At 42.1% G+C, this 458752-nt stretch overlaps 2 protein-coding genes across 5 annotated transcripts; one reads left to right on the top strand and one right to left on the bottom strand.

The window, feature by feature from the left end:
* The first annotated feature begins 66811 nt into the window (after nt 1-66811).
* LOC125458821 (calpain-5-like) lies at nt 66812-189572 on the top strand. Its single transcript, XM_048544526.2, has 13 exons — nt 66812-66888; nt 67097-67269; nt 152561-152692; nt 155083-155291; nt 157453-157645; nt 162317-162492; nt 164299-164376; nt 166515-166710; nt 170611-170733; nt 172249-172445; nt 181413-181534; nt 186656-186792; nt 188348-189572. The coding sequence occupies exons 2-13, from the start codon at nt 67105-67107 to the stop codon at nt 188525-188527; spliced, it is 1908 nt and encodes a 635-aa protein (XP_048400483.2). The 5' UTR covers nt 66812-66888; nt 67097-67104; the 3' UTR covers nt 188528-189572.
* A 10702-nt stretch (nt 189573-200274) lies between these two features.
* Nucleotides 200275-442043, bottom strand: LOC125458730 (serine/threonine-protein kinase PAK 3). 4 transcript variants are annotated; one of them, XM_048544262.2, is made up of 18 exons: nt 441904-442043; nt 388391-388508; nt 293502-293698; nt 288093-288193; nt 280589-280742; nt 278261-278317; nt 276533-276589; nt 273196-273233; nt 267063-267194; nt 259650-259833; nt 259305-259368; nt 246297-246345; nt 242987-243099; nt 234533-234650; nt 217346-217445; nt 210057-210253; nt 207361-207498; nt 200275-204761 (listed from the first exon to the last, which is right to left on the bottom strand). In XM_048544262.2, the coding sequence occupies exons 3-18, from the start codon at nt 293674-293676 to the stop codon at nt 204675-204677; spliced, it is 1764 nt and encodes a 587-aa protein (XP_048400219.1). In that variant the 5' UTR covers nt 293677-293698; nt 388391-388508; nt 441904-442043; the 3' UTR covers nt 200275-204674. The 4 variants fall into 4 exon arrangements, with proteins under 4 accessions (XP_048400219.1, XP_048400220.1, XP_059507360.1 ...); XM_048544263.2 differs by lacking the exons at nt 388391-388508; nt 441904-442043 and adding an exon at nt 351828-352077; XM_059651377.1 differs by lacking the exons at nt 278261-278317; nt 388391-388508; nt 441904-442043 and adding an exon at nt 351828-352076.
* Between the last annotated feature and the right edge of the window lie 16709 nt (nt 442044-458752).

The following is a 458752-nucleotide window of genomic DNA, read 5'->3' as shown; positions in this document are numbered from 1 at the left end:
TGGACTTCTCTTGATAAATTAAGCTGTTTTGTCTCTGTAGCATTCTTTTAACAAGCAATGTAACTGACAGCATTAAATTCCTAACACGTTAGAAGACCTGATAGGGGAAAGAGGGTAATAAACTGAAGATTTAATGTGTCTCATTAAAAAAAATTCTTCTTTGAAAATTTGTGTTATTCATTTTTGTTTATGGAAACGAAATACTTTTGCCATATTTTCTACATGGTAACATCAGCTACAAGTGGCAAAACAATGCTTTCCAACAACACTACATTGCATGAATGTAGATAATCTTAAAGAGATTAAGGCAGCAATACTAATGAACATTAATATTTAAGATCTTTGAAATTGTTTTCCGTTCTTCCAACGATATATATCCCTCAATCCCTTTTACAAATTAAGATTAAACATGTATGAAATAACTTTTCAAATCAAGATCCATCAATATAAACTTTTTAAAAGGCATTATCTTAATGAAAATGTATCAAAATATTTTCATTACAAATTAGAGCTAGCGTTATAAAGTGTGTCTGAACAGGCCACCATTATATGGTCTCATTCTGAAAATGTAGGAATTAAGTATATTAAAGAAATAATATTTCATGAGGAACCTTGCAACATTAAAGAGTTATTCCTGCTGTTTTGAGAGCCCTACAAGAGAGTAACATTATTAATGGCATTGTGCATCATGGCACATAGCAAACGTGATGATGCATTGTTAGTGAAGATGTTAATAAAGCCTTGGTACAGTTCAAAAACCTGATAACTTCAAAATGATGATAATGTTTCCCTAACAGCCTAGTAAACCACTGGAATAAATTAAAAATATTACTGACAATTACAATGTAACAGGATTGAAAATACAAAGATGGAACTTTAGATAGTTCTCCTACCTGCCTTTCTCATTATGAATCATACTTGAGCAGAAATTTTAACGTACGATAAGATACCCCATAGCATCTTTAATTTATTTACTGTGCCTTAAAAACAAGCAAAAGATACTTCATGCTGAGTGAATGTGTGCAAACTTAACCAATCAAAGCTCATTATTTAGTTAATTTTTTGAAACAAAGAATGGTTATTCAGAAGATAAAAAATAAACGTATCAACACATCAATGATTGAAGGAAAAGAAAATCTGAGCCATTCATAATTTTTCTTCTACTTAAAGAACAAATGTAATATTTATTTGAATTCAGACTGATGGACCGCAACCTCCTGTGCACTGACTGTAAAGGTACAACGGAATGCTATCTTGCACAAGCTTTTTAGTTCAATCTACACCATACAAAATAGAACACCCAAATATATAACTCATAATCATCTCAAACATGCGCCACCAGTTTACACTCTTTGAAAATAATTGCTCTGTCAATCTCACAGATGTCTAAATCTATCATACGGTGTGAAGTGGATGCAAAGAGCTCCTGTGTCTTGTGGATGTGAATAACTAAGGAACAATTTAACACAAGAAGAAAGATAGATGACTAATTTCCAATGTTGCCAATCAGGACATTTAACTTGGTTGGGGGAGGGGTGGTGGGAAACGAGGCTGATCTGAGGTGGGGAGAGGGGAACTTAACCTGAGAGGGAATGGGAGGCTGGTAATAGCTTTTAACCTTGGAAAGTACATGTAATCTCTCCTTTGATGAAACAAAACAAGTGCATGGCCAAAGTGGTATCTTTACAAAGAAACAGGCAATTGAAAATATAGCCATTGAAAATTTAGAAGTAACAAATTACTTTAGAACAGAGCTAGGTTACCTAGAAATAAGTGTACTAGGACCAAGTCAATAAAACTAAGATAAATGCAAGTAATCATAGAGTCATAAGGTGTGCAACATGGAAAAAGACTGTTCATTCCAACTCATCCATGCCAACTAAATATTCTATAATAATTTAGTCCCATTTGCCAGCATTTGGTCCATATCCATCTAAACCCATCCTATTCACATACCTATCCAAATGACTTTTAAATATTGCAAATGTACCAATCTCCACCACTTCCCATGGCAGCTCATTTCATACATGCACCACTCTCTACATGAAAAAGTTGTCCCTTAGGTCTCTTTTAAATCTCTCCTTTCTCACCTTAAACTTACGTCCTCTAACTTTGGACTCCCCTACCCTAGGGAAAAGACTCGAATATTCACCCTGTCCATGCTCCTCATGATTTTATAAACTTCTATTAGGTCACCCCGCAGCCTCCTGAATAGCCCCACTGTTCAGCCTCTCTCTCTAGCTCAAACCCTCCAACTCTGGCAACATCCTTGCAAATCACTTACATTAAATACCCAGCTAGGATAGCACTAACTAGGGGGTAGGTGGGTATGCAGAGCAAGGGTCAGAGCATAGAGAAAATAAAGTTGTCAGGAAGCTAGCATTACAGGGGATGTATACATAGCTGGGAAGTGACTTAATGATGATACTTGCCAATTTGCTGGGACTGGCTGTGGAGAATGCAGGTAAAGTTGGCGGGGAGCTACCATGTTATTCAACTTCTTCCTGCTTTTCTCCTTAATTATTAGGATGTAGATTTTCCAATCATCAGTGATACATTGCACCTTACCAAAAGTAAAGACAAAGTATCACAAATGGAATGCTGGCATTTATATCTAGAGTATTGGCATATAAGAAAGCAGAAGTCACACTTTGGTTATACAAAGCCCTGGCTAGACCACAGCAGGTATCATTGAGCAGTTCTGGACTCCACAATTTAGGGAGAATATATTGACCTCAGAGGCAGTGTGGAGTATGTTGATTAGATGAGAACTGAACATGAGCAGTAATGAAGAGAGATTACACAACATGTTTCTGAAATTTTGATGTTTATAATCTGATTTGATCAAATTTCTCATGATATTAAGGGCAACAAATAGGAGAGATATGGAGAAACAATTTCTGTTGGTTAGACAGTTTAGGTCTAGGAGTATGGTTTAAAAATTAGAGCCACAGTCAGGAAGAGAAGTTAGGAAACAGTTTTACATGTAAAGGACAGTAGATAATTTCTGAAAACAGCAATTGATGCCCAATCAATTTGGTTCAGCCTGAGATTGCTAGACTTCCCATATTCAAAGCTTTCAATAAGTATCAGGTGGTCAGTCATCCCTTCACTGTGAACATGTTTGAGGAGCTAAATGGCCTGTTATCATTTCTATTTGACTGATATAAATTTCTTATTGATAGATTATTTGGCACTAAAAGTAATTTAATCACTTGAATTCTGGCTCAACTTTCAACACTCAGGACAAAACACATTAGAAGAATGTTTCCATTTCCAGGATGGAATGGTTAGTTTTCACCACAGCAATAATGCAGTCACCTTCTGTTGTACTAACCTCGCACAAGCTGGGCCTTGTTCGTAAAGCACAGAGCAAAATGAATTTTCCAGTGAGCTTTGTGATATCAATGTCAGGACCAAATGAGGGCCATAAGCAATAAAGTACTCCACTAGCCAAAACTTCATGTTCTACTTTGCCTGAAACTGAGGAAAAAGACACCCTACAGCAGCCAGTATTGGCATTTTTAACACCTTTGTTTAATGGATTTCGATTTCTTCCTTAGACTAAGCAATTTCTGGCCTAGGCTGAAATAGATACAGTCACAATAAAATCAATCAATTAGAACAAAGAACAAAGAAAATTACAGCACAGGAACAGGACCCTCGGACCTCCAAGCCTGCGCTGATCCAGATCCTCTGTCTAAACCTGTCACCTATTTTCCAAGGATCTGTATCCCTCTGCTTCCTGCCCATTCATGTATCTGTCTAGATACATCTTAAATGACGCTATCGTGCCTGCCTCTACCACCTCCACTGGTAATGAGTTCAAGGCTCCCAGAACCCTCTGCGTAAAGAACTTACCGCTCATATCTCCCTTAAACTTCTCCCCTCTCACCTTGAAATCATGACCCCTAGTAATTGAGTCCCCCACTCTGGGAAAAAGATTCTTGCTATCCACCCTGCCTATACCTTTCATGATTTAGTAGACCTCAGTCAGGGCCCCCCTCAACCTCCGTCTTTCTAATGTAAATAATCATAATCCACTCAACCTCTCTTCACAGCTAGCCCCCTCCATACCAGGCAACATCCTGGTCAACCTCCCCTGCACCCTCTCCTACCACGTCCTTTTGGTAATCAAAATCAATCAATCAATGCGGTGTTTTTCTCATTCAGATACCTGCCATATGGGGAAATAGTTAACCCTGAGTGGCACTACATTCCATTTACTACATGTATATACTTCAATTTTTCATCAGGCACCTTAGTGATACAGACTTTTGCAATGACCATGATTAATGCTCAAAGCGGGCCTCAACGAAGCAGTTGGGAAGATATGAGTTCCCACCTTAAGCTGATTTATTTCTACAAATAACCTAAGCCCTTACATGTAATAAGGAAACAAAGGTAGAATTTTACAGATGCAATTAGTGGTGGCAGTTTATGACCCTGCTGTGACATTGCCAGCCGTAAATCTGAACTGCAAGTAAGTACTGCAAATCTCCCCTTTCCCCAATGGAATTAGTGTAGAATCAATAATTCACTAACTTCTCTTCTTGCCTAAGTAGCGTGAGATAGCTACAAATTTATTATATAAACGAGTTGTAAAACAAGTTAGATGGAGCATCTGATAGGTACAAGCAAGCATTATAACATGTATTCCTTTTACTGAAACTATTCTCATTGCATTTCTTTAAGAATTTGAGTTAGAGTGGAAGCAAAGAAGGAATATTCATTCAGCTTTTGACAAATGAGATGGCAACCACAAACCTCCCAGGAAAGAAAAAATGATAATGGTCTCGGCGCAACCTTGATAAAGAAAGATTTGCAATTATATAGCCCCCTTCATGACATTAGGCTGCGTCAAAGTGTTTTAAAGACAACAAAGTATACTGTCTATGATAATAAAATGTGAGGCTGGATGAACACAGCAGGCCAAGCAGCATCTCAGGAGCACAAAAGCTGACGTTTCGGGCCTAGACCCTTCATCAGAGAGGGTCTAGGCCCGAAACGTCAGCTTTTGTGCTCCTGAGATGCTGCTTGGCCTGCTGTGTTCATCCAGCCTCACATTTTATTATCTTGGAATTCTCCAGCATCTGCAGTTCCCATTATCTCTCAAAGTATACTGTCTGTTATTATGTGAAAAAACACAGCAGCAAATTTGCACAGAATGAGGTCTCATAAACAACAATATGATAATGGTCAGACAACATGCTTTTATGATGTTGACTGATTCCCTGCACTTCTTTGAAATACTACTCAGTTAAAGCACCTCTGCAATGAAGCACTTGCTTAATACAGCACCAGAGTGTCAGTCTGAACTCAATATCTCCAGTAAGGTTTGAACTCAATGACCTATGACTCAAAATAAGGCAGAACTGACAGCAAGTAAAATATAAGTGGCTTGTGCACATGTTTTACAAGGATGTTGACTGTTTATGGTGCTGTAATACTCTGTGGGTTGAATGTTCTGACATTATGTAAAAGGACTTCTTCCTGCTGAGAATCAGGTCGTGCAGTCCATCAATGTCCTTGTCGACTTTTCCCTGTGATCATTTGCTCTTCGGCTGTTTGATTATGCAACCAGCCTCAACAGCTCTTTTCATGCAATTGTGTGCCAGAACAGGCTGAAATGCTCACCACTTGCCAGGGACTTTGCAACATTCACGTGATATGGAGAGCTAATATCATGTTGAATCCACAGTTCCACCACATTTCAGATGCTGCAAACTAAGAACTGGCCTTCGCAAAGTCAAACTCTGGTCCTGTCCTCTTATCACATATGACTTGGCCCAGAAAGGCAAATTAGCTCCATGCTTTGCTGACAGAGACCTGGATATGCTCATTAATATGATGTGGAGGTGCCGGTGTTGGACTGGGGTGGACAAGGTCAGAAGTCACATGACACCAGCTTATAGTCCAACAGGTTTATTTGCAATCACAAGCTTTCGGAGTGGTGCTCCTTCATCAGGTGAAGTCTATCTTGCTTCGAGCACCTACTGTGCAGGGTAACCTGTATGTCTCTCTCTGCCCAAGCCCCCAAAGATCTGTATGTCCTTGCTCAGGATGATCTGCCTGTACTGCTTGCAAACCAAGCTTTTTACGTACACATGACAATAAATCAAATCAACCAATCAATCGATCTAAGGAGGAAGCCACAGATCCCTCAAAGGTTGCACCAGCAAGGCTTTCATCTCCATACTCCACCAGCTCAGGGACTTTAACTTCGGTACATTTTCTGTGAAGATTAGACTCGAGAGCACAACCTGATGAATATGTCACTGACATGCTTCCACAGCTGTCTGATAAAGAAATGTTCCAGGCCACTGACACCCAGGGGACTGCCAGAGACCAGGCACCTGCTCAGGCCCAGGCAGAAGATCTCAGCACTAATGGTGTTGTCAAAACACACAGACAGGGACACGAGGTCATTTTGACAGAGGCATTAAGTGAAGTGGGTCAAAGGATGGAAGAGTTCACACATTGTTAGTACCAGGCAGATTCCAGCTGGCATTCAACATGTGCCAGCCTCTCTGCAACATCATGTCTCATCTCTGATCCATTTCTGCACTTCAGTGCAATGCTTCAGGCATCTCACATTGCAAAGTTGCTGCAAAGATGTTGTGCACACAACAAGCAACCAACACATAGACTGGAGCGTTTTGCATTTCAGAGCTGCTCCCTGACTTTGCTAGCGCTCATCCAACTCACACTCATTCACTTCGCAGCTGTTTAAATGATCACAGCATCTCTGCCTTTCCTTGCCTCACCTTACCATGTACTACCTTTTTGATCCTCAGCCAGAGCTAGCAAACTCAAGAGCTTCAGTGTCGCCTTGAGTTGTAGCTTGGACACAAAGCCGGACATCTTGTCATGGTTTTCAGTAGTGATCAGTCGAGGGGATGGACAAGTTGCTGTATGGCAATGTGCTACATCTGTGTTATATATGCACCATGTGCCAGCGGCTGAATCAACTCCCAATTGGTCATGTTTCAATCTAAGGGGAGTAGTCCTCAATCAGGTCAAGGGAGACATCCTGCACTCAGGAGTCCCAGCATGGTAATTCAACAGCAGCCTCTGATATTGGCACGGGCAATGCTTGGGTGTGGTCAGGGTAAAGATTAGCGTCTCTCCTCGTATTGTCGGGCAGCCCACCATCCACCTTGGCCTTTTTTTTACCTAATAGTGAGTTGTTTTCTCCTGGACTGAGTGAGGGATTGAGTGAGATGAAAGTGAGTGGCACAGTGTTCTGAATCAGTGACTAGGCAGAGCAGAGTTAGTAGTGTGGATGGATTCAGTGGATGAGAGACAGAGGGAAGATGCTGTATACAAGAGAATGGTAGGCCATGAGCCTTGTGGGATGTGGGTGTAGTAGCTGAGGCATAGTGAGTGAGAGGTAACAAAGAGAAGATGGTGCCTTTACACTGTCATTGGCCTGCTTTCTACACAACCAGATGGTTCTCCAGGTGGCTAAGACTGCACTGACCTGGATGCAACCTCAGACCAGGGTGGTAGTGCCTGTTGTCGTGGCTTTGTGTGATAGTCATAGGAATGTACACAGCCAGTTCCTCTCCCCCCCACCAACACACACACACACACACTCACACACACACACACACACACACAATTGCATCATCCCATTCCAGGTTTTTGTCTGTGAATCAGGGTGCCAATTTTCCTTGCCAAAATGTCTGGAGTAAGCTTCACAAACCTCACAGGGATCTTCCAGGCGGCCAGAACTTGACCTAGTACACAGGTGCCTTCTAAATATGGCATCATTAATAGTCTGTTTTAGGATGTTCTGGTGGTGGTACATTTGTCTGGCTAAGGCAAATATTAGTTTTCACCTTGCATTAGCCAAGTGGAGGACTGTTATGGTTAGTAGTTAATGAGGCTCCTTTGGGATGATGGCATGAGGTATCTTGCTGGGCCTTTGAGAGTAAACCTTCCGTGAAACTTGATTAAAATGCCATTTTGCTGAAAGATTCAACCCTTTGTCCTTCTTGATGGACTTATGCTGTTTCTTTAGTAACATGTGTATGTGTATTTGTGTTTGAGGTTCACTTGCTTTTGTGGCCTGCTTAAATTCCTGCCATTTAAGATTTATTTTCATCCCCGAATCTTTCTTTCAGGAGGCATTACTTCATATTTTCAGTCAATTGTTCTTTTAAAGGAGAAAAATTTTTCTTTTGGGCACAAACCACAGCAGTGAGCTCATCACACAAGGGAGTATGACCAATTACTGAATGGTTCCGCAGCTAAACTATTTCATGCTATTAAAAATAACTATCACTGCATGTTTGTTAAAAGATTTAATAAAAAACTTTTTTCAAACTCTCAGTTTCAAGTTTGATGCATTTTCCAGCAGTGTTGTCTTTTATTCTGATGACTCCATCAGACCCTGAATTGTTAATTGCTTGAACAAAAAGTCTATATTGTAACCCATGATTTTCATGAAAGCATCATGTGAGGAGCTACAAAATTAACGTCTTCAACTGGAAACAAATCATCAGATCTTTCAGTTCGAACTGAAGAATATTAATCCAGTTCTTCTGGGTACCCTTGGGTTCAGCTTTATACTTATCAGCATCTCAAGAGCACAAAAGCTGACGTTTCAGGCCTGAGATGCTGCTTGGCCTGCTGTGTTCATCCAGCTTCACACTTTGTTATCTTGGATTCTCCAGCATCTGCAGTTCCCATTCTCTCTTATACTTATCATATGTGTGTGTTCCTAAGTTGCACAGCCCATGGGGAGAATTTGTTTTCATACCTTTTACATTTTGAGTTGTTAAGAAAGCCATATGGAATTTTGCAGAGATTGATTTCCAGTGTTTTTTTTTGCCATTCAGACAGTCCTCCAGTGTTTCTCTGTTGTCATTCCCCAGTGACATTCAATATCTCTCTTGTTCTCCTCCACAGTTCCCAGCATCTGTCCTCCGCCAACTGAAATTTGAACGATAATCTTTTATCTTTAACAGAAACAGGATATGGATCTTTATCATCCATTCGACAAATGAGCAACTTTTCTCATTAGCTTCAGTGATTCTTTAATCCATTGTAAACAATTGAGAAATGCTTTGTTTGAATGAAGTGGGGTACAAATGATGTTTACCATTATAATTTGCCCCTTCTGTGATTTCATACCAACCAATTAAGGGGATTCCTGCTCAACAGCTCTCCTCCCCCATCCACATAGAGGCATCATTTGCAGTTGAAGCCGTTTGCATTAAAACCATTCTGTAGCTTAGGAGTGATCAATACGAATGTATGGCTATTAATGTCAGACATATGGAATCACCGAGAGTAGGAAACACAAACCGTAATGAAAGACAGCTTTAATAAATGATTTCACCTTTCAAGTAACTGTATGCATAAATAGAATCTCCAAACCTAGTGTTCATTGATGCTCAGATCTTACTTTCACAATCTGTGCTTAAAACATTGCTTCATTGGGTTTTGTGATTAAAATGTAAATTAAACACCTAATGCAATTAACTAGCTGCGGCTTCTAAGCAAATCTGTATGTACAGAAGCCAGGTTGCACTAGAGAAGGGTGTTAACCTAAAAATAAATCTTGCAAATGAAGGAAGGTTTGATGCAGAAATAATGGCTAAGTTCCTCGTGTCTTTGGATAAGCAGACGTAACATATTCTGAAGGGTGCTGCCAAGATCACTCAGTTGTCTGCTGACAACTCAGTAATTGCTCAGAATGTTTAAACTTCTGAAGGGCAATTGCTGGGCATTTGGATCTCTCTGAAAAAGTCTCCAGACCTGTGTGAGAGTTACAAGGGTTCCAGTTCCCCCACCTTAATAATTACCCAGGAAAAGCTAGAGATCTTAACACTTTCTTTAACTCCTGGGTAACTAAAGCATTAAGTTCACCAATCACCCACACTGACCCCACCAATACCGCCTTCTGTAGACATTCAACAACATCCCTACCTCATTTCCAGATTGCCCCGAACACCCAGTCTCCCATCCCTCCCTGCCCTAGTACTGACTCAATCTACTCTCTTATCCATTCACTGATCAACCTCTCCCGACTCACATAACATCGTAACACCTTACCCTGTCGCCTCACTTATTTCCCTGGCACCTGAATTTAATAAAATCTATAAAGAAGAGCTGGCTTAGTATCAACCGTGTGACCACTGCCAATTGTCAAGCAACCCATTTAGTTCACTACTGTTCTTTATGGAAGGAAATCAGGCGTCCCTTTACCCAGGCTAGCTGGCCTGTACATCCGGACCCGCAGCAATATGGTCGGCTCTTAACTGCCTTTTGAAATGGCCTAGCAAGCATTCAAAGGCAGTAAGGGATGGGCAACAAATGCTGGTCCAGACTGTGCTGAGCACATTCCACAAATTAATGAATTTTGAGCTATCTGTCTCAATAAGGGCTTAAGCCTCCATGGTAAACTTTAGACATGTTGACATATTGAAAACCATATCACAACATGCACATTACAGCTTCCCATATTAAATACTGAATTCAACAATTTCTGACCATAATCTCTCCTTTCCTGTGTAACTCTTGTTTTTAGTCTTGTTATTCCCTTGTTCATGCTTCAAAGGGCAGCTGCTCTGCTGCTTACATCTCTCTAGTCCTACCTTTGTCTTACAACTTGTCCTATTACTTAGATAATACGGTGTGAAGCTGGATGAAGACAGCAGGCCAAGCAGCATCAGAAGAGCAGGAAAGCTTGACGTTTTGAGTTGGGGAATTTCTGAAGAAGGGTCTGGATCCGAAACGTCAAGCTTTCCTGCTTTTCTGACTCTGCTTGGCCTGCTATGTTCTTCCAGCTTCACGCAGTGTTATCAGATTCTCCAGCATTGGTAGTTCCTACTATCTTTTGTCCTATTACTTGTTTTTGTTCAATTATTCTCTTTTTCTAATTCCACTCCATCATAGGTGCCCCTTTTGTGAGTTCTCACTCTTTCTCATTTCTCTTACTTAAATCTATTGCATTTTTAACTTTTCATAGTCATCAGCATGAAACAATGGGCCGAATGTTTATACCAGGGCAATGGAGATGGGCAGCTTCAGACTTTACAGGTAGGACAGAACCCTGGGCTTCAGAAGATTGGAGGTGAAGCATTAGAAATACATTGAAGGAGACACTACTGTGAGCTCAGGAGCTACAGGAAGAGGTGAAGAGACATGGAGATGAGAGAACTATTGTTGAATGAGGGCGAGGCTTTCTAAACAGATGGTCAGAGAAATCTCACAGAGAATTGAACATCAATCCATCATCCAGATGACAAATTCTTTCTTTGCGAAGGTTAGACAACACATTAGATTCACAACTGATGGGTGAATCAGAGGTTTCGAAGGGATCTGGTTCAGTGCATAGGCTAACAGGTGGTACCTTCCTGCAAGGATATTAGTCATTTTGTTTGTCTGTTGTAGTTGAACCCAACCCCATCAAAGAGCTTATAGATGGTTAGGTCTTGGAAGGGAACAGCCCATCAAGGAGAAGCAAGAGAAGGAGCTAAGAGTAATTGGAGACAGAGGAAGATGATGCTGAGCAAAGTGGCATCCCAGCTGCTTGAGAAAGTGGCTACCTCCTGCTCCCTCAAGGAAGAGGTTGTCTCTCTCCTTTACCTAACCAAACTTCCCTGTGACATGTCCCTCTAATTAAGGGGGAGGTTTTGGTGCAAACATTTTGCCTCAGAACAACCTGCAACCTCTCTAGTGGCTGGCTGAGCATTCTGATCTGCCTCTATTCCAGCCCCACAATCTTTGACTTGACAGGAAATGTGGCTCCATATCAATTAAAGGCTTGCTTCTGGCACCCAAACTGAGGCAGTTCCTGTTTCCTGCCACTGTGGTGAAAATCTAGCCTTGCTCTCAATTTTGAAAATTTTGCAGAATGAAGCTTAATTTATTTGAAGCAAACTGAGAGGTGCATTATCCAGGTCACTGATTTATTTAATCAACCACTTTGCATGAGTGAAATGTGACATTCCAATAATGCACACTGCACTTGTGGAGAAAATGCATGACTTTGTAGAAGCTATGATGAAATGTTTAATTAAAATCAAACTCAAAAAAGTACATATTTACCCATTATCTGAATTGAACAATAGTAACTGACTGATAAGAAGATTTTTATCATGCCTTTCTATTATTCTTTGTATCTCCTTCTCTCGCTGGGTAATAATGCATTGCAAAACAAGAAAAGACCTCTACATACGGTTTCTTTTCTTTGTTTCCTAGAATGGTAATTATAACATGATTATTTATGAAATCTCTACAGGCTGTTTCTATTTTGTTACAGATAATATCACAACACACTGGAATTAAACAGCTGGTCCTCAGCATCCAAAAAGCGAATACTGGCAGATTACTGGAAGAGGCCCCTCACAGACCTTTCCACTCGAACCATCCACCTGTTTTCTCTGTCTTCAAATCTACTGACAGACACTGTATGTTTCTAGCATTTTCTATTTTCAAATTAAATTTTCAGCAAACACAGAGTCTCTTTTTATTCATTGCCAGGAGATACAGCCTCAATCTTGCAAGAAAACTGCTTCCGTTTCTTCTTGATCCTCCTACGCACAGTTGGATCTTAATTATAAACCTTGTCCTAATAAAGATGCTAAATGATACGTCTGTGCTGTGTTGGAAGGCGAACACTTGGGTGCCTGTTTCAATTCAGCTAAGGACCATCCATTGTGTCTGTACTCACAACTGCCTTCTTGCGTCTGTATTTATAAATGCAAATCATTGCAAATCTTTTCTTTGACAAAAGGACTGCTCCCCCGGTTTTCAGCTGTATCATTGGCAGGAAGTGGTGAACAGAGACCTTTTGCTTTCCTCTGAGACAGAGAGGACATGCTTGAAGATATGAGCCGCCCACCTCCACCCCCAATAAGTCCCTGCCACAGTTGGTTTTTACCCATTAACCAGAGAATGAATTGTAGATTGGAGAAAGCACAAAGACAGGAGAAATTGTTCTAATCTGCATAATTAAGGAACGTTGTTATGTTCCCTATTAATCTGATGATTTTTTTTTGGTGTTTGATGTTTCACTCCTCTTTAACTAATTAACTCATTAACAGCAATGCTTTGGTCCCAACATCTGTGAAACCTTCTCATGGGAGTCATACAGCATGGAAACAGATCCTTAGGTCAATCTAGCCCACGCCGACCATGCTGCCAACCTGAACTAGTCCCACTTGCCCACATTTGGCCCATGCCCCTCCAAACCTTACCTATTCATGTACTTAACCAAATATCTTTCAAATGTTGTAGCTATGCTTGCATCCCTCAGTTCCTCTGGCAGTTCGTTCCATACTTGAACCACTCTCTGTGTAAAAGGCTTGCCCCTAATGTCCTTTTAAAAGGTTTTTCGTCTCGCCTTGAAAATGTGCCCCTAGTTTTGAACTCTCCTATTCTAGGGAAAAGACCCTTGCTGTTCACCTTTTCTATGCCCCTCGTGATTTTATAAGCCTCTATCACTCAACCTCCTATGCTCCAGTGAAAGGAATCCCAATCCATCCAGCCTATTTTTATAACTCAGATCCTCCATTCCTTGCAACCTACTGGTGAATCTTTTCTGAACACTCTCTAATTTAATAATATCCTTCCTACAACAAGGCAACCAGAACTGCACACAGTACTCTAGGAGAAGTCTCACCAATATTCTGTACAATGTCATCATGATAAACACCATCTTAACAAACCTGCCTACCTGCGACATAAATTGCAAAGAATCATGTATCTGGAGCATTAGATCTCACTGTTCTACAACACTGATCAGGGGCCTACTATTAATTGCATGAGTCCTGCCCTTGTTTGTTTTACAAAAGCGTAATGTCTTGCATTTATCCAAATTAAACTCCATCTACCATTCCTCAGGCCATTGGCCCAACTGATCAAGATCTCTTTGCAATCTTAGATAACCTTTCTCACAATCCACTTCACCACCACTTTTGGTGTCATTCACAAACTTACTAACCATTACTCCTATATTCTCAGCTAAATTGCTCATATAAATGACAAATAAAAGTGGACCCAGTTCCAATCCTTGTGAAACACCTTTAGTCAAGGGTCTGTGGTCTGAAAAACCCTCCACCAGCACATTCTGTCTCCTACCGTGAAGCTAATTTTGTGTCCAGTGGGCAAACTCACCCTAAAACTCATGTGACCTTATTTTTCTGATTAATCCACCATACAGAACCTTGTCACAGGCCTTACTCTCGATCACCAATATCATTACCACTCCAGTGTAATTATCAATGCAGTTCTTGTGCAGGTCAACAGGAGGCAGACAATAGTTGCCCAAGATCTAGCTCTTTTCAAACCTGGCAAAGTTACCCCATTACTGGGCAAGTCTCCAGCCCATTGCCAATTGTGCTGCATTAACTGGTTCCACAGGGGAAAGTAGTAATTTAGTCTACGTACCATTAGAAAATAGTCATGAAACTTCAGCCAGGGTTCCTAATACTTTGTTTATAGGACTGCTTGCCTTCAGTCGCCAACATTTCTAATCCTAACTTTGTCCACCTACATTTGCAGCTGTGAATGCTAAGGGAATATGAGGCAGAAAATGAGAAAATCCCCAGATTCGTGGCTAAACCTAAACGCACTGCTGGCCATATTCATTTGACTTCTACAGGCCCAAACATTCCTGTTGTTAGGTATAAGCATGAATACTGGTTGATGAGATAAGCAGTTTCACCAAGATATCACACTGATATTGTGGTGTTAGCTGTAGCTCAACTGGTAGCACTCCTTGCTACCATTCTGTTTGCAGTGGCTCCAATTGAAATTTTGTGGCTTCAAGTCCCACTCAAAAGCCTTGAGCACAAAAATCTAGGTTGATACTCTAGAGGGGTAGCGAGGATGGGATGCACTGTCTTTTAAATGTGATGTTGAACTGTGGCCTTGTGTGCCCTCTCAGGTGGATGTAAAAGATCACATGACACTATTTGAAAAAGAACAGGGGAGTTCACTCTTAGTGTCCTGCTGCCAACATCACAAGGGCAGAGTATCTGGTCATTATCCAGTATGGGGACATATTGTGCACAAGTTGGCTGTCAATTTTCCCATTTTACAGACTCAGAACTGCTACAGCACAGAAGGAAGCCATTCAGCCCAGAACCACTGCCTTGCCTCTGCTTGCCTTACTCTTTGTACATTTTCACTTCAGTCAGAGCTTAAAGGCTCATGATACATTTGTCTTAGCTTGCTGTTTAGTGCAAACATAAAGCCAGGCAACTTGTGATGGTTGTGAGCAGTGATCAGTGAAGGAGGTGCCGTATCGCTGTAGGACATTGTATTGAATCAATTTCACACCTGCACCATGTGCCATTAGCATGTACACCCTAGATGTGTTTCAACCATCTGGCCATGTCTTGAAGTCTACATTGAACAATGAGAAGATATTAGGCTGTACTAGATATTTAGAAAAGGGTAGCGCTCCTTTAGGCAGTACTCTAAATTGGGATGGCATGAAGGACAAGTAACCTGGGGAGACTGGTTTTTAAATGCCAATAAATTTATGAATGTGCACATGTATTTGCAATGAACTGTCAACCATGCCACACATGTCCTCAGAAGTGTTTCTTTTTGGTTCCCCATCCACTACGTACACAGTGGAGGGCAGCATCTGACTGGTAACACTTGACTTGGCAAGTAGCTGGGCATTAAAGAAATGGCACCAGTGTCAGGAATCCTGGGAAGTGTCTGCAGTGATGAGTGCCGCTTCCGCTGGTGAATGGGAACATGGTACGAGGGGAGAACCATAGAATCATGGTGTATGGCTCATTGGGTGAATCGGAATCAATAGCGTGCTGGGACCAAAATCCTGGTGAACTGCCTAACCTGGCTGTAGATAGGGCTTTAAACTAATAATGGCACGGAGGGGTCAGCTACATGGAAAATTTCAAAATCAAAGGCAAAGGAGGAGGTAGGTTAGTGATGGGATTGTGGTTATCAGAAAATAAAAGGAAGGGACAGAATATGTGACCAGGAAATTGTACCAAGGAACCATAAGGTGTAGGGAAACCTGATTATAGACCAAATTCAAAATCACAAGGACTTTGAACTGGTTAAAGGCACAGGGTGAGGAGCAAACTCAGAAGAGGTTATTAAAATTTCCAGAACAAGTAATAGGACAGCGATAATGGAAAGGGTCAGGAATCTTACTCCAGGCGCAGGAGATAAGGTTACAACTATGAGAAGGGGGCAGTCAATGCAGGACTATATATTAATGCACACACTATATGGAACAAGGTAAATGAGTTTGTAGCACAGAATGAAATTGGTGGGTACGATGTTGTGGCTTATCACAGAGGTGAGACTGTAGGGAGATCAGGGATGGGTACTAAATATCCAAGGGTATGCATCTTATCCAAATGACAGGCAGATGGGTAGAGGGGTTGCTTTATTAGTAGGAAATGAAGTTTAACTCACAAGAAGCGATATAGGTTTGGAGGGCGTTGAATTTGTGTGGGTAGAGTTGAGGAACCGCAAAGGAGAAAAGACCTCGATGGGAGTTTTGTACAGGCCTCTTAGCAGTAGTCAGGATGTGTGGCGGAAATTTAATCTTGAGGTAAAAAAAAGGCAAATAAAAAGGGCACAATTACAATAACCGTGGGCTTCTTCAAAATGCAAATGGACTGGGGAAATCAGGTGACTCTTAAGAAAAGGAATTTCTGACACTTCTACAGGAGTTTTTTTCAAGCAGCTTGTGGTAGAGCCCACTATGGAACAGACTGCTCTGGATTCGGTGATACGAAATGAGGCAGACTTGATTAGGGAGCTGAGGATGAAGGAACCCCTAGGGGGCAGTGACCATAACATGATGGAATAAACCCTGCATTTTGGGAACGGAGAAGCTGGAGTCAGAAGTGACAGTATTGCAATTGAGTAAAGGTTACTACGAAGACATGAGGGTACAGCTGTCCAGAGTTGATTGGAAGGGAATAGCAAATAGCAAGGCAATAGCAATGGCATGTGTTTCTGGTGATAATTTGGGAGACACAACAGAGATACATCCCAAGGAAGAAGAAGGGGAGGAAGAGGCAACCATGGGTGACAAAGAAAGTCACGGACAACATAAATGCAAATGAAAAAGCATACAATGAGGTGAAGATCATTGGGAAGCCAGAAAATTGGAAAACCTTTAAAAACCAGGCGAGGATAACTAGAAAAGTAATAAGGGGGAAGAAGATGAAATATGAGCTGGCTGGTAATATTGAAGATTGCAAGAGTTATTTTAGATATCTAAAAGATAAGGGGAGAGGCAAGAGTGAACATTGGACTGCTGTAAATGAAGCTGGAGAACTCATAATGGGGAGCAAAGAAATGGCGAAGGAACTGAATAGGTACATTGCATCACTCTTCATGGTGGAAGTAGCGTAGTAGAACTTCAAGGGAGTTGGAGAGACAAGGTGAGTGTAGTGGCCATCATTAAGAAGAAGGTGTTGGGCAAGCTGTAAGGTCTGAAGGTGGATAGATCACCTGGACTGAATGGGCTATACCTGCAGGGTTCTGAAGGAGATAGCTCAGAAGATTGCGGTGGCATTGATGGTGATCTTTCAGTAACTACTGGAGTCAGGGAAAGACCCAGAGGAATGGAAAATAGCTAAGGTAAAACACCTGTTTAAGAAGTGAGGTGGTTGGGTGGGGGTTGGTGCAGAGGACAGGAAATTATAGGCCGTTAGCATGAGCTCGGTCATTGGTAAAATTATGAAGTCTATTTGGGGTGGCATTGTGGCATCTTAGATAGCACTGCTGCCTCACAATGACAGGGACCTGAGATTGATTCCAGCTATTTGAAAGGGCATTAGACTTTAGTACATAGAACATAGAACATAGAACATTACAGCAGAGTACAGGCCCTTCAGCCCTCGATGTTGTGCCAACCTGTCAAACCGATCTGAAGCCCATCTAAACTACACTTATTGCATGTACGTCCATATGCTTAGCCAATGACGACTTAAATGTGCCTAAAGTTGGCGAATCTACTACCGTTGCAGGCAAAGCGTTCCATTCCCTTACTACTCTCTGAGTAAACTGCGAGGGGAAGCGAGTCCCAAGGCAGTGGGAGGGGAAGCGAGGCCCAGAGCAGTGCCAGGGGAAGTGAGTCCCAGAGCAGTGGGAGGGGAAGCGAGGCCCAGAGCAGTGCCAGGGGAAGTGAGTCCCAGAACAGTGCCGGGGAAGTGAGTCCCCGAGCAGTGCCAGGGGAAGTGACTCCCAGAGCAGTGCGAGGGGAGACGTGTCCCGGAGCAGTGGGTGGGGAAGCGAGTCCCAGAGCAGTGGGAGGGGAAGTGAGACCCAGAGCAGTGCGAGGGGAAGCGAGTCCCAGAGCAGTGGGAGGGGAAGTGAGTCCCAGAGCAGTGGGAGGGGAAACGTGTCCTGGAGCAGTGGGTGGGGAAGTGAATCCCAGAGCAGTGCGAGGGGAAACGTGTCCCGGAGCAGTGCGAGGGTAAGAGAGTCACAGAGCAGTGGGAGGGGAAGTGAGTCCCAGAGCAGTGGGGGGGAAGTGAGTCCCAAAGCAGTGCCAGGCGAAGTGAGTCCCAGAGCTGTGGGAGGGGAAATGTGTCCCAGAGCAGTGGGTGGGGAAGCGAGTCTCGGAGCAGTGGGAGGGGAAACGCGTCCTGGAGCAGTGGGTGGGGAAGCGAGTCCCAGAGCAGTGCGAGGGGAAGTGACTCCCAGAGCAGTGGGAGGGGAAGTGACTCCCAGAGCAGTGGGAGTGGAAACATGTCCCGGAGCAATGGGTGGGGAAGTGAGACCCAGAGCAGTGCGAGGGGAAGCGAGTCCCAGAGCAGTGGGAGGGGAAGTGAGCCCCAGAGCTTTGTGAGGGGAAATGTGTCCTGGAGCAGTGCGAGTGGAAACGTGTCCCGGAGCAGTGGGTGGGGAAGCGAGTCCCAGAGCAGTGGGAGGGGAAGCGAGTCCCAGAGCTGTGCGAGGGGAAACGTGTCCCGGAGCAGTGCAAGGGGAAGTGAGACCCAGAGCAGTGGGAGGGGAAACGTGTCCCGGAGCAGTGCAAGGGGAAGTGAGTCCCAGAGCAGTGCGAGGGGAATTGACTCCCAGAGCTGTGGGAGTGGAAACGTGTCCTGGAGCAGTGTGAGCGGAAGCGAGTCCCAGAGCAGTGCGAGGGGAAACGTGTCCCGGAGCAGTGGGTGGGGAAGTGAGTCCCAGAGCAGTGGGAGGGGAAGCGAGCCCCAGAGCAGTGGGAGGGGAAGTGAGTCCCAGAGCTGTGCGAGGGGAAACATGTCCCGGAGCAGTGTGAGGGGAATTGACTCCCAGAGCAGTGGGAGTGGAAACGTGTCCCGGAGCAGTGTGAGCGGAAGCGAGTCCCAGAGCAGTGGGAGGGGAAGTGAGACCCAGAGCAGTGCGAGGGGAAACGTGTCCTGGAGCAGTGGGTGGGGAAGTGAGTCCCAGAGCAGTGGGAGGGGAAGTGAGTCCCAGAGCTGTGCGAGGGGAAACATGTCCCGGAGCAGTGTGAGGGGAAGTGAGACTCAGAGCAGTGCCAGGGGAAGCGAGCCCCAGAGCAGTGGGAGGGGAAGTGAGACCCAGAGCAGTGGGAGGGGAAACGTGTCCCGGAGCAGTGGGTGGGGAAGTGAGTCCCAGAGCAGTGCGAGGGGAAGCGAGCCCCAGAGCAGTGGGAGGGGAAGTGAGTCCCAGAGCTGTGCGAGGGGAAACATGTCCCGGAGCAGTGTGAGGGGAAGTGAGACTCAGAGCAGCGCGAGTGGAAATGAGTCCCAGAGCAGTAGGTGGGGACGTGAGTCCCAGAGCAGTGCGAGGGGAAGTGACTCCCAGCGCAGTGCGAGGGGAAGCGAGTCCCAGAACAGTGCGAAGGGAAGCGAGTCCCAGAGCAGTGCGAGGGGAAGTGAGTCCCAGAGCAGTGGGAGGGGAAGTGAGTCCCAGATCAGTGCGAGGGGAAATGTCACCTGGAGCAGCGCGAGAAAAAAGGAGCCCTAGAGTTGGGTGAAAGGAAAAGCAAGTCCTAGCGCATTGTAACTTACTTTGGTGCAGCTGAGTGTCTGGCGGAGGGGACAGGAGGCTTGGAGCTGAATGGGACTGTTGTTCGCTGGGGCTTGGCGTTATTGGTAAAGCCACATGCTCGCTGATCTGCAGCAATATAATATCGATCTGAAATTCTTTATCTACTGTAATGTCAATTTGTTAACTATGTTATAACTATCTTACTTCTAACTTAATTTTTACAAACTGTAAGTAATGCTACTACTTTTCCTTTCATTTGTTTTTTGTATCCAAGATGTACCTAAGGTGATGCCATTAGAGGCAGCCATGTTCAAAACCTTTCACTGCACTCCTGTACATCTGTACTGGAGTACACGTGACAATAAAGGATGCTGTATTCTATTCTATCAAGATGTATCTTTTCACAATTGCATAAATTTGTATACACATTGATCATCAGACATTGGTCTTTGTCATTGGGCACATATGTAATCTGAATTTCGATAACCAAAGCATTGAAGTTATGATGCAATTCCTGATGCTATGTTAAATCTGGAGTAAAGAGAATGTCAAAAGATCCATAAACCTCTCTGATGAAGGGTCTAGGCCCGAAACGTCAGCCCCTCTCTGATGAAGGGTCTAGGCCCGAAACGTCAGCTTTTGTGCTCCTGAGATGCTGCTTGGCCTGCCGTGTTCATCCAGCCTCACATTTTATTATCTTGGAATTCTCCAGCATCTGCAGTTCCCATTATCTCTCATAAACTTCGTAAGTCTCTTTAGACCAGTATTCAATATCCTGCAAATTCAATATCTTTTTAATTTTAAAATCTTTTATTTTTCTTCACCACTATTTCTCTCCAAATGACAAGCAGGAGACCTCTACGTTATTTCATCTGATGTGTGAGAAATCAACGTTCAAAGTTGAATCCTGCTTGTTGAATCCTAGTGCTGCAGATCAATAGTCCAAATCACTGTATCAGTTGGCTTGACAGAACATCTCTACATTGAGATAAAAATGAAAAAACTGCAGATGCTTTAAATCAGAAACAAACACAGAAATTGCTGGAAAAGTTCAGCAGGACTGGCAGCATCTTTAGAGAGAACTGAGCAAGTGTCACTAGACCCGGAATGTTAACTCAGATTTCTCCCCACAGATGCTGCAAGACCTGATGAGCTTTTCCAGCAATTTCTGTTTTTATATCTATATCAATATTTTTGGGCCATTTCTGGTATTCCAATAAATCAAACTAAAGCTTTTGTTTATATAGTGCCTTTTGTGACATCAGACAGCTTGAAATGCTACACAGAAGTGCAGCTCCTGTAGGAAACGTGGCAGGTCATATATACACAGCAAGCTCCCAAAAGTAACAATGAGATATTGCTCAGATAAACCACTTTTGTGATGCTGTTAGAGGAACAAATATTGACCATTGTACTCGTTACTGTGTTACCAACAAAACATGATTTTATTATGCTATTGGAATAGGATCAGAGGAAAATTGGAAATTGTTAACTTCGACATATGTGATCTTTCAACAGATTTATCCTAAGAAAACTATTTTTTGTCTGCCTCTTCATTTTCTGCTAATTCGCTCCTTCTTCCAGAAACCATTTTTCTCATGCATTCCAGTCACTTCACACAATTCACCATTGTGGGAACTTTGACATTGAAGATTGATGAGCTATTCAAAAAATCCTATAGGCCCTTCTTGTATGCTTCCAAAAAGGCTCATCCATTGTGAATAGGGACCTCAATGAGAACTAGTACGGAAGAAAAAGGCTCAAGAATGTGAAGAACATAAAAGGATCATCGAACAAATGATTAATGGCAGTTTGCGTACAACTTGCGTTAACATGGAGTCTCTCCAGATTTTGTAACACCTGAGGAACTAATGGATTAGGAAGAATGAAACGTCTCCTGGGTTTTTAAGTAAAATCTCTACATAGAGCCTCACAGTGTCACAGACCCATGTTCAATTCCAGCCTTGGGTAATTGTGGTGTTTGCACATTCTCCCCCATGTCTGTCTGGGTTTCCTCCAGATGTTCTGGCTTCCTCCCACAGCCCAAAGATGTGCAGATTAGGTGGATTGGCCATGCTAAATTGCATCCTAATGATGAGGGACGTGCAGGCTAGGTGGTGTGGCATGGTAAATGTGGGGTTATGGGGTTTGGGTGGTATGCTCTTTGGAGAGTCAGTGCAGATTTGATGGGCTGAATGGCCTCTTTCTGCACTGTAAGGGTTCTGTGAACATCAAAACAATGAATTTGACCAGGAAATAGGCTAAATACAAGTCTTGGGGAGTTTCACAGGGTGTTTCTCTGTGAGCCCCGGGGAGTTCTCTGTAGCTACACTCTGCAAGACATCTTGCTACCTGCACATCTTGTATAGCATCCTCCTCACATCACCTTTTGATCATGGGGATAGAAGTACTTGTTATTATTTGGAGCTCCCAGTACAAGAGCCATATTTAAAACACAACTGCGCATGAGGTCAAGCACTGCCAGTCTGGAGTTGCCTTTTGCAGTTGCTGTGAGTGAAGAATTGTCCTGGAGATGACTGACAGAGGCATGAAAGCTCAACGGTCTCTCTGACAGCGACCAGGAGGTCCTGGTCGATGGGATGGCGCAGAGGAGGACCCTCCTGTTTCCTCAGGACCACCAGAGGAAACCATAACTCTGGACTCAGCCAGCCTGGACAATGCCACTTTCACTGTAAGGAAGAGCACCCCCTAATGCTGAAAGAAGGCTTATGATCTTCTGCACTCCAAAGCTGGCTATATCACCATCTTCACTTTGGTATCTCACACTCACTCTATCTCTGCTCGCTTACCTCTCACCAAGTCTGTGTTCTCTCACTCCCATTATTGCTTGTAGAATATTCCCTCAGTTGCACTCAATGCTTTACTCCCCACCTCCCCCAAATACTACTAGGCTTGCCCGGCCTCTTTGCTGCCTACTCACTCACTCGGGACACCTCACCACCTTTCCCTCATTGGCCCCATCCCCAGCATGAGAGGAATGAAGGGTTATGGGGAAAGGACAGAACACTGGATATGAGGAACATCGGTCAGTAACGATCTAATTGAATGGCAGAGCTCAAGGGGCTTAATGGCCTAACCCCTTTCCTATTTCTTATGGTCTTATTTCATGGCCTTTTCCAGCTGTGGCAGACACTTGCACCTCACTCAATCTGTCCCTTTGCCTCATTCCAGAATATAAAGTGCAATAAGGCAGAGAGGGTTAAGATGAGTGATGGGGGGTGCCTGACATCTGTCTCTTCACCCCTAATGAGAAAAGAATCCTTAGCTTTTAGTTTCTGGCATCACCAGTGTGGCCGTGCAAGACAGCTCCTCCCTCAGCACCTGTGAGGTAGAAGCTACTGATCCCCATGAGGCTGCACAGGCAAAGCCTCTGCTCGGATGGAGGCTGCAGATGGTGAGAACTTTAACCAGATTAATTTTGGGAGCACATTCTGGTGAGCACATCACTCACACATTTGCACAGTGGGCTGAAGAAGAAATGCATCATGCCCTCGGCATTCATGGGACTGCCCGAGACCAGGCACTTGCTCTGTCCCAGGCAGGAGAGAATCCTGTGATGTCAGCAAATAACAACTTAGTCTAAATGCACAGGCAGGCACAGGTGCAGCAGGTATAGGTGTGTTTGAGGCACTGGGCAAACTGACTCAGAGATTCCATCCACACTCGCACCACAAGCTGTGCACGGTCTGTGAGTGTCTGGTCACCTCCATAGACAGGTTGCAGCTGCCATAGAGAGCCAGGTCCAACACTCTCAGGAACTGCTGGCTATGCGCATAGATCTTCACTTCATTGCTCTAGCCTCTGGCATGTATTGCCGACAGCAAGGAGATAGGGGGACAAGGGGGCCTGAACTCCCTTCAGGAACACCTTTCTCTCAAGGAGACAGGGTGGTGCCCATGAGTAAAAACCAAAAGAACTGCGGATGCTGTAAATCAGGAACACAAACAGAAGTTACTGGAAAGGCTCAGCAGATCCGGCAGCATCTGCAAAGAAAAAAAAAATCAGTTAATGTTTTGGGTCCAGTGACCCTTCCTCAGAACCGTGGGTACCCAGCTGAAGGAGGGGCCATAGGAAATGCAGGTCACATCTTAGAGAACTGCAGAGTTGCCCTAGGTCTTCTCTCTCTACCCAGGTGCCTGCATCAATCCTGTAGGAGTTCAAGCTGAGGAGGGTGGAATCTATTTAACATGTTTGGGCCCTTTAGCCACAAGTTCTGCTGAGGTCACCAGTTTAAATCCCATTGGCTAAAAGGCTCCAATGTAGGACAGACTCCCTCTACCCCAGCTGCAGACCCTTGGACATAATTAGTGGCAAAGAAAGAGGATGATCTTATGATGTCACATGGATGACATTTCATTGCAAATACATGATCACATTTGTAAATACATGCTTACTATTTGTCACCAGCTGGGTGATCAGATGCCATTTTAGCTGCATGAAAGTCGAGAGACCAGCTATCCTTAGCCATCCATGGTATTCTACCCCTGTCTGACTGATACTTATCCTTTCCAAAGTAACCACACAAGCATAACATTTCATCATGATTGAATGAGGGAGCATTGGATGTTGAGAAGACTTTTGTCCATTCGTAACTTTATTTTTTATTAAATAGCATGAGCCACCTGGAAAAATCGAAGACGTCATCCTGGGGATATAGGCTTCAGCAGCATCAAAACATTTGCAGTCAGTGAAAGATGTCTCCACGCAACTCAATTCCATTGAATGTAGTCCCAAAGGGCTTCTGGTTGAGTAGCTTTGACAATTCTGGAGAATGCTGAAGGTCTTGGCTCTGAAGAACATTCTCATTTCGACAGCTCTTATGGATTCCCATCCCATAACATCTGTGCATCTTTCCATTATTTGGAGCAGAGTTTGCAAGGATCAAGTGGTATCTTCTAACAGGAAAATATTGGCATGAACCCCAAACATAACCTGCATGGAAACCAAACAGGGAGACTCCATCTTATGGCCCTTGGTAGATGGAGGTGCTGCACTGCAGATACATTGGTAATCATCACATGGAATTTCATTCTGCACCAATGGACAGGGTGCTGTGCCACTCCACCTCTCTCATTTGCATGGCACCTCATAAAAGACAAGTAATTGTTGCCCTCTCTTCACAGCATCTTGAAGGAAGGTGTAACTACAAGCTCTGTGGTAGGGGTCTGTTTCACATCTGCTGGAGCTGGTCGTGGGCTTCCAGATTCACATGTTCCACATTGATTTGTGCAGCAGAAGCCACAGGGTCAACCGTATCTTCTATGCCTGGATTCACTAAGGCTGTTTCCAATGAGCCAATGTGGGTAATGTCATCAACAAAGCAGCTCTTTCATCATTTGACCATTACACTGTCACAGCACATACAAATAACATTTGAACAACAGCTCCAAACATTGAGACACAGTGGTCTCTGAAAAGGAGGCCTTTGGAATCCGATATGCATTTAGAAGCAAATGAACTTATTAGCATGGTTTTGTGAGGGTGAGGTTGTGGCACACTAACTTGATCGAGCCTTTGAGGAGGTGACAAAGGTGATTGATGAGGGAAAAGCAGTTGATGTTGTCTACATGAACTTCAGCAAAGCCTTTGACAAGGTCCCTCGTGGCAAAAGGTGAAGTCACATGGTAACAGGGGTGAGCTGGCAAGATGGATACAGAACTGGCTTAGTCATAAAAGATTGAGAGTAGCAGTGGAAAGATGCTTTTCAGAATGGAGGGGTGTGACTAGTGTTGTTCCACCCAGATCAGTGCTGGGACCTCTGCTGTTCATGGTCTACAAAAATGATTTGGAGGAAAATGCGGCTGTTCTTATTAGTAAGTTTGTGGGCGATACAAATTGGTGGAGTTGCAGATAGTGATGAGGACAGTCAGAGGATACAGCAGGATATAGATCAGTTGGAAGTATGAGCAGAAAAATGGCCAATGGAGTTTAATCTGGACAATTGTGATGTGTTGCATTTTAGAAGATCAAGTACAGATGGAAGTTATACAGTGAATGGCAGAACCATTAGGAGTATTGATTATCAGAGGTATCTGGGTGTGCAGGTCCACTGATCGCTGGAGGTGAGGCGTAGGTAGATGAGGTAGTAAGAAAGGCTTATGGCAAGTTTGCCTTCACTGGAAGGGGTGTTGAGTATAAGAATGTGCAAATTATTTTGCAGCTTCATAGAACTTTAGTTACGCCACGCTTAGAGTATTGCGTACAGTACTGGTCAGCACACTATCAGAGGATAGAACATAGAGAAAATAGAACATAGAAAAGTGCAGCCCAGTACAGGCCCTTTGGCCCATGATGTTGTGCTGTGGATTTATCCTAATCCAAAAATAAAATAACCTAACCTACATTCCCCTCAATTCACTGCTGTCCATGTGCATGTCCAACAGTCGCTTAAATGTCACTAATGAATCTGCTTCCACAACTACCACTGGTAAACTATTCCATGCACTCACAACTCTCTGGGTGAAGAACCTCCCTCTGACGTCTCCTCTATACCTTCCTCCTAACACCTTAAAACTATGACCCCTTGTGGCAGTCAATCCTGCCGTGGGGAAAAGTCTCTGGCTATCGACTCTATCCATGCCTCTCATTACCTTGTACAGCTCGATCAGGTCACCTCTCTTCCTCCTTCTCTCCAGAGAGATAGGTCCGAGCTCAGTCAACCTCTCCTCGTAAGACAAGCCCTCCAGTCCAGGCAGCATCCTGATAAACCTCCTTTGCACCCTCTCCAAAGCTTCAACGTCTTTCCTATAATAGGGCGACCAGACCTGGACACAATATTCCAAGTGTGGTCTCACCAGAGTTTTGTAGAGCTGCAGCAAAACCTCGCGGCTCTTAAACTTGATCCCCCGTTAATGAAAGCCAAAACACCATATGCTTTCTTAACAACCTTATCCACTTGGGTGGCAGCTTTGAGGGAGCTATGCACTTGAGCACCAAGCTCCCGCTGTTCCTCCACACTGCCGAGAATCCACCCTTTAATCCTATATTCAGCATTTAAGTTCGACCTTCCAATATGCATCACTTCACATTTATCCAGGTTGAGCTCCATCTGCCATTTCTCAGCCCAGCTCTGCATACTGTCAATGTCTCGCTGAAACCTGCAATAGCCCTTGATACTACCAATGGCACTTCCAACCTTTGCGTCATCAGCAAACATACTAACCCACCCCTCAATCTCCTCATCCAAGTCATTTATAAAAACTACAAAGAGCAGAGGCCCAAGAACAGACCCCTGCGGGACACCACTCAGCACTGACCTCCAGGCAGAATACTTACCATCTACAACCACTCTCTGCCTCCTGTCAGCCAACCAATTCTGAATCCAGAGAGCCAAATCACCCTGTATCCCATACCTCCCGACTTTATGAATGAGCCTGCCATGGGGAACCTTATTAAATGCCTTGCTGAAGTCCATGTACACCACATCCACTGCTCGACCCTCGTCAACCTGTCTCGTGACTTCCTCAAAGAGCTCAATAAGATTTGTAAGGCATGACCTGCCCCTCACAAAGCCTTGCTGACTCCCTTTAATCACGCTATGCTTTTCCAAATAGTCATAAATCCTATTCCTCAGAATTCTTTCCAAAACCTTGCTGACCACAGACGTAAGACTGACTGGTCTGTAATTTCCAGGGATTTCCCTATTCCCTTTCTTGAAAAGAGGAACAACATTTGCCTTCCTCCAATCTTCTGGTACGACTCCCATGGAGAGTGAGGAAGCAAAGATCTTTGCTAGCAGTTTAGCAACCTCCTTTCTTGCTTTCCAGAGCAACCTAGGGTAAATCTGGTCTGGCCCTGGGGACTTATCAATCTTAATGTTTTCCAAAATTTCCAGCACATCAACTTCCTCAATCTCGATCTGCTCAAGCCTGTTTCCCTGCTCCTCAAAGTTCTCATTCACAACAAGGTCCCTTTCCTTAGTGAAAACCGAAGCAAAAAATTAAATCAGAACTTCCCCTATCTGCTCAGACACCTCTCACAAGTTCCCTATGCTATCCCTGATCGGCCCTACCTTCTCCCTGATCATTCTCTTATTCCTCACGTATGAGTAAAATGCCTTCGGGTTCTCCCTAATCCTTCCTGCCAAGCCTTTTTCGTGACCCCTCCTGGCCCTCCTCAGTCCTCTTTTGAGCTCCTTCCGAGCAAGCCTGTAATCCTCTAAAGCTGTGCTAGACCCTTCCTTCCTCCACCTTACGTAAGCTGCCTTTTTCTTTTTGACGAGAAGCACCTCTGTTCCCATCATCCAAGGCTCCTTAATCTTAACCCTTCTTACCTGCCTCAGAGGAATGAATTTATGCATCACTTGCAACAACTGCTCCTTAAACAGTCTCCACATGTCTGTTGTGCCCTTTCTGTGGAACAATTGCTCCCAATTCCTACTTCCCAACTCCTGCTTGATAGCATCATAGTTTCCTTTTCCGCAGTTAAATATCTTCCCCTGGTAACTGCTCCTTTCCCTCTCCATGGCTATGGTAAATGTGAGGCTGTTGTGGTCACTGTAGCCAAAGTGTTCTCCCACCACGAGATCTGACACCTGTCCTGGCTCATTGCCCAGCACCAAATCCAAAATGGCCTCCCCCCACGTCAGCCTGTCCACATACTGAGTAAGGAAACCCTCCTGAACACACCTGACAAAAACGGCTTCATCCAAACCATCTGCACTAAGGAGGTTCCAATCTATATTGGGAAAGTTGAAGTCACCCATAACATCAACCCTGCTACGTTTGCACTTTTCGAAAATCTGCCGGCCTGTGAGTTCTTCGATCTCCCTACTGCTCTTTGGGGGTCTGTAGAAAACACCCAACGAGGTGACTGCTCCCTCGCTGTTCCTAACTTCCACCCATTCTGACTCAGTCAGACAAACCTTCCTCGGCAACCTTCATTTCTCTTGCTGTGATGCACTCTCTGATTAGCAATGCTACACCCCCTCCTCTTTTTCCCCACTCCCTGTTCTTTTTAAATGTTCTAAACCCTGGAACATCTAGCAACCATTCCTGCCCCTGTGAAACCCCCGTCTCCGTTATGGCCACAACATCATAGTCCCAAGTACTGATCCATGCTCTGAGTTCGTCACTCTTATTTCTGACACTCCTTGCGTTAAAGCAGACACATTTTAACCGATCCCTTTGTTCCATCACATGAAAAACCTTCCCGGTAGATTCACTGCATCCTGCCACTGCCTCATCTACTACTACGCCCCCCCCACCCTCAGATGTGTAGCTCTGGTTCCTACCCCCCTGCCAAACTAGTTTAAACCCTCCCGAACCACTCGAGCAAATCTCCCCCCCAGGACATTTGTGCCCCTCCAGTTCAGGTGCAACCCGTCCTTCATGTACCGGCCCCACCTTCCCCAGAAGGCACCCCAATGGTCTAAATATCTGAAGCCCTCCCTCCTGCACCAGCTGCGCAGCCAAGTGTTAAGCTGCACTCGCTGACTGTTCCTCACCTCGCTGTCTCGTGGCACCGGTAGCAAACCTGAGAACACTACTCTTCTCGTCCTGCTCTTCAGCTTCCGACCTAGCTCTCTGTAGTCCCTTTTCAGATCCTCAATCCCTTTCCTGGCTATGTCATTGATGCCAATATGTACCACGATTTCTGGCTGCTCATCCTCCCCCTTCAGAATCTTGTAGACCTGATCGGTGACATCCCGGACCCTGGCACCTGGGAGGCAACATACCTTCCGGGAGTCCCGTTCCTGACCACAAAACCTCCTGTCAATCCGTCTAACTATTGAGTCCCCTACCACTTACTTTTTTCTATTCTCCCCTCTTCCCTTCTGAGCCACAGTGCCAGGCTCAGTGCCAGAGACCCGACAACTATGGCTTTCCCCGGTAGGCCGTCCCCGACAGCAGTATCCAAAGTGGTATTCTTATTGCTGAGGGGAACAGCCACAGGGGACTCCTGCTCTGTCTGTTGGTTCCCTTTCCGCCCCCGACTGTAACCCAGCTGTCCTTATCCTGCACTTGAGGAGTGACCACCTCCCTGTACATCCTCTCAATTTCCCCCTCAGCCTCCCGGATGATCCACAGTCCATCCAGCTCCAGCTCCAGTTCCCTAACTCGGTTTTCGAGGAGCTGGAGTTGGGTGCACTTCCCGCAGATGTGGCCAGCGGTGACGTGTTGTGTCTCTTACTTGCCACATTCTGCAGGAGGATATGGATGCTTTGGAGAGGGTACAGAAAAGGTTTACCAGAATGTGGCCTAGTACGGGGGATTTTAACTATGAAGAAAGGTTGAATAGACTGGGTTTATTTTCACTGGAATGCACTAGGTGGAGCGGTGGCCTGATAGAAGTTTATAAGATTGTGAATATCATGGATAGAGTGGAAAGTATGAGGTTTTTTTTTCTCAGGGTGGTAGGGTCAATTACTAGAGGACACAGGTTCAAGGTGTGAGGGGAGATGTTGAAAACACATGTGTGAGGCAAGTTTTTCATTATAACGATGGTGAGTGCCTGGAGCGCGTTGCCACAGGAGGTGGTGGAAGCGGTCACAATAGCATCATTCAAGAAGCACCTGGACAAATACGTGAGTAGGAAGGGAATAGAGGGATGCGGATCCTGTAAGTGAAGACAGTTTTAGTATGGAAGGGCAAAATGTGGTGATGCAGGCTTGAACAGCCAAAGGGCCTGTTTCTGTGTTGTATTGTTCTTTGTTCTTTGCCCTTTGTTCTTGGAATCTCTGTACACAGGGTAATGGTGTGTGGTCCAAATGGTGTTTTATGGTCCAAAGTATGAAGTGAACATGACCTTTATCTCATGTAGGCTATGGGACCTTGGGGTTGTTATTTTGGCAACTAAACCGACTCTCTCCAGGCCACAGAACATTGCCCGTGCCTCACAGACATTAATAGGATTGACTGATAATGTTGGCCGATTTGCTTAAGGGTGTTTGGGACAATGAATTGTATTCTCAACACAGTCGGACATTGTATAAGATGCAAATGCAGCTTTTTGTGATCATAGAAGGTTTTGCATTTATACTCTGAGGGCGTCTATTTAATGTTGTTGCTCTTTAAAGGGCCTCACATTACATGGAATTGCAGACCTTCCCTTAGAGAATGAAACACTTCACCCACTCAGGTTCTAGTGGCAGCCATTTTTATTTCTATTCAGCATTTGCAATTTGGATAAGAATGGAAGGCAACAGTGGTCATTTTTCACAGTGAGCTACAGGTACAGCCTCTCAGGCTGGATGTCATTTTTTCCTTGCCCTCTCTGTCAACCCTATCAGCTTTCATCTTCCCCACATTTCCATCTAGTCATTTATGTGAATGTTCATCTCCTCACTTTACCCCTGAGCTTCAGATCAGACATGCTAGTGCACTGTCACTCCATCAAGGCCAGGGCAGTGGTCACTGTCAATGATGCCTCTCCTGTAATACCCTTTGTCCTTCCATACTTCCCTATCACCTGCCTTTATATATTGAGTTGGCCCCACTTCACAAACTTTATTTCCTCTATATCCCAGCATGTTACCTCTAATCTGAACAATTGAATGCCCCAGTTTTGCTACCATGCCAAACGTCCCTGATAAATCCCCTTGACTTTCAGTGGACAGATTCTCAGCCCCAAATCATGAATGAACAGAGCCCTGACTGATCTCTATAGTCTGACTTTTGTGACTTCCCAAGATAGCCAAACTGGACCTGCAAAACTGACCATGGCCACTTTCCAGACTGTAGGGGCATGGACTTCCTGATCCTAACCACCTGAAGCAATCAACTGATCATGTCCTTACCCCTGGACTTAGGCCAGATCAGCTACTTGACTGTCTATGCTTGCACCTTCTCATTGAAGGCTGTCTCCTTTACTCTGACTGAGGACTACTTCCCTCAGACTTTGAAATGTGGCCATTTGGTTGAAGTATATGCAGTGTGTTTGCCATGTTTGCTGTTGACACATGGTGCAGGTGTGAGATTGACACAGCACAGAGATTTATGGCACTGACAAGTCTCCAGGTCCTGCTAGATTTCACCCTAAGGTCTTAAAAGAAGTAGTGAATAAGATAATTCATGTATTTTTTTCCCAAAACTCATTAGAGTCAGGGAAGTACAATGGAAAATATCTAATGTAACTCCTTTATTCAACAAAAGTGAGAGGCAGAAAAAAAGTCCCTGACTTGAAATGTTCATTTTGCTTTCTCTCCACCATTTCTGCCAGACCTGCTGAGTTACTTCAGCACTCTCTGTGTTTGTTACAGGAATGAGAGTCCCTGGCAAAAAAAAATCAAGTCCCAGGTGAAAATTCAATGACATCACCATGCAGGCATACTATTAAGATACTAGCATGATTTAAGGAATATGTATGTAATGCAGACACAAAGACTAACAGAATTAGCAAATTGCTTAGGCATGAGAACAATTGTGTATATAGTTTGTAATTTGGGCAACTAAAAATGTACACGATGCTGCATGCCTTTTTTTTGGAAAGAAGGAGGGTTGGATTCAAATGCAGTCATAAAAATGCCTGTTCTAATCTAACCTCTACCTTGAGGCACACTCCCTACAGGCAGACATCTCACACTTTACTTCAAAACCCTTAATTTGAATACACTGCTGTGCTGCACACTGAAAACAAAGTTGCTACAGTTCACATAGTTCAGGAACTGGAAAGTTTATGCCCAATGTTATATTTCATGAATTCCTGATAATTTCAATAAAAATTTCCTCTGATGATTGGACAGAACACATTTTCATGATCGAAGTATAATGTGGGGATATTTGCTGATGACTGAACGATGATGATTGCATTGTGATTCATGCACAAGGGCACCTTTGCATCACAGAGCTCTGTAAACTCTCACCATTTAGGTACATGTTTCCTTTCTATTCTTCCTGCCAAAATTGGCTATTCCACATTTTCCTAAATTACACACCATTTTTCCACATCTTTGTCCACTCATGTAACTTATCCATGTTCTTTTCTAATGTACTTGTAGCTTCTTTGCAACATTTTGTTCGTTGCCTATCTTTGTATCACCAGCAAATTTAGCAATTATGCCTTCCATACTTTCACCTAAAACATTTATATAGGTGATAAACTTTTGAGGTCTCAACACCAATCTCTATAGCACACTCCTTTTCACATCTTGCCAGACTGAAAACGACCCATTTACACATACTCTCTATCTGTTGGCCGGCTAATCGTCAATCCATGCCAATAGGCTACCCCTTCACTATGAGTTTTTATGTTCCACAATAACAAAAGATGTTGCACCTAATCAAATGCCTTCTGCAAATATAAGAAAAATACGTCCACATGTTCCCCTTTATCCACATGTGCTACTTCCCTGAAGAACTCCAAAAGATTGATCAGTAATGATTTCCCTTTCATGAAGCTATTGTCGACACTGTCTCAGTTACATTGAACATATCCAATTGTCCTGTTGTAACTTCTTTAATAATAGATTCGAACATTTCCCCATGGCAGATCTGAAACTAACAAACAAATAGTTTCTTGCTTGAAGCCTTTTCCCATTTTTGAATAAATGAGTGAGATCACCTCTCATTCTTCTAAACTCTGGTGAGTAGAGTTGTCAGCTTTTGTGCTCCTGAGATGCTGCTGAGCCTGCTGTGTTCATCCACCCTCACATTTTATTATCTTGAGTATAGTCCAAACCTGTTTAGCGTGTAAGACAATTCCTCCATAACAGGGATCATCCTCGTGAATCTTCTCTGAAGTACCTTTAATGAAATGATATTAGTCTTAAATAAGTGACCAAAACTGGTAACAGTAGTCCAAATGTGGTCTCACCAACACCTTGTACAGTTACAGTAAGTCTTCCTTATTCTTGTACACAATCTCCTTGAAATAAAGGCTAAAATTCTAACATTCTAATAGCTTTTCTGATTACCTGCTGCATTTCTGTACTAGCTTACAGTGTTTCTGATTAAAATCTATCTGTGAACAACTATATGTTTTCTTCTTTTAAGTTTGATACTATCTTTAGCATGTCTAGTTAACGATGAGTGCACCTTTTGGAAATTTTCTAACTCATCGGAATGCCCATGACTTTATTGACCTATCCTTTTAACTAATTTGCCAATTAATTTTAGTCAGCTCTGCTTTTCTGCCATCATGCTTGTCTGTATATAACAGCATTAATGGATTCAGCTGATCATAGTGGATAAGACAACTGTTATGGCCACTGTTTCATCAGAAACATCTCAAAGACTCCCCAAGCTAATAAAAACTTCATGATTTCTGTCCATAATAAAAACAAGGTGAAGGCGTGGAGAGATAACGGAGAGATCATGGGGTATGGGTATATGGAGTGAGTGTGGGCATATGAGGTATCATGATGGTATGTACAGGGTACAGAGGGTGCATTTCGGCAGAGATCATTGAGCGGTCGGAGGAGACATGCAGGTACATAATGGGCATGATGGATATAAGTGGTGTAAGTGTTGAGTTGGGCATGGATGAGGTTGTGGAACTGATCTAATGTGACAGGACTCTGGAATATAGTAGCCTTGCTCCAGCCCATCCCACTATGAAAATATTGTGGGCAAATATTGCGAGGCAGGAAGCAGGATTGCAATTTTTAGAAATTCCTGTCCTTAAAAGAACAATGAACAATGCAGCACAGGTACAGGCCCTTTGGTCCTTATTTTAAAACTTCAATATAATATACTGTATCCTTACTTCTGTAAAGTCCTCCAGCTCAATGAATCTCAAAGATTGTTGTGGTCTTCAGTTTCTAGTTCCTGACTTTAAATGCTCCAACACTGTTGGTCAAGCCTTCCGATGGTTAAATCCTTGGGTCTGGAATAGGGAGAGAGGGGGAGGCGGACCGAAGATGGATAGAGGAGAAGATAGCTGGGGAGGTGGGGAGGGGATAGGTCAGTCTGGGGAGGATGGATAGGTCAAGGAGGTGGGATGAGGTTGGTAGGTGGGAAATGGAGGTGCGGCCTGAGGTGGGAGGAGGGGATAGGAGAGAGGAAGAACAGGTTAGGGAGGCGGGGACGAGCTGGGCTGGTTTTGGGATGCAGTGGGGGGAGGGGGTCCTAAAGTCTCCTTACTTTGCTCAGTATCAAAGTCTGCTAATGCTCCTAATGCTTTGGGATACTTAATTGCATTAAATGTTCTGTAGGAATGCAAGTTGTTATTGTATGCATATATACAAAGATCACTTTGTGGGGGCTGTGAATAATAGCCTAGTGGCAATGCCATTGGGCTGATAGTTTGAGGGGTCTCAGAGCACAGTAGTAACCTCTCCAGCTCTGAACCAGGAGGCCTGGGTTCAAGTCCCATTTGGTCTAGAGGTGCGATGTAATATATCTGAAGATGTCGATTACGAATTATCTAAAGCAGTGTTCTAGGTGTCTTATAGCACAGTGGTAATGTCCAAACCTCTGGGTTACAAGGTCCAAATTCAAGTTCACCTGCTCCAGAGGAGTGATGTAACATTTCTGAAATGACAACAGATGGCAAGTGTGAAGTCTGAGTGGTATCATTGTGCTTGGTACAAACACTCGCAGTGTTGGATAGGTTTGGGTCAAAGGGCAACAGCAAATGCTGTGCCTGCTTATTTTGCTACTGAAGAAGTAACAAAGAATTTGTCAGGCATGTTGACTGAAGCTTTGATTTAGTCTTGTTATTGACTGTTGTTGGCTGATACCACTAAATGGGGTCCCGTATTAAAAGCTGTCAGCTTTGATAGAAACGCTTACCTCCATAATGAAGAACTAGCTGAGAAAGCAGTTTTCTATCCCTGCAGGCAATAAGGACTGAAGATGCTGGAAACCAACTAGGCCCAAAACATTCCTTCCAGGTGCAGCAGAGATTCTCCTGCACTTCATCCAAACTTATCTACTGCATCTGCTCTCCTGGTGTGGTCTCCTGTATATCGGGCGAGACCAAACGCAGACTTGGGGCATGGTTTGTTGAACATGTGCGCTCTGCATGCAACAACCAGCACAACTTTCCGGTTGCCACCTGTTTTAATTCGCCCGCTCATTCCCCTGATGACATGTCCATCCTTGGCCTCATCCACTATCAGAGTGAGGCCAAACATAAACTGGAGGAACAACACCTGATATTTCGCCTTGGAAGCTGACAGCCTCATGGCCTTAACATTGACTTTGCTAGCTTCAAAATCCCTCTGCCCCCATGTGTTATAGAACATAGAACATTACAGTGCAGAACTGGCCCTTCGGCACTCGATGTTGCGCCAACCTGTGAACTAAAATATCCCATGCCCAACCCTCCCCCTCCTGACTTGACGTAACCTATCCATCTTCCTACTCACCCGTCTGCTCCATCCTTCGCATGGACCAATCACAGTAACCCTCAGCTGCATCCACCTATCATCATCTCTCCTACACTTTCTCCAGCCCCATCCCCCTCTCTCCAATTGTTTCTGGGCTCCCACCTCACCCCCACCCCACCCCTGACAAAGAGCTTGTGCCAGAAGCATTGACTTACCTGGCCCTCAGATGACGGTCTGAGCTGGAGTATGGGGGAGAGGTGCAGGGATTTGTAGGCAAGGCTGAGCAATCCAAGATGGACAATAGCAGCCTGCCTCTGATGGACTCAAATCTTTGCAAAATATTTCCTACCTTCATTGTCCTACAAATACAAAAAAAAGGAATTCCAAGAGGGATGTTTACATACACACAAACAACATTGCAAAAATTGAAAATTGGTTCTCAGAATGTAACCTTGAAACGACTTCTGGAATTAATTGTTTGTTAGCTACTGGAGTAATCTCCTCACCCCATCCAATATTTCCTGCCTCTCCGACAATCAATACTTCTCGTATAAGTCACTGAAGACATAGTGCGTTACCCAGAGGAAATTCAGTGACAATGTTTGTGTTCTGTATGTTGATGATGCTAAGTCTTTGTATGTTTAAATACACATCCTGCACTCATTGAGACAGCGAGGGTACCTGAAGCCATTCTGAAAAGATAGCCAGAAGATTTGACGCTACTGGATTGGAACCTGCTAATATAGACTTACATTCAATTATTGGACTTGCTTTGTATTAAATACCAGTGTGGAATAAAAGATTTGCTCTGGGATGGCTAAGTCCTTTTTTAAAAAAAAGCTGTAATCCCATACCTCACAATTCAATCAATAATGTGTTTCTGGGTGCACAGATGAAGTGCAAAATTTTGTCTTCCTATGGCAGCCAAAATGTTGAAATTCTTATTTTTAGTCAAATGAATGTGCTGTTTGGGAAAATGAACATAAACCAAGCTTTTTCATGTTATTGAAAAAAAAAGTATAAAAACCTTTATTGTGGGCTTTTGGTATTTGAATAAAATCAATGAAACTATCTAAGCCTTTTAATATCAAAGAGGGTTAAGGGAAACAAAATATTTGTTTGAAATAATCAGGAATTTATTTCTCGCTTCAAATACCATGAGGAAGAAACAAATTTTCCTTGGTTATTGAAAAGGACCAATGAACAGTGTGTAATCGCAAAACAGTGGAGCATTCCTTCCATCTGGTGGGCAGTGTTGGTATTTCTGGCGGGGCGTGGGAATGGTGCAAGGTGATATGGCTATCTCAAAATGTTCTTATTCTAGTTCCAGCAACAGTAAGGGTGACAGAGTGGGAGTAACATTGAGGAGATTTTTGGCTATTGGTTTTTCAATTCATTTTCAAGTTTGAAATTAACATTAAGAGAAAATGAGAAAAACATAAAGTGTAAATTTGCTAGTCCATTAATCATGTGAAATAAATAAAAACAAGTAAAATTGTTGTCAAATATATTTACATGGGAAAAATATAACACAGTTCTGAACATTTAGTGAAATTCCCAAGTGGTTTCTGCTTTCTTAATTGGAATTAATGATATCTGAAGAGGGGGGAATCTGTGAAACTTGCAGCGTGAAACTGAATTGTATAAAACAGGAAAAATCCAAGCTGAATCCTTAGCCTCTAGTAAATTAGTTAATCTCAGAAATGATCATGATAAAGCTAAAATTGGACACTGTAATTTTGAGTTAAGAGGAAGTGAAAAATGAGAATGTTTTCTTTTCCTGGCCCATAGATAGTAACACGTGAAGGACAGGGTAACAAAGTGTGGAGCTGGATGAACACAGCAGGCCCAGCAGCATCTCAGGAGCACAAAAGCTGATGTTTCGGGCCTAGACCATTCATCAGAAAAGGGGGATGGGGAGAGGATTCTGAAATAAATAGGGAGAGAGGCGGAGGCAGACTGAAGATAGATAGAGGAGAAGATAGGTAGAGAGGAGAGTGTGGGTGGGGAGGTAGGGAGGGGATAGGTCAGTCTGGGGAGGACGGACAGGTCAAGGGGGTGGGATGAGATTAGTAGGTAGGAAATGGAGGTGCGGCTTGGGGTGGGAGAAAGGGATAGGAGAGAGGAAGAACAGGTTAGGGAGGCGGGGATGAGCTGGGCTGGTTTTGGGATGCAGTGGGGGGAGGGGAGATTTTGCAGCTGGTGAAATCCACATTGATACCATTGAGCTGCAGGGTTCCCAAGCGGAATATGAGATGCTGTCCCTGCAACCTATGGGTGGCATCATTATGGCACTGCAGGAGGCCCAGGATGGACATGTCGTCTAAGGAATGGGAGGGGAGTTGAAATGGTTCGCGAATGGGAGGTGCAGTTGTTTACTGCGAACCGAGTGTAGGTGTTCTGCAAAGTGGTCTCCAAGCCTCCGCTTGGTTTCCCCATTGTAGAGGAAGCCCCCACCACCAAAGACATTTTTCCAACCCCACCCTTGTCTGCCTTCCAGAGGGACTACTCTCTCTGCGACTCCCTTGTCTGCTCCACACTGCCCTCCAACCCCACCACACCCGGCACTTTCCCCTGCAACCGCAGGAAGTGCTACACTTGCCCCCACACCTCCTCCCTCACCCCCATCCCAGGCCCCAAGATGACTTTCCACATCTGGCAGGTGTTCTCCTGCACATCGACAATGTGGTATACTGCATCTGCTGTACCCGTTGTGGCTTCTTCTACACTGGGGAAACCATGCGGAGGCTTGGGGATCACTTTGCAGAACACCTACGCTCAGTTCGCAGTAAACAACTGCACCTCCCAGTCACGAACCATTTCAACTCCTCCTCCCATTCCATTCACGACGTGTCCATCCTGGGCCTCCTGCAGTGCCATAATGATGCCACCCATAGGTTGCAGGAACAGCAACTCATATTCCACTTGGGAACCCTGCAGCCCAATGGTATCAATGTGGATTTCACCAGCTTCAAAATCTCCCTTCCCCCATTGCATGCCAAAACCAGCCCAGCCTTTCCCTGGGTGCCTGCCTAACCTGTTCTTCCTGTCACCTATCCCCTCCTCCCACCTCAAGCCCCACCTCCATTTCCTATCTACTAACCTCATCCTGTCCCCTTGACCAGTCCGTCCTCCCCGGACTGACCTATCCCTTCCCTACCTGCCCACCCACTCACTCCTCTCCACCTATACTCCTCTATCTATCTTCAGTCCGCTTCCCCCCTCTCCCTATTTATTTCAGAATCCTCTCCCCATCCCCCTTTTCTAATGAAGGATCTAGGCCCTAAATGCCAGCTTTTGTGCTCCTAAGATGCTGCTTGGCCTGCTGTGTTCATCCAGCCCCACACTTTGTTATCTCTGATTCTCCAGCATCTGCAGTTCCCATTATCTCTGAACACCTGAAGGACAGTTTGTTTTTGGACATTAAATGAAATTTAGTTGGAGTTGACTGTTATGAGTTCCATGTTCATTAGCTTGCCAAAATTTAGATTTTCTACTCTGTCTTATTTTAAGCTTGGCAGCAGACCATTGTATTGTTTGAAATGGACTATCACCATTGTTGACAACATGCTGATTAGAATATCTAGCTCTTGAAGTCTAGGCTTGAACTTGAAGAATGATCATTTGAATAAGACACCTGTAAATTCATGGCACCCACAGGACCACTTCCTTGGCTGAATAACCTTGCATGATTTGAGAAGCCTGGTTATAATGCCAAGAATAGCAGACCATTTGCTATATTATCATCACCAGGTTTTTCTCGGCAGATTTCCAAGTAGGTTATATTTATGCAGGATTTTCTTTGAGTTTGAATATTTTTTTAAACATCACAGATACGAAAAAACTGACATTAAACAATCTACTTATCAAAAATAAATTCATACAGCAACTTAACTGTCAGGTTTATTTGATAACCTGCGCTGATAAGTAAGATTTCTTTTTGCACCACAGTCTATCCATGGCAATCTTTATGAACAAGCCTAATACAATATCTTCCTGCAACCATTCAAATTTGTCAAAGCTGCGTTTTTTTTTAATTACTAAGGCTGTTTCCATAGTAATTTGGGCACCAATTAGCTTTCATCTTGTTCCTTAGTGATGCATTGATATCTGACTTTCTTCCAGATATTACTGATTTTCCAGGCTCAGTTTTGTGTTGAGCTTCGGTGTATTCCGATAAACTTGACAGTTGATCTCCTTGGTAACTGGACAAAATTACAGCAGAATCTCTAACATAATGATTCAAACTGAGCCAGAATTCTGATGGATTTACTGGTCAGTTGCGGAATGATGAGGTTGTTTTATGTCATCACTGGTTTTTGGGAGTAATTTAGGCAGTGCACTGGTTTAGAAAACTTCCATCTTGCTTGTATAAATTCCAAGTTTACCTCATTGTAAGCAGGCTGCTTTGCTGGAACAGTGAAATCTATTAACTCCAGGCAGTTCAGCCTTTTGTAGGTAAACAGTACAGATACAATTAAAAATGAATGATTTAATTGGTGCAACCTCTGCCGCGATACAATATGTTCACTCAATGAATATTATAATGAGAAGGCAGTGTGCAGTTTTATTTTTATCTGGTAAATGCAGTAGCCCTAAAATCACACCATAGGATCCTAGTGTAAAATGCACTTTCTTGTATTAAAGGTTTTTACTAGATACTTTAGCAGAAGCATTCATCTATTGAAACCAGCAGTGAGGAATTTTAACTGCATTCAATGCATGCCAATTAGGATCAGAATGCGTGATTCTGATTTTTTATTAGTAAAAATTGTTCTTCTGTAGCGTAGTTAAACAATCTATTCAGGAGATGGGGTGAGGGTTCAGATATTAAGTAGAATTTCAGAGAAGAATTAGCAGAGGGAATTGAATGCATGGGGGGAATGTGAGCAAAAGTTTCAAACTGGCCGACAGCTGAGGTTTAAGAAAGGCGATTCCAGAGTTCCAAGAAAGGATGACTGAAGGCACCACCAATGATTCTACAAGAGCTCACTTTGTCTTTTTCAAGTACATCAGCCGGCCCTGATGATAAATCACATGAACATTTGCAGTAGTGGTAGTGGTTTTTGAGCATGTTTGTGAAAGGCACAATGTACAAAATTGAGTCCATGTCATTTATTCTCTTTACATACAGATTCCTCAACATGAGCTCAGTCCTAAATTCTCAGAGTTGGGAGAGAACTAGACAGAGATTGCAATTGTTCACTCATTTACAAGGGTACACCAGTAAATCAAGTTTCTCTTTGAGCCATATACTATCCTGATTAGAAACTATAATATTATTCCTTCACTGTTGCTGTCAAAAAGCTGCAAGTCCCTCCTTGACACTACTCTGGGCCTGCTTATTTGGACAGCAGCAGTTCAAGGATTTTGCTCACTCCTACCTTCTCAAGGGTAATTCGAAATGGACAATAAATTCTTGGCTTGTAACAACACACATCTCCCAGGAATGAACAATAAAGAAAAACTGTATGCATTTTTGAAAAGGACTTTCTGCCTTAAGTTAGTGACCATATTTTTGCTTTTCTCATGCTCAATCACACATTCAATCCTTAGCCAGCAGCCAGGGGTCCTTCACAAACAAAAACAAAAGTTGATAGAAAAGCTCAGTAAGTCTGGAAGCATTTAGGCAGAGAAATCATTTTTAATGTTTCAGGTAGGAAAACATCAGTTTATATGCAGAAGATATGGGTGGTGGGAGGGAGTAAGGAGTAAGCAACAGGTGGGATAGAGCCCAAAGAGAGAGAAGAGGAGTTGGACAGACAAAGGAGTTGATAATGATCAGGGTGGGAAGGTGAATAGCTGTTACTGGAGACTGTTAGTGACTAACAACAGGTAGCGTGTAATGGCAGGCTTATGTGATGACAAGGACTGATGTGTGGGGTGGGTGGCTGGGACATGGGAGAGTTCAGGCCCTAAAATTATTGAACTCGATATTGAGTCAAGAGGGCTGCAAGGGTTCCCAAGCGGAAAATGAGGTGTTGTTCTTACAGTTTGCGCTGAGCTTTGCTGGTACAATGCAGCAAGCCTGAGACAGAGATGTTGGCCAGAGAACAGGTTGATGTGTTAAAGTGGCAGGCAACAGGAAGCTCAGTCTTTTTTGCAGCAGAACATAGATGTTCTATCAAGCAGTCACCCAGATAATGCTTTGTTTCACCAGTAAGCACATTGTGAGCAGTGAATGCAGTAGGCTAGATTGTGCAGGCAAAGTGCTGTTTCACCTGGAAGGTATGCTTGGGCACAAAAACAAAGTTGCTGGAAAAGCTCAGTAGCTCTGGTGACATCTGTGAAGTTAAAAAAACAGAGTTAACATTTCGGGTCTGGTGACCCTTCCTCAGAACTGGTATGTTTGGGCCCTTGGATACTGGGGAGAGAGGAAGCAAATGGACAGGTGTTACACCTTTGCTGATGGCATGGGAATGTGCCACGGGGCATCCCTGCAGAAGATGGGCAAGAGAGGGGAGGGGAACATGTGTCTGGTTGTGGCATCTCACTGGAGGTGGCAAAAATAGCGTCCGATGATCTTCTGGATGTGGATGCTGATGGGATGGTAAGTAAGGACAAGGGGAACTCTATCGCTGTTGCAGGATGGAAGAGAGAAGGTGAGGGTGGAAGTGCAGGAGATGGGTCGGACCTGGTTGAGGACCCTGTCAACAATGGTACTGGAGAATCATCAGTTGAGGAAGAAAGTGGACATTTCAGAGGCTCTCTTATCGAAGTTGGCCTCATTGGAACATATGTGATTGAGACGGAGGAAATGAGAGAATTGAATGCAGTCTTTACAGGAAGCAGGGTGTGAGGATATAGTCCAAGTAGCTGTGGGACTCAGTGGGTTTATAGTGGAAATTAGTGGCCAAGCTATCTGCAGAAGTGGAAACAGAGATATCAAGGAAGAGAAGGGAGGAGTCAGAGATATCCCAGGTGAAAGTGATGACAAGGTGGAAATTGGAAGTGATATCGATGAACTTTTCCAATTCCTGACGAGAGAGGGAAGCAGCACCGATGATATCATCGATATATTGGAGCAAGAGTTGTGGATGGGAGCTGGAGGATGATTGGAGCAAGGAACGTTCCATGTACCCCACAAACAGACAGTTATAACTAGGATCCATGAAAGTACCCATGGTCACTCCCTGACCTGAAGGAAATGAGAGGAGTTAAAAGAGAAGTTGTTGAGGGTGAGGATCCACTCAGTCAAGCGGGGAAGGGTGGTGGTCAGTGGGGATGGTTTAGGCCTTTGTTCCAGGAAGAAATGGAGACCCTTGAGACCATCCTGGTGAGGGATGGACATGTAAAGGGATTGTGCATACTTGGTAAAGAGGAGGCGGCTGGAGCCTGCAAACTGGAAACTCTGAAACTGGTGTAAATCGTCAGAGGAATCATGGATGTACGTGGGCAGGATCTGGACCAGGGAGAGAAGACTTAGTCAATGTAGCATGGGTCCTTCACTGTTCAAACAAAGCAGTTTGTCTACATTGAGTTCAACATGGAATTTACAAGAAAGATGAAGCTGAAAGGTTTCTCCACAAATCAGTGCATTTACGAAATAGTTTAACAAACAAATAATCACATAAAGCAGTCTGTACAGAAATGCAACTGGTGAATGTCTTGATTGAATAATAGTGCCAGAGAGCCTGTGACATTTTGTCCAGTTACGTTGATGCTTAACTTTCAGGTTTATCAGAAATACAAAGACAGTCAGCACAAAACTCAAACTACTTGCTCTACTTTTTCTTTGAATTATTAGAGGAGCTGTCTTTTGATGTCATTATAAATCAAGATCCTCCTAATTTGTTGAAGTGGATGTGAAAATGCCACCAGGGATTTTTGGGACATTTTGAAGGAAAGATTGGCAGGTTTGCTTATAATTATGATTACATAAGCAGATCCACAAATAAAATATGGGGAATATATTGTGCAAGCTTGTGTCAATGTTATACTTGCAGCATGTACTAGCAGCTTTCACAAAATGGCCATGTGTGAAAATCAAAGGAGATCAGTCCTTACTGGGGTCAAGAGGAGCTATAGACTGTTGGGGTACCATTACAACCAGTCAGGGGCTCCTCTGAGTCCAGTTTTAGGGGTTTGGCCGTTGTCAGTCAGCCATTTTGTCCACCAGAGCCCATGGATCTATGACCCTGTAGTCAGTGGATTGGTATACAGCTAGTCCTAAAGGTTGGAAGGTTGCCACTAGGAGTGGAGACACGAGCCTGGCAGCTGGGACATGGTCAGTCAGGGCTGCCTAATAATTCTGGGAAGGTCGAATATCAATCCAAGAGTGTTTGCTCAATAATAATTGAGAGGCAAAATAAGTGACAGCCCATAGAAGGCTAGGAAAGCAGACAACTCAAATGTGGGCATGAGGTTGATTGTACTAAGCCATTGAAGGTTAGAGCAAGAGGGTGAAATTCAAAATAGAAAGATGGTATCCCCTATAGATCATAGAAGGGACTGACAGCTCTGGGATGAGCATTTTCACTGATCATGGTCACTATGGCTTCTATATCCGGAGAATATTGGTCCAAAATTCAACAAAACCATGATTTTTGGTGGTAAATGGAACATTGATGGATATAAAAATAGGCTTAACAGAAACAGGAGGAAGCCCCAGGAGCCAGAGTCTGGGATGTTGGGGTGGGGAGTACATTATGGTCCAATAACTGGGGTCTGGGGCTCTATGAATCTAGAATCATGTTGTGCTTGACTCAAGGGGGTGCAAAGTGGCTGACCACCAGTGGGTGTTTCAATGGGGCTATCATGCTTAAGATCAGGGAAGGTGGCTGTGTGAAGATCAAGGGGCAATGTGGATCAATGGCAAGATCTCTGTGCTCAGGTTAGGATTTGCTCAAGTTGGGGCAGGGCCATATTTCAGGGTCAGGGGCAGGATCCAGGGGCTGAGCCAAGGAACCTGCAGCCCATGCTAGAAGCAGCACTGCATCCCTGGCTTTGATAGGGGCTGCAAGGATAGCAACACTTGAAAGGCAACATGAAGGATGTGGGTACGTGGGGGTGGGATTATCTCATTTCTCAGCTGGAGCATTCAAATCACTCTCGAGGGTACCTTGCCATCTTGGGTCGATCCTTAACTGTAGAAAATAGCTGACACTGAGGATAAAGTGGTGCAGTGTGAGTATGTGTTTCATTCTTTAGGGACAGTGTAAAATGTTTGGAACTTGAAGTTTTGCTAGGGGCCATACCAAAACCTCGACAGCAGTGATACAGGAATGCTACTTGTCTGAATTTATATGCCCACAGGGGACATGCGTGGCATCTTCCAATCCTCCACCCACAAATGCATCTGAGTTCGTACTGAATGGCATTTCTGCAGGTCACAGCTCCTCATATCCCTCCCCTGTGACAAGGAAAGACAAGCAACTCAGGCGGTGGGATTCTCCACCATCACTGGCTTTCTCCAGATGCAGGGTGCTTTTGACTGCGCCCACAATGCTTCAAGATTATTCTATTTCCAACCTGTAAAGTTTGCCAACAACAAAATCTTCTACTCCATTGGAATTCAAATGATATATGATCATCGATGGCAGATTTTGGTGATCATCGCCAGATATCCTGGAAGCTGCTATAACTCATACTGGAGGATGCTCAGATTCCTGCTTTCTTCCAAGGTCATACAGGGTGCTGTTGGGAGGCAATAGACAATAGACAATGGGTGCAGGAGTAGGCCATTTGGCCCTTCGAGCCAGCATTTTAAACTGTGTCCGCTGGTTCTGGACTCACCCATCAGCGGAAACATGCTTCCTGCCTCCAGAGTGTCCAATCCCTTAATAATCTTATACGTCTCAATCAGATCCCCTCTCATCCTTCTAACCTCCAGTGTATACTAGCCCAGTTGCTCCAATCTTTCAACATATGATAGTCCCGCCATTCTGGGAATTAACCTCGTGAACCTATGCTGCACTCCCTCAATAGCAAGAATGTCCTTCATCAAACTTGGAGACCAAAACTGCACAGAATACTCCAGGTGCAGTCTCACCAGGGCCCTGTACAGCTGCAGAAGGACCTGTTTGCTCCTATACTCAATGGCCACAGACCTAGTGAAAAAACCTGAATATAAGCCTTAGACTGGCACAGAATGGAGATACAATCCAATGCAGCTAGGGCCATAATGAACCATTGGTCTCGAATAACAGAATCTTTACAGCGTGGAAGCAAGCCCTTCAGCTCATCCAGTCCACACTGACCCACTGAAAAGTATCCCACCAGGATCAAAATCCGCTCACCCTGTCTTTGTGACCCTGCATTTCCCATGGCTAATCCACCATCCCTGGCTACTATGAGCAATTTAGCATTGCCAATCCACCTAACCCACACATCTTTAGGCTGTGGGAGGAAAGCAGAGCAGCCCTGAGGGGTCCCACGTAGAAACAGGGAGAACATGCAAATTCCACACAGTCAGCTGTCTGAGGGTGGAAGAAATCCCTGTCCCCTGGCACTGTGAGGCGATAGGTGCTAACCACTGAGTCACCGTGCTTCCCACATTTGAGATGAGGTTTCAATAGCTGGACTGGTAGGGCAAAGTTTTACAGTACAACCCGGAAATGGTGTGCCTCATTGTTGCAGCATACTGTGCCCTTTACAAGTGGAGCCAAAAATCACGCTGAATGCATATGAATCGGGGGATCAACAACAATCTCCAGACATTGGAACGGAGAGCTGTCCAAAAGAGCGTGACAGAGTAATGAATCACTGAACATGAGAAACCAGGCAGGACCTGATTGAAACATCCTTCGAGAATGAAGGCTGTGGGTTTGGACTTTGTTTATTTATTTAAAACTCTTGGCAATATGTAATACAACCTTGGTTTAGTGCAAAGAACATGTGAACCTTTCAATATTTGCAATCCTTTATCTTTTCTGTCGCTGGATAAGTGTCAAATTATCAATTTGGTTGCGCTGTTGCAATCTTTTAGAAGATCTGTCTTCCAAGAATTTAAACATTACAGGTCCTACAAACTATTGGGTAAAAGAAATGGCCTTCGGTGAGACAGGGTACAACATTACTTGATGCTAAGGTGAGCCAGCATTTGAACTTGCTATCAGGAAAGCATATCTGAGTGTTGTGCACTGTATCCCCTCATGATAGCCAACATATTGAGAGGGATCTAAGGAATGTCCTTTTGATCCTTCCATCGTTGGTAACCCTTCAATATTTCAGAGTATATGTAGTCTGCCAAGTAGCCCTGAAATTCTTGAGAAACCTGTGGGAAGGCATTGAAGCTGTGGGAGACAGCATTACATGCAGCTATTCTTGGCAGATCACTGTACCCTTGTGGGAGAGTGGACTTGTGAATTTTCCATTGTTCATCTCTCTTTAAAGGCTGCTGGATAACATAAACCTTTCCTCTCAGCAACATGTGGAAACATCACTGATTCTGTACCACCTATCGAGGTGCCTGATGCCCCCCACCCAGCCTCCCAGCTGGTCTTTGCCCTCTTGTTATTGCAGCAACAAGACAAAGAAAGAGATGCAGTCTGATGAAATTGATGGTAGAACAGTCAATAATAATGCTTTCAGGAGAGGTGGTGAGATGCCCCTAGATGAGTGAATGGGAGGAAATGCTAATAGTTTTGGAGGGTGAGATAGTAGTGAGCCATTGAGTGGATGCAATTGTAGAAGCTGTAGTCCAGGAGCCATGATGAGATGTGACAGTGGCAGAGTTAGAATGAATGGAGGACCCACCAGCGCAGAGAGAAGATAGATGTGCTTACACTTGTGGAGTGCGGTAGATCATTAAGCTTTTTCCTACATTTTTGGCTGCCCTTTCTGACTTGGCGACAGCACTGATTTGAGCTGCTAACTGGTCCAGGCTAGGTGGCCTGGCAGTTTGGTCTCCTGTGTTGGTCTGCAGGACAAAGGGTGGCCCTCGTTTCCACCACCCTCTCACCAAAACATCCAGATGAAATGAAGAAAGAAAATTGCTTGAGGCACTATAGACCTCCTCAACAGATAACTTAAATCGAAAATTCTGCCTGAACCCTTGTATCAAGTCGAACTTTATGGAGAGTTAAGAACTAATAAACAAACGGTATCATAAAGCTCCTCTGATGCTGCTTGGCCTGCTGTGTTCATCCAGCTTCACACCGTGTTATCTCAGATTCTCCAGCATCAGCAGTTCCTACTATCTCAGTATCATAAAGCTGCTTGAGCACTGAACTAAGGATTTCCCTGTCAAAGGCGAGAGCAAGACCAAGGATGGTTGAAGAGGGACAGAGGCAGGATAATCAAGGATTAGGGGCAGAAGACATTGGAAATATGAGATGTATGGTAAAAATATATGCAACAATAATTGCATAAGAAACAAGATTGTCAATGTTACACAAAATGGTGTTGGGGAAATTCCAATTGCAGCCTAAAGGGTCAATTCAGCGACTGAGAAAGACATCCAAAACTAACAGATAAATCACACTGAAACACCTTTTTAGAAAGAATGCTTTTTACTTTCCTCAGTTGATGAGCTCCTTTAGAAAATGGACCAAATCACAGCTGACACTTAGGCTTGACATATTCTGGTTTTCAGTTTGCCCTCTCGAAACCAGGGCTGTAAAATCAGATGCCAGGATAATCTGCACAATGATATTGTTGAAAGTATTTATTATGGAATGTGACAATTGCAACAAAATTGTTACTACCATTCCAATTTAGGGATGGCAATGGTAGCTGAATGGTTATCACTGCTGCCTTACAGCACTAGTGACCTGGGTTTGATCCAACCCTCTGGAGACCGTTTGTGTGGAGTTTGCAAATTCTCCCACTGTTTGTGCGGGTTTCCTCCAGGTGCTCCGGTTTCCTCCCACAGTCCAAAAGTGTGCAGCTTACTTGATTTGGCCATGCTAAATCTCCCGTAGTGCCCAGGGATGTGCAGGCTGGGTGGATTAGTCACAGAAAATGCAGGATTGCGGGGACGGGATGGTTTTGGGTGGAATGCTCTTTGGAGGGTAGGTGTGGGCTGAAGGGCCTGCTTCTATGCTGTAGGGACTCGATGAACTAACTCCTTTCTGTTTGAACATGCTTTCGTATTTTTATTGTAGGTTTTTGGCTATCATCCCAGTTTGAGTTTTGCAGTAGAGTTCACACACTGCTATTCACCTACAAACCACTAGATGGACCTTCACAGATATAATGGGAACTGCAGATGCTGGAGAATCCAAGATAATAAAATGTGAGGCTGGATGAACACAGCAGGCCAAGCAGCATCTCAGGAGCACAAAAGCTGACGTTTCGGGCCTAGACCCTTCATCAGAGAGGGGGATGGGGGGAGGGAACTGGAATAAATAGGGAGAGAGAGGGAGGCGGACCGAAGATGGAGAGTAAAGAAGATAGGTGGAGAGAGTATAGGTGGGGAGGTAGGGAGGGGATAGGTCAGTCCAGGGAAGACGGACAGGTCAAGGAGGTGGGATGAGGTTAGTAGGTAGCTGGGGGTGCGGCTTGGGGTGGGAGGAAGGGATGGGTGAGAGGAAGAACCGGTTAGGGAGGCAGAGACAGGTTGGACTGGTTTTGGGATGCAGTGGGTGGGGGGGAAGAGCTGGGCTGGTTGTGTGGTGCAGTGGGGGGAGGGGATGAACTGGGCTGGTTTAGGGATGCAGTGGGGGAAGGGGAGATTTTGAAACTGGTGAAGTCCACATTGATACCATATGGCTGCAGGGTTCCCAGGCGGAATATGAGTTGCTGTTCCTGCAACCTTCGGGTGGCATCATTGTGGCAGTGCAGGAGGCCCATGATGGACATGTCATCAAGAGAATGGGAGGGGGAGTGGAAATGGTTTGCGACTGGGAGGTGCAGTTGTTTGTTGCGAACTGAGCGGAGGTGTTCTGCAAAGCGGTCCCCAAGCCTCCGCTTGGTTTCCCCAATGTAGAGAAAGCCGCACCGGGTACAGTGGATACAGTATACCACATTGGCAGATGTGCAGGTGAACCTCTGCTTAATGTGGAATGTCATCTTGGGGCCTGGGATGGGGGTGAGGGAGGAGGTGTGGGGACAAGTGTAGCATTTCCTGCGGTTGCAGGGGAAGGTGCCGGGTGTGGTGGGGTTGGAGGGCAGTGTGGAGCGAACAAGGGAGTCACGGAGAGAGTGGTCTCTCCGGAAAGCAGACAGGGGTGGGGATGGAAAAATGTCTTGGGTGGTGGGGTCGGATTGTAAATGGCGGAAGTGTCGGAGGATAATGCGTTGTATCCGGAGGTTGGTAGGGTGGTGTGTGAGAACGAGGGGGATCCTCTTGGGGCGGTTGTGGCGGGGGCGGGGTGTGAGGGATGTGTCGCGGGAAATGCGGGAGACGCGGTCAAGGGCGTTCTCAATCACCACCCACCCTCCTGCAAAAATTCCATCCCCTATTCCCAATTCCTCCGCCTCCGCCGCATCTGCTCCCACGATAAGACATTCCACTCCCGCACATCCCAGATGTCCAAGTTCTTTAAGGACCGCAACTTCCCCCCCACGGTGATTGAGAACGCCCTTGACCGCGTCTCCCGCATTTCCCGCGACACATCCCTCACACCCCGCCCCCGCCACAACCGCCCCAAGAGGATCCCCCTCGTTCTCACACACCACCCTACCAACCTCCGGATACAACGCATTATCCTCCGACACTTCCGCCATTTACAATCCGACCCCACCACCCAAGACATTTTTCCATCCCCACCCCTGTCTGCTTTCCGGAGAGACCACTCTCTCCGTGACTCCCTTGTTCGCTCCACACTGCCCTCCAACCCCACCACACCCGGCACCTTCCCCTGCAACCGCAGGAAATGCTACACTTGTCCCCACACCTCCTCCCTCACCCCCATCCCAGGCCCCAAGATGACATTCCACATTAAGCAGAGGTTCACCTGCACATCTGCCAATGTGGTATACTGTATCCACTGTACCCGGTGCGGCTTTCTCTACATTGGGGAAACCAAGCGGAGGCTTGGGGACCGCTTTGCAGAACACCTCCGCTCAGTTCGCAACAAACAACTGCACCTCCCAGTCGCAAACCATTTCCACTCCCCCTCCCATTCTCTTGATGACATGTCCATCATGGGCCTCCTGCACTGCCACAATGATGCCACCCGAAGGTTGCAGGAACAGCAACTCATATTCCGCCTGGGAACCCTGCAGCCATATGGTATCAATGTGGACTTCACCAGTTTCAAAATCTCCCCTTCCCCCACTGCATCCCTAAACCAGCCCAGTTCATCCCCTCCCCCCACTGCACCACACAACCAGCCCAGCTCTTCCCCCCCACCCACTGCATCCCAAAACCAGTCCAACCTGTCTCTGCCTCCCTAACCGGTTCTTCCTCTCACCCATCCCTTCCTCCCACCCCAAGCCGCACCCCCAGCTACCTACTAACCTCATCCCACCTCCTTGACCTGTCCGTCTTCCCTGGACTGACCTATCCCCTCCCTACCTCCCCACCTACACCCTCTCCACCTATCTTCTTTACTCTCCATCTTCGGTCCGCCTCCCCCTCTCTCCCTATTTATTCCAGTTCCCTCCCCCCATCCCCCTCTCTGATGAAGGGTCTAGGCCCGAAACGTCAGCTTTTGTGCTCCTGAGATGCTGCTTGGCCTGCTGTGTTCATCCAGCCTCACATTTTATTATATTAGATGGACCTTCACCTCTGCCCATGCAAACCTTGTCAGACGTTGCATTATTCAGACAATTACTGTACCAAAACAATTGGTTGAAATAGTATCTTCAACAGTTTCGAAGCCTGAGGGGGGATGACGGTGTCTCAATCAACTTAATCAATCGTACCCATTTTCTGTATGATGCCTCTTGGTGAATAATTCTCTTTTTTTAAATGAATGTGGGCATCACTGACCAGGCCAGCAATTATTACCAATCCCTAATTGCCCAGGCTGCAGTTAAGAGTCAACTACGTTGATGTGGGTCTGGAGTCACATGAAGGCCAGATCAGGTTAAAGAGAGCAGTTTCTTTCCCTAACGGACATTAGTGAATTAGATCTTTTCCAAATATCAACAAATGATTATTGATTATCATTAGACTTCTCCATAGAACCCATACGGCGTGGAAACAGGCCATTCAGCCCAACAAATCCACACTGCCCCTGCAAAGAGCATCCCACCCAGACCCAATTCCCTATCCCTGATTTTCCATGTCTAATCCACCTAACCTAAACTTTTGAGGTTGGTTGGCTCACTGAGCTGGTTTGTTGTTCCTCCGTGCAGCCTCTGATGAAGCGTCGGTGTGTATTCCCGCCTGGCTTTTAAACTCTGGGGTCCGTTGCGATGGATTGCCTCAATTCCGGGTTTCCTCTGTAGTAGAATGTATATGGGGTTGAGTTCAATGTGTTTATTAATAGCCTGCTTCGTGGAGTGCCATGCTTCCAGGAATTCTCGTGCTTGTCTCTGCCTGGCCTGTCCCAGGATCCTGGTGTTGTCCCAGTTGAAGTTGTGGTTCTCCTTGTCCATGTGGATAAAGATGAGTGAGTATTGGTCGTGTCTTCTTGTAGCCAGTTGCTGTTCGTGTATTCTTGTCGTTAGTTTCCTTCCTGTTTGTCCAATGTAGTGTTTCTCACTGTCTCTGCAGGTCATCTTGTAGATGACGTTGGTCCTGTCCATGATGGGGAATGGGTCTTTAGTTTGGGTGAGCACTTTTTGTAGGGTTGATGTGGGCTTGTGCGCCACTCTGATGCCCAACGATCGTAGAAGCCTTGTGGTGAGTTCTGACGTGTTCCTGATGTAGGGTAGTGTGATGATTGTGTCAGGGCGCGTAGAATCTTCCTCATGCTGCTCCTGTAGGCATCTCCTGACCCACCGATGCTTCATCAGAGGCTGCACTGAGGATGTTACCAAGCACGATAACAAAACGTCTGCGGAACAACAAACCAGCTCGGCGAACCAACCAACCTCAACACCCACAACCTGAGCTACAGATCTACCCAAAACCTGAGAGACCTAGCCTAAAAATCCCTGGGTAGTATAGCATGGCCAATCCACCTACCCTGCACATCTTTGGACTGTGGGAGGAAACCGGAGCACCTGGAGGAAACCCATGCAGACACGGGGAGAATGTGCAAACTCCACACAGACAGTCACCTGAGGCTGAAATCAAACCTACGTCCCTGGCACTATGGGCAGCAGTGCTAATCACTGAGCCACCAGTTCTAATTCCTGGTATTCAAATTCTATCATTTGCCGTGGCAGATTTAAATCCAGGTCCCCAGAACATTACCAGAGTAACTGGGTTAATGGTCTAGCAATAGCGTCATTGTGCCATCATCTCCCCTTAAACTGCACATTGAATAGTATTGAATTGTACAATACAGAGGGGAGCTGGAGGAACACTGCAGGCCAGGCAGCATCAGAGGCGCAGGGAAGTTAATGTTTCGGGTCAGAACCCTTCTTCAGTAATGGAGAGGAGGAAGGCAGCTGGAAATAAATAGAGAGAGGAGGGTTGGGGCTGGGGAAGGTAGGTGGGATAGTGATAGGTGAGTGCAGGTGGGGATTGGTCAGTGAGATGGGTGGCGCGGATAGGTGGGAGAGAAGTTGGGCATTGGCTGTTTAGGTTATAGGAGGTGGGAGGGTGGATGTTTGGGGTTGGGGAAAGGTAGGTGGGGTGGTGATAAGTTGGATACACGTAGGGACTAGTGGGGATTGGTCAGTGGGGAGGGTAGGGTGAATAGGTGGGGAAGAAGACAGACAGATTGTGTCAGGTCAAGGAGGCAGGATGACAGGGTGTGTTGGACATGGGATGAGGCTGCGTGGGGAGGTTTTAAACCTGGTGAATTCCATGTTTAGGCCTTTGTGCTGTAGGCTCCCAAGGTGTTGCTCCTCCAGTTTGCACGTATCATTGTGACACTGGAGGAGGCCCAGAATGGACACCCAGGGAATGGGAGGGGGTGTTAAAATGGTTGGAGACAGGAAGGTGCTGTCGTTTGTCACAGACAGAGCGCAGATGTTCTACAAAATGGTCCCCGAGTCTGCGCTGGGTCTCACTGATGTAGTGAAGGCCACATTGGGAGCACCCTGCTACACCTGCCCCTGCACCTCCCCCCTCACTTCCATTCAAGGTTCAAACAAACTTTTCATATCTGACAGAAGTTCACCTGTACATCTGTCAATTTGATCCACTGTATCTGCTGCTCCTGAAGTGGCCTCCTCTACATCAGGGAGCCTAAGTGTTGACTCGAAAACTGTTTTGTAGAGCATCTGTGCTCCATACGACAACACCTTCTGGTTGTCAATCATTTTATCACCCCCTCCCACTCCCTGGGTGAAATGTCCATCCTGGTCTCCTCCAGTGCCACAATGACACCAGACACAAGCTGGAGGAGCAATACCTTATATTCCACCTCGGAAACCTACAGCCCAATGGTTTAAACAGGGAATTCACCTGTTTTAAAATCTCCCCACCCCTGACCTCATCCCATGTCCAACCCTCCCTCTCATCCCCGCCTTCTTGACTTTACACAACCCGTCCATTTTCTCTTCCACCTATCCACCCTACCCTTCCCGCTGATGAAACCTCTCTACTCCCTACTTGCGCCTAAACTATTACTACGCCACCTACCCTTCCCCAACGCCACCCATCCTCCCTTCCACCTCCTTGACCTGACGCAACCTGTCCATCTTCTCTTCCACCTATCTGTCCCATCCATCCCACTGACCAATCCCCACCACTGCTTACCTGCACTCACCTATCACCATCCCACCTACCTTCCCCAGCCTCACCCCTCCTCTTTCTATTCATTTCCCAGCTCCCTAGCCCCTTCTGATCTCTGAAGAAGGGTCCTGACGCAAAACATCAACTTTCCTGCTCCTCTAATGTTGCCTGGCCAGCTGCGTTCCTCCAACTCCACATAGTATTGTCTCTGACTCTAGGATCTGCAGTTCTTGCTAACATAGAATTATACAATGGTGTAATCCAGGGATAATAATAAGAAATCACAGATACGAGAAAGGGACATCATGTCATTTTCATATGCCTTAGCTGTTTCAAGGTAGATTGATACTTCATAGAATCAAAGATTCCTGAATTAAACTGTTGAATAGAGGCGTAACATTGTGGGTGCTGGAAATCTGAAACAATTCAGAAGAGGAGTCATGCTAGACTCGAGGCATTTGGCTCTGACTCTCTCTTCACAGATGCTGCCAGATCTGCCAAGTTTCTCCAACATAATATGTTTCTTCCTGAATTGAACCATCAGCAACTGAAGGTACAGCAGGAGACCCTTGAATTAAAGCAATAGATTCAAGGTTATTTGTGAATTCAGAGGCTATTTTACATTTCTCATTATTTTTACTTCCATTGACTTCAAAGGTATGTGATTTTCATTCTCATATACACAACATGTTGCCCTCTCCTACAGTATTATTTCCAGGGAATAGTCAACATCTTGCATAAGGAATAGACATTTCATAGAATCCCTACAGTGTGGAAGCAAGCTATTTTGCCCATCAAGTCCACAACGACCCTTTCAAGAGCATCCCACCCAGATCTACTCACACGCCCCCCCCAGCCCCCACCCTATCCCTGCAACCCTGCATTTTCCATGGTAAATCTACCTAACCTGCATATTCCTGGTCACTACAGGGCAATTTACTATGGGCAAATTGTCAAACCTACGTATCTTCTGACTATGGGAGGAAACTAGAGCACCTGGATGAAATCCACGCAGACACCGGGAGAATGACCAAAATACACACAGACTTCACTCCAGGCTGGAATGGAACCCAGATCCCTGCTGTCTCACCTGGTGCTGTGAGACAGCAATGCTGACCACTGAGCCACAATGAAACACTCTGAAAGTGTCAATCCTGTGAAGATTATATAGATCAAGCTGTTTTATTTAGAATCAATTACAAGTTTTTTGTGGTAAATCTTCTACAATGCAGCATCACAACATTATACAACAGCACTCAGACACTATTAGTAGATTACTGCAGAACGGTAGGAAAGAAACAATTGCCTCTCAATTTCATAGGACATAGACCAAGGTGCCAGAAGTGTTGTTTCTTTCATGATTTTACTAGATTCAATCCTGAATATAATTTATTCTGTGAATTATTTGCCAGATAGCCAACGGTGCTTTTGAACTCCTTCAAGTACGGACTACACAATCCATGCCCTCTAAAATTGTTCCATGAGGACATCGACTCAAGATTGCTGAATTTAATGGTTCTCCATGTTCCTGGAATTAAATTATTTAATGTATATAAACTGCAGGATCAATTGGCTCATACTTCAGTATATTGTAGTCATAAAGTCACACAGCATGGAACCAGACCCTTCAGTCCAACCAGCCCATGCTGAACATATTCCCTAACTGAACTAGTCCCACCTGCTTGCTCCTGGCCCATATCCTTCCAAACCTTTCCTATTCATGCACTTATCCAAATGTCTTTTAAACATTCGACAGGACCCAACATCCACCACTTCCTCAGGAACACATGAGCCAACCTTTGTGCAAAAAATTTGCCCCTGCATGTCATTTTAAAACTGCTCTCCTCTCATCTTAAAATGCACCCCCTAGTCTTGAAATCCCCTTCCTAGGGAAAAGGCAGCTACCTTTAACTTTATCTATACCCCTCATTATTTTATAAACTTCCATAAGGTTGCCTCTCAATCTGCTATGTTCAGTGAAAAACGTCCCAACCTATCCAGCCTTTTAAAAACTCAAATGTTCCATACTCTGCGATATCCTGCTAAATCTCTTCTGAACCCCCTCCAGCTTAATAATATCCTTCCTATAATTGGCGACCAGAGCTAGATGCATTATTCCAGAAGAGACCTCACCAACGTCTTTTACATCCCGAATATGACTTCCCAACTCTGTACTTAAAGGACAGCGCAATAAAGACAAGCATGCCGAATGCTTTTTTTAACCTGCCTGTCTAAACGTGACACAAACTTCAAATAATTATGTACCTGAGACTTTAAGTTCTTCTGAAACTTCATAGAATTATGCAGCTGTACCCCTATTTCCCTCTATTCTACAACACTACCCAAGGCTCTACCATCAACTGTATAAGCCCAACCCTTGTTTTATTTCCTCTCTGATGCAGTCAGGTAGAAGAAATTGTGCATATTGCACAACAGCTTTTGATAAAAAAATGTGCCTTGTATAGACAGCTCGGGGAATTTTATCCGTGAAGGGGTCCTGGCAAATATTGAGAAGATAAATCTACAAAATAGAGATATAAGCGGTTATTGGATGGCACAGTAATGATAACATTCTTTATCTTTGGAGACTTTGGTTAAATCCTGTCCCAGACAGAGAGTTTATTTCTGTGGCACTATCTTGCAAACATTAGCCCAACTTATTGTTTTTCTTTTTGATTCAAAGGATTTACTACTCTCAAATAGCTCTAATGAAAACTAGGGCTGAAAATAAATGTATTGCGTTGCAAACTCAAATGTTGATATATGTACAGAATTTGTTACAATGCAAATCCTTTTCAGTGGTCAGCATGAAAAACATACTAGCAGTGAAACTATAAGGATTAGGTTCTCCCTGGAAGTGAGCTCACTCATAAATCCTAGCCATTTAGGCAATAATCCTTTACAATTAGAAGATTTTAAGAAAATCTGTGGGATCAGTGGATGAGAACACTCAGTAGGTGGGCAGGCTGCAGTTCTTCAATTCCTGAATGTACTTTAGACTCATGCTGTGCTCTTTGGCCAACTAGTGCAGAGGGGTCTGGCAAAAGATCAGCAACAACTTACAACTACATAGCACATTTAATATTGTAAAGATTGTCAAAGTGCTTTGCAAGAGAGAAATCAGTAAATACATTTTTGACACTGAGCCAGAGAACGAAATGCTAGGGTAGATAACCAAAAGCTTTACCTGGGAGATATGCTTTAAGAAATACCTCAAAGGAATAGAGAAGGCGAGAGGGAAAGGCCTTAGGGAAGGTATTCCAGAATCTAAGGCCAAAGCAGCTGGAAGCATAGTCAATGGTAGGATGGTGAAAAAATTGCAAGAGGCCAGAATTGAAGGATCACATATATTATAAAGATTTACAGGGATGAGGAGATTATAGAGATTGGAAAGAGTTGGAAAATTTTGAAATCAAGAATGAGGCATTCTTGTCAAATAGTGTACCAACGGTGCTCGGTATGAAGAGGGGCGACTGGTGACTGAGTTTTGGAGCAATTTAAGATATGTGTTGCAGAGTTTTGATGAACATAAGCGAATTGAAGAGGAAGATGAGTGGCTGGCTAGGAGAGCATAAGCGTAGTCTACCACTGAAGAGGAAGTCGCTGATCTTTCAGAGCATCCACCAGAAAAAAACTATCAGCTGCTCCCTCCACTAGTTCAGAGACTTTCACCTCAAGCAGTTGTATTTCTAAGTTAATTTCAGGTGCACAACCTAGTGAATACATCACTGAAGTATCTGTACAAGCGCTCAAGGGAATAAAAATGATCTAAGCTTCTGGCATTCAAAGCACTGCTGGGGACCAGACGCATGCACAACCCCAGGAAGAGGCATGTTGTTGAAAATTCATAGATAGCCACAGAAACATTAGTTTGTCAGAGGCAGTCTGTAAACTGTGTCAAAGGATAAAGGAGTTTCCCAACTTTTATCAAAGATTTTCTCTTGCTCTCATCAGGACATTTCACAAGAATGGCAATTCAAAGCGAAAAACAATATTTATATTCTATAAGAGGAGAGTGCTGATTGGTTGGCAAATGGATTCAGATTGATAACAATATTGTCACAGAGGTAATTTAGATTATCAGTTGTGCTTGCAAGGTGGCACACTTATATGTACAGGAAGCTACATAAACTGATACATAGGGCCCAGTTCTTCGCAGACAGAAAGAAAATGTACACATTATGCTTGTTTCAACTCTGTTCTTTTACCACATCAATGCCCTAATTAATCTGAGTCAACCAGTCTGGCTAAAAAATTAAACAAAGCCTGGATGTTAGCTGTGAATCAGCATTAATGGGTACATTCTCTCTCCTAAAACTCCTATCAATCAGATTCCACCTGTTAACCAACTTGCAATGTCCTCTCATTCTATATAAATGTTGTTTTTTTCTTTGAATTGGTATTCTTGGAAATTGTCCTGATGAATGGAAGATGGAAAATCTTTGACAAAATGTCTATTTATGAAGTTATACTCAAGTTTGTACTACCAAACAATTGATATTATATATTTATCCTAAATTAGGCAGTGGTTTCTACGTGACCCAAAAACATGTATCGGATTTCTTTTGTAAATATGTTAAACAAGCCTTCTGTTAAAAACCATGTGACCATTTGTCACTATAAATAAATAGAATAAGGTTTATACGAGACACAGAATAAATTCATCTGAATTTTTAACTCTTAGAATAAGTACGCAGGACATTACCAGAAGTACGGATGTAAGAAACCCCAAATACACCTATTCCAGAAGCATTACGTAATCAGTTTATAATAGTTTCACTTTCTGTAAAACGTGAACAGTATGAAACAAGTGTCAACCCATGTAATCCTTCAGCTTATCACATGCAGTGTGACTTAATGACCACCGCCCATTGGCTCTGACCTCAATAATGATTAAGTGTTTCAAAAAGCTAGCCATAGCCCATGTCAACTCCAGCCTCCAGCCTACCCAAATCTCCTACAATTTACTTACTGACATAACAGGTCCACAGCGGATGCCATTTCCCTAGCTCTGCGCTCATCCCTAGAACATCTGGACAACAAGGACACCTACATTAGATTCCTGCTCATCGACTCCAGCTCCACCTTCTACACCATTATCCCCTTCCGACTGATCTCAAAATTCCATGACCTTAGTCTCGCTCTGTCCTCTGCAAATGGATCCTCAGCTTTCTGACCCACAGACCGCAGTCAATGAAGATAGGTAACGGCAGCTCCTCCACAATAACCTCAATGCTGGACCCCGCAAGGATGCATCCTCAGCCCCCTACTGTACACCCTGTACGCCTATGACTGTGTTGCCAAACACCCATTGTACCCTGGTAATGACCTCCTACAACCTCTTCCATCAGGCAGAAGATACAGAAGCCTGAACAGCAGATTCAGGAACATCGTTTTCCCAGCCGTTATCAGGCTGATGAATGGGCTCTCTAGCCTGAGATAATGCTGTTCTTGCTAATGTTGATCTCGCTTAGTGCACACCTTGTGCAATGGAACCTGCTGTGTCTGAATCTTCTTACAACCTCTGATCAGTACATCCTTGCTTACTATGGTCTGCCTGTACAGCTCATAAACAAAGTGTTTCACTGTACTTCGGTACATGTGACAATACAGCAGTCAATCAATCAATCAATCTTTGCTGGTTGCCAAACATCGATCTATTCTAACCCCATTTTCCAGCACTTGGTACAAAGCTTTGCATACTATGATGTTTCAAGTGATCTAAAAACATTTTAAATGTCTTGAGAGTTCCTATATCTATTTATCTTCTTCACCCAAAGTGTTGTGGATCTGTGAAATTCCCTGTCCAGTGAAGAAGTTGAGGCTACCTCAGTGAATGATTTTATGGCAAATTTAGATTTTTGAACCGTAACAGAATTAAGAGCTATGGCAAACGGTTGGGTAAGTGGAGCTGAGTCCATGAAAAGATCAGCCATGATCTTATTGAATGGCAGAGCAAGCTTAATGGGCCAGATGGCCTACTCCTGCTCCTATTTCTTATATTGTTATGATCTAGTTAATGTACACAGCAACAGCAAGGGACCTGACAGGGATTTCCAGTTGCAAAACCCCCTCTGACCATCATCCTCTGCTCCCGCCACTAAGCCAACTTTGGACACAATTTGCCCTGGATTCAAAGTGTTCTTAGCTTTTTAACCAGTCTGCCTTGTGAGACCTTAACAAAACCTTTATTAAAGCCCATGTACAAGATATGTACTGAACTTCCCCAATCTACACAGATAGTCATCTTGAAAAATTCAGTTATTAGGCGATGTCAACATTGGACTGAGAGACATCTAAGAGGTAGGAAAGATTGAAGTAGGAAAGCAATGTCACAGTTTTCAGATGCTGGAACAATGATTTAGCATTGAAAATGGCACAATCAGCTTCAATTTTAACTTAAGGATAAGAAAGCTTTTTACCAATAACATTTAGAAGTAAAGATTAATGAGTGAGGAAAATTCAGAAGAATATTAAACATTGATTAAGTGACCAGGGGAGCAGGTACTACAGCTTCCCACCTCATTGATGCCAATCTGGACCTAATACTGGATGACATAAAGGAGAGAATTTCACATCCTCTTTCCAAGTTATGGCAGGAGGAGTCTGGATGGTCATGCAGCAGGGGTCCCACTTTGTGTTCCATCATCTCCCCTCTCACACTTTCTACTCCTCTGTTCTCCAATTTTCTGTCTCTTTCCAGGGCATCATTGTCGTCAAGATCTATGTGTCTCTAGCCTCTTTGGATCTATGTTTATAGAGAGTGTGGCACCTGACCATAATGACTGAGACTCTGGCAGGAAGGTTGTGTCAATTCAGGCAGACACTGGAATTCCAGTTTCAGAAGTCTGGTGGCCTGCTAATAGTTGTCCTACTGATTAGGTGGCATTGGTGTATTGCCTCTGTGCCTCATTTCTGGGGATATTGTAAAGGGTGACAACCCAGTTTTACCTGGAAGCCTTGCTCTACAATGTCAGCAGAATGCTAATTTCATTCCGATCCCAGGCAGTGAATAATTCAAACTGCTCAATCTCGTCTCTCAATGTACGCTTTTAATTTTAGGAATTAATCTAGTCAGCCTTCTCTGAATGTTTTCCAATACAAGTACATTCTTCATCAAATAAGGAGACCGAAACTGTACACAGTGGTCCTGATGATCTCTCACTAATGCCTTTTACACAGGAATGTATGATCAGGAATAGGCCATTCAGCCCCTTAAACCTGTCCCAGGATCATGGCTGATCCATGGCTTAACTCCACATACCTGCCTTTGGCCTATATCTCTTAACACCTTTTCTTAACAAAAGAAAATCAATTTCAGATTTAAAATTAACATCTGATCCAGCACCAACTGCTATTTGTAGAAGAGATTCCAAACTTTAACTACCATTTTTGTCAAGAATTGCTTCCTAACATCTCCCCTGAATGATCTGGCCCTCATTCTCAGAGTCTGCCCTCTAGTTTTAGAATCCCCAACCAGTGGAAATAGTTTAGTTTTATATACTCTGTCTTATCCTGTTAATATCTTGAAGACTTCAATCGGATCACCCTTTAACCTTCTAAATTCCAGAGAAAACGGGCATAATTTGTATAATCACTCCGCATAACTTAACCCCATGAAGTCCAGGCATCATTCTTGTAAACTTACGTTATTCTCCTTCCAAGGCCAATATACCCTTCCTAAGGTGCGGTGCCCAGATCTGCTCATCGTCTTACCAGGGTTTTGTACAGCTGCTGCATAACTTCTGTATCCTTATACTCCAGTCCTCTAGATACAAATGCCAACATTCTATTCGCCTTCTTGATTATATCTGTTCCTGATGGCGGCATTTTAATGATCAATGTACCTGAGTCTCTTTGGACATCCACTGTTTTTAGCTTTATATACCATCTAGAAAGTACATTGATATATCCTTTTTGGTCCAAAATAGCTAACCTCTCTTGCTTATGTTGAACTCCACCTATCACAGTTTTGCTTATTCATTTAGTCTTATCAATACCCCTTTGTAATTTTATGCTATCATCTACACTGTCTACAATGCAATCTAACTTTGCGTCTTCAATAAATTTGGATACATGACTTTCTATGCTAGTATCTGAATCATTAATAAATAATATGTATAATTTTGGCCCTAACACAGAATCTTGTGGGACACCACTGTCACATCCTGCCAATTTGAGTACCTACCCAATGTCCCTACTTTCTGTAGTCTGCCACATAACCAATTTCTTAGTTGTCTAGTCGGAACAACATTTCCCAGCATTTAATCTCCATTCCTTGTGTAATGAATGTGGACATTATATTTGCCTCTTTATCACCTGCTGTGCCTGCACACTCGTTTTCCGCGACTCATGCACAAAGATACCCAGATCTCTCTGCACGGAAGCATTTTGAAGTTTCTCTCCATTTCGAGAAGAAATTGACTATTTGATTGAGAGATAATGGGAACTGCAGATGCTGGAGAATCCAAGATAATAAAGTGTGAAGCTGGATGAACACAGCAGGCCAAGCAGCATCGCAGGAGCTCTGATGAAGGGTCTAGGCCCGAAATGTCAGCTTTTGTACTCCTGAAATGCTGCTTGGCCTGCTGTGTTCATCCAGCTTCTCACTTTATTATCTTGACTTTTTGTTTTACTGGCTTAAATGACATACTTATCCAATTTAAACTCGATCTGCCAAATTTTGGCCCATTCACCCCACTTATCCATATCCATTTGTAAACTTCTTATTTCTTCATTGCAACTTACTTTCCCATCTGTTCCATTTGCAAATGTAACTACAGCACATTCTGTTCCTATATCGAAGTCATTAATTTGACCGTAAATCGTTGTTGCGAGGACCTCATTTAAAGTAGTTCAAACTAATCACTTGACAAACTCTTTGTGACTTTTTGCATGGTATTAGCTGTCCTTGCAAGCTGATTACTGCCAACATTATTGAGAGCAAAGCCTTGAAATTGACCCCTTGTCCAGTTTCAGTCTTTTTGGGTCCTCACTATTCTGTTCATGCCTTCTGGCTTACTGAAAATTAAAGTTTAATTATTAGCCTGTAATCTTTCCAGAAGCATGCAAGCTAACATGATCTGTGAAAATTTCTTATCCCATAGTAAAATGGGCTGGATTAGATTCCCTACAGTGTGGAAACAGGCCCTTTGGCCCAACAGGTCCACCCCAACCCTTTGCAGTATCCCACCCAGACCCATCCCCCAATAACCCATGCACCCCTGAACACTACGTGCAATTTAGCGTAGCCAATCCGCCTAGCCTGCACGTCTTTGGACTGTGGGAGGAAACTGGAGCACCTGGAGGAAACCCACGCAGACACGGGGAGAATGTGCAAACTCTGCACAGAGATTTGCCCAAGGCTGGAATTGAATCCAGGTCCCTGGCACTGTGAGGCTGCAGTGCTAACCACTGAGCCACCGTGCCACACAGAGTTTCTGCTTTGTGCACAATTTCCCACATAAGTAGAACTTGTTTTGAAAATTGAATTTTCATTGCCTTCCTCTTCAGGTCGAACTCATCTGCGTAAAGTTGCATGCAAAATCTGACAAATGTACCAGCACATTTAGTAAAATGTTCCAAAAGTAATTAAAATATTCTTTAATATATTTGCAAATTATAATCTGCTAATGTTGTTTAATAAAGCCGAAAAATATATATCACAAATAAATATTTTGAATCAGCCTGAATCCAACAACTGATGTTAAATGACTTTCTGTCACTAGTAGCATAGTAGTGAGTTCCTCAGTAAATTTAAAACAAATAAAAACATCAAAAACCTTTGCAAGTATACTGCTTAGGGTCTTTGCATCCAAAAGATCAAAGTGAGTTTCTTGAAGCCTCCTTGAAGGCCTGTAAACAAACACAGTCAGTGGAATATTTAAACTGTGATAAACTACAGCCAGGTTTGCAGTTAGAGGCTGCTCCCAGCTTGGTATTTTTTAAAATTACTGCACAAGGCTGTGGGAACTGAAGTTGTACCGAGTAAATATGTGATTAAAGTTACATTATGTTTTGCACCAGTAATGGGACACTGGGCAAATTATGATGAAAAAGCTAAGATAATTGAGTGGAAACTCAAAATCATACAGTGATTTGTTTAATATAGTGTACATAATACTTTGCTCTTATTTAAAGCACATAATGATAAGCTTGTTAGTACAGTATAATTTTTAAGTATTTATTGTAATCATTTACTCGTTCAATTTTAGAGGGGGACCTGTTTTCAAAATTGTTCAGAAAATTGTTTTTCTGTTCAGGGACAAAGTCATAATTATACCGTCCTAACAGAGAATTTTTTTTACCACCATCAATTTTACTTGCATGGAAATTTGTAAAACATATTGTTTAGAAACATGGGTTCCTTCCAAGAGAACATGATGATTGCTTTCCCTTTCTTTGTTAATCACGTTTAAGCAGTAGTAATATAATTTATTCTTTTGTGTGTTTTGCAATGTATTCTGGTGATACAAGGTATTTCTGCAATAAGGAGGCATAACACTCAAAATAGCCCTATCTCAGCCTGCCATCAGACAGAAGAAGAAGCATTTCTCACTGGAAGGAACTGGAAAGTAAACAGTACTCACACCACCATGATATTTCAGTAAATTTCGCTTCTACTGAATCCCAAGCTGGAAGCAGCTCTTTCCCTTGTGGTTCAGAGGCACGACACGGAACTGATTTGGGGGTTATTTGAAACTTTCAGGCAATCCTGGATGGTCAGAGTTTAGTTTCAAAATCATTCTATTTTATGCTGAATTCATTACAATTACTAACAGAGTCAATGAGGCTATTTTAACCTGACATGCAGAATTTTCAAAACTGTATTTTGTATTCTGCATTAACTTTATGCTTTGATTCTATATCAAATAATATTCAGGAAATAGATGATTAAGGAAGTGATGACCCTTGATTGAGTGATAATTACTGAATTGCTGTAAGTATATGTAACTAAGTATGTGGCAAAGACTGGATTTTTATTTGATGTTTTAACAATATACCTAAAATGTTTCTGGAAACAAATTCCAGCCAGTGTTATTTAAACAATAGTTTCTTTTCCAGCTTTGATAAGTTATAGAATGTTCTAACTTTGGCAGGGTCCTATCAGATTGAAATGATAGAGCAAAGAAGCCATTTTTAGTATGTAGAACGTACTACTGTCCATTTAAACAAGGTATTATCAATTGGAAGATATAGTTATGAAGAAGAGACAGACTTCACTTGAAATGTTAACTTTGTGTTTCTCTCATCAGAGCTGCCAAACTTGTTGGGTTTCTCCAGTAGTTTCTATTTTTATTTCCAATGGCTTGTGCCTGGTGCACCAGGTTTCTGCTCCTGTTCTTAGGGTAGTTATTGCGCTCGTGTATGGAATTAGGTCAGATTAGAACATTGGTTTTGACTATCCTCTGGCATGCATTGACAAGTCTTGAAAATGTAGAAGGATATTTTGAGTACTTTACTAAAAATTGTTCAAATCTATGAACCATGGTTAATACTATGTTCAGATGAGGAAAATCAAAAAATATTGACCAACTGCTTGACAGGATAATATTGTCCTTTAAGACCAGGTCTTTTTCTCCACCAGTACTACTCCTGGTTCATCTTGATACTCAAAAAAAGGTGTCCTGAATAGGTTGGTACCAAAGAATTGCAGTAAACAGTGAAACCACAACCTTTAGCAAGATAAATAAAACGTCATCAATAATGTTGCTTCTTGTATTCTATTTAGTTTCACTTCAAATTGAGAGCTTAGTTTATAACTATGAACTTCAATTATTAATGAAGATGCTTTATCATAAATTTTGTTTCATAGAGATTTTAAAGAACCAAGGAGGGAAATATAAATTCTACATTTCTGCATTTGTTTTTATTTGGCTTCTTTACAAAATAAAGGGCTCCACCAAACCGTTCTAACTAATGGGAGGTTGCTGACGAGTTTAAGAACTCCCCATTCAGCTTTCCTAAATGGTAGAGTCTGGAAACTTGCAGGTTAAAATGCAGAGAACTTTGCAGGACAGATGGAGAGTTTGTTATGATCCAGCTGATAGTTCACTTAGAAAAAGGCCAGTAGGTAAGAGTGACTTTTAATTGTTCACAAAGCTTCCTCAACTGAATTATTTCTGTAGCAATAAGGGTAATTTCTTACAGTAAAGTTCTAAATACAGAGGGGGTGGATAGGAACTATTTACGTATATTTAAATATCTTACATAATTTGGCAAGCTTTCCATTGAGTACAATAATGAAGTTTATGCAAGCATTACCGCTATTTTGGTTTTAGATTGAAGGATGGTTGTATCAGTAAAGTTGTACAAAGACCAGCAGTACTCAGCTTTAAAAAAAGACTGCCTTCAGCACCATCGGCTGTTTGAGGACCCTTATTTTCCTGCTACAACTGAGTCACTGTTCTATTCCAAGTCACCTCCAGGACCGATTGAGTGGAGACGACCACAGGTAATAATTTATTCCCTGTTGAACAACTGACTTGGCCGTTAGTGGTACGGCATAGTTTAATTCTTCACTGTTATGATGTTGGCAAAAACAACATGCTTAAACTGACGTTGATTTCATTGTGATGTCCAGATGAAATCTTACTCTGTTTGCCAAAACAAGAAAGCAGAGGGTGTTTTTTTTTAAATAAAGGGAAAGAGTACAGAGATGGCTGGATCTGAAGCCCAACTGTATGTTTTCAGGTGCCTAATTTAAGTTTGGCTGATGACTTCCTGATATAAGCAAACTGTTGCCATGCTTTGATTCCTGCCTAATCCACTTAGCTCCATCATCAGCCATTCTGGTTAACTAATCCCAATGTACATATTGACTTTGACCGTGTTTCATGTAACTATATCATACTGTAATGGCAGCTCATCTTTTAAGTATTGTGAGTATTATCACTTGATTTGCTACGGTTATTGTTTGGCTATCTTTGCACTTGGTTGTCAACAACAAACAGTATAGATGCACTGCAGGTGTCCTATATCACTTGGACTATAGGGGTTCAAAAAGAGGGTGCAATTCTGCCTTATCAAGGACAATTAACCATGACCAATAGATGCTGGACCAATCAGCAATGCCCACAACCCATGAAAGAATTGAAAAAAGCAAGGTAATGCAGAGCTTTTAACGATGCAGAATGTTTAATTCATTGATGGGTTTGTGTATTTCTGATGTAGGGTCTGAAGATACATATTGAGACACTCCTCATGTGGGATTCTGTTGTCCATTGATTCAGGCATTTCAGTTTAAGAAAAAGTTAGTGTTTCCATTTAGAAGTGCATAATATGAGCCTTTATCATTGTTATGTTCAGTTGCATGTCTGAGATATGTATTTGTGCAATTTGAATCTCCACATATATGTCTGCATCAGTTTATATACATGAGTGGGTGTCTGGGTTGAAACACATGTATTTGTGTGCAAATATTGAATATTTCTTGACAGTATAAAAGCAGCATTATATACTAGTCAGACACACTTTGAATTTTGATTTTGTATGTTTTGGGTAAACTACATCTATTCTCTAAGAATAGTTACTAAACGTGTGACCAATATTTCTACAGTAGATCTTGGCATTGGAGGGAGTTGTTCAGAATCAGGTTAATTTGAGTTATACAGATTATACTTGATAGAGAACATTTTTCAGTTTGAACTTTCATTGCTACTATTTTCCAGAGAATTTCATGATACATTATGCCATTAGTGCGTTCTGTGGAATAGATGTTCTCTAGGAAGACAGGGAATGATTGAATTAATTTCCCAGAACATTACTTCAGATTTGAAAATCCAAACACTTCCAGAAGTATGTTGGTTGGGCAAAGCCTGAAATGTGAAATAGAATGTGATTCTGAATTTAAATCCAGAATTGAATATTTGATGTGCATTATCTTTCAATGGCAGAATGATTATCATGTTGTTTGATAGGCAAAGTAATCTTGGAAGATGTCACTAAATTTATATTTTTCTAGAATTAATGCGCTTCCCTGAGTGAATGTCAATCCAGGTGCTCAGTTAATGTCACTTTTTTCCAGAAGCCGTATCACTGATGATGTTCGGAGAAATGTTAGGAAGTGCTTCTGCACACAGAGTGGTGGAAGTTTGGAACTCTCTTTTACAAATGGCATTGATACTAGCCAGCAGGATAAAGAACCATTTCAAGTAATGGAATAAAGCATCAGCCTACGTATTAAGGTAGAATTTTACTGGGGCCTGAAAGTCTTGGGCTATGGCAAGATTTGGGGCAGAAATGTGCAAGAATTCAGGTGAGGTATGTCTTGATGCTGAGAGAGAAACTCATTGCACCTCTTATGTATGTGCCACGTTTCTCTGTACAAAGTTTCTGATTAAGAGGGATTATAGCTTGTTATGCACCTTATTAATGTTGTGACTCACTTCATTAGCTTCCTGTCTTACCAAAAGTGTCAAAGAGGCTGGATATTGAGAATTCTTGATATGGAAGTCAGTGCAGGCAATAAGCAACCTGAGCTTGCCAGTGCCTATGAAGAGATTGCAAATTGCTCAGCACTAAACACCAACTATGATGGTATTCAGAGGATATATTCAACTAGAGGCTGGGGAATGGGCAATGGTCAGATACATAGGGCCATCACAAGCAGTCAGGATCCACGTCTGCTAGATGATAGGACATTGAAGGAGCAAGTACATGAAGCATGTGTTCTCAAACTGTGGCTTCATTTCATTTGCAATAACTTCTTTGCACATTTGCAGTGCAGATGAAGGGAACATGGTTATGCTTCCAATTCTAGTCAAGCGCAAATTGCACCATTCCATTGGTTTCTGCAAATCTAACATTGCCAACTCAATGATGGTGAAGTTAACACCAAAGTCTCAAAGAGGCACATGATCAGCAAAAATATTTCATTGCTCTTAGAAATTCTATGGGTGATGTGGAGGAGGGGAACATTTATTCATCGAATGCCATCTACGTATGACAATAGACTGTATTGAATGCAATAAAAGCTTGAATGCTTGCTGTGGGTTGAGAATGAGAAGGAGGTCAAGATACATAGCCACCCCCTTTTGTAATGTAATGTATTGGCCTGTCAGTTGGCATGGGCACCTTCCACCAGGTTGGTACACATGTTGTGGCGAAGGACATGGTGGAGCTGATGATAGTGCTGCTGAAGGTATCATTGTTTGGACAGGTTTGCAGCAGAGCTCCAGTATAGGCCAGACAGAATGTGTCACATCATACTGGTCCACTGTGCTCTGTACATTTGGAGCAGGTAATGAGGCAATGTGACAGATGCTGAGAAACTGGACGAACTGGAACAGTCTTCCAAGGAGGACAGGATGTTGAGGCATAGGAAACTTCCATGTGTGAAGACATCAACAGAATTGGGTGGTATAAGCCAATTAACATGTGGCTCCAGTAGATGGTAGGTAGGTGCAGCAGACCGTCAAGGAATGCTAAATGGCCATTGATCATAATGCCAGCATTTGGCTTGAATTGTGGGGCTGAACTGCAGCCTCTATTTATTCTGTTTTTAAATAAAGCTTAGATTTGCAATTGTCTAATTGTTTACCTGTATATAATGATTCTGCACTGGACAATGACAAGCTCCGGGTCTCCTCCAAGCACTGGGGATAGACAATAGTGACCGAGCTACAGACAGGTAAAGAGTATTGCGGTGGTTAAGCAGTGACTAGAGTGAGAGGATGGGATTGTATATCTGAGAGACGGTCAGCCTATGTGCCATGAGCAGTGTGACCTTATGGCTGCTATGTCATTACTTTGCCAGTGAGAGGCAATGCTAAATTTTGTTAATGTTTGTCTGGGTATGCAACGGCCTTTGACAGATGGCATGGGCACAAGCAATGCCAGTCTTTCAGCAGACACCTGCTGAATGGCAAGTTATTCTGGCATTACACCTTGATGATGTTTATGTTCCTTTATACTACACCCCCCCCCCCCCCCCCCCCCCCCCAGTAGTGGTGCCTTCCTCCTGTGGTCTATCATGCCTTCTGATGCTGACTACTGAATATGCCCCAGCATATTCTGGGACAGTTCCCTGAAATGAGACTGTCCCAAAGGACAATTGACCATGATGAAGCCCTTGGGTAGTGTTGACTGTGTACATGATTGACAGAGGCAGGACCCATTGACTGACAGCAGCCATTGGACTGAGCACTAGTCTGGACCAATTTCTTGTATGGCCATTTGGTTGAATAAAGATGCAGTGTGTTTGCTGCACAGGTAGCTGGCACACACTGCAGGTGTTAGACTGCTGTCTCTGTGTGCCATACAGCAAAATGGCCTCGTCCACACCTTGCAGACAGATCCCTACTGTCTCGCAGCCTGTCTGTGCATCTGCTGTAAATAGCATGTCAATTAGTAGTACTGAGAGACTAGCCAACACACTAATGGGAAAAGCGTGAAAATGCATGTATGGAGTGGCCATGCAGGTAGGTGTAAGCAAGTGTGCACAAACAGGCACTTGGCTGGTTATGCCACTCACTTAGAACTTACCTGCATGCTCATACCATATGTGGTGCAGCTTTTCAATGCTAGTTGCCATTGCACCTTGCAACACAAGTTTGAGCTGTGTGAGACACCTACAACTGTATTGAAGATATCCATGATGGTTGCGATGGCAGCTGCCAAATTTCAAAGTCTGTGTGGGTCAGGCCCTGAGATGCAGTTTGGTCTTTCGCAGTATGAACGCCATTTTCCATGAATCTGCCAGGTACCCACTTTGTTTCCCAATTCAGGTTTCCCAACGGCTAGCTGGTTTGGTGAGTCATGTAAGATGGAAAGCTGAATATTAGTGAGGTGGGTTGGGTGTTGATGAGGCATTTAATAAGTAATAAACACATTCACTTGGCAGTACATTACTGCTTAATGAGAAACGCACTACACTGCTTGTGAAAAACATAAAAGATGCACAAACTGCTCCCAACTTCTAAATTGTTCTTGCTAGACTTAGCTCCTGATTCTGCCACACTTCTTGCCATAGTTTACATTACCCAGCCCTTTATAAGATTCCACCCACGATCTCAGTGGGGTGCCTGTCAGTCCACAGTTTGACTAACAATTTCAAAATATTATAAAGGCCATTGATAATGCTGCTGATTTTAATGAAGAATTAAATACAGCTATATCAAATGGATGGCAATTTTATCCTTGAGTGTATTTTTTTTATAAGAGAATGCATCAATCGATGCTTAAGGAATTAATTTAACCTCAAGCATGGGCCTTGAGGTCTACCTATAATGGATACTGGATAATTTGGCATGAGGGTGTAAGGGCACAAGGTGGGTGAGAGTCTGGGGTTGGCGATAAACAGCCATAGGTGTGAGGGAGTAGCAGTGGTTGGAATGAAGGGTGTGAGAGGTCATGTGGTGAGTGAAGAACACTGGTTGGAATGGAGGATGTAGGAGCCTTGATGTAGTTGGGGGGCACGAAGTGACAAATGGTATGAATGGACATTTGGGGGATTTGTTGGGAACATACATTTTTTTTAGATTGGCATGGGTGGAGTGTGTGAGGCATTAGAGATATAGGGAGTGAAGTTCAGTGGGCTTATTTTCTATTTCATTCTTCCTTTTAATATAAGACTATGACAGACTGTGTCAGAGCACTGGGCTGGCCAATCAGCTAAGCATAACTGGGGGCACCTGAACTCTATCTGGAGTGAATGGTCATTCTCGCTCATTCCCTCCTCACTCCAGAAAGAAAACCTAAATGTCCAGGTCACATTTTCTTGGGTCTGGTTTCCAGAGTTGGGGAAATGTCCCAAACCTAAGCTAACAAACCAGCAGAGAAAACTAGTCATAACATTGATTATTATTTACTCATGATTTGTCAGTTAGTATTTGAAACTGTAACCACATTTCCCCCCACTATTACACTATTTTTGAAAATCAGTTCAGGAACCTGTGGAGCTAAGTGATAAATCTGGCAGCTAATTCCAATTACGAGACAGGCTTTCCATTCCTCAAGATAAACTACAGAAGGATAGCCACTCAAAATAAAAGCAAAATACTGTGGATGTTGGAAATCTCAAACACAAAATGTAGGAGAAACTTAGCAAGTCTGGTAGCTACCGTGGAGAAAGGAATAGTGTTATTGTTTCAAGTTTGGCATACTCCTTTTCAGAACTTTTTCTCTCTTGTTGCGAAGAAGTGTCATACTAACCCTAACTCTAATCTAACCCTAACTCTAACCACAACGCTAGCCCTAACTCTGTCTCTGTCTCCACAGCTGTTGCCAGACCAGCTAAGTTTCTGCAGCCTTCTGTACGTTGTTGAAGGATAGGCACTCCTGCAGAAAGTTGTGATTTATTTAAGATAACAATCTAAAGTAAGTCAGCTGTAATAATTTGGAGTAAGAAGGGTAAAAATAAAAATCTCAAAATAAAATACCTACAGTCTGAAATTTTAAAGCAGTTTAACATCTACATCTTTGACTAGGTGCACAAAGTGACTTGGATATTTGGGGTAGAGTCCGTTCCAGTGGTCATAAGTGGTAGCTTGTTCTATTTAATTTACTATTGTGAGGCAAAGCTACATGAAAGTTACCATATTGCCAGGGAGCATTTATTTCCATGTATTTCAGACTTCCGTTATTGGTTCAATGGAAGGTCACACTGAGATGATTCCTCTATGAAATCTTAAGTTTGCTTTCTTTAAAAAAATGCAAATAATTCTCAGTCTTCTGAGAGCTAAGAAGATCTCAATAGTAAAAGGAGCACCACATCTGTGCAATTCATTTTAGCCATTCAGCACAGGCTCTCAGGTCTTTCTGTGCTTTTGTCAACCACGAGGGAATATTTGGGGTAATCTCTGACCTTGTTACAATTAATACCAGCTGTATCCTGTGGTTGAATTTTTTTTCAAAACATGATGATTTACATTATTTCAAATTGCAATGAATTTGGTAGCTTTCTGAAATGTAAGTCAACATTTTACAGATCTCAAAATGCATCAAATTGCACAGTGTTAAAATCAGCAGTTTTAAAACCTTAAAATGAATTTGATGGGATTAAAAATTTTTGCAACACTCTACGTTTAATTTAAAATGCACAGTATGTGTGAACAACTGACACAATTCAGAAATTTCCACATAGGTTTACCTTTGGTTCTGGGGCCATTGGGAAATTCACCAGGAGCTGATGACAGCAGGTCTTGGATGTTACAGTCCATGTGATGGGATGGTCACTTGACCAATAGTCCAGAGGCCATATAATGATCTGAGCTTGGGGGTTCAATTCCAATCACAGCAGATAGTGGAATTTGAAGTTTAAAAAAAAACTGGAATTAATAAATGGCGCAAAACCATTGGCCATTGTCATAAATAACAGTTTGGTTCATTAATGTCCATTAGGGGAGAAAAAAGTCTACCTTGTCTTGTTTGGTCTGAATGTGACCCCAGGCAGACAACAATGTCGTTGATTCTTGATTGCCTTCTGATATGGCCTGGTAAGATATTCAGTTGTATCAAACTGCTATAAAATCTCAAAGGAATAAAACTGGATGGGCCATCTTGCAATGTCCCAGGCCCTGGAAAAAAATAATAGCAGAAACAACCCTGTCGATGCAGCAAAGTTCTCCTAACATCTGGGGGCTAGTGCCAAAATTTGGGAGAGCTGAATCATAGACCAGTCAAACAGCAGCCTGCTGTAGTCATATTCACAGAAGCATACAGGTAAAAACATAAGAAACTGGAGCAGGAGTAGGCCATATGGTCTGTTGACCCAACTTTACCATTCACCAAGATCATGGCTGATCTTTTCGTGGACTAAGCTCCACTTACCTGTCTGTTCACATTAGCTCTTTATTCCTTCACTGTTTAAAAATCTACCCCTGACATAAAAAAAAAATTACCGAGATAGCTTCATCTGCTTCACTGTGCAGGGAATTTCACATATTTACACCTGGTTAGAAGAGGAAGTTCCTCTTCATTTCAGTCCAAAATATGCTTTCCTTTAATTTGAGGCTATTAGTCCCTAGCTCTAGTTTTACCTGCCATTGGAAACAACTTCTCTAATTCAATCTTGTCTATTTCTTTTATTATTGCAAGATCTCCCCCCATTCTTCTAAATTTTAATGAGTGTAGTCCCAGAGTACTCAATCTCTTTTCATAAGCCAACCCCCTCAATTCTGGAACCAATGTAGTGAACCTCGTCTGCCAGTACATCTTTTCTCACGTAAGAGACCAAAACTGTACGCAGCACTCCAGGTGTGGCCTCACCAGCACCCTTTATAACTGCAGCATAACCTCCCTATTTTTAAACTCCATTCCTCTAGCAATGAAGGACAATATTCCATTTGCTCGCTGCGCCTGCAAACAAACCTTCTGTGATTCATGCACAGGGACACCCAGGTCCCTCTGCACAGCAACATGCTGCAAGTTTTCTTCATTTATTATAAAATCATGAAGAGACATGTATAGCGTATATAGCCAAAATCTTTTTCCCAGAGTACAGGCATCCAAAACTAGAGGGCACTGGTTTAAGGTGAGAGGGGAAAGTTTTAAAAGGGACCTGAGGGGCAATGTTTCCACACAGAGGGTGGTGCATGTATGGAATGAGCTGCCAGAGGATGTCATGGAGGCTGGTAGAATTGCAATATTTAAAAGTTATCTGGATGGGTATATGAATAGGAAGGGTTTAGAGGGATATGGGCCAAATGCTGGAAAATGGGACTAGATTAATTCAGGATTTCTGGTTGGCACTTATGACATGGGCTGAAGGGTTTGTTTCCATGCTGTACAGCTCTATGACTCTATGATTTAGATAGTAGTCTATTTTGCTGTTATTCCCACCAAGATGGATGACCTCACAACTACTAACACTGTACTCCATCTGTCAAACCCTTGCCCACTCTCAAACCTATCTGTATCCCTCTGCACACTTTGCCCTACTACTTATCTTTGTGTCATCGCGTTATTGACTCATACACACCAAAACAGACCCTTTGGCCCAACCAGTCCCAAACACTACCCATCTAACCTGCCTGCTTCTGGCCAATATCCCTCCAAACCTTTCCTATTCATGTATTATTCAAATATCTATTAAACATTGTAAATGAGAATAAGGATTAATGAGCCTTTTTCAATTGGAGAGACATAATTAGTAGAGCGCCACAAGGATCAGGGGTTAGTCTTTATGTATTTACTGTCTACTTTAATGTCTTAGAGGAGTGGAATCATAAATCAAGCAAAAGTAGACGTGAAGACACATTGTGATGAGGATAAAAGGAATTTATAAGGATTTTGGATAGGTTGGATGAGTGGGCTAAAACTTGGCAGACGAAGTTTAATTTTAAAGTGTGATGTCATGCATTTTGATTAAAATAATCAAAAACCTTATAATTTAAATGGAGAGACTCCAGAAAGGTGGAGAGTGATCTGGCGTTCCTGCCTATGCAATTTTAAAAAAAGTAAGTATGCAGGTTCAGCAAGTAATTTTGGCCATTATTGCTCTGGGCTTAGAGTTCAAAGATAGGGAAGTCATGTTAAAATGTGTATTAGGTCATTGAGTACTATCAACAGTGTTGGTCCTTATTTCTAAGGAAAGGATATACTTGCATTGGAGGCAGTTGAAAACAGACTCACTAGGTGAATTCCTGGCATGCATAGGTTAACTTATTGCCACACATTACACCCAAACACCCCTCTCCACCTGCCTCCTACAGTATTTGCATCACTACTCTCCATCATGAACACCATTTGCAGAAAGCACTAGGGATGGCAAGGTTGCAGAATATATTCTGGATGGGCGACTTCACTGCCCACCTTCAAGAGTGTCTCAACAGTAATAAGTTAACTCAAGCAATAAGCTGGGCTACGGATTAAACTGTTGAGCCCTAAAGGATGCCACTGTAGACTGGATCTGCGGCTAGTGACGAAGAAACCAACAAGTTGGAAAAACAAGTGTGGCCTCGTTCTCACCAGTTTGCCCACCATAGAGGGAACTGTCCATGACGGTATCAGTAAGAGTGACTAATGTATAGCCCTACAAGATCATCTTGAGAATACCTTCCATCATGTTGCTTGGCACTATTGCCAGAGTAAATCACCAGACTTTCAAACAGATCTGGCAATTCAGAACTGGGAATTGAGGAGATGCTGTGGCCCATCAGCTGCAGAATTATACTCGATCACAATTACCAATCTCATGGCCCAGCATTTCTCCACTCTACCATTGAACCAGTGCTAATTTCTTGGCTCGATGACAATGAAAAAGTCAGGAGGATGGGCTGGAAGAAGCACTAGGCACACTTAAAAATGAAGCGCCAACCTTGAGAAGCAAGGCGGCGGGGGTGGGGTGGGGGGTGAAGAGGAATGCATGTGGCTCAAACAGCATAAGCAGCGAGCGATAGGCAAAACTAAAGCAATTCCACAAACAATGGATCAGATGTAAGCTCTGCAATTCAGCAATATCTAGTCATGAATGGTGATGGACATTCTTGCAGGACTTGGAATCACCACAAATATCCCTATCCACAATGATGGGGGACCCAAGAACAAAACTATAAAAGGTAAGACATTTGTCACAATCTTCAGCCAGAGTGCCAAGTGGATGACCCATCTTGGCCTCCTCCAGAGATTCCCAACATCACAGGTGCCAGTCTTCGGTTAATTCAATCTACTTCATGTGATATCAAGAAACAACTGAAGAGACTTCACTCTGCTAGGGCTCTTGCAGTATTCTGGCAATACTACTGAAGCCTGGTGCTTCAGAACTTGCCAAACTGTTCCAGTACAGCTACAAAAGTGACATCTACCCGACAATGTGGTAAATTGCTCAGGTTTGTCTTGTGCGCAAAAGTTCGGGCAAATCCAACCCCACCAATCACTACTCCCTTAGTCTACTCTCAATCCTCAGTAAAAGTGATGGAAGGTGTCAACAACAGTGCTATCAAGCAGCACCTGCCCTGTGATGCCCACATTGAGTTCGGCCAGGGCCACTCAGGTCCTGGCCTCGTTGCCTTGGTTTAAACATGGACCAAACAGCTGAATTCCAGAGGTGAGGTGAGAGTGGCAGCCCTTGACAGCAAGGCTACATTTGATAAAATAGTAGTATTAAGGCACCCTAGCAAAACTGGAATGAATGGGAATTGGGGTGTAATCTGGTTGGAGTCGTACCTGGCACAAAGGTTAGGGTTCATCTTAGGCTAAGGGTTGTAGTTTTAGCTGATCAGTGATCTCACCTCCAGAACATCAGAAATACCTCCAATAATATCCTAGGCCCAAACATCTTCAACTGTTCCATCAATGACCTTCCCCCATCATAATGTCAGAAGTTGGGTGTTGGTGGGCAAGGTGTTTGCCAATGATTATACTTGTTCACACAGACACTGGCGAATCTTTGGAATTCACTACCCTGGAGGCCTGTGAAAGCTCAGTTAATGATTTGGTTCAAGCCAAAGATTGATAGATTTCTAGAGACTGATGGCATTGAGGGTTATGACGATAACATAGGCATTTAGTCTTAAGGTAGTTTGTCAGCCATGATCTAGACTGGCACAGCAAACTGAAAGGCTGAATGACCTACTCCTGTACTTATTTTCCTAGCTGAATAGCTTGGCTAAATGCTTGTAGGGGAAATTTTAAATAATTTAGACAGTCTGAACATAGAAAAGTAAATGTAAGCTTCTGTTTAATCCAAAATAATGGCATGTGAGAAACATAATGTTAGTTGAGTCAGGGATGTGAATTTTCCATGAAAAGCTGCAATAATCCTGATTAAGGTTTCACCAACCCCTCTGTATAAATTTACAGGCGCCCTCCCCAAATGTGGATAGGTTTTGTCTTAACCTGTTTATGTAACTTGCACTGTAATGATTAAATACAGTTATTTTTGCATTGTCATTTGGAAAAGCCAGTATAGCTCCCTATTTTCCTCCACAGGTAAATACATAGATATTATTAGGCCTGGAATGACAGTAGAAGGTTAACACAGTTGTTTTAAACTTCCTGGATTAAGGAGGTAGAAATAAGTTGGGTTTCCTGGTGTTAATCATCCCTCAGTGATATATATTAAAAGGTGCAAATAACTGGACATTGGATTGGAACAGAAATAGTTTCAAGTATGATGCCCACATAGTTGACTAGCCTTCTGACACTTAAATGTCTGTGCTTACAAAGAAACTAGAGCTAGAATTAGCGACACAAATGTTCAAGTCTACCAATCTTCCCAAAAGGGAAAATGAGGGCAACTGGCAGATGACACATATTACTCTGACTTCTATACGTCATAAAACAGCACGGGTTCAATTCCTGGACCAGTTGAGGTCACCATGATGGTTCCACCTTCTCAAGCTAAGCCCTTGCCTAAGGCATGGTGAAAATCAGATTAAGCTCACCACCAGTTATCTCTCTCTGAGGAGAGTAGACCTCTGGGATTGTGGCCACTTTCACTTTCCTTCAAAATAGAGTTCTAGCACTTTCATTTCCAAGTGTTAATTTTTTTTAACTTCCTTTTTATCCCTCTGGATATCTAGATTTAATTTGGAAAATGTGGGATATTCATGGTATCCCTTTCCTACGCCCTCCTGGCATGTTAAATCATCCCTACCCTGGCTTCAAATTTGCACAGTACATCGGAGTGGGACTTAGAGGCATAGAATCATACAACACAGAAACAGGCTCTTCAGCCCAACTCGCCCATGCCAACCTGGTTTTTGCCTGCGTTTGGCCCATATCCCTCTAAACCTTTCTTATCCATGTATCTGTCCAAATGTCTCTTAAATATTTCAAATGTACCCCTCTCAACCAATTCTTCTGTCAGCTTGTTCCATAGATACACCACCCTCTGTGTGAAAAAGTTGCCCCTCAGGTCTCTTTTAAATCCTTCCTCACCTCACCTTAAACCTACCTAGTTTTGGACTCCCCTACCCTCAGATCAAGGATTGTGCATCAATACAAAGCCCCCGCTCCACATTGTACATAGACTACATTTCTGTAATGCGCAATGATCCAGTCTGCACTCTCCAACTGCTATTTAACATCAGTAACAACTCAGACAGATGCTTGGCTTGAACCTTCTTACTCCAAGGTGCAGAAACAACTAAATGAGCCACACTGATGTAAAACACATACCTCAAAGCAGCACTGACAGAATGCTGTTCTGTTAGACAGTGCTTTCTTTTGGTCAAATGTTAAACTGAGACTCCATTTGCCTGTTTTGTTTTCTGTTTATGGTGCCTTGCTATGTGCAAATTGGTTGCAAAATATCACTAGATGGTAACATGCCCTCAAAGCAAAAAATAACCATTGTGAAACGCATTACGATGCCCTGAAGTTTTCAAGGCTTTCAGAGAAAGAACAAGTTTATAAGGGCAAGTTATTTCTTTTATTTCAAATTGAGAATTTATTTGACAGAACAAAATATCCTTAAGTCATGGACAGATTTTTTTTTCTCTCATTTGGTTATTTTTGTCTTTATACAAAAATGCAGCTTTGCTCCCCAACTAATTTATGGTCATCTGTGCTCAGTATTTACGGATTTTTGCATCCAGGATAAATAGATTAATGACCTACCCCAGGACTCATTGAAACAGCAGGATTTCTATTCTGAGAGAATGGGGACTAATAAAGATGCAACCCAATTAGGGGTCTTTTCCCAGGGTACATTTTAACTAACAGAGAGAGAGGAAATAAATTGTGTCAATAACTTAAAATAACACATGACCAGGGAATACTTTACAGATGTGGATGGCATCTTGTGACTGTTTGTGCTGGCACAACCAGCTTCAAAAAATTTAGAATTCCAATTTATCCTGAAGAGCCTATGGTCATGGAGTATTTGTGGAAAATTGTAATATTCAGTGAAATGATTTAAAAAAAACACACATTGGCTGATAGAATTCTGTGCAAAATGAAGAAGTAAAGGGGAACTATGTAGATGTAGCAGCTCAAAGACTCAAACAGAGTCAAACACCTATCCTGAATGCAACCTGGCTCAGGTCAAAATCAGCAAGAGTGTAAAGTTCCTTTTGTAGATCGTAAAGCGTTTGTTTCACCAAATCACAGAGTGTAAAATGTTCATCTGGTCTTCATCTGAATATAGTGCTCTGAAGCAATTTGAGATGGAAAACAGAGGTAGATGTAATGGAGAATGTATAAAACCACATGCTCCTGATTTAAGAATAGGGTTTTCAGTCTGTTTTCAACTCCAGCATAACTGGTTGCTAAAAATTCTCCTTCATTCTCTGTGTGTGTGCCATGGCTGAATAAGATAGAGTGAGCCTGTAAGGAGATGGCCCACACACTTCCTATGCTCTTTCAGTTCCATATTGGCCTGATTAGTGCTCAAAGTATATTTGAAGCGCTGAATGACCTTCATTTCTTCATCGCTGATAGATTCCAGTGAATTCCCCACAACCGATGTGAAACCAGTAGATTTTTTTTTTCTTGCTTTCCCTCCTGTTTCTATGGAGCCAGGGCACTTTTAATTTTCCAATCTGTATAGTGACACAATTCCTGAATGAAGCTTAATGCTTCAAGGGATTTCCAGTGAAGTTTGACACAAGCTCAAGAGACCACAAATCATCTTTTATCCCAGCACTTAACAACCTTGTGGACTCAACTTAAAATTGTGGAGTCAATGTTATCGTCTCTGCTTCCGTCTTGTTCCATGTGCAGTTTCAGTTTTCTTTTTTGCTGGCCTATTTTTTTTAATCTTTCCATATTGAATTTGGATGGCTCTTATATAATCATTTGTATCTTGCCTAGACACCACCTTTGTCCCTGTATCATAACCGTTCCTGCTTTATTTGGCTTTTTGTATCATGAAATCTTTTGTTGGTTTTGCTCTTCTGCCCTCCACCTTATCACAGACCTTCTCTTTTTTTCTCTTCAAGTCCTGCCTCCCCTCCTCCACTGGCTTAAAAGATGTAGTGTTTATATCTTTCTTCATCATTGACCTGAAATGTTTACTCTAATTCTCTTCCCTGATGCTAAGTGGCCTGCTGAACAATTCTAGCATTTTTTTTTGTTGCTTTTATGTCACAGTTTCTGAAATTCAAATCAATTGTTTAGATTTATGCTTTGAATAAGATGATAAACTAAGATCTTGCTTAAATATAATATTTCAGGCAGATATTAAAGATCTTCTAGTATTAGTTAAGTGTGTAGGAGAGCTCTTCTGTTGTTCAATGGTTAGCCCATTCTTAAAAGCAGATTACCTGGTTTTGTGTGGGACATAGTTCTGCTGTTGAGGTTTCCATGAATTGCAATAACTGCATTTCAAAAATAAATACTTGGTACTAGTGTATTAGTGCATATGTTAAAAAAAATGTTCTTTATTGTTTTAACTCTGCATTATATTGCATGAGTGCTAAATTGGTTCCAACAGTCTTGGCTTTGGGAAGAAAACAACAGCCAAGACTCCTGTTTGTGATATACTATCCATTTACTTACCATGTGGTTGTCAGGTGTACTGGGCTCTATTGTGATATCCCCTACAAATTACAGTCCGGCAACACTCCACATTTACACAGGACAAATGACAACTTTGAGGTGCTGGAGAGGTTCTAGCTGTAACTCCATTTAAAAACAGGAGAGGAAAATTATCAGGTAAAGAGTCCTTTCATCATTGGGCACAGCCTTGACAGGTGAGAAGTGAATCGAAAGAGGTTAAGTATTAATATGTGACAGAGGTTGTACATTATATCAATTGAACTTGTCAATGCCAGGGAGATATGAGTGAGGAATATCAACATGAGTTACTGTTTTCTAACATTATCCATGAGGCCTTCCTGGAAATTTGTGTAAATAAAAAGTTGGGAAAAGCTAGCGTGGGCCTGTCAATGGTGCACAGTAAATTGGCCTGCCACTATTCAGATGAGAAGTAAGCAAGATGAACTGTTATCCCAAACACAGAACTGAAATCTTGAAATTGGCAAAAATAATTTTACCACCTGGTTTAAAAAATATATAGATAACTGGATTGTTGTTGAATATTTTGGGAACAAATGGCTTAGAATATGACCAATATGTGCCTACATATAATCTAGTTCACACAATGTGTTTTCCATTAAACTCGCTGAAAAATCAAGGCCTCCATCTTGGCAGGAATGTTTCATTTTGAGAATATACTTATTGGCATTGAGACAAAAGGGAGTATCCAATATATTGAGTGTTGGAAGTGAATGTCAGAGCCCTGGAGAATTTCAAAATAACACTAAACCTCCCTGCTTGGGGAAAAATGGCTCATTATGCTCAAACATTGTCCCTTTTAAGTTAAGCGTTTTAATGAACTCTTATGGCTTGATTAGAGCTCAAGGGAAAATCTCACTTATGTCTCACTGATATGGGTAATGAGATAGCATCTACTCTTTCCCACCATTTACCTGTCTGCAGAGAACTATTATCTTGGGCTCACTTCCCTGGCTTCCTACCATACTCACCTGACTTCTGTTTTGGCCTTAGTGATTGAAACTGGGTCTTGTACATATAATTAGGACCCAAGTTTTAAAAAGCCCCTGCCTCCAGCTAAATCAATTAATTTGTTGCACAACTTTTATTATCAAGATTGCACTTAGGAAAGGACTTTGTTGGGGTGGTGTCAAGATTTGTAATGCTTCAGTGAAGAAGCTTGCAATTTTGATTACTTTGAAGGTGCCATAAAAATGCAGACCATAATTGTAGCTGTGCTTCATTCAGTGCACTCATTTCTAATGTCCCAGTAGGGATCTAACTGTGCACCACTGTGTGTAATGGATGTAGAAAATTAAGCAAATACAATCATTTGTGAGTTTGTTCCATCTATGTAACATAAAGTAGTTTTTAGCAATTAACCTATAAGAGCAGAAAATGAATATTTATTGGATTGAAGATTGCATGACCTCAATGCAAGCTCTACTCACGTGGCCACTTGATGATGAGCTGCAATGTTAGAGAACAGTGAGCGAGGATCAATAACCCAACATTGCCTTATTTATAAGCAGTTTATGATTTTCCAAGGCAATGGAGTGAAACTACAAGGCGATAATTGCTGGCATGAAAGTCTAAGCAGTCACCTGGCAGCTGCAACTCACCGGCACTTTCTCTGTGTTCCGTCATGGCTTGCATTCCACAACATCTCAAGGTATGTTCCACGGGCACTGAGTTACGGCACTCTCCATCCATGGACATTTGCATTGACAATCTCATCACATCCCCAGGGCATGTTTGGAGCTCATCTTTAACACAGTTATCCTCTTCAATATTGCACTTTGGAGATCACCAATACCCAACATATCAATGCTGCTGGCTGGTTGTTTTGTGCAGCCACTTCATGTACAAAAACAGTGTTTTCTTGGCACTCATTCACTTTGTGCTTACTTGAATGCTCACTGCGTTTCTATCTTGCCTTTTCTTGATTTTAAGCACAGGCAAATTGTTGTGCTTGGCAGCATTGAACAGTCAGGGCTCTGGTAAGCCTGCAGACTGGCCTTCACCAGTGAGATGCCCTGCATGAGTGAGTAGGAAACACAGAGGACGGGAGGGTTAGTACTTTGATTTGGTGGGTGAATGCCATTGAGCAAAGGTGCTGCATGTTTAATAAAGTAAGCAATGGAAAACTGCAACTCGCTTAAGGGATCCCTTCCATGAAACACTTTGAAACTATTACTTAGCTGATTTATGGTAAAATTCATCGCAGTATATTAGCTTGAGTTTATAAGTTGCATATGGCTACCACCTCGAACTGTACCTAATTTAGAATGCTCCAATGGCATCAGTTTCCATTGGGTAGTTAAATCCTGGAATTGATTAAATTCATTTGAGGCATTTATTCTTATGAAAGGCAGATGCTAAATGTTCTTTACAATCAGACAACTTTCTGTTGCGGCACTGTACACTTGCTAAATGTAAGTCCTGAAAGATAGACTCTGACTTATTGTCCATGTTAATGCTTTTTGTCCCAAGAATTGTCACACAATTCTTAGTATATGCACAAAATTGACAACTGTTTTAAAATCTCTTTAAATTAATACATTTTTAAAGGAATAAGTGTAATGCACTGCATAATTCCACAATTCTGAGAAATAGTAGAGAGAAATAGCTCTACGATTATCATCTACTCCTTGGTATGTTTTTAAGGTTCAAATCTGCCGGTTAAAAGTAGCTGGAGAGAAGTCTTTTGTGTTGAACATCCACAGATGTATTTTTCCACAGTAGTTACTGAGGCAAAATTTAGCCTTGAATATACTCTTTTGCATACAATTGCCTGTTATCGAAGTTTACCTTGGAGGTTTGTAATCACAGTTTGGGGTTATCACTGCTGAAATAGGTCCTATTATGATACTGAATTTTAGTCTTTTCAAGTATTCATTTAAGGTGGTGGTATTAATATGAGGAAATGGTTCAGTTTTATCACCGGCACCAGGAGTCTTTACTGATCATTCACAGAAATGTACAAGTGGCTGCAGAATAAGGTCCCTTTAATCCATCTCAATCAGTTGTTTCCATTCTATCTCAAGAGTACATTGTATTACATCTATATAGTGTTTTACTTCCATTTCTTACATCTATCATCATTAAACCTCTGGGCAATATGGAAATTTAGAGATAATGGGAACTGCAGATGCTGGAAATCCGCAATAACAAAGTGTATGGCTCGATGAACACAGCAGGCCAAGCAGCATCAGAGGAGCAGAGGACCCTTCTTCTGGGTCTAGGCCTGAAACATCAGCATTCTTGTTCCTCTGATGCTGCTTGGCCTGCTGTGTTCATCCAGCTCTACACTTTGTTATCATGGAAATTCAGTGCTTGACTGCCATAGCTTTTTGCTGTAGACTCATGAATTTAGGTCTTAAATGGGGCATGAAATATAGGAAGCAGTTATGATATGATTCTTGGCAAAAGAGCCAGAAGAGAGATGATGATAAAATGAGAGAAAGTGAGTTATTATGATCCTGACTTTGCTACCTACATAGACAATAAGATATTGGAGCAGAATTAAGCCACTTGAATATGAGCAAGATGGGACTCACCTGGCCCCTGTACCCAGCCTTAGTAACTGTGGATCTACCTAGCAAGCTTTGTGCCAATCCTGGTGCTTTGCACATATTTCCCTCCCAGGTGAGATGTCCAGCTCATTCTACATTGCACAATTGGTGACTGCACTCCTCTCTGACCTCCTGGCCTGTCACAGGCCCATTTTATAAAGTGCTTTCAGAGGTATTCTGGAACAGCTCTCAATGGTCTGCCAAACCCAGTTTGTGAATCACTGATTAATGGTATGGCGATATGATACAGGGAGTAATTGAGGTAGAGATCATTTGATTAGTGTAACTGTCTGTGGTTTACATCCACCAAATACTTTGCAAAGCCATTTCTAATAAAAACAGAGAAGGCCAGAAATACTCAGCAGGTCAGGCAGCATCAATGGAAAGAAGTAGAGAGATCTAGCATCCCTGCTTGCCAAACTCCTATTAATATCAACTATATTTTTGGAATTATGTCAGAGCCACTTCCATAATGCCTCCCAACTCTGTCTGTAGCTTAGGCTGCTGTGATTCATGATCATTTGGACAACACAGCGGCTCAGTGGTTAGCACTGATGCCTCACAGCACCCTGGACCCAGGTTCAATTCCATCCTTGGACAACTGTCTGTGCAGAGTTTGCACATTCTCCCCATGTCTCCTTGGGTTTCCTCTGGGTACTCCAGGTTCCTTATACAGTTCAAAGATGTGCAGGCTAGGTGGATTGGCCATGGAGTCCAGGGATGTTTAGGTTAGGTGGCTTGAGCAAGGGGAAATGCAGGGGCAGGGAAATGAGTTGAGGTGGGATGCTCCACCTTGGAGGGGCAGTGTTGATTTTTTTGGGGCCAAATGACCTGTTTCCATGCTGTAGGGATTCTATATTCCAAGTAATGCCCAGGAATAGCTTTGAGTCATACCTGGCCACAGGGAGCATGAAAATTGTGGAATATATAAAGCAAAACATGTTCAACCAATCTATTGTTTCTCAGGACACAGCCTAAAATGCTTCCCACACTGTGTCCCTAAGTCCAAATCTTAATCCCAACGGAAGCTGGTAGAGAAACAGATCCGCGTTCCATTGGGTTTCATTTAGGACCTGATCTCCCATGGAGTGTCACCAGAGATGAAGTTCAGCACTGTTCTGTCTAGATATTTTCCCTGTTCAGAGATGGGACTCGAACCCACGCCTCCTGACTCCAAGCTAGGTCTGCAATCAATATTGTGAACTTTCACTACACACGGGACAGTTACGATGGGCTTAATGGCCTCTTTCCCTTTGTATCACTGTCACTGTAAATCTCCAATGACTACATTTTTATTCATTCATGGGATGTGGGTGTTACTGGTTAGGCCAGCATTCATTGCCCATCTCTAATTGCCCTGTGAGCATTTAAGAGTCAATCACATTGCTGTGAGTACTGTTGCCTCTACTCCACCAATCTGATTGATATCAGGAGGTATGGAATGCTGTTAGCAATTGGACTTACTCCAATATCTAGTTAGCACTGAAACGATCCAGAAACTGTCAGATCTTTAGTTCCAAAACAATTATGAATCTAGATTTTGTGACTCTCCGACACTAATTAACTGCCCCTGACTGCACTGCCTAAATGGAGGAGACCCTTTGCTTTGCAACTTCCCAGGTTAATACAAATGTTACTGAGAATGTACTGAGCTTGGAGAATTGTTGCACATCTCCCATTCATTTTTTTGGATATTCATGAGAGTGACATTTATACATCATACTATTCTGGACTATGCTCCTGGATAAGTGACTGATGGAACTAACTATATATTTCAAATGAATTGATATGGACTCTGTCAGGAAGCTATTTGAGTTGACAAGGTTCATTTTTTATAAAAACAGGAAAGTATTCTTATTTTCCCTGTAATTAATGAGCTGCTAACAGCCCATTAGAGACACAGTTTCTGAACAATTGATTTCATTAAAAAGAAAGAAAAGAAAAGAATAAACACAGGCTACTTTCCCAAAGTGTGTGCATTCACCAAATTAGAGTTTGATTTAGAACGGCATAACATTGGTCATATTCTTAAGCCGGCTCAGAAAATAACTATGGTAACAGTGTACAGTTGTTTTAAAAAGTTCACTGCTGGCACAAGGTCAATATGTAGGAAAAGGATACGAAACCACAGATGATTTATAAACCTTAGAAAAGTTTGTCAGCAATAGCATACTGTGCAACACTGATGTCACACTGTGCCCTCCAAGGAATGATTTATTCTGGTACATTTCCAGAAATGTTTCAATTAGTTGGTCCTCTGCAATAACATAATGGTCTAATTTGCTTGATTTTTCTGTGCCTGTCTGTACAGTAATTTGGTCAACAGCAATTCACATCACCAATCCTGACAACATTGTCATAATGATAGATCAGGACCCCAAAGTACTTTCAGATGTATCAAACTTGTAAGTTTCAATATGTTCATTTACACAGAGGATCACTACAGCCAAGAGAGGACTGCAGATGAATATTGAGTGATGTCTGGCAGAGCCCTGTGTGGTGCCATGGAACTCCAGAGCAGAGTCAGGGAAACTTTAAACTGAAAGATTAAAAATGAACAGATAATGAGGGACTGGTTACACTTAAATCCTACTGACATGTTTATAATTTACCCTTACAGGGATGTTTAAAATCAGGCTTAAAAACTCTGGTCTATGTGTGTTAGTGACCTGACGTACTAATGTGTTGACTAGAGTGCTGTGAGGATCATAGTTTGAGAACAGCTATTAAGCTACCATGCACTGCAGGTAAAAGAATAGGAGATGTTTTTAGTGCTAGGTATTGTCTGAGAGCCACCATTGAAAGGAACCAAACAAAAGAATTTCAAATGTCCTGCAAAATCAATAATCTCAAAAATGGCTACTAAATTACAAACCACACCACCAACATATAGTTTCCATGCATGGTTTCTATGATCCCATGGAAAAGCCACCTCATTCTACGATCTACTCTTCATGAATAACTTGAACTGATCTGGAGAGATAATGGGAACTGCAGATGCTGGAGAATCCAAGATAACAAAGTGAGAAGCTGGATGAACACAGCAGGCCAAGCAGCATCTCAGGAGCACAAAAGCTGACGTTTCGAGCCTAGACCCTACATCAGAGAGGGGGATGGGGTGAGGGTTCTGGAATAAATAGGGAGAGAGGGGGAGGCGGACCAAAGATGGAGAGAAAAGAAGATAGGTGGAGAGGAGAGTATAGGTGGGGAGGGGATAGGTCAGTCCAGGGAAGACGGACAGGTCAAGGAGGTGGGATGAGGTTAGTAGGTAGGAAATGGAGGTGCGGCTTGGGGTGGGAGGAAGGGATGGGTGAGAGGAAGAACAGGTTAGGGAGGCAGAGACAGGCTGGGCTGGTTTTGGGATGCAGTGGGGGGAGGAAAAGAGCTGGGCTGGTTGTGTGATGCAGTGGGGCGAGGAAAAGAGCTGGGCTGGTTGTGTGATGCAGTGGGGGGAGGGGAAGAGCTGGGCTGGTTTTGGGATGCGGTGGGGGGAGGGGAGATTTTGAAGCTGGTGAAGTCCACATTGATACCATTGGACTGAAGGGTCCCCAAGCGGAATATGAGTTACTGTTCCTGCAACCTTCGGGTGGCATCATTGTGGCACTGCAGGAGGCCCATGATGGACGTGACATCTAAAGAATGGGAGGGGGAGTTGAAATGGTTCGTGACTGGGAGCTGCAGTTGTTTGCTGCGAACCGAGCGGAGGTGTTCTGCAAAGCGGTCCCCAAGCCTCCGCTTCGTTTCCCAATGTAGAGGAAGCCACACTGGGTATAATGGATGCAGTATACCACATTGGCAGATGTGCAGGTGAACATCTGCTTGATATGGAAGGTCATCTTGGGGCCTGGGATAGGGGTGACGGAGGAAGTGTGGGGGCAAGTGTAGCACTTCCTGTGGTTGCAGGGGAAGGTGCCGGATGTGATGGGGTTGGAGGTCAGTGTGGAGCGAACAAGGGAGTCATGGAGAGAGTGGTCTCTCCAGAAAGCAGACAAGGGTGGGGACAGAAAAATGTCTTGGGTGGTTTGGTCGGATTGTAGATGGCGGAAGTGTTGGAGGATGATGCGTTATATCCAGAGGTTGGTGGGGTGGCGTGTGAGAATGTGGGATTCCTCTTAGGGCGGTTGTGGCAGGGGCGGGGTGTGAGGGATGTGTTGCGGGAATCGTGGTCAAGGGTGTTCTCGACCACTGTGGGGGGAAAGTTGCGGTCCTTGAAGTACTTGGACATCTGGGATGTGTGGGAGTGGAATGCCTCATAGTGGGAGCAGATGCGGTGGAGGCAGAGGATTTGGGAATAGGGGATGGTTTGGGGCCTGTGTAGGTGCATCCTCCAACAATCCCACCAAACCCCACCTCTTCCTCCTTTACATTGACTGTATCGGCGCCGCCTCTTGCTCCCCAGAGGAGTTTGAACAGTTCATCCACTTTACCAACATCTTCCACCCCAACCTTCAGTTCACCTGGGCCATCTCCAGCACATCCCTCACTTTCCTGGACCTCTCAGTCTCCATCTCAGGCAACCAGCTTGTAACTGATGTCCATTTCAAGCCCACCGACTCCCACAGCTACCTAGAATACACCTCCTCCCACCCACCCTCCTGCAGAAATTCCATCCCCTATTCCTAATTCTTCCACCTCCGCCGCATCTGCTCCCACGATGAGACATTCCACTCCCGCACAGCCCAGATGTCCAAGTTCTTCAAGGACCGCAACATTCCCCCAACAGTGATCGAGAACGCCGTTGACCGTGTCTCCCGCATTTCCCGCAACACATCCCTCACACCCCGCCCCTGCTTCAACCGCCCTAAGAGGATCCCCCTTGTTCTCACACATCATCCCACCAACCTCCTGGATACAACGCATCATCGTCCGACACTTCCACCATCTACAATCCGACCCCACCACCCAAGACATTTTTCCATCCCCACCCTTGTCTGCTTTCTGGAGAGACCAATCTCTCCGTGACTCCCTTGTTCGCTCCACACTGCCCTCCAACTCCACCACACCCAGCACCTTCCCCTGCAACCACAGGAAGTGCTACGCTTGCCCCCACACCTCCTCCCTCACCCCTATCCCAGGCCCCAAGATGACTTTCCATATTAAGCAGAGGTTCACCTGCACATCTGCCAATGTGGTATACTGCATCCATTATACCCGGTGTGGCTTCCTCTACATTGGGGAAACCAAGCGGAGGCTTGGGGACCACTTTGCAGAACACCTCCGCTCGGTTCACAATAAACAACTGCACCTCCCAGTCGCAAACCATTTCAACTCCCCCTCCCATTCTTTAGATGTCACGTCCATCATGGCCCTCCTGCAGTGCCACAATGATGCCACCCGAAGGTTGCAGGAACAGCAACTCATATTCCGCTTGGGGACCCTGCAGCCCAATGATATCAATGTGGACTTCACCAGCTTCAAAATCTCCCCTCCCCCAACTGCATCCCAAAACCAGCCCAGCTCTTCCCCTCCCCCCACTGCATCCCAAAACCAGTCCAACCTGTCTCTGCCTCCCTAACCTGTTCTTCCTCTCACCCATCCCTTCCTCCCACCCCAAGCCGCACTTCCATTTCCTACCTACAAACCTCATCCCACCTCCTTGACCTGCCCGTCTTCGCTGGACTGACCTATTCCCTCCCTACCTCCCCACCTATACTCTCCTCTCTACCTATCTTCTTTTCTCTCCATCTTTGGTCCGCCTCCCCCTCTCTCCTTATTTATTCCAGAACCCTCTCCCCATCCCCCTCTCTGATGAAGGGTCTAGGCCCGAAACATCAGCTTTTGTGCTCCTGAGATGCTGCTTGGCCTGCTGTGCTCATCCAGCTTCACACTTTATTATCTTGAACTGATCTGTATACCTCTTTTAAAATTTTAAGCTTTTTTGGGACTCACTTCTTATTTCTAACCCATCTGTTGTTATTTCTTTTCAAGTACAACAAATTTAGTTCACTTCTTCGTGAAGTCAACAAAGTCGGATTAAATGTGTTCCTTTTCAAAGCATGAATTCATTTTCTCTAAAAAGAGGCAATAGTGTAGTGATGATTTCACCGGGCTAGTAATCCAGAGAATCGTGAAATGTGCTGCGGGCAATCGTTCAACTCCCACAATGGTGGAATTAGAATTCAATAAAATGTTGAATTAAAAGAAGACCTGGAAGCCATTGTCAGTCGTCATAAAAACCTATCATGTTCATTACAGGAAGGAAACTTGCTAGTCTGGCCTGCACATGACTTCAGAAACTACAACCTTCTAGTTGACTCTGAAATGGTCCAGCAAGCCATCAGTTGTATCAAACTGGAAGTTCGATACACTGAACAGACAATCTGACGTTGACTAAAGCACTGGAACCAATAATGGCAAACTCAATCCTGTTCCCCTTGCAATGCATTCTTTACCAACATTTGAGGAGTAATAGCAAAATTGGAAGATCTGTTTCGCAGGCTAGTCAAACAACTGCCTGACATAATCATACTCATAGCTAGAGTACTGAGTATAGTTCTGGGTGTCACTCTATAAGAATTAGAACACATTGGAAAGATGCAGAAGAGTTTTATGAAAATAGCTCCAGAGGTGATATGCTTTAGCCATGAAGAAATATTGGAGACGGTGAACTGTGTTCCTTGGAGGAGAGACGATTGAGAGGATTTGATGAAAGTTATCAAAACTTGAAGGTTCTGGACAGTATGGATTGGGAGAAACTTTTTTTTCACTTCAGACAGCACAATTTAAGCATATTTTGAAAAGGAGGCAAGAGATATGAGAAATAACCTTTTTCATGCAGTGAGTGGCTGGAGCCTGGAATGCAATAGCTGCAAATATAGTGGAGGCAGATTCAATTGAAGCATTCAATGGAGTAGTAGATAAATTTTTAAATAGAAGCTATGTGTGGGATTGTGGGGAAAAGGCAGAAGATTGCCACTAATTGCAATGATCAGAAAGCCAGTGCAGAAACAATGGGCCAAATAGCCTACTTTGCACCATAGCAATTTTGCTATTGTGTTAAAGGGACTCAAAAGTGCGAAAAATACACTTGGCTTCCTATCCATCACTATGGCAATTATTGGCAGGAGTGGCCACTACACAGTCCTTTATGGAGCTAAGTCCCACCTTTACATTGATAACACCTTTTACATGATGTTATATGACACAATCACTGTGGTAAATGAGAGGGACTTTGAACAGATGTAAAAACTCAAGACAGGGCATCCAGGAGGCACTGCAGGTCATTGGCAGCAGCAGAATTGTAACTAATCATGGCTTTGCACATTCCCCTCTATACATTCCCCATCTCCCATTAGAAGATCAACCAAGCTAATGTAATTCACTCAACATGAAATCAAGAAACAGCTGAAGGCATTGAGTACTTTAAGGCTATGAGACATAAAAACATTTTAGATAACGTATAGAAAACCTAGTCTTCAGAGTGTGCTATACCCCTAACCAAGCTGTTTCAGTACAGATAATACATTGGCATCTACCTGACAATATGGAAAATTGTCAAGCTATGACCTGTACTCAAAAAAGCAGGACAAATCTAACCAGGCCAATTACCACCCTATTAGTCCGCCCTCAAATCAATGAAGTGTTGGAAAGTGTCATCAATGGTGCTATTCGTTGGAAGTGCAGACATTTGCTGATGATTGTACAATGTTCAACACTACTCATGATTTATCAGATACTGAAGCAATCTGTTTCCAAATACAATAAGACTTGGGCAATAGCTCGGTTTGAGCTCAAAAGTGGTAAGTAATATTTGCACCACACAAGTTCCAGAAAATGACCATCTCCAACAATAAAGAATCTAACGACTGCCTCTTGACATTTAATAGTATTACCATCACTGAATACTTTACTTTACTCTCAACATCCTTGAATGATCATTGACCAGAAACTGAACTGGACTAACAATTTGAATACTGTGGTTACATGAGTAAGTTAGGCTAGGAACCCTTCAATGAGTAACTTACGTTCTAAAGGGTTATGGGGATAATGTGGATAAAAGGCACTGAAATGTTCAACCAGTAATAAGTGTGGAGCAGGCTTAGTTGGTTGAATGGCCAGCTTCTGTTCCTGCGTTCCTTTTGATCCCTAAAGCATGTCCACCACCTACTAGGCACAAGTCATGATTATGATGAAATACTCCCCTCTTGTGTGGATGGGTGCAGCTCCAACAACACTCAAAAAGCTCAATCCCTTTCAGAATAAAGAAGTACAATATCCACAAACATTCACTCCCCTCCACAATCAGTTACAGAAACTAATATTTGGCTGTGTAGTCATTTGAAGAGATTAAGCAATGCAATCACATTGATTCCTGGTGCTGGAAGTCACAGGCTTGCACAAACCTTGAGATCATTGTTCATTTTCCATATTTCCTTTCAAAGGTGAAACAGTGTATGCCTCAACTACTGCCTATGACAAATAAGTTCATGTGTATTAAATAATTTTCTACATTTATACAACAAAAAATGAATTCTTAAGAAAATTTCAGCAACATTCATTTATTAACTCTTTGAATGAGAACTTTAAATTGATGTTAGTCTGTCAGCCTCATTTGTTGCAGACGCCTTTCATAGCATGAGATGCAACTTGTGAGTGGGAGCTTGCTAGAAGTATCCGCTTTGTCAGCTTGGGGCAGGTAATTGGAAAACTCTAGAGCTCTACAGCACAGAGAAAGTACCTTCAATCCACTTAACCTGCACTGATCAAAAACAAAAATTCCAATTGCCTCTTCCAGTACTTAGCCCATAGTCTTGTATGCCTTGGCATCACAAATGTACATCTAAATATCTCTTAAATGTTGTGAGGGTTTCTGCCTCTACTACCCTTACAGGCAGTGAGTTCCAAATGCCCACCACCTTCTGGGTGAAAAAAAATGTTTCCTCACATCCCTTCTAAAACTCCTGTCACTTACCTTAAATCTACACACCCCTCCCCTCACCTCCAGCTGTCAATCCCCTATCAAGGATAAAAGTTCCTTCCTGCTCACCCCATCTATGCCCCTCCTAATTGTAAACATTTCGTTCATGATCCCCCTCAGTCTGATCTATTCTAAGGAAAACAACCCAAGTCTGTCCAATCTCTCTTTGTAACTAAAACTTTTCAACCCAGGTAACATCCTGGTAAATCTCCTCTGTATCTTCTCAAGTGCAATCACATCCTGCCATTATATGATAGTTGGTGGTTGGCAACAACTTCAGGTTAACATGGAGACATTTTCTCCACTCAGTGCCTTGACAATTAAAACCACTAAAATCAATCCTTCCAATAGCAATCTCTATCAGACCCTCCAAGGAGCCATTCATTTGACTGCAAAGTAATTGACCACAATATGCATTAGCCATAGGTAGTTCTTTCTAGGCATCTTTTATCAAATCGTTCTCTGAGCTAAGGAGCAATGTCACATTCATTGATTTGGGCTGATCAAAAAGGGACCCATGGATAAGCTATTGGTGATCATCTTTTAAAATAAACAAATTCTCTGAATGTTTACCTTTACAGCATATTAACTTTATAATGGATTACAGATATCATTTATACAAATATTAGTCAAATTTTATCAAAAGTTCCTTTCAAAATATTGAACGCATCCACAATATGAAGATTATCTGACATATTGATTAAATTACTGAGGACAGCCATAGTAGTTTCAATTGTTTCTTAGGTTCTTACAAACTGGTTACTCCTCCTGTGGACATTTAATTCGTCATTTAAACACTTAAACAAAATAGCAATGAGAAAATTTTACTTGACACATAATAGTCACTCTGTTTGTGTCTATGTAGAAGATTTCATATATTTTCTGTTTCCTGCCAGTCTCCCGAATCATTAAAATCCAACATGTTTGGGGAGGGGTGTGGGTGGGTGTGTGGAGTGGTGGGAGGAAGATAGGTCAAATTTATTACTGTTGCCTCTGATGGCAGACCATGCTTAGAATTGTGGGTCACAGTGTTAAATGTTTACAGTACCCACTTTAACCTGGTGTGATGGCACTTGAATGTACTAATCAGTGGAATGGGGGAGGGGATCTGATGCTTGCGTCCAGACACTGCTGCCAAATTTCCACCAGTTGCCAGTACAAAATTTCATTTCACTAAAAGCTGCAACTCAGTTCGTGTTTACCATGTTAAAGGCTTAAAGACAAGAGTGAACATTTTGAACTGAAAGCAGAAGGTGTAGAAGCAGGCTGAATGAACAGACTACACTACAAGTCAGTGATGATGAACGTTCATATGTGAGTGTAATGTGGAATGGGGTACTTGCTGCCATGTTTTGCACAAGCTGAGATTTATAGAAAACAGTGTCAGTGATGAAATCTGGATGTGTCAGAGGCATGGAGGAGGCCAGCGGGGTGGGTGGGGAGGGGTGCCTCAGGCTATAGGTGGATCAAATTAGGAGAGGAGAGAAGTAGGAGTTAAATTGGATTGTAAATTGGGCAATCGTCATTGACTATATACACTGCCCAAATAAACTGCCTATGTGGGCAGCAGAGGTTTCTACAATCTGCTTTTGAATGAAAAGGAAATTAGCATGAGGTGTATAAATGCATGCCATCTGTTATCTTGACTGAAGCTGAATTTCAGCCAGCCCTATGAGTTTTCTTACTTAATACTATTGGGCCTGGCTGGAACTTGAGGCTAGTATTTGTTGCCCATCTATACTTGCACATGAAGGTGCTGCTGAGTGACTTTTTTGAACTGCTGCTGTCCTTGTGAACATGCTCTCATGTTGCTTTAGGAGAGATTTTGACTGATTGACAGTGAAGAATTGTGTTTTCCTTTCACATCAGAATGTTGTGTGGCTTGGAAAGTGGAGAGGAATTTGCAGACAGTAATGCACCTTCTGTCCTTGTTATTCTGTACAGTACATGTTACAGATTTGAAAAAGGCTTACCACGGAGTTTTTGATGAATTTTTGATGCTGCAAAGCATCTTGAAGAGTATCATGTAGCCATGGTGTGCCAGTGTTGGGCAAGATAAATGTCTAAGATAACAAAGTGTGGAGCTGGATGAACACAGCAGGCCAAGCAGATGCTTAACCTAAAGAAGTTACCCTCCACCATCCAGGCAAACCTCAGGGGATCTCTCTCCCACTGCAACTCTCTTGTAATCTCTTCGGCCTTGAAACTGCTTGACCATGTCCTGAAACAAACCAGGTACAAGCTTTTGTGCTCCTAAGATGCTGCTTGGCCTGCTGAGTTCATCCAGCTCCACACTTTGTTATCTCGGATTCTCCAGCATCTGCAGTTCCCATGATCTCTAAATGTCTAAGATGATGGATGGCATGACTTAGGCTTAAAGGCATCCCACATCTATAGACAACCAATGAAGAAAGACGCACATGGCTTGTTTTTCATAGAACAGGTCACTAGCCTAAAGCCATAGGCTGTAGCTTGCACCACTTTGTATCAAGCAGGGGTCTCTCCCTCTCTTATTGGCATTGTCTTATGGACATGGTTGAAGAATTTGTAAATTCACTAACGACTTGCTTGGCCACATTATGAGCACACATGCTGTGCGGTGGCCAATAAGGCCGAGAGAGACACTCTAATGTGGTGCTGCTAGTTCAGAGGCAGGACGTTACCATTGCACCATAAGGCCCACCATGATTAAACATACACTAGAGTTATAAATAATTGATATCTGTGTTGTTTCAAGACTTCCAATTGGGAGTGGTATCTCAATTAAAAACAACCAGTGCCTGATTGAGGGACATGGCATTGTACAATGAAACTGAAATCAATCCTTTTACCCTTATTTCCATTTCCCCCTCACTCCTCTTCACAATGACCCCCACTCTGCAATTCCCTTCCTGCCAGTACTCCTCTCTCGTATTGGATCCTGTAAAATTACTGGTCCTTGGGGATGTTATGTCTCAGTCAGTATAGTTTTTAGAGACATGTCCATGACATCATCACTGTGTCATTGCATGTAACCTGAGGACATGTTGGCCTCACATGCTGTTCTCTTGGTCTACATGTCTTGACTCTGAAGTTGAAAATGTTCTCACTGTTGATCAGTAACACATTAACCACAACCTGTGTGCACAGTTGCAAATGACAACGGCCAAAGATGAGCAAATTGAAGAACCACACACGATCATTTTCCAGAGATGGTCTGACAGTTTTAAAGACTTACCTCAGAATATTTGTTCCTTTTGGCCATACAGAGACAAATGTGTTATAACATGATGAGCTTTTTTCAAGGCCAAACAAGTCCTAATACCAAAGCATTATACCAAGATAACATATTCATCTTACACCCAGAAATGCACAAAATGGCTGGCATGTGAACCTGTGCACTGGCCAGAGATGAATCAAGATACTTAATGACTTGTGAATGCATGTGTGTATATATACCAAATGTATCAACTACATAAGCAAAAACAGCATCAGACCTATTCACAGTGTACAAGAATGATTAAATACTTTTGCAAATTGCCTCCTGAAATCATCCATTATTCAACAATAAGCATCCCTGTCAATTACACGATGAGGCCTATTTTCAATTTAATCAGTATCCTTGAATGGATAGCACCTAACAACATCTGCAGTATGCTGACAAACAATTTGAAAGGCAGGTCACCTACTTCACATGTCACCCTACTGTCCACACTAGATTGGCCTGGCAGAGCACACAGCTTGTACCATCAGTGGTCATAAAGTGTCAAGCAACAAAGCAAAATCTTTTGCATTGCATTGCTACATTTTTGTGAAACACTAATGGAAAAAGGATTACCATTCCCAACACAACTTGCATTCAGAATGCAAGACAAAACAGCTTTGTCCAGGAATGAATTGTTAACCATTCTGACATTCTTCAAAATCGAAAGAATCACATGATAAACATGCTGACAACTCCCAAAACCTGCATTGAGCAGAGAGTGCAAGTTAGAAATACAAATACATTTTTTTGGATATTATCAAACACTTCTAAAATATGCAATAATGTGCAGCCCATTTGATTAGTATCATATCCACAATTGTCCTCTTCCATTGCCCATTTACCATTGCCTCTCAGTAGCAGCAGTGTGTACTATCTACAAGAGTCACTGCAGAAATTCATAAATGCTCCTTAGACAGCTCATTCCCAAAACCATGACCACTTCCATCTAGAAGGACAAGGGCTGCAGACGCATGGGAGCACCATTATATGCAAGCTTCTCCCCACTTTATCCTCACGTAGAAATAGGTTGCCATTCCTTCAGTGTTGCTAGGTCAAAATACTGGAATTTCCTCCCTAATGGCATTGTGGATCTACCTACAGCACATGGGCTGCAGCAGTTCAAGAAGGCAGATCACCATCACTTTGCAACTGGGATAACTAGGGACTAGTAATAAGTGCTAGCCAGCTAGTGACTTCACATTACATGATTGAAATAAAAAAGACCAAACTGTGCAAAATCGTCTCTTATAATGATACCACACTGCGAAGAATTAGAAGTCAACTCAGACTAATGGATGGCACATCAATCAGACATGAAGGCAGTGAGCAAGAACATACTGACAATTAGGCAGTGACATTTAGTGACAACAACCAGCGTACAAGGTAACCAAGTTGTAAAATAACTGCAGCAGTGAACAGTTAGTGCTTTTCCAGTGTAGTATATGATAATCAAATGGGCATGAGTTGTCAAACCTCCAAGGCAAAATGTTGAAACTTTAAAAGTTAGTCTTATAGATACAGTTTGTATAATTATTGAATTGACAGCACATGCATTTCTGAACAACAACACATTTGTTTGAGAGAATTACTTATCCTTTCGAGGAAATGGAAATGCTGTGTTCTATTTCATGGTCAATGTACCTTTAAGGGACTCTGGCATGTTATCATCAATGCACTAAAGGGTGTGATCTGAAGGTCTAAGGTCTCAGATATTGGCTAAGCTGGGGTTACTTGAAGCATGACATACTACTAGAAGCATACTCCTCAGCTTTAAACTAATAACTTAATGTTAGTTTGAATGTAATTTTTATACATAACAGCTATAATAAATGTTTGGATTTTTCAGTACTACAATATCTATGTCAAAATTTAATAACATTACTGCATCAGGAAAAATATCCCAATGGAAACATAAGAAATAATGCATATTGACAAGAACCATCAACTCCTTGGTATGGTAATTGAAGTGAAAGGCAAACTTGGCCAATTACAGTTGTAGTCTTAGGCAAGTGCTTTTCCAGTTACATGGCCTCCCCACTTCTAAGATTGGATACCAAAATCAGTTCCAATTTGTCTGGAGCCAGAGTTCATGCCAAAATATTTAAGTTGTCTGCTGAGTTTAGTTAAATCTGTTCACTTCCAAAACACATGGAATGGTCATTATCTCTGGCCTTCCCATACAGAATTTGTTTTAATGCTTCTTTCTATACCATACCACTTCATTTTCACAGGATACGCAGTGAATAGACTTCCCCAGCTCTCTGCCAACGACACTTTGTAACTGGCTGTTAGGAAAGGTGTGAGAAGGGCCTACTGTTGCTTGGTTTAGACACTTTCTCTTTGAGAAAGAGCCCACCCCTCTATGTATTGGCACAGTTCAGTTGCACAACTTGCCCAAGTAGGGAATTGTAAATCTGAGCCCATTATACCCTGCCTTGATCTCTGAAACACACTCTGTGAATGTTCTCTGCCATCACAATCCTTTTTCAGTAAACCCTTAAGTAATTACATAGAAATTATTAGAATGTGACAAAAGACATTGATGTTGACAATTTAGATCCATTGAAAAGTATTTATCCAGAGTTGGTTTTGGTAAATATTGATTCAATGCCAACTGATTCTAACAGCTAATAAAAGGATCAGGAAAGCAAACAAAAATTAGTCATATCCAATCAAAGATCAATATAAAGTACCAACATGAATTTATGGATTAAAAATAGTTAATACTGTTAAAAGCAAAAGCATTCACAGCTTAGAATTGGTTTCCAAATTTGGCTTGCTACGGGATAATTCAGTGCATGTAATGAGCTTTTAATTCCTCTGGAGATTGAAATCTTTCACATTTAGATTGTTTTTATACAGAAGTTCTTTTTTATTCTGTAAAAGAAATATGAAGAATAAAGAATAGCCAATCAATTAAGCCGTAAGCTTTTTGACTCAACTACTGTGTGCAGCAGGTGTACCAGCCTTATATAGGGCACATTTGTGGCCTTTTAAGCAGCTGCCTGAACCTACAAAACTAAGGCAGAATGTATTGATATTTTTGAACTAGCCTCTGTGAAGGTTTGCAGATGTCTATTGGTCACACACTCACGATATGTGTAAATTGTGCCAAAGTTGTTCAGTACAGACTGGGGATTGAACCGGTTTCATTTAAATTTGTAGAAACTATCAAAATTATGAAAAGTCACCCCCTAAACGTCAGTTCATTTTCATCACTCTTTTTTTCTGTAATGGATTAGCAATGCTAATTCTTAGAGGATGCACACAGGGACAAAACAGAATAGCAAATTATGACAAAAACTCGGAAATTCCCCTTAAATGCCCAAGGCAACCAAGCAAACACCAAGAGATTACACTTACACAAGTCACTTAACTAGAAAATACGTACACTAAACACTGTTTTCTGTTTCATTGTTTGCAATATTTTGAAGTACACAGGATAAAAATAAATCATTCAGCTCCACACTTTGTTATCTCAGATTCTCCAGCATCTGCAGTTCCCCTTATCTCTAAAAATAAATCCAGCCAGTTTTCTAATATCACAGAATTAAGAATTGTCATAACACTTAAGGAGACCAATCATCCCATCATACCTGTGCTAATTCTCCAAATGAGCAGATACAACATGTTTGACGTAATTTTGTCTTGGAAATCATTCAGCAGATGAAAACATTAACCCTCCTCTCAATAACAATCTCTGCTTGTACTGCTTTCCTGCGTAGGCTATTTCATATGCCTATCACCTTTGCACAAAATAGTTATGACACTGATACTCGTCCAAACCTTTCAACTTACAGCTGCCAGCAGTGTAAGATTTAAAATAACACCCAACTAAATGTTCACACATCATGAAGTTTGAAATGGTACAGCCTGGCAAGATATAAATAACCACAGAGAGAAGGTGAGGCGAGTGAACAAAGCACAAATTAATTGTGTAGTTCTATTGTACCTCCAGTTTGGGATTGTTCTCTTTTTCTTTTGAATTAATTCAAACAACCGTTGTGTTTGTTTTATAACAACAGCATGAAATAGGCGGACAAATAATTACTCAAGATTGCAGCCAAACACATTAGTGAAGTACTACTGAAAAGCTTCTTCAACATAAACCTTTAGTGAATTGTTGTCAAGAGGGTAATGGTAGAATCTGCCAAGCAGACACTTCATCATTATCTGGCTGCCCTAACTAGCGACTGAACAATCAACATGTTCGGGCCACAGTATACAATCTAAGTTTCTTGTGTGTAGGCTTGAATCTTCTTATTTAATAAACTATTATATATTTGAAGGCAATTTCAGAATACGGTAGTTGGTAATTGATCTTGCAATGTGATTCTAGTGTGGAGTTTGAGAGTGCAGTTCTTCTTGACTTATTTCAGGTTGTTTGTTTGTGATGAGACAGGAGGTTTTACATATGATCCTTCCAACCATTGAATTCCTGACATCATTGTTCTAGGATGTGCTGAGTGGACTTTGGCACGTCCATGCAAAAATAGAAGTAAAGCTGGATGTGTTACTGATGTAGAGGAGGTATTTTCTCTTTTAATCTATAGAGAGGCAGTATTTGATCAGACAAGTAGATACTAACAGTAAAATAAATTAGATCATCTATATTACTGTTACTTAATCCAGACCTGAACATTCAGGACTTGCATTTAAATATTAAATTGGGTAACATCTGACGTGTTAAAATAGGAGGCACTCCAGCTAAAACAATTTTGAATGTTTTGTCAAATCTTGCTGTCAATTTTTTATGGTGAAAATAAAAGATCATTACATTGAAAATAATAGATATATGTAGGTGCAATCTAACTGGGAAATCGGTATTGCTAAACAGGTAACTGAAGACATGGAAGTGCTTATGAGGTTGTAATGTAATTATAGGCTTTTAAATGAGGAAAAATGGATGATACTATCTAAGCACTGGGAATTATTATACTTTAAAATCACTCTAGAATGATCCTAACTATTATTTCCCATACTGCTGTTAGTTGAGCTGGCTGTACTCAACTTCTATACTACCTTTGCTGACTGTCATGCCATCATTTTCCCTCTGAAAGAATAATGATCTTAATGTGATTACTGAAAATGCATTAATAAAATAATTAGCAGTCAATCCTTTGCTCAGTCGATCTTCAGCAAGAAGAAGCATATTGACAATAGCACCAGAGAATGTGGGAGTTTTCAAGTTGGCTGGGACTGTGATGGTAAAAATTAAAGTAGATGTGGTTGGGAATAGAATGGTTATGCGAATTGATACTATCCTCTGCAGTTAACAGCAGTAGTTCCAAATGTCACGTTGGCTGCCCACTATCAGTGTCAAGGATACATCCTCAAGGCTGGAACAAAACTTGGAGTGGGAAAGCTAACATCCAGTTATTGTGAATCCACTTGCATGTCAATGACATGTGCAGGAAAGGAAGAGGTTCTGCTGAGATCCTGAAAGCAGATTCTCTAATACATTTAAGAAAGATACTGCAACAATCATGGGAGATTTTAATCTTCATTTAAGTTGCACAAGTCAAATTAGTAAAGGTAGACTGGAGAATGAGTTCATAGACTGCATTCAAGCAATCCAGTTTGGAATCTACAAGGTTATTTTTTACCTAGCAGTTTGTAATGAGGCAGGATTAATCAATTACCTCATAGTAAAGAAGCCACTTGGTTTGAGGCCAAGAAATCTGAGTCTAAAACTAATGTCTCAAACTTAAAAAAAAAGTTAAAAATTTATTCACAGTTGTGAGTGCTACTGCCTGGACTAGCATTTATTGCCCATTCCTCGTTGCCATTGAGAAAAGAGTGGTGAGCTGTCTTCTTGGGCTACTTTAGGCCATTTACTGTTAGTAGGCCAATAATGCCATTAAGGAAGGAGTTCCAGCATTTTGACACAGTGGTAAGGGTAAGGATGTGAAAGTTCAGGGTTAGCGAATGAAGAATAAAAGGGTGTGAAGACATAGTCAACTAAAGTGGATTGAGGAAATAGGTTAAAAGATAAGATAGTGAAAACTGGTAGTGGAAGAATTTTGAGAAAACTATCAATAAATACATATTCCATTAAAATTAAAGATTTTACAAGGAGGGTGCACCACCCAACTAAATTAGTTAAGAACAGTATCAAATTAAAAGAAAATACATCCAATAAAATTTGCTTTTAGGCCAGAAGACTTAAAGAACTTCTAAAAATCATAAAGAGTGGCTAAAAGAATAATAATGAGAGAAATTAGAGTATGAAATAAATAGCAAGAAATATAAAGCAGGGAGTAAAATCATCAATGAGAATGTAAAAGGAAAAGAGTAGTTTAAATGAGCATTGTTCTTTTAAAGGATGAAAAGGTGGAATTAACAATGGGAAACTGAAACTCTGAACAAGTACTTTGCATTTGTTTTTACAGTCATCAGTGATCAATGTGTCTTATATATGAGGTGTATGTTTTTGCAACTCTCAGGACGGTTGTCCCAATTTAAATAGCTCCAGCAGCAGTTTTTTTTAAATGAGTTTTATAATTAAGATGGTTATTTAATACCTTACACTGGCCCTGGAGACTTAGAAATGTGACATCATCATCTCTTTAACTCATATATGCAATCACACACTCTGAAGTCAGGTACTGATGTACCAAAATACAGGAAAGGAATTTTCCTACCCTGCCTGGAGCCTTTAGAAGGACAGCATGGAAATGTAATTGGCCAGGAGTCAGAATATCACTTTTTCTGACAACAGGTTAAAGTTGCACTATTAAGTTATTAGAAACTTGCAGACAGGTCAGTTTACTGGCCTCTTTTGCATTTCACTAACAAGTCACAAATGCTCATTAAAACTCCATCTGTTGCAATTACGTCGAGAGGTACTATTTTGTGAAGCTGAAATGGGAAACAGGTCTGCCACAAACCTGACCCAGTATACCAAATGTGTACCTGCTTCCTCCAAGTTCTGGACAGTCTAATATTTGATTCCTTCAGAAAACTTAGTGTCCGAATTGAATGCTGATCATGTGGGGCAGTTCATCAAAGCTTATAGTTGGAGGAGGTCAGGCTTCCATGTTCCAATAACAAATTACTGTGTTGGTATGTAGACTGGGTGGGTCCTGTACATGACCAACTACAAGACACTGGCAAACCTGAGCAGAGTAAGTAAGCCTGAACTCCAAAACAGGATCAGCTTAAATACTGGCAATTTATTAAATGGGAGTGCAGCATTAAAAGAGGCTGAAATGCATAGGTAGAGACAGAGGTGGGATGGCTGTAAAGGGAAGTAATGATATCAATTTAAATAGTTTGATCCTTGAGAATCAAAGGATGGGTAGGTCACAGTGATGGAGGGAATGGGGGCTAGGAGGGGTGGGTGCTGGATATCATGAGTTGGGTCACAATGTGGTAGCATGGTGAGATTGGGCGGGAGAAAGAGAAACTGGAATGGGACTGAATTGGGGGGGTGCGGGTGTAAGTGTGAGGCTGGGGGTTTGGGAAATCGATAGGAGTTTGATGGGGGGGAAGAGAAGGAAAGTCCAGGGAACCGTACAGGAGCCAAAGATTGAGCCAAGACAGAGAGGAAGGGTGAGGAAATGATGTCATTTAGTAGCCTGCCACAAGAAGGGCAGTGAAGATTTTTCTACAACATTGATGGTGGGTGTGAGGGGGTGGTGGGAAAACGGGGCGTTATTGCTGCATACATGAGAACTTTTGTTAAGATAGAGTGCGCACAAACTCACATGTCAGCAACTTGAAAGGGGAAAACCAATCATGGATTATGGAGGATGAATTGCTGTGTGTCCAGCAAGCAGCGCTGTAAGCTTTCACCCAAGGCAAGAGCAGGCTGATGAGGGCCAAAAGGGCAGATTGGCTATATAAAAGAAATTTGGACTGAAGAATTCATCCTATCCGAGTGTTATGATCTTAAAGAATGGCATAATTAGACAAGTCAGATTCCAGGGTGAAACCTGACTCGGTAGGCTCTAAGTTTTATATTGTGATTTTCTCACCATGGTGATCACTCACTGAATATATTTACCCAAAGCTGCCAATGTACTTTTAATCAAAGAATGGAAGTTTATTCCACAAAGGAAAAGAAAATCAAAGTTCTATTTATATATAAAACCATTTGGAAAGATCATATCCTAAACAACAAAAGGAATGTTTAATGAATTTTCCAACGCTATGACTCTAACCTTCAATTTCTTACTCAACTAACTTGCCCACTCAAGCGTGGGTGGCTCAGTGGTTAGCATTGATATCTCTTCAGCACCAGGGACCTGGGTTCATTTCCAGTTTGGGGTAACTATCTGTGTAGAGTTTGCATGTTCTCCTTGTGTCAATGTGGGTTTCCTCTCACAGTCCAAAGATGTGCAGGTTAAAGGTTTGGTCATGTTAAGTTGTCCAGAGAAGTGCAGGTGGATTAGTCATGGGAAATGCAGGTTTACAGTGATGGGGTGGATCTGGATGGGAGGGTTGGTATTGATTCAATGGGCTGAATGGCCTGCTTTCCACACTGTAGGCGTTCTATGATAAGGTTGCAAGTGTTTATTTTCAGTTGCTTCTTGGGCATTCACCAAATGTGTTCCTCTGCTCTGTCTCTACCACACTAAATTTTATCACTGTATTCTAAGCAGAAACCTCCAGAGACTTTTTCCAGTCAATCTGAATCCTCTTAAACAGCCAAACAGCATGCTTGTTTTTATGGATCTTTACTTACAAGCCAAAGCTGCTTCAGATTTCCTGAACAAAAGCAGGTTTGGCATCATCTGGCAACTTCAGTTCTGCAGAAGGTCACTGGACCCGAAACGTTAACTCTGATTGCTGTCCACGGATGCTGCCAGATGAGCTGAGATTTTCCAGCAACTTCTGCTGTTTGTTTTAGTTTTCCAGCATCCTCATTTCTTTCAGTTTTTTTTTTATGTTCAGTTGAAGTATAATGTGGATAAATGTGAGGTTACCCAATTTGGTAGCAAAAACAAGAAAGCAGATGGTGATAAATTGGGGAAAAGGGAGGTGGATCAAGACCTGGGTGTCCAATCGTTGAAGGTTGGCAGACAGGCTCAGCAAGCAGGGAGGAAAGCAGATGGTACACCAGCCTTCATAGTGAAAGGGTTCAAGTACAGGAGCAGGGATGTCTAGTTACAATTGTGTAAGGTTTGAGAGAGACAACACCTGGAGTATTGTGTGCAGTCTGGGTCTCCTTATTTGAGGAAAGATTTTCTGCTTTGGAGGGAGTGTAGCAAAGGTTTACTGAACTGATTCTTTGCATATGGAAAGAGAATCTGAATTGGTTAGGACTATATTCACTGGAGTTTAGAAGAATGAGGGAAGATCCTATAAAAACCTAAAAAAAATTCTTACAAGAATAAACAGGATAAATGTAAGTAGGAAGTTTTCAATGACCAGGGAGTCCAGAGCCAGGGATCACAGCTGAAGGATATGGGGCAGGCCATATAGGACTGGGATGAGGAGAAATTTCTTCACCCAAAGAGTGGTGAGCTTATGCAATTGTCTTAACAGAAAGTGGCTGTGGCCAAAACATTAAAAGGGGTTCAATACAATTCTAGGGCTAAAGGGATTCAAGGGTACGGGGTGAAAGCAGGAACAGGGTACTGAGTTGATGACCAGCCACGACCATATCGATGGATACAGCAGACTTGAAAGGCCAAATGTTCTATCTCTGCTCCTATTTTCTGTACTTCTTTGGGTAGCTTACCTAGTCATTTGGCATCTTCATCACATGCCTCATGTACAATCAATGTCTATCACTTCGTTGCATGTATCCACATTGTACCATTTGGCTCAATGTTATACCTCTCTCCCACATACGGGAGGTCAAACATCTTCGGCCTGCCTCCCCCCTCTCCCTATTTATTCCAGTTCCCTCTCCCCATTCCCCTCTCTGATGAAGCGTCTAGGCCCGAAACGTGAGCTTTTGTGCTCCTGAGATGCTGCTTGGCCTGCTGTGTTCATCCAGCTTCACACTTTGTTATCTTGGATTCTCCAGCATCTGCAGTTCCCATTATCACCTTTCTAGTGAAACTGACTTACAGGAAAAATGCAGGTTTACTGAAATCACATGATCTCATGACCTAACCTTTTTGGAAAGTTGTAGAGTATTCCTTGCCTATTAAGTAGTAGCATCATTTTACAGCTATTATAACTGTTCGGCATCATCACTTAGCTTGATTACTGATATTTGGCTTAATATAATTGGTTCTCAAAATAAAGCTGCAAATTCTGATTTCCTCCTCAAGCATATGCTTCCTTAATTCCAGAAGTACAGAGAGGGTTAGTAATGGAGAGAGACAGCAATCACTGCATACACTTGATCTTTCTGGAATTCTTCTTGTTTTCGTTGGAATTCTAAGAAATCCATGAAAGGGTTATATGGATTAAGTGCCCAGACATTTAGTCAGCAAGAACGTTCTCTTGCGTTGTTACTCTACAGATCTGACCCAGACGACAAAGGAGGTGCTGGCTTCCAGCCACACACTGATTTGTGTATTGTTATTGATATATTTCAAGAACAGGGTTACAAAAGCAAGTACTTGAGCAAAACAAAATGCTATTCCATGATAGGATTTGTATATTCTACAATTTACTCAAGAATTTCACCCTAAATCTACAGAAAATCGGGGTAAATAATCTGCATCACTTATCAAACCAAGTAGAGGAGTTTGGTTTGTGGAGTTCACTGGTTTTAAGGATCTCCAAATTTTGTCTACAAATAATCTGCTTTGACTGTACTGATTAGAAAAGAAAATTAGCTGTTGGCCTAGGAAAAAATTTTGAAAATGATCTTTCAACAAATTCAAACAGAGAAACCGTTAGATTCCCATCTTTCTGCCAAGGAGCTCTTGCCCTATAATTCATAATGCACATTCTATAAGTATTCTTATGAGGTAACATGTTTGGATTTTCAAATGGCATTTGATAAGATAGGCTATTTACATACTACGCCAATTAATAAGAGCCCATGTTGTTGGAGCAAGTATAATTGTAGAGATAGTTACAGGGTAAATAAGTGGGCAAAAACTTAGCAGATGGAATAAAATACAGGGGAAATTTGAGGCCATAGACTTTGGTAGGAAGACTGGAGGAACTGAATACTATTTAAATGGAGAAAATCTGCAGAAAACTACAGGACAGAGGAATTTGGAGCCTTGTGTGTAAATCTCAAAAAGCTAGTACTTAGATAATAAAATGTGAGGCTGGATGAACACAGCAGGCCAAGCAGCATCTCAGGAGCACAAAAGCTGACGTTTCGGGCCTAGACCCTTCATCAGAGAGGGGGATGGGGAGAGCGAACTGGAATAAATAGGGAGAGAGGGGGAGGCGGATCGAAGATGGAGAGTAAAGAAGATAGGTGGGGAGGTAGGGAGGAGATAGGTCAGTCCAGGGAAGACGGACAGGTCAAGGAGGTGGGATGAGGTTAGTAGGTAGATGGGGGTGCGGCTTGAGGTGGGAGGAAGGGATGGGTGAGAGGAAGAACCGGTTAGGGAGGCAGAGACAGGTTGGACTGGTTTTGGGATGCAGTGGGTGGGGGGGAAGAGCTGGGCTGGTTGTGTGGTGCAGTGGGGGGAGGGGACGAACTGGGCTGGTTTAGGGATGCATCCCTAAACCAGCCCAGTTCGTCCCCTCCCCCCACTGCACCACACAACCAGCCCAGCTCTTCCCCCCCACCCACTGCATCCCAAAACCAGTCCAACCTGTCTCTGCCTCCCTAACCGGTTCTTCCTCTCACCCATCCCTTCCTCCCACCTCAAGCCGCACCCCCATCTACCTACTAACCTCATCCCACCTCCTTGACCTGTCCGTCTTCCCTGGACTGACCTATCTCCTCCCTACCTCCCCACCTATACTCTCTCCACCTATCTTCTTTACTCTCCATCTTCGATCCGCCTCCCCCTCTCTCCCTATTTATTCCAGTTCGCTCTCCCCATCCCCCTCTCTGATGAAGGGTCTAGGCCCGAAACGTCAGCTTTTGTGCTCCTGAGATGCTGCTTGGCCTGCTGTGTTCATCCAGCCTCACATTTTATTATCTTGGAATTCTCCAGCATCTGCAGTTCCCATTATCTCTGAAGCTAGTACTTAGGTTCAGCAATAAGAGTGAAGACAAATGGAATGTTGTTTTTTATGTCAAAGAGGATGGAGTATAAAAGTAGGGTGGCCTTGCTAAAACTGTACAAGGCACTAGCCAGAACACTGCTAAAATATTGTGTGGAGCTGGATGAACACAGCAGGCCAAGCAGCATCTGTGCTCCTGAGATGCTGCTTGGCCTGCTGTGTTCATCCAGCTCCACACTTTGTTATCTTGGATTCTCCAGCATCTGCAGTTCCCATTATCTCTGCTAAAATATTGTGCACACTTTAGAACCCTTGTCTAAGCAAATATATTCAGACATTTTGAGGCAGTCCAGAGAAGGTTCATTTGGTCGAGCCTAGTTCTGGAGGGACTGTCTTATGAGGAGAAGTTGAATCGTTTGAACCTGTAATCATTGGAGTATAGAAGAATGGCAGGTGACATTATTGAAACACATAAATTCTTGGGGGTCTTGATAGTGAAGAACCTAAAAGGTTGTTTCCCCTCGTGGGACAGATTGGGACCAGAGAGTATAATCTCGGAATAAGGGGTCACCCAATTAAAACAGAGATGAAGAGGAATTCCTTCTTTCAGAAGCCGAGTTGTTAAGAATATTTAAGATGAGATTGACAAGCTTGTAATCAAAAGAGGAATCAAGGGCTATGGAGAAAAGACTGGATATTAGAGTGGAGGATCATCAATGATTACCATGATCTCATTGCATACCAGAGCACTCAGTGGGCAGAATGACCTACTTCTGCTCCTGCATCTTGTGAGCTTCATAGTGAATATAGATTAGGAGCAAAAGGAAGAGGCATTGATAGAGGCACACAGGATAACCCATATCAACATGGAAGAAGGTCCTTTGTATTCACGAGAGTTCAATCACCATGCTCTACAATGAAATTCCAAAGATTTCTGCTTAAGGATGCAATTGTTCAGGCAGTAAAGGAAACAAGAAACAGTTATTTCTTCCATTGCAATCTGATCTCTTTTTAATCTCCTCAAATACAAATACTAACTTCATTGTGAACATTGTCTCCCTGGGATATTCTTGAACCTATTCTTTTGCAGACTCAGACAGGCTTCAATGCAGAACTTCTCATTCTTATCACAGCCTTCAATAGATTGTGTGTTGCTATGCAGGTGTGTGAACAAGATTAGTCTTGCATCCTAGTCCTTACTTATGTCAACCTGTGTCTTTGGAGATTGATTGGAAATGTCACATGAGACATCACTGGGTGAGAGGTTGGCAACATGAACAGAGATTCTGGGCATACAGTTTGTGCTGGATCTTGAATCCCTATGCCCAATGATGAGCATGAGGGTAGACCTTTTGGTGTCAAATAGATAATATAGTTCCTGAAGAACATCACAACCAAGCTCTGGATGCTACTTTTAATTATTTTCTCTGAACTATTTCCCATAGTCTTAAGAACAGTAATCAAACTATCTACATCTACTACTTGGGAGTCTCTCAGTTAGGAGAATAAATATAAATGTTCATGTTGCAATCATCTGCTATGAGTGGTTCTGTCTTGCTGCACTGAGTGTGTACTAGGTTCTGAGAATGGCATTCATCTCTACAACGAGCCCCATATCTCAAAACATTTAAGAAGTCTTCAAGTTCTCTTCCAGCATCATTTTTTTCTGGTGCAAATCACAAAGATCTGAATCTATAAGGTCAGGAGCTATGCACTGATTCTGTGGAGCCTTTGCTGTGTAACTATCTTTTTCACCTAATCTTGTGCTGTTTCCATTTAAATTTGTCTGGTTCACTAATGTTCTTCAGGGAAGGAAACTGTCATCCTTACCTGGTCTGGCCTACATGTGACTCCAGACCCACAGCAATGTGGTTAACTGATAACTGCCCTCTGGGTAATTAGGGATGGGCAATAAATGCTGGCTTAACCAGTGATGTGAATGGATCTGTGAATGAATTTAAAAAAACTTCTAAGCTTCTCCTGGATGAGGTGGGGTGTGTAAAGTTATAGCCTTTGGGTGATAGCTCTTCATCTCCAGATAGGGAAAACATCCCATTGGCATCCACTCTGTCAAGCCTGTTGATCATTTACTTATCCATTGAGATCACCTCTTGCTTTTCCAACACCAGGGAAATGCTTCCTCACAGGACAATCCTCTCAACCAAGGAACCAGAACAGTAATGCATCATATTTGCACAAGAAATACCTCAAATGACCTTGGATATCAGTCATTCTTCCAATTCACGATCAAAAGATCACATTGTCTGGAGGACCTCCTTACTACATGGTTTTGGCTAAGTTACAAAATATTTCTTCTTACTGTTGAGTACAGGCATGGTCACAACTGTCTCCAAGAAAAGGACCTCTAATTAACAATTTGTAGTATGTTTGCCCAGCTTTCATTAGTTGCTGTCACGTTGATATTATTTTAATGATTTATGCCCAGGAGACTAATCTAATTGATGGATACATTCACGCAAATTTTTTTTCTCAGTATTCAGAAATTTGCCCATGACCTTTTGAGGACAATGACCTTGAACACCATTGTTGTCGTAAATTTTGTTTAGTCATTTCATTTGTCTCACCATGCCCCTGACACTATCCATTCCCCCTTCCCCGTCCCTCTCCAAAGTGTGTCTATTATTCCTATCCAACTGCTACTTTCTAATGCTGTACTTAGCACAGCAAAGCTGTTGTATGGACAGCCTCCATTCTTATAATTCATAGCAACAATGACCATTACAGGTTCAATCGATTCAACTTCTCCTCATAAGACAGTCCCTTGAGCTCCAGGCAGACAAGAAACCCCCCTTCATGACCACTCTAATGGAGCAAGGCTGCGCTCAGAGCTTCAAGTCCAATATTATCAAACAAAAATACAATGGGACAACTCTCCTCAGTTTTAAGTAGGGCTTCCTTTTAGACAGGAATTTGAAAAGAGCTTTAAAACATTATTGTAACAAAGCTGCTTGGCTATATGTTTTTTCAACATGGTAAACAGATTCTTAGCCAGGGAGACAGATGGGTGCAGAAGGAAGAAATGCAGATGTTTTCAAAATCCTTCTTGAACTGGAGCCAAATCCAACTTCATCTTGCCCTCCATCTGACATTATTCGCATGGTGGATGTTTTAAAGTTCTTATTCCTTTAAAAATAATATTAATACATTTATGTCTAGATCATTACTTATCATTTAAGATTGTTCCCTCATCATGCAAAGTGGAGTGAACAGCTTACATTTAATCTTCTTATTCCACTGGAAATACTGTGAAATGGATCAGCTAATTTTCCTTATAACTTCTTTGAACTTTCCTTTCCTAGAAGTGAAGGACAGCCTTCTTTTTCAAGTAATTTTTATTTCTGTCTTGTTACACCAATAGCCTGGGACCATGAAGCTAAGTTCAAGTCTTGGTTTACATTGAGTTAGTTGATGCCATCAGAATGTTACATTTTGCTTCAATGCCCTTGACCAAAGAAGGGGAAAATCAGAAAAATTCTTGCTCCTAGAGACTTCTGACTGACCCACAATGGTTCATCATGAGAACGGACTCCACAGTGAGGCACCAGTAGTTCGCCATGTGGGATAATACTTTAGTAAAGGCTGGCAACAGACGTCACCTCTTGTAATATAACTTTAGCCAAACTGAAAAGTACAATGTAATCCAAATTATAATGTAATCCAAATCATGCCAGTGAATCATTATAATACTTCTATTTAAAATCCAGAAATCCCATTAGTTAACTTTGCTACCTGGTAAATCCATTCATCCTGTTCCAAAAATTTTGGTTATACTGCAGTTAACTACTTTTGTCCAGATTTTGGTGCAATGTCTTTGGAAGCATAGCAAAATTGTAGGAATGACACTGAGAAAATTCACTAACATGGTTTCAGATTGAGAGATTTTGTGTTGGAGTTCTTTCATTGGAACAAGGGTTACCAGGAGACTCACTAGAGTTATTTATAATTGAGAAGTATTGATTAAATAAATTGACAATGATTTGATGAGTTAGAAACAATTAAGATCCTCACCAAAAGAATGTTAGGCTTTAAAATGGTGTTTTATTTGAATAAGGATTTTTGAAATTGAAATGGTATTATAAAGACTCTGTGGCACTTGGATAACTGGGAGTGACCGCCACTTCTTTAGTGCAAGCTTCAGCAGGAATCAGATCTTTTGGGCATTCACCATACTCCTGGATACATCCAGCAAAATCCCTTCCCAATAGCTGCACAATTTATTTCACAGTCAGCAATGGAAACTGTGAGTGGATGGATTTTATAAATTTTCAGTATGCTCTGACCTACCAAAAAGTAATCGCTGGTCCAACCCTAATGCATCAAGTTTTTTACTTGCCCTTTGCTTTTTTTTGGCTGTTCAACCTTTGGGATCCCAAGTCACATTGACGTTAGGGCAGTTTAAGGGGAAGCAATAGCATAGTGGGTGTCTGGAATTCACTGCCCAGTTTGGTGGCTAAAGCAGAAATCATCAAGCTGTTCAAAAAATCTGCACTTGAAACACTGTAAGCTGCAAGGCATGGATCAGATGCTGTTACATGGGATCAGACAGGCAGCTAGTTTATTCAGCAGCCACAGACTCAATGGGCTGAACTTTTCTATGGTTCTGTGGGTTGACTCTGAACCAAACAATATTCCAGGTTCAATCCCTGATCTGTGTCGAGTCTTCTGAGGCCAGTGGAATGATAATTAGCCTCATTGTCACCAAGAAAACAAACAGAAACACCTGCCTCCTTACTCCTAACCAAAACTGCAGCTGAAAAGTGACGGTGGTGTGTGGCTGTGTCTGTCTGTCAATCGGTGTGCGTCTACGAAATTTGGTTCTCATTCAGTTGAAATATCCCCCACTGACTTACCCACCAAACATTGCAAGCTGGGTGGGATGCTGGAGGGCTGCCGGTAACAAGCAAGTTCGCAACTCAGCACAAATAGTGACCTTCAGAAGAGAAAAGACTGCTGGAGAGCTGGAGAGGAAATGCGGCTCTGCTGGTACAGATTGCCATTTCTTGGCCATATTCTACTTCAGTTGTGTTAAAGTATATTGTAAGCAGTATTTCTGAGCTAATGAAATTAGCACTATCAAATTCCCCACCAATACTGCCAGCAAACTAGGTTGATACGTGAATTATCAATTTAAACCAAGGACATATTTAATGATATAATCATACCATTGTTTTCAAAGTCATACGTTTACCCAAGTAAAACTATTCTCTGAGGGACTGAAAATAAACAACAATTTATTTTTAAAAAACTTTTACAATAACTGGCTAGGAAAAGGGGCCCTTTTCATGCCTCCTGACTTGCTCTATAGTGCACTTTCAGGCAAGTATTAATGTTGCTAGGGCTGGAGAGACTGATTTCAATATATTCTACTTGTCCAATAAATCAGACTGTTCAAGTATGACTTCATTAATCATGTTCAACATCTACAGTTGGCTAGAAATGACAACTGCCTTATCCATGAAGACAAGTGAATTAGACCCCGTGCTGAATCTCATCTCACAGTTCCCGGCTGGACCTCAAGTTTTATCCCGACCAGTTTTACTTCTGTCGATAATCTACCACCTGTAAACCCCCACGTGGAGCCCATCACTCCTGACTTTTATTGGTCTTTTCACAGTTCCACACAATAGACTTAGATACTCGCCCAGACATCTCAATTAAAAGATTCTGGATAAAAATACATGTAGAGAATGTAGAGCAAGTAGGGTCCTATTTGGGCTGAAATTTGACATAGAAATTGAATTTGATATGGAAATTAAATCCCAGGTTAGAGTTAGGTCACATGACAGTCTGTAAGGTTACGTTAGGATTCTCAACAGAATAGAAATGTTCAAACTTAGGGATATTTTTTAAAATTGTGGGGAAAACTTGTACAGAAATTTTCATATTAATGGTTGTATTTTAAGACTTGGATAAAGCTGTCTGCCACTCAAACAGAACCTGTTGGAAAATTCATTACTGAAATGTTACTGGCACTTCAGTTTTCAGTCAGAAGAGGCGTTGTTTGCTCAAATATCAGCACACAGACTATAATTACATGAATTCAATTTATTGTTGTCTTCTACCAAGACACAGTGAAAAATCTTATTTTGTGTGCTATACAGGCAGATCGTACCACACAAAGTGCATCAGGGTAGCAGAATAGAGTGCAAAATATAACGCAACTGCTGCAGAAAAGGTGCAGAGAGAGATCAATATTAACATTTGAAAGGTCCATTCGAAAGTCTGATAATGGTGGGGAAGAAACTCCTGAGAACATTTTAATATTTTAAATTCCTCCAAAAGACAATGAATCAATAATGGAATGTGCGTTTCTGACATCCTTGACACTACAGGTAGGCACTAAAGGAAAGGCTTTTAAACATTTTGACAAATGTTGTATCTTAAAATAAAGTTGAAAGCAAAAAAAAATATGAATTGCATAATCTAATCAATAAATTTCATTTGGCTCCTAAATTATTCCAGACTGACAAGTTGGCAAAAGTTGATATCTCGATGTAAATGTCAGTTTTGTGAAATAAAGCAGATTGTTTTGGCAGGCAACAATAACTCATGATGTTTGCTCATTATCTGCCAAAAAATGTACCAAAGAAATTATTTGCTGTGGAAAGGATAATAAATATTATAATTAATCTGTGGATCTCCAGATGGCCATGACAGTTAATTGAATGTTCAATGACGCATTGATTCATAAATGTATAATTATCTCCTTTCTTCCCTTCCACGTTCCTGTCCAGTGCGTTGTGATTTGTGAGTGATCTTAGCTCTTTATTCATGTTTACTGTAAAATGCAGCTTTTATAGTGAGATTTTAGTCTCCCTTGATCTGAACTTTATCTCATTATAAATGATGTGAAGATGGAACAGGATAAGAATAGTTAAATTTTTGCACCAGATGTTGCATGTCCTCTTATTTCTAAAAGCCAGATAAAACTAGATTGTTGGGCCATTTAATTCAGTCAAAAATGAATATTTCAGTTGATGTATTTGGTAACATTTAATTGTACAGAAACAAATAAATGAGGTAGAGAACTTGCAATGCACTTTGTCTAACATCTAACTTTTAATTACCTGTATGACTGAAAACAAAACAGGGGGTGTATGTTCACATAATACCTGGTCTCATTAGAACCAACATAGAGGGCAGTGATATTTTGAAATGGATATACAACTGTGCATCTTACTCCATAGTTCCCTTATAATTTGCTTCGCAACAATTGTACGTCAGAATTAATTGGAACATTTTGTACGGTCACACGAAGATCCCAATCCAGATAAGTTTGCAATTATTTCTGAGGGGTCTGCAAAAGCAGACTTGTTTCTCACAGTGCCGCGAAAATCATCTTCACTGCTGCTGACGTGTGACTCCCACTATTTCCTCTCACACCTTTTCTGTTTCCATTTTGAACTAATGAGCTTGTTGATGTATGATGTTCAGTGCCAAATGACATTGAGTAGTATTTTTATATTGCCTTATATAACGCATCTTTTGTTACATTGGATGGTACCAAAGATAGAACAGTAGTTTGCATTCATGTAGCACATTTAACTTGATAAAGCTCCCCAGAGGGCTTCACAGGAAGGTTGACAAACATAATTTCACACCAATTGACATGAGGAGATAATAAGGCACATGACCAGAAGCTTGCTGCTAGAGGTGTTTTTAAGGTATGTCTTCAATGATAAAAGGGAATTAGAATGGGAAAGAATTTTTGGGAGGGAATTCTAGAGCTCATAAGCTCCACAGTTGAAGGTTGCCACTCAAACAGCCATTAAATATAAGTGGCTGTTATTGGATTGAACACAGAGGGTCAAACGACCGGAGAAATTTACCCAAGCTGGGAAGGATGGTGTCATGGAGAGATTTTAAATAAAGGATAAGAAATTTTAAAATCGAAACATCACTCAGTGTAAGTTTTGTAGCAACAGGGTTGTCTAAGGAACGAGACTTAGACCACAATTTGGCCCTCCAAGGCTGCACCAAAACATTTTGTCCTTCTATGCTGAAACAGTCTTCAAATACAGGATCCATATCCTTCTATTCCCTTTCTATTCATGGAATCGTCCATATGCTGCTTGAATGCCGCTGTCATGTCTGTTTCCACCATCTTGTCTGGCAGCCCGTTCCAGGCGCTCACCACCATTTGTGTGAAAAACTTGCCTTGCACATCTCATTTAAACTTTTCCTCCTGCACTTTGAACTTGTGCCCCCTAGTAATTGACACCTCCATGCTGGGAAAAAGCCTCATACTTTCCACTCTATCCATGCCATACACAATCTTATAAACATTTAACAGGTTGTCCTCAACGTCCTCTGTTCCAGTGAAAAGAAACTCAGTCTATCCAACCTTTCCTTACAGCTAAAATCCCTCATACCAGGTAACATTCCGGTAAACATTTTCAGTAACATATCCAAAACATCCACATCCCTCTGGTAGTGTGGTGACCAGAACTTGTAGTATCATAAGTGTGGCCGAACTAAAGTTCAATAAAGCTGCAGCACAGCTTGCCTATTCTTATACCCTCAATGGCCCTGCCAATGAAGGCAAACAGACCATAGATAACAAGGTATAGAGCTGGATGAACACAGCAGGCCAAGTAGCATCAGAGGAGCAGGAAAACTGACATTTCGGGTCTAGATCCGAAATGTCAGCTTTCCTGCTCCTCAGATGCTGCTTGGCCTGCTGTGTTCATCCAGCTCTATACCTTGTTATCTCAGATTCTCCAGCATCAGTAGTTCCTACTATTTCTGAAACATACCATAGGCCTTTTTTTACTGCAATCACACCCAGATCCAGCTGCATATCAATACTTCTAACGGTCCTTCCTTTCACTGTGCAATTTCCACCTGTGCTTGACCTTTTAAAACACATCACTTCACATTTGTCCGGATTAAACGCAATCTGCCATTTTTCTGCCCATGCCTCCAACAAGACCTATCCTGTTGTTTCCTCTGACAATCCTCCTCACTATCTGCAACTCTACCAATCTTTGTACCACCTGCAGTTCTGCGTCCATCTTTCCAGCTCATCTGATTCCTTGTGATTTTTACCTTTTTATACCAGTCTGCCATGTGAAAAGCTTTACTGAAGTCCATGTAGACAACATCAATTGCTTTTGCCTCCATAATCATCTTCATCATCTCCTCAAACAGTTCCATCAAGTTAGTGAGGCATGACACCCCAACCACACAAAACCATGCTAGTCTATTGCTAATAAGTCCATTTGCTTGTCAATGCATCTAGAGCTTGTCCCTGAGAATCTTTCTCAATAATTTCCCCACCACTGATATGTCTCTCACAGGCCTGTAATTTCCTAGATTATCCCTGCTACCCTTCTTAAATGATGGGACTACATTGGCGATTTCCCCTGTCCTCTATGACCTCGCCTGTAGCCAAAGAGGACACAAAGATATCTGTTAATGATCTAGCAATTTGTTCTCTTGCCTCCCTCTATATTCTGGGATAGATCCTATCTGGACCTGGAGACTTATCTACCTCAATACATTTTAAGGTGCGCAACACCTCTTCCTTTTTTAATAGCAACTCAGCTTAGAAATTCGACATCGCCTTCCCTGAGATCATCCTCCACCCATTCCTTTTCTTTGGTGACTATTGATACAAATTATTTCCTCAGTACAGCTGTGAGGTACTCCTTTATCAGTATTGCAACTCTCTCAATCCTTTCACATCCTCTTGTATCACACCTGAAACACCACTCTTCCGATCCTCAATGATGGAAAAGCTCAGCTTGTCAGTGCAAAAGATAAGACTGAAGCATTTGCAACAATCTTCAGCCAGAAGCGCTGAGTGGATGATGCATCTCAGTGGTCCCCAGCATCACCACCGGTCTTCAGCCAATTCGATTCACTCCACAACATATCAGGAAACAGTTGGAGACACTGGATACTACAAAGACTATGGGCCCTGACAACATAGTACTGAAGACTTGTGCTCCAGAACTTGCTCCTCTCCCCTAGCTAAGCTGTTCCATTACAGTTACAACACTGGTATCTACTTAACAATGTGGAAAGTTGCCCAAGTATGCCCTGTACATAAAAAGCAGGACAAATCCAACCCGGCCAATTTCCGTCTCATCGATCTACTCTCGATCAACAGTAAAGTTATGGAAGGTGTCATCAACAGCGCGATCAAGCAGCAACTGCTCAACAATAACCTGCTCAGTGATACCCAGTTTGGGTTCCGTCAGGGCCACTCAGCTCCTGACCTCATTGCAGCCTTGATTCAAACATGGGCAAAAGAACCGAATTCCAGAGTTGAGATGAGAGTGACAGGCTTTGACATCAAGGCTGCATTCGACCGAGTATGGCATCAAGAAGCCCTAGCAAAACTATCTCAGGTCCAGGACATCTCTGCAGGAGTTCCCCAGGATAGTGTCCTTGGCCCAATCATCTTCAGCTGCTTCATCAATGACCTTCCCTCTATCATAAGGTCAAAAGTGGGGATGTTTGTGCAATTAACAATGTTCAGCACCATTCATGATTCCTCAGATGCTGAAGCAATCCGTGTTCAAATGCAACAAAATTTTGACAATACCAAGGCTTATGCTGACAAGTGGCAAGTGACATTTGTGCCCACAAATGCCAGGCTGTGACTATCACCAATAAAAGACAATCTAGCCACTACCCCTTGACATACAAAGGTGTTACTGTCACTGAATCCTCCACTATCAGCATCGTGGGGGTTATCATTGACCAGAAACTCAACTGGACTCACGATGCTAACAGAGTGGCCACAAAAGCAGGCCAAAAACTGGGAATACTGCAGTGAGTAACTCACCTCCTGACTCCTCAATGCCTGTCCACCATCTACAAGGCACAAGTCAGGAGTATGGTGGAATACTCTCCACTTGCCTGGATGAGGGCAGCCCCAACAACACTCAAGAAGCTTGACACCATCCAGGACAAAACAGCCCGCTTGATTGGCACTACATCGACAAGCATCCACTCCATCCACCACTGATGCTCAGTAGCAGCAGTGTGTACTATCTGCAAGATGCACTGCAGAAATTCACCAAAGATCCTCAGACAGCACCTTCCAAATCCACGACCACTTCCATCTAGAAGGACAAGGGCAGAAAATATATGGGAACACCATCACCTTCAAGTTCCCCTCCAAGCCACTCGTCATCCTGACTTGGAAATTTATCACCTTTCCTTCACTGTTGCTGGGGTAAAATCCTGGAATTCCCTACCTAATGGCATTGTGGGTCAACCCACAACAGGAGGACTGCAAAGGTTCAAGAAGGCAGGTCACCACCACCATCTCAAGGGCAACTAGGGATGGACAGGAAATGCTGGCCCAGCCAGCGACACCCACATCCCACAAATGAACGAAAAAAAGACCGTAGGGTGTTTAGACAGAGCGAGGCATACAAGGTTAAGGGTGACATTGATATGATAAACATGACATAGAGGCTTTGATGTGATAGCATAGCTGACCAATCTAAAGCACTGCATTTAGGTTCCAGTCTCGATGGAGGTGTAGGTTTGCATCTCAGTGTTGCCACATGTGCTGGTAGACAGTCATGCGGTATTTTTGTGTGAGTGAGCTCTATTTAAAGAGGGCTTTCTTGTGGTCCAGTGGTAGTGTTCCTTACCTCTAGACCGTGAGGCCCATGTATATATATCCCATCTGCTCCAGAGGTTTGTAATAACATCTTGGAGCTGGTCGATCAGAAACGTAGGTTAAACAAAGAAAAAAGAAGAGACCCTGAAGTAGTTTCTTGTGGCATAGTGGTAATGTCCCTAGTTCTGAGCCAGGAGGCATGAGTTCAAGTCCTAATGACCCTAGAGCTTTATAATAACATCTCTGAACAGACTGATTAGAAAATATCTATTGAGGCTTTGTGGAGGACCAGATGTTCAGTATCAGCCCTTTGATATCCCGAGTTGTTCTGCCCACAGGTCCGTATGAAACGATTGGGTGTTGTTTATGGTAGTCCTCAGTATTAGCCCTTTACATCCAAATACAATAGGGATGGGGATGGTGGGTTGCTGCTAAAAGTCACATCCCTGCCTATGCCTCCAACTGTCCTTACAGCTCTCTTCCTTCAGACTCAGCCTTCAATCCCCCTAAAAAAAAGTCTTGCCTGCCCTCCAGTGCAGCTCTTCGTAGCTGTGCAGTCTGGGCTTCCAGCAATACTCTCCAGAACCCCGAGGAGGCCGTGGATCTCTGATTGCCTGGTCTGGTAAGCTTTCGCACTATTGAAGACAGGGAATTAGTTGACCCTGAAGCTGCCTGCCCCAAAACCTAGTGCTTGTTAGTGCAACATTGAGGGCCAAAGGGCCTGTTCTGCGCTGTGTTTTTCTATGTTCGAAAGCACAAAAACTGGTAGGATGCAGGCAGCAGGCTCTTGAATAGGATTTTCTATTGAAGAAGGAAGATAGGAATCTGACTGACAGTGTATTGGAGTAGGCAGTTCTAAAGTCTAGAAGCTCCCTATCTAATAACATTACAGAAGTACTTTCACTTTGCACTTTCTAAGAGTTCAAGGGAAGGCTCACCAGGTTTATTCCCCAAGGTATTTAGGAGACAGGGCAACAAATTCTGGCCTTGCCAATAATATTGACATCCCCAGAATTAATAAATAATTGTTCCTTTAGATATGTCATTTATCTTTTAATATAATAGTATTTTTCTAAAAAGCCGAAGAAATGTAAAGAATCTTGCTGTTGCGTGTAACGGCTTCCATTTCATTAAAGCCCATATTGCTGATAATTAAATAAAGTTGAGATATTGTTAATTGCCGCAGAATAAGGCTCTCACTCATCATCCACTCTTGTGCTGATTTCATATTGTTCAGATAGCTAGACTTGGAATGAAACACCGTGGTGGCTGGTCAGAGTAAACAAATTATTTTAGAGTCATTGAGTCATACCGCAAGGACATTTTTAATTCAAATTAAACACACAGAAAGTAACTGTAAAAGAATTATATAATTTGAAGAGCCCCCAATGGAAACATAACCTGGGTCATTTCCCTCTTTTATGCTGACTTTGGCTGGCCCATCCTGAAATGGATTCCATTTGTCACTATTAGAACTTTAAGTCTCTATTTATGCAGCAGAACATAATAAACATCAGCCATGGTTCAAAAGGAGTGCAGCTGGTGCCTCCGCCTCATTTCAATACCTAGTTGGGGCAGTGTGATTCATTGTTCCAGCTATCATCTGCTCCTTTTTAATGCCCTTATTTATACTTTGCAGTTTCTGTGGACAGTTTGTTGCCCATCCCTGTTGGCTCTGTCAAAATACTGTTATCCCATCTTCTCAAACCTCTGACATCCATGTGGTTGTGTGTTGTGCCCCCACAACGGTGTTAATGGTCCTAATCCAGGATTAGGACCTAGAAACAATGAATGAATGCTGTCCAAATTAGAATGGGAGATGACTTGAAGGCAAAAGTATTCCTGTGATCTCATTGGGCCAAAATGTGCAGTAGAAGCAAGTTTGGTAAATTGTGGCAGAATCCTGATAGTTTTGTCTGAATTCCAACATTTCCAGAGGTGAAAGGCAAAATTCTAAACAATTGAGCCTACCAGTGGAAATTAATCCAGGTGACAGAATCTTGCTAGCCAGCTGGAGCAGATAGTGCCCCATGCTGTCTCACCTGCAGATTACCAACCCTATCAAGTACAAATCAGGTTATTGAGGGCCTTCCATAGGATGAACGAGCCTGAAGCATTGGCAGCTGCCAGCAATGCACATAGCAGAGGTCCAAGGTCAGTGAAGGACACAGGCCACAAGTAAGTGAAGGTGAGACCTTAAGGAAATTGATGCTCATTAAAGACCTTAACTGGACATTGAAAGGGGAAGGCCATTCCCAAAGCCTCCTGCCCTGGACTTAATCAAGACAAAGAAGGAAAGGTGGTGATGTCCTCACCATGTACAGTCCTGTCCAATTAATGTCCATCGTACCTCCAGTCTCCCGTTGGTGGGAAGGGATGAGTGCACATCATAATCCTGCCTATGTTTACCACATTTACTAATGTATAATGGCTCATTTACAGATCAAAATTTCATAATTGAGTATATTGTTGTCAGCTCATGAGTTAATCAGTCTAACCTGTATGTTTCTAATTTTTTATTAGAATTAAACATTTTCTTTTGGAATCCTATAGACAGCTTGTGAGTCACCAAATGCACCAAGTTGGACAACAAAACTTGGAAAAATGACATATCATGTTCCCCTCCAGTTATCTTGATTTACAATCTTTACAGCAAACAATCAAGCCCATGGGTTTTGGAAAATATTGGCCCACATTCCCTGTTTCAGAATTTCTCACTTTATCCTGCAGAGTTCTGAATTGTCCAGCATCTGCACTTACAAAATATTGAAGGTTACATCAATTGGAAAATGTTTCTGTGGATTCATACAGCCTTTTCATTGATACATTATTTATCATCTTATCTGATTGATTCAAACATGATATATTTGTAACAGGTTAGAGAAAAAGTGATGTAATAGGCAAAGTTGTGCACCATGGCATCATTTTGATTATATTGGTAATGCATCTCACATGACATTGGCCACAACAAGTCAGTTGTTTGCTGTTTTATGTGGGTAGGTGAAATATATCCCCTAAACAGAAGGTGCCACTGTGTCATCTTACTACCACAGATAATTGTTGCTAAGCAATCATACTTTTAGGTGACTGGTTGTTTAACATATTTGGTGAAGGAATGCTGAAAAGTGCAATCAAATGCCCTTCAAGTTTCTAGGAAGAAACATCCAGCTTTTTTAAATCACTTTTAAAATGGCATTGCTGATAGGCTTTTACAAGTTCCCAGCCCTATAAATGGTCGTGAAAAGGTGCTTTGCATTGGGATAATTTTATTGACTGGCTTTCTTCCAATGGGTACCCAGTAAAGCACATCTGAAGTGCCCTCCAGCTAACCAAACAACTATCCCTCAAACCTCACTGACAAAACTTGGGGTTGAGTTTATCAGTTCTGGTTGATAAGTCCTATCCCCTTGCACTTGTAAACAGAGCTGCAAATCGAGCTGCTCTTCAACTGAAATCAGGCTTTGGCTTCCTGGCTATTCGGCTATTGTGTAAAAACACTCTCTGGAACAAATCTAAACCAGGCAGTTATTGCTCCATCTGTCTACTCTTGATGATCAGCAAAGTGATGAAAAAGACTGTCAACAGCGATATCAAACAGCACTTGCTCAGTGATGTGCTGCTCACTGCCACTCAATTTAGGTTCTAGCAAGGCCACTCAGCTCCTGACTTCATTACAACCTTAGTCCAATAATAGGCCAAAAAGCAGAATTCCAGAGGTGAGGTGAGAGTGACTGCCCTTGACATCAAGGATGTGTTTGACTGAGTCTAGCATCAAGGAGTTCTGAAGTCAATGGGAATTGGGAGAAAACTCTCTGCTGGTTAGAATTATAGCTTGCACAAATAAAGATAGCTGTAGTTTGATGGAGGACATCACTGCAGGACATTCTCAGGCAAACTCCTAGACACATCATCTTCAACTGTTTCATCAATACATTTCTCAACATCTTATAGCCAGAGGTGAAGATGTTTGCTGATGATTTCATAATGCTCTGCACTGTTCACACTCCTCAGATACTGAAGCAGTACATGCTCATTTACAGCAAATATTTGACAACATCCAAGCTTGGGTCAATAAGTAACATGTATGCCAAGTTCCAGTTAATGACTGTTTCCAATAGGACAGAATATGGACCCATGATTTTCAATGGCATTATCATTGCTTTTTGCCCAATATCAATATCCTTGGGTTTACCGTTGAACAGAAACTGAACTGAACCGTGCATGTAAATATTGTGACAAAAAGAGTTGGTCATACATTAGGAATTCCAGTGAGTTAATCACTTCCTGGCTCCCCTGTGACTTACCACCAACCACAAGCCATAAGCATGATGGAATATTCTCTATTTATCTGGATGGCTGCAGCTCCAATAATATTCAAGAAACTTGAACTATTCAGGACAAAGCAAGTCCATTGATTGGCAAAACCCACTTCCATCTTCAGTCCCTTTGCCACTGACTCAGAGCAGTGTGCACCATCTAAGTCAAAATCTTGAAACTCCCTCCTAATAACACTTTGGGTATATACTTACAGACCATCAAGTGCAGCAGTCCAAAAAGACAGCTCACCACCACCTTCTCAAAGTCAATTAGGAATGGATAATAAATGCTGATCAAGTTCGTGACGCCCACAGCCCTGGAACAATTTTTTTAAAAAACTGAGTGAATTCAGAAGTCTAGTAATGGAGTCTGCCTTAAATTATAGACTTCTTCTGTCTTCATCCATATTTTTATGCTGTTTCAGCTAGACTGTGAGACCATGGTATTTCTTTTGGCAGTAACATGAGGATGTTACACCCGTGGCAAATGTTAAGATACAGCTGTAGAGTTGAATGAATGGGTGGTGACATAACTTTCATTCCTTAATTTACTTTTCATATTGGCCTACTGACTTTCTTAGCAATAGTTATTGTAGCATCTAAAATTTAAGGTCTATATTTTGTGATTTATTAATGTTGCATAGAATAAGACTGAGTGAACCTAAGAACATAACAGATCTGCACAGATGGTTCAAATTCACAATGATGTTCCAACTCTTGGGTTGATTTTAATTTTTTTCAGTGAACTGAGCAGTCAACACAATCTTTCATGTAGGAAATAGGCCTCTGCTATTTTTGAGACCAGGTTTCACTCAAGTAGAACCAGCAATGTGCCCATCCCTAAACAGGAAACCCAACCCAAGGTCAGCATCTCATTTTCTGTTGGGGACGCTGCAGCCTTCTGGACTCAATATCAAGCCCAGTAACTTGGGCTTGAGCTACCCCTTGTCTTTACTCCAACTCCCACACACCAGGACTTGTTACCACATAGTCTGCTATTACACGCAACCTATTGTTAACCACTAACAGTCCCCATTAATGAATATTCACACTACTAGCCAGATTGCTTTCCACTCCTTTGTCTTTCCAACTATTCTTCTCTCTCTTAGAGCTCTATTCCCATTTATCATTTACTCCTTACGCCCTCCATCTACCCTATCTCCTGCCTTTAAACAGACATTTTCCTAGATACTATCATTCTGAAAAAAAGGTCACTTGACCCAAAATGTAAACTCTGATTACTGTCCATAGATGTTGCCAGATTTCTATTTTTGTTTCTTATTTACGGCATCCACAGTTCTTTTGGTTTTTCATTTAGGAAACCTAATTCATTGAATTGCAATTCGTGAAATTCAAGCCGGAGTACTAGTCTGAGAAAATTGACCAGAGCAACCATACTGATCAATTCCATCATAAAGTTTTAATTGTGATCTATGTGATGGAATGTTGACATTTCCAAGGTAGTAAATCTATACACACTTTTTTGTAGCTATTATTATGCCAATTTTTGACAAGTTTGAATTGACTCTTCAGGCTAAAGTCAAACAATCAGACTAAATGCAAGATAGAATGATTTAGAGTGACTTCTTCTCCTCTATCCCAATAATATCATACCACTTCCTGTACTTTTATGAAAATCATTGACCATTTGTAGTCAGATGGGCAATTGACATCATATTGTGAACACAGTTAGCAGTTTGCTGTCTGAATTACTAGGTAGCATGGTGATACAGTGGCTAGCACTGCTGCCTCACAACGCCAGGGGCCTGGGTTTAATTTCAACCATGGGCGACTGTCCACGTGGAGTTTGCATTTTTCCCCGCATCAGTGTGGGTTTCCTTTGTATGCTCTGGTTTCCTCCAAAAGTTCAAAGCTATGCAGGTTGAGTGGATTGATTTTGCTAAAAAAATAATTGCACCATAGTGTCCAGGGGTGTGCAGTTTCTTGGGTTAGCCATGGTTATGTGTGGGTCTGGGTGGGATGCTCTTCGGAGGGTTAGCCTAGACTCGATGGGCTAAATGGCCTCTTTTTGTACTATAGGGATTCTATGATTCTTCTGATGTTAATAACACTTACTTAATAGAGAAGTTCTGTTCTTTTAAAGGAAATACAATAATACTATGTTTGTGCCAATTACAAATTCACTGATTTTAAAAATTGCAAATAAAAATGGATATCAAAACAACAAAGCTATTGTTTCTAGAAAATCTATGACCTACTTCATAACCACCAACTTGCATTGCAGATTTTGCTTATGCTAATAAAATGTTTGATTCTAGTTCCTGTACATGGAATGATGGACTTATTCTAAAGAATTTAGTATGCTACAATCCCTAAATCTGAAAGTGGTGGAACAGTCAAAATACTTAAACTTTGTTCCAACCCTTATTACTCAGAAAGTTTTGGTAGATTTTTAGCCAGTTTATTTCACACACTCTAGACGTTCATTCAATGTCTAATTGCACAATTGAAATACTCTTCCACCAACACTTCCATCACTTGCCGAAATTTCTCAAGTTTTTGTGGTCATGTATTTTGAAAAGGAAGGAACCAGACACCCATAGCATGGTTGCTTCAATAAACAGTAATTGAACTGGCTGCACACAAACAAGAGCTGAGAGGTTGTATGCAGATGCAGCTGGGAAACATCAAGAAGTTGATTGGCCTATGGACCAGTGACCAGTTGCTTACGACAAAGCCCTTTTGCCTGCCAACAGCCATGTGCTTGGCTAACAAGTACCTGAACAGCTTGGACCTGGAAACAAGATAGAGAAAAAGTGATTTGATATCCACCAGCTCAGAAGTAGTCTCTCTGTTCTCTGGAGTCAAAATTCACTTCAAAATAAAAACAAATCATTCTTTCCTTTAGCAATTATTGTGTGCTGTGATTTTCACAAGGTCAATCAAAAACATTAAACAAGTGTTCCAGCCACCCTGAGCCTCTTGCAAACCAGTGAAGGCATTCAGAAAAGGGAAGCAAGAAAGAAACTTTCAGATCAGCAAGAACCAACATAATTGATCTTGGAAGTAAAGACTGCTGAACCGTCTTTCCAGTTATTTCCCTCCACTCGTGTGTGTGTGTGTGTGTGTGTGTGTGTGTGTGTGATTAGACTCCCAATTAGTAGTTGTTATATGTTGATAGTTCATAACTATTTGTTTGTAGCTAGAATCAAATTATTTGTAATAAATAATAATTATAGTCAAGAGCAGAAACTTGGTTGGTCCATGCTTTCTATTTTCAGCAAACACAGAGAATGCACAACACTATGACTCAATGGATGAACAATCACTGGAACAAATCCTATCCTTCTTTATTATATAATTCCAGCAAATGCAATACTGCAAGTTACCTTTGAGAAAGATATTACTTAAATGGGGGCCTGGATAGAACACTGGTAAAAATGGTCCTAGGTTTTGGGATACTTAATGTTTTATTAATTTTAGTCATGCAATGAAGCTTAATTTAATTGCACGATGCAAACAGGAAGAAACACAAAATATATCAGTAATTACAATATAAAAATAATGTAAAAAGATAATAATTGTCATAATCACTAAATTTTGAAATCAAACCATTCTCAGAATTAAAATTCAGTCTAAAGATTAGGAACCTTTAATACATTTTATTTAAATGAGATTATTCGCAAATCATTGGCTTTATTTGCAGTCTCTATTGTAGTACTAAGCCTTTGCAAATGGCGGGGTGGGGGGAAGTACACAGCCCACATTGTGCTATGTCTACAAGTTGGGTCATCGGATATCAGAATTGGGTATTATTTCTGCCTGATGCACTCTATGTTATAGCAATTTCACTGTGGGGGTGTACCAGCAAAGGAACTGGGGATTTATTAAAATGAAGGTTGATTTAGACTCTCTTTGAAGCCAGTTGTAGAATGGCATTGTTACATGCAGTTAGAGGAATATATTGGTGCAAGGAAACCTAAAAAAAAATCTAATTTTAGAAAGGAGACATATGGGTCAAGACCAGAAAGTTAAATTAATGCAATAATCATAAACTGTGAACTACAGGAACTTACAGACATTAAAACAATTCAAATCAATTGCTTTTGTGACAGGATTTTGTAAGAGCAAAATAAATCTAATCTCAATGCTTCACTTTCTCCTTTATCCTTATAATTTCATTGCATTCAAATATTTATGTACTGTTATTTTAAAAGATGTAACCATTCCCTGCAGTGAAGCATTCTATGGTTTGTGATCTTCTGTCTAAAAGAAATTACCTAACCTGTCTACACACTATTTTATTGTTAATCACAATTTGACGGCCATTCATCAAAATATCTCAAACTAAAGGAAATACCTTAGCCATTTATCCTCTTAAACCCATCTTAATTTGGAAAACCTCAATTAAAACCACTCTTGGTCTGTACTGTTCCAGTGGAATTAGCCCACATCCCTTATGCTTCTCTTTATTATTATAGTTTTCCACTTGTCATTATCCTGTTGAATCTACACTGAATGTGCTTGACTACTTGAATGTCCTATATTTTGGAACACCTCCATTTATACCTCTAATACATTGTGTAGTTGAGAACACACTTGCTTTGAAATTATACCGATTTTGATGATTTTTGTCTGTTTTCACTCATTGTCGTGTCCTAGTAGTGAACCAGGCTGACCTTCTGAGATTTCATAACAAGCAGTTAAGGACTAGTCTCAATTCCCCAAAGTCGTGGTTTCCGTGCCAACCTGAAATCAGAATTTGGCAGACACTTAACATGCCAAAATTGTCTGGACCTCTCCAAATGTCAGCTTTATTCTGGCATTAACGTTATTATCCCAGTGTAAACAGGTTCAGCGGGACTCCCCCACTCAATTAATCAGACAATATCTATTGAGTGATTACCCAATTAATAACAAAGCTGTGTTTCAAATGTAATAGTGAAATATTAATACACATTCTTTGTTGCATTACTTGTCAGACAATATTGCTGAGTTTTCCATAAAGTAAGTGGGACTGATTTCTTCCAATATTTGCCAGTGGTAGATGACAGATTGTCATTCAATACCATTTATTTTCCAAGAATTCTAAAATTGCTCAAAGGCTCCTAAGGTGAATATTTGCTCAGAAACACTTCAATTTCTACTATGAATAAATTCTGATATATAATCAGGGTGACAACCTTAGACTAATCTGTGTCTAACTCCATTGAGCTATCAATTAACCATGAAATCTTTGGCAATGTTCATTTATAAGACTAGAACATAAATTCAAGCTTGCAAAATGCGAAATAAATCTCTTGGCCTTCTTACCACCTAAAAAATTGATATTTGGTATCAACGTTTTAGTTTCCACTTCTTTGACTAGAAGCCCATTCTATAGTTTGATCACTTATTTTCATGAATAACTTATTGACTTAAAACAATCAAAAGCTTCATTTTTGTCCTATATTTTGTTTTGAATAATCTTCTAGACCTAATTTCTTCTTTGTGTTTGTCAGTTTATAGGCCTCCGTAATGTTACATATCAGTTGGTTCTTTCCAAGACAGAATAGTTGAGTTTTCTCCAGTCTTATAACTCATTTATCTGTCAATAGGAACTAAGGAACTAATCTTATTACTGTTTTTTACCACTACCTCTAATACTTCAATATTTTCTAGTGATTCATTGGCCAGGACTGACACACTATGACTAGAATGCTACATTTGACTTCTGCTGTCTTGCAGCCTACTGTTTTGGCTTTAGGTCAGCATTTTAGCGTCTGTATTAATTGGAGTTTTGTATTTGTGTAATGTGTCAATTTCTTCTAAATTAATTATTTCAATATCATTCCCAAATGGAAAAAGACAGATTAAACCTTAGAGGCATCATTATGAACAATGATGGTTTGACAAATGTGGATATTTGCATCACCCAAACTAAATCTAACAGTCTCATATTCACTTAAAATTGTAATTTGTTTTTCTCACATAGATACATGAGAACATCATAACTTGCATGTTCCCTTCCAAGCTATCCAGCATCCAGACTTCAGCATTGCTGGGTCAAAATCTTGGAATTCCCATTCAAACAGCATTGTGCTCTACCTAACAAATAGATCACAGCAGTTCAGGGAGGCAGCTTACCACCACCTTCTCCAAGATAATGAAGGATGGCAAATAAATGCTGGACCAGCGAGTGATGTTTACATTCCAAGTGGATAAAAAAGAAATTGCACCCTTTCTTTCGGATAGTAAACTAAACCTTTTGGAATCCCAGTTCTAGAAGATTGGACACAGAGATGGTTTAGGGTGTGCATAAATCAATGCTAGAAGTATCAGAAATAAGGTGGATGAACTTAGAGCATGGGTCAGTACTTGGAACTACGATGTTGTGGCCGTTACAGAAACTTGGGAACTCAGGGACTGGAATGGTTAGACCATAAGACCATAAGACATAGGAGTGGAAGTAAGGCTATTCAGCCCAACAAGTCCACTCCGCCATTTAAATCATGGCTGATGGGCATTTCAACACCACTTCCCTGCACTCTCCCCATAGCCCTTGATTCCTTCTGAGATCAAGAATTTGTCGATCTCTGCCTTGAAGGCATCCAACGTCCCAGCCTCCACTGCACTCTGTGGCAATGAATTCCACAAGCCCACCACTCTCTGGCTGAAGAAATGTCATCTCATTTCAGTTCTAAATTTACTCCCTCTAATTTTAAGGCTGTGCCCACGGGTCCTAGTCTCCCCACCTAACGGAAACAACTTCCTAGCGTCCACCCCTTCCAAACCATACATTATCTTGTAAGTTTCTATTAGATGTCCCCTCAACCGTCTAAACTCTAATGAGTACAATCCCAGTTGGTTGTTGGAAGTTCCAGGATTTAGATGCTTTAAAAGAAACAGGGAGGGTTGAAAAAGAGGTGGGGGAGTAGCATTGCTAGTCGAGTATAGCAGCTACTGAAAGGCAGTTCAAGAATGGTTTGTCTACAGAATCAGTTTGGGTTGAGGCCCGGAACAAGAAAGGAGCAGGCCCTTTGGAGTTTTTTTACAGACCCCCTAAAAGTTGCAGTGAAGTGGAAGAGTGGATTGGGAGGCAGATAATGGAAAGGTGCAGAAGTCACAGGGTTGTCATCATGGGTGACTTCAACTTTCCAAATATTGATTGGAAACATTTTAGTTGTAATAGTTCAGATGGAGCGGATTTTGTCCAGTGCGTTCAGGAAGTATTCCTGACACAGTATGTAGATAGACCAACGCGAGGAGAGGCCACTTTGGATTTGGTGCTTGGCAATAAACCAGGCCTAGTGTTAGACTTGTTGGTAGGACAGCATTTTGGCAGTAGTGATCACAACTCCGTTACTTTTACAATAGTCATGGAAAAGGTAGGTACATACAGCAGGGTAAGGTTTATAATTGGGAGAAGGGTAATTACAATACTGTTAGGCAAGAACTGGATAACATAAAATGGGAACAGATGCTGTCAGGGAACAGCACAATTGAAATGTGGAGATTGTTTAAGGAATGCATCTCAATGCATTTGTCCCTAGCAGGTAGGGAAGATGCGGTCGAGTGAGAGAGCCTTAATTCTCAAGAGAGGTTGAACAACTGGTTAAGAGGAAGAAGGATGCTTATGTAAGGTTTAGGAAACAAGGAAGGGAAAGGGCTCTCGAGGGATACGAGTTATCCAGGAAGGAGCTGAAGAAAGGGCTTATGAGAGCTATAAGGGGGCATGAGAAAACCTTGGCAGATAGGATCAAGGAAAATTCCAAAGCTTTTTACACGCATGTGAGAAATAAGAAAATGACCAGAGAAAGGGTAGGGCTGATCAAGGATTGTAAAGGGAATTTGTGCACAGAGCCTAAAGAGATAGGACAGGGAGTCAGCATGGCTTTGTGAGGGGCAGGTCATGCCTCACAAATCTTATTGAGTTCTTTGAGGAGGTCACGAGACAGGTTGACGAAGGTTGAGCAGTGGATGTGGTGTACATGGACTTCAGCAGGGCATTTGATAAGGTTCCCCACAGCAGGCTCATTCATAAAGTCAGGAGGTATGGGATACAGGGTGATTTAGCTCTCTGGATTCAGAATTGGTTGGCTGAGAGGAGGCAGAGAGTGGTTGTAGATGGTAAGTATTCTGCCTGGAGGTCAGTGCTGAGTGGTGTCCCGCAGGACTCTGTTCTTGGGCCTCTGCTCTTTGTACTTTTTATAAATGACTTGAATGAGGATGTTGAGGGGTGGGTTAGTATGTTTGCTGATGACACAAAGGTTGGAGGTGCCGTTGATAGTATCGAGGGCTATTGCAGGCTTCAGCGAGACATTGACAGAATGCAGAGCTGGGCTGAGAAATGGTAGATGGAGTTCAACCTGGATAAATGCGAAGTGATGCATTTTGGAAGGTCGAACTTAAATGCTAAATATAGGATTAAAGGGAGGATTCTCGGCAGTGTGGAGGAACAGCAGGATCTTGGTGTTCAAGTGCATAGCTCCCTCAAAGTTGCCACCCAAGTGGATAAGGTTGTTAAGAAAGCATATGGCGTTTTGGCTTTCATTAACAGGAGGATTGATTTAAGTGCTGCAAGGTTATGCTGCAGCTCTACAAAACCCTGGGGAGACCACACTGGGAATATTGTGTCCAGTTCTGGTCGCCCTATTATAGGAAAGATGTGGAGGCTTTGGAGAAGGTGCAAAGGAGGTTTATCAGGATGCTACCTGGACTGGAGAGCTTGTCTTATGAGGAGAGGTTGACTGGGCTCGGACTTTTCTCTCTGGAGAGAAAGAGGAAGAGAAGTGACCTGATCGAGGTGTACAAGGTAATGAGAGGCATGGATAGAGCCGATAGCCAGAGACTTTTCCCCAGGGCAGGATTGACTGCCACGAGGGGTCATAGTTTTAAGGTGTTAGGAGGAAGGTATAGACGAGACATCAGAGGGAGGTTCTTCACCCAGAGAGTTGTGAGTGCGTGGAATAGTTTACCAGTGGAAGTCGTGGAAGCAGAGTCATTAGTGACATTTAAGCAACTGCTGGACAAGCACATGGACAGCAGTGAATTGAGGGGGATGTAGGTTAGGTTATTTTATTTTTGGATTAGGATTATTCCACGGCACAACATCATGGGCCGAAGGGCCTGTACTGTGCTGTACTTTTCTATTTTCTATGTTCTATGTTCTGATACTTTTCCTTGGTATTCACAACTAAGAGGGACCTAGTTGTTGAGGAGGACAGTGTGAAAGAGCCTGGTAGGCTAGAGGAGCTCGATGTTAGTAAGGAAGATATACTAGGAATTTTGAAGAACTTGCAGATAGGTAAGCCCCCTAGGCCTGACGGGATTTATCCAAGGATACTAATGGGCAGCGAAGGAAGAGATCGCAGGGCCTTCGGTGATGACTTTTTCCTCCTCACTGTCTGCTGGTATAATGTCGGAAGATTAGAGAGAGGCAAACGTCATTTCCTTGTTCAATAAAGGGAATAGTGATAACCTCAGAAATTACAGGCCAGTCAGTCTACATCAGTGATGGGCAAATTATTGGAATGGGCTCTGAGAGATAGAATTTATGATCACGTGGAAAGACACAGTTTGATTTATGATAGTCAGCTTGGATTTGTGAGGGGTGGATCATGCCCCACAAACCTTATTGAATTCTTTGAAGAGGTGACCAAACATGTGGCTGAAGGTGGAGCAATGGATGTGGTATACATGGATTTAAGTAAGGCGTTTGATAAGGCTCCCCCTGGTAGGGTCATGCAGAAGGTAAGGAGGCACGTGATAGGAGGAAATGTGGCAGATTGGATTCAGAGTTGGCTGACCCTTAGAAGACAAAGGATGGTAGTGGATGCAAAATATTCGACATGGTGCTCAGTTACGAGTGGTGTACAACAAGGATCTGTTCTGGGTCCTCTTCTATTTGTGATGTTTGTAAATGATTTAGATGAAGGAGTGGAAAGGTGGATTAGCAAGTTTGCAGATGGTACGAAGGTGGGTCATGTTGCAGACAGTGCGGCGGGCTGCTCTACGTTACAAAGGGACATTGATAGCATGCAGTTCTGGGCTGAGAAGTGGCAGATGGAGTTTAACCCTGAAAAGTGTGAGGGGATTCATTTTGGTAGGACAAACTTGAAAACAGAATACAGGGTTAACGGAAAAATTCTTGGCAGTGTGGAGAAGCAGAGGGATCTTGGGGTTCGTGTTCACAGTTCCCTGAAAGCTGCCACCCAGGTGGAAAGAGTTGTTGAGAAGGTGTATGGTGTGTTAGCTTTCATTAATAGAGGGATTGAGTTTAAGAGCGTGAAGTTATGCTCCAGCTATACAAAAGCCTGCTTTGGCCACATCTGGAGTATTGTGTCCAGTTCTGGTTGCCTCATTGCAGGAAAGATGTGGAAGCGTTGGAAAAGGTGCAGAGGGGATTTACAGGATGTTGCTTAGAATGTAGGGAAGGTCAAATGAGGAAAGGTTGAGAGAGCTAAGGCTTCTCTCTTTAGAATGACGAAGGATGAGAGGTAACTTGATAGAGGTGTCCAAATTGATCAGAGGTATAGATAGAGTAGACAGCCAGAGACTTTTTCTGAAGGTAGAGGTAGCTATTATGAGGGGGCACAGTTTTAAAGCAAGTGGAGGTAGATACCGAGGAGGCCTCAGAGGTAGGTTCTTTACTCAGATAGTGTTCGGGGCGTGGAATGCATTGTTGGAGAGGGTAGTGAAGTCAGCCTCACTAGGGGCATTTAAGTGGCTATTAAATAGCCATATGGATGATAGTAATGGGTAGTGGAGATTAGATAGACCTTAGGATTAGGGTAAAGGTTTGGCACAACATCGTGGGCCAAAGCGCCTTTACTGTGCTGTAATGTTCTATGTTCTATATTCTAAGACATAGAACGATGGAATTCACAGGGGACACCCACACACAGCACGTAAACCCTCAGCAGCTCACAGTCATGTAAACACTTCAGGACCTTGACAATGTTATTCAAACCAAGGTCTGCCCTGATTTCATTGAGCCAGGGAAACTTCTCTCATCATTCAAGCTTCTTGTCTTTATACTTATTCTGCAAATCCCTTAAAATGTCACCCGTATCAATGATCAAATTCTATTCAAACCCCCCAACTCCTAAATCTAGTCATTCCCTGGCTCCAGATTTTCAGGCTTCCCAACTCGTCCTTCTATGCCATCATTGGGAGATATGCCTACAATTGTGTAACCCACACACTCACCATCCCAAACACCCTTCATCTCCTTATTGCCCCTCTCTATCTTCTGCTAGTGTTTAAAACTCAAACTTATTGGCCATGCTTTTAGATATCCTTCCCAATATTTTCTACTTGGCCCAGCTTTCATTTTGCTCTTATTCCCTCTGTGAAGTATTGTGTGATTGTTGTACTACTTTATATAAATGTTGATATGAAATTGTTGCTCTTCTGTAGTTGCGTCCTGCAGAAACTTTGTTGCTTGACAGTGTTTTGCATTACTTCAAAACTGGTGTTGTCACTCACAGGCTGGTCTTTGTCAACTACTCCATTTTGCCTTTAACCCAAATACTTCCAAAATAGAGCTGGTCATTTGCTGCTGTAACCCTTTAGGTTACATGCTATGATATATATAAATGCTATTTTGGAAAGTGGCCTTTTTTCAGCAGCCTTCATTATTAAATTATAAGCTGTTTATCTTAACCTATTTTTAGTTCAGTTATTTTCTCCCTCCATAGCCTATTATTCCAAAAGCACAAGCAAATCTCAGACTGAAACATGAGCCCCACATCAAATACCTTGGCCATGTTTCTCAACATAATACAAGTATTTTGAGAAGATTTGTAGCTCAGTTTGAGTTTCTGGATGTGTTCTGGATGTTTCAGCGAGCAAACTCACATCCGTAATACAAGAAGAAACAGACAAAAAAGGTTACTCTCTTGTCTTCAGTTGATCTTTTTTGTTCTCCATTTTGTTGGTATCATTGCGACTGGTGGTCCACTGAAATTTCCACCCTTGTTCCATCTTTCAGATAACATTTGACAAAGCCCCTCGTAAAGACTTTAACGTGCAAGAAGAAAGCCAATGGGGTTGGGGGAAACTTTTTGGCAGAGAAGAAACAAAGAGTAGCAATTAATGGGCCCTTTGCGAATTGGCAGGCAGTAACTACTGGGGTGCCACAGGGGTCAGTGCTGCGACCACAGCTATTCACAATGTATAGCAATAATTTGGATGAGGGCACAAAATGTAACATCTTCAAGTTTGCAGTTGGGTGGGAGGGTGAACTGTGATGAAGATGCAGAGATCCTTCAGCATAACCTCAACAGGTTGGATGAGTGTACAAATCAATGGAAGAAGCAGTATAATTTGGATAAACATGAAGTTATTCACTTTGGAAGCAAAAACAAGAAGACAGATTACTACCTGAATGGCTGTAAATTGGAAGAAGGGAGTGTGCAGTGGGACCTGGGTGTCCTTATGCACCAGTTGCTGAAGGTAAGCATGCAGGTGCAGCAGGCGATAAAGAAGGCAAATGGTATGTTGGCCTTCATTGCTAGAGATTTTGAGTACAGGAGTAGGGATGTGTTGTTGCAGTTGTACAGGGCCTTGGTGAGACCACACCTGGAATATTGTGTGCAGTTTTGGTCTCCTTTTCTGAGGAAGGATGCTCTTGCTCTTGAGGGAGTACAGTGAAGGTTTAGTAGGCTGATTCAGGGACGGCAGGACTGACGTATGAGGAGAGATCGACTAGGTTAGAATTGTATTTGCTCAAGTTCTGATGGATGAGGGGGCATCTCATGGAGACTTATAAAATTCTAACGTGACTGGGAAGGGTAGAAGCAGGGAGGATGTTCCCGGTGGTGGGTGTGTCCAGAACCAGGGGTCCCAATATGAGGATTCGGGGTAGATGATTTAGGACAGAGTTGAGGAGACATTTCTTCACTAAAGATTGATTCATTACCAGAGGAAGCAGTTGATGCCAAAACATTGAAGAGGCAAATAGATACAGTACTTGGGGTGAATGGGGTCAAAGGGTATGGGGAGAAAGCAGGAGTAGGCTACTGAGTTGGATGATCAGCCATGATCATGATGAATGGCAGTGCAGGCTCGAAGGACAGAATGGCCTCCTCCTGCTCCTGCCTTCCATGTTTCTAAGCTTCAATTGTGTTATCAGAACTGCTTTTGTTCCTTTTATTCCAAAATATTCACAAGCAGGGAACAGAATACACAATTAAAACAATGAATTGATTTTAAAATATCCCAAAGTGATTCCCCAGAACATTGAGCCAAATATGACATCTGGCCACATAAGGAGATGCTGGTGAAAAAGAACAGTACTGTGCAGGTACTGCAAATATAAAATTAAAGGAAAAAAATGCTTGGAATATTCAAATTGTGTTGGACTCCATTTGCTAAAGGTAAAAGGTAAAATTTCCATTGTCCTTTAGGTCTGCTCTCTTTATGGAAAGAGGTAACTAGTGATGGTTTAAATGTTGGAACAACTGGTGTGGGAATTGCAATGTGAATGATGGCACAGCATGGGTTCAATCCCTATACCAGCTGTCAGGCCAACTGAACCAACCAACCCCTACACTACCTGATAGAGTTAACTGTTGGGATCTTCCCGATTTTGGACTGTGTAAGAACAGTTTGCAGAAAGGTAATCTGTGACCAATGAATGTGAAACATATACTCATTCTTCCAACAATCAGGAAGATGATTGGTAGGCAGTGGGATTTCTGCTGGAATTAGGTCCCAGGTCAGCTTTGCTACACTGGTCACATCAGCTGACTCTTTCATATACCTCATGGAGATGAAATAAATGCAGACCAGGGCAATGGACCATAAAAAAAAATCAATCATTTCATTGGCAGTGGGCCTGGAAGGAGTAAGTTGGGCCTTCCTGCTCAGAACTTAATTCATGCAAAGCTGAGAAGGTGGCAAGTTCTGCTCCATCACCGTGCCACAAAATTTAAGTTAACTTCCTGACTCTATACCACCACATCCAAGTCTGGAAAATTCTGCCCAATGCTTCAGATCAAGAGAACATTGGATTATCTTGACCTAAAACCTTTACTCCACTTCCCTCCCAAAATTCTGATCCACTGCATACTTCTAGCGTTTTCTTTTTCTTTTATTAAGCAGATATTTAGTCAGAGGACCAAAAGCTTGGTCAAAGAGTTAGGCTTTAAGAATTGCCTTAAAAGTGGTAAGTGGGATATAGAGATGCTGAGTTGTAAGGAAGGTAGTCCAGGCATGGGGCTTGGGATATTGAGGGCGTCACTACCAATAGTGGAAGGCTTCACATTAGGAATGTTCAAGTGGTTAAAATTAGAAGAGTGCAGATATCTTGAAATGAACAAATGAACAAATGAAAAAGTACAGTTCAGGAGCAGGCCCTTCAGCCCTCCAAGCCTGTCGACTATCATGCCCTAATTAACCTAAAAACAAACCTGTCATTTTTCAATCCATATACTGCTATTCCCTCCTTATTCATGTACCCATCTAGGTGCCTCTTAAATGTCTTCAATGTGCCCGCTTCCACCATCTCTTCTGGTAGTGCATGCCAGACTGCGACTGCTCTCTGCATGAAAAAACTTCCCCCACACATCCCTCTTAAAATTTCCCTGTCTGACCTTGAACCTGTGCCCCCTTGTAATTGAAACTTCAATCCTGGGAAAAAGCCTCTGACTATCAATCCTATCAATGTCTCATAATTTTCTAGATCTCTATCAGGTCTCCTCTCAGCTGCCGTCTTTGTGGGGAGGGATGGACAAATATACAAACATTTGAGGGATTTGAAAACAAGGATGGGAATTTTAAACTCAGGATTATATTTGACCAAGAGCCAGCATACCTCAGCAAATGCGCTGTTGTTAGGTGAACAGAATTTATTGATAGTTAAAACAAAGGTTGCAGAGTTTTGGATGAGTTCAAATCAAAGTAAGATAAAAATTGGAAATGAATCAGGAGTGGTTTGGAATAGTCTTGTGTGAAATTAACAAAGACATAAATGAAGGTTTCAGCAGCAGATGAGCTGGATGTCATATCAGAAAATGTTATGGAGATGTACTAATTTTGCTTTTATTTGAATCAACTTTCTCCTGCTTCTATCTTTTTTAATCCTGGAAAAAATATGAACACACTCTCTCCCTTTTCAGCTTGACTATCCTAGAAGTTCAACTCATTTGTAGTTAAGATGTTCAGTTATCATGGTTTTTAAACCTTTTTGCCAGTATACAGAATTTCAACCAATTTCTATTAGAAAGGGCTATTTTTAATTGTCGACTTGCTTGAAACTAAACTGTTTAAAAACTGAACACCATACATTAATTTAACCTAAAAACCAAAAGAACTGCAGATGCTGCAAACCAGGAACAAAAGCAGAAGTTGCTGGAAAAGCTCAGCAGGTCTGGCAGCATCTGCGAAGAAAAATCAGAGTTAATGTTTTGGAGCTGATGGCCCTTAGAGTTTTGAGGAAGGGTCACCAGATTTGAAACATGAACTCTGATTTTTCTTCATAGATGCTACCAGTCCTGCTGAGCTTTTCCATTTACTCTAATCTAGTTGTAACCAATTTCTGAATTATCCCTTTGATTGTCTAATGTATATTGCCTGAACAGGTTCGGTCACATGATCAGTTGCAGGAACTAGGGTCTTTTTCCCAAGAAATTATATTCTTGAGAAATCCAATTTTTAGAAGGACCACCTCTACCACATTATAAATAAGCCACAACAAAGACAAAAGGTTATGGATGTTGAAAATCTGAAATATAAACAGAAAGTTTGAGTATCTGTGGTGAGAGAAACAAAATTCACCTGTCAAGTTCAATATGACTCAAATATTGCATAAAGGAAGGATTTTCTCCAAAGGTATATGAGCCAGCACAAGGGATTTAATAGTTGCAGACCAAAAAGTAGAGCATACTCTGAATTGTGAGCATTATTGCAGATAAAAGTAGGACATGATAGTATTTAATGTTGTCCAACCAGATGTGGGGTGAATGGCAAAACCAGTTGCCTGCTGACTCCATCAAAGCCTACTTTGCTTAGATTTAGGAGTTTGAAAATGAGAGCTGTACCAGGGTTTTGATGTGACAAGACAACAGTTTTACTGGGGCCTGGATAGCAAAGCAATAGTCAAGGGAGGTCCGGGATCAGCAGTGTTCCATAGGGATCGGTTCTGGGTCCACTTTTATTTGTCCACTGTGTTAGCTCTTAACCTAATTGAATGTTCTGTTTTATTGTGATGAGAATTTAATGCAGGAATAGAGATGTTATTCTTCAGTTGTACAGGGTCTCTGGAGTACTCTGTACAGTACTGATCATCATACTTGAAAAAGGGTGTTAATTCAGTTCACAGGAGGCTTACCAGACAAATGCCTGGAATGAGAGAATTGCCTTTTAAGGAAAGGCTAAATAGACTCAGCCTGAATGCTCTGGAGCTCAGAAAAGTCAGGGGTGACATAATTTAAACATATAATGTCCTGAGGGATTTGACTGAGTCTGTACGAAAGGATGTTTCCTCTCCTGGGAAAATCCTAGAACTAGGGGTCGTGGTTTAAAAATAGGGAGTCACCAAAATAGGGAAACATTTATTCCTCCGAGGGTTGACAGTCTTTGAAATTCCTTCCTCAAAAGACAATGGATGCAGAATCTCTAAATATTTTTAAGGCAGATGTAGGTAGATTTTTCATTGCTATGGGGATGTCCCTGAGTTCCAAAGTAAAGCTGATTTTTGGATGAAGACTTGCCATGGAGCATGTAGGGACATTATGCTGCGTATACACTTCGACAATCACCAGCCAGTTGGTGAGCTGCAACTGCCAGATACCTACTTTGTTGGGAATTTGTGCCGTCAAGGTTTTTAGAGAAGTGGCATAGAATTAAGGTGAGTGGGTTTATACCAAAATGCAACATGGAAGGAAAGTAGCTCAATAGCAAAATTCTGAAGTTGTTATTTAATGCTTAAGGGAAAACCGAAAAAAACCTTTCCTCATGTTGAGATTCTGACTTTTTGCATTCTTGCTGTATTTACTTACCTTACTCATCATTGGCCGTGCCACACCAGGAAGGAAAATATTCTTCCCAAAGCTACTATTAAGCCTCAAAATCATTTGTGCTGTTACTGTTTGGAAAGGATAACATTAGCACAAGGATAGTAACAAAGGCTAGAAAACATGATAAACATGAATTCACGCAAAGTTTCAAATAGCCATCTGCAGCACACAATTTTGTTTCGGATCATCGAATACAGCATGTTAGTTCTGTTTGAAGGAGCAACTGTGTTGGTTTAAGGCAGATCATTAATTTATGTTGTTATCAGCAAGTTTTGATAGTACAAATTACAAACAATTGGAAATTGCATAATCAATTTTGAGCATTAACATTTTAAATGCATCATTAGTTTTAGTATTTGAATTATCTACAGCTAGGGTAATTGCTTCCTGCAGTTCTACGCAATGTATCACAGCTAGGCTTAACAGTGGTCCAACTGGTCTTTCACACAGCTTTTATTGGTTTGTGTAAACATTTTATCACAAATATTTGAAGGAAAAACAAAATTAGAAAGAAAGCAATTGGATTAACTGAAGCACACCACATCCAGTCTGCTGTTACTTTTAAGAAACATCGTTAACTTAAGTTTTCCCATTTAATATTCTTGGCAGGATATCAAAAACAAAAGAAATAAGGGATAAAGAATAAGAACTGCACGAAATCTGCCTTGAGGCAATTCTGCATTCAATAACAATTGGGGACTTGCTTTTTCTTCTTCAGTTTTCTTTGGAAACAGTTGATGAGTTGAACCACATTAGGACATTCTGTTTGCCAATGACCTTCGATGGTACAGTTTATATTTGCTAAAAGTATGGCTGCAATCAATCATATTTCTTAGAGGCAAAAAACAACAAAACAGGTCATTGCAGCTAATGGCCTATAAACAACAGTACTTTTTGTTTTGTTTCCTTTTATGCAAACAAATTAGACTTTTCTGGTAAAAGTCTTGGCTGATCAGATTTAACTCTGTTGCACAACGCCCAACAGTCACGGCCTGTTGTACACATGCTGTTCTCTTCAACACAGTCCAGACAGCAAACTTCTTGCAAGTGCCAAAGTTGGTTTACACAGTTGCATGCAGTTGCATGTTTATAAGGTTTCATAGCAACAGGTATATCTGAGGTCCATCAGCCCATTGAGTCCTGACCTATCTACACTAATATCACTTTCCAGCAGTTGGCCCATAGCCCTGAATGTTATTATGACATTAAGATGCCAGTGGAGAGACTCCCAGGGAGATCATCAACTTAAAATTACAAGTTCTGTCAGATGCCATCATCAGATACCATCTCCAGTTACCAGGAATGCTATTCTGAACATTGGTGCAAACACAGCATATTGGAGAAACTGAACAGGACAGGCAGCATCTATGAAGTGAGAAATAGAGCTAACATTTCAAGTCTGGTACAAAAGCAAAAGAACACACTCGAAACATCAACTTTCCTGCTCCTCTGATGTTGCCTGGCCTGCTGTGCTGCTCCAGCTCCACACTATGCTATATATACTACGCAGCTATGGGGAAGTGCGTGGGGACTGGAGGAGAGATTGTAAGAAAGATTAAGAACAGACATTAAAGCGGTCAGTTTCTGAAATTATTGTATTGTAAATTGCCTAAGCAGAAAATGAGCTCGTCTTCCTCAAGCTTGTGTTGTGCTTCTTTAGAACATTACAGCAGACCCAGGACAAAAACGTGAGTGCGGAAATCAGTATGCCTGTCCTCCATTTTTCTTACAATATCTTGCACACCCGCAGGTATGTCGTGTTGGCTTCTTGTTCACTTTGCAGACCAATTCTGATAAAGAGTCCTTATTGCCCTTTCATATGTATTTATCTTCTCCCAAAGACTTGTTACTTAGCACTGATGTATTTGGCAGTATGGCTCACATATAATTGATGAAACATTAACATTTACTGAGATGTTTACTTGCTAACAAACTTAGACACACAGATAGGGCTCAAATTTCTTTCACTTGGCTGTCAGCCTTCAGGCTTGTAGATATTGCTCCTGCCATCAGTTGTTGTGGTCACGCTGGACGAAATTAAGACCTTAAAGAAAGCATGGGATCTGCCATAAGGGATAATATTTATGAAATTTGTCAGCAGACAAGCTTGCTTATAATGCTTTCCAATAGTGAAACAGCCATCTAAAACACTAGTTATGGATGAATGCCCACTTGGTTAGAATTCTGAATGGCTGAAAACTCTTGTGGTGCTGTATTCCAACAGGTTTAAGCATCTTCATTTTTCTTAGCGAATACTCTATAAACAGATTCTTCCATTTGTTTCTTGTTTGATAAGCCAGCTTTATGCAGATAACAATACAGACACTGGTTATAAGGAGTAAACCAAGTCCAGAGGGGTAAAGGAATTCTTATTTCCACTCCTGATGTTAGTTACAACTGTACTTGGTTTTTAAAAAATTCAGTGTGAACTTGACCTTTGAGACCACCAGCAGCTTGAAGATGATTTTGATGCAGAACCACACTGTGCCAAATCCTTTAGTTCATATATATCTTTAGTAGCTTAATAGCACTTTAAAGTCTCAAGGAAACAGCTAAGAAAATTTTTCATTTTCATAATTGGCACGACCAATCTGCACTTAGCTGTTGACACTTATAATTACCTGTTATTATTTTGCCATTGTCTTGCCACCTATACATTTTGCGCCTGTGGACTTCTCTCCACTTCACCTGAGGAAGGAGCAATGCTCCAAAAGCTTGTGATTTCAATAAACCTGTTGGACTATAACCTGGTGTTGTGTGATTTCTGAAAAAGTGTGAATACAGAGGAAGGCACTCATAGTGAGGTACTTCAGTGGTTGTGGATAATTTCTTAATGCAAACAGCTCTATGCTCCAGGGCTGTTTGATGAGCAAATAATTCACTGTAAAATATGATTTAATCATTCGCAGTTGTCCTTGATCTTCAAAACAAAATAAAACCCTATAATCCAGGGATTTTCTCATGCTGTCTGTGCTGAGACTGTCAGATCTCTGAGAAACTAACTCATATAATTAGCATCAGAGATGCATTTTAGAGAATGTAGGTGGAAAACTGCAGGAATTTACAGACACTTTACTTTCACTTTGGCTATTAATTAATTGCTGCAATTAACAAATTTATTGTTTTGACATGATATATTTTCATGCTTTAATTGACCAAACAACACAAATAATGAGCTAAATCATACTTTTTTGACAAAGACTGAGTTCCATTACCTTTCTCGGAGGGTTTCTTGTTACAAGGCCTAGTGATTTTTCTCACCCAATACTCTATGCTACCATTAACTAGAAACTTAACTGGATTAAGCCAAACAAATACTGTGGCTGCATGAATTGGTCAGCGTCCAGGAATTCTGCAATGAAAAGCATATTTTCCGACTGCCCAGAGCCTGTCCACCATCTACAAAGCACATGCCAGGAGTATGTTGGAATACTCCACACTTACCTGGACAAATGCAGCTCCAGCAACACTTGAGCAGCTTGACACCATCCAGGCTAAAACAGACTACTTGATTGGCATCCAATTCACTATCTTGGCCATAAAAACAAGGACTTACACAGTTCATGGTAGGGCTCCAGGCAGTGTTGTAGAACAGAAAGACCTAGGAGTTCAGGTACGTAATTCTTAGAAATTTGCATCACCGGTAGATGGGGTAGTTAAGAAGGCATTTAGCACATTTTTTTTTTTCAATGCTCAGACTTTTGAATATAGGAGCTGGGGCATCATATTGAGGTTATATGGAGTTGGGGTGAGGCCTCTTCAGGAGTGCTGTGTGCAGTTCTGGTTGCTCTGTTATAGGAAAGATATTATTAAACTGGAGAGGGTTCCGAAAAGATTTACCAGGATATTGCTGGGAATGGAAGGTATGACGTAAAAGTAGACTGGAAAGGCTTGGATGTTTTTCACTAGATCGTAGAAAGTTGAGGGATGGCCTTATTGAGGTTTATAAGCTCATGAGGGATATAGATAAAGGTGAATGACAAGGGTCTTTTCCCTCAGAGAATGAACTGCCGGAGGAAGTGGTGGATGCAGGTACAGTTACAATGTTTAAAAGGCGTTTGGTTAAGTTCATGAATAGGAAGGGTTTGAAGGGGTACGGGCCAAATGTTGGCAAGTGGGATTAATTGAGTTTGGAAACATGGCCAGCATGGACTGATTGGACAGAAGGGTCTGTTTCCATGCTGTATGACTCTGTAACTATGGTGTTCACTTCCTCGCCATCTATGAGTAGTGGAAACAATGCATATACAGATATAATACACAACAGCAATTCACTAATGCTCCGCCAATTCCAAAGAGCAGTAATATCCACCACCTGAATTGACAAGCACAGCTTTGAGCTCATGTAAGGCTATTCTGATGGAGAAAAACATTGAGAGTGCACATGGCGTAGTGTATGACACTGAGCGTGGATCCCAGGATGCAGCGAGAACAGCTATCTGAGGAGTGTTGCATGTCTTGGGGATACCTGTAATCTTGGGTAGCTTCAAAACATGAAGAATTGAACTTCAGTTGGAATCCATATGAGGTAAGACAGTCACTGAGGAACAAAATATGGCTGTGAAAGTGAGTTTTGGCAAACGCTTCATCAAACTCTAATAGGGAGATTGAAGGTAATGAAAGAGAAAAACTGAAAGGTTATTGCAGAATTCTTGGAGAGTAGATTAGAATTTCAGGGTGAGCATACCTGAAAGAGAAGTAGCAGTGAATTAAACACTCAAATAAGAGCATAATACTAGAGATGAAAAGTAGATTGGAAGTTCTGAAGAAACTCTGACACGATCTATAGGGAATGAAACAGTTAACATTTTAATTCCAGTATGACTCCTTTTCAGAACTCTAGAGGCATGGGAATACAGTTGTTGACTTGCTCGCTGAGCTGGTAAGTTTGTTTTCAGATGTTTTGTCACCATGCCAGGTAACATCATCAGTGCGCCTCTGGTAAAGTGTCAGTGTTCTCTCCCGCTTGCTATTTATGTATCTTGGTTTGCTGGGTGGTTGGCCTCCGGATTTGTTTCTTAATGATCAGTATATGGTGTAATAAGATCCATGAGCACCAGCTGGCTACCAAGAGGCATGACCACCTATCACTTATTTCAATTCACATGGACACAGAGGGACACCAATTCGACTGAGACAACATGTCCATCCTCGGATGGCCTATCAAAGACACGCACAAGAATTCCTGGAGGCCTGGCACTCAAACCAGAATTCAACTCACAAACTTGTAGAACTGGACCCCATATACCAACCACTAAGAAACAAATCCAGAAGTGATGCCACTCACCCCAGCAGACTGGGACACACAAATAGCAAGCGGGACATAACACCGACACTTCGCCAGAGGCACATAGGTTACGTTCCCTGGCATGGTGACAAAACATCTGCAAACAAACTTACCAACTCAGCGAGCAAGTCAACAAACGCAAAAACAACCCGAGCTCCAAATCTTCTCAAAAACCTTGAGCAAGGGAATACCTCCGTCTGACAGTTCCTCTCGAAACCACACACCATCAAGTCTTGGAATTATGTTGCTGTTCCTACTGGGTCAAATTCTTTTAACTCCATCTCAATAACAAGTTGTTACATATCTAAACCCAGGGGCTGCAGAAAATCAAAGCCACTGCTCACCACCACATTCTCAAGGGCAAATGGGAAAAAATAAAACAGACACGTTCTGAAATGTGGGGACAGTGCTCTTTCAGAGGTCTGACACAGCTCTGCTAACCTGATGAAGGGTATAAACCCGAAATGTCGACTTTCCTTCTCCTCTGATGCTGCCTGACCTGCTGCCTGTTTCTCCACACTGCATTGATTCTGACTCGACCATCTGCAGTTCTTGCTATCTCCCAGCCCCACCATTGCCCTGAATCCTCCAGGGATTAATATTAGTTTTGCCAGTGAGACTCGTATTCTATGATAACAATTAACTGAAAAATAAGCAACAGTAAAATCTGGGGCACGGATGCTGCCAAATCTGCTAAGTTTCTCTAACATATTCAGTTTTTGTTACTGTAAAAGCTGGGATCTATCTGGTTAATTCTAGTCTGATTCTAATTTGGTCAATACATTTGCCTGGAAAGTCACTTAGGTCTACATGGTCTATATATATTTAATATTACTGGGGTGTATCTTACTGCCAGTGCTTCCTGAAATCTGGCCTTTCAGCCCCTTATTACCCTGTTGTATTACAGAGGAATTTTCAAAGACTGGTCTACAAACATCCTTCAAACTTTTACTGTTCCACCTCCTTCAGGTTTCAGTTGTTATGTTTTCTAATGAGTTGATATTCTGTACTGATGTGCCTCCTTTGCAAATTTATCCAATTTAACATGCAATTTTTTTGGTGATCAATCAAATGCTGACCATTTCAAATCCTTTTAAATCCTATCAATTTGTGCTACATATTTTAACATCCCTAGCCAGCTTTGTGTCATCAATAAAATTAAAATTACTTTCTTTCATCTGCAACATGAAGGAAGCTGCTTAGCAGCAAAAATGGAAACTAGTATTACTTATTTTTTTGTGTATTTTTTCCCAAGTGTTTGAAGTGAGAAATTTGTCTAATGTCAAAATGTGGCCCCAGGTTCTGTAATTACTGTGTGTGCTATAATTTGCAAGATAGCAAATCTAATTGATTGGCAGTGGAGAGAACCATTATTCATTCTTACATTATAACTCTTGCTTTACAGATCATTTGCACTAGAGTTAATACATTTAGAATGAGTTCTGATATGCCAGCTGCATAGTAAAGATAACTGTATCAATTATCTTACTTCTAAGCTCAAAAATATTCACACTTTTAAAGTGCGTAGTTATTTATGAACAATGGCATGCTAAGCACTGTGTGCACTCCCCAATATTACATTGAACCACAGGGGGCTATCTCAGTTGTTTACAGTTAGGAGGAGAGCATTTGGCCCATCGTTTGCATGCTGGTCAACAAAGATCTGACTACGTAATTCCATTTTCCAGCTTTAAGCTGATGGCCATAGAAGCACACAGCACAGAAGCAGATCCTTCAGTACAACTCATTTATGCTGACCAGATATTCTAAATTAATCTAGTCCCATTTGGCCCCTATCCCTCTAAACCTTTCCTATTCTATACCCATCCAGATGCCTCTTGAATGGTGTAATTGTATCAGCCTCTATCACTTCCTCTGGCAGCTCATTCCGTGTATGCACCACGCTCTGCATGAAAATGTTCCACTTAGGGCCTTTTAAATCTTTCCCTACTCACCTTAAACCTATGCTGTCTAGGTTTGCAATCCCATTCTGGGGAAAAGACCTTGTCTATTTACTCTATCCATTCCCAGAATGATTTTACAAAGCTTCGACAAAGTCACCCCTCAGCCTCCAACCCTCCAGGGGAAATAGCCCTAGACTATTCAGCTTCTCCCCATAGCTAAAACCTCCAACCCTGGAAACATCCTTGTAAATCTTTTCTGAACCCTTTCACATTTTACAATATCCTTCCTAAGGAGGGAGATCAGAATTGCACACAGTATTCCAGTAGTGGCCTAACCAATGTCCAGCAGCATAACCTCCAAACTCCTATACTCGATGCACTGACCAATAAAGGCAAGAATACCAAATGCCTTCTTCACTATCCTGTCTACTTGGGACTCCACTCTCAAGGAACTATGAACCTGTTGTCCAAGGTCTGTTTGTTCAGCAACACTCCCTAGGACCTTACCATTAAGTGTATAGTACCCCAAACATACTTTCAAGTCTACCTAGTCTTTCAACAAGATCATGGCTGAACTGCCCTCAGACTATCGCTCCTCCTTTTTTTTGCCAGCTCAGCATAGCTGTCAACTTCCTTATTATTTCAAAAAACCTATCCATCTCCAACTTAAATAATTTCATTGATCTAACCTCCACAGTTCCCTGGGGTAGTGAATTCCAGACATTCACTATCTTCAGTTGGAAATGAGTGCCCCCTTATTTTGTAACCACATCCCCTTCATCTGAGGTTCTCCCACTAGTGGAAACATGTTCTTAACCTCTGTCAATCAGCCTGAAAATTGTGCATGTTTCAACATGATGCTAATTAATAAAGACCTAATTTATCTTGTCATTCCTGAGAAGTTAACCCATTCATCACAGGAATTAATGTTGAACTGAATCCAATGCCAATGTATCCTTTCCTAAAAATTGGGATCAAAACCGCACACAGTGTATAACTCAACTCATGCCAGTCCAGTGTGCATTAGTTATAAATGGCCATCCAGTCATGCCCCTGGTTTCTCTAACACTTGTAAATGGGTGTGCTGTTTATCTGGCATACCAGGATAATTTACTTTAAGTGCACTATGTTAATGTAAGAGTCGAGTACCAAATTTTATGGGGCCAGAATTCTCAGTTGGTAGTACTCCTCATCTGAGCTGAAAGGCCTTGTGTTCATATTGTACATGAGAATTTGTTTGTCCCAGAAGGAATTCTCACAAACCAGTCCAACTTCTTGCTATCAAGTCTGTAATACCTTCAACACATCATGCCATGCTTCATGGGAGACGAGAGTATGAAGGTCTGTTTTACAGAGTGCCAAATTCAGATACAATTGGGTTGAGCTGTTCAGCCTAAATGTGTTCTTGAGGGGCCTAAATAAAAATTCCTAAGAGAGACCACCGAAGGCTTCACAAGCAGGCTCATTCAAAGTTATACTTTCATGCAACTAGAAGAAGCAAGAATACTCCTTCTGCTTTCACAAGGTGACCACAGACTGTTGCCAGTCTCAATTTCTCAACCTTTCAAAAGTACCCATTTTAGTTGTTAATCAAACTTTCCCCACACAAGCTAAAAGGTCCGGCCTTAATATCAACTCTATATTGAGCTAGCTTATATCAGAAGCATTTATCAAGACACCCATCTCTAACACTACGCTCCTACTGTCTACCATTGTAAACCAGCCTTCATATAGTGTACTTCTATGCATCTGCATGTAACTAAAATCAACTGAAGCCAGATTTGGAGGAAGAGCGTGAATGTGGATGTATCTGTTTAATTCCAATCTTTTAATGGAACACTCACAGCAAAAAACGGAACAAGCTTGTTTGCTTTCCTTTCTAATAGTGGGGAGATGTCACAATAGTGATAAACTATAGGTTATAGGTTTTAAAATTTCATCATCTAATTTTAATATCTGGACCTAGAAATATGCTATATTATATGTCTGAGTAATGTTGGGGTCAAATCAATTTCTAACTAGCTTTATTGACCCTTACTTATTAATTTAAATATGATGGGCAGGCTGCCCTTACATCCCCTGCATTGTTGGCATCAGCTGAAGTAAATGTGGCAAAGTGGCAGCCTGCGCTGCTATCTCATCAAAACATACTCAGCAAATGCATGTGAAATCCATCTCAACTTCAACAGTAGTTTACATAAGCTGTGAAATAGTTTAATTTCATATTTTTTCCCTTGGGCCATAGTTGAGCCCTTTTTTAAAAAGTAACTGATCCTCTCCCAAACTCAAAATCCTTGACATAGCATCCGTATAACCAATCATTTTTCCCATCCCGACTCCCCACCCAGTTTCACTTTCAGGCCTTTTCTATGGGAGGTTGAGGGATCTCATTATGAATCACTCATAATTAATTCAATTATTTTAACAAAGAACCATGAACACAGCTGTAAAAGCTAATGAAATTTGTGCATTTTAAAGATTAATTTTCTGTTTTAAAACATTTTCCCTAGGAGCTGTGTGAATCTCCTCGCCTATTTGTTAATGGAATCAGTTCACACGATCTGAATCAAGGACAGTTGGGCAATTGCTGGTTTGTGGCTGCTTGCTCCTGTTTAGCTCTGAGGGACGGCCTGTGGCAAAAGGTGAGGCTGCGTCAATTTCATCAGTTCTTGTGTCTGGACCTGATTTAAACTGTTGACCCCAGCAGGTGTGCCTTTATAACATGCTTGTTTTTCTTACTTCATTGGAGCTGATTCTGATAGTTCTGCTAAATTCACTGAACCAATTCTGACCATCATTACGTGTGATCCAGCAATTGGGCAACATTTGTCAATCAACCCTGAATGTGCAGGAATATTATGAATATTGTGTGCAGTTTTGGGCCCCATATTTCAGGAAGGATATACTGGCCCTGGAGCGGGTTCAGAGGAGGTTCACGAGAATGGTCCCAGGAATGGAAAACTTAACATGTGAGGAACATTTGAGGTCTCTGAGATGATACTCATTGGCATTTAGAAGGATGAGAGGGGCATCTAATTGAAACTTACAGAATACTGAATGGACTGGACAGAGTGGATGTTGGGAAGATGCTTCCATTGGTAGGAATGACTAGGACCAGGGGGCACAGTCTTAGAGTAAAGGGTAGACCTTTTAAGACAGAGATAAGGAGAAACTTATTCAGCCAGAGAGTGGTGAATCTTTGGTATTCACTGCCACAGTAGGCTGTGGAGGCCTGGTCATTGAGTACATTTTAGACTGAGATAGATAGGTTCTTGATTATCAAGGGTTACAGGGAGAGAGCAGGAGAATGGAGTTGAGGAATTTACCAGCTATGATTGAACGGTGGAGCAGACTCGAAGGGCCAAATGGCTTAATTTCTGCTCCTATGTCTTAGGGTCTTATGGTGCAAGGAATCACACTGACAACCAATTTAGAATCATCAGTCAGGCTTCTTGTGAGTCACAGTTGTGCACTGAAAGCTATATATATGAATACATGGGGAACAGTTATTTTCAGACAAAAAGAACATGTATAAGCACGGCACTTATTTTAAACAAACCTGTTTTGTTGAAAATTAACAGCCATTTGCTGATTCATTTCTCAGTACAATGCCCCAATCAAAGTCAACCTGCCTGTGTTAAAAGTTGAAACAAAACCTGGTTATTAATGGCAAATCAGTATTAATAAATATATTCTACATGCCAGCACCTCTGTCAATCAGAAACAACTCACCAAAGGTCAGCAGTCTCCTCTCATGCAGTATAAATGTTAATTTTCCTCTTGAATTGGGATATGGGCCAAAGGCTAAGACATGGAATTTGACCACAGATTAGCCATGATCTCATTGAATATTGGAACAGGCTTAGGGACTGAATAGCTTACTTCTGTTCTTAATTTCCGAAGAGATGAGGAACAAAATGTATCTTTTTTCAGTAATCCTCATGTTCTGTATGACCAAATAACTATTTGTTCTAACTAATTTGAGGCATCACAATTCTATACATTTTTCAGTAGCGAGACCATTAAATCTATTACCCAGTAGTAAAACTGTCAATGCAAATTTTCAACATAATTAGATACTTTGGCAGTGTAATTAAGCAGAATTGTTACAACTAACCACAATCCTTCATGTAAAAGCCATTGGTAATGCTTTTATTAAAAAAAAGATAAATTTCCAATGTTCTAATTTTGACAGATTTTGCATCAAAAGCTGCATTCAGTTAACAGTTTATCTATGTTTTTGGTAGTGTTTGCATACGACGATGAGCTTTCTGTCAGATGACACAATCATTTGTTTTAAATTATTAATTCCCCATGCCTGTCATTTTTCTTAGTGCACCCTCTCCTCCGATATCTCATTTTTAGTACTGAGTGTGTCTTGGTGCAATTCTGGTCATATTTCAAATATATTCAAATGAGTTATTAAACGCTGTCCTTCTTCAAACGCTACCTCAGTGCTTATTCGCTTACTGTGCTTAGAGACACTTTTATACAAAGCTGGTGCCTGCTTGCCAGGAATCCTGTTGCCAACAAAGAGCTGATCAGTCCTTGGCTGTTAAACTCTCAGTGCTGAAGAGATCACCATCATAGCTACCTTTGTCATTGAAGCCTGAGGAAGTGATTATAGCAGAGAAAGATGCCAGGAAGCTCTTGTAGTGATCTACATCCTCCCACACTCTCACTTGCACTTACATGTGGAAAGAGATTGATGTTGGTTTGACAAGATGGCAGTGGGTCAAACTCACATATCCCACTGTCCTGTTTCAAAGCTTTTCCAATCAACCTGCTCGGATGTGTTAGCATACACTTTGGAGCAGATGTGACTTGAACGCAGGCTTCCTGGCTCAAAGACACTACCTCTGCACGACAAGTACTGGAAAGTGACTTGATTGCAAAGGAGAATCTAGCCTACTCTATCATTCTTTCCTCAAATACTTAGTCTTATAGATGAATTAGCTTATTGAAGTGCTGTTGCACAGACTAATCCTCTTCCTGAGGCCTTTATTGCCTCATTACCTGTTGTTGTTTGCAGGTAATTCCAGACTGGAAAAAGCAGGACTGGAACCCAAAAAAGCCAAATGATTACGCTGGTATTTTCCACTTCCGATTTTGGCGCTTTGCCGAGTGGATCGACGTTGTGGTCGACGATCGTCTTCCAACAATGAATAAGAAGCTCCTATATTGTCACTCTAGTTCAAAAGAGGAGTTCTGGAGTGCACTCCTAGAGAAGGCATATGCAAAGTAAGATTATAGAAATGTGTGACGTACAGAAATGCATAGAAATCTAGAACAATTTGCAGCGTACTTGCTCCAAGTACCAATCACGTACTTTGGGTCACTTATTTATATGGAACCCTGGGCTTTTGCAAGGTACCTTAAATCCTGCCTATTGAACATAAATTGGTCATATTTATAACTTTATAACAAGGGTCCAGATAATGAAGACAGGTTTGGAGTGGCATGGGCCTCATATAGGCACAGTTTGGCAATTTGATAGTTGGCCATTCAAATGAGAGAGGTGATGTCACCTTTTGGAAATTGCCCCTGGACACATGAAGAATGGATTGAGTGACCTTAGAGAGGTGCAAATTCCCTTCTTGGGGGAGTGGAGTCGGGTCCCTAGGGGATTGTTAAAGTAGATAAAAATGCATCAGATAGTGCTAAGGGTTGGAATGACGGGGTGGTCAGAAAGAGATACAGGCATTATCTTTGGCATCATCCAGCACTACAGTTTGGCTATCTCACTAACTGGGATGGAAGCAGCACCAAAAATATTCATTTAAGGTCAGGGAGGAGGCTGGAATTGATAAAAGGTAGGAAGGTATATTTGATATATATCACATCACTGAGCTGGAAGGTTCGTTTTCAGATGTTTCATCACCATTCTAGGTAACATCATTGGTGAGCCTCCGACGAAGCGCTGGTGTTATGTCCCGCTTTCTATTTATCTGATTAGGTTTCCTTGGGTTGGTGATGTCATTTCCTGTTCTTTTTTTTTCAGGGGATGGTAGATTGGCTCCAAATCAAGGTGTTTGTTGATGGAGTTCCAGTTGGAATGCCATGCTTCTAGGAATTCTCATGCATGTCTCTGTTTGGCTTGTCCTAGGATGGATGTGTTGTCCCAATCAAAGTGGTTCAAAGAAGGACACCACTTTGATTGGGACAACACATCCATCCTAGGACAAGCCAAACAGAGACACGCATGAGAATTCCTAGAAGCACGGCATTCCAACCGGAACTCCATCAACAAACACGTTGATTTGGAGCCAATCTACCATCCCCTGAGAAAAAGAACAGGAAATGACATCACCAACGCAGGAAATGACATCACTAACCCAACAAAACCTAACCAGATAAATAGAAAGCGGGACATAACACCAGCGCTTCGTCGGAGGCTCACTGATGATGTTACTTAGAATGGTGACGAAACATCTGAAAACTAACCTTCCAGCTCAGCGAGCAAACTCACATCCAGAACCTCAACCTGAGCTACAAATCTTCTCAAAACTCGATATATCACATCAACACACCACCATGTTCACTGGCTAACATCTCTGCCTCAGGCTTGCTGCAGTGCTCAGGTGAAGCTCAGTGCAAGCTGGAGGAACAGCACCTCATTTTTCACTTGGGGACCCTGCAATCTTCTGGTCTCAATATCGAGTTCAACACTTTAGGGCTCGAGTTCTCCCATATCCTTATCTCAAACCCCACATATCAGGTCTTGTTATCACATAGTCTGCTATTACATACAGCCCATTGTTAACCATGAACAGTTCCCCAATAAAAGCTATTCACCATCCTAACGAGATCATTATTCACTCCTTTGTCTGTCCGCTGGGCTCTATACACAACTTTTGTTTCCTCCTTAACCCCATCCCCCATCCTATCTTCTGCGTGTAAACCAACATTTTCCTAACTACCATCAGTTCTGAGGAAGGGTCACTCGACCCAAACATGAACTCTGAGTTGTCTCCACAGATTCTGCCAGGGTTTTTTCAGCAATTTCTGTTTTAGTTTCTGATTTACAGCATCTGTAGTTCTCTCAGTTTTTGTATGGTATAGTTGATGCTGAGTTTAATTATTTAAGTGTTGATCCCTGGTCTCTACAAAAGCAGCATGTAGTAGGTTGATGTGACATGCATTGTAAGATAATAAAATGTGAGGCTGGATGAACACAGCAGGCCAAGCAGCATCTCAGGAGCACAAAAGCTGACGTTTCGGGCCTAGATGCCTCTCTGATGAAGGGTCTAGGCCCGAAACGTCAGCTTTTGTGCTCCTGAGATGCTGCTTGGCCTGCTGTGTTCATCCAGCCTCACATTTTATTATCTTGGAATCTCCAGCATCTGCAGTTCCCATTATCTCTATTATCTGTGACATGCATTGTGTTTTGTTTTACTTTCAGGCTGGCAGGATGTTATGAAGCCCTGGATGGAGGCAACACGGGTGATGCAATCGTTGATTTCACTGGCTCAGTTGCAGAAACCATAGATCTGCATGAGGTCAAAAACAGAAAAGACAGTGTCCAAAGGCAGAAGCTGTTTGAGAAACTGGTGAAAGTTCACAACAGAGGAGGGCTAATCAGCTGTTCTATCCATGTATGTCTCCCCATTATACCTCTTCCTATGAATAAATGGACACATTATCCCACTGAATATTGTCGAAGAGAGGTTTGGAGTCACATTTCAGCTCCAAAACAAGAATTCTAACTGGTTTTCATCTATTGTGATAAAGTTTTCCTTCATTTACTGAATATATGGATGCTTGCTTCCTGTGGACATGTGTCAGTAGCATTGACGCTAAAATGATCACTGCCACTCAAAAAGATCACTGGGATATTTGTGGAACTGACAGAGACCTGTCAAAATCACTGGTGAAGTAATTCTAAATTTGAATCAAGATGCATTATTGAGGAAAAGTACAGGAAATTTTAACTCTAAAGTGTTCCAAAAAGAACACGGGGGAAGAAATTCACTTACTTAGTTTTGCATGCCATTCTTTAATAATATCAATGACTGGAAGTAGCACTGGATAAACTAATGGCTTCCCCATGGAGTACCATCTGCAGCTAGGACAATGCTAATAATGGTTCTGTATGCCATAATTCAGAAACAGTACATTTAAATGGTAAGCGAGAGTGTGAAATTTATATTCCCTACTACAACAGAAACCTCAAGAAATGCTGAAAGGAATATTCTTCTGAGCTTGAATCATGAATGAGGGCTCTGAAACATAGGAACATACAAAACAAGAGCAGAAGTAGGCCATTCAGCCTTTCAAGCCTGATCTGTCATTCAATATGATCATGGCTGTACATCCAGCTGATGACCATGTTCCCAATTTCTCCCAATACCTTTGGATCTCTTTAGCCCTAAGAACTATATCTAACTCCGTGAAAACCTTCAATATTTTGGCATCACCCAGTTGCTGTGCCAGAGAATTCCACAGGCTCAGCATGGTCCTTGCCTCCGGCCTGAACGGCTGATCCAATATGCTTAGATGATGACCCCCTGGTTCTGGACTGCCTGGTCATAAGGAACATGCTGCCTGCATTTAATCTAGTCCTGTTAGTCCTTTATAGGTTTCTATGTGAATCCCCACTTAATCTTCCAAACTCCAGGGAGTATAGTCCTCTAGCCTCAGAGATAATGGGAACTGCAGATGCTGGAGAATCCAAGATAATAAAATGTGAGGCTGGATGAACACAGCAGGCCTAGCAGCATCTCAGGAGCACAAAAGCGATAGGGTTTTGTGCTCCTGAGATGCTGCTTGGCCTGCTGTGTTCATCCAGCCTCACATTTTATTATCTTAGTGCTCTAGCCTCTCTGCATATGTCAGTCCTACCAAACCAGGGGTTAGTTTGTTAAATCTTTGTTGCACTTCCTCCATAGCCAGAATATTCTTCCTTAGATAAGGAGACCAAAACTGCCCATATTACTCCAGTTGCGGTCTCAACAATGCCTTGTACAATTGCAGCAAGAAATCTTAAGCTGTGCTTAAGTCCTATTGCTATGAAGGCCAAAATACCATTTGCCTTTTTCACTGCCCTGTTGCATCCGCATGCTTACTTTCAGTGACAGGCATAGAAGAACACCCAGATCTCATTGTACTACCCTCTTTCCCAATCAATTTCCATTCGGATAACTTCACATTTATCCTCATTAAACTCCCTACTGCATCAACTTGTCCAAATCATACTGAAGTATTTCTGCATCTTTTTCACAGTTCATCCTCACACTCAGCTGTGTCATCTGCAAATATGGATATATTACATTTGGTTCCCTCATCTAAATCATTACAATATATTGTGAATAGCTGAGGTTCAACATTGATCTCTGTAGTATCCCACTGGTCACTGTGTGCAACTCAGAAAAAGATCTGTTTATTCCTAATCTGTGTTTCCTGACTGCCAACCAGTTCTTGATGCGTCTCAGCACACTACCCTCAATACCATGCACTTCAATTTTAAATGTTAATTTCTTATGTGGGATCTTACTGAATGCCTTCTCAAAGGCTAAGTAAATCACATCCACTGTCTCCCTCTTCTCAACTGTACTGGTTACGTCCTCAGAACATTCCAATAGATTTGTCAAGCGTGATTTTCCCTTTGTGCATCTACACTGACTCAATCCACTCCTGTCACTGTTTTCCTAGCATTCTGCTCTTAAATCTTTTATAATAGACTTTAGCATTTTCCCTAATGTCTATGTTATACCAACCAACCGTTCTATAATTAAAAACCAAAAGAACTGCAGATGCTGTAAATTAGAAACAAAAATGAAATTGCTGGAAAAGCTCAGCAGGACAGGGAGCATCTGTGAAGGAAAAAAGAGTTAACCTTTTGGGTCCAGAGACCCTTCCTCAGAACTGATTTTTTTATGGCTACCCTCAAATCCAGGAACTGTTCTAGACTTTATAGAATTTTGAAAGTTTACCACAAGTGCAATATTTGCAGGTCACTTTCTTAAATACTCTGGGATGTAGGTTTTCTGGAGATTTAGATTGCATAACTTTGGAATGTTTTGAGATCTTAGGTGGAAGCTTGCACACACAAAAACATAAATTATATTGTATTGCATTAAAAGTGTTCAAGTTTGTCAAAGATAGGGAAAATTTGTTTTCAAAATTCTAATAGTGCTTCTCCTTAGAATTCAATATTAATCTCCATAACAGCACCAGGGACTCTCCCAATAGATTTCTTAGTTCTACTGTTTAGACTCAATTGTCTGATCAGGAAGCCTTGATTTTCAGATAAAACATTAATGAAAATGATTTGCTGCTGTATTTTTCAACGACTAGTCTTGTATATCTTGTTGTAATTTAGAATAAAAAACGCACAGTCTCTGTCATAATCAACAAACAAATATTTGGAATCGAAGGGTATCTAAGGGTTATTGGATTCAAAACATTAACTTCGATTTCTCTCCACAGGTGCTGCCAGATCTACTGAACTTTTGCAGAAATTTATGTTTTAGTTTTGGAAACAAATATTTGCACTGTATTCACAAAATTTCTGGCCTGATATAAACATATTTGGCCTTGTAACACCATTAAGGAACCCAGTACGTTGCCACAGAGAAATGAGACCAAAAAAAAACTCAACACAAAAGTATTTCCTCCTAGCCTAAATTAAATTAGACTCTTGGGCTTCTCAGTCTAGTAATAAAGTAGACATTCCTCTCACTGAAAAAGGACCACACACTCATCCTGCTGTAAGTTAATATGAGGACATAATACCTTTTTATGCAAACACCACGCAATAGACATTGGAAAGAAATGCACCAACAATTTTTGAACATATTAAAAAAATACAAAAACCAATCACATTTTAAAAAGAATTCTTTAAGTAGTTTACCAGAAGCATCCATTTTCCAATAGGATTCTGAAGTTGAATTGAGCAAGTTTGAATAACACCAGGCTTTGTTTTAACAACAGTCGCAAATAGGTCTGCCTTCTCCACCACCTATACTAAGCAAATGCCAGATTCAGTCATGTTACTGTGAAGAGCATTTGTATAAGTCATTTGTATTTCTGCTAGTGATCTGGTTTAGCGGAGATTTGTTGTTATGGAACTGTGGTATAACCGTTCTGCAGAAAAAAGGATTCGTGACTGAGTAAAAAAAGTTGGTCTGCGGTGTGTTGATATCAAATTTATGAAAGTATGATTGGCAAATCACCAGTTGTAGAAAGTATATTAGAGGCATCCCCTGAATTCAATCACAAGAATTTTAATGGCCAACTTCAGTTATTATCATATCCTCAGTGTAACATATATATAGCGCGATTATTTCAATTCCAGAAAATTTCGATATTGTTTTGAGGGAGAGGCTAAAAAATGACAAAAATATACTGTGATTTTCTTGACTAAGCTTTAATACTTATTTTTACTTTTAGCTAACTTATTTAAGCCTATGACTCTAGAGTATACACAGGTAGTGTCTGGGTTGTGTACTGGAGTCTCTTTGCAAATCGATTTGTACACAAGTTAGAACACAATGCCAGACATTATCAAATAATTGTTTGTATGTACAGGAATGTCTGCCTGTTGGAACTTTAAAAATACACCCCTGTATGGGATTGTGTTCGAAAGTACAAGTGTTTGTTAAGTTGAACACTTGCAAATCAGCGACCCCCTGTGTATAAGGGGAAATAGTTCAATCCTTTGGGTTGACTGGAATTTTAATTTAGCCCATGTGCAGGACGCATATGGGAGCATCTCTTAGGACATCAAACCAATCAGCTCACAAGTTTCGAAAGGCTACAGAAAGAAAAGAATTCTGCGCACACAACTTTTGCTTCAAATTATGGACTTACATTTAAATGTGAGAAATTATGTCTACTGTGAATATGTAAATATCACTAGTAAAATGTTTCTGTTCAGTAAATTTGTTAATAAGAATCTCTGTGGTGGTGCTCTGTCAGCTTTGACAAGATTTGTAGGGTCAGGATAGACTCAGTAACTAAAGCAACTTTCTGAAAGCTCTTTTGTTTGACTTCCTGAGAATGCTTTCCTAGATCAAGAAACTTGAGATAAATAAAATTCAGCAACAAAACCATTGCAAATAAGAAACATAGACAAGCCCCAAAAATGTAACGCTTCACTGTAACGATATTTGTTTATTTTATGTTTAAAATGTATTACATTTGGCTCCCAACACTGATTTTAAATTTTGAAGCTGCAAGAGCCATTACACGATTACTATTTGAATGACTGAGATGTGGTCTTCCAGCCAAATTGTAAAGAACACAGCTCTATTGTATTTCTGCAGTTGAAACCTGGCAGCAGCCTGGATGTGAGCAAGTTACAAGGATTGAAGATTGATCATTCATATTCAGTGACAAAAGTGCAGAAAGTTCAACTGGGTAACACAGCAGATAAATTGCCCATGATCAAATTGAGGAATCCTTGGGGTAAAGTCGAATGGTTGGGCCCATGGAGTGATAAGTAAGTAATAATCTAGTGCAGATCCACAAATGAAGTATAACAGCTGAAGCATTTGTGCAGTGAGCTTTCTTTATGCAAGTTGCAAGAGATCATTTCACCTCATACCTTCTTTTGGATTAATTTTCTCTCCTTCAAATCAATGTGCAGAAACTTAACAAACCATGTATAAAGACTACTTTTCTGGTGTTTAAACCAAAATTACTTCAGCACAGTACAAATTGGAAACAATGATATAACAAAGTGTTGAGAGATCAGACCCAGAGAAAAAAATCCATTGCTTCTTTTTATGAAATTAACAACCAAATATAATGAAAATCATCTGTCTATAAATATGTGGATCACTATCCTTTTGGACAAGACAGTACCATCAACTACATTATTACCCCCATAGCCTATCTCACATAAACCACCTTTGGTGACATTGCTCTCTTCATAGTTTCATTTGAAACAGCCAGCCATTGTTTGGCTTTTCTTATCAGGTCTGTTTGGCCACTACTGGAATATATATCCTAGTGCTGCACATCTCATCATCATCGTCATTTAAATGTCACTCTTTGCGACAGCACCCAGAAACCTCGCCAACTCCCGTCGCCACTCTGATAAAAGATCACATTATCTTGCTCACTTCTCTCTACCTGCTTGAGACCTGGAAACTTTCACCAGTAAAACTGATGCTATCACACTTCTGCTTCAGAAAATTCACCCGAAATCCATCAACATCCCTAACTCAGGAAAGGAAAATTGTGCAGAATCGTGCTGCATGTGTTTAGACCTGACCCTTGTTTCCTCTTCTACATCTATTCCATCAACAGAATGTCTTATTTCACCTTCATGCCATCATTCACTTTCTTCCTTACATCACCCTTCTGTTAAAAAATACCTATAAGCTAATCAAACTTTCACCATAGTATTTTATTGTGGGTCTAGTCGATCACTCCACATCTATTTCCCCTAATGTCCTCAATCTAGTAAAATATTCGCTTTTTCACTATCCGGACTATTTTCCTAGACATAACACTCACCTTTGCTCCCTCAACTCCCAGCAAAAGCCTGCCCATATCAGGCACGCAATGTTTAACTGCCCATTGTCAAATCTGGCTGAAATGTGTACAGTGCTTCAGACCTTGTTTCTTCTAACCAATTATTCCCCACTCTTGGATTTTCTTTCCTGTATTTAGAAAGTCACATAACTTGTTTTTAATATGTCAAGTGTGGTTTCCTCAGAACTCTCTGTATCAATCTCTACAAGGCAAAATATAATTTATTCACTCTTTCCATTTCAAGTTCTGCTTCCACACCACCCCCCACCACCTCACCGCATCATCGTAACCCATACCAGAGCACATGGACTTAAACATATTTGTCTTGCCTTCATTTCCCTCCATTCCCATAATCTAATCTAATTCAGCAATCTCCCCTTCTGCATCTCTGCACAGACCTTCCATTTTGGTAGCATTGGCGTAATTTTTGTTCCCTAATTAATTGCTTCACCAAACATTACCACCATTTTCAGTTACTATGCTTCCTCTCCCTAGAATTCCTACATGTAGCAACTTTGCCTTGTCATCTCCCCATTGCTTTCAGAAGGTATATATAGAAGTTTCAGGAGCATTCCATGATCCTTTTTCTTTTCTGGATTAACATTTGTCTATATTCTGTGAACATTAGAATCTTTCTCCAGATTAGCTGGGCCAGAGAAGTTATTCAGTCATCAAATTTTGATGAAACTGTAAGATGATGTGAGCAGTAGTTCTGATAGAAAATTTAATGCCATTGAAATTCATAAACACTTTTTCTTTTTTCTAGTTCAAAGGAATGGCGGAAGGTTAGCAAAAAGGAACGTAAAAAAATTGGTACCGACATTAAGAATGATGGAGAATTCTGGTGAGATAAATCACGGGTTAGATATTGGCTTTGAGATCAAATAACCATACAAATCCAAAACTGTAAAATTGTCCCTTTAAACAACAAGTCTTTTTTTAAACTGTTTTCAGTACTATCCAAAGCAAAACAGGTTTGTGCTAATGGACTCCTGTTCACTGGGTTTGGGAATGGCTATACCTATAGTATTCATTAGCCTTTATCAGCCTTCTTAAAGATCGAGCTGTCAACTTGAAAATCTTGGTTTTTATTTGAAGATGGTCCCCAAAGAAGGGGTAGAAATGGGAACCAGCATGAGAAAAGAAAACATCATTCTATGTTGCCTTCACAAATACTATTCACTTTGTTCTGAACTCCACACAAATCATCTAAATTAAGGAGCACAAGGACACACAGAGGGTGCCACCTGTGACAAATAGGAGCTCCATGTTGGTATATGTGAGGGTTATCTTTGACTGCGGCTAAGAAATTGTTCGACAAGTATCAATGGAGTTTCACTTTATAGTCAGCAGCTATACTTTTCAACTCCATGAAAATAAAAAATCAACTCAAACAAATTAGAAGCAGCTTTATACCATTCAGTCTCTTGAGCCTGCTCCACCATTCAATAAGATCATGACTGGTCTGATTGAAGCCTCAAACCTGCATTCCTGCATTCCTGCTCTTCTGTGATAACCTTTCATTCCCTTGTTTAACAAAAAAAACTACCTCAGCCTTAGGACTGCTCAACAACTTCCAACTGCTTCCACACCTTTTCAGGAAAAGAGCTCCATCGACTCATGGCCTACTGAGAGAGAAACTAATGTATAATTGCTGAATTGGACCACTTGAGGTTTTATGCAATGAAACCTAAATTCAAAGACATTGATTCCGCATCATTTGTGATCCCAAAATCTACTTCCACCTTCGAAACATAAAGGAAATACTGAAAAGATAGAAAAGCCCATGGAATTGCATGTCAGCAGGCATCAGCAATCTTCAGCTGATTTAGTGCTTCTATCTTTTTTCAACTGTGATGTTTTGTAATCTACATTTGGCCCTTGCTGGCTTTTGTTTATCCTTGACTCTTTCATGGGATGTGGACATTGCCAACAAGGATGGCATTTATTGCCCTTCCAGGTGCAATTACAGAGGGCAGTTAAGAGTCAACTATATCTCTGTGGATCTGGAATCACAGATAGGCCTGGTCAGGCAAATATAACAGATTAGCTTCCCTGAAGGACATTAGTGAACCAGAAAACTTCTTACAGCAACCAACAACGGTTTTGTGGTCACCGTGACTGAAGCTAGCTTTGAATTTGAGATTTTATCCATTTTCTTTGAATTTCACCTTCTGCCCAAGAATAACAGCTTAAATAACTCCAGAGGCCAGTATCCAGTCACCAAGTGACCCTTTATTCACACATTGAAAGTCCTTAACGCTGATCCAATGCCGTCAACACAGCTTTTAGAGTATCAACATATATGTGGAATGAACTGCCAGAGGAAGTGATAGAGAAAACAGGTACAGTCACAACACTTAAAAGACATTCAGATAGGTTCATGAATAGGAAAGGTTTGGATGGATTTGGGCCAAATGCAGGCACGTGGGACTAGTTTAGTTTGGGAAACTTGGTCAGCATGGAATAGTTGGACTGATGAGTCTGTTTCTGTGCTGCATGTCTGACACCCCTGTTTATGCCTGTCATTCAGGGCTCCCTGATTGGACCAGATTAACAGCACCAATCAGGGAACTCATATTCTATGAGGTTCACCTGACTGGCCTCATTACAATCACTACAGTAGCTTCTAGCATTAGTCCAGTAGTATTATCCTGATCTCAAATTCCCCAGGTGTATAAAATCCTAATTTTCCAGAGCATATATTAGGATCTTTATTTCACATCTTGCATCTTTCGCAAGTGTTCTGATGTTCTGTTCCTAATTGATATCATAAATGCTATTGACCATCTTTTAAGGAAAGGTTAACTTATTCCACTTAAGAAAACTCTACTCATGTTGTGATAGATCTTCTTCAAAAATGCCAGAGTATAGGACAAGCCAATCACCGAATCTCAAAAGCTGATGGAAAGGTGCTCTTTATGTTTGTTTTCTTGTTAACACGTCCCTTACATAGCCCTGTATTTCTGGATTTTATCTAAGGATGGCATTTGAAGACTGGTATAAATACATCACCAATGTAATAGTTTGTCAAATGATAAACACCTCTTTCCTGAGTATTCGCAAGACATGGGATGAGGTGATACTCCGTGGTACTTGGAGTAGACACGAAGACCCACTTCTAAACCGTGCAGGGGGCTGTACGAATTATCAGCACACATTCCTGCAAAATCCACAGGTGAGAATACTTGAAGAGCCCTGTTTGTGAAAGGTACAGTATTGGAATATTTTGCATCTATAGAATTGAGTGACTCTTCTGGGTAGGCTTTCTGGGGAACAGTGTAATAAAAGCTTACGGATGATGTTGGAGGAATATCGGGAAATAGGTGCAGTTGTTTAATGCGAACCGAGCGTAGGTGTTCTGCAAAGCGGTCCCCAAACCTCCGTTTGGTTTCCCCGATGTAGAGGAGGCCACAACAGGAACAGTGGATACAGTATATCACATTAACAGATGTGCAGGTGAACATCTGTTTGATGTGGAAGATTATCTTGGGGCCTGGGATGGGGGTGAGGGGGGAGGTGTAGGGGCAGGTGTAGCACTTGCTCCGGTTGCAGGGAAAGGGGCCGGGGGTGGTGGGGCTGGAGGGAAGTGTGGACTGGACAAGGAAGTCGCGGATAGAATGGTGCATCCAGAAAGCACATAAGGGTGGGGAGGGAAAAATATCTTTAGTAGTGGGGTCAGATTGCCCATGGTGGAAATGTCAGAGGATAACGCACTGGATTCAGAGGTTGTGGGGTGGTATGTGAGGATGAGGGGGATTCTGGTTTGGTTGTTATTGCGGGGAGGGAGTGTGAGGGATGAGTTGCAGGAAATGCGGGAGACACGGTCGAGGGCATTTTTGACTACTGCGGAGGGGAAGTTGTGGTCCTTGAAAAACAAGGACACCTGGGATGTTTGGGAGTGGAATGCCTCATCCTGGGAGCAGATGTGGTGGAGGCGAAGGAATTGGGAATAGGGGATGGCATTTTTGCAGGAAGGTGGGTGAGAGGAGGTGTATTCTAGGTAGCTATGGGAGTCGATGGGCTTGAAATGGATATCGGCTTCCAGGTGATGGAGATGGAGATGACCTCTACATCGCCGAGGCCAGACGCTAGCTCTCTGACATCTCCTCCTACTGCTACCTTGATCATGATCCCACCCCCAACCACCAAACCATCATCTCCCAAACCATCCACAACCTCATCATTTCAGGTGACCTCCCACCCTACCCCGCACTACCCCGTTTCTGTCTCCTTCCCAAAATCCACAAACCTGACTGCCCTGGTCAACCCATTTTCTCAGCCTGCTCCTGTCCCACCGAACCTAGCTCCACCTCTCTCGACTCCTCCATCTTCTCTCCCTTGGTCCAGGAACTCCCTACCTACGTCCGTGACACCACCCTCGCCCTCCACCTCCTCCAAAACTTCCAATTCCCTGGTCCCCAACACCTCATCTTTAACATGGACGCCCAGGTCCTATACACCTGCATTCCCCACGCAGATGGCCTAGAGGCCCTCTGCTTCTTCCTGTCCCATAGGCTTGACCAGTCCGCCTCCACTGGCACCCTCATCTGCTTCGCCGAACTTGTCCTCACCCTCAACAACTTCTCTTTCAATTCCTCCCACTGATATCTCTCCCACCTTCCTGGACCTCTCTGTCTCCATCTCTGTCATCAACCTGGAAAACGATTTCCATTTCAAGCCTATCGACTAGAATATACCTCCTCTCACCCACCTTCCTGCAAAAAGGCCATCCCCATTCCCAATTCCTTCACCTCCGCTGCATCTCCCCCTGAGATGAGGTATTCCACTCCTGGACATCCCAAATGTCCTTGTTTTTCAAGGGCCACAACTTCCCCTACCCAGTAGTGGAAAATGCCCTCGACTGTGTATTTCGCATTTCCTGCAACTCATCCCTCACACCCCCTACCCATAATAACAACCAATCCAGAAACCCCTCATCCTTACTTACCACCCTACCAACCTTCGAATCCAACGCATCATCCTCCGACACTTCCACCATCTGCAATCCAACCCCACTAACAAAGACAATTTTCCCTCCCCACCCTTATCTGCTTTCCAGAGGACCATTCCTTGTCCACTCCACACTTCCCTCCAGCCCCACCACACCTGGCACTTTTCCCTGCAACCACAAGAAGTGCTACACCTGCCCCTACACCTCCTCCCTCATCCCTATCCCAGGCCCCAAGATAATCTTCCATAACAAACAGATGTTCACCTGAACATCTGTTAATGTGTATACTGTATCCACTGTTCCCGTTGTGGCCTCCTCTACATGGGGGAAACCAAATGGAGGTTTGGGGACTGCTTTGCAGAACACCTATGCTCGGTTTGCAATAAACAACTGCACCTTCCAGTCACGAACCATTTCAACTCCCCCTCCCACTCCTTGGACGATGTATCCATCCTGGACCTCCTACATGGCCACAATGATGCCAACTGAAAGCTGCAGGAATATCATCTCATATTTCGCTTGGGAAACCTGCAGCCCAAGGGTATCAATGTTGACTTCACAAGCTTCAAAATCTCCCCACCCGCGACCGCATCCCAAAACCTGCCCAGCTCATCTCTTTCTCCCTAGCCATTCCTCCCACCTCAAGCCCCACCCCATCTCCTACCCACTAACCTCGTCCCACCTCGTTGACCTGTCCGTCCTCCCTGGACCAACCTATCCCCTCCCTAACTCATCAACTACACTCACCTTTACTGGCTCCAACCCCACCTCTTTGACCTGTCTATCTCCTCACCACCTATCTTCTCCTTTATCCATCTTCTATCTGCCTCCCCCTCTCTCCCTATTTATTTCAGAATCACCCTCCTCTCCCCCATTTCTGAAGAAGGGTCTAGGCCCGAAACGTCAGCTTTCCTGCTCCTCTGATGCTGCTTGGCCTGCTGTGCTCATCCAGCTCGACACCCTGTTATCCCAGATAAGGACATACTGATTTGAGTGGGAGATAGGAAATGTGACATGGGTAAGATAATGGCTGGTCCACTGTTGTGGCTGGGAGGCATGGATTTTCTTTCTCTCAATTCATTATTTCATGGGTCATCACATATTTAATTGTTTAACTCAGTTCTCAGCATGGGCAATCACCTGTTTTCTTTACATTAGACTTAGAATAAAAAGACCCATCTGCAAGTTTCTTTAATAAACCACAATGAAGTTTTTTTATAAACAAAATTTACTCAATAAAAATGCAAAACTGGTTAATACAGGGTTAGTAATGTGAAAATGTAAATGTTCACTCCCCTAAATAACCCAAAACACATAAACGTTTACACTCATGGACCCACATAGCAGGTAATGCGGAGAAAATAAATTTCTCTCGAGAGATTCACTTTTGGGAGTAAAATAAGTCACTTTTGGCCAAGGTTAGTTAGTTCTTGTTAGCAACATGGATAAGATGTAAAATATTTATGTGGTTGTTTATCTGGTTTTGTTTTTTGGCCATATAGACAGACAGGTTACTAGACATGATTATCCCCTTTAAACATAGCTTTCACTACTGCCCTCCCAAGCTCAGACTGATAAAATAAAGTAACGTAATCTCTAATTGTAAACACGCAAAATGAAATAATTTGAAATAAGTCTCAAATGTTCTAATGGATAAAATCTCAGAATACAAACTGACCTTTATCTGAATGTAATTTAGTGACAATACAATCGTAGTCAGATAAGGACATAGTTGAGTGGGAGATAGGAAATGTGACATGCATAGTTGTTTATTGGGCCTTGCCAGTCACTGTTCATAGATTTTTAAAGGAGGCCATTTGACCATCATGCTTCTGATTCCAAACTAGTTTCATATCAACTGTGTGAATGTAGTTTCCAGTGCCATTCTAATATCCCTGTTGCAAGCATTTCAGATTGATTCAGGCATGAAGCAGCCCACAGTACCTATAGGGGCATTGAAATTCATGAACCAGTTGGAGGCAAAAGTCCATATCTTTGCAGCCTCTTGCCTGGGCAAAAGAACACATCCTGCCAGGATGTGGGGGTGGGTAGCAGAAATATTGGCACCATCGACTAGAATATAAGTGACAACTGAAAAAAGCTTTTCATTTCTCTTTGATGTAGTACGTATTTGATGTCACAAAGAAGGAGGATGAAGTGCTGATTTCTCTGCAGCAGAGAGACACACGTATTCACAGGAAAGAAGGCAAAGGAAGTAATCTGACCATTGGTTTCAGTATCTTCAAGGCAAGAGAAATGTCTTCAACTCTCTTCATACTTTGTGGGAACTGCCTGCAGTAAACACTTGGAATTTAATAAAGAGACACTCAGTGGGTGGTGATACTATGAATGTTTCTCGGTTCTTCTTTGAGATTTGTTTGATTTGATATGCTTTTTTGAATGTCGGTTATATTTCCTATCTTCTAAAAGGCAGGATAACATTTCATGGCTGTCAACCAGTACTCATGCATAAACTACAGCAGCATTTGTCAATAGACTGCTTGCTTTTGCCCTCACCAGAAGTTTGTACAGGATAACTTTGCCTCGGATGATCACTAGATAACAAGCAGGAGTTAGAAATCTTAAAGGAATCTTTGCTCTTATGGATGGTGATTATAAACCCCTTGATTAGTCAAATGAATGCCGTTAAAATGAACAGGAGTAAGGATCAATCTTGGTTTGGATAACAGAATCACATCGTTAAACTAATTGAAAGGGTATAACAAGAAACTTTAGAAACACAGAAAACCAGTTGGACCTAAAATTTCCTCTCTCTTACAGAAAATAATAAAAGAATTAGGTCATTTAACCCTTCAAACCTAGTCAGTCATGACAATTGTGGTTAGAACATGGAACATAGAACAGCACAGCACAGCACAGCACAGTACAGTACAGGCCCTTTGGCTCACGATGTTGTGCCGGACCTTTACCCTAATCCTAAGGTCTATCTAACCTCACCCCTACCTTTATACCATCATCCATATGCCTATCTAATAGTCGCTTAAATGCCCTTAATGAGGCTGACTCCACTATCCTCTCCAGCAATGCATTCCATGCCCCGACCACACTCTGAGTAAAGAACCTACCCCGACATCTCCTCTATATCTACCTCCACTCACTTTAAAACTATGCCCACCATCTCCCACCCACCCTGACCAACCCTATACACTTCATCAGCTAACTGGGCCACTTAAGTCCCTTTTATGCTGGCACCCTCCCCCCACCAACCCAACCTGGCATGCTCCGTGCCAACACCCTACCCACCACCCACCTGGTACTGTGCCATTCCGGAACCAGAACTCACACTAAACTAGTTACTTACCTTATTGCAGGAGCTGTCAAAGTGGCTGTCTCTAATGCTAGAATTATAAATTACTAGAATATAGCTATTGGCTGGTCTGAAAACTGGGACATGTTTACCTTCGCTCAGCTGTTGTGCATTACCAGGGACCTGTCAGAGGAAGTACAGCTTCCCTTTCTGCAGGAGCCTTGATCAGAACCTCCCTGTTGGAAATTCTGAGCTCTTATATTTTAATGCAAGAGTGGAATAGCATTCTGCATGGGATGGCCACTCCTTGGAAACTCCAGTCTAGGAGCTCAAGTACTCCTTCATGGTGAAGTCAAAGCAAACTGAGTGAGAACAAAAGAGAAATATAACGATAAACAACTGGAAATCTTTAACTCTGGGGAGCTGTAAGATTCTTAAAAGAAAGCAGTTTACTTATCCTTTCTTTAGCTGTCAAACTCTGTGCTCATTTTCAGGTGGAACTCAACCGAGAGTATAGATTGCACAGTCCACATCAGAAAGTATCTGGGTCAACCTACATCAATACGCGAAGTGTTTCTCTGCGAGCATGCCTGAGAAAAGGTCGTTATGTCATCACCCCGACCACCTTTGAACCATACATCGAGGGTGATTTCCTTCTGAGGATCTATACGGACGTAGCCTCTAGGTGCAGGTAATCACCAGGAACCTAGAGATAACACATACTTGCCATAATAACTTATGAGAATCCTTTGTTTCCAAATCGCACATCCAGAATTCTTCTTCTACTTTATTGTTTGAAATAAGGCAGACATTTAGCCCATACAAAACAAGCAGGAATGAGGAATATTAGAAATTTTACACACTGCACACCAATGGGCGCCACCAATCAAAATGGAACTCAAATTAAATCATACATGAATTCCTATCCAGCTCAGGAGGAATCCATTTTGCCCACCTGGCACTAGCTCGACACTCGGATCTCTTCCAATCTTCTTTTCTAAAACACCACATTTACTTTTTGCATCCTTCACCGACTCTGTTTGCCTGCTCTCAGCCTTGGACTCTTTAGCATAAGTCACTGGATTTTTTAACCCCATCTGTCCGACCAAGCTGAGCTTCCTTGAGGACAATCCATGTTCTGTTTATCATCCGTTGTCTTTGAGCACCCATGACACTGACATTGTCTTGAATAATCATGCACAAGTCATGTAAATTTCCAATTGCAACCATTAACAATTTCTTAATTTTCACATTGTATGTATTTGTGTTCTGGACTGAAATTCTTGTTAGAGACGATTTCTATTGCATGTCCCATAGCAGGAATTTAGGCAACTAATTATCTCTTCTCTGATTGGAATAGAACAAAGAACAAAAGAACAAAGAAAATTACAGCATAAGAAAAGGCCCTTCGGCCCTCCAAACCTGCACTGATCCAGATCCTCTCTCTAAACCTGTCGCCTATTTTCCAAGGATCTGTATCCCTCTGCTCCCTGCCCATTCATGTATCTGTCCAGATACATCTTAAATGATGCTATCGTGCCCACCTCTATCACTTCCACTGGCAACGTGTTCCAGGCACCCACCACCCTCTGCATAAAGAACTTTCCACGCATATCTCCCTTAAATGTTTTCCCTTTCACCTTAAAATCGTGACCCCTAGTGACTGAGTCCCCGACTCTGGGGAAAAGCTTCTTGCTATCCACCCTGTCTATACTTCCCATGATTTTGTAGACTTCACACAGGTCCCCCCTCAACCTCCTTCCTTCTAATGTAAATAACCCTAATCTATTCAACCTTTCTTTGTAGCTAGCGTCTTCCATACCAGGCAACATCTTCTGCACCCTCTGCAAAGCATCCACATCCTTTTGGTAATGTGGCGACCAGAACCACTCTGTGTATATAAGTTGCCTCTCATGTCCTTTTTGAAAACTTTCTCCTCTCACCTTAAAGATGTGCCCCCCAGTTTTGAACTCCCCCATCCTAGGGAATAAAAAAAACATTGCTATTCACCCTATCTATGCCCCTCATGATTTTATAAACCTCCATAAGGTTATCCCTCAACCTCCTACACTCCAGTGAAAAAAGTCCCAGTCTATTTTTATAACTCAAAACCTCCATTCCCAGCAACATCCTGGTAAATCTTTTCTGAACCCTCTCCATTTAATAACATCCTGCCTATAGCAGGGCGAGTAGAACTGCACACAGTTCTCCTGAAGAGGCCTCACCAAAGTCCTGTAGTCCATGTGATAAATTAACATTCTGTCTGATCCATTGGGTTTCCTGCCTAGGATTTTAGTTTAAAATTGTGCCACACTCCCAATGAGCTAGAGCTCTGGGTGAAGAAATTTCTCCTCATCTCAGTCCTGAAAAGTTTAACCCTTGCCTTTAAACTATGACCCCTTTTTCTGGATTCCCCCACCACTGGGAACATCCTCCACACATCTAACCTGTCTAGTCCTGTTAGAATCTTAGAGGTTTCAATGAGATCCCGTGGCCCGCCCCCCTCATTCTTCTCAACTCCAGTGAATACAATTATAACCAACTCAAATCCTACTCATACATCAGTCCTACCATTCCAGGCATCAAATTTAGTAAACCTTCACTGCATTCTATGACAAAAGACATCTTCCTCTGTTCAGGAGAGAAGAACTGCACTCAATGTTCCAACTCAGGCCTCACCAATGCCCTGTATAACTGCAACTAGATAGCCTTGTTCCATTGCTTGAGTCCTCTCACGATGAAGGCCAACATACACTTTGCCTTCTTTACTGCCTGCTGCACCTGCATGGCTGTTTTCAACTGGTCCACAAGGACACCCAGGTCTCGTTGGACAGTTCCCTCTCAATTTATAGTCATCCAAATCATAATCTGCCTTCTTATTTTGCTACCAAAGTGGATAACCTCACATTTATCCACATTACACTGCATATGCCATGCATTTACCCACTCAATCAGCCTGTTCAAATCACACAGCAACATCTCTGCATTCTGCTCACAGCTTTGTGTTATCTGCAAATTTTGAGATATTACATTTATCTCCCTCATCTAAATCTCGAATACATTGTCATTAGCTAGGGTATTCCCAACCCCAGTGACCCACAGTGACCTGCCTTTCAGAAAAAGACCCATTAATTCCTACTCTTTCTTTCCTGTCCACTAACCAGTTTTCTATCCATCTCAATAGACTACGCCCAACTCCCATGCACTTTAAGTTTACACATTAATTTCTTATCATTGAATCCCCAAGTGTCAAATTCACATTAACCCTTCGAAGAGCATCCCAATCTATCCCAGTAATCCTGCATTTCCAATGGCTAATCCTCCCAGCCTGCACATCCCTGGACACTAATGGCAATTCAGCTTGGCTAATCCACGTAACCTGCACATGTTCGGACGGTGGGAGGAAGCCAGAGCACCTGGTGGAAACCCACACACACCTGGGGGAAATATGCAAAGCTCCACACAGTCACCCAATGCTAGAATTCAAACCCATGTCCCTGGCATCGTGATGCTGCAGTGCTCAAGCTGTTGTGCCACCCCATGAGAAACTTTGTCAAAAGCCTTCTGAAAGTCCAAATAAACCACATCCGTTTGTTCCCCGATCAGCCGTCCTAGTTACATACTTGAAGAATTCCAGTAGATTTGTCACTCATAAATTTGCTTTTGTAAATCCATACTGACTGTGTCCGATTTCACCACTGTTTGAACATTGAACGTAGAACATAGAAAGTACAGCAAAGTACAGGCTCTTCAGCCCACAATGTTGTGCTGACCTATTATCCTACTAATATTAATCTACCCGGAATACCCTACATTTTACTATCCTCCATGTGCCTATCCAAGAGTTGCTTAAATGTCTCTAAAGTATCTGACTCCATTACCACTGCTGGTAGTGCATTCCACATGCCCACCACTCTCTGTGAGAGGAACCTACCTCTGACATTTCCATATTCCATCCTCCAATCACCTTAAAATTATGGCCCTCATAATACTCATTTCTGCTAAATGCTCTGCTTTAAAATTCTTGATAATGGATTCTGGTATCTTCCCCACTACCAATGTCAGATTCACTGCTCTATAATTCTCTGTCTTCTGTCTACACATTGTTACCTCCCTTTTAATTATTGAGTTACAGAAGCTACCCCACGCCCCCACCCCGCCTCCATTTGTAGGAACTTCCAAAAATCTTGGAAGAGGGCCTCTTTGTGTACCACCAATATCTTATTGTGTAACTTCATTGTAAGCTGAAAACCTAGCTTTAACATTTGGAAGCCATGCTCAATTAATGTAGGCTAATGAGCAGATTAATGTGTCATAATGTCTGAGTAAGTTTATGAAAAATATCTTTAACATTACATGAGACTGTCGAATGAAGGATCAAATTTCAGATTGGTATAGTTGTCCAACACATGTATAAAATGGGGAAATACTCTCAGTTGAGTCAATAGATGACATTGCATTTCCTGTTGCCTGATATTACTGTTTCAATTCTGAATTGATACTGCAGCACTCTGGCACCAGATTGTTAATTAGTTATTGAAGCAGAAAATAATACATCAATCTACTGAAGTCATTACTTCTAAAAGAGATATTAAATGAATTGCACTGTTTTATTTGTATTTTGGTTTCTTTCATAATTCCATTACTAAGTATGGAGAAATTCCCGACTTTGTCTTTACATCTACCTTTACCAACAACTGTTGTTTGCATTTATCTGCAACACTCTTGCCACGTACTGCAGGACTTGCTGCAGTAAAATTTTAGGCATTTGGGAAATAATTTTAAATTCTTGCCTACACGCTTAATTAAATCTCATCCCTGACACATAAAGTAGCTGAATATTCTCCACGATTTGTCGGATAGGCTAAACCAATAACTAGCCGGCTGGAGGCTGCAGTGCACACGCATTCCTGCTGGTGGCGGTGGTAATAATTGGGTACAAGGGCTCCACCAGCAGTCGCCGAGCAGTACTGCAGACAAGTCTGCTGGGAATTTAATACTGTAGTACGAAGTTAAAGCATTTCACAGCAATTAATTTCTATTAAAGTGACATACTTTTGACATCTGAATAATATGAAAAATGATAGTTGCATTTTAATGCAATGTTACAATTTATGAAACTTTAGAATCATAGAATAGTGAAATGCATAAGGCCATTTGATCCGTTGGGATTTTTATTCCAAAGTACACCTAACAGTACTTTACCCATATCCCAACGTTTCTTTGATTCCTTCCAATATTTATCTAGTTCACCTTTGGGAAATATTCTACTTTGACTTTTTAAAATGTTGGTGTCACTGGCATCGCTCAGATCTGCTGCCTCCTTGTTGCCCTTGAACTCAGTGACTTTCTTAGCTAATACGGGGGGAGCTAAGACTTAGCCACATTTGCTGTGGGTTTGGAGTCACTTGTGGGTTCAGACCAGATAAGAACAGCACATTTCCTTTTCTAAGGTTTTGGAGTAGATTTGTAGCTCGGGTTGTGGATTCTGTGGCTGGTGCCGAGCTGGTTCGTGGTTCTGCAGATGTTTCGTTACCCTGCTGGATAACATCAGTGCAGCCTCTGATGAAACGCTGTTGTGTTTTCCCGCCTGGTATTTAAAGTCTGGTGTCCGTTCAGCTGGATTACCTCACTTCTAGTTTTCCTTTGCAGCGGGGTGCATGTGGATTCGAGCTTGTGGATTGTTGATCAACCTGCGTGGATGCCTCAGGAACCAAGTATTACCATGCAGTGTGAAATACAAGCCCCATCATTTACAACCCACAAGCTGGATCCCATGTACACTCCATTGCAAAGGAAATCCAGAAGTGAGGTAGTCCAGCTCAACCGACACCAGAGTTTAAATAGCAGGTGGGACAACGCAATAGCGCTTCATTGGAGGCTGTGCTGATGATGTTACCCAGCAGGTAATGAAATGTCTGCTGAACAATGAACCAGCTTGGTGAGGCAATCAACCACATTTCCTTTTCTAATGGGCATTAATGAACCTTTTTTTTAACAACAAAGCTTCCAATTATAGTGTTTAATTGCAGATATTATTAAATTTGATGTTCATCATCTGTCATGGTGAGATTCAAACCCATGTCCCCAGAATATTAACCTGGATCCAGTGACATAACCTTAATATATGGTGATTACATTACCACCTCATCAATGTTACTCAGATGTCAACTGTGTTTGGTTCAATTTCTCTACATTTCTCTGTGTTCTGCTTTCCTGTTATGATTATTTTAAAACCTGATGAGAACACTTGTCTGCTTCTATTGCAATGGATCGGATGCAATAATAAAGCTAAGGCTCTAATCCTGTCAAAAAGCATCTGATCCTTAAGACAAGAATCAAAAACATTGCAAATTTTAGCCTCAGATTTCTTTTTCTTATGATTTGTTCTGTCTAATCTCCAATTAATTTTCTAAATCATAGTAAACACACTGCAAGGATTGTCAATAAAGCTTTACGAATACTGATAGGATGCAGGGAACTCCAGTTGTGTAAATATTGTTTCTCCAAAGTTTGTTTTGTTTCTATTTTTTGGTTTTGTTGGTTTTAAAAATGCACAATATAACTGCTCCTTTCTGTGTTGTTTATCTCAACAGCCACCAATCAATTACTGTCTGTGCCCTCTACCTACATCTCATTTCTGAAGAAGGGTCACTGAACCCAAAATATTAACTCTGATTTCTCTCCACAGAGGCTGCCAGACCTGCTGACTTTTTCCAGCAATTTCTGTTTTTATAATAAGAGTTTTCCTTGGGTGGAATATTCTGAGACAGTTCAATTGTAATGATCTGTACTGTAAATATAAATAGTCTAAGTTGCCTCAGCTAGCTAGTGTTCATCATAAGACAGTGATCGATTTGCATTAGTTGTAAACTAATTTCCCCTTGGCGAACCTTAGCTTAAACAGAACACTGGAATAAAAGTGACTTTAATAATATTATTGTCCCTGGAGATCAATCAAGTTATAATGAGGGGTTGTTTTCATTGACATTCTAACAAAGATATCTACTGACCTATTAATATCCTAGTGCTGTGTCATTCCATTGTTGCTACTCATGAATGTAAGATTGCAGAATGCTTGATCCTCAGAGTGGTGTTGTGTGATGCTGTCATGGTGCCAAATGACAGCTACAAAAAGTTCGGAAGGCTCATTGCCAAACTTTACAATTTTATTTATTTACTCTTGTGCAATCTTTCAATTGGGCTTTGGGAATAAATGCTAATAAACACATATCCTCATCCAGTCTTTGACATCTGAACTCTCAGAGTTGCTCCATTAATCTACAGTTGAGATTGTGGCCCTGATCTCTGTTCCTAGGTTGGGTGTGTGAGCTCTGTAAACCCAACTTTTAAAAAATGGTCACCTGTACAACTTATTTTCAGGCTGGATTTGAGGTTGGGCTGTGTGACCAGTGAAGCCACAAGGCAGATGCCATTTGCAGAGGCAGGACGGGTGGAAAGTCAGCATCAGGAAACCAGCGCTGTGTCCTTTGTTTAAAATAAAGATTAACACATAGTCTTCATCCCTATACAGTCCCAAGTTCCATAAATGCCAACCCATATCATCTGCCCACCTCTCCCAGGCTCGCCATAATCGTCGTGACAGCCTATATTCCTGAACATTCCTCTTGCCCTTTATTGCCCCATGTTAACTTAATACCATCTCAAGTCAATCCATTGTCTCCCACTCATCACCCTTTGCCCTTTCACCTACCGTGCCATCTCACTTAATATCCACTTTAGCAGATCTCAGGACCTATGCACAGATGGGTAAAAATAAAATTCTTTAAGATGAAGTATTTTTCAGACTTTGTCATATTGAGAAAAAAAAACCTTCCTTTAAAAAAAACACATTTACAATATTTAAATTCCATCACTTCAATAAAGCTTCTTAAAAAAGTCATATAAATGCAACACTGGAATTCTTAATCCCACATCAAAGAACCTAAGGCTGTCAATCAAACTGTAAAATGCAAAGCACCTCACTATTGGAACCTTGTGAAATCAGTAATGCTGCATTATACATGTATTGGAAATTATCAGGTCTATATCAACGGGCAGAGTGAAGTAGAAAGCTATCTTTTTTTAACATTTCAGACCGATCTTCAAAGATGTAAAGGCTGAAGGTTTTAAATGACAATTTGACAATGTTGCCAGATCGTCCTGACAGTCTTGGCAAGACCCTTAGACAGACCTAACCGTCGTTTGACAGCTCCAATGAGTTTATGTACTTTTTACTGCTCTCGTCTAATCTGCACATTTTGGATTTTAGACACTTACCTCACCAGGATCATACAGGAATTTATGATGTACATAATAAATCACTTACATACTAAATCACACATATTAATCCAGAACCAATTCCACTCCCATCTCCACAGAAATGGAACATGCCATCTTTGAGGCTGAGACTTGTAACTTCAAGCAACTTCTGCCATTTTCACTATATGGTGGCTCTCTAACCTACTGAAAATCTAGACCTGTCTTTAACTAGATAGCATAACAAACCAGCAGCTGCATTTTCCCATCTTGAAATGGAAAGGATATGAGCTAGCTGAAATGGATAGGTAGAAGTAGTTCCTGCTTTGTAAAAGCAAAAAAAAAGAGAGGACATAGATTTAAGATGGCCTGCAAAATAAGCAAAGGTGATGTGAGAAAAAAAAACTTTTTCAGGAAATGAGGATTTGGAATGCACTGCTTTGAAATGCAGTGGAGGCCGGTTCAGTTGAGAGGGTATTGGATGATTGTTTGGGTAGAGTTGATGTGAAAAAATATGTGGGAAAGGCAGGAGGTTGGCACTGGAAACTCGAACCTGTGCAGGCACAATGGAGGCCAAGTGGCCTCCTTCTTTACTGTAACAATTGTGATTCTGTGGCCAAAGAAATATAATGTTGCCAGGTTTGACTGTGGGAATCCCACCTCCATTCCTAATTATGCTCAGGATGGCAAGTGGATGACAAAGTGAATGCCGCTACCATGTTAATTGGGTGTGTCTGGATCAATAGAAAGCTCACAAACAGATTGCTTTCTGACCTCCTAAGATTTCCCAAGGACTAGACAGCTGTTGGCGGTTCCATGAAGCTGAGCAGCTCCAGCAGCAAAGAAATTTTAATAACCAACCCTTTCTTATCCTATCCAGGGTCCCAATTCTACAATCGCTTGTCGTTTTGATGACCAGAATCCTCTTGCTCTTTAAGACCATGCAATAGATGCTGATGTGAGACTGAACACAGCCTGCTTCCCTGCTGTCCCATCTCCTTTTCACCAATCAGGCTGTAGGATCATTAAAACCGTGACTGTATGAAAACCCTGTCCCCCAGCAGCAGGAATTGCTTGGTTTTTGACCCTCTCTACCAGTCAGCTGTGCTGTAACAAACAGTCTGAGTCATTTATTTGTTTTGGTTGTTCCATGTTAGAACCACTCATATGCTAAAATTTCAGTGAATTCGGCCAATCATGATGGGATTTAAATCTTCACTAATTGAATTAACAGAATAGATTACACTATGTAGTCAGTCTATCAACAGTTGCTGAAGAACTTGAAGATGACCATGCACAGATGACTCTGTCGAGAAAAGCAGCAATGTGCTCTACTGTGAACGCAATGTAGCCATGTTCTTGATAACACTTTCCATTCTGTCCTGACCTTTAACCCTAGGGAGCTGACCCTTGACAAGCCACAGGTGACATGTTGGAATATTATTATTCGTTACCCACGGATTGTTACCCAGGTCCAGCTTCACAGTGCAACAGACCTGCCAAAGCAGAATGCCTCTGGAGGTATGTCCAGTGAATTTCAAGCTTGTGTAGACATAACTTGACATGATCTTGAAGATCTTGGATCCATGGATTGACTCTGCATTTCTAGCAATACTTAACAACGTCACCCCAGCACTTGATGAACATAGATGGTGGGCAGCACAAAAACACTTATAAATTTGGTACAAGATAATAAAATGTGAGGCGGGATGAACACAGCAGGCCCAGCATCATCTCAGGAGCACAAAAGCTGACGTTTCGGGCATAGACCCTTCATCAGAGAGCCTCTCTGATGAAGGGTCTAGGCCCGAAACGTCAGCTTTTGTGCTCCTGAGATGCTGCTGGGCCTGCTGTGTTCACCCAGCCTCACATTTTATTATCTTGGATTCTCCAGCATCTGCAGTTCCCATTATCACTGATATAAATTTGGTACAAGTTGGCAATAAAATTATTAGCTGCATTCAAAAAAGGGTATAGGACAATTGCTGTAGGAAATGAAAACTATCGTTGTGGTGTTCTTCTGACGTTGGGATTAAACTGTTTTATTGAAGCAGGGTAGGGATTATTTCATCTGGTTTTAACCATGTCAAAATTGACCTTGAATGCCTGAAACAGGAGTTGGTATGTTATAGTTTATGAGCAGGCCTGTACATTTAAGACATGACACATAACTTGCATGCTTCCTGGTAAAAATGCACCTGCCCCACCTTCAGTCACTTTGTAAAATGGCATCAGGGTAGTCCATCATCTACGTGTATATAAGGTACAGTAACGTCAGTAAACAAGGCCCAGTCTACATGTGTAGGTCTGCATTATTATAGCCACGTACATAGTTAGTGTTTCTAATAAATGTCAGCACATCTCTCCATGTGAATCAGTGATAATGGGAACTGCAGATGCTGGAGAATCCAAGATAATAAAATGTGAGGCTGGATGAACACAGCAGGCCAAGCAGCATCTCAGAAGCACAAAAGCTGATGTTTCGGGCCTAGACCCTTCATCAGAGAGGGGGATGGGGTGAGGGTTCTGGAATAAGTAGGGAGAGAGGGGGAGGCGGACCGAAGATGGAGAGAAGATAGGTGGAGAGGAGAGTATAGGTGGGGAGGTAGGGAGGGGATAGGTCAGTCCAGGGAAGACGGACAGGTCAAGGAGGTGGGATGAGGTTAGTAGGTAGGAGATGGAGGTGCGGCTTGGGGTGGGAGGAAGGGATGGGTGAGAGGAAGAACAGGTTAGGGAGGCAGAGGCAGGTTGGACTGGTTTTGGGATGCAGTGGGTGGAAGGGAAGAGCTGGGCTGGTTGTGTGGTGCAGTGGCAGGAGGGGCCGAACTGGGCTGGTTTTGGGATGCGGTGGGGGAAGGGGAGATTTTGAAGCTGGTGAAGTCCACATTGATACCATTGGGCTGCAGGGTTCCCAAGCAGAATATGAGTTGCCTATCCTGCAACCTTCGGGTGGCATCATTGTGGCACTGCGGGAGGCCCATGATGAACATGTCATCTAAAGAATGGGAGGGGGAGTGGAAATGGTTTGCGACTGGGAGGTGCAGTTGTTTATTGCGAACCGAGCGGAGGTGTTCTGCAAAGCGGTCCCCAAGCCTCCGCTTGGTTTCCCCAACGTAGAGGAAGCCGCACCGGGTACATTGGATGCAGTATACCACATTGGGAGATGTGCAGGTGAACCTCTGCTTAATATGGAAAGTCATCTTGGGGCCTGGGATAGGGGTGAGGGAGGAGGTGTGGGGGCAAGTGTAGCATTTCCTGCTGTTGCAGGGGGAGGTGCCGGGTGTGGTGGAGTTGGAGGGCAGTGTGGAGCGAACAAGGGAGTCATGGAGAGAGTGGTCTCTCCGGAAAGCAGACAAGGGTGGGGATGGAAAAATGTCTTGGGTGGTGGGGTCGGATTGTAGATGGCGGACGTGTCAGAGGATGATGCGTTGTATCCGGAGGTTGGTGGGGTGGTGTGTGAGAACGAGGGGGATCGTCTTTGGGCGGTTGTGGCGGGGGCGGGGTGTGAGGGATGTGTTGCGGGAAATGCAGGAGATGCGGTCAAGGGCGTTCTCGACCACTGTGGGGGGAAAGTTGCGGTCCTTGAAGAACTTGGACATCTGGGATGTGCGGGAGTGGAATGCCTCATCCTGGGAGCAGATGCGGTGGAGGCGGAGGAATTGGGAATAGGGGATGGTATTTTTGCAGGAGGGTGGGTGGGAGGAGGTGTATTCTAGGTAGCTGTGGGAGTTGGTGGGCTTGAAATGGACATCAGTTACAAGCTGGTTGCCTGAGTTGGAGACTGAGAGGTCCAGGAAGGTGAGGGATGTGCTGGAGATGGCCCAGGTGAACTGAAGGTTGGGGTGGAAGGTGTTGGTGAAGTGGTGAACTGTTCAAGCTCCTTTGGGGAGCAAGAGGCGGCGCCGATACAGTCATCAATGTAACGGAGGAAGAGGTGGGGTTTGGGGCCTGTATAGGTGCAGAAGAGGGACTGTTCCACGTAACCTACAAAGAGGCAGGCATAGCTGGGGCCCATGCGGGTGCCCATGGCCACCCCCTTAGTCTGTAGGAAGTGGGAGGAATCGAAAGAGAAGTTGTTGAGGGTGAGGACGAGTTCGGCTAGGCGGATGAGAGTGTCGGTGGAGGGGGACTGGTCAGGCCTGCGGGACAGGAAGAAGCGGAGGGCCTTGAGGCCATCTGCATGTGGAACACGGGTATATAGGGACTGGACGTCTATGGTGAAAATGAGGTGTTGGGGGCCAGGGAATTGGAAGTCCTGGAGGAGGTGGAGGGCGTGGGTGGTGTCACGGACGTAGGTAGGGAGTTCCTGGACCAAAGGGAGTTCCTGGACCACACCTCCTCCCTCACCCCTACCCCAGGCTCCAAGATGACTTTCCATATTAAGCAGAAGTTCACCTGCACATCTGCCAATGTGGTATACTGCATCCACTGTACCCGGTGTGGCCTCCTCTACATTGGGGAAACCAAGCGGAGGCTTGGGGACTGCCTTGCAGAACACCTCCGCTCGGTTCGCAATAAACAACTGCACCTCCCAGTTGCAAACCATTTCCACTCCCCCTCCCATTCTTTAGATGACATGTTCATCATGGGCCTCCCGCAGTGCCACAATGATGCCACCCGAAGGTTGCAGGATAGGCAACTCATATTCTGCTTGGGAACCCTGCAGCCCAATGGTATCAATGTGGACTTCACCAGCTTCAAAATCTCCCCTTCCCCCACCGCATCCCAAAACCAGCCCAGTTCGGCCCCTCCTGCCACTGCACCACACAACCAGCCCAGCTCTTCCCCTCCACCCACTGCATCCCAAAACCAGTCCAACCTGTCTCTGCCTCCCTAACCTGTTCTTCCTCTCACCCCAAGCCGCACCTCCATCTCCTACCTACTAACCTCATCCCACCTCCTTGACCTGTCCGTCTTCCCTGGACTGACCTATCCCCTCCCTACCTCCCCACCTATACTCTCCTCTCCACCTATCTTCTTTTCTCTCCATCTTCGGTCCGCCTCCCCCTCTCTCCCTATTTATTCCAGAACCCTCACCCCATCCCCCTCTCTGAAGAAGGGTCTAGGCCCGAAACGTCAGCTTTTGTGCTCCTGAGATGCTGCTGGGCCTGCTGTGTTCATCCAGCCTCACACTTTATTATCTCAATGTGAATTCACTCTTTTTGGCAATGTTATGTGGACAAACATATAGAAAACCACAAAACACATCAGGAACAACCCCAGCACTAACATCATTTATCTTTAGGAGAATCAAAATCCCCCAAAACCTTTCTTTAAACAGGGCAGTATCATTGTTACACTTTTCATTCAGTGCTAGATATTTCCTCAGGTTTGATGTCCCCAGTGTCCCACTGAAGCAAATCCTGCACTGCTTAATATTTCATTCCACCAAGCCATGTCTGGACCCTGAAAGAATGAAGCTCTTTTTCTATGAACTAGATCCGACAGTCATATATATCCCACAACATTTGCATATTCAATCTTTGAAAAGAGATCTAATGGATGTTTTTTAATGAGACTATGCTGATTATAAATCTACTCTCTTGTCTAACAATTAGAACATAATCAAATAAATCTCACCCCTTTATTTCTACACCGCCCTCTGTAACAGTAAATAACAAATTTCACTGGAATAATTTATTCATGGGCTTACTGCATTTCCTTCCCTGGAAGACTTTGAAATTGGTCTGCCTGGCAGTTTAGGAGACTCTGCTCACTCCATTTGGGTTTAAAAACTTCCGGATTCACATTAGACCTTCTCCAATTCCCAGTATTCAGATATATACCCAGTAAACTGTCAATCCAACTAGCTGTGTCTCTTAACTGACAGCTCATCAAACTCAATCTTCTGGAAAAAGCATTCTAACATACAGCATCTTCTGGAATTTTGTTTGTAATTCTAATAGGTTATGGGCTTGTATTTGTTGCTAATACCTGATTGCTTTTGAGTAGAGTGGCTTGCCAGATCATTTCAAAGAGCGGTTAAAAGTCAACCAAATTGCTGTGGACCTGGAGTCTCATGTAGGTCAGACTAAATAAGGATAACAGATTTATTTCCCAAAAGGACATTAGTGAACCAGATGGGATTTTATGACAACTGATGATAGTTTTAAAGTCACCATTTTATTAAGACTAGTTGTTGATTCTTTTTATTCCCCCCACTTATTAAATTTAAATTCCACCTGCGCCTGTGGGCTATGTCAACTATTATATTTCCAGAACATTAGTCTAAACGTTTTGATTACTATCCAAGTGACACTACCACTACCCCACCATTTCCATTAAGTCTAACACGTTTTATTGTTCCTAGTAATCTAGTCAGATCGGTCATCTGAATCAGCTTGTCCCAGAAACTGGGTGCCTCAAATGTAATATCCTATTAGGAGGTTTTGACACCTAATAATTTTAACTTAAGCAAGCAGTCAGAAATCCCAAGGCATGACAATTATACATCTTGATTAAACCTGTTGAATCTTGGAATGCAAGTTGAAAACAATTAGTAATTTCGTTCTTTTGGTATTCACTCTTCTCTTTTCAGAATCATTCAACAATACGTCTTTATTTTACTGTGCACGTTTATTTAATATATTTCATGTAAGAGGGTGTAAAACATAATTAGATCAATTTCTTGGCATATTACAGGAGCAGATCCATATGCAGTTTTCAAATGCGAATATCACAAAATCTCTACAGCTATTTTTGAAGACACGTTGAATCCTCAATTTGACACCAAAGCTATTTTTTACAGGAGAAATCCCAAGCTTCCAATAATCATTCAGGTAAGCTGACAGTCACTGTTGAAGATCATAGTGAATAAATAATTCTGAGGTTGACTGAGTTCTAAGACTGTTTCTCAGGGTATGATTAGATAATCCAAAGATTTTAGGCTAAACCATTGCTTGGATCAATGAAATATATTTAATGTACTTTTATTGTAATAACAAATAGCAACTCTGACTAAACTCATTGCACTGTCACTCCCTACCTCAAAGTCATGCAGCAAAGATCAGATAGCTCAGCATAAACTAAGAATTAAATCTGGAATCAGTTTGATGTGCATAGCTCAGATACTCCTTGGGTAGATCCCCTGCCACATCAGGCAATCCTTATTCTGACAAGTTAGGGAATTGACAAAAGACATAGAATAATAGTCATGTGGTATTTCAATACCTTAATATTAGTTGAACAAAAGAAGATTGCTAAAGGGAAGACAAATAAAGTTCCTAAAAATGTGCACAAGATTCCAATTCAACCCATTATATGAAAAATCCAATGCAGGAAGATTCTCAATTGTATCCAGAAGTAGGGAATGGGCCAGAACAGCTCAGTAACAGAATAGCTACGTAACACTGACCATAGTAAAATTTCTCTAAGATAATAGAAAAGAACATAAATATGGTGAAAACTAAATTAGCATATCGGAGAAAAGTTTATTTTGACGGTCTCAGAATACAACTTGGAAAAATAAAATGAAAAAGTCTATCAACTGATGAGAAAAACATCCATAATAATGTTTAACAGGATGCAAGAAAAATATATTCTACTAACTAAACACTAGTGAACCTGATGGATGAACACAAGAGGCAAACTGACAAAAATACAAAGGAGAAGGGGTAGAATGGTAGATTTAGGTCAGAAAAGATAGACGTGGGCTAAAGCAGAGTATAAAAAAAGGTATGAATTGATTGGGCCGAATTAACTATTTCCAGGCCGTTTATCAGATGTAATCCTTTGCCACGTCTAAACAATTGAAAAGTACAATGAAATGTAAATAAAAATAGAAAATACTGCTGAAACTCAGGAGCTGTAGCAACATCTGTGGAGAGAGAAACAAAGTTAATATTACATGACTACTTTTTGGAACAGGTTGGAAATATAATCCTGAAAGCCATGCGGAAAACTGTTAAACCCTAATAGGTCAGTTTTTTGATACAGTGTTGTTAGGACTGATATGAGTTATATCATACAATTCATGAACAGGTTATCGGTTTCCTGAGATTTTAACAGTTATTGATGAAGCAAAAAAAACTTGTTAGATTTCCAAGTATATGTGATTTCTCTTCCTGCACCCCTTGTTAGGACCAACTGTAGACTTATTCCTGTTTATTCCATGTTCATCAAACTGTGCAGATGATAATATTCTCAGCAACCTCTCTATTCCATGCACAAATCAAACATGACAACTCCTTCAGTATCTTTTTCAAGAATCACTATGCAATAGCACAGTACTGATTCACTTTCCACATCCCTCATGGTGAAATAGAAGCAAAATATGGAATAAAAAATCTTAATTTGATCACTAAGTGAAAAAAAAAATCACTCTTCTATTAACAGATCTGGAACAGCAACAAAGTGTGTGATACATTAATTGGTGAGGTGACCCTTGAAGAATCCCAAGATAACCCTAGCAGACAGCAGATCCTTCAACTTCAGACAAAGGACAGACAGGAAAGTGAAATGCCAAGCTACATCACCATCACTGTCACCAGTAGCAACAACCTTGCAGCATTTTGAAAATGAAGAATGTCAAAATAACATCGCTGCAAAGGAGAGTTTCATCCACTTCCTTTTGTTTGTTTGTAACAGAGTTTGAAGATTGGGAGAGGCCTGCAACATGAATAAGTCTGTTGGTATACTTTTCCCATTCTCTCCCCTATGCCTATCTCAAAAATGAAAGAATTCCAAATTTAGTCCAGGTTTAAGAGATTATGTATCAATATTAATTATTTTGTGATGGCAGTGGCCAACACTTTACTCTTTAAAATTACAAACTTATTGTAATATAATTAGTTCAAACAGCTGAGAATTTGATAGAATGTGCCTATACAACTAGGAATGATTGTGAAAGACACATCCCTAATTTTCCACAAGAAATTAAATTTGATTTTTTTTGTAAATTACATCTTAACTCCCAAAAGAGATTAACAATCTTATTCCCAAACTGACTTATTGTGTTATCAATGTTTTAAACCTTCGAACATTTTGGATTTTGTTTCTAGTGACACCTCTCATCTAATTTGATGGAGAACCTTAGTGTTAGGAGTTGATTCACACTGCTCTATTTATAACCAAGTGCATTAGCATTTCATCCAAGCTGGATACTGTGTCTTTGATTTGGATGCTTTTCAAACACAGAATAAGCAAGCATTTAGTGGGAAAGTCACAATTCACAATAAAGAACAATGAACAGAATTTATGATTAGACGTATATTAATTAAAATCTTCATATAGTGCACTAAGGGTGGCAGGAAAGTACAGACCACAATCAGATCAGTCATAATCTTATCAAAAAGGTGGGGCAGATCTGAAGGCCAAATAATCTATTCCTGCTCCTAATTTGTATGCTTGGATAATAATACAAAATAAAGGAGCATAGAAAATATTTTGATGAAGAATAAAAGGTAAGATTTTCAAATTTGCTGATGACGCAATGGATAGGTTAAGTGAGTGCAGAAAGACATAATAAGTGGAGTGTAATGTAGGAAAATGTGAAATTGACCATGAGATAATGGGAACTGCAGATGCTGAAGAATCCGAGATAACAAAGTGTGGAGCTGGATGAACACAGCAGGCCAAGCGGCATCTTAGGAGCATAAAAGCTGACCTTCATCAGCAAAGGGTCTAGGCCCAAAACGTCAGCATTTGTGCTCCTGGGATGCTGCCTGGCTTGCTGTGTTCATCCAGCTCTACACTTTGTGCCATGATGGTCAATTTCAGATAACAAAGAATAAAAAGAAGATATTATTTAAACGTTGACAGATTGCAGAACATTGACGAGATAAATCTGGGTGTTCCCAGTGAATCCCAAAAGGTTGGTAAACAGGTAGCACAAGCAATTAGGAAAGCTAATAGAATTTATCACAAGGGCAACTGAATACAAAGTAGGGAGGTTATGCTTCAGTTATACAGAGAATTGCTGGAGTACTGTACACAGTATTGCTCACCTAATTTAAGGAAGCATGAGAATATGTTGGGATTAGTTCAGAGAAGATTACCAGGCTAATGCCTGGAAAGAGTGGGTTAACTTGTACGGTATGGTTAGATAGGACAGGCTTGTATGAATTGGAGTTTTGAAAAGTAAGACGTAATTTGACTCAAACATAAAAGATTCGGCGGAGGAGCCTTGACAGGGTACATGTGGAGAGGATGTTTCCTCTTATGGAAACATACAGAACTAGGGGTCAGCATTCTCATTAATTTTGTTTCCATCTAAATAGACTTCCATGGTCCATAAGTGGCAGTCACTTTCATCCCAGCATTGATCTCCATGGCACACCATTCATTATATCTTGCCAAGTTGAAAAAGGCCCCTTAATGCCAACTCTGTTTCTTGTTAGCCAGTAAGCCTGTGATCCCAACTATTGTGAGTTTTTATTTTCCCCCCAATAACTTTAAATCTGGCACTTTTTCAAATGCCTTCTGGGTATACAGCACATGCATCAGTTCCCCATATCGACGACAAAGTGTTATCTCATCAAAGCATTCCAACAGATTTGTCAAATATGCCTTGCCTTTCACAAAACCATCTTGACTCTGCCCAATTATACTGAAAACCAAATGTCTTCCTACAATGTCTTTAATCATAACTTCTAATATCTTCCATATGACAGATATTAATCTTATGGGCCTGTAATTTCCTGCTTTCCATCTCCCTTTTTTTTGAATAGAAGTATTATATTTGCTACCTTTCACTGGGACTGTCTCTGCATTAAGAAAGTTTTTGAAAAAAACCATGCATGAATTATGTCACTAGCCACATCTTTTAAGACGCATGGACAAGGTCCATTGGGATGGAAGCACTTGCCAGCCCACTGCTCCATCGATATGCTGAGTGCCACTTCTCTGGTAATTGTGAATTTTTCTGACTCCCTCCATCTCTTCCATTTATAGATTTATCACTGCTTCTGGGATATTACTTATATCTTCTAATATATTGCTTATTTGGTGAACATAGAAACAAAATAACTGTTTAATTCACCTGCCATCTCCTTATTTTCTATTACTAATTCTTCAGATTCAGATTCTATTGGACAAACATTTGTTTTAACTCTCTTTAAAAGCATCTATAGAAACTTAGTATTTTTATATTTATGGATAGCTTTCTTTCATACTCTTATTTTCCCCTGATAAATTAATTTGTTGGTCAATTAAGTTTCTGGGGACATGTAGGATGCTACTGATGGGTTTCAGCAGAAGTAATGCCACTGAATGTCTCGGGCAGGCAGTCAGTTTCTCCCTTGTTGGAGATGATCATTGCCTGGCACTTGTAAGGCACAATATTAATTGTTATTTTCTTTCTATATCCTTTACAATACATTTATATAAAAGTATGTTTGAAGGTACTTTATTTTCAAATGTAAGTATTGAAGATTATAACTAGTTACTTATAGATAGATGGTTTGTATTTATCTATTGTGGCACATGAAGAGATCTACAAATCTTCTCAAAACTCGCTATGAAGAGATCTAGTTTAAAGTTTTGGTGATAAACAAGGCTGCAAAGGCTATCTATTGGATCTATTTACTAGAATATATTAACATGTAAGCATTTACTTTTAGCTTTGTAACAGATCTTAGCCACCTTATTTGTTTTAGAAGAAAAGCATTCAAACAGATGAATTAATGAAACATCAAATCAATGAATCAATCAAACAGAAAATGTAAGGAAGCATGACAACTTAGTCCACAAAATCACATTGTAGTGATTTCAAATATTTAGTTAATTCTTACACCCTTAACATAATAAACGTTTTGTGTCAAGTGAAAATTAACATGTATCACAATTCACAGAAAAAGGAGAATTTTATTTTTTATATTAAAATATACGGACTGTAGTTAACCATTTGGAACAGCAACGATGACCCACCCATTTCAGTGAATTATATGGTGTTCTGTAAATTCATTGAGAAGAATGGACAAAAGAAATGGAAGACAGCTTCAAGCTAACTACATGAATGTTTTTATTGATATGACATTTTAAAACACCCTAAGCTATCTGACAAATCACTTGTGGACATTATTTGCACCATTTTGACAAGGTACAAATGTTTGAAGATGTTGTGGTCCTGCAGGGCACCCTTCAATAAAAACTCGAAGGTATTCAGTCTGGGAACTCAGCTGCAGGATGCCTTAGAGGAGAGGTCAGCCATACAGTCAGCCATCACATTCGGTAAAACCAATTGATAATAAGAGGTTTCCAAACCTGGTTTAGACCTTCTCATGGACACATTTTCTGCTAAACGCCACAAAATTAAAACTCATTTCACTTAGAATGCATCCATCTGTAAGCTGAGAAAGTTCAACTGGAACCAAAGTAGACCACTTTAAATGCAAAAATAGCAATTACAACATTGATATTTTAAAATGCAAACTTTTTTGTTATGTTTTATGGACTAGAAATCAGCAGGCCCTGTTTGTGGAGGCAGAGGTTACAACTTACAACCTTCCTGCACCCATTTAGAAAGTGAGTAAAAGTCACCGCAATTCTCTCTCCCCCTAGGGAAAGCAAATGGTTGCGATGATTTTATCCGAAGGGTCACCACATCACCATTTACGCTCACAACCCCACCAACTTCTCACACTGTTCAATCCACCACAACTCCATCACTTACTCAGAAACACTCAGGACCCACGTGTAATGCTCACACATTCTTCACCCTCAGACACTTAGCAGTGCTTTTAGCATCACATGCACTTCTAATCACCTCAGCAGGGATTTACAATGGCAGGTGCATCACCCAATCATAGTGTCACACAATTCAATGACAATCTTTCCTCTCTTATAGAGGACGGCTATACACAGCACAAGAAAGTTGGAGAACTGTTCAGGCCCTACACAACTCCAACCCCAGAATTTCCCGGGTGGCAATGATCCAGATAATGTACCTGACACACTGTCACTTGTGAGCTATTGTCCTAGAGGCACAGGTCACAGATAAATCCCGCTGTAGGGATTTGGGTGAAACTTTGATGGGGCAGCATGTAGGAGGATGCTGATCAACATGCATACTGAGATCTGAGGACGTTGGAAGGCTGGAACTACACTTTCCTGTTGAAGTCTAGCAGCACTGGCTCCATGACAGAAGGCAATGCAGTTCGGAGCCCACGCAATCCAACGTGAAGGTGATGGTGAACATTCTGAAAACACTGGCAGATCCAGCCATAGTGCTGAGTCTCAAATACAGTCTCCACTTTCTCTGAAGCACACATGACGTGCATCCTTCTAACATCACAGTGCTGCAGTGGCAGCTCAAATGAGGGCTTTGGGATTAGAATCATAGAGATAGTAGAAACAGCAGATGCTGGAGAATCTGAGAAAACAAAGTGTAGAGCTGGATGAACACAGCAGGCCAAGCAGCATCAGAGGAGCAGGAAGGCTGACGTTTCTGGCCTAGTCCCTTCTTCAGAAATCATAGTATACTTTGGATGAGATACAGACTGCTGATGTCAGTGAACAAAAAGGGCATGCAGCTGCTTTAGCAGTCCAGCAACTTGTGCTGGAGCACACTATTCAGATTATTAAGATACTACTTTCATGGGAGTGGAGGTGACCCCATGGAGCATGGGTCTGCAGAGATAGAGTTGCAGAGGTATACACCATGGAAACATGCCATTTGGCCCAACTTGCCTATGCTGATCTGGTTTTCTAAACCAAACTATTCTCATTTTCCAATATTTGGCCCAGATCCCTCTAAACATTGCCCATCCACATACCGGTTCAAATGTCTTTTAAATGTTATAACTGTGCCCACCTTTAACTCTTCCTCTGGCAACTCGTTCCAACTATGCATCGGCTTCAGCAGAAAAACACTAACCCTCAGCTGCCGTTTAAATATCTTAAATTGCTGGAAAAGCTCACCGGTTCTGGCAGCATCTGTGAAGAAAAATCAGAGTTAACATTTCAGGTCCAGTGACCCTTCCTCAGGACTCGGTTGAGCTTCTTCAGCAATTACTGTTTTTGTTCTTGATTTACAGCATCAGCAGTACTTTTGGTTTCTACCTTTTAAAATCCCTCCCTCTCACCTTAAAATTATGCATTCTAATTTTGGACTTGCATACCCTGGGGTAAAGACCTTGGCTATTTACCTTATCAATACACTTTACGGTTTTATAAACGTCGATAGGATCACCCTTCAGCCTTGGGGGAAAGAAATCCCAGCTATCCACCCTCTCCTTTCCAGCCTTGGTAACATCCTCATCGTTTTGGACCCTTTCCAGTTTAACATCATCCCTATAGTAGAGCGATCAGAATTGTACAAGAGCACTGCAAAACATGGCCTGCTCTCTCCGGGTGACAGTATGCATGCTCCACTGCTATTACTTTACAAGTGAACATGCCATTCTTTTCAACTAGCTAGCACAGAGTTTTACCATTCATGCCAAGGTGCCACAATCTAACCTTGTGCCTGTAATATCCAAATATCTTCCTCGCTAAAAGTCAGCTTTGTTCCACCAGCCATGGTGCTGCTGAGGTGTTTGTACAGCACTAGGTCAGACAAAAGCATCTAGAAACGAGGTATTAAGGGAATGCAAACAGGGAATTGTTGTTTTAGGAATTACATGTGTTGCTGTATAAAAATATTTTATGGCAGTTTTTGATGATTTTGTTCTAGAATTTTGACCAAGGGAACATTGCAATGTGGCGGGGGAGGAAGGTGGGTCCATGTTCGGATAGGAAGATTGAAGTGTAAGTAAACCATTACCATTTGCCCACACACCATCCATCTGCTTATGTCAGGTGATGGACATCTTGCATCCACTTCCTCCTTTTCTCCTCACAGAGCTATCCCTCTGAGCTCATCTTCCATTTTATGGTCATGTGGTAGACCAGGAAGAAGTGCACCAAATGCTTCCATAACCAGATCAGCTGGTCTTTTCTTCTTAGCCATATTCATAAAGCTGCCAATTAAAAATCCCAAGGGCCTCTGATAGTACCTCAGCCAATATGTCTGGTGAAAGTCATCGAACAACAGTGGCCTGAGAATGTGCAAAGGGCCCAGGGTTTAATTGCTGTTTGCAGAGCGAACACTGAAGAGTCTGCCCAGTGTTGTCCAAGTTTGGGATTCTGGCATCAAGTCAGATGTTTGTGGCAGGATTTTCCAGCAGTTTTTGGGAACCCCTGTATCGCGGCTCAATAGTAATCTTGGTTCTGAGCCCTCAGTTTTAGGTAGGCAGCGCAGGGAAACTGTGTTCTCCTGGCTGTCTCTGTTCAGTTATATATACAGCACCGAGACTGGCAGGCCAGCTAGGTGAGTGCTGCTAAGGCAGGTAGGTAATCATAAAAGGTTTCCTAACTTGAAGGCACCTGGAAGGCGTGCAAATAATTAATATAATTTCTTCATTAAAATCGGCAAAATGTACTTTTGAAAACCAAAATTACTCAGAGGACCAGGATTACTGGGCCAACTGTAACATGAGGCCCCCGGATCTGGGCCTTCCCACCTGGCACTCCCATCCTTTAAAGGGGTGGGGGGAAAAAAGGAGAGAGTGAGGACTGCGTACAGAGAGGGAGTCTCCATTGGACTCCATCCAGAGACATGGTCAAGGGGGACACTGTTCGGCCCAGTCGCTGGGCAAATTACCAGTGAAGCTCAGAAAATGACTTGTAGAATCATACAATCTGCATGGTACAGATAGAGGCCGTTCTTTCAACTAAGTCTGAACAAACCCTTCCAACAGCATCCCACCGAGCCCCAGCCCCAGACCCTATTCCCCTCAGATAATGGGAACTGCAGATGCTGGAGAATCCAAGATAAAAGTGTGGAGCGGGATGAACACAGCAGGCCAAGCAGCTTCTCAGGAGCACAAAAGCTGACGTTTCAGGCCTAGACGCTTCATCAGAGAAGGCTCTCTGATGAAGGGTCTAGGCCCGAAACGTCTGCTTTTGTGCTCCTGAGATGCTGCTTGGCCTGCTGTGTTCATCCCGCTCCACACTTTGTTATTCCTATTCCCTTGACCCTGCATTTCCCGTGGCAAATCCATCTAGCCAGGACATCCCTGGACAATACGGGATAATGTAGCATAGCCAATCCACCTAACCTGTGGAAACCCATGCTGACACAGGCAGAACACGCAAACTGCACCCAGCAGACAATCGAACTTGGGTCCCTGTCGCTGTAAAGGCAGAAGTGCTAAGTACCAGGCTGGACGGAGGTGCTACTCAGAGCAGACAGCCTGCAGATTGGTTGCTTCCTTCCGGGAATTCCCGAGGGAACTGGCAGCCCCTCCACGGGATCTGCATGATGCACACGAGCGCAGGCAGCAATAGGCCCCGTCTCTTACAGTTCTCGTCGCAACATGAACACACTTCTAACTAGCTAATAAATTACATTGACAGCTGGACAGGATTCATCTACTTAAATATTCGCTGCACAAGATCCATACTTAAATACAAATAAATAATGCAAAAGGAATTTATTAAAGTTATGACTGTTTCAATAATATGTTTTAACAAATAACAGTAACATACATGTGTTAGAATGATGAGTGCTAGAGGGAATCATTAGACACTGAGCAGATCAGATTGACTCAAATTGGGAAAGACATTCAAAGCTAAAGTTTACAATAGTATTTTCTAAGTCTTAGTTGAATGGAGTTACTTAATTTTGGAGAGGATGGGTGAAACTTGAAAGCTACCACCTAAGTTTTAAAATGGTTACATGTACACCATAGTTATTACTTGTGACATAAGAGTTTTGATAGGATATGTAATTGTCAAATTTAGACTGAGCTTGAGCTGGTTTACTTTACAGCTGACTCAGACATGGTAAGAACTGCCGATGCTGGAGTCAGAGATAACACAGTGTGGAGCTGGGAGAAACAAGGGAAGAAGCGTTCTGACACGAAACGTCAGCTTTCCAGCTCCTGTGATACTGCCTGACCTGCTGCGTTCTTCCAGTTCCACACTTATCTCATACTATAGCTGGCTAGAGTGGGCTGACAGGATTGCAATGTGATGTTACAACCTACAATATTTTCTTTGGAGATAAGAGAAAATTCTTTAAATTTCTCTAAAACATTTCACTTGCATAATTAGATGGCATTGAACAAACTAGCAAAGTTGAGGTTTGAGAGAATTACAAATGATCACTTCCAAAGACCAGAATTAATGGATTATGTAAGCATTCTTGTGTTTTTGTGATTTTCAATGAATAAAATCCTTAACAAAATGGCAACTGTGTAAATTGCAATACCCAAGGACCTGGTTTTGAATCCCACCATGGTAGTTGGTGAAAAGGTTTTTCCTCTCTTCACCCTTGCTCATTTTGTATATCACTTTAAACCTATGCCCTTCTGTTCTTCTTCTTCCCTTAACAAATGGAAACAGTTTCTCCCTATTACACTATCCAGCCCAGTCACAATTTTGCAAACTTTAATCAGATCTTCTCTTAGAGTAGAAAGCTAAGTACAGCAATCCCAACTTATTTCCATCTGTCCTCATACATGAAGTTCTTCATCTCTGAAACCATTTCTGTAAACCAGTTCTGCACTGTCTCCGCTGTGTTGACACCCTTCCTCTAAGAGAGGGCTACAACCATCAGTCAAAACACGCTAGAGGCAATTTTAACATTATCCAAACCCCAAAAAGGTGCAAGTGGTAGAGAGCATTTAGGGAAAGTAATAGCCTCATGATACTATTCAATTAGAGAGTCTGGAATTGAGAATCAAATGCTGACCATGAGACAATTGTCCATTGTTGGAAAAAACCTGCCTGATTCAACTAAACGCCCTCTAGGGGAATAAGCTTAGCTGGTCTGGCTTGTATGGGATTCCAGACTCCTAGCAATGTCACTGATTCTCAGCTGCGCTCTGGGCAAATAGGGATGGGCAATAAATAGAGGCTGAGCTAATGGCACCCACATACTGTGAATTAATGATCACACTGTGTTTCTGCCCCTTGTCACTGTAATGCACCTCAACTGTCTGCACACAACAAGAAACAGATATCCTTCCAGAGCATAAACTAGAGGCATGGACATTTAGAATATTGTGTCCAATTTTGGGCCCCACACCTCAGGAAGAACATACTGGCACTGGAGCGTGTCCAGCGGAGATTCACACGGATGATCCCTGAAATGGTAGGCCTAACATATGACAAACAGCTGGGGATCCTAGGATTGTATTCAGTAGAGTTTAGAAGGTTGAGGGGAGATCTAATAGAAACTTACAAGATAATGCATGGCTTAGAAAGGGTGGACACTGGCAAGTTGTTTCCGTTAGGCGGGGAGCCTAGGACCCATGGGCACAGCCTTAGGATTAGAGGGGGTAAATTTAAAACAGAAATGAGGAGATATTTCTTCAGCCAGAGAGTGGTGGGCCTGTAGAATTCATTACCATGGAGCGCAGTGGAGGCAGGTACGTTAAATGCCTTCAAGGCAGAGATTGATAAATTCTTGATCTCACAAGGAGTTAAGGGCTGAGTGCGGGTAAGTGGAGTTGAAATGCCCATCAGCTATGATTGAATGGCGGAGTGGACTCGATGGGCCGAATGGCCTTACTTCCACTCCTATGTCTTATGGACACAGTGTTTCTTGTCGAATCCTAACAACCTTACAGAATATTGTAGATCAAATTAAATCTGGAAGTTTAGAATATGGTTTAAGTACAAACACACAAAAGTGGTCATTACAAGGAATATAAGGAGAGTGAAGATTTAAGTGGCTAATGTCACAATGCAACTAGTCGAGAGCAGTTCTGAGACGAAAGGTCTCGATCTGAAATGTTGACTATTTCGCTCCATAGGTGCTGCCAGACCTGCCAAGCTTTTCCAGCAATATGTTTTAGTTTTTGATTTTTGGCATCAGCAGCTATTTTAGATTTTATTTAGTCAAGAAGTTTGTCTATTTAGGCAAATGACAAGAGATAATGGCAGTTGTGATGCAGTATCCGAAGAGAGAGCCTGAAGAAATTTTGTGGAAGTATCCGTTAATAAAGGAAACTCAAGATGCTTTATTTTCTCCAACTTTCCTCTGTGCTTCAGAGCCCTGGATAGGAGAAGATTTGTAGAGGGAAATAGAGGCCTTGGGGATGTGAATGCTAAGGCATAAACTTAAAAAAAAATCTATATCCTGATCATAAGATAAAATGAAAAAAACTATTTAAATTGCAGGAGCCAAAGAACTTAAAGCAGCATCTGAAATAAGTGTCATGTCAGCATTTGATCCATCTGCTCAGGCCTAAAGATCTCTTCTAAACGGCAAAGTGGAGGGCCTCAGAAACAGTGGTTGAGCTTAGCGTAATTGGCTGATGGATGTAAGAGTAGCTACAGATGACAAGTTACAGCGGAGGTGAGAGGATGGAGCGAGACGGACAAGTGTGAAAGCAGATCTTCAGGTAGGAGTAGCTACAAAACAGCAGCAGCACAACAGGCCTAGGAAGACTTTGCTACCTCAGACAGACGGAAGCTTACTTTAATATCAGCCTTTCAACTCTTCAATAGAGGAGGCCCACATATTTCTGGTGGGAGTCTGCAGTGTGTGTAAAAGGAGGCCACGATAATTTAGAGTTATGCTTTTTTCACAGAATCATGAATCAACATGGAGTAATAATCTGCTGAGCAGTACAAGTTGTCTTTCAGGTTGTTCATCCGCCCTGGCACTGAAATTCACATTCAAACACCATCCCTTCCCCTCCAACACACATCCTCCAGAGTTATTTTCATCCAGGGGACCATTCTCTTACCTCCTAAGGCTCTAGCCAATGTCTGCTCTCTTCCATTGGCCCTGATGTCAATCCAACTGGCTCTTGGCAGTCATACAGGAGTTTCTCAGTTAAGCCTCAAGAGTTTCAATAGTCTGGATCTTTGACCGATCAGAGCATAGCGCAGGGTTTCTTCCTGCCCTTGGATCAAATCAATCTCCAAGTTTCTGAATTAGTAAAAGAAGCAATGTTTCACCGAATCCACTGATCTTTCGTAAATTTCAGCATTTTTAAAAAAGTTTTCAATTGGTACAAATGCATTATGTCACACTGCAGGAGCAGGTCGAAACTGAACCCAGGCCTTCTGTTTCAGAATGTAGGGATACTAGCACCATACCACAAGAGCTCTCATTTTACCAGTAATCAGTTCAAAACAGATATTTGACATCTGGTTATGGCCCAGTTCCAAGGTTGATACATCAGAGTCACGTGAGTTATTTTTAACATAATTCATTAGAGATTTTCCATAATTTACAACATGCAGGCATTTATTTTACAACAATTTAAAAAAATAAAAATTACAGATGAGCAATGCATGGTATTGTTTAAATGATTTTTATTTGCAATACTTTAGGTCAAAGCTTCAAACTCCAATTTTTTTGTGGTTTTTGTTTTTTACACTAAAGACACTATTCATGCACAATCCACAGTTTAAAATCAATTACTTCTATTGCTTCAACTCGTCTGAAACATTGAGACCAGACGGAACGAGAAAATGAAAACAAAACAAAACCAACCAACAATTTAGCTGAATGCTGAGGTCTGGGATTGTGTGCGCAACAAAGTCATTTCCAGCATTTCCCCAAATTAAATTAAAAGAAAGTGACAGAAGGAAAACAAATTCCAGAGTATCTTTTTAAAAATTTGTTTTCACAGTAGAAGAAATTTCACATCAAACGCACAGATAACACTTCTTCTAAAAAGATGACATACGATCAAAGAAATATAAACAAAAAGGTGTCATGATACATTGAACAGCAATATTCCATCCTATTCCAGCTCTTTTTTTCCTGTGGTTTGAATGTATAACATTCAGCGTTTCTTGCAACTATTCTTAAAATACTCTGGTTAACTACAATTAAATTTTCTTATACACTTGAATAAACACATTTTTTGATATTTTTAAAAAAAGATTGTTTTAAAGGGGAAGGTGATGGTGACTCCCATTGCCAAACAATTACAAAAAGGAAAATAAAAATTGTGGAATGGTTCTCACCAAGGGAGGTGCATCTAAAATAAAAATTTGCTTCAGTTTTGGCTTAAGCCTCTGAAATCAAGGTATTGTTGGAATGTTTACTCACAGCATTTTCTTTATCTTTTAAAAATACAAGCATTTGCTACTATGGGACTGATGAGGCAGGCCAGATGACCAAAAAAATTAATTCCTAAATGATCAACTAACATGAGGAATTGGTCAGTTGTGTTTTCTCTTAAAAGAAAGTACTTCTGCAGATTAAAACAAACAGGTACTCTGTTATCCAGCTCCTGTCCTCACTTGGTGGCACACAATGTCACATTGAAACACTGCTAAAAGGCAGCCAGCCTTTGCCACCTTATTCAAGTACACATCTCACTGCAGATCTGGATCGCATCAGCAGACAACAAGGTTGTCAGTAGATCACAGCACTTGCCGGATTCTGTCTTCACCAGATGATGTGAGACACATTCTTTCCAGCAGGCAACAACAATCAGCAGCAGCAGGAAACTTGGCTGCTTTTTATCCCTCACCCACTCCATAGCCCCAAAAGACAAGTGCTGTTGTTAATTATAGCATCTATACTATGATCAGCTAATTTAGCACAGACTGGTGACTGAACCATATGCTGCACGGATACATACTACATCAGTGCGGAACTTAATTTTTTTTAAAGAAAGGGAAACTGTTTTTCAGAAGAAAAATTGTTCAAAATTTTAATCGTAATGCAGCATTCTGTTGCTTTTGTTAAAAACAGTAGAAATCAAAATAAGTCTTTTGTAAGGGAGGGAAAATATCAAAATTAAAAAGTGAAGAATTGCTGCGACCTCCCATTGAAATTTTATAGGCTAAAACATGAAAAGGAAAATCCTCACTTTTGGCTAGGATTGTTTCACGTTGTTTATTTGGAATCGCTGAGTTTTAATGCTTTCATACTAGAATCTCTGACAAGATCCCAGATTCTCAATACCTTAGCATAGATAATATGGAACATCTCAGACTCTTACTGATTGACAGCTTTCTCAGAAATACTCCAATTTATGAATTTAACAAAAATGATTAAAATGATTTTCTGAAGCTTGTGCGAAGGATTCCACAGAATGTTTTGAAAAACAGTTCATGAGAGTTTATTTAAAAAAAATGTTTGATTTCCTCAATTTCTAACTACAACATAAAAGTAATGAAACAACTTCTTCCTCCTTCCTTGTCTCAACGTGTCTTAGGGTCTCTAACTTAGAAATTAATTAGAAACATTGATGGATAAGCTCAATATGTTAAGATTTGCATATTCTGTGTGACAAATGTATGTATATGTTACAAGGATGCCCTCAGCACATGTTCACACTATCACCAATACCTTGGGTCACGGTGGGTATATTCAATTTTCTACCTCATTTCAGACTTCAAGGCAGCAACCCTTATCACTAGTCATCAAGATACCACAGAAGAACAAAACCAAAGTCACTCCTCTGACTTATTTAACAAGTTAATCTAACTCTTGCACTGATGAAGGCATGTGCGACAATGTTTGGTAATCATTAAATCATGATATACTTAAGCTACGGCTGTTGGCTAGTGGGGTGTCTTGGAATGGACTGGGGGTAATGCTTGGAAAATGTCACCAGTAACAGCACCAAATTATTTCACCGAAATAAAAGAGTGATTACATCAGGGGGAGCGAGGAAGGCCTGCACTGTCCTCCTCACTGCTTTAATTAAGAAAAGCACAGTCCCTAACTTTTGAGCTGTAAGAGATATTGTGCTGCTTATTCCACCTAGATCAATTCTACATAATATTACGCATGTTTAAATTTTGTTTGTAAGGTAGTCAGCTGTAAAACACTGGATGTTTCAAGAGACAAGGCTCTTCACTGGAACCCTCTATTCATCCATTAACAATGAAAATGGGGTTTTACGTGACAAAAAAAATCTCCACAGTGTATGGTTATTTCCCAAATGTTAGCATGAATGTCTTTGGTCTGTTTTTCAAACCAATGGAAACACCTTTTACTCCATTTCAGGTATGTATGATAATATTTCTCCTTTAAAGTCCTGTAAAAGGAGTCTCCCATCAGTCCAGTGATCCAAAGGTCATGAGGATTCACAATACTGCAAGACCTCACTGTGGGACAGACATCCGCCAAATGGACTGTGTGGGATCAGAAACTGCATGTTACATGGGGGGGTTAGGCAGGTATACTTTCATTTTCAATGCCCCACAGTACTAATCTTTTTCCTTGAACATATCAGCTCATGAGAAAACAGGAGGAGATTAAAACGACATAGCCACTCAGTGCAAAATGTAAACTGAAGTGTCTGTAAATAATTCACAAAGGCTTGGGAAATCATTTTAATATTGAAATGAACATGAAAGAGGTGTTTTCTGACAGAAATGAGCCAGATTTTAAAGTTAATATGATGGAAGTGCTCCTGTCCAGTAACACACACATCCTGAGAGTGAACTTAAGAAAAAAAAAATCAGATTCTAGCTTTTCACCACAATTTGGATACAGCAAGTCATGGAGCTTTGCTTGTCAAATCTGAATCAAGCAATCAATAGAAAGTTGTACATGCCTTTTGGCATGTGGTGGGATCTGAGCAGAAAATGTGTTTGACTACCTTACGGCTGATTTCAATTTGTTGTTTCATTATTAGATATCTGGTTTCCTGGGAAAAATAACTTAGAAAATGGAGGAAAAAACAAACTGTATATGAACACACTCATACGGACATACATGCGCACACAAAGACATAAAATACTTCTACATCAACTTTTAAGATTCTTTGCAAAATGAAGTCCATCACTGAAACAAAAATCAAAAACAAAGGATTTGGCCTTTCTCCATTTGGATAACACAACCAACATTTGGGATCCTAGCCTTGTTACAGTGATTGTGTCAGGGCACATGGATTGCCCCTTTGCTAGGAATGGTTTCCATAATTTCTACAATCCACACCATCTTTGAGCCTGTGCTTCGTGAACAGCTTTCTATCAATAAAACAAAAAATGGAACCTTTCCAGAATACTGCAGTTGATTGGGAAACAAAAATATCACAATATCCAACATAAAACCCAATAGTACCAGCTCCCTTACCAATAAATATTAAGAGAATATACTAAAGGAATATTAAGAGAAAGACTTGAAACCTGTTAAAAAATATTTACACAAAATAATGAAAACTTCATTTGTCACGGAACGTGAGTGTGTTATAAAGCAATACCAAAGAACTTAAGGCCTCTTTTTTTTTAGTCTGACAGAGCATCTCTTTTGGAAGCATGGCATGGTTTAGTACCCACTGGAACATTAAAATACCCAGACATTTACTTCACAATCACGGGCAATGCCTGAAGAATTGTTTTTGTTCGTCAAAACAGATTTTTCCAAAAGGCTTCACTCGATTGCTAGTTTACAGCCTGGTTATTAAGCCTTGATATGTTACAAATGTGTCAAGTCTCTACTTAGACCCTCAAAATGGCCAAACGCTTGTAAAACAAAATTGAAAATTTATGTCAGGAGAAGAAAAAGTGAAAAAATAAAGAAAAACACCACAATGCCATTTCAATATGGGTTTTCAAAATCAAGACTTCAGATGGGACAAGGTGTTAAGATAAGAGACAGCATTGTAGTACCCCATCGCTGTGCTAGCTTTCTCTGTCCTGAAGCGGAAAGAGCTCGAGGTTTCTCCAGGTGACACACTGTCCAGCTCTGGTTAGCCCCTCTTTGAAGGCAGGAGGGAGAGAGGGGTGTTGATGGAATCCATCCCTTGCTCTAACGGTTGTTCTTAACTGCCTCCTTAGCTGCAATTATCAGAGGTGTGAGGCTTGACAGTGGCTTTGCAAATTTCAAAAATGGATGCTGAAAGAAAACCATAACTAAATTGATATAAAATTAAGAACAAATAACATGAGTAACTTATCTAGAACAGCATTTTGCAAAGTAAAAAAACAGGTCAGAGTTTGTAATAATTAGGTTGCCAGGATATACCACTATATAAAGCTGAACAACGTGACAAAAATGAACCAATAAAACGAGAATACTTCAGCAGAAAACACAAGCTGATTATGAAAAAAAAAAAACTTAGTTTTGATATTGTTTCTTCTTCAAAAGATTTTTTCCCAAATAATTTCTCATTTGATGTTAGAAGATTTTGAACAACATGTGCACATTAGGTGGATTGTCCATGGTAAAATGCAGGGATAAGGACAGAGAAGAGGGGTGGGTTTGGGTGGGTTGCTCTTCAGATGGTCAGTGTGGACTCAATATGCTGAATGGTCATTTCCACACTGTATGGTTTCCATGATCCAAAAGGTGACATTAGCTTTGAATCATTGTGGAGTTGTTCCCACTTTGCTAATGGAGCTCTGTTGGAAGTACAGAGGGAAACTTGCGTGTGCATATGGATGACTTTCTACTAACCTTCCAGTAAAGCTATGTGAAGGTGCAACTTGGGAAATTCTGGGCCAGTGACACCGCATCAACATCCATTTTACTGAAATGCGTCATAGATTCTTGAATGCACAACATAATCATCATTAGCCAACATTAAGACTAATCATTGTGGGCTTCACATGCATTATAATTTTCTCCCTGTAACCACCACAAACACATGTGCCATGCTTCCCTGTGACTGAATACTGCACACAATGGAAAGGTTATACATTAACAATGTCCAGGTGGATAAGGAATTAATCCCTCAGAAAATAGGGTAAGGTTTAGGAAATTTGTAAACATCATGAGGCTAAAGATCAAAAGAAACTCAAAAATAATCAACTATGCTCTTTTCCTGAATAGGCCAAGTGTCCTAGAAGAACCTTTTGTCAAATTCTCAGCCTGCATATTTCACGATTACTTGGTGCAATGAAAAGCTAGAGAGTTCAAAACAGGTCTATTTAAAAAGATTGGTCATTGCAAGTTTCAAGTTTTACAATGACACAAGTCATGTTGGAGAATACAGCAGAGTCTATTCCTGGTATAGAGGACTGAATATTGTATGCACTCTGCAGAAGAGAGCACAGCTGAGTCTCAGTGGGATTATGTTGGTTATCAGCATGTTCTCAACACCATCTTCCTATGATTATCTGCCTTAAAAAGGTATCTCCCAGCAGATTAGGATATTTAATAGGGCAATCAGGGCCCTATTATGACAAAACTTCAAAATTTTCCAGCACTGGCTCTCCAGTGTAATAGACCGCAGTGCTCTGGTCTACGCTATATGAAGACCTGCCATGTGAGACTGATGGTTGATGGATGTTTTTGTTTCTGACTGAAAACCTGGACCTTGGTATGCGCGTCTGTTGATCCTTTAAAGGTAGCAGGACAGGTAGACGAAGTGGTTAAGGCGGCATGTGGGACACTTGCTTTTATTAGCTGTGGGATAGAGTTTAAGAACAGGGAGGTTATGCTTAACCAAATAAACAAATATGTTGGCCCACAGCTGGTGTATTGCATGTAGTTCTGGAATTCACATCATGAGAGGGATGTGATTGCACCGGACAGGGAGCAAAGGATAATTACCAGGATGCTGCCTGGGCTGGCTTTAGTTTTGAAGAGAAAATGGATAGATTAGGGTTCTTTTTCTTACAGCAGAGAAGGCTGAGGCAAGGGAACATGAGTGAGATGTTTAAAGTTATGAGGGACATAGGAAGAATAGGATGGAAGGGAGCTTTCCCTTTGGTGGAGAGATCACTGACTGGGAGCATAGATTTAAGGGGCAGAAGGTTTTGAGGGGGATGAGGAAACTCTTCACCCAGAGGGTGTTGGTATTTGGAATGCACTACCTAGAAGGGTCATAGAGACAGAAACTCCCAAAACAAAGTACTTAGATGTCCATTTGTAATGCCATAGCATACAAGGCTATGGGCCAAGTGCTGGAGAATGGGATTAGAATAGTTAGGTAGTTGTTTTTGATTGGCATAGACTCAATGTGTCCAGTATGCTTTTTCTTTGCTGAAGACCTATTCAGCTTTAAACTGACATCTCTTTTAATGCTTTAGATGCTGAAATGGTGGGTACTGCCATCCAGTGAGGATGACACATTGGCACCAGACATTGACCCCTTGGTGGCATCCACAGTGCAGCAGTGGTCTCCTCTCATGATGAGTAGACCTCCTGATGCTGGAACATAGCCACTGTCCGTAACTGGGGTTCTGGCAGTAAGTTTTTTTAACTGACCCACTTCTGAGAAAATGGCATCACTTCCAGGACCCCAAGCCAGAATTGAGAATAAAGTGGAGGTGACAACCAATTGAGTAAAGTTCAGTCATGATTACCATTACCTCCAGGTTAGGTTCTATCTAGTACACACTGGAGAGTTAAGCTGCCTCTACCCTACCCAAAAATGACACTCAAACGGTGTCATTCTATATTAGGATGACATTTTTGCCCAAATACTTGGCCATAAGTTTTTAATCTAGAAAGTTAGTTGAAGAAATGTTAGAAATGTTTGCTATGAAACCTGTAGAAGCTCCTTGGCTGAGCCCCGTCGCTCCACGTCCATCTCCAAGCAGCGATTGAGGAAGTCCCTGAAGACTCCTGAGAGTTTCTCTGGGTTCTGCAGTTCTGGAGTCCCATTGGTAGCAATCAAATACAAGGCCTAACATCCAAAAGCACCACAAGAGACATTAATACAGAGTGGAGAAACTTTATTTTAAAAGGCATTTAAAAGTTTGACACCCATGAAAGGTAAAGGTGAAACTGGCCACAGGAACCCAATTCAACTAAAAAAAGCTTCTCTTTGAACAGTATGTGTTGGCAAAACAATCAATGAAGACGAATTGGAGGGTTGTGGGGTTGAATTGTATCATCCCTTTGGCACACGTTTGACGGGGAGCTGGAAAAAGACTTCACTTAGACAACTTTAAAAGGATGTGTAGTTTTTTGACATCTCTTTGACTTGCAGGTGCAGACTTTGCAATGTGCCAGAAGAGGTGGTAATGTTGAGCTGCTGGCCCAGTGGATTAGAAACAGGCCAACTTATTGCTGCTCCCTAATTTGTCAACACTAAGGTCTGCATCACTAAGACATTAGTTTAGCCAACACCAGTGGCTTGGTGTAATCCATCTTTGACGAATATTTGAAGTGTAAGAACATGCTTGCACATTGAAGTGTAGTTGGAGCTTGCGTAGAAGAACAGAATGATACAACACAGGAACAGACCCCTTGGTCTAACTCATCCACGCTGACCCAGGTTTCCTAAGCTGAACTAGTCCCATTTTCCTGCATTTGGCCCATAACCCTTTAAGGCTAACACGAGGGGTCATAGTTTTAAGCTGGTTGGAGGAAAGTATAGAGGGGATGTCAGAGGCAGGTGCTTTACACAGAGAGTTGAGAGAGCATGGAATGCGTTGCCAGCAGCAGTTGTGGAAGCAAAGTCATTGGGGTCATTTACGAGACTGCTGGACATGCATATGGTCACAGAAATTTGAGGGTGCATACATGAGGATCAATGGTCGGCACAACATCGTGAGCTGACGGGCCTGTTGTACTGTTCTATGTTCTATGTTAATCCTTTCCTATCTACGTACCTCTTCAAATGTCTTTCAAAGATTGTAATTACATTCACCTTACCACTTCTCCGGCAACTCATTCCATTTATGTATGACGATCAGTTCCCTTTCGACTGTTTTCCCTCTGACCTCAAAATTTATGCCCTCTCATTTTGGTCTCCCCCAGCCTCAAGAAAAGCTCTTAGCTATTCATCTTTTCGATGTCCCTTATGATTTTATAAATCTCTGCAAGGTCACCCCTCAGCGTCTTGCACTCCAGGGAAAGAGGACCTAACCTATCCAAACTCCCCTTAGAACTCAAACTCCCCCAGTATCATTAACATCCGTGAAAGTAGTTTTTGCAGCCTTTCCAGTTTAATGACATTCTTCCCATAGTGGGGCGACCAAAGCGTACCAAAAGCTGTCTTCACCACCTTGTCTACCCGATACAACAAACACGCCCCCTCGTTATCAAACTGACCCTTGAAACAGGATTCCTTTACTTTTTAGTGGTCCAGTTACCATGGATCTATCTCACTAATGCTCATCTCAGGGGGCTCCTGACTGATTAGAGAATTGCCAAGGTGGCCAGATACAAATCCACATTTGGAAGCTCTCAGTTGTCCATCAGATGAAATCATAAGATTCAGGTCCTCCCTCTGACCCAACATACCTTTAATCGCAAATATTAATAACAATTAAAGTCATTTATTTTACATGCATGTCGTCAATTAAGATGTTTACAGAAATGGAATTGAAAAGCTTCAGTAATGAGTCTGTGCCAAACACTGTTCACAGAATTAGAACCCCTACAGGGTGGAAGCAGGCCATTCGGCCCATTGGGTTCACACTGAGCCTCCAAACAGCATTCCACCCACACCCAACCCTCCCCACCCTAATGCTGTAATCCTGCATTTTCCCCATGACTAATCCACTTAACCTGCACACTAGGGCTAATTTAGCCTGGTCAATCCACCTAACCTGCACATCTTTGACTGTGGGAGGAAACTGGAGCACCCAGAGGAAACCCACACACTCAGACAAAAGCAGAATGTGCAAACTCCACATGGACTAATGTCCAATGGTAGAATCGAGCCTGGGCCCCTGGTTAACCACTTATCACCGTGCCATCCCAGTTACCAAAAGACTTTTTGAATGCTGTCATCTCTGCCTTGATCTGAACCGAGGTGATCAGCCAGATTCTATTCTGCATATCTTGCGGCTAGGAAAAAAAATCAACTGAGGGGACTATTTTGGTTCTGCAGCACTGCAGCACAGTTAGCACTGCAGCCTCACAGCGCCGTGGACCCAGGTTCAATTCCAGCCTCGGTGACTGTCTGTATGGAGTTTGCACATTCTCCCAGTGTCTGCATGGGTTTCCTCTGGGTGGTCCGGTTTTCTCCCACAGTCCAAAGATGTGCAGGCTAGGTGGATTGGCCATGCTAAATTGCCCATAGTGATCAGGGGTGTGTGGGTTATGGGGGGGTTGGGTCTGGGTGGGATTCTTCAAGGGGCAGTGTAGACTTGTTGGGCCGAAGGGCCTGTTTCCACACTGTAGGGAATCTAATCTATTTTGAGACATGCATGTACATGATCATCACTGAAACAATCCAATCCACCAAAAAACTGTATTTTTAAACAATCCATACATGCTGAAACAACTTACCCTGAGAGGGTTTTCATTTAGATAAGGCGGTTCTCCTTCAATCATTTCAATTGCCATAATGCCTAATGACCATATGTCCACTTTCGGACCATAGGCCTTCCGAGTTACTACTTCTGGTGCCATCCAGTACGGCGTCCCCACCATTGTGCTCCGTTTGTTCTGTTCGGGGGTGATCTGAGCACAGAATCCAAAATCAGCTGCAAATTAATAAAACAACTCAAAATTACCAATGGGAATATACCACAGTGTCTGATCCTTTCTGACCCTGATCCAGAGAATTGCACTCAAAAGTATTGTACAGCTGCAATATACACCTCCAATGTTGGTAATGAGTAAGGATCACTCATCCAAAAAGAACAGAATTAGATTTTCCAGTTAGATAGTCACACATACCATTATGTTAGATACTTCACCAGTTGGTTATTTTTAGTTATTTTTATACATAGGCAAAAAGGCTTTTAAAAAAATCCCAAAGGGGTCAGATTTTAAATCTGGACAGTGTCTTATTTGTACCATGTATTGTGCTGAGTTTTAGACCGAATTTGATGCAACACTTCAGCCCTGGGGGAAAACATTGTAAATTGGCCAGACAACTACCAATTTTAGATGGTCGTCTGCTTGGCTTCCATGTAGCAACTGAGGCGATGATGTGATTAGGGAGTCTAAAATAATAACAGAACTCAATAAAAGTAGATGCAATGAAAACATTTTTCTCTAATGAGGAAGTAGGCCATTCAGCCCCTTGTGCCTGCTCCACCATTCAAATGAGATCATGGATGATCTGTGACCTAACTGCACACACCTGTCTTTGGCCTATATCCCTTAACTTTTGTTAAGCAAAGGTATTATCTCTGATTAAACAACGGATCTAGTACCAACAGCTACATGTGAGAGAGAGTTCCAAACCTTTACCACCCTTGAGTGTAGAAGCGCTTACTAACATCTGTTCTGAAAGATCTGGCTGGAACTTTTAGATTATTCACCTAGTTCTAGAATCTCCAGACAGTGGAAACAGTTTAACTTTATCCATTCTATCTTTTCCTGTTAATATTTTGAAAGCTTCATTAAAATCACCTCTGAACCTGCTAAATTCCAGAGAAAACAGGCCTAATTTGTATAATTTCTCTTCAGAAATTAACCCCTGAAGTGCATGTATCATTCTTGTAAACCTACTCTGTACTCCTTCCAAGGCCAATAGATCTTTCCTAAGTTGTGATGCCGAGGTCTGCTCACCAAATTCCAAGTGGGATCTAACCAAGCTTTTGTATGAGTTTAGTACAACTTCTGCACCCTTACATGCCAGAACTCTAGACATAAAGGTCAGCATTCCACTAGCCTTCTTGATTCCTTTCTGTTCCTGTTTATGGCATATTAAAGATCAATGCACCTGAACCCTTCATCTCTTTGGGCATGCATTGTTTTCAACCTAGGACGAGAGAGTATAATTCTAAATTTGGAGGTATAAATCCAGAGTGAAATCAGGAGGTATACTTCACAAATGATACGAAACATTTGGAGCTCTTTCTCTAAAACATAGAACATAGAAAAGTACAGCACAGTACAGGCCCTTTGGCCCATGATGTTGTGCCATGGATTAATCCTAATCCAAAAATAAAATAACCTAACCTACATGAAAACGTTATGGATGATAGCACAATAGAGTTTTAAGACAGAGGTTGGTAGATTTTCATTAGGTATGCATATCAAGGGATATGGAGGAAAGGCAGGAAAATGAAGTTGAAATGCAGATCAATGATCTAATGATAGACCCTGTAGATTTAAAGGGGCTGGGTGGTCTACTATTTATCTAAATTAACAATGGAGCAGAATGTAAATGCATTGGAAGCAGTTCAGAGAAGATTATCTATTATAAAACCTTGAATGGGTGACTTGTATTACAAGGGGAGATTGGACAGGCTACATTTGTATCTGCTGGAGTTTAAAGAGTAAGAGGTGGCTTCATTGAAACATGCATGAACTTGAAAGATGGATGTAGGGAGGAGAATCTAGAACTCAGGGTCACTGCTAAAAAGAGAGATCACCCATTTAAAGATGAGCTTAGGCAAAGGTTTCCTCTCAGTCGTGAATCTTTGGAACTCTCTTCTTGAGGTGGAAGCAGAGATCTTGAGTATTTTTCAGGCAGAAGTGGATAGAGTCTTTTTAAAGAAGTGATGAAAGATTGCCACAGTTAGGGAGGAATGTACATGAGGTTACAATTAGATCAAGCATGATATTATTGAATGGAAGACAAGGCTCAAGGGCCCATACATTCAAGCTCGTGTGTTCCTAATGCTTCTATGTTGGAGGCTCAGGGAAGGTGGAACCTTTTGCTGACCAGGGAATCAGAGGGTGGCTTGTATCTATGGAATTTTATGTCAGATGCTCTGATTATTTTTTATTTGAAAGGAACATGGATCAGTACCTGGTGCTATGATGTTGTGGCCATAACAGAGACATGGGTTTCTCATGGGCAGGAATGGTTGCTGGATCTTCCAGGGTTTAGAAGATTTAAAAAGAATAGGGAGGGGGGGAAAAAGAGGAGGGGGTGTAGCACTACTAATCAGAGAGGGTATCACAGCTACAGAAGCTTCCATTGTCGAGGAAGATCTGCCTACTGAGTCAGTATGGGTGGAAATTAGGAACAGCAAGGGAGTAGTCACCTCGTTAGGGGTTTACTACAGGCCCCCCAATAGCAGCAGGGAGATTGAAGAAAGCATAGGTCGACAGATTTTGGAAAAGTGTGCACGCAGTAGGGTTGTTGTAATGGGTGACTTTAACTTTCCTAATATTGATTGGAACCTCCTTCGAGCAGAAGATTTGAATGGAGCTGTTTTTGTAAGGTGTGTTCAGGAGGGTTTCCTAACGCAGTACGTTGACAGGCCGACGAGGGGAGAGGCCATTCTAGACTTGGTGCTCGGAAACGAGCCGGGGCAGGTATCAGATCTTGTGGTGGGAGAGCATTTTGGTGATAGTGACCATAACTGCCTCACATTCTACAGAGATATGGAGAAGGAGAGGATTAGGCAAAATGGGAGGATATTTAATTGGGGAAGAGGAAACTATGATGCGATTAGACATGAGTTAGGAAGCATGGACTGGGAGCAGTTGTTCCATGGTAAGGGAACTATAGACATGTGGAGACTGTTTAAGGAACAGTTGTTGGGAGTGATGAGTAAATATGTCCCTCTGAGACAGGCAAGAAGGGGTAAGATAAAGGAACCTTGGATGACGAGAGCGGTGGAGCTTCTTGTGAAAAGGAAGAAGGTAGCTTACATAAAGGTGGAGGAAGCTAGGGTCAAGTTCAGCTAGAGAGGATTACATGCAGGCAAGGAAGGAGCTCAAAAATGGTCTGAGGAGAGCCAGGAGGGGGCACGAGAAAGGCTTGGCAGGAGGAATCCGGGAAAACACAAAGGCATTTTACACTTACGTGAGGAATAAGAGAATGGTCAAAGAAAGAGTAGGGCCGATCAGGGATAGCATAGGGAACTGGTGTGTGGAGCCTGAGGAGGTAGGGGAAGCCCTAAATGAGTTTTTTGCTTCTGTCTTTACGAAAGAAACAAACTTTGTAGTGAATGAAACCTTTGAAGAGCAGGTGTGCATGCTGGAATGGATAGAGATAGAGGAAGCTGATGTGCTGGAAATTTTGTCAAACATTAAGATTGACAAGTCACCAGGCCCGGATCAGATTTGTCCTCGGCTGCTTTGGGAAGCGAGAAATGCAATTGCTTCGCCACTTAAGATCTTTGCATCCTCGCTCTCCACTGGAGTCGTACCCGAGGACTGGAGAGAGGCAAATGTAATTCCTCTCTTCAAGAAAGGAAATAGGGAAATCCCCGGCAATTATACACCGGTAAGTCTCACGGCTGTCGTCTGCAAGGTGTTAGAAAGGATTCTGAGGGATAAGATTTATGACCATCTGGAAGAGCATGGCTTGATCAAATACAGTCAACACGGCTTTGAGAGGGGTAGGTCATGCCTTACAAACCTTAGAGCTTTTTGAGGATGTGACTAGAAAAGTTGATGAGGGTCGAGCTGTGGATGTGGTGTATATAGACTTCAATAAGGCATTTGATAAGGTTCCCCATGGTAGGCTCATTCAGAAGGTCAGGAGGAATGGGATACAGGGGAACTTAGCTGCTTGGATACAGAATTGGCTGGCCAACAGAAGACAGCGAGTGGTAGTAGAAGGAAAATATTCTGCCTGGAAGTCAGTGGTGAGTGGGGTTCCACAGGGCTCTGTCCTTGGGCCTCTACTGTTTGTAATTTTTATTAATGATTTGGATGAGGGGATTGAAGGATGGGTCAGCAAGTTTGCAGACGACACAAAGGTCGGAGGTGTCGTTGACAGTGTAGAGGGCTGTTGTAGGCTGCAGTGGGACATTGACAGGATGCAGAGATGGGCTGAGAGGTGGCAGATGGAGTTCAACCTGGATAAATGCGAGGTGATGCATTTTGGAAGGTCGAATTTGAAAGCTGAGTACAGGATTAAGGATAGGATTCTTGGCAGCGTGGAGGAACAGAGGGATCTTGGTGTGCAGATACATAGATCCCTTAAAATGGCCACCCAAGTGGACAGGGTTGTTTCGAAAGCATATGGTGTTTTGTCTTTCATTAACAGGGGGATTGAGTTTAAGAGTCGTGAGATCTTGTTGCAGCTCTATAAAACTTTGGTTAGACTGCACTTGGAATACTGCGTCCAGTTCTGGGCGCCCTATTATAGGAAAGATGTGGATGCTTTGGAGAGGGTTCAGAGGAGGTTTACCAGGATGCTGCCTGGACTGGAGGGCTTATCTTATGAAGAGAGGTTGACTGAGCTCGGTCTCTTTTCATTGGAGAAAAGGAGGAGGAGAGGGGACCTAATTGAGGTATACAAGATAATGAGAGGCATAGATAGTGTTGATAGCCAGAGACTATTTCCCAGGGCAGAAATGGCTAGCACGAGGGGTCATAGTTTTGAGCTGGTTGGTGGAAAGTATAGAGGGGATGTCAGAGGCAGGTTCTTTACGCAGAGAGTTGAGAGAGCATGGAATGCGTTGCCAGCAGCAGTTGTGGAAGCAAGGTCATTGGGGTCATTTAAGAGACTGCTGGACATGTATATGGCCACAGAAATTTGAGGGTGCATACATGAGGATCAATGGTCGGCACAACATTGTGGGCTGAAGGGCCTGTTCTGTGCTGTACTGTTCTATGTTCTATGTTCTAACAATGCAAGGAGAAGAGTTTAAAAAAACGTTAAAATCGGTTACAAGCAAGTAGCCGGTGCACCTACTTTTAACTAGTAGGTTTTATTAGTAATAGCTAGGGGCCAACATGGCCAATTTCTGGGCTCACATGCTGTTCTGTAGAGGAACACTAGGATATTTGCTATGTAGTGGATACCATGAAGTGTTGGCAGTTGCTGGGATCAGAGTTTAAGCAGTAACTGGCATCACTTCAGCATACCTGGGCATGTGGGAGCAGTGGGGCCAGCATGTTTATAGCTGTGGTTGCCCTTTAGCTTGACAGTATAATACCACCCACCAGCCAGTCAAGAACTATCAGACAGGAAATGTAGGATGTCTCCCAGGTGCATTTCACTCTCCAGTGTTCCACTGTGAACACTGATGAAAGGGAGGGTTAGGACATAGCCTACTGGTCCAAGGTCATGGGTGTGGGGTGAGAGGACTATGAAGAAGATGGAAGAGCAGTGTTGATGGGATATTCAACAGCTGGTGGACCAGAATGGCATTTCTGCATTTGCAGGCATCAGTCTTGGCTGGTACATCTCCCCCTTGGTGCCAGGGTCAAGGGTGTCATTGATTGGCTGCAGGCCATTCCATGGGGGGGAGAGTGAACATTATCCAATGATAATTTGGTAAAAAAGAGAATGTGGTCCTGCAGTTAGAATTAAGGGAATTAGATACGAAATAAATAGGCAGGACCTCAAAAGTGGTAACCGCCAGAATACTTTGAGCACTACACGTACAACTGGCTTTAGAGATATGGAGATTAAGTAGGTGAACGTGTGGCTGAAGAAATGGTGTAGGAGGGAGTGTGTTCGATTTCTGGTGCATTAGGATCAGTATTTGCCTGACAAACTGCACCTAACCTGAGCTGCAATGGACTTCTTGTAGGGAGATTTGCAGGTGCTGTTGGGGTAAGTTTAAACTAACTTGACAGGGGTGAGAGAACCTGGATACCATAAAGAAATACTAAAGAGTAAAGAGTATTAGGTGAGAGCTAGTACTATAAACAGGAAATAGCAAGGTACTGGATCAATACAGTATGAAGAGGGAAAGAAACAAAGTATTAAATTAGGTTTCCAACCCACATCTGCAAATTGGGAAATAAGTTTGGTAAGTTACCAACACAGTCAGCCATGCACTAATGGGATGTTATGATGGTAACAGAGATCTGGCTCAAAGGAGAGCAGAACTGAACAATAAATATTCCTAGTTACAAGGTACTGCAGAAAGGATGGAAAGGGGGAGGAATTAACATATTGACTACTGTGCCGCTCCAGGAGCTGTCTAAACCACTAGCACTTATTTTTTAAAAAAGTGTAAATTAGGAGGATTGGTGGCAGCATTCTAATTATGAGCTGATAGTGGATGGTCCCACGGATCTAATACAGTCAGTATTTCTGCTTGCTGCTGAGGAAGGGTGAAGGAAAATAACTCCTGGCTATGGTCACTTCTCATCATGAAAGGCGGGGGGGGGGGGGGGGGGGGGGGGGGCGGTGGTTGCCTGGTTGTTTTGTTTACTGGCTGGGAAACTAGGCAAGAGACCAGTAACTAATTTACTGATTTTTACTGTAACAGTTACCTCCTTTTGTTAAACCTGAAGGACATGACATCTGAAAAAAAGGAGACAGGAGGAAGTATTGGATAACAACGTTATAGTGTTAGAGCGCACACAAGACAGAGAGCGTGTGCGCGCGTGAGGCAGAGACAGAGCGCGCTGAACAGGAGGTTCAGAAGGGAACTGAAGAAAAGAAGAAAAAAAACAAGAAGAGAAAAGATTGAAAGCCAAGATAAAGAAAAGAGAGCAGCAAGAGGTGGTGTAGGGGAAATTTAAGATGAAGGCAGAGATCCATGCATGGAATTAAGCTGAGGTATTCATGAATACCTTGGGTCTTTTACCATAGAAGATGCTGCCGCCCAAGTCATTGGCAGATAATATTTAGAGAATGCATTTACAGATGATAATTTGTTACAAAACAACAGTCATTTGGGCAAATGCTGGTTAGTTATGGAAAGCCGGCTTGGACTCGTTCAGGGTAAAAATCACATTTAACTTGTTCTACATACTTAACTTAACTGATCCATCCATTCCCAGCAGTATGTTGTCACTCTTGATATCTCTGTGGATAACTTGATTGGAGTGAAGGAATTCCAGGGCTTGTAAACACTGATGGAAAGGGAAAAAATGCATCATATTACAAATTCTTTTCCATGTCCTTTGTAAGCACAAGGAGCAACTGTAGAGACAGTGAATCAGAGCTGTCAGGATTTTACTGGCTCCTAGGAGATGGGGTAAAATCCAAGCTGAAGTCAACATACTCTTCATTTCAGGTTTCCAGCACTTGCAGTACTTCTGTTGTTGTAGCAGACCTGGATTGTTTTAAGTTGCAAACAATCACCCAAGATAACACTGTTTTAAAACATAGTGTAAATTCTCAAATATTATTTAACAAAAGTTCATTCTATACAGCAAAATCTGTTCCACATTCACTGACTAAGCTACCTTTAGATTTTTGAACAAAACCAGGGATTTATTACCAATTTACTTGAATTATGGAATGTTTTGTTCTAAAAGTTCACAAAGAACTGCCTTTTCAAAGAGTATTTATGAAACAAAGGACAATTTCATTCCTATACAATGGACTGGATTCAAAATTATATCTAATAAAACAACAACCTGTTACTGTCTGTGCCAAACAGCTCAAGTTAATGAGCAGTTTACTTCCGAAGTAATCCCAACAGAATCTGTTCCAAGGATGTTTGTAAACTACCGTGAAGTCCCTAAACATCTATTTTCACACTCTGGGTGATAGAAGGAAATGGTGACCTTACTGATGAGTCCGCCAATGCCAAGATGGTCAGTTTTCAGAGTGGCTTGGCAACAGGGGTCAATTCCAAAAACATCTCGTATCCACCTCACATTTGACACTTGTGGTAGGATATGCTTGTCAATTGGTCTCTTAAGCCATTAGCCGTGGTGTAGCAGATGAAATTTACCCCAACCCCAGTGGATTTACTGTATGCTCATCATCCGTTGTGGGTGGAAGAATGCCAATGAGAGGGGATTGATTGATCAATTGTTGAAGGTCATTGTTGTGTATGAGGCCATTTCTCCTGTCTGCCTGAACTCTGGAGAAGCATGTAGCACAAGTGGAATAGCCTGCTAGCCTAGGGAAGAGCTATTATTTTCCAGAATCAGACAGGAGCTCTACAGCTTGTAAGTAACACTCATGTTTTATGACTCCATCTCCATTCACCACTCTCCTGCTGTAGCAGATATCACTGTAGCCATTTCTGTAGCATGTTACTGCAGTGCTGCCAAACTTCACAAGAAACCAGATTGTTTTATTTACCTTAACAGTTTCTACTCCTCAAAAGTGCAGATTTTGTCAAGTAAATAACTAAGGTGGTCAAAGCATTGATGAAAAAGAAAAAAGGTGAATATAGCACAGGGATTATAATGCTTCTCAGTGGGAGCAGATTGCCATGGCAATGGATAGGCTTTCCCAGATTCGTGAAGTTGCTTTGGACATAAATGAGAAATGGGTATGAAAACATTAATAAGATCCAAATCACATGCTATCTAGGGCCCAAGGAGCAGAATTCACCAGCTGAAGCAAGTTGGCAAGTGTTTCAAAGGATAAAAGCTGGTCTTCTGATAGGTCAGGTGCTCCTACTGTTTTTCATTGAAGTAAATTCACCTTCCCTCCTCCTTCCTAAAGCCCTTTACCATCATTTAACAAGAGGCCGGTGCCTCATCAAAAGCTACCAGATCTTCACTTGCCTAGAGCTTACTTTGCATCTAACGTTTGCCCATTCCAGTTAGGAAATAAGAACATAAGGGTAAGGCATAAGAAGTAGGCAGTCTGGTCTTTTGAGGCTGTTTCGTCACTTGATACAGCCATAGCTGATCTCATCACGGCCTCAACTCCGCTTTCCTGCCGGTTTGCTATCACCTTTTATTCCATTGCTATATTAAAAATCTATCAACTCCTTAAATTTATTCAAGGTTTCACCATCTACCATACACTGGGGTGCTAATTCCAGAGATTTACAACCTTGTGACACAAGTAATTTCTCTATTTTGGTTTTAAATCTGCTACCCTTATCCTAAAACTATGGCCTCTTGTCTAGATTGTCCCATGAAGTAACAACCTCTTTGCTTCTGATTTGTCAATCCTCTAACATCTTTTCTACTGTAAATAAACCTCTGATCATTATTCTAAACTGCAGAATATAGGCCCAAACTGTTCAATCTCTCTGCATAAGACAAGCCCCTCTCTGAAATCAATCTAGTCAATCTCAGGTGAACTGCCTCCAATACAACTATGCTCCTCCTCGTGTACTGAAACCAAAACTGTACATAATACTCAAGCTATGGTTTCACTATGGACTGTTTGAATGGTGACCATGGATTACAATACATTGGACCTGAACTGCAAGCTAGCAAATAGATACTGCCTCTGATCCTACTCACATACCTCAGGTGAATAGACTTTCTAGATTATGTGATTAATTCCAATTGAAACTTGAGCCACAAGTTTTTCACTCAGTGGCATTGCTACCATTGAACCAAAGTGGACAGTTAGATAAAGGATCAACGACTATTAATGTAGCATTTGCTATTCGAATATATGCCATATAGGCCTTGATTCAGGTGATTAAATATAGACTAAACATTGGGCAAATCATAGGGCAAGTAATTATACAAGGAGGTGATGGCACAGTGGCATTGTCCCGGGGTAGTAATCAAGTGACCCAGGCTTATGGTCTAGGCATATGGGTTTGAATCCCAGCACAACATGCTGTGAAATTTTAATTCAATGAGTAAATATGGAATTAACAGCTAGTAAAATGCTGACTGTAAAAACCCATCTGATTCACTGATGCTCCTGTGGGAATGCAAATCTGTCAGTCATTCTCACCCCATCTGACTTATACAACTCTGAACCCATTGCAATGTGCATGACCCTTAAGTGGCCCAGGAATATGCTCAATTGTATAGAGCCACTACAAAGGTGATAAAATTATGAAACCTGAGAACACCCAGTATGACCAACAAGGGTACTCAGTTTTAGTGATCCTGAAAAGTCCTTCTTACCACAATCTTGTGGTTGATCACCATTCCGGGGTATAGTGTTGTCAAGTGGGACACTTGGTGCCATATACAGTTGGGAAGAACTTGCCCTGTAGGACCCAACATTGACTGTGGACTTTAAAGTTTTAGCAAAGATCTGTAGCTCAGGTTGTGGGCGAGGTTGTTGACTTGCTCGCCGAGCTGGCTTGTTCTCGTTCAGCCATTTTGTCACCATGCTAGGTGACAGAGTCAGTGTGGCCTCTCAGCCACGTGTTGAGACATCTGACTGAAAACAGGTTAGCTCAGTGAGCAAGTCAACAACCTCAGTGACTCTGGACCCCATGAAATCTCATTTGGAATACTGTATTCAGTTCTGATCACGTCATAAGAAGGATGTGGTAGCTTTAGAGACAGTGCAGAGAATATTTACCAGGATGCTGCCTGGACTGGAGGGCAGGTCTTATGAGGCAAGGTTGAGGGAGCTAGGGCATTTTTCATTGGAGTGAAGAAGAATGCGCAGTGACTTGATAGAGGTTTACAAGATGAGAGGCACAGAAGCAATTCTTGGATACACGCATGGAAGATAGTAAAATGTAGGGTATGTAGGGTAGTTTGATCTTAGTAGGATAATAGGTCAGCACAACATTGTGGGCTGAAGGGTCTGTACTGTGCTGTACTGTTCTATGTTCATGGTGTAAGGTCAAACGTAGAGAGTCAGTCATACAGTAGGGAGACAGACTCCATGGGCGAGGAGACCTCCTGCGGGCTGATAAATCAGTACTCCACGTTCCGTCATCCAAGTGATGTTCAAAGAGACAAGTAGGTGAGGGCCTTCAATGTCCATCGCCAAGGGTGGCTTGGTAGCAGCAATATGACAAAGCTGGTTGAATCCTAAAAAAGACGACATGACTGCTTCTGGTAGGTGGTGAGGGAACCAACAAGAGGGAAAAATCTTACTTGACCTCATCCTCACAAATCCACCTGCAATAGCTGCATCTGTCCATGACAGTATCAGAGAGAGTGGCCACAGCACAGTCCTTGTGAAAGTGGAGTCCCACCTTCATGCTGAGGATGCCCTCATTGTTTGTGCAGTGATAAGAAGGGCAGCCAGGTGGACTTCACTGAACAGGAGTTCTCTGATTAGACCAGATTAACAGCCACAATCAGGGAGCCCTGGCTGATGGATATAAACAGGAACGTTAGGGGTTCTGTTCACTGAGGAAGCTGAAGCAGTGTCAAGAAATCGCCACATGTAAATAAAGGGTGACTTGCTGATGGGATATTGGCCTCTGTGGAGTTATTTCAGTGATGACAAGAGAAAAGCACACACCTAAAGAAACTTACTTGCAACAGTTACTTTTGAGTTAGGGTAAGCATTTTTGGCATCATGTCGTTATTTGGGAAACTTGACTAAGCTGACCCTGCCATCAAACACTGGCCCAGCACGTGGAAACAATGTTATTTTTTTAAACCAAGCAAAACACTTTGGGACAGATGTAAAGCAATGGGTAATTCACCTGACAGCTTGCGAACAGATAGCTTTTTCGGTTATTTGGAGCCCAACTTTCCCCTGAGGCACCAGACAAAGTTTTCACAAGTTGACAGATTTAGTTAAGGAATACTATCACCCCAAGTCATCGCTAATAATCGGGGGGGGGGGGGGGCATAAGAATAGATATGTGGATTTTGGACTAGGTTAGAAGGGACTGGCAGCCAAACGTGGCTTTGGTTTAACCCTTAAATGAGATGCTGAGAAACCATTTGGTACGACAGATTATGATGCAACTATGCAAAAACAGCTGCTAGCTGAAGCCCAACTAGAATTCAAATAGGATCTCCAACTGGATTTATCATTGGAAAACGCAAGTGAAGGACGTGAGTAGGGTATATGCAAGGTATTCTGAAGGAAGGGGACACCCTTGCCAATCCAACTGGGCTAGGGGTACACCACTTCAGTGGAGGAAAATGCATAACCTCCACCTCACTCAGGACATATCTTGAACAGAGGGACTCTAGGTCAGCCCACAGCAAAGCCCCCTAAAACTAAAGCCAAGCCTCAGCCAAATGGTTTAAAATTTTCTTCAGGATCTGGGCCAACAAAGCTGGCAGAGGGTGGCGGGGGGGTTGGTTACAAAGCTGGACATGAGTCATGTGTACTTGCGATTGCAGAGAGATGGAGATTCCCAGAAGTATGTTACAACTAATACCCATAAGGGCTTGTACTAATATATGAGACTGCCATCTGGGGTATCGTCAGCCTGTGCAATTTTCCCAGCGGATAATTACTCCAGGTTGCCATTTATCATCTCGATAAATGAGGAGTAAAAGGGAAGACCAATAAGGTGCTCTCGGAGAACTTGGACATTACCCTTAGATATTTCTCCCAGGTGGTCATACACTTTAGAAGGGAAAAGTGTCTCTTTTGGGCACCCAAATGTACTATTTGGACTAGAGTCTGCAAGACTGGATTACACCTGTTGGAAGATAAAATGAGGGCAAGCAAAGGTGCCCCCACTCCCACATCCCAACCAGAGCTTAGGCCTTTCCTTGGGCTCACTAACTATTATGGAAAGTTCAACAAAACCTGGTCTCCATCCTGACACCTTTGCATCAACTCCTAAAGAAGAGTCAGCCTTGGAAATGGTAAGAACTGTAGATGCTGGAGTCAGAGATAACATCAGTGTGGATCTGAAAGAACACAGATCCGGCAGCAGAGGAGCAGGAAAGTTGACATTTCAGGTTGGGATCCTTCTTCAGAAATGGGGGGAGGGGGAAGGAAGCTCAGAAACAAATAGAGAGGGGGTGGGTGGGGCTGAGAAAGATAGATGGGATGGGGATAGGTGAGTGCAGGTGGGGATTAGTCAGTGAAGGTGGGAAGAGTGCATAGGTGGGTGAGAAGATGGACTAGTTGTATCAGGGCGAGGAGGCGGGGATCAGTCGGTCATGGAATGAGCAGGTTATGCACCTGGTAAAATCTACATTTAGGACACTGGGTTGTGGGCTCCCAAGGTGGAATGAGGTGCTGCTCCTCCAAATTTGCGGATGGTACATTGCGACACTGGAAGAAGTCCAGGATAGACATGTTGTTCAGGGAATCAGAGTGGGGAAATCGAAATGGTTGGCGCCTGGAAGGTGTTGTTGTTTGTCATAAACAGAGCGCAGGTACTCTACAAAAATACAAACAAACAGTCTCTGAGCCTCCGGTTGGTCTCACTGATAGAGGAGGCCACATTGGAAGCAGTGAATGCAATAGGCCACACTTATAGACATGCAGGTGAACCTCCGTCTCATGTGGGAGGTTTGTTTCTGGCAGTTGCAGGGAAAGGTGCCGGGGTTGGTGGAGCAGACAAGGGAGTCGCGGAGCGAGCGGTCCCTACAAAAAGGCAGATATAGGTCGGGGAGTGGGGGGGGGGGGGGGAAATAGATCTTTGGTTGTGGGGTCAGATTGTAGGTGGCAGAAACTGATACATTGGAGGTTGTTGGGGTGACGCGAGGGCATGGATGATTCGGTCCTTGGGGCTGCAGGAGGGGAAGAAGCAGGGGGCTTTTATGCCTCTGCATGGGGGATACAAGCGTACAGGGTTTGGATGTCCAATCATAACAGACCCGAAACATGAACTTTCCTGCTCCTCTGACGCTGCCTGGCCTGCTGTGTTCCACCAACTTCACACTTATCTCTGACTCCAGCATCTGCAGCTCTTGCTATTTCTAAACAATTTCTAGAGTATTGGATGCCCGAAGAACACCACTGTGGTTTACAAGAAAAAAATGACTAAACAAGAAAAGATTAAAGACTCATACTCTGTGCCATACAGCATATTTTGTATGTAGGACATTTTCCCTGTTTTCACCTCCTTTCTTGCAACAGACAGTCCACTCTTCAGCCACAAGGTGGTGCCAAATCTCAAATTGATACTATTGCTATTCCGGGAAGTAGTGGTTTCTCATGGAGGTGAAAACAATTCTAATTTTGTGACTTGTCATCCTATGCGCCAACCACTAACTTCACTAGTTGCTATGGGCGCTCTTGCAGTCTGTCAAATTCTGTGTAAATTCAAAAGCACACTTCACCTTGTGATGCACATGAAAGCTAATTAACACATTTACAGGCTCATGGAATTGGAAGGCCAGTGGAAACTTGGATTAGAAATTGGTGGATTGATTAAAAAAAAAAGAATTGTGAAAAATGATTATTTTTCCAGGCTAAAGCACTTGCAGACATTCACTGTAGCTCAAAACATTATGATCCAAGCAGTGAATAAATAACTGGTACGCAGCACAGTAGAATTTCAAACTTTGAAGACGACGACAAACACAGAAGTGGCAAGCAGCGAGCAGGATACACATGCATCACAGTAGACACAGCTGGGCCAGCAGTATGGATAGAAAAGTGGAAGATGGAATTTTGCACAGATGTAGAAAATGTACACTTATTCAAAACTGTGAGGTTATGCATTTTGGCAGAAATGATTGAGACAGGAAATACAGACACATTTGTAAAGAGTGTACAAGAGTAGAGCAACCTGTGGGTGCATGAGAATAAGTTTTTAACAGTGACAGGATATATTAACAAAGTGTTGGCAAAGCACAAGGAATCTTTGACTTCATAAATTAGAGGGCTTGTGTGCAGAAATAGAGAAGTTATAACGAGTGTTTTTAAAGCACGGTTTAAGCCACAAATAGTATAGTGTTCAATTCTGCTCACCACACAGGAGGAATAAGGCCTTTGGCTTCTTGAGCCTGCTCCATCATTCAATAGGGTCACGGCTGATCTGACAATTCTTCACAACCACTTCCTGCCCTTTCCTCGTAACCCTTGATTTCCCTACTGATCAAGAATCTATCTCAGCCTTAAACGTACACAAGGACTCTGCCCCCACAGCTCTCTGTGGCAGGGAGTTTAAAATACTTACAACCCTCCAAGAGAGAAGAAATTCTTCCTCATCAGTTTTAAATTGGAGCCCCTTTATTCTGAGACTTTGTCCTCTAGTCCTATGGGTGGAAACATCCTCTCCACATTTACCCTTTTAAACCCCTTAAGAATCCTCAACGTTTCAATGAGATCACCTGGTGTCTTTCTGAACTTCAGGTGAGTAGACTCCCAGCCCGTTTATGGTTTGCACATAAGACAAGCCCTCCACACCGGGTAAAATCCTAGTGAGCCTTCTCTGAACTGTTTCCAACGAAATGATATATGTCCATAAGTAAAAGGAGCCAAAACTGCTCACAGTATTCCAGACATGGTCTCACCAGCATCCTGTATCGTTACAATAAGACTTTCCTACTCTTATACACCAACCCTCATGAAATAAGGGCCAGTGTTCCATTAGCCTTTCTGATTATTGGCTACGCCTGTGCGCTAGCTTTGTTTGTTCTCAAGCCACCCCGATTCCTGCTGTGTTGCAACTTTTTGCAGTTTTTCTCCATTTATGCTATTTTATCATTTTTTACTCTCCCTTCCAAAATGATCCACTTCACATTTTCTCCCCCCATTATACTCAATTTGCTAAATTTTTGCCCATTGACTTCACCTATCAATATCTCTCTAAATTGTCTGTCTCTCAGAACTTGCCTTTCCACCTGCTTTTTGTGTAATAAAGTACATTCACTTCTTTCCACCCACTCATTAATACGTCTTGTGAACAGTTGCAGAACCTGCAGTCATCCCAGGTGGAACCCAACCTAAAAACAAATCCATTATTCTCACCCACTGTTTCCTGCCCTTGGAGCCAATTCTCCATTCATGCCAACATATGATCCCCAACACCATGGGCTCTTATATTAATGATCCTTTATCAGGTACCCAGAGATGCTGCAGATAAGATATAACAATGTTCTTGGGATGAGGGTGTTTACTGACAAGATAATTAATTTGAAGAAGCTGAGGCTGTTTTCCTTGGGGCAAAGGAGATTTGATAGAGGTGTATTTGATTATGGCAGGCTTTGGTAAGGTAGACAAAGAGAAGCTGTTCTAATTAGCCACTGTTCCATGGTCACAGATTGAAAGTTTAGGCAAAAGATGCAAGGAAGAACATCTTGATGCAAGTAATGACTCGGAACTTGCTACCTGCCAAAGGTGATGAAATCAGTGATGATCATTAATTTCAAAAGGAAATTGGATGGCCTTAAAGGAAACAAACCTTCAGAGTGATGTGGATGGACCAGGGGAGGCGGCGGCCTAGTCACATGATCACTAGACTGATTCCAGAGATGCAGATAGCATTCTGGGGATCGGGGTTCGAATCCTGCTGCTACGGCAGTTGGTGGAATTTTTGAATTCAATAAAGATATCTGGAATTAAGATTCTAATGATGACCATGAATCCATTGTCGATTGTCGGGAAAACCCATCTGGCTCACTAACATCCTTTAGGGAGGGAAGCTGCCATCCTTACTTGGTTTGGCCGACATGTGACTCCAGGCGCACAGCAACGTGGCTGACTCTCACCTGAGCTCTGGGTGATAAATGCTGCCTGGCCAGTAATGCCCTCATCCCATTAATGAATAAACGAACAGGGAATGATACTGACTGGACTGTTCTAGAGAGTCAACGTAAACAACTTTGACTGAATGGCCTACATCTGTGCAACAATGACCGTGTCTTTAAACTTGAATGGAAAAATTAGCATCTGTAATGGCGATTGACAAAGTTGCTGGAAAAGATCTGGCAGTATCTGTGGAGGAGAAAACAGTTAATGTTTTGGGTCCGGTGACCCTTCCTCAGAACTGATGGTGGCTGGGAAAACGTCAGTTTACATGCAGAAAATAGGGAGGTGGGTGGGGTAGGGAGTAAACAATAGGATAGAGCCCAAAGAGAGAGAAAGACAGTTGGACAGAAAAGGGAGTAGCTAATGATCAGGCTGGGAGGATGAATAGTTGTTAATGAGGACCATTAGTGTCTAACAACAAGGGGTGTGTCAACACAACCTGCCACTACAACGTCTGGTGTGTGGGGTGGGGGACTGGGACATGGGAGAGTTTAGGCCCTAAAATTATTGAACTCAATATTGAGTCCAGAGGGCTGTAGCACCCCCAAGTGGAAAATGAGGTGGTGTTGTTCCTCCAGCTGGCGCTGGGCTTCACTGGAACACTGTAGCAAGCCGGACACAGATGTTGGCCAGGGAGCAAGGTGGTGCATTGAAGTGGCAGGAAACAGGCAGTTCAGGGTCTTTTTTTGCGAGCAGAATGTAAATGTTCTGCAAAGTGGTTGCAAATCTATGCTTCATTTCTCCAATGTAGAGGAGACCACATTGTGAGCAGCGAGTGCAGTAGACTAGATTCTGGGAAGTGCAGGTGATGTATTACTTCACCTGGAAGGTATGTTTGGCCCTTGGATAGTGGAGAGGGCGCAGGTGTTGCACCTTCTCCGGTTACAGGGGAAGGGGCCATAGGGCTGTGGTGAGGCATTGGGGGTGAAGGAAATGTGGACCCAGGTGTCTCGGAGGGAACGGTCCCTGCAGAAGGTGGACAAGGGAGGGGAGGGGATTGTGTGTCTGGCGGTGGCATCTTGCTGGAGGTGGCGGAAATGGTGTCTGAGGATCTTCTGGATGTGGATGCTGGTGGGATGGTAGGTGAAGATAAGCAGAACCCTATTGCTGTTGTGGGAGAGAGAAGGGGTGAGGGCAGAAGTGTGGGAGATGGGTCGGACCCGATTGAGGGCCCTGTCAACAATGGAGCTGGGGAATCCTTGGTTGAGGAAGAGTGAGGACATTTTGGAGACTCCCTTGTCGAAGTTGGCCTCATCTGAACATATGCGACAGAGACAGAGGAACTGAGAGAATAGGATGGAGTCTTTACGGGAAGTGAGGTGTGAGGATGTATAGTCCAGGTAGCTGTGGGAGTCAGTGGGTTTGTAATGGATATAGATTTAGACATGTGCAAACCAAATTGGACTCATTAATGTCTCTAAGAAAGGAAATCTACCGTGCAGGCCTGGTCTCGTCAGCAAATGGGTTTAAATCCATAGCAAAGTGTGGAACTGGATGAACACAGCAAGCCAAGCAGCATCTTGGCCTGCTGCATTCATCCAGCTCCACACTTTGTTATCTTGGATTCACCAGCATCTGCAGTTCCCATTATCTCTCACATCCATAGCAAGCTGGTTGACTCTCAAGTGCCCTCAGAACTGGTATCGCAAGTTTTTGTATTCAAACTATTCACAGCCACCTTCGCACATGAAATTAACGCTGGCCTTTCCAGCAATGTTCCCATCCTTTAAATTAGTAAGATCTGTAATATGAAGTTTGAGTAGATAAAGCTTGATTTAAGCATTGTCACTTCTTTCTAAAAAAAAGTGCGCCAGTGCTGGTTCTTCCTGGATCAAAATGCACCTTAAACAACTCTCCCGGATTGACCATAGATCAAAATTGCATGCACCCTACATGAAAACAAAATGATGCTTAAATCCCCTCTTTTAAAGCCATAAAAGTGAAACATGTTTTGGTGAGAGATGATGGTCTGACTGACTTGCAACTTAAACTTCTTGCACTGCTTGGATTTGTGCAAAGATGACGGTCTGAGTTGCAATTTACTGTAAAATTTAGACAAATTGGATTGACTGTACTTAATGCAGCTACTCCCAATTAGTCCTGTGTCACTGTAAGGTCAGTACAGTTTCTCAATTTGAAAAAAATCAGTGTGATGTCCTGGCCAACTCTCATTGGAGCTGTTCCAGTTCAACGGTAACCAGAGATCTGTTTAGAACGTAAATTAAGAAATTCAGATTTTCCAGTCTGAACACAGCCGCACAATCTTTTAAAACCTCAGGGGATAGTTGTACTTGCTCTTTTGTGAGGCATCCTAGTTGCCCGCAGGCATGGGTCCCGTCGTCATGGCTACGAGTCATGGCCAACAGCAGAGCCATCATATATAAAACAATAATTAACACGTGACATAACCAGCAAGGTTTAGTAAAGGGAAAGTCATGTCAATCAATTAAGAGGTGACCTTAGACAGCCCTGTCCATTTTAGGATGGCCGTGCAGGTGAGAAGGTCAGACAAATGCCCGAGGCTCCAGGCCGTTCCAGAAGAGCTGGTTACCTACGCAGAAGAGATGGCGAGGTGTCCCATCGTGGATGGGTCCTCTGGGGACTTCAAATTAAACTCCTCCAGACAGTGGTCTGCAGTTGCTGCTGGTGACCCTCTGGAAACCAGGGCCCAGGGTTGTGGGGGGATGGGGTTCAGGGCAGATACATGATCTAACAGTCTGTAGCTGGGAGACCACTCCCAGACACAAGGTGGCTCTGGTGCATGTAAAGGGCTGGATCAGCTATCAGGAAGACCCCAGCAGCATCACTGATCTTCTCCCAAGTGAGCACATAGCTATTAAAAAATAGCTACCCATTAGACAGCAGGTGACTTCCACATTGGCAAGGTGGCACTAAAGTTGGAATAAGAGAATTTTCTTCCTGACCTTCCAACCTCCATTTAACTGCCCGATAATCAACATTACCAAACAATTTCTGACGCTGAATTGTTCTGGAGAGCGTGCAGAGAAAAAAAACTTTAGAAAGTTGCCAGGGCTGGAGAACTGTAGCTATGGAGGAGATTGGAGGGGTTGGGGATTTTTCCTCAGAACAGAGAAGGCAGAGGGTGATATGATTGAGGCAGACAAAATAGTGAGGGGTAGAGATAGAGTAGACAGGAAGAGCCGGTTTTCCTTGGCAGAGAGTTGAAAAACCAAGGGTCACAGAATCAAAGTGGCAGCTGGATGACAGGAAAAAAAGCTTTTTATGCAAAAAGTGCTGGATGTCTGGAATTTGCTGCTGAAACAGGGATGGAGACAGAGACCCTAAGCTCTTAAAAAGCAGGGCTATGGGCCACAGGATTAGAAAGGGTATCTGGGTGCCTTTGGGTCAGCTTGGACAAGATGGGCCAAATGCCCCCTTCTGTGCTGCACCATTTCTATAGTTTGAAACACTGCTGTGCAATGTCTGAGTGTTTTATGACCCGGAGGTTCTTATAAAAGTTGTTGTTGTACATCAGCCTGAAGACTTACCAAAAAAATTCGCTAGTTGCCAGATTAAATGCAGTTTGGGGTAAGCTCACTTGTTTGTGTTTCTCCAAGGCTATCATGCTTATTTGAGATTATCCTTAATTCAAAATATACTCAGTCAACATCACAGCAAAGCACCAAGGACTTTCCAACTTAATTTATTTCAATTACTTCAAGCAATTCAATTTCTTGACAACAAATTACTTATTATCCCTACCTCCTGACTGTAATTAAATATCATCGTGGCCTTTATCTGGGACTTCACTGCAAAGACAGTTGTTGCTTAAGGAGGAAACCAGCAATCCCAGTAGTTTATTCTATTTTCAATTTCAAAAGTCACATGCTAAACTATTCTAGATAAGAAACACCAGTTTGTTTCAGTTTTTTTATTTCTAAGGCGGCATCTGTACTGTTTATGTTCATTAGGGTACACAAAATGGGCTGAATTTAGCAGTATAGTGGTGGCCTCATCTATCAGCCAGAGAGCTTGTAACAACTGTGTTGTGGCTGCGACTACTTCCGAGAACTACAACAGGATTAAATCTCAATCAGGAATTTACCAACCTATCATCAGCAACTCCTCAGTACCTGCAGCGCCATCACTGGGCTGCAATAGACTCCAGACTCAGGAGGGCTGGACATGAGGGATCGTATCTGTGAGATCAGTCATGCAATCCCCGGTGAGTAGCGGGGTTGATGCAGCAGGGAATTTTTTTTTAATTCATTCATAAAGATGTGGTTGATGCCGACTGAGACAACATTAATTGCCGACCCTGTGCTTCCCTCGAGAAGGTGGCGGCGTGCTACGTACTTGAACCACTGTAGTTCATTTAATATAGTTACACCCACTGGAAGGAGGGGCAGTGGCCAAGTGGTATTATCACTGGATTGTTAATCCAGATGATGTTCTGGGGACCCAGGTTCGAATCCTGCCACAGCAGACGGTGGGACTTGAATTCAATTAAAAATATCTGGAATCAAGAATCTGGTGGCCATGAACCCATTGCTGATTATCAGGGAAAATCCATCTGGTTCACTAATGTCCTTTAGGGAATTAAACTTGCCATCTTTGTGATCAGAGATAATGGAAATTGCAGTTGCTGGAGAATCCGAGGCAACAAAGTGTGGAGCTGGATGAACACAGCAGGCCAAGCAGCATCTTAGGAGCAGGAAAGCTGACGTTTCGGGCCTAGACCTTTCATCAGAAAAAGGGGGATGGGGAGAGGATTCTGAAATAAATAGGGAGGGAGGGGAAGGTGGACCGAAGATGGATAGAGAAGATCGGTGGAAAGGAGAGTATGGGTGGGCAGGTAGGGAGGGGATAGGTCAGTCCGGGGAGGACGGACAGGTCAAGAGGGCGGGATGAGGTGAGTAGGTAGGAAATGGAGGTGTGGCTTGAGGTGGGAGGAGGGGATAGGTGAGAGGAAGGTTAGGGAGGCGGGGATGAGCTGGGTTGGTTTTGGAATGCAGTGGGGGGAGGGGAGATGTTGATGCTGGTGAAGTCCACATTGATACCATTGGGCTGCAGGGTTCCCAAGCAGAATATGAGTGGCTGTTCCTGCCATCATTATGGCACTGCAGGAGGCCCAGGATGAACATGTTGTCTAAGAAATGGGAAGCGGAGTTAAAATGGTTCGCGACTGGGAGGTACAGTTGTTTTTTGCAAACCGAGTGTAGGTGTTCTGCAAAGCAGCCCCCAAGCCTCCTTTTTGTTTCCCCAATGTGAGGAAGCAACAGATACAGCGGCTGCAGTAAAGCACATTGGCAGATGTGCAGGTGAACATCTGCTTGATGTGGTAAGTTGTTTTGGAGCCTGGGATGGGGATGAGGGAGGTGTGGGGGCAAGTGCCTGCAGTTGCAGGGGAAAGTGCCGGGTGTGGTAGAGTTGGAGGGGAGTGTGGAGCGGACAAGGGAGTCACGGAGAGAGTGGTCTCTCTGACAGGGTGGTCAAGGGTGGGGATGGAAAAATGTCTTTAGTGGTAGGGTCGGATTGTAGATGGTGGAAGTGTTGGAGGATGATGCGTTGTATCCTGAGGTTGTTAGGGTGATATGAGAGGACTAGGGGGATTCTCTTTTGGTGGATATTGCGGGGGCAGGGTGTGAGGGAGGGTCTAGGCCCAAAATGTCAGCTTTTGTGCTCTTAAGATGCCATTTGGCCTGCTGTGTTCTTCCAGCTCCACACTTTGTTAAACTGCCACCTTTACCTGGTCCAGCTTACATGTGACTCCAGACACGCAGTAATGTCGATGACTCCTAGCTGCCCTCTGGGCAATTAGGGATGGGCAATAAATGTTGCCATCATCCCATAAATGACTAAAGGAAAAACAACCCCAGAAAACTATTATGGAAGGAGTTTCAGAATTTTGATCCAGGAACAATAATTACAGTTTAATTGGGTTTAATATCCATGAATTGGAAGGCAGGAAATTAAAAATGATCATGGGGGAGAAAAATGATGTTGTGGTCCTTGTAAGAACTGTATGCTTGGAAGTTTATAAATGCAGGCGCACAGAGTGCTCGAATAGAAAAGTTTTGTACTGAATAGCCAAGCAACACTTTTCCAAGATAAGTTTGAATTTGGCCAATATATTTAAAGCACCTAGTTATGGAAAGCCAATTGAATTTGAGTTTAACAATGGTGTTAACAACCTGAAACCAATCATATGAGAATTTGATTATGTCATTACAGGTATACAAAAGATGCGGGCATTTGGAAAATCTGAGAGCACCAAATGCCTTCTGAAAGAGAGGCATCTGCTACCTGCCAGAGTTAGCACCACTCAGTTCTCAGGAGAAAACCTCTCTTATTAATCAAAAGGTACCAAGGTACTTTAGCTCAAAGTGCTCACTTAAAAAATTATAGAGATAAAACATCCCTGATAGCTGAATCAACGGAAGAAAGGGGTTTGTGATGAGACTGGGGATGATGGAATATTCCAGAAGACAGTCTGCACAAACATGGAGAGATCAAGATATAATTTATTGCTTCTTAATAACTGGGTTTATTTTAGTGGGGATTGTCTTTATTTAAACAGTAATCCAGTAGAATTTAGACTAGTTAGGAAGTAGTTAGTAATCTAAGGGGGAATTGTCAGTTTGTTAGTAATTGTTAATTTGTTCATTGTTGGGTTAAATAAATTGTTTGTTACTTGTAGAGTAGAGATTGGAGATTTTCTTTTAACACTAATAATAAATTACAAGGGGAGAGATGAGGTTGTGCACGCGCTTCTGGGGTAATTATTAGAGAGGAGCCCCTACTCCTATCATAACAGACTGGGGCTTGTATTTTAGTTTTATCATCAGAGGGGATCAGCTATTCCCCCTCTGTAACAAATGGTAACCTCCAGGATGTTTGGTAGTGGAGACAGTGATGGTTATTCTGTTGAATGTCAAAAGGGTGATGGTTAGATTCTATTTTGAAGAAGATGGTCATTATTTTACACTTGTATAGCACGAATGTTACTTGCCACTTGTCAGCACAAGACCATTGTCCAGGCCTTGCTGCATTTGACACACTGGTTCACTATCCAAGGAGTTGTGAATGGTGCTGAACCTTGTGCATTAGTGAACAACCCACTTTCACTTTATGAAAGGGAGAAGGTCATTGGTGAAGTATCCTAAGATGGTTGGGGCTAGGACACTACCATGAGGAACTTCTGCAGAGACGTCTTGGGGTGGAGATGACTTGCTTCCAACAACCACAACCATCTTCCTACATAACAGTATGACTACAACCTGTATACAACTTGCCCCCTGATATTCCAGTCTTACTAGGGCTCCTTGATGCCACACTCCAAATGCAGCCTTGACATCAACAGTTATCATGCTCATCTCATCAATTCAGCTCCTTTTTCCATGTTTGAACTAAGGCTTCAATAAAGTCAGGAGCTGAGTGGCCCTGGTGGAACCCAAACCAGGTATCACTGATCAGCTTGATAGCACTGTTGGTGATACCTTCCCTTACATTACTGATGATTGAGAATAGACAGGAACCAGCAACGTTGGATTTATTCTACGTTGTGTACAAGATGTACCTGGGCAATTTTCCACATTGCTGGATAGATACCAGTGTTGCAGTTTGACCCAAACAGGTTGGCAAGGGGCATGGCAAATTCTGGAACACAAAGACAACTACTGTGCTCAACATTTACAGTCAAATGTGAAATACTAAAAATTGTGCTTACCTCCCGGCACACTGCTGCTATCTGACCTTCATCCATACAGGTCTCTGTGACTACATCCGTCAAAGAACCTCCAGCCAGGTATTCCATTACTACCCAGAGTTCATCCCCTACAAGGTAACTGACAAAGCAAAACAGCGACCATTCAGAAACTTGTTTAAAGAATAATAATAATTATTAGCAACTCTTAAAAGGTGGCCCAACATTACGTGCAAAGCCTGAAAAGCAACAAGATACAATTTTTGGAGGATGTGAATGCAAGGACAGTTCATGATGGGAAGTGTAGAGCCCAGGGCAGTCAGAATCACTCACAGGTATGAACTCCTGGTCTCACAATGTGAACAATTCTTGCACAATGCCCAGGGGGCTTTAAGCAATTGACCCCTCTCCCTGGTATTCGATAAGTATGATAACAATAAGATGATAGTACTAAGCATGATAAATGAGCAGTACGATCCTAAAAATAGCCATCACAGCATTGTCTAAGGGAGGGATATAAGTGCACCTTTACAGAAATTTTTGTGGAGAAACAGACCGGTATGGGGAGCCCATGTGGTGGATTTTACACGCGCTGGACTGGGCAGATTGCATTTTTGACCAGGTGATGGTTTGGAAGCAATCAGTGCCTGGCTGCCTTTAGATCGCCACGAGTGGCCTTAAAAAGGGAGAGTTGGGTGGTCTTGACCTTGAGCACTGCCACCCAATCTGACTTGCTGACAGCCAACAAGTCCCAGCAACATTAGAACACTCTAGTGACTGTTGATCAGACCACAAGGACTGACAAGGGGGAGGAGCTTGGACACTGGGACTTCAATGTGAGTCTGGAGATTTTGTCAGGAAGGATTGGATCACCAGTTGGGAGTTTTAGAGGTTATGGGGAGATACAGAATGGTGGGTTTTGTCCTGAGGAACAGTGCCCAGAATCAACACAGGAGACGCCTCAAAACTGGATACAACCTACAGTTCCAGCTTCTTTTCTGAGCTATTAAAAGTTGCAAGCTGGCCTCCTTCCATTCTGTAGCAGGACTTCATAGAACTTGGAAGAAGGCTGAAAAGCAGCACTTCCAGGGTGGTAATCTCCAGTTTGCTTCCAGTTCCTTGGGCTGGAGAGGGTAGGAACAGGGAGACAATGGACTTGAATATGTGGCTGAGGAACTGGTGCAGAAAACAAGGATTCAAATTCTTGGGTCACTGAGGTATGTTTTGCGGTGAGGATAAATTATACAAGAGGGACAGGTTGTGCCTTAATAGGTGGGGGACCAGCATTCTGGCAGGCAGGTTTGCCACTGCAACACAGGTGTGTTTAAACTAAGTAGTGGGGCGGTGGGGGGGGGGGGGGGGGGGGGGGGGGGGGGGACACATACTGGAAACGTAAGAAGCAAGTTAAAGGGAAAGTGAAAATAAGAGAAGTTAGGAAAGATAACAGAATCAACCAAGCAGAAAATTCAACAAGGCTTCATACAGTATGGTCAGGTGAAACAGGGATTGATAGGGTGAAGGGAGTAACAGATTAAAAATATTATATATGAATGCACGAAGCATAAGAAATAAGGTGGTTGAGCTTGAGACTCAGTTGGAAATTGGCAGGTATGACGTTATGGGGATAACAGATGTGGCTTCAAGTGGACAGGGCCTGGGAAATGAATATTCAAGGCTATACGTGCTATCGAAAGTACAGACTGACGGGCAGAGGCAGTGGGGTGGCCCTGTTGGTGAGGAATGATATTCGGTCCCTTGCGAGGGGGACACAGAGTCAGGAGATGTAGAGTCAGTATGGATAGAGCTGAGAAATTCTAAGGGTAGAAAGACCCTAATAGGAGTTATCTACAAGCCCCCAAACAATAGTCAGGAGGTAGGGTGCAGGTTGAATCAAGAGTTGAAATTGGCCTGTCACAAAGGTATCACTACAGTTGTTATGGGAGATTTCAACATGTGGGTAGACTGGGAGAATCAGGATGGTACTGGACCCCAAGAAAGGGAGTTTGTGGAGTGCCTCCAAGATGGATTCTTGGAACAGCTGGTACTGGAGCCTACCAGGGAGAAGGCAATTCTGGATCTGTGCAACAAACCCGATTTGATCAGGGACCTCGAAGTAAAGGAGCCATTGACCTTAATATGATAAGTTTTAATCTGCAGTTTGAGAGGGAGAAGGGAGTATCGTAAGTGTCAGTATTGCAGTTGAATAAAGGGAACTATGGAGCTATGAGGGAGGAGCTGGCCGAAGTTCAGTGGTACAATACCCGAGCAGGGATGGCAGTGGAACAACAATGGCAGGTATTTCTGGATATAATGCAGAAGGTGCAGGATCAGTTCATTCCAAAGAGGAAGAAAGATCCTAAGGGGAGGCGGGGACAGCCATGGCTGACGAGGGAAGTTAAGGACTGTATAAAGGTAACAAAGAAGTAGTAATAACATAGCAAAGATGAGCGAGAAGCCAGAGGACTGGGAAAGTTTTAAAGAGCAGAGGATAACTAAAAAGGCAATATGTGGAGAAAAAATGAGGAACAAAGGCACACTGGCCAAAAATACAAAGGAGGATAGTAAAAGCTTTTTTAGGTATGTGAAAAAAAGTGGTTAAGACTAAAATTGGGCCCTTGAAGACAAACGGGTGAATTTATTATGGGGAACAAGGAAATGGCAGAAGAGTTGAATAGGTACTTTGGATCTGTCTTCACGAGGGAAGACAGAAGCAATCTCCCAGATGTTGAAGGATCGAGGGAAGAGGAGGGAGGGGGGGGGAGAAGAGGAGGGAGGGGGGGGGAGAAGAGGAGGGAGGGGGGGGAGAAGAGGAGGGAGGGGGGGGAGAAGAGGAGGGAGGGGGGGGAGAAGAGGAGGGAGGGGGGGGAGAAGAGGAGGGAGGGGGGGGGAGAAGAGGAGGGGGGGGGGAGAAGAGGAGGGAGGGGGGAGAAGAGGAGGGAGGGGGGGAGAAGAGGAGGGAGGGGGGGAGAAGAGGAGGGAGGGGGGGGGAGAAGAGGAGGGAGGGGGGGGAGAAGAGGAGGGAGGGGGGGGGGAGAAGAGGAGGGAGGGGGGGGGAAGAGGAGGGGGGGGAGGGGGAAGAGGAGGGGGGGGAGGGAAGAGGAGGGGGGGGAGGGAAGAGGAGGGGGGGAGGGAAGAGGAGGGAGGGGGGGGAAGAGGAGGGAGGGGGGGGAAGAGGAGGGAGGGGGGGGAAGAGGAGGGAGGGGGGGGGAAGAGGAGGGAGGGGGGGGAAGAGGAGGGAGGGGGGGGGAAGAGGAGGGAGGGGGGGGGAAGAGGAGGGAGGGGGGGGGAAGAGGAGGGAGGGGGGGGGAAGAGGAGGGAGGGGGGGGAAGAGGAGGGAGGGGGGGGGAAGAGGAGGGAGGGGGGGGGGAAGAGGAGGGAGGGGGGGGGGAAGAGGAGGGAGGGGGGGGGGAAGAGGAGGGAGGGGGGGGGGAAGAGGAGGGAGGGGGGGGAAGAGGAGGGGGGGGGGGGGGGGAAGAGGAGGGAGGGGGGGGGAAGAGGAGGGAGGGGGGGGGAAGAGGAGGGAGGGGGGGGGAAGAGGAGGGAGGGGGGGGGAAGAGGAGGGAGGGGGGGGGAAGAGGAGGGGGGGGGGGAAGAGGAGGGAGGGGGGGAAGAGGAGGGAGGGGGGGGAAGAGGAGGGAAGGGGGGGGAAGAGGAGGGAAGGGGGGGGAAGAGGAGGGAAGGGGGGGGAAGAGGAGGGAAGGGGGGGGAAGAGGAGGGAAGGGGGGGGAAGAGGAGGGAAGGGGGGGAAGGAGGAGGGAAGGGGGGGAAGGAGGAGGGAAGGGGGGGAAGAGGAGGGAAGGGGGGGGAAGAGGAGGGAAGGGGGGGGAGAAGAGGAGGGAAGGGGGGGGAGAAGAGGAGGGAAGGGGGGGGAAGAGGAGGGAGGGGGAAGGAAGAGGAGGGAGGGGGAAGGAAGAGGAGGGAGGGGGAAGGAAGAGGAGGGAGGGGGAAGGAAGAGGAGGGAGGGGGAAGGAAGAGGAGGGAGGGGGAAGGAAGAGGAGGGAGGGGGAAGGAAGAGGAGGGAGGGGGAAGGAAGAGGAGGGAGGGGGAAGGAAGAGGAGGGAGGGGGAAGGAAGAGGAGGGAGGGGGAAGGAAGAGGAGGGAGGGGGAAGGAAGAGGAGGGAGGGGGAAGGAAGAGGAGGGAGGGGGAAGGAAGAGGAGGGAGGGGGAAGGAAGAGGAGGGAGGGGGAAGGAAGAGGAGGGAGGGGGAAGGAAGAGGAGGGAGGGGGAAGGAAGAGGAGGGAGGGGGAAGGAAGAGGAGGGAGGGGGAAGGAAGAGGAGGGAGGGGGAAGGAAGAGGAGGGAGGGGGAAGGAAGAGGAGGGAGGGGGAAGGAAGAGGAGGGAGGGGGGGAAAAACAGGGAATTATAGACCAGTTAGCCTGACGTCAGTGGTGGGAAAGATGCTGGAGTCAATTATAAAAGATGAAATTAAGAATCATTTGATAGCAGTAACAGAATAGGTCAGAGTCAGCATGGATTTACAAAGGGGAAATAGTGCTTGACTAATCTTCTGGGATTTTTTGAAGATGTAACTATGAAGCTGGACAAGGGAGAGCCAGTGGAGGTAGTGTACCTGGACTTTCAGAAAGCCTTTGATAAAGTCCCACATAGGAGATTAGTGAGCAAAATTAGGGCACATGGTATTGGGGGCAAAATACAGATTTGGATTGAAAATTGGCTGGTTGACAGGAAGCAAAAAGAGTAGTGATAAACGGGTCCCTTTCGGAATGGCAGGCAGTGACCGGTGGCGTTCCACAAGGTTCGGTGCTGGGACCGCAGCTATTTACAATATACGTTAGATGATATAGATGAAGGCATTAGAAGTAATATTAGCAAATTTGCTGACGACACAAAGCTGGGTGGCAGGGTGAAATGTGAGGAAGATGTTATGAGAACACAGGGTGACTTGGACAGGCTAGGTGAGTAGACGGATGCATGGCAGATGCAGTTTAATGTGGATAAATGTGTGGTTATCCACTTTGGTGGCAAGAACAGGAAGGCAGATTACTATCTAAAATGGAGTCAAGTTAGGTAAAGGGGAAGTTCAACGAGATCTAGGTGTTCTTGTACATCAGTCAATGAAAGCAAGCATGCAGGTACAGCAGGCAGTGAAGAAAGCTAATAGCATGCTGGCCTTCTAACTAGAGGAATTGAGTACGGAGCAAAGAGGTCCTTCTGCAGCTGTACAGGGCCCTGGTGAGACCACACCTGGAGTATTGTGTGCAGTTTTGGTCTCCAAATTTGAGGAAGGACATTCTGGCTCTTGAGGGAGTGCAGCGTAGGTTCACAAGGTCAATTCCCGGAATGCCGGGACTATCATATGTTGAAAGATTGGAGCGACTGGGCTTGTATATTCTTGAGTTTAGGAGGATGAGAGGGGATCTGATTGAGACGTATAAGATTATTAAGGGATTGGACACTGCGGAGGCAGGATGTATGTTTCCGTTGATGGGTGAGTCCAGAACCAGAGGACACATTTTAAAAATAAGAGGTAGGCCATTTAGCACAGAGTTGAGGAGAAACTTCTTCACCCAGAGAGTGGTGGATATATGGAATGCTCTGCCCCAGAAGGCAGTGGAGGCCAAGTCTCTGGATAGTTTCAAGAAAGAGACAGATAGACCACTTAAAGAAAGTGGAATTAAGGGTTATGGGGATAAGGCAGGAACAGGATACTGATTGTGGATGATCAGCCATGATCATAATGAATGGTGGTGCTGGCTCAAAGGGCCGAATGGCCTACTCCTGCACCTATTGTCTATTGTCTTCCATCCTCACACTGCACAAGGGCAGCAGAAGTGCTGAAGTGATCTTTATTTGGCAACTTAACAGCTATGAATAGGTCCAGCAGTGAGACGTCTGCTTGACATCTTAACCCTCTACTCAAATGTAACTTGGGAGAATCGTTTGAGGAAGAGTACGAGGGCAGAAGGCTGGACACCCACTTTGTTTTGACTGCTCCCCTATTTCCAATACAGTTGTGCTGGTCACTGTGGTGGGGAGCGGGGAGGGTGGTCATAAAACTCCCTCAAGTTTCAAACCCTAAAAAAATGTCAAACCACAGATAGGCAGGGACTATTTTTTCCTTTAGAGGGTAGGAGGTTGAGAGGAGACCTTGTAAAATAGCTTCATAGAATAAATGGTATTTCCCCAAAAGGTCTTTCCCCTAAGATGGGGGCATTTCAAGAATAGGGGCATAGTTTTAAAAGGTGGCAGGAGAGAGATTTAAAAAAGAAATGGAAGGACAATTTTTTTTTTTACAAAAAGAGGGTAGCTCATGTGTGGAACAAACTTCCAGGGGAAATGGTGAATGCAGGTATATTTACAATGTTTAAATGACATTTGAATAAGTGAATGAATAGGAAAAAGGTTTGGAAGGAAATGGGCAAAGGGGAGGCAGCTGGGACTATTTTAGTTTGGGATTAGTGTCAGTATGGACTGTTTAGACCAAAGGGTCTAATTTTGTCATATGACTCCTTACCATTTGCAACCTTCCACAGCCACTGAAGACTTGAGCAAGTGGATTTCATGTCACAGATATATCTGAAACTTACAGTTCCATTCCTGTAGGTATTTACACCATATTTTGCAAAGACTTAGCCAATATTTCTAAAATCAGTTTAGCATATTTTATGAGCTCCTTCCATCCAAATGTAAACAGATATCTTTTTAAGCTGTTTGTCCTTGCCCATAATTCAGCCACCTCCTGCACTGACCTCTATTGTTAATTTTAGACACACATTGCTTTGTAGTCTTATTGAAGTCTAATTCTCTCCTGCCACCTTCCAGGTTTATGAGCAATTCACCATTCAGGCTCAGAAGTAAATCACCATTCTTTCCCAATACTGGAATAAAATCCTGGGATTCCCTCCCTATCAGCACTATAGCTATACCTATGCTATATAGACTACAATGACTCAAGAAAAGTGGCTCTCCATCACTTGTTTAAGGGAAATTAGGGATAGGCAACAAATGCTGGCTTCCTCTCTGGTATTCATGCCCTATTAAAGAATATAATTTTAGAAATAATGCAATAATTCCAACAGGACTAGACAAGGTAAACACAAGGAGGATGTTCCCGATAGCCAGGAAATCTAGAACCAGTGGTAACAGTCCAAAGGAACATTTAGGACTGAGATGAGGATAAATTTCTTCACCAGTGTTGAACCTGTGGAACTAGCTACCATAGAAAGCTGCTGAGGGCAAAAATATTGAATAATTTCAACAAGGAGTTAAATGTAATACTTCAGGCTAAAGGGGTCAATGGGTGCAGGAAGTGGGAACATAATACTGATGATACTGCTCTGGTTGCCGTGGCGTAATGGTGAGCAAGCGGGTTTCTGACCGCTGGGATCTGAATTCAGGTCTCGGGGCAGCCTATTTCTTAGTGGAATCAAGGGTTAAGGCAGGAACAGGATACTGATTGTGGATGATCAGCCATGATCATAATGAATGGTGGTGCTGGCTCGAAGGGCCGAATGGTCTACTCTAGCACCTATCATCTATTGTCACTGGGTGATCGGCCATGAACATGTTGAATGGTAGAGTAAACTTGAAGGGCGGAATGGCTCACTCCTGCTCTATGTTTCTAGAAAAAGTACATTCTTGGGTTTGTTGCAGAGGAGAGGCAAGGTTCCAGGTTTTAAAATTTAATCCAGACACCAGTGTGAGAAGAGTCACGGGAGTATTCGATGTCTGGTATATTTGTGATATTGTGTTTAAACGCTCTGGACTGTAAAAGAAAGAAAAACATCTGTTTTTACAAACAGATTTACCAGGATGGGTGCCTAATTTCACAGCATGAAATTTAACATGTATGGTGAACTCTATTTTGCAGCTAAGAGTTCCTGCAATGTGTTAAGGGTCAGGAGTTGACATGTTGTTCTCCCCAGAAGCTGCCTGTGCTCTGCAGTAAAAACTCAATTTAAACCCTACAGAAACCAGTCATCTCCCCTGCAGCAGTTGCCGTGAGTTGTGACTTTTAAATGTATACATCAGACATTTGACACAAATTCTGTGTATCTTATAAACCAGGAGGTCTGGCCAACCGAAGGCGGATCATCTCAACTTTAGGCTCTTTTGCTGTTGGTTGTGCTTGTGCATTTAGATAAGGATTAGTATTTTAGATGGTGGTGCGGTACATCTGTTTACTTGTACCTGCAGGTTAGTTATTTGTAATAAATAATAATCCTTTTCAGTGCAGAAACCTGGGCTATGCTTTCTAGCAACTTCGATGAGACAGTCACGGAAAATGGGGTAATGAGTGTACATTCATAAAAACTTTAACAGAAAGGGTTCGACTCAATATATGGCCAACCCAGCAGGTCGTAATACTTTATAAAAAGGTGGAAGTATTCAAAGATACTGGAAACAGAGGGGGCGACAGGAGAAGGAAGGGTGAAGCTGTTTAAACTACTGTAGGTGTGGGATCTTATTTGCTAAAACCTCCAAGCAGAATACAGAATCTCAAGATCGAGGACTCACCTGTCTAAATAGTTCACTATATTTGCATTCTTATTTTCCCTCATGACAAGGATTTCATTTATAATCAGCTCCTTCTTGGGCTGTTGCTGTAGGTTCATCTGCTTGATTGCCACCTGTAATCAGATTTGGTTGAGGTCAGAGGTTAGTGAGATAGTGTCTTATAGTAAGTTTAGTTAAAAACCAAAAGCAGGCCACTTTGTTGTGGTAGATTCAGATCGTCTTGGGTTTAATCTGTTTTGTTTTGTTTGATGTGTAAGTCTAAGTTACAATTGGTTTGTTTTGCTTTCCCATAGATAGGATTCCTATTTTGATTGTAATCCAGCACTTTTTTGCTTTAATGTACATGTCTGGGGGATATCTGGAGAGAAGGGGATGGAGTTTGATTTGACTCCACCTGTAAAGCTGACCTTGAGTCAAAACATAAGGTTTGTATGCTTTTTATTCCAAAATAAATTTGATTGATTGACAAATGCAGTTTCAGTACAAATACAGTTGTAAGAGAAGCAATGTCAAAGTCTCTGCTATCAGCTGTTGATTTTGTATTGTTATCTGCCTCAATTGGCCATGTTTCAAACAATGCACGTAGAACAAGTGATACGAAAGGAATTGGCAGCGAGTCAATGAAGAAAGTAAATTCTATATTTGAATTTTCCATCTCCCTCTCCATCAGTTTCCTCCTTTTTCCCCACAAAATGTCATACACATTCTGAATGCAAATATTGAAAAGCACTTCAATAAATCAGCTACACCACAACACTCAAACTGCGATATCGATATGAAAATACAGCTACTCCTCCTCCAATGTTTAACAATTTCTATCAAGATAAAAAGCCCCAGGGATAGAATGTCTCTGCTCTTCACTGTCAAATGGTGGATGTGCTGAACTGGAAATCAATTTAAATGCAATACAGTCAGATGGCTGTCAGCTTCAGAGTTCAAAATGTCAAACAAATGCCATGAATTTGGAAACGACAAAGTTCCTCAGGGAAATGTATGCAGAATGTTCTGGCAATTGATTAGGACCCACCTACAAATGAGAGTCAGCAAAAAGGAGGTGATAGAAGTGGAAAATGAAGTCAGAGGGATGTTATCAGTCAGCCTCATGAATGTTCAATGCTTATTCCAGATTGCAAGTGCTAGGCCAAGTTTGAAAAAATTGGAGAATGTCCAAATGTTAGTCTGATTTGGATTCCATCAGAAAAAAATAAATCGCACCCTTAAAAGCGAGTGAGAACGTGATAATTTAAGCAAAATGTTTGCTTCCATATTTGAAGACTGTGGGGTGCTACAAAAGTGCATCTTATAGAAGGCAATGGCAATCAAAATGAAAACCTAAAGAACTGCAGATGCTGTAACTCAGAACTGGAGGAAGGGTCACTTCAACAGAAACATTAACTGATTTCTGTCCACAGATGCTGCCAGACTTGCTGACCTTTTCCAGCAATTTAATTTTTTTGGTTGCAATTGAAACAAAAACTGGCTCTGTCTTATTTTTAAAATTGATATATTATACTTTGAATGCTTCTTTCTGATGGTCTAGCAGGACTTTGGGATTAGGTACACATGGGGGTGGGGGTGGGGGTGGGGCAGAATTTAATATTTTGAGGGGGCACTTATTTGGTCAGGTACATGCCTATTGGGACCATGCAGAATGCCCACCTCTGCCAATTAAGTCCAGGGTGGGGTGGTTTGCAGATGGGAATCCTGCCCAAATGCTAATTTGAATGGGTTATTAAAGCCTACTTAAGGGCCTTATCAGGTTGCTGCTCATATTCAACCAGCAACTAACAAGGGGACTCGCTTTCTGGTAGTGCAATGAGAATGTGTTTGCGTGGGTTTCCTCCAGGTGCTCCGGATTCCTCCCACAGTACAAGAGATGTGCAAGCGAGGTGAATTGGCTGTGCTAAATTGCCTGTAGTGTTCAGGGATGTGTAGATAAGGTGTGTTATGGGGGATGTGTCTGGGTGGGATGCTGAGGGTCGGTGCAGACTTGTTGGGCCAAAGAGCCTGTAGCGTAGGAATACTAAGAAAACCCTCTAAGGCACTAAGTACCACATACTACAGCTACTGCTTGGTCTGGTTGGCTAGCAGACCCAGCAACGCCAGAGCTCGTTAGTGGAAGCTGCTGGTAAACCCACACATATCTGTCATCCTTTACCGTACAACTTCTGCTTCGGTTTAAACATACTGTGCTCTGAGCTTGGAAGAAAAGAAAATTTGTGCAACAAGGGACAGGGTCTTTCATGCAGAGGTAAGGGCTTTGGGGAAGATGGACGTGGCCACAATAGGGAGGGCAGGGGAAAGTGGGGAGGGCAGAATTATGGAGGGGGGGTGGAGATAAATGTTTTAAAAAGTCTGTGTGGGGAAAGAAGGGAGGGGTGTAGTATCTCCTGGAGAGATTGGGTAAGAGGGGAGGGTTTGATGCACAATTTCAGCATCTAAAATGATGGGACCCCCTTTTCCTTTCTGCACTTTTTTTTTTAAAAAAAACCTGTAAACAAAAACAAGCTGCACACTCCTACCCACCTACCCACACAACCACTTACCACCACACCCCTCCACCCTACCATTATGGGGGGGCAGTTGAGCTTTTCACAATCTCAATGGAGCCTTATTTGTTCACACATGGTGGGGGGGGGGGGTGGGGGGAGGAGGAGGAGGAGGCGGCTGCTGATTTTGGCATCCGTATTATGGAGTTGAGCTGGGAGTTGGTGGGAAATGGGTCTGGGCAATGTCCTTTTTTAAATGAGCCCACTCTCCCATTGAAAAACACGTGCAAAGGCATGTAACCTATGGCCCCGGACCCCCATTTATCCTAGGCCTCTGATTGGTACATTGGCAGGCATTGGCACTATTTTGAGTGTTGCTGTCTTCAGTAAGAGTGTTCCCAGCCTCTGACTGACCGGCGGGTTCCAGGGGCAGGATTTTCACGTCCAGGAAAATCTAAAATGGAGGCCATTAATTATGATCAATCTTCTCCAATGTGGGGCTCTTAGCCAATGTCCAGCTTGCAGCCAGGACCTGTGTCTCCCAGATTAAATACTGCCCTGTATGTTTTACAAGCTTTTAGATTAGAAAGAAAAAGGAAGCTAGAAAAACATTTACAGCACACCAGAGGTAGTGGTATGTTGACAGATAAGTCTTTACGCATAGGTTATAATGCATTTCCTGGTATCATTTGGATGTGTTGCATCAAGAGGTGCATTACACAGAGGTAGCAAAAACTTTGATACAATAGACAGCATTCCAGAAAAATTACTCGACTCCATAAATGCCAAAAAACAAAAGCAACTTAAGGACAAGGACTTACCTCTTGCCCAGTGGCAATGTCTATTGCAGTGTATACAGTGCCTGATGCTCTAAAGAAATGAAGCAAAACAGGAATTGTCAGCATGTTCAATATCAAAAATTCCTGATATTTTCAGACATTACCATGAGGGATGGAGCTGCATTTCAAGTTCTGCATCAAAAGTCCACAACTAGCGCCAACATAGATATGATAATAGAAGTATAATACAAAGCAAAAGACTTTGCTTGGATCAGACCATCATGTTGTATTTATAGGAGACTTTAATTCTATTCCATTACTTGGGGAAGTTGGGGGGGGGGGGGGGGGGTGTTCCTGCTAGGCAACAGGCCCTATTTTATACACAGAATGGTCCAGAAGAATCTACAAGACAACATTGTGGAGTGTTTTTGTTTAAATTCACCAGGAAATATTGAAAGAACATCCCCATTATTTCAATCTTACAACAAAGCCAGACTTCAATGTGGAATATAATTTAGCATAAATTTGCATATAATCACAAGTTGATTTTCTGAAACACAAGGCCGACCATTATTCCAAATTGCTGGAAAGCTTCCTGTTCAGAATGGGTTGAATTTTCATTGAACTTCATATAAGCAAGCTCAGAATCCATCCTTTTACATTACTGCTCAGAGAATAATCCAGTTTTTCGAAGCATTTAGTCATTTGTTATCTTAACCTTTTGCTTGATTTCAAGAGTATAATTGACTCCATCTTTCATCAATAGTATTTAAAAAGGCATCAGCACAAATAATTACATTTTAAAAATAAAAATGAGTATCATTTCCTTCCTTTTTCTCCTCCACTCATCCTCCAGAGTTTAGGTAGGGTGACAGCGCTCCGCCAATTTAACCAAGGAGTGCAGGGCAAGAGAATGAGAAGTCCTGCCTCCTCAGAGATGCGAATGTGGAATCAGAGTGACAGCCAATTGGACACAATTGAAAAAAAATGATTGAAGTCAAGTCACTACTAACTATAAACCATTTAAAAAAAGTGGTATATGCATATCTCTTTAACAAGGCACTAACACTATGTATGTTGAGAAAAACCTACGCTAAAGGGCAAATGCTCATTGCAGGTCACAGCCTAGCTCGACATACTGAGTATTTAGAAACAGAAGTGTGAGAAATGGCTTAGTAAACCAATGCTAGTGTTACAAACCCCTGTAACTAAACCTGTGTCCTCTACAAATTGCACACTAACTTTACTGACCAGAATAAAGTTAATTGATAACATAAGTTGGGATCCATGGTAATAACTGTGGGTACTGGATGCTGATATTACATGTGCCACCACTTTTGTCTCTCCTATTTATCACAAGATGATATTAACACAAAACATTCCAGTAAGTCTCAATCAATCGTCTACTGTTCCTTGCACCATGAAATGTAACAAAATACGCAAATAATAGTTTTACCAATATCAATGCACTCACTGGACAAGTCAACAATCCCTGAACTGATCAGGCCAAATTGCTTTTAAGAGCTGCACGTACATATAATGAACGGATACACTTATAAATTTCCTCTTGGGGAGAAAATCTCCCTCTTTCCAATCAACTTTTCGTTCTTCCAGAGGTCTGTGTGACAGAAATTAGCTCATCAGCTTGCCAATAAAATCCCCCATTTTGAATGAGGAGCAGCTTCCACTGTTTTTGGAGCCATGATAATAGCATTGTCATTTTAGCTCATCCTTCTGGCCAGTGTCTCTGAATAAAACCCATTCCAACATTTCTGACACGAGTAAATCTAGGAAGTGCTGCATGAACTGTATTGTCTCACATTAATCTCGTATGTCAGAACACATAATCCTTAGCTGAACGGTGTTCCAAATAATCTACGTGAAATAACACACGAGTTAGCTTCGGAGTTAACAATTTGATAACTGAATATAAATGAAAGCAAGTTCCGGAATTGTTACTTTTAATGTCCAGCAGAACAAGTAGAAAAGAAACAGCTTTCGATATGATGATAGAATGACTCAGTCATGCTACATAATAACAACAGAATCAATTTAAAAAATCATTGCAGGAAATGCACAGCAGATCTGGCAACACCAGTGGAGAAAGATGGTTACAATTTCAGGTTGACAACCTTTCAAGTCCAGTTCTAGTGAAAACCATGAACCTGAAGTGTTAATGCTGTGTCTCTCCCCATCAGTTCTCCCAGGCCTACTGAGCACTTTCTGTCTTTATATATCATTTTGCTTCCATGTGGTTTAATCACTGGCTGGAGTGAGGCTGACTACAAACCTGTGGCTAGCTTCAGTGTCCTTTCTGGTAGGTAGGCATCATTTCTGACACATTCATCTTCTGGGGCAAATTTGAGCTCCACTGGTGTTTGGAGAAATACACACAGACAGAAACTCTGCCACTTCTTCGCAAACGTCCATTGTGATCCTCAGGTGTATCCCATTACGTCCCACTGAGCTTTCTACGTTTAAGTCTGAGTAATATATTTAGTAACACTGTTTTTGAGTGACAACCCCTACACTACAGACACTTTTAGTTAGTCTATGATCCCAAATTCTGTCCCTTCTTGGTTAAAGTTTAATACCTCATTAGGCAAGGAAGGGGGAAAATGAAGATCACATGGGTACCGTATTCAATTGGTAGGACAAGATTAGGGAACCACTGGACCATTTTAAAGACAGTAGGACCAAAAACAAGCTGGTTGCCTTCAGAAAAGATCCAGCTTATTTTTGTTACTAAATACCCCCAGTTATGTGCCTATGGATCAACAGAACCTCACTACATAAGAAAAAAAAGTTAGTTAACAGTAGAAGGCCCCCCTGCTGCCAGGAAGGGTATGGTTTTCTAAAGCTAGATGGTGATTGGGGGCTGTGAATGCTGTTGGGGACCAAGCTGTTCTCCACTCAATCACCACCAAGATCCCCACACACCACCACCCACACCAAAAAAGTGGGTTTTTTGCCTTTCTCTGCTTTCTTCAACATTTTGTCTAGAACTCTGATGGCCCAATACCTCTGCCTGCCTCAATGACCACTATCTCTAACCACTAACTCCAGACTCCTAAATTCGTTTCTGTCACAGTAAATCAGTCTTTCCTCATTCACCGCGGTCCAACTGGGCTGATTTCACATGTCAATGGTTATAGGAAAGAGATGGAGAAATTTTGGCATTTAGCAGGTTTGATTAATCTGATAAAGTAGGCTTTTAAAATGATCTGAGAGGCAATGACTGCAGGATATAGTCAATAAATAGAAGAGGCAAACCCAGGAGTGCTTTATGAATTGCAGTCCAAGTGGTAAACAAGTGAATGGAAAACCCTCAGGGGATGGGATTAAGAACACTGGACTGTTTTAAGGAACACCTGGATGCAGAAATTCAGCACTGTCACTTTTTTAGATGGATGAACCATCTGCAATCTTGTAAACTGGTGCAAATCAATTTGCCAGATGCCAAAGTCTGTGGCTGAGGGGTGTGTAGAGCTGATAACCTGGGATCACATCCGGACTTTGTTCTTCCATGCCCCTGGATGGTCTGCTTTGGAGTCACAGGACTAACCATGATCCACCCGCTGGCCTAGAGAGGCATGGAGCCCCTGACCAGACACCTGACTGTGGCCAATCCCTTGGATTGGTAATCAGAGGCCTGACAACCTGAAGGCTGTCTGCAGCGATTTGCCAGGTCCTCATTCCAACCTCCACATTGAGAGGTCTCATCCCCAACTTGTTCACTGCATTTGGTGAGATAGGAAGCCAAATGGTAATGAGGCAAATTGCGGTTTTAAAAAGCCATATTTCCCCTTAATTGGCCAACTTATTGCTACCTAGTGAAACACTTGCCTTGTCACATGCATAAGAAATGCAGCAAGTTGCTCCGACGTCAAGGTAGGCCTGTGGGGTTTCTCATACTTCTTTCAGAAACCACACTACGGCCCATGTGATTCAACCCTACAAGATTCACTCACTGACTTTTCTGGAGATGACAGAACTGAAGGCGCACTTGTAATCTTTAAAGCAACATTTTTTATATGATTAAATGACATGGACCCCTGCAAGTACTCTCTAAATATTCATAAGTGAATTATGATCAATAACAGTGTGTGTACAAATGCAGTTCCAATACGGCTTGTTTTGTATCTCCACCTGAGACCAATTTCTGGTACTAAAATGTGTACCAACTTGTAAATGCAGATGAAACGAATTTATGCTAATCCTCACATTTTAGTACATGCTTTGGTTAAGTGCTGAACAAAAGTTATGAGCATAGAATTAGATTGTGCAGTTTAGCTCAAGAAGTTTTAAGATTAGAACGTACTTAAATGTAATTCCATTAGAAGATTAAATTGCTATAACGCGAGTTAAAAACATTAGATTACACTTTGTCTGTGGAATTAACAGGTTTGATTAGCAAACATTGTTTAATGTACTTTGAATTCGGCATAAAGATGGCAATATATTGATATCGTCTTTTTGGGAGAGGTCAGATGAAATGAACATTTTACATTGATATGGTCTTCTTTAATGACCCGGCAGAGGCAGCCAGAGGGTCTATCTACTCACTGCGTATTGCTATACAAGTTGCATATTAATACACTAATTATCCCCATCATTAGAATATCACAATAGAATCCCTATAGTGTGCAAGCAGGCCACATATTCCATTGAGTGCACAGTGGCCCTCCGAAGAGCATCCCACCCAGACCCAACTCTATACCTATAACTCTGCCTTACTCATGGCTAATTCACCTCGCCTGAATATCTTCTGGTGCTCTGGTTTCCTCCCAGAATCCAGAGAAAACCCATGCAGACAGGGGGAGAACGTGCAAACTCTGGACGGACAGTTGCCCACCAGTGGAATCAAACCCAGGTCCCTGGTGCTGTGAGGCATCAGTAGTAACCACTGAGCCACCGTGCTGTCCAACCAGGCGTGGAATAATTACAACAGGGAAGACCATTCACTCTATTGAACCTCTGCTGGCTCCTTGCATGTAATTTAGCTTGTCCCATAGCCTGTATTAGGAACAATTCTCTACGTATTGTCTTTTTGATTTTACTGTCAAGTGTATTCAAGTGCAAGAGTACAGGAGAACAAAGAAGAGTGTATAATGTCACCACATGAGGCACAAGTATCTTTGAAACAAGGTGGAAAGAAAGAACAAAGTTAACAGTTAAACATAGCAATAGTTATAGTGCAGCATAATACATACAAAGTAAGGTTGAAAGTTATACATTGCAGACCTTCGTAGTTTTAAGTGGAAAATAAAACTGAAGTCTTTTAGTGCCTAGCCACTTTGAGGAACCACCACGAGCCTGGAAGTCCATGCTGAGGCAACACCAGGCTGACAGACAGCCACGTTGGGCCAGAGATCGCTCCGCCATTGAGGCTGGGAGAAGAAGTGAGAGAAGAAATGCAAAGTAAAAAGAAAAAAAAAGGAAAAATAAAAAAAGAAAGATAAGTGGATGGAGCAGATGAACTCCATCTGAAGCTTTTGTGCTCCTGAGATGCTGCTTGGCCTGCTGTGTTCATCCAGCTCCACACTTTGTTATCTTGGATTCTCCAGCATCTGCACTTCCCATTATCTCTGTCCTACTCCACTGCCATTTCTCTTTATAGTTTCGGCCACCTCTTCAAATCTCCTCCCACCGGTGGCTCGGGCAGCACAGTGGCTCAGTGGTTAGCACTGCAGCGTCACAGCTCCAGGGACCCAGGTTTGATTCTAGCCTTGGGTAACTGTCTGTGTGGAGTTTGCACATTCTCCCAGTGTCTGGGTGGGTTTCCTCCGGGTGCTTCAGTTTCCTCCCACAGTCCAAAGATGTGGGGGCTAGGTAGATTGGCTGTGCTAAATTGCTTGCAGTGTTCGGGGGGGGGGGGAATGGGTCTGGGTGGGATGCTCCAAGGGCTGGTGTGGACTTGTTGGGCCAAAGGGCCTTTTTCCACACTGTAGGGAATCTAATCTTCCTTCACTGAATTGTGTAAAAATAAGCTTAACAGCAGTTCACGGGTATGTTATTTTTTAGTAACCCAGCTCGCTATAATGGCAGGTCAAATAAATAGATTTATTTTCATGTCAGTCCTTAGAAGATAACCTCATGGAACATTCACTGATGTAATAAGAGGAATGGATGTATGACTGTTTGAAAATCAATTGCAAAGTGAAGTGAGAGTTCATTGTCCAAGAAAAGTTAATTGCCATTGTAAGGCAATATATTCAATTGTGACTAATGAGGAAGTGACATAATACAAACAAGGACGATATATCAGGCCTCCCTGGAGTAGCATGCTGGATATCAAGCTCTGATATTTCCCCAGCTGTTAATAAAATCTCTAACTTTTTTAAAGTATGCAAAGTCCTCAATTTATTTAAGAGTCAAGAGAACAGAATATGGGCCAGACTTCTGTACTTCATGCAAATTTCTATTCATTACAAATAAATAGATTCAAACTTCAAGTAAACAGTGATGGACTACCAATATACAAGTCTACCAGATAAAATTCTTACTCTCTTACAAAACTCCATCTACATAGATCGTCAGAGACAAAAGAATTGGGCTATTCAGCACCCTGTTTGCTGAGATAATTTCTTTTCCTGCCATTCTTCAGTCCCTCTTCTGCAGGTACTTCGCTTCTTTGCAGGAAGCGCAGAGCAACTAACTAGAGGATTTTATTTTAAAAATTAACTTGTGAAATGTGGGAGTCACTGGCTGGCACGAGTCATCCAGCATGAAAACAAACCCTTCAGTCCAACTAGTCCACGCTAAACATTTTCCCAAACCAAAAAAGTCCCACTTGCCTGGGTTTGGCCCATATCCCTCCAAATCTTTCCAATTCTAGTACTTATCCAAATGTCTTTCAAATGTTGTAACTGTATCTGCATCCACTACTTCCTCTAGCAGTTCAGTCCACACACTAACCACTGTATAAAAAAGTTGCCTCATGTACTTTTTAAACACCTTTCTCCTCTCACCTTAAAACTGTGACACTGGTTTTGAACACCTGCACCCTTGGGAAAAGACACCTGCCATTCACCTTAACTTCAGCTTACCATTCACCCAGCACTGGTCCTTTGGGACATCACTGTATTGTCTTGCCCAAATAGATTTACAGATCACTGATTTATGCAGATAACAAAAAGTGTGGAGCTGGATGAACACAGCAGGCCAAGCAGCATCTTAGGAGCACAAAAGCTGACGTTTCGGGCCTAGACCCTTCATCAGAAAAGGGGGACGGATAGAGGATTCTGAAATAAATAGGGAGAGAGGGGGAGGCGAATCGAAGATGGATAGGAGGAGAAGATAGGTGGAGAGGAAACAGGCAAGTTAAAGAGGCGGGGATGGGGCCTGTAGAGGTTAGTGCAGGTGGGGAGGTAGGGAAGGGATAGGTCAGTCCAGGGAGTACAGACAGGTCAAGGGGGCAGGATGAGGTTAGTAGGTAGGAAATAGAGGTGCAACATGAGGTGGGAGGAGGGGACGAGCTGGGCTGGTTTTAGGATGCAGTAGGGGGAAGAGGGAGATTTTGAAGCTTGTGAAATCCACATTGATACCACTGGGCTGTAGGGTTTCGAAGCAGATTGAGATGCTGTTCCTGCAACCTTCGGGCGGCATCGTTGTGGCAATGCAGGAGGTCCAGGATGGACATGTCACCGCAATGGGAGGGGGAGTTGAAATGGTTCACGACTGGGAGGTGCAGTTGTTTATTGCGAACCAAGCATAGGTGTTCTGCAAAGCGGTCCCCAAGCCTCTGCTTGGTTTCCCCGATGTAGATGAAGCCACAAAGGATACAGCGGATGCAGTATACCACATTGGCAGATGTGCAGGTGAGCATCTGCTTGATGTGGAAAGTCTTCTTGGGGCCTGGGATGGGGGTGAGGGAGGTGGTGTGGGGGGAGAGTGTAGCACTTCCTGCGGTTGTAGGGTAAGTGCCAGGTGTGGTGGGGTTGGAGGGGAGTGTGGAGCGGACAAGGGAGTCACGGAGAGAGTGGTCCTACCGGAAAGCAGACAAGAATGGGGATGGAAAAACGTCTTTGGTGGTGGGGTCGGATTGTAGATGGCGGAAGTGTCGGAGGATGATGCATTGGATCCAGAGGTTGGTGGGGTGGTATGTGAGGATGAGGGGGATTCTCTTTAACCCTTTCCACCTCCCCCTTTTTCTGATGAGGGGTCCAAGCCCGAAACGTCGGCTTTTGTGCTCCTAACATGCTACTTGGCCTGTGGTGTTCATCCAGCTCCACACTTTGTTATCCCAGATTCTCCAGCATCTGCAATTCCCATTATCTGATTTACGCAGATTTTGTTTTCAATACTTTTTCTGGTAGAGAATTAATCCATGAATGTTTCAGAAAGCTTGTCAACTAGTTTTCCACAAGTTTTAGAAATAATTAAAGTTATGTTTTTATAAATTCTGACTCGTGGAAACATTTCCAAAGCATTTCTCACTTCTGATAATTCACATACCTCGCTGTCTCAAACTGCCACTCAAATGTTCTTTGTTCCAATGAAAAGAGACACAGTTTTGCTAGTCTTGCATGACTAAAGTCTCTCATCTGTGGTATATTGGTATGTCTCTTTTACAACCTCTCCATGAACTTTAGCAAAGATAAAACACCCAAAGGTGGACATACTGGGCAAAATTTGAATCCTCTCCCTGGAGACGTTGTGGATGGGCTGAACAGCCTGTTTAATTGGGTAGAAAGGTCTGCCTATCGCCTGCCTGACTCACCCTCCACACCTTTATGGAATGAGGGACAGAAAGTCGTAAAATTTGGCCTTCTTTCCGAAAAGCCATTAAAGGCCCTTAACTGGCCACATAAGGGCTCATTCCACTTCTGTTGGTCTTCAACCAGAGGATAGGGGCCATTCCATTATAGCTAACTTGCCAGGTGAACCCTACTGAACATTCCTGCAGCCTGAAGGGTGTTCCTTCTGTTTGAATAGCCGGTACACCACATGAGACACCAGCAGGCAATATGAACTGCCAATTGGTGAAAATAATATTATTAACAGATACCTTACTAGGATGTTCCAGATTTACCTGGACAAGCCCACCTGACTTACCTTCATTGCAGACTCATGCAAAGAGCCTGCAGCTTAAGTTTCCTTCCAGTTGACAATGCAAGTACTGGGAGCTTGTCATTCAGAGGCAGGAAACTCCTCCTCCATTGGCCTAAAGGTTAGAAACTGTCGTTTTTGTACTTGCGCTCCTATCGATAGCACCTAGAATCCCACTTTGACAGAGTTTTAAGCACTTTTGCTCAAGTCTATTCTCCGAATACCAAGTCTACTCCCTTTTAAACTTTTCCCAGCTAGTGTTTACTTTTTATTTTTATTCCTATCAAATGTACAAATTTCATTTCTCCACATCTGGCTGCTATCACCTAAAGCAATAAATTACATGAAGTTCCTGACATCACCCACAACCTCCAAGTGTGCCAGGCTTATTTCAGTTCAAATGTTGACATCTGGTCCCGCAAATCTATATATATATATATATATATATACACACACACACACACACTGAGAAGTATAGTTAGGCTTTTCAATTCCTATCTATGTGGGGAGTCCCTCTAATGCTGCATATTTCCTTTTCTTTAAAAGAAAGCAGCTTTGGGCAACCACCTTTTCATGATGCCACATATATCCTCATTTTGTTAACAAGCTTGCAGTCTGACAATGAGTTCCAAGTCATATAATACCAATGCATTACAAACATCAACGCAAGGAAAGCAGATATAACAATGATATAATCCAAATGAAATTTCACAAAGTCATAGTGTGCTTCTCAATTTGTCTTTGTGGCAGACCTCTCCTGCATCCCCAAAATGTATAACTTGGTTAACATATGCCTTTTCCTCTTTGGTACTGGGATAAGGAGCCATAGGAGGTCAGTAAGCTTAGGAGCCAGATGTGGAGAAATATGATTCCACCCCTTGGTAATCAGATATATGGCTAGCATCATTTTCTTTCTAGCTCTGTTCCTTAACCAAAAAGGCCAAAATAAAATGCTGGTTAGCACTGCTACTTGGCACTTTTTAATATAATCATCTTTATTAAATACGCCTTTATTTAAGGAAGTTTATTGCTTTTTGTCTAAAATCTCAAATTCATGCTTACTATTTTGTCAAACCTTATCTTTTGGAAATACGCTCACCACCAGTTATGAACAAGAAATAAATTGAAACGAGACACCCCGCATGAAAAGGTTAGAGAACCCTTCTCCAGAGAGAGGGTAAAACAGTTTTTTAATGAAGACGGCCATCAGAGGTTTTGATCTCCCGCTGTCAGATTTGAGGGACCAGACATTTTGTAGAGATTTTAACAAGGCCAACCAAGCAGACTTCATAGAATAAGATTTCCCTCATTGGATCAGACCAACCGGAGAGCCCAGGCTGACAAATAAGATATGGAGTGTCAGAGGTTCTGTTGAGACAATGACCTAGCGTGGAGAGAGCTGGATCAGTGTCAAGGATTCATGTATAAATAAAGGGTAACTCGGTCACATTTACTAACCTCTGGAGTTATTTCAGGTTTATTTTCCCTTTCTTCCCCATGACCAAACCTAGATGTGTCCCTGGAAAATTCTAATCTGTTGCTGTGTTCAGAACAAAGTCATGTGGGAAGAATCAATTATCAAAGAGTTTGTGACACATGGAAAGCCACACGCTCAGTATTGACTTCAGGCACAATTCAACTGAACTCAGCAGACTAGATCCTCGCACAAAAATACATAACCTTGAAATTTATCAGTCTATAGGCAATTATATACATTCAAGCAGAACAAACATGCAGATTAGTAGGTTTTAAAAAAGGGGGAAAATACCTGCACAGGTAGATAATTAAACACCAAGCAGTAAAAGTCAGACTGTGATTATTAAAAGAACATTAAAAACAACTGTTACAATATCCTCTATCGTCAAGGGGGATGAAATAACCAGGGAAATGCTCCTTCTATGGAGAAAATCATGAGAACCTAAACTCTTAACTAAATTTTAAACCAATCATTGAGGTTTTTAAAGTCATGTCAGAAGGAAGTGACCAAATCTGCATCTGCTATACAGCTATTCTCCACTTTCCTGAATGGGTGAAGCTTGAACAATATTCAAAAGATGTTTGAAAGGACTGGGGGAATTGCAAGTGTTATATTCCTTTTGATAAAGGATATAAAAAGTTAAGGCCAGCAGCTACTGATTTTTGGGACAAAAATCAACAGACACTTAGGCAAATATGGACTACTTAAGGGATGTCTGTATATATTTCTTCTTGGGTAGGCAAAGAAAAAAGAAATAATTTCCAACTGATATTGGTGTACATTTATTGATGCCTTTCTACCCTTCTCTATATCTTCGTTCTAGCATTTAAAACTGTAGTTCAAATCTAACCTGTGAACAGGCATGTGGTATTACAAATGGCCACTTCAGCAACACCACGAATGACTTGTTCCAGCGAAAATAAAGCTGATTGAAGGATCGCCTCAAATGTTGTTGTTCAAGCTCATATGCAAATATCTCACAAAAAAGCAGCAGCTTTCAGAATGTGATGATAGGCAAATAATACATTGAACTGAACCTAGAAGGGAAGCACTATATTATGTCATAGATCCGGTATTAAGTGAATGGAACACTGGCATTCAGTGAGATGTAGAATATAACTCTCTCTATTCCCCAACAGTATACTTCAATTTGATCAGAGTGACAATTTGGCTTTTTCCATACAAACTGTTATGGGCCATTTATTCCCAAATTAGGGATATCTATAGGTTGCAAACTTATGCTGTTAGGAATCAGGCAGATACACCTCACTCTCATTTCAGATGAAAGTCGTGCAGTCAGTAGTCAAAAGGAAACGGTAACCCATCAGACCTGGAGGTGAAGGGAAACTATCCAAGAAATGGATTAAATCTTAGACTGAAATGAAACAAAAATCAACTTGTACTTTTTTTTAAATAAAAGAATATTCACATTTGTCAATTACTAAAGAATATCTTATTTGTACCTAAAATATACTGCTGATATTTCAAATAATTTTAAAGTGATAATTTACAAGGAGTATTGTAGTGTCTCACTTAATATTTGACAATGAAATAAAATCATGAAATAAAGATATAAATCTCTCAAATTTGAATATATATAACCTACATCTGCTCCTTCTTCAAAAATAGGGATTTTTGCTCTGGACTCTCATCCATCCATCACCAACCACTCCTCATTTTCGGTCATTCAATAGTTTCTTTGCAATTTGTAAGGAAACCTGCAGAACTGCCAAGGTTGACATAGAGAACATCTAATCAAGCCAGTCTCTTGGAATATTTAGACTGTTGCCTAGAAATGGGTTATAGAATGTCCATGGATGTTAAGTAGATCAAGCTTAGAGACTTAGAATAGTTTCACCTCTGCTCTTCAAGCGCAACAGCTTTCCTGGGGCTAACTGATGTAAAAAGTCGGGTAACCTGAACATATATGTTAACACTTTTGCATGACACAGTCAGAGTCCATTGCTCCATTCAGAGGCAGAGGCAATATCCCCAGTAACAAAATTCCAGCTCCACACACAGTTCTTAAACGCTGTCTTTTTCTAGTGGAATGGTGCATTGTCAACATGTCAAATGCAGCATCAAATCACAGCAAGTCCTTGCTATGAAAGGGGTAGGGGATAGGGAGACTGGCCGAATGACCAGCATCACAATCTCTAGAGAAGCCAATAGGATAGGCATGGAAGAAGAGAGGTGTTTAGAAAGGCAGGTCCAACTAGTGTCAGACACTGATACCAGTGTAATACAAAGAATGACTCGGAGGTAGACTGCTGTTTATTGTTCAAAATTCTCACGTCTCCAGTTGACCTATTAAAACATTTATCTTTAAACAGCTTTTAAGGATCAAAACCAGGAGAAAAATGACTAGCCACAACCATGATTTCGGAGAGGAAGGTAGAATAACTTCCTTAAAGGGTCACAGCCATTGATACCACATTTGCATGTTTTATATTTAAAAAAACAACTCCACATTAAAAAGTGACCTTTCTTGTCAATTAATAAAAATGAAGTCTTTCACCTACCCCTGCCCAATCTTTTCAAATCTTGTGTACTTCTTTTTGGGATCACCCACGCTTACAATGCTTCCTAGAACAAAAGTTGATATTAAATGTCAAGGTATTATAATTGTAAAGAGGGCATTCCAAAAGCAACACTTTTGTGAAGACTGATTTTTTGTTAAATGGTTGCATGTTAGAAAGGCAGATTCATCACTTGCATTGCTTCCTTTCATTAAAACTTCTCCATCCAAACTTCTGTGGTACTGAAAACATGAATACGATATTGTTCTGCCACTTGCACAAATACAGTTTTAAAAATTGATTCATATTATGATCTTCAGGGAGAATCAAAGAATTTTCAATACATACTTAGTTTTTCAAGGATCTCTTCGTCTGTCATCTTGGATTTCTTCCTTTGCTTGTCAGTATTTCTGCAAAGCTGGCTGTTCAGGCTGGTGGTGATGTTTCCAGGTGGTGTTGTGACTGGAGAAGTCGTAACATCTTTAACAGGGGCCACTGGCACAATGGGCTCAATCACTGATCGGGTAAAAATCTGCAAAATAGTGATTGTAATTCTCTCTCATCACACATCAGTAAATTCTTCCCCGAATACTCAGTCAATATAGAACTCAAGGTGTTTCTAATTCCATTGCGTAGGAACACAGGAGCAGGTGTAGGCCATTCAACCTGATGTGCCTCCCCTATCACTGATTCACAGCTCATCATCCACCTAGGAATCACCATCCGTTTGTTCAGTGTGGAGAAAAGGTCCTTCAGCTTAATTGTGTTTGCACTGGTCAAACATCCACCCAGTCTAATCTCATCTTACAGCATTTGGCCCGTAGACATGCAAGCTACAACATTTCATCTATACAGTTCTGAAGTGTCCTGAGGATTCCTGTTTCTACTGCCCTTTTGGTAAGCGGGTATTCCATATTTCCACAATTGAGGGAAAAAAGACAAACTTTTCCTCAGATCTTCTAAATTTTAGGGTAAGGAGCAGGAAATCGTGTCCCGTTTTTACTGACTCCTCTAAGGGGAAATGCATCCCCCCCCCCCACCCAACAACATTGCCTGTGTCCCTCAGAATTTTGTACATGTCAGTCAAATCCCTCCCTAGCTTACACAGCTGTTCGGAAAATATTCCCCGCTTTCCAGTCTCTCATCTTAGCCAATTTCCTTTCCTACCCCGATATGTCTTGATGACATTCATATCCAGAAATCTATGGATTTTGGCATTGGTCGATTAAGCTTCCATAGCCTTCGGGAGTACAGAAATCCAGAGATTCACAGCCCTCTGAAATTCCATCTCTGCCTTAAGTAACCTACTTCCTTATTCTGAGGTAATGATTAAACTCAGAGGGGAAACACCCTTGGATATCCACCTTGTCACACCCTGCAATACTTTTGCAAGTTTCAGTTAGATTCCCTTTCTTTCTTTGAAACTCTGGAGTATACAAATCCAATTTCCTCAAATCTCTCCACATAAGAGGATCTGCAAACATGGTATTAGTCTAAAGCTCTGCTACATGCAAAGTGGATGGCCAGCTGCGATTGTATTAAGGGGTGGAGGAAACACAATGCATTGAATGGCCTAGATCAGGTCCTATATTCCAAAGGCAGTTTTTAATTCTCCTTACCCCAGCAGACAACTAGTGTCCCCTTCAAGAGCCTCATCTTACCACCATCGTTAAATAATGGTGTAAGAGTTCAATGCCAAGCTGGTTGGGAAAGAAAGCAGTGGGAGGGGTTACCTCTGCAACTAGGCTCCTTGGCCCATCAGTGGATCCTGCCTGAAAAGGAGCTCCACGCCAGGTTGCCTTCCCCTATTGCCTCACAAATTCCAGACTCAATCATGGACTGTCAAACACTTACGTAGGAAGCGTCAATCCATTGCAGCTTATTGCTGCTGCTCCCTTGGAGTAACCGCTGTGTTGAAAGCTGCCAGCATCTCACTGGCCAACGTGGGATTTCCTTCTCTCATGGATGGAGTCCTCACCTCCAGCCTTACTGCCAATCCAATCACTACAGAGCACCTATTTGCCCTCTGGTAAACTCTCCTGAATCTTTAGCTAAGAACATGTGTGGGATTCAGTGTTTGGTAGACCCTGCCACCTTGCATAATTCAGGCCAGTAACACATCAAGGTACTGCACTTTGACATTAGGACTATTTCAGAAAAGACAGCACTTGCAAATTGCCCGATTATTTTTTTTCCAATCAGAAAAGAATCAGAAGGAGCCTATTTCATCTAAATATTTGGTGATGCGGTACAGTGGCAGTAAGGAGGATTTCTGGAAATAATTGTACAGGACATTGAATTGGAGAGACCACTTTTGGAATACGGTGTACAATTCTGGTCACCCTTCTACAGGAAGGATGTTATTAAACTTGAGTGCAGAAAAGATTCACAAGGATGTTGCTGGGACTGGAGGATTTGGGTAATATAGACAGGCTGAATACAGTGGGGCTTTTACCCCCAGAGTGGAGATTTAGGTGTAACCCTATAGAAGTTTATAAAATCATGAGGGGCCTGAATAGCCAAGATTGTTTTCCCGCAGGTGGGGAGTCCAAAACTCGATAGCAGGTTTTTAAAAAGGTGAGTGGCAAAAGATTTAAGGAGGACCTGAGGGATCAGCTTTTCACAGATAATAAAGTGTGAAGCGGGATGAACACAGCAGGCCAAGCAGCATCTCAGGAGCACAAAAGTTGACGTTTCGGGCCTAGACACATCAGAGAGGGGGATGGGGTGAGGGTTCTGGAATAAATAGGGAGAGAGGGGAGGGCGGACCGAAGATGGAGAGAAAAGAAGATAGGTGGGGAGGTAGGGAGGGGATAGGTCAGTCCAGGGAAGACAGACAGGTCAAGGGGGTGGGATGAGGTGAGTAGGTAGGAAACGGAGGTGCAGCATGAGGAAGAACAGGTTAGGGAGGCAGAGACAGGCTGGGCTGGTTTTGGGATGCAGTGGGGGGAGGGGACGAACTGGGCTGGTTTTGGGATGCGGTGGGGGGAGGGGAGATTTTGAAGCTGGTGAAGTCCACATTGATACCATTGGGCTGCAGGGTTCCCAGGCAGAATATGAGTTGCTGTTCCTGCAACCTTCGGGTGGCATCATTGTGGCACTGCAGGAGGCCCATAATGGACATGTCATCTAAAGAATGGGAGGGGGAGTTGAAATGGTTCGTGACTGGGAGGTGCAGTTGTTTATTGCGAACCGAGCGGAGGTGTTCTGCAAAGCGGTCCCCAAGCCTCCGCTTGGTTTCCCCAACGTAGAGGAAGCCGCACCGGGTACAATGGATGCAGTATACCACATTGGCAGATGTGCAGGTGAACCTCTGCTTGATATGGAAAGTCACCGTGGGGCCTGGGATAGGGGTGAGGGAGGTGGTGTGGGGGCAAGTGTAGCATTTCCTGTGGTTGCAGGGGAAGGTGCCGGCTGTGGTGGGGTTGGAGGGCAGTGCGGAACGAACAAGGGAGTCACGGAGCGTGTGGTCTCTCCGGAAAGCAGAGAAAGGGTGGGGATGGAAAAGTGTCTTGGGTGGTGGGGTCAGATTGTAGATGGCAGAAGTGTCGGAGGATGATGGGGTGGTGTGAGAGAACTCATTGCTGTCAAGGATACAAATATCTCAGCAAGAGACCCAGCAATCTCTTCCCTAGCTTCCCACAAATTTTGGGGAAAACACTTGATCAAGACCAGGGGATTTATCTCCCTTTATACATTTTAAGGCCTCCAATACCTCCTCTTTTTAATATTAAACTCTTCAAGACTTCATTATTTCGCCAAGCTCCCTAGCTTCCATGTCGTTCCCCACAGGAAATACTGATGTAATATATTTGTTTACTGTCTCACTTATCTCCTGTGGTTCCGAAAGTAGATGGCGACATTAATCTTTAAAAGGGCCCTGTTCACCCTCTAGTTACTCTTTAGCCCCTGGTATTTTAGACTAGAATTTCTTTGGATTCTCCTTAATTCTATTTGCCAAAGCTATGTCATGTCCCATTTCTGGCCTCCTGATTTCCCTCTTTCATATACTCTAATTGCTCTTGTACTCTTAGAGATTCACTCAATCCCAGCTGTTTATACCTGATACAGGCCTCCTTTTTCATGACCAGAACCTCAATTTCTCTCATCATCCAGCATTCAATAGGTAAGTAGTGAATTTTGGTGAAGGCCAGAAATGGGGGCTGGTGATTTTTACTGACAGCCCTTTACCAATCACAACAACTGGCTAGGCTCACAATACAGAACATAGTAGACTGGAAAAATCCAGAATTAGATGGGAGGGGAAAGGAGGGGCGATGATATGGAAGAAAGCGAGGAGAAGGAAAAATGTAAGGATTTTGTAAATCTACATTCGTCCTTTATCTCCCTATGCTTGTTATTTGCTCAAAGATTTTCTTCCTCGTTCAGAGTAAAGATATTTAACCTGCTTCCTATTTTCCTTGTGCTTCAAACTCTCAACTTAACACCATCTTCAGGACCTAGGTACAAAACATTATGGGAGTTAAAGGAATGGCAGGAATGAAGTACACACCATTAATCAACCTGGAATTTCGTGGAAACTAGTGCCATAGTACTGATGTATCAAAAAAGCAAGCCATTTATCTATTGCAGATGCTCCAGGAAATTAGGCTCCTGTGAACGTATACATTACTTGTACCTTGTTAAGTAGTGCTGGGTGGTTTCTGTTACTCCTGTTTTACCCTCAATGTTTGTAGTTCTGCTTCTGCATTAAAAGCAACATGTGATCACAAGTTTCTTAAATTGGCACCGTTTACTTGCCACCACTGCTTTTAAAGGCTAGGAAATCAACAGATTAGAGCCCTGATAACAACTTGGTTTGTTGTTCCAAGATTATGATGGAAAACAGTTGCTCATTGAGCACACTCAAACTAAGAACACTAAATTCTACATTTGGAGAAGTGTTACAGATATCATTTCATTGACTTCATGGTCATTGTACCAGAGGCCTCTTCAATTGGAATTTGCTGTTGCAATGAATAAAAACTGAAGTTTTGACAAACATCTTCGAAATAGTCACAATGCAAACCAGTGAGACAACCACAAACTGTGCAGCTATAATGGAAACAGCTCCTACAAAAACCAACTTCATGATTCCAATCCTTGATTTTATGAAAATAATTTATACATGGTTGTCATCTTAAAAACAATGACAGAAAAATTGTCACATCAGCCAAAGCAGCATGACTATAACTTGTGTAGCTAATAGTCATTTAACACAGATTGCAGATTCTGAAGGTATTTACAGGACAGACAACGGAGTGAAATTTATGAAGCACAAACTTGTTAAAAGTTGAACTGGCTGCAACTTTGTCAGGTTCACTGCCATTTTAAAATATTATTCTGTTCATTAATTGATTTGACACCTCAATTTAAAATGGTTCCATTAACGTGGATTGACTTTCAGGCCAGAAGTGGGGGGTGGGGGAGGCAAATTTTATTTTGTGGTCCACGAAAAAGGTACAAAACAAAAAGTGTGATGAGATGGCTGTTATGACCCAGAAACAACTTTTAATAAAGTTAGTCAAATTGCAAAAAACTTTGGCTCATCTATAAGTATGCTAATTGACATTAGTAGGGTCGCGTTGTGGACAGTGCAGAGTGCTGTTCTAGGTTACAGAGGGACATTGATAGGATGCAGAGCTGGGCTGAGAAGTGGCAGATGGAGTATAACCATGATAAAAAAAAGAGAGATGATTCATTTTGGTAGGACAAACTTGAAAGCAGAATACAGGGTTAAACGGAAAGATTCTTGGCAATGTGGAGGAGCAGAGTGATCTTCGGATTCGTGTCCACAGTTCCCTGCAAGCTGCCACCCAGGTGCATAGAGTTGTTAAGACGACGTATGGTGTGTTAGCTTTCATTAATAGAGGGATTGAGTTCAAGGGCCATGAAGTTATGCTCCAGCTATACAACTGCCTGGTTCAGCCACATCTGGAGTATGGAGTCAAGATATGGAAGTGTTGGAAAAAAATGCAGAGGAAATTTACCAGGATGTTGCCTGGAATGGAGGGAAGATCTGACAAGGAAGGATTGAGAGAGCTAAGGCTTTTCTCTATAGAAAGACGAAAGGATGAGAGGTGACTTGATAGGGGTGTGCAAAATGATCAGACGTATAGATGGATTTGACAGCCAGAGCCTCTTTCCTAGGGTGGAGATAGCTATTATGGGGGTCATAGTTTTAAAGTGAGTGGAGGTAGATATAGGGGAGATGTCAGGTAGGTTCTTTACTCAGACAGTGGTTGGGGCTTGGAATGCACTGCCGGAGAGGGTAATGGACTCTGCCTCATTAGGGGCACTTATGCAGCTATTAGATAGGCATATGGATGATAGTAATGGGTAGGGGTGGGGGGGTTAGGTAGACCTGAGGATTAGGGTAAAAGTTTGGCACAACATCATGAGCCGAAGGGCCCGTGCTGTGTTATACTGTTCTATGTTCGACATTCTATTAATGACTAAACTGCTACAATGATCTGACTTCTCAGGATTAGAAAGCTGAGTTTTTGTAGTCTCAAGTAGTGATACAAAAATATTCTTGCAATGCAAGTGTTGCAGGGGAGCATACAGGAGGTCCAAGGGAGAGGGCTGCACAAGGTACAAGACACTTGTATCTTCAAATTGTTTCATAATGACAGGAATTCCAAATATTGAGGCATCATGAAAATCAAATTCAAAACTAGAAGGGTTCCAAGGAAATCAGTGACATTTCAACTGCTAACCAGCATAACTATGTTAATATGTGAAAACCTCTGCCAAAAATGTAAATGTGTCTTTACAAATCATTGTTACAGGGTTTGCGTATGGTAAAAGTCCAGATAGGGAAACATTATTTATTATCTGTTCCATATATGCAGCCATATAGTAGTGCATACGACACTGAATTGTAATTATTGACCACTGGCTGTGTCACTTTAGGCTTTCTCCCAAAGCTAGGCACAACTAGCTTAAGTGAACAGGAATCTTTGATGCAAGTTTGCTACAATGCTCAAATTGATGGTGTTTGTCAACAAAATTTTTCAGCAAATTTTGGGCCATTACATCATTAATGTGAAAATATATATGCAAAGTATTCATCTTACAAAATTGATGCCTTTAACTTAAATGGGCGTGCAAGTCATAAAGGTCCCATCATATAAAGAAGTGGCAGCATGATCAAATCCAACTGAATGCATTGTTCCCATTTGGAATGGACACTTCAGGAATGCTATGTTGGTTTGGGATGATGGGGGAAATGGGGTGGTGGAGGAATTTTGTTTCTGTTCCCTATTTTAATAGTTGTTTTAATCATCAACCTTTCCTGATGTGATGTTATCATGGCTCTAAGTTGTATCTAGACTATCTCTGGGTTATTTCTGAAGGGGGTTCAGTCTGGTCTATAACACTAATAAAACATCCCTTAGCTTTCATTTCAGGAATCAGCCTAGTGGACCTTCGCGGAGTTGATTCCAATACAAATATCTTCAAGTTAAAAAAAAGACCACGACTGGATGTAGTGCTCCAAGTGCATTTCTATCAATGCTTTGTATAATGTAGCATGATTTCCCTTTATTTATACTGCATCGCCTTGCAACTCCTGTTCCTACCATTTATGCAGTTATTTTAACTTTGTTAAATCAGACATTTCAATTTGGCAGCCTTCTAAATGAGCCAAACCCTTAATGAGGATGCCAATTGCAAGGAATTATTGACCCAAGTCACTTATGTCAGAGACCAAGAACTTTGTAATCCCTGCCACATCTTGCAGAAATCAGTTCCACTGACCGATTTGGTGTGTTCTGGTCGTGGTGCTATCACTGGTGGTGGCATGTTGTCATCATCATCATCATCATCATCTTCATCATCGTCCTCTGACACGGGTGGTACAATTGGTGGTTCTGATGCAATCTTTGTGCTCTATGACAAAGAGAGGTTAAGAGGTTTTAAAATTTCCTTTTCATTTAATGAGAACAAATCATCAATAGTTACAATAAAAAGCACAGCGCCTTGTGCTTGCTGCAAGCATTGTATTTTTGAGAGAGAGGATGATAAAATGTTAACCTCCACTTAGATCCTTTATTTCACACAGGGTGCAGATGTGGAGCAAGTCAATATCATCAGTGCTAAAGTAATCTTCAGCTGTAAACATTTGATGAGAGAATGTCGATCTAGAGAATGTTTTTCCAAAAAAGTTGGTTGATTTAATACTTCCAAACTTTATTCCTGTACGAGCTGCAATGTCACACTGATTGAATTGGGCTTACGGAACCATTCCTTTCATAGACTATTAGCTAAATATGAGAAAAGTCTACAAATATATTTAAAGAAAGAAGTAGTCATCCTGTTAATACCAACGGGTAATTTTTCAGATGCGACTGAGTTGTATGGGGAAAAGCAAATGAAACAAGATGCTTGAAGTGGATAGACCTGGTTCATTGTTGCACCTTGCAAAGATGAGATTTCCGAAGTACTGGTAGTTTCTTGCTTCAAGCTTATTCCCTATTCTCATCAGTACTCACTATCAGTGAGTCTTACAGGCAACAAAAAAAGCCCAGCAACAAAATAAAGGGCAGGAAACTTCAGCTGAAACATTGAAGTAAAAATTCTTCACAAGAGTTTGCTTTTGCTCAGAATTTTGGCAGGATAGCTTCTTCTAGCCTTTTCTAAATAAAAATCCCCGTTTTAAGCAGAACTCTTATTGTAAGTTATTCTCACCACTCCTACAAATCAATGTTCAGACACAACTAAGGAGAGAGGCCTCACTTTCACTCAGCTTTATCCTGTTCGCAGCCGTTTTGCAAAGAAACAGCATGTCACCAGTGGGTTGCAGTGCTGCTGGTCCTCAAATCAAATCCCTAGCCCCTCTCCACACCACAGTCCTATATATCAAATACCTAGTGTGTGAGAGAAAGACAACAAAATGGTTGTGGGGTTCGGGGGGGGGGGGGGGGAGCGGAGGAACAAGATTGAGTCTTTTCCATCTCCACATTACACATTTTTGTTGCCAATATACAATTTATTGTTGTTTCAAGTGACAGACTGTAAAATAATGGAGTGCCTACTGAATCAATAAATTTATATCAAGTTCATTGATTTTAGTACCAAACACATCATTACTCTTGCTTAGTGACAGAGCATTATTGTACTCACCTATGTTTTCATGTGGTAAACTCTAAGAAAATAGCTGAAATATAACAACCACAACTATTCATTGTGTCTATAGTTGAGAGAGAAAAAGGTATGATAGCAGAAAGAGAAAAAAAAACACAAACTGAAAATTGAAGCATGGAAGGTGGAGACAGATATGCTACTGGGAGAGAGATTTGAATATCTCAAGGCATGAATGTCAAACTGAAGCAGAGCTAATGGATATATCAGGTGAAGAATTAACTCAAAGCAAGGAAGTCAATTGGAATTTAATAAAATTGAAATGCAACAAGGAAAGATTTTAGTCACCCCTCTAAATATCTTCATTGTTTTCTGTTTTGTTCGACGATGTTCCTAAATGCAAACTTTAGGAGATGAAGGGGCAAATGAAACAGCCTATACATTCAAGGAAGGTGGTTTCCAGGTAGAAAGAGCTTCCATGGCCCCCAACCCAGGTCCATTCACTGTATTCAGGTATGTATAAATACACAGTGACACTGACCTTAGGGTGGTCAGTACAGGAACATTTGTTCAAGAATCTTAAGAGCATAACTGGGGCCCACATTCCCGAGGAGAGCAGCAGACTTACTTCAAGTTGACTAGAACTCATGTTATGTAATGTATTCAATTTTGTGTTCCTCATGTCTCATTAAGACATTATGGATAGGAAATATGCCGCAAGTCTAATATCTCATTTGCCTGCAAGTGTAATTGCCTGTCCACATTAGGTAGTGGCTGGTATTTGCAACAGATGATGCCAGTATCACATCAAACAGGGTAAGGGAGTGGCTGCTTTTGTCCTGCTCGCCCAGATTATGACAGTACCTGGAATCTACTCTATTTCACTGAACAATGTGCAATACCATATATCCCTCAGAGGTTTATGCAAAATATTGATTGTACATTCATAGGTCTGGGACAGGGGATGCGAGAGGGAAATGCCAGAGTCTAAGGCCTTCCTACCACGATATGCAGAGCAGCTGCTGCTGTGTGCAGAGCATCTTTGATATGTAAATATACACTTCATTTGTATATATAGGTTATGGATGTATCCTCTTGTTGAACTTGTACTGAGACACCTCAGAGCACTTAAACAGTCAAAAACCTCAACCTATCTTGAATCACGTAAATGCATTTTTACAGATTTAAAGAAAACCACATACTCTTGGAGAGGAAAAACCCAGGAGTTTGAGTTTAAAAGATTGTAGTCTTTTAAGGTTTACTCTAATGAATAATTACCTTTAAAAATTGAAATACTATTAGCTTAATCAGAAGGAAGGTGGTATTGAATGAGTAAAGTACCTGCACATAGCCTGAACTGTACCCAATAGAATTTTCCACTGGAATATTTTGTTTAATATGAGAATATATTGGATGACTTCTGAATAAGGTTAACTTGACTACAAGGCAGGAAAATGAATAAAGAGGTAACAGTGTGGAGCTGGAGGAACATAGCAGGCCAGGCAGCATCAAAAGAGCAGGAAACTTGACGTTTCCAATCGGGACGCTTCTTGAGAAATGGGGAGGGAGAAGGCAGCTCAGAAATAAATGGAGAGAGGAAGGTAGACGGGGGACGACGACGATGACAGACATGGGATGAGGCCAGGGTGGGGAGATTTTAAAACCTGGTGAAACCCAAAAGTAGGTCACTGGGCTGTAGGCTCCAGATGGGGGGGGAATAGGAGGTGCTGCTCCTTTAGTTTGCAGGCGGTGTCATTGTGATGCTGGAGGAAGCCCAGGATGGGCACGTCACCCAGGGAGTGGGAGAGGGAGTTGAAATGGCTCACAACTGGAACATGTTGTTTATCACGTACAGAGCACAGATGCTCTACAAAAACCACACAGTCTCTGAGCCTCCGCTTGGTCTCCCCGATGTAGAGGAGGCCACCATCAGGAGCAGCGGATACAGTAGACCACGTTGACAGATGTGCAGGTAAGCCCCTATCTAATAGGTGAGGAAAATGAATAAAGCTGCTTCAGTGGCAAACACCGTTGGATATGTCAAGTGTGGTCTACTGAAAATCTTCACTGTTCTATTTTTCCCTACAATCCCCCACCTACTGTTTTTTTAAAAAAAAAATTGAAAATCTTGGCAGGTCTAAAGTGAAAATGACTCAACTGTCAAACCTGATTCTAGTCACTCAAGTCACAATTAAAAAACGCAAAGCATCAGAAAGATTAGCACACAGTGGCTGAGTGATTCTACACCTGTGAAGCACTACTGCATTGAGACAATTCAGCAATCACAAAGTAAAGCTTTGGAGATCATCCTCTTCGTTGTAAACTCCAGGCCAATCATTCAATTCTAAAAAAGCCTTTGCCTTGGGAGGCCAGGACTGCAAGACAGATACCTAGATAGACACATTTTCTGCATTCTCATGAAAAGGGTCACCAACCTAGAATATCAACTATTATTCTCCACACATGCTGCCTGACCCAAGTACATCAAGCATTTTCCACATTTCTGCAATTTTCTTGCATCTATAGCACATGGTTAATGCACTGTGTATGACTTTTGTGAAGTTTCAAGTATCAATTAAATCCTTTGGACATTATGCTATTTCTTAAAAATTTAATATGGAAGATTTCAAAATGCCTATGATCAGCACCTAGCACACCTAGGTGTGCAACATCCAGTCTTGAAAGAAGAATCCATAACTGCTTTACAAGATTTATAGGATATGTCATGGAACAGTTAGAGATCAAGGGGTCAATCAGCAAGGTTTGCATTGTCCATCTGAAGCAGCAATTTGACAAATGCCAATACACCTTCTGCCCAAAGCCTTGCAATTTCTTTTGAACTTTTGAGATAATGTTCCAATTCCCTTTTCAAAGCTTCTGTTGATCACCCCTCCTTCATACTGTCAGGCAGTTCATTTCAGATTCTTAAATATTCACTGCATGGTAAAGGCTTTTCTCTTGTCACCATTGCTCCTTTTGTCAATTATCTTAAAATCTGTGCCGTCTGCTTCTCAATCCTTCCACCAACAGGACCAGTTTCTTTATGTTCACTCAGGCCAGTGACCCCTCAATATTGAATACTTCTATTAAATCTATTTTCAACCTTCTGTTTTCCAATCATTTTATGGAGAAAACCTAAAGATAGAAAAGCCAAGAGAGCAATGAAGGAAAGAAAAGAACTGAGCAGCACCCAAGTTTACAGCGAATAAAAGGCACACTATGGTAGTTGCTGCACTTTACAATTGAAAATATACATTTAAATGATCCCATGGTGCTTACCACAATATCACTAACCAGGCTTCTACTTGCATTTATAGTTCTACATTCAACTTTGGAAAGAAAAAAATGCCTTTCCTCAAAGGATTCCTGTCTTTTCATTGTGGTGACTGGGGGGAAACAAAAAAGACATTCAAAAAGAACATCTAACTTTTAATCTCCAGCACACACAAAAAGAAAGGGACATGCAAAGAGTTCAAATACGTCTGGCATTTCAATAACGTACTGATTCTCATTGATCATGCCCCACACACCATTTCAGTTGGACACTTCTGGCCAAAATGAACAGAAAGGCTGCTCTCACCTCCACAAAGGAGCTCAAGACTCTAGATTTGGCTCTCTCCAACATTATGGATTACCATGGTACCAGTCTCTTCACATTTTCCAACTTCCCGCAACACCAAGTGGAAGTTGGTCATGACTTATTTAAATCCAATTCCCAGAGTTAAAATGGCTTGAGCTGATTGCTTGCTCTGTTCAGCCCATAAATCACAGTAACTCACCTTCACTTTAACCCAAGGGCTAGTGAGATATACACAGCTGAGGAAATCCTCTTGTCTTTCATGGCATTGGTGACACACAACGGGCTAAGGAAACCTCAATGCATCACTTTTTGGAAATGAAGGACTTTTCCCATCTTTTGACCAGATAATAGATGAGTTACACGTGAATGTTATGGAGGCGACATCCACTGGTGAAAGAGCAGGTGACAGCCCTGCGCCAACTCCTTTCAGAATGTCTACTAGACCTCATTCCACTCAAGCTGTTGACTGACTAGTGCAGTGCTTCCCTTTGGCCTCAGTACTCGTGACTTGCTGAAAGCTGTCAGCTACATTGATTGGCAGCCTCACCAAGGAGGCAGTGGTCATTATCAGTAAGCCGTCCAGTCTAAGCCTGGGATCACCATTTGTTCCCAGGCCATAGGCAAGAGGGGGCTGGCAGCAAGCAAAAAAAGGGGTGATTTCACTTAGTACCTAATCTACAGACTCACAACCTGAAATAGCATGTCTGCCCCTATCCCTATCAGCTGCCATTGCTTTAGTGTAAACAAAATCTTTTTCCCACTGTCATCATCCCAGGTAATTAATGCTGTATTACTGAAGTTTTTCACTAATGTGTTTCTCCTTTTACATGCAGCAAGACATTAAAAAATGAATTTCTCTTGGGATCATAAATGCTGACAGAATGGTTAACAGCGTACTCTAATTGTTTGAGATGTACCAGTATTCTTTCCACTGCTCAGTTTGTTACCAGTGTTTCTGACTGTCTACCAGTATTCATTGTCTAGTTTAACATATGACAGATTACCAGGTCAGTGAGTTTACTAGAAAGCTACAGTCGGCAAAACAAAAAAGAGTGTGGTCATGGGAAGAACAACAAGAAATTAAAGATATTTTGAAACAGAGTCTGTAAACTTCAAAGCATAAAAACTTAGTTCTCTAGACAGCATGATTAATCTGAAGACTTCCACAGCTTGTTTAAAAGAGAGAATTGGTTAGGAGTCTGTCAAGCAACCTGTTGCTTTCATACTCACCAGAGCATTTGCTGCTACGTATCCATCAGCTGGTTTATCTGCAAAGGTTAAAATACATAGCATATGTATTTTATGCAAGAAGCATGACATCTTTCCCCCCCAAACAGATTTAATATGCACAATATTCAATATTTTGACAGTAGATTTGATTTTTTAAACCAAAAGAATGTGATTTTGGATTTAGAAAAGTTGTAACATGGCCCAAAGTCCATCTCTTTTTAGTTGATCTCAATTTTAGACATGACCAACATGTCTACTTGTCTCTGAACTTATGTATAAATCTCCTTCAATAGATTTCCTTAATTAAAGGATTCTAGAACCCTTAGTGTAATAAGAGACATTTTCTTGGCCCCAGTTAACTCATTTTAAAATCTGTATCCCCTGATATGTGAACTTTGTCTGATCAATATTTAGTACCTTCACAAAACATGAAAAACTTTTGACATTGACAATGTTATAACTTTTAATGCATCAATTTCTCAAGAGAATGAGTGGAAACCAATTCTCACGTCAGATACTCTAATACGTAACTTAAACCACACAACTACCCTGTTTGATGGCAGAGGCAATATCTTACACTCCAGCTTAGAACAAAAATAAGCTGTGTACACGTGAAGTAAACCAACTTGAAGCTACTATTATTGGTTGTGTGTTGGGACTGATGGTAGGGGAGGCACATGTCTAATACTGTGCAGAATCATTCGTCTACATTGAACAATGTAGTTTAGTTTTTGATCCTAAAATAAAAAGTAAGTTTTAAAAACAAAAGTGAAAAAAGATTAGGAGGTTAAGTCAGAGGGGGTCAGCTATTTGATTTTTCCCAAAATATGTAGTATTTCCAAATAGAAGGGAACTGCAATGCATTATCAATAAAACTATGAAAATCCTCAGTGAATGTTCTGTGGATAAATTCTAATGTGCTAGTTTCCCTTTAATTGTTTCAAATCTTTACATCTTAAGTAATTAGTTCATATTGGGTTACAGTTTCACTAGTTGACAGCCCTCCAGCATCACGTTCAAATGGCAGTTCTTAATGTATCAATCTTAGCAGAAAGTGACGACATTGTGAATACTATCCAGCTCGGGCCTTTTTCTTCATTTGATAGTCACAACCATATTCTTTCTAACTCAGATCACTGGCAAATAATTAACAGGAAACCAGGCCTTTTTTCCCCACTCCCTAGTTGAGGGATGCTAAGGCCAATAACAGTGCTTTCATAATCATCTCAATTGACATCACCCAATTCATCAAACCATGCGCTTTACTTGTCTGAGCTATTAGTAATCCATGTCTTCAGATGCCTAAGGCTTAAGCTCTACAATTCCTTTTCCAAATCTCTCAACCTCTCACACCTGCTTTAAGATGCTAATAAAGATGTTTCTTTGAACATGACTATGGTCCTGTGCTGTTATCTTAAGAAACTGGATGTCAAATTTGATAATGCTCTTGCGATATTTTACAACACTGCTAGCACTATACAAGTGAAAGTTGTGTCACTGCTTTGAATCATAGAGGGTGTATTTAACAATGGAGTAATCTGCTGCAAAACATGGTCTAGCTTCACAGGACACAAAACTTGGCACAATTGAAAATGAATCCAAAGATGTAACAATGAGGAAGCACTGAATCTTCCACTATCTCCAGCAGATAATTTCTGGATGCTACATATAATTTTCCAACACATACTACCATTTGAGAATGTTCCTTACAATCTGTGCCTCTTGGGGAAAATCTGCCCTTAACTTAACGTTGATGTCAATCACATTCAGTTGCCTTACAAACTTTTATCAGGTTACCGCCACCAGGATAAATAGTCTGATGAAAAGAGTAACTAACAAGAGATTGGACGGACTGACCAGGAACACTCAGCACAAAGTATGCTGTTGGGTAACAACCGCATTAACCATAGACATTCATCTGCCAGTCAAATGAAGGATCAATCAAGTATAGTTGTGCTAAACTGCATCTATACGCCCAGACAGAAATCTAACACCTATTCCACCAACAGAATATTTTCATATGATAGATAATTGTTTAGTTATCACCTAAAATTAAAAAGGAACAATTGGTTAATTGCCACATTCAAATGCAAATCTCCAACTTTCAAAACAGTTTCATGGTATCTTTCAAGTCTCCTGCAAGGGAAGTTTAGTGCATACTATTAAAGTCTACTGTGGGCAGTAAGAAACACACAGAGGCTGGCTTCCATGCCACAAGAACAGAAATTGCTGGAAAAGCTCAATAGGTCTGGCAGCATGTGTGAAGAAAAATTTGAGTTAATGAAGCGGGTCCAGTGACTGTTGCTCAGAACCGTGTGCAGGTTCAGAGGAAGGGTCACCAGACCTAAAATCTAAGCTGATTTTTCTTCACAGATACTGCCAGGCCTGCTATTCTTCTCCAGCAACTTCTGTTTTTGTTCCTGATTTACAGCATCTGCAGTTTTTTTGGCTTCCATTGCACATTGGAGGTGTCACATTTGAACTTTTAGCTGGTTTAGCTAATTGAGAATTAGTTCAAACTCATGGTTTAAAACTATTATACAGACTCCTTCCAGTGATTCAGGCACATCTTGACTTTATGCTCACATCATAGAAATCTGAGTCCCACATTTAAAACTAGGACAGCACATGGGCAGGGAAGCATAAACAGCATACCAGGTGCTCACAGAAAACATAGCAATAATATTGTGGCTACCCAGGAACTAACTTTCCCTCCAAAGGTTGCAATGGAGACCAACAATCTAATCCGCACAGCTTGCGCCTCAAAGACTGCAAGGGAATCCGATGGATATGGCCCTTCCCCCACACTGCAAGGGAATTCTATGCTCATTGTCCTCCCCCGAAACACATGCACATGCAAACTACCCCCTACCTGTAACCATAATTGATCAGAAGCATCCCTAGCAACACACCAAGAGAGAAACATTTTGTATACACATTGACCTTTATAGATCCAGCATGCCATGAACAAAATGTTAGCAGGATGCAAATCATATCGATGGTGCAAATCCAATACAGGTCATCCACGCATAGAACTTTCTGGCAGGTTGCAAAGTCTGATCCCACATATCCACAGATTGTTTTTCTCTATGGACTCAAGCTGAGCTTTACCCCCGCTCCCAACCCTCAGAAAATCTGAACCCAAACTTTAATTCTTCAAATTGGCTTGCAGTGGTCATGATTGGACCAGTCTGCATCAGGACTGTCAAATTGGCACTCATCCCTAGGGATTCCCTTCTGCCTTTTAAAAACAAAAATCACCATCGTAACCTACTTCCCAGCTATCTACCAGTTATTTTCAAGTCAATGTTATAGATTCAAAAATCAAGCAACCAACCAGTTATCTCTGTGCACTTGTACTGCTTTAGAAGGGGTACCATCAGTGAATAGACTGCTGCAATAAAATTCAAACAGCTTTTAAATCAAATGTGATTGGAATGAGAAGTTACAAAAAGTCTCAAACAAAGTATATAAAACTTTATATCAATATTGTATTGATTACTTATTTCAATAAAAACAAAATGACTTTAAAACGCTTCAAGGGACTGGGGGAGCTGGGAAAGTCAGGAATTTGACTTTGGTCTCAGAGTTACCAATAAAACTTGTATTTCATGCTAAATTGCAATTTGAATAGAATTACAAGCCACTGCAGTTTTGTCTGAAAGTAGTAATAACTTCATAGAGATTTACTTTGTGATGTTCTTGCTTTGTAAGTAAATAACAAAGATGTAAATCATGTCAAAACTGCTGCAGTATCCTTTATGACTGGTATCATTATAGTGAAAATGTAACAGGTTTCCTTTGCCTCTAAAAGAGCCACCCTTTACTGAATTTAAATGGTTTCAAAATAAAACTACAACTGATGCCGGACATGGAAAACACTTCAACTTTACGGAACCGGTTTATTGTTTCGCAATCCAGTATTTAAATTACTATGTTCCAGACACTGTGTCATAGAATGCAACAAATTCAACCTCTAAGCTGCTGCCACTATCATGCATTCACCTCTGCTGTAGCTCCCCAAACATAGCTATGCTACAGCAAAAAAGTCAAATGCTAATCTCTCTCAATTAAAACAAATCCAAGAATGCAGACAAGGAAATTCAGATTGCAATTAAATCTTATTGTGCTATCTGGCCAAAGTTGCCTCATTGGGGGTTGGTATTTCTCAAAAATGTACCATATGAATTAAAAATTTTAAATAAGCTCTTTCAATGTGTTAAAAGTTTTAAAACTGTATACTCAAGTAGTAATGACAATATTTTGACCTACTTTTATGCATCGTTTGTGATGAAATGCAATGACATTATAGGTGCAACTTACTTCCAAGTCATGACTATCCATCACCCTGAATGACTGTCAGTTATAGTTCCCTACATTGCTTGGTTTTCCTGTATATTTATACTCATTGCAGAGAAACCAAATAAAATGCAGTGCATTATTTCTTGATTTAAGCTTTTCTCCCTGTCATGTTATTCCGACATGTAGACTCTTTGCAGCTCAATTATGAGAAAATGAGAAGTACTTAAGTGTAAAAAGGAAGGGATCTGCAAGCTGATGAAATAACAATGCCTTCACAGCAGGTACAAATGCACAATGATGGCCACAGATGCTACTTGGAAAGGGTGGAGTCATTGAGGCTTTGGCCAATATAAAAACCAGATGTTTGTTAAGCGTCTCTCCTGATTTTAATGATGTCAGTAGAAATGAAAAATCGGGAGAGCTATGTAATGGGTGGCTGATTCAACAACTCCCATTACTGGCCAAAGCTAAAATTATTCCAAGGATCCGAGTTCAGGAAATGCAGAGGTTGCAGGCCTTTGAGAACATAAATTCTTCATGTCAAGTGGTATAACAGTGTAGCATTTTGGAGCACCAACATGTGATACTACTAATCTGGTAAGGGAATGAAAATGCCTGTCTCCTACTTCTCTGAATCCCTCAATTCCCTTCTGCAAAGTGGAACCTCAAGTGGGAAGGGGTTGGGGGGGGGGGGGGTGGATGGGCAGGGGTTTAGCGGAGAAACAAGCAGTGAAGTGAAGTCATCGTAGCACTCTTAAAATACCTCTTACTGGTTGGTAAAAGAGTGGCACAGAGGGAAGCCTGGGAGCAGTATGAATATCTCACCATCGCAGCAAAAAGATAGAGAAAGAAACAACAATAACAATTATGGAAAAATACAATGACTGAATTTATATTCTTCACTAACTTTAGCAAAAAAAATGTAAAATTGCAATAATAAAGTAGTGGAATATTGCTTTACGTCATATCTACTTCACTGACATTTGCAAACATCAGAAAATAGTGTGCCTGTACACCTGATTCAGATCAGCCAGCAGATGAAAGTCCTCTCATTCTTCTACCTGTGAGGGTGTTTGATAAAGTGGACTTTTTTTTCTGGCCAAGATTAGTTGGCATGGAAATTGAGACATTACACTAATCTAGGTCAAGGTTTGGAAAAGGACTTGAGACTGAATGAAGTACTCACTGAACACAGCCTACTCTATATCCAAACATGATCTAGGAAGGCATGAAATCCATATTGGGCATAGGTTGCAGGATCTTTCATGTGTGGGTGAGGTCCAGCAAAATTGTGCATTTGTTCATAGATATTATTATTTTGTTGTGGCCAATGTGCAGAGGAAATCACCCCCCATGGTATAAAGTGAAACTAAATTTTAATCATTTAAAAAATCGTCAGACAAAGGCAAAACTTCACTAAAGATAAAAAAAGTCATTTAACCATTCTTTATTGCTTAATGTCACTACAATGTACTACCTCTGCTGCACTGAGCATTTGCCCAATGTGAATGAAAGTCCACACTTAAAATGAAACATATTCACTTCAATGATATGTTAGAAATAGTGTGTGATAGCAACAATCAGGGAGCTAGTGGATCTGAGAACATCATGTTATGTGAAAACAGCTAAAGTGATTCTCCATTATGGCTAGGGTTAAACTTCATTGGCAAAGTCTCATAAAGCTCTCCCCTGCTAATGGGCTGAAACTTAGCCATGGTCTTCTTGCAAACATTTTCCATCACAACCCACACATGTATCATTTGGAGGAATCATAAACATTAAAGTAAAAAAAGTGTTCCAACTAAGAAAATAAACTGGAATGTATCCACACACTGAACGAACCATTTTCGCAAATTAGCACTAAATCTATGAAGAGGCTTTCTTCATGCCCCGATCATTGAAAAGCAAACACTAAAAATTTTGGTCAGCAGAGGTTCAGCAACTGTGTTGAGTTTGCACATTCACCGTGGGTTTCCTCCAGGTGCTCTGGTTTCCTCCCACAGTCCAAAGGTGTGCAAGTTAGGGTGGATTGGCCATGCTAAAATTTTCATAGAAGGTGGATTAGCCATGGGAAAATGCAGGGTTACAGGCATTGGGTAGCTGTTGGCATCTGGGGGAGATGCTGTTTGTAGTGTTGGTGTGAATTCAATGGGCCAAGTGACTTGCTTGCACACTGTAGGGATTCTATGCTTCTATGGAACTCCACTTGACTACCAACACCCACCCGACTGCACACACTCCTCCCTGTCACTCCAACATGCCTGGACTTTCCTCCTATCCACTCCCCTCCTGTCATCCACTCAACATTTACCATTCTTTTCCCCACCTCACCAGTTTTTCACCCAATCTGCTGATCCATTTCCTCCACTCCCTTTTTTCCCTCCTATTCCAGCTCAATCCTACCTATTCCCTTCTCCCACTTTCATCTCCTCTTCCATCTTATCTCACCCCTTGTTCCCATCACCTCCCTTTTTATCCTATTTATAGTGCTCTTCCCAAATTCACCCGCTGCACTACGCCCTTCTCTAAACTCTCATACTTCCTTTCATCCATCCATTCTTAGTCACGCTGGTCCTCTGCTTCCTCCTCCCATGGGACCCATTATTACTCCACTTGTTAAAAAGCAAGTTAAAAAGTACCCCTGGCTTTCAATCCCAGGGAAACTGACGAATACATAATATCTTACATTGTTATGTGTAAAAGCTAATATGTGCAGATATCAGATTGTTTAACATTAGCTTGTACCTTCTTCTGCAGAGAAGTCATAACATTCCGGTATAATTTGGCAGCAAATTATATATATATAAAAAATTTAACTAACAGCTTCAAACTGCCCTTACATTACAACTATATTTAGTCGACTAGCAACATGACAGGAAAATTGCACAACAATGGAAAATGGTGTCACTTTCAATAAACAATTCAGCACATAATTACAAACATTCCAGGTCAGTGACTTTTCATCTTAAAAGGTTCCATAGTTATTTACAAGTCATGCAAATCAGAGTCCCAATGTATCATTCTAGAGGTTATGCGGAGGGCTTCTCATGCATTGCATACGATATTGCATACAGAGATTACCGGTCCTTACCTCCAGAAGTGAAACTCATGTATTTCTGATTATTGACAGTCTCTTTCGAATCATAGAATTTCAGGACATCAAGGACAGCCTGAGGGTTTTTCTTTTGCTCCAGTTTAGTAATGTTGGATGTCTGTAGAAGTCTTGCCCATTGCTCAGGAATGCCCTAAAATGAAAAAGTAAAAATGAAAAGGCAGTGAAAAGCCACACTGAAAAAAGAAACAGCACTTAACAGTCATTAGATACTGGGAAAGATGCTGATGTTTCACAGTCAGTAAGCTCATTACTCACAAAGCCAGATGAATAAGGTGTCTTGTTGCTTTTCCATTCCCTGACTGTTTAATTGTATTTACTTCTTGATTAAAAAACCTATTTAGCATGAATAGCCCATTAAGATGATATATGTTCCATCCTGGAGACAGTACAGGAAAACACCAAATGAAGTAGAGATATATGATGATAACTGGTAGCTTGACACATTCAACAACCTGCTCCTCCCCTCAACCGCCGTGACGTCCCGACCCAATTCTGCAACTTGCATGGCTACAAACACAAGCCCCTTATAAAAGGAATCTGCTTTCAGAATGAATTCCTGAAATTTGCGCTACGTGGAATTTGAAACAGAAAGCGAGACTTAGGTCAGCAGCATTGGGTTACCAAGGCAACAATTTACATTTGCAATAGAAGGCAAACCAAATCACACCAGGAGATCTGAACATTTATAATTCTAGTGGGAGTTGCAACTTATGTAACGCAGACATCACTAGATTTTTCAGAAACATATTAGTCATCTAGCGTGTTTGAGTCAAAAAGGGTAGCTTTGAAAATCAGGTCGGATTCCTCTCAAAAGGTTAGTTTGCTAGAAATTGTTCCACAGTTTGAAAGTTCTAACAGTAACAGAACCCCAAGATCCCAGCTACACTCTAGTCCTGCATTCGTTGAGGGAATTAATTGTGGACAAGGAATAACAGTAGGGCTGAGATGAAGAATTTCTTCATCCAAAAAGGGTAGCAAAACAAACAAACAAACAAACAACCACAGAAGGCTTGAGGGTGAATCACTAAATATATTCAAGAAACCAATACATAAACAATTATATTTTAAAGGCATCAGGATTATGGAAAAAAGTCAGGAATATGACATTGAGAGAGATGATCAGCCATGATCATACTGAATGGCAGAGCAGGCTTGAATAGCTTGCTCCTGCTGTTAGTTTCTATGGGTGTGGGCGGCTCATTGAGTCATTATACAGCAACTATTACGGGGAGTGCAGATATGGACATCACAGGATAGGAGTGGATATGTACTCTTAGATCCTTCAGTCAGAAAGTCTGTTCGTCCTAACACAAGTAAGAAGTAATTGCCTTCCCGAATCAAATCATTCTTTGGAGGGAGAACTGATGGCTTCTGGAAAAAGATGGATAGGCAGGCACTGAGAAACAATAAGATTTGCACTCCAACTTAAGTCAGACAGTCCAATTGCTGTGTTAAACCTCAATTCATCTTTGTCGTCCCAGTTTCTGTGGGCTTTACATTAATAATGGCCAAGAAAAAAATGTGACCAGGTAGTCTTTACAAAGCTTGCAGTCAGATATTTTGGCATTTTGGTCTGGATTCTGATTTTCTGTCTCTCTATAGGCAAATACTTGGCCTCTGCTTGCCTTCTCTCCAGAATAGTGCAACTGAGATTGGAAACCTTGTATCCCATAACCATCTGCTCTAAAATACTGAAGCTGTAACAAAAATTTCAGGAATGCAGCACTTAATCACAATGCAAGAAAATCCACAAGAAAACACACTCAGTACTTGCCTCGGCTCACGTTTCCAAAGCTCCATGAGGAAATGCTAATTTAAAAGCAGTTGTTGCTTTCAAACTGCCAATTGGGCACAATCCCAAAGGGTGCCTCACCTCCATCAAGGTGTGTCCCTGGGACCAGATGCCAATGTATAGAGTTTAAGAATAAACAAGATATTTCAGTTTCTGTTGATGTAAAGCATTGTGGAATTTGTGCTGCATGACAGATTTCCCAGACTATCATTTTCACAATAAGGAGTGAGCGTTTTGGTGGAGAATTCCAAATGATCATAGAATAGAAGTGTTGGTTTTCCTAATGGATTAAAGGAATTTCAATGTATTGATTTTTTTTGTGCAATATTTTCTTTTTAACAATAGTGCCATTGTCAATAGACAGTTGTCATTTTCTCTCAGCAGGTCTCCTATTGTTTATCCTGTTAGATTACAGCGGAGTTGGTACTGAGGAGGTAAGGGCAAAGAGTGGCAAAGGATGGGGAACGAGGCGTACGTAGGCACAGAGGCTACAAAAGGGCCATGATTAAATGATTGGGGGGGAATGGGGAAGAAATGAGGGATCAGAGGTACTTGTACAGAAACACAGGTGCAGGGCATTGAGTGGTATGGATAGGTTCATGGAGAGTGACAGGAATGATGAAGGAGGAGGAGAGCAGGGTGAATATTTTATATTTAAATCTCTATTTACAAACTTTGTGCACGGTGCTGGAGTCAGCATGCAGGCTTTTCTCCCAGGCAGTAGCCTCTTCTGCTCTGCCCAGACTACCCAGCTCAACTCCAAATACACCATATGCCCCCATATACTGAAAATGGGAACGGCTGTTCGCCATAGTTCAGAGTACATATGGAACCAGAGGCCCCAAAAAGTCCTTTCCTACTGCAAACAAACATCTTCATTCTCCCAACAGCTCCGGCTGAGGATATTCAGCCAAACAGACTGTGGTTGTAATCTGTGTAATTTGCGAGGCAACTAACTGGCATTGAGTGAAAAATCTGGACTGTTACAGCTTTAAAGCAAACAAACGACAGCATCTGATACACAGTAGCAAGGCACGTGTCAGGAAATTCTGTGGTCATTCAGAAGGCTGCATGTGGTCAGCTACACAGTATTCATCTTCCTTTGAAGAAGAAAAAGAAAATTGGTTACACCCAACAACTGAGGATTGACGTCAGCACTTACTGAAATACATAACACTTGAAAATTGGAGAATTTAGTGACAACTCTTTCACTTTAACACTTGTACCTCTCCATACTCCAAATAATTTAAAAAACCACCTCTTCGAGAGAAATGGTCGATGAATCTCAAGCTGGGGCCATACACTCATCATGAAAGTCACACTTAATTCTTTGCACTCACACAGAAATAGAATTAAGGTAATGTTGGTGTTTTGGTTTAATTGTACTTTGATTGGCAGTTCTAAAACGCTGCATCAGGTGTTAATTGGAAATTGACTTGGATTCAGTTTAAAAGTCTTTTACAACAACAAAAAAATCGTCAGCAAAACACTTATCCACGCCCATTGCTGGTGCTGCTTGGAGGGCCCTCGGTCATCAGGAGTGTTTACAGCTATGTATCATTCATTGAGTGAAAGGCATCCCTTCTATACTTCAGAGACATCCTTCAGCTCCTTGTGGGGAAAATTTAGCATCTGGGTTTTCATCCATGATACAGGCAGGTTTTGAGAAAATTCACGGCTTTGCCCACTCCCTTCAGAAAAATTGCCCACATAAAGGGGACTCTTGTTGCTTGGGCAGATGTAGGCTGCAGTCAGGCCAGCTGACCCAGCTAGGAGGAGGTCATAGGTAGTCGCAAAGGGATGCCAGGTATTGGGGGTGGGGGGGGGGGGTGGGGGGGAGTGGCATGCTACTGTTTAAGATGCTTGGTACTGTGCAATTTCATCTCAGTTATAACAAAAGAAGTTAAGGACCTTCAGCTCTCACCCATGATACGGGCCCTGTGCGACTTAAATGGATTGTCCAACGCACACAATCTGTCTTTGCTTAGACATCCATTGGAGCCTAGCCACAGTTGAATCCACTGAACCCTTCGTAATAAAAAAAGGCTTGGAACCGGGACCTGCCGATCATTTTGAGAAGGCTCCCAAGTCACCCCACCTCAGCAAAAAAAAAAGAGCCAAGGAGTGTTTTATTTAAAAAAGAAGATCACGTGATTTCCCTTAAACATACTCTCCATATGCTCGCTCAGCTTCCCAAATCTTACTTTTAAAGATTTCAAAAACGAAAACCAAGTTTTGAAGGGGCAAGGAACAAAGAATGCAGGCTGTGTGTTCACTTATTCTGCCCGTCAGCACTGCACAAATCAGAATCGATATGAGACTTTCATGGATAAGTTCTTTCACTCAGGTATTTCAGTTAGTGCAAGCAAATCAATGGATTCTCACCATTTACAATACACTTCCGTCCTTCATTCACTGCACACTGGGTTTATTAGTAGGCTTTCATGCAAAGAAGTAGAATGATGTTCACAATGTATATTGTTCAAATAATCTATCAGTAATATTATGTTCTTCCAAAATGAGTGGATAAAGTGATTTTTTTTGAAAATAATTAAAAGTTTTAGTTTATGATACCAGGAAATAATCCCAAAGATTTATCAGCTTCCTTTGTGATCTGATTATTCATTACTTGTTTCATCACTTTGCCACTGCTTTTTAAAAACTCTAAAAATCCATGCAGACTTAAAAAGGTAGTTATTTGAGAGCCAATCCATTAAAAATTTAAAACAAAATGTGAATCCATCTGTGCTGTCCATTCTGGATAGGAGACTAAGGGCAAGAGAGAGAGAGACACAGATCAAAATCATAAAGAATATCAATCTACACAGTGAGCAACTGGAATGAGAGAAAGATGAAGACAGATGCAAACAAAAGGCATGCACAAATAGCAGAAGATTTCTATTCTGATGCTTGTAGTCCATCAATAGTGGATAACTGGTTATTAGTTATGTAAACGTGCCTTGTGCAACTTTAAAAAGGAAATTACACAAGAAGGAAAATCATCAATGCAAAATACCTTTCAATTAATATTCATTTGTTTAACAGAATATTCTCAACATCTAAGTTTTATTAATTTTGTACAGATGGAAACACAATGTTTAAGTCCTGACATAACACAAGAATTTAAGTGACAAAGTCCAATTGTCTTCTCTAAAAGATGTCAGTTCTTTTTGGATTACACACGCATGGCTGCTCCTAGTACTGTCACCCCACCTTTAAGGAGTCTAAGGCAGTGATTGTATGACACAAGGTGTGTGATTTATATGTATTTTAATATCAATTATTTTTAAGTTTAGATTTTTGAATTTTGTACAAGTGGCCCAAGTTTTCTGTGTGGTTGAAGGGTTTTAATGACTAACTTGTAACTATTTCTGTAGCCATGGTGAGGTTTTTAAAAAAGAAGACGTCTCAGAGAGACAGTTTTGGAAGCTAATGGGAAATTTTCTCAATGTAGACAAATTATGAGAGAAGGTAAACAGTGCAGTGCATTAAATTCTTCAAATAGAGCATTCTGCAATTTTTGGGGGCCTCAGGGAAAACACCAGGGCTTGAAAAAAGTTTACAGCTGTTAAAAATAGGTTATCATCTCTGGTGTAAGGAGTTTAGCTTAAAAGTAGAGATCAGATGTGTTTGGTTAAACTTCTGACCAGGTTAAGTAAAGATCGGAAAGATTATGCTGATTTACAGGATGAAGAGTCTCTGATTCTCATGACAGAGTTGAAGACACAGCTAATTCAAACCCAATGGGGCTAGAGAGGGGGTTATTTTTGATTTTTGTGTAATATGATGTTGGGATTAAACGGATTCTCTTTTCACTGTTTCACAATTTTTTAAATGTGCTTTATGTAAATATAGTTTTGTTTATACTTTTATCCTAAGTTCCTTTTGCAAAATATCCCTCTTATTGTTAAAATCAAAACTGTAGAATTGCATTTATTTAAATGAAAGACCACTTTGAAGTAACAAAAAAATCCATAAATCCAGACTTTAATTTGGGATCTGATTTGATCCTGCAGTGATGACATCAGATGCAGTCATGATAATTAATGGCAAACTAGGCCACTAAACCAGGAAAATGTAGCTTAGGCACGGCTTGCCCACAAAAGGGTGGTTAGTGGCTCAGTGGCTAGCGCTGCTGACTCATAGCATCAGGGACCCAGGTTCGATTCCACCCTCAGTCAACTGTGCAAATTCCAGACAGATATTCTCCCATTGGGTGCTCCGATTTCCTCCCACAGTCCAAGGAGTGCAGGCTAGGTGGGTTGGCCATGCTAAATTGCCCATGGTTCTCAAATGTGTTGATTAGGTATGTTAGCCATAGGAAATGCAGGGTTAGAGGGAAAGGGTAAGGGGATGGATCTGGGTGGGATGCTCTTCAGAGGGACAGTATGGATTTGTTGGGCCAAAGGACCTGCTGTTTCCACACTGTAGGGATTCTATGAAATAATATTCACATCTGTGACCCTTCCAGCAGGATGTGGCTGTGGATAGAAATTCCAGTCAGGGATCCAGACCAATTGATTGCATCCACATTTGGCCAGGAACACAGCTATTGTACATATCAGTTCTTCTCAATCTGCATTAATTATGGTCATGGAATGCTAATTGCCTGTAGGTTTTGAAATCAAGAAGTTCATGGGCTACGTATGTATTAACTGATATAGCCTTTATTAAGAAAGGCAGCACTGGCTGTTCTTCAGCTCCTGTTTCTGATCTTGGGATTCCTGGTGCACAGACAGACAGGCAGGCAGGCAGACCAAGAGGACCTACTCACAGGTCTGTACCAGGGCCTGGTCAAGGAAAGGTTGCTGGCAACAGGTCCAGGAATTGGGCTGTGGAAGGTCACTGCACACAACGGTCCAAGTCTCAAATGGTTACATTTGTTCTTCGTGTCCTTGGAAAGACAGCACATTCTGCTAGTGTGCTTCAAGCATTGTAACCAGTGGGCACCACAGGGCACATTACTTTCAAGAGTGATACTGAAGTGAGAAGGTTTTTTTGAACTGTTAACTTTTAATTACAGTGCCCTGAGTGTAACTTTACACTCCCAACTATTGTCCTAATAAGGACTAACCATTCTGATTTATAAGTGAGCCTCAAATCTTTCATGGGGCACAAAATAAAACATGAACTGCACAATTTAGGTGCAGGCAGAGGTCACATGGACTCAAATCTTCATCAAAATAGGCAACAGGAGCACAATTGGCCCACCTCAATCTATTTTTATCTTGTTCCCAATAACTTTTGATGCCCTTGGTGTCCAAAACACTCTGGCTTCAATCTTCAATGCACTCAACAATTGAACATCCACAGCCTTCCAAAGATTCACAGCCCTAACAGAAGGCAAACAAACATTCTCCTCAGCCCAGTACGAAAATCGCCAACTGTTTATCCAGGGTCCATGATCCCCTGTTCTAGGGAAGTCAGCAGGACATAGATGTAGTCCTTTCTAACAATAGCAATACATATGTTCCCAAATGAACAAATACTGGAAGTTACAAAGTCAATTCAGAACTGAAGGTGACATGAAGGAAACAGACCTAGCTGCCGTTGAACAACTAATGGTGTCAACATGTCCAGAATCATAAGCTAGAAAATAAAGCCCAATTATTTTCAGTGTTTGAAATCATTGCACAGTAGCTTGAGTGCTCATCAGCCATTGTTAACTTTCCATAAGAGTTAACTCACTGTAAATTCCCCTGTAACTGCATCGAATCCCACATGAATTGTGTGCTCAAAATCCGAAGGAAGAGAGATCTCTGGGCGTTCTTTTTCTTTCTTCTTGTTTGCTGTAGACAGAAAAAGAGCATAACAGAAGTGATGTAAGGAAACATCTGCCTCAGAATGTTCTAACACCAGAGTTGAAGTTTAGCTGAAATGAATACAGATGGAGATAATGGCACTATTTGTCATTTTCAGACACAACTGAACTGCATGTCTGAAAGCTGTTGTTTCTTCAGCCTTGTTGATAGATTATCCAAAACAAAATCCTCATACAATAACAAAGGCTTTTTTTTGGAAAAATGTTACCAAATTCCTGGTATACAGTAACATATTCATAGTAATGTTAGTCAGGAATGTTAAAAATAAATAAGTGCATTGAACAATTTACTAGTTTCACAAAATGCATGATTTAACTATATTCTTGAGCTCAGTCTTATAGCTTTTTTTTGGCTAAGTCCAATTTGTGTCAGGTTTACTGGAGGGCTGTCACGTGGCCTCAAGTTCATTTAACTTGTCTCACAAACTCACTTAAAATCTATTATCTATGATATCACATCAATTCTGGTGCACCTTACCACTTGCTGTTCCTGGAACAATTCACCATTCAGCAAATATTCCCCACGCCTCCTTTAAAATGCATCAGTGCATCTGGGTAAGCGTTAGCATTCCCTGCTTATTCATGGACAGAGTCGTAACATGTTGCTGAAGGGTAGGATGACACTGTAATCCTGCGACAGGGGCCTGGAGGTACGGGTCAATAGCATCACACCCCCATTCCCTCATGTGCACCAGTGCTAAACGGTTCTGTCACTCACTACTATGCCACTCATTTCCCACCTTTTTTTCTCATTACAAGAGAAGACGGCACAGTACAGGGGTGAGGATACATCCAATATCAGGGATTTTCCCCCGAGGGGTTAGAGTTCTGGTGTCTCACAGGAAAAGCTGTCCTATGGGGATGAGAGCCATTCAAGTCCTGCTAAAAGACGAAGTGGCATCGAGATTGGTACTGTCACTCTTCCATTAGCTCTGCTCTCACTCAAAACATTGGAGAATATTTGTAAACACTGGCTACAGCATTTTCTTGCTCCTTCATCTTGTAAGCGATATGCTTCCCCACAATGCAGAGAAATGGCGGGCTATGGAAGAACTGCTCTCCTTGAGCAGAGGACGAGGGGCTGAGGGGCAAGTATCTACAAAGCTGCCTCCTGTGGTCACCACCACCTCAAATACTTAAACCTCATTGGGAATCAGCTTTAGAGAGAGACAGCATATGGGCACACTACCTGGTGAGTACCTCACTATGACAGCTGAGGTTGGCATGGATAAACAGTCAAGGCAGCTGGCACACAGATGTCTACTAGAGACCACTCACTTGCTCAGGCCTAGGCAGGAGACCCAGTGGTGTTGAAAATAAAGGGCCTCACACAAAATGAGAAGACAGTAGCAGCAGCAGCAGACAAGCATGTGGAATGCAATGGCCCTCCATGCCCAGAAGCTGTAGTGAGTTCAGTGACTGTCCGCTCCATTGAGGTAAGCAGGCATTAGTCATAAAGACCCAGACCCAGCTCCCTCAAAATCTTCTGTACAGCTACACCACCTGAACTCCAGTATCCCACCTATTGGTGCCCTGGATTGAAGGCAGAGTGACAAGGGCATAGGAAAATCTGGTGGGTACTCTAGTTGGCTCCTCTAAGGAAGCAGCATGGTGCCCAGAGGCACCCAGCCAAAGTAAACTACACAGGAACCCTGTGTAGGTCATTCAGGATCCTGCAGAGGTGCCCAGAGTCTCCACCTCCACCCCATTTGCTCCTGCTCCAACCATGGGAAATTCAAACCAAACAGGGACAACTTGACTTTCACAAGACAGCCTTCTGCATGTTTGGCCTGTCTAGTCAAATGCCCCCAGGTTCACCCCACCAAATCTCTGGGGCTAACAGTCTTTGCAGCTGAGTGGCTCTGTGACTCACTGCGTATAGAGGGACATTGCAGGAAGGAGAGAAAGCACAAAAAACACACATCAGGGCACATTTTGTTGTCTCGAGTGAAAATGTGTTGTTTTAAAAATGAAACTTTGCACAGAAATATTGATGACTTTAACAGTATCCAGCACCTGATGGCTACATGCTGTCTCAAGGATTAAGATGCAGTACACTGCATTGGCTACAGGTTGGTGGGGGGTGCATAATGCATACACGTGCAGTTGGGTTCTGCTGGTATCTTTGCCACTCCTGGATGATATTTGACTGTGCACATATGTGCAGCTGTCAAACTGTCGTCCAGTGTTTGCTGGGCCAGGAGGGCTGCCACCTATAGACAGGGTCAATGCTGACAGATTGCCAGGCTGTGGGTAGCCTAGGTGCCTGTGTGCTAGAACTTCCAGAAGTCTGCGACCTCCGTTGTTCCCCCTTTAAGCAGTCCTACGGTCAAGCGAGTGTTGCAGCCTCTTCCTTCAAAAGGAATGGCATTTACCCCACCTACTCTGTATGCAGCCATTTCCCACCCACTGTACACTTTTCAGCGCTCCTTGTCCATTGGCTGCCAGTCAAAGGCTGACACACAGACCCCAGATCCCCACATCCCCAAAGCCCATCCCATCACCATCATAAGATTCACTGCCACACGTCTTGCAGGGTCCTCCCTCCGAGGGGGAAGACATTTACCCTGCCCACCCCTGCACTCTCAGCCATTTTCTTCCCCACTGCACACTTCGAAGCTTTGCCATGGTGGGATGCCAGAGTGCACCCTCCTCGTCCTGTGGCTTCCAGTCCCTCCGGTGAACACCATCTTCACACCTCCCCAACCCACACCTGTACTCACCTACAGCCGTCTACCCTTCTCACCCAAACCCTGGGATATGAGGTAATCATGCCAGGAGTACCCATTCATTGCCCCAACCACAGCCATGTTGCTTCCAACTGTTGACCAACCCACTCCCGCAGTACCTCTGTCCGAGGCGTCCTTTACAGTACAGTATCACTCCGTATTGCTGCCCACACCCCCCCACCCTATTTTTCATAATGACACTGCAGGCTCTGGCAAAGGCAGAGTCTGGCACATCCCCCACCCCACCGGATGTCTTGACATCGTCAAAGCTCAGTGCCACAGCTCTGGCTTCTATTGAACCCTTATAATCCTTCCTTGTTAGTTTCTGGGGACAGATCTGACAGACAGCCCAATCCTCTCTACCCCCAATGTGATTGGGCAGCCCCAATGAGAAGAGGGCAGAGTCCTGACTGTTGTCTACAATTTTCCCCAACTGTATTAGCCCTTACACCCCCAACCTGCCACAGGAGACTAATGCCCTAGAGGCAAGGGCACCCAGCAGACACCCACCCTAACCAGCATCTAGTGCCCTTGACTGGATGCCGCCTGACCAATTACACATTTCTGGCAATTGTTTTTAGGTTACCACCTGATTGGATAGTAGCTATTCTAGATCTTTATTCAATCCCACTTTGAGCGTTTTTTGCTTTATTCTGTCTCTTGCACTAAACATTCTCCGAAACTTTGCAGCCTCTCAAGGTGATTTTGTTTAGCAAAATGTGATTTTTGATTGACCTTTCAATGTGGAAGTTTGTGGCCACATTAGCAAATCTACTTAATTAAAACACCTTGCATTTTTGAATCAATATTGTTCTGAAATTAGAGTCCACTTGGATATTAACTGCTTAATACATCTTATGGGGGTGGTGGTGGTGGGGGGGGGGGGGGGGGGGTGGCTGGTGGTGTGGATTGTGGAAGTGGTGGAGGAACAAGATTTTACATTCCAATACTCAAAAAACAAACAACTTTGACTGAAGTAAGATGAAGTTCTCATTAAAAAATACAGAAATATTTCAAATTCCACAATCTTGGATTAGGCATACTAATTGGATAGTTCAACTTTCTCTCTGGGTCCCTCTCATCATAATACATTCCAATCTGATCTATATTTCTCTTTTTTCTCATCAGTCAGATTTTACAGCATGGAACAAGATCCTTTGGCCCATCATGCCCATTCTCGTCATCATGCACCCATCTACCCTAATTACAATTTTCAACAATTGGACAGTGGACTTGATTGCTTTAGCATTGCAAGTGCTCATCAAAACAATTAAATGTTTTGAGTTCCTACTTCCACTATACTTTTAGGCAGTGAGTAACACAAGTTTCACCCTATCCCTTTGGGTAAAGGACATGTTCCTTAAATCCCCTGCAAGCCACATGTACCTATGCACTCTCACTGACCCCTCTACTATGGGTGAGTGTTTCTCATTATCTACCCTATCTATGCTCTGCAGAACTTCATACACCTCAGTCAGATCCCTCCATCCCCCATTTCAGCCTCCTAAGCAGGTCTGTCTAATTGCTCTTCTAGCCAATTGCTCCAGCACAAGTGATAGCCTGGTGAATCTCCTCTGCATCCTCTCTAATGTAAAGTTAATCTTGAAAAGTTAACTGGACTCTTCAGGGATTACTATTTTTTGGAGCTACACAGAAGGTCCGTAAGAAAGTAACTCATGTTTCAGCTGACACATTCTTTGAAAGACCTTACACCTTCATAATGGCCTGGATTGTACATGTCCCCCTCTCGGTACCCAGCCAACCAGCTTCCCACCTGAGAGCTCACTTCTCCAATATAGTGGAAGGGAAGCCATGGGAAAAATAGCAGCTTACCCGCATTACTACAATAAATAGAGTTTGGTAACAAGCCAATTGACTACTACACACAGCATAGTGCAACTGAAGTGACCAATTAGGCCTCTCCCCATGGAGATCAAAGCCTCCACTGCCTGAAAGGGACTTGCTTCACTCCCAGATACATGTCCTTTTCTTTAGGCTGGTTGTGACACCAGCAGCATCCGCTACAGAGCTCTTGGTACCAGAGCTGCTAGAACTGCCAACTAATCCAATTCGACAGACACTCAAAGGCAGGGCTTGCTCCCACTGAGGGGGAAAAAGTCACAGTCTCTACCCTTTCCCCACCTGGAGTGTTACAGATGTGAGAGTCAGCTGCCTGCAGGGCCATCCTTGATGAAACACACTCACTACAGTCACAGTCATTTGCTGTCCTGTTAGCTCTCTCTGTGCAAGAGCCAAAACAGTGAATGACAACAGAGAATGGGCTGAAAACTTCCAGAGATGTTACAGCCTGGCCTCAGCCAACAACCACACTCACATCCAAAACTTTCTATCAGCAAGTATCTGGTAATATTCAAAAACTTGACTCTTCTTCCCCAAATCATGACAATGGAGGCCCACTGTGACCGTTGGGAGTTATCTACTTAATTCACAAAGGCCTTGCATCAAATCCTAGCCTCAGCACAAAGAAATTTCTGCATCTTGCAAGACATCTACTTCGGAAATACAGTAGAGAGGCTGAAACTTTACTCTTGTCGCCTGCTCCTGGGAAGATCGAACGCAGTCTGGCTTTCTTGTTCTTTTCCTCAGGAACCAATGGAAGTGGCTTCGAGCCGTGGTTAAGGGAAGATGAATCACGATTATTACTGTTCATTCTCAAGGGAGGAGCTGGTGGTTTCTCTTCAGCATCAATACTATCGGACATCTTCAGCAGCCGTCACATGTGTCTAGAAATGGTGAACACAAAGAAAGCTGCATTAATGTTTTCATAATTTAAAATGCTGATGCTCATCTATGAAGGGATTTGGATGTTCAATGAGGATCTATCATGGTCAAAACATGACAAATTTTGGAGGAGAGGGAAAGAGGGAAAGAACAGGCAAACACTCTTTAGGACATTGAGTTTGTTGGCTGATCATTTTCTGTCCCCTTATACCCCATTCTGTAGGTGCCTCTTATAAAGTACCAACTCAGATATGCAACCCACAGATAGACTGATCAGAGTGTGTGCTTGAAAGCACAAAAGAAGATCCAAAAGCAAGAAAAAAAATACTAAATTTGAAGAAGTTGAAGTGTAGCTGCATTGACTTTATAACTTAAAATTTGCCCAGTACCCCACTGTATTCTGGAAAAACTGATCATTCTTTGTGGTGAAAAGTGAATGCGGCAATGCAAAATTCTAGAGTGAAACCAAATGTGTACTTGGAGTATGGTAATTAGTTTCATTAAATGCCATATCACTGACTAAGATAAAAGTGATCAAGAACTGTAAACTATACCAATCCATTGAAAAGACATTTGAATTTTCCCTATCGCTGTAGATAAAAAATATTGAATAGATTGATAAACATTTCTGCACCTAGGTATCTAACAATTCAGAGGAGGTCAGCCAGGTGGACCTCAGAATACTAGTTCCCTGATTTGAAGCTAGAAATCTGGTCCAATCGGGGAACCCTGGCTGACAGACATAAACAGGAGTGTCAGAGATTCTAAAATGTGAGGCTGGATGAACACAGCAGGCCAAGCAGCATCTCAGGAACACAAAAGCTGACGTTTCGGGCCTAGACCCTTCAGAGAGGGGGATGGGGAGAGGGAACTGGAATAAATAGGGAGAGGGGGGGGAGGCGGACCGCCTCCCCCTCTCTCCCTATTTATTCCAGTTCCCTCTCCCCATCCCCCTCTCTGATGAAGGGTCTAGGCCCGAAACGTCAGCTTTTGTGCTCCTGAGATGCTGCTTGGCCTGCTGTGTTCATCCAGCCTCACATTTTATGATCTTGGAATTCTCCAGCATCTGCAGTTCCCATTATCTCTGCGTCAGAGATTCTGTTGACTTAGAGCTGGCTCCAAGGGAGCTTGATCAGTGACAAGGACTCTCCATGTGTAAACAAAAGGTGACTTGGGTGATGGGATACTAGCCTCTGTGGGAGCTAGTTCAGTGTCTTTTCAGATACAATTGCTCAACATGAGGACCACTGGATCCTCAATTTACTTGTGGCTGAACAGACTAAAAGGGGACAATGTTTCAAATATAATCTTTTGTTGGTGTGGGAGGCGGGGGTGTGTGGAATAGGAATACAGTTTTTATCAATTATGTACTTCCATCATGTATGGATCAGAATTACATTGTAAGCTACAGATAGAAGAAAAAAAAACTTATACAGGAAAATGTTATGGCTTTGGGATTCGCTTTCCTTCAGGTTAAGCCATCAGAAATAATATGTGTTGTTGAGGGCTTTATCTAAATAAATTCCAAGTAAATGTGAATAATCAAGGATAATTTTAATAGTTCCAGGGAAAATACTGTTAGCCAAATGTTACTTAACCTTCAAATAAAAATATGGACATGATACATAATAAATATATAAATACATATTAGATGGGAATTTAGCATGTATGTTTTGGAAATCTCAAGATTATGTTCACCATGACTATGGAATATTCCATCAGCATTCACCCTTCAATGTGTCGGCTTTGCAGAACACGGAATTTGAGAGTGTTGCTAGAATTGAAATATTTTAAAAACAACAAATATTAATGTTCTCATCACCTCCTTCAGATACAACCCTTCCTGCTTGTAAAGCTGTCCTTATAAAAATGTTTATTCCTTCTATATTGTAACCAGGGAATTTATTCTGCAAAAATACCACCAATCTGCCTTAAATAATATGTTATCCACCCAAACACTGGAACCAACATTTTTTGTTTTTGCTCAATGGAAAGGAAAAACGGTCAAACAATTTTCATTTTTTGAAGACTTGACCTCAGGATATTAATGTTCCCCCCATCTTTGGGAGTTCTTGTCATTTTTAGTTTGTGAAATGTACATCCTGCATCTCAGCAATGTTGTGGGAGATAACAGATAGGCAAGGGTTATCCTGGGCTAAGATGAAGCTCCACCCACAGCTGTACTGTTCCGCACACATCTTGCTTTGGTAAAAATGAAAAGGCGTGGCTGACAACAATTTAATCAATTGCATGTTAATAAATCTCAAATTCAGCCAAAGCAGATGTAACTGTCTCACTGCTTCCAACTATAGACATAATGCAATGCATTCTTTACATTTTTCTTTCAAGTTTCATTTTTCACTGTCTGTGAAGACGATGTGGTGCGTGGTCAGAAATGTAAGACATGCTGCATAGCTACGTCACTGGCACGCAACAGGACTGAAGAATCAAGTGCACTAAGCAGGAACTGCTACCAAAACGTAATTAGAACAGTTCTAAACCTAAAAAGGTTTAGAATCATTTGCCACTTACTCTTTTCATCCATTTCAAGGAGATAATGACAAATATTCGCAGCTATGCTCATTCACTGGCAGCTTCTCATCACTTATTATTCCCAAGCCAAGATGATGGTCAGTTGACCTCTTAAGAAGCTGGGTTAATATCATTCTGATAAGATCAGTAGTGAGTCAATATAGCAATTCCATCAGACACTTTTCTTTCCTACTTTTGGAAATGGTGTCCTTTGCTTCCACATTCCACCTTAACGAAGGCCAAAAGATTAATCAAACACAAAGACTGCATCACATTCCTTTGGAATCAGAAACAGTGATGCAGATATTTCCTTCCTCTCAAAGTAAAAAGACTTGTTTAATATTATACCAAATATAGTGATCACTTAGAAAATTGTCTCACATGCTTGGGCAGTTGTGCATTAAACAGGCTCTTGTCAAAGTATTATTTTTAAAATCAGTTCCAATTAAGTGCACAATCTGCTAAAGTAGTGTTTGCTAATATTAGAATAATGAAAATTAAAGCACCCCTAGTGCAGATATTTTTGCAGCCTAAATGCCTTTATCATCTACAGCTAGAAACAAAGCAGGGCTCTTCAGATTAAAATTTGACCAATGAAATCTGGAGAATAAATTTTACCCAGTCTGATGTTGGGTGAAAGAATATTCAGCAAAGTGAGAATTTTCCTCCTACTAGTGTACATATGGTAGGAATCTGTTCCATGAAAGAGGAGTAAAAGAATCAGTAATCTTCAAAAAGACCAGTCTGGAGTTGAAGTATGCATGGAAACAGTTAAGATTAATTTGCAGACTGACAACCGAAATGATTGTCAGTAAATATTTTCCCAAATAAATTTCTTCTTCTTGTCTTAGGTTTGAGGATTGGAACCAGTTACAGAAGCCTCAGATTGAACAGCATCTTTCTCCACAACCCCCTCATCAAATGTTGAGCACAACTGGCTCTGGGGTGGTTCATTGTAAGCTCTTCTCGCAACTCACATTAACGAATTTTGACACTCATTACACAAGCCAGTACAACAGAATTCACCAGTTGAGGAATTCTAGAATTACATGGTGCACTAATTCTCAGTAATTTGTGAACCTGTAATAGGACAGTGTGCTGCATCATCAACTCCATCAAATGCCCACTTTAAGCATTAACTACCTTCTCCAGACACATACTTATTATGTGACAGAGTTTGCATCACTTTAGGAGAAAAATGTCTTATGGATAATATTGATAGAGGTACTTTGATTTGAGGCCCATATAATCTGTGCAGTAGCTCTGATTGCCAAGTGGGGGTCAGAGATTCATTTTTATTATTATTTCACTATGATGACATGATTGTTACTTGTCTAAAATCTATGACAAAAAGTGGGCTGAAGCTAGACAGCAGGTAAACAAATTTCAAACATGGCAGCAACCTAAGCAGAGTTAATCTCTGATCCAATTCCTGTGCTGCTTAAGTTGGCAGCACATTGCTTTATATTATTAGGTCTGAAAAGGGTTAGTCCAGAGATATGCCATAAGCCCAAGTCATTATGGTGTCATATGACTAGCTGGGCTGAACAGCTCAAGATCATAAAGGAGACCTCATATCTCCTCCTCAAAGTCTCTAGGTATTTTTTCATTAACATATTCAGAGATGTTATTACATACCTCTAGATCAGCTGGGACACTGCCACAACAGGCCTCAAACATGTAATCATACAACATCTGTAACTAATGGCTAATGTGCAATAAAATGTATTTGTTGTTAGCTACAAGAAGCTCTTCTAGTTAGACCAGGAAAACAGTTCCCCCCTTGCACAAGGGGCCAAGGCACAGCTTCCTACAATGCAAAAGTGTCTATTATGGCAGTAACCTTCAGTGTTTTGCTGCTCATACAGCATAGTGAGCTGGCCTTTCTGTAAAGCACAGGAACCCAACCACTGGCAAATCTCAGAAGGAAAAAAAAGGGAAAGACTGGCATTGGTGCCCAATGTTACAGAGCCAGCTCTAAAATGGCACGCAGCATCAACTGAAGAGTTTGACAATTTTACAGGATAGACATAACAGGTAAATACAAGTCAAAAATCAATGAAAAGTGGAGGTAGTAAGCTTAAGGAAAAAATGTATGGATGCTATTATACCAGGTAACATAAAGACACTCCAATGTGCAGTCCTTAAAACTAGGCTCTTTTTTTGCTGTGAAAAGCAAATCTCTCAACTGTGCATTTTCCTTTTTGCTGAGAAAGATCTCCAAGGAAACCCATGCACCATTTACTCTCGGCGTGTATCTGGTTGAATTAGTTAATTAGATCAAATTATTAGGATGCAGCAGAAAAATGAACAAACTGGGCAAGATTGCAACGTCTAATACATAGCTAGATTTATAGAATAGGAAAGGAAGTGTTTCAAATCATGTCTCTTCTGTCAGAAATGGAAGGCCACTTTCAGAGAGCATCAATAAATTTGGAGCAACACACAAGTCATGCATTTGCAATTCACAGCACTTCATAATTTGGAACAGATGGTACTCTGAAAATATAATGAACAAGCAGAAACCTATGCAATATTAATGCTAAGAGGTACAGGCAGGTGAATCACCAATCCGGTCTGATCAGGGACATCACATTGGCGACACTGAGACAAGCAGCAATACTTACCAGGTCTACAATTCTCCCAGAACTGCCAACAGTAGATCTTGCCAAATGTTGTGTTTGGGCTTTTCTTTATAGTAAAGAGATTCACGAGATATGTTCAGTGAAAAGAACAAATCAGTTGCATTTCTAAACTCCATTCACTTTGTTGAAACTAACCATTGTCACCAAGTACACAACCATGGGTGAAGGTGATAAGGTTAAGTAACACTGGGTCCTGATGATAGGATTAGAACCACATTGCTCATTCACCCAGGTTCTGCCGGCTGGGAAGAATATCCCTTCTCCTGCCACTGCTAAGATATTCTGCTGTGCATTGATATTATAATCTGTTTTACAATCTCCCATACTCAGTCTGCTATCCATCTGCCTTCCTAAAACAACAGCAGAGCATCTAGGTCCTGAGGTTTGCATACAATACAGGTATGCAGAGTCAGGAGGCATGCTGGATCAGTGCAGGCACTTCTCCCTGCATTGCAGGATATTCATTTTAGAACGCAGGGGTTGTTGCTCAGTTTGCAGCAACGTTGCTTCCTTCATTGCTACTGTGTCCATCTGCTGCCAAATACTGAACAAACAATTTTGTCATTTGTATCAAATTTTGTGTGTTGTTTCTAATTCAGCCCAAAATTGGGTCTTCACCACACATTTGCACAAGTGAGGCTACACTGACATTAACCATTACGATCCCATTAAGGGGCAATTAGCTGTGTTGGAGGGATAATTGGAAGCTTTCCTACAGGTTGGAAGAATTTTCTACATTTATCACTAAACAGTGATTCAAAAATTTATGCATAATTGATCAAAATAGTCTATGTAATTGGCTAGAACTAAATTCTGTCAAGGTTGGAGCATGAGGGGAAATTCCTGTGCTAATCAAGTGAGGATAACCGGCTAACCAGTGAGTTTCAATAAATGAATACCCTCTTGAATATCCTTGAGCACTTGGTTTTGTGCAAGGAACATGAACAAATAGCAACATGCTACGTGTACAGAGCTGTTATGCAGAAGTAAAAGATATGTCAATATAATGCTGCTAAAAGCCTTTTTAAACATGGAACAAAATTAGTTCCCAGGATTTTTGAACTTCACAAAGGGTGATGGTGAAGGCTCAAAAAGCAAATAAGAGATGAATGAAGTCTATGGGTAAGTGGCTGTATGGCACAGTTCCCAAACTATACAAATCAACAGAATGGAGCCTAGTTATCTGAGGGGTATTGTCCCTGTGGAACAAGAGTGCTTACTCCACTCAGGATGGCAGTGTATTAAGCTTGACACAAGGTGGTGTGTGGGTTCAACACCGCCAAATATCGTCAGGACTTTGGGGTGGGTGGTGAAGGAAGGATAATGTAGTATTCTTTAAAAAGAATCTGGCTAGATAGACGTCATGTTCCACAGTAGATAGCCAGAAATTCCTATTGCCTGTGTAATGGCTTCAAATTGGCACTTTAAAACTCGATAATTACATAGAGGCAAGATGGCTAGTCCCAGTTTGACATACCTGAATCTCCCAATGTTCCAAATATTGGAGGGCAGGAACAAAGCTAATGATTTGCTAACAAAGATCAACTTGAGGGTGAGTAAATGGTAGCTACACATGGCTTAACACTGGGCAAGGCATCGGCATTGAGTAAATAAGTCATGTTGCACTCATGAATGGAGATTGAATTTTGTCCATGTTGGAAAAAGGATCTGGACAAAAAGGAACTGAGGGCATTGTTAAGTTTGCAGGGGACACAGATACGTGGAGTGACATACAGTATTGAGGTGTGGCTGGGCTGTAGAAAAACTCAGGCAGGACAGGAAAGTGGGTGAAGATGTGGCAGATGGAATACACAATGAAGAAAGTGTGAGGTTATGTACTTTGGTTGGAAGAATTGATAACATTTTAAGTGTGGAAGGCTTCAGAAAATTTGAAGCACAAAAAAGATTGAATCCTAGTTCAAGATTCTCTTGAGGTTAAGATGATGGTTCAGCTGACAGGTGGGAAGGCAAATGCAGCATTAATATTCGTTGAGATGATGAGAAATCAAGAGCAGGGATGTACTGCTGAGGCTTTGTAAGGGTCTGGTCAGACCACATTTCGAATACTGCAAGCAGTTTTGAACCCTGCATCTAAGGATGGATGTGCTGGCCTTGGAGGGATCCAGAGCAGGATCCTGGGACTTAAGGCCTTATCGTATTTGGAGGGGTGGTAAAGGTCTCTAGGTCTTTGCATGATAGAGTTCAGAAGGACGTGGGGATGTGCTCATTGAGCCTTAAACTGCTGAGCAGCCTGGATAAAGTGGATGTGAAGAAATGTAGGAGAGACTAGAAACTCAAGACAAAACCTCAGTGAAAGAATGGCCCTTTACAACAAAAGGTAGTGGAATTTCATCAGCTAGAGGATAGGTTCTTGATTAATCAAGTGTTAGGAAGAGAAGGCGTGGGAATGGGGTTGAGAAACATATCAACCATGACTGAATGGCGGAGCAGAGTCAAAGGGCTAAATGCCTGAATTCAGCTCCTATTTTATGGACCACCTGTGAACAATGCAAATGTCTCATTGTACTTTTGCCAAAGGCCAGACAAGTGTGTCTAATGAGGATGATGTCACCATCAACCAAACCCCACCTCCATACAGTTGGAAATCTTGTTTGCAGGTGACAAAGTTCTGTTCTGTTGAACTGCAACAAACGGATAGTGATTTGTGATCATTGACAGGAGGCTTTTCAGATTTCACTTCTGAGATGTGGGTGTCACTGGCTGGCCAGTGTTTTTTTGCTGGTCTCCAATTGTTTGAGAAGGCAGTGGTGAGCTCTCTTCTTAAACCACTGCAGTCCACCTGCTGTGGATTAACCAACAATGTCATTAGGGAGGGAATTCCAGGATGTTGACCCAGCAACCAAAAGGAATGGTGATATAGTTCCAAGTCAGCTGTTTAGTCCATGTTTGTACTAACACTAATGAATGGTCCTGGTGGAACCCAAATTGAACACTAGTAAGTGGGTTATGGCTGAGCAGGTGCTGCTTGATAGCACCGCGGGCCTCCCCTTCCATCACTTTGATTATCAAGAGCAGACTGCTGGGGTGACAGTTTGCTGGATTGGATTTGTCCTGCTCTCCATATACTTGGGAATTTTCCCAATTAGATGCCACTGGTGTAACCGTACTAGAGGGGTTTGGCTAGGGAAGCAGCAAGTTCTGGAGCGCAAGCCTTCAGTGCCATGCTGGAATGTTGTCAGGGCCCATAGCCTTTCCATTTCCAGTGCCACCATTTCTTGAAGTCACGTACAGGGAATAAAATTGTCTGAAGACTGGCATCTGTGATACTGGGCCCTACTGAAAGCAGCAGAGATGGATCATCCACTTGGCCACTTCTAGCTGAACATTGCCGTGAAAGTTTCAGTCTTCTGTACTGATGTGTTAGGTTTTTAACATCATTGAGGATGGGGATATTTGTGGAGACTCCTCCTCTAAGTTGTTTAATTGTTCACCACCATCCTTAACCAGATGTGGCAGGACTGCAGACCTTTTGCGAGAAAAATTTACCCTTCAGGTCCCTTTTAAATCTTTTCCCCTCTCACTTTAAACCTGTGCCCTCTAGTTTAGGACTCATCCACCCCTAGGAATAAAAAAAGACCTTGGCTATGCACCCTATCCATGCCCCTGCATCCCCCCCCCCGATTTTATACACCTCTAAAACATCACCCCTTAGCCTCTGACACTCCAGGGAAAATCATCCCAGCCTATTCAGCCTCTCCCTATAAAAGGAACCCTCCAGTCTTGGCGACTTTGCTGCAAATCTTTTCTGCACTCTCAAGGTTAACAACATGCTTTCTATAGATAGACGGGCCCCCAGACTTGGATGCAGCATTCTAAAAATGTGGCCACAACAATGTCCTGTGCAGCTGCAACATGATGTCACAACTCCTAGTAAACATGTGGATGTTAATGGAATAGTGTAGGTTAGATGGGCTTCAGTTTGGTTTCACAGGTCGGCGCAACATCGAGGGCTGAAGGACTTGTACTGCGCTGTAGTGTTCTGCAGCGAAGGCGAGCATGCCAAATGCCCTCTTTACCACCCTAAGCTGCCAGAGGAAGTGGTGGAGGCAGGTACAATTACAAACACTTAAAAAGGTGTCCGGATATGTAGATGAATAGGAAGGATTTAGAGGGATATGGGCCAAATACAACTAGGTCAGATTGGGAGGTCTCGTTGGTGCAGAGTTGGGCCGAAGGGCATGTTTCTGCACTGGATGACTCTTTATTTCCCTCTTATTGGTTTCTTCACCACCTGCTGCAGATCCAGTCCCACAGCTCTGTCCTTTTGGGCCTGATCAGTAGTACTGCTGCCAAGCCACGCTTGGTGGATATCGAAATCCCCCATGCAGAGTACACTTTTACCCTTGCTGCCCTCCGGGCTTCCTCCAAGCATTTTCAACATGGAAAAGTATGTTTCATCAGCTGAGAGGATGCTCTATAGTAATCAGGAAGTTTTGTTGCCCATATTTAATCTAATTCTTGTGGCATATCATGGGGTGCAGAGTCAATGTCGAGGGCTTGCAGGGGAACTCCACTCTGACTGTATATCATTTTCACTATTTCTGCTGCATCTGTCCTACTGTCAGACAGGACATATCCAGGGACGGTGATGGAGGAGTCTGGGACATACTCAGAGCCATACCTTATAGCAGGCTGATACTTTAGTCTATAAGAGAGAGCCCTCCTAATTTGGCACCGGCCCCACATGTTAGTAAGGAGGACTTTACAGGCTCGGCACACCTATTTTTTTTTACATTTCCAGTGCCTTAGTTAATGCCAGGTGGTCTGTCCAATTTCATGTCTTGGACAATTTGTAGTAATTGATGCAACAAAGTGGTTTGCTTGGCCATTTCAGAGGGCAACTGAGAGTCAGCCACATTGCTGCAGGTCAGAGACACAGGCCAGGTGAGGTTGGTAGATTTCCCTCCCTGAAGGAGGGTGAGTCTGATGGGATTTTCTAATTGACAATGGTTTCATGCCAGCTTTTTTTCTTTAATTCAGAATTCAAATTCTACCATTGCTAGATTTGAACCTAAACATTAGCTGAATTTCTAGATTAATAGTCTAGCAATAATGGTACTAGATCATCACATTCCCATGCATTTATCTTACAATCAGTTCAATAAAGACAGTATGAGCAAGATTGAGTTCTGAGGAACAGTCACCAGACTCAAAAGGTTAACTGATTTCCTCCATCCCCCACCCTCAGATGTTGCCAGACCTGCTGATCTTTTCCAGCAACTTCTGTTTTTGTTCATGAGCAAGACTATGTTGGACTGAACTCTAAATACAGAGTGCTCTGACTTGAAGTGACTCACAAATAAGCTAGCAGTGGGAGGATGAAAACATTTTTAAAATAAAAAAAGCAACTGGGTCTGAAATACACCGACAGAGAAACTCAGCAGGACTGGCAGTATCTGTGGAGAAAGCAGAGTTAATGTTTTGAGTTCAGTGACTCTTCAGAACTGACTGCAGTGAAGAAAAAAAGAGAAAGATGGAAAATAGCCTGAGGACAGGGTTTGGAGTGGCAAGAGAGGGGCGAGTATAGAGGGGCGGGGGGGGGGGTGCGATTCAAGAATTGATTGCTCCTCTCACCGACTTTTACAGATGCACTGTATTCTATCTGGATACATCACAGCTTGGTACAGCAACTGCCCTACCCAGGACTAAGAAACTACAGAGTTGTGAACATTGTCCAGTCCATCACGCAAGCCAACCTTCCATCCATTGACTCTACCTACACTTTCCTGGGCCTTGGAAAGGCAGCCAAAGACCCCTCCTACCCCAGATAGTATCTCTTCCAACCTCTTCCTTCAGGCAGAAGATATAAAAGCTTAAAAACACACAAATACCAACAGGTTCATGAACAGCTACTTTCCTGCTGAAAGGACCTTACTTCTTGTGCCTGTTCTTTGCAGCCAATGATCTCTGTACAGCATGATCTGCCTGTACTGCATGCAAAACAAAAAACTTCTCACTGTAGAGCTGGAGGAACTCAGCAGGCCAGGCAACAGAGGAGCAGGAAAGCTGACGTTTCAGGTCAGGACCCTTCTTCTGAAGAAGGGTCCTGACTGGAAACGTCAACTTTCCTGTCCCTCTATTGCTGCCTGACCTGCTGTATTCCTCCAGCTCCACATTTTCATCTGACTCCAGTGTCGGCAGTTCTAACTATCGCTACTTTTCACTGTATCTAGGTACATGTGACAATAATAAAACAAATCAAATTCATATCAAAGGAAACAGGGTTGGAGTGAAATAAGCCATCTCTTCCATTTATCCTCAACTACTGCCACTCAAGAGAGGAACACTAATTCTCAGCAGACTGCATAATCCCGCTCTCTCAATAGAACATGCTTAAAAATCAGCCAAGAACTGAGTAGTGTATGTGTCAGTCATTGCATAGCCGTGATACAACACTTGCTGTAAAGTGCTCATGAACTAAAATCACCACAGATCCAGAATGAAATGGGTGATTTGCCCGTCTCTCAAACTGAAAAATCTTTAAAAATATTGAAAATTAGACCCAAACTCCAGTGAGGATTTGCTCAACTGTTTTGTAGTTCACATTTTATACAATGTTATGGTGAATCATCTAATCATTCTTCAATTAAGGCACAGCATTTTTCTTATCTGGTTAGCAATTATTATAGCGGCTATTTCAGCCTCATGGAGACATTTCTACACAAAATGATTTGAGGGCAGCCTGCAATTATGAAAGGAGGTTGCCAGAGAAGCTGTTATCTACAGACTTCAGTGTTTGAAGAAGTCGCCTTGAGTAACACACTTAGAACTGATAATGTATTCAGCAGCTGTTGTTCATTAATGTTGAGTCAGGTAACTCTACATTCTGACTAAATTTTAGTCATTTCAAGGAATCATTGATTTAATATGCTGCAGGTAGATTAACTCAAACTATCCATGAGGAAAGTTGAGACTATGAGAATATAATATTTCTCACAAAGCCCTACACAAACATCACAAGAGAAATGACTAGCTAACCCCTTCCACCTCAAGACTGCTGTTGTCTGGTTCCAAGGTACTTGAAATCCTCCAAAAGAAAATCCACCATACTAATTTATTTTTAATTTCCAAGTTTGTCCTGAAATCCTGTAAACAGAGTTTAACAAATAGCTTGGTGTGGCAGTTTGTGAAAAGTCCTTTTGACGTCAAGGTACATCTTGTCAGAGTTTTCGCACCATCCTTTAGGTTGTCACTTCCTCAAAATCACAGGCAGACATCAACCAGAAAGGATATGCTTTTACTATCAATGTTGATTGATGTTTACTAGGTTAGTGCTGCACAGATAAAGGTTTAATTCACTCCCCTCAATCAATTTTAAATGGTGGTTTATATTTAGCCTTCATACATCTTCCATATAAATTTCCACCAATTTAGTGGATTCACTAAGGTTAATCTACCAATCCCAAGTTTAAAATAACAGAACCACTTGAATGATACAGTCCGTCAGGAAACCATTCAGTCTATTGTGCCTGGTGTCAGTTCTTGAAACAGCTGTTCAATTAATCCCATGGCCCTGTAATTTCATTTTTATTGAATTCTCTTTCAAAGCTACTGTTGAATTTTTCCTCCATTACAATTTTAGACAGTGCATTCTAGATTATAAAAATGCACTGCAATAAGTTAATAAGCAGAAACTTATTGGGGCCTAGGCAATATGGGTTATGGTGAGATTTGTGGCAGAATTGGGAAAGAAATCCAGCAAGGTCTCCTTCTACATTAGGAGCAATTTGTTGCACCCGTTAGGAATTTGCTGAGCAGTGAGGCACCTTTGACGGTAAGCATCAATATGTACTAACGATGCAATTTACTTTACTAAATGTTCAACTGCCAATCTTACTGAGCCAGACATCAAGAATTCTCAACATGGAAAACAAAGCAGGTATCCAGTCTAGGATAATAAAGTGTGAAGTTGGATGAACACATCAGGCCAAGCAGCATCTCAGGAGCACAAAAGCTGACGTTTTGGGCCTAGGCCCTTCAGAGAGGGGAATGGGGAGAGGGTTCTGCAATAAATAGGGAGCGAGGGGGAGGCGGACCGAAGATGGAGAGAAAAGATGATAGGTGGAGAGGAGAGTATAGGTGGGGGAGGCAGGGAGGGGATGGGTCAGTCCAGGGAAGACGGACAGGTCAAGGAGGTGGGATGAGGTTAGTAGGTAGGAAATGGAGGTGCAGCTTGAGGTGGGAGGAAGGGATGGGTGAGAAGAAGAACAGGTTAGGGAGGTAGAGACAGGCTGGGCTGGTTTTGGGATGATGTGGGGGGAGGGGAGATTTTGAAGCTGGCGAAGTCCACATTGATACCACTGGGCTGCAGGGTTCCAAGCGGAACAGGAGTTGCTGTTCCTGCAACCTTCGGGTGGCATCATTGTGGCACTGCAGGAGGCCCATGATGGACATGTCATCTAAAGAATGGGAGGGGGAGTTGAAATGGTACGCAACTGGGAGGTGCAGTTGTTTATTGCGAACCGAGCCTCCTTGACCTGTCCGTCTTCCTTGGACTGACCTACCCCCTCCCCACCTATCATCTTTTCTCTCCATCTTCGGTCCACCTCCCCCCCCTCTCCCTATTTATTCCAGAACCCTCTCCCCATCCCCCTCTCTTATGAAGGGGTCTAGGCCCGAAACGTCAGCTTTTGTGCTCCTGAGATGCTGCTTGGCCTGCTGTGTTCATCCAGCTTCACACTATTATCTTGGATTCTCTAGCATCTGCAGTTCTCATTATCTCCGGTATCCAGCCACTTCAGCTCACTGCAGACCATAATCAGCTTCCATTCTGCTCAGCACCAATCATCTCCGGGCACAAGCCTCACATTCATCTAGAAAGGGTAAATTTGGATTTCAACACAACATAACCATTACAGCATTGCACTGATCCATTTGTAGCTTAGCTTAGAAAGCAGAGTGCACATAATGCAAGTATCAACTAGGTCACTGCTCACAGAATGGACCCGGCTGTATCTCAGGGCTGCTCGGTTGATATCTTAACGCTTGTTCAATCCCTATTAGGGCATCCATCAGAGCCAAAGGCTACCAAACAGTGCTGCCATATTGATGTGCTGTTTTGCTCTGTGTCAGTAGGGATTGCGCATTGTCAAAAAATCAGGATCTGTCCCAGTTTGAGCAGATCAGAGCTGGGTGCATAGTGGACTGCAGACCAATCATTGCCAAAAAATGCTGATGTTTTGACCAGTGTGGATGGACTGCAGCCTCTAATGGTTTTTGTTCACTTTTGCCAGCTGGAAATAAAAGCCTATCTTTGGAATTGTCTAATTCTTCCCTGTATGTGATGTTCTCTACTGGCCTATGGCCATTTGCAGGGTCAATGGGCAGGGTAGTGATGGCTTAGGGCAAAGTCTTATCAGAGTCTGAACCATGTAGGTATGAAGACAATGGTAGCAGGATCCGGCATGTCTGATGATCCCCCATCTCAGTGTTGGGAGGAACTCAGTCCATCTTTTGTGCTAGTCACCAATGGCTGGTGGAGATTCTCATTAGACAGCAGTAATTTGTCAATTAGCAGTCATTATTGCTCATTTATAATGATGATGTTGATGGTACAGCTCACCTTGTTAATATTCAGCCTCCCATCTTAACCATACACATTTGACTTGGTGGGGGGGGGGGGGGGGGGGGGGAAATCCAGGGAGCAACGACCTGGTGGATTGAGCTCATTGCTTACTCCAAATGACCTCCACCTTGGCCACCAGGCACTAGCATCTCAGGTCACCCTGCATAAGCACCAGTCACACCTATTCTACAGGCCACATATTAGTATCTGTTATGTCCCAATCACCAAGAACCTTCATGGCACATTTCCGATTCATTTCGCAAGTGCAGAAGCAGCCTAATGTTGCACCCACTGCCATCATAAATGCTGCAGCAAGGACACTGAGCTGGCCCCATGTCCCTGAGTTAATCACCTGGACTGGACTACATCTCTGGGCTCTTTGCTTCTCTCAGTGCTCACTCACTCCGAGCCTAACTGGGCATTTTCAGCATCCTTGCTTTTTTTTGCGCAGTTTGCTCTCAGAGATAGCAGGCTCATATTACTGCTGTGAGCTGTGCTGTTTTAAATGGACAAAGCCAGGAAGTTTAAAGTTCTTAGCAGGTTTCATTCCAGTCAAGGGGATTTGGCCTTTGATTAGGGGTTCCCCTTGAACTAGAGCAAGGTAGACTCCGATGCTAGTCTAGGTCTTGCACGGAGGTGTGAGTCAGGATTCTTTCCTTATAAGAAGTGAGGAACTGACTGATAGACAGATGATTTGGCTGTCTCAACTCTTTCCTGCCTTACTGTGTGCTGCTTTACTTCTGGAATGAGGGACAGACAGATATTAAAAGGGAGGTGAAAGTTAGAGGTACATCTGTTACTGTTGGTGCAGGTGGGAAGTGTTCCAACCGAATGAGTAGGGTTAATGGCGTCAGGTAGATGAAAGTGAATGGGGAAGGCATTAGTGAGAGCAGAACAGCATGAGCTTCGGTGTGATGTAGATACTGTAGTAGAAATAGGGCATGAGGTACTACAGAGAAAAAGTGGTGGCATTTACCCTGAGTGTAAAAGAGCCTTATTTGATCTTCTTTCAACACAATGCTTGGCATTCTGCCCAACAGCTCAAGATGGCTTTAACCCAGCTGGTGACCTCTGCTCAGGCTGGCACAGATTGATGTCGGAGCCTCCCTGATGATACTGGGACAGCAGGAAGTTAATGATTAGCACCACTCATCAAAGCAGGATCTTCTGGTGCACTTGTCTGGATGCACCATGAGGGATGCCATGAGCTTGGGGGCTGCTAGTGTTTTGATGGGTAAACAGTAAATGGAAAGTTGCTCGGCAACAGCACATAGTAAAGATGGCAAGACAAAAATTAAAACAAACAGACATGGCAGGCACTACAGGGGCATGGTAGGCAAAAAAACCTGCACAACTCGGACTTCAAAAGGAAGAGAAGGTATGATTCAACCTTTCACGTGGGTGTTTTAGACAAAAAATGCAGCCAAGGACAGAGATGGTGAGATGTGGTGGTTAAATGGTGACAAGGGTGAAAGAATGGCAGTGTGCGAGAGGAAGCAGACATGTCAGTTATGTGACATGAGTGAGGTGGTGTTCAGACTGCTGTGCCATTTCACGGCCAGTGAGGAGCAATGTGGGTGCACAGTGGCCTTTAAAGATGGTGCAGGGATGCTAATCTTTCAGCAGATAACCACTGAGTGGTGGATCAGACTGGACATGGAGTGTGGCAAGACCGGGGTAGAATCAGACATGAAGGATTCCACAAGGCAAGGTAATTAGTCAGATCAGTAAAGTTGGGAGTCTACGGCAAGAAATCCCATTAAGTCTCACAGTGAGAGGCTGTCCTAGAAAACTCAGTACAACTTGTACTTAGTCTGAAAAAAGATATGATTCTGCTCTTTATGTTATCTCTGAAACAGGCATATTGTTTCATATTCACAATTTTGTGCTGACCGTCTGATTTGAGCCAACTTGAGCCATCTTTTACAGATATCATTTCTTTTGAGGAAGCCTCATTCAACCTGAAATATTAACTGATATCTCAACGCAGATGTTGCCAGACAGGCTGAGCTTCTCCTGCTATTTCAGTTTTTGTTTCTCTCTTCTTTTCTAACTGCTCACTGACTGCTGGGACTCTTCAAAACATCTCACTGTTGTGTTACACCTCTGCCACAATACTTTTTTCAAGGTTACTCTTCACTCTTCTTCGTTGCCCCTTTGAATAGCTTCCACATTTCTTTGTACTCATCCTGGGAACCTCAACCCTTTCATGTCATGTTAACAGTAATGTTCTAAAGACAGAATCACCATCAGGGATTGATTAACTGTGGGTTAGTTTATTTAAAACTGTCAAACACATTACAAGCTATGAAACAGATGTTACAGCAATTCGATCCGTACGTGTAGCTTGAAGACAAAGCAGACCTACTGCTAGGCAGAATTGTAAAATTGAAGACAACACATGGGAGGAGGTCTTTAAAAGAAGGCAAAGTCTATTAACAGAAAAACATAAATGCAACATTTCATACTCAGTCCAAGTGCATTAACACAATCCTAATGATTTTAGTCTGGCAAATATGTTGCTAAAAGTAGTTACATTAGATTTCTTAAAAAGGCACATTTCTTCCTACTCGTGTGTACTTATGCCTTGGTTAGTCTAAAATGAGACAAAAAAAAGCACATGAAAATCACGGTGAGCAGCAGTGTTGCCCTAAAACATTACTTCTGAATCCCAAAAAAGGACAGAAACATAGTTTGCATTTGTTCCAAATGAGTTTCATGAGGGCTTAAGTAAAGTAATGATTGAACAAAGTAAAGTGATTTGAGCCAACAAAGGTGGCAGAATCTGCTAACCCTGACCTTTCCAGTTTTCAAAGACTTGTGATAGAGATGTGTTCAACTGCAATGTTGGTTTCAATTTTACACACATTACAGTTAAATATACTTCATATGTATGTTTACTTAACGATCTTCCACCGTGTCATCAAGGCAAAAATGGCCAAAGAAACTCTCAGCAGATGGATCTGTACTTCATATTCAAAAGTGCTTAGGAGGAGAGGTGCTGAGTTTAGCAACACTTCAGTTTAGGTGCTGAGTGCACTTCAATTGGATTCTGGCTGGGGGAGTTGCCAGTTTACCACCAGAATGTTGGCAGTGATTTGTTAAGACTGCTACTGATTTGAGCAGCCAATTCATGATGGACATCTGACAAAGTTTTGCAGCAAGTGGAAAATAAAAACCTGAGTAGGCTCTTCTTTGCTAACCTACCCCATGCCAAAAAAGGCCGAATGGCCTCAGCATCGATCATCTGATGATACAAGTCCAAGTCCTTTTTTCACAATGGAGGATACCCTCCAGTGTACCCAGAGCCATATGATCCGAGTACAGCTTCAAACTAACCTCTACCAAATGTGAATAAAAGTGCCAAGGAATGTCCCCACTATGGCAAGTGGGGGGGACAAAACCAAAATCAGGCCAAGCCTCCCACTTATTAGTAAAGTAAAGAAAGTGTTGTTGTCAGTGTTACCAAATAGCATTCACTTAGCAATAACCTGTACATGGATACGGTGGGTTTTCCCCATGGGCTTCATTCCCATATCCCATTAGAGTTCGGTCCAGAAGGTGGACAAAAGTACAGGCCTTGACAACTAGACAGTATTTCACTGTATTTTATCAAAAATGCCCAAGAAAAAAATTGATGGAAATGGGAGAGAGGGAATAATCAGGGTGAAAACTCTCCCCTGCTCATAGCTAGATTAAAAGAAAAAGTAGTTCTTTTTGCTGGAGGCCAAAGAGCATAGTCTTGGAACATTACTAGATGGGATCCTCTGGGAAATGTTCTTAGGACCAACCATGTTCAAGTGCTTCACCAGTGGCCTGCCTTCCAAACAAAGTTGGAGATGAGGATATTAGTTGTTTCCTCAGTGGAAAGTAACATCATGACATCCATGATATTGAAGTGATGTACACATGCTGGAAGACCTGAGCAATATTTCAGAATTGGGCAAAAAATAAATAATTTTCGCCACACTAAAATAAAAAAAAAATCAGTATCAGGTAATGACCATTTTCAACAAGGAAGAAACTAACAAAATGTCCAATCATCAACACCTTTGGAATCACCACTGACCAGTAATTTAACTGAACCAGTTTTAAACACTCTGACTGCAAGACCAGATCAGAGGCAAAGAATTCTGTGATGAGTAACTCACTTCCCTACCTAAAGCTAGTCAACAAAAAGCAGAGGTCACTGAGTATGATAGAATGCTGCTCATTTGGCCGGATGAGTACAGCTCCAATACCCCAGCTCAAAACTATTGTGGAGAAAGCAACTTGCTTGCTTGACACATCCACTATCTCCTTAGAATCCCAACAGTTGGAAACAGGCTCGACAGCCCAACAAGTCCACAATGACCTTTGGAGCATCCCACCTCAGACCCATCCCCCTATAACTCACCCAATCTATACATCCCTGAACACTATGGGCCATTTAGCATGGCCCGCCCATCTTTGGACTGTGGGAGGAAACCCATGTACACATGGGAGGATGTGCAAACACCTCAGAGGGTCACAAGGGTGGAATGGAACCCAGGTCCCTGGCGCTGTGAGGCAGCAGTTCTAACCACTAAGCCACCGTGCCACTTCAAACAAACAAACGTCACTTCATCCACTGTGACAGTTGTGCCTGTTTACAAAAGGCACAGCAGTGATTTGCTGTGGATCTTTCAACAGTGTTTTCTAAACCAAAGGATCTCCATTACCTCAAAAGAACAAGGTCTTCCCATGTTTCTGCTACCCATCACCTGCAAGTGGCTCTCTAAGCCACACACTGTCCTTATTTGAAGCGATCAGCAGTGGCAGTGGTTAATAGCTCAAAATTCTGGAATCCCATCCTCAAAGCATTGTGGCTATCTTTACACTAACAGCTTGCAGCAGTTTAAAGACTGGCAACATCTATGGAGAGAGGAAGAGTCAATATGAGACTCCTTCAGAAATGTAGAAGAAGCTGAAGAGTCATTAACATTGAGAAGTGCACTGTTTCTCTCGCCAATGCTGCGAAAAAACTTGAACTTCTCCAGCGCTTTTTGTTTAAAATAAGGGACATTGAAAGAAGAGCACAAAGTTTCAATTCAGACATTAATTTCTCAGATATGATGCAACTTCTAGATTTGCTACGCAGTGTGTGGCATTTTAAACTTCAAAAGTAACTACAAAAGAAAAATGGGCAAAGAAACCTCATGCCAATTACGACCCACTTGATGGATCTCTACTCCATATTCAAAAATGAATAGGAGAGGCCCTGAGCTTAGCAAGGAATCAGCACAGTAATTGAGAACATTGGCTCCCACACCAAGACAAGGACAGATAAGCCCCTTCACTCCAGACAATAAGTTGTTGGATCATTCTTACCCTTAGCCATGAGGTACTCCGTGACTCTGCTCATTTTTGGTTGAATTTGCTTTCTTCTAGTGGGCTTGGAGAGTCAAGGAGAATACTGAGACACAGGCTATTAGATTAGACGGGATTGAGGTTCATAAGGAGAAGGTGTTAGCAATTCTGGAAAGTGTGAAAATAGACCTTGCCTCAGCCAGACAGATTTATCCTAGGATTCTCTGGGAAGCTAGGGATGAGATTGCAGAGCCTTTGGCTTTGATCTTTATGTCATCATTGTTTATGGGAATAGTGCCAGAAGACCAGAGGGTAGCAAATGTTGTCCCCTTGTTCAAGAAGGGGAGTAGAGACAACCCTGGTAATTATAGACCAATTAGCCTTACTTTAGTTGTGGATAAACTGTTAGAAAGGATTATAAGAGATAGGATTTATAATCATCTAGAAAGGATGAGTCAACACGGTTGAGCGAAGGGTAGGTCATGCCTCACAAACCTTACTGAGTTCTTTCAGAAGGTGACCAAACAGGTAGATGAGGGCAAAGCAGTTGATTGTGGCGTATATGGATTTTAGTAAAAGTGTTTGATAAGGTTCCCCACTGTAGGCTATTGCAGAAAATACAGAGGCATGGGATTGAGGGTGATTTAGCAGTTTGGATAGAAATTGGCTGGCTGTAAGAAGACAGAGGGTGCTGGTTGATGGGAAATATTCATCCTGGAGTTCAGTTACTAGTGGTGTACTGCAAGGATCTGTTTTGGGGCCACTGCTGTTTGTCACTTTTATAAATGACCTAGATGAGGGCATAGAAGGATGGGTCAATAAATTTGCAGATGACACTAAAGTTGGTGGAGTCGTGGATAGTGCGGAAGGATGTTGCAGGTTACAGAGGGACATGGGTAAACTGCAGAACTGGGCCGAGAGGTGGCAAATGGAGTTTAATCCAGAAAAGTATACGAGGGGATTCAACTTTGGAAGAACAGGAATACACGGTACTGGGCTAATGGTAAGATTCTTGGTAGTGTGGATGAGCAGAGAGATCTCTGTTTCCATGTGCATAGATCCCTGAAAGTTGCCACCCAGGTTGATAGGGCTGTTTGGAAGGCGTACAGTGTGTTAGGTTTTACTCAGAGGGATCGAGTTTCGGAGCCATGGGGTCAGGTTGCAGCTGTACAAATCTCTGGCGTGGCCGCACTTGGAGTATTGTGTACATTTCTGGTCGCTGCATTACAGGAAGGATGTGGAAGCATTGAGAAGGGACAGAGGAGATTTACCAGGATGTTGCCTGGTATGGAGAGAACTCTTATGAGGAAAGGCTGAGGGACTGGAGGCTGTTTTCATTAGAGAGAAGATTAAGAGGCGACTTAGAGAGATACAAGATGATGAGAGGATTAGATAGGATGCACATTGAGAGCCTTTTTCCTCGGATGGTGTTGGCTAGCACGAGGGGACATAGCTTTAAATTGAGGGGTGATAGATGTAGGACAGAAGTCAGAGGTAGGTTCTTTACCCCAAGAGGAAGGAAGGATGTGGAATGTCCTGCCTGCAACAGTAGTAGACTCGCCAACTTTATGGGCATGTAAATGGTCATTGGATAAACATATGGATGATAATGGAATAGTGTAGGTTAGATGGGCTTCAGATTGCTTTCACAGATTGGTGCAACATCAAGGGCCGAAGGGCCTGTACTGCACTGTAGTGTTCAATGTTCTATGGAGTGGTTTTTGTAGCGGGCTGTTTATGATGCCAATTCTTTTTGTTTTACAGTTTATCCACGTTGCTCAAGTCTGCTATTCATACTTTGTAATACAAACTATTTTAGCACATAATCAGCTGTAAGGGGGTAAAGTAAACAATGACAAAAAAACAATTAGCCTTTCACTTATTGTTTTACCAAGTGTAAGTAAGTGCTACACTGTTCCACTGCATACATTGTGTGGAATATGAACATTAGAATTAAATAATCCCAACACTGGCATTTATTACTAATTTCATACTTCCTACTCAAAAAAGCAACTCGCCACATCTGGATCTTCAATTCGCTGCATCTGGATCTTCAATTAGCCAAGTGTGCAATACATCAATTGTGAGCCACAACACTGGTTTACAACATCATGATTTAATCCTGTGGTGTTAGCATCAGAAATGTAAGTTTAAAATTCACACTGAAGCATGCTCTAGCAGATAGACAGAAGGCAGTGAAATGGTCCTCTTAGATCACATTCCAACTGCTGCATAGTCACACAGCTCCATATGGAATTCTTCTGGTTGGGTCTGCACAGGAAGAGAGGAGGTACTACTTTTCCCTGCAAACAGGAAGATTCATTTACAGCCAAATTACACTGACTCCAATAATTGATGTACTTTCCATTTGCATGCTGAGGCATTCTATTTTCAGTTGTGGGAGAGATAATGGGAACTGCAGATGCTGGAGAATTCCAAGATAATAAAATGTGAGGCTGGATGAACACAGCAGGCCAAGCAGCATCTCAGGAGCACAAAAGCTGACGTTTCGGGCCTAGACCCTTCATCGGAGAGGGGGATGGGGAGAGGGAACTGGAATAAATAGGGAGAGAGGGGGAGGCGGACCGAAGATGGAGAGTAAAGAAGATAGGTGGAGAGAGTGTAGGTGGGGAGGTAGGGAGGGGATAGGTCATCCCAGGGAATACGGACAGGTCAAGGAGGTGGGATGAGGTTAGTAGGTAGCGGGGGGTGCGGCTTGGGGTGGGAGGAAGGGATGGGTGAGAGGAAGAACCGGTTAGGGAGGCAGAGACAGGTTGGACTGGTTTTGGGATGCAGTGGGTAGGCAGGGTGGGGGGGGGGGGGGGGGGAGAGAGCTGGGCTGGTTGTGTGGTGCAGTGGGGGGAGGGGACGAACTGGGCTGGTTTAGGGATGCAGTAGGGGAAGGGGAGATTTTGAAACTGGTGAAGTCCACATTGATACCATATGGCTGCAGGGTTCCCAGGCGGAATAGGAGTTGCTGTTCCTGCAACCTTCGGGTGGCATCATTGTGGCAGTGCAGGAGGCCCATGTCCCCTCCCGTCTGCTTTCCGGACCACTCTCTCCGTGACTCCCTTGTTCGCTCCACACTGCCCTCCAACCCCACCACACCCGGCACCTTCCCCTGCAACCGCAGGAAATGCTACACTTGTCCCCACACCTCCTCCCTCACCCCCATCCCAGGCCCCAAGATGACATTCCACATTAAGCAGAGGTTCACCTGCACATCTGCCAATGTGGTATACTGCATCCACTGCACCCGGTGCGGCTTCCTCTACATTGGGGAAACCAAGCGGAGGCTTGGGGACCGCTTTGCAGAACACCTCCGCTCAGTTCGCAACAAACAACTGCACCTCCCAGTCGCAAACCATTTCCACTCCCCCTCCCATTCTCTAGATGAGATGTCCATCATGGGCCTCCTGCACTGCCACAATGATGCCACCCGAAGGTTGCAGGAACAGCAACTCCTATTCCGCCTGGGAACCCTGCAGCCATACGGTATCAATGTGGACTTCACCAGTTTCAAAATCTCCCCTTCCCCTACTGCATCCCTAAACCAGCCCAGTTCGTCCCCTCCCCCCACTGCACCACACAACCAGCCCAGCTCTTCCCCCCCACCCCCCCCCCCCCCCCCCCCCCGCCCACCCACTGCATCCCAAAACCAGTCCAACCTGTCTCTGCCTCCCTAACCGGTTCTTCCTCTCACCCATCCCTTCCTCCCACCCCAAGCCACACCCCCAGCTACCCACTAACCTCATCCCAACTCCTTGACCTGTCCATCTTCCCTGGACTGACCTATCCCCTCCCTACCTATCTTCTTTACTCTCCATCTTCGGTCTGCCTCCCCCTCTCTCCCTATTTATTCCAGTTCCCTCTCCCCATCCCCCTCTCTGATGAAGGGTCTAGACCCGAAACGTCAGCTTTTGTGCTCCTGAGATGCTGCTTGGCCTGCTGTGTTCATCCAGCCTCACATTTTATTATCTATTTTCAGTTGTGCACACTTACCTTGTGCATGACATTCACTTGGTGAATTAGCCACTTTAGTAAGAAGCAAAAGACCACGGTCCAACATGAACTCACTTCTGCTCACACTAAACCAAGTGCTGGCTACTTACCCTACAGTTCAAACCTTCTCATCATCTCAGGCGTATTCAAATTCAGAGGCAATAATTAGTCTCATTTTAGGTGTGAATCTTACAAGCTGTTTCCTGGAAATAGCCACATTCTAAAAGCTTTGAATATTAGAATCACTGTCAGAGCCATTCATGTGGCTGGAGGGACTGGCAAGTAGTTAAATCAGTTTTGTTAATACTCAAAATGCTGCAGATACTGGAAATCCGAAACAAACAGAATACTAGAGAAATTAAGCAGTCATATTGTTTTGCTCTCCACAGAGGAAGGGCCAGTCTTGCTGAGAGTTTCATCCAGTATTCTGTTTGTTGCTGACCAACAGTTGGAAGAAGGAATGGGCCCTTAACTCTAGGAATACCTTCAAATGGATTATTTTCACAGACTCCTACTAAAAATTGACATCTTCGTTGTCATTCTTCACAAATATTCAAATGAGCTAACCATCTAAATGCTTTGGTAATTGAGTAGACTGGTGGGCAGGCATTCTGTGACAACTCCCAATTTCCCATTCTTCCTATCACCAACAAGGTCCAAGCCAGAAGCGAGATGGAATATTCTCCCACTTCTCTGCATGAGTACAGTTCCAGCAAAACCAAATGAAACTCAAGATCATCCAGGACAAAGCAGCCTACTTAATTAGTAATTCATCGATTAGCTCCATTATTGACACCATCCAACACCAGGGCCCCACTGCTGCACAAAGCTGCAGTTGTAAGATGTCTTACAATTTGCCAAAGCCTCTGAAACGACCGATAAAACTCTGCTTCTACAATTTAGAATCTACAAGGACAACAAAGAACAGCACCATCTCCACATTCCCCTCCAAAACACAGGCATTGGTAACTTAGGAATATAGATAGCTGTTCCTTCATAGTCATTGGGCCAAAAATTTCTGTATCTGCCTCTCAAAACAGCAGAATTCCAGCTTTTGCCATAATCAATTACAGTGGTTAGAAAAGAAAGCTCACTGTCAAATTCTCAAAGGTGTTGACAATAGATGGGCCTCATCAGCAATGCCACAAGCTTCAGGTATTAAGAAAAGTTTTAAAAGTTAGCTCTGCTGGGAACAGATGGCATTGTCCTTTTCAGAATAAAAGGTCTCTCTTCAGAGCAAATTTATCTTTTTCCTAGTTTAAAAAGTCTGCAGTGATCTTTAAAGTCTCTTTAGCAAACTAGCCAAAAGCTTTACTGCTTAGCTCTACCAAAGAGGGAGAGAGGGGAAGGGGTGGGGGGAGAAGGAGGGAAGGGGGAAGAAAAAAAACACACCCAGAAATCCCCTAGATCCATCTGCTTGATATATGCAGTAAAGGGTAGAATACTCAGCTGGAGATCCTTCTCCAGCTGGAATGAAAAGGATTGATGCAGATGGAAATCTGGTTGGGTTCCTCCACAACTATCCATGCCTGGCTAGGTGGATTAGCCATGGGAACTGCAGGTCACATGGCTATGGTAGGGTGGGGGGAGTGGGATGCTCCTTGGAGGATCTGTGGACTCAATGTGCTGAATAGCCTGCTTCCACATCGAGCCCCTACAAATGATTCTATGAACTGGAATCAGGTTTTCCAAAGGCTATGAACCTAGGGATTTTGAAACTGCACTCAAACTTCAACAAATCATCCAAAAGGAAATGTTGGCATTTACCAGTGTTCCAACTAAAAACTTTTCATTAGATGACAAATCTGTAAATTAATTATTGCTTTTAAAAATCTTCTGAAAAAAAATAAAAGAAAGCACTATTACATGACCTATAGAGATATGGACATGCAGGCAAAAATTTGAAATTTGGAGATGATATCAAAAATTAGGAAGCTTCCAAAATGTTTACTGTGGTTTACACTCAAGGCATTCGTCTAACCAGCTAAAAACAACTCTTCCCATTACTTGATAATACAAGGGCGAGAGGAAACAGATTTAAGATTCTGGACGATGGATGCAAGGAAGAACTTATTTTAGAAAAAAAATGCAGAGCAAGTGAAATGGCATGAAACACTACCTTGGACACTGGACCTGAAATCAAATGACTTCCAAAAAAGGAAGGATCTTGGGTGGGTACTTGAAGGATAGAGGGACTGACTGTATTGCAAGCAGCCAGCGTAAACCCCAATGGTCATTTAATGACACAGAAGGCAGTTTGATATTACATGCTTTTCCCCCCCCTCACCTATATGAAAAGTATTAAAAAACCCGAGAACTATAGAATCTGTGACCCTCATCTTTGAGGCCCTGGCTAGAAAAAATTAAATTAAATTTCGGTTAGGGCTACAGGGGGGAAAAAAATGTAAGCCAGGTTTCTCTGTTGGACTGCCAATCTGGCCAGAATGATTATGCCAACCCCTCTCTGGGGACTTAGCCAACTACAGGCTTCAGTTACAAGACATGACATCCAACAATTTGCTGCAAATCCATGAGCCGCATAGCCCTTCTACACTAGCCAAGTTTCCATTCAGAAGCTCCAATTGACCTTGGACTGAGGATGGTTGCTAAATACCTCAAAAAGAAAAAACATTGCAACTTCTTGACACATTTTCGCCCTTATTATAGCGACTTCCATTTTTGTACAGTTCTACTTACACTGGCACCCTACCAGCACCTTGTCAAAATATGGCATGGGTTTGACACAAAATAAAAACCAACTGTAGGGCACTGTAGATGAGGACTATCCTGTCAACATTTCAATACCACATTTAAAACACTTTTGGTTAAAAAGTCACCAGGTAAATCAATGCAGGAAGAAAACTCACGTAATAATGGCTTAACTACATTCAGCTTCTGTAGGAAGGACAAAACTTGGAATTTTGTTAATAATCTACTGAACCAGCTTTGCCTTTGTGTAAAGGTCAAGTCTCTCCCAATTTTAATGGGTATTCGCAAACATGCACACTGTTCTTTCTCAAGAGGTGGAGGTCCAGCGTTGGACAGGGATGAACAAGGTCAGAAACCACACGACACCAGGTTACAGTCCAACAGGTTTATTTGGAAACACAGCGGCAATGCTCTAAAAGCTCGAGATTTTAAATAAATCTGTTGGACTATAGCCTGGAGTCATGTGACTTCTGATCTTCAAGAGAGTAAGAAATTAGAGTTTAGAGTTTAACACAGTCAGCTGTTTAAAATGGGGCTAGCAGCTAAGAGTTAAAATTGACCTAGATTCTGGAATAACTAGCAAATGTTTGGTGTTAAGTATGTATAATTGAGCTTTGAATACCCAGTAAGTGTTGAAAAACAGTTCAGCTGTACCAATAGCAGCAATTTCACAGTATCAGACTTAGGCAGACAATGAACCAAAGTCATTGAGAGCTTTAGCACAGACAAATGCCTAAAGTACTATAGTGGAGAAGTCATTGGCCTATTTCTGATTGCATCAAACTTCCAATGAGGAAGGTGGCTTGATGACATCCCCCTTCCTTTTCTCCATATCTTTGCACATTGCTTCTTTTCAAATATGCATGTAATGCTGTTTTGAATGAAGTTTCCATTGAACCCGCCTCCACCACATTTCCGCACTGTACTATTTGCTGTGTGAAGCAGATCAATTGTTTGTTTATTGCTGGAAACAGATAGGATTGCTATGTCCCAGTGCAGACCTGAGAAGAATCGAAGTTCAGATGGCAGAGCCACCATTTGTTTGTGGAGCAGGAATAGAACTGTTGTTCTTTTGGATTTGATAAAATGAAGTATTTGAAGAATTTGGTTCATATTTGAGGTCTTTTTATTAAACCATTCTGGAATCAGTAAATCAGTGACCAGCGGTGTTCCACAGGGATCTGTTCTGGGACCTCTGCTCTTTATGATCTTTATAAAATGACTTGGATGAGGAAGTGGGAGGGTGGGTTAGTAAGTTTGCTTATGACAAAAGGTTGGAGGAGTTGTGGACAGAATGGAAGGCTGTTGTAGGCTGCAACAGGACATTGAAAGGATGCAGAGTTGGGCAAAGAAATGGCAGATGGAATTCAACCCAGAAAATGTGTGAAGTGATTCATTTTGGAAGGTTGAATTTGAATGCAGAACGCAGGGTTAATAGCAGGATTCTCAGCAGTTTGGAGGAACAGAGGGATCTTGGGATCCACATCCATTGATCCTTCAAAGTTGCTACCCAAGTCGATAGTGTTGTAAGGAATGCGTATGGTGTGTTGGCTTCCATTGGCAGGGGAATTCAGTTTAAGAGCTGTGAGGTTATGCTGCTGCTCTATAAAATTCTGGTTAGACCACACTTGGAATGTTGTGTTCAGTTTTGGTCACCTCATTATAGGAAAGATGTGGAAGCTTTAGAGAGGGTGCAGAGGGGATTTACCAGGATGCTACCTGGACTGGAGGGCAGGTCTTATGAGGAAAAGGTTAAGGGAGCTAGGGCTTTCTTCATTGGAGCAAAGAAGGATGAGAGGTGACTTGATAGATGTATACAAGATGAGACAGATAGAGTGGCTAGCCAGAGATTTTTTCCACAGGGTGGAAATGATTATTACGAGGGGGCATAATTTTAAGGTGATTGGAGGAAGGTATAAGGAAGATGACAGAGGTAGAAAGAGTGGTGGGTGTGTGAAAAGCACTGCCGACAATGGTAGTGGAGTCAGATACTTCAGTGGCTTTTAAGCGACTCTTGGATAGGCACATGGAGGATAGTAAAATGTAGGGTATGCTGGGTAGTTAATAGCATCGTGGGCCAAAGGGACTGTACTGTGCTGTACCATTCGATGTTCAATGTTAATTTGAAGTTTGCGTGGCACAAGGTCAACTGCAAATGTTACAATTAGTGCAAGATTCTGGATTTGAATAACAAAAAAAAATCAGACTACTGCCTCTACACAGCAGGTACCTGGGGTAACAGTGCATATTATCTCAAAAAGGAGGGGGGGGGAAACCATGAGGGATTTTTCAGGAAACACACCCATAGACTCAGTCAACCCACTTTCAACCTGAATATACCTTGGTCAAAGAGTAGAAAAAAATTTGTTTTAAATTCACTTGACATGTGTGTGTCACAGGTTAGGCCAGCATGTATTGTCCATCCCTAATTTCTTTGGGAAGGTAATGGGGAGCTGCCTTCTTGAACTGAAGAGCAGTAGACTGATGGGGCAGTTATTAGCCAGGTTGGATTTGTCCTGCCTTGTGCGTAGGACATGCCTGGGTAATTTTCCACATCGCAGCAGTACCGAACAGCAGGCTGGGATCAAAGCACGTGCTGGAGCTCAGGTCTGCAGCACTATTGTCAGAATGTTGTTAGGGCCCCTAGCATTTGCCATGTCCAGTTTCCTGATATCACATGGGGTGAAATGATTTGACTGAAAACAGGCTATGGAGCTCTGGAGGAGGGTGAAATTGCTTTTGAAACAACAGAAGAGTTTAAAGTTGAAATGCTAAAATAAATGTTCTAAAAACCACAACAAACAAAATGATTCTAGAATCTCCATGGCTGTCATAACATGGATTTTCTGAAGGCAATCTGCACAGCTCTGAATCAAAAGGGATCTCATTGACAAGAGAGAGACTCTTGCTGTTACAGTCTTGCAAGTATTTCAATTCAGTACGTTGCAATGCAGTTTAAGCACCTCTGGGGAAATCAGGATTGAACTGAGATAAAATTGATGGGACTGGAATTTGTTTTGTCCCCCTGCCAGTTTCAGAACTCAGTTCTTCTTTACAGGTTTATTTTTCAGATTCAAATTTTAAATCTATTACTTCCTTCCATGAAACAAAGTCAAATTGCATTTATCACTCAATTTCTATGCATAGAAAGTGCAAACAAAAGCTGTAAAATGCATTCATTAGGAGCAATTTTTATTTTCATGGATATTTTCCAGAATCTGGTGGGGACTTTTGGTCCCAATCTCGGAGTTTAATAAAAAAAGTAGGAGAAATCGATAGCCTCTCTGAAAACACAGAACTCCAGTTAAGAATGCAAATTCAGGATTAATGGAGGTTCAGGTGCCTCATCTACTTTCTAATCTTTCACAAGTCTCCTTCCTCTTCAAATGCGCATCACTTTCCTACCACTTTAATTAGGGGCTCCAAATCCTCCCGAAAGGGCCAGGATTTAACTGGAATTAAGGGTCCCTAGTCCTAGGAGATTAGCGACTTAAAGTACCATGTTGTCGTGTGCGTAAATGAACAGACATGACAGAGTCTGTAATTAATTACCAACTTCAAGAGAAAGTGAGAGGTTAAGCTGCATGAACTTTAAACAAACCCATTTTCAGACTGTCAATGGGCTTATTAACAGCTGCTGCTCAGTGATGTTTGCTGGGAGTTATTATTGATGCAGAATAGGGAAAGAAATGGAAACACAGGAATATGGTCTCAAGAAGGTAGAGACTAGCAAATGGTATTCCAAGGAAAATGGAGACTCAGTGAGATTGCGACTAAGGAATAGAATGAGACTGTGGAATTGGAGTCATGATGTACAGCATGGAAACAGACTCTTCAGTGCAATTCATCCACGCCAACCAGATATCCTAAATTAATCTACTTCCATTTCCTCTCACTTGGTCCACATCTCCCTAAACCCTTCCTATTCATGTACCCATCCAGATGGCTTTTAATTGTACCAGCCTCCACACTTCCTCTGGCAGTTGATTCTATTAACGCACTACCCTCTGCATGGAAAATAGGTTTCCCTTAGACCCTTTTCAAACCTCCATCCTCTCAACTTAAACTTATGCCCTCTAGTTTTGGGCTCCCTTACCCTAGGGAAAAGTGCCTTGACTACTCATCCCATCCATGCCCCTCAAGATTTTATAAGTTTCCAGAAGGTCACTCCTCAGCCTCCAATGCTCCAGGGAAGACAGCCCCAGCCTTTCATAAGATGCAAGACATTGTTCCCAGGGCCAGGAACAGCAGCATTATGGTGATTAGGTGTGGCCCAAAGGGATAAACAGCCCAAAAAAAGGGACCACGTTGAGCCCTGGGCACTTCGTGGGTAAACAGCAAAATGATGATTTACTCGGATTGACAAATTTGGGAGCTCCAGAACAGGAACACAGGCTTTTTTCCCCCCCCTCTTGAGTACAAATCCTAACTAAGGCCATTTGGCAACAGGATCTTTTACTTGATGCTGCTATTGAGGTGGGGACTAAACACTCATTTTAAAAAGGAAATCAGATAACTGTTCCATGATGTGATCAAGTGGCCCTTGAGCAAACTTAATGCAAGCAGACATCACATGATCAGGTTACATGACCAAACCTCTATGAACTATTTTAGAAATTGAATTTTTTCCCTTATCCAAATTTTTTGGAAATTTTCACTTTCCAACTTTCTTTGGCCTTACTGATGGGGCTGAGTTGGTTGAAGACCCGATTGTTCCCATATCATGTGGCTGCACTCATTACTAAATATCCAAGCCTCTCCTGTAAACTCTAGGACACCAGTTCCAAAAACTCTGGAGATATAAAAATTAAAGTTAAAGTTAAAGGTGTTATCTTTGAACTTTGTCATTTATTGGTTATAACAGGTACTGGAATGGCAACTGATTGTGTGTGTAGTAATCAAGTATCTAAAGGACAGCCTTCGCTTCCCAGTTGGTGTGAGAAGGTCATGTGCTAGGAGGATGACTGGTCAATGAGTGGCAAGTCACACAGATCCAGTGATCACACTTAACCAGAGTTGGCAGCCTGGGAGTGCCCAGTTCTCAGAATGTCACTATTACAGAATTAGTTTAGTGTTTTATCATTCCCTGAGGTAAGAGTTTCAGTTTTGCTTGCCTGGAGCTAAAGGCTCCTTTGTTACTGGTCTCATGTAAAGCTGATGCAAAACAGTGTTATGCCCATACTACTTTGTTGGAGTTCATTCATGACCTTTTCTTCTATCCTCCTCCACTTAAATTCAGAAGGGGCTGCTGACCAATTGACCAGTTCTAAGGGTCACCAGACCCGTAATATTAACTTTGATTTCTCTACAGATGCTGCCAGATCTGCTCTGCCGAGCTTTTCCAGCAATCTGTATTAGGATTCTGATTCACAGCTTCTGCAGTTCTTTCGATTTTAATTAAGTGACCAAACTCCCCAGCATAGAACATTTAGTGGGCAGCCAGTTAGAGGACCTGTTCCTGGAATTTAATTCTTTAACCTTCTCTTCTACCTCTGATAATGAAGACGTGGGCTAAGGAATTGATAACAAGGTTGATGCTTGCTTCAGCACAAAATCACAGTACCACAGCTGGACAGCCAAAGCCACCCAATAATACCACAACACACCCCCTTCACAACCTATTCACAGGCTGCTGCTTTTCGGGAACAAACTTCTGACCATGAAAACTGACTATGCCAAAGGAGAGTTATTCTGGTCTCCTGACACTGTCGTGTTGCCTCAATGCACAAAGTTTAAATAGAAATGAAAAACAGGGCATCCTTCAGTCATCATCATATTCTGGAATGGTTCTGTTGAGATCTGCACACTCAGTGTGGAGATACAAAAGACTGTCAAATATTTGAAACTTATTGATCAGTGATTTTCTCAAATTCATGCAAAACATTTGGCGGACAATTTGCTATAAAAGGTTTTGGCTGCAATCAGCATCATTTTGTCCTTTCCATTCACTGCTGTGATTCCAGGTTCCTACATTAGATGGAAACAAAAGAAATTCAAAAAAGGTGCACTGTTGTGCGGTGGAAGATTGTTAGAGAAAACAATGTGCTTCCAGGGGCCAGAGCAGAAGGTATTCTGACAAATACACAGTCCCCTTTCTTGACAATGTTAGTATCAAGGGGCCAGCACAAGAGCAACCTGCATGTCATTGCCTGACAAGTGTCTGAAGGATGCTCCAGGTAACTCAAATATGGTCAGTGCCTCTGCTGTTGACAGGAGACTAAAATGATAGATGAGAACATAATGTGCACTCACATCACTGCCACACAGTCTATATGCAATCCACTCCAATCAAGACATCTTATTCACTACTGCAGTGTGAGCTGTATGCATGATATTGTAGAACACGTTCTTATTAACTTCTTGTAATCACATCTGCATGTCAATAATAAAAACCAAAGGAAACAGGCTTACCGCCAAAAGAGAACACTTTCTTTTAAGTGAACACAGCAGGCTAAGCAGCATCAGAGGAGCAGGAAAGCTGACCTTTCCAGTTGAGACCCTTGGCCTGCTGTGTTCATTCAGCTTTACACAGTGTTATCGCAGATTCCCCAGCATCGGCAGTCCCTACTATCGTTACTTCATTTAAGTGTTGATGAGAATTTCTGATATTGCATTGAGGCAATTTCTGGCATAATGTTTTGCTGCTGTAATATTGGCATTCATACCACTTCAATAGGAGAGCATTCAAGCTTAAATGTTGTTTTTCATCCACAATTGTCTAGATTAGGGAGGCTGAAGTTACCTGGAATCCCATTCAGACATAATTTCTGGTCCTAGCCTAGTTTATTGATCTGCAACATATATAGGCACTAGAAAGGAGATCTGGAAGCTTGAATGCTAGCAACTGTACCATTGTAGTTCAGCAGCCAAACATGGAGAAGCTAGGAGAATAGGAAAATAGGTACGGAGGAAGAAAATTCCTAAGGTATTCAAATTATTTTCAGCATGACAATTTAATCATTTCACTGCAGTTCGATCCCATCATTTCTGGCTGGGGACCATGATGTAGGCAGACAGCGTTTGTCTTCCTTCACCCCAACTCCCCCTCAACAGATGGGATGTCTCGGGTACTGTAGGCAACAATAAAAGCAGAGTTCCTTGGTCTCCTTCAAATAGTGAAGAGAGATATTAGAAATGCATTAGTGCGGGAAGCTACGAACTTTGTTCAAAATCCCTCATCCAAACTATGACACCTGGCAATATTGCACTCTCCTTGTTACGGCATTGAAGTAGCAGCTTGTACCACATGGTCAAGACTGCAGCGCTGGAATCTACAAACTTCAGCTAAGAGAGCAATAGACGGAAAGATCTCGGTCACTGATGTATTCAGCAAGTAATCAAGCATTAATTTTGTGTTCTATCCCACTTGTTGATATGGGACAAGTTTGTTTGGGCAGCTTTAATTTGAAGATATTACCAAGGATATAATAGCCATTTGTAAACAAGCCATAAAAATCTAGTGGTTCAAACTAGGTGATGCTCTTTTTCTGTACTGATACACAGTTTAAAAAAGTTCAGTCTCTGCTGCACTTTTCCACTAAATTTGAGAGGGAGATTTGCTGGATAAACATAGAAGACTAAGGAGATAACAGAAGCAAGCCAGGGATTGGAAAGCACTTGATTAAAAAGAAAGAAAGTTTACATTTTTCAAATAATGAAATATTTGCAAACGAAAATATGCAACCACTTGGGCTCAACAGCCAGATAGATAGAATTCTGCAATACATGCCGGCAAATACTGACATGGTTTATATACAGAAAGCCACCAACTTACTAAGTTACCCAGATACTTGTGCAATACAAAAATTTGTCACAGAACATGCCAGCAAATAAAGTAGCAACGAGCTTTGAATTCAAAACATCTTGAAAGTGAGAAGGGATGAACCTCAGATCATCCTGATTTTTTTGGCGGGGGGGGGTTGGAGGGGGAAAATGTACGTGTAGAGGGATTGCACACCCACACTGAACAAGAGCAACTGGTGCCAGTAGACTGGAAATTGAAATGGGTGCATGGCATCAGAAGGTGTAAAAATAAGTGGGAAGTGGCTGCATAAAAAAAGGGGAGGGATAAAACAAAAAACAAACAGGTGAGGTTGGAAGAAATAAGTTCCATGGGTCAGGAACTGACAAACAATAGGTCTTCCTGAGTAATCCTGCTTGTGGATGTTTGGAAGTAGAAGTGGGATGTATAGGGTTGAGGGACTGTGCGGTGACAGGTTGTTGGGGTTTGGGTGATGATTATGGGAATAATGGCTTGAGGTTTGATGATCGGTCATGGGTCATCGTCCATAGTCCAAGGGGAGATAAGGTGTCCAAGGGCTTACACTCAGCCTCCGCAGGATAGGAGCCAGAAAGCCAGATGACACCACCAGCACGCTTGTCAATAGGTTTGATGATAAGTATTTTATACACTCTTTCCCTGCTTCTTATAAAGATTCCATTCCCATTCTCCTCAGTTTTTCCATCTTATCTGTTCTGATGATGCCACCTGTAGGGTGGGGGCTCAGATAGCCACCTTCTCCCCTGGTGGTAACTCCTGCCACCTATGTTTGGCAGGGCCCTCAACTGTGTCGGATCCATTTCTTGTACTTCTGCCCACATCCCTTTGATCAATAGGGCTCCCTGGCCTTCACTTGCCATTGCACCAGCATCTCTTCCAAAGGATCACAACTTGTCATTTCCATCACTTCCAGTACCAGACACATTGTCCTCGCTTGTCAGCATTCTACAGGGATCATTCCTTCTCGATCACCTGGTCCACTTCTCCTCCACTCCCAACAACTCCCTTTACTCCCACAACACAACTCACAAAAAGGTGCAACAGTTGCCCAATTACTTCCTCACTTTCCAACCTCCTAGGGACACCTTCCAGATGCAGCTACAATTTACTTGTACTTCACTTAAGATAAATCAGCTGCATTCACTGCTCACAATGTAGTTGCCTCTACAAGGGGGAGACAGAATGCAGATTGGGTGGCTTATTTGTGCAGCATTCACATTCTATCCATTAAATGAATGGCCTTCCAGTTACCTGCCACAACATATTCATGGACCATTATTTCTGTCTCAGGTCTGCTGCAGTGCTCCAGCAAAGCTCAGCACAAGCTGGAAGAGCAACACCTCATCTTCCACTTAATTACCTTAACAGCATTCATTTCTTTAATATTAGAGAGTTGAGTAATTTCAGAGCACAAATATTCTCCTCCATGTTCATTATCTACTTCTACACCTTTAGGTCCTGTTCAGTGTTGCACAACCAATTTAATTTTCAAATATTCACTATTTTCTTCATTAGCACACTAGATATCATTATCTCCTTCAGCTTCAGGGGACCTGGGTTCAAAACCTGCCATAGCAAATAGTTGAATTTGAAATCAATAATAATCTGGGATTAAGAGTCTAACAGTGACCATGATACCATTGCTGATTGTCAGGAGAAACCCAACTGCAGCACGAATGCCCTTGAGGGAAAAATCTGCCATCCTTACTTGGTCTGGGCTACATGTGATTCCAGACCCACAACAGAGTCTCAATTGCCATCTGGGCAATTAGGGATGGGCAATAAATGTGAGTTAGCCAGCTACACCCACATCCCAGGAGCGATTACAAAACCCTGCTCACTCACCCCTTCAAGAACACTGCAGATACCATCCTTTCCCAATTGCTTTCCATTCTGACAAAGGGTCACTAGACTCAAACCATTGACTCTCTCCCTTAGCAGGTGCTGCCATACCTGCTGAGTTTCGCCAGCATTCTTGTTTCGTATTTCTAACTAAAATTGTCCATCAGCAAGTGGGGTCGCGGAACCTTCAGACCTAAAGTCATGTTATTCATCACTGACCTGTATAGATATTGGACAACCACTGAAGAACATACAATGGCTCACCATCGAGTCAGTAGTTTTACATGCAATTGTAAAAATGTTCAGACTGATGTGGAAAGTGTGAATATAACCAGGGTGTTGTTTTTCTTTGGGAAAAAGCAACTCATGATCTGTCAGCAGATTTTGCAGAACACACTCCCATGAACAGTTCTGAAATATCAATGCACCATGAAATTGTTGCATGCCCAAGAGAGGTAGTACTGTGCTTGCCAGATGCTTTCAGTGTATATTAAGGCAGCTCTGCATTCATTAGGAGAATGCCAATGTTAAATCCCTTATTTCAGTTGCTAACTGACCTCACATTTCGCCAGCTAATGACAACAGTCGAGCTCAAAAATAAAAGCTGCTGGAATGGAAACACTGGCATCTTCTTGATGCAGTAGCTTTAGGCAGGAGAGAGTTACTGATAGAAAGTCAATTAAAGTGGAAGCAAATTGTAAGCAGAATTTGTGAACAAATGATGCTGTTATTTTTTTTAAAAAGCAACAGAAAATAACCAATCATGGAGTACTGTGGAATTTGAGAGCTTCGTAGGACTCATGTACCACACATCTACTTTGAATAGATTCTTTGTTTATTCAAATGTGAAAGGGAGTCAGCCATATGTCAGCGGCGGTACATAAAGCCCAGCGTATTCCTTTACAAACTAACAGTAGCATCCAATTTCACAGCCTCTCTTCAAACATGGTTAGGTTGTTGCTTAGAGCAGAGGAAGGAGGAATAAACAAAAAGAGAGAAATACAAGCTTCAGTATAAAACTGGAGATTGCAAACCTTGTAATTTGTGAATGAACTGAACTTGCAAAAACAGCTAAATGGAATCCAAGTGTGTGTAGTGTCTTTTAACCCAGTTGAGGAATACTGCAACGACAGATCTAGAAGTGAGCAGTCATGATGTTTCATCCTCAGGTGTAAAATTACCTGCATTCTGCCCTTCAATCCATTACATGGTCAGATAGGATACATTTCTATAGTGGGCACAATCAGGAGCTCCCCTGCTTCTGTATCTAAGGATTGGAGCTAGGTACAATTGCAGCCATGATGGTGCTGTGAGTCGCAACTTATAAATTTTTTGCTGTACTCAAATCTAACTGAATTCAATTTGGAAAGCCACAAGACCATAAAGAAAAAAACAGGATCAGGCCGTTTGGGCCCTTGAGCTGGCTCCATCAAATCAACAGAATCGTGGCTAATCTGACATTTCACATCTGCTTTCCTAAGCTTTCCACGCAACCCTTGATCAAGGATTTATCTATCTCCGGCTTAAATATACACAAGGACTCTGCCCCCACAGGGATCTGTTGCAAGACTTTTCAAAGACTCACAACCCCAATGAAAGAAATTCCTGCTCATCTCAGTCTTAAGCTGGAGCCTTCAATTCTGAGACTATGCCCTCTGGCCCTTAAGTCTCCCATGAGGGGGAAGCATCCCCTCAGCATTTACCCCATAAAGCCCCTTAAGAATCCTATGTTGTTTCAATGAGATCATCTCTCATTCTTTTGAACTCCAAATGAGTAGAGTCCCAACCTGCATAGCTTTTGCTCATAAGGCAATCCCTTCATGATCATCCTCATGAACTGACTCCAATGAAATTATATCTTTTGTTAAATAAGGAGACCTAAATTGCTCAATACTCCAGTTGTGGGCTCACCAGCACCTTGTACAGTTGCAGTAAGATCTCCCTAGTTGTATACTCCAACTCCTTGAAATAAGAGCCAAACCTCAAACATAATCTGAATTGAAAAATTTTAATCTATGAAAAATGTCAACTCAGTGCAATGTTACAAACATGACTTTAAAAAATACTCAATGGAAGGGTATATTTTTCCCTTCTTTCAGTTTCTCCCATTTTACTCAGTTATGGTTGATCACCCTTTCCTCGCACCCCCATCTCCTTCTGTTAGTCACTCATTACTCTTCCAATTCAGCTGCATTCACAGAAAGCAGACCAATGCATCTTTCCATCCAGGTCTTGCTCTTCTTTAACTAACTTTCCCATCTCCAGAACACCCCACCACACTGAATGACTAGATCACTTCTACCCCTTTTGGTACTTTATTCAATGCTCCCACAATCTTTAACAACTCTGTTGGATTGGCATCTGATTTCTTTTCTCGCTCACCATTCCATGTATGTATCCAAACGGATCCTCTAGTCTCAAATAATGCTGATCTTGCTAAGCACATGCCTTGTGCAATGTGACCCCTAAGCCTCTCTGTCGAAGTCTTTACCTGTGCATCCTTTGCTTACTCTGGTCTGCCTGTAACACTCAAAACAAAGCTTTTCACTGTCTCTCACTACATGTGACAATAGATAGATCAATCATTGCACGCACAAATCATTGGTGTTGTTACTTTCTTTTTGATGCAGCCTAAGCTTTTGCTTTATGCAACAAAATCAGTTTCATAACAATCTTGAGGGTTAATCTTTTCACTTTCAGTGGCACTTCTCTATCACGTAACACTACACTTCTTCCACTTACTCAAACCAGAGCTAATCCACGAAGTCATTTCCATATTGACTTTTCAGCCAACATTGACCCCAGGTACTTGAGATTACTCCCTTCTCCAAGTCTTTGCTATAATTTTCATACTTTCACTCTGGTCGCTCTCCCATAGGCTTAAGTTGACAGTCCACATCCTGGATTTTTATTCTACACATCTGTTTTCAGTGTTTTACTCCACTCAGATACTCAGAGTTCAAAAAGGAAGATAAAGAACAGTACCAAAAAAAATTGCAAAGAATTCAATTGCTGAAGGTAGATTAATGGCCATGGATGAAAAATTAAAGTCTTGGTAGCAAAGAGATACAATCTTATAACATAGAAACAGACCCTTCATTCCAACTAGTCCACCCTGTCCATGTTCCCAAAGTAAACTAGCCCCACCTGCCTGCACTTGGGCCATATCCCAAAGTTTTCCTATTCAAGTATTTGCCCAAAAGTGTATTTTAATGTTGTACCTGTACCCACCACTTCCTCTGGCAATTCATTCCCCACACAAACCACTCAGTGTAAAAACAAAGTTGCTCCTCATGCCTTTTTCTCCTTTCACCTTCAAAACTAGAGGGCATATTCTTAACATATCTACATTAGGGAAAAGACCCTTGCTATTCACCTTATCTCTGTCCCCCATGATTTTATAAACCTCTATATGTCACCCCTTAACCTCCTATGCTGCAGTGAAAAATGTCCTGAATTATCCAGCCTGCTTTTAAACTCAAGCCCGTCCATTCTCAGCAATTTCCTGGTAAATTTTTTCTGAACCCTTTCCAATTTAGTAATATCCTTCCCAATAGCAGGGAGGCCAGAACTGCACACTGTACTCCAGAAGAGGCCTCACCAACATCTGCACAAACTCAAAGTGACATCCCGACTCCTACACTAAATCATCTGAGCTATGAAGGCAAGCATGCTAAATGCCTTCTTAACCACCCTGTCTGTAACGTAGTTATTTGAAATTTTATGTAACTGAACTCCTAAGGTCTCTGTTCTGCACCGCTCTTCAGGATAGTAGCTAGCAGAGACAAGTGGTGGGAAATATACGTAGAATCACAGTGAAGTAAATCAATGAGAGGGGTAGCACCTATTTTTAAGTTTTATAAAGTTCATTCATGAACATCACTAACCAGGCTAGCATCTTTTACCCATCCCAGAGGGCAGTTCAATATCAACCACGTTGCTGTGGGCCTGGAATCATGAGTAGGCCAGACTAGGTAAGGATGGCAGTTTCCTTCCCTAAAAGGATATTTGTGAACCAGATGGGTTTTCCTGGACAATTAATAATGGTTTCATGGTCATCATTAGACTCAATTCCAGATATTTAACTCAAATTCACCCATACACAGAGTAGGTGCTGGCCTAGTAGTATTATCGCTAGACTTAACCCAGAAACCTAGCTGTGTCCTGGGCACCTGGGTTCAAATCCCACCATGGCACTCAGGTGAAATTTGAACTCAATTTTTTAAAATGTCTGGAATTGAGATTGATGATTGCCATGAAATCATTGCTGATTGTCAAAAACCACCCACCTGGTTCACTAATGTCCTTCAGGGAAGGAAATCTGCCACCTTCACCACATCTAACCTACATTAACTTCAGACCCACAGCAATGTGATTGACTCTCAATTGCCCGTTGAAATGGCCTGGCAAGCCACTCAGTTGTACCAATCACTACAAAAAGTGTCAAAGAAACGAACATTGACAGATCACCTGGCATCAACCTCGGAACCAGAAAAGATAACAGTCGAAACAGCCCTGTCAATCATGCAAAGTCCTCCTCACTAACGTCTGGGAGCTAGTGCCAAACTTCAGACGTCTCAGACTAGTGAAGCAACAGCCTGACAGTTATACACACAGCATCATACCTTACAGAGTATGTCCCAGACATCTCCATCACCATCCCTGGTGGATATGTCCTGTCCCATCAAAAGGACAGAACCAGCAGAGGTGGCAGCACAATGGTTTACAGTCAGGAGGGTGTTGCTCTAGGAGTCCTCAACATTGACTCCAGACTCCATGCAGTCTCATGGCTTCAGGTTAAACATGGGCAAGGAAACCTCCTGCTGATTTCCTCAGCTGCGGGAGGACAGTATGAGGTATCGATACTCCTGCATGTTGAGCAACGCTTAGAGGAAGCGCTGAGGACAGCAAGGGAACAATATGTACTCTGGGTTGGGGATTTCAACATCCACCACAAAGACTGGCTCAGTAGCAGTACTACTGATCGAGCTGGTCAGCTCCTAAAAGGCATAGCTGCTAGACTGGGTCTGCAGCAGGTGGTGAGAGAATCAACAAGGGGGGGAAGAAAACAAACTTACTTGACCTCATGCTTACCAATCTTCCAGCTGCATTCGCATCTGTCCATGACAGTACCAGTAAGAAAAAGAGTGACCATTGCACGGTTCTTGTGGAGATGAAGTCCTACCTTCACATTAACTTTCATCGTGTTGTGTGGCGCTGTGTTAAAATAGGACAGACTTTGCACTGATCTAGCAACTCAAGACTGGGCATCTGTGAGGTGCTGTGGACCATCAACAGCAGCAAAATTGTATTCAAGCACAATCTGTATCCTCATGGCCTGACATATCCCCCACTCAACCACGAGTATCAGGCCAGGAGTTCATTACTGGCTCAAATAGAGAGTACAGGAGGGTATGCCAGGAGCAGAACCAAGCATATCTAAAAGGAGATATCAACCTGGCAAAGCCACCAAGTAGGACTACTTGTTTGTGAAACAGCACAAGCAGTAAGTGCTAAAACAGAGCTAAGAGATCCCTCAACCAATGGATCAGATCTAAGCTCTGCAGTCCTGCCACATCTAGTTGTGAATGGTGGTGGACAATTAAACAACTCACTGGAGGAGGCTCCACAAATATCCCCATCCTCAATGATGGAGGAGCACATCAATGCAAAAAGATAAGACTGAAGCATTCGCAGCCAGAAGTGCCAAGTGGATGATCCATCTCAGCCTTCTCCTGTGGTTCCCAATATTACAGATACCAGTTTTCAGCCAATTTGACTCACTCCGTGTTATCAAGAAATGGTTGCAGACACTGGATATTGCAAAGGCTACAAGCCCTGAATACATTCCAGCAATAGTACTGAAGATATGTTCTCCAGAACCTGCTGCTCCCCTAACCAACCTGTTCCAGTACAGTTATAACACTGCTATCTACCTGACAAGGTGGGAAATTGCCCATTAATGTGCTGTACATAAAAATCAGGACAAATCCAAACACCTCAATTACCACCCCAATCCACTTTCAATCATCAGTAAAAATCGCCAGGTGGCCAGTTATTGGAGTGCTCCATCTAATGTAATATAAACAGGACACTAATCCTAAATAGCTGCGTTCGAAAAAAATTTGCACACCGACGTCTCCCTTTGCATTGCCAAGTCACCAGTTCCCAGGGATATCGATCTATCACTCACCTTAAAATTAGGCAGCACTTTTCTTGACAATCCAGAGTTCATACAGTAGATATCACTTCCCACAACCATCACAAAACAGTGTACAGAACGCTACACTGGCAGCAGGCAGAGCTAGTTGGGCGCACGTGCGAATAATCTTCTAGAAGTCACTTGGGCAGATGTAGTTACACCCTGAAAAAACCACTTTCTAAACTCATGCAGATAAGGGTACCTTGTTAGGTCACCAAAGCCCTTCAGGACAGATCATATCCCTTTGCATATTCCTCAAATAAAATGTGGCAGACCATGAATCTTTGCAAATTCGTAATCAACAAACAAAATCGAACAATCCCTTCAAGCATTATAATGATTACTCCCTAGTAAAATCACATTGTGCAATGCCACTTTGGCTGCCTTGCCAATTTTTTTCTTTACAAAGCATTAAATTCTTCCTTTGTTTACGTCCAATACAGTGTGGCAGGCCACCATCCTTGACTTTATAGGGGCATCATTGTTACTAAGAAGTAGCTGGCAAAGCCGTTCCTTGTCTGTCTGCCAGGCACATGCTGTGAATGGCTGACTGCCACATCACTGCCTTGCTCTCGTGTGACAACATCACGAAGGAGGTGATGCAAGACTTTTCTCAAATTCTTCCCCACAGTCCCGCCCCCCTCCCTCCCAGATAGCTGCCTTGCTGATTGGCCTTTAAATGCAACTTGACAAGTTAACTACTGCTGCTTCAGAAGTCAACACTTCTTCAGATTCTGCAGGATAGTCAAGCTACACAGATGATTCAGAGACAACTCTAAGGGAAGCCTTAAAATTAAAAAAACCAAGGCTGATACTAAAAAATGTGAAAGGTAGGAGGGCAGAGTTTTCTTAAAAAAATAACCACAAGATGTGACAGTCCAAACCTGCTGCCATTCTTCCAATGATGGCATTGCACATATACCTGTTACTGCCCTCAAGAGGACATTTTATTATAGATTTGAAAATCAGGTGCCACAGCACAATTAGGAAAATCCAGCAACTAAGCAGAGACCGGCACAGACAGATCCCACACAATGTGTGTCCCTAGTAGAGAAAAAGTGACAGCCCTTGGAATCGCCCTCACTCCATGTAACAAATTTCCTCCTCAAAAGTCTCTAGTGAAACCCAGCCTTCCCATGTCATCAGAATTGACTAACACAAGGTGGTGTGAATGTGACTACTTTTAGCATTAAGGCAGCCTTTGACTATATTTGGATTCAAGAAGCCTTCTTGAATCAGGGGAAAATTATCCACCTGTTACAGTCATATCCGTCAATGATAATGGCTCACATTACTAGAGGTTAATTATCTCAACCCTACAACACTGTTGCAGAAGTTCCTACAGGAAATGTACTAGGCCCAACACCTTCAGTTGCATCCTTGGCTTGTTATAGTATGAAGTTGGAAGTGGGGACATTTGCTGAGCATTAGTGTTCAGTATCAAAGTTCAGATACTGAAGCAGTTCGCTCTTGCATGCAAAGGAAACAAGTTACCATCGTGCCAGAGTTTGAGACAGCAAGATGCTGACCTCAAACAGAGAGGGAATTGAATCCCTCCTGGGGAGGTTAATCTACATTGTAAATGATCATCCGAGCAACTGAGCTAAATGACCCACCCTCAAGTCTCCATGCAACCAAATGTGGACAACATTCTGGCTTGGTCTGATGAGTAACTTTCATACTACACAAATACCAGGCAATGACCATCTCCAGCAGGACAATCTAAACATCTCTCCTTGTCATTCTGTGGCGTTGTCACTGTGGAATGTTCCACTATGAGCAATCTTGGGCATGGGGGTGGGAAAGGACAAGGTTACTATTGACAAAAGCAAACTGAACTAGACCAACCATGTAAACACAGTCTTACAGTCCTACAGCACAGGCCCATTGACCCAAACTGGTCTGCGCCCACTAAACCATTCATCCATACTAAGCCTATTTTCTTGCATTTGGCCCATATCCTTCTAAACATTTCCTATCTGTGTATCTGTCCAAATGCCTTTTATAATGTTGTTAACATACCCACCTCAACCAGTTCCACTGGCAGCTCATTCAACATGCCTACCACTGTCTAAAAAAGTCTCCCCTCAGTTTCCCATGTATTCTTTCCATTCTTACTTTAAACTGATGCGCTCTAGTCCCAACCCTGGGAAGACAACTCACTGCATTCACCCTATTCATGCCTCATGATCTTACACACTTCTATAAAGGTCCCCCCTCAGTCTCATATGCTCTGAAGAAAAACATCTTAATTTATCCAACATCTCCCTATAACTCAGTCTCGATTCCTGGCAATATATCTTTGTTAATTTCTTCTTCTCTTTCCAATTTAATAGCATGCTTCCTATAGCAAGATGACTAAAATCTGAACAACACACGAATCGCAGCCACACCAATGTCCTGTACAACTGCATCATAACTTCTCAATTTTTATGCTCAGTACCCTGACTGATGAAGGTTGGTGTGCCAAATGGCTTCTTCATTGCCCTGTCTACCTGTGACTCCACTTTCAGAGAAGCATGCACCCGAGCTCCAAGGTCCCTCTCTTCCAGTACATTCCTAAAGGCGCTACCACTCCCCAATGAAACTCCTACCTTGATTTGACTCTGCAAAATGCAACACCTCACACTTATCTATATTAAACTCCAATTGCCATTTCTCAGCCTACTTCCCCAGCTGATCAAGATTCTGCTGTAATTTCTGCCATCCCTCCTCACTATCCATGATACTGCCTATTTTAGCATCATCTGCAAACCTACTAATCATGCCTTGTACATTCTCATCCAAATCGAGAATAAACAGCAATGGGCCCAGCATGGACCCCTGGAGGCACACCACTAGTCACAGGCCTCTAGTCCAAAAAGCATCCTTCCAGTATTATCTGCAGTTTCCCACCATCAAGCCAATTGGGTATCCAATTTGCTGCCCTCCCTGGGTTCCACGTGATCTAACCTTCCAGAGCAGCCCACCACGTGAAACCTTATCAAAGGCCTAACTGAAGTCCATTCAGACTAAGTCTACTGCCATGCCCATGCACAAAACCATGCTGACTACTCCTAGTCAAACCGTCTTTCCAAATGCATACGCATCTTATTCTTCTGAATCTTCACAAGTAACATACCTACCACAGATGTTAAGCTTACCGATCTATAATTCCCAGGTTTTTCTTTGCAGCCCTTCTTCAAGGAGGGCACAACATTCGCTACCCTTCAGTCTTCCAGGATTTCACCCACAGCAAATTATGCAAATATATTAGCCAGCGCTCCAATTTCTTTCCTAACTTTTTGAGGGTTCATGGATATATCTGATCAGGACCAGGAGATTTATCCACCTTTGTACATTCTAATACTTCCAACACCTCCTGTACTGTGAGATAATGGGCTGTCCCCAAGACATAGAAACTTGGGGAAGTTGGTGGCTATGTCTTCATATCTTTCTCTGCAGTAAGGAGGAGAAATATTCATTGAGGACCTCGCCCATCTCTTGCAGTTCAACACATACAAATCCACTTTGGTCCTTGAAGAATCTTATTCTCTCTAGTTAGTCTTTTTCCTTTTAAACATACTGAGAAGAATCTCTTTGGATTCATCCTAATCTACTCCACAAAGCTATCTCATGGCCCCTTTTTGCCCTCCTGATTTCCTTCTTCTGTAAACTTCATATCCCCTATATCTCTCCAGAGATTCCCTTTCTCCGCAGCTGCCTACTCCTCAGCCATGCCGCCTTCATTTTTCTGGTCAAAGCCTCAATATCTCTTGCTGTCCAGGGTTCCCTACTGGCACGGTTTGCCAACCTTTCTCTTCACCCTCAGAGGTACATGTAGACGCTCAACTCTAGCTATCATACTTAAGGGCCTCCCACTTGCCCTTTTGTCTGCAAAGTACTCCAATCAATCCCTGCAAGCTCCTGTCTAACTCCTTCAAAATTCACCTTGCCCCAATTTAGAATTTGAGCTTGTGGACCAGTTTTGTCCCTCTCCATTATTATTTTAAAGTTATTAGAACTATGGTCACTAGTCCTAAAGTGCTCCTCCACTGTCACTTCAGGCACCTGTCCTGCCCTATTTCTCCAAGGGTTGGTCAAGTTATGCCCCTTCCTGAGTAAGATCCTCTATATACTAAAGGAAACTTTCCTGAACACGTTTAAACAATTGTATCCCATTGAAACCCTTAATAGTATGGCAGTCCCAGTCTGTTAGGAAAATTAAAATCCCCCACGATGACAACCCTACTGTTCCTGCAAGTCTCCCCAAACTCGCTAAATATTTGTTTCTTGAACTCCTGTTGACTATTTGGGGGCCTATAGTACAACCCCAATAATGTCACCATCTCCTTATTTCTTAGCTCCACCCACAAAGCCTCACTGGATGATCCCTCAGTTATTTCATTTGTGACTATTGATGTGACACTCCCCTTACTCAAAAATGCAACTCCTCCTCCCCTCTACCTCTGTCCTGCCTAAAGCACCTGTACCCTGGCACAGGTAGCCGCCAGCCCTGTCTCACCCTTAGCTATGTTTCTGAAAGGCAAAAATATCCCAGTCCCACGTACCTATCCATGCCCTGAGTTCATTGGCCTTACTTGTCAGCCCTCTTGCATTGAAATAGATGTTATTTAATCCAACCGGCATTCCTTGTTTGTCATCCTGACCTGTCTCTTCAAATTGTAATTTCTGAATACTGGATCTCCTACCAGCCTTGCAGTCGCCTTCCTGCTGTGGAGGATCCCGACCCCCTGTCAATCTAGTTAAAATCTTCTCTTGAAGCACAGGCAAGTTTGCCCGCCAGGATATTGATTCCACTGCAGTTCAGGTACAACCCGTCCCTCTTGAGCAGGTCACCTCAACCCAGAAAAAGATCCCAATGATCCAGGAATCTGAATCCTTGTCCCCCGCACCATTTCTTTAGCCACACATTCGTCTGTCATATTCACCTGTTCTTAACCTCACTAGCACGTGGCACTGGAAGTAATCTGGAAATTACCACTAGAGGTCCTAGTTTGTAACTAATTTTTCCTAGCTCTCTATAATTACTCCGCAGGACTTCACTCCTATATTCACCTATGCCATTTGTGCCAACATGCACAATGACTTCTGGCTGCTCACCCTCCCCCTTGAGAAGGTTTTGCAGCCGCTCTGAGACATCCTGGACCCTGGCACCCGGAAAGCAATACGCCATCCTGGATTCCCGTGGGCAGCCAGAGTTTCCCGTCTGTCCCATTAACTATCAAATCTCCTATCACTATGGTATAAAACAAACTAGTCCATGCTTTATGTTAACAGTCCCGTTTAACTTTATCCTTCCCCACTGTACTGCAGAGACAGTTGTAGTGCCACCTGCCTGGCTACTGATGCTTGCCCCTGATTGGTCTCTTCCCCCTTCCTGCCCCAAAATCGAGTGTGCTGAGGCGAAGAGCAGTTCGGAGGTTGGGAATTCTGTAGAAAGAAACAGCCTGACTCCCAACTACCTGTCCAGCATCTACAAAGAACGCAAATTCAGTAAAAATGATGCAATGTTCTCCACGTGCCTGCATAAATGCAAGTCCAATGAGAAAGAAGCGACAGTATCTAAACCAACAATAAGCAGACCACTTAACTGGCAACCAGTTACTCCATCACCTTTCAATCATCTACAAGATGCACTGCACCAGCTTATCAATGGCACCTTCCAAATCCATGATCTCTACCATCTGGAGAAATAAGGGGACTAAATGAATAGAATGTCTATAACAGAGATATTACTTGCCCCATTGCATCCAATGCTGGCTCACTGAAAGAGCAAGTCACTTGGCACCACACACCCTAACTTTCCCTGTAGGCCCAGATTTTTGTCCTTTTTAAGAAGAGGATTATCCAATTTCCTCTTAAAAGAGGATGATTGAATCTGCCTCCACAAGACACTCAGGCACTGTATTCCCTATACTAACCACTCAAATCATGAAAATGGTTTACCTCCCCCTTTAACTTCAAAAAAAATCTATAATTGGAGTCATACAGTTCTTTGTTCTTCCAATCAATGGGAAGAGAGTTTATTCCCATCAGACCAGTGATTTTGAATACTTCTACCAGCTCTCCACTCGACCTTCTCCTCTCCAAAGAAGATGGTCACAGCTTCTCCAGTCTATCCTTATGGCCATATTTGTCAATACTGTCTGCACCCTCTCCAGTTCCTTCACCGTCACGAGATCAAAATCTTAGGACACGCTTCCTAACAGCACTGTCAGTGTTCCTACATTAGCAATTCAAGAAGGCAGGTCACTATGATTTTCTCAAGGGCAGTTAAGGGATAGGCAGTATGAAGGCATATCCTATGAAGGTGAAAAATGACACCCGACTCCAAATTATCTTTGCGTTTGTTCATCTCTTCAAATTGTTATATTCTGACCCTTGTAAATAGCGTAGTTTTATTTTTGTTTTTATATTCTACGTTTTACAGGTGGAAGTGGCAAAAGGACTATTATATAATCCAAGGACTCAAGTGATTGCTGCTCTATTTTTCAAAAGCAAGGTACCTGACACTCATTGTAAGTACTGTTTACAGTGCTGCTTGTCCAAGCAGTGAGAGAAGGACTATAGACACACGAAGGGGGAGGTGGCTAGAAACAAGTACTGGACTGCCATCAACTGGTCACTGTTCCACAGACCAAAGGTCTGCTGCCTGGCAACAGTCTATTGATTGGCTCCCACTCAGCTGAAATGCTCTTTGGTGTGATGATTTGGTCTAAAGCCATTGGATTACTAGAAAGGTGTGGTTATTTTCCTTTAAAGTAAGAGAATTCAATCCTGAAGACAGTTAGTTACTTCCACTCAGTTGCCGTAAGCTGCAGCTTTTAATCAGTGAATCAGAGGTGTATTTTCATTGTGAGCCAATCACATTTTGCCTCCTGCAAGCTAGTGACTATATATGGTGAAGGAAGATCAAGCAGCAGAACAGCAGCAGATTCTGACCAGCCAAAACACAATTGTCTCTGGTGAACCTTTTAGACAGGGATCATTGAACTGCCTTCCCAGTCTTTCCTTTTGCTCTACATGTCTGTGTTCATAACTAGTAAAACTGTATGCTGACAGTCCATGATTGTTTATCTGTAGCTGAAATCTATTTATTCATAATAAAGAGATTTTCTTAAATACAGAAACTAGTCCATGTTTTACATTGGAGAAAGCAAGAACTGCCGATGCTAGAGTCAGAGATAACATTGTATGGAGCTAGAGAAGCATAGCAGGCCAGGCAGCATCAGAGGAGCAGGAAAGTTGGGTTCTGACCTGAAACATCAGCTTTCCTTAAAGCCTGTTATCCAGGTTTTATGTTATCTCACTGCAATAAAAATACAGCTTTAAGAGGTGTATTTGGTTCTTTTTCCACTGCCCCCCCCCCCACCCCTCCAAGACAAGGTTGAGTCATGTATATCAAGCTGTCTCCAAGTCAATAAAGTAAACAGCTTGAGACACCTTGAGTTTTTTTCTTTAAAAAAAACCAGAACAATAGAAGCAGCCTGATGGGTGGAGTCAGGCTCTCAAAGAACCAGTTCAGTTTAACTTTTACCTGGGGTTTTGCAGCTGGTTATGGAAGCTGCTATATCTTTATCTGTGGTACAGCTAAAAGCTTAGATTGTCTCTCTGCTGCCAGAATCGCATGCGAAACAAATTGGTTTTACAGACTTTACCCTTTAAAGGATGTGTTTATGGGATATTACTATATTGGAACAGATGCTGTTCAGTAGTTTAATCATCTATTGTTAATGTTTTCTAATACAGAATTAAAGGTTGACCAATTCCTCTCTCGTTTGTATTTTAACTATAGTGCAAGAATAAAATGTGTTTTGCTTAAAGCTCAATAGTGTAACCAATGTAATGATATCTGGAACACAATACCATACACTTGCTTTTCAATAAGTTTTTGTTAAAAAAACACTTAACCTGGACCCATCTCCTTGATTATTTGAAGGGGTTAGGTCTGGTCCATAACACCAGCTCTAAAACCAAAGTAAATTGTGCATTTTATAAAACCAGTCAGGGGTTAGTGGGGTTGCTTTCCAGCATACTACCACAGTGACGCATAAATAGCCTCCAACATACCCTAATCATTTGCCATTTCTAGAGACTGTTACTCTAGCCAACTGTTTATCTTGAAACAATTTAAGAAAAAAAGTGATGACGTCCTGCCTTTAAAATTAGTGTACCCCCATATTTTCAGGCTTCCTCAATTCCTTTTCCCAACCACCTCAATAGTGCACTTCTGCTCTCTTCCCATAATTAGTCAGAGCCACCATTTTTGCAACCCTTTATGGTAGAGGTGAATTGAACAAAGCCAACATAAACATGTTGATGCAGTCCATAGTTTAGAGTCATACAATATCTACAGTGTGGAAGCAGGCTATTCAGCCCATCAAATCTACACTGGCCCTCAAATGAGTATCCCACCCAGACTCATCATCCTATCCCTGTAACCCTGCAATTCCCCCATGGCTAATCCACCTAAACTGCACATCCCTCAACACTATGGGCAATTTAGTACATCCAATCCACCTAAATGGCAGATATTTAGACTATAGGAGCACCCATAGGAAACCCATACAGACACAGGAAGAACATTCAAACTCCACACAGATCATTTTCTAAAGCTAGACCTGAATCCAGGTCCCTAGCACTGAGAGGCAGCTATGCTAACCACTGAGACACTATGCCACCCTACTTTGGAACTGAAGATTCTTGAACACAACTAAAGAATCACTCTATGGGCAGTACAATGGTTGGCACTGCTGCCTCACAGTGCGAGGTTCAATTCCACCCTTGAAAATCTGTGTGGAGTTTGCACATTCTCCCTGTGTCTGTGTGGGTTTCCCCTGCTTTCCTCCCATGCTCCAAAGATGTGAGGCTAGTGGACTGGCCACACTAAATTGCCCAGAGGGTTCAGGGATGTGCAGAATAGGTGAGTTAATTGGGGATGGGTCTGGGTGGGATGTTCTGAGGGTCGGTGTGGACTTGTTGGGCCCAAGGACCCATTTCCACTCTGTAGGGATTTTATGATTCTTGGCTCTGAGGTGACTCTCACTTTTGAATTAGAAGGATTCAAGTCCCATTGGCTGAGACATTGAGATGTCCTATGTGCCCACTCATACGTACAAATTAAAAGTAGGCTGAGGTCATTCAAAATTCATGACTGATTTGATTGCAATCGACTTCACATTCACTTCTAACTGTGATGACCTGACTCCTTGGTCAGTAATCTGTCTCCCGCCAACTTAAAAATATTCAGTGAGATAAGTTTTGATAGGCATAAAAAGATGTGCTGGCATTATTTCAAGTGCAGGGGAATTTATTGGACATTATAGCTAACTTTTATCTCTTTAATTAATGCCACCAAAATCAAAAATTGATCAACCATTCACCTCATTGCTGTTGTTGCAGTCATTGCTGGGAGCGCATTGCTTGAAACACTAATGTAGAATCAGTAATTTTATTTCATTAGGTGTAAAAGCAGGTTTGGGCATCCTGAAGATGCAGAAGTCTCTGTTCAAATGCAGGTACTTTTATTCTCTACACCATAGTTTCAAGATAAATGGACTTGGATATAAAATGGTAAAATTCAAATTCAGGACTAATGGCAAGAAACACATCGTGTTTAAGAGGGCTCCCCATGTACCCTGAAGCTCGAATTTCAAAGAGAGCTGGGAGAAAAGGAATAGGTCATAGAAGTCCCACTTCACCACAATCTTGCAGTTAACAAAATGGAGAAGGTGGCGTGGTGGTAATTTAAGAGGCCCAGTCTTGCGTCTGTCTTTGAAACCTGGGTTCAAATCCCATCATATTAAAATTCTAATGATGACCAAGGAAAGTCATCAATTGTTGTAAAAAAAGCGATCTGGCCACTCAGTTCTGGGAGTACTCAAGGATAGGCAACAAAAATGCAGGCCTGTCAGTGGTGCCGACATCCCATGCAAGAAAAATTAAGATCAGTCAATGTTCTACTTCAAGTGTACAAAATGCTAGTGTGACCTCACTTGGAATATTGCGTGCAGTTCCGGTCACCCCACTACAGGAAGGATGTGGAAGCATTGGAAAAGGTGCAGAGGAGATTTACCAGGATGTTGCCTGGTCTGGAGCAAAGGCCTTAAGAAAGGCTGAGGGACTTGGATCTGTTCTCATTGGAGCAAAGGACGCTAAGAGGGGATTTAATACAGACATACAAGATGATCAGAGGATTAGATAGGGTGGACAGTGAGAGTCTTTGTCCGAGGATGACGACTTCAGCTTGTACAAGGGGGCATAGCTCCAAATTGAGGGGTGATAGATTTGAGACAGATGTCAGAGGCAGGTTCTTTACTCAGAGTGGTAAGGGCGTGGAATGCCCTGCCTGCCAATGTAGTGAACTCAGCCACATTAGGGGCATTTAAACAGTCCTTGGATAAGCATATGGATGATGATGGGATAGTGTAGGGGGATTGGCTTAGATTAGTTCACAGCTGGCACAACATTGAGGGCTGAAGGGCCTGTTCTGCACTGTATTGTTCTATGTTCTATGTGGACTTTGTTACTGTATCCTCAGATTCTTGAATACCAGGCGAATGAAAGAACATATCATCTTCAGACTGGAAGACTCTCATCCAATAGCTGAGAATCTACAGCTCTTCTGGGATAGATAATTCCAACAATTCACAGCTATTTGAGCAGATTCCATCCAAGTCCTAAACTGCTATCCTGAAACCAAGTTCCTAGGTGGAGAATTTTAATTTGGGAGAAAACAGCTCTTAGCATCTGTACAGATCTAAAATTTTGGAGGGTGCACTGTGTTGTTCACCTAGATAGAAACATTTAGAAAATGCTGCTGCAAGAGGCAGCCTGTTTTAAGTTTAGAGCAGGATTCCCTGGATATCAGCGAAATCTAAAAGTCTAGCTAAAAGTTTCATATTCTGGGGACAAAGTAACAAAAACCATGCAAATGCCCAATGTTTACTTGTTGTCTATACCAAATAGACAAGACGTTTGATAAAAGGTAAACAAAAAGGGGGGGAAAATAACCCTTACATCACCTGATGGTCCCTGCCATGATGGTGGTGGAAAAGCAGAAATAATCAATGATTTCAAAAGTTGCTTGGATGGGTACTTGAAGACCCTTAAATCTGACAGTCAGGATGGCTGAACGGGGAAGTGACTGAATTGCTCTGTGGACTCAGTGGGTCAAGTTTCTTCTTTGAGAGTTGAGAGCAACTGGGTCTCCCACTGGGAGAAATTTTACTCATACGTGGAGGAATAAGAGAACGATCAGGGAGAAGGTAGGGCTGATCAGGGATAGCGTAGGGAACTTGTGTGTGGAGTTTGAGCAGATAGGGGAAGCCCTAAATGAGTTTTATTGCTTCGGTTTTCACTAAGGAAAGGGACCTTGTTGTGAATGAGAACTTTGAGGAGCAGGGATACAGGCTTGAACAGATCAAGATTGAGGAAGTTGATGTGCTGGAAATTTTGGCAAACATTAAGATTGATACGTCCCCAGGGCCAGACCAGATTTATCCTAGGTTGCTCCGGGAAGCGAGAAAGGAGGTTGCGAAGCCGCTGGCGAGGATTTTTGCTTCTTCACTCTCCATGGGAGTTGTACCGGAAGATTGGAGGGAGGCAAATGTTGTTCCTTTTCAAGAAAGGGAATAGGGAAATACCTGGAAATTACAGACCTGTCAGTCTTATGTCTGTGGTCAGCAAGGTTTTGGAAAGAATTCTGAGGGATAGGATTTATGACTATTTGGAAAAGCAGAGCATGATTAAAGGGAGTCAGCATGGCTTTGTGAGGGGCAAGTCATGCCTTACAAATCTTATTGAGTTCTTTGAGGAAGTCACGAGACAGGTTGACAAGGGTCAAGCAGTGGATGTGGTGCACAGGGACTTCAGTAAGGCATTTGATAAGGTTCCCCACGGCAAGCTCATTCATAAAGTCAGGAGGTATGGGATATAGGGTGATTTGGCTCTCTGGATTCAGAATTGGTTGGCTGACAGGAGGCAGAGAGTGGTTGTAGATGGTACGTATTCTGCCTGGATGTCAGTGCTGAGTGGTGTCCCGCAGGGCTCTGTTCTTGGGCCTCTGCTCTTTGTAGTTTTTATAAATGACTTGGATGAGGAGGTTGAGGGGTGGGTTAGTATGTTTGCTGATGACGCAAAGGAGGGAGGTGCTGTTGATAGTGTTGAGGGCTATTGCAGGTTTCAGCGAGACATTGACAGAATGCAGAGCTGGGCTGAGAAATGGAAGATGGCGTTCAACCTGAATAAATGCGAAGTGATGCATTTTGGAAGGTCAAACTTAAATGCTGAATATAGGATTAAAGGCAGGATTCTCAGCAGTGTGGAGGAACAGCGGGATCTTGGTGTTCAAGTGCATAGCTCCCTCAAAGTTACCACCCAGGTGGAGAAGGTTGTTAAAAAAGCATATGGTGTTTTGGCTTTCATTAACAGGAGGAATCGAGTTTAAGAGCCGCGAGGTTATGCTGCAGCTCTACAAAACCCTGGTGAGACCACACTTGGAATATTGTGTCCATTTCTGGTCACCCTGTTATAGGAAAGATGTGGAGGTTTTGGAGAGGGTGCAAAGGAGGTTTATCAGGATGCTGCCTGGACTGGAGGGCTTGTCTTATGAGGAGAGGTTGACTGAGCTCGGACTTTTCTCTCTGGAGAGAAGGAGGAAGAGAGGTGACCTGATCGAGGTGTCCAAGGTAATGAGAGGCATTGATAGAGTCGATAGACAGAGACTTTTCCCCAGGGCAGGATTGACTGCCACGAGCGGTCATAGTTTTAAGGTTTTAGGAGGTAGGTATAGAGGAGACGTCAGAGGGAGGTTCTTCACCCAGAGAGTTGAGAGTGCATGGAATAGTTTTCCAGTGGTAGTCGTGGAAGCAGAGTCATTAGTGGCATTTAAGCAACTGCTGGACATGCACGTGGACAGCAGTGAATCGAGGGGAATGTAGGTTAGGTTATTTTAGGATTAGGATTATTCCACGGCACAACATCGTGGGTCGAAGGGCCTGTACTGTGCTGTACTTTATGTTCTATAACCCTGGAGTGCTGCTGGCAAATCTGATTGGGATTACAACAATGCCAGCCAGCAGCATTCTTTAGAGAGGTCTCATGCAGCTGGAATTGCAGGCCTCTTCACAAACTAGTGTTATAGCTGCCAGATCCCTAATGCACAGTGCACATATCAAAGAGGATGTTACCCTTTTTCTTTCAGGAACTTTTGTTTAACAAGAGAGTGCCTTAATTCTTGTGCTTCTACTGCAGGCAGGTTGAGGTCCTTCAGTGGATTAACCACTTAAGGGCATCAACAGGTCCATGGAAAGACAGCCTAAGGGGGCCTTATCCTCTCTCCTTAACATGTTGCAAGATCAGATCTACACTCAGGTGAACAAACAAACATTAACAGCATTTGTAGGACGACAATGTGGCAATATTACCCAGAGGTTTAGGTTCATATCCCACTGTTCTGATAGTGCATCATAATACGTCTGAACAGGTCGATTAAACATTTCTATAATGACAGGTCAGGGACAATATCTCTTGGGAGTCATACAGACCCAAATGCCAATTCCATGTGCTCACATATCTCCAGATATAGCTCCTTTCACACATGCATCGCAACTATTCATAAAGTAGAGCCTGTCACTCCATGTTGTGTAGACTGGGTTGGGGTTGTGGAGCAAAGTGATGGGCTACATAACCGATCTATTTCTCAAGCTCCCCATTCCCAAAAGATTCCACAGTTGTACAATGAATCAAAAATGTGTAAAACTCATTGTTACAGAAAATGCTCCAGGTTTGATTCCAGTTTCTGGGAAAATATTACAATTTGTCTCAACACCTCTGTTCCAAGCCACTGGAAATGAGTGAAATAAGAAAATGAAAACCAGTGGTTCCTCCTCTAGGGAGTGCCATGTGAAAAGCTGCCTGGAACTGAAACAAGAGCTTGCAAGCCTGTGGTGTTCCCTATTCTCTTGCACACACCACATTCTCTCTCTGTCTCTCCACCCCCCCCATCTGATTCATATTGAAAGATGGCTCTCGGCCAGGGTGGTTGCCAGTACCACTACCCAGGGAGACATACCCCAGAGTAAGGAACTCTGTTCAGGATGAAAAAGGGGGTTTGTATTGGCTAAAACAGGGCACTGTCAGGGGGGAAAAAAGGTGCCATTTAACTGTCGATGCAGTTTTTCTTTAAAATCCAGATGAGGAATTGGCATTAGTAGAATTTTCATATTCATCTTTCCTTTATCAGCAGAGTTTCAGGGTCTGCGCAGCTTCTTTTAGTTGAGTTTCAATCTGACATTAACTCTGCAGTCACCACTATTCAAACTATTACAGTATTGTTGCTCAAAAATTATACATTTACATAATTTGTCACAAATGACAGAATTTGTGCTTTCAGTCAAATTGCCTCAGGATACTTAACTGTTTAGAACTTGTACTTCTTGCTGAACTCTTTCTTTGAATTCACTGCAGTTTCTATATTAAGTTCAAAACAGGAAGCAGTCATGCGTGTATTTGCCTTCTACATTCAAATTTATGCATCTGCTGGGATTATTCTACAGCAAAATGGAGGTATGGCTTATTTTTCTCTCGTTGTCCAATTGTTAATGGCCTTTTTTCATTCTAACAGATTAGCAGAGGGTTTGGGAGAATTCTCTGAAGAATGCTTCAATAACGACAATACTCTGCACAGCACCCATCTGGGCTCACAACTTGATGTCCAGCTCATGTGTTCCCTTGCAGATGGCATGCTCTTGTTAAAAAAAGAACTAACATATCATTCGGTAATTAATTTTCTGTGAGCCATAAGTGACTATTTGCTTTTTCTTCACACAAATAGCACAGCAGGATCATTATTAGAAATTGGTGGATGGGGATGGGAGAGGAGGGAAAAGAGAAGAGTACAGGGAAGGAAAAAAGAATCACTTGTCAAATAAGGTATTCAAGTAGTTAAAGAGGGTGAATGTCTCGTGCAATCATGCTGCATTGGCAAAAGCTTAAAACAAAACAGAAGGAAAAACAAAACAAAAAACCTAAACTAAATTATGCCATTCATTCACATAACAAGTGAGTAGACAACAGCATTTGACTGTCAGAAACACACTACAATAACCATTCCATAAAGCAATAACACATTTATACCACAAAGCACACCCAGCACAATAAGCTCCTGGTGTGCACATAGAAAGCAGTGTCTGTGTGTTCAAAAAAAAGGTGCAGGATTTCAACAGCATGAATTTTTAAAAAGCTTATTTCCATAGTCATAATAGAAAGCTAACTGACTCACAGACATCATAAAGAAGGAAAGAGAATAAAAGAAAAATATCCAACTGACTGCACCCAGAAGCCAAATGTAAAATAAAACTAGTTTTTCTACATGTCACTCATTATTAATGTTGTTGGGGATGGGCAGGCAAATACTGGTCTACGCATACCCACTTGCAAATAAAAACCATACCCAGTGACACAAAAATAAAGTCACACACACAAAACATACAAGTAGTACCTGTAAATGGTGGGCATGCCATTCTTGCCATTTTAAACCTCCTCCACCTCCAATGGAAAACAGGCTGCTTTTCTCGTATGTGTATGTGTGTGTGTCTTTCCTGAGAACAGATCTCAGCTCATTCAGCTGCTTTCTTTACATTTTCCTGTCACACACAGCTCCTGACCTCAGTCTGATTCAAGAGAAATCCTCAGCACTCCACCACTGCCTGATCTTCCCTCGGCAGCCTGGTCATTTATTGATACTGACTGATTGGCTGATCCAAAATCAGATACTGTCATTGGCGTTAATTTCAACATGATGTCATTCTTCCCTGTGCACCTGTGATTGGCTAAGCGACTGAGCAGCTGCTTAAAGCTGAAGGACAGTTGCTTGCCTGAGGTGGAAAGCTTTCAGTGCAGCTCTGAATCATGGCTGTTGCTGTGGAAACCTCACTACTTACTTTCCTTCTTACCCGAGCGTTTCACAGTCAAATTTATAGCAGACTGTGGACTAAAATATGGAGCACAATTAAGATACAATGAATAACCAAAGGACAAAGGGGAGTGTAAGGTCAAAAAGAGAATCATTCAGTAACTGAGATAAAAGGTGAAGAGCTGGATGAATACAGCAGGCCAAGTAGCAAAGCTGACATTTTGGGCCTAGACCCTTCTTCAGAAATGGGCCTCCATTTCTGAAGAACGGTCTAGGCCTGAAATGTCAGCCTTCCTGCTCCTCTGATGCTGCTTGGCCTGCTGTGTTCATCCAGCTCTGCACCTTGTTATCTCAGATTCTCCAGCATCTGCAGTTCCTACTACCTCATTCAGTGACTCAAAATGTGTAACAACAGTGTAACTTCCTTGTCATGGAAAGCACAAAGATAAAAATGCAGACGAATTTCAGATGCTAGATCTGGTCTTATCCCAGCATCAGGTAGTGCACACCCAAACACTGCCCTTGCCTCCCTCCCCCATGATCCATCCAACTATTTTAATGTGCCCATTAGGTTTGACAGCTTCATCCCGTTTACTCTATCCACCTCGCAAGCCTTCTTCTCTCCAAGGAGAACAGTGCCAACTTCTTCAATCTATCCTTATAACTGATGATTCTCATCCCTGGAACCATACCAAGGAGGGGAGTCATTAGATAGAACTGAAAACCCATGCTGGTCATTCTCTTCCATTTGACCTGAGTTTAATGGAAGACCAGAATTCATAAAGTCCTAAACAAAAAGGGTAGTGATGAGCAATCAATCCACAATCACTGGTTTAGGTAGTATGAAAATTTTGTACTGTCTGCCCATTTGCAATGATTTCACCCCTAATCCTATCCCAATGATAGGTTTAGGGGTGCTAAGCACCCTGTTGGATGGTCTTACCCCTAAGCAGGAGATGCAAAATAGTGACAGGCCAATATGAGCACAAGCTGGTCTGGTGGGAAGGTCCACCTTGGTTGCAGCAAAGATTGAAGATTATTCTGAAAGCTGGGCCGGACAAAGGAATGGCACAACACAGCACAGCATGGGCACCCAGTGTCTCCAAAACAATACTGGATACCTTAAATGCAAGAGGTTAATATGAAGAAAGGTCTCCTCTTTTCAAAGAGAATCAGTTGGCCTTCCTGACAAACTCTGAGAAGCCAGCAAGCTCATTTGTTGTCACAGTCATTGCCAGTAATATAATCCAAAGGACTAGATATTGTATTGAAAGGAGCTCATTGACCTCATAAGTGGTCAAGGTCAATGAATGTATGTTCAAATATTACACACTATCAATTAGCATCAGCCGCCTCATAGGCATTGGCGAATGCATCACTTCCTCTTCACTCACCTACCAATGGATCTGTACCAATCAGGACTCATACATGACATTCATAGCCTCACTCCATCCTCATTCAATGCTGCAAGCCTTATGATTACGTGGGGTGCCAGTTGTTTAACCATGATGAGGGTTATCAGTCAGATAGACAGCACTGCATTGACTAATACACCTCATGTTCATTTGGGTAAAGTGGCGCTCAACTAAGGGTAAAGTAATTGCAGGGATAGGCAAGCTGCTTGTCCTCACCCTGATGGAGGTAGTGTTTTAATTAGCACAGCTGAGATCAGAGGTAGCAGCGGAGTAACATGAATTGAAGCTGGTATCTACATCTACAAAATCCTCCTTACATCACACTTTTCCTTCATCTCATAATCTCTTCTGATTTATTAGTTGCACATAGTGTGACCATGCACCTCTTGTTCTCCCCCATTTCCATTCCTGCAACTCCAACATATTGTCTTTTTCTTTTCCAGATTTTTAAAAATTGACAAGTAAGTCAATGGTTATGAGGCATCAGTAAGCAAATGCTGTTAACACCACATCTTATCAGTGATGGTCATATTGAAGAGTGGAGCAGGCTCAAAGTGCTAATGCCCTAGCCCTACTCCTTTTTCTGATGATCTTATTCTCTTTTAGATAGCCAGCAACTGCAAACAGGTCAGAGAATAGTGCAGTCGCACAAAATGAATGATTAACAAGAGGCTACTGGTGATGAAACACTGTCCTCAGTGTCACACGATCTCATGGATGAGCAACAGCATAGACTCCAATGCACTGAATCATATCATACATAAAATGCCCCAGGCTCTATCACTGGTGAAATCCAGCTCTACCAATCTAGCCAGAAAGATGCTCAACATGTCTCATGTGGAGTGTGCATGCATGATCCAGATGCCATTTGGATTCAAAACAGTGTAATACCAAAAATGCAGATGCTTTAGAGTAACCTTTAATTACTTTTATTTTTACACATTTATTCAGCTGTTTTCCTACTACACCTAAATGTCAAACTGTTCAGAGTGAAGAGAAGCCAGTGGAGACATATACACTGAAAATAGCTACACTCACACAATTCTCCCAACTTCACAGAAGTCACAAATCCACAAAGTAAAGTACCTTCTCAAATAGCCAACTGTAGAAAACTAATTTTCAAATGTCTGTAATAGACAATAAGATGAATTAAATTGACAAATGATATTTACTAGGTTTGGGGGTGAGAGATAATGGGATACTAGGTTTGCTCAGCTTTGTCTTTGCTACACAGGGTTGCAGTTTTACATTAATCTTCTTGTTATATTAGGAATTGGATCAGTAAACCATGAAAAAAAATGGATTTCGGCAAAGCCTATTTTCAGTGGACATATTCTCAATGTTCAATGTATTATAGTTATCAAATTCTTCTATCTGCAAAGAACTGCTATCCATTCTCTGCACATTGGTGAAGTTGGGGAGGCAATGGCCCAGTGGTATTCTTGCTGGACTGTTAATCCAGAGACCCAGATAATGTTCTGGGGAGCTGGGTTTGAATCCCGCCACAGCAGATGGTGGAATTTGAATTCAATTTTAAAAAAAACTACAATTAAGAGTCTAATTATGGCAATGAATCTATTGTCAATTGTTGGAAAATCCCATCTGGTCCACTCATGTCCTTTAGGGAAGGAAACTTCCATCCTTACCTGGTCTGGCCGACACATAATTCCAGACCCACAGTAACATGGATGACTCTTAACTACCCTCTGGGCAATCAGGGATGGGCAATAAATGTTCCCTAGCCAGTGACGCTCTCATCCCAATGAATACAGGAAAAAAGGTCATTAGAAAAAAAAGCAGGGAAGCCAAGTTTTCTCCTGGCCAGTACGGGTGACCATATGAACAATACAATGTCAAAGCGTCCCATTAATATTAGATTTTTTATTTAGCACAACAACCATGATTTAATATTCCCGGCAGCCAGTGGCATGCTAGTTTGTGAATATTTAATAGGTTTTTGCTCAGCAGTTTCGCTTCAAGTGTTTCAGATAATGTGAAACTTTCATATAACACTCCAGTGAAGATCTTATTGACATCTTCTCTTGCATGAAGCTAATCATCATTACTACATCCATTCTGAAGAGGTCGATAAGAGAAATTGCAAAAGTAATGGTAGGGGACGCTGCCATTGTGTAGCTTTAACTTGCCAACATGTTTAGCTCTATGCTGCATATCTCAACTGAACAGAGAAATATTGTGGGTACATGACAAACTCAACCAAACAGTCAGCACAACGGTACAAGCTGAAGTTGTAAAGCCTTGTTTTTTTCCCCCATTTCTTGTTGACCATGGACCTCAGCTGAATTGGGTGCCAAGGCCAGAGGGATAAGGAGTCACAGTTGAGTAGGGTTCCAACTGGGTCTTGCATTCAGTGACACACTGCATTCTTGTGCTGGCATGTCAGGATGACCCACTAATGACTACATTTATTTGATCCATAAATCTCTTCAAAGGAATCTTTGTAGCATTCATACTCTCAGTGTGAAAATGATCCACTCATCATGTACCCAGCCTAAGATTTTTTTTCCCACATGAACAGCACATCGATAACACTATTCTGAATCAATTGAGGCAAGAATCACAAACCAGCTGATCTCAATTTAAACACTGTTTGAACAACAGATTGCCCTTTCATAAGACATAGTCAGAAGGACACCTTATCCATTATTTCATAGACCTGTTCTTTCCAAAGCATGAAGGAAATTAATGCAGTGCAGTTACCCCTCAGGTTTCGGTGTTCAATTACTACAGCATACCTTTATTAAATCATGTGCAGGGGAACACAGGAAAAAAAAATTCTAAGCTCACATACAGAAGCAGCTTTCTTTATTTATGTTGTAGTTAAATATAAATGCAAAAATGAGATGAATGACATGCAAATTCTGAAAAGTAAACTGTTTGCCTAGTTGGGCGGAAAATATAAACAAAGCTAAAGTCCTTCAGTAACTGTAAAAATATTTAATGAAGTTAATGTTGTACATAGTAATATTGCAACATGGACTCTTATCTGTAATCTAACCTCTTATTTGGCTACTTCCGTCCCATTTTCACGGTCATCTTTCCAATGAGAATCGCACCTGCTCCTTTGATGATCTTATTACTCATTCCATGACCCCCAACCATCTTTCCAAGCTTCACATTTTAATGAGTTAATCAATGGTCCTTCTGTTCTTTGATTCTTCCAAAGCTCTGAGTTTCTCTCTCAAGAATTACCCAAATCTATCCACCTAAACCCTCAAACAACTGTCCAATCTCTAACATCTTTCTGCTTTCCAATATCCTTGAACATGTGATTACCTCTCGATCAAATATGATCATGTTTCTGACAATCTATCTGTCCCAACATATTCAGCATATCTCTAGATTCTTCCTTTTACATTATGGTCATGCCTGTGCTGGCAAGGTCCAATGCTCCAAAGACTACAGAAGTATTGCCAAAAACACCTGTCTGATATTAAGTTGTGAATAAGTCAGAGGTTCCTCAGGAGAACCACAACTCATGCTTTCTCTCCTTATCTATATCTCTGTATTAATGTCTCATGTCCTTCTTTGCCTGGCTGCTTGTTCAGATTGAATAGTCTGCATGCAATATTGGTGTCTTTCTAACCCAAGATGAAATTCAGACCCTTTAAGCTATCCTGTACTAACAGCGCTTGGTTCTACCTCTGCAACACTGTTCACCTTCACGTCAAACTATTTCCACCTCTGGACTCAATCTCAATATAATTTACAACCTCCATCCAAATAATGGAATCCAAATCACTTAGCACTCTCCCATTTTTATCCTATGCCACAGCATGCCCAATAAACCTGTATTCACCAACCTCCCAGTACTCTGAACCTAATTAATTCAAAACCCTCCCAGCCATCTACAAAATTCAGTAGTCTTCTTCTTCAGAGTTGAACCTCCCCCGCATTGTTTATCCTTCTGAAGGGCAATGTCTCCTTCCATACTCCCGTTTCACCCTTTCACTACCAGAAGCATCAGCCACATTGACTATACTCTTTGTACCTTCCTCACGAAACCCAACTGTCTCAGCTCCCCGTGGCAGCTGTAAAAGTATTCTCAAAAAACCTAACTTCCAGGCAATTTTGTCACTTTTTTAAAAAAAAGCTCTCCCACAGAGGCTTAACTATTAGTCATTGTGCCTTAAGTGCTTTGGAAATGCCAAGGTATTAAAAAAAAAGTATCCTCTGCTAATTTCTCCACTGTTCACATTCTTGTGCTTTTCTGTATGGTTGCTCATTGGAGCCTCCCAATTTCAATTTCAATGAGTAATGAGTATACACAGAAAAGGAACACAACAGGTAATTTCTCATTCCCTTCCTGATGTGGTTCAACGGTGATATGTAACAATGTAAATCATTGTACTGCAAAGTTTTGTATGAAGCAGAAAGCAAATACTGCATCAAAGAATATCCGGAAACAAAGTCATGTATTTTCCAGCACATCATGCAACTGAACACTAAGTTATGTAAACATCAAGCATAATTATTCTTCAATCAATCTCAAAAGCAGAGTAAAACATTATGGAAATGCAACCATAAAGCATATTAATTAAGCTTAACATCACTGGTCTATTTTAAAAACGTTAAGGCTGTTGCATCTTTAAAAGAGTTGCAGTTACAAGTGTTACAAGTTTTGGAGCCGTGCTATTGGAAAGTATTGAAAGTGAAAAATCAGTACAACGATTTGCTGATGCATAAACTTAGAGCTGAGAAAGGTCATGCAACTTGACAGATCTATGCTGCCATTTATGCACCTCATGTCTTTTCTTATTTAATTCCATACTACAGTACAATACTCCTATTCCGTTTTCACTCACTGAAATAACCAGTATCCCGTCATCAAGTCATCCTTTAATTTACACACATACAGTACATGAGCTCTGACCAGCCAGTTCAGACCCAGTCCCTAAAATGAGGATAGTCTCTGAATCTCCCATTTATATTTGTCAGCCAGGGCTCTCTGATTGGCCCAGGTTAACAACCCCAATCAAGGGTCTCATAGTCACTAAGAACTGAGATAGTAAGAACTGCCAACGCTGGAGTTAGAGATAATAGTGTGGAGCTGGAGGAACACAGCAGGCCAGGCAGCATCAGAGGAGCAGGAAAGCTGATGTTTCGGGTCAGGACCCTTCTTCAGAAATGGGGGAGGGGGAAGGGTGCTCCGAAGTAAATAGAGGAGGGGTGGGACTGGGGAAGGTAGGTGCTATGGTCATAGGTGAGCGCAGGTAGGCAATGGTGGAGATTGGTCACTGAGATGGGAGGAGCAGATAGGTGGGACTGAAGACAGACAGGTCAAGGAGGCGGGGATGAGAGGGAGGGTTGGTCATGGGATGAGGCTGGGGGTGGGGAGAACTTGAAGCTAGTGAAGTCCACATTGGGACCATTGGGTTGTCTGCTCCCAAGGTGGAATATGAGGTGCTGCTCCTTTAATTTCCGGATGGTGTTGTTGTGACACTGGAGGAGGTTCAGGATGGATAAATCATCCACGGAGTGGGAGGGGGAGTTGAAGTGGTTCGTGTCATTTGTCACGAACAAAGCACAGGTGCTCTACAAAGCAGTCTATGTAGGAACCTGCATGGGCCTAAGCTATGCCTGCCTCTTTGTAGGATATGTGGAACAGTCCCTCTTATGCAGCTACACTGGCACGAACCCCCATCTCTTCCTCCACTACATCAATGACAGTATCGGCACCACCTCATGCTCCCACGAGGAGCTTTAACAGTTCATCAACTTTACTAATACCTTTCACCCCAATCTCAAGTTCACGTTGACCATCTCTGATACCTCTCCTTCCGGGGTGCCTCTGTTTCCAACTCTGATGACCGCCTCGAAACTGATATCTATTTCAAGCCTACCAACTCCCACAGCTGCCTGGAATACACCTCCTCTCACTCACCTTCCTGCAAGAATGCGATCCCCTACTCCCAATTTCTCCATCTCCATCTCCGCCACATCTGCTCCCAAGATGGAGCGTTCCACTCCCGAACATCCTGGATGTCTTCTTATTTCAAGGACCACAACTTCCCCCGCTTCAGTGGTAGAAAATGCTCTCAACCGTTTTCTTGCATTTCTTGTGAGGGCACCTCTGCCCTCACATCCCCTCCCTTGAAGACAGAAGACACAAAGACAGAATCTGCCTTGTTCAAAGAATCCCTACAGTGTGGAAACAGACCCTTCAGCCCAACAAGTCCACACCGACCCTCAGAGCATCTCACCCAGACCCATTCCCTCTATTACCCACCTAATCTACATATCCCTGAACACTATGGGCAATTTAGCATGGCCAATCTACCTAGCCTGCACATCTTTGGACTGTGGGAGGAAACCTAAGCACCTGAAGGAAACCCAAACAGACACAAAGAGAATGTGCAAACTCCACACAGACAGTCACCTGAGGGTGGATTCGAACCCAGGTCCCTGGCGCTGTGAGGCAGTGGTGCTAACCATCGAGCCACCGTGCCACCCCACATTCTCACGTATTAGCCCACTAACCTCTGGATTCAACCTATCATTCGCTGCCCCTTCCACAACCTGCAATCCGACCCCACTGCGAAGGATATATTTCACTTCTATCCCCTGTCTGCCTTCCGTTGGGACCGTGCTCTCCGTGACTCCTTTGTCCGCTCCACACTCCGCACTAGCCCACCACCTCCGACACCTTTCCCTGCAACCGCAGGGAGTGCTACACCTGCCCCGACTCCTCCTCCCCACCTCCATTCCAGGGCCCGAGAAAACCTTCCACATTAGACAGTTGCTCACCTGCACATCTGCTAATGTGGTCTATTGTATCCGCTGCTCCTGATGTGGCCTCGTCTACATTGGTGAGACCAAGTTGAGACTCGGAGACTGCTTTGTAGAGCACCTACGCTTGGTTCGTGACAAACAACAACACCTTCCAGTCATGAACCACCTCAGCTCCCCCTCCCACTCCCTTGGTGGCATGTCCATCCTGGGCCTCCTCCAGTGTCGCAATGATATCACCCAGAAACTGGAGGAGCAGCACCACATATTTCACCATGGGAGCCTACAGCCCAATGGTCTAGTTTTTAAATCTAGTTTTAAATTCTCCCCACCCCCTGCCTCATCCCATGACCGACCTTCCCTGTCCTCCCTCCCTCCTTGACCTGTCTTCTCTCTCACCTATCCGCCCCTCCCATCTCACTGACGAATCCCCACTACTGCCTATCTGCATCCACCTATCATCATAATACCTACCTTCCCCAGCACCACCCATCTTCTCTCTATTTATTTCAGAGATCTTTTCCCTTCCCTAATTTCTGAAGAAGGACCTGACCGAAAATGTCAGCTTTCCTGATCCTCTGATGCTGCCTGGCCTGCTGTGTTCATCCAGCTCCACACTGTGTTATCTCATAGTCAATGAGATGTCCCACATCCCAATAACTACAATCACACTCTCAACTAGCTCTTCTACAAGTCATCTAAAATATTCACTTCATCTACTTTCTGCCAGGGAGAGTTCTGCATTCCCACAGTTCCCTGGGTAAGGAAGCTTCTCCTGAATTTTCTGTTTAATGTCTGCTGACCATTCTCTGTTCACGGCGTCCAGTTCAGCTCTTCCCCACAATTCTGGGCAGAATTTTATCCAAGTGACGGAGATCTCAACTGTTGTTAAATCAAAAGCCTACTGAAAGGTTAGATTTATTGGATCTACTGCATTGGCCCTACAACTCTCTGATACCTTTACAAAGAAAAAATGAGGTAATAAAGCAAAAGAGGTTTTATTTTTGAAATCTGTCCAACTATTCATTACTAATCTTTTGCTTAGTAGATGTTTCCTGTTTTGTTCTTTTTTGTTATTCTTGCTATTTTCCCCACTTCTAATGTTAACTGACTGTGATAGGCCTCTGCCATCTTTTCCCTAGATCCTTCCAGAATATGCAGATGCAATCTCCTATGGGTTTGTCCTCTTTGCATGTGATTTGTTTATTTAATATGGAGTCATGGATATCTGGAGTGAGATAGGGTGACACTTGATGCAACCTTTTCAATTTCAATATTAAGGTTCTTCAGGGTTCCGCTGCTCCCCATCACAATTTTTGTACAGCACACCAAAACAGCAGAGACCCAGCAGAAAACGTGTCAGATCTGGACATCCAACAGTGCGATGCAAGCCTGGAGTACAGCGTGTGCCCCAGAGAAAACCTGGAAAATGTTTCTTTCCAAATGTCAGACCCTTGGATCTTGTCAAGTTTCTTGCATGTAATTGCAGCTGCTGCTATCTGATTAGCACATTGTATGTGGCAGAGAGACTTTGGGGTATCAGGGGGGAGGTGGGGAGTGTCTGATTCAGATGTACTTCCAGTTCAGAGGTTCGTCAGCAAGACAAACTAACGAGATCACAAGCCTTAAGTAGCAATTCCAGCAATGGAGCAGTGACTCAGATGTGAGGGGCCCTTTAAATGTGCTCAATTGTTTTCCTGTGGGTGTGTGCAAACATCATTACTACAAATTAATAGCATCTTCAGATTGTGAGCCTGTATCACTGCAGTTTGAACCCTCACCGCATTCAACAACTCTCTTCCCTCACCACACTCCATCGAACAATTTTCCCTCTGGGTCAGACAAAGTATGAAGCATTAAAATGGAGGTATGGCAGAGGAGCATTTGAATGCTCTGTCCTGGTCCATGATAACTCCAATCTTAAAACCAGATGGACTATCTGGCATCAACCTAAGCACTGGTGACAGCATTGGCAAGCACAACCTTATACATCCTCCTCAACTCTCCTTTCAACCATCCCTGGGAGTTTGTGCCAGAAGTGAGAGAGCTGTCCCACAGACAAGTCAAGAAGGGCCACACCCTACAGGCAATGGCCTAGTCATCACCATCATCATCCCTGGATATGTTCAATCCCTCTGGCAGGACAGACACAATGCAGATGGCAGAGTGGCATACAGTTGAGAGGGAGTTGCCCAGGAGTCCTCAACATTGACTTTGAACACCATGAAGCATCATGGCATCAGTTCAACCATGGACAAGAAACCTACTGATTGCCACCTACTGCCAACTTCCGACCACCAGATCCCAACAGAACCTGGCATCTATGGCAAAAACGTCACTTTGCTAGTCCAAACCTAATTTTATCATTATATTCCTGAAAGCTGTCACTTGACTGCAGAGCTGCAGACTGATCTGTTGGTTATAGGATCACTTGATGCAGCTAATGGAATGCCGTTTTGCCATTTGTCTAGGATATAGTTCTGTGTCATAGCCGCACCACATTATAGCCCCCTCTTTAGGCACACTCAGTGTTATAGTTAATTTGCTCTTCCACGCTTCTCATTAAAGCAGGATTAAAGAAGCAAAGGATTTGCAAGGGTATATAATGACCCGCAGGGAATGAAATTAGCCATGCTCACTTGGCATGGCCAACACATCTTCAGAACAACAGCAGTGTGGTTGGGTCTTAACTGCTCTCAGAAATGACCTGACAAACCACAGCATTGTATCAAGCCACTACAGAAACACTGTGCATGTACCTGCGCAGTGGACTGTAGTACTTCAGGAAGGTGGTTCACCTCAACCCTCTTAAGGCTATCAGGGATGGGCAATAAATATTGACTTATATCCCAATAACGAATAATGAGTAGGTGTGGTTCATTTGATGGCGATGGCCCATAAAATCTTAGGAGTGGCCAGTTTTGTGCTGTAAAGTTTGTTTTAATGCATTCCATTTTGCTTGACTGTATTGGTACTTGCTAGACACGGAGAGAGCTTCAGATCGGTATGACAGGTCGGCACAACATTGAGGGCCGAAGGGCCTGTACTGTGGTGTAATGTTCTATGTTCTATAGCGGCAACAGCAGGCATTGGACTGCTGGAAAATTAGGCTGAAGAAGTAGTAATGGGGTACAAAAGAAATGGGGGATGAACTGAATAGGTTCTTGACAACAGCTCTCATGTTGGAAGACACTAGGAGCATACCAGGACTTCAACAGAGTTAGGGGGCAGAGGTGAGTGTAGTGGTCACAATAAAGAGGTGCTGGGGCAGCGGAAAGGTCTGATGGTGGATAAATCACCCAGATCAGATCAACTAAACCTCAGAGTTCTGAAGGAAATAGATGAGGCGATTGTAGAGGCATTGATGGCGAACGTTCAGGAATCAGTAGAGTCAAGTAGGGTGCCAGACAATAGGAAAATGATGAATGTAATGCCCCTCTTTAAGATGGGAGGGAGACAGAATACAAGAAACTATACACTGGTTAGCCTGACCTTAGTCATTGGTAAGATTTAAGAGTCAATTATTAAGTATGAGATTGCAGAGTACCTTAGGTCCCTATCTAAGGAATAATGCGTTGGCCATGGAGGAGATTTAAAGGCAGTTTACAGGAATGATCCCAGAAATGAAGGTCATATCATACGAAGAGTGGTTAAGAATTCTAGTTCCGTACTCAACAGAGTTTAGAAGGATGAAAGTGTACCTCATTGATCCTTACCTAATACTAAGATGCCTGAATGAAGTGAACGTGGAGAAGATGGCTCCACTAGTAGCAGAGACTAGGACACAACAGCACAACATCAGAGTGAAGAGGCAACCCTTTGGAACTGTGATGAAGAGGAATTTCTTCTGCCAGAGGGTGCTGAATCCGTGGAACTCATTGCCACAAAAGGCTGTGGAGGCCAAGTCCTTGAGAGTATTTAAGGCACAGCTAAATAGGTTCTTGACTGGTAGGGGATCTAGGGTTACAGGGAAAAGGCAGGAGAATGGGGTTGAGAAATATATCAGCCATGACTGAATGATGGAACAGACTCGATGGGTCACATAGCCTAATTCTGCTCCAACATCTAATAGTCCTATTGAGTGTCTCCTCTGGGTGAACAAGTTGGGTTGTTAAAATGATCCAACACATTCATGGTCACTCTTACTAGGATCAACTTTTAATTCTAGTTCTTAAATAAAAAAAACAAAGTGAAGTCTTCAAACCCCCATTGTTCAATTTTGAATGCATACACTGCATGGATTCTAACTAAAATATTACTATGTCCATAGCATGAGGTATGAAAATGGCAATGAATACCCGCAAAACAACTAGATCAAGCTATGATAACATGTTGGAGAGCTGGATGAACGCAGCAGGCCAAGTAGCATCAGGGGTGCAAGAAAGCTGATGTTTCGGGTCTGGACACTGCTTCAAAAAAAAGGGTCCAGACCCCAAATGTCAGCTTTCCTGCTCCTCTGTTGCTGCTTGGCCTGCTGTGTGGATCCAGCTCTAGACCTTGTTATCTCAGATTCTCCAGCATCAGCAGTTCCCACTATGTCTAGATCAAGCTATGCACTCTTTTGTGTGTGTGTGTGTGTGTGTGTGTGTGTGTGTGTGTGTGTGTGTGTGTGTGTGTGTGTGTGAGAGAGAGAGAGAGAGAGAGAGAGAGAGAGAGACAGAGACAGAGAGGGAGAGAGGAAGAAAGAGAGAGAGGCCTAACTACACAGCATTTTAAAATGAGTATGATGATGCACGTTCTGTAAATGAAGGGGTAACAATGGGTGCTCAGGCTGAAGAGGAATTTCCGAGTTACTGTTAAGCAATGCAGCCTAAAGGGAAATTGAAATCAAGTTTTGCACTTCCCTGTTTTGCGGAATTTGAGAGACAGCTACTGGTTATTTAAAACGCTTCTCATAACTGACAGTGATTTGTACATTTTTCCACTGTTCAACCATTGTGAAAATATTAAATGAAAATTGCAGCCGATAGTCAATGAAGAAAGCTGTATTGCCCAAGTGACCAATCTCAATATTATTGCCATGGAAAAATGCAGGAGAATTCAAGTCGCAGGAGGCTGGAGTATAAAAGGGTAATGTGCTTTCTGACGGACAAAGGTGATCTCTAATTAAGATATAGGTAAGAAACTCAATGCACTAGCCAATGGAAAAGTGCAGTAACTATTCTCCATAAAATTAGAATTGCAATCCAATGTGTGGGAAAATGAGCCATATATTTACAGACCACAACTTCCACATTTAAACAGCTCATCACAGAGATCGTCCCGGTTCACACCCATGAAAATTGACCACGGTTGATAATGACACTGCAAAGGTACACAATGCAAATAATTGCCACCAGGAGTGAAGCTCCAAAAAAAGACACCCTGAGTTCCATTTGTTTGATAAAGGGCATCAGTTGCTTACCCACCTGGTCAAGGAGAAGCATCAGAAGCTGGGAAACAAGGTAATAAAATGCTTCACTGATAATCGGTATGACATATCAACTACACACCACCATTAAACCAGTAGGATTGAAACCAGTCAGTTGACAGACAGCTGAATTGCGGCTAATCTTTTCTTTATGCTCCACCTTGAAATGTCCCTCCTCTTTCTCTACTTGATCGACAGCTCTCAGGGATACTACAGTCTTTAGTTCTCTAAAATTGTATTGTGCAAACAACTTTGAAACTGGTCTTTCCTCCTCATTACCTCACTGGTGAAGGCATACAATTGTACATTCACTCACTCACTGATTGTTTCTGTTATGGAAACATGGCGAGCTGCTGTTTCCAACCCTATTATGCCCAGCTGTATCAATAACAATTCTACATGCAAGCAGCTTGCAAACCAAAATAAAAACAAACTGTTCTAAAGTTGGATCACTGGATTCAAAGTGTTAACTCTTCTTCCTCTCTCCACAGATGCTGTCAGACCTGCTGAGTTCGTTTCAGATTTCCAGCATCCACTTTTATTAGAAGTATAAATAAGATTGGCCAAATTAGCTGGGGTGGAAATTGTGCTGCGTCACTCCTCAGCTGGAGAGAAGCAAAAAGAATGATTCAGAATTCTTATTTTGCAGTGAAACTTAGTGACCTCTCTTTAAAAATATGTGCTTTACATATTAGTGATAATCAACAGTCAAAATGCAAAGGAGTGACGTGACAATCCATCCACAACAAATGCTCACAATGCTTAACAAAATTCACTCACAGCAGTGGGGTATGATTTGTCTGGTTAAGCACACAAAACAATACTTTCCACTGTATCTGAGTACGTGACCATAATAAATCAAATCAAATATAAATAGAACCTTGGAAATAGTAAGGAGCTGTTCTTCCAAATACAGACTCCTTCTTGCCCAGGCTTGCGGCTGAACAAATGTGGGAGTGAAATAACCTGTGATTGGAGGAGCAGGAATGTCAGAGTAACAGTAAGAAGGTCACCAGTGGAGTCCTGCTAGGGGCCGAAAGTCAGGAGCGGGAGCCGGCTGACCTCTCACACGAACCATTGTTTAGCTGCATGGGCCATTTACAATTCTGCGAGTGGAGTTAGGGGTGTAGGAGTACTGGGAGCTGGTAGAATAAAGAACAAAATTACAATAGTGGATGTCTGGGGCCATCAGAGATCATCAGAGATTACTTAAAATAATAATGGCCCAACTTAGCTAAGGTGGAATTTTATTTTTCGTTTAGTCACTCACTGGCTAGGCAGCATTTATTGCCCATCCCTAATTGTCCACAGGGCAGTTAAGAATCAACCACATTGCTGTGGATCTGGAGTCACATGCAGGCCAGACCAGGAAAGGATAGCAGTTTCCTTCCCTAAAGGACATTAGTGAGCCAGATGGGTTTTTTTCCCCTGACAATCAGCAATGGATTCATGGTCATCATTAGATTCTTAATTCCAAATATTTATTGAATTCAAATTCCACCATCTGCCGTGGTGGAATTGAACCTGTGCCCCCAGTACATTATAATAAAATGTGAGGCTGGATGAACACAGCAGGCCAAGCAGCATCTCAGAAGCACAAAAGCTGACGTTTCGGGCCTAGACCCTTCAAGGGTGTGTTCATCCAGCCTCACATTTTATTATCTTGGATTCTCCAGCATCTGCAGCTCCCATTATCTCTGATACTATTTTAACCCCCCGTACATTATCTGGGTCGCTAGATTAACAGTGCAGCGATAATACCATTAGGCAGTCCCCTCCCCATGCTGTGTCACTTCCCTCAGCTGAAGAGAAGCAAAAAGGATGATTCAAAGTTCCCATTTCTGGTGACTTCTTAAAAATAGAGATAACACATTGTGAAGCTGGATGAACACAGCAGACCAAGCAGCATCAGAGGAGCAGGAAGGTTTGATGTTTCAGGTCGAGACCCTTCTTCAGAAATGGGGGAGGGGAAGGGGATTCTGAAATAAATAGGGAGATGGGGGAGGCGGATAAAAGATGGATAAAGGAGAAGATATGGTGAGAGGAGACAGACAGGTCAAAGAGGCGGGGTTAGAGCCAGTGAAGGTGAATATAGATGGGGAGTTAGGGAAGGGATAGGTCGGTCCAGGGAGGACGGACAGGTCAAGGAGGCGGGATGAGGTTAGTGGTAGGAGATGGGGGTGAGGCTTGAGATGGGAGGAATGGTTAGGGCGGCAGGGACTAGCTGGGCTGATTTTAGGATGTGGTTAGGGGAGGGGAGATTTTGAAGTTTGTGAAGTCCACATTGATAACCTTGGGCTGCAGGGTTCCCAAGCGAAATATGAGATGCTGTTCCTGCATCTTTCGGGTGGCGTCATTATGGCAATGCAGGAGGCCCAGGGTGGAGATGTCGTCCGAGGAGTGGCGGGGACAGGGAGTTGAAATGGTTCACAACAGGGAGGTCTAGTTGTTTGTTGCGAACTGAACTTAGGTGTAGGTGCAGCATCAGAGGAGCAGGAATGCCGACGTTTCGGGCCTAGACCCTTCTGCTGAAATCTGCTAAGCTTTGAGGAATCAGTTAAGCTGTGCTATAGAACATTGCTAAAGTACAAGGGCAGAAACAATGTTAGTTTTTTTTTAAACAGGACTCCATTGAAATGCTTTAGGATATTTTTCCTAGACTGAAACACACTAAATAAATGATTGTTGTTGATGTACTAGCTACCCAGGAGTTAGAACTCAATAACTACATGAGTCCAGAGAGTCTGGCCATTCTCCAGCATTTCACTTGTGCACCCATTCATCATCCAGAATGATTTCCTCACAGCACTTAGCAGAGACGCTATCGCAGCCCATATTTATACATCATTTTCCACCTGGGACATCTAAATAGCAAACAGAAACTCCAACTTTTCTCCCTCTTCTTTTCGTGGATGTGATGCTAATTTGCGACACACATTAAACCCCCATCCCCTCACCCTGCCCACTCCACCACACTGCTGAGTTCACAATATCTGGGTGAACTAAGCACCATTTAATGTGTGTACTTCAGTGGCTAAGTGTTGCATCCATCCACAAGCCGTCAATTTAGATTGTATTTAAAAGAAAGCATGTCTTAAAAAAATTAATAGCAATGCTGTAAAGTCTGCACATCGTGTAAAATTGAATTACTTTAACTCAGTCAAGCTGGCACATGTATGTTTTGACTTCTAAACTCACAATCCACAATTCTGGTCTGTGCTAAACGGTACACTGCAGATAACTAACTTTAGAAAGCAGTTTACTGAAAACCGTGGGGGGTGATTTTAACCCCAGCCACCCAAAGTGTATTGTTAAAGTACTTTCAAGAAATCCACCCACATGCTTCAGCTTCCAATCTTAAACAGACAATTCTGCAAGGTAGTTAAGCCAACTCTTAAAGCCAACAGGATCTAATTCACATAAATTAATTGGGATTAGACGCAATCATCAAACTCTGACAACAATTTGAACATCAATTCAAGTCGAAAGCCCACTGTGGTCAACATCATTAAGGTGGTAATATTGCGGCCCATTTTGGCTGTGGTTACTGTTTTATTTAGCTAAGGGCATTGGGGAAATGAAGCTAAGGTAGTTCAATAGGATTGCACTACAGATTAGCCATGAAAAGCTGTAAAGATTCAAAGAGCTGAACAGTTCCTGTGTTCACTTAATAGATCAAATTTACAACCTTCAACAAGAAACAGCTTCTCCACTAACTCTGCTAGCATGAAAACAGACAGGCTATTCGAACAAGTTCATGTTGTGACAGATGTTTCATCTGCCAAGTAAACATTTAATTATAATTTTGGTCATGTCACTGCGGCTGTGAGGCATAGTGATGTTTGGTATCTTAATTAGAAGTCTGCTCCACCAGACTTTAAGTTCATGACTAATTTAATTCTGGCCTCACCTTCACCTTCCGACTTATTCTAGATAACCTTTCACTTCCTTTATTAGACAAGAGTCTACCTACCTCTGTCGTTTAAAATGCTTCTATTTCTGACACTCTCTTGGGGAGAGAAAGTTCCACAGACTCAGTCTGGTGAGAAAATTTCTTCTCATTTTTATCTAAAAGAGTGACCCCTTATTTTCCAAATTTGTCACTTAGTTCCAGTCTCTCCTACAAGAGCAAACATATGTCAGATAAAGCTTTTCTAGTGTAAATTTGTTTTTATAGTTATCATACATAATCGGCATTAAATGCCCCTGCATGAAGCCTGAATAATAGGAAAGCTGTGTATTAAAAATAGGGTTGAAGACATTCTCCAATCTCCTTTGTAAATTGGGCAGAGGAAGCTTTGGTGCAAATAACTATTTCATGGTTTTAGTATGCAAATTTTAGTTTCACGAATTAAAGTTGAACTATATAACATGGGTAAATGTGACAGAAGCACATAAAAACATGTTACACTTAAAAGGTTGGGATCATGTTGCTTTAAGGGGTAAAGGCTAAGAAGGTAATGTAATTAGAATACTAGGTTCTAGTGACTTCCAGAATACCGAAAACAAATGGTAGTTCAGAAAGTCATCCTCGTTGGTTTAACAGAATGAGAAGGGAAAAGATCGAGCTTGAAAAAGAGCATGCATCTTTGCTAAAGATGTATCAGAGATAATGGGAACTGCAGATGCTGGAGATTCCAAGATAATAAAATGTGAGGCTGGATGAACACAGCAGGCCAAGCAGCATCTCAGGAGCACAAAAGCTGACGTTTCGGGCCTAGACCCTCTCTGATGAAGGGTCTAGGCCCGAAACGTCAGCTTTTGTGCTCCTGAGATGCTGCTTGGCCTGCTGTGTTCATCCAGCCTCACATTTTATTATCTTTGCTAAAGATGTGCTGGTGCAAAGTTTGATGTAATGGCATTCCAAAGGGGGTTAGAATTAATTTATCTTAAAGCATTGAGTAAATCTTTAAGGACAGGGCAGAGCAGGTTACATTGTCATAGAGGTGGGTGAGGATTAACTCCGTGTATGACAGCGAGACATCAACATTGGTCAGGAGGAACTGTGAGAAAGTAGGTAAATGGAGTTCTGCAATAGTGTTAACAAGATTCTCTGGTTTCAATTTATCTGGACGTGTGTTTAAAGGGAGAAAGAAGCTGCAACTTGAAGTTGGAAGAATGCAGAAACAGAAGCAGCTCCAGGCAACTCAAGTGCTGCAACTGACACATCTCAAGCAGTTAAGGCTTAGGAGGAATCCCAGGGATTGGTGACTCCAGGCCTTGGAAAACATTTAGGGTTAAGAGGTAGTCCTGGGTGTAGAGCTGGGAGTAGGGTGAAGGAAGCATACAAACTTGGCGAACTTCAGCAGCAGCTTGGGTGACGCTGGCTAAAGGTGAAATTAAGCTAGCAATTAGAAGTTTGTCGAAAGGTTACTCTTTTTTATTAATTATGGCTCAGAAAAGAGGGCATGACTAGTGTGATTTACTTTTAACCCTGGGACAGACCAGTGCAATTCCTTATCACGGTGTTAGAAAAGGCAGAACAAATCTGACTGCACCATTGCTACATTTCACAGAAATTGTCAGTTTTGTTTTTAGTTGCATAGATTAGATCATTACCAAGATGACAAATAGAGAAAGATAGAGACAGGAAACAAATGCAACTTCTCACCAATGTGTTTTTACAAGGTGATTTGGACTACAGGTTTACAAGTTAAAGAGATTTATTAAACATGTACAAACTTCTTTTCAATAAAAGTTCTGAAAAAATGTCCACAGAAAATTATAACTCCATCGATTCAGCTGAAGAGTTAGTACCAGGGTCAAATGGTCACCTTCTGTCCCATTATCGGTGATCATGATGGAAGGTGTTGAAGAATGGTCACACCAAAATGTTGTCTTCTATGTCAGTCATCAATGGCTTGCTTTTCACTTTCACGTCTCATATTCTTATTTCCAACACGTGACTTGTTTATATTAGCTGGAGAAGATCATTGATCTTCTAAAATGTGAGTAATATTGCTCCTACCAGTGAGACATCCAGAAAGCTTTGGGGTTTTCAATACCAAGAGAAACTGGCATTTAACATATTTTAACATATTTCTAGGCAATTCACTGGGGTCCAAACAAAAAGATGGACATGGTCAAAGAAACAGAAGAGATTACGTGAACACCAAAACAAGAATCCTGGGTAGCTGAATGCACAATGATGAATTGAAGAGAAGGGACTTTACAGAGGACAGTGGTAGAAAAAATGTGTTGAAGATGACAAAGGAGATTAAGTGCAGAAATGGGTACTTTGAACTCCATTGTTTGAATCCTGGAAGCCAATGTTGCACACAGAAACGTAGAAAATAAGTGCCTAGGGCCATTCAACCCTTTAAGTCTACATCACCATTCAATATGATCATGGCTGATCCTGCAAATTCATTATCCCGTTCCCGCTTTCTCTCGATACCCCTTGATTCCTTTAGCCACAAGGGCCACATCCAGCATTTTCTTGAATATATCTAATGAACTGGCCCCAACAGCTTTCTGAAGTAGAGAATTCCACAGGTTCACAACTCTGAGTGAAGAAATTCTTCCATATCTCAGTCCACAGGCAATGAGGAACTGTGGGGAAGAAGGTAGAATAATAGTGTTTTTTTGACACAACAAAATTGATGTTTGATTGGAGAGTTGGCCAGTAATGTATTGATATATTAGCTCTAGAGGTAATGTGCCTCAGCATTTCAGCAGGAGTGAGGCTGAAGTAAAAGTAGAAGGAGATAATTTTCTAGAGGCAGAAGCTGGTGGCCTTTGTGGTGGACAGAGTATAGGTCACAATCAGAAGGTCAAGAAGATTGCAAACAGTTTAGTTCAGCCCAATATAGAAGCCAGAAGAGGAATAGAATTGGTGCTAAGGATAATGATTTGTCGTAAAGCTGAAGACAATATCACTATTCCCACTGTTTAGTGGAGAAAATGACAAATGATCCAGGACTGAAGGCCAAAGGAATAATCACATCCAACATTGGATGTTTTGCTTTAGGTTTTGCCAGTCCTAGTTACAGTGTGTACTCTGTCCATTACAAAAAAAAATGGAACATACTATTTGATACGATCAGCCAATTATGTTAAAACGTGGAGCTCTGGCTGTCGAGGCTGGGAAGAGAGGATGTAAGCAGTAAATCTGGTTTTGCTGCGAGAGACTGAAGGCTCCCTGGGGAAATCTGGGGAGTAGGTAAGGGAATTGGAAATAAGGATCGAATCTTTAGGACTTCAGGAGGCTTTCCTTTGCTACCATTGGCTGACAGCTCTGATCATCCCCTCATTCCTAGATTAATTGAAGTCATAGCAGCATTGTGTCATTGAGTTTTGTGTCTTTGGACAAAGAAAGGAACAGCACAGGATCAAGCCCATTAGCCCACCAAGACTGTACCAACACATGATGCCTTTCCAAACTAAAAACTTTTTGCCTCAATGCAGTGCAAATCTCTTATTTCCTGCTTATTCATGTGTGTGTCAAGATTCCTCTTGAACATTGCTATTGCGTCCACCAACCCCACCTCCTTCAGCAGTGCATTTCAGGCATTGCCACTCTCTGCGTAAAAAAGAAACCTGCTCTCACATATCCATTAAACTTACTCCCTTTTACCTTATATTATGTACCCTAGCAATTGACTTTTCAAACCTGGGAATTTGGAATATACATCAGCCACATACTCACCATTTGTTTAAGATCGTTTTTCTAGTTCTTAGAATTTATAAGAACGAGAAACAAATTTAGGTTATGTATTCCTGATTCTTAACTAAAACTATCACTCCCACCAGGCAGTTAAATTCAAGGCTGTTTCAAAAAACTGTCTTAGAACAAAGAACAAAGAAAATTACAGCACAGGAACAGGCCCTTCGGCCCTCCAAGCCTGTACCGATCAAGATGCTCTGTCTAAGCCTGTCATCTGGCTTCTAAGGGTCTGTATCCCTTTGCTCCCTGCCCAGCCATGTACCTGTCCAGATACATCTTAAAAGACAATATTGTGTCTGTGTCTACCACCTCCACTGGCAACACGTTCCAGGCACTCACCACCCTCTGCATGAAGAACTTTCCACGCATATCTCCAATGAACTTTCCTCCTCTCACTTTGAACTCATGACCCCTAGTAATTGAGTCCCCACTCCGGGAAAAAGCTTCTTGCTATCCACCTTGTCTATACTCTTCATGATTTTGTAGACCTCAATCAGGTACCCCCAATAATCCTAATCTACTCAAATTCTCTTCATAGCTAGCGCCCTCCATACCAGGCAACATCCTGGTGAACCTCCTCTACACCCTCTCCAAAGCATCCACATCCTTTTGGTAATGTGGCGACCAGAACTGTACACATTACTCTAAATGTGGCCGAACCAAAGTCTTATACAACTGTAACATGACCTGCCAACTCTTGTACTCAATACCCCGTCCAATGAAGGAAAGCATGCCGTATGCATGCCTTATTGACCACTCTATTGACCTGCGTTGCCACCTTCAGAGAACATTGGACCTGAACACCCAGGTCTCTCTGTAAATCAATCTTCCCCAGGACTTTTCCATTTACTGTATAGTTTGCTCTTGAATTAGATCTTCCAAAATGCATCACCTCACATTTGCCCAGATTGAACTCCATCTGCCATTTATCTGCCCAACTCTCCAATCTTTCTATATTCTGCTGTAATCTCTGACAGTCTCCTTCACTATCTGCTACTCCACCAATCTTCGTGTCATCTCAAACTTGTTAATCAGACCACTTATACCTTCTTCCAGATCATTTACATACATCACAAACAACAATGGTCCCAGGACAGATCCCTGTGGAACACCACTAGTCACAGGTCTCCAATTCCCTGCACAAAACCATGTTGTCTATCACTGACAAGCCCATTTTCTTCCAAATGGGAATAGATCCTATCTCTCAGTATCTTTTCCAGCTGCTTCCCTACCACTGACGTCAGGCTCACTGGTCGATAATTACCTGGATTATCCCTGCTACCCTTCTTAAACAAGGGGACAACATTAGCAATTCTCCAACCTTCCGGGACCTCACCCGCGTCTAAGGATGCTGCAAAGTTATCTGTTAAGGACCCGGCTATTTCCTCTCTCGCTTCCCTCAATAACCTGGAATAGATCCCATCCAGACCTAGGTACTTGTCCACCTTAATGCCTTTTAGGACACCTAGCACTTCCTCCCTCCTATGCCAACTTGACCTAGAGTAATCAAACATCTATCCCTAACTTCAACATCTGTCATGTCCCTCTCCTTGGCGAATACCGATGCAAAGTACTCGTTAAGAATGTCACCCATTTTCTTTGGCTCAATGCGTAACTTTCCTTCCTTGTCCTTAAGTGGACCAACCCTTTCTCTAGTTACCCTCTTGTTCTTTATATATGAATAAAAGGCTTTGGGATTTTCCTTAACCATGTTTGCTAAAGATATCTCATGTCCCCTTTTAGCTCTCTTAATTCTCCTTTCAGATTTGCCTTACATTCCTGATATTCTTCGAAGGTTTCGTCTGTCTTCAGTCGCCTAGACCTTATGTATGCTTCCTCTTTCCACTTAGCTAGTCTCACAATTTCACCTATCATCCATGGTTCCCTAATCTTGCCATTTCTATCCCTCATTTTCACAGGAACATGTCTCTCCTCCATGTTAATCAAACTCTCTCAAGCCTCCCGCATATCAAGTGGGGATTTATCTTCAAACAGTTTCTCCCAATCTACATTCCCCAGATCCTGCCGAATTTTGGTATAGTTGGCCTTCCCCCAGTTTACAACTCTTCCTTTAGAACCACTCTCATCTTTGCCCGTGAATATTGTAAAACTTACGGAATTGTGGTCGCTATTTCCAAAGTAGTTCCCTACTGTAATTTCAACCACCTGGCCGGGCTCATTCCCCAACACCAGGTCCAGTATGGCCCCTTCCCGAGTTGGACTACATACATACTGCTCTAGAAAACACTCCTGGATGCTCCTTACGAACTCTCTCCATCTTGACCCCTAACACTAAGTGAATCCCAGTCAATGTTGAGAAAATTAAAATTTCCCATCACCACCACCCTGTTTCTCCTACACCTTTCCATTATCTGTTCACATATTTGTACCTCTATATCACGCTCACTGTTGGGAGGACTGTAGTACAGCCCCAACATTGTTACTGCACCCTTCCTATTTCTGAGTTCTGCCCGTATTGCCTCAATGCTCGAGTCCTCCATGGTGTCCTCCTTCAGTACAGTTGTGAAATCGTCTCTGACCAGTAAAACAACTCGTCCACCCCTTTTACCTCCCTCTCTATCCCGCCTGAAGCATCGAAATCCTGGGACATCTATTTGCCAATCATGCCCTTCCCTCAACCAAGTCTCAGTAATAACAATAACATCATACTCCCAGGTACCGATACAAGCCCTAAGTTCATCTGCCTTATTGACTACACTTCTCGCAGTAAAACAAATGTATCTCAGACCAGCTGTCCCTTTGTGTTCATCATCTGCTCCCTGCCTACTCTTCCCTTTAGTCACGCTGACTTCATCATCTAGTTCCCTACAGGCTTTAATTACTACCTCCTTTCTGTCCAATAACCTGTCCAATATTTGGTTTCCATCCCCCTGCCAAATTATGTTAAACCCTCCCCAACAGCGTTAGCAAAAGCACCTCCAAGGACATTGGTTCCAGTCCGGCCCAGGTGTAGACCATCCGATTTGTAATAGTCCCACCTTCCCCAGAACTGGTCCCAATGTCCCAAAAATCTGAACCCCTCCCTCCTGCACCATCTCTCAAGCCACGCATTCATCCTGGCTATTCTTTCATTTCTGCGCTGACTAGCACGTGACACTGGTAGCAATCCTGAGATTACTACCTTTGAGGTCCTACTTTTTAACTTACTAACTCCCTAAATTCTGCTTGTAGGACCTCATCCTGTTTTCTGCCTGTATCATTGGTGCCTATACGCACCACGACAGCTGGCTGTTCACCCTCCCCCCTTCAGAATGTTCTGCAGTCAATCTGAGACATCCCTGACCCGTGCACCTGGGAGCAACATAGCATTCAGGAGTCTCGTTTTCGTCCACAGAACCACCTTTACAATCGAATTCCCTATGACTATCGCCCTTCCACCCTTTTTCCCGCCCTTCTGTACAGCAGAGCCAACCACAGTGCCACGAACCTGGCTACTGCTGCCTTCCCCTGGTGAGCCTTCTCCCTCAACAGTATCCAAAACGGAATACCTGTTTTGGAGGGAGATGACCACAGGGGACACGTGCATTGCCTTCCAGCTCTTTCTCTGCCTTTTGGTCACCCATTCGCTTTCTCCCTCAGCAATCCTAATCTGCGGTGTTACCAATTTGCTAAACGTGCTATCCACGACCCCCTCAGCATCGCGGATGCTCCAAAGTGAGTCCATCCACAGCTCCAGAGCCGTCATGCAGTCTAACAAGAGCTGCAGCTGGACACACTTCCTGCACGAGAAGAAGCCAGGGACATCAGCCGCGTCCTTGAGCTCCCACATTGAGCAAGAGGAGCACAATATGGCTCTGAGATCTCCTGCCATTTTTAATCTTAAACTTAACTTAGATGATTGAAAAAGGAACGAGAAAAGTTTTTACCAATCACACGATATTAAAAAAATGAAACATAAAAAGCCTTACCCCTTCTACACACCACCCCGTCCCTTTTTTTTGGTTAGAGGAGGAGGCACTCCAGAAATTCATTGACTTTATGACTTGAGTCTTTGTGCTCTTCCTGTTTATGTGAAAATTAACATCTCTCCGAATTACGCCCTTGCTTTGTTCCATGCTTCTCTGATCACTGTATAGTGCCTCCTGTAATTACTTTACTAATGTCTGAAGGTCTGGACTTAGCTCCAACCCTAGACAGGCATCCGTTGCTGCTCCTTATTTCTAATTGCATGGAACTCTATTCCAACAAGGAGTCAACATCTTTGAGAAAAGAGGAGAGGCAAGAAAATTACCAAGGGCAATAGTGCGAGGATGCCAAAGGCTCAGCAAAATATGCTCATGAGAGAAGATACCAAAATGGCAATGCTGCTGAGTTGATTTTCTGCTTTAGTTCCCAATGAGGAGGTTAACAACGAGGAAATGACAACAGTGGCAAAGGGGTATCATTATTCTAAATAAGGAAAGGAAGGAGAGAAGGTACAAACAAGTCAAACTTAAGGAAGTCTAAACTCTCAGTCTAAATGTATTACAGCCATGGATACTCAAATAAACCAAGGAGGAGCTGGTAGACACACTAGTAGCCACACATAAAAATTCAATTGAAAAACCTGGAAATTCAAAGAAGTTATCCAGACAGCAGGATATGTATCTTAGATGTCTCAGGGAAGTTAACATGGAAATAATGAAGATTCTGGTTACAACAACCTTTCAATTCTCTTGGGTCACAAATGTTACATTTGAGTTCAAAAAAGGGAAGACAAATAAACTTGGTAACTAGAACCAGTCAGCTTGATGTCACTTGTGGGAAATCTCTAGTAATCATAAGCAAAGATAAATTAATTTTAACATGGAAAAATTAGTCCAAAAGTTTACAGTTCAAGGCAATCCATCCTGACCATTGTGACTGAGCTCTTTGAGAAAATAATGGTGATAGTTACTGAAGGTAGTGCAATTGAAATTTGTACAATAATCAAAAGGGTGTTGATAGGTGACACATTAAAATTGGATCAATGAGCAAAACCTAAGCCAGAATGAGTACAGGCTGTGGAAGCATGGATACAAAATGGATTTAGAAACAGAAAGCAGTCAGAAGCAGAAAACAGGAACAAAAACAGAAATTGCTGGAAAAGCTGAGCAGGCCTAGCAGCATCTGTGAAGAAAGATTCAAAGTTAACATTTCCGGTCGAGTGATGTTTCCTCAGAACTGATGGTAGGTGGGAAAATGTCAGTTTATATGCAGAAAATAGGGAGAGGGTGGGGTAGAGAGTAAACAATACGATAGAGCAAAGAGAGAGAAGAGCATTGGATAAATGAAGGAGGTGATCACAATCTGCCTAGGATGGTGAATAGTCGTTAATGGAGGCAGTTAGTGACTAACAATAGGTATTGTGTAATGGCAAGGTGTGCGATAACTAGTTCTGGTGTGTAGGGTAGAGAGGGTTAGGACATGGGAGAGCTTAGGCCCTAAAATTATTGAACTCAATATTGAGTCCAGAGGTTCTTTCAGTTTTTATTTAAAAGCAGAAACAGATGTTTTCCAAACTGGAGATTACACAATGCCATTGCCCAGAGGCTGACACTGGAGTTTTGGCATAACAAGGAGTAGAACTGGATGAACACAGCAGGCTAAGCAGCATCAATGGAGCAGGGAGGCTGACGGTTCGGGCCTAGACCCTTCTACAGAAATGGAGAGGGGAAGGGGGTTCCGAAATAAATAGGGAGGGGGGGGGGGCGCGGATAGAAAATGGATAAAGGAGAAGATAGGTATAGAGGAGACAGACAAGTCAAAGAGGCAGGGATGGAGTCAGTAAAGGTGAGTGTAGGTGGGGAGGTAGGGAGGAGATAGGTCAGTCCGAGGAGGACAGGCAGGTCAAGAGGGCAGGATGAGGTTAGTAGGCAGGAGATGGGGGTGGGGCTTGAGGTGGGAGGAGGGGATATGTGGGAGGAAGGATAGGTTAGGGAGGCGGGGACGAGCTGGGCTAGTTTTGGGAGGCGGTAGGAAGAGGGGAGATTTTGAAGCTTGTGAAGTTCACATTGATACTATTGGGCTGCAGGGTTCCCAAGCAGAATATGAGCTGCTGTTCCTGCAACCTTTGGGTAGCATTGTTATGGCACCGCAGGAGGCCCAGGATGGACATATTGTCTGAGGAATGGGAAAGGGAGTTGAAATGGTTCACGTCTGGGAAGTGCAGTTGTTTAGTGCGAACTGAGCGTAGGTATTCCGCAAAGTGGTCCCCAAGTCTCTGCTTCGTTTTCTTGAAGTACAGGAGGCCACATCGGGAACAGTGGATGCAGTATACCACATTGGCAGGCGTGCAGGTGAACATCTGCTTGATGTGGAAAGTCTTCTTGGGGCCTGGGATGGGGATGAGGGGATAGGTGTGGGGCAGGTGTCGTACTTCCTGCAGTTGCAGGGAAAAGTGCCTGGTGAGGTGGGGCTGGAGAGGAGTGTGGAGCGGACAAGGGACTCACAGACAGAGTGATCCCTCATGAAAGTAGATAAGAGAGGGGAGGGAAAAATATCTTGGGTGGTGGGGCCAGATTGCAGATGGTGGAAGTGTTGGAGGATAATGCGTTGGGTCCGGAGGTTGGTGGGGTTGTACATGAAGACGAAGGGGATTCTGTTTTGGTTGTTATTGTGGGGAGCGGTTGTGAGGGATGAGTTGCGGCAAATGTGGGAGACATGTTTGAGGGTGTTCTCGACCCCTGAGGGGGGAAGGTTGCTGTCCTTGAAAAACGAGGACATCTGAGATGTACGGGAGTGGAATTCCTCATCCTGGGAGCAGATGTGGTGGAAGTGAAGGAATTGGGAATAGAGGATGGCATTTTTGCAGGAAGGTGGGTGGGAGGAGGTGTATTCTAGGTAAGTGTGGGAGTTGGTGGGCTTGAAATGGACATCAGTTTTTAGGTGGTTGCCAGAGATAGAGACAGAGAGGTCCAGGAAAGAGAGAGTGGTATCAGAGATGGTCCAGGTGAACTTAAGATTGGGGTGGAAGATGTTGGTGAAGTGGATGCGCTATTTGATGAACTGTGGATGAACCTTAGGTGGATGGCCGCTTTGTGGAACACCCACAATGCTTTGTTCACACTAAACAACTGCACCTCCCAGTCGCGAACCATTTCAACTCCCTTTCCCAGTTCTCAGATGACATGTCCATCCTGGGCCTCCTGCAGTGCCATAACAATGCCACCCGAAGGTTGCAGAAACAGCAACTCATACTCCACTTGGGAACCCTGCAGCCCAATAGTATCAACATGGACTTCACAAGCTTCAAAATCTACTCTCCCCCTACCGCATCCCAAAACCAGCCCAGCTCGTCCCCGCCTCCCTAAGCTGTCCTTCCTCCCACCTATTCCTTCCTCCCACCTCAAGCCACACCCCCATCTCCCACCTACTAGCCTCATCCCGCCCCCTTTACCTGTCCGTCCTCCCTGGACTGACCTATCTCCTCCCTGCCTCCCTACCTGCACTCACCTTTACTGGCTCCATCCCTGCCCCTTTGACTTGTCTGTATCCTCTCCACCTATCTTCTCCTCTACCCATCTTCTATCTCCCACTCTCCCTAATTTATTTCAGAACCCCCTTTCCCTCCCCCATTTCTGAAGAAGGGTCCAGGCCCAAACCGTCAGCCTTCCTGCTCCTCTGATGCTGCTTGGGCCTGCTGCGTTCATCCAGCTCGACACCTTGTTCTCTCAGATTCTGCAGCATCTGCAGTTCCTACTATCACTGGAGTTTTGGCACTTATTTTCATGGTATGCATCAAAAAAATAGTAGCTGACATTTCTATTATCCAGAAGCTGTGCTCCCCCTCTACTGTTCTCAAATATTCTTATTTGTAAATGTGTGTTGTGCTTTACACAATCCCACACCAGAAGGCTCATCCAATTGGCTAAACTGTGTGGGCACCTTAATAAATACAGTCATAAAGTTGAGGTTACACTACAGACACCAAATTTTGAACAACACTTAGACAATATACAAAAAGATTAAACTATACTAAAATAGGTCGATGTGTCTGAATTATAAAAAGTCAGCCTTACCGTTATGCAACTGAATCAACTTGTGTTAAACAAAGTGTTAAAAAGTTTAATTATCCCTCGAGTCAAATCCTTACATACAGTTGTAACTGTCTTTAAACAGTTACTGTCTAAACTGTCAAATTTTTCCAGCATCTTTGATTTTTTGTCCATTTTCCAAAATCTGCAGTATTATACATCTGCTGGAATTGAAATTCCATATAAAAATACTCTTTTTAGATTCCTGATCTGAATTTTCATCTGGGTGTGGAAGAGTGTATCAGTGTAAAAATACTACACTGATTTCCTTCTAAAAGAAACATTGATTTTCCTCCACATTAACATTTCCTTCTAGTATGTTTATGCATCAAAGAAATGCACAACTGGCCCCATTGAGGTCGGGTTCCTCTATTTTAAAACGGGCATGAAAACCAGATTTTGTGCTGCCCACCCCTACTGCACACCATCTTTGTCTGGTATTCTTGGTCTTAGAAGCCACTAAAAATACGTCACTTCTGACAAAATGTAAAGAAAATGGAAAGCATATTGTGAGATCTAGAATATCTTAGAAATGTGCAAGTGTTTTTACACCATCAACTGTCACTCTTTGGGCTGTGTTGTAATTTAGATGTGTTTTAATGCATTAATACATTGGGATATGCCCTTTAAAGGTAAGTTCTCCTATTGACCAGCTGTGTGTATTTGTTCACATTTATCACATGATGGTTCAAATGAGAAGGTACCACAATGCAGTGAAAGATGTTGTCAAATGTCCTGTCTGCTATGCTGTCATTTTATCTACTGTGATTTAAGTAGTTTTCATTGATTTTGAAAAAGAAATGGCCTTAACACTTGGAAAAAAAAATGTTTCTTACACCTGCACTTAAAATAAGCATATTCTGTTCTTTCCAATCCAGAGAATAGTACATTGCTAGGCAACTGTAGGCATTATTGGTGCTTGGCTGGCTTTCAAATAATAATTGGTTTCAGCACAGTGAATGCCCTATTCATCTGAGGATGAATGACAGTTTCAAGGTGGTGTAACAACAGTTCGCCCCTTTGGTGTGTTGTCTGGTTTGTTCACACAAGCTAATAGGACTGCAATATATTACAGGGCTTTTTACCATGGCAGAATGCCCATTTTCTTGGTATTGATGATATTGGACATTTATCTTCTCCCCATAAAATGTAAAATATTTCCCATTGATGTTTCATGGGGTTTGACTATGCTGTAGAGGATACATGGGAGCTCAGAGGTGCCACAGAAAATTTAGGGGCATGGGGGAAACATGGAGTGACACTGGTGATCAATAGAGGCATGGAGTCTAAATGAGTTCATAAAGTAGCACAAACATTCCGAAAAGGCCTGAGTAGATATGGGATGAGGGAGGTGATGAGTGAAGTTGAGGGGGTATTTTAACACAGTTGGAAGCCAGGGTGTTTTGTTGAAGAACTGAGTCAGGCCTACTGGCCAGCCTACCTCTGCACTCAAACTCCTCAAGCACTCTGAAGTCATGTGCGCATTAGGTGTGTAGATTGCAAAGTGCAAGGTCAACTTTCCCCCCTAGGCCCAAAGGGAAATTCAGCTCATGGTTAATATTTGTTAAAAATACAATTACACTTTTTCAGCGCACATCTCAGAACTGATTATCTCACAAATACATCCTTTCAATGAACTGTGATATGGTATGACCAAATACTGTAAGACCTGTAAGCACAGAAATATGCAGGATCTTCTGCCGTTTTGACAATTCAAATAGGTCACCTAGTTTGCATTGAATCTATGGTGACAATATCAGACAGTACAGTAAGTACCAATTTAAATGACTAAATAAACAGTAGTGCACACAAGCCAATGAATGACAGCATACAGTTTGTCTAGCCTGAAGCCAGCAACATTCATGCAGCTGAAACAGCTCAAGAAAGCTGAGGTTCAATTAGTTTCAGAGATAGTAGGAACTGCAGATGCTGGAGAATCTGAGATAACAAGGTGTAGACGGATGAACACAGCAGGCCAAGTAGCATCAGAGGAGCAGGAAAGCTGATGTTTTGGGTCTAGATACTTGGAAGGGTCCAGGCCCGAAACATCAGCTTTCCTGCTCCTCTGACGCTGCTTGGCCTGCTACGTTCATCCAGCTCTACACCTTGTTATCTGAGGTTCAATTTGATCTACAGCGCAAGCTCTGCATGCTTTTAAGCTCTAATGACATTCCTGGAATACACATTTTCTGTAGTGTTTTTTGTTTATACTTGACTTCGATGTCCTGTTTACCAATAGCTTTATCATTTGCAGCAAATAATGCATTAATTACAGAGCTAAAAAATTTCCATTTCTACAGCACATTTTACAACAGGATATCCCCAGTGCACTTTTTAGCCAATGAGGTGCAGTCACTGTTGTAAAGTAAGACACAATGCAGCAAATTTTCACACAGCTGGTTCCCACAAAACAGAAATGTGATAACAAACAGATAAGTCTGTTCTTGCAGTGTTGATTGAGAATAAATATTGTGCAAGGACACCAAGGTCAATTCAATTTTTCTCCAAAATAGTGGGATCTAATACTTCCACCCAAGGGGCTAGATGGTGTCTTAGTTTAACTTCTCACCAAAACAAAACATTTCTGACAGTTCAACATTAACTCTATACTACACCACAGTCAATGCTACTGGCTGAAACATGGCTGACAACTCAGACTTAGAACAATGAATCTGTAAAAAGATCTTATTGACAGCATATAAAAAATTGCTAGCGCCAAATTAAAGAACTCTCTCCCTTCAGATTTCCAGATAGTGGATTACAGGTTCTGAGGAAGGGTGACTCAACCCAAAATGTTAACTCTGTTTTTTCCCTCACAGATGCTGCCAGACCTGCTGGGCTTTTCCAGCAACTTTGTTTTTGTTCCAGATTTACAGCATCCGCAGTTATTTCAGTTTTTATTTAGTGGATTATTTGTAATCTTTTTGCTTAAGCTATTTCTCGGCACATTTATTATTGAAAGGAAGCTATTTTATTTATGCATAATTAAATCCTGTAGAAGTGAATAATTTCACTGCATGTAATTAAACTAGGCTTAATAGAAAACAGCCCAATTGAAAAAAATACACTCCTTTGCAGAAAAAGATACAATACAAAACCAGAAAAAAATTGCTCCAAAAACCCGTAATTTTATAGCACCTTTCAAGACATTCCAAAGTGTTTTATGCAACTGCAAACAAAAAAGTGGACAAGTCGGCTTGTGTGATTAAGTGGATAACTCTTTCAGAGAGTCAGCACAGGCATGGTAGCCTAATGACCTCCTTTTCTCCTGCATCACCCATGTTCCCACAATACTATTCAGTCAAGTGGCTGAATTTGTTTTTCCCAAAGTACAGTATGACCTCCAACACTGACCAAACAAAAGTGAACTTCAACAGGGATGGCATCCATGATGGACAGTTAGTATCAGAGCTGTTAAGAATGCACAGCAAAAGTTTGTGAAACTTTTGTACATTTTGGGTTTGGATCTCTGGCTCCATTGCAGTTTGACATTTAACTGGGATAATATTTTTATCCGTATTGGATAATATAGCACCACCTGCTGACCTAAGGCCTTAGCAGAGTAGCAGCGGTTAATTCGCCAGCCAAGTCATTCTTGTGGTCTCAAGAAGAAGCTTCTACCTCTCTCTCTCTCATCTTAATGGTAATGCAGCCACAAACAACCAACTTTCAGGCTGTTAAAACTTGAATAGTCAGCCAATGGCAGACATTAAACTTTCTGGATCAGCCTGCCAGAAAAATGGGCCATATTCTTTCCTGGACATAATTGAGCACATTGTATTAGACTCACATGCATTTCTTATGAGTTGTAAACTAAAATGTTGTCGATATGTAATTGGGTTTAGTGGTCAGATTGTTGCACTAAGTAAGTTAATCATGCAACTAATGCATTGTATCATAGGAGTTATAACAGAATCAAATGGATTCATCTAATGGAGGAAAACCCAACTACAGTGTAGAACCAAAAAAAACACTCTGCTGCTTTCTCAATAGCTATAAAACCCAGTTTCTGTGCAAGTCAAGAACTTCGATCTTCTTTACCTGAATTAAACACACCTATGGGCAATATTTGATGCAGGTAATGGGGAGGATCAGGGTTTCTCTCCCATGACTGGAGAGTAATCCTGCATCACCTCCTTTGGAGAAAGCACACAGGAAAGAGCCTCTTACAATCACTGTAGTCCGTGATGGGCCTTCCTCAGCTTTGGGCATATTTGAAACACCCTTCCTACCTCCACCCAAGAACTACTGCTCAGAGATTGGCAGCTGTTAATTGCTCATAAGTATCAAGGGGGTGGGTGGCAAATGCCAGCAATGCACCCAGAAAGAGGAATAGGATCAAAGAGGGACCCAAGCTACAGGTGAGTTGCAACAGGATGGCATCAGTAGAAGGGGTCGTCAGTAAAGAGAGGGGGAAATAGCGCCAGTAAGGGGAGGGCAGGAGGTGCCCCTCAGGAAGTTCCGCAATTAGATGCTGAAGTGCTTTTGAATGAGGTAAAAGCTCTCAAGCAAACACAACAGGTTTGATTTTCCCACATGACAACCCACATCCGGATACAACGCATCATCCTCCGACACTTCCGCCATTTACAATCCGACCCCACCACCCAAGACATTTTTCCATCCCCACCCCTGTCTGCTTTCCGGAGAGACCACTCTCTCCGTGACTCCCTTGTTCGCTCCACACTGCCCTCCAACCCCACCACACCCGGCACCTTCCCCTGCAACCGCAGGAAATGCTACACTTGTCCCCACACCTCCTCCCTCACCCCTATCCCAGGCCCCAAGATGACATTCCACATTAAGCAGAGGTTCACCTGCACATCTGCCAATGTGGTATACTGCATCCACTGTACCCGGTGCGGCTTCCTCTACATTGGGGAAACCAAGCGGAGGCTTGGGGACCGCTTTGCAGAACACCTCCGCTCAGTTCGCAACAAACAACTGCACCTCCCAGTCGCAAACCATTTCCACTCCCCCTCCCATTCTCTAGATGACATGTCCATCATGGGCCTCCTGCACTGCCACAATGATGCCACCCGAAGGTTGCAGGAACAGCAACTCATATTCCGCCTGGAAACCCTGCAGCCTATTGGTATCAATGTGGACTTCACCAGTTTCAAAATCTCCCCTTCCCCTACTGCATCCCTAAACCAGCCCAGTTCGTCCCCTCCCCCCACTGCACCACACAACCAGCCCAGCTCTTCCCCCCCACCCACTGCATCCCAAAACCAGTCCAACCTGTCTCTGCCTCCCTAACCGGTTCTTCCTCTCACCCAGCCCTTCCTCCCACCCCAAGCCGCACCCCCATCTACCTACTAACCTCATCCCACCTCCCTGACCTGTCCGTCTTCCCTGGGCTGACCTATCCCCTCCCTACCTCCCCGCCTATACTCTCTCCACCTATCTTCTTTACTCTCCATCTTCGGTCCGCCTCCCCCTCTCTCCCTATTTATTCCAGTTCCCTCTCCCCATCCCCCTCTCTGATGAAGGGTCTAGGCCCGAAACGTCAGCTTTTGTGCTCCTGAGATGCTGCTTGGCCTGCTGTGTTCATCCAGCCTCACATTTTATTATCTTGGAATTCTCCAGCATCTGCAGTTCCCATTATCTTTGGTTGAATACCAGCTGGATCAGGATGTGGCTTGTAATTTGGGATTAATTACTCCTGAATTGATAGCAGGATAGGTACCATGCTGAGAATTTCCAGCTCAAAGTTAAATCAGGGCAGAAGTACCACCATCTCCCTCCACCCTCTCTGGGCCTCAAATCCACCTTTTAACAAGCCCAGTTTAAGTAAGCATTTGAGAACATCATAATGAGCATTAGATTCAAAGTCATTGGGCATAACAACAAATGGTAGAATTTATTTAAGATCTAAACCTAACTCATCTTTCCTACAATTGAAAAACAATTTTGCACATCACATGCAAAGTATATTCACAGCACTCAACTCAGTAATGGCCATTAAAATTGGGCCTGAATTTTATCAGAGATCAGCAAACTGTCATACATTCATAGAGTCATAGACATGTACAGAATGGAGACAGACCCTTTGGTCCGACTTGTCCTTGCTGACCAGAGATTTCAAATTAATCTAGTCCCATTTGCCAGCATTTGGCCCATATCCCCCTAAACCTTTCCCATTCACATACCCATCCAGATGCCTTTTAAATGCTGTAATTGCACCGCTTCCTCTGGCAGCTCGTTCCATATATGTACCACCCACTGTGTGAAAAGGTTGCCCCTTAGGTCCCTTTTAAATCTTTCTGCTCTCATCTTAAACCTCCTAGTTTTAGAATTCCCTAACCTGTGGAAAAGATCTTGGCTATTCACCCTATCCATGCCCCTCATGATTTTATAAACTTTTGTAAAATTGCCCCTCAGACTCCAATGTTCCAGGGAGAATAATGCCCGCCTTTCCCAGCTCCTACACTCAGTGCGCTGGCCAATAAAGGCAAATGTACCAAATGCCTTCTTCACCATCCTGGTTACCAGTGGCTCCATTTGCTGGTTATGATTCTGTTTGAAGCAAGCAATCCCTCAGTATGCCAGGCACAGCAAATTACAGTGAAATAGTAAACCATTCAGGCACCTTGCTGACATTAATGGTGTTTGAGCCAGTTGTGGAGATTGTCCTGACATGCCACACAGGCAGGAAACTTGAATAGTAAGCAGAAATGAACATGTTGGATTTTGCTGTCATGAAAGATAGTCAGGCAGACTGCGGTATTATACAAAATCATGAACACAAAGTTCAGAAGATTCAGACCCCTTCATGAAGATAGTTGAGGTTTTCAATCTGTTGCACTTAAGGAAGTCAGAATCTGTAGCATCTGTAACCAAGAGTTGCACTTTTTTCTAAGATTTGTACTCCAGGTCTATAAAAGACTTACTGAATGTCCCACCGTCTCTACAAAGGGGACTAAGGCTTCAGCTGTCCATGGTCACCCATCCCATTCAATATCTTCATCGATGAGATGTTAAATTTGCTGCTGAGTCTGACAATATTACCTGCAAAAAGAAATTCCAAATTGTTAATCTGGAATCGACACTTAAACTTTATGATAGACTTGAAAGTGTCTGCCTCAAGAATTATTGACTGTATTGTGGAGTTCAATTTTACAGATGATATTGTGTTCTCAAACTGTCCTGTGAATTTATTGTACCCTAGTCACCATTTTCAACAATGGCTAATCACAGTGATATGGTGCCTTTATACTGGACGAAAAAGATATGAACGGTATTGACTTAAACATACAGAAGCATTGATGTCAATTATTTACTTAAATAACAGCAGAGTATTGAGCATTATATAATTTGGTTTAAAGTATTATAAAAAAAGCAAAGAAAAATCAAAATTAAAAATATTTAATTGTTAATTTCAATGGTCTGAGAAGGGATATAGCACAAGACAGACTTGGAAACTGGTAAATAAGCAATAACAGGCCTCAACATAAACCATTTTTATAAAGACATATTAAACAAAATAGAAATAAATATACTTGTAGTTTGGATGATTTGGGATAAAAAAGGAAATCTTTTGAAAGCAAAGGATATAACTGAAGTACTGGATTTTTGTTTGATCTTGGAGATTCCACAGCCTATCCAAAAGGCACTGAGATTCTGGATTCAGACGTTCAATTCCTACTTCCAACAAATTCTACTTTCATCAGTAGTGAAAAGGAGACAGGACTTCACTCACTCATAGTGGATATCTAAACTTACACAATGCTACTTCGCTTGATCCCATATTACAGTAATAGATAGAGCTGTACAGCATGGGAACAGACCCTTTGCTCCAACTCGTCCACGCCAACCATATATCCTAAATTAATCTAGACCCATTTGCCAGCATTTGGCCCACATCTCTTTAAAACCTTCCTATTCATATACCCATCTAGATGCCTTTTAAATGTTGTAATTGTACAAGCTTCCAACAACTTCTACTGGTAGCACATTCCATACATGTACCACCCTCTGCATGAATGAGTTGCCTCTTAGGTCCCTTTTAAATTTTTCCCCTCTCACCTTAAAACAATGCCCTCTAGTTCTGGACTCCCTGAACCTGGAGGATAAGACATTGGTTTAGTCTTACTAATCTTTTGTAACAGATGCAAATGCGGGCAAAGGACCCGTAAGAAACTTACACGCAGTTATTTAAATTTTTGCATTTTTAATTTTGAGAACAAAAGTGTCTGCCTGCACCTGAGAGTTAAAATAAAACTGTGCTTGCAGTTTCAATCATTTTTTGTTGATACAGCCCTAAGTACTATCATTGCAGAATCATTACTGATTTATTATTTCTACAACCTGTCATTATCCGGGTGAGAGGTTGTAAGTTCATCATTTACCTGACAGCTTCAAGGTATTAAAGGATTAGCTATTAATGTGGAGCGATGAATACAGATACTTGTTTTTATAAGGGATGAATTACTTGAGGTGATTTAACATAATTGAAGTCTTTAATATACACTGGAACTTTATTTTGTTTCATCTGAGCACAGTTCCTAAGATCTGACCATGGAGGATATTGGCTGATTTGACATAAGGTGTGCAAGGGCAAAGAATGGTGGATGGAAAACAATGGGCTGGTATAAAATTGGCATAAGGGCTATTTGGTGCCATGCTATAGAATGATAGTATGATTCGGCATCAAGTTAACATAGAGCCTTTAAAGTGCAGTGGAAATGAGTAGAGTGCATTAGATAGTACAATGGGAGGCAAGCTCAGGAAGTTGATAGAAAGTAACTGCTGAATACGCTGGCATCATTCAATGTTACCAAACCATCATGCCCAGACATGATGTATCCTATGTTGCAGAAAGGAGGCAGGTTGGAAGCTCTGGCCTAATTGTTCAAACCTCCTAGTTATATTGGAGTGGCGAAAGAGAACTAGTGGAGTATTAAATCTGTTCAAAACATGAAAGAGAGGTAAATCTCAGTCTAACATTAATGATGGAAAACCTACCAGAGACCATTGACAAAATCAAACTTAATAATTGAGAGATGTTGAATCAATAAGGGAGAGCCAGCATGGAGTTGTCAAGGGCAAATCATTTCTGACTAACCTGATAAATTCTCAGAAATCAGAGTGGATTATTTCACATATTTCAATAAATACATATACTTAAATTTTCAAAAAACATTTTAAAAGTATCTCACAACAGATCCATCTGGAAAATCGGTGAAAATTATTCTCAATTGGTACTAGTAACCCATTAAATAATTGGCTGACGTTGGGGGCAAAGAGTATTGCTAACCAAATGGAAATGCCTAATGAGTTCCCCAGGGTTCAGCATCAGGATCAGTCTTTTTTTTGTTATATATAAATGACTTGGACACATGGAGTCCAAGTTTGAATGGTTAAATTTTATGGGAGTGGAGATAGCTTCAACAGCACACTGTCTACAAGTACCCTGACCTGGTTCCATGGCAACCAAACAACTAAGTTCTTGATATCAGGACTCTCATTCTTCTAAGAGGTGACATCCTGTCTCTGAGAGCTGACAGTTTATGGAAGAGCTAGCAGCTCCTCATTCCCAGCAGCACCAGCAGGAAACACCCTGTGTTGGAGCATCATCGCAGATGCTGCACAATGACCAGGCAAGTGGGGTCAGAACCACACAGGAGGTCCCACTAAACATATGGTAGTGAAGGGGGACATTTGCATTAAACAGGCTCTCCATGAGCCACAGAGCACCCAGTCAGGAAGTCTCCACACCCAAACAAAAACAGAAGTTGCTGGAAAGGTTCAGCAGGTCTGGCAGCATCTGTGATGAAAAAATCAGAGGTAATGTTTCAGATCTAGGTGTAGGTTAGATGGGCTTGAGATCGGTATGACAGGTCGGCACAACATCGAAGGGCCTGTACTGTGCTGCAATGTTCTATGTTCTATGTCTAGTGACCCTTCCTCAGAACTCTTCTGCTACAAGCTAGGGTGAATGTAATCCTATATTTGTCAATTATCAAATGACCAGTCGCAGCAGTTACTAACTGGGGTACTCAGACAGAGTTGGGGAGAGGATGTGGGATGGCTTTGGGTTTAAGATAATGCAACCTGAAAAACCGAGTAATTACGAAAACTACACAAGTAGAAAACAGGCAATTTTTAAAAAATGCTTTATCAATTTTTGTTTGCCCAATATTCAGCTTATATCATTACATTTGGAGGGCAATAAGATAAACACAACATCAAAGTGGCCACTAGTTCTACATGTAAATGTCTCATCCATAAAAATAATAAAGAACAAGGCTCTTTTGAGAGATGCCTCAGGCCAAAATCCAGTTTCTAGTGGATACACTGAACCAACACCTTGTTCTCAGCATTTATACAGTGCTTAGACTAGACCAACCCACCTGTACAAGAAAAACAAGAACTCAAAATGTATTATCCGCTTACTGAGAATTGTTAATGCTGTGGAGGGATTAGTGGCAGCCTTTTATCACCAGATCATGATGTCACACTGGCTACTGCTAGCAAAACAAAAACGAACAGGTTTCCCAGGGTTAAAACTGTTTCAGAGATAGTAGGAACTGCAGATGCTGGAGAATCTGAGATAACAAGGTGTAGAGCTGGATGAACACAGCAGGCCAAGCAGTATCAGAGGAGCAGGAAAGCTGACGTTTCGGGTCTAGACCCTTCTTCAGAAACATTCAGATTTCTGAAGAAGGGTCTAGGCCCAAAATGTTAGCTTTCCTGCTCCTCTGATGCTGCTTGGCCTGCAGTGTTCATCCAGCTCTAAACCTTGTTATCTTAGGTTTCCCAGGGTGTCAGGTGAATGAGGTTACACTGTAGTTCTTTAAATAAATGAAAGAAGTGTTGTTCTTTTCTGTGGAACATGGACCTAAAGTACAGGAGCAGGAGAACGAAAAGCAGGAGAATTAGAAGTAGGAGTATATTCAAACTACAAGCCTACTCCACTATTTAATAAGATGACAATTGATCTTCGAACTCAACTACACTCTCCTGCCCAATCCTCAAGTCTCTTAATTACCCAGTGACTCCAAAATATCTGTCAATCTCAGACTTAAATATACTCAGCAACTGTACAGCTCTCTGTGGTGAAGAATTCCATTAATGTGTGACCCTCTGAGGGAAGACATTTTCCCCTGAACAGAACTTTCGCCTCCAAGCTGGTAGCATGAGTTGGGACGTTTTCTGACTTGCCATGTCTGCCTCAGGGCAAGTTCACCCAAATTCTAGACTTTTAACTGTTGAAGGCAAGGAAAGATATATTTGGGCCTGCTACCTTCACTCGCAGTTTGAATGGGAATGTAGAGATTACAGAAATGGCTGTTTAAAAGACTCTCCTCAGCACTGGGAAGTTCATCCCAGTTGTTTTATTACATATTAAACCCTCACACTTCACAACCATCTCCTCTCCATACATCAAATGATGTGCCCAGACACACCCATTGGCACCTTATAATATCCATGCCAATCATGTCTCCCATATCCACACTCCATAGGCCAGCACATATTCCATGACAACCAACCGATCTCCTGACTTATCCTAATGGCTCCCTTATAGTGTCCAAGCGCCAATTTAATGCCAGTTCATTTCAACCCACTTACCACCCTTTGCCCTGACACCATTGTTAACTCATCCAGGGCAGCGTATGGGATCTACTTCTTAGATGAAATAAAACATCTATTCCAACCTTTATCATATTAAAACACATCTTTAAGAACAGTCACATTCATGAAAGCCCATTCAAATCGTCTCATGTGCTTAATCCTTAAAAAAATGCTTGTATTGATAACTCCACATCAATGTCTGCTAATCCTTTAATAACCTCTTTAAGCTGCAATCAACACATGAAATAAGGTGTTCCTGCATATAATTACAGGTTGTGGATAGCAACTTAGTAATTGATAATGATATATGTCAGCCCTTGGTGTTTGTTAACAAATAGCTATTGTGATTGCTAGATAGATATTTTTAACTCTCTCTGACAAAGATAGCTTTTTCCTTTTAAAAAAGGGCTCAGGATTTAAATTATGTTACAGCTTGACAGTGCTACATACCTCAAGCACTCTTCAAACACAATTATGTCAGCTTTAAAAACTCATAAGTCTCACAATACGGGTTACGGTCCTTGATCCAATGGAAGTGGAGACTATATGAACTCAGATAACACGGTGTGAAGCTGGATGAACACAGCAGGCCTAGCAGCATCAGAGGAGCAGGAAAGTTTGACATTTCCAGTCGAGACCCTTCTTCAGAAAATCATTTTCTGAAGAAGGGTCCAGACCCGAAACGTCAGCCTTTCTGCTCCTCTGATGCTGCTTGGTCTGCTGTGTTCATCCAGCTCTACACCTTGTGACCTCAGAGTTCAAACAGATCCCACTTTACCTACAGCAAGGGCCGTAATTCACAGTGGGAGACTTGTAATTATTTTTAGACCAGTCGTAAAAATTTTTGAAGGGGTAATAAAGTCTGTGGCACTGTCACAACGTCAATGAAACACTCAGGCCTTTAATTATTTAATAAAAGACTCTGCCTCTGTCATTGAGAAAAATGGAACAGTGCTGGAACAAGATTGGTTGTTTCTCATGGAAACAGCCCTTTTGTTTCCTTTAGCAGAGTTCAAAGAGCTTTATGAAGTCACATCAAGAATGATATATAGAGACCATCCCAAAAATCTACATAAATCATTGCTATGCAAATCTTCATGTTAAACCTCTTGCATTAAAACAATTTAGAATACTTTTCTAAGACTGTAATTGAAACAATCAGGTGTCACCAACTCATTCCAACCCAACTTTGCAGAGCTTCTCTGAGTAGGAAAGTATTTCAATTCATGAAAACGGAACAACCTTAAACCTATAATGTACAACAATGAAGAGAAGGCTGTACAATAACTTACATTTATTCATTAAGTTGTCTAATTTGAGTTATCCATTCCCATTGGAAAATTTTACATTTCAGCTTTTGAGACAAAGTTGCTGATCCATCTAGAAATTGTAAATGTAGCTTCCTAACTCTACTATCCTCCCAGGCCTATGTTGGAAGGATTTTCAAACTGATACTCAACCTGTTTGACCAAGCTATTAATACTTTTTCTATGACCATCAAGTCCTAGAGTTGGGACTTGAACACATTGCTTCTCACTGATGGGTTGAAAAGCTAACACAGCACCACAGATATTCAAACTTCGAACTATTGCTTCTACTTTGCAGTTCCTTGAACATGACACTCCCTCCCAGCCAAGTGCCCACTTACCTATCAAAACCAATCTCTGGCTGGCCTCTTGTTTGTCAATAGTGCCAAGGTCACTCTATCAAACTCACAAATGGCACTCACAATATGATTATCTTGTCTGTTATTTCATCATAGTTTTCTTTTATATAGTTGCTACCCTCTTCCATCACCCTTATCCCACTGGCCTGCTCTAAAGGCTTGTCCCCAACTGAACACAGCTACTCCATCTCCATCAATGGTGTCCCTTCCAACTTTAATGCAGTTACTTCTGATCTGCCTGAAAAAAAAATTCTTGCTCCTTCCTCCAACTGCTACACTGAGCTGTCATGTAAATCATCCATGACCTTACAGCAAACCATCACAAATCCATGAGTGTTGAAAAATAGTCGAGAAATAGCAAAAATGGTGTTTAATGATAAATAAAGTCACCGAGCCACCAGAGATAACATTCGGAGATGTAACTGATATTTTTTCTTAATGCAGTAGGTTTTAAGGATTGCCTTTAATGATGACGAAGTGTTTAAAAAGCACAGCAGTGTAAGCAGGGAATTCCAGAACATGACCCCTACATGTCTAAAAGCACAGCTAAATTCCTGAAAGTGTGGCGATGGTGGTCATGCCACAGATCTGTCAGAGTCAGAGTTGCTATAGCAACATTTGGTTTAACGTTCATACTATAGCCTGGAGCAAAACACAGTGATGTTAGATGTCTACCTTTATTCCCCTGTGGCTGACCAGGAATAACTCCAGCGCTTAATGCCAGCCTCTTGGCACGCATTGGAAGGGTTTACAAGCTGAAGTTCAAACTATTTGGCCATGCTATGAATGCATCTTCCATGGCCAAAGGCTTGGGTTGGAACTCAAATCTAGACCGTATGACTCAGGCAGTGATATTATTCTACAGTGGCTCAGTGGTTAGCACTGCTGCCTCACAGCACCAAGGACCCGGGTTCAACGGCACACTCAGGCGACTGTCTGTGTGGAGTTTGCACATTCTCCCCTTGTCTGTGTGCGTTTCCTCCAGGTCTCTGGTTTCCTCCCCAAGTCCAAAGATGTGCAGGCTAGGTGGATTGGCCATGATAAATTGCCCATTGTGTTCAGGGATCTGGAGATTAGGTGGGTTTGTAGGAGCTGGGTGGGATTTCTCTGGGTCAGTGTGGACTTGTTGGGCCAAAGGGCCTGTTTCCACCCTGTAGGGATTCTATGAAAGACAACCTAGAGAGGGCAGGAGAGAGGTACATAAGGCCAAAGTTCCTTGTTCAATAGAACAAACCTTGGAGGGTCTCAGGGAAAAAAAATTGGCCTGGAGATTTACATTGACAGTACAGAAAGGATACACAGAAAGGTGACAACGTAGTGATATTATTGCTAAACCATACACCCTGAGACCCAGGCCTTGTTTTGAAGACCTGGGTTTGAAATTTGAATGCAACTAAAAAGAAACCTGGAATTAAGAGTCTCATGATAACCATGCAGCTGTTGCCAATTGTTGGGGGGGAAAAACATTTGTTTCACTAATGCCCCTGAGGGAAACAGGCTGCTGTCCTTATCTGATCTGACATACATGTGACTGCAGACCCACAGTAATGACATGGTTGACATTTAACTGCATTCTGGACTATTGGGAACGTGCAATAAATGCTGGCCTAACTTGAATGCAGTTTCTTTTGGTCTGCCTTAAAAAGAAATTATTCTTGGCTCCTTCCTCCAACTGCTACACTGAGCTGTCATGTTTACATTTAATCATCCTCAGCCTACAGCAATACGAACAAAAAAACCTTATCACTGTCCTCAAAGAAAGCCTTACTTAGAGAACTAGCAAGCTCCCTGGTGAAAGTTTCACCTCTTCAAATGTGTATTCATCCTGCAACTGGGGAATTTTGTGCATGGGGCAGCTGATGCCAGCAGCATCTGACCATCTAAGCAGCCAATCATATTAAAGGCTTTCCACAGATTACCAAACAGGAAACAAGAAATACAAAAAGAGAAAAATTAATTAAGCATTTCATTAAGGAAATTAAAGATTAGGAAATATGCACAGGATGGACGTGAAAGGTAAATTAATCTTACAACGATATGCTTAAAACATTATCTTAAAGTAATCCACAAATTATTAGATTAGTCAGTTAACACCACTGACAAATATAAAGTTATGTCTTTCAGATCAAGTTCTGTTCAACTTCTAGTGTCTACATTGCCGATAAAAACTCAATTTAACCTGATTGAACCTTGAAACAAAAAGGGAAATTGCTGGAAAATCTCAGCAAGTCTGGCAACATCTGTGGAGATTATTCCTGATTGGAATAAAAAGGTACACATTGTTCAAACATGAATATCATCTCCAATGCGAAATTGTGGCGGGGAAGGATAGAGTGGAAAATTAATGGTACAGTCTGCGTCAGAACCCAGGATGCTAGTGCACAACTTCAAGGCTTCTGGACTAATCCACCAGCACCCTAGCTATGAAAAAAGGTTGAGGAGATTAGGATTATTTGCGTTAGAAAGACGGAGGTTGAGGGGGGGACCTGACTGAGGTCTACAAAATCATGAGGGATACAGACAAGGTGGATAGCAAGAAGCTTTTTCCCAGAGTGGGGGACTCAATTACTTGGGGTCATGAGTTCAAAGTAAGAGGAGGAAAGTTGATGGGAGGTTTGCGTGGAAAGTTCTTTACACAGAGGGTGGTGGGTGCCTGGAACGCGTTGCCTATGGAGGTGGTAGACACAGACATGATAGTGTCTTTTAAGATATATCTGGGCATGGATGGGCAGGGAGCAAAGGGGTACAGACGCTTAGAAAATAGATGACAGGTTTAGATAGAGGATCTCGACTGGCGCAGGCTTGGAGGGCCGAAGGGCCTGTTCCTGTGCTGTAATTTTCTTTGTTCTTTGTTCTTTGTTCACCCAATATTCTGACATGGTATCAATTTCAGATGGGAAATTACAGTAAATTGGTCAGTTTCCAGTATTCTGCCCTCATCTCACAGTCCATGTTTTGTTCCCACCGTACAGTACTTTGAACAATTTTGTAAATGTCTTAGGAAGTCATATTAAAAGGTGTGGTGGGCAGAACAACAGAATTTGGTTTCAGTAGGAAGGACTAAGTCAGTAATCTGTACCGTCACTAAACCAAGCCTTGGGCAGATTATGATTGCAGTGTTGCAGCCTCCAAAACTTGTAAACTAACAGACTGAGTGTGTTTTTTTGTTTCTTTTGGATATTGAATCCTAGCTAATTTCTGGATTGGATCCAATATTATGAAATATGGTTGCATTAGTCTAACTGCAAATTGATATCTTAAAAGGGGTCCCCCTAACGTGCAAAATTTGGAGATTCACCTGTGAGAACTACAAGCTGAGGAATGCAAAAAGAAACAGCAGTCAGCAACCAGCTGGACTGAAAATCTTGTGATATTGAATTTACATGCTGGCTAACATTTTGGTTTCTATTCAAAATCTGGTAACAATTTTAGTCATGTTTTAGCATCCATTTTCACTAACTTAGAATTTCCTCTGCTTCACTTCATGCCTGCCTTGCAAATGATTGGAGTGTAAACAACGAACAAATTGGGGTTGAAACAAGATGAATCACTTAAAATGCGACACATGCTCAGTGGCTTGAACATGTGAAGCAAAAACATAAATGCAAATTAGCTAAAACTATCGGCTTATTTAAGCCAAGGAACTAACATTCAAGATCATCTCAAGAGGAGTGAAAAAGGATTATCATACAGAATGTGACTTACATCGCATCATTTTTTGGCCTGAACCTAGAAAGTTATTGACTTTAAATTGAATTAAAGAAGACACTATATTCCTTGGCCACGGCCTCCTTCCTCTTCGCTTCCCAGTCTCCAAACTCACACTAAAAACTTAAAGGGGTTTATGCCAAGGAAACACAACAGTCGCCCTGCAGACAGCTAATGGTCAATTCACTCTTAACAGATGTGAGGCAGGACATCCAACGTTCTTGATTATGATGCCCTGCTTGCAAGAGCTACTACCTGATTACTGGGGTGGCACAGTGGCTCAAATGTCAGCACTGCTGCCTGGCAGTGCCAGGAACCCGGGGATCAATTCCACCCTCAGGTGATTGTCTGTGTGGAGTCTGTGCATTCTCTCCATGTCTGTGAGGGTTTCCTCTGGGTGCTCCAGTTTCCTCCCACAGTCCAAAGATGTGCAGGTTAGGTGGACTGGCTGCGCTAAATTGCCCATGATGTCTAGAGATGTACAGGCTAGGTGGGTTAGCCATGGGAAATGCAGGTACAGGAATAGGTTGGGGGATTGGGTGTGGGTGGCATACTATTCAGAGGATCAGTGTGACTCAATGAGCAAAATGGGTTGTTTCCACCCTGTAGGGATTCTATGATTAGACACCAGCAGTTCAGGACAGAGATGTGCGGTACTGAATCAGGATTTGGGTGAGGGTTCAGTGGGTGTTTGGGTTGGCAGGGCAAGATGAGGGACTCTCACTACGCCCGTGCAGGGAAACCGGCTGGATTGGCCTCCCCCCTCAAGCAGATCGATCAGGTCCTGAAATTACTGGCACTCTTGGGACTCAACTTTTCCACTGAGAGACAAGCTGCCCCACATTACCCTGCCAATGGTATAATCACAGCAAAAGTGAATAGGTATATGGCAGGCTACATTTAACAAGCTTCCCAGCTTTCTACCATGTTGACAGGACAGCATAAAATTCAGCCCCATGTCTCTGAAACTGACCATGGTAGCCAAAATTTCTGATCATCCAAAGTGTGTTTTCACCTAAGCTTTTTTTAATCTATAGCATAGACCACCTAGAAGGTACATTTACACTGTTACCAGCTGGCATATGTATCTCAGAATTGTGGAACTGTTTCTGAAGCAGGTGGGTAGTTTCAAAATGCAGAAAGGGCAAGCATAACACTACCCTGAAAATGACAAGAAGTATTTCGGCTTGCCCATAAATAATCTGATCTAGTTTGCTACAGGTTTGCAATTTAGAGACTGAAGGAATCATTCACCACCAACATCAATTACAAGTTCCAAAAATTTGTCCTGCAAAATCATGGATTTCAACACACATATTTCCCTCTTGGTCAATGACTTGGGAGACATTGTCACTCAATAAAAACAAGACTTCTGTATTTTACAGCCTTGGAATAGCCAAATTACTTCAAAATCAGTTAGGCATTTTGTAGTATAGCCTCTGTCAGTCAGGAGCAAATTCATGCAAGAACTCCCGGAAAGGGCAAAGTGATAATGGCCAGATAATCTGTTTTGCATCACTGCTGATTGATGGGTAAATACTGGGTAGTATACTGAGGAAATCTCTTTTGTTCTTCTTCAAAATCATGCCATTGAGAACTTTAATGTCTGTCATGAGAGGACAGTGTTTCATCCACAAGATGGCACCTCCAACAGTGCTGAACTCCCTTACTAAATTTGGCAACTTGGCATTTTGGACACACCAAGGCAAAATTCAGTGCAGAACTAGCCAGTCCCAAGATTTCAACTGAACAGACTGCAAGCCAGCACAAATTATGCTGAGCGTTTTAACCACCCGAACAACCAGATCACTGCGATCTCTAACATCATGAGAAAAATAGCTCCTTCTTTCAAATGCTTTGTCCAGAAATAATGTGTTAAGAAGTGCTATTTTGTTACTATTACCTCAATTTTAGCTGTTCTGTTATTTCTAAACAAAAGTACAAAAATAATGGCCATTTGCGGCATCCACAAACCTGTGCATTATTAGATGTGGGAAAAAAAAGCTTTTAGTACTTAAGGGTTAAATGAGATATACTGGGATGTGTTAGTGTCTCTTTGTTTTAAATGATTCTGCTGAATATAACAGCTAACTCTGAAAGTCTGTTGGTGGTTGCAAGGCTGTGAGCCAGAGCTAAGGGAGCAGGTGCAGGTTCTAGGCATCAGCAGCTGGGCTGAGAATGTGCACAGAGCAAATGATTGGTGCATGTATGTTTTATGTATTGGGGTCTGTTCACCATTGTTTTACCATTTTAAGATTCTGCACTGGAAACGACAGCTTGGTAGATGCCAGGTGGCCCTAATTCATGAGTTAGGTTGTGTGTGTGTGTGTGTGTGTGTGTGTGTGGTGGGGGGGGGGTGGAGAATGAAGAGAGTTTCGTCATCTATTTTCTCATTTGTGTTTAATTGCTAAGAAAAAAAAACATAAAACGCTCTTCAGAAACCCTTTGCTTAGTTAGTGAAGTTCTTTTGTGTGTTGGCATATTGGACTGGATAGTATAATTATTGCTGCACCATCTGGAAATTTAGTAAATGATGTTTAAATGAAATTTAGAAAGTTCTCAAGGCCTTTAAAAAATTACACATCATTTTTGTCAATGCACTATGAATATCTGATTAAAAAAATTTAACCAAACTGAAAAAGGAAATAGTATCTAATTACTCTATTTGATATTTTTGGGCTCTGATGGCCTCTGTCACAGAAAGGGAAGCTAATGATTTAAAAGAAAGATGGAAAATGCTCACTCCAAATGCCTCTTCCTCTCAGATAGTACAGGTGGTGCCAATAGGCACCTAAACGGATGAAGAGCCAGAATTAGGCCCTCCAAAAGCTTCTTCCCAGGGCATGACAGAGATTCCCGGCCCCTTTCCCCCGTGACCTAGAGCCTACAGAAGTTTATGCTGAGGAGGGTGAGACTGTGTCTGGACAGGACATTGTCAGCAGGCCTGGGCCCGCCAGGCCCCAAAGCTCCCAGGGGCAACCAACAAAGTCTCCAGGCCAACGACACAGCCAGCTCCCTCCTCTGCAGCTGCAGGTGTCAGGATTGCAATTAGTAACAGTGGGACACAGCAAAAGAAAGGAAGATAGAGATAACAAGGTGTAGAGCTGAATGAACACAGCAGGCCAAGCAACATTTTAGGAGCAGAAAAGCTGACATTTTGGGCCTAGACCCTTCATCAGAAAAAATTTTCGAGAAAGAAAGCAAGTTTACTGAGGGCATATCAGTGGCACAAGTGACACAACAATGTAAACTAGCTTGCATTTTTGTAAATATACCTTCACTTGCACTGTCAAAATTTTGGCTTCAGTGTCTATGTGTCTGCCAGACCAGGTGAAAGCACCCTTTGAGAGATGAGCAACCTCTTCAAACATCTCAAGGGTGAAAGAATTTGTAATGGTTAAGTTGATCTCTCACATGCAATGTGACTGCAAACAGTATCAGATTATCATGGATCCTTGATCTGTAATGTTATTGACTTTAGCCATAGTGTCGCACATTAATGGAGGCAACATTGAGGCTATAAACAATTTGTAGGGATTGCAGTAGGGACTCATCTGAACAGATCATATACACTTACACCCAGAATGTGAACATGAGTATAGAACCAAAGATGATTCCACACTTTGGGGCCAGAGTTTCATTCTATCTCCCAGCCTTTCGAGGGAGCACACTGCCATTCAAAGACTGAGGGATGGACAGTGGGAGGTTCATATGTTTACTCTCCCCACAGCTCAGTAGTCTGCTCTGAGAAGCTGCACAATGTTGTCTCTCTCAGGTTAAATGTTATCCAACAGGATTCTCAAGCATTTCAGGGCAATTTAGCAGTCTACACAAGCTCTGAAATGTTGAGAGCTAACTGACACTGGCAGACTCAAATGCTAGTCAAGAGGAGGATACCAAGCACACAATCATGTGGATAAGAAAACATATATTGACTAAAAGAAATGTTTATGACTGCAGAAATAATCAGATTCAAATGTCCTTTGCACTAAATAGGGACTGCTTGCCATACAACCGATAGAAAGTTATACAATGAGAAGAAGTCCAAACCCAAATCATTCATCCTGCAAGCAGGCTTCAAACAGGTTCTCTTTGGCTTCATACATTCCACAGTGCATTGCTCCATCATGCTTTCTTGGACGTTCCTCCAGATAATATCCTAATCCTCATCGCTATTTTATTCTCAAAGTATTGCTCTCAATCCCTCATTCTGTCAGCAGCCAGGGCATCACCTCGAGTTTTTGGCTCCAGATGTGAAAGGCACAGTACGTAACAATGATGTAGCACCAGTGACTTCTGGGTTGCACTGCAGGGTCCTGATGGATCGGTATGGGCTTTAAAACCTCACTTTTAGGAGGCCTATGTCTGTTCCACTTTGAGCACTTCAGTGGAAACATGGGCAGTATTGTCTCTCTATTCTGTCTCAGTCTGAGGCCTTCATTAAAATACGTCATGTTTGGACAGATAGCCCTCGTCTCCCAGCAGCCATCCTTGTATGGCCCAAGGACTTCGGAAGGAGGCAGGAACCTGTGAGTAGTCCAATATGTCAACAACTGTCAAGGCCACGTCTGATGTGTGAGCTGATCATTTCTGAGAAATGTCAGAAGTAGAACTGCCTATTGGTGCCAGAGCTCCCAAGTCCTCCCTTCAATGATGCATCATTTTATACCCTGACACAGTGTGTCATGGAGGTTTCAGAAGGAGGGAAAGGTTATACCTCAGTGAACAGCTCTGAGAAATGTGACTTTATCCAAATGTACGGGCACAATCCAAGTGTTCATGCCACATTGGGGAAGTGGAATTCCAGCACCGTTCCTCCCAAAAAATGCCACAATTGGACATTACAGACCACATTCTTCCATGCTTATAGTTCAGAATGTGAATGTGGCAGCTTCAAAATGTAGGCTTCCCCAGTATCATGTATGAACTTTTTATAAAAATCTGTTTGTGGGATGTGGGCATCACTGGCCAGGGCATTTATTGCCTCTTCTTAATTGGCCAGAGTAGAGTTATGAGTTAACCATATTGCTGTGGGTTTGGAATCACACTTGGGCCTGACAGCTATGCTAAAGACAGCAGGTTTCCCTCTCTAAAGGAAGATACCCACTAAAGTAGAGCATAGGCGGAGGAGGTGATGTCTATGGAGCATACAGGGAAAAGAAGATGAAGATGGAGTTCTCTGAAGGCCCACAGAAGGTAGCAGTGAGATGTTGCTGCCAGAGATAATGGGAACTGCAGATGCCAGAGAATCCAAGATAACAAAGTGAGGAGCTGGATGAACACAGCAGGCCAAGCAGCATCTTAGGAGCACAGTTAACCACTTGGATTTTCAAATCAGGAATTGGTGCCAACTAGTTCCTCAAGGAAGGAGGGGTTGATTAGGAACTGCATAGAAATGAGGTGAGTTCAGCAAACGGTGAGATGCAAAAGCATGGAAATAACATAGTCACCACTCTTTAATGAGATTCATCACATAAACCATTAAGGGAAAATCAGCGAGCTTTTTCTTGACATTGAGTATCCCATTCTCACCATATATTTTCTCAACTCTCTTACCACTGTCCACAGGAACATGAAGTTCCTCTAGTGCTCAGAAATGGAACAATTCAGCTTATGACTTCTCAGTTCCATAGGATAATAATAAATGAGTAAGGGTATTCATACAGGGTCACTCCCTTCTAGAATCATATTAATCAGAATGCCTTGGAAGATATGAGGTAGCATAAAATTCAAAATGGATGATGTAACGTTGGGTGACTGACTCAAAATCCTGGAGCTCCATTAACTGTAGTTATATCTACATCACGTAGAAGGCAGTAGGTGAAGAATGCCATTCAACAACACCTTTCTAAGTGCTTTTCAACACCTTTTCATTGGGAATGGATGATAAATGATGTCCAAGCTAATTTAAAATTTTAGAAATTGTATGGTAGAACAGAACTTCAGTGTTGCTGAAAAGAAGACACATATTGGCAAAGTTTTTCATCTTGCACTCATCAGGATAATTAACAGGAATGGCAATTTGAAGGGGAAACCAAAAACTGCAATGTAAGACAGTACAGCATGTACCGGTTAATAAGCAAACTCTGACTGGGACCCTTTCTTAGTCTTCTGAAGAAGGGTCCTGACTCGAAACATTAGCTGTCCTACTCCTCTAATGCTGCCTGGTCTACTGTGTTCCTCCAGCTCCACATTGTGTTATCTTTGACTTCGGCATTGACAGTTCTTACTAACTCTGATTTGTAGAGAATATACCAATTAATGATTGGTAGTTAACTGCCAGGCTTTGTGTAAATCTTTGACTTGGCCAGATTGACTCTGATTGGTTAGGATATTGCCTTGAAAAAAGAAACAGTGAATGGCTGTCAATATCTTGTTGAGTTGAATATTCTAATACAGTATAAATATTGGTTTTCTCTTTGAATTGGTATTCTTGTAAATTAGGCTATGGCGGCTGATGAGTGCAAAATGTAAAGCTTCAATAGATGTGTCTTTTCTCAGCAATGTTCAAAACGCAAATTAAGATCCAACAAAAACCAAAAGAGCTGCGGATGCTGTAAATCTGAAACAAAACAGAAGTTGCTGGAAAAGCTCAGTAGGTCTGACAGCATCTTTGAAGAGAAATCAGAGTTAATGTTTCAGATCCATGACCATTCCTTAGAACAAATTAAGCTCTATTGCAGCATAAAATGATCTGAACAGGTTAATCCAACATCAGTGGTGTCACACTAATTTCCACATTAGATCAATCATACTTTTAAAGAGGGAATTTGTACAACAACAACAAAGACATGCAAGTAACAGAAAATACCTTTATTACAAGAAACAAAAAAAAATCCTCCAGCTCATACAACTGCAGTTACCTTCAGGATCCACTTAACTGAGTAGTATAGAGCCGCTACAGCCTATTCCCGAGTTTAAGTTAGTCCTGAGAGACATATACAGTTGGAGAGACAAAAAAAGAGAGAAAATATACATTCTCAATTACAACAATAATATGCCTCTCAATACTAAAAGTTGAGTTAGCTATCTGAATGAACAAAATAAATGCATAATACTCAAAGTCACCATAAGGAACTCAAATTCCAAAATGAATAGTTCGAATAACCAGGCCTTACTAATCCACTGCTGCTGACATCAGTTCTAAACAGAGCAAAGGGACAATGTTCAAGAATGGTCACATCACACTTCATAGGTGTTGCAAACTGGCAAAAGTGCAATTTGCAGTGTATTTCTAAGGGTTAAATGCTTTTAAATGGTTAGACACCAGCTGTCTTGTTCTTTCAATTTTGTGCCAGCAATAACAACCTAACCTGAATAAGAACCTGAGTTTAAATGTTTCATGTTTGAGAGTAAGCACAATCCTGTCTGACTAGTTCTGAAGACTAAAACAGGAATGTACAATGAAATGAGAATGTAGTGATGTGCTTTTCCATTAAATAGAAGACAATACTTTATTTTTCAGAAGGTAATTCCCTGAAAATTATTTAAGTAATTAAGAAATCGGTTTCTGAATCAAGTCATTTCTATTTCTTTCTGCACACACCCAACCCCTCAGTATTATGGCATGTTGGAGTGCCAACCATGTGTTTTTGCCATTGGATACATTGCTTTACCAGGTAGTATTGGAGAAATGGAATCAGGAGACTGGAGCATCAGTCAACTACAAAATGTAGCTAATAAGAAATAAAATGATGATTATCTACAAGGAGTTTAAATTTATTTTTAAACTTTTGAATGTATTTAGCAATTTTCTAGAGGTACTGACTCAATATCAGTAGAATATAACAACATAAGTTAAATTATATTGTTCCTTTGAGGAACCATAGTTGAAAGCAATTTCTGATTTTTTGGTTGGGAATTATTGAAAACCTAAGGTAAACTTAAGAGCAAAACAAAAGCAAAAATAAAAGGAGAATTGGCTTAAGTCTGTGCTATGCAGCTAATCGATAGTGTTCAGAGCACAGAAAGAGCTACCTCTCTGTTAATTCAAGTACCAGGCAGGCATATTGCAGGATAGCACTAGATAAATCCTAGTTCCTTGGCCAGTCTCCAACATGTTGCAACTATAACTGGGGAAGGTACTTTGAGGGATATTATAAACATTAAGCAATCAGATGTGTGAACAAAACATAGGGTTATCTGAAGAAGGGTCCAGACCCAAAACGTCAGCTTTCCTGTTCCTTTGATGCTGCCTGATCTGCTGTGTTCATCCAGCTCTACACCTTGTTATCCCAGGTTTATCATATTTTCACTAACCCACAATTTTAACGCTTAGGTTTTGAGAGATACTACCGGCTACCTGCAACAGATAGGGAAGAGCCTCATAAATTTTTGGAATGTTGGGAATAATTGACAAATTCAGACTCTTAACGTAATTTTAACTTTGTAAAGGGTGAATTTTGCACAATTTCAGTCACTGGTGGCAGACAGAATCAGGTGAGAAGATATATATATATATATGCACACACACACACATAGGTATATATAAGTATATATAATATATATATTAGCCTGTTACACTTTAAAAATTTCTCTTCCAAGCTCCACATGGAAACTCAGGGAATGCTCAGCTAAGGCCACAACCTGCCCAGGTCAGAATCCTGCTACTTTCTTGGCCAACTCACTGGGACCATTGTCTTCAAAATCCACCAGTAACTGGCTCCTTTCCCAATTCCCATTCCTGCCAATATTAGGACTAAATTTGGGGTAGGCCTCATAACAAGGCATCTTTGGGGTTTACTCCTTGCTTTACAGTCCACCTGCTCTTTATGTATCTTAAGCTAAGCTGTCAAAACTACAAACTCATTTTAGATTGCACAAAGCAACACTTACAGTGATACCCAATCCATTGTGTTCTCTTTAGCAGCAACCTAGCCAGTGAATTTTGAAAGGTTTTACAGTGTCTTGAGAAAACAGACTGCTATTTCAAGCTTCAAGCTCAAGTTCTCTTCTCTTTTCTCCAAAAAGAAACACATTTGTGGAGCAATTGGATAAAAGTCTTATCTGTCACAGAGAGTTTGCATAAGAAAACCCCTCTTTCCATATGACATATGACAGGGATAGAATAGAAGAAATGACCCCCACAAAGGGCATAAACTAATTAAAAGGAAATAATTTTTATTTTCCACCTCATTTGGTTAATGGCAGCAAAATTATTAAAGTTGCTAATTATGCAAACACATTCAGGCAATTAAAATTGAGAGTAGTGCACAGCAGACTTTGCTCACTTAATGTGCACACTAGCCACCTCAATACAATGGACCCATCATGAGCAATTGAGAACTGAGCCTCTGGGATGGCAGATGGTGCCTAGAAGGGTCTGACATTAACATCTGAATAGATATTTGATGGCCGCATATCACCAATAGACACACTTTCACCTGCTTCCACAATCTAATTTCTGAAACCAAATGGCCACGCTTCATGCACTCCTATGATGCAGCAGAGGAACAAAGGGAGAAATGACTATTTTTTCTGACATATGTTGATTTTTTTTAAATGATGACAGAAGCTCATTTATTATTGTTATTGTGAAACAACACCACCATACCCCCCACCCCCCCCCAGTGGTTTCAAGTAATTATTGTTTAAGATTGTGTTAAATTAAAACAGATATCAACATTCTTTTGTAATACTCCAGCTTTATTAACCCCATTAGTTGGGGGTTAAATTTGCTAGGAGCATAATTTCTACCAGCAGATATTAAGGATAAATGGGCTTTTATTAAACTGTGTTATATCAACAAGTTAAAAACAAATCAATGCATTAGATCAGTGAACGAGCGTCTTCCAGATTGGTACACATCATGTGTAGTTCCCCATTATTAATTCATTTTATCTTGGTTTTAATGGGCTATTGGTATCCCTGACTCCCAAATTACCTGCCTTCCTGATGTCCAGCAACAGCAAAAGTTTTCCAGTGGATGCCACCAGTTTAAGAGGTCCACATATCCAGAGCCAAAGGCGATAACAGTAACTTGCATTTATAGGATCTGACATCTTTGCAGGAGTTCCTCAAGGTAGAGTCCTTGGCCCAACCATCCCTCAGTTGCTGCATCAATGACCTTCCTTCCATTATAAAATCAGAAATGAGGACTTTTGCTGATGACTGCACAATGTTCAGGACAATCTGTTACTCCTCAGATGCCGTCCACATCCTCAGTCTACGTCCACTTACAGCAAGATCTGGACATTATCGAAGCTTCAGCAAATGTTATGGACGAGACCAAACCCCCTCAAAAAATATTAAGAAGATGGCCCAAACTATAACCTTTTCTTATTTAAAAGGCAAGTCTAGGTGTTGCAATCTGGATACAATTGGATTGGTCAAACTACCAGTCTTGAAGTGAAACATAATTTGTTCATACACTACAGTTAAGATACAACAAAAGAAAGAAGAAACTGGAATAACTTAACTCCACTGGAAAATGTAACAGAATAATAGATTATTTAACTACTAAACAGTAACTGTTCCAATGTAGTATCATCCCACAAACACACCCTTAGCAAATGTAAATTCAGTAAAATAGGTTATGTCACAGCTAATTCTCCAACCTAGGAGGAAAAAACATCAAGAGAAACCTCTGACAGGGAGAGTAGCAGGCAGAGATGCATTGCAGCTTGCTATCCCAGCTTCAAGACCCCAGCAACTGCTACTGAAAAACTAAAACTAAAAATCTTGATTCTGTGGGAGCTTGACACAAGGCCTCACAAGCTGTTTACTTTTTTGGATTCAAACAGACAGCTTGGTACCTTTGTCTTAAAACCTCTCTCGAAACCATATTAGGATAAAATACATCTCTTAACACCATAGTATCTTCATACTAAAAAGTGGCAAATAACACCTGTGCCATACAAATGTTGGGCAATAAACATCTCCAACAAGGCAGAATCTAACCGTTGTCCCTTGACATTTAATGGAATTTCCATTGCTTAATCTACCACTATCAACATCCTGGGGGTTACTGTTGACCAGAAACTGAACTGGACTAGCCATGTAAATACTGTGGTTACAAAAGCAGGTCAGCAGCTAGGAATTCTGCAGAGAGTAACTCACTCCAGATGTGATCACACCATGGGGTGAACAATTGCAGTAAAACAAACCTACTTTTGTAAACCTTCCCCTCTGCAAATACATCAATGTTCCAATTGCCATCCTAATCACTCGCTGTACTGCATTGTAACCTATTGTGATTCATGTATTAGGCCATCCAGGCCCTTCTGTACCTTAGAGTTCTGCAGGGTTTCTCTACTTTATAAAACAAGTTGCTTTTCTTTTCTTCCTGTCAAAGTAGACACATGTGCATTTTTGCACATTATACTTAGTCTTCCAAAATTTTGCCTATTCACTTAAGCTATTGTTGTCCCCTTGCAGGCTCTCTACCTCCTCTGGCCAGCTAATTTTTCCACCTAATTTAGTGTTAGCAGCAAACTTAGCTACCAACCACTTGTTCCTTTCATCCGAGTCATTAATATAGATTGTAAATAGTTCAGGCCCTAGCGCTGATCTGTGGCACTGTAGTCTTCACAGCCTGCCAAACCTATTTTCTATTCTTAATGATGACATAGGGCTTTCCACCTGACAATACACTTTAGTGAGGTTGGGATCAGAACTGATAGGGTTAGTTCAAAAATCATAAGTTTATTTTTAAAATAATAACATAATTACATAATAAAATTTACTTTGATAAGAAAAAATTTCACTGTACAGGAACTGAAGCCAACTTATACATATATATATATATAGACACATACACACACACACATACACAAACCATTATGTAACTTCCTGCTTTATGGCTGAGGAAACCCAAAAACAAAGATTTCTCAATTTCTTAAGCCAGCCTGAATGCAATAGTAATGTAATGCAGTGCAAATGTAATTTCAGTCCTAAACTTGCAATGACAAGAGGGAATCACAATGGCAAATGTAATTAATCTTTTAGTCTTTCTTCATTTAAATAAGGAAGAAGTCAAATGTAATGTCTCATAGTTTGCAATTCATTGACATGTTTTTTGGTCAAACATATATGATTTAAGCCAGGTACTGTAACACAAATTTTGCATTCCCCTTCGTCTAAAGGTAGCTACATCATTGGACATACCAGCTGTTAAAGAACCCTCTTTGCCTATCAACATAAGACACTTACCATTTTGCAGTCTTTCTCAAGCAAAAAGGAGGGAAGATGTAATTCAACGGTTGGTGAAATATTATTCAAACTACACAGCCAAAATCAAGTGTGGTGAAGCAGATGACTAAACACCGGAACTTGAATTTGAATGATTCAAACAGGATTTTAATCTGTCCTTTTTGGTCAGCAACATTCCAGTCAAAGAGGTATGTCTGGCTGAGTTCATAGGGTAAAATAGGAACTGTACCTTTTCTATTCTTATTAAGGTGTAAATCTTGGCTTAGTGGTAGCACACTGGCATTCTGGATTATCTTCCACTCCAGAGGCATGAGCACATAATCTGATTTATAACTTTAACGCAGTGCTCATGGAGTATTTAATGGTTATAAGTGTGAGTTTTGGAAGGAGTGTTAAACTGATGCTCCATCAGGTGAAGGTGAAAGGTTTTGAGTCAATCTTTTGATAAATTCTGGTAATGAGGCATGGGAGGGGACTCATATAGAACATAAGAACACTGGTTTAAAGTGATTGATCAAAAGTATTGCTCCTGCACTGGGAACTTTATGTAATTCAGTGTCATGTGCAAGGGTATATTCCTGGTATCCTGGCTGATATTTTTGTGTTAACTAACGTTACTAAAACAGATCAGTAAGTCTGCATTGTTTGCCTGTTAAATTCTTGCTGCCCACAAACTAGCCACCCATTTCAAAGTATTACCACAGCAACTTTGTTGACTGTGAAACAGTTTGAAAGATCCTGAATGTGTCGTGGAAACACAAGCTACCCCTTCCTTTTTCAGCTTTATAAGAGATTTTATATGTCCTCCTGGGCCTTTGAAATGCCCTGAATAATGCTCACCAAAAGAATGGGCAGCATTCTACAAATCTCTGCCTGCACTACTTCACCAAAACTTTATCAGAATACCTTTCTCAAGATAGTAATGTAAAGAATTTTATGCACACTAAATGTAATTAATCAATACATCAATCCATGAAAATAACCCTTTACCTCCATTTGGAACACAGTTGGACATCTATTCACAAGTGGACAGGGATTCCACTCCACTTAAATTGAAATAGTGGTGATGGATTCCTGGAATTGTAAACTCCAGACATTGGCACATTGCATGCCAGCAAGTTTACGGACATTGTCCTGCCATATCATTCCTACTGTGGCAGACTGCAGGCTCCTGCCATCAAATCACATTTCAAACTACTGGTCACATTTATCTAGTTGAATTTAACTGATTATTGCAGGAAAATAGCTAGTGCCTCACCCATTTTCTTTTTAAGGCCAACAGGATACAAAGTTGAAAGTTTACCAGGTTAAATTCCCCTAGTGTCATGATGAATTAAAATGCTGCTCACAGCCACCAGCATCACCCCCCAGAGATAATGGGAACTGCAGATGCTGGAGATTCCAAGATAATAAAATGTGAGGCTGGATGAACACAGCAGGCCAAGCAGCATCTCAGGAGCACAAAAGCTGACGTTTCGGGCCTAGACCCTTCATCAGAGAGGGGGATGGGGGGAGGGAACTGGAATAAATAGGGAGAGAGGGGGAGGCGGACCGAAGATGGAGAGTAAAGAAGATAGGTGGAGAGGGTGTAGGTGGGGAGGTAGGGAGGGGATAGGTCAAGGCCGAAGAGATTACACTCCAGCATCTGCAGTTCCCATTATCTCTGATACTATTTTAACCTCACTGCGAAGCCTCTTCCAGGGATGCCTAACCTGAAGAAGTTACCCTCCTCCCTCCGGACCAACCTCAGGGAATCTCTCTCCCATTGCAACTCTCTTGTAATCTCTTCGGCCTTGACCTATCCCCTCCCTACCTCCCCACCTACACTTTCTCCACCTATCTTCTTTACTCTCCATCTTCGGTCCGCCTCCCCCTCTCTCCCTATTTATTCCAGTTCCCTCCCCCCATCCCCCTCTCTGATGAAGGGTCTAGGCCCGAAACGTCAGCTTTTGTGCTCCTGAGATGCTGCTTGGCCTGCTGTGTTCATCCAGCCTCACATCTTATTATCTTGGAATCTCCAGCATCTGCAGTTCCCATTATCTCTGATACTATTTTAACCTCACTGCGAAGCCTCTTCCAGGGATGCCTAACCTGAAGAAGTTACCCTCCTCCCTCCGGACCAACCTCAGGGAATCTCTCTCCCATTGCAACTCTCTTGTAATCTCTTCATCCAGCCTCACATCTTAGCATCACCCCCCAGCCGACTTTCAAAGTGATGAATTCTACTGGCCTGTGGAGAGGATTGTGGAATTTCAACTTAATAAATGAGGAAAATTTGCTAATGCTGAAAATCTAAAATCAAAACAGAAAATGCTGGGAGTACACAGCAAGTCAGTTGGCAAAAAGAAATATATGGTGTTTCTCGTGTGTCTTCTTTCACCGGAATTAAAATTGAATTTCTGTCTGTTTTGTAAAATTTTATGATATAATGACAGGGGCAGATTTGGTCAGCAAAAGGCTACTTATCTGATTGGTTCCAAACAGTGCAACATCATTTTTTTTAAAAAAACATGGGAAGAGAAAAATGAACTACAGTAATGATCTGATGAAAGGTGTACACATTTACACGGAATCTACTGCAGTCAGACAACACTGTTGTGCTGCAGCAATTCATCAATGGGACCGCCCTCTTTTTCACAATGTCAGCCCAGGGTTAACTCTTTACTCAAAACGTCAGCTCATAGGCTGCTTCTGATCAATAGCTTTAAAGTATTAAGCAGGGGAACAGGCAACAAGAGACACAGCAAGTAGGCAGACAGCTCCCTTTAGAATGTTCAGGATTACATGCAACTATGCATTACTCAACCTTTGTGCATCATTCCCATCCATAATTGAGGATGGCAGAGACTAAGCAAAAAAATGGCACCATGCTTGAGTGGCACTTGCACAGAGATTTCTCTTGAAAGTTATCTAGGTGAGATGGGAAATACTTTTCCTTAGGGTTGTCAACAGAAAGTCATGCCAACTGACAAAGATTTGCAGAGACTGGTGTCCAGTGGGCAGCTTAAGAGAACCTGGCTGCAAGGTTGCATGAAGATGAATTACCAATCAGTGTATGCACCACTATCTGTTCAAAGCTTGATGTCGCTATGAGTGTGAGTCGGCAGTGAAGGGTTGCCATGATAGAAGACAGTTACTCAGGCATCTCTGTCAATATGTCATGTGCCATTAATGTCTGTCATTTCACTGCAGCTACCAATGTAACACCACTGGCACCACAGTGGTACTGCCTCTCACATATCTGCCAGGGCCCAGACTTTAAACACGAAAAGGAGCTCATCAGCTGATACCTTTGAGCACAATTAGAAGAGTTACCACACAGGTAACTCAAACACACACATCATACAATGCTTTATTGTTTCTTTATAGCTCTTCAATGATACTGACATTCAGATGTCTTCAGTCTTAACTCTCCCCATATCATGTTCTTCTTACTAGTAATGTATGTGGGTAATCACAGCTCTAAGGACTAGCATCTCTATTTGGATTTATCAAGGCAGGCAACTTGCTCATGTATACATGCTAATGTCTTTAAATTCTTCTCTCCTTAGTAGGAGAAGAGCATGCAAATATGCCCAAACCCAGGTGAGGGGTGGTAAATAATAATATTCCTGACTCTTTAAGAAGCATATCGCTGAGCTGGCACAGCAGCAAGGGGAATGAGCCTGTGCTGAAGGAGAGATTGAATGTAACTTTGGCAGTTTGCAATACTAACAATTCTTTATATTTTCTATGCAGCCTCCAGATCCTACTCCCAGGCCAGAAAAAAACAAAAGGAATTGCCTCAGCCCCCACATCCATATCTCCAGCTGCTTGAACCACGCCTCTCGGGAGACATAGTCATCAGCCTCAGAAGAGGCACTGTCAAGCCTTCCTCCATACTCTCTACCAACTGGTGACATTTACCTCAGTGAGTGATCTACCTGGAGTACACTCAGGGTCACATTATGGTGAACACTGCACTGACCAGGGTCCACAACTACAAGAGGAAGAAACAGATAAGGTCTTTGACACTCAGAGGGCAGCTGGAGAACAAGCCATTGTTGAGTCCAGTTCAGATCATGAGCCTCTGGACTCAGCCTTTAATGAGCTGCTGCAGATAGACTCAGGCAGGACAACATCCAGCAGACGTGCCAGAGATCACGCACAGTCTACAGCAAAGGATAAATGAGTCTGATCAGGTTCTGTCTGGTGCTGTGACTTTGATGTGTGAGTGCATTGGTCCATCAGAACAATACACAGAAATGTGAAGGGAACTTCATTTTATCACACAAGCCATGATGCATTCATTCACTAGCTGAGGTAAGGGGGGGTCAAGGACCTTGATCTCACTCCAGGTAATCCATTCCCTCAAGTGGTGAAGCAGATTCTATTTCACACTAACCAAGAGGCAGAAACAACAGGCAGGGTTCCACAGATTGTCATTAGACCTCAAGATATAGGGGCAGAATTAGGCCATTCTGCCTATCAAGTCTGCTCAGCTATTTGACCATGGCTGATAAGTTTCTCAATCCCATTCTCCTGTCTTGTGTCCATAACCTTGATCCCCTTCTTGGTCTCCATCTTAAATACACTTAATGCCCTAGCTTCCATAGGCTTCTGCAGCAATGAGTTCCTTAGCTACCCTCTGGCTCAAGAAATTTCTTCTCATCTCATCCTAAAGAATCATCCCTACACTCTGACACTGTGCCCTTGTGTTCTAATCTCTCCAACTCATGGCAACATTTCTCTCTGTCCACTCTATCCAGGCCTTTTAGTATTCTGTAAGTTTCAATGAGATCCACTTCATTTTTCTAAACTCCATCGAGTACAGACCCAGAGTCCTCAACTGCTTCTCAGTGACAAGCCCTTTATCCCTGGGATCATTGTTGTAAACCTCCTCTGGGCCCCCTGAAACACCAGCACATCCTTCTTTAGATAGGGGCACAAAACTGTTCACAACATTCCAAATGCAGTCTGACTAAAGCCTTATATTGCCTTAGCAGAACATCTCTGCTCTTGTATTCTGGCCCTCTTGAAATGAATGCTAACATTGCACTTGCCTTCCTAACTGCTAACTGAACCTGCATTTTGACCCTTAAGAGAATCCTGAACTAGGCCTCTGAAGTCCCATTGAGCTTTAAATTTCCAAAGCCTTTCCCCATTCAGGAAATGGTCTACATCTCCATTCTTCTGACCAAAGTGTATAATCCACACTTTCCCACATTGCAGTTCATCTGTCACTTCTTTGCCTACTCTCCTAGCTTGTCCAAGTCATTTTGCAACCTCCCCACTTCCTCAACACTATCTGTCCATCCACCTATCTTTGTGTTACCTAAACACTTAGCAACAATGCCCTCAGTTCCTTTGACTAGGTTGTTAATGTATGACATGAATAGTTCTGGTCCCAGAGGTGAGGATGCAGCCAGTAAAGGTGAGTGCAGGTGGGGAGGTAGGGAGGAGATAAGTCAGTCCAGGGAGGACGGACAGGTCAAGAGGGCGGGATGATGTTAGTAGGTAGGAGATGGGGGTGGGGTTTGACCTATCTCCTCCCGACCTCCCCACCTACACTCACCTTTACTGGCTCCATCCCCGCCTCTTTGACCTGTCTGTCTCCTCTCCACCCATCTTCTCCTCTATCCTACTTCTATCCACCTCCCCCTCCCTCCCTATTTATTTCAGAAACCCCTTCCCCTCCCCCATTTCTGAAGAAGGGTCAAGGCCCGAAATATCGGCTTTCCTGCTCCTCTCTTGTTGCTTGGCCTGCTGTGATCACGGAGCTCTACAACTTGTTAGATCAGATTCTCCAGCATCTGCAGTTCCTACTATCCCTGAAACAAGAGGTTATTGGTGCCAAGGGGAAAAAATATATTATTCATGGCAAACAAAATAGCTTAAAATTTTAAAGAAGCAAACATTTTCCTGATGGTCAGAATGCTTCTGTGCTCAAGCTGGCTGAAAGTTCTGACTGTTCATACGTGTTCATGTGAAGTCATTCTCCTCGAATCTAGTTGCTATCAGGCATTCCCTGACCAGTCTGCTTCATCTTCAGCATTCTCGCTATTAGTAATATATTCTCCACAGCTCTGTCGGGCTGTCCCTCTTCCCTATCTGAGGGAGCAGGTAAAGGGCCTATTTCTCCCTCTTCCTAAGTTCCCACCTGCCTTTAAGCCAGGCTGCACAGGGTACAGCAAATTATTATCCTGGACATCTGGATCGGTCAAAACTAGAGTGCTCCTGCACTCCCAAATGCACTTATGGTCTGTGAACCGGGGAATACTACATATGTCTCCAACTGTAGTTTGAAAGGAGCTAGTCAATGTTGCCACTATCTTCAGTAGCACAGGCATAGACCTGTCCCCTAAGCTATATGGCTGCAGATCTGTTTACAGGTCGTGGCCAATGCAGTTGATAGCATTCCTAGTCTTGTGAAGAAACCTCCAACATTGTCTTTTGCTCATCTGCAGATACCTGCAGAGTCGTTGTGTTACAGGATAAGAAAGTTGAGCAGGAATAGGCCATTCAGTTCCTCAAGCCTGTCTACGAATCACCACGATTATGGTTGATAAGCCCAGGTCTCATGTCCTCTTTCGTGCCAGCTTATCAGTGCCATCAATTCCCAAATACTTCAAAAAACTATGGGCCTCCTTTTTAATTACATTCAGTGATCTAGTCTCCACAACTCGATGGGGGAGAAAATTCCACCCTCTATTTTAAATAAGTTTCCACTTATTTTCCAACCATGCCCCTAATTTGAGAAACCTCTGTTAATGAAAACACTTTCTGAACATGAACCCTGTCAAGTCCAATCTGAATTGTGTATCTTTCACCCTCTCACTGTGCACTGCTTAACAGTGCTGAAAACCCTGGTTCTCTTCTTCAGATGCTGTTTTTTCATCCGCAGCCCTGAAGCTTGTATCTTTTAGAGTTGGGCATTCCTTCTCCTCCTCCTCCTCCTCCTCCATAACCTCATCAATGCTAGTACAGCTGCTGACTTAGATTGGTCAAATATCTGACATGGAAATGTTAATCTCTGAAGAAATTTGTTGTGTTGTCAAACTACCCCTTGGGCCTCTGTTGGGCTGCTCATGTGGTGGGTAAAAGCCTGCCCTACAGTCCTTTCTACACAATGAGATGCACCTTCCAGGATACATGACTGGTTTTCCTTTTCCCGTTCTACAAGACCTTTGTAACTTGGATCTTTACGTCACTGCATGCGTGGAGAGTAATAAGCTCAATCTGAATGTTGGCCGTTTTCATTATTTGCTACAATGCAATCCTACAACTTTAGAAGGTACAGCCTGAGTAACTGTATTAACTTTCAGAAACACAGGCTTGTGAATGTTCCAACATAGCTGGATATGAATTGTATTCACTGGAGTTTGTGGGGAGGAGTCTACCCTGCCAAGTACATTCCCCATCTATGTATTTCGGTTTGTGAATGCACATTTCTTGCTTTTATCTAACAAGATGAACATAATTCCAGCACATTGTGGTGCTAATGAGTGTTCACGGCGTGCTAAAAAATGCATAAGAGGTGGTTGGAAATACCAACCCAACTTCAAGGTTCTGAGAACCTAATGCCAAAACTTTAACCCACATTAGAAGTTTGATTTTTTAACACCTGCACAAGTAAGGTCCCTTGCCTGCTCCTGTAGGAGCTCCAGATAGGCCCGAAGATCCACCCCATTTGACTGAACATCAGACTCATGAAAATAACTGCTATAAATGTAGATATAAGTATTGTAATTTATTAGGATAGTTGATTTTACAAGACACATACATCTTTAAAGCACTGCCCCGTAGCTAAAGTTTGATCTGACTTGTTTCACTCCCATGTTTGGCTATCATAGGCTCACAAGGTTTATTGCTGTGCTGTTCGCAAAAACGGTAAAGCCTTCAAAAATGAGTTATACACATTCTCAGTTAATACTAGTTTTCTTACTCAGTTGATATTGTTGAATACAGCTAGCCCTATTCAGTCTTTGTTAATATAGGTTAATACTCTCTTTGTTAATGGGATGAAGAAAAGCTTCATTAGAATCTGAAATAGAAACTCAGTGATGTCAGAAGGGAGGCAGAGCTAAACATTGAGACATTGCCTTGATCTTCTTGAATGAAACAATGTTATGTTGGTTGTAAACTTTAGGATAGATTTGGATGCACTCACACATATAACTGAGCTGAAGGGCTGTAAATGTGAATGCAGATGAAATGTTAAACAGCAAACTCAGCTATCGATTGGTGTAAGCTGGGGTAGTATAAAGTTAAAATTCGCTCCCAGTGAAATAAAATGTAATAAATTTATTAGACCACTCACCAAACAGTTTATTCAAAATGTGCGATTCTCCAACTGCCTTTTGCAGTGCAAGAATAGCTTGTACTCCATGTGTCCATCTATCGCTTGGTTTTAGCTGGCTCCCATTTTAAAATACCATAGCGACTAAAAACGTGAGTATCCAATGTCATAAATACTGTTGATAAAGACTTCAGTGAATATTTAGGTGTAAGATAGGATCAAGTGTGAAAATGGTTACACCCCAATAGCTCTGAGTTAGTTACATTTCCATTTGCAAAGTATGTTTGACTAATTTATTTGAAAAATGTCTATTGAAATAGTTCAGTTTATAATGTGAAGACTTCTCACATTTTTCTTCCTCTAATCCTTTGTGGAATACTCGGCCACGGGCATCAGGCAATCCCCTGCATCCTGAACAAATGGTAATTGTTGACACTTGGAGGTGGGGGCATCTAGAATTTCAAAGGCCAGGGGAAAGAGACCAGTAAAGCTATAATTTGGGGTGGAAACTGGGTTTCCAAACTGGTTTTGGTTGGTTTCCATCCTTCACAAAAAACATGCAGAATTCCTGTCTAGATGTGAATCAGAAGGGGAATGGATGAAATTCTCTTATACTTGGTTCCAGTCCTTCCACACATTAAGAAAATATAGCCGAGAGAGGTCAGCGACTCATCTGGAAACTTTATCCATTCTGCTCCTGTGCAAACTTATGAAACATGTACCAGCTGGGTCAGCAGATACACTACTTTCAGAAAGATATACTTTGGTTACTTTAGCAGCTGGCTGATTATACTATACCTTGACTTCAGCCTGCAAAAGGTGTGTGTTTGCTCAGGATGTGTTCATTGACCTGCCGATACATGTCGATGGGAGAGTTACTTATGGTCAAGGTTTCCTATGGAGTCTATATCCTTCCCCATGGATAAATTGAGTCCCACTCGTCTAGTTCCACTGGTAGAGATAGGGCCCTAAAATATCAGCCTGGCTGCCAGTATGCCGTTTGATATGGTCATCACACCTAAATAAATTGCACATTGGTTCACAAGCAATTGGCAGCTGGGGTAATTTGACTGCAACCTGCATCCTAAAGTACAATAACAACTTGCGTTTATATAGCACATTTATGATACTAAATCCCTAGGCACTTCATAGGGGTTACAACCCAAAATTTGACCCTGTGACATGGAGGAGATACTACAGCAGATGAAAAAAGCTTGATCAAAGACATATTTTGTAGGAAATGTCTTAAAAGAGAAGAGAAAGGTAGAGGGGCGGAAAGGAATAGTGAGGATCTTCTAGAGTTTAAGCTTAGATGGCTGAAGACAGAACCAATGGTAAAATAATTAAAATTGGGGAGGCTCAATGCCAGAATTAAAGGAGCACAAATATCTCAGATGTTTAAGGGGCTAGAAGAGGTTACAAATAGGAAAAGGTGCAGTTATGCAGGGATTTGAAAGCAAGGATATTTTGAAATCATGGTTTGTTTAACCAGGATCCAAAATAAATCATTGGAGTGATGGACAAACAAAACTTAGAACATAGAACATAGAACAGTACAGCACAGAACAGGCCCTTCAGCCCACAATGTTGTGCCGACCATTGATCCTCATGGATGCACCCTCAAATTTCTGTGACCATATGCATGTCCAGCAGTCTCTTAAATGACCCCAATGACCTTGCTTCCACAACTGCTGCTGGCAACGCATTCCATGCTCTCACAACTCTCTGCGTAAAGAACCTGCCTCTGACATCCCCTCTATACTTTCCACCAACCAGCTTAAAACTATGACCCCTCGTGCTAGCCATTTCTGCCCTGGGAAATAGTCTCTGGCTATCGACTCTATCTATGCCTCTCATTATCTTGTATACCTCAATTAGGTCCCCTCTCCTCCTCCTTTTCTCCAATGAAAAGAGACCGAGCTCAGTCAACCTCTCTTCATAAGATAAGCCCTCCAGTCCAGGCAGCATCCTGGTAAACCTCCTCTGAACCCTCTCCAAAGCATCCACATCTTTCCTATAATAGGGCGCCCAGAACTGGACGCAGTATTCCAAGTGCGGTCTAACCAAAGTTTTATAGAGCTGCAACAAGATCTCACGACTCTTAAACTCAATCCCCCTGTTAATGGAAGCCAAAACACCATATGCTTTCTTAACAACCCTGTCCACTTGGGTGGCCATTTTAAGGGATCTATGTATCTGCACACCAAGATCCCTCTGTTCCTCCACGCTGCCAAGAATCCTATCCTTAATCCTGTACTCAGCTTTCAAATTCGACCTTCCAAAATGCATCACCTCGCATTTATCCAGGTTGAACTCCATCTGCCACCTCTCAGCCCATCTCTGCATCCTGTCAATGTCCCGCTGCAGCCTACAACAGCCCTCTACACTGTCAACGACACCTCCGACCTTTGTGTCGTCTGCAAACTTGCTGACCCATCCTTCAATTCCCTCGTCCAAGTCATTAATAAAAATTACAAACAGTAGAGGCCCAAGGACAGAGCCCTGTGGAACCCCACTCACCACTGACTTCCAGGCAGAATATTTTCCTTCTACTACCACTCGCTGTCTTCTGTTGGCCAGCCAATTCTGTATCCAAGCAGCTAAGTTCCCCTGTATCCCATTCCTCCTGACCTTCTGAATGAGCCTTCCATGGGGAACCTTATCAAATGCCTTACTGAAGTCCATATACACCACATCCACAGCTTGACCCTCATCAACCTTACTAGTCACATCCTCAAAAAACTCGATAAGGTTTGTAAGGCATGACCTACCCCTCACAAAGCCGTGTTGACTGTATTTGATCAAGCCATGCTCTTCCAGATGGTCATAAATCTTATCCCTCAGAATCCTTTCTAACACCTTGCAGACGACAGACGTGAGACTTACCGGTCTATAATTGCCGGGGATTTCCCTATTTCCTTTCTTGAAGAGAGGAATTACATTTGCCTCTCTCCAGTCCTCAGGTACGACTCCAGTGGAGAGCGAGGATGCAAAGATCTTCGCAAGTGGCGAAGCAATTGCATTTCTCGCTTCCCAAAGCAGCCGAGGACAAATCTGATCCGGGCCTGGCGACTTGTCAATCTTAATGTTTGACAAAATTTTCAGTACATCAGCTTCCTCTATCTCTATCCATTCCAGCATGCACACCTGCTCTTCAAAGGTTTCATTCACTACACAGGTCGTTTCTTTCGTAAAGACAGAAGCAAAAAACTCATTTAGGGCTTCCCCTACCTCCTCAGGCTCCACACACAAGTTCCCTATGCTATCCCTGATCGGCCCTACTCTTTCTTTGACCATTCTCTTATTCCTCACGTAAGTGTAAAATGCCTTTGTGTTTTCCCGGATTCCTTCTGCCAAGCCTTTCTCGTGCCCCCTCCTGGCTCTCCTCAGACCATTTTTGACTTGATGTGAGTTAAGACATATGAGATTCAGATTACTTCAGTTTTACAGAGGCTTGAATGTGGGAGGCTGGCCAGTAACAAAAACATGAACTGAGCTTTCATGAGCAGCTGAGCTCAGGCAGGGACAGGTAATGTTATGACAGTGACACAAATAAGTGGTCAGGCCCTTAATTTCATGATCAAATACAAAGGTTGCTATCATGTATTCCATTTTCTAGAAGAACTGTTTCTTTATACATTTCTTCCTTGCTATAAATATGCTTTGTGAACCATATGGTCCACTCCCATCTGTTGGAACAGATAGCAATGTTTTTGATGTACCTATAACTAAATTCTTATCAACATCCAATCTGCCAGTTTTTAGTATATACCCAATAGTACCAGAGGCTTCCAATTTACAGATTAGCTTCATGAGCAGGACCTTATTGAAGCCTAAATAGACAATGTTTACTTGGCTTTCTTATCATATCAATATCTGCATGTCTTCAAAATAATACAACAGCTCCATATGGTACAATAGTCAAATTGGATGAAGGCAATTCAAGATGGGTGAGTGGTTTCTGTGTAAAAGAGAACCAGAAACATCAGAAAACTCCTTGGTGAGCAAAAAGTTGTCGGATGTTTAAATAAGTCTATTTACATTGTAAATCCCTATTTTTAAAGTAGTTGTCGATTTTATTGATAGTTTTTTTTATTAAAAGTTCATTTTAATTTTCTGCAGGCTACATTGTAAAGTCAGGTCTAACATATAAAGTAGGAATAAGGAAAACTGATCAAAAATTTGATAAGTATTTTGTCTCCTCAGACTTAATGGTAAAGACCAATAAGAAACCAATGGTTTCTCACTGGTTCAAGTGCATACCGGGCCTCACACACAGAATAAGGGTTCTATACATCTATTTTTAAATTACTTACCCTTAAGTGTTCAGTTTTCCTAAGCTGTCCTTAGGCATCCAGGAAATTCAGAATGGCCCACAAAGTATTGTGCAGCACATCACTGACTCACTGAAACACGAGTCTTACAGGAATAAATGTAATCTTTATGACTTTTACAAATCATTCGCTGTTTGTTTCTACATACACATAACTGGGCTATTTTGCAGCTCTGTTTCAAGAGTTCAAAAGAGTAGCAGGAGGGCTTGTCGATTTGTCAATGTGTTCCACAGAACACTGCCCTTGTAAACCCTGCTGTCTACACATAACCTTTGGCCCAAGTACAATGCAATCCTGTGAAATGTAAAACTGGCTTATTAATACTTTAATCAAATTCTCCCATATAAAAACATACTGCAATACAACAATTCTTACTAAAACTAAATCCTCTCATCCACATCTTCGTCAGGGCTCAGCAAGTATGTGGGATAATAAGCTGTAATGTAGCCAAAGCAGTTGAATGGAGCCTCATAGAGGGAACTGAAATTAACTCTAAAGAGGCCGATTTCCTGTCACCAAGACACCCCTTATTTACACATGCAGAGTCCTTGTCACTGATCCAGCTTCATCAGAACCAACTCCCGGAGTGAACAAGATATCAGTCAGGACTCCCAGGACCAGAATAACAGCCCTGCATTGGCATTCCTGATGCTGAATATTAACAAATTCTCTGAAGTCCACCTGGCAGAGCTCAATACAATCACTACATCCTTCCCCCTCTGAGTCCGAGGACACAGGCCTTTTTCTGTACCTCCTCCTGGGGCGTTTTAACACCGAGTCAGGTTCCTCCAACTCTGCCTCTGATATGGGTAGCGTGTAACCCACAGTAGCTCACCTCCTCTACCCGGAGTATCTCAGATGAAATTCATTCTCCTCTTCAGGCAACAAAGGCATCAAAGTGATGACATTCATTCTATCTCAAATTCCAACATGTCTTCTGTGCATGTTGGAGAGGGAGAACCACGGGTTCTGGAACAGTCGAAAAGGCAGTCAAGGAACCAGACATGTTTTGCTCCCGCACTGTTTGCAAATTTGCAGCTTTCACATGGTCCACATGCTTATTTTCCTGGGGTAGACCTTGTAAAATCTTCTCCATCATCCACTGAAAAATTGCACAAGTTGGCAATATCGCACACCAATCTGAACATTATGCATCACTGGACCTGTCTCTTACCCAAGCAGGGCCTTTCCCGTGGTTCCTACAACAAACTTTGTCCCTTTAAGTAAACCGTCTCTCTTGCTTGGTGGAGTCTTGTATCCAGCATTGGCATTCCTGATGCCCTTTCACCTTTCCTCCAGATCAGGGAAGATTAGATTTAACCAGGTGCAATCTTCTGCCCATTAGCAACACTGCTGGAGCTATCCCTGTAGACTTATGAGGAGTGGTCCTAGAGGATCGGGGGCAATTTTGTATCTCATGAAGCTGTGGGCTGTTTTTTAAGCCCGTCTTCAAAGTTTGGACTGGCCTATTTGCCACACCATTGGACGATGGATGCTATGGAGCTGTCCTTACAGGTTGAATACGATTTGACTTTGGGAAATTCTCAAATTCACTTCTGATAATCAACGGCCCATTATCTCTAACAACACTTCCTGGAGTCTGGGTACTGCAAAAGATGCACGCGGTTTTTATAATACTGTCCCTGTGTTTGGCGAATGAACTCTATGCAAGTCCAGCCACTTTGAGTGGGCATCCATAATGACTAAGAACATTGAGCCCATGAAAGGATCTGCATAGTTGACAATGTAACCGAGTCCAGGGTTTACTCAGCCATTCCCATGAATGTGAGGGAGTTGCTGGCGATAATTTTTGTCCTTGTTAGCATTCTGGGCACTGACCCATCAAGGTGGCTATGTATGCAACAAATCCCAGACATAAAATCTTTATTTTAGAAACCCCTGGATGACACTGGTGGAGTTAGGCCAGTATCTGGTGGCCACCTTTGCTTGGGACAATCGCCCTTGCTCCCCATGATAATATGCCATTCTCTACTGTGATCTGGTCTCTCCAGGTCAAAAAAGGCTTCAGTTCTGGGTGTGCTAGCCCTTTGGCTTTCCCCATTACCACCAGCTGTTTCATTTCTGCCAGGACCAGATCTTTCTACATCCAAAGTCTGATGTTGTCAACTGTGACAGGAAGTGTGTCCAGAAAATTTAAAACCATTGCTGAGTCTTCCATGGACAGTACACTGGCAATGCATCTGTCAGTGGGAAGAAGCTCAATGCTTCCACATTTGCTATGTGGCCTCTTGGACAGCGTTCCAATTTGTAATCATACACAATTAGAATTAGAGCCCACCACTGAACTTGGCCCAAAGTTATGAGTGGCACTGCCTTGTCCTCTTTAAGTAGATCTAGCAGGGGTTTATGGTTTGTTATTATTACAAGTTTATGTCTGTAAAGGCATTGCTGGAACTTCCTGACTCCAAATATGACCTCCAAACCTTCCTGCTTTATGTGTTTGTACTTATGCTCTGCTTTAGCCAAAATCCTGGATGCATGTGCTAGTGGGCATTCCTCTCCATTGGGGCCCCATATGAACTAATACGATCCCAATGCTGTATGGGGAGGCATCACATGTCAATACCAGATCTCACTTGGGATCATAGCGTGCCAACTCCTTAGAGGATGAAAGCTGTTACTTCACTTTCATGAAAACTATGAATTGGCTATGTGACCATTTCCAAGGCTGACCCTTTTTAAATGTTGATACAAAGGTGCCAGGATGGAAGCTGGGATATGTATGAACTTTCCATATTAATTCACCAGCCCAAGGAAAGGCCTAAGCTTTGCTGCAGACATGGGAGCCTGGGCACCATTGATTGCCCATGCTTTATCTTCCAATGGGCATTCTCCAGTCTTGTCGACTGTGTAGCCCAAGTGGGTTACTTGGGGTGCCGGGAATACACATTTTACCCTTCTAAGGCATGCGCCTGTCTGGGAAAAACATCTAAGGACTATATCCAAATTCTCCAAGTGCTCTTTATTGGTCCTCCCTATTATTAGCACATCATCTAGATAAGTGGCAACCTGGGGTAGACCTTGTAAAATCTTCTCCATCATCCACAGAAAAATTGCACAAGTTGACGATACCCCAAATGGCTGCTCGTATAATGGTACAAACCGTTATTGGTATTAAATGTAGCATATTTCTGGAAATCCTCACCCAAAAGCAATTGCATGTACACATGGCTTGTGTCCAGCTTTGTGAAGGACTGCCCCCTACCAGCTTTGTGTATAAAGCCTTTATGTGAGGGATTAAGTATTTATCCAGCTGTGAAAAGCAGTTTACTGTTTGTTCAAAATCCCCACAAAGGCAGACCGACCCTTCGGGCTTCACAATCAATACGGCCAGTGCTGCCCATTCCACAAACTGGACTGGCTTGTTAATTCCTTCGCTTTCCAGCCTTCTGATTCATGCCTCCAATTTTGCCCATAAGGCAAATGGCACTGGTAGGGCCTTGCAGAATCATGAAATTGTCTCCTGGTCAACATGCAAGGTGACTTTGTCTCCTTTGATTGTCCCTAGACCTTCCTGAAAACATCAGGGAAGTTAATTAGGACTTCACTCAGGCAGCCATTTTATAATCAAAAAATTGAGCCAATCAAAGTGAATCTCAACCAATTTCACCTCCATCAAAGATAATGGGAACTGCAGATGCTGGAGAATCCAAGATAATAGCTTGGCCACAAGCCTTTTACCACAGTCAGTGGTAACTGGACCAGCTGCTTCTCATAAGAGACTGGAACGAAAGTTGTACCTTTAATCTGTAAAGGTGTCATGGTACAGGTTCTCTGTCTAACCAAGGTCTTGTGCAAACTTAAGAGTTTGAGTCCAGAGTGAATTTTGTTGAAGACTGGTTCTACGATCACCAAAATGGCCACACTAATACTGACCTCCATTAGAGCAGGGTGACCACTCAACCAGACATCTATTTTGATTGGGGATAATGGGAACTGCAGATGCTGGAGAATCCAAGATAATAAAGTGTGAAGCTGGATAAACACAGCAGGCCAAGCAGCTTCTCAGGAGCACAAAAGCTGACGTTTCGGGCCTAGATCTCTGATGAAGGGTCTAGGCCTGAAACGTCAGCTTTTGTGCTCCTGAGATGCTGCTTGGCCTGCTGTGTTCATCCAGCTTCACACTTTATTATCTATTTTGATTGGTTCTGATTTGGATGTTGCTAAGCAAATTAATTGGTCCAAACTAGATGTAGGTGGACTTTCCAGGGTGTGCACTCAGCTAGATACCAGCCTACGAGCTTCCTTACTCAGTTCAGTGGGATTCTTTTGCTGTTTCAAGGCTGCACACCAGCAGCAACTCAACTGGCTTGCCAGCCCAAGTCCTGAAGAAAATTTGAACCATTTTGCTAAGGCTTGGCTTTGTTCTGAGGTTTTTCTGTGGCTGATCTAGAGTCCCTCCATTTAGGAAATGTCTTGAGTGAGGCTATGCATTTGCCTTCATTCAAGTGGTGTTCCCCAAACTCATCTGGCTGGCAAGAGTGTCCACTTCCTTCGGAATTCCCTATAACTCATATGCTCCACTTGCAGGATTTTCCAATGATAATGCCAGTTGTAATGCCTGTTTGAAGCCAAGCTGGGCTTCAGTTAGTAGGCGCTTTTGCATAGTTACATCATTAATCTCACATAATATACAGTCTCTTAGTATCTCATGAAGAGTTAAACCAAAGTCATGTGCCTCTGCCTGGCATCTTAACCTCATCAAAATTCCTGATACGGATTCCCCAGATTCTTGAATTGCTGAGTAATACCTATAGCATCTCGGAATTTGAGGAGGCTTAGGGTCGCAATATTCCTTAACTAAATCCATCAACTCTTGAAAGGTTTTAGTATCTGGTGCCTCAGGGAAAGTTAGATTCCTAATAACTAAAAAGGCTGCAGGTCCACAAGCTGTCAGGAGAATTACTCATTGCTTTTTATCTGTCCCAAAATGACTTGCCCAAAGAAAATAAAACATTCTTTCCACATACTAGGCCCAGTCTTTGATGGCAGAATCAAACAAGTCAAGCTTTCCAAATAACAGCATCATTTCAGAAATGCTTTCCCCAACTCAAAGATGACTGTTTAGGAGTGTGCTTTTCTCTCATCACCACTGAAACAGCTCCATACAGACTGATATCCTCTCACTAAGTCACCCTTATAATGTGGAAAGTCTTTAGCACTGATCCACTTCCCTCAGAGACAGCTCTTCGAGTGAACAGGTTATATAACACTCTTATCTGTCAGCCAGGGCTCCCTGATTGGATCTCATAAACAGCCCCAATCAGGGAACTCATATCCTATGAAGTCCACCAGGCTGACCTCATTATAACTACTACAATAACCTAACACTCCTTTTCTCTCAATTGGCCATCAGGGGATAACACATTGGGCTCTTTATGCGGGGCTTGGGGATGGGGGTGTAGATGCACTAATGTCATATTTTAAAACAGACAAAAACAAATAAATAAAGGTTTTAATATATTCCTTGAACCACTTGATTAACATTGCTCCAGCTGTTAGAAATCCCACTCCAATGCTGGTTAAAATCCGGAAATAAGCAGATCCGGATCAGTAAATTGTCACCAAAAGCTGCACATTGGGCCATAATGGACTGATTTCTCATTTCATTGCTTCACAGACATTTTAAACGGAAATTATCACAGTGACTCGAAAGGACAGAGCCGTTTTATGTCACCGACAAGTGACAGAATAATAGCAATCAATTTGGTGCCCATTGATAAATACATTTGGAAAGATGCACTGCCTTGGTTTATTCCAACAGTGACAAAATTCCTCTCAAGACCTGAGTCAGACATTAGGAGTAAGACGAATAACTTACAATCATGACGAGCAACAAAACTAATCACATAAAATGGCCAGTCAGAATACTTTCTAAGCTGACATTCAGTGTCAGTTTGATTTAACAAATCATAACCGTGCATGTGGAAAAAATGACTATTTGACAAAAAAAACTTGCACTGCACTTTTCACGACTACTGGACATCCTGAAGCACTTTATGCAAATTAGGTAATTTTTGAAATGTAACCATTGCTGCAATATAAGAATGTTGACAGCTAATTTGTGCTCAGCCAGCTTTCTTAAACAGTAATGTTTTAATGGCCTCAGACTTCAAGTTCATTGGCCTAAGAAGCAAACTTGCTAGCAATTTCACAGTGCCTTACTGTGGCCCAATTTGACATTACATTCTTTCCTCTTGCGTATTTTCATTTAGCCTGCTTTGGATAGTCAATTCGTCCAACTAAGTCTCAACCAAAGACAATCAGCATAAAAGACAACCTGGGCTCAAAATACACAGAAGCAGTGGGCGAAATTGGAGTCAGAACATCACCAAAATACCTGAGAAAATTCAGTCAACATTGCGACCAATTGGAGAACAGTCACTGCCATAATTAGAAAGAACGGAATCTCAGAGAGGCTGCTCCTCTAATCACAGGCTGGCTCTCACTCATGCCTGATGCTGCTAGGCTGACCAGTGGATGTGCTATCCATGGATTTAAGTAAGGTGTTTGATTAGGTTCCCCATGGTAGGCTCATGCAGAAGGTAAGAAGCCACGGGAGAGGGGGAGATGTGGCAAATTGGATCCAGAACTGGCTGACCCTTACAAGACAAAGGCTTTTAGTGGACGGAAAATATTCAACATGGTGCTCAGTTACGAGTGGTGTACCACAAGGGTCTGTTCTGGGTCCTCTTCTATTTGTGATTTTTCTAAATGATTTGGGTGAAGAAGTGGAAGGGTGGATTAGTAAATTCGCAGACAATATGAAGGTGGGTAGCATTGTGGACAGTAGGGTGGGCTCTTCTAGGTTACAAAGGGACATTGATAGGATGCAGAGCTGGGTTGAGAAGTGGCAGATGGAGTTTAACCTTGAAAAGTGAGGTGATTCATTTTGGAAGGACAAACTTGAAAGCAGAATACCGGGTTAATAGAAAGATTCTTAGCAGTGTGGAGCGGCAGAGGGTTCTAGGGACTCATGTCCACAATTCCCTGCAAGCTGTCACCCAGGTGGATAGAGTTGTTAAGAAGGCATATGGTGTGTTCGCTTTCATTAATAGAGGGATTGAGTTCAAGAGTCGTGGAGTCATGCTCCAGCTATACAAAAGCCTGGTTCGGCCACATCTGGAATATTGTGTCCAGTTCTGGTTGCTTCATTACAGGAAGGATGTGGAAGCATTGGAAAAGGTGAATAGGGGATTTACCAGGATGTTGCCTGGAATGGAGGGAAGATCTTACAAGAAAGGTTGAGAGAGCTGGGACTTATCTCTCTAGAATGACAAAGGACGAGAGGTGACTTGATAGAGGTGTACAAAATGATCAGAGGTATAAATAGAGAAGACTGCCAGAGACGTTTCCTAGGGTGGAGGTAGCTGTTAAGAGGGGGCATAGTTTTAAAGTGAGTGAGGTAAATATAGGGGAGACATCAGAGGTAGGTTCTTTACTCAGAGAGTGGTTAGGACGTGGAATGTATTGTCGGAGAGGATAGCGGAGTCGGCATTTTAGGGGCATTTAAGTGGCTATTAGTAGGCATATGGATGATGGTATAACGTAACGGTGGAGGTTAGATAGACCTTAGGGTTAGGGTAAAGGTTCGGCACAACATCGTGGGCCGAAGGGACTATACTGTGCTGTACTGTCCAATGTTCTATGAAAGGAGGGGCAGGAAGAGGCTCCACATGTTGTGGGAGAGGGACAGGAATGAATGAGTGAATGAATGAATGGATGAGTGAGTGTGAGTGTGAGTATGAATGTGAGTGTGAGTGTATGAGTGTGAGTGAAAAAGGAAATAAAACAGACACGGATGGACAGAGGAATGAGGGAGGGTGGCTTCAAGAGGAAAGATGATGAAGAAAGCTACAACAGGGATGTGAGGTGATAGAGGCTGCAAGGGAGATGGAGAAGAGGTGTGCTGCAAACAGGATTGGTGGGGGGGGGGAAGCGGAGGCAGTGGGGGGAGAAGGAAACCTCCAAGGAGTGAACCGGAGGCTACAAAGGAGAAAGTTCAATTTTAAAATTGGCAACAAAGGAAAACCCAGCTATTTGGGAGGCCACAACCTTGAAATCACGAAGTTAATGATTTCCTTGCAAATGAATTGGGGAACCTCTCATTAATGGCTACACATGTTCAAGAGCTACTATTTTGGGAACAATGCAGTGGATACTATTGTAATCAACACTATGGACCAAACTGGGCCAGAAATCAACTAATTGTCAATTTTGTTCAGTTTCATCAAAAGTTTCTGTCCACCTGGCCGAGCAATGTTTCTCATGTTACTTCCAGAGAGTGTCCTTATCACCTGTGCACCACATCCCCATGGCATCTCACTTGTTCTAAGGTCCCTCTCATCAACGGCATAAGCACTTACCTTGTTGGGACTACACAACCCCAAGCCCCACTCCCCTCCCCCCACCCTGCCCCAACTCACAAGGATTCCCCACAGCAGTACCATATTTAGAATGCAGTTGTGAACCTGGTCAACTGCCAGTCTGGAACTGCCCTGCATGGTATCTTTCAATTGCCGCACGGCAGAAAAATATTGTCATCCAACTTTACCAACAGGGACCATGAGATCCTAGTGAACAGGGTGGTGCAGAGGAGTGAAGTCCTTTTCCCTCAAGACCAGCAGAGGAGGCTGTGCCACCAGACCTACCAGCCTGGTCCAAGGTTGCCACCTGAGTCAGGGTTGTTTCCACAATCTACAGAAACACTTAGGAATGCAGGAGGACTGTCAGTGACTGATCTTCTCTGCTTTCCAATGGTAAGTTCCACAATCCTTTCAGTGCTACCTCATACTCACTCTCTCTCTTCTACTGCACCCACCTGCCAACAAGGGTTTTAGCATACTAATCTCGCCAATGCTCATAACATGTTCCTTTTCTCACTCACACCCACCTAATCCCCCAACACTGTTAACTCTATCTGGCTTCTGCACCGTCCACTCACTTGGAATACCTCACTACCTTTCCTTCACCTGCACCAGCACTAACAACTGTACTGGCCACTTTCATTTAATTCAATCCATCCCTTCGTCATAGTATGGGAGAAAATGGACCGCAATAGGGGAAGCACAAGGGAGCCATGATGGGTGGCAGGGTGCACAGCATTTAGCTCTTCACTCGTTACAACGATAGCTTCCTGGCTTTGGCCAGTGAGGACTATGATTGCTCATGTGGGGATGGCAAATCTCCACAATCATCAACAAGTAACAATCATTGTTCACTGTTGTGTTGCTCTCCCATTGTCACTACTTTGAATACACTCTTATTATGCCTGAAATTTTACTCAATTTTTGCGATTTTTGGTCTCTTTGGCCTCCTGCATGTATCAGTAACTGGAAATCCATTAGCTGTGACCTCATCAGTCCATGGATGCTAGGTATTTTGAACTTCTATGGCTTAAACATTGCATTGATATCATGGAGGAAATGTTTTAATACAAAACTATTTGGCTGCAAACAAAATCCATAAACCAAGAACCTAACTAGCGTGGATTATTTGTGCCAAGCATTAATAATCTGTGTTATTCTTCAGAGAAATGAAGACATACTCCATTTACTACTAATAACCATCTCACAATGGCCATCATTCTACAAAGGACTACATCCGTATATGTACAGAGACTTCATGCACGATGAACCTTAATCCGCGTGCTTTTGTTATTGAGAAAGGAGGAGTGCAAAGGGTAAAGTTGTATAAATTAGCTAGTAATCAATGAGGTTCCTTAGGAATGCTACTTGCGAAAGTAAATCATCATTCATGCTCTCACCATCTGATCCTAGCATACCATGTCCATTTCAGTTCATTTATGAGCATTTTAACATAAAAGTATAATTTTCAATCTTAAACACACAATACTTCTTCAAATCTTTAGCAAATTTTTAATAGGTTGAATTCTGCCTTCTTCTAGTGTATAAGGATTTCTCCTCAGAATGATGTATCTTTTAGGGACATAGCCAGTGTAGGACTATAGCACAACAAGCCAATTATTCCAAATCCTACTCCACTTGGCTCCACTGGTGAGTTTGCACAGTTAAGGCTTTCAAACTGTGGTATCCTTTAAAAGGACAAGTGGTTGAACAAAGACCACAACTGTTAGCTTGCAGATTTTTTTCCCAGTAATTACACAAATATTATCCATCAATTCTATGGATTAAGATCAGCTGATGAGGTCAAGAGTGAGTTGCTGGATCAAGTAATTTTCCTAATGATACCAAATGAAGAAACTGTTGCTAAAAAACGTCAAATATTTTGAAAGGTCCTTTTCCAGATCAAAAGGAACCATGAAGAACGAAACTGGTCAAAATTGAATAATTGTAAAACGATAGCATCAAGACCTCTATTTTACTTTGTAGGACTGGGAATAAATGCTACTTGTACTTATAATAGGCACTATCAAACGGTTACACAAAAATGATCTTCGCTGTATTAGAAGTTATTCACAATTTATTGGAAGCAGCACAACCCATGGCTTGAATTATCGCTTTATTCCATCGGTGTCTGTTATGAACAACGTGAGGATGGCGTAAAACTAACAAATGGTATTGAGAGTATATTTATTGTTAAACATCCCTACAGACTGCATGTGTAAAAATATCAGATTCTCTGTGCAGTCCATAAAAATAAGTTATCATTACAATAGAAAGAGGAGGAAATATTGATTTTATTTTTCAGAAAAGCCATGTGGTCTTTAATCATTTATTTGAATTGTAGAGGTATGGATATATATAAACAAATGCACTGGTGTGTATATGTAGGATATTTGTATATCTAAGAAAAGGTAGGAAGAATTGAGGGAATTATTCTTCAGTGTATTTGTATTAGTCAAGGGGCTCATTTACATCAATTATTAAGCTACAGAAACTGAACTAATTTGCTTCGCCACTTAGTTCCCAATACAGCTTTAGTCAATGTTCCAAAAATAGTAATATTTTAATAATATGTCTCAGTGCAAGTCTAGGCTTCTATGTCTACTGCCAGAGACATAATTATATTTTAAAACCAGTGTTTTGGGAATAAACTGAGGCAAGGAGGATATGCCTGTCACCAACATTTGTAGAAAGGTACTTCCTACTACCAGGAATGTTGGGAAGAAGACATGTATGTACTTTTACTACTTTAAAGACTGATATCTTCCGCCCCCATTAGCTTTAATATATCCCTGAATGCTTTTACTGATTGATTAAAAGTAATAGACTGAGTAACATACTGACCAAAGCAACAAATGGTAGGGGCTGAGAAACTGTATTATCTGTACAAGTTACTAAGATGCACAGTTCCTGGATCTGTCCCTTCCCACAATTTTCAATTCTAATTAATGATGTTTTAGAAATCAGAACGGGGTGGTAGCATTCAATGGCACAAAACCATGATTACAATAATCCACAACAAAACATAATTTAAGACACAGTATATTACTATTGCAATTTAAATTTTTATATCTTGCATGACATTTCACCATCCATAAACCAAGTGATAACAAACAGATAAAACACAGCATATGGCATCTACAGCCACAACATACATAAATCTTTAGTTATTCATTTCAATTCTCTCTTGATATTAATTTTCAATTCTTGGCTTCCTATTGACAATTCTCTATCATTTAAAAAAAATTATCCTTAACATGATTCAGCTAAACATATCACAAAAATAAATTGGGGTGAAATTTTGATGTCAGGTCACCATGCAGATAAATTCAAATGCTTTCCAATATTAGAACTGTTGTTTCATTTGTGAGTTCTGATATATTTTTTCTCGCTTAGAAATTGAAACAATAAAGTGTTTCATTTTTAAGACTTAGGCAAAAGTTTCTTAATATGTACAACAACAATCCTTGAGAACTTTGTTTGGAAAAAATGCAACTTCTGATAAATATTACAAAAATACTCATTTCTTGGCACTTTTAATTTCAATTCCAGACTTATTAATTTGAACTTAAATTCTGATGTGATTGCTGTGTAAAACACCACTGCCAGCATGATATAGCCCAAGTGTTCCCGATGTACAAATATTTAAAGGCACAGACTTGGCAGAAGCAAGTAAGATGTTTCCCCTAGCTGGTGTCACTAGAACCAGAAGGCACAATTTAAAAATAAGGAAAATGCCTTTTCGGACTGAAATGATGAGAAATTATTTTATTCAGAGGGTTATGAATGTTGCAATTCTTGACTCCAGAGACTGAAGAAGCCTAATCTTGGAGGTTATTTATAGTAGAGTTTGATAGATTTCTTTTAACCAATGGCACCAAAAGTTATATGGACAATGTAGACAAAAAGCATCATAGTTTCAATCAGAGATAGTAGGAACTACAGATGCTGGAGAATCTGAGATAACAAGGTATACAAGATAACAAAGTGTGAAGCTGGATGAACGCAGCAGGCCAAGCAGCATTATAGGAGCAGGTTGTATTAAATAGCAGTGCAGGCTTGATGAGCTGAATGGTCCATTCCTATTCCAATTTTAATCCTTGTAACATGTACCATGGAGATTGGGTATTGTTGAGACAGATGACTTGAAATTGTTTAAACAACATTGACTATTTACACTGCTATAATATCTCAGTTTTACACATAGTCTGTTTAGCGTTTACTGATTACACAGAGCAAAGTTAAAGTAAGTGTAAGCAGGGCATCACTATAACCCCCTTGAGCTGTTGTAGTTACTACTGATAGTGAAGGTGATGCAGATTCATTTATATTGGAATGTCACATGTCTTAAAGGTACACTGTGTTTGGCCTGGGATTTACGCAACACAACAAATACCACTGGTTGCTTTGAATCTGTGTCCTAAGAGCACTGATCTTAGCCTAAAGATTACAAGTTGAATTACATCAGCACTACACGACCATCTCCTCCATGACACTCTTGCTTTCTCTTGTCTTTTTAGTTTTGTTTATATCCTGAATCCAGATTGTGTCCCTTCATCCGATATTTATTGCAGTCTAGTACGTTGGTATATAGTGGCCATCTTAATATTTCTGGGCACAGGAATCTTACCCTTTTTTAAATTTATGTACAGAACAATGACATCAGATTCAATTGAATCACAATGCTGCTAAACTTCCAGTAAGAAAAGATTGTAAATTAATTATGGTTTAGTGTCATGTAGATGGCACGCTTAATTACTGATACATTTAATTTTAGTGATAAATACATTAAATTGAAGGCAAACATTGCTTCATAGTACAATATCTCTTAGATGCAGTGCATCGATTTGTGATACACTTAGTGGATGTAGATCTAAAACAGACTGTCACCAAAATAAGTGTCCCTGAGCAAATCAGCACTCAATTGCATCATGCAACATTCTGACAGTCTCTTCTAGGTATCAGCACAGCTTTGCACACACCAAAACATTAAGGTACTGGTGCCTATGCACACAGCATCAAGTATCTCCTTGAGGAACCATGGACAGCAAAATAACTTAGTCTTTTTACAGTAGCTTGAAAAGAATTGAAGAGATATAAGGTGCAGATGTGCTTCCTTTGGTAACTAACAGCAATAGCACTTAATGTATAAATTATCTGCGTGACTTTCTGTAGCAAAAGGCAAAGCTCCATAACTGTATGTAATTTCAAGCCCAAGCCTTCACTTGGTGAATAACTATATCAGCAATAGCTCACATGTGTGTTATTAGGAACCTCTCCCACCCGCTTTCCTTCTCTCTTCCCACTTCCAGTCCCTATGGTAATGTAGCTGATATCCCTGAAACAATTTATAGGCTATAATTTTCACAATAAAATAAAGGCTTCTGAATGGTAAAATTGAAATAAAGCCCACAAAAACAAAATCAATGAAGGAAAGAGCAAGGCTACACTGATAACCATCAATTTAAAGCTGTCTTCAGGGTAGATTTTAGTACAATACTAATAAAAAATCTTTGTGTCCATATACAATATCAATACTTACTTTATTTGATATTAAACCATCTTTCAATGATTCATTTTAAATATCATGACTGTTTGGAAATGCATTTGGTTTATCAAACCCTTATTGATTTTACCTATTTCAAAGTGATTTAGATTTTACGTGCCAACTATCCCTATCATTGATTAAGTGCTGTTTCATATGGTCAGAAAAGTGTACAAAAATATTCCAGTTCTGAAACTGTCTCTATGTCATATAGTGAAAAGGTTTTCTGACTGAACATGTATTAAAGAAGATTAGTCTTACAAAAATATAGGCTTACAGCTTAAAGCAACTGTAATGGCCTGATACAAAAACAGAAAAGCTCAGCAAATCTGGTAGCATCAGTGAAGAGAATCAGTGTTAGGGTATGTAGGGTATGCAGGGTAGTTTGATCTTAGAGTAGGATAATAGGTCTGCACAAAATTGTGGGACGACGGGGATAATGGGAACTGCAGATGCTGGAGAATCCAAGGTAACAAAGTGTGGGGCTGGATGAACACAGCAGGCCAAGCAGCATCTTAGGAGCACAAAAGCTGATGTTTCGGGCCTAGACCTGTGGGCCGACAGGCCTGTGCTGCGCTATACTGTTCTACGTTCTATGGTTTTGTTAATGTTTCAGGTCCAGTGACCATTCCTCAGAACTTCAACACTTCTGAGGAAGGGTCACCAAACCCAAAATGTTAACTGATTTCTCTCTGCAGATGCTGCAGACCTGTTGAGCTTTGCCAGCAATTTCTGATTTTGTTTCTGACTTACACCATCTGCAGTACTTTCAGTTTTCGTAAAGCCCTGATGCATCACTACATTGCTAAGCGATCCACAACTCCTCTATTCAGTAAATAATTGGAAAAGAAATGTCATGAACTCTGAGAAAACACAGTGCGGAGCTGGGGAGCACAGCAGGCCAGACAGCTTCGGAGCAGCAGGAAAGTTGATGTTTTGAGTAAGGACCCTTGGTTTTGTGCAGGGGTTGGGGGGGTGGTGTTGGTGGTAGAAAAGAATGTTGAAAATTGAGATATCCTACATTTTTTCTATTTTACTGTAATCATTGTTTTGTTTTACTTTGCATTTGTTAAACGAAATTAGCAGGATTAAGTAACATTTTCATGATTTGGCCAAATTGCAGTCATCTGTTCTAAAGCCCTCGAATGTGGCATAGTGTCAGATTTTGTTTTTAATGCATCTGTGACCCACCTTTGAACATTTTTATTACCTAAAAGATGCTAAATAAATATTGCCCCTGATAAATGCAAATATAGTACATAACTGGCTGTGTCGAGGACTACATTTGGGAATAACGCACAAAACCTATTGATACATTTAGAATATCTAACTTATTCAAAACAGAAATGGACAATGGAAGAAGGTATGAAATCTCATTATAGTTTAAATTTGTAGATTCAGAATTATATAGGATACGTAAATTTTACAAGCAGGAAACTAATATTACAAGTAAAATGTCAAGAAATTACAAATTATATTTATAGGTTTTAAATTAATTTGTTGTAAAATACAATGACATGAAGGCGTGCTGCAAGTAGTTTAATTTCAAACTATTCTATGTAATATTTGGATTTCAGAAAATACAGAATCACAGCTGTACAATTTTCAGGATCCTCTAACGTGCTGTAGTTAGGGCACATTTTTTTCTTTTATGTCATAGTTTTCACTTTAGGACCTGCAGCTTCATCACATCACTGTTCGCATATTATGAGGTACGTTTGCACTGCAAGTAGTGTCTCCAGAATTTCACATTTGCTGACATAATTATGCATTCACTTCTGTAGCAGAAAACATTGTTTTTCATATTTTCTGTAATGATGAAACCATTTTTCTTTCACTAATTGACTCAGTTGATTACAAGTTAGAACGGGCAGGGGGGAGTGGAATGAAGTAAAATTTGCACATGAACCCATATACAAACCCCACAAGAAATAAACTACTACTTTCAGTCAGCAATGTTTTCCAAAAAAAAATGCATGTAATATTAATACATTTTTGAGGTGCATAATTTCACTGGTTCATTCTGAAACAAAAACAGATCACTTTGAGAACTATCTCAACCTCCAGATCACAACCAATAGAATATCTTTTATCCAGCAAATGGCAAAAACACAGAACTCACTGTCTTTCATGGTGATTAAACGGAGGACAATGAAACGATTTCAAAAGGAAATTAGATGGGCACTTGAGGGAAATAAACACCCTGGATAAGACAGGAAAATAGGACTATTGTGATGCTCTGCAAAGGAGGGTGTGGATTCAATGAACCAAATAGCAACTTGTATCCCATAATAATTATACATGAAAATTTACATTTTCTGATTACGTTTAACCCTTTTAACACAGAAGAATGACCAAGGTTGCTTGAGAAGAGAAATAGAAATAGAATAAAAGCCAGAGATGACACTGAGTAGATGACTTATTCATACAATTGAGTTTTAAGAAGGGTTGTAAAGAAGGAGATTTCAGATGGAGAGGCAGAATGCCAACTACCAGTGATAGACAGGGAGGATGCATAAGGAACCAAAATCATAGGAAGGGAGAGTTCAATGGAGGGTGTGGCCATTCTGAAGAAGTTCACAGAGACATGGCATGTGCAGTAGAGTTTTGACGGAGCTAATGTTTACTAAGGGTGAAGTAAAGGAGGCTGGCTGGGTACACATTGAAATAGTCTGAATGTGACAAATGGCTTGGGTGAAGGTGGACAAGTGAGCTGAGATGGGATGGGCAGTATCGTGAAGGTGGAAGTAGACTGGCAGAAAATAAGATGATTCACCTGACAGCAGTGGCTAGTTTGAAGATTAGAATTGATGGTATGAGAATAGACTTTATGTTGAAAACTAAGACCATGGTTGCAGTGTTACAAATGTTAAGGAGAAAATTTTAGCTCATCCAAGACTTGATATTGGACAAGCAGTTTGACAGTACAGAAACAGCCAAGGAGTTGGAAGAAGTGGAGGACAGCTTGACCTGGATGTGATCAGCAGTGACACAAAACTGAATTGATTTCTACGAATAGTGTAGCCAATAAGCCGCGTGTAAATGAAAAGTGGATGTGGCCAAAGATGAATTCTTGTGGGATTTTAGGAGGTGACCTGTGCTTCAGGTAGGAAGAGAAGAAACAACTAGGGATTCTGATGCCACAGCTAAAAGTGAAGGTAATCTGCTGAACTGGATAACTGAAGAGAGGAGCTGCAGGAAGATAGAACAGTTGGCCATTTGAAAGGCCTCAGGGGGACAAGGAGATATCATGACCATAGTTGCATTCACATGAATATGATTTGTCATTCTGGCCTCTTCTGATTTTCTATGTCTCCGTGTCATGCAGTGAGAGTGGAGAAATCTAATTGCTGGGATTCAAACTGACAGTTGCTTGGTAGATGTCATGGATTTGGGATACAACACACAGGACGTTGGAATGGAAAGGGAGATTGCACTTTGAGAGTTTGATTGCAAGGACATGGGGTGGGGGGTGGACTTTTATTTTGGTGGATTTGGGGATAGTCATTAAAGCCCAGTTTGAAAGGGAGATCTAGATGTAAGCATGGGGGATTGAGGTAAGTGGTCAGGTACCTACTCTAGTGAGAGCAAGCTTCAGGGAACAGTTTCTGGGCCTCATGGTCAAGACCAGCTCACAGAGGGAATGGTGACAAATAAGCAACAAGAAGAGACGAGGGTCTGGCCTGGATTTAAGGTGGGGTGGGGTGAGAATGCAATAAAACACTACTGTCACAGCAGGAAAACAGAAGGTGTTTAGAACGTGAGGCTGGATGAACACAGCAGGCCAAGCAGCATCTCAGGAGCACAAAAGCTGACGTTTCGGGCCTAGACCCTTCATCAGAGAGGGTCTAGGCCCGAAACGTCAGCTTTTGTGCTCCTGAGATGCTGCTTGGCCTGCTGTGTTCATCCAGCCTCACATTTTATTATCTTGGAATCTCCAGCATCTGCAGTTCCCATTATCTCTGGTGTTTAGAACCTATTACTTTAACCCATAATCCAGGACAAATTGTTGGGTATTGTTATTGTTAATCTGACATTTGCAGATGAATTAATTCCTAGAGCGTCAAACTCTCAAAACGAAAGGTAGAAACTTTGCGCATTGCAGAAAGTAAATTACTTCGTGCGGCAAAGTCTCAGAAGTGAAATTATCATGTTACTTAAACTGAAAAAGAAAAAAACTCCTCTCTTGAAAGTTGACAAACACAGAAACTTCCTGGAAACATGAAGCAGCGATTGAAACCCAGGTCATAGAGATCCGGAGAGAGTGGGGTCGGGGGGGGGGGATGTTGGCGAGGTTTTGTACATACTAACCATCTATAAAACAGCAGGTGTAATCCAAACTGCTCCAACTAACAAACTGGAAGAGGAGATCCCCGCTTTGTAACTGACCGGTGCCGCCTCCGAGGCTTCCCCAGCTATGGGCATAGTCCCCTTGTGCGCTCACAGACAGCCGTTTTCTTAAACAGAAGTATAAAGGAGACTTTTACACCAAACACTTCCCGGTGCTCTACAGCGTATTAGATACGACTGTAAAAATGAACAAAATCCGCAGACTAGGATTAGCGACAGAAGCCCCAAAGCCCTCTTCTCGGAGAAACAGGCAGATTGACAGCCTCTACTCTAGCTTGCTGCTCTGTCCATGCTGAGGGCTTTACACCGTGCTCTGCACATTTCAGTCTGTCGTTTTGCTGCACTGAGCTAGTGCCCCGCTGCAGCAATTCTAACAAGGAAGGTGGAGTGTGATGTATTTAAATGAAATACCTCTGGATCCCTTCACCGGCTAGCTGTGCCTCTGCATCCCTGCAGTCCTCTCAATCGGTCCCACAGCTTTGCTTTTGAGATGTATATATTGTTCCTGCTGGATGGCGGACAGAGCGGAAGTAAAACCTCCAACGATGTGTCTGCCCCTATCAAAATTACTCACAGGAGACTCTGTGCGAGCGAGTGTGCACTTCCTCATTTCTTCTTGTCAAAATAAACTGATTCACTGTAAATTGTGATGACTTGGACTTCTTCCCCATATTCACATTAGACAGCTAATAACCCGTGTGTCCAGCTATTTGTTCCTCAGTATAAGCGCTAGAGAGAAAGTGCCATGATCGCGATCGGTATCGTACTCTTTCACTTCTTCCCTTCCTAGTCTGACTCATGGGAACTTACCGACTTTACTGAATGGCATAAGACACCTGCCAGCACATCTTTCAGGTGACAGCTTCTCACTCTCAAGTGATCAACTATTCAACTGTGGGAGGATATCGCTGAGAACCTTGCGGGATGTCCACTCAAATGATGGTCACTGGACAGCGGTGAACCTCTGGGGCTGGGGCTTGCTGGCTGATTTCCCGTTATTTTCCCTCTCTTTCCCAAAGATACTAGGACAAATTCACACAATCATAGAATGGTGACTGCACTGAAGGAGGCCGTTCAACTCATCAAGCTTGTGCTGACTGTCTGGAAGAGTACCTCATAGAGTTTCACCTCCACTGCCCCTTTTTCCCCAGACCCTTGCAAATCCTTTTTACCTTTCAGATAATTCTCTTTTGAAAGCCACGACTGAATCCGTACCTACCACACTCTTGAATGCTGCATTCAAGACCATATGCTCACGCTGTAGAAGAGCATTTGGGACAGATAGAAAGGAATGAGTAATTCTCCTGACAGCTTTTGGACCTGCAGCCTTTCTGGTTATTAGGAGCCTGACTTGCTTTGAGGCACCAGATACAAAAACCTGTCAAGAGTTGATGGATTTAGTTGAGGAATATTACAACCCAAAGCCTTCCTGAAGAGTCTCATGAAGACTGATCAGAACCTCGAATTATGCACTGACGTATTGAACTTATATTTCCATTAAAAACATATAGTGACAATTTGTCTGAAGATGTTAACTCAATGGCCATGTGAAGAACTCCTGAAATGTGGCATTTCATATGGTGTCATGGAAATTCTAAAGAGAAGGACTTCAAAAAGACAAGTTCGCTGCAAACATATTCTGTGAGTTATGTCAGACTGTAGGCATGATGGGCAAAAGGAAGGAATTCTGAGTGAGAGCCATGTTTATATTTCCCCTTTACAAGACACACATTAACAGCCAATTTCTACCTGGGTCTGTTCATGCTCGTAGGTGAAGGTTTGTACTATGAGTGTCAGAGTTGAGAAAACCATTAGTTATCCCTAAGCTGTGAGTAAAAACAACTGAAGCTTCTCTGTTTGCTGGAAACAGTAAGTAAAGTCACCCAAAAACAGGATAAAAGCATTTTAGCTAATGTGCAAAATAAGGCATCTGCAAAACAGCAGCATGCAATCTACTTTTCACAAAGAATGTAGAAACTGAAATGTACATCTTTTAGTTTTTATCTTTTGGGGGATCATTTCCTACTTTTATCCAAAAATGTGTTACGTCATTATTTTTTCTGGTGCTTGGTAACTGATAAACTCACTTTTTCATTAACATGTGAAAGCCTGGTTAAACTTAAAACTTGAATTAATTTGGTCTGGGGGGGAAAGCGTCCAGAAAGGAAGGGATCCTTGCAAAATTCATTGCAATCAGCCAAATGGGTGGGAGAGAAAAGAAGGGAAGCCAGTTCATCCCTTCTCACCTAGCAGCTTGTCAATTTGGGGTATCCCATCTGCAACCATACAAAATTAAGTAACCTCATCAAAGGACTGATCTTAATAAGAGTGAGGCCAAGAATTGGATGCAATACTCCAGTTAAGGTTGTCTCAGTGTTTTATGAAGATTTTCTCTGAGTTCCCTGCTTTGGTATGTTAAGGTATTAGGCTATGAAAGGGTTAATGCTGAGGATTACTTATAAGCTGTAAAAACATGGTGATGTAACAGAAAGATAGTTGGGAGACTAGCTCTGGATCTCTAAAAAAAATGAACTACCATCCAGGTGTCCCTCTAAATCTTAACAACTCAGCTCCCTATCTTATTACTGCCTTTGTTCAAGGATAGATGATAAGAACTGAATTCCAGGGGCAAGGTGAGAGTGACCACCAATAAGAGATGATCTAACCATGGCCCCTAGTACACAATAGCATTACAATCACTGAATTATGCACTATCAACATTCTGGAGGTTATCATTCACCTGAAACTGAATTGGACTGACCATTGGTTAAAAGAGCAGGTCGGAGGAGAAGAATACTGCAGAGCGTAACTCAAAATTTCACTTCCCAAAGCCTGCTCACCATCTACAAGGCATAAGTCAGAGTGTGATGGAATACTGCCCACTTGCCTGGATGGGTGCAGCTCCAACAACGTTCAAGAATCTTGACACCCTACAGGAGAAAGCAGCCCTTTTGATTTGTACCAAATCCACAACCACAACCATCCAGTTCCTTGACCACCCATGGTGGTCTAGCTACACTATAGAAATTCACCAAATATCTTTCAACAGCATCGTCAATTCCCACAATCACTACCATCGAGAAGGACATAGCAGCACACCCCTACCTGCAAGCTCCCCTCAAAGCCACTGGCCATCCTGACTTGGAAATAGGTTGCAGTTCTTTCAGTGTTTTTGAAACAAAATCCTGAGATTCCCTCCCTATTGGCATCGTGAGTTTACCTACAGTAAATGGACTATAGCAGTTTGAGAAAGCAGGTCACCACCACCTTCTCAAGGGCAACTAGAGAAGGGCAATAAAAGCTGGCCCAACCAGCAATATTGGAAAATTTAGAAGAAAATCAGTTGGAAGAAGAAAGTTAGGACACTGTTGACACCACAGGGGAAGGGTGAGATTCATTATTTAAACTGCAGACAAGGTAGGAAGAATTTGTTAAGGATACAGATACTGGGACTCATTCACGACATAAACGTAAGGCAATGGGAATATTAGCGCTATGGAAAATGTGAAATGGCTTTGGAAATTTGATAAAGGAATGGGATTCATTTCATAGAGTGTCAAAGAGCACATATTATTCAGCAAAGCTACTGGGAGAATGAGATTGTACTTAAAGCCACAGACAGTGGCATTCATTTAGTAAAGCCACTAAAAAAGGGAATCATTTCTTTGGTTATGAAAAGATGGGAGTCATCCATTCAACTCATAGAAAATGGAAATCTTCCATCTTGATAACATAAGCACACAAAAATCCTTCAGTATAGCATTACATGGTATCAAGAGTGTTATACTGCAGAGTTGAAATCCTTTAAAGCAAAGACAGCAACAACAAGATGCAGCAGCATTAAAATCCTTTAAAGTAAGATTATTAATTAATCACATTAAAAAGAGTTGGCACCAGAAACAATATTGCCAAGAAGATTTAATTTCAGAGATAGAGTAAATAAAGCACAGATTTGGACTTTTTGGAGAAAGCAACTCTTAAGACACAGAATCGCTTTCAAACTAGACACTAAATCAGAAGCTGTAAAAGGAAGTACACTCTCATATTCAATTAGGTTTGTGGCTAATGACCTTCTAGCTCACCAAAGCATGAAAGATGATGACGTTTTAGAGACGTAGAGGTCTGTAGCATGGAAACAGGCCCTTCAGCCCAACTTGCCCATTCCACCCAGTTTTAACAATTTAGGATTCTCTCATATTCCTTGTAACAATACCTATTTCACCAATATAACTTGGGTCTGATTGTCATCATGCAATAAGTTACGTTTTATTTAAGACAGGACCCTTTTATTGTTAGACTATCATGTTGTTTTTATCTACCTCTTAGATCCCAAACTAAAAGGAAGATGGTGATAGCAAATCTACCTGGTGCATTTTTCACCAAGGAATCACCTTACAACATATCTGTCTGTTTATAACTTCTAGGATCCTGCATGATTTTTTAACTGACTTTTCAAGGTGTCCTCCAAAATTCAATGATGTGTACACATTCATAGTAAGTCCCCATTTTGCATAATTCTGAGTGCAAATCAACTAACTTGGTATCTTTTGGGTATTAGATTAACTTGACTTACACATTTGAAATGGAAGAGTGTGCAATGGTCTGCGTCCTGTGGACAGCCTTCTCATTTTTAAATTAACTTCTCCAAAGGTTTATCATGCATTTACTGCACTATCTTCAGTTGTGCAGAATATGAAGTTTGAGATAGTAACCACTTCATAGTAAATCTGAGGTGATAGCATTCCTATGAATTTATCCTTAACTAAGGGATTTTCAGCCTCTCCTGAACTGAGAAATACCACACAGTATGGAGTTCAGCCTGAGAGATTCATTCAATATAACATTTTGTGGTGAAAACTGCAATCTAGCACTGTGAGACATTTTAATGTATAATATATATTTAATACCATGCTAACCGTACAATAGTTTGAAAGTTGAAAGTAGGAGTTCTGATTTGTTGATGATTTCAGAGATATTTTATTATGAATTAGTTAAATTGAAGCTTATCTTTGAAGAAAAGAAGATATTTAAATTATAAATCAGCATCTCAGACATGAATGTTATCTGCAACAGATGCTTGAACAATTTTAGCAGGGGTGGGTGGGGCCATTGACTGTAACTTATCTATTGAAAGTGTACAGCCTTTTGTTCCATACACACTGAGCAAATGACACTTAGTTGTAAATTGTGAGTTAGGATTGGTAACATGAACATTCAGCAAGATGTTTAATAGCATCAAGCTGGATGGATGATATATTCAAGGGATTTTCTCCATAAAATGAAAACTTCCTGATAACCTTTTCATGTTCCTCAATTACGCTCTGTGTGTTCCTGTACATATCGAGAGTAACAAAGTCTTATAAACAGCCCTTATATCTGTAATGGAACAAATTAACAGTCATGATTCTGTGGTCCAATATTCAATAAAAAACAGAGCTCACAAAGCATGCATATAAAATATTGCAAGGAAATTGATGTTTCATGACTACAATTTCCCAGTGGGTATCCCTTCTACTTGCAGCAAGAATGACCCTTTTTAGATGTTCTATGAAAGAACGCCACTAAATGATTGACGCTGTTGAATGGTCAACTCAGTTGCATTGTATTGTGCCTTGCATCTGTCTTTACTCCTGTGAATCTTTTGTTTGAACATAAAATCAGAACAGTAATTTAATCCACAGAATGTAGTCTAATAACATGATAATTTCCATTGTCTGAATTGATGGGGCATTATTTTGTTGAAAAGCTAGGAGAAAAGGCGTTAAATGGTTGATATGCTAATAAGATATGCCTGTTACAAAGTTTGGATTTAGCCTGTAATTTTTAGGCTAGTTAATAGTTACCATCATTTAAACATATCTACAGGCACTGAAACTGACATCAGGGGCTTTAGCACTCAAGCATTTGATTAAATGTAATTTTCCTGGAGTGATTTATTCCTGCATTTACCACTTCCACAGATAGTCTGGAGTATATTGGTAGGCAGAGGGGTAGTAGTTTGACTCACTGAGTAAGAAAGGCATCATTTGTGGTTTTCCAATTTGGGATTGGTGTTCCTGGGGCTGAAGGAACAGATGCCAAGGAGTGTCCTTTACACACAGGAGAATGGAGAAACTAATGCAGGACACGGAGGGTAAGATTGCTGGGAGGTCACAACTAGGTGTCCTGGACTCGGGCATGACCACATTGCCAGAAGAAATTTGATGACTTAATATAAATGGCCCAGGCAAGATCCCCTGTTGGAAGAGGATGTTCATTATAATGAGATTTTGCTGAGCATATTTTGTCAGCAGAAGGCTCCCATTTGCATCAGCTTTTCTCATCCTGTATCTCAAAATGTTTCCACTTCAGACTTTGAGTCACAAACACCACTGGCTTGAAAGACTCCTTAAAGAATAAACTTTTCTTCTTTTGGGATGGCAGTGAAAAGTTCATCAAGGTCAGAATAAATTTTTTCTATTTTAAGGTAATGTTTATATTATATTGGCTCAATCCATTCGACTGATGCCATACAGTCTGTGGATAGAGACAAGGGCAATTTGTTAGCTTTCAGAGAACAGATGTACTTGTATTCACTGGTTAAGGTCTGAATAATCATACATGAGCGAATGTAGTTATTTATTGCTGTCACGTGATAAAACTTGTTATCGAAAAACAGTGCCCCTTCTGTAGATACTCAATGATGGTGCGTCTTCTATCACTACTCACAAGAAAGGCCCAAGGCAAAGCAAAGACAAACGAGAATCTTAAACAAGCCTTACTCACTACCTTAAACTAGTAAAGGTGGCAAATACTACAGCTAGGAGTGATCATTTCTGAAAATGCCACAGCTTCCTTAACCTCTTCATTGGAGTCAAGGTTTAGGGTATAAAAATGGATGATGGTGACTTTTTGGGCATGTTGAATATGTTTGAGCCTTAGTTGAAATATCATGAGTATTACAATTATACAATCATGGATTTCTACAAACACATTCATAATCTTTTTCTGGATGGCAAAAAACACTTCTTGGACATGAGAGTTGCTGTCAACACTTCCATTCCAGTAGAAGATGTAACCCCTGCTGGTTCCCTCAGTCACTCCTCAGGAAGGCAGGGCCTTCCAAAGATAATTTGGAATTTTTAGGTCCACTTGCAGTTCTTCTTTCTGGAGATGATCCCACAGGGTGTAGTTCCATAGCCGAAATAAAGTGGGAGAGCCTATTTTTAATGTACCCTTTCTCCCACCCTGCCCATTAGGGGTCAGCAGAGGACTAATAAATCACAAGACACCTTTTCAAAGACACCTTTGGCCCAGCACATGTTGATATTTGGCTAGAGACCCCAGTCTACAACCCCATCTTCATCACCAATTCTCCATCACCACATGACTAGGCAACTGGATCCTGCTAGAATCCAGGTGATGACTTTGTTTTATGTGTGACCTTGAGGTGCTGTTACTGCCAAAAATTTTGTTTCTAACATTCATTCATGGAATGTTGGAATCGCTGGCTCAACCAGTATTTATTAGACATCCCGAGCTATTCTTCAGATGGTGGTAGTGAACTGCCTTCTTGAACTACTGCAGTCTATTTGGCATATGTAGACCCACAATGATGTTAGTTGGGAGTTCTAAGATTTTGACTCAGTGACACTGGAGGAACAGCAATATATTGAACTGTACTGGGTGTTGAATCGTTTGGAGAGCATTTTGCAGGTGATGGTGTTCTTACGTATCTGCTGCCCTGGTCCTTCTCAATGGTAGTGGTCTTGGATGAGGGAGGCTTGTCTAAGGAGCCTTGGTAAATTTGGACAGTTTGAGAAAGAACCAGTGAGCTGACTATTATCAAGGATGCTCATTATCACCCTCATTAACATTGAATCTCACCTCATTCAGATTCACATTCAGATTCCTATTCTACCATGCTCTGGATAAAAACTGGATGCTGAGTTCCTGACTTGAAAGTCTGAGTGCATACCTGGTGATTCCAGGTCATCACCTGCCCCTTTGCACCACCATCTTGGAAATCCTGCCACACTGCCTCAAGGCACGCTCCAAAGATAGTAGCTGCTCGCAGCCCACATCCGTGGAAGATGGCATCCAACACCTGCCAGCCTTTTAACATCATCATGGCCCATCTCCAGTCTACTTACAGTATGCTGCTGCACTTAAAATCTACATTTTGGGGCACACAGCAACTTGCCATTGAAATGCAGCTGCATGGTCACAAGCTCGCAGGTGGGACCAGGCTGTGTCTCTGGGCTGTTTGCTCACTCTCTAGAACTCACTCATTTAGTGACCTGTGTATTGCCTTACATTCTTGAGACTTGGCAGAACTTAGAGGCCGGTCTTACTGCTTAGCACAGATACATCGACAGGCAGCTTGCCATATGTGTCAGTGGCCATCTGTCAAGAGGGTGGAGTATGTTGCAACATGGAACTTTGGCATGTCAACCCTATAGCATTTGCCAGCTGTCTGCTGTGGCACCTCTGTGCTTTGTGGTTTGTGGTTGCTGCATCATTGCATTGACAGTGAAGGACAAAGTTGGACTGCCAACACTCAGTCAGGTACACAACTGAGTGAGCGAATGATTTATTGTCACACATATCTGGGAGTTACAGTGAAAAGTGTTCTGTAGGCATAATCCGGTACCATGTTGAGTTACAAAAGTATAAAAAGGAAGCACTTAAAATAGAGTTCATCCTGATTGGTCGGGTCCCAGACACAGCTCCAGGACTTCTGCAAGGTCCCTGTTCCAAGCCTTCCGCAGCCTGGAGTCCCAGCTTGGAGGTCATTGCAGCCAATGTCCTGCTGCCTTTCTAGAAGTTCAGGCTTTGGGCCCCCAAGCCTGACACCACTGGACTCCAGGGAAACATCTGCCTTCTAACATGGCATCGTTGCCATGAATGTCAGTCTAAACTGGGACATCTAGACAGTGGCAAGTACGTCTGCCATGGTGAGTGGTAGAACTAAGTTAGCATCGGACGAGGGAGCATGGTAGGTAGGTATGTAACGAAACGGAGACAAACAGCCAAACCAAATCTGTTTGCTACATCTGAATTTGCAAGCTAGAAAACTCAAAACCTTCAAAGATACTCAAAATTGACCCCAGTGATTCCTAACCAGACTTCTGAATAATCACTCCGGGCATAATCAATTCTGGACACCAGTCTGTGTCTTAAACAAAAGAATTATCAATTTATTAACAATGTAGGAAGTATAGCAGAGCAACAACTGAACAATAAAGTAATGTAGAAGTTGCTGGAAAAGCTCAGCCAGTATGGCAGCATCTGTGAAGACAAAACAGAGTTAATGTTTTGGGTCCAGTGATCCCTCCTCAGAAGTGATGGGAGTGAGGAAAATGCCTATTTATATCCAGAAGATAGGGTGGGGGGAGGGTGTAAGGAGTAAATGAAAGGTAGGGATAGAACCCAAAGAGAGAGAAAAGCATAAACAAAGGAGTTGATAGTGACCTGGCTAAGAGGGTAAATAGCTGTTCATGGAGACCGTAAGTGCTAGCTTTCAGTTAACTGCCACTTTAACCCACCACCCTATTCCCTGGACAACATCTCTGTCTCAGACTTGCTGCAGTGTTCCAGTGAAACTTTTCCAGCAGTTTCTGTTTTCATTCCTGATTTGCAGCATCCACAGTTCTTACTGTTCTTAATAAAGTAATCTAATTGGCCTGTGCCATAAGCCCAAAAATCTTGTGTTTTTCCAGCCCATTCACATAAAAGACAGACAAACACAGTAAAAGAATAAATAAAAGTTAAAACTGGCTAGATTATTTAAGTGGTTTCCATAATGCGTAGTAACACAGGCATAATGATGGTTTCTTGTTTGATTTTCTGAAGATGTTGATTGGGCTCACCTTTTCAGTTCACTCGGATGAAGGCAATAATGCTGCCTTTAGATTTCTATTCTCTGAGCTTCAAGAGCTGCTCATGGGAGCTTTCAAATATTTATACTGAAGCATCAACAGACAGACTTGTTCTCTCAGAAAACTGAGCCCAAAACCCAACTCAAACCCTGATCACTCCCTGGTAGGCTGACCTTCTCCTTCACTAGGGCACTATTACCTTTCAACATCTGCCATCTGCTTCAGCATAAGTTCTATTCCAGACCTGCTGGAAACAATTTCCATGTGCTAACTTCCTTAATAGCCAAATTTTGCTATCAGTTTAAATGTAATGTTCTTCTATGGTGACGAAGTATCTGCAGAATCTTTTGGTCAGGAACCAACATGCATTTAACGTTCAGGCTTGGCCTCATGAAGAAACGGAAGCTTGTTTGATGTATTTTCCTTTTATCACAAGCTGTTACCCACTGTCCAAAAGTCATCTTCAGCTCACAGTTCCCAATTCACAGCTCCAAACCAAATTTGATAAAAGCATAAAATAAAAAAAATGAAAGATCAGAGTGGTCAATGAGATAATAAAAACAGAAGTTACTGGAAGAGCTCATCAGGTCTGGCAACACCTGTGTAGAAAAATCAGAGTTAACATTTTGGGTCAACTGACTCTTCAGGTCACTGAGGAAGGGTTACCGGCCCTGAAACGTCAACTCTGATTTTTTATTCACAGATGCTGCCAGACCTGCTGAGCTTTTCTAGCAACTTCTGTTTTTGTTCCTGATTTACAGCATCTGCAGTTCTTTCAGTTTTTCTGGTTATTGAGCAAAGTTTGAGTCAGATGCATGAAAAGCTCGGTAGGCCTCATGGCAAGACACCTTTGATGAAATCCAACAATAATTACACTTAAAATACGGTAAGATTTGGCCCACGATTTGACATTCCAGTGTAAATAAATTGTTAATGATTTGATAAGTATTAATTATTATCAAATGACATCTCTGACCCTGAAAATTAACTTATGCACATTTTTATTCTTGTTCTTTCAGATTTTAATTGCCAAAGATAAGAAAAAAGTTTGATAATGTTTGAATCTTCTACAATCCTCTCAAATTCCACTTTACTTTGTCCTTTACTTTGTGTACAGTGCATACTTTGTTTTTTAATTAATTATTCTAACTTACACTTTATAATTCTGAATCCGTGTGCCTCAGTCAGGATTTTCAAATTAATCAGTGAAGAAGATACACATTTGCTTTCCTTGTCACAGCCTGTACATATGGGGCACTGTTAATGCAAAAGCCCATAAAATGTCTGTAGGCGATGGGAGGGTAATGAATGGTTATAGCTGGTGCAGTTCAACTGCTGTTGATTACATAATTTCCTTCTTTCCTCTTTTTGTGGATTCTGAGATCTGCTATATGATTTGGTTCTATTCTTAATGATTGACTTTTTTTGGTTTCTAGGCCTTAAATGCAAAGCTGACACTTACTGTGGGAATGAAATAAACAACATAAAATTCAATTTAATCATTCCTTTCAGTATCCTAAGGCAAGGCACAATGTCTAAGAAACAATTTATGGAAGGAAATAGGACCAATTCTACACTGTTGTGACACCAAGTGGAAAAGCTTGAAATTGCAGTGAAATAGTAAATGAAATACAGTTCAATCAATTGGATAGAATAGAAACTTCACAGAAGAAATATAGTCCCAAAACATTTTACAACTTTTTGTCTTATTTTGTGTTCATCCAAGTGAAGAGTGACAGTACTGGAATAGAACATGCCTTCACTTTTCCCCCTATATTAGTGTGTGTCACACCAGTTCAAGCAGAGCAGAATTAGCAAATTTGAATAAAGTTTTGCTTAATTTTGCCATTATAGTCTGGTGCAGTCCAGATTCACTTCAGATAGAACCCTAATTTATCAAACAAAAGACAGGCTCGTGCAATTAATCTAGCCTGGGAATAAATTTTGGTCCTTGATGTGGAAGAACTTTCATTGATCTCCCTGGTAATTGCTTTCTGTAAATTATTGAGATTCAGATTAATTTTCCTTGCTCAGGATAAAATAACAATAACTGAGTAACATGTGTAAAGTCATTCAAGAACTATCTCACAACTGCGCTGTTCGTCTTCAATTGAATATATGCTTTTATATGCAAAAATTGCTGATGTACTGTCTTTAAAATGATTGCCGTGAGGAAGAGGTTGAATGCAGTTTTTACTTCCTGTAAGTTCCTTACTGGCTCAGATTTGAGCAACATACACAATACCAGCAATGGATGATTGGTGCAGAGTGCGACAATGCATTTCTTTGACAAGTGTTTCAGTTGTGCCATTCATTACAGCATGTATGTCGTAGAGGCTGTAGCAGGAAGCAAGTGTCTCTATCTACTTTTGAGAACCTTTAGGTGACAAACTCAAGAATGATGCAGGCAGCAGAGAATCAACCTTGGAATTGTAACCCTGAAATGATTATAACATCAGATGTTACTCCGTGCCCTAAGTTTGGAAAAATTAAGTTCAGCTATGGCTACCATGGGATCAGTTGTAAAGTGTGGCATTGTTAAGTTCCCAAATGAGGTCCTGCGTTCCCACATAAAACCCAATGTTGAAATTAATCTACTCATATTTATCAAGTCAGTTAGCACATGAATAATGTCGATTTCAACGAGCAAGTTGAGGCACTAATATTTTTGGAATCATCCTGAAGCATGAGTTGACACCTTTTTAAAATTTTAATGCGCTTTAAAAGTACGGAGATATCTGGTTAAGGTTTCATGGTTTTTTTTCTGAAGTAGGTTCCCGACTTGAAACGCCAGCTTTCCCGTTCTGATGCTGCCTGGCCTGCTGTGTTCCTCCAGCTCCATACTTTGTTATCTCTGACTCCAACATCCATATTTCTTACTATCTCAAGGTTTCATGTTTGTTTTTGCATTTGTTTGTGAGGTGTGGGTGTTGCTGGCTGGTCAGCATTTATTGCCCATCCCTAGTTGCCTTAGAGAAGGTGGTGGTGAGCTGCCTTCTTGAACCACTGCAGTCTACCTGCTGTGGGTTGACCCACAATGCTATGAGGGAGGGAATTCCAGGATTTGACCCAGTGAAAGTGAAAGAATAGCGATATATTTCCAAGTCAGGATGGTGAGAGGCTTAGAGGGGAACTTGAAGGTGATGGTGTTCCCATATATCTGCAGCCCTCACCCTTCTAGATGGATGTGTTTGCGGGTTTGGAGGGTGCTATCTGGGGATCTTTGGTGAATTTTTGCAGTGCATCTTGCAGATCGTACACACAGCTGCTACTGAGCATCAGTAGATGGGCCAATCAAGTGGGCTGCTTTGGCCTGGAAGGTGTCAAGTTTCTTGACTGTTGTTGGAGCTGGACTCATTCAGGCAAGTGAGGAGTATTCCATCACATTCCTGACCTGCGCCATGTAGATGGCGGACAGGTTTTGGGAGTCAGCAAGTGAGTTACTTGCTGCAGTATTCCTAGCCTCTGACCTGCTCTTCTAGCCACTGTGTCTATGTGTTGAGTCCAGCTGAGTTTCTGGTCAACGAAAACCTCCCTCAGGATTTTGATAGTGGGGGATTCAGTGATGGTAACACCATTCAATGATTAGATTGTGTCTTATTGGTGATGCTCATAGCCTGGCATTTGTGTGACACAAATGTTAATTGCCACTTGTCAGCCCAAGCCTCGGTATTGTCCAGATCTTGATCCACTTGAAGATGGACTGCTTCAGTATCTGAGGAGTTAGGAATACTGCTGAACATTGTGCAATCTGCAGCAAACATCCCCACTTCTGACCTTATGATAGAGGAGAAGGCATTGATGGTGCAGTTGAAGATAGTTGGGCCTAGGAGACTACCCTGATGAACTCTTGTAAAGATTTACTGGAGCTGAGATGATTGACCTCCACCAACTGCAACCATCTTTCTGTGTGTCAGGTATCACCCGATACCCATTAATTCTAGTTTTGCTCGTGCTCCTTGATGTCAAGGGCTGTCACTCTGATCTCACCTCTCGAATTCAGCTCTTTTGTCCATGTTTGAACCAAGGCTGTAATGAGGCCAGGAGCTGCATGGCCCTGGCAGAACCCAAACTGGGTGTTAGTAAGCAGGTTATTGCTGAGCAGGTGCTATTTGATAGCACTGTTGATGACACCTTTCGTTACTCTACTGATGATCAAGAATAGACTGATGTGGCAGTAATTGGCCTGGTTGGAATTGTCCTGCTTTTTATGTACAGGACATTTGCAAATTTCTACATTGTCAGGTAGATGCCAATGTTGTAACTGTATTGGAACAGCTTAGGTAGGCGAGTGGCAAATTCTGAAGCACAAGTTTTGTTGGAAGTTGCAAGTGTTGTTGGAATGTTGTTAGGGCCGGTAGCCTTTGCAGTATCCAGTGTGTCCTACTGTAAGCTGTCATCTACTCTTGTTCACCATACTAGCTCTGAAACAGCAAACAAGAAACTCAGCAAATGATCTACATCCGTATAATTGCCAATTCTCCTTTTGTCAAGTATAGATTGCCATGGCTCTTCTTTCTAATTTCCCTCCCTACCTACCCTATGATTGAATGGCAGAGTAGACTCGATGGGCTGAATCACCTAATTTCTGCTCCTATGTCTTATGGTCTATCACCTTTCATACCCAGCCCCCAATTCAGAAAGAAAACACACTCTACCGGTTTACCATTCAAAAAATTCTCAGATCTTTGTTTCAGTCATAATATTATTTTCTCTAAAGAGAACATGTTGCACATCACTCAAGAGAAGACTACGACAATTAATTTTGTTCTAGAGCAAGCTATTTGGCAATCCAATCAGTGAAAGTCAATTAATTGAGTTCTGTCTTTTTAAATATTAATGAGGCAATGAGAAAGTGACCAAAGATCTGCAGAGAGAGAATGGTTTAATCTGATGACCACTACTCCTCAGGCAGGTTGAGAAGGAGAACCCTTTATGGTAACCTCAGCCAGTGTAAGAATAGAACCTACACTGTTAGCATCACTTGGTATTACAAAGCAGCTATCCATCCAACTGAGCTAACTAATCCCAACAATTGGCTATGTTGCAAATAGATCTATGACATATAGCTTGCAATTAAATGTTAAAACTTTAGACCAACAAAACTCAAGGTTTCTTTTCAATTGCTTTCCTTGGACTTTTAGATGATTGGAAACGAGAATATTTCTAGCTGAATCACAGTGCAAAACTCTTATTTGAAAAATAGACATTTTCAAACATATTTATTCACCTGGCAGAGGCATATCTGTAAGGTCTTTGGACTAGATCTATAGCTCGGGTTGTGGGTGTTGAGGTTGGTTGGCTCGCCGAGCTGGTTTGTTGTGCCACAGACATTTTGTTACTGTGCTTGGTAACCACCCACTTCACCTCCAACAGCCAAACGTATGAGTGAATGAACAGGACACCCATGGGATCGCCTATCTCCGGACTCACAGCATAAGCAGAGATGCAAAGACTGGAAAGGACTGCCCTTCCGCAAATCCAACCTAAACTATGGATATGCCACGTGGACGACACCTTTGTCATAATTAAACAGACCAAACTAGAAGAGACACACAAACTTATAAACAACACCCTCACCGGAATAAAATTCACCAGAAAGGAGGAGAAGAACAAACAACTCCCATTCCTGGATGTCATGGTAGAGCGCAAGACAAATGGGGAACTCCAAACGAAAGTACACCGAAAAGCCACACACACAGACCAGGTATTGAACTTCAATAGTAACCATCCCAGCACACACAAATGAAACTGCGTGCAAACACTATTGAAAAGGGCAACAACACACTGCAGCAACATGGAACTATGCCAAGAGGAGGAGGAATACCTCTTCCAAGCATTCAAAGATAATGGATATCCAAAGAACTGGGTCAGGAGATACCCACAGGAACAGCATCAGAAAGATTCTACACTCCCCAACACACTCATCACACTACCCTACATCAGGAACACATCAGAACTCACCACAAGACTTCTACGACCGCTGGGCATCAGACTGGCACACAAGCCCAAATCAACCCTATGACAAGTGCTCGCCCGAACTAAAGACCCACTCCCCCCATGGACAGGACCAACGACATTTACAAGATGACCTGCAGAGACTGTGAGAAACACAACATTGGACAAACCCAGAAGTGAGGTAATCTGTCACAACGGACCCCAGAGTTTAAAAACCAGGCGGGAAAACACACCGATGCTTCATCAGAAGCTGCAGTGAAGATGTTACTGAGCACGGTATCGAAACATCTGCGGAACAACAAACCAGCTCGGCGAGCCAACCAACCTCAACAGAGTCATATCTAATTCCTACGTCTCAAAAAGTACCCTCTTTCCCTGCTGTACCTGTGCTAAAGAAAAGCAAGGAATCATTTTAACCTTACAGTCACTGAGCTCATCACTAGGATTTGTAATTAATAATGCTATGATTCAAGGTTTTTCATATGAAAGGATTTTTTTAGAACAAGTAAGCAGAAATTCTTCCTGTGTCAAGAGGGTGGGTAAGCAGAGAATATAGATTTTGAAAAATTGACTTCAAGAGTACGGAGAGGATGATGAAGATTTTATTAAAGCTCCAAGTAGTTATAGTCATGAATACACTGTCCTAAAGGTTGATTGAAGCAAATTTGACAGTCATTTTTAAGGGGAATTGAACATGTACTTGTAAAATATCAATTCCAGAACAATGGTGAAATAGTGGGCAAGTGGGATTGATTAGATAGATCTTTCAAAGAGAGAGAGTAAGCACTGATTGGTCTGAATGATGCATGGTTTTATTGAAGTCAGTTGTTGTAGACTAGTTTCTTACGTTGCCAAACTGGTTATGAGAGTGTTAAAATGTATTTTATTATATCCAGTCATACAATATTCATTGTGTTTAATTGCGCACAAATTAAATTTTAACTGGGCTTTCACATCAGCATATAGAAAGGTAACAATAATTTGTTTGGTAGCACAGAACTCGAGTATTACTATAAAAGCCATACATTTTGATGAAGCTGTTTGTCTTGAATTCTTCAGGACAAGTGACATGAATACCAATAACACTATCAATATTTATACTGTGTGACTGGAGAGTACTAATTTGTTGGCAAGTAGACTCTGATTGGTAGAGGCATTGCCTTGGAGAATGCAGCAGTTAATGATGATTGACAGTAAACTGCCAGCCTTTGTTTAGGTATTAAACCAAGTAGATTGATTCTGATTGGTTAGGGCACTGCTCTGAAAAATAAGACAACAAATCACGGTAACCTATTCTGATAAGCTGAAAGAAGCACAGTGTATGTACATATACATTCAGCCAGCAAAGAATAGGACACTGTATGTTATGCTATGTAGCTTCCAGTGCATGCAGCTGTGTCACACTGCAAACCTGACTGTCAAACCTAAATTGCTTATCCATG

The sequence above is a fragment of the Stegostoma tigrinum genome, chromosome 15, assembly GCF_030684315.1.
Source record: "Stegostoma tigrinum isolate sSteTig4 chromosome 15, sSteTig4.hap1, whole genome shotgun sequence".
NCBI lineage: Eukaryota > Metazoa > Chordata > Chondrichthyes > Orectolobiformes > Stegostomatidae > Stegostoma > Stegostoma tigrinum.
This window is presented reverse-complemented; position numbering and strand designations above follow the sequence as displayed.

Bases quoted from the DNA above. Each gene is read 5' to 3' on its own strand.
- LOC125458821 (XM_048544526.2), top strand. From the start codon at position 67,105: ATGGTTGTATCAGTAAAGTTGTACAAAGACCAGCAGTACTCAGCTTTA. The intron at 155,292-157,452 runs GTAAGATTATAG...TTTTACTTTCAG, and splicing joins CTAGAGAAGGCATATGCAAA to GCTGGCAGGATGTTATGAAG. The intron at 170,734-172,248 runs GCAAGAGAAATG...GCTCATTTTCAG, and splicing joins TTGGTTTCAGTATCTTCAAG to GTGGAACTCAACCGAGAGTA.
- LOC125458730 (XM_048544262.2), bottom strand. From the start codon at position 293,676: ATGTCCGATAGTATTGATGCTGAAGAGAAACCACCAGCTCCTCCCTTG. The intron at 278,318-280,588 runs GTAAGGACCGGT...TGCGATGGTGAG, and splicing joins CATGAGTTTCACTTCTGGAG to ATATTCATACTGCTCCCAGG. The intron at 207,499-210,056 runs GTAAGTTGTTTC...TTTGGATGTTAG, and splicing joins TAAATGAAAACCCTCTCAGG to GCCTTGTATTTGATTGCTAC.